General features: G+C 42.0%; 2 protein-coding genes across 5 annotated transcripts; one reads left to right on the top strand and one right to left on the bottom strand.

Moving 5' to 3' along the window:
* Positions 1-97,092: 97,092 nt before the first annotated feature.
* On the bottom strand, positions 97,093-474,226 carry LOC124802404 (reticulon-4-like). 2 transcript variants are annotated; one of them, XM_047263158.1, is made up of 6 exons: positions 472,866-474,226; positions 152,668-152,703; positions 115,751-115,961; positions 109,875-110,083; positions 99,221-99,326; positions 97,093-98,717 (listed from the first exon to the last, which is right to left on the bottom strand). In XM_047263158.1, exons 1-6 carry the CDS (start codon positions 474,061-474,063, stop codon positions 98,663-98,665), a joined length of 1,815 nt encoding a protein of 604 aa, XP_047119114.1. In that variant the 5' UTR covers positions 474,064-474,226; the 3' UTR covers positions 97,093-98,662. The 2 variants fall into 2 exon arrangements, with proteins under 2 accessions (XP_047119114.1, XP_047119115.1); XM_047263159.1 differs by lacking the exon at positions 152,668-152,703 and having other exon boundaries at positions 472,866-474,225.
* Positions 142,326-562,795, top strand: LOC124802406 (serine palmitoyltransferase 2). Of its 3 annotated transcripts, none has more exons than XM_047263163.1 (12): positions 142,326-142,491; positions 474,428-474,620; positions 474,920-475,114; positions 479,349-479,503; positions 487,679-487,824; positions 496,283-496,501; positions 505,184-505,347; positions 505,425-505,586; positions 505,689-505,815; positions 521,379-521,514; positions 540,252-540,381; positions 558,300-562,795. In XM_047263163.1, exons 2-12 carry the CDS (start codon positions 474,444-474,446, stop codon positions 558,402-558,404), a joined length of 1,716 nt encoding a protein of 571 aa, XP_047119119.1. In that variant the 5' UTR covers positions 142,326-142,491; positions 474,428-474,443; the 3' UTR covers positions 558,405-562,795. The 3 variants fall into 3 exon arrangements, with proteins under 3 accessions (XP_047119119.1, XP_047119118.1, XP_047119117.1); XM_047263162.1 differs by lacking the exon at positions 142,326-142,491 and adding an exon at positions 403,726-403,780; XM_047263161.1 differs by lacking the exon at positions 142,326-142,491 and adding an exon at positions 441,906-441,943.
* The last annotated feature ends 13,921 nt before the right edge of the window (positions 562,796-576,716 follow it).

Below are 576,716 nucleotides of genomic sequence, written 5' to 3'. Positions count from 1 at the left end.
CACTGCCTAAATGAGGGACACAAAATGAAATTTGAGGAAACTGTTGTGGTTGCCAACATTTCCGGTTTTGGGAACAGTGTCTATAAAGAGGCGATTGAAATTGGGTTGGCTGATAATTTAATCAACAGAGACAATGGGTTTCCCCTTAGCAAAACGTGGAATCCTGTATTATCTCGCATCAAAACTGAACGTTCTTCGGTGCGGCCTTGATTGCGATATATCGTTGGCAGCAGTGTTTCACTAAGGGCGGCGCCACCTCCCTGTTTTGGAAGGCAGAAACCGTGATGGGCGGCGCATGTGCCGTATACTGAACGGTGGCCTATATAGGACGTCGATTTGCAACCTGGCGTCAGTTCTCAGCGGGACTCATCAGCAGAAGCAGCATTTCCTGAAGATGGCGAACAGTTGGATCGCCGAAATATCGAGTCAAGTTGATTTTAGGATCCGGCAGCAAACCCGAAGAGACTTTCAAGACTTATTACGCCGGGGAAGCCTAAGTAATCACAGTAGTGGGTGTGTACGGCCCTGCAACAATCGTCGGAGAAGGGGCTGTTATGGTCTTGGGAATGTTATCGTGGCATTCCCTGGGCGGTGTAGTCGTTCTGGAAGGCACAATGGGTAACACAAGTGTGCATCTATCCTTGGGTACCATGTCCGCCCCTACATACAGTTCGTTTTCCCTCGGCACAATGGCATATACCAGTAGGACAATGCAACGTGTCACACAGCTCGCAGCCTAGGTGCGTGGGTTGAAGAGCACCAGAATGAGCATGCTGTACACCCCTGGACACCAAACTCCCGGATTTAAACCCAGTCTAGAATCTGTAGGTCCATATCTACTGAGCTGTTCGTGACGTCGATCCTCAACCAAGAAAGCTAGAGCGTCTAGCCACAGCAATGGAGTCAGCATGGCTCAACATCCCTGTTGGTATCATCCTGAATCTCGCTGACTCGCTTCCTGCATGTCAGTACAGCAATAGCTGGAATTCAGACTTCTGACAGGTGGTCGCATTAGTGTGACTCGACCACGCAAAATCACACCAGAATTTTGTGTTGCCTGCATTGACGACCTAACTGTCACGTCTGCAACATTTCAAGAGCACATGTCCCGCGTAAATCAACAGCAGGTGGTATTATAAAGATTCAGGGTGACTCTTTTTGTATCACGCCTGGAAGGCGGCGCGTGGGTCTGCTCTTGTAAGCTGAAGGCTAGGCCGAATGTAGGAAGTGAGTAGGAGCAGGAAAAGGTGAAATGCTTCGGTACTGCGTTTAACTTAACAGAACATTTAATAGAGAATATCAGACAACGACATAAGTAACTTCGCACTGAAGATGAGCACGTAGGTGCGAAGCCGTACAGGTATCAACGCTAACAGCTACTAGTAGTTGGACAAACCATCATTGAAGTAACAAAGTCTGTAACGGCTAGCCCCCTACAAAGTAGAAACAATGTTGTTAGGTCGTCTCCTCGGAATCTGATGGGCTGAATCCGGAGCGGCGCTCGTAGTGCTGCACAGCGCCGGCTAGAAGGCGCTGTCTTCTGTGTCGTAGTGTCAACCTAGTAGAGCGCACCTACGTTGTGGCATCGTAGCTATCGATACCGCAACTCTCAAGCCTGAAAAAGCGAACCTGTGCGGTAACAGGGTGGTATATCTCGTTATCGAAATTTCACCAGAAGATAGCGCTCGGTAAAGTGCAAATAGATGAAGATGACAAAATTGAGACGCCCATCCCCCACACGAGAATTAAGGCAGTTCTTGGGACTGACTTCATTTTACAGGGGCACATAGCTTCGGACAAGTGTTGAGTCCTCCATACACACTGTCGAAGAAGGACAAGAAGTGTAACTAGGGAACTGAGAAGGAAAATGTGTTCGAGAAGGTGAAGATTGCGTTTCATGACGGTATTTGTCTGGTACACACTGACTTCTCGCAAGCTTTCCAACTTTTCACAGACGCAAGTGTGGAAGGCACTAGGGGACGTCTGCAACAGCAAAGCAAGGATGGGAATTTGCACTTTGTGGCCACATGTAGCTGGAAACCACTGGGCGCTGAGGCATTTATTTCACTACCGAACCAGAAATTCTGGTCACTGCCTATACGACAAAACAGTTCAGGAGTTATCTCCTCACCCGGAAAACTTGTTTATACAGACTTCTCTAACATTTGTGTAAGATACACGAGTAACAGAGTGGTGCGGTGGACCCTGGAGATTCGGGAGTGTGACCTGGAAATCGCTTATTGACACGGTCAATTTAACAAATTTGACGACTGGTTAAGACAAAACCCTTTGCGCGATGATGGTGACGAACACGCTCAGTGAGAAAATAATGAGGTAATGATGGCAATGTTATAACAAAAAAAAATGTTCAAATGTGTGTGAATTCTTAAGGGGCCAAACTGCTGAGGTCATCGGTCCCTAGACTTACACACTACTTAAACTAATTTATCCTAAGAACAACACAAACACCCATGCCCGAAGGAGGACTCGAACCTCCGGCGAGAGGGGCCGCACAATCCGTGACATGACGCCTTTAAACCGCACGGCCGCTCCGCGCGGCAATGTTATAACAGTGGGACCGAGCGTGCATCCGACGGTATCGTAGGGAATTGATTGTAGCACAAGATCAATAGCCAGAAATCCGAAGAGTGAAGGACTTTCCGCATGAGTGACGCCTGTGGTCTGAGGATGACACGGCGGCCGGTCGGTACCGTTGGGCCTTCATGTCCTGTTCGGGAGGAGAAGGACTTTCCGCAGTAAGGCGTTGACTGAGAATATGCGTGAACCAGAAACACTGATCTGTTGCGCATGGTCGAGCGGAAGGTGTGTTTCTGGAGGCATGTAAAAAAACGAAGTGGAAACGGCTCCCTGGCGCTCTCGTGGAGGGTTTAATCGAGCACCTAGGACACTGGGAAGCGACAAAATTGTATGCAACAATCGCCAAGGAGTGGGAACGTGCTGTACTCAGATGGAAGGTTGTGGAGATAGAAAATGCAGTATGTGATAGCAGGTAAAACATTCGAGCGTGATTGTGCGAGGTGAAATGCATGCCAACACATCAGAAGCACCAAATCACCTTATGTGTGTTGATGATTAAGGCCCTCTGCTGAAGGGGCAGTTTGGGCAGCAGTTCATTGCCATTGTTGTGGGCGCATTTACGAAGTACATCAGACTTTACGCCATAGCCGCATCTTAACGAAAGGCTGTGTATAAAATTTGACAAACTATTATATGCTCACATGTGGTAAGCCCAAAACAGCCTATGGCTTCCACTTTCTATTCCATGAGGTGGAAGGCAGGATTAGAAAAGGAAGGGATCCAAGTGACATTCTCCTCAATTACAAACCCTGAGTCTAGTACCATAGAACGATATATGCGCCACAGCAAGTGTTCTTTAGTATACTGGTTTCTCATAGACACAATGACTGGATCCTGTGCCTACTGGAGATAGAAAGGTACTTTAATGGAGCCAGGCATTGCAGTGAGGGATATTGACCAATAGACCTCCAGTTCCAGAAACTGGAGAAGCCTATGGCTGATGGGATTGTCAAATCTCAGGCAGGAGGAGAAGCAGAGACACACCGGCAATGCGTGAACAGAAGAAGGTATGAAAAGAATAAAAAAGGAGGAGGGAAAAATTATGAAGACTCACAAGTTGGGGACTGAATCCTTATGAGAATGTGTAGGCTTATACAAGTGCATGGTGTTATGGTGCCCATTCTTTTGGACTTGTCCGAAAGAACAGACACCTTGCGAAATACACAGCTGTGGTACATATTATGCGCACAGAAGATGGAGAGGGCTAACGAAAATGAAAGGGAAGGAACTAATGGTATCATCTGCATCGGGACTTTATGTGGAATCAGTGGCTATTAGTGAAAATGTGTGGCAGATCAGGGCTCGAACTGTGATCTCAGCATTCTTCCTGGCTGACCAACACTCCCACCTAGAGCCACCTATCTGCAGTCCCCATCCATGTCCTCTATGTATGTCAGAAGTAACATGGAGCTGTACTTCAGAACAACACAGGCACTGAATAATCATATTTATCCACGGACACTGGGCATGTCACTTTCAATTAAAATGTCTCCCCTGTACAGGAATATACAAAATGAATGTATGAATGCAGGTTGTAGACACATGATTGATGATGTATGGAAGTTTGGGTCTGGTCATGAGTCATGGTCCGATAGCCTAATGATAGGCCGACCGCTTGCAATGAGCAAGGTATCAGGGTTTGGGTCCCAGTCCAGCACAAATTTTCACTGTCATCATTCCATTATACAGCTGATGGTTTCCCATATTTGCAACAGTGAATACATTTCACATATTTCATAATGGCTGTAGTCACCGCAGTGCATGTCCAAAGGAACATTCCACTGTTCTTCTGAACAACACAGGCATTGCAATATCATGTTGTAGATAACAGTTAACAACACCTTGAATTCTGAGAACATATTTTCTATCGCAGTGCAGTGCTCAAATAGTCATTTTTGTGTGCATGGACTGTGGGACATTTGGTTTGAATGTGGATTGATGATCACATTTTTGTGAGCATAGGTTCCATGTGCTGCTAAGGCTGAGAGGAGCAATCTGCTTTCTGTAGCATGAGACTTCCCATTGTGTGGGATTATAATGCAGCTCATGCTAGCACATTGCCATTTTCAAGTATGTGTTTTCCTTTTCTGATGTACGCTTAATTGTAATATGATGGGTACATGTTTTATCATATTGACATATGATGCATCAATTTGAATGATGCTAGTGTGGATGGTGAGAACCACACATGCACCAATATTTGATGAGATTTCTGTTGCAGCATACAGAGACACCCCAGAAGTACCTTGTGGCAGCGGGGAAGAAATTCTGTCTTTACAAATTAGTGCATGGAACATGGCTTGATGTATGTTAGGATTATTTTGCTTATTAAAAGTTAAGGGCAGGTTAAGATTGCTCAACTATAAGGATTTAGGTACATGCATGACTTTTTTTATTGCTGACATCATTTGATCTGTTTGTGTGGCTCACACAGTTGATACTATGAAACCTACTAAATAAGAGGGAGGCCTCCCAAAGATTGGTGATGATGCGTACATTATTCATACTGATTGTAAGTTGTATGGCAAAAAGAAAGGCACAAGTCTCGTTTTTATGTGTATGGTATGGTGGAAATCACATTCACTGAGGAGGAATGTGGTTCACTGTTGGTAAAAATGTTAAGGTGTTATCCATACCATCACATCCAGCTTGGCCCTTTGAAATCCAGGAATGTATGTCATCAATATTTACTGTCTTGTGTGACCAAGTATTTGGACTGACACCCACATAGTATCCATGTTATAGAATCACTGATGAATATTATTACTGTGTAAGATCCATTTCTGTGTCACATGTCTTAGTTCTAAGTGTCCTGTGTTTCTCATGTAGACATTTGTGATATGTAACTCACTGCTGAACATCATTACTGGATAAGGTTTATTTTAGATGCACACAACCTAATTCTTTGTGTCTTGTATGTGTAGGCCTAAAGTATTTTCATTTGTGACATATTTCTCTGTGTCGAACAGTATTGCCGTGTATGGTTTATTTTATTTTCACACATTTTAGCTCCATGCTTATTTTGTACACATCTCATATACATCTGTGACATTATCACCATGTTCAGTGTGATTTGTGTCCGCCATGTGTTATTCACTTGTTTTGACCTTTGTTAATTTGTGTGTGTCTTGTGCAGATTTATCAAGGGCAAACATTTGTGTAAATAGTTGTCTAGACTTAACATGTTGCACACAACTACAAATGTAACAGCCCCACAAAACCTCACATTAGTGAGTGAAGTTTTTGTTTTATTATTAGTGAGTGAAGTTTTCTTTTCTTTTTTGAAATGTGTGTGCTAGAGGCCAAAAGCTTAAGAGTCATGCCAAGCAGCTGTGAAGTACCTCCACCAGAAGATACTTCATTACCTCCCAGTGTCAGCAGCTCTGGAGGAGGGGAAACTTGGACCTCATACAATGACCACCACAGATACGGACATTCCGCACCCACTCAGGTGGAAGGCCTGCAGTGGCCTCTTTTCCTTTAAGAATATACACCTTGCAAAGGGCCTAGTGGATAATGAGAAACGTGCAAATAATTCATGAATCCCTGCAGACACTGAGACAAACCATATATACAAAGCATCAATAATTCATATGTGGGGGTATGTAAAACTCCTGGATTGCCCAGCAGTGTTGGTCTGCCTTAAAAAGCAAGGAACTTGCTGGTAACTCATGGACCCTGCAGGCACTGAGACAGAATGTAGAAACAAAAGTGGCAAGAATGCACACAGGGAGATAGGTGAAACTCTGGAATTTAGGAAGAAGATAGCCTGCTTAAAAAAATGTTCTCTAGACTATAAGAATGTTAAAATCATTTACATAAAAGAGTCTTGGTTGTATTTACAGTGTATATATATATCGTTTGGTAGCTGGTTTCAGTCCTTATCAGACCATTCTTTTCTCCTAGGTGAAAGCAGAAGCCAGTGACATGTAACTGGCTGCTCCAGAGGCATGTGTTTCGCATGCATTCAGAATGGCCTGCTCCATGCCACTGGCTCCTGCTGTCACCAAGAATGGAAAAGAGGTCTGTTTATGGTTTAGTAAAAGAATGAAACCAATCACTAAATGAAATACACTCCTGGAAATGGAAAAAAGAACACATTGACACCGGTGTATCAGACCCACCATACTTGCCCCAGACACTGCGAGAGGGCTGTACAAGCAATGATCACACGCACGGCACAGCGGACACACCAGGAACCGCGGTGTTGGCCGTCGAATGGCGCTAGCTGCGCAGCATTTGTGCACCGCCGCCGTCAGTGTCAGCCAGTTTGCCGTGGCATACGGAGCTCCATCGCAGTCTTTAACACTGGTAGCATGCCGCGACAGCGTGGACGTGAACCGTATGTGCAGTTGACGGACTTTGAGCGAGGGCGTATAGTGGGCATGCGGGAGGCCGGGTGGACGTACCGCCGAATTGCTCATCACGTGGGGCGTGAGGTCTCCACAGTACATCAATGTTGTCGCCAGTGATCGGCGGAAGGTGCACGTGCCCGTCGACCTGGGACTGGACCGCAGCGATGCACGTATGCACGCCAAGACCGTAGGATCCTACGCAGTGCCGTAGGGGACCGCACCGCCACTTCCCAGCAAATTAGGGACACTGTTGCTCCTGGGGTATCGGCGAGGACCATTCGCAACCGTCTCCATGAAGCTGGACTATGGTCCCGCACACCGTTAGGCCGTCTTCCGCTCACGCCCCAACATCGTGCAGCCCGCCTCCAGTGGTGTCGCGACAGGCGTGAATGGAGGGACGAATGGAGACGTGTCGTCTTCAGCGATGAGAGTCGCTTCTGTCTTGGTGCCAATGATGGTCGTATGCGTGTTTGGCGCCGTGCAGGTGAGCGCCACAATCAGGACTGCATACGACCGAGGCACACAGGGCCAACACCCGGCATCATGGTGTGGGGAGCGATCTCCTACACTGGCCGTACACCACTGGTGATCGTCGAGGGGACACTGAATAGTGCACGGTACATCCAAACCGTCATCGAACCCATCGTTCTACCATTCCTAGACCGGCAAGGGAACTTGCTGTTCCAACAGGACAATGCACGTCCGCATGTATCCCGTGCCACCCAACGTGCTCTAGAAGGTGTAAGTCAACTACCCTGGCCAGCAAGATCTCCGGATCTGTCCCCCATTGAGCATGTTTGGGACTGGATGAAGCGTCGTCTCACGCGGTCTGCACGTCCAGCACGAACGCTGGTCCAACTGAGGCGCCAGGTGGAAATGGCATGGCAAGCCGTTCCACAGGACTACATCCAGCATCTCTACGATCGTCTCCATGGGAGATTAGCAGCCTGCATTGCTGCGAAAGGTGGATATACACTGTACTAGTGCCGACATTGTGCATGCTCTGTTGCCTGTGTCTATGTGCCTGTGGTTCTGTCAGTGTGATCAAGTGATGTATCTGACCCCAGGAACGTGTCAATAAAGTTTCCCCTTCCTGGGACAATGAATTCACGGTGTTCTTATTTCAATTTCCAGGAGTGTATATATGCCATAATATGATCAAGACTGTTTCAATGAAATAATTTTAATATTATTTTATTGATCACTGTTTTTCCTATGGATAGTGTTCCAAAAAATTCAGTAAGAATGTTGCTTATAAATCAAAAACACCAGCAGATTCTTAGACAAAGCACAAATATAAGACTGTCATGGCCTCGTGCAGAGACAATTGTTTGAAAAAAGTGTTATGTGGCTGCTTTCATAGCAACTAAGGTATGCAGAAAAACATTGGAACAATGTGTTGGATTGCAACTAATGCTGGGAACAGCATCAACAGTGAGCAGTTCCTGAGTCACACCAGCCCACGCAAGGCAGAAAATTTCCACACTGCACTGGGAGATTTGGTCATCAAATGGCGAACAGTCAGTGGGTGGCATTACAAATGAATGGCAGCTATGCAATGTCCTCAATATGTTGGAAGTGTGAGTCATGGTCAGAACAGTGTTCTGAGTACGAGTTAGGGAAAGAGATATTGTTCCTTCAGTTAATCATTAATGATCAATTTTATGGAAGAATAGAAGAGTTTTTAAGTTTTGTGGTGGAGATGGAGTTCTGGGTGGAATAATGTTATGTAGAACCTGTGGTACTAATTAGCCCATTCATACTTCCATAAATTTGTTAACTTTTGAAAGAGGAGAAAAGTTTTTGTATAATTTCAGAGTACAATTTAATAATGATAATATTGAGAAATTTGTCAGTAATGAAGCTGTGATGAAATGGATTTTAATGTCCTATTTTCATCAAGTTGTAGTTAGGTGGGAGGTAATTGTGAGTTGAAATAATGCGGATTATTATGAGATGTTAGAATTACTGACAGATTTTAGGTTATTTGTGGATAATGATAATGATGTTGGTTATGTTTATGATTATTCAGACAAACAACTTCTGTGCACCTTATGCCACGGGCACTTTGGACCATCCCTGCAGTATGGAGTGACAGTGTGGGAATTTCAAACACTCGCAAAACAAAAAGAGATTTCACATTATAAGGTTATTGCAGAATCTCTAAGGACCAAAGGGCTCCAAGCTAAATCTGTGCAGTGAGGCAGCTTTCCTGTCAAATGAAAACAAGCACTTAGGATTGTATTATGAAGAAGGAATTCTGAAACATGCAGAAACTGCAATCAAAATCTAGGCATCTTAACTTTTACACCCTTTGTACAGATATAAAACAGTAATATGCATCACAAAAGATAGTTCAGAGCTGATTACAACTGTTAGTGTACATGCCCACAACACACAGAGGAAGAACAATATAGAAAGGGTAGCTCATCAGCTGACAGTGCATGAAAAAAGACCTCAGTATTCAGGTATCAAGTTACTAAAGAGTTTGCCTAAAAAGCTTGTATAATGGCTAACTTTGCGAAGAAAATCAGAGACTGCCCAGTGGAAAAAATTTTTTACAGTGTTCAAGAGCACTTATTACTTTAAATTTGTGTGTACTATTCTTTATAATCAGTGTTGTTGGAGAGTATAATCAAAATGGTTAGGAAATCACTCCCCTTGATTTCATTCTATAGTTTATTTTCAAGATAATGTGTAGTGAACAAAAGTTTGAGACATCACTGATCACAAGAAAGTCTCAGTGATAATATAGTCACCATTGATGATAGTCTTCTACAGTGAACACAACAATAAACAGAATATCATCTTGATGTACTCTGTGCGATTAATTTTGCCCGTGCATAATCTATGGGCCAAAATAAACTTAAAATAAATATTTATTTTCAACTATGTCTGAGAAAACAGTCATTGGTGATACTATTGTGGCTGTACTAGATTTATGTAATTTATTCATAATTGAAGAGTCTTTCTGACAGTAGCTGAATTAGGTATGAGGATATAACCTACTGGCGACACATGAAAATTTATGCCGGACCAGGACTTGAACCTGAGTTTGCCACTTATCATGAATGGTCACTTTAACTACTTTGCTATCTGAGCATGCTTCCAGGACCAACCAAAACTTCAAATGCCATATGAAAGTATCTATGACCCCACTCCACACAACTTTACTTGGATTCCCAACATAGGGAATCCAGCTCATATTTGCATATTGATTGGAGGTATACTCACACTTTCTTCCAGTTGGACAATATGCATAACATATCTACATATATGTGTATAAAAAAGGATGTAATGCGTACACAGGTGAATTAAATAACTATCAGGCTAAGATACTCTTTTTCTCATAGTAATTAAGGTTTTTTTTGCTCTTTATACATGTCCTTCAAGTTACTTTGAAGGTATTATTCCACTGAAGAATATGCTCTATTTTTAAATCAACCTCTAACATTACCTAAAATTTACTTACAGTGAGGATTTTTACTGATCGTGGCTCTGTGTGTGTGTGTGTGTGTGTGTGTGTGTGTGTGTGTGTGTGTGTGTGTGTGTGTGTGTGTGTGTGTGTGTGTGTATTATCTATTTTCAACAAAAGCCTTGTTGTTACGTCTTTCAACACAGTCATTTATGCAATAGTTGCCTTGGCACCAGTTTTGGATAGTGCCATTTAACCATGCATAGCATACTTTAACCATGGCAGCATGCAAAAATAGTTTATAATATTAGCCATTTTGGAAATGCTTCCACCCTTGGCCCAAATGCCAATGCTTATGCTCTTTTGGAAATCAGATAAATTGATCTCTTTCCACATTATAGCAACTACTGCACTGATTTTTGCATCCTTCGACACGATTTATATACCCACCACTGCTAGTGCTGCCACCTGCCATCTGTGACTGGCCATTGTATGTTCACGTTAATGTGGGTGGACTGTATATACTGGAACAGTTAAATTGTTATGGTATTAACTGAACCTCTATCAGTTGTGAAAAACTCCTTTCATTTACCACATTGTTTATTGACATCATAATTTTATTTTTGTACACTACTGGCCATTAAAATTGTTACACCACAAAGATGATGTGCTACAGACGTGAAATTTAACTGACAGGAAGAAGGTGCTGTGATATACAAATGATTAGCTTTTCAGAACATTCACACAAAGTTGGCGACGGTGGCGACACCTACAACGTGCTGGCATGAGTAAAGTTTCCAACCGATTTCTAATACACAAACAGCAGTTGACCGGCATTGCCTGGTGAAACATTGTTGTGATGCCTCGTGTAAGGAGGAGAAATGCGTACCACCACATTTCCGACTTTGGTAAAGGTCGGATTGTAGCCTATCACAATTGCGGGTTATCATATCGCGACATTGCTCCTCGCATTGGTCGAGATCCAATAACTGTTAGCAGGATATGGAATCGGTGGGTTCAGGGGGGGTAATACGGAACACCGTGCTGGTTCCCAATGGGCTCGTATCACTAGCAGTTGAGATGACAGGCATCTTATCCGCAAGGCTGTAACAGATCGTGCAGCCACGTCTCGATCCCTGAGTCAACAGATGGGGACGTTTGCAAGACAACAACCATCTTCACGAACAGTTTGACGATGTTTGCAGCAGCATGGACTATCAGCTCGGAGACCATGGCTGCAGTTACCCTTGACGCTGCATCACAGACAGGAGTGCCTGCAATGGTGTACTCAATGACAAACCTGGCTGCATGAATGGGAAAACGTCATTTTTTCGGATGAATTCAGGTTCCATTTACAGCATCATGATGGTCGCATCCGTGTTTGGCGACATCGTAGTGAACGCACATTGTAAGCATGTATTCATCATCACCATACTGGCGTATCAGCCAGCATGATGGTGTGGGGTGCCACTGGTTACACGTCTCGGTCACCTCTTGTTCACATTGATGGCACGTTACACTTCACATGTGTCACGACCCATGGCTCTACCCTTCATTCGATCCCTGCAGAACCCTACATTTCAGCAGGATAATGCATGACCGCATGTTGCAGGTCCTGTATGGGCCTTTCTGGATACAGAAAATGTTTGAATGCTGCCCTGGCCAGCACATTCTCCAGATCTCTCAGCAACTGAAAACGTCTGGTCAATGGTGGCCGAGCAACTGGATCATCACAATACACCAGTCACTACTCTTGATGAACTGTAGTATTGTGTTGAAGCTGCATGGGCAGCGGCCAGAGGTGGTTGTTCTGGGTACTGATTTCTGAGGATCTATGTATCCAAATTGCATGAAAATGTCATCACATGTCAGTTCCAGTATAATATATTTGTCCAATGAATACCTGTTTATCATCTGCATTTCTTCTTGGTGTAGCAATTTTAATGGCCAGTAGTGTACTTGGAATGTACTCATATTTCAACTGCTTAAATTTCTTAGATTTTTAGAAAATGAAGTTTGAAATATTATGACTTTCCGATTTATGTTCTCACATGTTTTGTTAATGTTGCTACTCAAACTGCAGCTTGCTAACTTGTTAAAGCTCAAACATTACAATGACTGAAAAAGTTTGTACTAAGTTTCAACAAAATTCTAACTGTTTAATTTGGTCAGAGGGTGGCTATGGAGTATGTAGCCAGTGATTTAAAAATACAGTTTTGCTATTGGCAACATTACTTAGTCACTCTAAGGCAGGGCGCTCACTGGAGTGACATGGCAAATGGCATGAGATGTGGCATGGTACAGGGCATGCATCTAGGTTACAACTTTAGATGTAACATGTATAGTCTAATGGAACAGTACCTGCCATACTGACATGATGTAACTGAGTCATATCGGATGCCACACCACTGTCAGATGAATGCTGCGTACTCCACTTTTTACCATGCAGCACATCTGTGTTACTTACGAATATTTCTGCATTGGTTGCGTGATTGATTCTGTACTCAGGAAAATGAGAAATAATCCTTAGTTCAATATTCATTTTTGTTGCTCTAGTGAAAAAATATTCATGTATTTACAATTGCATCAGCACAGAGAAGCTCAAAATAAACCATGGGAATGGACTGACAGAGCAATATCATAGACATAAGCAGTAATTGGAAGTCATTTAATTAGACTGTAGAAAAGAATGAAGACACAGAACCAATTAGAATTACATAAGGTGGTTTTCTATAAAACTTGTCTGCAAATCTCTTTACTAATTTGCTGGACCTAATATAATATCAGGTCATTTCGGTATACAGCTACATACCTACAGTGTTCTGAAAAGACTATGCTCCACTTGTCCCATGAGAGAAACAGTAGAATGGATTACTCAATTCCATAGCATTTCTTGTAGGTTGCTATTGTTTTTGTGGTTTTTGTTATGAGTTCTCAGAAGGTGGTGCACATTATACTGCACAGATGACTTACCACCATGAACCCATAAAAGTTATGAAACAAACCCATAAGTCGAACTATCACAATATTTAATTAGTGTCACAATTTATTAATGTATCCAACACATGTTTCCTCACCACTAACATACCAAAAGAATGTTCTGCAGATCTATGTCCCCCAGATAAGCCATAGTTAAACATATGCCTTTCATTAGTTAATTGTCTATGAGGATGTAGTCTCACTGTGTGTTTTGTGAGAAGAAAAGCAGTGTTCTTCCAACAAAGGTTCAGGTTCCAGAACTGGGAGCATGTCTCCTAACAATGCTTTACTGAAAGAACTTCCTTTTAATATTTTGTAAGGTACATATGCTGAGTTATTGGGTGATCAGTATGGTTGAAAATGAACACACTGTGTATGTCACAATCACATTGTAGACACTTTTGTTGTTCCGAAGTAACCAGTTTCAACGACGTTATGCTGCCATCACCTGATCTTATGGAACTTACTATAAAATTGCCATATTATGTTAAGTCATAGGTTAGAAGGCACCACTATGTATACATATCTTGATAAAAGTCCAATTGACGAAATACACACGGTTGGTAAAATGTACACAGATGATAATAAGCACACAGTTAAAATCCTCAAATCGTCCGTGCACGATGGTGGGAAACGCGATTCTCAGAAACATTCCACACAGCACTACACACTGATTGAGCACTCTGCTGACAGCATAGTGCTGTGCAGCAAGTTTGTGATAATCTTGTTCACCACCAGCATGCATGCATAGTATGAGGATTTCTATTGTGTGCCTTTCTTCACCTGTGTGTATTTTATCAAATGTGTGTATTTTGACATTTGGATTTTTATCAAGACATGTATTCTTGGACTTCATGTGATGTAACATGCCAATTTTATAACAGGTTCCATAAGATTAGATGATGGCAGCATAAGACTGTTGAAACTGGTCATCTTGAAACTATAAAAGTGTCTACATTGTAATTGCAGTGTATGGACTGTGTTCATTTTGTTTTTATACCCTCCCATCACACCTGTGGTCATACTCCCTTACATCAAGTGATAAAAATAATCCACCTGCATCTAAAAACAGTTAACAAAGCTATAAAGTGGAATTATAAATGTTGATCCAGATATACCAGGAGCTTTAAGTCTGATGTGCTTTCCATTAAAGTTACCAACACAGTTTAGTAGATCCTATACTTCCTAGTAACAATCACCTGTTTTCTTCCAAAATTACTGAGTTGATGTTGCTAAATATTCAGGCTACAACTGTTCTCATATTGTCTTTTACATGTCAGCCATAATTCTTAAAACGGTAGTGTCATCAGAAAAAATAAAAGGATAGCAGAATAAATATATAACTCTTTAAACACATGAAGGCTGACAAGGGGAACCCACCACACATCATTCGCTGACACAGTCAGAACTTCATACGGTGACAGAAGGGTGATAGTAAAGAGACACCTACTTTAGCTAAAATGCCAACACCAAACTGTCTCCAAAAAATGATGGAGAAAGTTTTGACACCATTCCATCAAGCTGCTTGTTCAGTGCATAGTGAGTCATATAGCTGAGTGGGTAAAAGCATAATTTTGCACTTCTGAGCCCATTGTCAAAATCCAATCTTAATGTTCCTTTTTCTTTATTTTTTGTTGTCATCGAAGTATGTGACATCAATATTTTTTGTGACATTGTGAAATACAATGAGGACTAAAGGAATAAATATTTTAAATCTTATTAAAAATGAAATTTATCATCACAAATTGTGTATTATCTGATATAATTAATGGAAAATGAAAATGATAAATATTTTAATTCTAATATTTCAACTTTTGCTGTGATTTTTACTTTTATACTTGCACATTCCCCATGCCAATATCAGTCACAAAAACATTCAAAGAATTCACAGCACCAAGAGCAACTTGCAAGGCATATATCCCACAGTCACACTGTGTGTGTGTGTGTGTGTGTGTGTGTGTGTGAATAGCATTAGGAAAAGCAGTCTCAAGTCTCACTGATGCTGATAAATACCTCATGATCTGATGATGATTTCTCACCAACCATCATGCATATCGAAACACTTTCTTGAAAGTTGGAGCTGCAACGATGTTGGATCAAAGTGTATATTTTAATTACATCACTTCTGCATGTGATTTCGTTTTGATGTGAACTAAGAATAGGGAACTTCTATAATCAATGAATGTAATTCTTCACCTTTCAGTAAAAGTACACATTGCAGGGTTGACACAATGGTGTACACTTTAACAGAATTACTTTTAATGACCACATTGGCATTCCAGTTCATCAACAAACAACCCATCATATAAGGAAACTAAAATACTAGAAGTCATATGTTTTTAATTTTCAATTATTGTTAATAAGATTATATAAGATTTGTGATAATAAAAATTATTATTAATAAGATTTGAAATAGTTATTTCTTTTGTCAGTAATTCTATCAAATTTCATGATGTCACAAAAAATATTGACATCGCATGTCTGCAACAACAAAAAATTGTTGTGCATTTAAACATATTTATTTTATTCACAACATTAAACACCATGACTGTAACTTGACATTTTTCAGTCCAAGCAATTGGATATGAAAAACAACAGAACACTAATGAAAAGCAAAGAATAAATGTATGTCAGAGATTATGTGATGTGGAGTGTACACTTTTTGTTTGGCTCACACTTGTTGCTATGTTCAATGATCAATCCATGATCATTTCACTGCTCTTGGTGAGAGCATTCAATAGCCATTGCAGTTGGTCCTTGATTGGTGGCAGAACAGCAGCCAAGTCAGTCCTATCTGGAGGAAGTCTACCCAGTGATGTGATTGTACTAGTATACTGAAGGTGGGTTTCAGTTCATCAGTGGAGATGGTGGTTGATATTCCCATAACCTTAGCCATCTTCTGTTCTCTGCTGATAACTAGATGCAGTTCATCATGTCATGGCTGCGGTGGCTTATGTACTGCATCATGTCAGACTTGATTACACTTCCATAGGTCACTGAAAATGAAGGGATGGCAAGTCTGATGATCCCTGAGGGCAGTGGGGTGTAGCTGCTGAATTTATGAATTCAGCTTGTGGATGTAGTCTGATGCCTTGACGAGGTCATTTGGAGTATTTGCTGATGAACTCATTGTGCAGCCAGACTGGTTGGCCACAGACAGTCTCTGCAGTCATGGTTTTTAGATCTTCCTTGGTGGACCTGTGAAGGCCCTGGAGGATGATTGGTAGTAATTCTGCCCAGTATTGTGAGTCACAACAGCAACTGAATACTTTTAATTGCTGGTGTATGCATTCTACTAATCCATTCACTGCCAGATGTGTGCTGTAGTCCTAATATGTTTCATGCCCAATAGGTGAGTGCTTTGAATAGGTACGACTCTGCCACGGTCTATTGTAACACATAGTGGTACTCCAAAACAGGCGATCCATCCATGGAAGAAACAGGCCATCCATCCATGAAAGAGAGTGGTCATAACTGTGTCAGTAGTAGTGTCAACTGTGTGGAACACTTCAGGCCAGTAATTGAAGCACTCAGTGGCTGTTAGAAAGTACATATATTCTTTGGATGGTGGTAGAGGGCCGATAATTTCCAGCTGTACATGGTTGAATAGTCAGTTCGGTGGGACAAATGTGCCAAGGGGTACATTGACCTGACAGCTGTTCTTATTTCATAGACATGCCTTACACTGGTGCACAGATGTCTTGCAGTCTTTGTCCACATTTGACAACAGAAAAGCTCACTTCACTAGGTCCATTGTAGCATGTACCACAGGATGAGTCAGATCATGTAATAATGCTATTATCTGTTGGCAAAAGTCATTGGTCACATGTGGTTGTGATTTTGTCACAGCAATGTCGCAGTATAACAGTGCGCTCGGTTGCAGACCTGGTGGTTATGTTAGCAAATTTTGTAGCTTGGTGTCAGGTTGCTGGACCAAAGTGAGTGCTTCAAAATCTACTGTGTCTGTGACTGCTTCTGTCTGAGAGAGAGTGTCTGCTGGTACATTCAGTTCTCCCTTTATGTGGATAATGTGAGTGGTGAATTGTCCTATGTAATGAAGGTGGCACAGTTGGCATGGTGATGCCCTGTCCGGTTGCTAACAGAAAGTATTCATCAGTGGCTTGTGATCTGTGGTCAGTGCAAACTGTTGTGCTTCAAGCACATGGCAGAACTTCTTGATAGCAATGTATGCTGCACACAGTTCATGATAGCAGATTTCCCAGCTCTGTTGTGAGGGTGATACTTCTGGCTGGAAGATGCCAAGGGCTGCCTCTGTTCATCTACCCATTGCAGAACTGCACCAATTGCAATGGCAGATGCACCGACCATTAGAGTGAGAGGCAGCTGAGGAATTAGGTGTTCTAACAGGGTAGACTCTACAATGGTGGTCCTCACTTTGGTGAATTCCAACTCAGCCTTGCTAGTCCATGACAGATTATCATTCAGTTTTAGTGACCCTCACAGCAAGTTCTTCAATGAAGCAGCTAAGAGTGCATTGTGGTGCACGAAATGGTGATAAAAGTTGATCACGCTGAGAAATCATCACAACTCTCGAACTGTTGATGGCTGTGGAAAGGTTTATGGCTTTCACTCTCTTGCAGTGGCTGTATTCCTTGGGCATTGATGATGTAACCCAGGAACTGGACCTCAGTTACTCCATATAAGCACTTTGATGGATTGATAGGTAACCATGTTCACTCTGATGGATTGATAGGTAACCAAGTGAACAGAGGCGAGTAAAAACTTGACGTAACTATGTTATATTTTCTGGCTCCAAAATTCACATCATGAAGACATCATCAATGTAAACATAACAAAAATCAAGGTCACATGTGACTTCATCCATGAACTGCTGAAAGGTCTGTGCAGCATTGCATAGTCCAAAAGGCAGCTGGTAAATTCAAAGAGTCCGAAGGGGTGCAGACAGCAATTTTAGCTATATCGTCCAGAATGACAGGTATCTGACGGAGCGCAATTACGAAGTCCAATGTGGAGAAGATGAGTTTGCCATGGATGTTAAATGCAAAGTCTTCAGTGTGCAGTACCAGATAATGATCAAGGACAGTCCTGGTATTAAACTTATTAAACTTATTACAAATTCCAGCTTCTGTTTTAATTTCCGCATGGGCACCATCCTTTATTCTTCTCCAGCACCACTTCCTTGCATGAACATAAAGGAGAAACCTGCTTTGCTACTTTCAACTTCTCTGGTGTTAAACAATGAAGTCAAGTGTGAATGTATAGTCCTGGTGTGGACAGTATATAATGCATCAGCAAATGCTGAACCAGTGTTAGTGTAAGTAGCTGCTGAATGATTTCTGGGAACTGCTTCAGTAGTTCTACAAATGAAGAATTACCTGTGATTGTCCACACTGTGATATCATCCACACAGCATACATGTCCATGACTAACTAAACTAGTAATAGTGTCATGGAGACCATGACAGAAGTTGTGTTGGAATCCACAGAATGACAAAAAGTCTGCCCTGCGAATAGAGTGTACCGTGTCTGCCTTGATAAATTGCCACTTGACCTTATGACAGGGATTCAGTAGTAGTGTGACATAATCATAAGTCAGCATGGAGGAACCATTGGTAGTGAAAAGGCAGCAGATATTGCTGCTGCTGTGAGGTAGCTGGGCAGATTGATATATTGACATGTCAGCACCTGTCCACTAAGAATTGTTGCTTCATATAACGTTCCATGATGAACAGTTGATAGCTGCCATCTGGAGAGCCAGTTGCCAACATCACTGACTTTTGGATGTGTTGTCCATCTCAAACAGAAGACTACATTTCTGCACCTCTGAACTGAACCATCTGTGGTACCAACAGACTCTGAAGTGGAAGGCAAGCAGCTGCACTTCTTTGGCAAGATATGGTGATGTGAGTGGTGACTGGAATTCTGTGTCTGTAAGGTGCTGACTTGTGCAGGCACCTAATGTCAGTATATTCTGCATATTGGGTGGAAGGCACAACAACCAGATATTCCATAAGATGTTCTTCTTAATGACATGACTTACTAGAGTCCGCTGGTGGCACAGTAACTGTGAAGAGAGTAATCACCTAGCTGCTGAATATGGAGTGACTTCTCTAGCCGTTTTGTCTCCATTTGTGGCAGTTGGGTGGTCAAGGCATTCTTGATGGTCATGTAACAGTTGGTGCTTGGTGGTGATGCTTGAATGCCCTGCACTTCTGTAGCCGTGTTCTCACGTAATGCAGAGACAATGTAGTTGTACTTTGTGTCATAGTGGTTACATCAGTTCACATGAGTGGAGCTTGTAGAATGTCACTTGCACCATAAAGTTTTGAGAAACTCCTACAATGACTGAAAATACCTTGGTCTAAGCAGTACTTACTTGGATTTTCAAACTGGTAGTTTGTTATAATATTTTCAATGCAAGTTGTTGATCTTCTGTTTTCTCTGTTGCCTTCAGAAAAGTTTAACTTGAAACCAAAATTCTTAATTACATGCAAAAGCCTTCTCCTCCATGAAAATAATGGTTCTAAAACAATAGCACACAACAGCATACTCAGAAGAGTCTCCCAGTATTACAAATGTGCCCTATCCTGTACAATCAAGGTCAATGAATCTTTAAGTTCTATAGGAAAGCTATCATAGCCTGTCTGTCCATGGTTTTACTTGTGATTGGCCTGGAACACACTCATAAAAGTACTTTGTAACTACAACTTAAAAATTTCTTTTTATTTCTTCTTATTTGCAAGTTATTTATGGATTACTATTTGTATACGTGTATTCCTTCCTTCGTTAGTCATTATTGTCCTTACCCATCTAGCCCTTCCCTGTTCCCATTCCAGCATTACACAGCCCCCTATTCTACCAATGTACCCAGTCGTTTTACTTCTCTCCTTTCCCACTAACCCTGCTCCCCCTCTCTCCCCCACCCTCTTTCTAACCTGCAGGCTGCACCTAGCTGCCTCGCTCTCCACCTGCAAGCACACTCCCAGCAGCACTTTACGGTCCCCCACCTCTACCCTGCTACCCCTCCCTGTCCCCACCCCAATCTCCTCCTTACCCCCACCCAGTTGCCTCTCCTATAATGCCCTGCTGTTTGCAGTCTGGCTGCAGCTGCCAGAGACTGTGATCATATGTGTGAGAGTTGCTGTTTTTAAGAAGAGTTGCGTGTGTGCATATGTGTATGTTGTCTATTTTTGACAAAGGCCTAGTTGGCCAAAAGATAACTTTCCAACAGTCTTTTTCTTGTGCCTTTCTGCAGCACAACATCTCTGCATTATGGTGAGTAACAACTATCCATTTCATTAAATTGCTACAGTCCATCCTTGATTTTCCATCATTTGATAATTCCTTCCTAATGTATCTGGGCCACAGGTCCAAGCTATCACCCCTAGTTCACTGCCCTTACTTAGTGCATGTAAGTTTTACATAAACATTTTATCAGCATTTTTCCATCGACTGCCATAGTTATGCATACAAATAGCTTTTCTTCTTAAAAACAGCACATTTACCTTGGTTCTAACCAATAGTTCTTGCACTTGTCAGTACCATCAGTAGTGAGCACACATTTCTTTACACACACTTATACACCAAACGGATATATTCATATTAAAATACATATAGCGATAATCATGTAAATGAGAAGATTCTTAAACTACAAGAGATTATTTACAGGCACCTTCGTCCCAGTTCACAAAAATTTCTATCCTTGTTCAGTGCTTACTTACTTCATGAATTACTTATCATAGCCTTACAAGCTTACCACTAATTAGCACTGTATAAATTTGTGAAGCTGAAATGTGTAGAGTCATTATTTTTGAAGACTTCAAAAATTGTAGAGTATTAAATGACCGTAAGTCATTCCTAGCACATGACAAACTAATTTCTTAGGTGACCATGTATACAAATTGAATATTGGAAGTAGTCATGAACAATTTGGAGAGAAGTAACTAAATAATTGATTATTCATACCATGAAATTGTTAACACAAACTGATTTGTGGCTAAGTAGGATGAGTGATGCTGGAGTCAAGAGACAGATGAGGGTCCATAACTTTGATAAAAGTTAACAAATATACTGCTGTTATGATCCCCAAGCAATCATTAAAAATAGTTTCCTACACGTATAGGATGCAGTGCACATGTTGGTTTTGGCATAGAGTTGAGTTTTATAGTCTTCTGTGTATCTGGTTTAACAAACTCTTTTTCACTTAATGAATTGTTGTAACCTTCAGTGAAACACTTGTGTACATTGTTAATAAAAAAGGTAGATAAAAGGGAAGAGTAGGTGGGGGAGGGAACATGGAGCAGCTGGGAGTTAGTTTACACACAGTGGGTAATAAATTGAAGGAATATGATATTCCAGAGTTTGTCAAAAGTCTGGCATGAACTGCATGCTGGGAAGAAAACATATAATGAAATAGTACTTTGAGTTTTATAGTATACTCATGACTTAGGAACAAATACTTGAAATATGCAACAGTCCTACTTAGGTGAAAGGAAATTACAAATATCTTAGTCAAAAATTATTTGGTATGAGAAAGTTAGGTGATTCACATTGTATAGTACTTAAAATTTCCTACAAAATCAGCAGGGACTTCAAGTTGGCTGACTATGTTTGATAAAGGAGGTCAGTTCATGCACCAAGCTCATTTGTCAAACCTAGATTATGTTGGAGCAAACACAAAAAAATGACGAAAGTGAACTAGAAATCTCTGGAATAAGTGGTTGACTCGTGTGACTAAACAGTATTCACTCATTTTTAATCTGGATTCACTGGTGTTCATTAGTGTTTTGCTGGTTGTCAGTCTTTAGCAAACCATCAAAGGAAGTTTCCTGTCTCTCTGCTTTAGCAATAGCAATACAGAAGAAAGCTTTCATTTATTTTTTCTACTTTTCTTTTCTTTACCTTGTGTTGTGTGAGCAATTGAATGGTCTGGAGAAATAGTAATGTTGGTGATACAATGATGTAGATATTGTAGGTCTTGAGATGACATCATAAGATGTTTCAATCAGGTGGAAATGGAGTGAATAAATACAGTCTTTGTTATTTCTTTTGTTAAAAGGAGCAGCACAATAAGTTTCCTTAAAAATAAAAAAGTAGAAATGTGAGCCTATGATGCTGATTAGGTCTCTTGTATATTTTTAATTGTAATGGTTATCAGTGCTTATGTTCACGGTTTCTGTAATTACAGTACATATGTTTCACTATCGCATTAGAAATTATTGGTTATGTAAAAAATAGTTTAGCCATTCATTGTAACATGCTATGTAATGTATTTTATCAAGTACCCCCTTGTGACAGGTCACATGTATACTTCCCATCTCATTAATCATACTTTATAAATATTATTTTCCTTATTCGTCTTTTAATAAAATCTTCAAAGTGCTTTGCATATGTCACTGGAAGCATCAGAAATTATCAGATACACAGTAGCTGTTGAAATGTGAGGAACTCATTAGTGTAAATGTCTCCAGTTGCTAATAACCAGAGAGTAAAAGCTTGCCTTTCCTCAGATTATGTTGGTCAATGATAATTAGTAATCTGCTTTCAAGTTTCCTTCACAGTTGTAATGAGAAACCAGCAGAAAGCATCAGCTGCCATATGTATAAAGTTTTGGACTTGAACTAAGGAAAATAGGAGCAGGAATTTAGTGTCAAGTGCACTATCTGCACATTTTCATGTTTATGTGCAAACTGAGACACTTAAATTATTTTTCCTACACAATTTTGCTTACTTAATCAAAGCAGTGTGGTCGTCATGCAAAATAACCATATCTCAATAAAAAAAAGGTTTGCATGTAGTAGTAGTAGTAGTAGTAGTAGTAGTAGTAGTAGTAGTAGTGGTTTTCAGTCTGAAGACTGGTTTGATGCAGCTCTTCATGCTGCTCTATCTTGCACAAACTTCTTCATCTCTGAATAACTGCTGCAACTTGGATAATTCTGAATCTGATTACTGTATTCATCGCTTGGTCTCCTTCTACAATTTTTACCCCCTACAGTTCCCTCCAGTCAAGGTTCGCATGATGGAGATATAAAAAAGTGTTATATTGTGTGAAACATGTGATGGTGTGAGGAAAAAGTTTGTAACTTCATCGGACTGCCATATTATGCACATTCCCTCACATTTACTTCCACTCCCTCCCGTGAAAACAGGCATATGTGGATGGTAGTGAACACTGGCAAATTGTCTTTGAATGCTCATTCACTTGTGCTCATGTTTTAATCATGACATTGGCAGCTGCTCAGGAGTGGAGTAGCAAGGAGCTCATGAGTGAGGTGAGTTGTAGCAAAAGGGAGCATGGCAAAGTTTGTTAATTAGTGACCGCAATTAAAACTCCACATAGAAGTACACCTTTCATGACTAGCTTATTTTATCACACTATTTTGATCTTGACTTTCCCCTCTCCCCCACCCCTCTCACACTTCTGACTTTTCCCCTTGCACCCCCTCCCCCCACACCTCTTCCCCCCCCCCCCCTCTACTCTCAGCCTCTCTTGCTTACAAGCATCATAAAATCAGACTTTTCATTTGTTGAGCATGTGGCTAAAAACAACATTGATAAAGTTATTTCATGACCACTCAGAGGAATGAATTATATTTAAAGAAGTTACAAGAGTAGTGCCTCAAATCCCTCTTTGGTGCTGGACATAAGTTACAGGACTAAAAATACTTTCACCCACTATCTGAAATAAAAATAGTATTATTAAGTGTGTAACCTATCAAATACAGTTCCCTACCTCATTCTCTTGCCATTTCAAAACAATGAAACAAATTATGCTAAACTAGATGGGAAGAAAAACATAAGATGAAAATATTATGCTGATAATTTCAATAATGGTTCCAAGATTAAACCTGGGTAGATCCTTTGGTAAATAAGAAAAATTATTAAAATCTTTGATAAGACTAATGAATGGTTTCTTTTAAATCTGTTCCCAAAACTTATTACAAATTCCAGCTTCTGTTTTAATTTTTTAACACAATATTTGGAGCTTATTGCAAACCTTAGTCAGTTTTTTTGATTCATATTGAACCAAGAATTTAAATACGACAATTGTTGGAAAAAATAAATCAGTTTTTATAGTTCCACCATGCAACCATTCAAAAACTACAAGAGGTGTGAAAATAAACTTTGTCACTCTCATTTTAAATCTTTGTAAGAGTGAACAAGTAAAACTTCACAAAACCAGATAACATTGGCTTGGGCATGTCATTCATCTGACATTAAATTATACAAATTCCTAATAAAATTAAACAAGCAATACGCTGACACTATCCCAGCTGAAACTACCCCAGCTTATTCCAGATCTGTTCTGTATAATGTGCATCTCACCTCTTAAATTTTCTAGAATGTCCACCCTTGTCATCATAGTTCTCTAACAAACAGTCTGCATGCTTAGCTGGGTGGTAACGTGCTAGCCTTCCATTCATGTGGGCCTGCGTTCGGTTCCCAGCTGGGTTGGAGATTTTCTTTGCTCATGGACTGGGTGTTGTACTGTCCTCACCATCATTTCATCCTCATCACCGACATGCCAGTCACCCAATGTGGTGACAAATGAAATGAGACTTACACTTGGCAGCCAAACATCCCAAGATGGGGCCTCCGAGCCAACGATGCCATACGCTCATTTCCATTACTAACAAACAGCACTTGATTGTGAACTATTATTACAAGCAGTATAAGCACAGTGGGAAAGTGGTATCATCCATGCCTACACCATGGCACCTGCCACCATACAGCCTCAGGTCACATGTTATAAAGCCCACGGCCAGCCATTCTTAGCACATGTGCAGCACCTGCAAGCTGGACAGTGTAAGCACAGCCCATGCCCATAGCTCTCTCAGTAGTAATGTAGCAACACCTGGCCAGGATACCCACATCAAAGAGCCACATGGTAGCACCTCACCAATCACACTGTCAGACCATAGTAAACTCATCGACACGGGCATGTTCCTACACCACTCGTGGTTTTATAAGTGCATGCAGCACATCAGTCTCATCAGTTTTATAATTGCATGCAGCACACCAGTCTTATGACACTGATGCCAAGATACCACACCATTTGTTTCATGAGCATGGATTTAAACTCCACTTTGGAACTGGACTATTCAGGGATTCTGCTTCACGGCACTCCCACCTAGGTTCCATCCATGGTCTCTGGTGATCATGATCCTGATGGCTGTTCTAACCCAGTTATTGCACTGTGGTGTTATTCTGTTTTTGACTTTCCCTTGTTGTGGAATAAATTTGCCTTGTCACACCTGCTGTTATTTGCTGTTTCCCGTTCATGGACACAACAGGGAAGTCGTATGCTTGCTGTACAACATGACTGTTACATGCTCTTGCCCCATTGCATCCTGTGGCTGCTGGTATGTAACAACAAATATATGAGCAAGCCAAAAGGCTGAGATGACAGCTGCAGGTTCAAACAGCGGTCAGCTGAACGCAGACCTATACAAGCTGGCTGTCAACATGGTGCATTCCCATGGCTGCACTATTTCATGCCAGGCTATGCACCTCTGATGTCATGGGGCTCCCAGTAGTACTGTGCACTAATTCTGCCAGAGCTCACATAGCATATGTTTACTGCCAAGAACTTGATGGTTGCCTACAACCCCAGGCATGGTCACTACCTCATCATCACCATCAACTTCCACGGTCATATGTCCAAGAAAGAAATCGAAGAGCAGATGCTCAACATGCAGAACAAGAACAGCAGCTACTTTGTCAAGTAGATCCCCAACAATACCAAGATCACAGTATGTGACACCCCACCATGTGGTCTCAAGATATCTACCACCTTCATTAGTAACTCCGCTGCCATCCAGAAGCTCTTCAAGTGAGTCTTTGAGCAGTTTATTGTCATATTCTGCAGGAATGCTTTCCTCCACTGGTACACAATTCTTAGTCATGCACTAGTACTCTAGCAATAGTAGTAATAGTAGTAGCTCATTCTCTAGCACAGGTTTCCTGTTCTTACTGATTAATAAAAACTATAAAGTGGTTTCCAAGTGTGTTAGTTAATGTTGTTTACATAGATCTTATTCTACACCACCACTCTAAAAGTGGTCCCCATAGGAACTGTTACATCAATCCCAACATTTCTGCTGCTTCCAAAATGCATCACTGAAGTCTTTCTGTTGGGGTGTTTGATAGCATCTGTTATTCCTCTTTAATCTCCTCCACTGTATCTAGTCTTCACCCCTTCAACATCATTTTTATCTCTGAGATGAGAAAGGAATCACATGAGGCAAAGTACGAAGAGTATGGCCCATGGAGAACAACTGCCATCTTGTCAAAAATTTCTGAATAATGTAGGCCATTTGCAGACATGCTTTGCATGACCAAGTACCCTCTTGTATGCATGCCATTTGTGTGGATGTTTCATTTCATGTCTTCCGTCAAGCTGTCTGACAAGGAAAAATGAACCCTTTATGAAAAATCCTGTAAATATAAAAAAGAAACAAGGACTGAATGTTCCTCATGACTTAATTTTTTCTTTTTTTCTTTTTCCCAAGGTGAAGAACTCTTTCATTCTTACAATTGTTGGTGAGTTTGCCAGTAACACTTACTGAAAGAAAGTTTAGATTATATTCAAGCACTTGATGGGTTTCTTTCAGACTTCAACATGTACCACATCTTACTTCCAGACCTTAGATGGTCTGTCTACTAGCTTGCAGAATCAAATACTTCATTATCTGAACATTCTGATGCGATGTCACTTGATGGCCGATTGGAACAGTCATCATCAGCCCGTCTGCCTGTTTTTGAAATGCTTATACTAGTCATTAGTCTGTGACTGACCTAAAACATTTTCTCTAAAAGCCTGTTAAAACACTGGATGGATTTCTATAACCGTTTTTCCCAAGTTTAAACAAAACTTTACACAGAAAGTTGCTCTTTCAATTCAGCCGTTGCTAAACTGCAGACCTGTGGAAACATGAAAGTTGTAATTTTTAATATTAACATTATTGCCAGAGACAGAAGAAATAAATGGCAGAACAACTTCTCAGATTGACTGGGAAACAAATTAAAGACTTGCATTTATAGCCTGAACTTACCTATATAGCTCTGAACCAGTTGGAAAAATCAAATGGCAGTATTCGAAGCCAGTATACCAGTTCGTACGAAGGCACCAACTAACAGTATAAAAGTCATAATTACTTGAAGCTTCTGATGGAACAACCCTATGTAGTAGACAAGTGGTGACAATTTTTCTCAAAAAATCTTATTAATGCCATGAGTACTTATGTTGTAATTTTGAATGCCAAGAACTGGTTCAAAGAGGACTTCAAAAATCAAAAACAAATTCCAAATACCTCCCAACGTGTTGCAAGCTGTAGTGCCTAATCATATGGAACTGGTACCTTCAGATAAGATCATAAGACAGGAAGTAGAAATTTGAGAAATATGAACATTGCATATTATACAACCATAGCTGCCTCCTGTGGCTACAAGTTTCATGCTGGGGTTGGTCACTTGTGAGATTAGTGACATCTACATAAGTAATATTACCAAGATATTGCTGAAGGGAAAGATATATTTTCATTTCATGAACCAACAGGTACATAGTATTTACTGTCTACTGTTTAACAAAAATATAATTTATTAGAAAATTATTCTAGGGCTATTCGCTGTGCTGGTACTGAAAACGGTTGAAAGCAAGGGGAAACTACAGCCATTATTTTTCCCGAGGGCATGCAGCTTTACTGTATGGTTAATGACGATGGCGTCCTCTTGGGTGAAATATTCCGGAGGTAAAATAGTCCCCCATTCGGATCTCCGGGCGGGGACTACTCAAGAGGACGTCATTATCAGGAGAAAGAAAACTGGTGTTCTATGGATCGGAGTGTGGAATGTCAGATCCCTTAATCGGGCAGGTAGGTTAGAAAATTTAAAAAGGGAAATGGATAAGTTAAAGTTAGATATAGTTGGAATTAGTGAAGTTTGGTGGCAGGAGGAACAAGACTTTTGGTCAGGCGAATACAGGGTTATAAATACAAAGTCAAATAGGGGTAATGCAGGAGTAGGTTTAATAATGAATTAAAAAATAGGAATGCGGGTAAGCTACTACAAACAGCATAGTGAACGCATTATTGTGGCCAAGATAGACACGAAGCCCACGCCTCTTACAGTAGTACAAGTTTATATGCCAACTAGCTCTGCAGATGACGAAGAAATTGAAGAAATGTATGACGAAATAAAAGAAATTATTCAGATAGTGAAGGGAGCCAAAAATTTAATAGTCATGGGTGACTGGAATTCGGTAGTAGGAAAAGGGAGAGAAGGAAACGTAGTAGGTGGATATGGACTGGGGCTAAGACATGAAAGAGGAAGCTGCCTGGTAGAATTTTGCACAGAGCACAACTTAATCATAGCTGACACTTGGTTCAAGAATCATAAAAGAAGGTTGTATACATGGAAGAAGCCTGGAGATACTGGCAGATTTCCGATAGATTATATAATAGTAAGGCAGAGATTTAGGAACCAGGTTTTAAATTGTAAGACATTTCTAGGGGCAGATGTGGACTCTGACCACAATCTATTGGCAATGAACTGTAGATTAAAAGTGAAGAAACTGCAAAAAGGTGGGAATTTAAGAAGATGGGACCTGGATAAACTGACTAAACCAGAATGAGAATTTCACTCTGCAGCAGAGTGTGCGCTGATATGAAACTTCCTGGCAGATTAAAACTGTGTGCCCGACCGAGACTCAAACTCGACACCTTTGCCTTTCGCGGGCAAGTGCTCTACCATCTGAGCTACCGAAGCACGACTCACGCCCGGTACTCACAGCCTTACTTCTGCCAGTATCTCGTCTCCTACCTTCCAAACTTTACAGAAGCTCTCCTGCGAAGCTTGCAGAACCAGCACACCTGAAAGAAAGGATACTGCGGAGACATGGCTTAGCCACAGCCTGAGGGATGTTTCCAGAATGAGAATTTCACTCTGCAGTGGAGTGTGCGCTGATATGAAACTTCCTGGCAGATTAAAACTGTGTGCCTGACCGAGACTCGAACTCGGGACCTTTGCCTTTCGCGGTCAAGTGCTCTACCATCTGAGCTACCGAAGCTTTGAGGGATGAAGTAGTGAAGGCAGCAGAGGATCAAGTACGTAAAAAGACGAGGTCATATCCTTTGTTTCAGGAGTGCTGGTTCTGCAAGTTTCGCAGGAGAGCTTCTGTAAAGTTTGGAAGGTAGGAGACGAGATACTGGCAGAAGTAAGGCTGTGAGTCATGCTTCGGTAGCTCAGATGGTAGAGCACTTGCCCGCGAAAGGCAAAGGTCCCGAGTTCGAGTCTCGGTCGGGCACACAGTTTTAATCTGCCAGGAAGTGACTAAACCAGAGGTTGTACAGAGTTTCAGGGAGAGCGTAAGGGAACAAATGGCAGGAATGGGGGAAAGAAATACAGTAGAAGAAGAATGGGTAGCTTTGAGGGATGAAGTAGTGAAGGCAGCAGAGGATCAAGTAGGTAAAAAGACGAGGGCTAGTAGAAATCCTTGGGTAACAAAGGAATATTGAGTTTAACTGATGAAAGGAGAAAATATAAAAATGCAGTAAATGAAGCAGGCAAAAAGGAATACAAACGTCTCAAAAATGAGATCGACAGGAAGTGCAAAATGGCTAAGCAGGGATGGCTAGAGGATAAATGTAAGGATGTAGAGGCTTATCTCACTAGGGGTGAGATTAATACTGCCTACAGGAAAATTAAAGAGACCTTTGGAGAAAAGAGAACCACTTGTATGAATATTAAGAGCTCAGATGGAAACTCAGTTCTAAGCAAAGAAGGGAAAGCAGAAAGGTAGAAGGAGTATATAGAGGGTCTATACAAGGGCGATGTACTTGAGGACAATATCATGGAAATGGAAGAGGATGTAGATGAAGATGAAATGGGAGATATGATACTGCGTGAAGAGTTTGACAGAGCACTGAAAGACCTAAGTCGAAACAAGACCCTGGGAGTAGACAACATTCCATTAGAATTACTGACGGCTTTGGGAGAGCCAGTCCTGACAAAACTCTACCATCTGGTGAACAAGATGTATGAGACAGGCGAAATACCCTCAGACTTCAAGAAGAATATAATAATTCCAATCCCAAAGAAAGCAGGTGTTGACAGATGTGAAAATTACCAAACTATCAGTTTAATAAGTCACGGCTGCAAAATACTAACACAAATTCTTTACAGACAAATGGAAAAACTAGTAGAAGCCGACCTAGGGGAAGATCAGTTTGGATTCCGTAGAAATATTGGAACATGTGAGGCAATACTGACCTTACGACTTATCTTAGAAGCTAGATTAAGGAAAGGCAAACCTCCGTTTCTGTCATTTGTAGTCTTAGAGAAAGCTTTTGACAATGTTGACTGGAATACTCTCTTTCAAATTCTGAAGGTGGCAGGGGTAAAATACAGGGAGTGAAAGGCTATTTACAATTTGTATAGAAACCAAATGGCAGTTATAAGAGTTGAGGGGCATGAAAGGGAAGCAGTGGTTAGGAAGGGAGTGAGACAAGGTTGTAGCCTCTCCCCGATGTTATTCAATCTGTATATTGAGCAAGTAGTGAAGGAAATAAAAGAAAAATTCGGAGTAGGTATTAAAATCCACGGAGAAGAAATAAAAACTTTGAGGTTCGCCGATGACATTGTAATTGTCAGAGACAGCAAAGGACTTGGAAGAGCAGTTGAATGGAATGGATAGTGTCTTGAAAGGAGGATATAAGATGAACATTAACAAAAGCAAAACGAGTATAATGGAATGTAGTCGAATTAAGTTGGGTGATGCTGAGGGTATTAGATTAGGAAATGAGACACTTAAAGTAGTAAAGGAGTTTTGCTATTTGGGGAGCAAAATAACTGATGATGGTCGAAGTAGAGAGGATATAAAATGTAGACTGGCAATGGCAAGGAAAGCGTTTCTGAAGAAGAGAAACTTGTTAACATCAAGTATAGATTTAAGTGTCAGGAAGTCGTTTCTGAAAGTATTTGTATGGAGTGTAGCCATGTATGGAAGTGAAACATGGATGATAAATAGTTTAGACAAGAAGAGAATAGAAGCTTTCGAAATGTGGCGCTACAGAAGAATGCTGAAGATTAGATGGGTAGATCACATAACTAATGAGGAGGTGTTGAATAGGATTGGGGAGAAGAGAGGTTTGTGGCACAACTTGACTAGAAGAAGGGATTGGTTGGTAGGACATGTTCTGAGGCATCAAGGGATCACCAATTTAGTATTGGAGGGCAGCGTAGAGGGTAAAAATCTTAGGGGGAGACCAAGAGATGAATATACCAAGCAGATTCAGAAGGATGTAGGTTGTAGTAGGTACTGGGAGACGAAGAAGCTTGCACAGGATAGAGCAGCATGGAAAGATGCATCAAGCCAGTCTCAGGACTGAAGACCACAACAACAACAACACAATAATAGTATTGCAATTGTTTTGAACTGTAGTGCACATAAATTCATTTACACTGTAGTAACAGTTTTCTATTAGAAATTTTTTGAGACTTTTTTTGAAAATATGTCTATTGTTTATTTCTCTCAAGAAATGAAGAGAGTTTTTCAAGGGCTTTTGGTCCAGCATATGATGGCTTTTTTTTTTATTTCGTGGTGTTGTGTGTAGGCTCATGGAAGAGGTTCCATTTTCTTGTCATGGTTGTGTTGTGTACTGTTATATTTGAATTTTGTCCAACAGAGGAGTTCGTATAGGTATATACTGGGTAATGATAATATTTTGAGAGCTTTAAATGCTGTTTACATGAATCTTTCCATTTAAGGTTGGCTATCATTCTTATGGCTCTTTTCTGTAATTTAAATATTTTATTAATGTTTGTTTTTGAGGTGCCTCCCCACATAGTTATGCCGTAACTTAATGTCATATGAATTAATGCATAGTATATTGTTTTCATAATGCCTGTATCTTCTAGGTAGTTTGTGCAGCACATATAGGTTTGCACTGAGTTTCCCCCTTATATATTCTATGTGCTTATCCCAGTTTACATTTTCATCGATAATTATCCCAAGGAATTTTGTATATTTGGTGTTCTCTGCTACGTACTCATCTATGCATACATTGATATCTTCACTGTGAAAGTTTCGAAGTCTGAAGTTTACACAAAGTGTTTTAGTAATATTGTTGTGCAGGTCTAATGCAGTAAATCTTTGGATGGCATTATTTACTTCTACAATGGCTTTTAGTTCTAGCTTTTCTGTGTCTTTATCTGTAAACAGTAGAGTTGTGCCATCTGCATAGGAACTATACTGCCATACCTAATCATCTTTGGGATGTGATTTGTGTACAGAATGATGAGTACTGGGCCAAGAATGGAGCCTTGTGGCACAGAGAAGTGTAAAATTCTTGCTTTAGATATTATTTTTTCACCAGTAGTTTTTGTAATTTCAGTATATTGGCTCCTGTTTGTCAGGTATGAGAGAATCCAGTCTCCTGCATTTCCCCTTATTCCATATACTCCTAATGTTTCTACTAAAGTTTTTTGGTCTACACAGTCGAATGCCTTTGTTAGATCCATAAATACAAGTTTGTTATGACATTTTCAATGAGATCTATTACTGCATCTATGGTGCATTTATCTTTCTGGAAGCCAAACTGATTCTTGTTGATTATTTCATATTTCACCAGAAAAGCAATGAGTCTCTCTGCATAAGCTCATTCAAATATTTTTGATATGACTAGTGAAAGAGCTATAGGCCTACAATTTTCTGGGTTGTATTCATTCCCCTTTTTATGTATTGGTTTTATCAGTGCTGTCTTTAAGCTCTTTGGAAAAATTCCTTCCAGGAATGATGAATTGATTATTTGTGTAAGAGGTTTCTTGAGTTCCTGCATACAGTGTTTAATTTCTATACTTGATATTCCATCAACTCTACATGACTTTGTTTGTTTTAGGTTTTTTTATTATCTTTAATGTTTCTTTTTCTGACACGGGGAAAAGTGCCATTGTTTTTCCCTGGGGATTAATAAATGTTTTACAGGTGTTATTGAGTTTTTTTATTATTTGTTCTTTCTTTTAGTTTTTGGCCTACAGTAATTGGAGAGATTTATGACTTTATCCTGTTCAGTTACAGTTTTTTTGCTGATCATGAACTGTATCCTGCTGTGTTTCTGTGAATTGGAGGTTTTGCGATTTGTATTTGTAATAGACCAACAGGCCTTGCTTTTATTTATGTACTTTTTTGCTTCTAGTCGTTTAACTGCTTGCAGTACTTTAGCATACATCCTTTTATATTTTCTGTAGTACTCTTTAAAGTTTTCATCAGTGCTTGTTTTATACATTCTGTGCATATTTTTATCTTGTTCCTAGAGACCGAAATGCCTTTTGTTACCCATTTGTTGTTTTTACTTGTGGTTTTGGCTTTAGTTTTTATTACTGGGCATGTAATATTGAGATGGTAGAAAAGTGTGTCAATAAAATGAGTCACTTTATGATCCACTGATGGAGAGTCTTTTTCCAGTATTTCCCATCCTTCTTTTTCAAGGGTTGTTAAGTTTTGTTCATTTGCGCTTCTTTTTTCCCATATTTTTTGTGTCTTTTCATTTGTGGTGATATGATTTTGACATATCATGGTCTGATAGGGCCGTTTCTATAACTTCACTTTTGTACTGAAAGTGCCTTAAATTTGTGGAGATGTGATCTATTTGAGTACAGGAGTTTGCAGTTATATGTGTTGGAGTAGGTATTGCATTGTATAAGCTATATGTTTTCATTGTGTTTAGGAGCTCCCTACTGTCATTTATGTCTTGCAATGTGTTTATGTTTAGGTCACCTAGTAGTACAAGTGCACAGTTCTTGCTTATGTAAGAGCTCTCCTATGTTTTCAACGAATGTTTCTATGCACCCATTTGGTGGTCTGTAGATGTTTAAGATGTACAGTGAGGAATTACTTATAACTATTTTTTGGCCTGTTACTTTGACAACATTTTCAATGTTATACTTTTTACATAAGTCAAGGCTGTTCATATGGTTCCTGCTTACATTGTTATGGTTTAGTGTAGCAGCTCCACCTCTCTTACTATACCTCCTGCATGAATTAGCTGTTACATTGTAATATGCAACAGTAAGATTTAGACCATGTTCATTTAGCATTATTTCTAGTTGGGTTACCATATTTTTAAGTATTGTATAGTCTGGTGCATTAGTTTTATAACTGAATATCCTGATACTATGTTTGTATTTGTCCTATATTATTTTTTGTTATCACTGTTTTTGTGGATATCAGATTTCCTGATTTTTCATCCCCACTATACAATGTTAGTTTCCCTTGTTTCTAATGATTTTACAAACATCTGCATACATTCTGCTGAATGTTACTGAACCTAATCTATTTAAATATGTGCCATCCTTTCCCAGACAATTTTCACATAGGAATTTGTTTGGGTCTATGAAGATAGTACCAACATAATCACACTCTTCTTTGATGGCACTGTTTATTTTGGATATGTATTTGTCATTCACTGACCCCCTTTTTATGATTCCAATAAGTATGAGCCTGAATCCTTACAGTTGTATTTCAGTATTTTTGCTTTCATTGGGAATGCTTTGTTACATCCAGTCCCTCCCTGTTCCCACTCCAGCAATACACAGCTGTCATTTCACCACCACACCCAGTCTTTTAATTTCTTTTTATTTCTTTCCATTCCTCCCCCCTCCGCACCTTCTCTCCTGCCCTCTGTCTAAACTGCAACACTTCACTCTCCACCACTCCCACCATACTATCCCTCCCCATCCCCGCCCCAGCCTCCTCCTAACCTCCACCCAGTCGCCACTCCCATCATACACTGGTGCTGCTGCTCGCAGTGTAGTTTCAGCTCTCTGAGACTGCAGATATGTGTGCAAGTTGCGTTTGCGTGAGTGTGTGTGTGTGTGAGTGTGTGTATGTGTTTCTAATGCTGACAAAGGCCTTAATGGCTGAAAGCTATAATTGTGTGAATCTTTTTGTTATGTCTATCGCGACTCAGCATCTCTGCTATATGGTGAGTAGCAACTTTCCTTCTCTGGTATTGTTACATTACATCCTGGATTTTCCATTGTTTGACATGGACACAAGGAATATTGTGTACCAATGTTATTTCCAGTCAGTTATAAGGTATGGTATTGTCCTTTGGAGTAAGCCAGGCAACATGTGGCACATACTGGAACTTCAGATAAGAATCATTAGAAATGTGTGCTGTATGTCCAACGAAGAAAATGTCACCCATTACTTAAAAATCTGCAATTTTTAAGTTCCCTCCTATATATCTTTTACACAGCAATTTAGGATTACTTAACAAAAATTGTTTTGATCACTTGTACAATACAAGAAATAAAGATAATTTTATGCTCACTGCTCACTGTTTAAACTAAAAGGCAAGGGCATTCTGAAAATGAACCTAGTATTGAAGTACTGAGGAATGATGAGTTGCATTTGAGTGTCTTGTAGGCTGTGGGTACTGCAACAATGAATACCACAGTAGGCAGTGCAGTTGAAGAGGAATGGACAACTCCCATAAGGGGGAGGGGGTGGCATACAAACAATTGTCAAGACAACTGAGAAGAAACCACGCAAAATGAAAAATAATTTATTGGTCAACAAAAGCACAAAAATGTGCAGGGAAAGACTGGAATACAGCAGTCACTCAGGAATGAAATTAATAAATAGGAAGTGCAGGGAAGCCAAGATGAAGTGGCTGCAAAAATCAAAACAACCTTCAGTGATGTTCAGTGCAAGGATATCAACATTAAGAGCCCAATCTGAATTCCCCTGTTAAACACAGAGGAGGGAGCAAATGGGTGGAAAGTGTACACTGAAGGCCTCTATGAGTGGGAGGACTTACTTGATGATGTGATACAACAAGAAAAGGGAGTAAATATGGAAGTCATGGGGGATCCAGTATTAGTCAGTCCAGCAAAGCTTTGGCATACTTGTGATCAAATAAGGCAAAAAAGACAGATAATAATCTCCAGTAATTTCTAAAATCATTGGCGGAAATGGCAGCCAAGCAGCTATTCAAGTTGGTATGTAGACTCTGAGACTGGAGACATGCCACCAGACTTATGAAACAATACCATCCACACAATCCTGAAGACAGCAAAGGGCAGATAAGTGTGAGAACCATCACAAAATCATCTTAACATCTCATGCATCCATGTTCCTGACAACAATACATACAAAAGAACAAGGAAGGAAGTTGAGTATAATTTAGGTGATGATCAATATGGTTTTTGGAAAGATAAGGGCACCAGAGATGCAGTTTTGATGTTGCAGTTGATGATGGAAACTTGACTTGCGAACAATCAAGACATGTTCAAAGGATTTGTTGCCCTCATAAAAGTTTTCTACAGTGTAAAATAGTCCAAGATGTTTGAAATTGTCAGGAAAATAGGCATAAGCTACAATGAAAGGTGGATAACATACAGTATGTACAAAACCATGAGAGAACAATAAGATATGAAGACCTAGAATGAAGCATTGAAATTAAAGAGAGTGTAAGACAGAGATGCAGCCTTTGGCCCATACTGTTCAAACAGTGCACCAAAGAAGCAATGACAGAAATAAAAATAAAAAATAAAAAATAAAAATAAAAATAAAAAAACCAGAAATAATGAGCAGCAGAAATGAAAATAGCAAGAAACAAGGAACTTAATACCAAATTGCGGATCACTAAGCAGACAAAGTGAAGAATTCTGCTACCTCGAAAGCAGATTAGCACAAGCAATGAAGGCATTTCTGGCCAAAATGAAATCTGTCAACCACAGCTCTATCTTTGAGGATGGAATTTCAGAAACAGTATGTTGGGAACACACTGTTGTGGACTGTGGGGAAACCACAATCAAGAGAACTGGAGTATTTGAGATGTGGTGCTATAGAAGAATGTTGAAAATTAGGTGAACTGATAATGAATGAGGAGGTTCTCTGCAGAATTGGTGAAGGAAACATTTGGAAAAAACTGACAAGAAGAATGGATATGGCAATAGGACACGTATTAAGACATGAAGGAATAACTTTCATAGTACTGATGGGAACTGTAAAGGCTAAAAACTGTAGGGGAAGATGGAGATTCAAACACGTCCAACAAATAATTGAGAATATAGGGTGAAAGTGCTAGTCTGAGGTGAAGAGTTTGGCACAGGTGTGGAATTCCATAGCAGGCTGCATCAAACGAGTCAGTAGCGCGTTGACTTCAAAATATACTGGTGATGAGCCAAACAGAATGATGATGGTGAAATGAATACTACATACATTTATAGTATGGAAGAAAATGGACTGTGGAACAAGGAAATTAACTAAATAATGGACTGTTTTCTCTGTTTGACAGAAAAATAAAAAAATTCTTTTATACATTAAAAACAGGCGATGAAACTCAAATTTACTTGTAAACCACTTGAACTTTTGTTAATCTAATCCAATAGTGGTAAATTTAAGGGATTCACATACACTATAAAATATAAGAACTAGATATTTCACTAATTCTACAATTTAGTACACTCAAATAAGTTTTATAGTTTATCCAAAATTAAACTTAGGACAGTTTTATTACACTGATGTCAGAATATTATTCACATTTAATTTACAACATGATCAAATAAGCTTCATATCCAGTTTATTTTTTATCTGTACTTACAACTTAAATAACGTAATTGGATAGATAAAAACAATTTACCCACCAAGTGGCAGCAGGAGTACACACACATAAAAAGATTTTACTGTTTTTTATATGTGTGCACATTCTCCTGCTGCTTCTGCTGCTGCTGCTGCTGCTTGGTGGGTAAATTTTTTTATCCATCCAATTACATTATACTGTCAAAAATTGCTTATAACTTAAATGATATTTAAACCAAATACACATGTGTAGCAAAGTGAAATACATATGTAAATTGCACCTGCATCCAAATGGTGTTGGTTCAAGAATATTCCAGAGGTTTCTTAATTATTAATCATTGTCATCATCATTATTACTATTATTGTTATTATTATTAAAGAAATATTTACAAAATAACAAAATTAATGTGCAGTACAAATGAATGACTTTTGTTAATGATTACTGTCTTTGATGCATGATCCTTGAAGTCTGTTGCTTGGCAGGGAATAGCAATGTTGTGTAGAGCATGCTCATTTATGGTGGTGTTTGTGGAACTCGTATTGACTGGATGTGATTAGAAGAAATTGCAAATAAAGTATGGGAAAGTTAAATGAATGGCCTGTTACATTTCATGTAATAACATACACCATGAAACTTGGAACTGAAATCTATTTTGCAACCAGGATCATCTCCCTGGAAAGGCCATGTCAACAATAAAACCAAGTAGTAAATGAACAACTAACACCACAGTGAAAATTTTAATCTTACAAATGAACTTAAAATGATGGATATTCCAATATTTATCTCTCTCTTATTCTCGAGGTCATGAGAAAATATCAACCAAATAATACACAGGAAAAAACACGAGGTTTTCTATCCAAAAAACAAACAAAACAAAAATATTTTATTTGTAAAATTGTAATTTTTGTCAAAGACACTGTAGCCAAATCATAGTTACAGTTGCCACAGCCATCCATAAAATGAAATACTGCAACTTGGACAAAGCCAAGAACTAATTTTTTGTCCAGCATGTGGATCATTTTGCTGGTGACTCCACAACTGTAGTAATGGTTTTGAAGTAAATATCCACACCAATTGCACTTTTCTGTTAATTTAAAACCAAGCACTGGTACCTGTACTCCCTCATGACACTTGACATATACCAATATATAATGGTAGTGGGACCCAAAACTAGTCATGGTTTTAAAAGAATTGAAAATTGTAATCTGTGTGGACAGTTTCTTCAAAGTCAAGGATATTAAAGAAAATAATTTGGAATCTTAAATCGATTACAGTGCACTTACAGTGTCAGTGGCTTTCTTCTGCATGCTTCTCTTTGCACTTCGCTTCTGCTGGTCATACCCAACTGAATGATACTAAACTGCAGGTAATGACTTGCTTTGGTGGAAGGTACAATTTGGTTACCTTTGTCTTCTACAGGGAGACTGATGATTATTGATCTCACTATTGTGGATTATATAAAGTTGGTTTCTGTATGTATTTCTTGTTTTGTATGTTTCTTGGAATATTGTTTCATATTCTGATGTTATAATTTGGTTGTGACATGGTGAAGTCAATGAATGCAACTGGGAGAAAATGGCTATGGTAACTGACTGCTGTGCAGCATAGCACAAAGTCTAGGTTAGGTTGTGTGGATTTGAGGTGGTCAAGCCAATGGACATGAGCGTAAGAAAACTGCTTGTGGTGGTGGACTGATCTCTAACATAGCCTAGGGTATATGTTAGGTTGAAATGTTAGTTTGGTCATGAGTTGACAAAGCCAATGAATGTGACTGGGGGAAAACAGGATATGGCAGCGGGCAGATCTGTAGTGTAGCCCAGTGATTGTTTCCAAAATTTTGTGGGGCATTTTCAAAATGTCGCAGTTTTTGTGGTTGTGGTGGAACGGTGGAATCAGTGAGGAAGTAGTCTTGATAAACACCATTATGATGTGAAACGTAAATATGAAATTATGTGGTGAAATAAAGAAATATATTGTGCAGAATGTTGCCACATAAAATATTGTTTTCTGTCAAATTTAAACAATTTTACAGAACACTCTATTTTATGACAACATTCTGCACAATATATTCCTTTATTTCACCACATAATTTCATATTTACACTTCACATCATGATGATGTTTGCCAACACTACTTTCTCATTGATTCCACCATTGTGTCTCATCATCTGATTCATCGTTTGTTGCATTCACTTCCCATCATTCACTGCACACATGGTTACAAATGCAGCATGCAACACAAATGCTGTCGACACCATCAATGCTCTTTTATGATTCCATCAAACTACCAGAAGCCCAACAAATAAAAAAGTTGAACTTCTTATTTCCATTCAGGAAAATGCAAAAGGTTGGAACACCAAAAATGCAGATAAAATACCTCTGCACCATCCAAAATTTTTCAGCATTTAATACCCATTGATAGATTGTACTGCACTGCTAATTCTGAATCTGTAAGCTTTATTACAGAAACTATAGTTAATATATGATAGATGTAATAGTGTATGTATTTCTGACTGTGTATAATTGATTGTAATTATAATGTAAACATTGAGAATTGCTGGGTAATAGCCAAGGGAACTTTATTTTAATGTATTGACAGCAACAATGAAATGGCAGTAGACATTCCATTGTTAATCTTTGCACATGACAATTTACAAACCACCAGCAGACAGTTTGTATTCTGTGTACTACTTTGCACACAACGGTAAGGAGAGGTGGGCTACAGAGTGGTGCAGCAGCTGCCTTTGTAGTGATGCTGACAGAAGGAAAAATGATTACTTAACATGTAAGTACACCAAACAGAAGTTATACCTAACTTGTAACTTTCTACAAGAATTGCATAGAAAGTTTACAAAAGACCAAACAGCAATTAAGTCTACCTGTTACAAGAAGCAAACTGTAGCATCGTGCAGTGTGAGGCTCCTGCTAGTAATGCACAAGTGAACTCTTGAAGTCTAACTAAGACAGAAGACTGTGAGTGAGACTGGGCCATGTAGGCTGCCACTAGCCATCTATATTGCAACAGCAGAGGGCACTGATAATTGGGGCCACTGAAGGTGTGACTGAGTGGGCGTGGTCATTGGATCGACCGGTCTCCCACAACCACTATCGGCATCTGTCAACTGTGCATTTCTTTTGCCAACTGTGAGATGCTGGTGAGGTTGGTACCAATCTATGATAGCACAATATTAAGCTTCTTAAAGTATCTAGGAACAGGTTAGGTTATGCAGACTTAATTGGAAAATAATTGTTTTTCAAGACATTAACTATGATTTTCTGCCATACAGTGCTGACAGAAGGCATCTAGAGTTGCTGGTAACCAACTTTGGATTACTTTCACTGTAAAATCCCCTATGAGGACCAAAGGGCATAGTGCAGCATCTACTGACAACTTGCTTTTAGACTCAATAACCTGCAGTTATTTAGCTGTATGCCAATAGTCAATGGTTTATGTGACTATGATAATCAAATGTTAACAATAAATTCTACTGACAGTTAAGCACAGATCATAGAAGAAAAATACTGTAGCATAGAATCATAAACAAATTATGACTGTGTTAAGAGAGAAATCATGGGAAGAACACTGTGGATAACTTTATAAAGCAGAGTGTGTTAATCTATTTCTTCCCACTATTGAGCAGAGACAACACAGAGTTGAGCATGTTACCATACCCTTGAGGGGGACAGACCTTATTCTGAACTGTTAATTCAAATTTTGATTGGAAGATTGGGAAGAATCAGGAGGCAATGCCTGTTCAGTAAATTGCTAATATTTTGTCAGTGCTTTACTTTCTATGCAGTTCTCATTAGTTTTAAACAACATACCTGTGTTTTTACCTTACCCTTGAGGGGGACAGATCTTATTCTGAACTGTTAATTGAAATTTTGATTGGAAGATTTGGAAGAATCAGGAGGCAATGCCTGTTCAGTAAATTGCTAATATTTTGTCAGTGCTTTACTTTCTATGCAGTTCTCATTAGTTTTAAACAATATACCTGTGTTGTTATGTTTTTCCACACATCTATCAACATCTTATGTTTGTTCAACCTGTTATCCTGATGCTCCCTTATTTTCTACAGAATAATTAATCTAGTCATGGTCATTTATTGGAACAAAAGCCCATTCCTTCAAGTGGGAGATGTTACCAATTGCCAAATTGTCAGTTTTAACAGATAACTATAGTTGTCATTTAATTGAGCTCTTGGGGGCACAGCCAGCTGCGGTGGCCGAGCGGTTCTAGGCGCTTTAGTCCAGCACCGCATGACCACTACGGTTGCAGGTTCGAATCCTGCCTTGGGCATGAATGTGTGTGATGTTCTTAGGTTAGCTAGGTTTAAGTAGTTCTAAGTTCTAGGGGACTGATGACCTCAGAAGTTACGTTCCACAGTGCTCAGAGCCATCTGCACCAATTTTTTCTTAGGGACACATGGTGCAAGTCATGGATAACAGAAAGCAACACAATCTCCAGCATCAGAAAGAGGAAAGTGTACATGGAAGCAAAGAGCAACCATGATATACAGTTTCTAACAAACTAAAAAAGATTATATCTAAAAACAAAGATGCTGTAACTTACCAAATGAAAGCTTTGGTATGTTGATAGAGACAAAAAAACACATAAACACACACAAATTTCAAGCTTTCACAACCCAAGGTTGCTTCATCAGGAAAGAGGGAAGGAGAGGTAAAGATGAAAGGATGTGGGTTTTAAGGGAGAGGGTAAGGAGTCACTCCAATCCCGGGAGTGGAAAGACTTACCTTAGGGGGAAGAAAGGACAGGTATACACTTGCACACACACACATATGCATCTGCACATATACAGACACAGGCAGACATGTGTAAATGCAAAGAGATTTGGCAGAGATGTCAGTCAAAGCAGAAGTACAGAGGCAACACTGTGCCAAGATGCATTGGCCATGCACCAGGGCATGTTTAGCCACAGGGTGATCCTCATTACCAACAAACACTGTCTACCTGTGTCCGTTCATGTGAATGGACAGTTTGTTGCTGGTCATTCCCACATAGAAGGCTTCACAGTGTAGGCATATCAATTGGTAAATCACGTGGGTGTTTCACACGTGGCTCTGCCTTTGATCGTGTACACCTTCCGGGTTACAGGACTGGAGTAGGTGGTGGTGGGAGGGTGCATGGGACAGGTCTTAAACCGGGGGCAGTTACAAGGGTAGGAGCTGGAGGGTAGGGAAGGTGGTTTGGGGATTTCATAGGGATGAACCAAGAGGTTACAAAGGTTAGGTGGATGGCGGAAAGACACTCTTGGTGGAGTGGGGAGGATTTCATGAAGGATGGATCTCATTTGAGGGCAGGATTTGAGGAAGTCGTATCCCTGCTGGAGTGCCACATTCAGAGTCTGATCCAGTCCCGGAAAGTATCCTGTCACAAGTGGGGCACTTTTGGGGTTCTTCTGTGGGAGGTTCTGGGTTTGAGGGGATGAGGAAGTGGCTCTAGCTCTTTGCTTCTGTACCAGTTCGGGAGGGTAGTTGCGGGATACGAAAGCTGTTTTCAGGTTATTGGTGTAATGGTTCAGGGATTCAGGACTGGAGCAGATTCGTTTGCCACAAAGACCTAAGCTGTAGGGAAGCGACCATTTGATATGGAATGGGTGGCAGCTGTCATAATGAAGGCACTGTTGCTTGTTGGTGGGTTTTATGTGGACGGATGTGTGAAGCTGGCCATTGGACAGATGGGGGTCAACATCGAGGAAAGTGGCATGGGATTTGGAGTAGGACCAGGTGAATCTGATGGAACCAAAGGAGATGAGGTTGGAGAGGAAATTCTGAAGTTCTTCTTCACTGTGAGTCCAGATCATGAAGATGTCATCAGTAAATCTGTACCAAACTTTGAATTGGCAGGCTTGGGTAACCAAGAAGGCTTCCTCTAAGCGACCCATAAATAGGTTTGCGTACGAGAGAGCCATCCTGGTACCCATGGCTGTTCGCTTTAATTGTTGGTATGTCTGGCCTTCAAAAGTGAAGAAGTTGTGGGTTTGTATGAAGCTGGCTAAGGTAATGAGGAAAGAGGTTTTAGGTAGGGTAGCAGGTGATCGGCGTGAAAGGTAGTGCTCCATCGCAGTGAGGCCCTGGATGTGCGGGATATTTATGTATAAGGAAGTGGCATCAATGGTTACAAGGATGGTTTCTGGGGGTAACAGATTGGGTAAGGATTCCAGGCATTCGAGAAAGTGGTTGGTGTCTTTGATGAAGGATGGGAGACTGCATGTAATGGGTTGAAGGTGTTGATCTACGTAGGCAGAGATATGTTCTGTGGGGGCTTGGTAACCAGCTACAATGGGGTGGCCGGGATGACTGGATTTGTGAATTTTAGGAAGTAGGTAGAAGGTAGGGGTGCGGGGTGTTGGTGGGGTCAGGAGGTTGATGGAGTCAGGTGAAAGGTTTTGTAGGGGGCCTAAGGTTCTGAGGATTCCTTGAAGCTCCGCCTGGACATCAGGAATGGTATTACCCTGGCAAACTTCGTATGTAGTGTTGTCTGAAAGCTGATGCAGTCCCTCAGCCACATACTCCCAACGATCAAGTACCACGGTTGTGGAACCCTTGTCAGCCGGAAGAATGACGATGGATCGGTCAGCCTTCAGATCACGGATAGCCTGTGCTTCAGCTGTGGTGATGTTGGGAATAGGATTAAGGTTTTTCAAGAAGGATTGAGAGGCAAGGCTTGAAGTGAGAAATTCCTGGAAGGTTTGGAGAGGGTGATTTTGAGGAAGAGGAGGTTGGTCACGCAGGCAGACAGTGTTTGTTGGTAATGAGGATCACCCTGTGGCTAAACATGCCTTGGTGCATGGCCAGCACATCTTGGCACAGTGTTACACTGTCCAGGTTACCTGGATACTTCCCACTGGCACCAACCTATCAGAACTCCGGAGATGGGAACTTGCCCTTCAATATATCCTCTCTTCCCGTTACCCACCAGGCATCAACCTCTGCTAATTTCACGTTGCCGCCGCTCGTACCTCACCTGTCATACAACAACATCTTTGCCTCTGTACTTCCACTTCGACTGACATCTCTGCCCAACCTCTTCGCATTTACATATGTCTGCCTGTGTCTGTATATGTGCGTATGGATATGTGTGTGTGTGTGTGTGTGTGTGTGTGTGCAAGTCTATACCTGTCCTTTTTTCCCCCTAAGGTAAGTCTTTCCGCTCCCGGGATTGGAATGACTCCTTACCCTCTTCCTTAAAACCCACATACTTTCATCTTTCCCTCTCCTTCCCTCTTTCCTGATGAAGCAACCTTGGGTTGTGAAAGCTTGAAATTTGTGTATGTGTTTGTGTGTTTTTTATTGTCTCTATCAACATACCAAAGCTTTCATTTGGGAAGTTACAGCATCTTTGTTTTTAGATATATTTTTCCCACGTGGAATGTTTCTCTCTGTTATATTCAAACTACAAAAGATTGTTTGACAGAGCAATTAAACAGGAAAAACAAGTGGTACACAGTAAATTCATCTCAAATGCCATAAACAAATCAAGAGCTTTATAACAGATTGTCAAGGCTGACATTTATGGGGAAACTACTACAAACTCCAAACACACCTGTGAAGAATACAACAGGTACTTTATAACTTCAAATAAAATGGATAACTTCTCTCTTCCTTATGCAGTTTCTAATAGGGATCCTAAAATGATATGAAGAATTTAAATTTAATCATGTAGCCTGTCATGAAGTAGCTAGCATTATAAAATTCTTACAAAAAATCTTAAACCTGTGGCTAGTGTTGAAAGCCACTGAATAAACCAATCATTTTATGAAAGCTATTTTTTCAATGTCCTGAAAAATGTGGAAGTGTGACCTATCCACAAAAGAGACAGGCAAGATGAGATAGGGATTTTCCACCCAGTACCAATATTATCCATTTCTTCTAAAATATTTGAACGACCAGTGTTTAATCTGTCATAAAAGAACATAACATTATTCTGAATAATCAGTGTGGACTGAGGAAGGGGCAAAGTATTGTGCACATTGTTAATGAACAAATCACTAAAATAAGTGAATTCTTTGATAACAAGCTGTGCATATCTGGTATATTTTGTAACTTCACTAAACCAGCTGACATGGTAAACCATAAGCTGCTGCTTCAAAAAGTGGCTGTTTATGGTTTCCATGGAAAATATTTAACCTGATTCTCATCCTCAGAAACAGAAAGTAGGTATACAACAAAAATGTGAGAGAGCCTGTTCTAATTGGAAGAAGATACAAGTAGCCACACCCCAGGAGTCCACATTTGACCTATTACTGTTCCTGTATTACATAAACAGCATGTCATGTAAGATAACCTCAGAAACTATTCTGTATGCTGACAACTCAGTACAGTAGTTTGCTCTAGAAACAATGAAGAACTAGCACAGAATACAAAACAAACTCTTGAAGACCTTGAAACTTCAATAAATAATAACACTATGAAGCTGAATCTTACAAAAATACAAACTGTGCATTTCAGGACCAAACTATCAGCTTAATATATATCATAGTAAAATTATGAATACAATTACTGATCATCACAGACTTTGTTAAATTTCTTCGAGTTACTATAAACAAAATCTTGTTGTGGAATGACCGTGTGGATTGTGTACTGATGCAATTAAGCAGTATTTTTTATGGAATGAGAGTTCTAGTTACAGTAACTGACATGGCTGTTAAGAAAAAATGTTATCATAGATATTTTAAATCAGTCTTTGGGGGTATTGCAAAAGCAAACATCCTCAGAGTGTTCAACCTATTGAAAAATCATCAGAGCTATCAATGAGCATTCCTGCAAACAATTACCCAAAAGCCTTGACCCAATGACAATTCCTTATATGTTTGCATGTAAAATACCCTCTCTTTGCATTTTTAAAAAAACCCACAACTTTTCATAGGAAAGTATTTTACACATGTTTACGAAACAAGGCAGAGATCAGACTACATATTGTTTTAACAGATCTAGCTTGTTTAAAAAAACGTCTTATAAATAGTTTTGAAGTTTAGCAGTAGGATGTGGTCCAAGTTGAATGACCAAAAGTTAGCAACTACAGAAGCAAACACTGAAAAATGCATGTGAAGGAAATGTTATTACACTGTGTAAGGTTTAACAAAAGAGTAAGACAAGTAGCAGATAGCAATTTATTTATTTCTCTACTTTTTCATTATAATCTCTGTGTATGTGTGTGTTCTGTTTTAATGGAGGTATGTGTTCTTTTTAAATAAGCCTATATTTATAACATGTATATGTTGTTTTTATATATTCATAAGTAGGCATACAACTGTTTTCATTGATAAGTCACCAATGTTTCCATCAAATGATTGAATATGATGCGTTATGTGACAATAAAGATTCCATTATACTATATTCTACAGTTACAGGTTGGGAGTATATCTGCTACAAACAATCAGTGATGTGCATAGAAGCATTTGGTTCTGCATAAGGAACACATCCCTGGTGCCTACAAAAGTGCAGTGGTAAATAACTGCCAACAATTTCTTACTGAAAGCAAATTTTCCATGCTGTGTTGGAGCTATTACTAGAAAACATATTTGAATTGTGAATCCATCAAATTTGATGTATTTCAACTACAAAGAATATTAATCTGTAGTGTTGATGGTAGCAGATACAGATTACCAGTTCAAAGTCAGATATTAATGTAGAAGAGTGTTGTTGTTGTTGTTGTGGTCTTCAGTCCTGAGACTGGTTTGATGCAGCTCTCCATGCTACTCTATCCTGTGCAAGCTTTTTCATCTCCCAGTACCTACTGCAGCCTACATCCTTCCGGATCTGCTTAGTGTATTCATCTCTTGGTCTCCCTCTACGATTTTTACCCTCCATGCTGCCCTCCAATACTAAATTGGTGATCCCTTGATGCCTCAGAACATGTCCTACCAACCGATCCCTTCTTCTGGTCAAGTTGTGCCACAAACTTCTCTTCTCCCCAATCCTATTCAATACTTCCTCATTAGTTATGTGATCTACCCACCTTATCTTCAGCATTCTTCTGTAGCATCACATTTCGAAAGCTTCTATTCTCTTCTTGTCCAAACTATTTATCGTCCATGTTTCACTTCCATACATGGCTACACTCCATACGAATACTTTCAGAAATGACTTCCTGACACTTAAATCAATACTGGATGTTAACAAATTTCTCTTCTTCAGAAACGCTTTCCTTGCCATTGCCAGCCTACATTTTATATCCTCTCTACTTCGACCATCATCAGTTATTTTGCTCCCAAAATAGCAAAACTCTTTTACTACTTTAAGTGCCTCATTTCCTAATCTAATTCCCTCAGCATCACCCGACTTAATTAGACTACATTCCATTATCCTTGTTTTGCTTTTGTTGATGTTCATCTTATATCCTCCTTTCAAGACACTGTCCATTCCCTTCAACTGCTCTTCCAAGTCCTTTGCTGTCTCTGACAGAATTACAATGTCATCGGCGAACCTCAAAGTTTTTATTTCTTCTCCATGAATTTTAATACCTACTCCGAATTTTTCTTTTGTTTCCTTTACTGCTTGCTCAATATACAGATTGAACAACATCGGGGAGAGGCTCCAACCCTGTCTTACTCCCTTCCCAACCACTGCTTCCCTTTCATGTCCCTCGACTCTTATAACTGCCATCTGGTTTCTGTACAAATTGTAAATAGCCTTTCGCTCCCTGTATTTTACCCCTGCCACCATTAGAATTTGAAAGAGAGTATTCCAGTCAACATTGTCAAAAGCTTTCTCTAAGTCTACAAATGCTAGAAACGTAGGTTTGCCTTTCCTTAATCTTTCTTCTAAGATAAGTCATAAGGTCAGTATTGCCTCACGTGTTCCAGTGTTTCTACGGAATCCAAACTGATCTTCTCCGAGGTTGGCTTCTACTAGTTTTTCCATTCGTCTGTAAAGAATTCGTGTTAGTATTTTGCAGCTGTGACTTATTAAGCTGATAGTTCGGTAATTTTCACATCTGTCAACACCTGCTTTCTTTGGGATTGGAATTATTATATTCTTCTTGAAGTCTGAGGGTATTTCGCCTGTTTCATACATCTTGCTCACCAGACGGTAGAGTTTTGTCAGGACTGGCTCTCCCGCGGCCGTCAGTAGTTCCAATGGAATATTGTCTACTCCGGGGGCCTTGTTTCGACTCAGGTCTTTCAGTGCTCTGTCAAACTCTTCACGCAGTATCATATCTCCCATTTCATCTTCATCTACATCCTCTTCCATTTCCATAATATTGTCCTCAAGTACATCGCCCTTGTATAGACCCTCTATATACTCCTTCCACCTTTCTGCTTTCCCTTCTTTGCTTAGAACTGGGTTTCCATCTGAGCTCTTGATATTCATACAAGTGGTTCTCTTCTCTCCAAAGGTCTCTTTAATTTTCCTGTAGGCAGTATCTATCTTACCCCTAGTGAGATAGGCCTCTACATCCTTACATTTGTCCTCTAGCCATCCCTGCTTAGCCATTTTGCACTTCCTGTCGATCTCATTTTTGAGACATTTGTATTCCTTTTTGCCAGTTTCACTTACTGCATTTTTATATTTTCTCCTTTCATCAATTAAATTCAATATTTCTTCTGTTACCCAAGGATTTCTACTAGCCCTCGTCTTTTTACCTACTTGATCCTCTGCTGCCTTCACTACTTCATCCCTCAAAGCTACCCATTCTTCTTCTACTGTATTTATTTCCCCCATTCCTGTCAATTGCTCCCTTATGCTCTCCCTGAATCTCTGTACAACCTCTGGTTCTTTTAGTTTATCCAGGTCCCATCTCCTTAAATTCCCACCTTTTTGCAGTTTCTTCAGTTTTAATCTACAGGTCATAACCAATAGATTGTGGTCAGAGTCCACATCTGCCCCTGGAAATGTCTTACAATTTAAAACCTGGTTCCTAAATCTCTGTCTTACCATTATATAATCTATCTGATACCTTTTAGTATCTCCAGGGTTCTTCCATGTATACAACCTTCTTTCATGATTCTTAAACCAAGTGTTAGTTATGATTATGTTGTGCTCTGTGCAAAATTCTACCAGACGGCTTCCTCTTTCATTTCTGTCCCCCAATCCATATTCACCTACTATGTTTCCTTCTCTCCCTTTTCCTACACTCGAATTCCAGTCACCCATGACTATTAAATTTTTGTCTCCCTTCACAATCTGAATAATTTCTTTTATTTCATCATACATTTCTTCAATTTCTTCGTCATCTGCAGAGCTAGTTGGCATATAAACTTGTACTAGTGTAGTAGGTGTGGGCTTCGTATCTATCTTGGCCACAATAATGCGTTCACTATGCTGTTTGTAGTAGCTTACCCGCATTCCTATTTTCCTATTCATTATTAAACCTACTCCTGCATTACACCTATTTGATTTTGTGTTTATAACCCTGTAGTCACCTGACCAGAAGTCTTGTTCCTCCTGCCACCGAACTTCACTAATTCTCACTATATCTAACTTCAACCTATCCATTTCCCTTTTTAAATTTTCTAACCTACCTGCCCGATTAAGGGATCTGACATTCCACGCTCCGATCCGTAGAACGCCAGTTTTCTTTCTCCTGATAACGACATCCTCTTGAGTAGTCCCCGCCCGGAGATCCGAATGAGGGACTATTTTACCTCCGGAATATTTTACACAAGAGGATGCCATCATCATGTAATCATACAGTAAAGCTGCATGCCCTCAGGAAAAATTACGGCTATAGTTTCCCCTTGCTTTCAGCCGTTCACAGTACCAGCACAGCAAGGCCGTTTTGGTTATTGTTACAAGGCCAGATCAGTCAATCATCCAGACTGTTGCCCTTGCAACTACTGAAAAGGCTGCTGCCCCTCTTCAGGAACCACACGTTTGTCTGGCCTCTCAACAGATACCCCTCCGTTGTGGTTGCACCTACGGTACAGCTATCTGTATCGCTGAGGCACGCAAGCCTCCCCACCAACGGCAAGGTCCATGGTTCATGGGGGGGGGGGGGGGGGGTGTATGATTGTGGAAGAGTATCAGAGTACAGAGTAAAATAAATCTGTTCTGACTCCAATCAAGAAACTGAGTACCCCACAGATTTTTTTAAAAAATAATTGTGTCTGTCTGCAACTCAACATGTTATCTTTACAGTGAGTAGCACTCTGTCCTTTTCCTAATACTGTTGATATTCCAACCTAAACTTTCCATTGTTAGATTTAAAAAAGTCTCAATAAAGGATGTGGAAAATGTTATATTATCATCAAAAAACAAAAACTCTGGTGGCTGGGATGGGACACCCTCTAAAATGAACTAAAACAATATATCATATAATAGTACCTCCACCAGTTCAAATATCAACGGTCTTTTGAACAGGAGTGCTTTCCAGATGTGTTGAAGTATGTCCGAGTCAGATGTCATTCAAGACAGGGGCAAGAGCAGACATGGGAAATGATTGGCCTATTTCTATTCTTCCAGCGCTGTCAAAAGTGTTAGAGAAAGTAACTGCAAAACAGATCTAAAATTTTATTGTAAAAAGTGTTATTATTACAAGTAATCAATTTGGGTTCCAACAAGGAAAAAACTCTAGATGCAGTAGATAACTTCATTTAAAAGATAATCAAAGCCCTGGATCAGAGGAGTAAAGTTGTAGGTACCTTCTGTGATCTTACAAAAGCCTTCGACTGTATAACTAACATCCTGTTTATCTACAAATTTCATTGCTCAACAAAAGTTTGGAATACTATCGTGAAATGTAGCCTACAATACTAGAGTTCTCATTAACGTAGACACTTTATGCATTATCCAGTTAGAGCTCACATACTAGGTTTTACTACTGTCATGCTTTATGGCCATTCCCCAGTCATGCAAACATGATACTGCCACAATGGCACACCACGAGCCATCCACTACCAAAAACTGCTTCATTCAGTTTGCATTGAGCACTGCAGTAAGATACCACATAGAGGCCTACTCCGGTAGAGTCAGGATAGTGGTTTGACTTTCAGCATATCATACACAGTGAGATGTTGCTGATTGGTTACATGTCACTCAAAGTGGTGTGCCTGAGGTGTGGAGAAGCTACAGAGAGATGGGAAATGTAAATGATACACTCGCAGTGGTCATCCCCATATGACAACACCAATGCAGGATCATTCACTCCAACTGTCAGCTCACAGGTGCCCAACATAAATGCCAGAAATATTGAAAATGACTTCTGCCAGGCAACAGGGATTCATGTCTCAGACCAGACAGTGTGTAGAACATTACATTAGGGTAATCTTCATTCCAGAACACCAATGAGAAGTTTTGCACTGAGCCCACAGAACTAACACTATCGAAGGAGTAGGGGTCTTGCACATCAAAATTGGACCATTGCTGAATGGGTTAATGTCATGTTTGCTGATGAGACCAGGACTTGTTTGCGATCAAACATTAGACATGTTTTGGTTTGGAGAAGTGCTAGATGACACCAGGAACACCAATACGTTCAGAAATTCCATCCATTTGCAGGTGGAAGTGTAATGTTTTGGGCAGCAGTAATGATGGGATAGTGGACCCCACTAACTCCTACCTACAGCAGTTTGACTGGCCCTCAATACCCCCAAGAGGTCCTACAAACAATTGTAAGGCCCTACAGATATGAAATCGGAGACAGCTTCATCCTAGTCAATGACAATGCAAGACTACACTGTACTCCAGCAGTGTCTTGGTATCTTCAAAGATGCCACATCAACCTAATGTCTTGGCCAGCACAGTCTCCAGACACAAATGCAGCTGAGTATCCATGGGACCTATTGAAGGTGGCCATTGCACAGCATCTGAATCCACCTGCCAATCTTCAGGACCTCACTGAAGCTGCAGCTGAGGAGTGGAACCTCATACCCCAAGATAAACTTGATGGTCTCCTTCAGAGCATGCCTCACAGAGTGGAAGAACTCATCCGAGTGCAGGGAAGACATACTCAGTACTAAAGACTGACAATCATCATCAAGAGATAAAGATTTTCACTGTTTTTGTTTTCAAGGTGTACACTTAGGAGAGAGCCTGCTTTGATTTGTGATGATTTTTTTGTAACTCATCACAATCATTCTTGTTTTCAGAAAGAATTGTGTTTATGTTGTTAATTGTACAAACCTAAATGGATCTTCTATAAGAAGTCATTGTAGTAATCTATGATTTTCCAAACTTTAGTTGAGGTGTGTAGATAAATATGGAATTACAGGCAATGCTTTGAAATGGCAGACATGCAGAACAGAAAACAATTGGTGTATGTCACTTCAGATGCAGTAAATTATTATTCTGCGTGGAGTACAGTACCACAACGTGTGCCCCAAAGTTTCATTTTAGGACCAAACATGTTCCTATTCTATATAAATGACTTACCCATAAATATAAATCCCCCATCAGTCCTGTTAATAGTTTGAAACTGAACATTGTGAAATCAAATATGGTACAATTCAAAACAAAGCACTTTAAGTCATAACAATCGACTTATGAAAGAAGTTGACACAACCAGTTTTTTTGGACTACATGTGGACAAGAATTTGCACTGGAATACACATATTAACTTTCTATCAAATAAGTTATCTTTTTGCATTGATAGTAAAAATGATGAGAAATTATACTGGCATGAGTACATGAAAAATAGCATATCATAGTTATACTTAAACTGCATTTAACCACATACAACACAAGAAATAAAAAGAATTTTACACTACCCATACCACACTTTATTATAGGACATACTGCAAAATCTTAATTAAAGTCTTTAAAAAATCTAAAAGTATGGGCATACAATCTAAAATTAATTGTTCAAATAATAAAATCAGAACAATTTGGAATGTAATAAAGAGGGAAACAGGTACTGCACCATCTGTCAATGAAAAAACGGCTGTCCTAAAAATTAACGATTTGGAAATAACTGATAGTAAACAGATAGCAGACACATTTAACAACCACTTTCTAAGTGTCACCTCTCAAATAGGTTGCAGTGGTGACCTAAGGGAAACTTAACCTCCCACAATGTTTTAATGATATAAATGTAACACCCATAACTGTTAATGAAATAAAAAAAATAATTAACTCATTGAAAAGTAAAGGATCTTCAGGTATAGATAACATCTCTAGTAAAATGTTGAAAGCCTGCAGTAATGATGTAAGTGTAGTACTTGCTCACATTTGCAACACGTCTCTTTATGAGGGAGTTGTTCCAGAGAGAATGAAATATGCCATTGTGAGACCTCTTTTCAAGTCTGGCGATGCTACAGATGTCAAAAATTATCATCCTGTCTCTCTCTTAACAACATTTTCAAAGGTTCTTGAAAAGGTAGTGTATAACAGGATTGTGGCACATCTTCATAAACTTAATATTATTAACCACAGACAGTTTGGTTTTCAAAAAGGGGTTTCCACAGAGCGTGCCATATATTCACTCACAAATGATGTCTTGGAGTCTATTAATAGTAAGAAGTCAGCAGTTGGTGTCTTTTGTGATATTTCCAAGGCCTTTGATTGTGTAAACCACAAGATACTCTTGGAGAAGGCCTATCATTACAGAACCAAAGGGCCTATAGGTAACTGGCTAAAATCATATCTTGAAGACAGGAAGCAAAAGGTGGTTCTAAACGGCTGCAACAAAGGATCTTCTAATCTAGTGGATTCTGAATGGGGCAAAATTCAGCATGGAGTTCCCCAGGGATCTGTCCTTGGACCCTTTCTGTTTTTAATATGTGTTAATGATTTACCTCTGTTCATTAGTAAAAATTGTGAATTCACAGTGTTTGCTGATGATACAAGCATTGTAGTAGATGGTAAGTCTACTGCAGATCTGGAGACTGATGTTAATGATATACTCAGAGAAGTTACAGCTTGTTTTTCAATTCATTCTCTTTCAGTTAATATTAAAAAAACTAATTTTATACAGTTCCACGCAAAAATAAAACTAGAAAATTAGTAATTGCTCATGGCAACCGGGAACTAGAACAGGTGCACTCCACTAAATTCCTGTGGGTTCACATTGACAGCAGGCTCAACTGGAAACAGCATGTGTCCCTTACTCTAAAAAGGCTTTTTCATCAGCAACTTTCGCTCTAAGAATCATTACTCATTTTGGGGACATCAACATTTTAAAATCAGCTTACTTTGGGTACTTTCACTCATTAATGAGTTATGGAATAATATTTTGGGGTAATTCACCACCCTCAAAAAAATCTTAACTACTCAGAAGAGAGCAGTCAGAATCATGTGTGGGCTTCCTCCATGAACCTCATGTAGAAAACTTTTCACACAGTTAGGTATTCTGACCACAACATGTCAGTACATGTACTCTCTGATGAATGTAGTTAATAAAGACTATGCTCAGTATGAAACAAATTGTTCATACCATAACTACAATACTAGAGGTAAGGATGATCTACATGTCAAACTAAAAAATTAATCACTTGTACAGAATGGAGTAAAGTATGCTGCTATAAAGACTTTTAATGCATTGCCTAATTACATTAAATGTACAAGAGAAAATGAAATACTGTTCAAAGGCACGTTAAAAAAATACCTGCTTGACCATCCACTGTACTCCTTAGATGAATTCTTTTCCAGAAGTAATGCCCTCCCTTAATAATAGATGTATTTAGTCTCTTAGTTATTAGATGGATGATACAATATTATGTTAATGTTATAGCATTAATGATATAGTTAATATAATGGAAGGAAACATTCCACGTGGGAAAAATTATATATAAAAACAAAGATGAGGTGACTTACCGAACAAAAGCGCTGGCAGGTCGATAGACACACAAACAAACACAAACATACACACAAAATTCAAGCTTTCGCAACAAACTGTTGCCTCATCAGGAAAGAGGGAAGGAGAGGGGAAGACGAAAGGAAGTGGGTTTTAAGGGAGAGGGTAAGGAGTTATTCCAATCCCGGGAGCGGAAAGACTTACCTTGGGGGAAAAAAGGACAGGTATACACTCGCACACACGCACATATCCATCCACACATACAGACACAAGCAGACATATTTAAAGACCAAGTCTTTCCGCTCCCGGGATTGGAATGACTCCTTACCCTCTCCCTTAAAACCCACTTCCTTTCGTCTTCCCCTCTCCTTCCCTCTTTCCTGATGAGGCAACAGTTTGTTGCGAAAGCTTGAATTTTGTGTGTATGTTTGTGTTTGTTTGTGTGTCTATCGACCTGCCAGCGCTTTTGTTCGGTAAGTCACCTCATCTTTGTTTTTATATATAATGATATAGTTATAATGTTATAGTGTGAATTGCTATACTAGTTAAATGACAGCTTGTAAATGAGAAAAAGTGATACTTTTTAATATCTATATCATTGTATTATATTACTATTCTGTAGCATTAATTGTATTTGTACAATTGTATTGACACATTCCACACCCAGGCGAATCACTCGCATGTACAGATCCATGGCATATGCATACCAAATTAAAAAAAAAAAATTAAGCGGCAAAAATCTATTTAATTTTAAGATAGATATTCAAAACATAAAGCTACAGCAGATTCTGCCAGAGTAATGCTGCAATTCTGCTATTCAGTAGAATTCATAGAGGATTAAATGATAATTTGAGCGAGAGGTAACTTAGTGTTAGATTTTTTTATTGTATGTTTGTATTTATACATATGTAACAAAACTGTATTGTTATTAAGATTTTGCTATTAAGCTGTTCTATGTTTATGGTGAAGTTTTATCACAATTTGGATGTATCTCCTATACCTGAATCAAATGATTTGGACTATGTACATTTTGAGGCTATTACACCACAATTCACAACAGATGCCAATGTTGGAAGTTAGGAGAAGGTCTGTGACATATTCAAAGCAAGTTCCATGTGGAAATTACTAGAAACTAAAGGACTGGAAATTTCTGAAGTGACATGTCTCCTTGGTCCAACAGTCCCCAAGATACATTATTTTTTCATAGGGATGGGGCTTTTGGACTGCATAGACTCCCTCTTCAGCCATAAGGAGGGAATATGTTTATAGTTGCAAAGAGAACTTTCAATTGCTGTCTTTCCAGAGCTTGAAGGCATGTAGAATGTGCATTTGGGATACTGAGCATCAGAAGGAGAATTTTTCGAAGTTCTTTGAGCTTGTCTCCTGATTATAACTGTACCTGAATGAGTACAGACGGGTAGACAGATAAGTGGAGGAATTTCAGCAAATAATCATAGTGATGGATTACTTTTGGCTCCAGCTGGATCTGTAAATTGGCAGTTTTCTAAAATATAATTTCTGGAAATATTGATATTATTCCATTCACAGTAAAATCATGTTTGAAAATGGTACAAGGAAACATCTTTAAGTGTTTGAATAACTAACTTACTGTACTCATTTTCCTTTCCTTATCATTTTTGTTTTGAAACAATCCATTCAGTTCTTGAATATATCAATCCAAGCACTTTTTGTATAAACCCTGTCCCTGTAATTTTCTGGAGTTTTGTTCCACAAAACTCACCGTTCTTCCCAAGCTGTGTGTAGGCCTATGAGGCTAAGTTATGAAAACAAAAAGAAAAACAAATCACAGCAGAATGAATAAACCGATGCAGACATCGTTGCCTCAAAGACTGCTGTGCTGTGCTACATGATGCCTGAAAGATGTGAAGTCACCAATGAGTACTAAGCTCCCATTATCTCATCCATCACCAAGACAATGTTACAGCTGCTACCCACCACTGTAGGAGTCCCAATCAGCACCATGGTTGCCTTGTACCATTTGGGCAGTGACGGTCTGTGCTTTGCAGATGTGAAAGCTGCTGGTGGTTCCATATTAGCCAACCATCTTCATCTATTTACAACTGTTTTATCTGCTATCTGGTGATCTACAAGACACTGCTTGACTTGATGATTCATGGGTTTGAGTCAGAACCACCAAGAGGAGACCACATGTGGAATGACTTCGTCTGGTCTGTGGGCATCTCCAAAAGGTCTCAGGTTTGAAGCCTGCACTCCAGTGCATCTCACACCTGCCCCACTGCCAGAGCCAATGGTTTTCTGGTGCGCACGCACCTTGCTGCTGCAGAAATGCTTGTCACCACCCTCACGTCCACAAGACTGATGATACTGCTACTTCACCGAGACTGCTCTCCCCATCAGTGACCACTTTGCCACCAAGCATGTTCCCTTGTATTTTGCCAAGGCAGACACTACTGCCTGGAGTCAACGCACACTTTTCAGTCATTGCCTTCAAACCATTTATGAACATCTTGATAAACAAAGGAAGTATCATCCAACTGAGCTCTGCTATTCCAAGACCAGTGAGTTGTATGACTATCAGGTGGAATTTAAAGTATTTTTCATTCAGATTTCAAATACAATTTTGGTTTTTTTCTGTATCACCTCACATTTTTGTACAAATCACATCTGAAGTTTTAGCTGAAATCACATTTTTTGTAAGAGGGATTTTTTTAATTGCACTAAAAGCCATTATTTATTTCATAACTTTTTATAGAATCACAACACACTGTATTAGAGTATACAATGGTATATGTTAGCTTAAAAACAGTAATATTTATTACAAAAACACAACAGATGTATGAAAATTTAATTTCCCTTCAGCAAGTTCTTTCTAACATGGGGTGAAACTTCTCTTGCTCAATTATCTCCCTTTAGAAATATCTTTCTCTAGCATTAAAACACTAGTCAGCCATCACGTTTGCATTCAAGCTTCCCTGGTATATCTTTTACAGCTCCTTGGTGTGCAACCATTCTCCCTCTTGTTCAATGATATCACCAAGGTTCACAGGGAAAAAATCAATATTTGAATGTAAAAAAATGAAGCTACACACTCCTGTTATGTTCAAATTTCATGAAACATTGTTTTAACCTTGGTATTATAATTTTCATTGTGTCAGCCTCATATTTTGTTCATACTTATTGTCAGCAACTGCTTGTGTCAGTATCTGGATTGTTTCTATGTTTGTGTGTACGTTGTCAGCTGTTATTCACTTGTATGTGGAAGAAGAATGAACTTTGGTTCATTGCGACCATGCTGTTTGTGTCTTGCAGTACAACTGACAAAGATCGTGGTGTCACTTATGCATAGTCAGTCTATTTGGTTATTTCTTTGATTCTTCTGTCAACGGAGGCAATGCTCCAATCTCTCCTCAAGCAGCAGCAGGCTGTTATGATTGCTATCACGAACTTGTCAGCTTCATTGACTATGCAGGTTTCCAGACTATCAGCACAACACCACCTTTTTTTCCCTTATGATAATGTGGCCAAAGATTGGGAGGCTTATGAGAAGTCACTTCCTCACTTTTGGTGTCACTGATGCAAACAAATGTAAGGCTTTGTTTCTTTCTTGGATTTCTCCTCGGAACTACCAGTTGTGCAAGTTTGCCCCACTCCAGTAACCTCCATCACTTTTGTTTAATAAAATGTTTAAATTGTTGTCAAATTACCACTGAAAACACACCATGCATGTCATTGTAGCACGTGGAGAGTTCTTTCACTGTCATAAACAGCGCCTCCATTTCCAACTGGCTTTGGTGGCTGAGGTCAACGGCCTCAGTCATAAATGCAAGTTTGTTACCAGGATTTGTGTGCTGATTCTATGGTCTGTGATGCCACCATTCAGTTGGCTCCTGACAATGAACTGCATCAGCTGTGCACAAGAATGCAAGGATCCATTTTTGAAGTGTTAAATACTGCTCAGTCTTTCGAGGTATCTCATGTTGCTGGTGATCAGCTCGAGACTTGGTGTGTGACATTTCCACATTTCCATGGGGGCTCCTGTTCTTGGTTGTCAAGTGTCAGTCAGCTCTTTGGGCGCGGGGGGCGGGGGGAGAGACACAATATGGTAGCTGAACAGACAGAGTCTCCATACCACACTGGACAGTGATGTGTCAAACAAAAACCACAATACACACAACAACAACAGCACTCTGCTCTCCCATATTGTCCTTACTGTTTTGTGCAATGTGACAGGGCTGCATGCGCAAAGCACTGGGCAACTTGCAACAACTGTAGGAGTACAAGACATATAACAACTGTGTTTCGTTCCCAGCCTCCTCCTGCAGAAATTGACACATGTACCAATTGTGTGCCTCCGGTGCTTACAAATCATAGCAAACGGTTTATCGAAGTGTGAGTGATGGACAAAGTGTTCAGACTACAGTTGGACATGGGTGCAGCTGTAACTTTATTCAGCACACAAACTTACATGGATTTGGGATCTCCAGCATTGTCTCTGGTTTCTCAACATTTAGTGAGTCACAACAAGCAGCATATTCCAATTTTGGGGCAATTTATGGCTCCCACTATGTATAAATCTGTGGTTTGTTCCTTGAATTTTTTGGTAGTGGATGATGCTGCTACCACAAATTTATTCAGTCTGCACACAATCAATGCTTTTGGGTTTGCTAATTTGGATACTATGGTCCTTGTTTCTGAGCAGGATCTTTACCAGCAGTTAGATTCTCTGTATTCCGAGCTCTCCTCTCTTTTCTCAGATGGGTTAGGTTGAGCACTAATTTCACTTTTTCCATTCACTTTTTCCATTTTTCCTATCCCATTGCTCTGCATAATCAAGAGAAATCAGAATTGGACTGGTTAATGTCATGGGGCATCATACAGCCTATTACACTGAGTGAGTGGCCTACCCCCATCGTGATTGTTAAAAAAAATTGACTGGTCAGCTTCATCTCTGCAGCAACTTTAAAGTTTCAGTTAATGCTTAATCTATCATTGACACCTACTCTTTGTCCCATGCATATGACATATTCGCTAAACTGGCTGAGGGCCAGTTTTTCTCCAAAATTGCCTTATCTAAAACCTACAAATTTGCAGGTGTGCCTACATATTTGCAGGTTCCGTTGGATGAGAATTGTAAATGGTTCCTTGTGGTTAATATTCCCTTCAGGTTGTACCAGTATCAGTGCCTCCCATTCAGTGTATCTAGTCTCCCAGCAATTTTTCAGCATTTTAACAATTGACAATGTCTGTTCTGTTGAGCATCAACTATCTTGTTGACCTCACTGTGATGGGTGCAGTCAAGGAATAGAATTTACGTAACTTGCGCACCTCGTTCATGGTATTACAAATTGCAAGGCCGAAATGCAACTTGGCCAAGCCACATTTTTTCTAGCCCTCCATTGTGTATTTGGGATTTCAGGTTTCTTGAAATGGTGGAATGGTGTTAAGCCTTTACATCGTCATGTCACTTTGGTCGCAGCTCTACCTCATGCTACAAATGTCAAAGAACTCCAAACATTTTATGTAAAATTGCTACCTATGAGAAATTTATTCTGGTTGAGACCACATTAGCCAATCCCCTCCACAAGCTGTGCCACAAGAACTACAGGAGTAGTTTGTTTGGACCATTCTTTTTTGTGCTCATGGGATTCTTCGATTTCCTCTTAGAAAAAAAGAATGAGGGCTGTGGATATGTAAGATTTCACAACTCTCATAAAATCCTCAGCATTCTGAATTGCAGCTGTATTTAGTCTGGAAAGATTATGTTTTGTAGCATTGGTGTTTCAGCAGGCCTCCTACACCATCACAAAGCTCCTTCCCGTGACCAATAGCACTGTCTGCCCAACCAGTTGGCACAAGCGACTTACTCAGTTCAAACAACTGGTAATGATTTTTAAAATGAGTAGAAGCATCATCAGAAATAATTATGGTCATCTCCACCCACTTGCAGTTGAAGAATTTTGCGTATTGCTAGCAATGCATGTGCTGAGACACATCCTGCGTCATCACTTATAACTGCAACACTAGTGGTCTTTTTTTGAAAATATGTCACTCCTGCAAAAACTTAAACCTGGTCATTACTCCAATGGTACCCCTGTACTTTGTGTGGGAGAATTACAGACCAGTTTTCAGCAAAATCACAGTGAAGCACTAAACATAGTTCTTCAGCCTGTACACACCCTTTCACTTCTGCAATGCGGTGTTGTTGCAATTTCTTCAGATGCTGGTGAGTTACTGCCTTCATGACCATTTACCAGGTTCATCAATGAAACTGTCAAAGGCAACAGTTTTCTTAATTAGTTTATTTTCCTCCCATGTCCTACATGTAATTTCTGCAGAGTTATCTGCCACATCTTCCAGGCCAAGTGTCTGTAAAGACAGTCCTCCCTTTCCAGGGCAGTCACCACATTCTTGAAACAAACAAGTCTCTCACTTTACGTTACAGACTGCTAATGACTTCACACACCCAACCGAGGTGTAATATGTAACATGCTCCAATACATTCTCCAAATTTACCACACAAAGTTCAAAATTCACACAGTACACACATAAATAGACATCTCTAGCTGAGTGTGGAACTAGCCACTTAGATTGTAGCGCATAAAATTTTGATCTTCCAATATGTGAAGTTATATATTTATACTAAGATGTTATCTGTTCTTTCAGACATGTCCGAAAGAACAGATACCATCGGTGACCATGCAGCTCATTAGAATGAAATTACAATGAAATGAACACCCTTAGCTGCTTACAGGCGTTGACATACGTCAACGGGGACAGATGAAAATGTGTGCCCCGACCAGGACTCGAACCCAGGATCTCCTGCTTACATGGCAGACGCTCTATCCATCTGAGCCACCGAGGACACAGAGGATAGCGCGACTGCAGGGATTTATCTCTGGCATGCCTCCCGCGAAACCCACATGTAGTGCGGGACAATACGTTGAGAATGTGGGTTTCGCGGGAGGCGTGCCAGAGACAAATTCCGGCAGTCACACTATTCTCTGTGTCCTCGGTGGCTCAGATGGATAGAGCGTCTGCCAAGTAAGCAGGAGATCCCAGGTTTGAGTCCCGCTCAGGGCACACATTTTCATCTGTCCCCGTTGACGTATGTCAACGCCTGTAAGCAGCTAAGGGTGTTCATTTCATTGTAAGTTATATATTGTTCGCGCAAACAAAGTTGACACTTGGTGCGATGACTGATGGGAGCAACTGCAAATGGGAAATGCCTTTGCAGTCGCTCCCATGAGCCACCGCGCCAAGTGTGAAATGTAACAGTCTATTTGAAACCGATTTTAAAAACACGTATTTTTCGACCATAAACAGTAATTTCTGATGTAGAGGTGTAGGTAAACATGTGCTTGTGGAATTGGTACAAAGAAACCAGTTACTATATTATAATTGAATTGAAGGGTGTAGGTCCTGTAATTAGTAGGAACATTCCCCGAACCATGAACCTTTTTTAATTAAGAAAAATAGTAAGAGGATTGTTAACATCACATATCTGAGCACTTATACACAGTTAAGTATTTATATACTTGAAAATTCAATTTTTTATTTACTCTATAAGAGTTATTGTAGTAGTTGTTAAAATGTGTCATTGGCTTTAAAATGAGAGCTTTAATTGTAATTTTGTTAAAGAGACCATTTTAACAACACCGAGGATGAGGATTGCTTGGAATCATATATGGCAGCCATGTTAGCAGAGGAGATCATTGTATGAGATGAGTTTGTGCACGTAACATGTACGTCTTTTTGGAGTAAAAATAAAGTTATCTGAAACAAAAAAATTGTAAGTATTGCTTATTTTGACTTAACAGTCAAGTACAGTAGACAACATGTACCACAGGATGACTTACAGCAGCGGATCAAAACACTGAGGATTCAGTTATAATTTATAACAATATAAATTAGTAGTAGCTTTTTCATGATAGAAACTTTTCAGGTAGCGTATGGAGCTGGGATATGTCATAATTATGTATTTAATCTTACATTTTTGTTTCAGAAAACCCATATCATATTTGAATGTTATGCAAAAAACATCAAGATGGTAAACGGCTGGATTATAATACAAAGGATGAGTGACCAACGACAAACAGTGAGGTGGACTGAGAGGAGAAAAAGTGCTTTAAGTGTAAAACTCTATTTTATTTTTTTTACTTGTATCAAAATTCTTTTTGCTGGCTTTGTTGACAATAGGGAAGTTGAAGTTAACAATCAGAATGGTAAAAATGTTATTTGGGAGGATTGAATGATAATGAGGCAATTTATGCACTAATCAGTGGTGATCTTAACAGTGTCCACAATAATATAAGGGTATATTCACCTTTTCATGGGTTCGAATCAAGTGTGTCTGTTTTGGATAGATTAGCTCAACTAACGGAGGAACAGAAAAAAGTTGATGGAGGAACAGAAAATGTCGACTGATGAACATAAAATCTTTCTCGATCAAAAACTTGACTCTATTGAAAAGAAATTAGATGGACATGGGAACCAAATTCGTAAAACAAAAGATAGCTCAGAAAATGTTGGGTACAAGTAGACAAAAATACCAAAAACATGTCAGTTATAGAGGGGGAAATTTCTACCTTAAAACAAGAGCAGCAGAATTTTGAAGAAAGGTTAGATTCCGTAGAAAGAAAAGACGATAATTTTGAAAAATTTGCAACCTCAGAATTTCAACAATTAAAAAAGTTTAACAAAGACGTGGTGAAAAAATTTACCAAAACCAATAAAAGCATACAGAACTTTGTCAAAATTGCGAACTACAAGAAGGCGTAGATGCATGTTAAGCGCGCATTTCAAATTTCAATTAAAAAATTCAGGAAATTGAGGACACTGTTACTATGAAATCTCTCAGCAACAACAATCAATTTTGGAATAATATCAATATCAAAACCCTTTCAGGGGAAGGGTATATACATCCTGTTGACTTTATGTTTCAAATTAAAGACAATTTTGAAAGTAATATGGGTGACAAATTAAAAATCAAATTCTTTAAAAAATTCTTGGATGGTGAGGCTCTTTTGTGGGCTAATGAGACAATCAAACCTGATATGTCTTTTTCTGAAGTTGAACGTGCTTTTATGAACAAATCCTAGTAAGAAACTAGACGAGCCAGAATCAAGTCCAAAATCTTAAATGGTCCAAATTTCAAGCAAGGTAGTGGTCGTATAAAAACATTTTGTGAATAGCAGTTAAAAACATTAGTGCATTTAGATAACCCATTAGATGAGATGATAGAAATTGACGCCTTGAAGAGACGTCTGCCACAGAGAATACAGTGGAGTCTGGTCTATGGGCCTGACAACGCTATTGAGGATTTTTAAGATTTATAGACAAATTAGACTTAGCCTGGGAAAGAAATTAAAGGCAAGATGACAGTAGAAATAGAAACAATAGAGCTTCCAATGATCATTTCGAACATAGGGATAGGAGGGGAGATTTTAGAAATGAAAATTACAGGGAGAATACCAAGGGAATAATAGATTCAGAAATGATGACAGAAGAGATGAGGAAAGAAATGATAGGCAGAGACCAGAGAACAGAAATTTTGAACCAAGAAGTAGCCAGTGGGGACAAGGTCAAGGAAATAATGGTAACAACTTTGATAACAGAAGGAATGTTCTGGGAGCCTGGCGGAGTTAGGCAAATAGAAATGGTAATTATGATCATGCACATTGTGGTGGTTTCAAAAGGGGAAGAGGTAGAACAAACAGGACATAACAAAACTATGTATCCAAAAGACTACCTGAAGTGAACAGAATAAATTTTGATAGGGAATTTTGGGAGAATATTCTGTTTGAAAACAAAGATAAACAAAGAAGGAAAAGAAAATCTGTATTTAAAATAGAGGAAAATATCTTGACAAATTTCTTTGATAGTAGTAATGTAGTAGTAGTTACTGATAGTGATGAGAACAGAACTGATGAGTATGGTTTAGTGAAAATGTTCAGTAATTGTGAAATGAGTGAAAGAACTGATACTGGTTTTGTATGTGTGGAAGCTGATGATTATGTATTTAGAAATGAAAGTGAGGATGACAGTGTTATTCCACAAAAAAAATTCAGTAAGCAATAAACTGGAAAAAGATGAGAATGATCATAATGTTGAAGTTGTTGGTGTATTTCAAGAAGTGTGTGAAGATGGGAATGAATTTAGTGTAGAGAATGATATTAAGTGTGATGATAATGTTTATGATAATAATGATGATGATGTTGATGATAATGTATTGTTCACAGAATTGGACGGAATGGTTATGCAGAAGTTAAGTTGATGATTGTGTGCTGAATGATTCTGGAAACTCTGATGTAAGCTTGAGTGATGATTTTGAAATAAGTAGAAAAGTACATGATAGTTTAATTTTACCAGTAGATGTTAGTGATATTGTGTCTGAATGTATTAATAAAAATAAGAGAGAAAATTTGATTAGTGATAAAGTAGTGAAAGTAGTTAGTGACTATAGTAACAGATGTAACCATAGTGGCCAAAAGTTTAAAATCATAAATGAAATTTGTCAAAATGTGCAGTTAGGGAAGGAAAGTTGTTTTGAAAATCTGAAACAGTCATCTGATAGGAAAATAACCAGTGGATGTGTTGAAACTGTATAAGAAAGGCATGACTGTGACAAAGGGGTGAATTTCCAGGATATAGAGGAGGATCTGATATTTGAAAATTATGTCAATGTAAGTGGTAAAGAACTTGGAAGTCCATATGTCGTAGTACAGATTTCTGATTGGGTAGGAAACTGTCTTTTGGACACAGGTAGCCCAATTACAGGATTATCAAAAAAGCTAAGAGATAGGATCAAAAATAATGTGAATTTCACAGAAATTTCAGTAACAGGGGTAAGGATAAAAGGTGCAACAGGAAAAAGTAGTAAATTGATTACCAGACAAGTCTTACTAGAATTTAAAATTAATGATGTGCAATTTGTGCAAGGATGTTTAGTCATTGATGATTTGAATGAAAATTTTGGGTATGAACCGGATAATTAAGGCAAAAGTAAATATTATCTGGGCTGACATGAAAATAACATTTGTTGAACCAAAGAGTGGAATTCATGGGGAAGCTAGTATTGTAATGGAAGATGTGGCCAAAGTAATCTGATTAGGGAGGGTGCAAGAGACTAACAGTGATGGTTATTGTGAGGAAGGGGAAGAATTGAGCATTAATGAGAACAGTGTTGACTCCTATAGTGATCTGGTAGCTAAAAAAGTGTCTGAAACTGAAAGCCTTAATATAGAGAACAGAAGAGAACTTGAGGATTTTTTGTGGGATTACAATGACATACTTGATGTAAAACCTGGGAGAGTAACACGGTATCTTTGTAAATTGAAATTAAAAGTGCATGACCCATTCTTCATTAAACCATATGCTATTCCCATCTGCAAAAGAAAAGAAGTAGAAAGAGAGCTTCAGAAAATGGAAAGGTGGAAAAATAATAGAAAGAAGTTGTAGTTCATACAATAACCCATTAGTAGTGGTTTCAAAATGAGATGGAGGTATCCATTTCATTCTGGATTCAAGACATCTAAATAGATACTTAGAGAGAGAAACTGACCATCATGAAAGTATAGATGAACTGCTTAACAAGTTTGAAAATGTAAAGTATATGACTAGCCTTGACTTAACTTCTGCTGTTCATCAGATTGAACTGGAAAGAGATTCTAGAAAGTAGACTGCATTTTTGTTTAATGAAAAAAGTTTTTAGTACTGTGATGTACCATTTGGTTTAAATGTGTCTGTAGCAGAATCCGTTAGAGGATTAGACTTTGTTTTGGGTAAAGAACTCTTGGAAAAATTAATCATATATGTGGATGACATTTTAGTATCAAGCAAGACCTGGGAAGAACATACACAAATTTTAAAGGAAATTGGAGATAAAATGAGGCAGAGGGGTATGACACTAAAATTAGAAAAATGTAAATTTGCAATGAAACAATTAAAATTTCTTGGCCATTGCATGAGTGAAAAAAGGATTTTACCTGATGGAGAAAAGATTGAGGCCATCACAAAATTTCCAAAACCTAGGAATAAAAAAGATTTGAAGTCATTTTTTTAAATTAGTAAACCTTTATAGAAAATATGTGAAAATCAGGCACTTTGTTATGTCCTAGCCAGTAATGCCACCCGAGCCCGCTGCCAAAAGGTTGGCAGCATCAAAGTCCGGACGCCGTCCGCATAAGCAGCACCAGCGATACAGGAAATCGCCGCAAGTCTGCGCGCGCCACCGCTGGCTTCTGGCTTCTTAAGCGCTGGAGTCGCGAGCGCTAGGACAGTTCTGTATTCGCCGCTCAGTTGTATACTCGCCACTGAATTGTGTACTTGCTAGTCAGTTGTGTGTTCATCGCAGCAGAGTTGTTGTTTGTCGTCAACAGACGCTGACCTAGCCGCTCCGACTCGAACTAGACAGATCTCTGTAGACACGGAGCTCATTACTGTGTTTCTGTATCTTCTTTAATAAAGATAAGTACCGACTTTTATTTAATCAGAGTGTTTGGGTTTTCATCTTTCTGTTCACTGTTCCAGCGGACCGGTCGGCCCGCTATTAAAAGTGTGGCGGTGACTTCGTAAGCCATTTCTACAGCCAAGTGTTTGTCGCTACGAACACCGCCACAAAACTGGCGACGAGGTCTTCCGAACTCGTGTGGAGGGCTGGTTCAACTTGTTCTTGTTATACTAATTATAGAGACAAAATTTTGGGGGCTGGTTTAATTTGTGTTGACTATGTCTGCCGAATTACAACAGTTGATCTTGTTACAGAGTCAGCAAATACAAAGTCTGGTGGAAGCAATCGCCAAACAAGCGGCTAATCCTCCAACACAAAAGGAACAAGCACAGGCAGCACCACCGTTCCGGGCTTTTGATGAATCCAGAGAAGAATGGCGAGAATATTTCGCGCAGTTGCAGGCGCACATGACAGTCTACAAAATCACAGGTACTGAGCTGCAGATTTATTTAATTTCCACTGCAGGCGTGGAAGTCTATTGACTACTTTGTAAGTTGTTCCCGGAATCCCAGCCAGAAGCTTTAGACTATGACGTTGTTGTTAACAAGCTTGCTGAGTATTTCGAGTCGCGAGTTCATGTGGCAGCAGCCCGATTCAAGTTCTTCAGATTAAAGAAACTGCCACATCAATCTAATAAACAGTGGTTAACTGATTTACGGGGCCTCACCCGTCAGTGCCGATTTAATTTTGTGTGTGGAGCTTCCTACAGTGATGTCATGTTACGAGACGCTATTACGCAAAACATTGCAGATTCTCGTATTCGTGCTGCTATCTTAAAGTTGCCTGACCTGTCATTAGAGACTGTGATGAACATCATTGAAGCCCAAGATACTTTTGACTATGCTGAGTGTGAATTAGATCAGCCATGTATTTCTCAAATTGCCTGTGCTAAGCAAGTTATGTCACGCCCGCGGCCCCACCGGCAGAGTCAGACTGTAAACACTAGCCGGCCGCGGCGTGTTACACACATTCGTCAGCCGCGTGTGCAAAATGATAGAGTTAAATCTTGCTCTAAGTGTGTTCTTGCTCATCCTCGTGAACGTTGCCCGTTAAGAAACACGGTTTGTCACTTTTGTCAAAGGAAAGGACACATCCAGACTGTTTGTTTGCGTAAACGCAAAAACAATTCTAGTGCTGCCCAGCCCATGGATATTCATGTTCTTCAAAGCCAGCCCGCCCAGAAGGTCGCGTTTAAAGACTCTTCCACGGTTCGTGTGGGTAATACACTTGTTCGCAATAAGCCACCCATCCAGCCCTCTGCTATGCGACCCAAGCATAATTCAAACGCTGTAAAAAGTAATGTACAGACTGCAAGTGAAGCGGGAGTTGTTGTTCCACCCGCCCAACCCACGAGTTGTCGTAAGCAGCGAACACGCGCTAAACGCGCTGATTTTGTGTCTTCCGCCTCCACTGCACCGATCCAGAGACAGCGTAACAAACTATTTGTGAAGCTACGCATCCAGGATAAGACCTTCAATTTTCAATTAGACACTGGTGCGTCTGTGACTCTCATAAATAGTGCTACGTATGCGGCTATCGGCCGCCCTAAACTTTCAGCGGCAAAACATTCTTTGGCTACTTATAGTGGAGAACATATTCCTGTGTTAGGTGTATGTAGCGTGCCAGCCACATTCCGTAGCAATACAAAAACAGTTTCATTCACAGTGCTCCGCGCTACAGACAGTGCAAACATTTTCGGATTAGACTGTTTTGACTTGTTTGGCCTGTCTATCCAAGACAATGTGTTGCAAATTAATTCTGTTGTAGTTCCTCAAGACAGCATAACCGATTTGTGTAAACGATACAGTGAAATATTTAAAGACGAACTAGGTTGTGCTGCGAACTTTGCCGCTCATATTACGTTAAAAGATAATGCTCAGCCTCGATTTTGTCGTGCTCGTCCAGTGCCTCATGCCCTCCGGGCACCTGTAGAAGATGAACTTCGTCGTTGGCAAAACAACGGTGTTATTCAACCCATTTCAGCGAGCCAGTGGGCTTCTCCCTTAGTTATTATAATGAAACCGTCTGGCAAGTTACGTTTGTGTGCTGATTTTAAGTCGACAGTGAATCCTCAGACTGTCATTGATTCTTTTCCTTTGCCTAGACCGGACGAGCTGATAGATAAGTTAGGGGAAGCTCGTTTCTTTTCCAAAATTGATCTCCGTGAAGCATATTTGCAATTGCCCCTCGACGAGCAATCACAACAGTATTTTGTCATAAACACGTCGTTGGGGTTGTTCTGTTTTCTGCGTTTGCCTTTTGGTTGTGCGTCAGCTCCAGCTGTTTTTCAGCGTTTTTTGTCACAACTTCTGGCTAATGTGCCATCGTGTTGCAACTATTTAGACGATATTGTTGTGTCCGGTTGGACGCCTGCTGAACATTTCCGTAATTTGGAGTGTTTGTTTAAAGTGTTGTCTCAGGCAGGCCTACGTTGCAACATCGATAAATGTTCATTTTTCCTTACGGAGATGGAGTATCTGGGACATGTTATTAATGCTCAAGGCATTCATCCCTCCCAGTCACATTTAGCAGCTATTCGTGATTTGCCCGCCCCTCGCAATCTGCATGAATTGCAAGCAGTTCTTGGCAAATTGACGTATTATATTAGGTTTATACCTAATGCATCACAGATTGCTGCACCGTTGCATCGTCTCCGCCGTAAGAATGTTCCGTTTGTGTGGTCAGCTGATTGCCAATCAGCCTTTCAGCAGCTTAAAGAGGCTTTATTGAATGATCGTTGTCTGGACCATTATGACCCTAACAAGCCCCTGGTGTTAGCTTGTGATGCCTCTTCTTTCGGCCTCGGTGCTGTGTTGTCTCACCGAGTCGGTAACACCGAACGTCCTATTGCGTTCGCATCTAAATTGCTAAACAAAGCTCAGTGTAATTATAGCCAATTGGACAAGGAAGCGTTGGCTATTGTGTTTGGTGTCACAAAATTCCATCACTACCTCTATGGTAGACCATTCTATATAGTGACAGATCACAAGCCCCTGACGTCACTGTTTCATCCGTCTAAACCAGTTCCTCAGCGGACAGCTCAGAGACTACAACGTTGGGCTCTTTTGTTATCACAATACCAGTATGAGATGCTGTATCGCCCTACAGCTCAGCATGCAAACGCTGACGCGCTTTCTAGGTTGCCGATTGCTGCGGATGATGTCTTCGATTCCTCTGACGACTCTTGCCATCAGATTGACGCCGATGAGCATCAATCCCTCCGGGATTTTCCGATTGATTATCGTCAGGTGGCACGTGAGACAGCTACGGATCCTCATCTGAGTTTACTATTACGTTTTGTTCAACGTGGTTGGCCGTCCAAGGCACAGGACATATCGGATCCTGTGGTTCGTCGCTATTATCCGCAACGTCATCTGTTGTCTGTTTCGCACGGAGTTTTGCTGTTACGCACCGAGAATGACCAGCTTCGTGTAGTGGTTCCCCAAGTGCTCCAATCCACGGTCCTCGACTTGTTGCATCAAGGTCATTGGGGAGTGGTCCGCACCAAGCAGCTTGCCCGCCGTCATTGTACATGGATCGGCATTGATAAGCAGATTACGCAGATGTCTACAGATTGTTCGACGTGTGCCGAACACCAAGCTGCTCTGCCTCCACGCTATTTTGAGTGGGCACGCCCTGCCGGTCCCTGGCAGCGAGTACATATTGATTTCGCTGGTCCATATTGGAATTCTCGTTGGCTCATCGTGATAGATGCATTTAGTAATTTTCCGTTTGTTGTGCCCATGCAGTCTACAACGTCTGCACAAACTATACAGGCGTTGACTTCAATTTTTTGTATTGAGGGTCTTCCAGAAGTTTTAGTGTCTGACAATGGTCCACAATTTACCTCTGCTGAATTTGAAAGTTTTTGTTCTGCCAATGGCATTCGCCATGTTCTTACTCCGCCGTTCCACCCTCAATCGAATGGTGCAGCGGAACGTTTTGTACGCACATTCAAGGATCATATGGACCGCCTTCGTGCTACACACTCCCGTCAGCAGGCCCTCATCACGTTCCTGTCGTCGTACCGGACCACGCCACGCGACGGCCCTTCGCCTGCGGAGCTTCTCCACGGCCGTCGTCATCGCACCCTACTACGGTTGTTGCACCCCCCGGATCGACCCGCCGCTTCTGAGCATCGCACGCGTTTTCAGCGCAACGACGCAGTTTTTTTCAGAGTTTATCACGGTCGCCGTCGTTGGGAACGTGGTACCGTGATAAGTGTCCAGGGTCGCGGGTTTTATACTGTTCAAGGTGCTACTGGGGTGCACAGGAGGCATCAGAACCAGTTGTGCCGCGCTGGCCGCCCGGATTCTGCCGCTCGTTCTTTGTCCACAGATTTGGTCCGCGGCGGGTTCCAGCCGCGCCTTCCGACTTCGTTGCCGCCCCCGGGGCAGCAGCAGCAGCCGTCGCCGCTACCACGCCGACAGCCCGTCCCGTTGATGCCTCCCGCGCAGCTTCCTCCGGGAGCGCCCCAGGTGGTCGCTCCGGCGCCTGCGGTCCCTCTTCAGTCGCCACCACCTTCGGAGCTGATGGACGTCGACCCCCTCCCAAGCGGTGGCTGTGCAGCCTGTCCTGCAGCCGCTTTCCTTGGGCACCCCCAAGGAGTCTGACACCGCAGCGCCTTGTCCGGCGCCCACTCAGCAGCCGTCGACGCAGCGTCAGGAGACGCAGCCTCTCTTCGTGGGTCCCGACGCCCCGTCGCGTCCAGTACCAGAAGCTGCGCCCGTGGTCACAGGCGTGCACCCTGACCTCGGTTTTCAGTCGGTGTTTCCCGAGGCCCCGCGCAGCCAATGCTGGGGTGCGGACTGGGGACTGCCACCGACAACAGTCTCCGTCCCGGTCTCTTCTGCTACGCCTGCGGCCAGACCCCTCCCCCGCCGTCGACGCTCGCCACGTCATTATTCAACGACGGTGCGGCGATTTGGGGGGGAGGAGTGGTATGTCCTAGCCAGTAATGCCACCCGAGCCCGCTGCCAAAAGGTTGGCAGCATCAAAGTCCGGACGCCGTCCGCATAAGCAGCGCCAGCTATACAGGAAATCGCCGCAAGTCTGCGCGCGCCACTGCTGGCTTCTGGCTTCTCAAGCGCTGGAGTCGCGAGTGCTAGGACAGTTCTGTATTCGCCGCTCAGTTGTATACTCGCCACCGAATTGTGTACTTGCTAGTCAGTTGTGTGTTCATCGCAGCAGAGTTGTTGTTTGTCGTCAGCCGACGCTGACCTAGCCGCTCCGACTCGAACTAGACAGATCTCTGTAGACACGGAGCTCATTACTGTGTTTCTGTATCTTCTTTAATAAAGATAAGTACCGACTTTTATTTAATCAGAGTGTTTGGGTTTTCATCTTTCTGTTCACTGTTCCAGCGGACCGGTCGGCCCGCTATTAAAAGTGTGGCGGTGACTTCGTAAGCCATTTCTACGGCCAAGTGTTTGTCGCTACGAACACCGCCACAAAACACTTAATGTGCCATGTTTAAACAACCTGCTAAGAAAAAATGTAGTGTGGGATTGGTCTGATGAATGTCAATTAATATTTGAGGAAATTAAGAAAGAGTTGATAGAAAGTAAAATCCTTTATAGGCCTGATTTATCATTACCATTTTGCTTGATGACTGACAGTTGTGATTATGGTTTGGGGGTACATTTTTTCCAAGAAAAGGAAATCAATGGGGAAATAGAACATCATTCTATAGCATTTGCAAGTAGAACCTTGCAGAAGCATGAGAGAAATTATATGATTACAGAAAAGGAACTTTTGGAAATAGTATGGGGATTTAAAAAAATTAAAAATTATTTGTTTGGGCATGAAGTCAAACTTTATATAGATCATAAAGCATTATCTTACATACAGGAACATAAATTGTATCATGGGAGGATTCCCAGGTGGTCAATGTTCTTACAGCAGTTTAGATATACATTTCATAAAAGCAAAGGAAAGTGTTATTGCTGATGCCCTGTCAAGAATGCCAGTGGGAAATGTAAATGATAGTGAAAATGATAGTCAGGGTAAAAATTTCAAAATTATGTACTTTAAAGATGTGAAAGAAGAAAATGAAATTAGGAGAATCTGTAATCAATTGCGAAGATACCAAAATGGTGATGATCATTGGAAGCTTGTTAAGAGTTATATAGGAAAGGAAGGTCATGAAAAAGTACAAATGTACTACCAAGTCTTCAAAGGTATTCTGTTTTATAGACACAACCTGGACAGTGATGTATAGAAAGTTTGCTGTCCAGGTTCTCACATCAACACTTTGCTAAAATATACACATGAAAGTTTCAGACACTGCGGTGCATTGAAATGTATTCAAAAAAATCCAAAAACGTATATATTTTCGTAACATGTCTAGAAGGGTTAGAACTTTTCTTGCCAGTTGTGATCGGTGTCAAAGAACAAAAGTAAGTAACAAAACCAACAAGAGTCTTTTACAAAATGTGATACCTCATAAACAGATTTAGTGGGAATAGATTCATATGGCCAAATTCTGAGAGCTAAAGGAGAATTTCAGTATATTTTTGTTATTGTAGATTTATTTTCAAAATACGTAAAATTTTATCCTTTAAAGAAAGCAACTAGCAAGAAAATAGCCACCAAATTTGTGAAAGACTACTTCATTAAAGAGACTATACCAAAAGCAATTTTATCAGACAATGGGAGCCAGTTTACTTCAAAGTTTTGGAAGGAATTTGTAGAAGAATATAATATCAGACATATCCTAATTTCATCTTATTCACCCAAATGTAACCTGACTGAACGTTATATGAGGGAAATTGGAAGATTATGTAGAACTTACTGTCAAAAGGATCACATTCAGTGGTTAAATTATATCAATGATTTTGAATATGTCATGAACAGCTTACAACATATTACCACAGGATACTCTCCTTATCAGATTATGTTTGATCAAAAGCCACCTTACTTAATTAAAGAACTTGTAGAGTTTCCAGCTTGTAAAAGCATTACGGCAGCTGAAAGAGAGGAAGCAGTTAGAAGGACCATGAATGACTATTATGAAAAAAGAAAGAAATGGCATGACAAGCACATAAAAAACACAGAATTCAAAGTTGGAGACCTAGTTCTGACAAAAAGTTACACCAAATCTACAGCTCTAAGTAATGAAATTAAAAATTCTTTGATATTTATGTAGGACCATTTGAAACTGTTGAAAACCCACACCCAAATGCATACAAACTTGTATATCCAAAGTCCAAAAGGTTATTTGGACTTAGGAATGTTACACAGCTGAAATTGTACAGACAACCTTAATTACTCATTTAGCATCATGATTTTTGTTCTTCAATATATGACACACCATCAGAAATTTATCTGAAATGCATCTTACATTACACTATCAAAATCATACTGTATACTTTAGCAAACCCTATGGTAAGTACTTTAACCAAGTGAAAGTGAAATAATTAATAGAAAGTAATTTATTCTAATCTCTGTCATCACTGAATATTTGAACATTGTTCTCAAATTCTTGTATCCATCATGAATTACGAATTAAAAAAGTGATTTGAGGAGTTGAGATTACATTCTGTGCACTGTATAGTCAAGGCAAAATCTGGAGGTGAAAATCCTCTCAGAAACACTTTTCAGTAATTTTACAGTGAAATTCAACAGATAGGGGATCTGTGGTGCTTTCATAGATACACCATGTGGCATATGGTGCCTTGCCCCAGCCAGTGACTCCATATTTATTTTCTAGAATCACTCCCTTCCTACTATCCTATCTTGTTAGTAAAAGCAGTTAGGATCCTTCTACTATCCTAGAGTATACAGTGTGCAACATGTAAGACACAAAACTATATCTTGACCAGGCACTTAACTTACAGTGTGGAGGAACAAAACGACACCAATTTCAATTTTTTTTTTTTTAGTAACCAGTATTTTCAAAATGATATCCATTTTTCTTATTAAGATTCATCATGTAGTGATTTTCTACTGCGTACCAGTAAAATATGAATGGAGTAATTTAGTATATGGTCCACGTTGTAATCCAGTTATTGTAGGAAATGAGAGCAATCATGATAGGATTTGACTGACTTTTTGTGTGGTATGGATTTTAAATATCTGACAGATGTTGTTCAAAAATATTGTATGGTACCCTAAATAATGAGTATAGTTACCAAAGCAAACCCAAACATATATACCATGACTCCATTACACTATAACTACGTAGAGTTCCATTTTCAAGGAAGAAGGCAAGACATAAACACAATCTCCATATTTATTCTTTCAAGGCTATGATTTCTGATGATACATGTAGTGACAGGCATAACAATTTTGTGAGGACAGTAAGAACAGATGCTATTTCAAATGATGACAAACTCAAAACATCATGACAAAACTTCCTCAGGAGGTTGCAAGCTCTTTTAAGTGAATACAGCTGGTCAGAAAATGTAATAAAGCAACACATGTATGATTTTTGAGGAGAGTTGGTCTGAAGTTTACTTATGATGCCTGTACAGTTATAGTGAAGTTCTGTTACTTTACTTTTTGAATATGGTACTCTCATTGTGCTGATAATTTTGTGAAAAGTTGAGAAAATGTGTAGAGTTGGTGTGAAGTTTACTTATGATGTCTGTGCAGTTATAGTGAGATTCTATCACTTTACATCTTGGATGTGATTAGGCAATTAGGTTACACTGTCTATAGTCTCCTATATGTGTTCTGATTTAAATATTAAGATTGAATAGGCATGCTCACACACACACACACACACACACACACACACAGTGAGGTTTAACTTGAGATTTCCACAGGCAAGTGTTGGGCAAGTGTTGGCCTACAGTCTGAAATTGGAAATTGTCAATCTTAACATATTAATAGATTATAGTGTGGCATTGATAGGTGATATCGACCATACACAACTTTAATCTTTGGGACTCAGGTCACTCATCCGAGCCGCCATGTTAATTCAGTCTGTTCTTGTACCTTGTACTGTGTGCATGTGTATGATAATTGTCGAAATATATGTATGTGCAGATAGTAGCGGGGACAGTTTATTCCGTATACTGCTATTTTTATCCTGTTCCCATATTGGTGAACCCAAAGTTTCTACATCTTCCACAACTTCTGCGCCGGGTGTTTTAAATCAACAGGTTATGCACACGCCACCATGGCCACCTCACCCAACACTTTGTTCAAAGATTCGGAAGCCCAACTACGACCGTCAGCCCCCTTCAATCCTTCGCCAACGGTCGGCTCTCCATTACTCCATAGTAATTCGTGATCTCCAACCACATTAACCTCAAACTTTGTTGTTCTACAATGGTCGAGTGCTACACTGTTAACTCAAACAATGGACTCGGGTTTCATGTCGCCGGACTGTGCTCGCCAACGTGTGAAGTGGATAATATTCAGAACTGTGTACCTACCTATCAATCATGTAATCTTAAAAGCGATCTACATTTGCACATGTAATTTGACTCTCAACGGGCCACAACAACAGTTACTGTCAAGCTGTGTGCAATGCCGCCATTTGTGCAAAACGCACCCGGCCACTATCAATCGTGACCTGTTCCGGTCGTGCCTCATTTGCAGAGTAACAATGGACATTTTCGTGCACAAACTTCTCCTTCTCACCCCCTCCCCCCCAGACTTGTTGCTCAACTTTTCGACCACATGGGTTCGAGTACATCTTTTGCCTTCCAGAGGAGTCTTACCACACCGCAGTGATCTTCCATAAGTTCCACCAGTAATTTATAGTCTGACCCCATGGGGCGTGTTTTCAATGTGTGCAGAGAACTCACACTTTTGTCACATGAGTTACCAATCCACCCCCACCCCCCTGCCCCCCCCCTCCCCCCACCCTCCCAGGGGGCCCCGGTTCCGACCACTCAGCCACTCGTCCCTCCCACAGCTCCGTCTGTGTATGCCACGGGCCTTCCACATTATTTCCAAGGTGGGCAAATTCAAATCAGTAGCTGTAACGTACGGTCCAGTTTATGGGACCCCTACATGTATTGCACAACCGCTCATTCCCACGGTACTGACAGTGCCAGCCACATCGTGTTTTCACGAGACATCAAGGAAAATGCAACCCACCATTGCTACGGACGTTCTTGCCAGTAACACACCCACGCCTACTGTGCCGGCCTGCTGTATGACCTCTCCTGTCATGGACCAGCTGGTTTTCCAAGGGACACCGAAGCCACCTTCGTCCCCTCCCCCAGGTCATTTGCCGAAGCTGCCACTTTATATGTAGACAACCTTGTATCATGGTTTGCACTTGTCAAGCATCTTTTCAAGTTGCAACATGTGCCCCACGACAACTCTAAATTCCTGTGTCTCGTCACGCACCTCCATGATCACTCACACTTAATTTGCCATCTAGTCCTCTCGCCACCACCTCCACTGAAGTACGAGTTCACAAAGAAAACGATCATGAACGACTCGCCTGCTCACCACAAGAATTAATCATCAAGATCTTGTATGAGGAACACCTGGGGGGCCAAACTCCATCACAACCCTGGCGCCACCTTCAGTTACTTGTGAGTGAGCATACCATGTCGGACGTCACTCTGTGGGTGGTGTGGTCTGCCAAATTGCCTACAGATCCACCTGCTACCACACTCCTTTGAGTCAATCGGCTCTCGTCTCCGCATCACAGACCAACTGTATTCATTGCTATGACAACACCAACCAGCTCGCCACTCACCACTTGTTGGCACAACTGCTCCTGCTCTGCTGGAAGAGGCAGGGCTCGCTCCGTCTCCGCGCCTTCTACATCACCTGGCAGTATCCGCTTGCTCTCTCCACCGTCTGAGCACTCCAGGAGCGCCTATGAACCATACATGCTGGTATACATGCCAGAACAAATCAACGAGGACAAGCCTCCTCCGCTGCCGCAGTCGTCACCACCACCACGACCACATCCGCCTCATCCGTACTGCTGGTACCACAAGATTTTCGGCGATAATGCCAAGAAGTGCCAATTACCTTGCCAGCACCCAAATGCCGACCACAGGACCTAAAAGACGCCGAGTCCTGCAGGGAACCTCACAGGCGTCCTCATAAATTGCACTCTGTCAACTTGTCCGCCCAGCCAAGCGGTCGTTTGTACGTGACTGACATTTCATCATGGCTCGTTTCCCTAGTTGACACTGGTTCTGACGCATCTATCATACCTACATTGATGGCTCCCCCCATCTTTTCACCGACGAAGTCACTTCTACAAGCTGTCAATACATCAACGTTACAAACCTCCAGCTCTGTCAAAGTTACGGTGCACCTATCTCCTTCTCTGTGTTTTTCGTGGACTTTCTACATTGTCAACATCAATAACATCAATGAACCAATTCTCGGTACGGATTTTTTGTCCCATTACGAATTCTCTCCGAATGTAGTTCAGGGCTCAGTGCTGCACCATCCCACTAACACTCAGATACTGTGCTCCCACACCTACGTTCAACGTTCTGTTTCTATCGCGACATGTGAGTTGGTACTTGAGTGTTTCACACTCCTGGGCAACATTGTGACCTGCATCACTAATCTACTGTCAGAATAAAACTCGGCAGCACAACTCCACAGGGAAAATGATGAGCTGAAACAATGAATAGCACACACTTACAACGAGCACGTTGACATTGATCAGTCTCGTGTGCAGTTCTCAGTTTCTTCCATCACTGACAGCACAACACACAAGGTAGTTACCACTGCCGGCCCTCCTATTAGGCACAAGGTTAGATACCTCAACCCTACTAAGTTGCGCACAGGCCGGCATCAAATTAACCAACTTTTGGAGGCAGGTATCCTGCAATCGTCAGACAGTAACTGGTCTTCACTGATCCACCTCATCCTCAAACATTACGGTTCTTTCCGAATGTGCGGCGACTACAGATGTTTAAACACTTGTACTGTCATGGACAGTTACCCCGTACCTAACATTAATAATTTCACTCATATGTTATCGGGCGCTACAATCTTCAGTGTTATCGACTGTAAACATGTCTACCACCAGATTCCCATAGTGCCGGATGACATCCCTAAAACAGCTATTATCACACTGCTTGGTTTGTTCCAATACAACTTCATGCCATTCGACCTAAAAAATGCCGCACAAGCATGGCAGCGTTTCATTGGCTCCATCTCACGACAGTTCGAGTTTTGCTTCGCATATCTGGACGACATACTCATTTTCAGCAAGTCAGCCGAGGAACATGAAAAATCATTTATCCATGGTCCTCCAGAACTTGAACTCCAGCGGCATCGAGGTCAACAAAGAAAGATTCCAGTTCCGTAGCCTTCCGTCACTTTCTTGGGTTGCACCGTCTCCACCAACGGAATACAACCTTCCAGATCTCGCGTGCACATCATCACTTCACTGCCGCCCCTGGCTACTTACAAAGAACTCCGACATTTCCTGGGCACAATAAATTACTACAATCATCATATGCCTTCTGCCACCGTCTTGCAGGCTCCGCTGACAGACTCACTGTCGGGTAAACAGACTTCAGGACTCAAATCCATTCGCTGGACTGCACCTATGTTGGAGGCTTTCAATGCATTCAAAACTTCATAAGCTCACGCCGTGACACTCGCCCATCCCAACCCCTCGGCCGAGCTGTTCATCACAACGGACGCCAGTGCCATTCAGTGGGAGAGGTACTACAGCAACGCAAGGCAGACACGGTTTCCCCTCTTCATTTCTTCTCTAAAAAACTATCAACAGCTCAGAAGAAATACTCAGCTTTGATAGAGAACTCCTTGCGGTCTACAAGGCTGTCAAACATTTCTGCTCCAACGTGGAGGGTCGCTCATCCTTCATCCTCACGGATCACAAACAACTTGCAGATGCTTTCTACAACCCCGCGCCCCAGGGACCCACCCCCTCGGCGTTTCCGTCACTTTTAACTAGTCTCCCAATTCACAACCAACATTTGCTACATCAAAAGCAGATTTTTTTCATGGATCAATACTCTTTCACACATCATTGACTTATCTAACCCGGCCACCCTACAAGCCTCCGATGAGGAATCTCAAGCTCTGCTCACGGGCCCTCAAACATCCCTTGTGTTTACTAAAGCTAAATTCCCTGGCATTGTGGACGAGGTGTAGTGACTCTTCTACAGGTACCTTGCGCCCGTTACTCCCACCCCCCCCTGCCCGGCAGGCCTTCGACGCTCTGCATAACCTCACTCACCCTGGCATCTGCGCCACTACACGGCTCATCTCCAAGTGTTTCATTTGGAAAAATATAAAACTGGACAGTCAGACCTGGGCACGCAGTTGCGTCCCCTGCCAATACAAAATCGGCCACCACGCCACCCCACCTCTGGGCAAGTTCGACATCCCTCCAGGACGATTTGGTCATGTACATATCGATCTTACCGGTCCTCTTCCACCATCAGAGGGCCACAGATAGATTCTATGCACAGCTGACTGCACGTCCCACTGGGTAGAGGCCAGGCGCGGCTCGTGGTTTCTATACGGGGGAAGGCTGTGGCATTTATTGATCAGAGCCAACACAGATCTCGGGTTACGCTACAGATTAGTCTGACGTAAACAACTAAGAATTCAGGGGGAGGGGGTGGGCAGATCACGCTCTACCCATAATTTTACGTACTGTATCTTCTATAATCAGGTATTAAATATCATTAGAAGCTAACTTCGTGTTAAAATCTTTGGTTACTGTTTTTATACGTCATTATTGCATTTTCTGACACTTTGCAGCAAATCATATGAAAAGACGCGTTTCGGAGAGATCTTTAATGCGGGTCTGGAAGCACCAAGTTCTTTCACTTTCATCCTATGGCCGTGTTCCAAGTTTTTACCTATTAATTTGCACACTGAATTCATATTGCGCTTGTTTCACACTCGCGGTATGTTGCAGGTATTCACCAGCAAGTAAAACTCACTAAAATCCTGCAAAATATACTCCGAAAAAGAAACTTGCTAATATCACACGGTATCAACAAAAGCAGTCAGCATCAGCAAGCAAGGAAGGTAAAGTAACGGGACAAATTTCGCGCGTTTTGTCCTCTAACCACTTATGAAACTCTCGCTAGATGGCAGTACTGGTACGTTACTGTAGTGTAGTGCACTCTGGCGGGATATTTGCAAACTTATTCTAAATGTGGATAAAATAGCCAATAGCAGAAACAAAACAACTATGTAAAACATTATCAAAACAATAATACTAAATGTCGATTAATGACGCATCGAAGCGTAGTAGAGATATGCAGAGACAGAGATTGGATAGCGAAGTTTCGGCCACTCTACATTCCTTTATTACATAGATAGTGGAACCTGAAAAATATGTGGTGGTTGGTACGACACCCTTAGGCTGCAAGCCCTGAGCCTTCGGGTCGCCCATAAAGAGCAGTATTTTGTAGAAGCCACGCCCCCAAACCGCTACTACATGCAGCTTACGGACGTTTCAAGGCGCAGCCTAAACACTACTAACCATTCGGAAAACATCTATCGATACAAACAGTTCCAAAAATGTTGACCGTCGTTATTTTAATCGGAACGGGAAATATGCGAAATTCGTCCTGATAATTTAAATTATGTAATACGTTCTTGCGAAATTTACTTTAACATGTATTTTGGGGCGGCTCCGCCTCAGAGCCTTTAATTACGAGCCGCGCCTGGTAGAGGCAGTCCCCTTACCTAACATCACTGCCGACACCGTGGCCAAGGGTTTTATCTCCTCATGGATTGCTAGGTTTGGTTGTCTGACCACCATCACCACCCACCAGGGACGGCAGTTTGGGTCCTCCCTGTTCACCATTTTATGTTACATCTGCTGCACGACTGCCTCTGGTCTGAAGCACTTCCATGGGTACTGCACTGTCTCCATTCAACTTTCAAGCCCGACTTACAGGGAACTATCTCAGAATTTGTTTTTGGTGAGAAGCCCGTCCTACCAGGGGAACTCATTCATTCAACCTCAAGTACCTGAGGGATTCCCCGCCCCCCTCCCTGGATTTCATAAGTCGCATCCGCACCCACTTCAAACATGCACGCCTGCACCCGCCTATCAGCCACTCCCCGCCACACACTTACGTGCCAACGACTCTCAACACTTGCTCCCATGTAATGCTGAGAGATGATTCAGTCCGACAACCTATGCAACCACCTTATCTCGGCTCCTTTAAAGTCCTCCGACATGCCGATACAACTTTCAACATCATCGTCAAAGGCTGTCCACAAACTGTTTCATTACACTGACACAAACCAGCATTTGTGGACCCCGACTTCCCTCTGCTGGCTCAGTCGGATTCGCCTAACAACTCTCCCGCCAGTCCACCTCCCACCGAGGACTCTGACAATGTTTCACCTCATGCCACCAGATCATTTTGTTCACCCGATGCTGCCCCGTCGCCTTTTGTGGGTTTCTCAGACACGTCACCCTCCACCCCGTGTGCAGGTTTCGCTAGTACCTCATCGACTACGGACATTGGGATACCCTGGGTAAATGTGGGTGATGTAAGCCCAAAGCTATTTAAATCATTACTGTAGTATCAAGATAAGGATGGATGTGACATACAAAAACACTTTAGTAAAAAAACATTTTTTGCACTTGGATGATCAGCCCAAAGAGGTATTCCACTCTGTTTATTTATGGATCTGAAACTTGTAACGATTTGATGTGATATTTGTGTTCCTTATTTCTATGTTTTCATGTTTATGTACTAATTATGTTTGAGCTGCAACAGATATCAGAGGAACTGAGCATTTCTATACCTCACTTTAGCCTTTTCATGTTTATGTATCAGTTATGTCACAGGTTTCTATATTTTCATGTATATGTAATTAATTATGTTTGTTCTGAACCAGATATTTGAGGAATGCTTGTAAGTTAGCTGGTCATATCTAGCATTTGTTACTTGAATTAACCAACACAGTGTTAAATATGTCAATTACTCTGTCTTCCAGAATGATAATTGTTTACCCTTCGTCGATCACTCAATAGGGAGAGTTGGGGTTAATTTCCGCTGACTGGGAAGGTGAAGCTGTGGCAAGTCCGTTCTGCAGGGAATGCCGAACACACTTCTCCCTCTGGCGCCACAGTGAAGTACTGGAACAGAGTGGGTCCTGGGTGGGGGGGTTCCTGTCTTTGGGGTGTGTCATCTTTTCTTCTTCAACTCCAACACTCCGAATCTTCTACTTCATTTCTTACTTCTCACCAGAGTACCAAGCTATTCTTCCCTCTGTCCACATGCATATGTCTCTATTGCTGAGACCCTTTTCATTTACCATGTCACCTCTTGTTGTTGACTAAAGCCTATTGTATAGGAGGATCCAGGAAACAAGCCAACATTTCTGCAAATTAAATATACTAAGTTCCAAAAAGTCACATGTATAGATAATCTTTGATATAATTGATGTAACACTTTCTGATAACTTGGGAGCAGGTATACAATTTTCAACTGGATGTACTGATTACATATACTGAGTCCCAAAAATGTCACATGTATAGGTAATCTTTGATATAATTGATGATACAGTTTTGCTAATTCTGTTTTGAGACGGATGATTTAAAACCATATTTCTGTCATGATGTACCACTTACTTATGATTGAATTATTGTGTATTGACACCCAAAGTGAATGTGTAATGCCTAACCATAATTTTGCCGTGATGTACCAGTCACTTATGATTCAATTATGGTGTGTAAGAAACCACTTACTTACGATTGAATTATTGTGGATTGACACCCAAAGTGAATGTGTAATGCCTAACCATAATTTTGCCGTGATGTACCAGTCACTTATGATTCAATTATTGTGTGTAAGAAACTACTTGTACTATATTACAATAATGTATCTGATGAACCAGGGAGCCCTGAAACAGTCTGTGTACTGTGACTTGGTCAATATTTGTACAGATGGTCCAAGTGGACTCTGTGGAGAATTGTATTTGGTTGGCCCAGATGGCGGTGTTTGGAGGTGTAGCTGTTCAGTATTGTGTGTACATTGCAGATATTAGTGAAATGGCACTTGAGAATCTATACAATCTATTTTTGTATTCAGAGTGCCACACGATGTAAAGCGCCTCATCAGCTTCATACGTCTCTATTAATTTTGAAGTTGTCGGTACACACCAATTGTATTTACCGCCAATGTTTATAAAAACACTACAGATAACAGAACGCTGCAGCGATGCTAGCGCTCCACATGGTAACATGTCACATTGCAGTGAACAGAAGACACGCGACTTTTTTGATCAAATCTAGAGCGAGGCCCTAGATTTGATCAAATATTTGACGACATTTGACAAAGTTCCCTAGTGCACCATCAAATTTCTTTGGCAAAGATATTGGACAAAGAAATTTGATAGTGTAATACCGGCCATAGCAACATCACTCTTAAGCAGCGCGAACACACAAATAGTAAAAGTTAATGGTTTAATACACATAGTGTTACTACGAGAAAAAAAAAGCTTTCACATATAACGTTGATCTTTTTGGGTGTGCTACGTTTAAGATATATCACACAAATGTACCAGTAATATTTTTAACAAAGACATAAATGTCTGATCTTCTGGACTTGGAATTCTTCTAAAAGGTCGTCCTCAAACAGTTGATTTTAAATGAGAGTCAAAAACGCTCTGTGATTTAGGAAATCTTGCGTGAAAGGAAATTTACTTTGAAAGCAACGCTTTTCAAACAACCATTCGCAATATTTTCCCGCGACTTGTTAGATACAGATTCGTTTCAGCAGTTGCCAGAGAGCGCCAGATAATAGGCATCACCACGCTTGCGCAGCTACGATGACGCAGGAAATCCGTTGTTCGTACGTGTAAAACATTGAAAGACTTTACATTATGTCATAAAAGAAAGAAGACATTAGAGGATACTCCAGGAGCATCAGAATTTTGTGAACCATACTGAAATGCATAATTCAGCTTAAAGTTTAGATTCGGAGCTAAATTTTTTTGGTGTACCAACACTGTATTATCTCATGTTTGGTTTCTAGAATATGAAAATATGCACTTGAAATGCAGCGAAGAGTTGAAACTAGCCAATAGTGTTGAATTATACGCCTCGTTTCAAATAAATTGACTGCCTCAGCGGAAAAGATTAATAAAAGCCAAATTTCTTTAGCAAACCGACAAAAATAATTTCATTATTCTGCAAGGCGATTAATGCTTGACTGTCAGAGAGGTGGAAATAAAATAATTAAATTAACAACATATTTTAGTCTTCCGTAATTATTTGAATGTATTTTAATTAACTTGCTAGCTCCCGTCCATAGAAATCCGTTTTGTTTTCATTTGACGTGAGAGCAATAAATGAAGAGGAAACAGCAAAATCACAAAACGTAAACACGGGTCACGTGGAGATTACCCACCTCCCCACTGCAACTCAAGACTGCTCTGTGCATCAGCCCTCGATTTACGATATTTCCGGACGGGGCAATACCAGATAGTGACGAAATTTGGACGAGTTGAAGAATGCAATCATTCAAGAAATTGCTGCCGTCCCTGCAGAGATTTTAGTCTGGGTCATGGAGGATTTTGGGAAGAGACGAATCCTGCATTCAAAATGGACATCACCTTGGCATAATTTTTCACAAATGACTTTGTTAACTAAAATGGCAAATAATGAGCTTTGATTTTGTGTAAATAAACATGTATTAATTTTAAAGTTGGCTGAGTATTATTTCATTAAAAACCGTCCGTCTGCCATGTGTCACCCTGTGTAATACTTGTTATTTGGTCTTAATTGTGCCAAAGTGCTGTGCCACACCTCTTTACCCAGCATTGTTCTATCGCATGTCACTGTATTTCGCTCTCTGGAATTCAAACGTGTAATATTTTGTAATGGATGCCATCAAACTATATTCAAGGACAGTGGAAATTATAATGTCCTGTGGTGCCTCTCCTGATTCCAGTCGGCCAGTTTGACATTCTGCCCCTGTTAAAACAAACATGCAATTAATACTGGATGGGATTATTTGTAATCGGCAGAACAAGAATTCTTCAAAAAATTTGCACACTTTATTGCCTATTAGCTAATAACTTGCTGTTTTGTCTGACAAAATTAAATATAGGGTACATAGATTCAGTAAAGACAAGAGACAAGCAAGACTGTACACATTTCTACAGTTCTTGAGACCTGGCATTTTTTCTCCCTAATCTTGTTACAGCTTTACACGGCGTGATTTCCTTTCTGGAAAAGAATCTACTAAATCATCAAAGTTTGTCAAACGTTTTGCTACATGAAAAAACGAAATGTTCTCTAATACCGAAAAAGCTGTTAATACAAATAGTACCCAAGACAGGTGTGGTTTCTCGATCTGATTACATGTATTTTGCCACTGTGTGTTGGATAAAACTAAATAGGCCTGCCTAATATCACAGCAGTTGCTACACACACACACACACACACACACACACACACACACACACACACCAAATGAGACTGTTTTGGCACAAATGGTCATTTTTGTAACCCAACAGAATATAATTCAGAAAGTATCAATACAAAATGCCTATTAGGCCTACTACAAGCAAAAAGCTTTATGTTAGGAAGTAGTTTCACAGTTCATACGCTCAAGCATGAGATCGAAAAGTAGTGGTACAAATTTTATATATAAATTTGGAATGGTCATATTCTTCCATAATTTGTGTGATGTCCCCAATTCATCTCCTTCCTCATTCTAGTAAACAATCTTATCATTAATTCTGGAACTATTCCTTCCAGTGCCAACACTTATTCTGCAGTTAGGCATTAGTAAGTGTTTGTACAACGCATTTTCCGCGCTGCTCCCAGAAGAGAACTTAGCGGCAGCCAGCCGGAGACTGTACAACTGGCCCCTACTAGTGTAGCCAAAAATTTTCTGACAATTTAATTTTCTTGGATACAATGTGAAGATAATACGTAAACCTTCTTACCTGTTATTCCTGTTAGTCGTTTATTTCCATTCTGGTAGTATGAATCTATGGACTTCCCTACTAATTAACGCTTACCGTTCGCAAACCCAGCCAACCACATAAACAGCGATTGGCATTCACCCGTTCATCTTTATTCCGCTCAGCTCGTATAGCCCCGTCCCCTTTTGTCTGCAGGGAAGTTTATGTCTAGATGCGACGGGTATTCCCCCTGCAGACATATTACATGCACAATGCACGCATTCAAAAATCAACTTACGATTCATTCGGAAATCAACTTGGAATGTATTCAAAAACCAAAAGGAGTGTGTTTCAAGATCATATGAATAATCAATAGATCAACATGCGCTGGATGCTAGGTTCCCCCCCATGTCGTTTTTGGAAACCCAGAATCTACTATGTAGGAATCAACATGGATTCCGGAAACAGCGATCGTGTGAGACCCAACTCGCTTTATTTGTTCGTGAGACCCAGAAAATATTAGATACAGGCTCCCAGGTAGATGCTATTTTTCCTTGACTTCTGGAAGGCATTCGATACAGTTCCGCACTGTCGCCTGATAAACAAAGTAAGAGCCTACGGAATATCAGACCAGCTGTGTGGCTGGATTGAAGAGTTTTTAGCAAACAGAACACAGCATGTTGTTATCAATGGAGAGACGTCTACAGACGTTAAAGTAACCTCTGGCGTGCCACAGGGGAGTGTTATGGGACCATTGCTTTTCACAATATATATAAATGACCTAGTAGATAGTGTCGGAAGTCCCATGCGGACTTTCGCGGATGATGCTGTAGTATACAGAGAAGTTGCAGCATTAGAAAATTGTAGCGAAATGCAGGAAGATCTGCAGCGGATAGGCACTTGGTGAAGGGAATGGCAACTGACCCTTAACATAGACAAATGTAATGTATTGCAAATACATAGAAAGAAGGATCCTTTATTGTATGATTATATGACAGCAGAACAATCACTGGTAGCAGTTACTTCTGTAAAATATCTGGGAGCATGCGTGCGGAACAATTTGAAGTGGAACGATCATATAAAATTAATTGTTGGTAAGGCGGGTACCAGGTTGAGATTCATTGGGAGAGTCCTTAGAAAATGTAGTCCATCAACAGAGGAGGTGGCTTACAGAATACTCGTTCGACCTATACTTGAGTATTGCTCATCAGTGTGGGACCCGTACCAGATCGGTTTGACGGAGGAGATAGAGAAGATCCAAAGAAGAGCGGCGCATTTCGTCACAGGGTTATTTGGTAACCGTGATAGCGTTACGGAGATGTTTAACAAACTCAAGTGGCAGACTCTGCAAGAGAGGCGCTCTGCATCGCGGTGTAGCTTGCTCGCCAGGTTTCGAGAGGGTGCGTTTCTGGATGAGGTATCGAATATATTACTTCCCCCTACTTATACCTCCCGAGGAGATCACGAATGTAAAATTAGAGAGATTAGAGCGCACACGGAGGTTTTCAGACAGTCGTTCTTCCCGCGAACCATACGCGACTGGAACAGGAAAGGGAGGTAATGACAGTGGCACGTAAAGTGCCCTCCGCCACACACCGTTGGGTGGCTTGCGGAGTATAAATGTAGATGTAGATGTAGAATTTGAATGTAATACAACAATTTCATTGTTGTATTACACCATTACATATGTTTTCATGTACTCCAGTACATAATAGAAATTTCGCAGCTGTCGTTCTTTCATTTCCCAGCCCTAGTATCAGTATGATTTCTTCGAATCTGTACTAGCAATATTAAAGGTGAAACGCCAGACAATTGAAATTTGTATCCCATCCTTCAGTTGACCTTTGCACTGACACTACCTATTTGACAAGAACGGCGTATGTAACACTGATGAGATTTACCTATATATGTCAACTAGAGAAGAAGGATGCAAATGGTGTGTAAAGCTATATAGCTCAACTAAAGAGTGGGATAGTACGGGATACAACTTGCATGTCTGTTGTGTTATTGCCTCTTCGCATAGTTCAACTGAGGTACAGGTTGGAAATGTAATGTACGTCCATTTCCACGTTTTCATTAGCAGTGTACATGTATATAGGTCAACTGAAGGATGGGATACAAATATTATGTACGTAGCCCCTTCTGCCATTGGTAGTACAACCAACGTAAGAACGTACTATTAGTGGTAGCGGAGGCGAAAGAAACAACACATGTAAAATTGGTATCCTGTGCTTCAGTTGACCTATATAGTAAAAATGAACAACGGGATATTAATGCTAACGAAAACGAAGAAATCGACGTACTCTAAAACTTTTATTCCGTACTGCAGTTAACCAATACAGTTCAATGAGGTTCGAGATACAACCCAGGTATGTGACGCAAGTTATTCTACGCTACCAATATTTCCATTTTTCCCCTTATTTTCCACACAAATAATACGATACAAACATGCGATATCCTTAACATGAAAATACTACTTGCCTTGATATATGTCAACTATCTTTTTCATTTCTCATATTCCTTTGTTTCTGAACAGTCTTTTCAGCTCTCATCTGTGTAATAAATGCTCTCTGGCCAATTCTGACATCATTGGGCAAAGCCAACAGGTTGTATCCCACTAGACCTGAAAACTGTTGTGCGAGATGAAAATACAATGAGATTGAGTTCAAAGTATTCGAGTGTACGGAGTTATTTTAAAATTATAGAAAATTCCTGCAACGTAGCATCTTTATCTTCGGAGAAGTTGTGCAGGACATCGCAGTCAACAATGAAGATCAGTGAAGCAACTCCAAGTAAGTTTGATAACCAAAGGGGAGTGGGTGTCCTGCACACCAGTACCACACTGCCACCCTTAATCATCGGAAACTGCCAGATTACAACATGCTTTTCTGCACTCTTCTGGAGTATGTGTGTGCTGTATGGGATCAACATCAAATGGGACTGACAGAGGACATCAAAAAAGTCCAAAGAAGGGCAGGTCAAATTTTATATTGTGAAACGGGGGAGTGTGCCAAGAATATACACAAATTGGAGTGGCAATCATTCAAACAAAGGCATTTCTTGTTGCAGCTAGTTCTCACATTTCTATCACCAACATTCTCCTCAGATTGCAAAAATATTTTGTTGGTGCCTACCTACATACAGAGAAATAATCATAATAAAATAAGAGAATCAGAATTCACACAGAAAAAGTTAAATGTTTGTTTTTCCCACATGCGTTCAAGAGTGGAACGGTGGAGAAATAGTGGTTCGATGAACTGTCTGCCTGGCAGTTAATCGTCAATTGCAGAGTAATCATATTAATGTCGAAAACTTTTGATTCTTTTTATTTTCAAGTTCACTTCAGTGAGCTTTAAATATGATACAGATACATTAATTGCCCTCATTACTGTCAAACAAATAGTTTTCCAAACTAGATCTGTTACTGGTGTAGTTGATACCCAGTTGTCCACTTCCCACTGTGACTATGAAAGTTCAGACAAATATTTCCCCCTCAAATCACTGAGTTTTTCGTAATTACCCTGATTACTTGCAAAGCTAACTGGCTCAGCCAGGCAGCGACTATGCACAGAACTGAAACTTCCTGGCAGATTAAAACTGTGTGCTGGACCGAGACTTGAACTTGGGACCTTTGCCTTTCGTGGGCAAGTGCACTTGCCTGTGAAAGGCAAAGGTCCCAAGTTCAAGTCTCGGTCCGGCACACAGTTTTAATCTGCAGGAAGTTTCATATCGGCGCACACACTGCTGCAGAGTGAAAATCTCATTATGCACAGAACTGCAAATTACAGCACCTGAAGAGAGCTGAATCAGTTGTTAAAATACTGTGCATGAATTAGAGAAGAGCAACTCTAGGACATAACAGCTTGGTCCCTTAGGAATTCACACACATTTCAACATTTTACTGAACACCTAGACGTACAAAAGTATCACAATAGCTATTAATGCCTTTGTTCTATTAAACATACTGTTACCAAATCTTTGTTGTTTACAGCAAGCTTATTTCGTATTAAGGGTTATAATGAAGACAAAGATGAGGTGACTTACCAAACAAAAGCGCTGGCAGGTCGATAGACACACAAACATACACACAAAATTCAAGCTTTCGCAACAAACTGTTGCCTCATCAGGAAAGAGGGAAGGAGAGGGGAAGACGAAAGGAAGAGGGTTTTAAGGGAGAGGGTAAGGAGTCATTCCAATCCCGGGAGCGGAAAGACTTACCTTAGGGGGAAAAAAGGACAGGTATACACTCGCACATATCCATCCACACATACAGACACAAGCAGACATATTTAAAGACAAAGAGTTTGGGCAGAGATGTCAGTCGAGGCAGAAGTGTAGAGGCAAAGAAGTTGTTGAAAGACAGGTGAGGTATGAGTGGCGGCAACCTGAAATTAGCGGAGATTGAGGCCTGGCGGATGACGAGAAGAGAGGATATACTGAAGGGCAAGTTCCCATCTCCGGAGTTCGGATAGGTTGGTGTTGGTGGGAACTTGCCCTTCAGTATATCCTCTCTTCTCGTCATCCGCCAGGCCTCAATCTCCGCTAATTTCAGGTTGCCGCCACTCATACCTCACCTGTCTTTCAACAACTTCTTTGCCTCTACACTTCTGCCTCGACTGACATCTCTGCCCAAACTCTTTGTCTTTAAATATGTCTGCTTGTGTCTGTATGTGTGGATGGATATGTGCGAGTGTATACCTGTCCTTTTTTCCCCCTAAGGTAAGTCTTTCCGCTCCCGGGATTGGAATGACTCCTTACCCTCTCCCTTAAAACCCACTTCCTTTCGTCTTCCCCTCTCCTTCCCTCTTTCCTGATGAGGCAACAGTTTGTTGCGAAAGCTTGAATTTTGTGTGTACGTTTGTGTTTGTTTGTGTGTCTATCGACCTGCCAGCGCTTTTGTTCGGTAAGTCACCTCATCTTTGTTTTTATATATAATTTTTCCCACATGGAATGTTTCCTTCCATTATATTGGGTTATAATGAAGTTTTTATTAGATATTATTATCCAGGAATACATGTACAGGATTACAAAACTGATCTGAGCAGAGGTCTGTCAGCTAATGGGAATATCAGAAGCAATACAAGACAGTGTAGGAAAAAAGTTGCTGCCACAATAAAGCAGCTAATGGGCCAGATCAGGTGACCTTTGCCCTCAGCACAGTGGTCTTTTCAAAAGCAGCATGCTTGATCCAAACATTTGGAGTAGTGTACCAGGCACCCTCTAACAAGCAGAACACCCAATCTGGAGAGCTCTTAATGCATACGCATTGGATTTTCACAGGTTTCTACAACCCCTCCTTTTCTTCACAAAAATGTGTCCACTTCCATCACAAAGATGATTGTTTCAATCTCTGATAATTGCATCTGGACTCCCAATTTTCCACCAACACTACTAAAACACAAATGAAAATATCACAGGCCTTATCCTGGTACACTACAACACAGCTCACAGAAGTTAACACTGACATCCCTTCTGCATAGCAGTGCTTATCATCATGCAGACCTACAATAAATTACATTTCAAAAAGAAAATATTGTAATGTAAAAATGTTTCATATTCTAAATGGTCTCAATTTGTTATTACAAAGACTGGTTTTTCATCAATTTACTTTCATTGTTCCCATCTTAGCTTAATGTATTGCTCTAGTTTACCTCAAACAGTCCAATCTCATGCCTGCTGTAGACCAAGACCTGCATCTGTTGTGCTCCTTTCAGAATGTACAATATTGTATCAGCTGCATTTGTGCTCATATGACCTAATGGAATTCACTTCGAAGTTCATCACTCCTTTTGCAATAAGCATACATCTGTACTACTTAGACTGGTAAGCTACCATTGAGGACTCTTGGCAGGTCATGTCTTATAAAATTAAATATAGTGAGGAAAAGTTTGGCAGAACCCAAGTAATTTAAGAGTAAGGAAGACCACTCCTCACATGCACACACGAAACGGAAATAAAGTTTGCTAACTTTCAGAATACATCCTCTGTCGAGCATGCACATGCTACGCATGTGATACTTGTGTACCAGTTGGAGAGGTGCAGGACAAGATGGTATGTGGAGACTGAGGGAAAGTGAGAGGACAGAGAAGATGTAAACTTCATGGAAGGTGTGAAGTCAGTGCGCTAACTATGACTGACACAGGGAGAGTTACAAGGACAAAGGATGTGTTGCAAGGAGAACTCTCCTCTACAAAGTTCATAACAGCTGGTTCTTGAGTGAAGGATTTTGATGGCCTGCGTTTCGGAGCAGCCACCAAATTCCAGCATGTTGCTCTCAGTTGCACTTTATGCCACTGGGTGGTCAACTGTATTCTTGGCGAGTTTAGTGGTGGCCAATCACTCTGGTGGACAGTTGGTGTCATATTGACAAAGAGCTGTGGAGTGACTGCAGCAAACTTGGTAGGTAAATGACATGGCTGCTTTCACAGGTGGCCCTGACACTCATTACCTTTACATGCGACATCTTACAAAAGGTAAAACCCAAGTTTTGGAAACAGATTTCCACTGTCATGTTTACATGTTAAGGTTTGAATTAGATTTACTAGCCCAGTTAAATACAGTGCCTGGAAAACAACTGATACAGTTTATGATTTAGTCAACAAAATCATTATTTCTCTTGAATCAGACAAGGTGTAAACGACTTCAGTCTAATATTTTTCCTTACCTTTTTTCACTGTGCAGAAGGCCACTCGTTGTACTAGCCAAAATTTTTTAGAAACAAGACAAAACCTGACAGTGCAAACAGGTTTCAAAACTGCATGCATTTGGATGGGAATGAAAATCTACTGCAGAATTGGAGAACTGACAACCAGAAGCAGATTTCCAGAATTAATTATGAATTGTGTATGTGATCATCCAGACGTGGTATTGGGAAATCAGTTTATGAAATCTGATTCTGGGAGACCCAATCAATGATGGCAGTTAGGCCGGTATTACACTATCAAATTTCTTTGTCCAATATCTTTGTCAAAGATATTTGATAGTGTAATAGGGACTGTCAAATGTCGTCCAATATTTGATCAAATCTAGGGCCTCGCTGTATATTTGATCAAAGAAACCGCTTTTCTTCTGTTCACTGCAATGTGACATGTTACCACATGGAGCACTAGCATCGCTGCAGCGTTCTTTCGTCTGTAGTGTTTTTATAACCATTGCCGGTAAATACCATTGGTGTGTGCCGACAACTACAAAATTAATAGAGATGTCTGAAGCTGATGAGGCGCTTTACAACGTGAGGCACCCTGAATACAAAAATAGATTAAGAAGATTGGAGACCTAACCTAACCCAACCTAACATAACCCTCTCCTGTAGCAAGGAATCTGAGTGTTATAGTGGCCTGTCTTCTGAAGATGTAGCAGTTCTTAAGTGAATATTGTGCTTTGTGATAGGATGATACACTTCATTGAGCACATACAGAAATGTATGCTCATCCATTCTTAAGTAATTGATGTACGACTTGACGTCTGCCACTGTAAGCTCACGTAACAAGTTTTGTTGAATGCTTTTATCGTGTCGTCGTAAAACCCACAGCTTCACCCAGATTAGATTAGTTTTTCGTTCCATAGATCCGTGCTGAGGAGATCCTCGTGGATGGGGAACATGTCGATTTTTTTAAGCTGAAATAACAATACTAATAGTATGAATAAATACAATACATCATTTGTTTCTATTAAAAATTTCGCCAATGGAGTAGGAGTTGGCCAGTAGTAAGTCTTTCAGGCTCCTTTTAAACTGATCTTTATTTCTAATTAAATTTTTTATGTTTGCTGGCAAATTATTGAAGACGAGTGTTCCTGAGTAGTGGACCCCTTTTTGAACTAAAGTAAGTGCTTTTAAGTCCTTGTGCAGATCATCTTTGTTCCTGGTATTGTATGTATGAACTGAGTTGTTTGTTGGAAAAGAGATATTATTTACGACAAATTTCATTAAGAAGTAAATATACTGAGAGGCAGTAGTTAGTATACCCAGTTCTTTGAAGAGGTTTCTGCAGGAGGTCCGTGAATTTATTCCACAAATAATACGTATTACACGCTTTTGGACCTTGAAAACTTTTGTTTGACTTCAAGATTTACCCCAAAATATTATCCCATATGACATTATGGAATGAAAGTATGCAAGCTTTTTCATTTTTATGTTGCCTCTGTCTGCCAATACTCGAATTGCAAATACAGATTTGTTAAGGCCTTTCTGCAGTTCTGTGGTGTGCTCCTCCCAACTGAATTTATTATCAAGTTGTAATCCCAGGACTTTTAAGACTGTCAACCTCGTATGTATGGTTCCATTTCCAGGATGTGTCTGGTAGGGTGGGTGATAGAATATCACTTTAAGACAGTGGGTGGGTACTGGTGTGCCTATCAGTGACTCAAATTTCTGATATCAATCAAGTGCTCTCCTTTACCTACAGTAAATGTACACACCACGTCAGGTACCCACACTTCACATTTAACATGTTTATGTTACAAAGAAATACGAAGGGAGCACATACGATGCAACTACAATGATACAGTCTTCTGGGTCACAGTTTAACGGGATGCAAGTCGTTAGAGAAATATTGTGGTGTTTTTATATAAAATGTCATTACTGTCAGATATTTATTTTCTGAACCCATAAGCAATCCTATTAGCAACTGTAACAAATACTGAATAATATTAAATAGGACAGTTTCATGATCTGCAAATTGTTATCCAGTTGTCAGCTGATAATGTCCTAATGCGCCTCAAGCTAGTTTGCACCGGAATAAATAATATTGTGCAGTTTATCAGGAAATTATTTTCTATTTAACATGATTGTCTACCTTTGTGATGCACAGACAGAAAATTCAGCTAAATTAAAATGTTTGATAGTTGATGTTCAAATGTATGTAAGGGTATTATTGACAGTGTTCTGTGTCCGGTGTTTTGATAGCATTTCTACCAACTTAAATTTATGCACTGAATATCAAAAATATTGAAAACAACTTGTTAAATCAGATCCTCAAAGGTGTTTGTAATCCTCAAGACACTGCCAGACAATACCAGAGTATTTTTTAAGCAGTAGATGAATTTATGAAAAACGCTAAATCTGTTGTTGCGAGGTCCACACAGATATTACATTTTTTTTACAATAACCACTTCAGCATTATTAAAATCCACTAAACCATTGTAGAATTCAGACTCTACATTTAGATTTCAGAACTTACACATGTTCCAGGTAGATTTCTTTTTATTTGTGTACAAAGCACATCAATACAACTTAATATCTCCAAATTATACTTGACAAAAACCAGAATGAAACTAATACATACATATTTCTTCCAACAAAACATTGCACCAATTCTCTTAACACTAGACCTGAATTAATAACAGCTACTTTCATTATTACGAGTCTAGATGCTGTATGAAAAGCATTAGGGTGTATTTATGTCAAAAAGACAAATATGCAGTATTATCACCATATCTTTCCAATTTAAATAATCCCAACAATTAATTAGGCTAAGAATAATCATCTATACATGTGCATTTGGCAGAATACTCGTGTGCTCGCCCGCGAACCATTAAGCGAATTATGCGGAGGGCAGTAAGTAAAAAGATCAATAAAAGTAACAATTTCACAAGCCATCTGATACTGTCTCCAGATTTCATATAGTTTTCGTAGATATAGCAGAGATTCCACGTAGCTTTGTTATTTTTCAGTCACAAAGAGACAGACAGCAATGTACAACAATTTTCTGTGAGAAATTTATTTAAGTGACATCTCACAGATAGCAGCATAGGTGCTCAATTTTATATAAAAATTTGTGGCACAAATAGTATCTTCTTACACCAATCAACTGATTCAGTTTTAAATTTGTGTTAAAAGCATCATTATTTAATGAATGTTCACCATTAAGAGCTTTATAAACCAAATAAGCAGCAAATAACTTTACAGCAACATATTCTGTTAATATTCACTTTTCATGTGAAATATTTGCAACACTTTAATAGATGAAACAAGAATTTTTGCAGCTTACAGCGACAACTACATGCAAACAATTGCATCCAGGCTTACTTTTAACAAGCAACACACACACACACACACACACACACACACACACACACACACACACAGGATACAAAATTTCCATATCATCATTTAAACACAATAAAGTTGCGAGTTAGTTATCTCTCTCTCTCTAGTTTTTTGTCCAGTACCTATTCCTATTACGCAGAAAATTACAAAGACACATTCAACCACACTTCATGCAAGCGAGGATTAATGGTACCCAGTCTGTGAAAATTTAAGGGCCTGTTCACACACAACCAGACTCAATCCTTCAGAGGAAACTTAGTTAAATGGATAATAAAAATACCATTCTCTCACACATGCACACTTATTTTTCACAGGATATGCTACAAATCTGAAGCAGCATGGGGAACTTTGATAACAACTCTTCATTCTACAGTAGAGAGAAAACATTTAAAGAGTTTTACACTTACATGCTCTTACTCATATTTCAATCTTTCTGCTCAAAATTGAAATATTTACAGTAGTCTGAGCCAAGTGGAATAAATTACAATGTTAATAGAATGGACAGAATAAATTAGAAACCTAAGAAACCGTATGAAATTAATACAGCAATCACGTAGTTGGTCAAGGTTTATTACTGTGTGATGATGACATTCATACACATGGAATATATATGATGACTGCACAGAAGAAAGTGGTTGTTTTGTTCCAATTTCATTGCTGTTTTTGCAGTTCACTTTTAAATAATTTCCTCTGAAAAAGTAAGTATTTATTCTTTCTTTTCTTCTGGCTTCTTCCCACCAACACGGATGGTTGCTTTAATCCTGTAAAAGAAAATGAAAATTTTTATTATTTCGCACACACACACGCGCGCACACACACACACACACACACACACACACACACACACACGCGCACACACACGCACACACACACACACACACACACACACACACACACACACACACGCACACGCACACGCACACGCACACGCGCGCGCCGCAGCGCGCGCGCGCGCGCGCGCGCGGGGGGGGGGGGGGGGGGGGGGGGGAGGTACATTCCATCAGTTCTGTCAACGTTTCACAAACAATTCCATAACAATATTAGACTTAATTTTATGAAGTGATGTTGAAGGCTATAGTCACTGCTACTAAGAACAGAACCAGATATTAAAAGCAAAAAGATTTAATATTTACACACTTAAAAAAGTTGTAAATATCTATTATTTATTGGCATTTAATCTTTCATAACAATACAACCAGTAACTGCACAGATGCAGTTCATAGTAGCTAAAGTACTTTGTTAGAATTAACTACAAATTACTTACTTTGATGAGATCTCTGCTATTTTGCTCCTCACTAAATCAATGTTCTGATCAATCTGCACTTTGTTTGTTTCATAAACCTTTGGCAAGGTGAACAAGGCTACAAAAGCTGGAAACAAGAAATATTGAAATGTTATAATGACAGCATATAATTTGTGTAATCACACAAATACAACTCTCTTCTCTATTAACGTTTTCCTTTACCTATCATAAGAACATATAAGGCAATATTAATTGGGCAAGGAGGAGGAATAACCAATAACTGTTTTGTTTTCAAGGGAGGAAACAATGACTGCTTATAGACGTGTCGTAGACTCCCTAGAGCGTATCTTTTCATTTTCACAACAAATGACTCACCACGTTCAATTTAGAGTCCTGTCACATTCCTAAACAGTGACTACCAGCTGATCAACAACTTAATAACACTCTGCTAAAAGAATTTCAGTTTTTATTTCCCTCTCGCACTGTTCCATGTTGTCTACCCCTGACCAAATGCCATTTTTTCCATGTAACTCCGTATCCATCTCATTTACTGCTTCTCTTCTCAACTGAAGGAACCCCTTCTATCTCCAGCACTTGACACGACTATCATCATTACCACTTCGGAAATCTTTTTTCCTCAATTTTTAAGTAAAAGGCCAATTTGGAAATTTTTCTCTGCCAATATTATGAAACCTCTGAAGGATTTGTTTCAGTCACATATACTGCAGTCTGAAGATCAGATTTTTTTGCTTTTTAGAGGAAGGGGAAGGAGGAAGGGAGTAATTTGGTATGTTCAAAGCAGGCGACAAGGTTTCCGAGTACTTGGCATGAAGTTTGATAAGAAAAATGTGGTAAAGAGGGAAAAGGTGAAGTATTTTTAGAAAGAACCCATTACAGCATTTGACTGATTTGGAAAAATACTATACAGAGATATGACAACAAATTTGAACTGCACTCCTCTTCAAGGTAAGCTTAGTGCATTAAGAACTTCAACATCTTACTCAGTTTTTTAGTTTTTTAACAACACAAATTTACAATTAACACATGCATAAATTTTGGCTGGAAGGGAGACCTAACAAACACAAAAAACAGTGCTCACAGCTGCAAATTAGTCATGAAAAGCTAAAAGTTAACATTAAATCCACAGGAAGTAGCAAAATCTGTGTTGAAAGTATAAATAACAGTGTACAACACTCTTGGGAAGAGTTTTACTTTACAAAATTCTGTTTCTTCTTTTATGTCAATGTGCAGTAATGTTACTAGTGATTTTATTATTTCCACAGCATCCAGAAGGCACAGGGGAGGGGAGGGGGGAAAGGGGGGAGAGATCAATTTTAATTAGGGGCACCTTCCAAAAGCCTGAATTTCAATAGTTTAACAGCAGTTTAATTGGATAAAAGGTAAAGAATGGCTGATGAAAGGTTCCTCTCCATTATTATCCGTAACAGAACTGCTATTCAGTAAATACTGGGATGTTCAAAATGAAATGTCAGTTAAGTGTTTAATAGAACATTTTTGGTACTTAATAGAGGTAAATGAGCTTTATTTGGACAATTAGTAAGAAGATTCTTGATGCAATATACTAAGTCACTAAGCATGCGGACAGTTGGTATGTAAATCAAATAGTTGAAACTCGCTGCCAAGAGTTTCATAAGCTGCTATGAAATGATCATTGGTCAGGATACCATATCTGGAGCTGTTCAACTGTCCAATGCAAGTCTCTGTATTTGACACCACTTCAGCGATTTGTGCAACAAAAGTGAGATGAAATCATTTGCAAAGAACAATAAAACTTACGAAATCCTGATGAGTATCAACAAGAGCAACGGCTTTTAATAAAAGAAATCTTAATTTTTTTTAAACTATTATGAAGAATGTTATTTGTTCAGCTGACTGCAGAATAAATATAAAACCATGATATTTTAGGCATTCTTTGCATACTGAAGTTAACAGTGTAAGAATGTGATCCTACCAAAAGCAAAGCAAATTGTTTTTAACTGTAGTCTAAGGCCTACAACAGAAAAAGCACTGAACTGTAAGCAAGTAAAAGTGAGGGCACCTGAAGATGGAGATCTGTTTTTCCAAAAGCAACAGTAAAAAGGGAAACAGGAGAAAGAAAAAAGTGAACAATATTAATTGAGGCTAAAGCCTGAATTTAAAAATGTAGATATATGGACTTTTATAGAGATGGCAATGGTATTGCATATTTCACTTCAATGTTTTGAAATCCACGGAGCCAAGAGTGTGCCAAAAACAGCAAATTGCAGGCATCACCTCTCATCGTGGACAACGCAGTGGCCAACAGTCTTCAAATAATGAACTAGAGAAGCAGCATTTGGCTAGTGTTGTCAGTGCTAACATAAGGAACACCGCATGCAGTAGCCACAGCTGTTAGGACAGTGGGACAAAATTTGGCGTTAATGAGCTATGGCAGCTGACAATCAATATGAGTGCCTTTGTTAACAGCACAACATCGCGTTCAGTTCCTTTTGTGGACTGATGGCCACATCAGTTAGACCCTAGATGACTGGAAAACTGTTTCCTGGTCAGATCAGTGCCGATTTCAATAGGTAAAAGCAGATGGTAGGGCGCGAGTGTGGTAGAAACACCCTGAAGCCATGGACCAACACTGTCAACAAGGCACTGTGCAAGCTGGTGGTGGCTCCATAATGATGTAGGCTGTGTTTACATGAAATGGACTGGGTCCTCTGGTCCAACTGAATCAATCACTTATTGGAAATGGTTACATTCAGTTACTTTGGGACTATTTGCAGCCATTCATGCTTTCATGTTCCCAAAAGGTGATGGAATTTTTATGGATGGCAATGTGCCATGTTACCAGACCACACCTGTTGGCGACTGGTTTGAAGAACATTCTGGACAGTTCGAGTGAATGATTTGGCCACCCTTCAATATTTCAGCAAAGGACTTCAACTGGTTCGGTCCATACCACACTGAATTCCTGCTCTATGCCAAGCAAAAGGATGTGCGACAATATTAGTAGGTACCTCATGACTTTAATTGTATACTGCCTGAACCTTCCTGCAGAGAAGATGGTGAAAATCTGACAAATCAAGTCAGACTTAAGTAGGGGCAATGATTTAACAACTAGGAAGAAAGGAAGTAGAGAAAAATCGAAGTAAAATTCGTGTGGCCAATCCTAGCTTTTTTGCATTTTATATCATAATATCAATAATTTTGCTCAATTTAATTTGTGGCTATATTATGAGATAAATATATTATACGGCTATTATGACGAGAATGTGTGTGTTTAGCTGCCACAAGTAAAAAGCTGTTGTTTAGGCACTGAAAGGTGTAGTAACTTTTACACCTTTGCCACCACAGTCGCAGAACATACCATACTTGAGTAGCGCACTGTTCAGCACCTACACAGGCTGCCAACCATTGATGGTGCCCCATCTCCTCCTATAGGAAGCTAGCAGCCCCGGTGGGACAATGTCCTTCATACTGACAGGCACCAGCTCCTGTGCCACAAAGTTGTACTGAACTTTCAATATACGTTTCTTATTGCACTCTGAGTTGGAATACAAGTGGCAATTAGGAGAACTTTCATGTGCTCCACTTCAGTGACTTTCACATATCTTCTCCATGGATATGGTACTTTAATCATTTGTCAGCCAGCAGCAACTTACCACAGTTGCTTTGGAAAAACTTGTTGCTACATTGACTGTTCATGCTCCACTATCAAGTGGAACTGTTGCTGTAGTTGCTGCTTCCACTGTATCATGACTCTGCTGAAGACTAGGATGCTTATGAAAATTGGCTCCAATGTGATGTGTTTCTTTAAGGTGACTAAATGGGATATTTAAGGCTTTGTTTCTGTGTCCTCTTGTCTACTAGTTGTGTCAGTTTGCCCTCTCACTGGAACTGCCTCGCACTACTTTGATAAAATGTGTAGTTTGCCGTCCTCTTATCACAAGTGCACCTATTTTATTACTGCTCAAAGTTTTACCGGTGCCACAAGCTGCCCCATTGATCTTCTTGGGCTTGGATGGCAGAGCTGCTGGGTTTGGGCCATAAGAATCACATCGTTGCTAAAACCTCCGAAAAATCCTATGCAAACGCCATGGTTTGTGACGATCATCCTCCTCACACCCAACAAGGAAGTTCATCAGAGCCCTTCATTGTGAGGATCTGTCCTTTGAAGACAGTGCTCCGTCTTTTGAGGTATCCCATGCAGTAGGCCAATAAATCAAATAATTCAGCACAGCTGTTGTTGATAGTGCACCACAGTGGAACATAGCAACCGGCTCGCCAAGCAAAGAGGAAGTCTGTCGTACCAACCAGAAAACCTGGCAGCGATGAGCAACCCCATCGGCAACAACAACATGCAGTACATCCATCATGCCCCTCTTGCTTTGTGCAAGACAAGAGACCTGCATGACCCAGATGGGCATCACATCAAGTGTTGCAATGAAGGCTGTATTCAGTCTTCCTCTGAACAAATGTTTCATTGCTGTCACCAGATCAGAATAAACACTTTTATTGAAACATCCATCATGCCAGAGCTGCTGTTTGACTCTTCAATTCTCCAACATAAGCACGGCTGTCCAGCACTGTCTGGTAAGCTACAATAAACAACATATTCCTGTTATTGATCCATTTGCTGCCACCACAGCTTACAAATCTGTAGCCCATCCAATCATCTATTTGACAGTCTACTAAATTCATACAGAGAATTTGTCTGGGTTAGACGATTACGTTGCTTTTGAATATTCTATTACTGACAGTGTCACTCTTATCATAAGATCATGTCCTTCACTAAGTCCTAGAGTAATTGTGTAGCTCTGCAGCACTTTTTTTTCAGACGTAGTCCATACCAGTGTCCTGCAAGCAAGTCGAGTCCAAACTGGATCAGTTGGCATCACTACACATCATTCAATGAATGTCAATGATTGAGTGGACTATGTCATTAGCGATTGTAAAAAACAATCTGGTCAGCTCCGATTTTGTAGAGACTTTAAAGTTACCATAAAAGCACAATATTACTTACACATAGGGTGAAAGGGTACAGCTTTTTTCCAATGCTTTTTGAAGCAAATCTCGGCAGAGGTTCCTTACTGTATTAACTATCTTGACGACATTGTAGTAATGGACACCTTGACAGGCTAACATTTACGTAACCTCTGTTCTCTATTGTTTAGCAAACCATAGGCGTTAAGTGTAAACTTACTAAGTCACAATCTTTTAATCCACTATGGTTTATCTCTGTCCTGACTTTTCCATGCAGGGTGTTGAAGCACTGGAACTGCATGAAGCTGCTATTACAGCTTTGCCTCGTCCTACCTATCTGCAGCAACTACTGCATTCATTGCTGAGTTATCTTACTATCACAAATTTCTTCTGGGTGGAGCTATTCCGGCTGTTGCTTTGTAAAAAATGTCCATTTCAAGCAGTAGCTGGCCTATCAGCAAGCATTTTTACAGCTTAAAAACTAATTACGCTCTGCACCTTGCCTTGCGACCGTCCAACAGAGTAAACCTATATGTCTAGACCATGGACACATCCCAGTATGGGGTGGGAGCCATTCTGGCCCATCATTACACGTATAGTTCTGAGCAACGTGTCGCATCTGCATCCAAAACTCTCACCACAGCTCAGAAGCAGAATCTGCAAGTCGAAAAGAACCCCCCTGCAATTGTTTATGGCATGAGAAAATTTCATGTCTTCTTATTTGGTACCAAATTCGACCTAGTCACTGATCATAAAGCTATAGTTAGTGTGTTTCACCTTTCAGCTGCTTTACCTGACAAAGCAGCTCATCATCTTCAACAATGAGCCTCATTTTCGTCGAGATATAATTACAAGATGTATTTCCGATGTATGTCACAGCACGCAAGTGCTGACACATTGTCACGGCTGCCCATGCAGTCAGAGCCCTTGTCTGACCCGGAAAAACTGTCGTTTTCAAACTGGCATGAAAGCATGACAGACTACACAGGCAAACGATGGAAAAACTTTTGCAGAAAATATGTTATTCTTATGTTTTTAGGGTGGGAATTTCAAATTTGATACTCAAACAACTGTATCACCCACCATTTCTTCACATTTTACAGTTCAATTTATCAAATTAAAGCGATTTTTTAAAGAATTTAACAGCTTTTATATAGTTAAAATAATTTGAAAAGGAAGTGTAATGTAGACGACGTTGGTATTACTGCTGACAATTCTATTTTTGTGTTAATAGATAGTGTTTTGTTCACTGTCAAACTAACCTCACTTTCCTCATTGCCTGTACATGTGCTCAGAACAATGTCTAATCGTAGTTGTAACAATCCTGACAGTTTGTTATATTTGTGGTGATTTTGTCATTAAAAAACACCAAACAAACATTACAGACATTGAAAAAGATTTATTATCATACTTTGGATCTAAACTTGGTGATCAAGATAAATCTTGAGCACTGCGGAAGATATGGTTTGTGTGTGTGTGTGTGTGTGTGTGTGTGTGTGTGTGTGTGTGTGTGTGTGTGTGTGTGTGTGTGTGTGTGTTGAAGGTCTGAGAAAATTGTCCAAAAAGAAGAAAAAAGCCTTTAGATTTGCTGTTCCTATGATATGGGTGTAGCCAAGAAATGATTCCAATGATTGCTACTTTTGCAGTGTTTTATTACTGGTCACAATTCGAGAAACAAGAATGTAGCTACACTAACCTTCCATCCGCCATCCGACCAGTAGGGCATGGTGTAGATTTGCCGGTTCCTAAACCGCCAGATGATTTAAATTCTATTCCAACAGAAGTATTTTCTGGTGTACGTTCTGATTTAGATGAACGAGATGATGATGAATTCCATTGTCATACAGAAAGTATAGAGCCCAAATTGTTTACTCAGACCGAGCTTAACAATTTGGTTAGGGATATGGGCTTAACGAAAGAAGAAGCTGAATTGCTTGGCTCTAGATTAAAAGAAAATGATGTATTGGCAGTTGGAACCAGCATATACATGTAGAGAGAGAGAGAGAGAGAGAGAGAGAGAGAGAGAGAGAGAGAGAGGGGGGGGGGGGGGGGGCAATTTCCAAAGTTTTTTCAACAAGGTGATTTAGTGTACTGCTCGGACATTCCCAGTCTGATGAATGAGTTTGGTATTGAATACAAAATGGAAGACTGGAGGCTGTTTATTGATTCATCCAAAACTAGTTTAAAGGCTGTTTCATTACACAGTGGTACCATGTATGCATCTATAGCTGTTGGACATTCTGTACATATGAAAGAAAGCTATGAAAACCTAGAAAGAATGCTAAATAAAATAGGCTATTCTGCTCATGGTTGGATGATATGTGGCAATCTAAAAGTAATATGCGTGCTCCTTTGTCAGAAAAGTCGCTGTAGCGAATTTCCATGTTTCTTGTGTGAATGGGACAGTAGGACTAGGGATCAACACTGGTGCAGAAAGAACTGGCCTGTGAGGGAGTCTTTAAAACCTTGTGAGAAGAACATTCTACACAAAAACCTTGTAGATAAAAAAAAAAAACAATCCTACCACCTCTACATATAAAGTTAGGCCTAATAAACAGTTTGTAAAGGCTTTGCCTAAAGATGGACCATGTTTTAAGTATCTCTGCCAGAAGTTTTCACACCTTTCAGAAGCTAAACTAAAAAAGTAGTCTGTCATACCTGGCATTAGAAAACTAATGTTTGATGTTAACTTTGAATCCACAATGACCTTAAATGAGAAAGAAGCATGGGTATCATTCAAGCAAGTCATTACAAAGTTCGTAGTACAAGAAAGACCCAGAATATGTTTCTATTATAGCTACAATGTTAAAGAAGTTTAAAACTTTAGGATGTTTAATGAGCCAGTTCACTTTTTGAAGAGTCACCTTGATTACTTCCCAGACAAAAATGGGAGATTTTAGTGAGTAGCAAGGGGAGCGTTTTCACCAGGACATTAAAGTGGTGGAAAAACGCTACCAAGGCTGCTGGAACACCAACATAATGGGGGACCACTGTTGGTCACTTCACCGAGAAGTTCAGCAAGCGACTCATCGTAGAAATAGCTACACAAGAAGCTTCAGAGAAAAAAAGAGAAAGAAAATACAAACCAATTCCAGTCGACAAGTGAAACCTCTATTAACACAGATAATTGTTTTAAGTAGCTTACTGTAAATGCAAACATGCTTATGTTGTAACGAAGTGCTTCATTAATTTCCCCATTTACCGTATAGCATATCATTTTTATACTATATAATATAAAGCATATGGCTCGGAAACTATGGGTGATCCAAAAAAGGTAAGCTGTGGACTCATCGTCTTTTCCTGTAAGATGGGGTCATTCTCTCCTCGATAAAAATAAAGTACTACTCCTGTTGCAATTCCAGCAACGCTGTGTAAGAAGTTCTCCAACCTGTTACATGAAAGTCACTGGGGAGCTCCCTGACCAAACAATTTGCCTGTAAGCACTTGTTCTGGCCTGGTATTTATTGTCAGATGGCGAGCCTGGTCGCGGCCACTGAACAAAGGTGTCACGCACCGATTTTTCCCCCTTTTGGCAGCACCCACACTGTCTTGGGAACGAATCCATATCAACTTAGCTGGAACTTCTCTAGACACTTCATGAGTGTTGGTTGTCAATGTCTTTTGCCATCTTTCTTATGCCTTTTGTTGTCCAGCTACTGCTGCAGATGCAATAGTCAACACGCTGTCAGCAATTTTTTGTATTAAGTGCCTACCTTAAATGGTGGTTTTGAACAATGGTCCTCAGTTTTTCGCTCAATCCTTTGAGGGTTTTTGCTCACACGATGGCAGCTGCTGCATTTTGACACCTCCGTCCAACCCAGAATCTAATGGTGTGGTAGAACCATCGTATGGATTCTGGAAACGCAGACAGGAATCCAATTTGGGAACGAGCCCAGCTGAACACTTTCAAGGCTAGCAGCCATGGATGCTGCTCCATCTTCTGCTGGTGCTGCTGCTGCTGCCAGTTTGCACCCAGAACTGTGCTATTGGCCCAAGGATTCGAACAGCAACTGCATTGGACTCCGGGCATCACCCACACCAACAGGCACTATGAGCACCACGTGTTCATGCTGCATGTCGACAAGTGGCTTGTGGCACATCACTACCATCAGCTACACCCTCAGGTGGGCAACACTGCTTCCTCTGCGGACTGTCATCTTTTCCACTTGTGCCACCATTCACTGTGCGCAGCACATGCCATGCCCGCCCGCCCTCCTGATGTCACCAGCTGCTCCGACAAATTGACCACACACTGGCAACATGGCTCGATATCTCAACACCTCTGCAGTGCCTTCTCTTGCAGGAATGCTGGGGCTTCATTGGCAAAGCTACAGGTGCCTCCTATGCCAACCACTGCTGCTGCCTCCACTCCCCAGGTACCTGCCAGCTAGATCACCTCCAGACACTGCAGCTGCCCAGCTCACAGCCCCTCACACAGAGTGCGAAGTTGACATGATCCTTGTCTACAGGGTGCCGGAGTTCACTGCCTGCTTTCCTACAAGAGAAGTAGTAGCGTGTGTCCATGCTAGCACCATTTCTGCCTCTACCCCCTAGTTTACATGGACCAGGACCTGTTCGCACCCATAACAACCAATTCTGACACTATGGATGTGTCAACCATATGAATGTTGCAGAGGAGCTGACCTCAGGGCATTCCTCTCCCCCCTTAGGAGCAGTGTAGTAACTATCATGTTATTACACTTCTACCACCACTGCTACAGTGTGTGTCACATTTGAGTAGCACACTGTTCAGCGGTTCCAGGCACCCCACCAGAGGTCGCTGACCATAGCCGGCACACCAGTTACCTGCAGCAGAAAGCTAGCAGACCTGGCACGCAAATACCCTTTATGTTGTCAGTTACCGGCTCCTACCAGCCACTATTTTACGTGTCACATAACTAGAACTGTCTACATATGCTGTCACAGTGACTAAATAAATAGTTGGTTTCTCATAATCATGTTTTTTTAATATGTTCGGAGTTAGAAAAAAGGTACCTGACGCCCTGCCGGGAAGTTCCACATGGTAGAAGTACATTTCAATGTAATACTATGGTTTAACTGAAATTAAAATTTGATCTTCTGTGTATTAAAAATAACTGTGCTAAAAACTAGAAGCTGCCCAACACACCATAGTAGCTGTGATTATTACAAAAATGTATGTAATATGTTTCTTAGGAAAATTCTATTGCAAAATGTCGCAAAAGGTAACAACCACCCCCAACCCCCTTCCACAATTTTTTTAATTTCCAGTTTATGCAGCAGAGTCTAGGCACTCATTTTATTAAACTTGCATGAAATGCTGAATATTATGTTCCTCAGAGCCTCCACAAACCACAAGCAGAACAGTCTTGCACTGAAGTACGTTTTGCCACCGTCCTCTTAGCAAACCATGACAAGGGGGAGGGGGGGGGGGGGGGGGGCTGTTCATCTGTGTAACTTGTATGGTCTCTTCCTTGCAATACGACCCCCCCCCCCCTTTTCCTTTTTAACAGCAGCACACCCATCAGAGTTTACACCACTTTAAAAAGATCAGTGTCAAATGTTTTCCAATAACATATGTAATATGGCTCAAATTAATCGTTTATTTTCAATGTGAAAGTGCATCCGACAAAACTGGTAAGAAAATAGCTTTAAGATGAATTCCAATGGTCAACTGCATATAATGGTCTAGGAGCTATGTTAAATTGCTGACAAAAATTACCTATGATGATTAGAGTCATGCCATTAAACCACGCCCCAACATATGTCAGGCACCACAGTAGAACTCCAAACTTAATTGAGTCTACAAGGTCCTCTACCAGGAACAGCCGCCTCAGTTCACAGGCTGCTGCATTCAGATGGGCAACAGCTAAGTCAGTCATCTCACGTACTTTCTCTTGCGGCAGGGTCAGATCCAGTTCCAGTATGTCCCTATAAAACAAATTCAGATTATTTATTTGCCACTGACCGCATATCGTAGAATAGGCTCTCAGTGACAGCATGTTACAAATACAAAGTATTTCAATTTAATATTCATGTTACACGTATGAGGGTGTGCTGGAAAGTAATACCCTCAAATTTTTGATGTGGAAACTCAAAGCTTTTTTTAACAAAAACTTTATTAACTTTCTATACCTTTATCCTTCATGTATACATATTTATTTCTAAACAGTCACTCTGACGAACACATTTCTACAAATTAGAGATCGGTTTATTGATACAATCACCATAGAATGTCTGACTGTTGACAGAGCCACAAAATCACCTTAGCTTGCAATGCTGGATCACTACAAAAGTGAAGTCTTCAATGGTGTTTTGGAAACAGATGAAAATCAGATGGGGCCAATTTGGGCCTATGTGGAGGCCAACTGATGGTAGTGAATACAAGGTAGGTTTCTGTATCAGATGTCACGGCACTTATGTGGTCCGGCATTGTCACATTGAAGGAGAGGGTGCTCCACATGTTGAAAATATTGCAGCACACTTTCTCAACATGCTTCACCTGGGAGCACTCTAGCAGCAGAGTAATGCAACTTACGTCAGTGAAGTGGGAATGTTGACTGAGTAGTAAGCACTACACGTAGCAACTCAAATGGTGTTGAGATCGGAATAAAAGACTGAGGCATTACCTTTCAGCACACCCTCATACAAATTAGGTATCTTACTTAAACCAGTTATGCAAATCAAAGAATTCCCTCATACTGTAGAATAGCTTTTCAACTAAGCGGCTGAACTGTTTAATGACGTGTTCAGATCAGAGTACGACAATTCAATCAGAATTCACAATTCATTTAAGAACTTTAGACAGTTCACTTCGTGATTTTCTTAGTGTCCTGTCTGTGCCTAGGACATTCTAGTGTTAAAATATTTTATTTGTATAGTTCTTAAAGTAGAGCAATGAGGGAGAGAGATTTACAACTGTCATTTTCACCTTAATGAATGGAAGATGGCAGCATTCCTTGGGGCCAACCTTACACGCTATTCACAGTACATGGTGTAGTCACATTACATGGTACAGCTACCACCTTAAATATGAGGGGCAGTGAAATGAAAATGTGAGAGGAAAAGTAAGTGAACTGTTTATGATTTCATAAGTAATCACAATAACTTAATACATTTATCCCACTAAGGGACAAGACTGCCAATGCCTCCAGAAAAAATATTTGCAGTAGCCTATGGAATTATGATTGCACCCAGGCGTATAACTATTCATTCGAAACATCACATCAATGTCCACGTATTCCTTTAGCTCCAAAAAGATGGGAACGTTTGCGGAGAAATTGGGGCTGTACCCAGGATGTGTGAGGGCTTCCCAGGCAACTTCTGCAACATAGTTGAAGCAACCTTCAATATGTGGAAGGGTCTTAAAATGACATTAGGTCCAACAAAAAAAAAAAAGGACTATCAGGGCTGGATTCTGGAAAGTCCAGTTGATGATAGAACAAATACTGAATAAAAAGGTTATGAAATTCTGAGAGAAAGATACTAATGGAAACGAGAATTTTTTGAAGAAAATGGTATACTGGAAGAATAATCTTGACCAACATTATGTGCAAAATAAAATTCCAATGATTTTTCTGTTAGTCCTTTGAAATCAAACAGTTCAACAGAGACTGGGTCCTCACCATTGTTCAACTGTGAATTGCAAAAATACAAGAATGAGGCAATTTAAACTTCTGAACCTGTCTCCATCTTTAAGGAGCAAGGGCAAAACAAATGTCTTTAGACATCAGTACAAACCCGTTATCTTTTTCCTTCAGGTCCTTACATGAAATATACGTTGCTGGTGTTAGAATCTAACTGCAGCCAGCTACAAATGCTGGTTCTCTAAACTTTCTCAACAGTGATTCGCAAAAAGACCATCTTTCCTCCAGTGATTTTCATTTGGAATCAGAAAGTATACCTGTAATGCATACACATCAATCAAACCTGATAAAACGAGCAGCACACCTCTAAATTACTCTGATGTCTTCCTTTAATCCTACCTGGTGTGGATCTGAAGAACACTAGCAGTCCTCAAGAAATGTATTTTGGCAAAATCCCACTTACTGGGGTACTCCTGACAATACCCTTGTCCAGGACAACACATCTGGTTCTATTACCTAAGGAGTCCTCAAGCCCCTCACATATCTGGGAACTTGTTCCATATGCTCAGACCTTCTTTAACAGTCTGCATTATCTGTGTTACCCTACATCTGTGGTTCACTTAAAAAGCAGCAGAACAACAAAATGTACTGAGGTATCAGAATACACTTTCTTGCAAATATCTTGAAGTATGAAGCAATGGAAGGACAAAAACACAGTTTGAACACTTGATGCAAAGAACAAATCTTGTGAATAACTTCAAATAAAACAAATTAGTATCATCATTGGGTTACTTGAAGTTGCCCTGCAAGCAATATAGAGTGGGAGAAAAGGAAATACATTTACAAGCTACATGACTGTTTTTCACTTAAATTGCTTTTTTGTAACAACAAAATTCAGCCTTATAATTTTGTATGTACATGGAACTATGCATCATACTTTGGAATCAGAATGGAAAGGGGAGTTCTTGTACCACAAAAATCTACAAAACAAATATATGAAGAAAGAACAACTTACAATATGCAAATGCAAAATTCTTTTTCGTGGCCACATCCAACTAATGACAAACTCTAAATGGATTGAACATAAATATCTCTCTCTCTCTCTCTCTCTCTCTCTCTCTCTCTGAAGTGACAGTGCTTCCATTTTTCAGTAAAGTGGTCTTTCACTGTACACCGCCTGCTGGAATGTTAACATTTCTTCAAAAGGAATGAATTATTAAACAAAAGACTTATGAGATTTTAATCATAGAATGGTAAAAATCATCATCATTTTGCATTGTAGCAAGTGAAATATTTGCCCGACACTATTCGAGCGCAAGAAGTCAACTGCAACATTTGCTTAAATTGTTTCATTCCTGCACATTCTAGTAGTGCAGTTACACATGTAAAACATACTATGGAGTATAGAACACACTGTGAGATTTGGCAATAACCAATGCTACCTTCTGTAACATTTGACGACCGGCACATTACTGGAACAGCACACCGCTATGATTTTACTTATATTTTCCAGCAAGCAGTAAAAAAGTTCATTGCACACTAACTTCAAGCAACTTGAAATTATCTTTCAAACAATTATCCTTATTCTTATCCAACAGAAAGAAAACTTAAAATACAAGAGACAACAACAGGACTAAGTTGATTACAACCACAGAAGTCCATTTTCATTTTAGCAATGACAACAGGAAATACTACTTGCCTCTCATCAAGTTTATGCTTAACTACACAGACATGGGAACACTCGCACCGGTGGTCACGGCAAGACTAATGAAAGTAACTAATGCAAACATCACAAGCCAAGATCACTAAAAAGCATTTTATTGGATGACTGGTTTCGACAGAGCTATGCTGTCATTTGATTTTATGCTTCTGAATTTTTACAACGTATTATCCATCAGTATTACTGAACCAGTCATCATCCTATAAACCACTTTTTTAGCGGTCTTGGCTTGTGAATTCTCTTTCAGCTGCCACAGACTGCAGATTGTGCCCAGACTAACCATGTCAGGATTATTAACTTATGGAAGTGCAGTAATGAAATTATTACAGATTTGGAGTCTGGAGCTGAACATGTTGTGCACTGGCTGTATAGTTTCGGAGTTAAAAATTCTACTTTTAATATAATACTTCAATGACAAGCTTAGTTTTCTTCATGCAAACAGCACCTACAGAAGACCAGGTTAAAGTGTGATATGGTACAGGCCCCACACCCAAAATCTAGGTTGTGGTACAGACTGATCTGTAACCTAACCAAGGTCTAGATTAGGTCTAAAGGTGACGATTTGGTTGAGAGTCCTAGCTAATGTATGTGAAAACCAAGTAAAGGTTGTAGTAAAACAGTGAACTGTAATGTAGCCTCATGTTTGCCTTTCCTCCAGTAACATCAGTATTTGCACCACGAGAAATATTTAACATTAAGAAACCTTTAAACAATACTGCAGAATCTATGTCAATTTATTCCAGCACGGTTGACCTTATTTACAGTTCATGTCAATCTCTGAATGACATTTTGTGACTCCTTACCAATACAGTCCAATAGAGCACACAGAAGCTTGTAAGCTTATATCTAATGAAGTGGTAATCCTGGAAGAGAGTTAAGGAATATTTTGTCATCTTCAAAAACTCCATGTTACTAGCATCCATTATGTTCAAACACACGAACTGAGTGTAATTAGGAAATGTCAAAGTAACTGAATACTTAAGTGGAATGCATACAGTAAAAGAAGAGTATTAGTACTCTTTACTGTGCAGCAACTGGCAGTACATTCTTAGAAATATGGAATGAGACTATACTATTAGCGTAGTCAGAAAAGTCTAAAGCCAACTTTTAAAGCAACAAAATATGAAATGTATTGCAGTATTTGAAAGTATGACTTGCGAGTCGTCATTAGTACTAGCCAATGCTAACAAGGTTAGCAGCAAGTGCAGTATTTACACAGCAGGGCTCTAGACAGCACACCATAACTCTTGACTTTCAGCATAATTACCGTTTATTACTGAACTTTAGACTCTAAAAACCATATTTAATCTGATATGACCAGTGGCACAAATGTACGAGATGGACTGTAATCATTATCCTCACTCCTGCCATGACATTCCCTTTTCAAATAAGTACCAGTACATTCACAACTCAGTGACGAAACCGAATGCTCACCACCTACGTTCCTCTTCCATTAATTTACTAATAACTGCCAGAGTGCAATTTTATCATGTAAGCACTCTACAGCTTTATTCGGAACACTTCTCATGATCTGCATTTTCGGTCAATCTGAATCCTTTGATTACTGATTATTTCGGACAAAATTTCTGTCACCTCTCTAAAGCAAAGGAGCCAAACAAATTGATGCAAGTTTTTCTCCACATTCACAAACACAGGCCTGTATCGAATGAGCTACCTTAGTATCTGGTCTATTTTGTTAACACCATTCCTGTAATAACTTCCCCCTGAATGAGAAATCCTGCTAATCAAATCTTGCCCATTAGGTTCTATACAATCACTTCAGACTTTGCTACATGCCACGCATTTTTCACTTAGCAGCTCACAAAAAACATAATTTCCTGGAAAGTCTATTTTGAAAGAGTACCCAGTTAAATTCATATAGTGGATGCCCTTTGTGTTGTTCGTAGTTCATGTACAATGTATGATCATAAGCATTAAAATACTTAGTCTTATGGATCATGTAATATAGGTTTTCAGGACTTATTTTGCAATTTTGATTATGACAAGAGTGCATTAAAAATGGTATGAATGTAAAAATTAAGCTATGCTACCAATCAGTCTGTTGCCACACATTTTATTTGGTATTCAAGTTTGTTGGATTTCCCCAACTAAATGAAATTACCACCTTGCAACCTAACCTACACATTGTGCTATTCTACAAACCAGATTATGATCGCAAGCAATATTTCAGAGCAATTACTACTACTACTACTACTACTACTACTACTACTACTACTACTACTACTACAATAATAATAATAATAATAATAATAATAATAATAATAATCTCACTTGAATGGATGTCCATCTGAAGTGGTTTTCTGAACTGCCTGCAGCACAGTCTTGTAAACACGGAAACTAATTGTTCCCGTCAGAATTGCAAGTGAGAGATAAGCAATGACACTGATGAGTGAGACATAAGTCAGAGACAGCAAAATTCCCAGCACACTTCCAAATACAATGCCAGACTTCTTTGGGTCCCTCCAGTAGATGAGCTCCACAACTGCAAGGAGAAACAACCATTCATAAGATTCAGAACTTGAAAAGGTATTTTTAATTTAATAATTTACTTATAAATCTTGTAACAAAGGGTGTAATAAAAAATCAAAGAGCTACTTCATGTGATTTTAATGGTGTATATTGTGGAATCTTGTGTAGTTGAACTGGACATGAAGAGATATTAGCATACCCACTCAAATTTAGTAAATGGCTCTGAGCACTATGGGACTTAACATGTGAGGTCGTCAGCCCCTGGAACTTAGAACTACTTAAACCTAACTAACCTAAGGACATCACACACATCCATGCCCGAGGCAGGATTCGAACCTGCGACCGTAGCGGTTCCAGAAGGTAGCGTCTAGAACTGCTCTGCCACTTTGGCCAGCTCAAATTTAGTATTTGAGTTTATAGATACAGTAAACCCAGGAAGAGAAAGGTGACATCATAAATTATTATTATTTTAAATTTGGAGTAACCGAGCGAGTGCATGAACCTGATGCGCAGAGAGAATTCACAAGTTATGGAAGGACAGCCCCACATGTAGTGGTGAAACAAGTAATTATGGGGTCTCGCAGACCTGCACTCTGTTCAAATAACCTCTCAACAGAAGCCAGAGAGGTTCCAATGAAAGACTACAAAGCGCAGAAGTGTGTTTTGAACAAACTAGTTAACTGCATGTCCCACATGGCACATTTTCTATAAAAACAGTTTATATTAGTAAATGTAAACAGTTTGTGTGTATGGTTACATGTTTGTTCTTTCTTTATTACTAACACTGTGATATTGTATGTCATTAATGAAACATCCTTACATTCAACAGCAAAAGTTAACCGAAAGAAACACCTTTGCCTTGTTTCAAGAACTTCATTGTTTTTATACAAATTCAGTTTTGGGATGTAAGCCCATTCTCTAGCACATAACTGATCTCAAAGATGGTAACTAAGGAGACACAAACATGTCAACTTCTTAGCTTATTGTTTCTTGACAATCTATAAAAATTGTCCAGTGACAACTTGGACACAGGTTACAATTCTGCAACATTCATTAGTGCAGCATTTATAAATGAATAAAAGTGTTCACATACATGGGAATTTGTATATCAATGTACAAATGAAGGCACCAATGTGGTTCTGTGTACAGGTCAGATATCTGTATGTTAACACCTCTGTTATTTAATTTATAGTATTTCTAATTGAGTTAGTTTCGTACCCTTTCCCTCTGAGTAAGACTCCCACATGTAATACATATTTGTGGCTCTGGTTTAAGCAATAGTATATACTGGATGAATCTGCCTTCTTTTATCTGAAACTTCTATGGTGTTCTCTAATCCTAGTGCAGATTGTCCTCCCCGTCTATGAAATATAGCATGACTGACACTTTACAGATGACCTTACAAAACTTTTTAAACAAGCAGAACTTCAACGTGTTTGCCTTCAATACTACACATGAGGAATATTTCTGTCTTGCTGCTTATTATATTTTGTTAGCTGGAAACAAAGAATTTTTCATCCAACACTGTTTTCAAATGACAACTTCAGTGATGAATAATGAATGTCTTCTAGTGCTGTAGATTTCGATTTATTGTAATCTGACAATTAATATTAAAATTTAAAATAAATTTGGTTGGCTGTAATATTATCACTGCTTACACACTAAGTGATTTATTGCTCTAGATCGTAGACTGAGTGAAATATGCAGGTATCTTAATATGTTGTTAGTTTGTTTCCCAAACCAGGTACTCTGCAACAGCTTCAGTTGCTGAACGTATCTGTATGGCTCTATTCACAGATTCCTGTTTATGTGAAAGTTCTTTAATGTTATTTTTCTTGAAAATTTAATATATTTCATTCTTTGAAACTGAGATAGATAGTACATCTGAAACGAATGATTCATACATTTACAATGTCATCGAGGATTGACAGTGCTTTTTCACAGGCAAAATGAATATTTTATTGTTTGACACAAGTTGTTTCCCCACATGTTAGTAATATAAACGAGTACAAAATTTATTTGGGTACTGGAGAGTAAACATGACAATTTCGAAGTAATTAACTACCTAGTACAACATATTGCACATAGGGCGACGCAGCGAAAGGGAAACAGCACTTAAGACCCAAATTTGTATTATCCTGAGACATGCATATCTGCCAACATGAAGCCAATTCCTAAAAACCAACGAAAAGATGCAAGTAACACTGTCAATATGTCTGAGAAGCTAGAAATGAGGTGAAAGCAATAAGAATTCTCTAATCAAATTGGTAGTATTACGTTCGATCAGTACAGATCGAAGTTCATGTTCATGTTGCAAATGCTCGACACTGTTCGCCAAACTGCTCCAGGAAAGTTTCAGACCAGAAAATTTGGAGTCTTCGCTGAAATCAAGTTGTTCACAGACAGACGTGACCCCACGTGAAAACGAGCAGCTGTTGTGCGCTACACGTGGCAGCTGCGTCTCCCGTCAAAAACACACGTGCGGTGCCATAGCGGCGTGCGGATGGCAATACGAGGGAGGCTTACCTGGCCCCCTGTCCACGTACTCCTCGGCCATTTGGCCCTGCGACAGCTGCTGCTTCGGCCTGCGACCCATAATGAACACGCACGCAAACACGTGTGGCCCTGCGACACGCACGCGCTCGACAGAACTGCGGCTACGCGCGCCTCGAGCGCCGACCCCACATTTCGCTGCCCACTCCAGCCGCGGCTGCGACCGGACCTGTCCGACTCCAGCGCCACCGCATCACAGCCCAAACCACCGTGCGGCGCTTACTTTGAATTACTTGAAGCGCCCCAGTGCCGACTTGCATTTGCCGCCACACCCAATATCCCAGAAACTTTCTTCCACCCCTTCTTCGAAGCATGAACATTCACAATGGAACTTTCAGTCGCTAGACTTTCAATATATCGGCGATTTTCCTAGGTTTCTTGGCTGACCTTGAGAAGAGCCCTTTGATAATTTAGTCAGTTTTATTTTTCGCACTTTATTGCCACGTCATCTGGTCGACATCCCTTAGCGGTCAAACCGTTAAGTGTTAGTAGGCAAACTAAATTGAAAATGCGTACTAGAGCAGGCACTTTAAGTAGTTTTGGCGTGAGCTGTATCAAGTAGCCACTAAACGGTGAAACAAACAATACAGTGGAATCTCGATATTTCGAGTCTCGGAACTGCGAGTTTCCCATAATTCACAGCCTCGCCGATTAAGTTTCCCCCACCTGCTCAAACCAGAACATCTACCGAACCATGCCTCTTAGTTCTGTCGCTGTCAATGGCCCCACGCATTTGCTTCTCCGTGTTTTTAATTGTTTATACAAGCAAACCTTTGGCTGAAGGTGTTTTTCAATATCGGTACAGTACAGTGTTGTGTTTCGTTTTGTTTGTTGACTGCTTTTGTTCGTACACCTAAAAATGAGCGCTGTAACTAAGGAACAAAATCTGTGACTTTTAATGTTAGTTAGAAACACCGAAACGACTTAAGGAGAAGCGAACTTCCTCTTTAATGCGGTGTCGGTGAATTTGGTCACTGGCGAAGAAGCCGACTGAAATTTGAACAGTTTTCTGGAAAGAAATGCTATAAAGAATCTCTTAGGCGAAAACTGTAAGTTGGTGTTAAAAAACAAGTAAGGCGTTGTGCATGTGGTTTATTTTCAACAATTGTTTGATTTACAGTTTGTCCTGGTCTCTATCACCTGTAAGTATTGAGACTCCAGTAGTTTCAGTTATAAAATCAATGCGAATTAAGACAGCTATTTCAACGCTCCTGTTGGCCCACAACTTAGCTCTACCTGACGTGCCAATCTGTACATGAACAGTACACACACTTCATTTCATAACGAAAATAAACTTGTGAGAGCAGATACCTTGCAAAACGGCTTGCACAGTTTTCGGGAGATGCTTAGGGGAATCCCTTACTCTTTATGTCTCGCATGCACAATACTACCATAGCACAGGAAGTAAGGGCCCGCAGTGATCATACTGATGGGGACAATCAATGGAACCATCCTACCAACACTAGGCAGTTTATTTTCGGCAAATATTTGCCAGCTGCCTAGCATACCCACGTAACAGCACTGTGTTTCACAGTGTATATGACAGCAGTCTGAAAGGGACTACCTGGGCAACCTTCCTGTACTACCCCGGAAGCGACTCAAGCTAGTGGGTCAACATGAGAAACCCACCCAATTATTACAAGCTGGTACAAGAAGAGGTAATTAGAGCCAAGAGTGGGCAATAAAGCATTAAGGACAACTTATTCAGCTGTACTACAGAGGAGCTTACTGAACTTTTCTCGCACTGGACCCAGGTTGTGTAACTACAGCCACATACCAATCGCACTGTTGAGGACACTGGTGCCTTCATGCACTACATGTAACTTGAGCTAGGTCAGCTTCGATAAATGAATCGTGAATCTCCCTATAATAACGGAGCGCGCCAATTTGGCTTTTGTTAATATATTTTACTGACTCATCTTTGGTGCCTACATTGACAGCCTTCACTCAAATCAGTGGTGTGTATGTGCTTCTTACAAGGAGATCTGGATATTTTTATTGTGGGCTTACGTACAAGATCCATCCACTTTTCAATTCAAGTTATCTGTCCTCCACAAATCTATATTTTATCGAATGATTTTCTACAAACTATATTCTGTCCTTAAGAATTTCCGAAAGTAACGGGCAAACCAAGCCGTGCTTCAATATCTAGGAAACAATATACTTTTACAGATTATTTTAACATATCTTCTTGATTTCGCTTTTGTAATACGGTTTCACTTCGAGCAAGATTTCTTTCACCCGCTAGTTACGATCTTTTATGACCTAACATTTTGTAAGTTTCTCTGAGATAGATCAACTAAGCGCACGTACAGCAGAAAAGACTTCAGCCACTCTTTTCTCCATTTGTAACTACGAAAGGAACAAAATAAATTACACTGGCTACAGCATCTATTAACAGTAGACATTTTGGTCACTAGGTAGTCAACGGTATGTGCAGCGTACCTCTAGAGACGCTTGACAGACACACAAAATATCTTTACACCACATGGAATGGGCAACAGACGACTGTACAGAATACAAATAAGTTTGAAAATCATTTCGTAACTTTTTCAAAATCTTTATGTCCTGATTCTTTTCGTATTCAAGCACCAAACAGCTTGTTGGCAGTAAACAGCACCTGTCATGCCAAATGAGAAACCGCCGCTTTGCTGTTGATATTCCTTTTATATACGTGCTTGATAACGTTTATGGTATCTTAAAATTTGCAGGAAATGTAACACCATTTATAGAGAACACTGAATTTCATACAGAAATGTGTCCTTGTGAGGAACTTCACAAATACAGGTGTTGCCAAACTGCAATCAACGCACATCCGACAAGGCGGGTTTGCCAACATTCTCAGCGGGCGTGTGGTGTGCAGGGACTCCCAACTAATTCAGCGGCTGCTATGGTGCATCGTATGCACGCGCTTTTACGCTTTTTTAAAAAATCCCACACGCAAAATGACCACAATTTTATATCCATACAGGTATCGACGGAAAAGTGCAAAACTGCAAACTTCAGCGACCTATGGATGCGGCAGCGCAATTTCATCACGCAGCTGGCAAGGGGTAGTGAAAAAGACATGTTGATGCCAGCGCGTGAAGTCTCTGCTAATCTCATTTCGTGTACTCTTCGCAGACAGGCGCGTGAACAATACACGCAGATGTCAGCATTTGAGAGAGGGCGTGTAGTTGCGTTCAAAGAAGATGGTTGGAATAATAGGCGAATCACTCGACACTTTAATAGGAGTGATGTCACTATTCGACGATGTAGGCAGGAATGGGTGCACCATGGCCGAACACAGCGTCAAGACGGAAGCGGCACCAGGAGAGACGACAGGACGTGAGTGCCAAGTAACCATCAGAGAGGCACTCGATCCCCGGATTCACCATTATAATCGACCCGACGTGCAACTGGTGCTTTAGTGACCAGAAGGAACATTAACAGGCGGCTCATAGAAAGGCCACTGAGCTCACGACTGCCCCTTGCACCAACCACCATTGAGTGTGTGTGTGTGTGTGTGTGTGTGTGTGTGTGTGTGTGTGTGTGTGTGTGTGTGTTGGGGCTTATGGGCGCTCAACGAGGTCATCAGCGCCCTGACACATTAAAAGGAGCGAATCAGCCACCACTGACAACAAGCCTGTTTGCAATGGTGTCTGCCACATTATGCCTGGAATCTCTGGCTGGAGTGGAATTGCCTTCAGTGATGAGTCCCACTTCGGACTGATCAATATCCAACTAGGACGTGTCTGGAGACGCCACAGGCAGTGGCAGGATACCAAACTGACTCGCCCACCATACGGCCAGACAACCGTAATTATGGTGCCATTTGATTTCATAGCAGGATCTCTTTGGTTGTCATCCACGGCACCCTTACAACACAGTGGTACGTCGACCATATTCTACGCCCTGTTTTGTTGCCCTTCATGGCAAGACATAGTGGGCTCAAATTTCAGCAAGAAACTTATAATGCCCGTCCACACACAGAATTTCCATAGCTTGTCTCCGTGCTTGCCAACCCTACGTTGGCCAACAAAGTCGCCGGGTCTTCCCAAATAAAGTCTGGGACATTACGGGCTGGACCCTCCAACCAGCTTGGGATTTTCACGCCCTAACGCGCCAATTGGACAGGATCTGGCACCATATCCCTCAGGACGACATCAAACAACTGCAACAATAAATGCCAAGCCGAATAATTGCTTGTGTAAGGACCAGGTGGACCAATGAATTATTTATTTGCCCAATTTGCGAAGCTCTCTCTCTTGAATTATCCAATTTGTCTGAAATTGTGACCATTTGTTTGACATTTACATCGCATCTACCGATTCCCATCCTATTCGGACAATTCCTTAGTGGTGCAGTTTTCTTTCTCCTCTCTAGAGTGTATATCCTTACAAGATAATTCTGTTGTATGTTGATATTACGAAATTACTGACCAAAATTAGTAGTGCACTTTATTTGCATATGAACATTTGAGCCTGTACAGTGTTTCAGCACTGGACGTCCAGTCCACTTCAGCATCCACCATAAACTGCATCCACGGATACTAATACATTAAACTCAAATTTCTTTGTTCTAGGCGAACTGGTTCTTATGTGCACATCCAAAACCATTCCTGCGTGCCCATCCATGCTACCCCACTCATTTGTAGTATAATTTTTCAAATTCGTTTACTTCTACGTTCATGACTATTCTTAGCATTTACACATGGCCTTCCTTTTCCTTTTCTCATTTTATTCATTCAGAAAAGTATAGTAATCTGAAAAAAGAGACTAATAACTTTATGATGCTTTTCTGTCTTTACAGTGTGATCTTTCAACAATTATTTCAAAGATTTGCTAGTTTCACTTTCTTTGAAACTATCTTGTAATCCTGCTGCACATCCAAGTCCAAAGAGCTTATAAATGATCTAATATTTCTTCAAATAGTCCACCTGACCATTTAGTATTGTGACGAGCAACGGAACTGTGGGAAACCCCGTAACAATCGGTGTTTTGGCGTTTCTGTATATGCGATCTTGAGGGCGCTTGACCAGATGTGGTCTAACTATGCTACCAAAGATCTCTATGTCGCACGAAGAGCTCTTCAGGCTATCCATCACATACAACCAGAAGAAAAATATATTCAGACAATCCTCGATATCCTATCCCACCTTTCAGAGAAAGCGCAAGGAGGTGCTATACTGCTGTGCACTTAAGGACACAGGCTTGGAAAACAGTTTCCCACTGTGCTACTCTAACACCCGCGGTTTGTCACCTTGCTGTTTAGACAACGGGTCATGCAACTGCGGGAGGAGTGACGGCTCGGGATGAGGAAAAAGCTGCAAAACAAACGACGAAGCTATTACGTTCCACTTTCCGACCACTGATGCGGGATGAAGTTTTAACGCGCCTCGGGATAGGCCCGATCCTCGGGCGCATGGATTCGTCTCCGACGAGAGGACCCACCAACGTGCAGTGCTTGTAGTGTACAGATCTGACACCACACTGTAAACAAATGTGTGATATTCACATCTGATGGCTGCAACTGGCATTACCAGCTCATCAGCCATCTATTTTAGGTGATGAGACGAATGTTGACCGTATTTCACCGTTTTTGTGATGTATTTTAGTTTATTACGTAGAAGAGTTACTGTATTTTCTAAGTGGCTGGTCTATCCTATTTTCTTGCACCTACCACCCTTCGCATTTCCTTAGATGTTGGGTAGTTCTAGTCTACGTGGTTTAACAATGGATTGAGAATGGAGGAGAATGGGTGTGATATGTATTTCTTATTTTATATTTGGTAAGTACTTTTAAACATTTCAGCCACATTTAAATTCCCTCTTGATTGTGCTATAACCACCATCAACTTTCCTACTCCTAAATATCTAGAATCCCTCGCGCGGTGTATATAGCCCCGCGTACCCGTAAAATCGCGCAGGTCATTCCTGTTTATTAAAGAAGGACGGATACAGTGAGTTACAGATACAAGAATACTTCCGTAACAGCCCTCTATTCGCAAAAAAACTGCACGCACATTCAGATAAACTGGAATTCGAAATAAAATTTGTACCATATCACCTAGTAACCAAGATACGATTATCTTTAGATATGCGATTGACTCACCGAATTTCTGACTAATGGAAACCAGTGCGTTAGACACGTGCATCTTAATTCTTTAACAGTAGATAATATATATAATCGCTGGTCTTGACTTTATTTACTACAATCAATAAATTGTACTGGTATTAATACATCCAATAGTTGCTCTGACACGTATTGTTTCTAAGTCGGTTAGCTTGACATATCAAGTAACAAGTGAGTAATGGTACAAGCATTAACTGATGGCCTTAGGCGCACTTGTCATTAGAGCTGGTTTTGTGATTAACTAGCATTTCCTACCTACTCCTTAAGCCTTCTGATTTTAATATACACGACCGAATTCAGTTCGTAGTTACATACAATTTCGCTGATTATATGCTTTGAAATGGTGCTTCTGACAAAGAATGAACACTGCACATAATACTGTTTCACAAATTATCACGAACATGTTAGCCCGAAGGATAAATTATTTCCGCTGACAGTGCACATGCAGGAAAGTTACTGGAACACTAATGCAGTAGGCATATTAATTGCTCTTTTTCTTACTTTGAGGAGGATCGCACTGACATTCGTGAGCAGTTCGTTTAAATCTGTAAGAATGACTTAATGGAGGTGGCATAGTTCCATGTCAGATGAAGTTCCGGCTGGTACTGCAATGAATGCTAGTAAGAAGTTACAGTAAAGGACGCAAACATTTAGGATTTGGAGAAGAGGCTGATGCAGATGTAGCTACTACCTCTAGCATATCAAACACTACAATGACTGATGGCAGTCCGGGTACCAAATGGACCTGTGTTGAAACGTCAGCAGGTTGCTTATACATCGCCTGTGCTTGAAGCATTTCACGAAAGCCATTGAACTTATTTATGCTGACGTAGCTGCAAATGCCGGTTTATAAACAGGGTCTTAAGTTGATTGTGAACTCCAGTCCTTTGGGACATGTCTTCCTCTTGTGTTTACTGACTGAAGCTGACAACTTCCTGCTTTTTTTCACATCTACCAATGAAGCTAACATGTACGATTGTGTGTTCATTCATTGGTACGAATATTGATCACCCCCGTAACTCATGGCGGACTTGGGGATACATAACAAATTAAGCTATTTCCCTGCTTATTATACCCATAGAGTACACACTGGTGTATTTCATTGTTAGTTTGTATTGGTCATTTTGATACTTTAAAGGTTAAAGAAAGAGATACTAATGCTTCACATCTTCATTATGAAATCTATTTTCCTGCTTTCCCTTAAAACCTATTCTTAACACAATGATCTGCTCTTACAGTATTTCGCCAACTGTCAACTTTAGCAAGTGAACACGGCGGTTGTTAACTATTTTAGCAATCCTGCACGACACTGACATTCTAAGTTCATGATAATTACCAATGAGGAACACGAGAGGTAATATGACCATACGACTTCTCTTATAATATGGGTTAAGGAAACGCAAACCTATGTTTATAGCATTTGTAGACAACTTTTGATAATGTTGACAACTTTTGATAATGTTGACAACTTTTGATAATGTTGACAACTTTTGATAATGTTGACAACTTTTGATAATGTTGACAACTTTTGATAATGTTGACAACTTTTGATAATGTTGACAACTTTTGATAATGTTGACAACTTTTGATAATGTTGACAACTTTTGATAATGTTGACAACTTTTGATAATGTTGACAACTTTTGATAATGTTGACAACTTTTGATAATGTTGACAACTTTTGATAATGTTGACAACTTTTGATAATGTTGACAACTTTTGATAATGTTGACAACTTTTGATAATGTTGACAACTTTTGATAATGTTGACAACTTTTGATAATGTTGACAACTTTTGATAATGTTGACAACTTTTGATAATGTTGACAACTTTTGATAATGTTGACAACTTTTGATAATGTTGACAACTTTTGATAATGTTGACAACTTTTGATAATGTTGACAACTTTTGATAATGTTGACAACTTTTGATAATGTTGACAACTTTTGATAATGTTGACAACTTTTGATAATGTTGACAACTTTTGATAATGTTGACAACTTTTGATAATGTTGACAACTTTTGATAATGTTGACAACTTTTGATAATGTTGACAACTTTTGATAATGTTGACAACTTTTGATAATGTTGACAACTTTTGATAATGTTGACAACTTTTGATAATGTTGACAACTTTTGATAATGTTGACAACTTTTGATAATGTTGACAACTTTTGATAATGTTGACAACTTTTGATAATGTTGACAACTTTTGATAATGTTGACAACTTTTGATAATGTTGACAACTTTTGATAATGTTGACAACTTTTGATAATGTTGACAACTTTTGATAATGTTGACAACTTTTGATAATGTTGACAACTTTTGATAATGTTGACAACTTTTGATAATGTTGACAACTTTTGATAATGTTGACAACTTTTGATAATGTTGACAACTTTTGATAATGTTGACAACTTTTGATAATGTTGACAACTTTTGATAATGTTGACAACTTTTGATAATGTTGACAACTTTTGATAATGTTGACAACTTTTGATAATGTTGACAACTTTTGATAATGTTGACAACTTTTGATAATGTTGACAACTTTTGATAATGTTGACAACTTTTGATAATGTTGACAACTTTTGATAATGTTGACAACTTTTGATAATGTTGACAACTTTTGATAATGTTGACAACTTTTGATAATGTTGACAACTTTTGATAATGTTGACAACTTTTGATAATGTTGACAACTTTTGATAATGTTGACAACTTTTGATAATGTTGACAACTTTTGATAATGTTGACAACTTTTGATAATGTTGACAACTTTTGATAATGTTGACTAGAAAACTTGTCGAAATTCTGAAGGTAGCAGTGGTTGAACACAAGTTGCGAAATGCTGTTTACAACTTGCACAAGAGTCAAAAGTCATAAATGGGAAGCAGTGATTCCGAAAGTAGTAAGACAAGGTTGTGGCTTATCCTAATGTTAATCTGTACACTTAGCACGCAACAAAGGAAAACAAAGAAAAATTACAGTAGGAGTTAAAGTCCAGAAAGCAGAAATAAAAACTTCGAGGTTTGCCGGAGACACTGTCATTCCGTTGGAGACAGCGAAGGACATGAAAGAGCACTTGTTTTGAGATGAATATCGACAACAGCAAAGCAAGGGTAATGGAATGTAGTCTACATCTACACCTACATATATACTCCGCTAGCCACCAAGCGTTGTGTGGCGGAAGGCACAATTCGCGCCAAAGTCATATTTCCCCCCTCTGTTCCACTCGCGGATCGCGCGAGGGAAAAACGGAAAAACGACTGCCTGAATGCCTCAGTACAAGCTCTTATTTCCCTTATCTTTGAATGGTGATCATTGTGCGGTTTGAAAGTTGGTGGTAATAATATATGCTCTACATTCTCGGGGAAGACTGGATTTCGGAATTTAGTGAGCAGCCCCTTCTGTTCAGCGCGCCATCTGCAAGTGTGTCCCACTTCAAACTTTCTATGATATTTGTAATGCTCTCGCGACGGCTAAATGTACCAGTCATGAATCTTGCCGCTCTTCTTTGGACCTTCTCAATCTCTTGAATCAGACCCAACTGGTAAGTGTCCCATACAGACGAACAATACTCCAAAACTGAAGTATTGTAAGCTATTTCCTTTGTTGAAGGACTGCATCGCTTCAGGATTCTACCAATAAACCGCAATCTAGAGTTCGCCTTACCCGTTATTTGTGTAACGGAAATTAGGTAACAAGACATTTATTGTAGCAGATGAGTTTTGTTATTTGAACAGGAAAATAACTGATGACCGAAGTAACTGGCAATGGCAAGGAAAGCGTTTCTGAAGAATAGAAATGGTTAAAATCGAGTATAGATTTAAGGATCGGGAAGCCTCTCTTCTGAAAGTATATCGAAGTATGGAAGTTAAACATAAGCGACAAATTGTTTAGGCAAGAAACTTGTGAAATGTGATACCATCGAAGAATGCTGAAGATCAGATGGGTGGGCCATGTAACTAATGAGATGGTGCGGAACAGAAATGGGGAGAATACTTGACTGGAAGAAGGGATCGGTCGATAGGACATTGAGACATAAAGGGATCACCAATTTAGTACTGCATGGAAGTGTAGGGGGTGAAAATGAGTACAGTAAGCAGATTCAGAAGGATGTAGGTTGCAGTTATTCACAGATGAAGCTTGCATGGGATGGAGTAGCATGGAGAGCTGGATCAAACCAATCTCCGGACTGAAGACGACAACAACAACAACAACAACAACAAGCATCTGTTTCAGGCTTCCCCACGGTTACCTTCTTGATCAGAAATGAGGCAACAGCTTACCCCTATTCTATATCAACAAAAGTACTTGTATAAGAGAGTAACGTGTTGGTTCGCGATGGAGGTTTCTCAGTACCATTTGCTGTACTTAGTGTTCTTTACCTACCATTGCAGATCGCATTTGTGGTCTCAGTGTTTCTGGCTATTAACTGGGTAGGGTGTTCTTGGGCGAGGGCCACTCAGTGCTGTAACGACGAAGACAAGCAAGAGCCCAAATAAATACCCGACGCCACACTTCATTACCGCGTGAAGTTTTACAGGTAACGTGCTTCTACAGAACTACTACTGATCAGACAGGACAGACTTTCCAACCGTTTGCCACACGCTGTTCATGTAGAACCACGACTTAAACAGTACTGATTCACTGTCTTGCAAAATGAACAGGAGAAACTTTCTAAACGCAAACGCTGCCAACAACAAAAAGCAAATTTGACAGCGCCGATCTACGAATGCTTGTCCTCGAAATTTAACGAAGTGTCAACCTAGAAAAACTACCTAGCAGACAAACGATGGCGGGCACGGAAACCGCGACGGTCTTGGCAGCCGAGAAGATGAATCCGCTAGCAAGAATAATAATAAAGCGGCTACCTGTTACTACATTTCGGGAGCCAAGCCGTCCTAAAGATAGGCCACGCAAAGCGCTGCCCGCCAATACTCGTATGCGGCAGCCAGCGGCAGGGCATTCCTCGTCGCTAGCTGGAAGCCTGCCTGCATCGTCGCAAGAGCTCAATGGTCGTTTGAGCCGTGACCCGGACCCAAAAAACGCTGTCGCGGCAATTTCTCCCTATCGCCAGGCTTCCCGTATTTCACAGTCAGCTAGTTACCAACCAAGCATATCAATTTTCCGCGATTTCAGTTACATTTGACGAGAGAGAGAGAGAGAGAGAGAGAGAGAGAGAGAGAGAGAGAGAGAGAGAGAGACTTCTTTAGCGATCTCAATTTTAATTGAGTATATCTATCCTGGACAAACCACATGGAAAAATTCCTGGGTGCGTTGTTGAAGGAACGCATGCACCTCCGTTACGAGACATTTACCTGGGACTGACCTGTATTACCAAAACCTGTGATTGGTGCTTGGTTAAATAAAAATTCCTCCGTAATCACGTGTTTCATGGAACATTATTCGGTAGTGTAACTATTTTCCGCGGTGCTAAAGAAACCTAAAAATACAATGTCCATGCGATTAACTTCATCCGAAGTGAACATTTTCTGATGCGCTCTAACTTTTTACTGTCAAGCATTTTGTTACACTTATTTGGGTTACTTTCAGTTTCTTTTACTTTCAAATTGTGTATTCAACACGAGTTCTCCCTCACAGCTGACGCTTACAGCCCTCTTACATCTGAAACAACTTTCTTTTTATCAAATGGCATTAATAAGGCCAATAATCAACACCCGATTCATGTGACACATAGCTGACAGCAAGAAAGCTGCGTCTCACTTGTTTCGCAAGATCTGTTTCGCTTAGCTTAGTACCTCAACACACTTATCTCTAGTCTAACCGCACACGTGGGTGACGTTTGGACCATGGTCTGCTTCCTTGGATGTGCCAGAATCATTACTCTTACGGGATATTAAAGGCAGCTTTCTATTTAGAACTTTTCATGCACAACAGTGTACACGAAGGCTGAAAGTCTGTTTTATGGAACCTGAAAAATGGTGCACGCCTTTCGGAACAGTTGTCAGTTAAGCGATGTTCATATGCAATCGTTTCTGGATTTCTTCTGAATGAGTGTATTGACAACGAATCGTTGAGAACATGTACAGGGAGGCAAGAGTTGGTATTCAGACACGCGTGAACAATGGCTTACACCAAGCTCGCTAAATCTCACAGCTGATAGTTCCGATGGCCTGTTTCTTTGGTCAGTAGACCACACCTGAATGCACTGACTGCCCCAAAAAGCTTACTAAAGCCCGTAATAAAATGAAAACTGGACGAAGTAAAGAAGCTTTCGGCTTCAGTGTGTGTCATATTAGTAGTACTCAAGATTCCGTACGTGTTCTGTAATGTTATAATCGAAAAACATTGATCTAAGGCCAGTATTACACTATCACATTTGACACAAAAATCAGATATTCGTCAATTTCTTTGACAAAGATCTTTGAGGTGGCGCTAAAAAGGGGTATTACACTGTCATACTTTCATCAAATTTCAAGATGGCGGACAACAAGTTGTTATGCGGTGCAGTTGCTAGTTCCACAATTGCATTGTGTGTGTATTTGAAAGACAAGAGGCGTAAGAAAAGAAAACACACTTGGATCACGCCACAGGTATTAGGTCGAGATAAGAGCATTTGGCAAAATTTGTTACGAGAGCTGCAAGTGTAGGGTGTCAAGTCATACATATAAATTACTTACTAATAGATGAGAGTCTAGTTCAGTGTTTGTTCAGTAAAATGGTTTCTCATATTAAAAAACGGAATACACTCTTGAGAAATGTATGTGCAGAAGACAGGCAAACTGCAACACTGCGATTTCTTGACAACGGGGGAGGACTACTCTAGTTTATAACATAGCACTCTAAAATCACATTGCACATTAAACAAAACAATTCCAAGAAAGTTTGAAGCGATTTATAAAGCACTGAAGGCAAAATTTGTGACGGTAAATAAATGTTTAGTGCACTATATGGTCAATAGGAACTATTTTTAATAATTTAATGGAATGTGTGTTCCAAAAAGTACAACATTAATAAAAAAGTACGGAACAGATGAAGCGCTTTTTAACTTGGGCCATCCAGAGTTCAAGAACAAAGTAGAATGGAAAGCTATGAAAAAATATATTTTAGAGAGTGACCACAGACTAGTCCGGCTTGCTGAAAAGCGCCTGCTTGTTTCCAGATGTTAAGGTGGATGGCTGTAGCTGTGATTGTGGACATTAAGTCGCCTGCAGCGTATTCCACCTTCCGATCAACACACAATAGCAGAAATAAAGTCGAAGGAACGCCAACGCTCAAAGCAGTTACATTTCACATTGCAATGAACAGAAGACGGAAGGACTTACGATCAAATCTACGGCGAGGCCCTATATTTGATCACATTTGACGACAGGCGAGATTTGTCGAAGTTCCATGTGACACCATCAAATTTGACATATCGACTTTTACAAAGAAATATGATTGCGTAATACCGGCCCAACAACACCCTGAAATGAGTAACCGCTCGTTTATCTCAGAGCTTTCGACAACAGACGCGAAGTCTACGTTTCGTAACGACCATTTAGCACGTAACCGAACTTACGAAGTGTCGAAGACTGTACCTGCGGTGGACAAGAGCACTGTTGTCGCAGCCTGCCAATTTGTTCGCAGTAATCATGCTTCGATCGATGAAGAGGAAAGCTAGGCAATGGGAAAGTGTGCATATAGCAGTTACAAAATGCAGCTGCTACACTTAAGAAATCCTTATAAAAAAGGCGCTAACTTCTGGGGAAATATGGCAGAATACAAAGTAACTGCTAAAGAGCATGGAAGTTTACTGTGACTGCTCGTAGTCATTGGAGACCAAGCACAAACTTAAGAAGGGAGCATAGGGAAGAAAAAGGCCTATTCAAAGAAGCTATTCCAGCATTTGGCACAAACGTTCTATTGGAACTACGAAAAACTCTCATCTGGGCAAGGGCGGGAATTGGAATCTATGTCCTCCCTAATGCGAGAGTAGCCCGCTAAGCACTACGCCACCTCACGCGGCAACACGATGTTCCACACGAGGTGGCCACCGAAGGTGTTTTGCTGTCAAATGCACTATTTCCACGAGAAAACAATATCTTAATACTTGTTCCTTATATGCCGCTCACGAACAACTGTCGCTCCCTGGCCTGTATTCATATATTGCTTTAGTACAAAGGTTTTTGGAATTAACGCCAGAGTACGGTTTCTTCCTCTTGTGCATTGTAAGGTAGTGCTGCTCAGTTCGTGTTAAGTTTGTCGTTATAGCATGAATTTCACGGGTTTCACAATCTAACACAGCGGCTGCCTAATGTATTATTTCCGAAACAGTAATTCTATCTTTTACTTGCATGAATTTTAATGGCCCAAAAAACAGCGAAATATGTAAGCATTTATGACTTAAAACCCATATAAATATATCCATGAAATACTATGTATGGTTTATTAAAAGCATTCTAGTTGGGTTTTTATATACAACCCAAAACAAAATTCACTTCTGAACAGATTGTTAGTATAGTAAATACATTTTGCTGTGTCTGAAACCAACTAGCACTTATTTTTGAAATTTCGGCACGTGTCTGAAGAAAAACAATACAGTGAAAACCGTAACACTCATTCCAACACTGCAGAGTTGCACTGTATCATACGATGCTATTTCATGTTTTCTGTTTTCAATGATGTGTTATTCGCTAAAGACAGTTTTGTACCTGGAAAAGCTATCATCACAGGACGACACAGGAACGCAGTTCAAGGCGGTGACGTTACTGCAGGCCAGCTTTGGTCCACTGTCTTACAATGTTGTGGCATTCGCAGGTATACTAATTCTGGGAACTAGAATATCCAGGATGTCGCTGAAGACCACTTTGAAATTTGTTTACTTTGTCAGCCATATGACGATGAGCTGAACCCAACTTGCTCTGTACATGTTGGCACAAGATCCAGGGCGTCACGCACTTGTGTACCAGCAGCTTCCAATCATGTGATGGCTTTTGATACTACTGAAAAGTTTGCGTTGACAAGTCCCAAGTTTCCAGACGAGGTATCTAAAGACTCCTCTCACAGTTTTGACAAACAGATTCGTCGCTACAAGCTCACAAAAGATTGTCTTTATTTTGGTGTATTTGGTGCAGTAATACTCAGCAGCATTAAGCCACCAACGTCATCGTTTAAGGCTGAGGGGCAGTGAAGGTGCTCGGTCCTTTAATTTCAGCACCCACAACAGAACTTTCACATGGACTTTCTTTCCAAAGGAATTGAATTTGTCCTCACCACCGTAATTTAATCGCAGCTCTTCTGCACCTCTGTGTAACACTTGTCTAAGCCAAGTTACGTACACCATAGCGGGATATAGAATCTTAAAGCCTCTTGGCTGCTTTAGTGTGTATGAAGCAAGGTCTGTCACCAGCAGCAAAACGTTGCCTCTGTTCACACCACGCGCCCACAGTAGCTTCCGACGACTGAAACAAAATGACACTTGTGGAGTTTTGCTTCTCATGTTAAGAGGAACATTTCTCCAGACCTGTCAACTTTTAGAACACCCACTTTGCAACAACGCCCACGCCACATCGTTGTGTTCATCTATGTAAATCCCGATCTTTTGGTCAGCAACACTAATGCGTGTTTTGTTGAGTACCACCTAGCACGAGAAATAGTTGTTTCTCAATGTAGATTCATCGGGAATTGGATGTGTCGTGTAGTTCACCACCAACTGTCTGAAGAGTTGATTTTTTTACTTCTCTAATGGAATGTTGCCAGGGAGACCATCTCAGGAAAGTCCTTGAACGATTGGACTTTTGAAATGGGACCTGTGATCAAATAACAGCATTTGTCTTATTTATAGCCCTTCTTTTCACAGAGCTGCTATGTGTGGCGGAATTGCAATGTTGTTGCACATTGAACCGCTTTATTTTCTGTATCAACTCCCCATTGATTACAAAGTATTAACATCCCATCAGTGCTGAACTATTCTCCAAAATCGTGAACAAAATCGTGAACAAAATCACGCAAGCTTCATGCTGTTGACACTATTTTCGACAAGTTGAACCGCACCGAGATTTTATTTGAACTGAGTAGTGTCACCCTGTTTATCGTTTATTACGTCGGAAGCTGCCTTTGTTGGCTTCGTGAAGAGTTCTGTCGATTCCGCGTAAAAATCTTACGTCAGAGAACCAAGGAGGGTGTTACGCTGCTTGTCCACTGCAGTCCTCATAAATAAGGCTTTGTAGTAACTTTTGTTTATTTGTGACAATACCACCTGAAACATTGTCATGTGAGGAACACTTTCATGTTTTTATTCCTGTGTCCACAAATACGCTACAAAAATGCATTTTTGGCAAAATTTGGCCGAAATAATGTGGGTCCTCATCGTTACTTACTTCACTATGAATGTTCACTAGCTACAGACAAGAACCGTTGTACGTTTATACACTACTGGCCATTAACATTGCTACGCCAAGAAGAAATGCAGATGATAAACGTGTATTCATTGGACAAATATTATACTAGAACTGACATGTGACTACATTTTCACGCAATTTGGGTGTATAGTTCCTGAGAAATCAGTACCCAGAACAACCACCTCTGGCCGTAATAACGGCCTTGATACGCCTGGGCATTGAGTCAAACAGTTTGGATGGCACATACAGGTACAGCTACCCATGCAGCTTCAACACGATACCACAGTTCATCAAGAGTAGTGACTGGCGTATCGTGACGAACCAGTTGCTCGGCCACCATTGACCAGACGTTTTCAATTGGTGAGAGATCTGGAGAATGTGCTGGCCAGGGCAGAAGTCGAACATTTTCTGTATCCAGAAAGGCCCGTACAGGACCTGCAACATGCGGTCGTGCATTATTCTGTTGAAATGTAGGGTTTCGCAGGCATCGAATGAAGGGTAGAGCCACGGGTCGTAACACATCTGAAATGTAACGTCCACTGTTCGAAGTGCCGTTAGTGCGAACAAGAGGTGACAGACGTGTAACCAATGGCACCCCATACAATCACGCCGGGTGATACGCCAGTATGGCGATGAGTACACGCTTCCAATGTGCGTTCACCGCGATGTCGCCAAACACGGATGCGACCATTGTGATGCTGTAAACAGAACCTGGATTCATCCGAAAAAAATGACGTTTTGCCATTCGTGCAGCCAGGTTCGTCGTTGAGTACATTATCGCAGGCGCTCCTGTCTGTGATGCAGCGTCGACGGTAACCGCAGCCATGGTCTCCAAGCTGATAGTCCATGTTGTTGCAAACGTCGAACTGTTCGTGCAGATGGTTGTCTTGCAAACGTCCCCATCTGCTGACTGAGGGATCGAGACGTGGCTGCACGATCCGTACAGCCATGCGGATAAGATGCCTGTCATCTCAACTGCTAGTGATATGAGGCCGTTGGGATCCAGCACGGCGTTCCGTATTACCCTCCTGAACCCACCGATTCCATATTCTGCTAACATTCACTGGATCTCGACAAACCCGAGCAGCAATGTCGCGATACGATAAACCGCAATCGCGATAGGCTACAATCCGACCTTTATCAAAGTCTGAAACGTGATGGTACGCATTTCTCCTCCTTACACGACGCATCACAACAACGTTTCACCAGGCAATGCCGGTCAACTGCTGCTTGTGTATGAGAAATCGGTTGGAAACTTTCCTGATGTCAGCACACTGTAGGTGTCGCCACCGGCGCCAACCTTGTGTGAATGCTCTGAAAAGCTAATCATTTGCATATCACAGCATCTTCTTCCTGTGTTAAATTTCGCGTCTGTAGCACGTCATCTTCGTGGGGTAGCAATTTTAATGGCCAGTAGTGTATTACGACACTGAAAATCTGCATTAGAAACTTATTATTGCCCTAAAAGAAAAAAAAAGTAGTCAGTAGTGAAAAACGAACGACTTACAGCGAAGCACCGTCGACAACAATGTCATTATAGACTGAACACTGATTGGGTGACATGAGAGGAAACCAGTTCCCCTCCCCCTACCCCCCCCCCTCTCTCTCTCTCTCTCTCTCTCTCTCTCTCTCTCTCTCTCTCTCTCTCTCTCCCCCCCCCCCTCCCTCCTCCCCCCCCCCGTTTTCTTGTTGGATGCTTCGGTTTCTCCGAAATGGATGTGCCATCTCGTTTGGTACAACAGACAAGTTAGTTTAAGGCGTCGTTATCATAAAGTCGCAAAAAGAGCAAACCGAAACAGTCTTTCCTCTAAATACTGTTCTACTCTATAGTTAAAATAGTTTATACCAAGCCTTTTCTCTTCGATCAGTTCTTTACAGTGTATCTAATTCCCCAAACCAACTTCGACTATAACTATTAATATAAATTTTGTTTAAGCCCTTCACACCAGTGTCTCATAATACTGGCTATGAACTACGATGTGACGCGAGAATGTTCGTCTAAGTTTAGTGTGTTTCAACCTTAATGTGAGCTGAAGTGGTTATAATTTAAATTTTGACGTCTGCCTATATGTAGAATCGTATGCCTCTTGTAGAAATCCTGGAGGCAGTTGCAGCTACAGCGAGCGCCTGCACCTGCGACTTCCCCTGTGCAGGCGGCCAGGGGCCACGTGACCTTGGACTGCGTACACTCCCTGCCTGACGCACACTGCGCTTTCCCTCCCACACACGTTCTGACGTCATAACACAAACGCAAGCGCAGCGTGCTGATGACACACGAAACATTCATTACACTTTTCCCTGGCGCATGTGAGTCATCTTTCACCTAACTTATTTATGTCTAGTGAACAGAAAATCATTAATAGGGAAGCCTTAAATCTTACTGAAGGAGAAACAAAATATACTACCTATATTCCAGACCACAGAATATGATCTAGCAGTTCTGTTGCCCTGATAACGACGTACTTTCTGCAGTGGCACGTAACTCGTATGACGCGCGCAATATGTAACATTCTAACAAACATGTGTTATTTGAAATGTTACTGATCCTTACAAAAGTGCGTCAAGAAAACCCCTAACCAAATCACAATTCTCCGAAATATTACTTTGATGCAGAGGACGTCTCTGATAACTTTCGTACGGTGTGTTCAGTTTCCATTGCCGAAACTAAAAATTAACCGACGCATCAATATGCCCGATCTCCTCAGATCGACGATAACTAAACAACAATTCTGCCAACAGCGTATCGTAATATGCCGAGAAAGCTGCTTCGCGGCAATTTAATGCTACAGCAGAAGCTTTAGTATTATTGTCAGCACCCTCCAATATTTGGCAAACTGTATCCCATTTGTTTCTCTGCTCCGACTGTCCTCCCTCCACCACGTAAGGACAACGTTCTTCCGGCTGTCCAAATGTAACACAGCTGTCCGTCTGAGACATTATGATTTGACATCGTGGGCTGGAGAAACCACCTTGTCATGTCTAGAACAAACGCTGGTGTAAAAGAGGCGATACTGAAAAGCAAGCTAGTCCGCGCACCGCGAAAGCGTCCCACTGTTGAGCTGCCTGCCATTCATGGCGCTCGCCGGTTAGCCAAAGCCAAGGTCGTACCGGACAGTCGCTGCATTGCAGCTTTCCGACGCCGTGTCCACCCACCAGTTGCCAAGTAGGCCAACTGTGTAAACCTACTTCTGCTACAAAAATTACGCTCACGGCGTTAAAGGAACTACTGTTTGCCCCTCTGTAGTAGACCTACCTTGGTCCAATGATACTCCCAGAAGTTACGAGTAAGATCACTTCAGTGCAAAAACTGCTTTGCATTAGCATCACAAACATTTAGTCAAATGGATGGATCCAGGTCCCCAAACACCCGACAGCGCGTGCGCGTGGCTTTAAGACGGCGGGAAGTCTTAACATGGGCTTTAAAGGTGCACCAACAAAATCTCATAGAACCGTCACTAAAAAATGATACTTTAAACCTGAAAGTTTTCTCAACGAGTCGAGATTGCGAATCACTGCTGTTCTTACATCCTTGTACGTGGACGCGAGCTTAACGGGGTTCGAAGTAGGGCTTTTGATAAAATATCGACGTATCTATATATATATATCCGCGACTTCTTATATCCTGGTAATCGATACATCGTTATCGAAATGGAAATATGGTGTGCCAATATTTCTGTTTATATTATATTTTTTCACAATTGGTAAATATTTGAAATTTTAGTACAACTATTTTACTTTCACTGTTTGATGTAATCTTACTCATTTTTTGAGCTTTTATCACTGGCTGTGAAGCAAGTATATGTGGTACAAAGTTGCACTGGGGGGCGGCGGTGTGAATGGAGTAACGAAACTTCCCATGCGAAGAAATAGCACACCATTTGCGTAAAAAAAATTAACGCAACTAGTGTGGTATATCTTCACATCAGCGTTCTTCAAAAACAGATGCTGAAAATGAACAAAAATTTAAATGACAAGATTGGTCTTTGCGGTGGGCGGAGACGTGCGAGGGGAAACGCTGACAATCAGCGCTCGGCGGTACGAACAGTAAGTGCAACGTTTAACTTCATCTCGCATTTTGGCAGAACTGCTAGGTCGCTGGCGTTTGCAGAAATAAAAAATGGAGTAGTATACATCAAGTGTTCCGGACAAATCCGATACGTGTCGAAACCGAACGACGGACCCATCGGACACCTATTACTGTGCCACTTACATGCTGTTACCATTGTTAGGGAAGCGGTTATCGCCAAGCGTGAAGGTGGATCGTTTCCTTTCAGCTCTTGCTCTAAGGGTGATAGCTTGTTGATATACACAATATCAATAATCAATACTTAAATACACAGCTTCAAACGCGGCAGTATATTTACAACGTGCAGCCAATTTTTCCGTTGATATACCGATACTTCATTGTAATTTTTTAAAATATAGATACATCGGATTCCCGATGTTTTTAAAAACATCAGGCTTTCTAGTTCGAGTATGGCAACACATCTTGGAATGACTAGTCTCTCCTTAGGGTCTTCATACATTTGTCGAAGTGTCAAGCGAATTATCTGCTAGCATAAATAGTTTAGAATGATGCAAAACGTTGCACTGGCCGTAGATTGTTTCTTGATAATGTCGAAATGTTGTTCGAAGTAGACTTGTTACATCACTTAAGTTCGTTGAGACGATAAGACTAAACGTTGTTTCTGGAAACAATGAGGCTGTGGGGCAGTGTCTGCGCCAGAAAATAGGCAAGTTTACGGAGTAGGTGCCTGTTTGAACTCTCACGGCTGGTAACGCTAGATCTCTATATGAACATGTTTTTTGAAGTTTGTTGTAATACCTGTAGGATACACTAGCATACTTAGTTTACGAACTAGTTTTGCAAGTCAGATTCTATAAAATTTCCGCTTATAAACTTTTATGATCATCAGAAAATATTCCGGAAATACGTGTTCGAGGCTACAAATAAATATCCCCATTTGTGAGAGGTAGAATGCTCTCCGATAGTTCTCGGGACTGGCTGTGGAGTACACCATTTCCGTACAATGCTTAGCCTTCCCTGAGGAAGTGCGCCCCCCTTTGGCGACTCATTAATGAAGACAAGTCGTTTGCGACAGAGCGAAGGTCCCGGCTGGCCGCGCCGTCGGTGACGCAACCATTACGTGGGCGGGCAGCCTCCACCGCGCAGTCACATGCAAACCAGGCGCCATTTTACAAGGGTGTTACCGTCCGCAAAATCGAAGTTACGCCTCTCGGACCCAAGTTTTTCCGCAGTTTTCGTATATGTAACTTAAAGTCTTCATAAAATATAATATGCCTAATTCTGAAAATCCTCAAACATCCGCTTTGTGGTTTTAATAAGAACAAAATCAACAGTGAAGTTCTATATGGAAAAGGGTAAAATGCCAAACAACTCACGCATTGCGTAAATAGCTACTGTACACGAGTAGAGCCCACTGTACCGCCCGAAACCAAACTGAACATTCACAGAGGACGGTACACTCCTTCACCTTAAGTTTTGTTCAACTTTTACTGTGGGGACTGAAATCTGTGTGTCGCCATGTGGACATAGTTGGGCCTAGTTTGTCTCTGCGGGAGCCGCTGGCAATGCTACATTAACATTCCGAGGAAAGAAGTCACAGGAAGTCGTTCCGTGTTCATGTCACGTCTTATGACGTAACGAGAGTCTAACAAGCAGCGACGGAGGGTCACCTCTCAAGCTAGCCTTAATATGTAGGTGGCTTTGCTTCTTCGTAGTGTTAAATCTGTTCAGATTGCAGCGGAAACACACACACACACACACACACACACACACACACACACACACACACACACACACACACACACACACACAGAGAGAGAGAGAGAGAGAGAGAGAGAGAGAGAGAGAGAGAGAGAGAGAGAGACCATGGAATTAACGTCGTGCTCTTCGTACTGGATATTAGTCGTACTTCTATATGTGAAGTCAAAGATGAGCGCCGTGTCCGTGCTGATGTCCTGGCTGCGACAATTATAGACAAGGGCGCAGACACAAAATATTAACTTTTAAAAACAAGTTTGAACCGATTTAACAGACATGCGTCGGAGATACCACTCGCAGAGCTATACGAACCTCTTCACGTGTTTACCACTTCAGGACGATTGTCATTGTTACAACTGAAAATGCAGGATGTCAGAATTTCGCATTTTATTCCCAAATTATCAATGGTGATCTTTTACAGAATTTTCTACGCTTGCAATGGTAGTTTCGTCACGACTACCTACCGTGAGTGCAATACCAGTTACACACTGGTGCACCTTATACACAACGCACGGCGTTACCGTACATTACATTGATACTGACCAGTTTGGAAATTCAATACAGAAGTTACTGACTTATGAGAATACTAATTAAGACTGTGACGAAACTACATCACTTTACTATTTCAGAAGTGACATTATCAAAAACATAAAAGTGAAAGGGCAAGTTGTTAAACTTTTCTTCATCGCGCTTACGTTACATAGCTTCAAAACGAGGTAGCAGAAATTGAGGCCTTGGCAATTGACTTCTGTGGCGTCGCTCGTCACCGATGAGGGCGATATTCTGTGTAACAGCACATGCTATTTGAGAAACTGTCCTCACACTTTCCAAATCAAATCAGAACATCGTCATAACATTTTTCTTCCTTTTATTTCGCTTCGTGAATACTGTATGGGAACTCCAATGCTCGTCGAAGCCCTCCAACTGCTGCGATCCTATGAGACCCCACTGAATCATTTCTGGGTTATTTCGAAAAATATGAAGTCCCTCTATTAATTCTATATAAGGAATAGCCATCTAAGCTCCCAAGGGCTTAAATCAGTAGCAAGATACAAAGAATCGCGCTGCTGGCACGGTGTCAACGCCGTCACTTGGCACAGGTACGAGACATTCCCAGGCGCGCTCGTGCCTTTACTTACAGTCCTCCTTCGTGATAGGCCTCATGCCGGCGCCTCTGAGTGCACGTCAGTTAGTCGTCGTGAGCTGTTCGTTCCCTCAGCGGAGTAGGGAGGCGCGACTGGAGTGTGCGGGCGGCGCTGCGTTCGCTGGTCCCTCGCACTGCCGGCCGGCGGCGCTTCGGCCGCTCGGCTCGCCGCGCCAGCTGCCGCGGCCGCGCCGGGCACTACGCCCGCCATCCTTGGCAAGGATCCCGGCGCCGCTCGCTTCTGCTAAATATAAAGGGAGGTGGACTCGCCGGACCGCCGCGACGCGACGGGACGGGGCGGCCAAAGTCGGGGCCACCGCCCGGGGGGGGATTTGCGAGGAGAGGGATAGTCGAGTAGGGCGCTAGCTACTTAGTGCCTCCGCAGAAATGCGAACGGAGCGAGCCGTTGCTGACAGCGCGGCCCCACTCGACAGCAGGTGCTGCAGCGCTGCCGATCAATAGCCCGCCCTGACCCGCCACGGGCGGCAGCACCGCCGCCGCAGACCGCCCCGGGCGGCACAAATATCACTGCGCAACCGGCACGCAAAGCCCGACCGCGAACGCTTCTCTTCTTCGAGACCAGATTCGCGTATCTCAGGTAGTGTACTACTGTCGTCGGCACATTTTGCAAATGTTTGCGTTTTAACACTCATGATCACCGTGGTTCGTATTAACTGGTCGTCGGTATTACCTCAGAACGGCTTTTCCACACGACGAACGTCGTGGTGCTTTCCCCCACTAGATGACTGCGTATTTCGAATTTCACTTGAAAATTATGATTTAAGGATAGACGTTAAAGCTCTCTGCGTCGCTTATACTGTCCCGATTCCAGTCTCTGCGGACACCGGAATATGGCAAAACTCACGTGACAGTTGCAAGGAACACCTGTTTAAGAAATAACCGTCGACTTACATGTACATTTGTTATTTTACTTACAGAGGGTGAGCCACAGAAGTATGATTGTTGTGTGACGGGATCAAATTGCATTTTCATCGGGCCCTTCGTAGACAGTTTTAAAAGCTAGTCGATAATGCCGACGATTGTTGCTTCTTCGCTGAACTAGCACATGGCTGAATGAAAAGAGGAGTGGGACGGGGTAGTGACTAGCTGGAGGTCACTCCGATTAGTAGTATGAAACCCAACGTCTTATTTCTTTAAAGGAGCAAAGTTTTCGGTAAATGGTTGTGCTCTGAGGGGCCCGTGTTGTTCTACATGGCAACTGATTGTTATTGAAATATGGTCTTTTGAATGGGAAAATGTTTTGCAACTGAATTCGAAAAGCCCTTAGGAAAGACGAGCTCCGTGATGTAACGCTTGTTGTTGCGTAAGATTTCGCTGAAGTAACTGAGAAACTTGACGAAACAAAAGGCAGGCGACTGGAACTGGCTGTTTATATATACCTCCAACCTTCTTGCTTCCTGCAACGGCGGAGTTTATCGAACGAGTCCTGCTCGACGGTGTTTACACTGTGATAACGAATTTGAGTCACTTTGCCTCTATTTCATATTTCTCAGGTTGATTCGTAAAGCGTTTTAACACCAACTGCAACAATAACAATCTTTTATATTATTTAACAAGGAAAGTCTCCGAATAGATGTTCAATTTGAGAAGTTGTTATACTTTCGCAACCAGTTTCGGCAGTTCAATATGCGATCTTCAGGCCTCATATGCACTTAATGTACCATTCAAATGTATCGATATTGGCACACTAGAGTCATCAGTATGTGGATATCGTAAATTGATATTTAAAGTGCTTCCTTCGAAGACTTAGCAACAACCATCATCTTACACTGTAAGTTGTCAAGTCTCACTTCAAATACGTATTCACGAAGTCCAGATACTGATGGCTCCAGTATGCCAATATCGATACGTTTGAATATCTATACATGAGGTGCGTATGGGGCCTGAAGATGGCATACTGAATTTCCGAAACTGGCTGTGAAAAAATTTCTCAAATTGTACGACTTGTATATTTGATTAGCCGTTGTTCCGTCACAATCGTTATATTACTCTCCTCCTCCACAGCTTTCGACGCCGTTCGTCTCGTTTGACAAAGAGTTAACAGCATTAATCATGTAAGATAATTACGTACCCATTTGCTCATTATATGCGGAACATGTGGCTTTGATGTCTTCACCCTTTCCAAACAATTGATATACATATTACACGCTTCATGTTATGTGGAATTCACTGAGGATCTTTCACAATATGCTTCGCCATTTACGAAGCCATCTACGGATCAGTACACCTTTTCTGTAGTTATGTAAGATTTCAATAAAGAAAGATGGAACTGGTAATCCGAAGACTGATTTGAATATCGGTGTATTTTACTAGGCATGACCTCATTCGAGATGACCTCGTCCTCCGATTTTTCAACTGACAGCTAGTTCTACGTGGGACCTACAATTTTTAGGCATTTTACTATTAGCCACATAGATCTGTATGCTAGAGTCGTTTAATAGTGTCTTCAATGCCTTGAAGAGGCTTAGTCAACAGACTTACCCCGCAGGTGTTAACCGATACAGAAAAAACCAGTCCTGATTGGAGGATGCGTATCAATTGTCAAAACTTGTTATGAAGTGTGAAGTGTGTGAACCGTGGAATGCAGATGTCAAGAAAAATTGAATTAACTGCAAACAGCACGTTTTTTGGCACTCTTTGATGTGTCCATTGTCGATGTCTCATGTGATTATGACGCCGATGTTCCCACGTTTGTGCGCTTGAAAATGACATTTTAGCAGTAAACTGGCCAGCAGTGCTGAATAAAGTACTCTTTTGGACTAACGGCCTGGTGAAAATAACGTCGTTTGTTCAAGAATACATACATCATTTATACGGTTGGTAATAGTGAATGCGCGACAACATGGAACGTCTCCAACTCCCAAGAAATAACTTGACTTCCATTTACTAACAGTTTTCTCGCGCATATTAGATGCTTACTACACTTTAACACGATTTTGGTTATAAATATAAGGAAAAATCTAAGTGTCTGCTGACTTGTACAACATAGGATAAGCTCTTTCACTTTTACCTACTGAGAAAGTCATCGTCCAATTTAGCGTGCGGAGACGAACTGTTTCCATTCAGATTGCAATAACTATGATGTACAGGGGGGCTTCATAACATTCTTATATTTAGCGTTTAGAATTATTAAAATGTAAAATCTGTAAGCTGCTCTTTATATGGACGCACGCGCGAAGCCGAAAATATGCAAAAAGAATCACAAATTAAACAAAGTTATTGTGTAAAGGGAAAAACAAGGTAGATCGGATGAATAAAGACATTCTGCAACAAAGTAGCAGTTATTCATGAGCTGCAGTTCTACAGCAAATGTGTGTTACCATTTCAGTACTACGGCTCTCAAAATACCGACCTAGTAACATAAAAAGCTCCCTACTACGGAAACTGTTTGGTATTACAAATTCCATGACAGAAGAAAATGATTCGTTTCCCTATGAAAGGAACTGCATGTTTACAGCAAGTGGATTCGCAATTGTAAACCAAGTCGTAAGAAATACCACTGACGTCTGTCACCGTTTCCATTTGCCAGATGCACTCCACTTCGCTAGTGATTTTCGCTTCTATTTTTACAGATAAACGTAAAAACTTTGCATGGCTCTAGATTCCCGTCCACAAGCACGCAAGCCATCTTATCTGCAACAAGTAACTCATCAAAAGTTTAAATTACTTTAAATTCAGTGACAATGAGATGAGACGTTTATCTTCGATTGGAAGATAATATAGGATAGAATCGATATTCACAGTGTTAGAACAATACATAACAGCATAGCAGGAGTTAGAACACAGCAGAAATATGACATACTGAGTTTTTTTTACTGTGTACACACAATCTGATCAGAAGTATCTGAACACTCATCTCATACAATGGAGACTGTCGCGCCAGTATATATGGAGTATTGTATTGTCAGTAGAGAAGCAAGTAACAGCAGAATGTGTCAAATGTGCTCAGTGACTTCGAACGTGGGCTTTATGTCACTTGAGCAACAAATACATCAGGGATATTGTAAACCTTCACAAGTTGCTCTGGTCCACTGTTAGTGATGTGACGAAGTGTAAACGCCTAGAAATAACCAAAGTTAAATCACCACGAGGTAGACATGTGCTGACGGACAGGGCTTGTCGCCCACTGCAGAGGGTGGTTGTAGAAGAAGAAGAAGAAGAAGAAGAAGAAGAAGAAAAGAAAAAAAACGAAGTCAGCGAAAGTAATCACCTTTGAGTTTCAAAGTGCTTTCATAAGTCCGTCCTCCACAATGACGGTGCGTAAGGAATTAGAACAGCAGTCTAGCAGCTCCTATAAACTCGATCTTCCTGTATTTAATGGTACACGAAGTTTGAGGTGGTGTAAAAGGCGATACCACTGTGCTGCAGAAGTCTGGAAGCGATTGATTTGGTGTCATAAACCCTGTGACAAATCAATGAAAGGATTGGGGTTGGGCGAATGCCTGGGCAATGTTTCCTACCATCGTGTGTAGTGTCAAAAGTTGAGTACGGAGTTAGTGTTGCTATGGAAGGGGCAGTTTTTCGTGGTTAGGGTGTGGTCCATTATAACGCTTAACCCAGAAGAATACCAACACATTTAACAGCACTGTGTACTGCGCAAAGTAGAGGAACAATTCGGAAGGGAGGCTATGATTGATTATCAGCATCTCAGCTCACCCTGACAAAGCATCTATGGGGGCAATGGTTTGCGGACAACAGCATTCCAGAAATAAACTGACCGGTACCAAGTCCGAACCACAACCCAATGGAACACTTTTGAGAAGTGTTAGAACGTCAATTTTTCTCCAGACCCCAGCGTCTGGTTGACTAGCTTCTCTGGTTTTGGCTTTAAGAATGCGCAGCCATTTCTTCACAGACATTCAGACGCCACTGTAAGTGTTCCCACTCCAGTTCAAGCCATCTTAAAGGCGAAAGGTGGACACCTCACGCTGACTTCCATTAATAGGTGTCCGGATAGTTCCGATCAGATGGTGTAGGCTCTATTCTGTATCACCGTATCATACGCTGTCTGAAGCGTTGGTTTCATGCTCGTAAATCCACTGCCGAGCTACTGTGAATGATGGACTAACCGCAACAGCTATGTCGGTAAAGTTGTGTTCAGAACTTTATAAAATTGATGCTGTTTTGGGTTAAAGCGCTTCGCGCCAGAATAAATGACATACGTTTAAAAAAGTTATACATCGGCGATTGCTTCTTAAGTTTGCTTGTCAGCATCATGAGAGAATGCCTCTGAAACAACAGATGTTAGACAAACGCAATAACGATAGGTACGCGAGGATCCCAACTTCAGATGTGTTTGCTGAAGAAAGTTGCATATACGGCTGAGATCGTAAAACCAAAGATCTTCGCCCTGGAAGGACCCTGTACATCAGTAACGAAGTTAAAGACTGTCCGTTTGCTGCTTTGAAACCGGATCATTTATAAATATTTTATCCCTCAGTGTTCTAAGTCGTTTAAGGAGCATGTGGAAATTGGTGACACTTGCTACCGTCTGCCTGAGCTCTATCGAGAGTAAAGCCTTTAAGGTAAACGACCGTTGAAGTGTACTTTTTCATCGATCACGATGTCATGAATGATTGAGCACATGTTTGATAAGAGGCCACTTCACATTTCTAAATGTACAATTTGTAAGTCTTTTGCGATCCTGGTCTTACAGGGCAAAAACAGGCTAAATCCCAGTTTGTGATTCTTTGAGGCCAGTCTCTAACGTGTTAGAGAATCTACTGACCACAGCCGTGTCTAGTTACCCCAACCAGGCTGGCTTTTCGAAAATCATAGCTTCGTAACTGAATGCAAAAAAAGTTGTGACGTTTTATGTGAAATAATGAAACCTGGTGTACGTATTTTTTCTTCACAGCTTAAGAACTCCTGCAGCGTACTCTAAACAACCTTGGTAACATGTGGGCCGGACCACATACTGCCTACGTTTTTTCTACTGGGAAGCCTTTACACGTCCTCCATTAAGTTTTGATCTCCATACGATTTCCATATTTCTGGTGTCCTGGAGAAAGACACTCGCGGCCGTCGGTTTTCTTCGTAACAAGAGTGGCACGACTCGCCAGAATCAAGCCGCAAAAGTATCCAAGAAAAATCCCATTGAGGGATAAATGTACCAACAGTTTTGGCGATTACTTTTGGAATAACGAACAGGCTACTTACTTTTTCGATCTGTCTCATTTGGCTATCCCTTACACAAAATGCTTCACTGAATCATTTTGTTCTAAAAAAATTTACATACCGTTTTTACGCACCGTTTGCGACTGTTTTGAAACGCACAGCCATACAAAGAAACACTATATTACAAAGTGGACACCGCCGTTTCTTTTGAGCACAATTTCCCCTTCTAGCCGTTGCTAACATCGTAGGACTTTCAGATGTGTTTGACAAGTTTTTCCTCAGTGGGACTTATCTTTCCGGCGAAGCGTCTCCCAGTGAGTCTGCTCTGTCTAAGAAATGGGAAGACTCGGGTGCTGTCTGCTTGATTAATTATCGCTGCCCATGTCGTCCTCGCGTTCCGTCCACAATGTGTTACGAGACAGCTGTATCCTATTGTCTAGTCAGAAATCCTGATTAAGATCTATGAGAAAGTATTTTCGCGAAAGCACCACAGCGGAAGACAATCTCGAACTCTGGAAAACTAACTACAGTGTGAACCGGACGAACTTAATTCAGCAAGAATATTTTAGGTTATATATACCCAGATAACAGTACGTTAATAAGATTCCGTGCGATACGGGTGTACGTAGGCCTCTATTCCCTACCAGTTGCATGGCCCATAGTCTATATATTCGTTCAAAATCTATAATCTGCGCTCAAATGACTGCGAAGAAGTCACGACTATCAAGAATTCGTTATTTCTTACGGAGGATGTCCTTTCAGAGGATCTGTACTGCGCTTTAAGGTAACCCCCCAACTTCGGTGCTCTGTGAATATAGTTGCATTTACTATTTTGTATGATCTCTAATTCCTGACTTCTCCATGAAAGTTAAAATGAATTTTAAGGGAATATGGTAAGTGTGTGTAATTTACTATTAGAGCAGCGCCAACATAGACTTAGGATGACTCCACAGGTGACACACGTGACAGCCGGAGTAGATGAATCGGATAGAACGCACGACGAAGTCCTGGTCAGACAAACATTCCAAGACAACCACGACATGTAGAACTAAAATGTTTAGTCCTCTTAAAGATTGCTCGTATTTGCTCGACTAGTGGTACGTTTCTATCAACTTCATTTTATTGTAAACCATTTAAGAAGTCAAACACACTATGGAAAGAACCAAGGCCATGCAAATTTTACGGTGATTCGAATTTGTTAGAAATCTGGGAGCATTGAACTGCCTGCTACTCGAGGATACGCATGCATTTTCTGTTTATGATACATTAACTGCTTTTTCATCAACTGCTTAACCTTGAAGTTCAAAAACTAACGAAAATATTTATAGTAGATGATAGATTGAGGCGAATTGCTGGGGGAAAACGCATAATTCATGTTCAGATAGAAACAGTGGACTACTACTGTGTAAAAATGTTTCAAATAGAAGTCAACGAACCAAACAGCAAGAATCAACTTTTTTTTCAGAAAGAATGCTGGACGGCTGCCGCAACTCATTTATATATTAGAGCTCCTGAGCTCCTGAAAATTTAACTATAGCTGCATCTTCCGAATGCAAGACTGAATACGTTTTTCGAAATGTAAATCTTAGTTTTCAGTACGGAGAAGGGCAAGAGCATTACAACTTGTATCAGCAGTAGTAGCAGAGTCCAGTCGGTAGGCTGGCTTTATGCAGCTCTTTGTGCTAGTGTATCCCGTGCCAACAACCGCTTCACCTCTGTGTAACAACTCCAACCTACATCCATTTGAACCAACTTACTGCGGTAAAGCCTTCGTTTCCCCTCTACAATTTCCAGCTCTCCCACTTACCGCCATCACCGAAGTTAATTACTACTCGTCTTCAGATTTGCCCTATGAAGTACTGCCTTTTTTGGAAGTCAAGCTTCCCCATTACGTTATTTTTTCGCCGATTCGATTCTGGACCGTAAAACAGGTCTTCTATAACTGCCTTGTTAGGTATAAACATAATACTTATTAGTCGCTCGCCATAACCTCTGAGAATTTGTACCGGACTGGGACTCTAACCCGGATGTCCCGCTTATCGCCAGTAATCGCCTTTACTACTACGACTATCCGTTCACGCATCCCGGACCGACCCAAAGCTCGCGATAAGCGGGAAATCCGGGTTCGCGTTCGAAATTCACTACATTCCATTAAACCTTTTCTGTTGATATTTGTCTTAATTTCTTTTCAAGACACTATTCATTCCCTTTAACTGCTCTTTTAAGTCCATTGCCGTCTGTGAGAGATTTACCGTATCAGCAAACCTCTTTTGCTCCTGCAATTTCTTTTTCAAACTACTACTATGTTTCCTTTAACGCTTGCTAAATGTACATATTAAGTAACCTGGTGGGGAAATGCTACATTTCTGCCCCACTCCATTATTTGCGTCATTTACCATGGCGAAGGGCGTTGTATTCACAAAAACTGATGAGAGATGTTTGCTTCGTGTTTTGACAAAAGCAAGCCAAAAAAGTGACAACGGAACCGCTTTGTTCAATGTAACTTTCGTACAACTACTGAATACAACACTAAAACTGAACTTTGGCAATTTCTGTAATGAATAATAAAGAGCAGTTCAGTAATTCCCCATTCAAGCTTGTACTAGTAGTGATTTCTTTGTAATGCACCTACAATCTTATCACCAGATGTGGTTGTTACTCGAACCAAATGAAGCCGTTTGATGTATACAGCGCATCCGCATATTCAGGTCAGAACGACGGTTGGCATAGGTTCTGGATATGAGAGTATATTTTAATTCTTGCCGTTCTTCTAAACGGTCACATGCATACGTTGGCAGTCTCAAATGTTGCCGCGGAGACCAGGAGGAGGGAGCGACGGGGGATCGGGAGGAGAGAAAACCAGTTCGTATCGTAACCTGGTAACTGCAATTTTCCAGAGTAAATCGTGATCTGCGTACGTGGCTGATAACTTGTTCAGTCACTCACGCACATAGTTCCATTTCAGTGCAACATGTGCGCGCGGACAATCGCTACGTAACGACGGGTTGCATGTTATCTCGGAACGACAATGTAACACAAAATCCTCGACTAGAACGTGTCACTCTTGCTACTGAGGGAGCTTCAGGAACGTATTGTCTTGGTAACTTTTATTAAAGGTAAGTCGGTTTTATTGGAATAACAGTACACAAATTTTCCGCGAGTATGCTTTGCAAGCTCCGGAGAAGGTTTCTTAATGTATTCCGTTATAGAAGTCCATTGTTACACATTCTACCTGTCCACTTTCACGACATTCTATCAAACAGTGAGTAATACCGAGTATTTTAGAGTAACTACGTTAACTGAAATACCGAAGTAAGAGCGCTGGTGCTTTTTACGGCATTACTGTGAAGCTCCGAACGAAACTTACCTCTCGCCCATCTGTGCCGTTCGCGCCATCTGTTAGGACACTGAGCAACTACAACTTGCCTACCTTTCGATCTGAGTTCTCCGCGATCTACAAACAGTTTACATGTATTGATTGGTACTGCACGAACCGTAAATTTACAGGGTAGCTTAGCATGTCTTTCCTCCAGTTACTCCTCGACGTTAGATGCCTTTTCCTCACAGGCAAGTGTGCTGTGAATGCATGAACAAATGAGTAACATATTCGGACTAATACCAAGCAATTCGTAATGTGTAGTGTCAGATAATTGTACGCGCTGACTTATCAACCAACAGCCTTTTCGTTAAGTAGCAGCGCGTTGACGCCTGAAATGTTCCAGATATGGTAGCTTGTTTTTAATCAGTGCCCACCCTTTTGTCTTCAAAATTGCACAACTTTACATATTTTACAATTTTATTTGTTTATGTGGCTCACCTGTGGTCTGCAATGTGAGATACAGCACGAGCAAAGCTCAAAAATTTACATTAAGAACGTGATAGTGAACTAGAAACATGTTTTTGGTTGACTGGAGAATTGACAGAGTACATGGAAGAAATCAGGCACAGAAGCTGGACTTAAGAGAATGTTCAAAGCACAGAGGGGGAAGAATCTTTAATAATAAACAAAATGACGGCCAACGAAAGTTTTTCAGATTAATAAGCTTTCCTCGTTAAGACAACTGCCTTCCTATACGAGGATACTATGAACTAAGTTACTTAAAATTTAAGCTGCTGTTTTCTGGAAAGATTTGGGAACAATTGGTACTGAAGTTCGGAACGATAATGCTGGCAAACTATTTAAAATTATCTTTCACTTTGACATATTAAATTATTAACGTCCATATTTTCTTCCAGCATCCGTACTGGGAAACGTTCCGAATACTGTGTTCTATTTGTGTATCATATCACTACTATAGCTTCAGTAATAAATTCACGTGTTACTGTCGTCACTTAAAAAATTAACAAACAAGGTTATCTTGAAATGTCACAACACAAAAGCTGAAGAAGCTATTTTATTACCAAACCAAAATACGAAATAATGTAGGCGGTGATGTGTGTAACATGCTTATTAGTAAGTTCATTTCCATCACTAAAATAATAAAATAGTTAAACTATTAAAATTGCAACGCACCAGTAAAATAACAATTTGAAATCAGTAGGTGTTACGGTAGTTTAAGTACGTTACAACGAAACTTTATAGTTAAAGACACTGGAAAGCAAGTCCAAGACAATGTATGTTACTTTATTACATTACCTTTTGGATGAAGTCTGTCTGGCTTAAACCATGCGTCTGGAAGAGAAGTGAAGATAACTGTTAGCAAAAAGATTTTATGATACAGAAAGATTAAAAGAAGAATTAGTTGCATCTACGGGAATACACTGAGGGCACTATCGAATGCTTCAACAGTGTCTCATGAGCACAATTTATCCAACTTCACCGTTCTAAGTAAGTAGTCCCCTCAGTGTATTCAACACAACAGGATAAAGCAGGTTTAGTATTAAAAGCTTTTAGCCTCAAATGCACACGAAAATAATCATGCATAGCATATATACAGACGTTTATTTACAATATTAAAGAGCCAGTTTGAAAGAAGACAAAAGTACTCTCAGTTAAATGCCCTGCAAACTTACTTCTAAACACAGATCATTACATTTACAACAGGTGTTTTTAAATGATCTAGAATAGCACACGGCTTATTTCACTACACTTCCCAAGTAAAACTGATCCCACAACAGTAGAATTACTGTATCCATAATCTGGTCACATGCTCACGATTTGGAGAAACAGATGGAGGAAATTTTAACTTTGACATATCTGCACCAGGACAACCGTATACCAGAAACTAGGTGAACGTCCATGAACAAAGCGATAATTTGTAGGGTACAGAGTATCCAACACTTATCAGTCCCCTGTGAAACAATAGTGCTGACTCAGCGGTGGGTGAGAATCTTTAGAGATAAAACCAGTATGTGTGTGAGGCATTTTTTCTTGTAGGCGAGTTGTTCAACGAAACAGACGACTCAATTCTAGGAGTGCAACCAGCAGTAACATTCACAATTTGTAACCATGCCATTGTAGCTCACCTCGGCCACGTCCATCTTATCTATATTTCCGAAACAATAACTTCATCCAAGACACTCCTTACTAACGTAAACGACACAGCAAGAAAGAAGCACAAACTCTGTGTACCACCAACTACAGTTTTACTTGACAGCCCCTTATATGCTAAGCAGAAAACAAAGTTACGTAGAACGCCGTGAACCAATATGGTCTTCTTACTTCGACCAGGAAAGAGAACTACTCCAAATTGAAAACAAACCTCCGAAAACATGCCATGGTTAAAGAGCGTAACAAGCTCATACAGAAGTGACGGTATTTATACTATAGAATAAAAACGTGAACAACAGTTCAGCAGCGATGGGAACCATAGTCCCGCGAAAAATTTTTCAATCGGCCAACTTCAAATCGTTCCGAAACTTATCAGCGTAGTATTTTGGACATCGGGCGAGATTTCTTCGCGCGTACGTGCAATTTATGGATAGCTCAATAGTTTATTTTGAAGAGGAAGCAAGTGTTTGCGCTCTACTTATAAAATTACGGCATAAAAAATGGGCAAAATATTGCCTAGATGGAACAATAAGACCAAGCTATGTAAAATATCAGTTCAGTGGGTCTTAGAGTGAAATCACACCCACAAAAATTCTGTTATGTATTTCATCAGCTGTGTCGTGTGACTTGCAATTATTTTACCTCATATTCCAATCAGAATGTCTTCCCATATTTGCAGAGTTTTTATTTATTTGAAATGTTAATCGAGGAAGGCTATCAATCATTGCTCTCAGGCGTTTCATTGGCTACGTTCAATTGAATCAACGAATACGACCAATGAATATGCGGCCGATCATGACAAACTATGCACGACCACCTTGGTCGATGAACTTAAGACATCTACTGTCTGATCGGTAACATCTTCCAGGTTGTGTTGAACAATATGAAATCATCATTCTGACACATTCACTCTTCAGCAGTGTTCGCTATGTTTTGAAACTTCGCAACTTTGTCCAGACCGCGACTTGCACCAGGAACTTTGCTTTTCACAGGTAATGCTCTAGTCGAATGAGCTACCCAGGCATAACTGCCAACCTGTCCTACTGGTGGAAGTGAAGCTGTGAACTCGGGTTGAGAGGCATGCATGTATAGCTCATTCAGCAAGTAAACAAGATTCAGTATTCGAGTCACGCTTCAGTACAAAATATTTGATCTGGCAGCATATTGTAGTATGAAATTGAATTATTCCAACAAACTAATGTGGTTTCGAAATGAAATGTAAAATAAGCTATTAGAACGACTATTCGCGCGAATGGTGGAAACTGATTCGTTATTTTGTTAAGGAATAAAGACCAGCTACATTCGACAGTACGACAAAAGCGACACTTAAAAATGTGTCCGCTTAATTTTCAGCTGTGTTATAACAGAATACCACACTGATGTGCCATAAATAACGAACTCTGCTGCATTACATCAAACTGTCAGGTAGCAGTAACGTTGGCTGCAGTGGCTACAGCCGCAGTCCCATTGATTTTCACTCCCTGCGGTCGCGATGCACGTGAATAGTTAAGTTTTTGCTCCGCTGCTTTCCGAAACACCACTGGAGTGGCTGATACTCCTCTAAAAACAGTAAGCGCCGGAGAGCAGCAAAACCGTTCGTCATGCCCTATAAAAACTACGAAAAAATACCTCTGATAACCTGCTGCACGTAATATCTCATACCGATAAACAATACTCGTTACTTCTCTTAGGAACGCTTAAAAATACATACCTTTGAGAAGCTCTCTGCATGCTACGCAAAGGAGAGAGAGAGAGAGAGAGAGAGAGAGAGAGAGAGAGAGAGAGAGAGAGAGAGAGAGAGAGTGTGAGTGTGTGAGTGTGTGTGTCTCCATCACAACAACACATTCTGAAGTTAATGAAGGCGATTACAAATGCAGACAAATACAGTGTTCTCAAACCAATATGTGAAAATAGTGAAAAATCGAGAGCAGGTAATAAAACACGGTGTAGAGCAGGTAATGAAACACGGTGTAGAGCATGGCTGCACAGTCTATAAAACTTAATGAACACACCTTGCTACTTTCCATCCCTACCGACTTTCTCTTTTAACGATTTCTCACTAATACTCTCATCAAACAAGACAAGATCACTGTGCCAGGGCCTATCAATATTCACTATCGTCCCTGCACGTGAGTCATTTATTTCTCTACGAATATGTAAGTTAACTTTAGTTTAACGACAGGAAGTTAGGCCTTTCACTCCACACTTTGTCGTGTCGATAAGTTCTTGAGTCTGACAATGCAGTGGTGTCAATTTCGGATTCAATTGGCTTCTTTCTTTAGTAACAGGTACGAAATATCTTGTCTCACGGGCCCAGCAGCCAGTGAACTTGCGAAGTGGCATTCGAAACGAACGCTAAGTATCGACCAAACTTACTGGCTAGGGAGTGTTTTGTATTGGGTGCTCAACAACTGACAGGCCTCATTGTATACAGGGTGTTACAAAAAGGTACGGCCAAACTTTCAGGAAACATTCCTCACACACAAAGAAAGAAAATATGTTATGTGGACATGCGTCCGGAAACGCTTACTTTCCATGTTAGAGCTCATTTTATTACTTCTCTTCAAATCACATTAATCATGGAATGGAAACACACAGCAACAGAACGTACCAGCGTGACTTCAAACACTTTGTTACGGGAAATGTTCAATATGTCCTCAGTTAGCGAGGATACATGCATCCACCCTCCGTCGCACGAAATCGCTGATGCAGCCCTGGAGAACGGCGTATTGTATCACAGCCGTCCACAATACGAGCACGAAGAGTCTCTACATTTGGTACCGGGGTTGCGTAGACAAGAGCTTTCAAATGCCCCATAAATGAAAGTCAAGAAGGTTGAGGTCAGGAGAGCGTGGAGGCCATGGAATTGGTCCACCTCTACCAATCCATCTGTCACCGAATCTGTTGTTGAGAAGCGTACGAACACTTCGACTGAAATTTGCAGGAGCTCCATCGTGTCTGAACCACATGTTGTGTCGTACTTGTAAAGGCACATGTTCTAGCAGCACAGGCAGAGTACCCCGTATGAAATCATGGCGGTGAATCGAGGAAGTGCAGTACATACTGACGAAACTAAAATGACACCTGTCGACATATCTTTTCTTTGTGTGTGAGGAATGTTTCCTGAACGTTTGGCCGTACCCTTTTGTAACACCCTGTATACTTGACAACGAAGAGTTTGGTAAAGACGTCACACGGACCGTGGCACTCAACGCGCTATCTTCAACGTGGTATCTTCAACTTGGTTCTGTACGCTCAGGAAAGAGCCGGCTTGGGCACACTGTACGTGTGCCTCACCCTATGAACGAGACCGCAGCGTGCTCCAGCGGCAGTTGGCTGTAACTGGCTACCAAACCGCACAATTTGTTTACAAAATGGACGGGTGTAAAATTCCCATGTTTAAGCTATTAAAACGCACATTTCCTCCCTCGTCCATATGATAGTCGTTTTGTTCTGTCTCTAGGAAACGCAAGTAAGAACATGATGTAAGGCAAAACGAAAGTTCCATGTCCAGTCTGTACGGACATTCAGCTTATTAGAACATCCATTGCAGCCAGCACGATAAAATTTACTATAATCTTCCACAGAAGTTAATTGTTTCATAATTTACACTTTTCAGTAATACCTTAAGGTCATTCTTACTTTATCACTGCTTCTATACAATAGCAGAATCTTAGGAACATGTGAAACACCAGACTTTAAACAAAGTGCGAAATATCTTTAAGCATGTAACGAAAGTTCTTTTTTACATAAAACCAATCCAACAAACAATACTTAGAGAGTGCACTTGTATTTACATCACATCGGATATTACGGAACTAACTTCTACCAAAATGGTGTCCCCAAAATCAGAAAACGCGATGGTGAATAAAAAAATTTCTTGAAATTAGCGAGACGCGAACGAGCTACACCCTGCACACATCAATTACGTAACGTTACGTCTTATTCTATGTTATGTCCTGCAGGCTTTAATCGCCGATACGTTATTAACTGCTAATTACAGTACACCACACGAAGAACACTTCCTGAAGGATCTTCAACGCGCCAACGCCTTGAAGGCATATTAGTGCCCGCTGTAACATTGAACCGCCCCGGACGAAAGAGTTATAATGCCGCCCCTCGTCAAGCGCGCATCCAAGGGAGCTGATTGGGGGGTGGGGGTTTGAGTCATGATCCACACATTATAATAAAGTATTTATATTTCTGATTTACGAAATCCTAGACACTACTATTATTGCTTAGTGGAGGGGCGGGGCGGTGAGGATAAGGAAGTAGGTTGTATGCGGGAATACAAAAGCCTAACTATAAACATCGGTTCCCAACTCAGGTAGTAAATGGACTTTGCGGCCCGGAGACGACAAAAGATTTCGCCACAACGGCGGAGGGAGTCTTCCTACAATATTCCTCGCAGCAGACCGAACCCCGTTGTTTGGACAGCATAGCGAAGCGACCGAGTTCTGCCGACTAGCTGAACCAACGGCCATCACGATATAAAAATTGTTGTAAGATTTGGTTCGGCTTTAAATATGTTTTCCATCCACACCCAAAATGCCGCCCCGACGAAGTCCGTAATGTCGGGCCCTAGGCGTGTTTACAGAACACGCGACTTTTCATATTAAAATTCTTAACCACAAACATATTTCCCGCGTATTATTACACAACATAGCACCAACAACGTGTTTCTGACACCGCCAATGTGCTGGTGTTTTGGACGGCATAGGTTCTTGTTGTTGTTGATGTTGTTGTTGTTGTGGTCTTCAGTCCTGAGACTGGTTTGATGCAGCTCTCCATGCTACTCTATCCTGTGCAAGCTGCTTCTTCTCCCAGTACCTACTGCAGCCTACATCCTTCCTAATCTGCTTAGTGTATTCATCTCTTGGTCTCCCTCTACGATTTTTACCTTCCACGTTGCCCTCCAATGCTAAATTTGTAATCCCTTGATGCCTCAGAACATGTCCTACAACTAGTCAAGTTGTGGCACAAACTCCTCTTCTTAATTCTATTCAATACCTGCTCATTAGTTATGTGATCTACCCATCTATCTTCAGCATTCTTCTGTAGCACCACATTTCGAAAACTTCTATTCTCTTCTTGTCCAAACTATTTATCGTCCATGTTTCACTTCCATACACGGCTACACTCCATACAAGTACTTTCAGAAACGACTTCCTGACAAATCTATACTCGATGTTAACAAATTTCTCTTCTTCAGAAACGAGGACACTCGTATCATAAAACCCACCAAACATGGACTTCAACTGAAATCCAATACAGTGTCTCCCAATATTGTAAATTAGTACTTGAAAGAGATGTTTTGCACGTGACGTAGGTGGCGTTTTTAGACCCCATTCATCTACGTACAATTGCGCGTTCAGGATACCTGACATGCTTGATATTTCTCAGCACATTTGGTAAGATTCCGCAGCGTGCTTTTTCCACGCTGTGGTGTCAGGAACTAGGCACGCTCTACGTTGACGTTCGAATGCACTGTCCCTGTAACGACGACTGTACGTTTCCCTTTGACACCAGTTACAAATCGTACGCATTCAGAACGTTCTCTTCAATGTATGTCAAACATACTGTTAGTATGTAAAATGCAGTTATAACGTGGCGCACCGAAACCTGTACTCCAACATAATTGCAAAACAGTGTCCTCATGCAGTAGGTCGTCAGGCGTTAGGAAACTAAGCAAATTCTCAGTTGATAGTTTTTGCTTCATTTAAGTTGCTTTTAAGTTTTCCAGAGCCAGAGAAAATTTTATAGTCCTAACGGATTTTTTGTATCTTCAATGAATTTTCTTCCCACACGTCGAAGGGACTGCGACATACGTATCCAGACATTATTTCTAAGATAGCAACACGTCGTCAGCATAATGCACACGATGTTAATTTCTTTGCGCATTTCGGTGTTACAGTGCGACTAAGAGTCAACGAAAGTAATTTGGATCGAGCAAGCACAGTGTTGGGTCAAGTAGTATGAGCAACTTTAACTGAAACAGATACTGTCATCTGGAATTGTGTGTCACAACAGCACAAGATATCGCGTATCAGGTCATGAGCTAAGTATCACACCCGGTATTACCCAACTTGAGGAAATTTTACATTATCTCCATCACCAAAAATATTCCGCCGACATTCTATTTTCCATACTACTGTGCTTTTGTTCGAAATTTTTATTTCTGACAGACGTAACGTGCGATTGTCGTCGGAAGATACCGTGCACCTGCAGCTGATAAATCAGTCTGCCAATATAGTTTAACCTCTACATCAGGGAGCACAAGGGATCAGGATTTCTTTTTGGTTTAGATGTTTCTTACGTTTTGACGTTCAGATATGGCTTTCATATTTCTAGAAGTTCTCCTTAATCCAGCGCCACCAAATGCATCTCACTAAACGAAAATGAGGGGGTGGCGGGTGGTGGCACAGGACAAGGAATTTGTAAGTAATAACCTATAAAGGAATAATTTACCACGATACATACGTTTTTACTTTGAGCTTTGACAGCTTCCTACTTTCGTAATTTTAAATATGTTGTTGAAGCTATGTACTCGGAGAGTACTGCGGGGGGAGGGGGGGGGGAGAAGCAAGTCCTTCGCATAGTATTATGTGGATTACACTATTAGAATTGAGAAATCATCAGTCCACTGTTTAAACACAACTTGATCGGTCTATTTTCTCCACCTCCCTACAAACTTTTTTTTTTTAATAAACAGCGAACCCTCATCTGAGGTGGTCTGTATTCCCAGTTTAGTAGTTAGAGTCATGAGATTTTCCCTTCAACAATCATCCTCTTCCATCGCAGCACTTGTCTTGCATGACCACCAGCAAAACTAAATTCAGCAAGCACCTTCACGATCCGACGCCTTCCGAGTCCACGAACAAGATAATGCCCGGACATTAACTTCCTAAAGAAGATTTTGGAGCACTTAAGTATAATACATTTCGCGATTTAAACCTTCCCCCCGTTAACTGCATATTGCTGTTCTGATTTACTTTTATTTCAATTCCGTAATTACTTTCAAATGGAGACAGTAATACTCAATCATTTTGTAAGAAAAATATTATTACTAACCGCATGAAAATCAAAATTTAATGTGCATATGCGAAATGTTTTATTATACGAAAAACTATTTGAAGAATATTGTTCAATCACTATAAAAAGAAAAATATTTTTTATGTTTTGCATTTTGTACCGAAGTTTAAATTATTGTGAACATCTGGGACAAGCCAGCAATTACCCTAAACGAGCGTGAAAAACACTTTGAACACACCCATGCTGGCCCGCCTACCAGATCAATGGTCGTTAATCCAATGCGCGGATTCAGTCCGTGTCTTGTTAACCTCCCTGTCTCGTCAGCTAGGGAGCATATCAGGCACATCGCATTGGTACTGCGGGAAACGATGCTGCCATTTCAAGCATCGTGATGATAATCTGCCAATTGATACGTGATAACATCACAGTAATTGTAAACCCAAGTCCTAGTTCATCAACACATCGTGCATAATGTGCTCCAATTACACCAATACGAATGTCTCGGCCGGTAATGTTCCTGATTTCAAATGTCCGAGTATTTAAAGTAGTTCGAAAGAGAAAGCCCTTTTGCATTCTGCACATTTGTATGCAGCTGCTACGAAAATGAACACAAACTTCTGCACATTCTTGAATTACCAAGAATCTTTATCAGGGACGATTTTTGGATCCAATACCATCAACCAAAAATGAGGGAGCGAGTAACGATTGCCACCATTCCTCACACAAACGAAAGAAATTGCGATAATATCTCTGAGTGGGGAATGTTACGCTGATCCTTTGAGACAAATATGGCGTCAGCATGCAGTATTACGTATCACGACGGCCACTTACCATATCACACAACGGCGAACTGGTTTCTATCAAACCCACACTCTAATTAGTCCATCCAAAATCTCCACTGCAATATGTCACTGCACGGCCGCCTTCTGGCCCATCTAACAGTTTCAACTGCCACATGCCTGAGGTTTGAGCGACTTCCGCAACCATCATACTCCCCTGACCTTCATTCGTAGAACTGCTTCCCCTTATTACGACCACCCTAAAGAACACTTGGCGGCAGTAAGTTTCAGTTGACAACATACGGCAGGGTGCATGTAAGTGGTTGGGGAGACCCCTTAATTCCCTTGTGTGCAATCTTTGTCACTAAGAAGAGGAAGGCATCAGACGCGGCCAATCTATCTGACAAGTCCCATACGTGAAACCTAAAACGAAAGACTAAGATATTTTGGCCCGACATCCACCTCTTTTTTTAGAAAAGCAGCCCTGAAGTTCGTAACTCGCAATCGACTCAAAGTTGACGGGATAGATAGGTAATCGAAAATTGAGCATTTATCAGCATGTTCTCCTATAAATCGGCAAAATAAACTTCTGCAACAGCCGCTGCCGTCGCAACCGAGACATCTGGGCGGGAAGCAGAGACTGCTCGATTCCCAAAGGCATTCTGCAGATTTTTTACATTTGTATTTATTTTCCGAATCTAAACTGCTAGGAATAGGGGGTTTAATAAGTAAATGAATAAGAAACAAAGTAGGCAAATTTCTCAAACGAGTTGGATTAGTAAAGAAATAAAATGTGTAGCCTCGTTTGAAAAAAATTCCGAGGAAGACTGCTGCGAATTCTTAACGAGGGACCACCGACAGCCGATCACGCGACGCTTCTTTCCAGATGGGCGTGGGACAGAGCTCTATTTCGAGGCTTCAAAATTGCAATGTGCAGCTGGAAACGTGGCGGAAATGACCCAACCGAGCGGATGGAACGACTCATGGCTTGAGTCATGATCAACTGCAGCACCGATAGTGGCCAGGTCATCGTATGCGTGGTACCTATCAGTACTAAATTCCGGAAAAGAAATATTTTAAATGTAAACCAAGTCTGTTTTCCGTCGAACCTTCAGAAAGAAGGTAATTGCGGGGAGATTATATTCATCAGATGTTTTTCTTGGCGCGAGTATATTTGCTTAGTAAGCTTCATGACAAGTGTCTTTCACGTGCTTGTTCGAAGGAAAGTGTGAGAACCGTTGTAATGAGACCATGACTGAAGTTTTACTTCTTTGCTAATCCAAGTTGTTTGAGAAATTTCTTCGCCTACCTTATTATTCCTTTACTTACCTTAGTAACACTCCCCACTCCTACGAATTTGGGAAGGAATACAGGTTCTTTCCTCCTCTGCGAGATACCTCAGTCACTACGCCAGATACCTCAGTCACTACGCCAGCGTCGCTTTCGTTGTACCGCGTTTACCTTGTAGGTACATGAAGCGGCAGTCTGAACTTTCCTTCCGTGATTTCCACGAAAATTGAGGTTTCCGGATACACACGATGAAAATGCTCAATTACATATCGATTCCGTCCATTTTAATTCAACTGCGCGTCATGAACTTCAAGGGTGGTTTCCTAAAAACGCGGGCACGTTGTGCCAAAACATTTTAACTGAATTTTACGTTTACCCCAGCGACCTACTCGAAATAAATCGGAACTGTTGGCCGTGTCCGAAGCCTTCCCCTCAAAGGTGGGCGCTGGCGTCAAAAACCCTTCGATGTGCGATCACATACCTGTTCAGATATGCCATGGTTTATTTTCTAGATGAATGTATGGACGTGTCTGTCGATTTCTGTAAGAAACATGAAATTAACCAGGATACTTATCTACACAGTTTTGGTTCTCGCTAACGAAACCTCTCTGCGAACTTCGGAGGAAGCGTTAAATCCCAGCTCATTGGTAAACACCTTAAAAAGATGTGATTCACCCCATAGCCGCTTAGGCCCTGGAGTAGTGCCTGGCTTTCAACGTGGACAAAAACCAAAACCATTATCAAAGCCGCCTAAACATCCCGGCCAACTTCAGGCCAATTCGTGTTCTCTGAAACCACCGTAATGCACATTACACCAGCGTAACGATGGCCATTCGGTTTATCTGGCGCAGGAAGTACGACTTGAGCGGACGCCTAGAGCCCTCTACCAGCTGCTGAACCCTCCACCAGCATTATGGAACACAGTTGCTGAGTGGTTCTACGACCGGCGCTGGAGTATGTCGCCGTAATTCATGGGCCAGGTTTCGAGGGACAGTGCGAGCCAATGTTATTTTGTCACAAACTCAATATATAATTACAAAATTTATAAACAAAGTAAACTACAGATTTACTAGAACACGATAATTGTGATGGAACACACGAATAACGGTATAGGGAAGTTATTAACAGGAGAGAGGAACTCAACATCCACAGGGAAATCTTTCAAGTTGGATTTGAATGCTTTGAGTTTGTCAGTTCATTTCTTCAGGAAGGCTACTGTAAATGAAACCAGCTGAATGGTGTACGTATTTCTGTGCACTTCTCAAGGGATAACAAAGTTTAGTTTTTTCTGCATGAGTCAATACAGTGAACTACAAATCCCTTGACTGAGCATGTACAGGAAAGGCAGAGTCAAAAATTTTGAGATACACGAACAACGGCGTACACGAAGTTCGCGAACTGACACAGCAGATTAGCCCGAGCGTCATTATGTACGGCAAAAATATTCTTGAGTGCACGGAGTTGATCTGAACTATAATATGGGAGATAATAGTGGGAACATAAGCAAAGTACATAAGACGTCACGTTTCAGCAACAAACAGTTAATATTATCTTTGTAATGAAGACAGCATTAACGTGGTAGACTGTAACGCTGTCCAGAATCCTGTACTGTGACTAGAAAACCACATGGGAAGCGACGTTCCACAATCCAACTGCGGCTAAGTCATAGGCGTTTCCTTCCTCTCCCTTTTCTCTCAAAACGTTTTAGGGAGACAGTAGCATCCTTTGAAAAAGATGCTTGACTGTCTCAACCATCAGAACCAGACACTCACAAAAAAGGGAAAAATCATGGCGTAAGAGGGACACCTCAGAGCTCCCGATGCAACACGACAAAATCTGCTGACAAGGTAAACAGCACCCGATGAATAAAGGAACGGTAACCATAAACCAGAAAACTTGACACTTATTTACGAAATTTGCAGCACCCAAAAGTAGTGGTCTGAAACACTCCAAAATCAGATGAGCAGAACAGTGGGACCATAGAAAGTCATTTAGACTGCGGAGAGATGGCGTCCACATAAGCCCAGAAATGACGCCTTGTGTATCTGGACAGATCACGCAAAACGTGTGTGTGTGTGTGTGTGTGTGTGTGTGTGTGTGTGTGTGTGTGAGAGAGAGAGAGAGAGAGAGAGAGAGAGAGAGAGAGAGAGAGAGAGAGAGAAAGAGACCGACCATTGAGAGGGTCGTACAGAGGCAAGCCGACCACACAAAGTGACCACAGGGCGGGATGACCGCCTTCTTGTCAGCATGATCTCAACCAACAGAACGGCTTTGCCAACAGTGTTGGCTCGATGTTTGACTACTGTAATGTGTGTAGACATGTCTTCGCCCACAGTTGGATGCTGCCTGCCGAAGTCTGGACTGGTGGCACGCAAGGCAATGGGTCGGCTTCCAGTGACCAGACAGCACCACTACCTCAGACCGAATTGGGCACGTGACGTCGTCCTGCCATGCAAATTAAGAAAATGTAGTGCTTTTTGGAAGAATCACACACTAACTTGTCTTACACTGACGGCCGCGTACGTGTTATATGCTACCATGGCGAACACAGTGGGACCGACTGCATCCTTTTACGGCCTAGCGGGCAAAAGCCAAGAGTTAAGATTTTGGAATGCCATTAACTATTATATGTTGCCTCTGAAGTACTGAGGGCAACCTCAGTTGCAGCCACTATATGAAGGACTTTTTAAAGTCAGACACTGACCCGCTTGCAGGCACCTCCACATACGAGGGCTGTCCAGAAAGTAAGTTACGATTGATCACGAAATGAAAATAACAGTGAAAATCAGGAATGTTTCATTAGTAACAGTTAGCTACACCTTTCAGCTACTTCTCTACTTAGTCGCCGTTCTGACTCAGACATTCGTCGTAGCGTTGTACCAACTTTCCAATACCTCATCATAGAAGCCAGCCGCCAGTGCTTTCCGCCAATTCTCTACGCTGGCCTAAAGCTCGTTGTCTGTGCCAAAATGTTGTCTTCATCGCCAGCGGTTCGTTTGAGCAGAGATGAAACTCAGTGGGGGACAATTACGGGCTGTATTGGGGTAACCAAACATTTCCAATTGAAACGATACAGGAACATCTTCATTGCCCCTGCAGAATGAGGCTGAGAATTGTCTTGAAGAAACCGCACGACAGTTATGTAATGTTGGTTGCATAGCTTCAGGGGGAAATTCTCACCAGGTCCTCGTACTTGGCGGAGACACTATTTTCTATAACATCTTTATGCGCTCACTAAGAGCTCAGGAATGAAAAGAGCGACATAATTCTGCTTAGAGTCATACTAGAGACACTCCCCAACACATCTTCGCAAACCTTTATCGGAATTTCATAGTCGTTTCCATTTCGCGACCGATCGTAACTTAGTTTCTGGACAGCCCTCGTATATCTGGACAGGACAAAGCCAAGGTCACATGTGGCGAGGAATGTGCAAGCCTTCCAAGAATGACGTATACGAATGCTTCCCTTGCCTGCGCGTTTACCTGTCAAGTCATCCATCAAACATGTCCAGGATATCGTCGTTCAGCAACGTGTCCGTTCTGGTCCTCGTGCATCTACTGTCGATGCTTTATGGACTCTTGTGACAGTGGAAGTGCATGTTCTGTAATTCTGATCATTTGTGTAGCCACATCCCTAATGCGTGGACTAGATTTTATTTGAATCGCATCTCCTATTTTGTGTTGCAATTTTCACAAACAGCAGTGTATTTGTGCACTCAACAAAAGGGAAAAACAGAAGGCTGCGGACTGCAGCACAATCAGGGCAGACTGCTAGCTTGCGCACGCCAGTCCTGTTCCGCATTCGCTAGCAACCCAATCCCATGGGCGGCGCCTGGCGCGGGCAGCGGCAATCGATCCCGCCGATGCGACGCGACGCCCGGAACGAACGGGAAAGTCCACTGCCTCACCTCTACCTCCGCTTCCTCCGTATCACTCTGCCATTTCACTTTGATTCCAGCTGACATTCTACGCTACTGCTGTCGAGTTTTCCGGCTTTTACTACAGTCTAACCGAAATATGCTGTTGTGAAAGAGCATCGCATTGAGGTACCCATCGCCTCCATCTATATCAGTACCCCGCAAGTCACCTTATGGTGTGTAGCGGAGAGTACTTTTGATAACACTATCTGATCCCCCCTCCCTCCCTGTTCCAAACGCGCATGGCGCGCTGGAAGAATGATTGCCAGAAAAACTCTGTATTAGCTCTATTTTCTCGTTCTGGTAATTTTGCGATGCATGTCGAAGGAATATGTCGTCCGACTCTTCCTGGAACGTACTCGTTTGGGTTGTGCACCTGAAGAACGACCTTATGACGAAACGCACTGCTTTTCGTTGGCTCTTGTCTCTTCTAGTCCCACCTGGTAACTGCCATACAATCATGAACAAGAATCAATCGAACAACTGTTTTCTAAGCCATTTCTCTCGTGGGTTTTCATCTTTACGTTTTTTCCTCTGAATCAGTCCGGAATCTACTTTTCCTCATATTTGTTTTACATGGTCATTTCACTTAAGGTCGTTTCATATTTTCCTGCTCCTAGGTGTTTTATGGGGTATACTGTCTACAGCAATTTGTTGGTTGGGTTGGAGAGTAAAGGGACCAAGCTAAAGGGTCCTCACTCCCTTCAGCAATTTGTCGTCAATGGTGTAGGTTTACATTACGGAATTTCTTCTATATATGCGCAACATGTTACATTCATTCAGGTTAAACTTCAAGTGCCAGTCCCTGCACCATTCATCGATCCTCTGCAGGTCCTTTTGGCCGATCACCACAGTCTTCTGGCGTTGCTACCTTCTTGCAGACATCCGCGTGATCTGCGAATCGCTTTATGGAGCATCCACAACTTTCTGCTAGATTATTTGAGTGTGTTATAGAGAGTAACGGTACTGTCACACTTCCTTAGGGTATTCCCGAAATTTCCTTTAAATCTGTCGATTTTGCTCCGTTAAGAGCGACATTCTAAGTTCTCTTTGCAGGTAAGTCTAATTCAGTCGCAAATCTGGTCCGATACTAGGTAAGCTCGTATTTTTTTCCACTATGTCGAATTCCTTCCGGAAGTCTAGGAACAGTATCAAAGCGAGTGCCGACGTCTAGCAATGTGAATTTCATGGAGGAACACAGCGTGCTGAGTTTCGCAACATTTGTTTTCAAAATCCATGTTGATTTTACGGAGATTTTCGTTCTCCAAAAACTTCAAAATACGTGAACATGAAACACGTTCCATAATTGTACAACAAATTGACGTCAGCTATACAGATCTGTAATTACGTCCATCTGTCCTACGACCCCAACTGAAAACGGGAATGACGTGTGCTTTTCTAGATAAACTTCTGCTAGAAGGTGAGCAAGTTCTTTGCATATTCGTTTTAGAATCTTACATGTACATCTCTTGTGGTCCTGATGCCTTTCCACTACTAAACTGTTTTCTATTACACAATCAGTTATCCCAATACCAGCCATTTTGACGTTCGAACGATGGTTGAAAGGAAGGACCATACTACTGTTTTCACTGGTGCAATTATCTACGCAAATTCATTATTTCGGCCTTCTGTCATCTTCCGTTTCAGTGTCCGAGTGACAGATTATTTCGATCCGCTTACTGTTTTTACGTAAGACCACCTCCTGCTAGGATTTTTAGTCAGGTCGGTTGGCAAAAATCTTACTTTCAAAGACTTTATTATTTACAACGCAATCTATTTCGAAGGTGTTACCCAACTTAAACCACTGACTTAATACTTTTCCCCATACTCTATCTTATATTTGCTATTTCAATTTACGAAAATCAGCATATTTTGTCTTACATAATTTTCTCTAATTAGAATCTTCGATAGGAATTCTTTACAAATTCATTCTCTGAAGTGACGAGGAGTTAGGGTAATACAGTTTTAGAAGTTTGTTGGCGTGGTACAGCCGAAAAAAAAATTACGGGTATATGCAATGCCAGACCATTTTTCACCTCATACTTTGTATCACTTTTCTTCATTTCTATGCACACTACAGTGTTTCTGGAGGATGTTTTCTTGGTGGGATGGGGTTACAAACCTAATAACGCCTGGAAACCACTGTTTATAACTCGCAAAATATCGAAATAAATCAAGTGTGTTATACATCACTAACTAGATCGATTTCTCAGCTGTCCAATGGTATACAACATGTCAAGCCATCTATTAACAGAGACGAACTCTGCCCGTCTCACAGCCGACAATTTAATAACGGACTTTAAACCTTCGACCAGCTGTGAGCCGGCTGTAGAAGCCAATGGGTTGAAGAGGCTCTGCGGAAGTACGCCTAACCCTAGCAACTAGCACGGTTTCAGCCTTCCATAAACATGAACAGATATGCCTACAAATTCCTTGGAAGTTCAGTCCAGTCGTGTCAGTACTACTACCCGAATCACTAGAAACTGACGAGGTCCCACTCTTACTTCACACTAAGTCCGCGTGCACGAGTTACCTACAACACATCTGTCTCCATGTAAGAACACCGAACAGAAAGGTAGCCACCCCAGGAAACATCACGATAATACGTTAACACTATCTCTAGCTTTGGTAATGGACTCACTTCAGCGAAGGAGAGTCCATCCCAAGCTTCTGCAGACGTAACATTAAGGGAACCCACTAATCGATGAATAGATCCCACAGAGCTACCGAATTGCGGCTATGTTGACTGGTACGTTTCACTCACGTTCCAAAGAGTCGAAAATATTCTATATGGGATTAAGATCGGGTGATTTTAGCGCAAAGTCGAGGTATAACAAGATATCAGAGTTTTTATCAAACCAAGAATCCATCGACTTAGGACTGGAGTGTCCAAAGCATGATCAATATCGGTAGTTTGCACAAAGGTCACCGAAAACGTTGAAATAAACGTCCTCCATCTTCACTGCAACCTTAGTGAGTGGGCCAAAATTACGGTACGGAAGACACCCCCAAAACATCGGAGAATAATCTCCAGCCTGAACTACGAGTGCGCAACGAACGGTCGCGAAACGAAAACTACAGTGACAATCAAAACTTATTTGCAACTTAGTCGCTGCTCAGATTAGAAATTTGTCGAGCGCTGTACCAACTGCCCAACAACCTTGGAAGGCAGCCTCCTGTGTTTTTCGACAATTTTGTACGCTGGACTGCAGCTCGTTGCCTGTGACAAAATGTTCTCATAGCCAGCGATTCATTAGTGCAGAAATGAAAGTCTGAGGGAGCCTAGTCCGGGCCCTATAGTGGATGATCGTACACTTCCATCGAAAACACTGCAGGGGAGTCCTCATTGGCCCCGTAGTGAGAGACCGAGAGCTGTGACGAAGGAAATGCGTAACAGCTGCAGTACGTTGGGTTGCATAAAATTAAGCGAAACCCTGCAACGGGCACCCATACTTGGGGGGAGACTAGGCATCCAAGTGCTTACTGTGAGCTCAGAAATGGAAAGAGCAACGTGACGCGATCGACAGGTATACTACAGACACACCTGTTCAAAGCTTTGCTGATTTTTCACTATAGTTTCCATCTCGTGACCCATCGGGCCTTCCTTTCCGAATAGCCCTCGTAGATCCTTAAGAAAACGCAGCATAAATGCCTCATTGGGTCGTCGATACATTCGACGCCTTGGTCATTTGAAAAAGAGAAAAAAATAGCAAACCGTCGGAGCGCATCACACGCCACCAGCTAGCTACACTGCCCTCTTCGGTATTTGGTGCAAAGAAGTAGTGCAGCTATATGTGGCGCTGTGATCGAAGTCCATTGCACGCAATTCCCTTCGCAAGGTTCGCTCGCCTATTAGTTCAGATGGACCTGCATTCACTGACCACAACGATCTCTGGTACTTCGAAACTAATCTTCATCTACATGTACATAAATACTCTAATTCAGAATTTAGTTGTCGAAAGGTTCATCGAACCAGTTTCCGATTTCTCTAGCGTCCCATTCTCGACTAGCACGTACGAAAAATTAACTGGTAAATCTTGCCGTTAGAGCACAGATTTACTTCATTACGGTAGTGATAAGTAGGCGGGAGTCAGCAAAATATACTCATTCGGAGGAGAAAATTTGTGGCTGAAACTTTGTGAAAGACTTCGCCGCAACGAAAGAAGTGTTTTAGTGACTGCCACATTAACTCGCGTTATCAGATGCGAAACACTTCCATATTCCGCGATTCTACAAAACAAGCTGTCGTTCTTTGAACTTAATGTCCATCAATCCTACGTGGTAAGGATTAAATGCCGTGCAGTAATACTAGAGATTAGGTCGAACTAGCGTAGTGTAACCAGTCTTTTAAATTTGTTGCATCTTCGAAGAGTTCTGTCAATAAAACAAAGTCTTTGGTTCGTCTTCTCCACAACGTTACCTATGCGGTCGTTCCAATCAGTAGGTATTTAGTTCAAATGACAGCCTTTAAATTGTGATTTATCGTGTAACCGAAATACAACGCAATTCTTTTTGTTCTCATGAGGATGAACTGCTTTTCATTCTTTAGTGTCGAAAGCCACTTTTCGCACCATGCAGATATATTGCATAAATCATTTTGCAATTGGCTTTGACTTTACTGGACTGTAAACGACAGTATCACCTGCACACAATCTAAGAGGGCTGCTCAGATTGTCTCCTAAATCAGTTTAGATCTATTAACAGCCCAGACGCTGCAGCAGAGTCTTGGGGAATGCCAGATACTACTTCTGTTGATTTGCTTGTTTTTCCATTAGTTATTACGAACTGTAACCTTTGTCACAGGAAATCGTAAATGCGGTTGCACAACTGCGACGTCACTCCTTAAGTACGCTATTTAATGGTAGCCGCTTGTGAGGAGCGACATCAAAAGCATCCTGGAAATTTAGAAATATGAAATCGAATTGACAACCTCCTGTGGAAAGAACTCAGTGGGTATGAAGTGATAAGTCACGGAAACAGCATCCGCGCTGAGTCAATATAGTGGAGTCTCCGATCTTACATGATTCACAGTTGTGGTTGTTCACATCAGTGTTCGATGTGTTACACAATGTTTTAAAATTGTGTATGTTCCACAACTCTAATGCACATTTAAGTCAGTGATACAAGTCTATAATTCAGCGAATTACATCTATTTTCTTTCTTGTGCATTGGTGTAACCTGTGGAACCTTCGGTCTTTGGGTAAGATTGTTAAATGTGAGGCTTTTACATCAGCATACTTCGAAAGGAACTTGGCTGGTACACAGGCTGGACCGTAAGATTAGCGTTTATTAAATGACGTAACACTGACGAACAAGGCACGACATTCCTCTCCGGTGCTTTTCATTTATGATCTTTTTATAACCACTGTTCTTACGCTGTTGTCTACTTGCGAGCGGCACGCTATTCCTTGTAGACAAGTTACACACGATACCTCCTTTCTGTCACGTCTCCAGATCTCGCTTGCTGATTCAATGCAATACACTGTCGCACGCACACACCCCCCACTTCCAAGCCGTAAATTAAGTTAGGAATGGATCATATGACTGGTACGAGTTCTACGTCATATACTGTACTCCAAAGAGATTCGTGTGCTCTTCTAGAGTGACTAATATTTTGTACCATGAGCTATCTAACTAAAATTCCTACGGTGGGAAACTTTTTCCACGTACTTTCGTAGAAGTTATACCCGTAAATCAACACGCCATGCAGTGACGCAGACAGGATTTACGATGGAACAATGAAAGTGTTATTTCTATTTTAAAACATCAGAAAAATATTTTCCTGTTACCAGAATCTTTTTTCTCCTGAAATCATGCAGCAAACCAAAGAGAAATTTAGTGATCTGTACTGACGCCGGAACTTTACTACTACTACTATACTACTACATGTTCTGTTTGTTGTTGTTGTGGTCTTCAGTCCTGAGACTGGTTTGATGCAGCTCTCCATGCTACTCTATCCTGTGCAAGCTTTTTCATCTCCCAGTACCTACTGCAACCTACATCCTTCTGAATCTGCTTAGTGTATTCATCTCTTGGTCTCACCCTACGATTTTTACCCTCCACGCTGCCCTCCAATACTAAATTGGTGATCCCTTGATGCCTCAGAACATGTCCTACCAACCGATCCCTTCTTCTGGTCAAGTTGTGCCACAAATTTCTCTTCTCCCCAATTCTATTCAATACCTCCTCATTAGTTATGTGATCTACCCATCTAATCTTCAGCATTCTTCTGTAGCACCACATTTCGAAAGCTTCTATTCTCTTCTTGTCCAAACTATTTATCGTCCATGTTTCACTTCCATACATGGCTACACTCCATACGAATACTTTCAGAAATGACTTCCTGACACTTAAATCAATACTGGATGTTAACAAATTTCTCTTCTTCAGAAACGCTTTCCTTGCCATTGCCAGCCTACATTTTATATCCTCTCTACTTCGACCATCATCAGTTATTTTACTCCCCAAATAACAAAACTCCTTTACTACTTTAAGTGCCTCATTTCCTAATCTAATTCCCTTAGCATCACCCGACTTAATTAGACTACATTCCATTATCCACTACATGTTCTATCTACTGCAAACTTTGATCCAACGGGAACAGTTAAATTCTATGACCAATAACCAATAGGTTGTTACTTCTTACACTGTCTTCTCGTCGAACAGAGGTAATTTAGACTCAAAACTAGCTCTTGTCCTTACTGAAGATTCATCCCAGTATTTACCGAAGATGTTTCAAACACTTCTGTCTGGAGTGCCAAAACCTCACTTGCAACCTCACACTTCTTCCACTTTTCCAGTCTTCTAAGGTTACCCTGTCCAGTCTTTGTTATCTCCCGTCTCATCCAGGCCTGTATTTCTTTGTTGACGGAACAATGTTAGAACAATTAACCCTCGCACATTTGCTACGCGTCTTAGTCACCTTACCCCGTCGGAATGTGTACGTCTGCAGAATAATAAATTCCTGAACCAATTTTAGCCGTTTAGCTAGTCTGTCGGAAAGGTTTAATTTAAGTGTGTTCTCAGATACCGAATGGGGAGATTAGACTGTAACGAGTAACACAAACTGGCTGATACTATGCTGCTATTCTGGGCCAATTTGCTGGAAAAAAAAAACCAAACACGAGGAGACCCACAATTACAAAAGAAAATCTAATTTTCATCAGAACGAAGTCCACAAACATACATGGAAAAAGGAAACAGTTATTTCTATATGGAAGTTTAATCGTTCCTACTGCCAGATATGGGTATTTTGCTTGATCTTATTGTAGCGTACCACCATCATCAACTCTTACTACTTTCTCCCCTGTGGACTTTCCACGGTACCTCGAAGGTAACACTGAGGCCTAATTAGACGTGGCCCCACGAAGCGCCTGCCTGAGATGTACCCTCCGCCGTGGAGAGCCGTGCTGAGGTTGCACAACGGGCTGTGACGTCACCAGGCAATAATGAGCTGGCCAATGCTGGTCCTTCGCTTGGCCTTGGCACAGGCATACTCTGCAGCGCAAGACAGGGCAGTCTTATCTTACGCGGCTGCTCTCTGCTTCGAAGTCCGCGTAACAGACAAGACATTAGCGACATCAGAACAGGAAGACTACGAGAGGCTGAACCGGTTCAGATCCGCCAGTGGCAAATCACACGGTCGCTGAAGTCACCGGAAATTTTCCTGTTGGCGCGCAAGCAACTGTACTTAGTAACTTTGTAGTCCACACATTTGGTGGACAGCTTATTCAGCTATAACGGAGAAATCGATCTCTCTACAAAGGTGACAAAACATATGCTCAAATACAGTGAAGTATGGTAATTTCAAAGCCACCTCACACTACAAGACTTCTCTGTGACTACATCTATCACTACAGAAACAAGTTTTTCCAGCTTTACTCTTGATTCTTTTAGTATCAAATTTCATTATATTTTGCAGGTTCCAAAGTATGACATTCAGCTTCCTGAAAACCTATTACTTCTCAGGTTTTCATTCGCTAGCTCCACACCAGACCACCTTGCAGCGAAACTGACTATTAATCATTAGCATTTCTTAATTTGTCCCAATTGCACTATCACTGTGTGCATACTAAACAAGACAAATGTACTTCCGGAAGAACGCGAATACCCCATCTGCAATTCATACGGAATATTTCCCACTCGCATTCATAATTCTTTTATCTTTTTGTTAATACAGCTGTCAGAGATAATTTACATTAAGCGTATGGAAATACGGAAATTTAAATATACGGACGAATGAACTTTATAATAGGCGTAAACCATCAAACGAAATGGACTTCGGAAACGATCTGAAGGTTTGCAAACTAAGTTTTACAATGGATGCAGTAGCTAGTGCAACAGTCACATCACCATTCCGGAGATGTGAAGTAAATTACGTAAGAATTGTCGCGTCTAAGATGAATCCTGTTTCTTATAAACAGCTTATATAAACATTGAAATTAGCTGACTCTTGGTTCTACTGTTGGCAACCGTGGAAGCTGGAGACCACGCCATGCAGGTTTCAAGAAGCAGCCGTGTATCATACTAATAAGCAGCGTGAAATCCAGCACCAATTTTACTGGAAAGAATGCAACACGTAGAATAACTACGGAACAGACCGACGGGAAAAACTGCACCGAACTACCAAAGGAAGTTGCACTTACACTCATTATCAGGAATTTTAATGCAGAAACAACGAATCGACTGCAAACTGCTGACGTAACCGCACTGGTTGGCTTCTTACACAGGCAAACGAGCCATTTATGTTATGAAACATTTACTCAACGCCAAACTACGCCTACGAAGACCCGTGAAATCGCCATTTCTACTGTAGAAATATCCTCTCTCGTCTTTTATATTGATGTGGAAACTATTTTTTCGTTTGAATGAAACCTACGTTAGGTCTGATCGCGAATGTTACAGACAGACAGACAGACAGAGAGAGAGAGAGAGAGAGAGAGAGAGAGAGAGAGAGAGAATTACTCCAATCATACCTTAGTAGCGACGGATTAGTACAAGTAACTGGTTACAGTTGTATAAATTGCTGATGTTTCGGTGTTAACATGACGCCCCCAAGCGTAATTTCAGTTTTCAGGCCTGTGTCTAAAAATTTTAATAAGCAGTGCCACACATCACATATGCTAACCGAAGTTAGCTGATCGACCAACTTCATCCCTAAGTCCACAATTCAAAGTGATTGAAAGCGACAATTTTAAAGATACCATACATTGTGTTTTATTTATTGGCATTTTGTGTGTGCTAGCTACCGATATCATCTTATAATTACATCCGATAATTTGTATATATAAAGCACGCTGTACCCCATAATTATATGTGTGGATTGCAATCTCTTGAAATTCCACGTTTTTTTCCATTTTCAGAGGGATCATGGAGGTACTAACGAGAAATTTAGAGTTGCAATTTGTTTTATCTTCTGATCAAGTGCTTGCGTTCCAGTCGAAGTGTGCGGTTACGTGGGGGCTTAAACCGTGTAGCGATTCTCAAATCCAAACCAGGGCTTGCCCATTTCGGAATACAGAAAACCCGCGATTCAGCAGACTGTACAAAAGATAGCAAAGTTTTATAACAAGACGCAACAATAAGTCGCAGGAGGCCGAATGTTGTGTTCCGAGAATACTTCACACACTGTAGCCGCTGTGCTAAGTCCGTTGGCGCAGTCGTTCATTAGCAGCGTTAATTCGAAGAGCTTGCTATGGCAGCGCGGTCACGGAGTGAGATTCGGCAGTCTTGCTGGACAGCTTCGCGCGTGGTTTAAACACAGACTAGTGCGTTGAAGAAATGACTCTTGCATTCGTTGGCGTGTGTCCACATCGAACAACTAGGTTCAAGTGGTACAGAATTCCAATGAAGAAATTTCACTCTTGGGGATCGGAGTTGACGAGAAGGCTACGATCGTCAGTTTCGGAGGAAAACAATGATGCTATGAGAAAAATGCTTGACGAAGACGGGCGGGTGTCCTGTACGCAGATAGAGGATAGCCTAGATCTAAATGCACCAGCAATTCTTTCGATTCTGTATGATCATTTGCAAGTACAGAAACTTTAGTCTCTGGGTGCCTTTGAGACAGCGGGAAGAGATGACACGACGTGTGACTTAGTGCCGGGAGATGTTAAAGACGTTTTCGAAGGGATAATCTCAGTATGTGAATAACATCTTGACAGGTGACGAGACTTGACGTGCCGGCAAAGATTCAAAACAAAGTTTGGGTATTTGAAGATGACACATCCATAGCTGTCACAAAATCGTAATCAGTGAAGAAAATGATTGCTTTTTTTTTCAAAAGCAGTGGAATTGAGAAGTGTTGTTTTGGACACGCAGAAGACAGTCACAGCTAAGTGGTACACTCAGAAGCGTCTGCCCAAAGTCATACAATCTTCGAAGAACCTGCGACCGAAGTAAAAAGCGGACACACTGTTCCTCCATCAAGACCACGAGCGCTCCAGCTCACCGCGCCGAAGTATGCACCGAATATTTGCGGAGTACAGGGCAAACTTCTTGGGCACCCTCTTACAGTCCAGATCTGGCTCCTTGTGACTTCGCACTGTTCCAGAATGTGAAAAAGCTGAAAGGAATGCAGTTTTCAAGTGATGAGGACCTCATGAGGGCCTTACTCCCTACAGAAACTTGGGAGAACTGGTTTAGGGACAGGTTGCGGAGGATGGAGAGGAGTATCCCGTGTCGCGGAAATTACTTCGAAAAAATTAAATAAAGCAGTATTGCAGAACGTACGAGCGCTCTACACTGACACTGTACATTATCGCTCACTCATCAGCTACTTGGCATTCACGGCAAAGCACATTTAAATCTAGTGAAATTACTTTTTCCACTGAAAAGTCATGGCTCGGTTAAAGTCAAGTATGGAGACTATGTTCAGGAGTTCATACTGAACATTCGCCTGTTCTTTAAATTTTTGTGACCCTTCTTCGCCAATATTGTGAAGAAATGGGCTGCCGAGTTTAAACGAGATCGTGGAACCGTCAATGATACAAAGGAAGGACATCACATTACAGTCAAAGACCATGTTCGAATAGGGAAAAACATTCGCGTAGTCGCAGAGTTTTGTACAGTGGCAGGAGGGAGTGTCACGAACGACGTAATAAATATCCTGACCAATGTGGTGTAGGCGTGGGAAGTGGAGAGTTTAATGCCTCTCTTGCATAATTGCAAAAACCGCGGCTTCTAGTTAAAATGTTTCCCCACCACGAAACTGAACATAAAAATTCCTACAAAAATGTATTTTTCTCTGTGCCTAATAGCGTCCTTGTTGCAGGAGATAGAAAACCTCACACCATTAAAAATATTGTTTCAATGGTATAAAATTAATGCTTATTGATATTGTTTTAATGGCATAAAATTAATACTTTATGTTAAGTGAAGTGGATTAAGGAGAAATATTAAATGTGTTTACAATATCTAAATCCTTTTCAAGTGTCCGAGAACTATGATGCATATATGCAGGCTGAAGCGATGAATGAAAAATTATAGCATCTATTTCCGGGTTTCAGACAGGATCTCCTGTTTCGCTAGATGCCAAGGTGTTATTCCAAAACAGCTGAATAGCATCTGCGGAAATACGAAATGGGCTGAGGCGTGAATGGAAAATTTGGTTTGGGGAAGGAGACTTTCTAGGGTATCCGTGCATTTGTGCAAAGCCACAGTGCCAGGATGGCATGGTGGTTTGCGGATTGGCCTAGTGAACAGGAGACCTGTGTTTGAACCCCAGCCTTGGCACAAATTTTTATTATTCACCTCAGTCTGCAATATACACCTTTACGTATGTCGATCTTACAACTTGTTTCTTCTATGCAGACATTTTCACTCCTTATCACCGGGTGGCAGTCCGTACACCAAAAACTTGCCCAAAATTTCATTATCTTCCATTTTTCCGTTGAGACACTTTCTAGCGGCAGATTTACTAACACGGACGACAGCAAACAGTGGCACCTGTCCGTCTACACTTCGCTCTTGGCGCGGCTGTCCCGTCAAGTGACATGTTTCAATTAATGCTACGATCGGGTCGATACTTTGCGTTTGTGGCCTTCGAGTAATGGTCGTGAAATTAGTTATTTGTACCGTCCTTCGCTACAAGCAGTGGCTACCCTGCCGCCTCAATCCAGCGTTAATAGGTAAGGGCCGCGAACGACAATTCTGGGTGCTTCGCGATGTTCTCAACTTCCCATTCTGCACTTGAGTGGAAAAAAGCTGAAATTACAGGAAGGTGTTACACACTGTTTTACCCTGCCTGCTGTGACAAGGGTTTACGGCAAAAAAACACGCGGGCGCCCACTGCGACTTCGGCAAAGCCGAGCCACTTGTGGTCGCGGAACAATGCGGACCAAACGAAGGATCAGGGTACAGTCGTCGGCTCAATGCATTTGCCCTTCACGTGCCCGCTGACCGCCAACTGCGTGACCACGGCATGGCGCACCGATAACGTGAGGAGGAGTAACTTCGGAATGGCACAATCCACAATACTCTGCATCCTGGAATTTTACGACAGTATTGTAAGATACAACCAGTTATCTACGGTAATTCACAGCTGACACACAGTTCTCTTTGTACTCTCAGTGAACGTCTCTAACAACCAACATCTTCACGAATAGTATTTTATTTATATCCAATAAATATGAAAACCGAGTCAACAAGTGATCGGATATTAAAGAGAGACTGTATTAATGTATTTTCTTATAGTTGTAAGAAATTTTATTAATATTCTTAACTTACTGGATACTGTTGACGTCTGATAGGTCAGAAAATTGCAAGTCTGTGCTGAAACAAGAAGTCTTATTTAAAGTTTACGACATTGAAACAACTTGTCCGTCTCTGATCCATTAAGAAAAACTAGCAAACGGAACAAAAAATACAGCGAACAATCCTGTAATGTTCAATACAGCATTAGTGTTGTGCTGCTCGATACAGCCCCATCGATTAAATACCTATGCGTAATGTTGCAGAGCGACACGTAACGGTGTGAGCCCGTCATATTGATGGTCGGGAAGGCGAATGCTCGACTTCATTCATGGGGAGAATTTTGGGAACGTGTAGCTCATAACAGGGGCATTTCATAAATAACGTACACTAACTTTTTAACTTACACCTTTATTTTTTCAGTCTCTCTTTACAGTCCTTCGCCATAGTCTCCCTGATTCTCTATGACCATGGGCTATACTGCCGGTAGTTAACCCGGCAGTGGTTGCGTGGATTACATATGTAATTCACCTGTGGAAATTCAAATAAATTTGGAAGTCCAGAAGCGACAACGCTTCGAGCTTCTGTGTACTTTCAGATGAATTGTTGGGGACCCTCTCAATGTCACGTGTGGTTGCCTCACAGGACCTCGTCGAAGTCGGCCGTCTACCACTGTAGTCCGCGCAACCGTATTTTCGAAAACAGTTTTCTTCGTAGTCCACTTTTTCCACTTATTCCACTTATTTGTTGGATTACGTATTCCATCTATTCATTTTTGTTTTAGAGCATATAAATATTTGAAATAGTAGAATTTCATTGAATTTTAGGTAAATTTGGATCAGAGGGAAGAAGCTCGGATTCTGGCATGGCTGAAGGAGACTGAGGATGAGAAAGATATTCCCGACACAAGTTCCAACGATGAAGATGACGCCCTGGAAGAGCAGGACCATCAGGCTGAGTCTGAGCAAGAAGGAGAAGTACCAGGTGAGGCAACTAGAACAGTCCTGAATTTTCATGTGATGAACCATCCCAGAGAAGCAGACAGGTTGATTTTTATACTGGTGTAGATGACACAATCTGGTCAAAGACTCCTCTCATTATAGGAAGAACTAGAGCTCATAACATTGTATATGTTCCTCCTGGTCCTAAAGGAACCGCACGACAGAAAACTACTATCCAAGATTGCATGTCCCTGTTTTTGGACGATAATATGTATCTCATAACCAAATACACTACCATAAAAATAGACAACATCAAGAATAATTTTTCTAGAGATGTTAAACACACAGATCCAACTGAAATAAAAGGACTTATTGCGATGCTGTTGAGTGGAGTGCTGAAAATAAGCCGATCGAGCACAAGCCAGATGTTTGACCACGAACATACTGGAACTATGCTATGCTATGCGTGCGAAGATTTGAATTTCTTATCAGGACTTTGCGATTTGATGATATTAAAGATTGTAAAGTGCGTGCAAAAATTGGCAAACTGGCCCCAGTACGTGAAATATTTCATCTGTTCCTTACAAACGTTCAACAGTACTTTGTTCCAAGTGCTGAAATGACTTTCGTTGAACAACTTTTGGCTTTCTGGGGACGCAGTATATTTAGGCAGTACATTCCCAGCAAGCCAGCATAATATGTTGTGAAGGTATTTGCGCTTGTGGATGCTCACTACCCCTATACTTTCAACTTGGAAATATACGCAGGAAAACAACCGGAAAGGCCGGATCGCTAGAGGAACGAAAGGAGTGATGTGCTAATAAGAGTCTTACGTCCTGTGTTCGGCAAAAACATCAATATAACAATGGGCAATTGGTTCTTTTCGCTGCATGTTGCCAAGCAGCTGTTTGAAAATAGAACAACCACGGTTGCCACCATACCGAAGGACAAAAGAGAACTGCCCAGAAAATTTCGTGAGGCGAAAGGGAATCCAATAAATTCATCAAAATTTTGCTTCCACCCCCTTGCACATTGGTTTCTTACGTGCCAAAACCTAACAAAGTAGTGATTTTGATGTCAACAACGCACAAAGACGCAAAAATTGTCGCCGATATAGGATCTAAACAGAAACCAGAAATAACGCACTACAACCGTCCGAAGAACGGTGTGGATCTAGTTGATGGTATGCTTTATGGTATAGCCAAGAAATTCAAGAAGATGGCTTCTTAATGTATTTTATGATTTGCTGAAACTTAGTGCCCTCAATGCACTTTGCATTTATACAGCGAACCGAAACTACATTGTTATTCGACGTCGAGATTTTCTTGTTCACCTGTCTTTGATGAAGCCTCTGGCTCAGCGGAGATTAGACAAAAATTGTTGCCAATAAGTGTGTCCTTCAAAATAAAGGACTTTCTTAGCATTCCTCTTGTGGAAAGTAAGCTAGCAACTTCAGGAATGACAGAGGAGTTCTGTGGGTCGCTGCTAAGAATGCGGAAGATCAAGAAATAGAAGTACAAGAAAAGTGTGTAACACGTGTAAAAAATGTTTGACCCGATCATTCCAAGATCGTCTGCATTTCTTGTTCAGAAAATCATGATTAGATTTGTTTTTCTACGCATGTGTGTTTTCTGAAAGTAAATCAAAGCAAATGATGCTCTCTTCCTTAAAATTGTGACTTGCTGTAAGAAGTTTGTTTTCTCAAATATGAGGAGATATGTATACTTTTGGTATGTTTATTAAAAACATTACTATGGGCAATACATAAAATAAAAATATTTGAAAATTCATTGGCCTCTTTAGTTGAGAAAATAGCATGCATATGTAATACATGCGACCACTTACGAAGTCCAGTATTCGCCTTCCCGACCATCAACATGAGGGGCTATTCCATTCCATATCACTCTGCAACGTCACGCCTGGGTATTTAATCGATATTTTGTTTTTATGCATCCGAATTATGTTTTTCCTAAATTTACAGCAAGTAAACCAAATCAATTTTAAATTCTGTGTCATCTTGCATCCTCCTGCAATCACTCAAGGACGACTCCTTACCGTAAACCATAGCAGTGTACAGCTGTCTGCTATTCACCCTGTTCGCCCGCTCCGCAAGTACTCTGCCAGCCGAGTAGCTGCTTCCTATGTATAGAGCACCCTTCATCTATCGACGGGAGTCCCACAGTTCATCTCGTAACGCAGGTCTAGAAATTCGAAGCCAAGACCGTCATAGAATCGACGGAGCCTTTCGTCGAGACCCTTCACTCGGGTCTAAGCCGAAGGACCCCAATCAATTCTATGGAACTGTGAGCTCTGCTTGTACCCCACGCGCAAAGCCAACTGTCTTCACCACTTCCGCCGGCTATCCGCACCAAACGAGGAAGGCCTCAGAGGCCAAGATACAGACTTCATTGGTCACGACGAGACAAATTGCAAACCACTGACCCCCGATAGCCATAGGCAGGTCGCCTCCACATTTCGGATGAGGCGTCCCGCAAGACATACCGAACAAGCAATAGCTTTCTTTTCAACCCTGGACGCTATTTCCCTAAGGGGGTAACGCTCCTAATGTTGGAGCTCACGATGATTAGTGAACTTCTCCCCGTGTGCCTGCTCGGACCCTGCAGAAAGAGCGGCTACCTGCCCACTCATAACGTGGACGCTCGAGGCCAGACGGCCAGCCTCCACATCCTCGAGCGACCTGAACGCGTTACAACCCGCAACTCAGCCTGTGGTTAGCGCAGGTTCTCCGCGATGGGTACGCTGCAAGGTGCCTCGCCAGCAGAGCCCGTGGGCGGAACAATCGGCACCTGAAGTGTTCCATGCGACACCCAGAAGCAGCAGCCTGCAGGCGGATGACAGTGGTCATAATCGTCTTCAGTTCTCGTGAACTGCAGACCTTTCCTGATGCGTCTGCACGCACCACGTACGCGCCCTATCCATCCTAATAACTTAAAACTATGAAACAGAAAAATTCAAGTACGTGACCTGCCAGTTTCCTGGAGCTTCACCAGCGGAGGCTGGCAGCTGATTGGCTGTTATTAACGATTACTGGCTGGCCAAACTGCGCCACAGATTGCGTGAATGTACTACTCGACAACGACATTATTGCATTTATTCGTTTGGCCGTTATCGGAAAGACGTGATGACTTTACTGTAAAGAAGTGCAGTGGCGACTAAAGAAAATGCATGACAGGTTTCAACAGTTTGGATATACTGAGGAAAGTTTCATCGTGTTCTCTGAAATATCGTGATATAAACTGGCAATAAGCCGAGTGAAGCGACCTCTCGCAGGTGCGGTAATAACGCGGTCGATTTTTTCACGTTGCCGTCACTAAAATGTGGTACTATATCCCTGAAAAACAAAAACACGCAATGAATTTATGAATTAAACTATGCAAGCACACCAAAACAATAATTAAAATAGGAACACGATAGAAATGCTAAATATGTGACCTGCTAATCTCATGGTGCTTCAACAAAGGTTCATGGGTGACGAACTGGTTGCTGTGTGTATTGTTTTGGAAGTCAACTTCTCGTCGGCGTGACTAATGAGCTGAAAGTACAGAGGGCTTCCACAAAAATTTGCGCAAAACAATTGATTCTAAACTCAAACATTTTGGATAACTAAACAACGGTTGGTAACTGATAATTCCAGCTACGTGATGTTTTGACTGAGTAATGCGTATAAAAAGTATTTGTAAATTGCTACGTTGAACTATTACTCCTGCAGCGTCGATGTTGATGGCCATATGGGGGGGAGGTGTGGGTGTGTGTGTGTGTGTGTGTGTGTGTGTGTGTGTGTGTGTGTGAGAGAGAGTGAGAGAGAGAGAGAGAGAGAGAGAGAGAGAGAGAGAAGAAAATTGCTAGAGTTAGACAGTTTGTCGAAGACCGAGTAGTAGTTACAAAAACTTTAAAAAATCCATACAATGGATGATGCAGCAGGATGATGTGCTCGCAATGGCTACGGAAAGTACAAAGAAAATAGTTATTATTAATAATAATCGGACTTAGTTGATAAACGCTGTGTTGTTGTTGTGGTCTTCAGTCCTGAGACTGGTTTGATGCAGCTCTCCATGCTACTCTATCCTGTGCAAGCTTCATGTCCCAGTACTTACTGCAACATACATCCTTCTGAATCTGCTTAGTGTATTCATCTCTTGGTCTCCTACGATTTTTACCCTCCACACTGCCCTCCAATGCTAAATTTGTGATCCCTTGATGCCTCAGAACATGTCCTACCAACCGGTCCCTTCTTGACAAGTTGTGCCACAAATTTCTCTCCTCTCCAATTCTATTCAATACCTCATTAATTTTGTGATCTACCCATCTAATCTTCAGCATTCTTCTGTAGCACCACATTTCGAAAGCTTCTATTCTCTTCTTGTCCAAACTATTTATCGTCCATGTTTCACTTCCTGACACTTAAATCTATACTCGATATTAACAAATTTCTCTTCTTCAGAAACGCTTTCCTTGCCATTGCCAGTCTACATTTTATATCCTCTCTACTTTGACCATCATCAGTTATTTTGCTCCCCAAATAGCAAAACTCCTTTACTACTTTAAGTGTCTCATTTCCTAATTAACAATTCCAATAAACTGGGGGAAGCTTAGCTGCAAAACATTCGGTTACGCCCATTTATCTACATAATCTGTTCACATTCTGGAAACATTCTTGTTAACGTAACATTAAGGCGCATGTCGTCACTCGCGCAGCATCTTCTCCTCCTCCCTTCCCTCCCCCCCCCCCTTTAACTTGCCACGATGGTGTTTTATTGTCTACATAAATGTGTTAAAACCAGGTGGAGGACGCAAACTCTAAACCAATTGAGGCGCTTAACTCTCGTTGTTACCAATGTTCATCACAGCTTATACCCAGCTGAAAAGTCTAACTGCACGAGTGACTGTGGTACAATGACGGTGAAACACACGTTAAGCTGCATGCTGAAGCAAGTTACGTAATGATTCAGCATAATTCAGACTTCTTAGTGGCAATGAAAGGAGACCTTAAGACAACCACCTTGACCGACGGGTAACTTCTTTGGTTACGTGTTACCCGATCGACGTCTAAGACGCTCTGCGTCACGGGGAGTAACACTACCCGCTACTCACAAGCCTCAGCGTCTTGTTAGCAGCTGACAAAACCGGTCCCCTCGTCACACACATGTCACGAAAGCCCCACCAGCAGAAAAGAAACCGCACGTGTGTGCATGGCAGAGTGGAACTAAAGTATCAATGTGCACACTAAAGAACAAAAAAAGCCGACCGTGATCACCGCCTACATGTCTCAAATACCGCAGTGGGCGTACATCTATTCGGTATCAGTTGACAGCGATCGAAATTCATGCACGGTCTGTAAAACGGATCGTAATGTCAGTCGCAGTCGTAGAACCGCTTAATACTTACGCAATGCCCTTGACCGCCTCAAGGGCAGCTTGCTTACGAACAGGTAGGGCGAAAAAGGGCAGTTCAGTCCCTGCTGCACAAGCTGGCAACGTTGAACGTGCCAGCTGATGGGTGTTGGTACGCAGGGTTGCAACGCCTAAGATCAGACCCGATGAAGTGAAGCAACCAGAAAACCGTAACAAAGAATATCTCACAAACCCATGTGAAAGCGCAGATGTCATCTCTGGTCATTCGTGAGATCCCAAAAGAGGATACTGTTGAGACCAAGCACTTTCAAGCGTTTCCCCTTACATCACCAAGGCCAGAGCGAACAAAAATAGAATGAGCACATTGAACTAGTAGCAGGAAAATCAGAGTTTTCTAGATATGGTTAACGCTCCTGAAGTAAGTACATGGCGGGGAATCTGATACACTCTGAAGCGTCCGATAAAGGTTCCGTCCAACCTATGATACTGACTCTCACACGAGACTGACGCCATGGCGCAGCGTTACTGACTCACGTCCTGCTGAATCATTTGCTGAACCCAGCATGAAGCAAATATCTCCGAAAGTGAAATCAAATACATCCGAAAGTGAAATTTCGATGCACAACATTGTCACCATAAGAAAAAACCAGGAAATACTCTATCCCTGATAATGTGTGTACCACTTACCCATCGTTTTGCAATCAAACGATGTTTTTAACAATTCAACCTTGTTTGAACAGGTTACGCAGTTATCTCTAGATACTTTATACTTTCCACTGTTGTCATGCTGGCTGACCATAATCATGGACTTTGTACTAAGCTCTGTTCCTAAAAACCAACGAACCCCCGAACCCATTGAAATAATCTGGTAAAACGAGTAGCCCTCTTCTAAATGAACACCCACTAGCCAAAACAATCGCCACTTAACAGAATCCCACTGAAGAGGCCTCGTGTAATCAAACTGTGCGAAAATGAGAAATAAAAACGAGAAATTTCAGCTGCAAGTACTAAACATTAAGACATTCGATTAAGGGGGCAGTCGCGAAAAAATACAAATAAGATACTTAACAGTTTGTCACATTGCGTTGAAATTAATTACCCCACCAAATCTTCGAAGTTTTTATACTTTGAAACTTAGGACTCTTGGTTCACAGCTGCTGGAAAATAAGCAACTATATGAAAAGGTAGCTGACTGTTTTCATTGATAAACATAAGAGTGCACCTGCAAAACACCTATTTTGACAACAGCGTTCCTTGTAGACAGCCTCCACGGTGTTTGCTGCCCATTCTTCTACTATAAGGTCAGTTACAATGACATAGTGGTCATGGTTTTATTGTAGTACGGATTCTTCCTAATGTCTCAAAATCATCAGTTTATCTGAACATATAATCCATCAAATCAAACAGGCTAGGCATACTGCTTTGCGGAAAAACAGTGACTGGTTTGTAAAAAATATATTTCAGCCACAGGTCACAAAAATGCTATTACCGGTTACACCGCGAGCGCCTCTCCGCGACTGTTCAATTGATGAGTTAGTAGTAGTAGTAGTAGTAGTAGTAGTATTCAGTCCTGAGACTGGTTTGATGCAACTCTCCATGCTACTCTGTCCATTTCCCAGTACCTACTGCAGCATACATCCTTCTGAATCTGCTTAGTGTAGTCATCTCTTTGTCTCCCTACACGATTTTTACCCCCCATGCTGCCCTCCCGTACCAAATTAGTGATCCCTTGATGCCTCAAAACATGTCCTACCAACCGATCCCTTCTTCTAGTCAAGTTGTGCCACGAACTTCTCCCCAATTCTATTCAGTACCTCATTAGGTATGTGATCTACCCATCTAATCTTCAGCATTCTTCTGTAGCACCACATTTCGAAAGATTCTATTCTCTTGTCTAAACTATTTATCGTCCACGTTTCACTTCCATACATGGCTGCACTCCATACAAATACTTTCATAAATGACTTCCCGACACTTAAATCAATACTCGATGTTAAATTTCTCTTTTTCAAAAACGCTTTCCTTGCCATTGCCAGTCTACATTTTATATCCTCTCTACTTCGACCCTCATCAGTTATTTTGCTCACCAAATAGCAAAACTCCTTTACTACTTTAAGTGTCTCATTTCCTAATCTAATTGCCTCAGCATCACCCGATTTAATTCGACTACATTCCATTATCCTCGATTTGCTTTTGTTGATTTTCATCTTATACCCTCCTTTCAAGACACTATTCATTCCGTTCAACTGCTCTTCCAAGTCCTTTGCTGTCTGACAGAATTACAATGTCATCGGCGAACCTCAAAGTTTTTATTTCTTCTCCATGGATTTTAATTCAAACTCCGAATTATTCTTTGGTTTCCGTTACTGCTTGCTCAACATACAGATTGAATAACATCGGGGAGACGCTACAACCCTGTCTCACTCCCCAACCACTGCATCCCTTTCATGTCCCTTGACTCATAAGGGCTATCTGCTTTCTATACAAATTTTAAATAGCCTTTCGTTCCCTGTATTTTACCCCTGCCACATTCAGAATTTTAAAGAAAGTATAGTAACGAATTCATATCGCACGACGGCTTGATAACACATCGAAACCGATAATTACACCATTGGTGTGACCTGAAGCTGAAATGTATAGCAAAAATCTGTTACAGAATGCAGAAGTGCTTTTTCAAGTAATCAATTCCACAGCCAACTTGGGGAAACCTAAGATTGTCGCCAGTGATCCCAGTTCACCGCGAATAGCTGCCACACACCTTATTAGCTATCTGTAAGCGCGATTAAAAGAACTGGGACTTGTGAGTGCTGGGAAGTTAAATAACCTATACCAGAAACTATGACAGGAATAATGTGTAATGCGACGACGTAAATTTTGTTCACCACCACTACCGCCACCAAATACTTTGTGGATCAAGAAGCACAACCGCTATCAACCTACTATTAGCGTCGAACGCTCCCACTAATAAGCGCACGAAGCATCATGGAAACACCCTTGAGCGAGACAGCACTCGAACCCACGACCTCTACGCGCATGCCCTCCCTGCTCGAGCCCCTGCTCCTCCGCCGGCCGTTGCAGAAGCCAGATCCCCACCAGTTGCGCAGTGAACCCTCGCAAATGCGCCGCCGACCCGCCCTAGCCACTTGTGTCGCCCAAGAGCTTGTGCGGCTAGGGTGACATTTATAACGGTACGTGCACTTCCCACCCTTCATCACAAAGGACGCGGTCCCTTTTCACTGCCGCAATTGAGTCAACTGTTCACACGAAGGCTTTGTTTTGCATAAAATACCGACCAACCTTCCAGTAACTAGGCGCCGGTTTCGTATATTGCGACGACGTTTGCGTCCAAAACATGAGTGCACAAAACCAGCAGTTAACAGAGCAACAAAATTTAACCTCAAAAGCTACACACACACACACACACACACACACACACACACACACACACACAAATGATCAACAAAGATATGACGGTCACATCCTTCCCATCCTGGAAGTACACCACCAAGTGGATTCGTGTGTCGCATGCAACATACTACACGCGCAAACTAAGTGACACTCGGCGCAATGGCTGCCCGGAGAGGCCGTAAATGCACATCCCATTTAGTCTCCCATCAGCCACCGCGCCGAAAGTCAACTCGTTTGCGCGAATATTACACCGACAGCGAAATATAAGTTGTGCAAGTACAATCATGCTAAGATTTAGGGCAGTATTAGTAAGGGCATAGCTTCCGTGTCTCCCCGGTCCGCGTAAAACCTTGACAAGATTCAAGTTTGAGGTGAGGCATGTAGATAGGAACACGAAGTGCTTGGAGAGAGAAAGTTTAAAGATTAACATCTCTCCTACGGTGATGTCTTTGGGAACGCAATTCAACAATTGCAGCACCACCAGTCAGAAACGAATCTGCTGCAATTATGAATTCTTACGGCAATTCGGCTTAGGTGAATTAGGGAAACCGATAGTTGATGTCCCGTATTCTGCACCTCCCGATTTGAGAATAGTGTCATTCGCTATTTCACGCATCCAGCGTTTGGAAGTTTCCGGCAAAATCATAAGCCTACTGTAACAGCTCCAAACAAACTTCCAAATCAGAGCACAGTGTTTAAGTTTGTAATGTATTACAATGGGTTCAGGCAGATTTTTTGAGGTTCGCTGCCCGTAAGTTTGCTTTGACAGCTCCCACGAAATTTTAAGTAGCAACTCTGTCGGGTCTAGTGTAGCAGGGGATACAAGCCGTCGGCTTTGGACAATGACGTCACAAGTCGCCAGAGAGCAGTTTACCATTTTCGCTTTCGCTTTTATGTTTCAGTTTCGTTTTTTTACTGATTGCTTAATAAAGTGGATCTGTTTATTCTATCTCGTGAGATTTTTTTTTAAAAGCCAAACAACACTTATCAGCTACTGAAGGGAGCTACAACACCAAGAAGAATCGCTTCTCGTTTGGCGACTTGTGACATTGTCCAAAGCCGACGGGTTGTATCCCCTGCTACACTAGTCCCACTCTGTCCCCCTCCCCCCAAATAACTGCTATCATAGAACCCTATCAAGAATACCTAGAATACTTATGACACACAGCCACATTTATTTTCCTCGTCAACGAATAGGATCACGCAGCCTGTCAGTGGCCAACCTATTGGTTAAGAGTCGGCGTAATGCTAGATTTCCATTTCTGAGCTCGTTTGCGATCATGTTGCAAGTGAAAAATTAATTTTTAAAATGTCTTATATGCTCGTGTCATTTAAATTTAAATGATCTTACTGATATGCTGAGTTTCTGACTTTTGTAGTCTCCCTTAACCTTCGCACTCCTTCCACCGAATCGCTTCCACTTGCTTTGTCCTGACCGGCAACTACGAGAAGAAGCGTAGTCAAGACGTTTTGCACAGTTTTGTACACTAATAACGCATTCTAGATTTAACACATTCACCTACGAACGGGTATCATAGTTACTCCAAGTTTCCCGTTCTGGGCGACTGGAACTTCGAACGAACGACTCCCATTACGAGACTATAACAAGCTCATTTATCTCCTCGCATTTCCAAAGAAATACATATTTGTTGCCAATGCTGAACCTTCCTAATTGATTACTCGCTAGCACTGACCTTTCTCAAAGCTTCACAAATGTTTTCAATTTTGGCGCGCAACCGCTTATTGAGCGCTCTGGATGCGCATGGCAGTGACGTCATACGACTTGGTCACGTTATTCCTTGTAGAATGAATAATTTTGGTCCCATTTAACACACCCAATTCTGAAGTGTTTTTACTAGTAAAAAGGAGGAATGCAATTTCTTGAAAGTTAGCATGCAGCAAGTGCTTCAACCGCACCCTTTCCAGTTCTCTGTGGAAGTTATCGATTTCGGCACGAATCCTTTTCGGTTCCCTGTGGTAGTTATCGACTCCTGCACGAATGGCAAGTGACAATGCGGTTTCACTCCGTAAATGATTTACAGATTTCAGTTTAGGCGCAACGAATGCTGTAATCAAAAAGAAAAACCGCTTACCTCCAAAACGAAATTAGACGAATAGATAGTTAACTAAATTCTTAGAAATCTTGTAATTTCTCTGTCTCGCCCTCAGTTTATACTTTGCTTTTCCTCACGAAAGATTTTCCATTCTTCAAATCTAACCAAGAACCTCCTCTAAGTTTTCTCGAATGTACCTGTATATTAAAATACTTAGATCACCAGTCTTAGCATGACAAAGTCAAAAAAAGGATCCCGCAGTTCAAAAAAACAGACTTGTCCAGGCAGGAAGTTGTTAACTTACTACTAGGACAAGGAGTCAAATATTGTAACTGCTGAGGCAGTATTTCCCATGTACTGCATCGGCTGTTAATTTCCCTTAACATCTGCTGGTACTGGTCACGTGAGAGGCTTTAGTACACTTACGTGGGTCTAGCGTACTCCACAGGTACTTGTGGCTGCCATCTGAGCTGGATACAACCGGAGGCGACAGCGGTTTAGAAGAGGCTCCATTCCTCAGCAACGTGTTCACGGTGTCCGCTACGAGCTGTTCAGGGGCCGTATACGATTCGGACTGCATTGTCTGTGTGATGATTGCACTAGTCACTGTCGACTGTCGGTGACGACACACGTAATCCTGGCCGCTCTCACCACTTCCCGGCGAAGACACAGAATACTGGCCACTGACGGTTGCTTCTATCGACCCGAGCCGCGCGGCCTTCCCCCACCACGCCGCCGTCCCGTGACCTCCCCACTACCTACGACTCGGATACGGCATTTTCCCGCCAAATTACCCGGCGACCCAGCAACGCCATGACTGATTACTGACATCTGCCTACATACGCTTTAAAGCAAATGTATTGCAGTCATGCCAGGAGCTGTGGAGTACGTGTGATTCTTCCATACACTAATTCTGAAACAAAATCGCAGTGTCCCCAACTCCAATGTTGATAAGGAAAGACGACGTGCACGCCAGCACGTCTGCCATCTATTGGCTTCATGCGGTACCTGGAAGCAGGCTGACCTGGGAATGTACTTGTCATTAGTTGACTGGAACCATATTGTGAGCTAGTGATATTCACAAATTTTTTAACTGAAGCAGACAAATACTTTCAGCAACAACGTTTGAATTATCCACTCAGGGCATGAATACTACACATCGCGAGAAAAACACACACTTCTCAAAGGGCCTCCAACAGCACTGGCAAATTTAAAGAACACCCGATGGCAAAACCGGAACTACAATAACCCTCGCCACACTTGTTTATTATTAATCATACTCTCAACGAAACGCCATCAGCTCTACATTTATAACGTATTTTAACTGTCTTCAGAAATTTTCTTGCAAAATTGACTATCCTAATGCCAAGTCGAATTTTAAATACATTTCGCTACTGCTTATTATTTATCATGCTTTATAGAAGTATTGAGAGCCTGTAACAACTTATGGATGCGAGTGCTGGAAGCTTACAGGAAAATATGAAAACGGAGTTTTAGAATTGGACTATCTTAGAAGACTATGTAGACGTATAAAATACGATTAGGGAAGTGACCCAGGCGCAAAAAAGCGTCACAGATAGAGCGGCAACGTGGTATGGGCACATGCAATCGGCGCCGGATCTACAATATTTTCGAACTGGGGCAGAAACTTTAGTGGCGCAATCCTCGGGGAAGGAAGACAAAAGGAAGACTGATGGTTGCCTATTTAGAATGGATAAAGGAAGCTATGAGAAAAGAGGAAGTATGGGAAGATAAATCGATGGCGACAGATTGTGGGATGCGGCAGCTGTACTAAACTCACAGGAGGGAGAACACTTTCGTTTCTCTCTATGAAGGCAAAATTTTAATTACGTGATTCTCGTGCCTCTAGCACTAAGCATACGAGTAGGTGTAAAATTGAGACCCAACCCCCCACAGGAACTTTATGAATGAATGGTGGTATACTATTCCTTTGACTGTTTTTACCTTACTTTAAGTAGTATTTTATATTCATTTCAGGAATGTTGGAAGTGGGTGCTAAGAAGACATTCCATTCCCCGAACCACCAATTTGGGAGTGAGAAAAAAAGGGAAAGAAAACGCACACGCAGAGAGAGAGAGAGAGAGAGAAAGAGAGAGAGGGGGGGTTATATGTGCATAAATACAGCAGTATCGCAAGAGCAGATGCAGACAGTGAATGAGGTATACGATGCCTGGTAAACTGACTTCAGCTGCACGTATGTGCCGTCTATTGTCTCTAACAAGTAGATGTAACTGATTAGCTACTATCCTGATAATGTTTAACAAAGTGCAAGTACCAGATATAAATACTAACGAGTAAGCGGAAGATAAACAAAATTTTATTTTGAGTTATAAACATAGTATCTGAGGTAGTCTTATTGGAAGGCTGTACATTAAACTATTTCAAAATTCTCACCACCTCGCAGTCACTAACTACACCTAACAGAACATAGTAATGAACTCCGGAAAAAATTTAAACCGACAATAAAATCTAATTATTGGCACATTCTATTGCAGACAGTAATCAGGAAACTTCCAAATGAAATATATTCTCTCTCTCTCTCTCTCTCTCTCTCTCTCTCTCTCTCTCTCTAAACATAGAATTGAAGGACCTCTTTTGCAGGGATCAGAATGACGAAACGGTGACCTAAAGACTATCAATCTGGGCTAATTCACATCTTCATTAGCGGCGAATGTAAGCATGCACATGGTACTCGTATTTCATGGTACTGAAATGTTCATATAAATTCTAGTCAAATGTTTCAAAATAAAAGTGAAGCGTGATCAAGAAACATTTACAAATCGCGCAACAGCGTTCAAATGGCACAGATTCGTGAATAAACTGGGAAAGAGTTCATTTTCTGCAGTTGAACTTCGTTGATACCTTCCCAAGCCTAGCAATCTAAGAAAGAAGTTTGAGTTGTGTACTGAAAATTTGGGTCCGATTAACCATTTCTAGAGTTTTATCAGCGAACACGGTTGCGAAACGATTCAGCTACTAGCAACTATGGTTCGGAGAAATTTGAATTCTGTAGGTGCGTGCTCCACTTCTCCACGTTGGGGTAGTGTTTGTAATACATCTGGATGTTGTATACGGACACGCGGACTGCATTCTTCCATCTGAAAACGGTTTCCCCTGTTACCCTATCTCATTCCTCTGCTCGTACAGGGCAAACGAGTTTGCTAGATATCTACACCAATTAGTATATTATGGTGAGCAACACCAACATTTCCATCACAAAAACCATCAGTTAATGGCACACGCATGATATTCTATATTTGTCAGCCGCACATTTAGAATTCCCATATCAGCAGACGCCGTCAGACAAGCTGCATTCCTGGGCATTAGTCACCTGCTGTACACCTGCGCACAGATGTTAACTAGCAGCCTTATCTTCAGTCTCTTACGGGCGGGAGATAGCTAACAACCGTACAGCAATTTACACAAGTTTCGAGGAGGCAGTATACGAACTCTCGACTGGACGCGGATTGAAAGGCAAAACTAATCGTAATTCATCATTACCCGTTTGAAATTCAATACTGTTTTAGGGATGAGGCAAAAAATGAAATATTTTAAAACATTGTTCTGCACAGAAAACCAACCTTGAAAGATGTAAATGCTGAACTTGAGCACCGACGTGTTGCTTTCCTTTAACTACAGGTACCCTGTGAGGCCTATCTGATGGGCTACGTACGTATTGCATGCAAGAATGGTGAACACTGTAATGTGACGGCAACAAAGTTCAACCATCTTACCAGGTAACGCGTTTACATTGTTTCGCAATTCAAGCATCATCATGTATTCCCTGAAATCTCTACTTAATGTCGATAGTCACACTTTCAACTTATCTGCTGCAATGTTTGATCAACGATTGTGGCCGAAACGCTGTTTCCCTTCTCTCATTTATACGGAATGAGAGAATAGCGTTTTTTGCCACTAGCGTTTTGAACATCGATGGCCTAGATCCAGTGTATATATACTATAGATTGCAGCACTTAAAACATCAGCGCTACTCGACTCTGGCTCCCACACAGTCACTATATTTGCAGTTTGTCGAAGTTCATTTCAATTAGTATGTTTTCGTTCTTCTGTATTAAGGAACTTAATTTACATACCTCGGTCAATACTCAATCAAGGCTTGCTCATTTGTCCAGTACTTGCGGAGGCGGTGGTCATGTTGTTCCAGAATTAAGATCAGCCGTCCATTTACATTACTATAAACGACTTTTTTGTACTGTCACCTCATTCCGTACGACTTGCTCGTTACGGCGCCTGTGTACGAGAGAGTCACAAAGTTCGTTACCCAGGAAAGGTCAAGCGGTGACCAGGAATCTTTGCGATGGGCTTGGTCCTTCCCCATGCATTCACGGTTCAATCTGACACATTGTTCCCAAAGACGGATGGCTTTGCGGAGATCTAGGTTACGGAAGCCTGCATTTTGGCTGTACAGGAAATTTTCCAGCATTTTGGCTGTACAGGAAACTTTCCACCCGAAAATCACCTCGTCGTTATTCTGGAAATGGTTCCCAGACTAATTTTTATTCGCAAAACTCTGACAGCATTAGATGAATTTGTGATAGTTAACCGGTTTCGACTCTAATGAGTGATCAGAAAACAGTATCTCGTAACCACAGCGAAACTTCACTCCGTTAGTTAGCGCTCAAGTTAGTCTCTTGAGATCAGCTGGGAAGAGGAAATAACCCTTGGGGCGGCGGTGAGGGGGCAGGGGATGAGAACCACAATACGATAGCCCAAAGAAACGGCATGTGTAACCGTTTCTTGTGCAGAATGAGTTGCGGCTTTACCATGTGGCAAAACCAACTCTTCCGATAGCGTTCCGCAATGCTTCGCCTGGACAGCCTCCCCTAACATCGTCATGAGATTGTAGTAGTCTGATCCTGTGATGGCTTCTCCCTTGCTAGCAATTTCTATTATCACACCATGGCTGTCCAAAAAACGCTCAGCATCACTTTGGACATTGGTTGCGTCTTTCTCTTTTTCGGTGATGGTGAATCCAGACGTTTCCATTGCTTGCTTTTGTGTCGCTGTCATATAACATGTTTACTTGAGGTTTCCCAAACCTGATTTCGTAAACAAATTTTCCAATATCGTTTCCGGTTGGTCATGTAAGCACTCATATCTATTTTGGAAATGCTGGTCTAGCTGCCGGATTTCCACTTCCACGATCGATTTTCGGCCCCACGTAAACGCACTACTACTATTGAAACGTGCTTCGGTTGTGGGGTTATGTCAAGTTTTAAATACAGACAGTCCCATAAAGAAAGTAAAAATTAATTTAATAATGAATCACATAATTTATTTGAAAACTGCTGGTGTCATGTCAATATGAAACCCGAGAACTACGATTATCCTATGTCCTCCACAGCTCCGTTGGCACACATCCACTTCGCGGACAAAATTTTCGATGACTCTATAGCAAAGACCCGCTTGAATTTGACCCATAATATGTCTGATTTCTGCCTAGAGGGAGGGTTCGTGGATTGATCACATAAACACAAGATTTGACATACCCCAACGAAAAAGGCCACATTGTACCAAATCACACGATCTCTGTGGTAAATTCAGATCGCTACTGCGAGAGGTGAGACGAGCAGGCAATCTCTCTCTCTCTCTCTCTCTCTCTCTCTCTCTCTCTCTCTCTCTCTCAGCAACTTTGTTGTTTCAACGACAGTGACAGATTGCCACGCTCTGTTGGAACCATGGGTTCCACAGTCAATTCTTGCACTGCAGGCATAAAAACTGTATTATTATATGGCGATAACGATCACCACTGATGTACTGCTTTTCCAGTCTCGCGTTCAAAACAGTATGTCCCAATTAGTCAGCCAGCCCATCAACCGCACCAAACAGTGACTCGTTCTGGATAAAATATCTCACGGACCAGGCGATGGTTCTCTGTGCCCAAAATTCGGCAGTTTTGTTAATTCACCTAACCATTAAGCTGAAGTGTGCCTGGTCACTGAGAATTATTTTCTTATGAAAATTCTTTTGTTAATACCCAATCGGCAAATGTTCGACGTTTGAAATGGTCCATCGGGTTCAGCTATTGTTAGTATGATCGTAAAAGGATGCAACTGCAGATGCAGATCTTTTGTGAAAATAAAGTGCAAACTGCTTCTGGAAATGGCTGATTGCTGAGAAAGGCGGTAAATCGACTTCACTGGACTCGTTGCAACGCTCTTACTGGCGAGAGCAACGTTCTATAGCGACCGACGTAACGAAGGCGTCCAGGCGACTGATGTTCGCTGTCTATCCTGCATCTTCAAATTTCCTTACTTTTGGCACATGAGGCGCAGTTCGCCTTCCAAAAATTACACGAAGTCTCCGAACTGTCTCCTACAACAGCATTCATCGTATCTGAAACGCACATTCAAACTCTGGATGCGTTGATCCAGTTGATGATAATACGCACTAATGCCAACTGACAATGACAATCGGTAATCACAATATCAACAAATGACAGTCGCTTAAATTACAGGTCCGGAAACCTAACAAAAAGGAAGAGGCACTCAGTATAGAAATTGCGTTCTTTACGGGACGCCCTTTAACGTCGAGTAACCTGGACGGAATGATTCACTGAAGAGAACAGGTACTGTGCCGATTAAATTAAAACCGCGATAATTGATTTCACGAGGACATTTGTGTAGAACAATTGACAATCGGAATATTTGGCAGGACTAGCAAAATCGCTTCGGGCTGTAACATGTAAGCACGACAGCGAGCGACTTTCCGAAATTCTGTTTCGTGTTCCGGAAGGGGTGTCGTATGTAAACGTATTGATAGTGATACACCTAGTACCCATCCAAGGGGGCTAGGTGGCTATGAAGTCATCTGGATTGTCCTGACACAGCCGGAACATTTCCATTGTAGCCCAGTCCCGCGGGCCTTGGTTAGATGTGAGCAGTGGCAGAACACCACGGGAGGAGACCTTTGTCATGTTCAGAAAGCCGTATAACGTGTTTATGATTACTGAGTGATTGTTACACTTTTCCACTGTCGCCTCCACTGTGATACGCTGGTCTTTGACCATTACAGCCTCCACTTTTCTCCCGATTCCCGGTTCTCCACAGAGAATGCCCTGCCACTACCTTCGTCTTAGTTTCGTTTTACCAAATTGCAAACGTCTGCACGATAATAGGAATGGGAAAGACCGACCAGTTAAAATCTATACTGGTATTTTAGTTCTAAATAACCACTATTTTTCCGTATTTGTTTGGTCTTGGTTTTAACAGGTGCTTCATTTTTTACTATAGCCGGGTAAAAAACCGAAGTATCAATTAGCCTTAGCAGCAGTGCTAAAATTTTTGGTTTTTAAATAAACCTTTTTTAAAAACGAGTAATTTTTATTCGTAAAATTTTCACTGCTTCGGAATATTGCCCTATAACAGAATATGGGAAAGGCGATTAGTGCTGTCTTAATAACAATGCCGACAGCAACGAGCAACAAGTATTACATTACATTAATACTTGCTCCATACGTCACGAATATGGCACTTCGTAATGATGCGGAACAGGTCAGCTTAACATACGGTTTCCAAACACGATATAACCGATTTTTTTTATTTACAATTACTACTTCATATCTAAAAATTCATCTATTGAGCAGGAGGAGTTGTTATTCAATAATTCCTTTAATTAGTTCTTAAATGCTGGTTGGCTATCTCTCAGACTTTTAACTTTATTTCGTAAATGACTAAAGACTTTTGTGCCAGTGTTATTTTATGTAACAAAGTCAGATTTAATCCATAATAGTGAAGATCTCCTTTATTCTATTGTTGTAGCTATGGAACTTGCTATTATTTCTGAATTGGGATGGGTTATTAATAACAAATTTCTTAACTGAATATATGAATTGTAACGTACTGTGAATATCCCTTGTTCCTTAAATAAATGTCTGCAAGGTGATCTCGAGTTGGCTCCAGCTACTATTCTGATGACACGGCAGAAGAACTAGTGCAGTGTCGTGAGGTAATAAACAGTTACCACGTGGCGTGGCCTTTTTGAGGATATGCATCTACAAGCAATGGGCAAGACTTGCCCCATCTTCTCCACATGGTAGTTTCTCAACTGTCTTCGTCGGATATCATTTGTATGACAGAATGGCACCATCCCTCGTCTCCACAACTCTGCTGCCTGTCTACATAATATGCCTCTATCTGGCTGGTAGTCCATGAAAACGGGCATATTAACACAAAATATACGTGTTTTTCAACCTCAGTTTTCACCCTTTGGCACTGAATATTCGTAATGCCCAAATAGTGGTACATCCTCGATATAACATGATTTTGGGTAGGGTTTCCAAAACTTAGAATCAATATGAGAATATGGTGATTTTTTGCAGTACTCAACCATTTATCAATTCTCGAGAAAAGCAGCGAACGGTGGAGAGAGAAACGCTTTCTTTATTTCCTTCTTTAACTTAATATTTTTGATTCTATGTATCATGAAACGAGGGTCCAAATTTTGCAATCTTTGTTAGATTTTTGCGTTTATTACAGCAAATAACAGGAATAAAAAACCTAACATCTGTTATTTCAGAAATCGGTCATTTGAGCAGTTTTGATGCTCAGGTTAAACTGGCGCTGAAAAAACTTTATAACCGAAAACCGGTTGTTTTAGCGATAACCGCAATCACTACAGGATAACCCATTTTATCAATGTGCTATGCCGTTTTGTTCGGCACCTTGAGCAGCCTGCTACGGTACTGTGACGCTGGAATTTCCGTGTGTAAAAACATGTACCTACGAACAATTTTGGTGGGAGGGGAGTGGAATGAATGAAGACTAGGGTTTGAAGTACCTTCGAGGACGAGATCGTCAGACTGAGCACGAGCTCGCACTCAAGAATGATGGAGAAGGTAGGTCGTGTCCTTTTCAAGGAAATCATTTGCCCGATTTGCGACTTAGAAAACCTCAGGAAACATAATTGTGGATCTCCGACGAGCGTTCGATTCCTGCTCGTTACCTCGCTCAGTGGATTTATGGTGGTGATGGCTGCTGTTAAATTTATCGAATACACGAGTGATTGGTCACGCGGACAGTATAGTAAAACTTACGCTAGAGCAAAACACTCAGCTATCACTATACTGAGTACACAAAAAAAATCAATCTCACCTCCCCTTCTAAGAATTGGGCTGGTGGATAAGTTCGTTATGTTTGGTCATAAGTTTAACACACACAACATATACACGTAATAGCGACTACAGTTATCAACAATATATTCTTCACTATTAACAACAGTCTACACGCACTTCCACAGATGCGTCTACTTGCGTGTGGGGCAAGCACAGCCACACGACAACTATGCATAAGGCGCACAGATGTCAACGCTCCCATAAGTCGTCACTGGGGAGCGAAGACAAACGGACACGGTCCAATGGCTTCTAGTCAGTAAGGTAACGGCTTCCCTCAGGTTTTTCATGAGTTTGTGTTAATAGGATATCTTTGCTGATACGTGTACTACAGCGATCGCACTGCGTATCACCAATGTAAACTAAGGGTCTTATGTAATCGAGGAAATAACTAAGGTTTCCACAAATTACAGACCATGTTAAGCTGGACACTCTCGAAGTCTAATCTTATTAAGTTTTTATTGTTATTCCTCCGTGCTCACACGCAACATCAAGCGAACAGGCTGTGTCATTTGTCACAGCACTGACTCCAGAAAAAAAAATTCCATTTCTTGCGGGAGTTTAATACAGGGAAAAACAGGCTGTTTCAATTCCACCCTGACTGAATCTGGGTACAAAGAGAGATTCTTCTATGGTCTACCCAAATTATCTCTCCATGGAATTTCAAGTATTAGAAAGTGATATGATGGACAGGATATTAATTGAATCTGTTGCCTCTAATTCAATATGTATACATTTGGTCTGAACCGGTGAACAATGAGCATCTGTATCTCAGTTCACTCAATGACAATCTCATTCGTAAATCACCTCTTGTTCCTAGAAAAAAGCGCTTTCATAAAACAAAATGTACGACACATCCGTGCGTGTCCGAAGACTGTAAATAATACAATTTAGGTCCGCACTCATTTTTGGACAAGTCGTTTGTGAGATATAGTAAAGTTCACGTAACAGCAGGCAAGTATTGAAGTGATTTTGCTTCCAGAAATACAGTAAGTGATTTCTCCGTAGGGAATACAATGCGATGCGGAATTAACACGAGGATTGTTTAAGAAGTGAATTTCATAAAAGGGAGTAAGTACTTAAATTATCATAATGAAATACAATATGACTTACACGATACGCAATTATCCAAGTAACACAAATACTGCGAAAAATGACACCAACAGAATGTGAATTGCAAAGAAAACTCCAAGCAATTTGCCAGATACTCGCTAGGCTGCAGCATAGTGCAGATGCACAAAAACTGGCGCAGGAGCAATGTGGCTAACTCGCTGCATTTATGTTCTTTTGAACTCTACAATGCTTTTAACTGATACCTTTCAGCCTCAATAGCTACTTCCATTGTGGCAAACAGTTCTTTAATTGGGTTTCTGCGTATTGTAGGTCTGAATCCTTTTTAAATGCATCGGACAATGAATGATGCATGTCTGTCACAGCGTCATGCCTACAAACGAAATATAAAGTTAGGAAAGTGAGACGTCCGAGACCATGCTTCTTATCCGGATCAGGCATATCGCGCTGTGAGTTCAGGAAAGACCGCAGCGATTTAAGCAGAAGTTTTCAAATTTCCAAATCTACATTTGGAAGAAAATCTTGTTATAGATTACGGTTTATTTTCTATACAGCAATGCTATATATGACAGATTAGCGTCCTTCAAAAACGAGTAATATGAAATACAGAGCCTATGTCAGATTCTGAAAATATGACAAACTTTTGAAACAATGCCTCACTCCAAAGCAGACAAAAAAACCGGAACGTCTGGATTACGAAATTTATCTATCTTGGGCTATTTGTGTTCATATGTAAGTAATACATGAACTATTCCTATATTAATTTAAAGCTTTAGAGTTTTGGATGAATATTACACATTCTTCAGCATGATGTTAAAATTGCCATCGACAAGATGTGGACCTTATGCGTTATAAATGACAAATTGGTTATTACTTAACTCTGTTGTACCAAACTAAATAAACGCGTTGAAGACTTCGAAAAATTTTAGCACCTTATTGTTTCAGAATAAGTCTAGTTCGCTAAATGATATGATGCGGAAAGATGAAGACAGCCACGTTACTTGTTAGCAAAATAAATTACAACTACAGCGGAGAAGATTGAAATGTCGTCTATGGCAGTCCAGGAAAAGAATGCTTAACGGGAAGGACTGGGGGAAAAGCCGGCCGGGGTGGCCGAGCGGTTCTAGGCGCTACAGTCTGGAACCGCGCGACCGCTACGGTCGGTTTTTTCCCCAGTTCAAGTCTGGGGAAAAAATGAAAAAGAAAGCCTGAGCTGTTGTTGTCAACTTCAAACACAGTGCCTTATTCCAAATGAAATTGGATGTACTTTTTCACACGAGCATTACAGATTTGTTGATAGATGACAAACGTCCTTTAACGTCTTAATAGAACGCAATTAATTTGTCAATGCAGAAATCACACTGCTGTCCAGATGAGATATGAGACGAGTGGACATATTCGTATCAAGTATTAAGTTCGTTCAATACTGACTGGCACTCCCCCTGTAGCCCCTGCATAGTAGCAGTTTGAAATGTATTCGATGCATGCATGAAGACTGACTACATGGTGTTCGGAAATTCCCGTTACAAATTGGTAGGACGTGTAGAGGGAAGTGCATAGGAACCCATGTGCTTCAGCTTCGATGTGTAACGCTTCCAAATCTGCAGAGGGAAAGAGGGCACTTGAAGAGCTGCTTATCCTAGTATGCAATATGGCAGACGTGTACTACTTAGACTGTTACCTGATGACAATGTCTGCCTTGCAGTGAAACATACTCATTGCCTATGCGTTTCCAACGGACGTCTCCGATGCAGTAAACATTACTCGGTACAGGTAATATACAGACATCATCCTCGTTTATGACGAAGCTCGAGATAACGGAAGAGCTGCTTGGCTATATGACGAACGTTGTCCGCAACGCAGCACGCCGTCGCACAAACTTTTTGCCCAAGTTATGTAGCGGCTCCGAGAAACAGGTTCCTTCACATCGAGGAGACAGGACTGTGGTGCTCCACGGCAAAGGCGCACGCTTGAATTTCAAGATGATGTACCGCGTCGTGTTGAAGAAAACCCGTCAACGAGTACTCTTAACAATTGAGCGTGCAGTGAATGACAGTCACAGTATCTTCTGGGACCTTTTGTGTGAGCAACAATTACGTCCTTATCACTTACAAAGGCTACACGCTATGGATCCAGCCCAAATTCCATAACACGTTGCCTAACTGCATGGGTTCTTGCACAGCTGAATCAAATTCCCTGTTTCTACAACGAGCTCTGTTCACAGATGAATGTAAGTTCACTACATATTGTGTTCTAAATTCAACAGCAGCCATGTCTGGGCAGACAAAAATCTCGGGCCACGCATATTCATGGATTTCAGCACGGGTTCGGTATTAATGTGTGGGCAGATATTCTGGACGGTTATGTGACTGGGACATACCTCCATCCACGGAAGCTAAGTTGCCCTGCATACTTTATTTCCCACAAAACGTACTGGATCCATTCTTGGAAGCTTTGCCGCTGAATGTCAACAGGAAATTTGGTTTCAGCACGATTGGTGCACCACCCTACTTCTCACGTGCGGTTCAGAGACATCTCATCGGACGATATGGTAACAGAGGGATAGGCCGAGCTGGTCCAAACGCGTGGCCGCCGAAATCGCCGGATTTAGCTCCTATGGACTACTACTTGTGGGCTCGTATGCAAAGTTTCATTTACGAGACTCCTGTAGAGACAGAGGAAGACCTGCTGGCACGTTTTCTGCCCCCCCCCCCCTCCACCCCCCCCCACCCCTGCACTAGAAATCTGTTTACGGAAATGAAGACCCGTGTTCATTTTCGTGAACAGATAAGTACTACTTAACTTTATTAGAGTGCGTGTGTTGTGGTACAAGCTCATCCGTAATAGTTCTGGGACTAATGGCGCAGAAAAACGGCGACTGTGTTCTTGGTTCACGAAGGGATCATGATGTTGGATTGCTTCCCTGAACAGTAATCGTTACTGCAGTTCAATGCACCAACCCCGCCGGCGCATGCAACACGCCGCCACGGAAAATAGGGACGCGGCGTTCTGCTCCAACACAATGCGTGGCCATATGCCAGACCAGTGCCCCTGCGTGAATTAGGGTTTACTGTGCTACCACATCCTCCATATACACCGTATCTTGCTGCAAGCGACTATGCCCGATTCGACGCAATGAAAGGGGTCATGTGGCATAACAAGTCCACTAGTTAATGGTGAACTTCATGCAGTTGTCCACCAAAGGCGTCGGGCTGCCCCCAAAGAATAGTTTACTACGCAAATACGTAAGCCGCCAGAACGATGGCAAAAGTGTACACACATTGGTGGGGAACATCTGTTATATTATGTGGGTCCATTTGTTCAGTAAGTGCTTCCAGTGGACACAAAAACTGCAGGGCCAATCATTTCTGAAAGCTCCAAGTATTTTTTTCGCTCGAGGCGTTTGCATATTTTATCGCGAAAACTGTCTGCGCCAATACAGTCATCAGCCGGAGCTACATGCTGCATTTCAGATGATCATGAAATGTCTATTTTTGTTCGCTTCCGAACAATTAGTCAAATATATCAAAATAACAATTCTGTATATACGTTTAACCAGGGGATGATGTGGTTACGTTTAACCAGGGGATGATGTGGTTACGTTTAACCAGGGGATGATGTGGTAGGATCATTTTGTTTTGTGAAAAGATTTTTGTTACGCTGTTGAACGCTATTTTCTCAATACTTGGAACCTATTAAACTCCTCTCCCTTTGCGCGCCACCACGAAGTCGCTGCCGCCCGCGATAGGAGATAAGAAGGGCGCGAGAACGCTAAGAGAGTAATTAAGACCCTTCCACAACCGCGATGTAATAATTTTGTGCCTTTTTCAATTTATTATTTGTATTGCACAAATCAGAACGGGAGGCTGAGCACATACATCGATAGCTGCCAGAGCCATCAGACAGTGAAGACTACTTCCTGACAGATGGTAGCGAAAATGAATATCATGTATGTGAGCCGGAGTCACAGCACTCATACCGATTAAGATGCAAGTGCGAGTTGTGAGAGCGAAGACAACATAACACTGTACGAGTTGCAAAACACTACTGGGGATCCAATGTTATCAGAAATAGTCGACGGGGTCGGGTAGCCAGTTAGTTTTATTTTGGTACAGATTGAATCTCACTGACTGGATCAGCAATGTCTTCAGTGATGAGTCCCGCTTCGAACTGATCCCCGATAATCAGTGAAGACACGTCTGGAGACACGCCGGACAGCAGTGGGATACTCGTCATACGGCCCAACAACCATGACTCATGGTTCATTCCATCTTCTTTCATAGCAGGACACCTTTAATTGTCATCCGCGGCACCCTTACAGCACAGCGGCCCCTTTGTTGCCCTTAATGGCAAGCCCTCCGGGGACTTACATTTCTGCAAGAAACTCTCCATGCCCCCCGCATGCGGCGAGAGTTTCTAATCTTTGTCTTCGTGCTTGCCAAACCCTACTCTGGCCAGTAAGATCGCTGGAATTCTCCCCAAATAAGAAAATTTGGAGCATAATGGACAAGACCCATCACCTAGCTCAAGCTTTTTAAACGATATAACGTGCCGATTGCACAGAATTTGGCACTACACTGCATAGCCAAAGGAACTGGTACACCTGCCTAATATCGCACAGGCACCCCGCGAGTACGCAGAGATCCGCAACACAACGTGGCATGGACTCGACTGATGTATGAAGTAGTGCTGGAGGGAATTGACACTTGTGAATCCTGCAGGGCTGTCCATAAATCCGTAAGACTGAGTGGAGATCTCTCTCGAACAGCATGTTGCAAGGCATCCCCGATATGCTCAATAACGTTTGCATCTGTGGAATTTGGTGGCCAGCGGAAATGTTTAAACTCAGAAGAGCTTTTCGGAGCCACTCTGTAGCAATTCTGGACGTGTGGGGTGTCGCATTGTCCTGCTGGAATTGCCCAAGTCCGTCGGAATGCACAATGGACATGTATGGATGCAGGGGATCAGACACAAAGCTTACTTGCGTGTCACATGTCAGTCGTATCTAGATTTATCAGGGGTCACATATCACTCCAACTGCACACGCCCCACACCATTACAGAACCTCCACCAGCTTGAACAGTCCCCAGCTGACGTGCAGGGTCCATGGATTCATGAGGTTGTCTCCACACACTACATGTCCATCCAGTCGAAACAATTTGAAACGAGGCTCGTCCCTCCAGGCAACATGTTTCCAGTCATCAACAATCCAATGCCAGAGTCGACGGGCCCAGGCGTCGCGTAAAGATCTGTGTCGTGCACTCATCGAGGTTACACGAGTGGGCATTCTGCTCCGAAAGCCGTGTCGACGATATTTAGTTAATGGTTCGCACGCTGACACTTGATGGCCCAGCGCTGAAATCTGTAGCAATTTGTGCAAGTGTTGCACTTTTGTCACGTCGAACGATTCTCTTCAGTCGTCGTTGGTCCGTCCTTGCAGTATCTTTTTCCAGCCGCAGCGAAATCAGAGGTTTGATGTTTTACCGGATTCCTGATATTCGTGGTACGCTCGTAAACTGGTCGTACGGGAAAATCCCCACTTCATCGCTACCTCTGAGATGCTGTGACCCATCGCTCGTGCGCCGTCTATAACACAAAGTTCGAACTCCCTTAAATCTTTATAACCTGCCATTGTAGCAGCAGTAACCCATCTAACTACTACACCAGTCACTTGTCTTATATATGTGTCGCCGACCGCTGCGCCGTATTCTGCCTGTCTATATCTGTCTATTTGAATACGCATGCCTGTACCAGTTTCTTTGGCACTTCAGTGTATATCCATCAGGAGGGTATCCAATAGCTACATCAATCAGTGCCAAGCCGAGCAACAGCTTGTAAAAGGGCCACAGGTGGAATAACGCGCTTTGGCTTGCCCAATTTGTAGAGCTCTTTTCTTGAACAAATCACCCAATTTGTCTGAAATTGCAGTAATTTGTTTGTCTGTACACGTGAAACAGATCTACCGATTTCCGCCCCATTATGAAAATTCCTCCGTAATGCGTTTTCTTTACTTTTTCTGTCCTTAGAGTGTATTTTGGTTGACAATGACATGACAGCGTTTTCATTTTATTGAAAGCTGTCTTCATTTTCACCATAAATTCACACGCGAAGAAAGGAAGTTATCGGACAACGTGGCACCAATACGTCAGGTATTTGAAATGTTCGAAGAAAACTGCAAACAAGCCTATGGTCTAGGAGAATACACAACCCTAGACGAACCGCTCCTTGCATTTTGAGGCAGATGCAAATTTAGACAAAAAGTACCACTGAAATCGGCCAAACACGGCATAAAAATATTATCCTTCGTCGACACAAAGAACGTTTGTCTTTTACCACGAAATATATCCTGGAAAACAGTCAGATGGACCAGTTTCCGTTAGCAATAACCCATTTGATGTGATGAATCGTCTGGTACAGTCCATTTCAAAAACTGGTCGTAATGTGACTTTCGATAATTGGTTCACGAGCTATAAACTATTGTCACATCTGCTCAAAGAACCCAAATGGAGGGTTGGGTTGTTTGGGGGAGGAGACTAGACAGCGAGGTCATCGGTCTCATCGGATTAGGGAAGGATGTAGGCCGTGCCCTTTCAAAGAAACCATCTCGGCATTTGCCTGGAGCGATTTAGGGAAATCGCGGAAAACCTAAATCAGGATGGCCGGACGCGGGATTGAACCGTCGTCCTCCCGAGTGCGAGAAACCCAAATGGACTTCTGTGGGAAAAGTTCGCAACAACAAGAGAAAAATCCCTCCGGGATTTTGCAAAACTCGAGGTACAGATGTCTATCCATCTCAGTTTGGTTTTCAAAAGGATCTTACACTCTTATCTCTCACACGAAAGAAAAACAAAGTCGTCTTGCTCATGTCTAGTGTTTACCACAATGCTCAAAGAAGTGGTAGTAATTTTCGAAACGGGAGAAGTGTCAAACATAGATCCGAAAATGCGTATTTTTCTGAGAAAAGCAAGTGTTTACAGGTGGTGTTCAACGCGGCGTCCATTCATGACTTCGGCGTAAGAAATAATAAACCCTTTGACGTATACCAGGTGGTTGTTGTTGTTGTTTTTGTTTTACCTGCTGGCACGCATTGAAGGCACGACACTGTAGTGTCCGCACATCGTTGATTGGTGTGGCGTAGACCAATTTCTTTAAGTGTCGCCATAACCATAAGTCTAGATGGAGACTATATTAGTCACCACGAAATGTGGAAATACAGTACGAATGATAGCAATGGAGACATGCTGGTCGATTGGTCCGAGGAACAAAATACATATCTAGTCTTTGATGCCAAGGACCGAGGGACATTCAGATCAGCCCCATGGAACTGCGAGTATAACCCGGATCTGTGCTTTCTTTCGAGGGATACAAACGATAAACCACTGACAGCCTCTAGAAGGGTCCTGACGGACTTCCTCCATAGCCAGCATCGCCCTGTGCTTATTAATATCGGTATATCCACCCCGATGTCTTACCCTCGACCAAGGTGGAATTTTACAAAAGCTGACTGGGCAAAATTCTCTGAACAACTTGATTATACCTTGAGCTGGATCCTCCAACCAGCAAGAGCTACGACAGGTTTGTGGGAGCGGTCATTAGCTCTACGAAAACAGCGATCCCAAGAGGTGGCGCAAAAAATACATTCCCGGTTGGACTGGGATATGCGATGACCTGTACGCGGAGTTCCTCAAGAATGGGGGACCGAGAAACAGCGGATGAACTATTACATAACATCGACTTTATTAGACGGCAAAAATGGGAGAATACTGCTGAAAATCTAGACTTTTCAAAGTCAAGCCGACAAGCCTGGTCCCTACTGCGCAAACCCACATTAACATAGAAAGGACGAAATATCTCCCAACAAGGTTGCATCCCGCATAGTTTCTGCGTGTAGAGCCCCACGAGATAGAAAGCACACAACAAAAGGGAAGAAGGACCCGTGCAATGGACTCAGAATATTCATCAGATATTCGTATCGAGGAGGTTACCAATGCTATGAAGAAGGTTAAACCAGGCAAAGCTCCGGGTTTCGATGGTATCCACCCGGAGTTCTTCGTAGATGTCGGAGCCTACACAAAACAATGGCTGGCTAAGTTCTTTACGGACATCCTCCAAGTGGGTAACATTCCTCCCTCACTTAAACGAGCAAAGATCATCGCAGTCCCGAAACCTAATAAACCAGGCGATAGACCAGAGAGTTGCCACCCCATTGCCCTTCTCAGCATGGTCTATAAATTACTATAAAGACTGTTCCTCAACAGAACAGGCCAAACTATACTCAAAAAAATCCCTATCGAACAAGCAGGATTCCGTCCCTATCGCTGCTGTACAGATCAAGTCCTATCACTGACAACAAATATATAGGCGGGGTCGCAGAATAAACGTAATGTAGCTGCAGCATTTATAGACCTAACATCAGCCTATGATACAGTTTGGAAACAGGGACTCATGTACAAATTAATCTGTGCCGTCCCCTGCAAGAAGATAGCTAACCTCACTGACGATATGTTGTCAAATAGAACCTTCCAAGTAATAATGGGGAATTAGAGAAGTAAACAGATGAAACTTAATAATGGACTCCCACAAGGCTCTGTCCTTGCGCCTCCTTTTCAGCCTCTATATCGCTGACATGCCTGCAACCAGATCGCGCAAATTTGGTTATGCTGACGACTGGGCTCTGGCAACAGCCCACAGAAATATAGAAACTGCCGAAGATATCCTTACGAGTGACCTAGGGATTCTCAGCGAGTACTTTAGACAATGGAGGCTACAACCTAGTGCTACAAAGGCGGAAGTATCTGCCTTCCATTTGAACAACAAAATGGGCAACAGAGAACTAGGAAAATACTAAATCACAACAAGCACCCAAAGTACCTCGGGGTTACCATAGATAGGGCACTAACATTCAAAGAATACCTGACGAAAACTGCAGCGAAACTTAAAACACGCAACAACATATTGCAGAAGCTCTGTGGCACCACTTGGGGCTCCACAGCATCTACCTTAAGAATATCCGCACTTTGCTTGGTGTATCCAGTGGCAGAATACTGTGCCCCAGTGTGGCTCAACAGCGAAAACACACACACACACACACACACACACACACACACACACACACACAGTAGATAGCCAACTTATTGCAACAATGCGTATTATTATCAGGCACAATCAGGACAACTCATACAGTGTGGCCGCCCGTTCTCAGTAACATAGCCCCTCCTAACCTGCGCCGAGAACACGCTCTGGTTAGAGAATTTCAAAAAATCATGACCATTACAAATCCATGAAGATACTCACGACATCCAAGGAAACCGACTGCGGTCTAGGCATCCTCCACTAAAGACCGCACAGGCGCTGCACCAAACCAACTTTAAAATAAATGACCGATGGAAAGAGGAATGGGAGAGCAAAACAGTAGTAAATTGCCACAGTATCCCATGCATCTTTAGTAAACCAAAAGGATTTGATTGCTCTCGCAAAGTTTGGTCAACTCTTAATCGCATCAGAACCATCTGTGGGAGATGCGCCGACTCGGGGTAAACTTCCTTGGGCCGCTTGCGACTGTGGCGCTGAGAGACAGACGGTCAAACACATCGTGCAGGAATGCCCACTAAGGGCATATGAGGGTGACCCACAGGATTTCCTAATGGCGACTCAAGAGGCAATCGACTATATATTACCTAAGCTGGACGTTTGTTCGTGGTTGCTCTTCTGTGAGTGTAAATTTACAATTAGTGGTGTCATTATATACAAACTTATTTATCGTTCTGTTTATACATGTGATTTTTTTTAAAATCATGTTTCTGGACGCTAAATAAAATAAATAAATAGGTGTTGAGGTCTGGGGAACGAGCAGGCCAAGGACACCCTTCCCCCCTTCCTCCGACCAATCCGGCGGTCCTGAAAGGTCTGCATCAGATGTTCGCGCACCCTGTGACGAAAGTGTGCTGGTGCACCACCATGCATGAACCACATTTGTATTCGTTGCTGCAATGGCACGGCCTCCGGCAAGGTGGCCATATCTTAATGACAAAGTCCAGGTAATGAGCCCGACTTAATCTTTGTGGTAGCACGTATGGCTCTATTAATCTATTGCGAAGTATGCCTGTCTATACGTTGATTGAGAATCTGTGCTGATGCTCTCTTTCCTGAATTGCTTGGAGATTTATATCTGCCCATACATGCTGGTTACGGAAATTCACAATACCATCTGTTGTGAACTCTGCCTCATCGATAAAAAATCTTGGATGTGAATTGTGGATCGGCGGTACACTTCTGTAATAGCCACTGACAGAACCGCCGTCTGCCATGATCCTGTGGCCTCTAGGCCTGAACGCGCTGTAGATGATGTACAGCGATTGCCCATGAAATACTCCCCCACATAAAGAATGAGACATGCAATTTGCTGCTGCTACTGATCGCACACTGGTCCCAGGGGTTTCTTCCACCGAACGTAGCACACGCTCTTCCATGTCAGGTGTGAGGACTGTGTGGGGCCTTCCCCTGTGTCTTCTGAGGTGCAAGACAGACGCTGGAGAAGAAGTCTGTCTAACTGCTCATCAGATGGCACGGGCTCACAGGCGTAGAGCGCACGGGCTCACACAATAGCAGAATATCATATGCTTCATTTCGCTTGTCTTGCAGTTGGCTTCCTTCGCTAACAATTGGTGGAGGGGAGAAAATGTAAATGTACTACACCATTTGTACGTACAAACAGCGCAATAACGTAAATACGTAAATACGTAAGTGAACCCGCGTTTGGAAGAAGTAAAACACGTATCCAGGGTTGGCAGTACTATACAATAAGGCACACGAACACGACGAAAACTAACGTAGCCTACAACACGACTCGGACCACACAATTGACTGCAGACCGCGTATTGGTAGGCAGAGTACTGTGAGTACGACAAAGACACATGCGCCAATGTAACGACTGTGCTAATATTTGCAACCAAGTGGTGCGCAGCCCTTCCTATGAACACGTGTTTATCTCGGAAAGTACGCGCTTCCAGAACCATGTTTACTGGACTTTTTCTTTTTTCGATGAGATGTTGCTGATGAGCTGTCTGCGAGATTTGATGTACACCGCAGATACAAAAAACCGTGGCCTCAGACAATGTTCTATGGAGTATTATGTATCAGTGGCATAAACACTGATACTGTTCATCGATGAAGTAACAGTACAACCCAAAAACATCGAAATTTTATCGAAACATTTTTCCTTACGCTCGTCAGAGAAAACACGAGTGTCCGAAAAGAAATGACTAAAGTTTCGAGCACTTTATGTAAGAGAATCAGAGGAAAATCTTCACACGGATCGACTGCCATTGTCCCAGGTGTACGAGGAAGGTGCCAAGAGTGTCCCCATGCCAGACATCGTGAGACACCTCTCGCGTTTGCGAATGCTGTCGTGAAGCACGTTAGTAGCCATGAACACACTATTCCGCTCTGCTACGGCAAGAGATGATTGGTATCTCATACGTCTAATTTATTAGCGATTCTGTGACTGAAGGAATGTCAAACATCTATAAAAATGCTGATTACTGATACAATAATTGTTATTGTTGATTTTGAAAATATGTATCGAAAAATCGTACTAAGTATTATTTTTAGATTATGTATTATTCTAATTCTTAAACATTTGTACGCATTAATGCTGGTTTTTAAGAAAATCCTTTAGTTAATAACTAATTCGCAAGTTTACTTCCCGTCCTTTGTCAGATACTTAAAAAAAAAAAAAAAAAATGACAAACAGGGGTCGTCATGACCCTCCAAATCCTTTATATACTCTTGTACCACATCCTCGTCGAGTTAAGGTTTGCAAATGCAGTACTCTCTTTCCTGATGCGATGAGCGGCAACATTTTGAAATCACTAATTTTCCTACGTGCTTTGTATATTCAAAAGTAAGGCTCACGACTTCATCGACTGGCAAATATTTTAACTTTTACGTCATACAAACTTCTGCAATCTTTAGAAACATACAGAATGTAATTTCGGTATTGCAACATGTTAGTAGTTTTACACAAGTACAATTGCAAAGATCGACCTCACAGCGAACCAATTATTATTTGAGCTCACTCACTCTCTTTCAAATACATGGACTGGAAGTTTCAAATTCTGCAATGCTAACAAGTGACTTTCTGAATATTAATTGCAACGGTGGTACATACGCCCTTTCAACTTTTTCGTTTCCAATATCGTGTATATTTTTCACAGCACAGTAGAACGATGAACATTGCAATAAGGTATACGTCAGTATAAGTACCGTATCGGACACACGAATTTATGCAAGTAGAGCAGTCTGAAAGCACAAAAATATTTAAAATTCTAATTCGAAAAATGAAATATACATCATGTTAAAAATTGCAATTCAATGGATAAAAAATTAATTCAAAAGTTTTGTTACTAAACTTGATATAATTACAGATCGTCATGTCACTTCCAAGACACATTCAACGATGTACTGTTTTTCCAGAGCGCTGTACCTAGACCTGTGCACGCACTAACTTACGTTTCTAACGAATTCTGAAATTAGCTGCTTTTTGATGAAGATATTTTTTATTGACAATGAAAAAGAATAGACTAGTCCTCCATAGAGAATATGGAATCAGTTCAAGCCGATGTTACGCAGTAAGTTACGAAAATCTACTGTATGTAATTTTTATAACGTAAAAATTAATCTTCATCCAGTTTACGTACCGTATCGTTTCTCCATTACTGCATTTCCAACGGTATTGAAACCCATCGCAAGGGCCACACAATACACAACACGTAACATCATCGATTCTGATCACTACAGTTTCACCTCAACAACATGTCTGTATGAAGAGACCCACATTTTTGTCAACGCAGTTGCCGCCATCACAGATAGTATTTAACGTGCACCAGCAAGCCAAAGGTAACAGCTCACAAATCTCTCAAAAAGTGCGTCTTCGTGTGTTTGATCACGTCGATCTTGCCATTATTAAGCAAAATTGGAAATAACTTGGATGAACATACGAAATCAATCTATCAATTAACGTGAGGAAACTAGGGAAAAACTTTAAAACTTTAAAACTTTTCTGTTAAAATGCATAACGTAATCCGATTCTCCTTATTGATTTTCGGTAAGAATTGATATCTGTGCACTCCGTTTTACCAAAACAAAACAGTGCTCAGAATTTTCATTTTCTTTGTACAGCTACAGCCTTACACGCTGTATCACCTCCAAATACAGTATATCCTTCACTTCGACTTATCACTGCATCCTTCTCTAAGTCTGTACTGTAGTGTACTGCGCTTCAGAGTACCTTAGTGCTGTTCGTACAAACAGCTACGATACTCATCTTCGGGTTAATATTTCTGAGAAGGAATAAACAGACTACCGCACGATGGTGTATAATAGAAAGCTCTTCCAGTTAATTGCTAAATGTCAATATTTAACACACTAGCGAGAACTGAAGTTTCTAACGAATATTTGACATTTTAGACCAAGCGTTCTGTTTTGTCCTCTGGCCTGTCTACCAGCTTACAAACGATTTTGCGCGTAAATGTCTAAGTAATAAATTCGTTCAGTTCTTGCTCGAAAAGTGAACCAAACCGACGTGGCCTGACACGGCCGACTAGAGTATCTAAGTCGGCCGTGTGGTGTGACAAGTGACATTAAGCCGCGTCGTCGCAGATACATGGCAGAGGCATGACATGTGTGTGACTCAACGCAAAATAGAAGTTATTGAGTGATAGCAGTGTGGCAGGATGCTGAAGATGTTCTGGCTTCAATCAACTTGATTAATCAACAAAAGCCGCAAAGATGTTGGTTACAACGTAACTGGCATCGTTGTGAAAAAACTGGTACTTTTAAGGTGTCTTAAAAGAGTTTATGCTTTTCGAAAGATTTCGGTCATTTTACAGAATGAAATGAGATACCTTTGATTTGTTGCACAGAAATGTTAGAGCATCGATTTCCAAACATAATACCAACTTTAGAGTCTCAGCGTATGCAGAAGAGCAGCTGTTAATAACTTAAGAAAAGCAAGAATTAATGACAAACAAATTATTATTGGTCTCTCCATCTTAAGCTGTAACACAAAACGCCGTTTTTAATCTGAAACAACCAAAAATATAGAAACACAGAAATACTTTGTAAATAAAAGGCAAAACGCCTGGTGTAAAATTCTCTTTAATTCCAGTAAGCTTAAGACGGAAAAATCAGTAATAATTGTTTTTATCAGCTGCTGCAGAAGATGGCCATGCAAACGAACATATTAATGAAACAGTTTCAAGAATATATTCAATTTTAGTTTTAAGCGTAATTTACGCGCCACTGTTAATGGTCATAATTAACACTAATTAAACTGACAAATAAGTTTTCATTACCTCATTTTTGAGTAAGCAATATGTTTCTAAGTATGGTTTACTTTCGATCTAGTGGTAGTGGGTAATAGAACAGTATGGCTCAGATGCAGCGGACATTTACAAAAAATGTAAGGCCGCGCAATGTAATTTAATAGCTCTATTACAGAACTCTTTCATTGTGCCAAATTTTGCTGTCCTTGACAATGCTGATTTGGCTGTCACGGTTACGGCTGTTGAAATATAAATTTGTGGTCTGCAGCTAGCTTTTTATTTAATTTTTATTGGTTTCTGAATTTTTACATACAGTCATCTTAATGATGGTTTTGTATTACAGTATTTTAGCAGATGCTATGGTGGGACGTTACGTAAGGTTACCAATGTACAAATTCCAGCATCATTCAAATTTCCACAGACACTGTATAACATAAGGATGGTTAATTACATGATAAGTACGTATTGCAATGCACAGACGAAGTAGAAGTCTAGCATTTCCGCACATACAGCTAAGGTACTCTTTTTGCGTATATGTAACAAACCTGAATTATAGGCCTGTATATAGTTATAGTAATGAGTCTTCCTCGAGAATCACTAACTGTGGAGAAGCCCAAATACTTTATCAGTTCCATGGGTGATTTGAAAATTTTAAGCTTATCCCAACGTCAATTTACGGCGATATTTCATACGGACGTCCGTTATTCGGTGCAAGTAGAGCTTTCCACATCTCGTTCCTCAATTTCTGGATATCCTTATATAGTTCATGTAGATGACAATGATGAAGAGAGCAGTGGGTTGTGGTGAGCACAAGATTGTGGTAGCAATCACTTATCATCGCTTAAAATCTGCCCAGCCAAATTTAAAACTCCAATTTTGAAGCGCCTTTTTTAATCCCCATTCATTTCTTTCATATCGGGAAGAACACTTATAAAAAAAAGCCAAATCTGGATCTTCATTTTTGTTACTCTCGGTACATGCAATCTTTACAGACTGATTCTTCAGCTGTAAATGTTCATACGTTGACTTGTCGACATCTGTAACGGACATTGAATCTGTTTTGCTGACCTTTCTGTGTCTTTTTGGTTCAATTGTAGCTGATGTACAGTGTTCGATACATGACAGTGACTTATTTCTTGACTGACTGGCACTGTCACACTGGGTCGTAACGTCACATTCACTACCACTTTCAGTGCGCTCGTGCGCAACTTCTTGTTTGTGTTCTGGTGAAATGCTCACCGCACTTGCGACTGAAATTCTGCTCTTCATTTTGCGAGTCTTCGTAAATGGCTGCAAAAACTTAATGTATTCGGCAAGATAATAAGGTTTTCCTTTTTTAAATGCTGAACCAGATTCAGACTTCAAATGTCTAGTGTAGCTCCCCCTTAAATTCTTCCATCGTTCTCGACAATCTTCCACTGCAACAAATAGAAAACACAAACTTTGGAGTACACCTATCTTGGTACTAACATTTCATCGTTATATTTTGCTACTGTATGCTTTCTCATGGCTTTTTTTATTATTTTCTCCGAAGACATACAATTCTTCGAATTGTGGTCGAAACATCAAAGGCAATATGGAAAATCTGCAGGCTGAATATCTGACATCAACTCATGAAACTGGCAAGAAATTCGATCTTCCTGGGAAGTATAGAATCTACCGAACTGTATTAGTAGCACAAACGGAAAGTTTATCAGAGTAAAGCTCCCGCTAAACCTGTATAAACATTTTATGGTTACAAAGGTTTTCCTTCCTTAGGTATGTAAAATATTCTTTCGATACGATACTTTTTAAGTTTCGGGTGTTGGAAAATCAATAAACTGTGACGCGAATAAAATCAGTATGTTAGCCACATACATACTTTTATACAGATTGACGATGGTGTATATTCTGTCATCCGTGAAGCACAATGTAACCAGCCCTACCAGAACTCCAGTCAACATGAAGGAAACCCAGACCTACAAACAATGTTCTAGATTTGAGAAATCGGCTCTGTAATTTGTCTGAATTGTTACCCCAAGTGGAGCATTGTCTTGACGGAACACAGCAAGCAAACAATATGCAGCTACATAGCTAAAGGATTTAGTATTTCATCCAGCAAATCCGTACAATGATTTGCAGACGTGTTTTTAAAGGAAACCACATTCGCATTTCTATTTTCTTCCGATTGCACAAATAAATTAAACGAATTATAATTACTGTACCTGTTTCTGACACTTTCCCAAGCTATATCTTGAGCGTTCCTGTTGCTGTATTCCACACTTTCGCAGTCGTACATACACGGGTATTTCTGGACAACACCAACATAATGGATATTGAAATCAGGATCTCCTCTCATTTTCCAAGGTTGAGAGGCTCTCTCAATCACAGCAGGAACGTTCGTGAAGTGTCGCTAGCACAGTCGTGCGTGTCAACTGTGGAGCACGCCGCATTGACCTGTCATTCACGTGGCACGTCGTACGAAGCAGTTACGTCGTGTCTCTGCGGTAGGCGCTGCCCTGTGTGTGTGTGTGTGTGTGTGTGTGTGTGTGTTGCAAGCTAGATGCAAGAATTGTGCCACGCCACGCGCTACATATTATCCCTAACTCCGCTGGGCTGCGTGCCTAACATGTCGATGGAAGTAGTGTTATAGTGTACATCACGGACATTTGTGTTAGCTACATCGATCTTCGAAGAAAGACCTGGAAGTGTTTTCCAACTGTCTCAATATTACCTGGCGTATCTGCTTGTGAAGTGTGAACGGTGACAGAGAGCCACTGTAAGAGAAAGTGTCTACTGAATTTAGTGTTGACGCCTGATAAACTTTCTGCTAACCTTAAACGCATGAACAATTACGTTAGCTTCAGAAATCTAGAAATCAAACTAATAATATTCTTATAGTAAGTGTCGAACTTTTTGCAGTATCCACCTACACGGGTGTTGCATTGTATGATCATCCGAATGAATTTACAAATTCCTGGGGGCGCTACGTTACTGAAACAAACAATTACCATGATTAAGGCATGTTTGTTGTATGATCTCACGCAAAACAAAGCAATTTACCGCACCGTGCTAATTTAACCTTAACTTAGGCATGGCCAATTTACTTCTAGTTAATGGTATGTCAAATGACAAGCCACCCGAATGAGCCACTTTGTCATGGTGCAGGGTACTGGCAACATTTCAAACAAGAGCGCAGCAGTGGAAAATTGGCGAAGAAGAAAACGCCTTACACTTATCTAGCCTCAAATGCGAAACCTAACTTCTCGAGTTGTTTCCTATAATAAAGACCGACGCCTGCACAATCCTATTAAACTATGATGTTTGTGTTAACGTGTTCTGTTTCAGTTCTGTCTATTGATAACAGATGGCTTTGGCCCCGTCTCTGCTATCATCATGGCGGCGCAGTCCCCTGTCGCTGCTGCCACCTACCGCCGACGTCGAGAAATACTAGGCACCAGGACCAAGAGCCACGCCCACAGTTTCCGCGTCTGGACTGTTTGTCACTACAATTTTGCAGAATATTAATGTCCAAGTATAATAAATCTTAGAAGCCTTTTCATGATGTTACGTAACATACTTACATTTTCTTTTAAATTTCAATGAATATCCAAGCCATTTTACTATTTCTTTCATTTATGGTAGTGCCCCTCCTCCTCCTCCTCCTCCTCCACCTCCTCCCCCCCCCCCCCCCGCACACACACCCTTAGTGGAATTTAACTGACGATACGTTTCCGACTGTGCTCTAATTCGCTTCTGAGTGTGGACACTTTATTAATTTGTTCCTGCTCCTCTCATATGAGATCCTCGTATATTCTTATCACGTTCTTGTTTTCTCCCTGTTTTTCCTAATATATTCAGTCACTGGTACATTCGACCGAAGATATTTCTTCCTTCTTTCACTCAAATATTTCTTCTTATGCGCAATGTAAATTTCTACAATCGCCTCAATTTTTTGCTCGTCACTCAATAGTTGCGTGGACCTGAAACTTGATCCGCGTCATGTTGTTAATTTCGGCGAGGTTCTTTTTCCGTTTTTAAAAATCGGCGATGTATTTTAACCACTGAAAAAATAAGATAGCAATGGTTATGAAAAACCTGTGCAAGATCTGATTCCATTTACTCGCCATTACACACTCTTCCTAAAAGAGCAACGGTGGCGAACTCACGGCCTACCGTAAATCCTTGACACACAGTTTTACATATTTTTTTTCAACGGTTACTTTCCATGGATAGCTATACAACTAATTCAGTTGTTTCTTTCATTATACACCACAGTGGAGCGACAAATCGTTTCTGCGGAAATGTGTTATGGCTTAAATCCGAGTACACACTGCATGTTAAGCATTTTGATAAAAAAACTAGGGCACTTCCATGTAAAATGATATCTAATAGACTTTATCACTCATTATAGTCACTGGAAATCTTAGAAATATTGCAACAGATCACTACACGTAGAAGATAAGAAGCTTTAAATACGCAGACAATTGCGTAACGGGGAAACGATGCAGACACCACCTGTGCAATGACGAGAAGGCTATGTAAATTTGCCAACGTCGTGTGACCTTGTACCTCCCATACTGTCACGAGATTTACTGTGTAATTATGCTCCTTCACCCGAGGTAACTTCGTAGCCGTGAGTAAGGAAGCGTAGCAGATAAGAAATTGCTACAGGAGACAAAGCAGTAAGACCTGGGAAGGCAAATGTGAAAGTCTTCACGATCTGACTAACATGCGACATGCCACTGACCTCTTTCTACAGAGAAGACCAATGAAATCGTATGAGCGAGATCTAGTATTTGACTTGCAGTAGCGCTATACTAGTACGAAGCCGGTGCAAGTAACTCGTTGCTTGGCTCAAAAATTAAGATAGCGCCCAGTGAACATGAGCAGAATTGCACAGACGAATACTAGGACGCTAATGCACAATTCATTCTTAACCGAAACAGCCAATAAAACTCAGATTTTGTAAATAATCGAACCCCTACGTATAGAACTGCGTGGAACTTCTAATTATTTTACAAATAGTTTGTTGGAAGTTGCTAAGTGCTGTAATTACGAAACTCTGGATGGGTACAGTCTGAGTAACTTACGCTCCGTTTTAAGCTAAAGTTGGTTTTTCACGCATCACAATTTTTATGTCATACTCAAAATGTGTCTTACAGTGATGCTTTCTACAGGTACGTTCAGTGATGTATGTGGGTATCGTCCGCAAAATGCACTGCAGATAGTGTCAGCAGTGAATCATCATCATCATCATCATCATCATCATCATCATCATCATCATAGACTGATTGTGCCTTCCAGCGTTCAGTCTCCAGCATAGTCTCCCTTATAAAATTCCTCCATGATCCCCTATTCAGTGCTAACATTGGTGCCACTTCTGATGTTAAGCCTATTACTTGTAAATCATTCTTAACCGAATCCAGGTACATTCTCCTTGGTCTACTCCGACTCCTCCTACCCTCTACTACTGAACCCATGAGTCTCTTGGGTAAACTTGCTTCTCCCATGCGTGTAACATGACCCCACCATCTAAGCCTGTTCGTCCTGACTGCTACATCTATAGAGTTCATTCCCAGTTTTTCTTCGATTTCCTCATTGTGCACACCCTCCTGCCATTGTTCCCATCTACTAGTACCTGCACTCATCCTAGCTACTTTCATATCCGTAACCTCAACCTTATTGATAAGGTAACCTGAATCCACCCAGCTTTCGCTCCCATACAACAAAGTTGGTCGAAAGATTGAACGGTGCACAGATAACTTAGTCTTGGTACTGACTTCCTTCTTGCAGAAAAGAGTAGATCGTAGCTGAGCGCTCACTACATTAGCTTTGCTACACCTCGCTTCCAGTTCTTTCACTATGTTGCCATCCTGTGAGAGTATGCATCCTAAGTACTCGAAACCGTCCACCTGTTCTAACTTTGTTCCTCCTATGTGGCACTCAATCCGTTTATATTTCTTTCCCACTGACATTACTTTCGTTTTGGAGATGCTAATCTTCATACCATAGTCCTTACATTTCTGATCTAGCTCTGAAATATTACTTTGCAAACTTTCAATCGAATCTGCCATCACAACTAAGTCATCCGCATATGCAAGACTGCTTATTTTGTGTTCACATATATTGATCTCACCCAGCCAGTCTATTGTTTTCAACATATGATCCATAAATAATATGAACAACAGTGGAGACAGGTTGCAGACTTGTCTTACCCCTGAAACTACTCTGAACCATGGACTCAATTTACCGTCAACTAACTGCTACCTGACGATCTATGTAAAGACCTTTAATTGCTTGCAAAAGTTTGCCTCCCATTCTATAATCACGTAGAACAGACAACTTCCTCCTAGGAACCCGGTCATATGCCTTTTCTAGATCTATAAAGCATAGATACAATTCCCTGTTCCACTCGTAACACTTCTCCATTATTTGCCGTAAGCTAAAGATCTGGTCCTGACTACCTCTAAGAGGCCTAAACCCACACTGATTTTCATCCAATTTGTCCTCAACTAATACTCGCACTTTCCTTTCAACAATACCTGAGAAGATTTTACCCACGACGCTGATCAAAGAGATACCTCTGTAGTTGTTACAATTTTTCTGTTTCCATGTTTAAAGATTGGTGTGATTACTGCTTTCGTCCAGTCTGATGGAACCTGTCCCGACTCCCAGGCCATTTCAATTATCCTGTGTAGCAATTTAAGACCTGACATTCCACTGTATTTGATGAGTTCCGACTTAATTTCATCCACCCCAGCAGCTTTATTGCACTGCAATCTATTGACCATTTTCTCCACTTCTAGTACTGTGTCCCTGTACCTTGTCCATTCCTTTTCCAGTGACTGCAATTGACTACATTCAACTAACTGGTACCTTTCTGAGATCACTGTTATGTACTTGTGTCTGATTTCCTTATCCTGAAGTTTCTCCACTCTTATCCTCCTACACATGGACCTCCTGCACTTTCGGCCTCACAATACCAATTTCACTGCAGATTAAATAGTGATCAGTGTCATCAAAGACTCCCCTGAATACACGTGTGTCCCTCACAGCCTTCCTAAATTCCTGATCTGTTATTATATAGTCAATGACAGATCTGGTTCCCCTGCCTTCCCAAGTATACTGGTGAATGTTCTTATGTTTAAAAAAGAAGTTTGTGATTACTAAGCCCATACTGGCACAGAAATCCAAGAGTTGTTTCCGTTCCTGTTGGCCTCCATATCCTCTCCAAATTTACACATAACCTTTTCATACCCTTCTGTTCGATTTATAATCCTGGCATTAAATTCACCCATGAGCAGAACACTGTCCTTGTCCTTTACTCTAACAACTACATCACTGAGTGCGTCATAAAAACTATCCATCTTATCTTGATCTGTCCCTTTACAATGTGAATATACTGACACAATCCTAATTTTCTTGCTAGACACTGTCAAATCTAACCACATCAGTCGTTCGTTTACATACCTTATTGCAACTACGCTGGGTTCCATTTCTTTCGTGATGAAAAGCCCTACACCCCATTGTCCTATTCCTGCTTTGACTCCTGACAGATAGACCTTGTATTCTCCCACTTCCTCTTCTTTCTCACCCCTTACCCGAATGTCACTAACAGCTAAAACGTCCAACCCCATCTTACTTGCAGCCTCTGCCAGCTCTACCTTCTTCCCAGAGTAGCCCCCATTGATATTAATAGCTCCCCATCTCGTTACCATTCGTTTGCCGAGTCTTATCTTAGGAGTCCCTGGTTTGTCAATTAGAGGTGGGACTCCGTCACCTCCATAGGTCCAAGGCATTTTGCTTTGATTGTTGCCAGCATCGTATTTATAGCACCAGGGAAGCAGGTTGCTAGCCTTACTTGCCCAGTGTCCCATTGAGTTTTACCCCTAACGGTTGAGGGACTAACCGGTGGATTTGGTAATCTTTGCCGTCTGAGCGCAAAGGTGGCCACGACTCGGAATATGTCCGAGATGCCCAGCCTTATTCCAAAGTAACTGGTATCCCGACTGTCAGGACCATTTACTTGGCCATTCATGCGTTGCCCGTGGTTCATGAACTAGGACATGATACCAGGAACCCACACCATGAAGGAGTAATAAATTAGAACGTCATGCCTTTGTACAGCACGAAAAACTAAAATTCAGTAAGCGATGAACTTTTTTCCTTTCATAATGTTGTGTGGATATCAGCGAGAAAAAGTTTCCAAAGGGTTTGAAATTACGGGTAAAGTTTGTTGCAACAAAGGAAGTGCTCTTATTTTCGAATACACTGGATGAATGTAGTCGAGGTATTTGCGTGCTGTGAGTTAGGTTGCCCAAATTCATAAACACAATATCTGGCAGTAACACTTTCCTTTCTATGTTAAATCGTTAACCTAAGTTATACCTCTGTATGACAGCATTCTAAATTTTTGAATTATGTCAATAATTATATGAAATACTGAAGATCAAATGTTTGGTGCCCCCAGAAACCGTTAAGACAGGCAACCTGCAACTGGGACCGTGCACCAGTTTAGACGTTTGGTACTCGATTTTTGGCATAGAGATTGACGACTCCTTTTCACATTATCAGAGGTCAAAGGCTTCGGGGGATCTGAATCGTAAGCAGAAACAATGATTTCGCCACGGGCCTTAACACACACTAACTGTTGGGAGTCCCTATTCAGTAGAGACAGGAAAAACCGACCGGTTAACTTTTAATTCTGAATAACCGGTATTTTCCGTATTTGGTCTCTGTCATAACAGGAGTTTTTTTGTTTTGTTTTTGTTTTTACTAATAACTGGGCGGAAAAACCGAAATATCAATGATCCATAACAGAAGCGCTATTATTTTTTATTAAATAAACCTTTTTAAAAAACGAGAAATTTATATTACTAAAATTTCCATTCGTTTGGAACACTGCGTTATGATAGAAAATGGTAAAAGCGATCAGCGCTATTTTAACAACAATACGGACAGAAACGAGCAACGAACGCATGGCGTATGAACTGGCACAGCATTGCTGAGATAATACCGTACCTGTTACCATGTGGCGTAGCGTATTTAATGGTACTAGAGAAAATTTAGTATCCGAGTTGACCCATCTGGTTTATACGGCAGTGTCTTCTTGTTGTTATTGTTGTCGTCGTTGTTGTCAAGTATTAGTTGTATTACAGAATATGACCATCCCTCGTCTGGAAGTATTTTACGAAGGGCGGTGTCAGTGAAGCACAACGCACGATTTGCTTTACAAGGTTACGAACGGGATCATTCACAGTTTACAATAAAAACAGAAGTGTCTGATCTGCTGCCTGCATCTACGTACTATCTGCTTGTAGCCTTTTAAAATGGCAAATTAACCTCTGTTTGCACACTTGCTGACTATTCGTAATGTCCAAACAGTGGTATGATCCTCGACTACAAAATGATATTTGAGCAGAGATTAAAAAAAAATTAAACACTTGTGATGCTTTTTAGTATTCAATGATTCATCACTTTCCTCGAAAAGCAATGAACGGCGGATGAGCTAAGTTTTATTTACCTATTTAATATTTTGATTCTCCGTCTCTTGAAATTGAGGGAGTCAATCTTTCCTCGATTTCTACGTTAATTACACGACATAATAGAAATAAAAAACCGAAAATCGGTTATTTCAGAAACCGCTTATTTTGAGCAGTTTTAACATTCGGGTTTAATTTGGCGTTGAAAAACCGATATAACCGTCCCGACAGGACGAGGTATGCGGTCGACGCAACATCGGTGTGACTCTTTCGCTACTTCTAGTACGCACCCACGACTTTCGTACAACTGATGTCACGTGTCAAAAATAGACGGATTACCTACCTTTAAAAACTATCTGCCAAAGTTACTGAGCGCTTCGTGACGGATTTGCATAGTCTGCATGAGAGCGACACACAGACGCGCGAACTGCAGAGAGACTGAAAGTCGCTGTGCGCTGCAAATGGTGATTCTCAAAACTGCGAGATGACTTATTCCAACACGGGTTAAGGAGCATGCTACTTCGATCTTACAATTCGTGTAATGCACCGCGAAGGCAAAATTAAGAAAACCTTGGGGTATTGGATAGGGGTACTGATACTGAAACCTCCCTTCGAGCCACCCGCTAGTGAAGAATGAAGAAAGGAACAGAATGGTACACTGCACGCTCTGATACAAACACTGCGAAGCGCAGGTGGAGATTTAGGAAATCATCTGTGGGCCATATCAAGTTATCTAGAAGGGAAGAAGAGTACATTCCACGGCGGAAGCTCGTTTTATCAGCTGACGCGTTCTCTCTCAGCCCACACAAATGAGCAACCTGTCCCAACCAGTTCACTGGCGTAACACCATCGTTGAGCAACACGCGATGTTCTCGTCTACGCACACATTGCTAGTCATTAAAATTGCAATATGAGAAGACTATCAAGTAACGAAATTTTACTTATTGTGCATTAACAGTGTAGTAGAAACAATACACGATTAAATTTGAAGGTGATTTGCGGAAGTACAGAGTGCAAAATCTAGTCAGAGAGCTGACACCTGCGGCAGTAACGGTGGCTTTAAGTTGGCTGGACGTCGATTCCAACTAAGCTTGCTTAACAGATACGATTATCATTCTATGATAGTTAACTTTATGCTAGGTGTCATTAACTGTTGACGATTGCTTGCGTGCAAATTCTGCATGACTGGGGCTCAGACCATCGAAAACTTTTTACCTTTGAACTAATCGCCATTGATGATGATTACGTTTTACAAAATGGTTCAAATGGCTCTTAGCACTATGGGACTCAACTGCTGAGGTCATTAGTCCCCTAGAACTTAGAACTAGTTAAACCTAACTAACCTAAGGACATCACAAACATCCATGCCCGAGGCAGGATTCGAACCTGCGACCGTAGCGGTCTGTCACATACGTACTGTCAGAGCACGCACATTACTCTCATACCCTTCGGGGGGGGGGGGGGGGGGGGGGGGGTATCCATGGACAACTTCTGGTGATCTCTTATCTTCCACTAAAATCTAAAATGCAAGTTATCACACATATAAGGGACATTTTTACAGCAGGTACATTGAAAACATTTCTTAAGCTGTGTTTATCTTCTATTTTCATTTGATTTTCAAATATTTATCTATTCAAAATTTTTCTCCACTATTGGGCACCACGGTACGTTAATCATCCGACAGCTGATTAATAGAGTGTCCTATAAATGCAAGTTAGCCTTCTGTTGAGTACATTTTTCCAAACTTTCTGGTTGCTAGGTGTTTTAAAACGTATTATAGGATCTACGTTCCCATTTTTACAAAAACGCTGTTTTATTTTTACCAAAAATTTGTTTCGGCACCTCTGTCCAATCATCAGTGGGTTTTGTTTATTGAAAACAGTAAAAAGTGAACGTATTTTAGGCTGTAACAGGGCGAGCCCTTAAAAAAACTTCTCTTCGTTTTTCTTCTTACCGTGATTTTACATTATATGGTTTTGCAGGACCATCTGTAGGGGTCCTGCACTGATAACTTATCTGCAAACCAAACGTCGTAAATACGAATTTCATTGGCGATTTAACACATCCCTTGATTTTTAACTTAACTGGCAAATACGGGAAGGAAGACTGGAGCTGCAATCCAAAAGATGAATGTTTAAAATGTATTTTAGTATGTTTGCTGTCCTAGCAGTTTATATTCACTGGAACAGAATATTCCTGTATTCATAAAAGGAAAGGAGGCACGAGAGCGGACCATCTATGACAACCGATATCCCCCTCCCACACACAATCGTCAGAGTCATCTGTTCGAATTCTTACTACGAAATTTTGCCGCATTCAGGGTGTTCCATAGCATATCATTCACTGATATTGTCTTTTGCTCACTGAAAGAAACCTCGCGTGAGAACCGTTCTGCAGAATACCGTCACTGGCACGACAGGGAATACTTTCACAGGCACAGGATGTGTGGCGTGGATACACACTTATAAATAGGGACGACTTCAGACGTTTTATTTCTGTCCGAAACGTTCAGTCTTCAGGAACGTCCAGTGTACAACCGTAGTAACGTACATTTTCTTATAGCTTGAGGGTCTACTACTGTAAAACATGTACAACATAAAACAAAGATCATAATAAAAGTGTGGTCCTATTACGGGGGGGGGGGGGGGGGGGTAAGTTTGTTACAGGAAAACAATAAATTTTTCTCGTCGACAAAATCCGACCACTCATTAAGAATTATGTATGAAGAACGCTACGTCAACCCCTATTTCCAGGCTTTATTCGATCTTGTCCGTTAGTGTGTTCGATTTAGTAGTATTCACGGCATACCACCATAAAAATAAAGTTTTCAAGGATTGTAAGCACGCGCTGGGCGCTTCTGACGGAACTGGAAATCTGTGAATGCTGTTTATCTTTGTACTGTGCGGGGTTATGGCTAGCAAGCAGGCATCTTTCGCTACATATATGCAGGGACAGGAAAGAGCTAGAGATTTTTTACCTCTGAGACCTCTCGGTTACGTCAAAAAGTAAAAAGGGGTCGACTGCCACCGTGGGAAGGACGGACTCCCTCCTGCAGGCTGAACAACGTTGCCTGCAGCTGCAGCGCTAGTGTGCACTGCACGACATTAGCCTGGCTTCAGCCAGGTCTGCCAGGCGTGGGTAAAGTTTCACCCGGCGTCCTTCCGCAGATCTGGGTGAAGGTCTGTGTCGAGCGATGGGCACTTAGCAGAGCTTTCTATTCAATTGGAAAGGCAGACACCAGGCCAGATGTGCAATTTCCACGAGGTGTGAGATGCTGCCAATGTCAAAATGCAGACCTACTTAAAAAGCCAATTTAATTCATTTTCGAGTGTTCGCAGGTAGAAGTGAAAGACAGGTGTTTGCCACTGCAAGCAGATTTTGTAAGACAATAGGAACACACTAAAACAACAATTTCTTTAAAATTTTGCGTATGTTTATGGCGTCACACCTATGCACATGAGACCAGTCCATTACTAAAAAATTTAAGTGAATCCTTACCGAAGAAATGTTAAACATATCTGAGTCATACCTTTGAATCGTGTAGCACTTCTTTTTGCACTGATAGGAACGATTCACATTACGGGAATTATTGCACTAGATACAAAACACTGATCCAAGTTATCAGGCACTGCGTAATAATTTTTTAAGAAGGTCATCTGTCTGTACCTGCACTGCGTTGTCTCCCTGTTAAGAACGCAATACTTCCGTCCATAAAACTTGTTCGATCATATTGTGTAACTGTTCCAATATTCCGTAACCATACATTTAATTTACCAGGCGATGATCCGGACCTGTATAGTGGTTTTGCCGGGAGTCAAGCACAAGACAACTCCAAGGCATATTTGAAAAGGAACGTTTGCTAATATTTAAATGTTGGCACGTTTGAACGAAGCTGCGCGAATGTATGGTTATCTATTGAAGCCACAGAAGTTATTGTTTTAATTCAGTAGACATTTGAAAGTGGGTCAATGCAAACAACGATGGTTTCCAGAGTAATTAACCCATCCAGTTGTGAAATATGAGCAGCAAATTCATTTTTCTGCGCAAACGGATCTACAGTTGGCCAAATTCATCAGCAGTTTTTTTTTTTTTTCTCCAACTGCTGACCTGGCACTAAGAATGAATGAGAGAATGAATAAATGAAGTAACGCTTAGACAACCGCACCGAACCTATAAGAGTGGCCGCACAGAAGTGAATCGTGAACAGTCTAATGACAGATTCAGTATTCACACCCATTAATCGTGCACCAAGTGGATCAAAAATTGCAATCTCACTTCAGACAGGGGCTCTGGCCGATACATTTTGTCGTGTAGGACGCACCATTACTTACACGATTATTACTTTAAAGCTCTGTTACGCTACATGCAACGTGGGGACCTGCAATGTTTACTGACCAAGACCACTACCCACACCGCTGGTAAGATTCAGCAGTTCCACTGGAAATTTTTCGATCACCCACCCTACACTCCCCAAACTGCCCCTCCACGCTTGTTAATTTCTTGCACTCTGAACAACTGTCTCAAACAGAGAAAGGCTTTTGTCTGCATAAAAATGACCGATCTTCCATTTTTACGACACTTGCATTTGTCTCCAAAAACTAAGTACAGCGCTGGCATAGAACGCACCGAGAGGTAATACCAATACTGAAGAATTCTGCACTGTTTTCTTTGCATTCAGGCGCGTGGGGTAGTTTGTGATATGTGTGGTTCCTAGAACAGTAACATCAATCGTGTGTAGATGCAGGTATCCACAGCAAGGAATTAGTAAATTGTCACCAACCCGTACGTTGGTTTGAATACAGAAATGCGTTACGAGGCATGATCTTGTCACAGACGGTATGTCATTGTGTCCTTAACTACTTCCGCCCTTTGCAAATGTATTAGCTATATTTTTGTGTGGTGTATTAATAGTTCAACTAACTCCGAACACGGCAACTTGCGATTTTTCGAACATACTCGTCAATGCTCGTGCTGAAAGAAGCGACAAATGACAAAAAAAATCTAGGGCAAAATGTCGATCGGACCATACACCTTTACGTTTGCAGCCTGACACTAAGCTACTGAGCCAGCCATAAATTCATACTGATACGAATTCAAGGTACATACATCTCTAAGAACTGCCTGATCCTCCCTCAGGTTTCATCAAGACAAAGAGTAATGCTTTATGTCAAAATCCCCAATAACAGCGCAGTGACTTGCCCATTTGTTTTGCTGAAACGCCGCCTGCAACGTCATCACTGGACACGGAGACCATAAAATAATTGATCAAAAGCTATGCTTGGGAAACAATGTATGGGTGTCAAACAGTGGGAAGAAAGAAATTAAACGTTTAGCGACTAAGTGTGGCAGTACAGAGATTGCTGAAGATGAGGCACTGGTCGAGTAAGCAGTCAAGACGTTCTGGAACGAGCCAACGGAGAAAACAGAAAAACAAAAGAAAAACAGCGGCCGGTTTGTAAATGATTACAGAGTCCTATGCTGAGTGTTCTTACCAAACCTGGTACCTTATATAAGGGGGCGTGAACAGCGTCCCAGTTTGAAAGGGGGCCTCATTGTGCGTCTCGATTTGGCCGGCTGCTCGAATCATGCAATATGCAGTCTGGGGGGGGGGGGGAATTGGATGTGAGTCTGGTCCGGTATTTGACTGCACGGGAACGTGACAGTCATCATACTCGTTTTCAGGATTCCAGTCGACCACGCTTGACCACTGCAAGGTACGATCGCCTTACCGTGCACCAAGCACACAGTCAACACTTCACATCAGCGACAGCCGTCCGAGAACAAGTAATGGACTGCCTAAAACCTTGCGTCATCCCGTACCAATGATCGAAGCCTAGCAGCAGCCAGATTGGGGAATTACCGTTCACTGCATAGGCTGCCGTTAACACTACGAAACAAATTACTGCCACGATCAAGAAGCTTTGACTCGGATCGCGTTCAGCGATTAAGCGCGGTCCAGTACTACCCTAGATGACCATCGTCGCTTTTATGTCGGCGATCTGGGGAGAGGTTCTATTCATCAAATGTTTGAGAGGAGCAGCGTTACTCCTGCTTTCATAATGTGGGGACCTTCAGGTCCGGCTGGTTGTGACTGACGTATGTCTGACGGCACAGCAGTACGTCACGGATATCCTGCGTCCTTGTGTGTTTCTTCTCATGTGACAATTTTTTCAACAGGACAATATTCGTCACACATGTCACGCGTCTATATGAGTTGGCTGATGTTGAGGTACTTCCGCGGCCAGCAAGATCCCCCGATCTTTCCCCGGCAGAGCTTGTACAGAGCAGCTCGGACGTTAACTATGCCCCAGTGACAGTATCCAGGATATCAAGGACCAATTGTAGAACAGCTTACCTTAGGACATAACACAATGGCTTTATGGCACCCTTCCCAACCAAATCAGAGCATGCATATAGGCCAGAGCTGGTGTAACGTCATACTGATAAATGAGCTCATAATCCCATGTTTGAAAACTTGAATATTTTGCAATAATTTAAATACTAAATACCGTCTCAACCCATTAAGATTCATTTTGCTTTCTCCTCCCCTTCTTGCGTGCTTCACTTAGTTTGTCACGCAGTGTGTTTACAAAGAAAGATAGAATGATTGAGAACAAGTCACTACGTAAGTTGTCCATTGAAACTATAATTGAAAGGATGGTGCAGGACGAGATTCGTAGAACACTCCTGGATATGAGCATGTAAAGGATGTAGCCGATTTGAAGCGTGATATTTATGCCGAAACGCATAGCTGGCAGGCAATAAGAATTGAGAGCTGCACCAAGCAAAACTTCGGGCGTGACTTAACTACAGTATAACAACTCAGGTCTCCGGACAAAATACTAGTCACCCCCAGATAGGTTGGTTTGGAGCGGCAGATGTACAGTTGGGGCCATGCGGCAATGTGATTCTCCACATGGTTCGTATGTGCCTGTCAGTTGTATTGAATCAACATAGGGAGGTTCGTCGAATTGAAGACGTGACAGAATGGCAGAAGAGCTGTCATGTTAAGCGTGTCCATGACTACACCGTGAATGAAACTGTCCCAATATGTGGTATATCAAAGCGGGCTTATCGAAACGGAGACTAGTGTCTCACCTTGTCAGTGACAGTTTTGTTGTGTCTACCAGAAGAAATGTTCACAGCGGTAAAGCGATAAGGCGGGGCCAGCCTCCACTATGGCGTAACATCACAGTTACGCCCAGACGCCATAAACGGCGAACTTGACACTGACCATATCACGCTCCTGCTGGACGTCACGCAAATACTTGTGAAGCTAACATTCCGCCGCCAATCGCGGACATTAGCGGGCGCGCGGTTCCACTCAATCGGTGTTGCAGTATCCGCCCAACACCCGCAGCGTGTCGCAATGAGCGTGTAACCAAAGTTCCCCGCCTGCCTCCGTAGCTGACTGGTAAACGCGGCTGACTGTCATGCACTTGGGTTCGATTACCAGCCGGGCCGGAGATTTTGTCCACTCGGGGACTTACAATCATCATCATCATCATCATCATCATCATCATCATCATCATCATCGGCGCCCAAGTCGCAGAAGTGGCGCCAAATATAAAGACTTGCACCAGGCGGCCGAAGAATCCCATATAGCTTCTCCCGGCCAATAATCCCTTATGGTCATTTCACAAAAGTGGCCCCCAAGACAGCATCAGGACGTATCTGCCGTCGCCGCCAGGAGACCCAAACTGGACAGTCTACTAGCTATGTTAGTCAACGTTCGTAAGAGTCAGGATTAGCCCAGTGCATCAGTGCAAGTGAACTTTAAGCCACATTTGCGCGCACATTATCATGCCAAAATTTAGTAGTGTTAATTCCTTTAAGAAATTATTAAGTGTTTTTCATGTGTGTTGCCAAAATATACCCAAACATAGTTGGCCTTGTGAGGACTAATTGGTGCGTCCTAGAAAGCCACCTCAACAACAGTATCTACTTTCGGCGATTGGAGGGGTGGGGGGGGGGGGGGAGTGTTCCCTTTCGCTACATTTATATTTATACATAGTGGATGCCAAGTGTATTTGGAGTGCGCACTAATTTTCCTTCCCCCATGAACCATGGACCTTGCCGTTGGTGGGGAGGCTTGCGTGCCTCAGCGATACAGATGGCAGTACCGTAGGTGCAACCACAACGGAGGGGTATCTGTTGAGAGGCCAGACAAACATGTGGTTCCTGAAGAGGGGCAGCAGCCTTTTCAGTAGTTGCAGGGGGCAACAGTCTGGATGATTGACTGATCTGGCCTTGTAACATTAACCAAAACGGCCTTGCTGTGCTGGTACTGCGAACGGCTGAAAGCAAGGGGAAACTACAGCCGTAATTTTTCCCGAGGACATGCAGCTTTACTGTATGATTAAATGATGAAGGCGTCCTCTTGGGTAAAATATTCCGGAGGTAAAATAGTCCCCCATTCGGATCTCCGGGCGGGGACTACTCAAGAGGACGTCGTTATCAGGAGAAAGAAAACTGGCATTCTACGGATCGGAGCGTGGAATGTCAGATCCCTTAATCGGGCAGGTAGGTTAGAAAATTTAAAAAGGGAAATGGATAGGTTAAAGTTAGATATAGTGGGAATTAGTGAAGTTCGGTGGCAGGAGGAACAAGACTTTTGGTCAGGTGATTACAGGGTTATAAATACAAAATCAAATAGGGGTAATGCAGGAGTAGGTTTAATAATGAATAGGAAAATAGGAACGCGGGTAAGCTACTACAAACAGCATAGTGAACGCATTATTGTGGCCAAGATAGACACAAAGCCCATACCTACTACAGTAGTACAAGTTTATATGCCAACTAGCTCTGCAGAAGATGAAGAAATTGATGAAATGTACGATGAGATAAAAGAAATTATTCAGGTAGTGAAGGGAGACGAAAATTTAATAGTCATGGGTGACTGGAATTCGTCAGTAGGAAAAGGGAGAGAAGGAAACATAGTAGGTGAATATGGATTGGGGGGAAGAAAGGAAAGAGGAAGCCGCCTTGTAGAATTTTGCACAGAGCATAACTTAATCATAGCTAACACTTGGTTCAAGAATCATAAAAGAAGGTTGTCCACCTGGAAGAATCCTGGAGATACTAAAAGGTATCAGATTATATAACGGTAAGACAGAGATTTAGGAACCAGGTTTTAAATTGTAAGACATTTCCAGGGGCAGATGTGGATTCTGACCACAATCTATTGGTTATGAACTGCAGATTGAAACTGAAGAAACTGCAAAAAGGTGGGAATTTAAGGAGATGGGACCTGGATAAACTGAAAGAACCAGAGGTTGTAGAGAGTTTCAGGGAGAGCATAAGGGCACAATTGACAGGAATGGGGGAAAGAAATACAGTAGAAGAAGAATGGGTAGCTCTGAGGGATGAAGTAGTGAAGGCAGCAGAGGATCAAGTAGGTAAAAAGACGAGGGCTAATAGAAACCCTTGGGTAACAGAAGAAATATTGAATTTAATTGATGAAAGGAGAAAATATAAAAATGCAGTTAATGAAGCAGGCAAAAAGGAATACAAACGTCTCAAAAATGATATCGACAGGAAGTGCAAAATGGCTAAGCAGGGATGGCTAGAGGACAAATGTAAGGATGTAGAGGCTTGTCTCACTAGGGGTAAGATAGATACTGCCTACAGGAAAATTAAAGAGACCTTTGGAGAGAAGAGAACCACTTGTATGAATATCAAGAGCTCAGATGGCAACCCAGTTCTAAGCAAAGAAGGGAAGGCAGAAAGGTGGAAGGAGTATATAGAGGGTTTATACAAGGGCGATGTACTCGAGGACAATATTATGGAAATGGAAGAGGATGTAGATGAAGATGAAATGGGAGATAAGATACTGCGTGAAGAGTTTGACAGAGCACTGAAAGACCTGAGTCGAAACAAGGCCCTGGGAGTAGACAACATTCCATTAGAACTACTGATGGCCTTGGGAGAGCCAGTCATGACAAAACTCTACCACCTGGTGAGCAAGATGTATGAGACAGGCGAAATACCCACAGACTTCAAGAAGAATATAATAATTCCAATCCCAAAGAAAGCAGGTGTCAGGAAGTCGTTTCTGAAAGTATTTGTATGGAGTGTAACCATGTATGGAAGTGAAACATGGACGATAACCAGTTTGGACAAGAAGAGAATAGAAGCTTTCGAAATGTGGTGCTACAGAAGAATGCTGAAGGTAAGGTGGGTAGATCACGTAACTAATGAGGAGGTATTGAATAGGATTGGGGAGAAGAGAAGTTTGTGGCACAACTTGACTACAAGAAGGGATCGGTTGGTAGGACATGTTTTGAGGCATCAAGGGATCACAAATTTAGCATTGGAGGGCAGCGTGGAGGGTAAAAATCGTAGAGGGAGACCAAGAGATCAATACACTAAGCAGATTCAGAAGGATGTAGGTTGCGGTAGGTACTGGGAGATGAAGAAGCTTGCGCAGGATAGAGTAGCATGGAGAGCTGCATCAAACCAGTCTCAGGACTGAAGACCACAACAACAACACTAATTTTTCACCCCATATATACTGTTGCTGTAAACGAATATAGGTCCATCTTAATTTCAGAATGAACTTTGCTCGGGGAAGTGCGTGCAATGGACGTTTGCAGTAGGGTATCACGCCGAAGGTCACTGCCCACAGTGGCAAAGCTTCACAGCTTCAGTGACCCGAACAACCCAAACAATACAGAAGATTAGTGGAGGCCTGTAATGTCGCTCAACATCTGTTGTCTATTTCGAAGAATGGAAAGTGTCGAGTGCATCGACGGCGCAATGAAGAGTTCAACCCACGGTATGTGATAAATGTAATGTTTTTTGTGTTTTTCCTACCACATCAGAGTTACAGTGAACATGAACCACAACGTTATTTCACCGTTCTCGGTGGCCAAGTGTTGTCCTTCCTACTACATTTTCATAATGTGTGGGTGTGGACATATAAATTTTGCAAGATGCCAACAGTCGTTTTCACAGAGCTGCATGCGTACGTTCCTTGTCTGACGAACTTTCAGACGCCACCCGCTTAATTACAGTATATTTATCCTATAGAAAATATCAGAGACTACATATAAGAGTGGATGAAATATGAAACGTAGCACTCTACTTCCCCGCAGTTTGGTAACCGTGTGGGATCTGATCTACAAGAGTGATTGTCCCTGAAGAAACTTGTGGACCCACTTAGAGGCGGCGTTACACGGTATTGATTTGATGTATCCTGCGGGTGGGGTGACGAAGTTTTCGTCCCGTGAGCTTATTAAAAAAAACTGTGCGCACTGCTCCAGATGTCTGCATTCACTCAGTTGACGCCATCTGCTATAACGTCATGCATGAATTGAAACCGCTCGATACCAAGAGAAACAATATTCCCGCTGCCCTGCCTGCCCTGTGTCCGCCTCGACCTGGCGACGCCAGCGGCATCGTGGCTCTGGCACGCGTCGCCTTATCTCGCGGCCGCGATCGCGTCTGCAGCCAGTGTTCGCGTGCGCAAGTCCGGCGGCGCTGCAGAGGCGGACTGCCGAGGAAGTCTTAATTGTGATTTATTCAGAGCCCCCCTGCGCTATTTCTGGCCGCTGCTCCCACCCAGAGGCCTTGACCGACCAGGAAACCGCCAAAGAAATTGAGGATACTGACAGGCACCGTAACCAATTCGTCCTCCGCGGCTGCAATGGACAGGACCAGAAGAGAAAGACGCTCCACTCCGCTGGGCGAGGGCATGTTCAAGCCGGACTTACCGCTTCCATCGGAGCCTCCGTCCCAGTGAAATCTGAGTGAACTGCCATACTCACCTGAAACAGAAAGTAAATTCCACGTCACGCAGAGGCTACACGACTCCCTCCACAAGATAAATTATATTTATGATACACTTACGCGCCTTTTCCTGAACATGAACGTAAGTCATACGAAAATTAAGACGAGACTGTCTTGAAAAAGAAAGATTACAGATTATCAACAGGCAGGTAATTAGAGACGAAGCAACTGCTCGGTTCGTAAAAGATAGGGCGAAAGAGGCGGTCGTGGCATAGTTAACGAACAAACTCAGCAGTTGTCTGACGAGAACAGATAAGCACTTTATACATTAAAAAACTGACTGCACGGTATGTTAATTCGATATAACTACTTATCTGTGATCAGGCACTAAATATTTCTTTCCATTAGTTTTCAAGCCCTTTCAGGCCTTCAGGTGAGGCCAGAAGTTAATGTTAGGAGACTGATGTTGGGCACTGGAGGTTCCTTCTTGCGGTAGTGTGGGTGGTAGTGGCATCAACTTCCATTTTCATTGCCTATCCGTCCGAGAATTAAGCTCTATTCACTACAATACAGAGTGACAAAGAAACGGCCGTCATGCAGACTTGAGAACACACTATTAACAGCCTTCACAGGTTGGTGTGTGGTAAGACGGATGAAAGAACCTCCCGCCATGACACTCTTCCATGCAACGTCGTTCGACTGTATTATGGGCGCTTTAAGGTGCCAGCACACAGCACTCCCAGCCGTTTTTGCCAACTTTTCCGACGATCAAACCGCAACTTCGCAGTCGTGTAGCTCCCCAATTATCATCACAGACTTCAGTGAAGCTCGCGCGCGGAAATACATTTTTCACGTTCCCTTTTTAGTCGATAAATTACCTACCTACTGTCATGGTCTCTGGCTCCTTGTGTTGCTCCGTCCTCTCCTCTTGATACGTAATACTTCCAACAACAATGCAGTTCGGTTGTACAACAAGTGTATTACCCTTCGTTCCTGGCCACTCGGTCTGACAACGCAACGATTGTGTGCGACGGAGCACCCGGTGGCTATCAGCGACTCCTCTGTCCGACAGGGGGAAAACTGTTCCCGCAACTTCCGTGTGATAACAGAGACAGGCAGTCCACGTCCTGAAGACTCGTAGGTAGGAACACCGAGCTCATAAAGCATGTATGTAACAGCAGTCTGTCGGAGACTCAGACGATCAATTAGCAAATTATTTTAAGAGAAATGCACAAGCTGGGTGAATACAAGGAGTGAAGTATGTAGATGTATGTTCGAAAACATAGTATACAGTCACGGGAGCGGAAGAATGTAACTTAAAAATCGAGAACGGAGTGATTGAGAATACAACTTTATACGTACATGGGCGTCACACTGACACTAAGTATGAAAGTACTGTATGTTCAAGACATACAAGAGGGTTTCCCAAACTGTTGCGCGGGAAGTTAGTAAGTTCTCTGCGGAAAACTTAAAACAACGCTTTTCTTTCTTTTTCGACCTGTTTAATGAAACTAATTACTTTTTAAAATTGCCGCTAGAACCGCCAAAACTAAATGTTGCAGCCCAGAAACAAGTGGAGTTGGCTGCACTATTCTGTTTTTGAGGCTCTAGCGGCGTGTTACGATACTGTGGTTCAAATGGCTCTGAGCACTATGGGACTTAACGTCTATGGTCATCAGTCCCTTAGAACTTAGAACAACTTATACCTAACTAACCTAAGGACATCACACAACACCCAGTCATCACGAGGCAGAGAAAATCCCTGACCCCGCCGGGAATCGAACCCGGGAACCCGGGCGTGGGAAGCGAGAACGCTACCGCACGACCACGAGCTGCGGACTACGATACTGTGGCTCGGGGATTCCATCGAGTTAGCTGGACTGCATACATATATTTGCAAAAGAGCAGACAGTTACGTACTATTCTTTTCGAGATTATAATTAAAATTTTATCACTACCTCCTCGTTTATACATGAGCTTTTCCTTCGGCACTCTGACACTTGCGTAGAACTGTAAGCCCGAAGGGTTCTGGAAATTAGTACTTTTTCTTCAGTCACTGACCTTAGCAATAAAACAATATTGAACTCGCTAACAGTGCTGTAGTCATTGTGGGAGCTATGGTTTTAAGGAATCATTTCCACTGAAGAGCAAATAGTACTATTGATGACCTATTTACTCCAGCCATAAGAATGTTAGTTACGTGTTCTCATACTATATCTACATGATAACTCAGCAATTTACAATTTCGTGTTGTTTTGTTTTGTTTTAGCGCGCAAAAATAAACTCGGGTCATACGCGCCAATGTCAAAAGACGGAAGAGAATACAGCTAAAAAACAGGGACGTGGAGAAAAGTCTAAAGTAAGCCAAGGAGAAACGTAGGGCCAGAACTGAAAATTAAATGGCCTTCACCATTTTGCTACGACGGATAAAAAGTAAAACACGTCGACAGTCCGCGCGTCGTTCGCTAAAACGGCCGAAAACTTTGATGGCTAATACAAACGAGAACCTAAGCGGTTAAAAAAGGGGCATTCAGTCACGAAATGGCGCACCGTCAGAAGTTGAGCGCAATGTGTACAGAGTGGTGGTTACAATTAAGTGAACTACCTGTAAGCTACTTCTCTACAGTTCCACTCTCTAACGGCGAGCGGGAAAAACGAGCACTTTAATCTTCCCGTTCGAGCTCTGATTTACTTCATCATCATCATCATCATCATCATCATCATCATCATCATCATCATCATCATCATCATCATTCCTCACTTAAGTGGGAGCCAACAAAATTTTTTACACTCTGAGGAGAAAGGTGGTGATGGGAATTTCATTACAAAGTCCTACCGCAGCGAAAAACGCCTTTGTGTTAATATCTGCCACCCCAATACGTGCACCATATACGTGGCACACTCTCCCCCGTTTCGCGATAATACAACACGAGCTGCCCTCTTTCGTACTTTTTCGATGTTCTGCGTCAATCTGGTCTGCTGCGGATCCCACACCGCACAGCAATACTCGAGAAGAGGGCGGCAACCGTAGTGTAAGCAGTATCTTCAGTAGAACTGCTACATTTTCTAAATGTTCTGCCAATAAATCGCAATCTTTGGTTGCTTTCCCCACAACGTTATCTATGTTATCGTTCTAATTTAAGTTATTTGTAATTGTAACCCGGAAGTATTTAATCGAGTTTACAGCCTTTAGGTTTGTGTGATTTTTCGTGTAACTGGAATGTAGCGGGTTCTTTTTAGTGTTCATGTGAATGACTTCACACTTATATTTAGAGTGAACTGGCACTTTTCGCACAATACAGATAAATTGTATAAATCGTTTTGCAATTGCTTTTGATCATCTGATGACTTTACATTACAGTAAATGACAGCACAATCTCCAAACAATTTAAGAGTGCTGCTCAGAGTGTCTCCTAAATCGCTTGTGTAGATCAGGAACCACAGAGGGCCTATAACACTTTCTTGGGGAACGCCGAATATTACTTCTGTTTTACTCGACGATTTTACGTTAATTACTTTCTTGTAGCACCGCGTTTTGAACCAACTTTCCTATCCGCTTGTTGAACATTCGGACTTTTTGTTAACAGTATGTCACGCGTTCTATGTCGCGCAAACTTACTTTTGAAGTCCTCTTGCATCATCGTTATAGCGGACAGAGCAATAACCAGCAGAAGAAAAAAGGAAGGAAGGAAGGAAGGAAGGGCTTAGAGTGCAGGGCCCTGCATAGTGCTGACATGGAGGATCTGCGGCGCCTCGTGCAGCGATTCTGCTTCGGCGTTACAGCTTTGCCATAGTAGAGGCGGCGAAAGGCGATCCCCTACAGTTGCAGTGAGCTTGGTGTGGGTGCTTCGCGTGCCTACCTCAATAATCACGTAACATGATTTTGTATACGTCGCTATGACGACGCCGCAGTGTGGTCGCAGCTCTGTAGAAGACTATTGTATCGCCTGCAACCGTTTGCACTTTGCAGCTGAAAGATAACAGCGCTGCGAGCTGTCAGGGATCATCTTTCACCGACTCTTACAGTACCTTCGTTTCCCGCAACTAGCTGGGCAGTGTCATATCTGGCACGTGACACGGCCGGGAACTTCCTGCCAGAACGTTGGCGTGGGGGTAGGGTGGCGCACTTTCAAATGGTTCAAATGGCTCAAATGGCTCTGAGCACTATGGGACGTAACATCTGTGGTCATCATTCCCCTAGAACTTAGAACTACTTAAACCTAACTAACCTAAGGACATCACACAAATTCATGCCCGGGGCAGGATTCGAACCTGCGACCGTAGCAGTCGCGCGGTTCCGGACTGAGCGCCTAGAACCGCTGGACCACAGCGGCCGGCGGCGCACTTTCAGGCAACTGGCAGGCCAGCAGTCGTTATCTCTAAAGAGATCGCGCGGGACAAACGATTTTACGAGGAAATGTGCCAACAGTCACACCAGTGGTAGTGGACACTCAGCATCCTAAAATCGGGAGGAATGTTGTGAAGGGCTGATCTTTTCGTCACCATGTCTGATGCTATTTCTGTAGTACCTCTGGCAAGTTCTTGTAAGTGATAATGTTGGTAACTGTGGTAACCTTAAGTACAAATTCATAAGGAGACGTAACATTCAGATAACAAGACAAAAAAACTGTTTTTCTGATGAAACTTCCTGGCAGATTAAAACTGTGTGCCCGACCGAGACTCGAACTCGGGACCTTTGCCTTTCGCGGGCAAGTGCTCTACCAACTGAGCTACCGAAGCACGACTCACGCCCGGTACTCACAGCTTTACCACTGCCAGTACCTCGTCTCCTACCTTCCAAACTTTACAGAAGCTCTCCTGCGAAACTTGCAGGAGAGCTTCTGTAAAGTTTGGAAGGTAGGAGACGAGGTACTGGCAGAGGTAAAGCTGTGAGTACCGGGCGTGAGTCGTGCTTCGGTAGCTCAGTTGGTAGAGCACTTGCCCGCGAAAGGCAAAGGTCCCGAGTTCGAGTCTCGGTCGGGCACACAGTTTTAATCTGCCAGGAAGTTTCATATCAGCGCACACTCCGCTACAGAGTGAAAATCTCATTCTGTTTTTCTGATGGTTCTCACCTGTAGTGCTTTCACTGTCTTTGTTATGAAACCGTCTTCCATCGGCTTGACCGAGTTCTGTTCATAACCATTACATCAATCCTAGCAATATCAATGCATTGTCAACAACGTGTACTGCGGGGGTTACTTGTTTTTACTTTAATTCACAACATACTTTGTAGAGAGATAATTACGTCCAAGAAGAGTACTGAACCGGAAACATATTGACTGTGGGAGTCGTCGTGAAAGTCTACCAAACGTAGCTATGTTTAACTGAAAAATTTTGAAACATTTATGGAATCTGGTAGAATATCTCATTAAAGACAATAAATATATTTTAGTTTTTTTAAAATATTAAGTACCTGACTAGATTACAATATTTTCAAAAACTGAGCATATAGTACAGGTATTAATACTATGTTTTGTACTTTAAACAAAAAGTTGTGTTCCTGAGCCAGTGCCTTCAGTATACTGTTGGTGAAGTTTTTAACCGATTCTCTTACAGCCAGAAGATTGGTATCCCTTCTCCACACTCGACGTCTCTCCTCCCTCCCCCCCCCCCCCCCCCACTCACAACGGCTCTCCGTCTCCCCCCCCTCTCCATGTCTCTTCGTCTCTCCCCCCCCCCTCTCCATGACTCTCTCTCTCTCTCTCTCTCTCTCTCTCTCTCTCTCTCTCTCTCTCTCTCTCTCCCCCCCCCCCCTCCCTCCCTCCCACCAATACTGAAATATCTCTCGCTCTGCTAACCTTTAGCGACTTTCAACTCATGCTATCGCTCTGAAACTGTAGGCGACTTCCTGTGGGCTTGTGGCAGCCGGTGCCACTACTATGGCTAGGGACGTCTGGCTGCACATCAGTCAGCGTGCAGCGCCAGACCAAGTCAGCTGGGTGCGGAGGGTGCGCCCTTTGTTTTCTACACACCCTTGTTCGCGACAGCTAGCACACTGCACTCTTCTACGTACAAACGGTATTAGACTCCTCGTACCACTATCCATATTTATCTTTTCTGTGGTGTCCCTTGTATCACTCACTTCTGGTGCCGACAGGTTCCTCAGGAAAGGACACGGTCATCATATTGCGCCATCGTGAGTTTGTCTAACGTTCCCAGTCATGATGGGGTTTTAAAGCTACGTCTTCCATAAAATTTTTCCTATCGGTACCGAAGTGAAAAGATACTGAAAGACAATTCAATTTTCCGCCTTGGTTGTTAGACAATCATTGTCATTTCTATCAAATGATCAGCTGATTTCGGTGATGCACGATTTTCAAGTTCTATTCCTATCGGCGCAATTTAGCACTGTCATTCTGTCTGGGGATATACAAATGTGCATCTGTCCTTTAACAGGAACTATCAACATGCAATCGGATACCTAACGTAACAGCTACAGAATCAGTAGAGCATATTACAATGAAATTTTCTGAATGATAGATAATTTAAAAGTTGCCTGTGTCACCATTAGTACAAACCGTAATTAAAATTATCACCCTGGTCATCGATCATCGTACTCAGAGCCGTCTCACACAAAACAGTATCAGTTGCGTTAATTTCTCGTTGAATGTTCACCTCCAGTGCATCAGTACTGTGGGGACTGGCTGCAGCAACTGCCTCATTTAACACATTCAGGCCGGCGATGCGAATTTTTTCTCGTTGTGGAGCAGCGCGTCTATTCACGCTTTCCTTCATCTGCCGGCGATACTGTCCCTCTTACTCGCCGTGGGTGGCAGTCTTATTCCAAATATGTAGGCTACTATTTAAATACAGGGTGTCCACAATGGGACTCCAACATTTTAATATCCTATATCTTTCTCGTTTCAGATGATGGACCTGTGAATCCTGAAGGGGCAGACAGAGCAACTCAACAAGTTGGTGGTGCGCAAATTTGATACGCCAAGTGGCCGTAGTGGAGCTGCAATCAGTTGTTTTAGCAAAATGGAGGATACGAAGGAGCGTGCACAAGTGGTTTGGTGGTATGCAGAGACAAAATCGGCGACCCAAGTGCAAAGGAACTTTCGTCGAGTTTACAACAAAGCGCCCCCTCGTTCAAGACTATAAAGACGTGGTGTGGTCAGTTTTTGGCTACTGGGAGTGTTGCGAAAGGGCATGGTGGTGGTAAGCCTGGGATCAGCAAACATCATGTGGAACAAGTGCGGCGGTCATTCGAACAAAGTCCCCAGAAGTCAGTGCGACAGGCAGCACGAGAACTTCGTACGAAACGTTCAACAGTGCACAAACTGCTTCATCAGCGATTACGTTTGTACGCATATAAAGTGCAGGTTGTGAAAGAAATCAAGCCTGATGATCGACCAAAGCGAGAAGAATTTAAATGTGTCATGCTAGATCGCATTGCCGTGGACGAGTCATTTTTATCACGCGTGATGTTTACTAACGAGGCAACCTTTCACGTGTCAGGGGCTGTCAATCTTCACAATGTGCGCATCTGGGGGTTCGAAAATCCACATGCACCTAGGGAACACATGCGCGACAGTCGGAAAGTTAATGTGAGGTGTGGTTTGATGATTAATCGCATTGTTGGGCCGTTTTTCTATCAGGAGCCAACTGTGGATGGCGCCATCTACCTGGACATGCTGGTACAATCTGCCGTGCCACAAATAACAGACCTGCAGCCAAATGTGATGTTTCAACAGGACGGTGCACCACCAAATTGGAGCCTTGATGTCCGAAAATTTTTAAGTGACACATTCCCGCAACAATGGATTGGCCGTGGAGGTCCAATTCCTTGGCCGCCGCGTTCCCTTTTCTTGTGGGGTTATGTGAAAGACCGGGTATACGCTACACCAGTAAAGGACCTGCAAGACTTGAAACAGCGCAGAAGAATTGTCATCAACTCTGTCACAGAACAGATGCTCCGCAACACATGGCACGAAACCGATTATAGACTTGATATTCATCGCGCTACCCGTGGCACCAATGTTCAAGTGTACTGAACCGTCCACCTGTGTATGAAAACTTGATGAGCTGCTGTATGATTTCCCTGTATTTGTTCGTCAATAAATTGTGTTTCCTCTCAGATTTTATGAGTTCAAATGTTGGAGTCTCACTGTGGACACCCTGTATATTTACCTCTTATTTTGAAAGTGGAATAACCCATCCTTATAAAACGAGATAGCGTACTGCTGGTAGCATAGTTGGTAGAGTTGAGCGCGAGCCGCCGGTGGTAAGCGCCGCCCTAAGGCAGGATCCAGCATGAGCCACGGTACAAGCCGTAGTCCCAAAGAAAAAAAGTTGCAAGCAGACAACTCTGGTCAACATGGCGACCACAATCCACTGTCGACAACTCGCTCACTTGTGAAAGCTGCTTGAACGTGACTAAGTGAAACACTGAATTTCGCTGCATTTGCTATCACTATGAAGAAGTCGCAGGGACAAACGCTTCAAAGAGCAGCATTCTATTTATCATGTCCCGTCTTTACCCAAGGACAATTGTACGTAGCCTTTTCAAGGTAAACTAACTATTCTGTATCCATTAAAGAAAATGAAAAGGTACACGATTGCGTATTAACGTCAAATATCGTTCAGGCTAAGGTATTTTAATGTTCTGTAAAGGATTTCGTTAAAAATAATGTGCATGGAAATGTATACACAAGGATCTTTCACAAATCCATGATTAGAATTTCACGTCGTTCGGCGCATTTTTCCAACATGTTTTCTCTTCAGTCCCACAGCTACCCATATTCCAACGACTACACTTATTCCGAATACTGTTGTTATTTAAAACTGTAGAAGTGCAAAGTTTCGCAAGGGTCCCGTGGCGTCTATAAATGACAGGTGTGGATTTGTATACATCCACATACAGTGGCTGTTAAATTACGATGATAAGAGCAGCAGTTGAAAATAGCACATCGTCGAAAGCAGCTGACTGTGTGATGTACGCAATAGTGACTGTCTAACACCTAGGTGGTAAATGGAACTGTTTTTCACGAGGAGAAAGGGCGGAGGTGGGGGCAAACGACGCACGAATCATACACTCCTCTCTTTAAACGTCTTAATACTGTGACGCATATTTCTCCTCTGTTTCTGGTCGTGCGTTAAAAACTGATGTCCGCTTCTCTGGTCTAGTCTTACAAATGAATGCAGTAATAAGGCCTGAGAAAAATACTTCTAGCTGCACTAATACCGGATGACTGCTGTTCTTGAGGACAACTGCCATCGTTCCACCCGAGCAGCACAGCCTCTGTGCTTGCTCAGCCGGGAAGAGAATCAGACACGGCTGCTGATGGCAGGGACGGCGTGAAAGCTAGTCTCTGCAGTCGGCACTTCACTTCCTTGTGTGCCACGTTGTTGTACGGGAAATGCCCAAAAAGGCGGTGAAACCGTTCTCTTTCGTGAGGCGAAATTGGAACAGTGGGACCTTTCTCCTGTATGCTAGAGCATTAACAGCACATCGTGGAAGGCAGACATTCAAAATGGAGGCCCCGCTAAAAAAGCAGTCTGATTTCTTAAACTGGTGAGGTCAAGACAGCAAAACTGGGTGTTATGAATCGCCCAAGCAACGTTTGTGTTTCTGTAATACATATATCACTAACAACTTCTGCGAATGGTTAGGTTACTAGAAACTTGTGCTGTAAATGCACGTAAAATAAAAGAAAGATTAGCTTTTATTAGCTTCTCGATGATGTGGTCATTAAGAGACGGACCACAAGCTGTGGAAGGAAATCGGCCCTTTCCTTTTGAAATGGGAACATTGCAGCATCCACGGTCATCGACACAGGGCAACCACGACAAACCCTAATTCGGATGGGCGGTCGGGTATTCATATCCCGTTCCTCCCAACGAGGATCGAGTGTGTTTACCACTCCACCACCTAACTCGGTGAAAATGGATGCCGTGTATGTGCTCGTAGACAGACTTGCCGGAATGCAGTAAACCGCGACGAAAACGTAGTACTAATAGTAGTAGTCTCAGTCCCTTGGTTATTTTACAAGGATACCGACTATAACATGGTATTGCAGTTTCAGAAGAAAAATTCATATAAATAAGCATTACTGAGTTAAAGGTATAGCTTGACAACGACGGTACAGGTAATCTACCATGCCCTTATAGTGACAACTATTCAGTCACTAAGTTTGGGGAAACCACGGTAAAGCTTAATCAGGATGGCCGTATGGAGATTAAAGCTTCCATCCTCCTCAATAGAAACCCAGTCTGCTAAAAACAATGCAATTGTCTGATAATTTAGTATTTTTTTATTTATAAGTTGCAGCACCACTCGCAGACCATTGCTTTGCCAGTCTTGGAAGACCAATACGTAGCAAATGCTCCTCAGGGGACCCATATGAAAATCAGTTCTGCAGCTTTTAGGCACTAGTTTTCTTGAAGTGCAGAAGAATCACCGAAATTTGTTGGGGCTGTCGGGCTCAATTTTGGTAATTGGTTTGTCGTTTCCCTAAAATCCATGTAGCTCACTAAAAAGCGCTTAACACAGCTGTGTGACAGTTGCAATAATCGTGTAACTGCATATTCTCTGTGGCGTTATTGACTGACTTCGCTTTCTTGTAGGTAAAGAAAAGCTCGTAAGAAACCTCTGCCTTGCCTCTAGATTCTCGCGAAGCGCTAGCACTGAACTGATTGTTTCTTCCCATGTTACCGCAGAGTCTTACTTTATCGACAAGGTAAACTCGTATGGCAGAGTGCAGCATTTAAGCACCTTAGCGACCAAAAAAATAAATTAGTTTCTCGTACAATCATCTGAAAGGATGTGCATCGTGGACGCAACCAAGTGGTACGCACCACATATCTACCCCACACGAACTTGGGCATACACCGGGTTGTTAGTACTTTGGTGTACTTCACCACCTCCCATACGGCAGCACATACATACTATTCAAGTTTCTCCTTTCTTCCACTGTACTGACTCACTGAAGCACACAAACATTTGGGCTGCGTGCAGATGAGGAAGAAATTCCTGAAATGGAAATACTTGGTTATATAGTGAGCACTGTCATCTGCTTTGGCATAGCTTGATTGGATGTTATGGTGGAACTGCTCACCGTACTCTGGATTTAAAATTTTTCTTGAAGAATGTCGAAAAATTCAGTGTCCGCCGGCAGCAGTCTCTTTACGCTAATTCATCTTCGCAAAGACTGGGGACGAATCTTTCGTCGTCCCCTTGCACCACCCATAAGACTGTTGCAGTACATGCTAATGGCCGCTACTTTCATCCATGAAAATTCATTGCCTGACTGCAGTGAGGCAAAGTGGACGAGATAAAACTAGCCGATCAACAGAACAGACCTGCACTCGCCCAAACTATAAATACGCATAGACTCAGTTTATAAAAATTCTTTTGGGGCAAAAAATTTCAAAAAATTAATGCTATGATTCCATTAGCGTAAATGAAGCTAACTAATACGAATTAACGGTGCAAAGTAAGTACTTGCGAATCTTCGTCGGAAAGAATTGACAAGCGCGGAGTACGAAATAGTTTTCCTCTTAAAGGACTGAACAATCCCTCTGGGTGTCCTTGCCTATATTGCCTTACGACCTTATTAATACTAGGATGATCTTATCGTCTGAGCTGGCGTACGGAGAACAGACAGATAAAATTTATCAGCCGATTCGCAGAGACGCCCATATCACTCCGACTTTGCAATTGATACTTCACGCGAAATTGCGCCATCCGTAATCAATACAGACATCCTCAATACAAAGACGCTGCAATGATTCACGAGTGGAAAACAGCGGCGACCAGAAGACGTCCTGTGACGATACAGATATGGAAGAACTTAGCAGTCAGTAATCCACGACGAATTTACGTGCCAACCAATGCGCAACGATTTAATACGTCTTCCTAAAGAAGAACAAGAGCAGTGATTGTTACGGGAGCAGCACTTGTTCGAAGAAGAATGCTAAGTAGTATTAGATCGGTTTTGCGACCACCATTTTGCACCATCGCTTGTACATAACTGGTACGAATTTGCTAGCGCCAGACCTTAAGAAGGTGGTAAGGGTTGTCGCGCTGAAGGCTGAAATCGTCGATCTGACACGATGCAAACATGCACGGAGCCTGGAAACCATTGTGTGTACAGATACCCAAGATTGATTCCGCTGAGCAGTCTCTGAGGAAGGTAATGACGATTACTCATTCAAAAGCAAGTCCCGAACATAATGGCTACCAAAGCCTAGAAAACTGAATTTAAGACCATGGCGATACGCTACTCAAGAAAATTCACAACCATCTGCATTATTTCATCACAAAGCGTACTTCAAGCCTATCTTATTTATCGAAAAGCACTGATCGACAGAGTACACGTTAAAGGTAATATTCTCCTACTTGAGGCGAAAGGGGGTCGAATACCGTTAGTTCAAATGCTGTAAAGCGTTTGTTGACACAGGTAAATGAAATGGAACTCTGAAAAACCCTTAATCATATACAACAGAATACGACGTTTTCCGTTATCAAATCACAGAGATTCAGTTCCAATTAACTCAAAGAAAATACCTTTGCACATCAATTACTACAATTAAGTGGTACTGAAATGAACGATAGGAACTTTTAATCTTTACATACAGTTAGTCCAATAGGTTTCGATAATGGATTAATAAACACAGAAACGTTAACACTGTGGCTTCAATGCTTCAGGTGTTTTAGTCCTATGGCATGACGTTTAATTCGCACGTAACACCGGCCTGAATTTCTTATATTGTCAAATCAGTGACCTTTCATGTGAATCAATCTCCTCAATTTTTTTTTTTAGGTAGGTAGGTAGGTACTGAAAGCAGTCAGTATCTTGTCATCGTGATTTTTTCCAGAAAAGAATTGCATTTCAATTGAGCTGCGATCTTGTTCGGGTGTCAAGATGTGCAGGAAACACTTCATCCTTCTTCAAAATATTCTGGCGAATGTCTAACACTTGATTTGGAGGTGTATATCGGATTTGTAACAACGTTGGTACGCTACCGCCGCATGTCCAATAATAAACACTGCCTGCTCTCAGCTGACTCGCGAATGGACATCACTTGTTGTCTACAGCTGTTGTTAGTTCAAGCTGCCTCCGTAGCTACTGCGCTGACTTCGCTCATACGTCAGGGATAAACTCAGTCTATGAATTTTTTTCACGGACGGTGTATTCGGGACCCAAGGTCTAAATTGTTTTGCATAAATTTAAAATATTAAGGTTATTTCACACCATCTTAAGTGAGGAGCTTGTTTCAACTATGCATTTACGAAAGTAGGTGCAGACTTTATCGTCGCGTCCACGGAGAGATCCTTTCACACGGAGCTCAAACTGATTAGAGGAAGAACTATCGGCCGTGTCCCCATGTCTTTAGCAGTTTCGGGAAATCGAAGGAAACCTAACGCTGGACAGTCGGGCGGAGATCTGAACAGTCGCCCTCCCGAGTACGAGTCCAGTGTCTTCCCACTGTGCAACATTTAGGGCTCACTCGCGAAATTTAGAAAAGTTTGCGGCTGAAAAAATTCTTAGAATTCTCGTTGAGTTCTATTTATTGTCTTGATAGATTTTTTGGTAATGCACCTTTTAAGACTTTGGATATCTACCCTTCGTACAGGTATAAAAAGATTGCAAATATATTTGGAGGCGGCACAGCTTTTTCCTCTCTCTCTTTATTCGGAGCAGATTGCAGATAGGGGATCTCAACATGGCTTCACAATCACCTTGTACCTGTTATTTTGGAACTGCAGGCACAGCAGAAACACTATGAGATCAAAAGTATTCGGACACCTAGCTGAAAAATCACATGTTCGTGGTGCCCTCCATCGGTAATGCTGGAATTCGATACGGTGTTAGCCCACACTTAGCCTTGTGACAGCTACCACTCTCGCAGCCACACATTCAATCATGTGCTGAAGGGTTTCTTGGGGAATGGCAGCCCATTCTTCACGGAGTGCTGCACTGAGGAGAGGTATCTATCTCCGTCAGTGAGGCTTGGCACGAAGTCGGTGTTCTAAAGGATTCAGGTCAGGACTCTGTGCAGGCCAGTCCATTACAGGGATGTTATAGTCGTGTAACCACTCCGCCACAGACCATGCATTATGAACAGGTGCTCGATCGTGTTGAAAGACGCAATCGCCGTCCCCTAATTACTCTCTAACAGTGGGAAGCAAGAAGTTGCTTAAAACATCAATGTAGGCCTGTGCCGTGATAGTGCCACGCAAAACAACAAGCGGTGCAAACTCCCTCCACGAAAAACACGACCACACAATAACACCACCGCCTCCGAATTTTAATGTTGGCACTACAAACGCTGGCAAATGACGTTCACCGGGCATTCGCCATACCCACATCCTGCCATCGGATCGCCACATTGTGTACCGCCATTCGTCACTCCACACAATGTTTTTCCACTGTTCTATTGTCCTATGTTTACGCTCCTTACACAAAGCGAGGCGTGATTTGGCATTTACCCGCGTGATGTGTGGCTTATGAGCAGCCGCTCAACCATGAAATTCAAGTTTTCTCACATCCCGCCAACTGTCATAGTACTTGCAGTGGATCCTGATGCTCCGGAACCGCGGGACTGCTACGGTCGCAGGTTCGAATCCTGCCTCGGGCATGGGTGTGTGTGATGTCCTTAGGTTAGTTAGGTTTAAGTAGTTCTAAGTTCTAGGGGACTTATGACCTAAGATGTTGAGTCCCATAGTGCTCAGAGCCATTTGAACCATTTTTGATCCTGATGCAGTCTGGCATTCCTGTGTGATGGTCTGGATAGATAGATGTTTTCCTATTACACATTACGACCTTCAATTGTTGGCGGTCTCTGTCAGTCACCAAACGAGGTATGCCTGTACGCTTTTGTGCTGTACGTGTCCCTTCACGTTTCCACTTCACTATCAAATCGGAAACAGTGGACCGAGGGATGTTCAGGAGTGTGGAAATTTGGCGTACAGACGTATGATGGAAATAGGATCACATTTGAGGAAGTGGAGAAAATGGTCAATAGACTGCAGTGCAATAAAGCTGCTGGGGTGGATGAAATTAAGTCGGAACTCATCAAATACAGTGGAATGTCAGGTCTTAAATGGCTACACAGGATAACTGAAATGGCCTGGGAGTCGGGAAAGGTTCCATCAGACTGGACAAAAGTAGTAATCACACCAATTTTTAAACATGGAAACAGAAAGATTGTAACTACAGAGGTATCTCTTTGATCAGCGTTGTGGGTAAAATATTCTCAGGTATTGTTGAAAGGGAAGTGCGAGTATTAGTTGAGGACAAATTGGATGAAAATCAGTGTGGGTTTAGGCCTCTTAGAGGTTGTCAGGACCAGATCTTTAGCTTACGGCAAATAATGAAGTGTTATGAGTGGAACAGGGAATTGTATCTATGCTTTATTGATCTAGAAAAGGCATATGACTGGGTTCCTAGGAGGAAGTCATTGTCTGTTCTACGAGATTATGGAAACTTTTGCAAGCAATTAAAGGACTTTACATGGATAGTCAGGCAACAGAGTTGACGGTAAATTGAGTTCACGGTTTAGAGTAGTTTCAGAGGTAAGACAAGGCTGCAACCTGTCTCCACTGTTGTTCACATTATCTATGGATCATATGTTGATAACAATAGACTGGCTGGGTGAGATCAATATATGTGAACACAAAATAAGCAGTCTTGCATATGCGGATGACTTAGTTGTGATGGCAGATTCGATTGAAAGTTTGCAAAGTAATATTTCAGAGCTAGATCAGAAATGTAAGGACTATGGTATGAAGATTAGCATCTCCAAAACGAAAGTAATGTCAGTGGGAAAGAGATATAAACGGATTGAGTGCCACATAGGAGGAACAAAGTTAGAACAGGTGGACGGTTTCAAGTACTTAGGATGCATATTCTCACAGGATGGCAACATAGTGAAAGAACTGGAAGCGAGGTGTAGCAAAGCTAATGCAGTGAGCGCTCAGCTATGATCTACTCTTTTCTGCAAGAAGGAAGTCAGTACCAACACTAAGTTATCTGTGCACCGTTCAATCTTTCGACCAACTTTGTTCTATGGGAGCGAAAGCTGGGTGGATTCAGGTTACCTTATCAATAAGGTTGAGGTTACGGATATGAAAGTAGCTAGGATGATTGCAGGTACTAGTAGATGGGAACAATGGCAGGAGGGTGTCCACAATGAGGAAATCGAAGAAAAACTGGGAATGAACTCTATAGATGTAGCAGTCAGGACGAACAGGCTTAGATGGTGGGGTCATGTTACACGCATGGGAGAAGCAAGGTTACCCAAGAGACTCATGGGTTCAGCAGTAGAGGGTAGGAGGAGTCGGGGCAGACCAAGGAGAAGGTACCTGGATTCGGTTAAGAATGATTTTGAAGTAATAGGTTTAACATCAGAAGAGGCACCAATGTTAGCACTGAATAGGGGATCATAGAGGAATTTTATAAGGGGGCTTTGCTCCAGACTGAACGCTGAAAGGCATAATCAGTCTTAAATGACTGATGGATGATGACGTATGAAACAAGTGACATCCAATCACCTGACCACGTTCGAAGTCCGCGAGTTCTGCGGAGCGCCCCATTCTGCTTTCTCACGATGTTTAATGACTACTGAGGTAGCTGATGTTGAGTACCTGGCAGTAGATGGCAGCACAATGCACCTAATATGAAACCGTATGTTTTTGTGGGTTTCCGGATACTTTTGATCACATAGTGTATATTGCAGGTTGCATCATATTTTACTGGTAGCGTAAACATTCCAAATACAGGGAGTCCAAAAATCAATATATACACTCTTTGAATCTCTAACCAAAGCAGAAAATGTTTTTGTGAGAAATAAACATTGCGTTATGGTTTAAGAAACGGGAGCAGGTGCTGAAATGTTAATGGAAAAAGAGTGAGTTCAATTTCGAATACCACCGACTTCACGGTTAACAATTGTAAGAATTCTAGAGAATTTCGAAGTAGATTAAACCATGAACGATGTGAAGGGACGTAGAGGAAGAATGAGATGTTAGACATCGAAAGTGTTGATGGAGCTAGTCGGGTGTAGAGAATTCCCGTCAGAGTGAGGTAATGCTCCCGTGAGACTGGGATATGCAAAACCAGCCTTCACAGACATGTATGGACTCAGATATGGAAGCCTTACATTCTTACACTTTCCCATGCTCTGTATGAGGACGATACCGATAGGTGAAAATTTTGTGAGTGGTTGTTCAACGTGCGTTAAGAAAATGGACGTTTCCAATATCTAATTCTTTGGTCGAATGAAGCGACTTTTAAACTTAACCGAACAATTAACCATCGTAACTGTGTATACTGGGCTAACGAAAATCCACACGTAAATGTAGAAAAGCACGTTGATCTACCAGCATTATCCGTCTGTTGTGGTATGCCTCGATGGTTAATAGGGCTGCATTTCTTTGGTGGTACTGTGAAACGTGACTCTTACCTCCAGTCCGATTGAAATAACCTGACGTCTGTCACTTGCCACTACAGTATCGCCACATCCGCTGCCGGCTACCGCTAGGTTGTGGGAGACACTCAAACATGGCGGGTCACGTCACAAATGCTGTTATTAGGTAACGCGGAACGATGTTGGAAGCGGCCGCCGGGAGATAACGGAAATTGGAGATGCTCTGTCAACAGCTGATTTTAAATGACCAATGACTGAACTGCAGCAGAAGACGGATTTTGTAATCCTAAATTTAAACTCACGTCCTAACCTAATCACAACATCGTGATGTGCACTGTATCCGAGAAAACAGCGATCAACGATCTGCGGCATAACTAAAATCATGATCTCTCTGTTCACGGCGTTTAAGGTTTAACCTCTAAGAGCAAACTCAGGACGAACATTTTTGGCTCTCATTGGTTACGTGAAACTATCCTCATATTAGCTACACGGCACGCAACGTTACCAAACGATGAGCAGTTCTGGCTGGAACTTTGTTGCTAATTATAGGCGAAACAAGCAGATTCCAAATGAAAACCGTGTGATAGGAAAAAAATTACAGCAAATAAAAGAGTCGATACCATGATGAAAATGAAGCGGCGAAGTAATTAGAAATAAAAATTCATTTAAATCAAGTAATTGAACAAAAATGATGAAGTCTTTTTATTAGTTAAAAAAATAAAAAACAGCTGAATTTGATGAGATTAGAGCGGCGGACGCTCTACACTACGCTAGGTCATTACATCGGAAAACGCTTCTGTATTTGACTCTGGCGTCCCAGTCACAACGATTAACTGGCAGCTTTCAAAAATTAGGTTTCATGCAATGTCGTGCGAAGCTTGTCTACTGTAAGCCGATCTCTGTGGTTATAGTAATTGTATAAATGTCGCTGAATGGTGTCTTGTGGGGAAGGGTCCAGTAACGTTTGGTTAACGCTGTGTATGGAACGTGTGAAAATGTGTGTGTGTGTGTGTGTGTGTGTGTGTGTGTGTGTGTGTGTGTGTTCGGGATTCAAATACATCAAGAACGAAAGCCGGACAAGGAAGCTGAAGTGAACTAACTAATTGTTGTGGCAGTATGGCAACGGCAGACGGTTCGGGCGTGACGTTGAGCGTTCTGATTGGAGGAAACCGGCTCCAACGCGCTAAGTGTCAACTATAATGTAATTTTCACCGAACTATAGTAATGTTGCACATGAGAACTCCAGGTTCTAACACTTTTGACAGTTTTGCTTTCAACAGGGTGGTGCGCAAAAAAGGAAGTGCTGTGGAATATCTAGCTCGATCACTTGATTTAACCCCATAAGACTATCTTTGAGGTACTGTCAAAAACACAGTGTACGCCGCAAAACCACAAGCACTTTGTGATCTAACAGAGCAAATTGAGGAAGCCTGCGATACTACTCCATCAAGACGAATCCAGCATATACGCCGGTCCATTTCAATTTATAAATGATAATTAGTTGAAACCCTCAGCTGGCGACAGGTGTTGTTGATATACCTCGATGGGGACAGATGAAAATGTGTGCCCCGACCGGGACTCGAACCCGGGATCTCCTGCTTACATGGCAGACGCTCTATCCATCTGAGCCATTGAGGACACAGATGAATAGCGCGACTGCAGGGACTTATCCCTCGCACGCTTCCCGTGAGACCCACATTCCCAACTGTCCACAATCTACACACGTAATGTGCTTAAGACATTTGCCCATCCACTCATTACTTGCGCACACTAATGTGACGATTCCCCTAAGAGTTCGGGCAACCTGTGAGCATTCTCTAACTCTTACGGGAATCGTCACCTTAGTGTGCGCGAGAAATGAGTGGATGGGCAAAGTCTATCAGGTACATGACGTATGTAGATTGTGGACAGTTGGGAATGTGGGTATCACGGGAAGCGTGCAAGGGATAAGTCCCTGCAGTCGCGCTATTCATCTGTGTCCTCGGTGGCTCAGAGCCGGCACGGTAACTCAGCGTGTTCGGTCAGAGGGTTAGCTGCCCTCTGTAATAAAGTAACTGAGTTAATCGATCGACAACGAACTTAAATGGATGTCTTACGATGTCCGCCACGAGCAGATTCAACGAACAAATGCGAACAAAATTAGATTTAAATAAAAATGGGTAGAGCGTCTGCCATGTAGGCAGGAGATCCCGAGTTAGAGTCCCAGTCGGGGCACACATTTTCAGCTGTCCCCATTGAGGTACATCAACAACACCTGTCGGCATCTGAGGGTTTCAACTAATTATGATTTATTCTAGAGAAGCTGCACGGTTATCAATGGTATCTGTTCCTTCGAGAACAGTTACTATCTTCATATATATTTTATTTATTGTCGACGATATAATGCGGTGGGAAGTGGTCATTTTGGGCATGTATCACCTCAACTAATTGGACACCAAGAACGCTTCGTTTCTATCTGCTTTAAATAAAGAGATATTCTGTTTGGAAGACTGAGGATTATTTTCGGGCAGCCTGCATTAAGTTTCATTCGGTTCGACAGTCGCTAGTGAAGAGGCGGTGTAGATAAGCTCAATTAATTATTCGCACTGACGTACGGCACACATGAGTGTGTGTCGGTGTACACTAGCTGGCAGCAGGCTGATGTAGGCTACTGCAGAGGGCGATGCGCCAGCGCGCACTGCGGCAGATCGAAGCCGCTGCAGCCTCTGGCGCCGGCTAGACTAGGCGCCCGGCCAGCACCAACAGACATCCGCGGCTAATGGTCCAGCACCGGCACCGGCACCCGACGCTACGTCTCTTCTCAGGGAGACAGCACGTGCACGTCTCCACCGCATTAGGGTTAGTAAGTATTGACAAGTGCTTCTGGAAGCAGACAGGAATTATTTTCATTCGGTAGTACAGACTGTTTACCACGATCAGGGACAGAGCACCGCGCCAAGTCGACCAGCCGTCATGTCATCCACTGCCATATGCTCGTTTTCAAGAAGGGACGTCGAACAGATGTGCAGAACTATAGACCTATATCTCTGACGTCTACCAGTTGTAGAATTTTGGAACACGTATTATGTTCGAGTATAATGACTTTTCTGGAGACTAGAAATCCACTCTGTAGGTATCAGTATGGGTTTCGAGAAAGACAGTCGTGTGAAACCGAGCTCGCGCTATTCGTCCACGAGGCTTAGAGGGCCATAGACGCGGGTTCACAGGTAGATGCCGTGTTTCTTGACTTCCGCAAGGCGTTCGATACAGTTCCCCACAGTCGTTTAATGAACAAAGTAAGAGCGTATGGACTATCAGCCCAATTGTGTGATTGGATTGAAGAGTTCCTAGATAACAGAACGCAGCAGGTCATTCTCAATGGAGAGAAGTCTTCCGAAGTAAGAGTGCTTTCAGGTGTGCCGCAGGGGAATGTCGTAGGACCGTTGCTATTCACAATATACATAAATGACCTTGTGGATGACATCGGAAGTTCACTGAGGCTTTTTGCGGATGATGCTGTGGTATATCGAGAGGTTTTAACAATGGAAAATTGTACTGAAATGCAAGAGGATCTGCAGCGAATTGACGGGTGGTGCAGGGAATGGCAATTGAATCTCAATGCAGACAAGTGTAAGGTGCTGGAATACACAGAAAGGAAGATCCTTTATCATTTAGCTACAATATAGCAGGTCAGCAACTGGAAGCAGTTAATTCCATAAATTATCTGGGAGTACGCATTAGGAGTGATTTAAAATGGAATGACCATATAAAATTAATCGTCGGTAAAGCGATAGAGTTGATAGAAGAGAGAGAGAAGATCCAACGGAGAGCAGCGCCCTTCGTTACAGGATCATCTAGCAATCGCGAAAGCGTTACGGAGATGACAGTTAAACTCCAGTGGAAGACTCTGCAGGAGAGACGCTCAGTAGCTCGGTACGGGCTTTTGATAAAGTTTCGAGAACATACCTTCACCGAAGAGTCAAGCAGGATATTGCTCCCTCCTACGTATATCTCGCGAAGAGACCATGAGGATAAAATCGGAGAAATTAGAGCCCACACAGAAGCATACCGACAATCCTTCTTTCCACGAACAATACGAGACTAGAATAGAAGGGAGAACCGATAGAGGTACTCAAGGTACCCTCCGCCACACACCGTCAGGTGGCTTGCGGAGTATGGATGTAGATTCGGATCATGGAGGCTCACGGGATCAAGCACGTCGCTCTTCCGGTATTTTGTCGCCTTTTCAGACCTTCGTGCCGCTACTTCTCATTAAATTATCCTCTCGATTGACATCATGATGCCGAGGAGACTACGTTCCAGTCCTGCCACCAAGAAAAAAAACTCCACGGCAACACTGGGAATTGAAGCCGGGTTCTCCGAATGGCAGCCACACGCGTTTACCATTCACGTATGCAGATGGACACAAAATGATGTACAGCTGCTCAGATTAATGCGGAAGCGTGATACGCCAAGAGTAAAATGCATGAATGGAAGCTTTTTAAACAGTCTTATCACAAGCAGACCGAAAACTGATGGTCTCTCCGCTGAATTTCCTCATGGAAAATGTGCTACTATTTACACAACTGTCAAACTGTACTCGGCGCTAGGCAAGTACCGAAAATGCTTGCAGGACAACTCAAAGGACAAAGAATGTGGAGGGAACGAGTGTGTCTCCCGAAGTCGAGCTCGGAAATCGGTGTAGGATCATCGTACTCTACAATGAGCGTACAGATACCGCTGACTGTACCAGAGATTGGACTCGGCATTTCCGTTAGGAAGCTTTCCAACTCCTAACCCACACTGCCCACCTCGCACCCAGCGACTATATACGACTCTATGCAGATTAAACAGAGACTTCTGGACAACAGTCGAACTGGCCAATCGAGACCACCGTCCTGAACTGGTGCAATTCCCATGCAGAAAACTACTTTACGAGTTGCTTTAGTCAAAGTTTCGTGGAGACAATCACGTATCTGTGAAGATGATTGCACCTTGGTTACTCGGGACGAGATGGTACATGGTACAACGTTTCTTGAAATCTAGTTTATCTGCATCTGCCTGCAATATTTATTGTGAGAACACAGAGCTGTGTTTTACACTGCTTTTTTTCCCTTCCTGAATGCTGCTTATTAACAGAAGTAGCCTTTCTTTCAGGGACGTCACAACGTTCTACTTTAAGAAACACTTAGCTGTCCTTCAACGAAATGCCGTTAGCTATATTGATCTCTACCTCAATGTACTCGTTCTCGCAGTGTATGGGCGGCCATCGTCTTGCTGAAATGTAAGCCCAGGCTGGCTTGCAATGATGAGTGACAAAACGGGGCGTAGAGTATCGTTGACGTACCGCTGTGATGTTACCGTGCCGCGGATGACAAACAAAGGGCTCCTGCTATGGAAAGAAATGGGACCCCCACACCACCAGTCCTGATTGTCAGACCGTACGTCGGGCGACAATCAGGCCGGCAAGCTACCGCTGTTGGTGGGGTCTCCAGACATGTCGTCGCTGGCCATCGAGGCTCAGTTCAAAGTATGACTCATCACTGAAGACAATTCTACAGGGTGGCGCACGAAATGCGTTACCATTTTGTTTTTTAATATAAACTTCATTGTCAATACAATCTGAAAGGAACATATACTACAATGAAGAGCCATACATGGAGATTTGATCTAACTCAACACATGCTCAATATGTCCACAATTTCGTTTCCTAACTTCCTTCAAACGAACACTGAAGTTAGTTATTACCCTACGGCACATGTCTTCCGTAATTTCACTGCAAGCTTGAAGAATAAGTCTTCTGAGCTCCATTACATCACGTGGACGTTTCGGGAAAATTTTTTCCTTTAGGTACCCCCCAAAGAAAAAAAATTACATGGATTGAGGTCTGGACTATTTGGGGGCCAATTTTGACCGTCATTGAAGCGACCTGGAAAACTGAGTGAAATGATCCGCATGTCGAAATGCTCGTGTAAAAACGCCAACACAGTGTTTTCAGTATGTGGCCTTGCTTCATCTTTCATGAACCACTGTGTGTTGAAGGGCAAGGCAGTAGCAAGAAGCTGTGGAATGAAGCTATTGCGAAGCATGCTCAAATAACGCTCGCTGGTCAGAGTTTCTTCAAAGAAAAAGGGTCCAACAAGTCCGTGACTGGAAATTGCTGCCCACACTGTAATCCTCGGAGCATAATGTTGTCGTTCATGAAGCACTTGTGGGTTTTCAGTGGCCCAAAAGCGTACATTTTATTAGCCACATCGTCTAAATGAAAATGAGCCTCGTCTTAAAACCATACGTTCTTGAGAGTTTCTTCCCTATCCTCCGTCCACTGAGCAAACAGTAGTCTCTGCTGCTTGTACTCTTCAGTGAGCTTCTGTGCACAGGTCATCTTGTATGGGTACATATGGAGGTCACTTTTAAGAATGCGTTGAACGGAGCGTCTGGATATTCTCAGCTGCACTGCTGCCTTTCTACACAATTTCCCGGGACTTCTCTGTACAGCAACTCGTACCGCTCCAATATTCTCCGGCGAACAGTCCTAGGCCGAGGTCGCTTCGCTCCCAATGCTGATCCTTCCTGTACAAATTTATCGCACAACCTGTGGATGGTCTTCTTGCAAGGAACCCATCATGTGTGAAACTGTTGTCGAAAACGCCTTCGAGTCACAACAAGGTTTTTCGTTTCATGAAAAAGTAACACAACTGCCGATCGTTGCTGTGTCGTCAGTCTTCCATTGTCAGCCATTGCTGCTTACTAGTCTCCTAGCGGCAGAATCGTGAATTACACGTCATTTCGTAACTCATTTGTTTTTCCAAGCTCTGCTGGTACTGCTGTAGAGATCCGAGCGGGATATCTAATGTGCGTCGCAAATTGTGAAAGAAACAATTGGTAACACTTTTCGTGCGTAACCCTGTACTACAGTCCATGAGATTCGTGGCCGCTTTTTTGGCATTCATGGCAACCCATCCTGGGCTTACATTCCAGCAAAATATAGCCCATTCACAGACGGTGAGACTTTATACTGCTCGCCTTTGTGCTTGCCATATCCTACCTTTGTCAGCAAGGTCGCTGGCTCTCCTTAGTTGACAACGTCCGGACCATTATGTGCAGGACATCCCGTCCCGCCCCCCCCCCCCCCCCCACCGACCCGACCCCCCCCCCCCCCCCACCAACCGACTCGGGATTTTGAACACACAACGCGCCAATTGCACAGAGTTTGGTACAATATCCCTCAGGAGGACATGCAACAACTCTTATCAATCAACGCCATGCTGAATAACTGCTTGCCTAAGGGCCAGAAGTGGACCAACGTTTTAATGACTTGCTCAATTTGCAAAGCACTTTCCCTTCAATAAATAATGCCGTCTGTCCTAAATTTTAACTGTCTGTACACGCACATCTCACCTACCGATTTCCATCCTATTCGGGTTGTTCGTTCGTGGTGTGTCGTTTTTTGTTTTGTCTTAGAGTGTGTTAGTTGGAAAAGAAGTAGTGGTGGTGGTGGTGGTGGTGGTGGTGGTGGTGTGTACAGTGTGGTTACCAGCGAGATCGTCGGCGTTCTTACTAAACGGAGATGAACGTTTCTTAATGTTTAAATGTGCTTAGCAAAAGGTAAAATATGGGATACAACTCTCATCTACTGTTCCATTCTCGCTCACTCGCAGTGTCTTTCACACGGAAGAACAAAATACCTCAGACTCTGCCACTACTTTTATATCATCCACTGTTACACTAGACGGACTACAAGCACGTAATAGCTAAAATAACATAACAGGGAGTCCGGCTGATGCACCGCTGTGGACAAGAAGAATGCAGCACTCACCATGAAAACTATAAAATTTTACCTAATAACCTTAGTCAGACAGGAAACAAAACAAAATCTTAAAACATTGCCCAGATGTCTTCAATCGTTTCCTAAAATAGAGGGCTGATCAGCTGGTAAGTCAATTGCAGCCCTCATATCTAAGTATAAATCCCATTCCGTCTCTGTAGTGTACAGATACCTGTCTACGACAAGCGCACACTGGTGGGTCCTCTAGCCGAAGGTGGAATCCATGCGTCAGAGGATGGTGCCATATCCGGGGGAGCCTTAAGTTCCTCCAGCATCAGCGGCCGAAAAGAGGAACTCAACGGCCATGTCGATTTTTTCACCGACCACAGCGTCTTGTTCCACCGACAGTCGTATGCTTTGCTGTCAGAAACGAAAGGTAACTTCACGTACGAGAATAGCGTATTGGGATACTGTATTGCATCAAGTGATTCGTCTGCTGTTTGGTAATTCTGAACTCCAAAAGCCCTGGTACAAAACAGTATTATAGCACCTTTTCCACCGTAGGTGTGAAAGGCTGTCGAGGATTGTCCAAATATATTTTTTTCTACTTGGTCTATGTGACGGATACCTGAACGGCGCTTACGATATCGGCGCAGACGTAGCGTGATTACAGAACAGTTTATCTGCTCAAGCACTGTCAATATTGCATAGAATTCAGCTTCATACACCGCTAGGGTAGGTATTAGCTCGGTAGCGTATGCAATGCGAAAGGTTATGTGAATATAATGCTAAGATTTTTTTTTTTTTAATGCGACGACCCCACACCTAGAGAGACGCAAAGCCGTGGGTCCATCTGGCTGCCAGCCGGAGCTAGATAGCGCGACAATCCGCCTCTCATTTGGCGGGCCATAATTCAGAGGTCCATCAGCGGCGGGGGGGATTGCCCCCGGCCCCGCCTGGTGCAGTGGACAGTCGGCGACCCGGTTTGATCCGGCCGGAGGCAGTTTATCAGTACGCGGCCGGCGGCGCCCGGCTCCCGGATTTAGGACGCAACAATCTGCGCGCCCGCCGGGATTTAGCGCAGAACAATCGCGGGCTCGCCCACGGTACTCACAAATGGCGCCGGCGGCGGAGCTCACTAACTTGTCTTCCGGGCAGCCTCTCCTATGGTATTAACCCTGCTGTTCTGTTCACTTTTACTTGACATATATACTGTTCGGGTCAATATGACCCGACATATCAAAATGCTTTAGAAACATAAATTTTGGTACAGTTTTAGCTATCGACATTGTTGTTCTATTCCAGTACCTTGTTAGTAATAATAATAATAATAATAATAATAATAATAATGGTAATAATAATAATAATAACAATGCATACAACTTTATTGAGGGATATTTTTCATTTAAATATGCACATAAATTTGAAACAACAGACAGTTTCCATTACAGGCATTCAACTTAGAAAGCACTACAGTTTTTCCATACTTCTATTCTTATTGTTGACAGTTTAGACGTAAGTATTGACATTTTCTAACAACAGACAGTTGTCATTACAGATATTCATCTTAGAGCACACTACAGTACAGAACACACTACAGTTTTTTTATTACATTCCAACATAGAAAGCACTACAACTTTAGAATCCTCTCTTCTTACTGATTGTAGTTTAGGCACAAGTATTCACATAAATTTGAAACAACAGAATTTTCAATACAATCATCTTATAAAATACTACAGTTCTTTTCTTACTGCTTGCACTGTGGACACAAGTAGGTTACATGTTTCTTGCAAATATGTTTACTACATTTTCCACACACCATGTTTGTTTTATTGTCATTACTTGATGGACAGAACTTACAGCGTGCACGTTTTGTAGATTTTCTTGTTGTTACCGATTCTGACACACCACCCACATCATTCGGGTTTTGGATGCTTGTGACCATTCTCAAAGAATCTTCTGTTCTTGGGAAATGCGTTCTTGATGCAATATGTTCTTTTATCAGTGACTTTCCAAGTTCCTCCAAGAATATTCTCCTTCTAGTCAATTTGCTTGCATTCCAATTAGGGTCAACCGAAATCCACAAAACGTATGCATTATAAGCAGAAACATCAAGAATATTGTAGAAAACTATCATTGGCCACCTATTACTTTTTCGTTTGCATGTATATGTACCTAATAACTGATCAAGCGTGTCTACAGCACCTTTGGTTGAATTATAGTCCAAAATCATTTTTGGCTTCTTATCAGCCCTGTCACTGATTTCCGCATCATGGTGGAGAGTGCTCATAAGTACAACATTCTTGTGTCTCTTAGGAATATAATTAACCACAGTAGTGTCATTTGTGAAGTAAAATGAAGAGCTGTGTACCTCCTTGTTGGTCATTTTGTGTGGAAGCTCCGGCTTATTTTTCCGTATAGTTCCCAACATAGTCAATTTCCTTTTCAGAAGCAGCTGCCCCAAATTGTACGACGTAAAAAAGTTGTCACACGTGATATTCTGACCACGTAACTCAGAAGTGAGATCAGATACCACCCTCATTCCCTGATTTCTTTCTGGTGCCGCTCCACTCACCTTTCCTGTATAAATTTGGGCTTTCAGTACGTATGAAGTTTTGCTGTCACACATGGTCCATATTTTGATCCCATATTTTGCCGGTTTACTTGGGATATACTGCTTGAATGGACAGCGACCTCTAAATGCTACTAACTGCTCGTCAACAGTAACATTTTCTCCTGGATTATACAGTTTAGGAAGGACCTCTACCCACTTCTCCCAAATACTACGAATTGCGGCAAGTTTGTCAGTACGTCGTCTTTCCTCTCTAGTAGATTTCTTGTCAAATCGCAGGACACGTGATATCTTACAGAATGTTTCATGAGACATGGTTGCTCGAAATATGTTTCGCCCAGTATCTTTATCCCACAAACTTTTTGTAGACTCCCCATGAGATCGATATACACCCGCTAGGAGTAAGAGTCCTAAGTATGCATGGAAAACAGAACCATCAATATCTGTCCACTGTTCACCATAAACTCGCTGCCCTTCAATATTTGTCATCTCTATTATTTCATTTTGAAGCGCTGTGTGAAATACTGCTTCAAATGAACATTTTACATCAGATATTCTGCTGACTGCATACCTGGTAACTCCTGGGGTACTCTTGATGATGTTCGAAGCTGGTAGGCGACCATGTTGTGCTGGTGGATGCAACTGCCATTCTATATTCCCATTTTTAGAAAGAAAAGTCTCTACACTATTTTGTATGGGCTGTGGACTGTCGTAACTGTCATCGGAACACTCGCTTTCAGATGCATTGCTGATGTGATCTTCAAACTCAGAAAGTGATCCTTCATCTGGTGAGGCATTTACTATTTCTTCCAACTCACGATCATTCAATGGTCTCATCGCCATGGTGTCACAAGTCAAACTGGGCAGAAACAAAGCATTCCAATTATTGAGAACTGCCAATTATTATTTCCTGGGGAAAGCAACAAACAAGCCCATTGTTGTGAACGCATGGAGCTTTAGGTGATTGTTGAGAGTAAGTTGGAATGATGCAGTCACTATTCCCACACAACACAACAAAAATAATTTTCGCCATTTCCAGATTTTAGAAATAAATACGAGTTACACTAAACATATTTGTGTCGGGTCATTATGACCCGAACATTACATATGCAACTATTACAGTTGAAGCCCAAACTTCTTAAACTTTTTTAAAACCTTTTAAAACACATGCTGCTCATCCATTTTCAGACAAAGTCACAAAGTTTCATAAATATATATTGGTATTTACATAATGTAAAATAACGTTCATATTCGTTTCGGGTCATATAGACCCGAACAGAACAGCAGGGTTAAATCACTAGACGCATGCTGCCGGATTTTGCGTCTCGCTTACGGAAAGGAGCTCAACATAGATTTGCAACATCCATAGGTGAGTGGTTTTCTTCACTAACATGAAAATTCTATTAAAATAGCTTTAACGTTAAGTACCAGGTGTACCGGTATGAAATGAGCGTTTTTTGTGAAAATGAAACACTAATTTTGAATTGAAAAGTAAACATTTTATTCAAAGTACTGACCATTGCTTTCTATACATTTTGACCACCTTTCTGGCAATTTGTGGACACCACGCCAATAGAAATGTTCGTCTTTTGATGCAAACTTATCAGACACCCAATTTTCGACTTCTTCGTAGGAATCGAAGTGTTCCTCAGCCAATGCGTGTCCCATTGATGGAAACAAATGGTAGTCGGAAGGGGCCAAGTCTGGTGAATACCGCGGGTGGGGTAGCAGCTCTCAACCAAGTGTTTTGCTTGTATCCTGAACCAGTTTTGCTTTGTGTGCAGGTGCATTGTCGTGTAAAAAAATTACTTTGCCATGTCTTCTGGCCCATTCTGGTCTTTTTCCGATCAATGCATAGTTCAAATTGATCATTTGTTGTCTGTAGCGATTAGTATTCGCAGTTTCACCGGGTTTTAGAAGCTCATGATACACCACACCTTTCTGATCCTACCAAACACAGAGCATTGTCTTCTTGCCGAATCGATCTGGTCTTGCAGTCGATGTTGATGGTTGTCCCGGACTAACTCATGTCTTTTCCCGGTTAGGGTTCTTAAAATAAATTCATTTTTCATCGCCAGTAACAATTCAATGCAAAATTTGTTTTCTTTCATGTCTTTGAAGCAAAATTTGACAAATGGTTTTTCGGTTTTCCATCTGTCTTTCATTCAATTCGTGTGGCACCCATTTTCCACACTTTTCGATCTTTCCCATAGCTTTCAAATGGTCAGAAATTGTTTGTTGTGCAAATTTAGCATTGCTGCCATTTGCTTCTGACTCAAAGTATCACTTCATCCAATACTGCTTGCAATTCGGCGTCTTCGAACTTTTTGGTGGTCTTCCACATTCTTCATTTCTTACATCAAAATCAATATTTCTGAACCGTTGAAACCATCTTTTGCATGTTGCTTCTGATAGAGCATGATCACCATATGCCTTGACAAGCATTCGATGCGACTCTGCAGCACTTTTTTTCAAATGAAAACAAAACATTAATGCTTTCCGCAAATCATCACTTTCTGGTACAAAATTCGACACTGTTAACACGACGAAAACATATGATGATGTTTGTTCCATGACTTGATGTATACTAAATATCATTGACAGATGTCATACTAACCAAACAAAAAAATAATTAAGGCTCGTTCACAACAAATGTTCCCTATCGACACATTTGTGTCTTAACGCTCATTTCATACCGGTACACCTGGTAATTATTACGTCCCTAATGTAATCTGTGACAGTTCTGTTTTTCAGTCACTCGTTTGTTGTACCACTACGCGTTCCGATGGTTCACATAATCACTTTCAGGTTGGAAATTGAAGTGAAGAATACAGAGGCCATTTCACTGCAGCAGCCCAACAAGGTAACTTTCGCCTTCTGGCGTAAAAAAAAAAAAAAAAAAAAAAACCGCTATTTGTTGTATAGGTCCTCCATTGTTCGTAATGTGTAACACGTTTGTATGAGGGGTAGTCAAGTGTAGCCCAGACACCCGTCAAGTGAGACGATGGAATGTTCTCTTCAAAAGTAATCACCATAGGCGTTAGACACTTATGCCACTGGGAGATCAGTTCCCGTTTCGCAGGAAATGGTCCGCACTCAGAACCACTCCAACTCATGCACGTCCTCGTCCGAGTGATATCGATGTCCATGCATGTCTTTCTTCAGGATGCCACTGATGTGAATATCCCACGACGATGGGTCCCGGCTGTACGGAAGATTTTGCAGTGTTTCACAGCCAGATCGCCTTCTTCCGATTGGCAGTGTGGGAGCGGGCGTTATCTTGCAACAGGAGGATTATGTTTGACAGCACTCTTTGACGTCTTGACTTAACAGCGCGTCACTGTTTCTGCGAAGTGTCTTCATAGCACTGGGCATCAATTGTGGTTCCACGCTTTTGAATTCGATAAGCAAAGGGCCCATGCAGTCTTACAAGGAGATTATGATCCAACCGGGAATTCCTTCGTCGGGGGAAATGTGGGATGGCTCCAATACTGACTCTGCCGCTTGTCCTTGGGCTCTCGCAGTGACGTCGGACAGGATCATCCTGCTGCACGGTAACGCTCACCGCCCCCACACTGGCAATCCGACGAAAGCTAGGATCCGGCGATTTGGTTTGGGAAACACTGCAACATGCTCCGTACAGTCCAGATATTCCATCGTGTGGTTTTCACATCTTTGGTGATCTGTAAACAGACATGCGTGAACATCGGTCCCACATGGAATTGCAGAATTGGGGTGTGGGTGAGTCAGCGGCAGACTGCGTTCTGCAAAATAGGATATCGTCTTGTCTCCTAGTGAGATAAATGTCTTAATGCACGTGCTGGTTAGTTTTAAATGTAACCATTCCGGCCGACGTTCTGTTTCCAGTTGACTGCCTCTCATACGATGACGTTATACATCACGAACCGCGAAGGACCTATACAACGAACAGCGTGTACTATTTCTTTTCTTTTACTTTACGTCAAAATACGAAACGTAACATGTTTTGCAGTTGGTCTGCTGCTGTGAAAAGGCATCTGTGCTCTTTACTAACATCAATAACGTAAATCCTCCTAAGGACTATGGTGTGAAGAATCCAAACGTCTACTGGTACAGGAAACTACAGTAGACTCGCAATAATCCGACATCTCACAGTCGGACACGCTCGGTAGTCCGACGCCTCATCGTATGCCTGCACTGCACTTGCTCGAGACACAGGCAGCCACACACTTGTCGCGACAGGCGACTGCTCCCGTCTGCCCCATGCCTCAGCCATATAAATTTAATCTTCGTATATCCATAATTGAAACTGACTACTTGGGACGTCAGCTAGTATTATATGTTAAAAAATGACGAAATTCCTCCAGCTGTATTAAGGTGTTGATTTTATTGGCAACTAGTTTCGATGTTGTTACATCATCATCTTCAGGCCCATAGTTGTTGACTGCAGGTAACGAAACTAGTTGCCAATAAAACAAACACCTTAATACAACTGGAGGAATTTCGTCTTTTTTAACATACATATATTTAATGCGTTATTGATAGTGCTCCTTCCGTGTTGTTAGTGCATTTGGATCCAGCTACATGGATTAATTGTTCTATTTTAATTTTTGTGTTGAGAAGCGTTGTGTGATGGCGAGCAGAAGTGGAGACGCTAAACGTTAGAATAAAACTAACTCTTATTAACTACTGGGTAATTATTAAAAGGTATGACCGTGGTGAATCTCCAACTCCACTTGTAAAGCTTTTGATATCGTGCGATCTACCGTTTACGACATAGAAAAAATAAGGGTAAAATAAAACAATATCAAAACTGTAGAAGATGACTAAGAGGGGAAAAAAACCTTCGTCTAAGCGAATACCTTCAAGTTGAGGAAGCTCTGTGCGTTTGGTTTGAACAGCAAAGAAGCAGACATGTCCCTACTTCGGAAGATATTTGAAAACAAAGCCCAGCTTTTTTATCGTGAAACAAAGATGATTTTTCGTGCCAGCGATGGTTGGTTTGAAAACTTTAAGAAGCGGCATGGCACTCGTTTCTTGTAGATGAACGGAGAAAGGTGATAAGACTTAAGTTTCTAAATTCATTCAAGATTAAAACGCCAAATTCGACGGACTAGGCGTTATGCCAACAACTGTATGATGCTGATGAAACAGGCTTCAACTGGCAGCAGCTCCCAACACAAACTTTTATAACGGAGGAAGGAGAAATGATTCAGGAAGAAAAACCTCAAAAAGAGCGTATCACGTTAACTGTGTGCGCAAATGCGCTGAAAGCCATATATTAAACTCTTCGCTGTGGGCAAATACATGTCCCCATGGGCATTTAAAAACATAAAAGTCTAATCCCTGTAAGTGACACACAAACGCCGAAGCCAAACATGGGCTACTAAAGTTTTTTGAGACTGGTTTTTCAATTATTTCGTACAAGAAGTCAAAAAACACTTAAAGAGGAGAAGGCCCCATTTGTTGTTAGATTATGCTCCAGGATGCCAAGGCACGGACGAATTGAGAGTTAAGACAGCTGATGGTTACATGGAGGCTTTGGATTTGCCAAAAATATGACTGCACTGACTCAGCCTATAGATCAAAATGTTATCGAAACATCAAAAGCACAATACAATAAGCGCCTACTGACATATCGTCAGCCAACCTGACGCAGACATCACATCAATCTTGAAAAAATTTAACATCAGGCATGCCATTGCCACTGAGGCGTTAGCGTGGCGTGAAGGCAAGCCTTGAACTTCGATAAAATCTTGGGAAAATATTTGGCCAGTGAACCCACTTCTTCCAAGGAAAGACGACAGAGATAAGAAATCTGAAGATAATAACCAAGTTACCAAGGCTGCGCTTATACTTTCTGATGAAATTAACATTCCGCAAGAAGATGCAGGAGAGTTGAGAAGATGGGTGTTCACTTGATAACCTTGATTCTGAACCGACAGAAGATGAGATAATCCAGGAAGTTACGGCTCATGCTGTACACGACGACCCAACTGTGAGGCGGCCACGGAAGTACGAGGGCTATCCACAAAGTACATTACGTTTTGGAATTAAAAATAAATAAAGTATTGGAAATTTTTTTATTATATACAGATGGAAGCCACACTTAAATACTACTTTTCTACATAGTTGCCATTTAAATTAAGGCACTTATCGTAGCGATGGACGAGCTTGGAAATTCCTTCGTCGTAAAATTCGGCCGCCTGCGCCTTCAACCACGTGGTTACCTCTTCTTGAAGCTGTGCGACTCATTACTCGATCGCATCGTTACTGATGACGAAACATGGGTTAAGCATGTGAACTGCGAGACAAAATTGCAGTCAATGCAGTGGGGGCACACGAATTCCCCCCAAAAACCCAAGAAATGCATGCAGACAATGTCGGCAAAGAAGATGATGGCGACTGTCTTTTGGGACAGAAAAGGTGTGATTTTTGTGGATTTCCTGGAAAGAGGCACTACAATAAACGCTCAAAGGTATTGCCAAACTCTGCACAACCTCAGAAGAGCAATACAAAACAAGTGCAGGGGAAAGTTGGGCTCAAAGATCTTGCTGATTCACGACAACGCCCGGGCCCACACGGCAAATGCCACTCGTGAAGTTCTCGAATCTTTCAAGTGGGAGTTGTTTCCTCATCCGCCGTACAGTCCCGACCTGGCACCGAGCGACTTCCACTTACTCCCAGCAATGAAGAAGTGGTTGGCTATGCAGCGTTTTGATGACGACGCACAGCTTCAAGAAGAGGTAACCACGTGGTTGAAGGCGCAGGAGGCCGAATTTTACGAGGAAGGTACTTCCAAGCTCGTCCATCGCTACGATAAGTGCCTTAATTTAAATGACAACTATGTAGAAAAGTAGTATTTAAGTGTTGCTTTAATCTGTATATAATAAAAAAAATTTCCAATACTTTATTTATTTTTAATTCCAAAACGTAATGTACTTTGTGGATAGCCCTCGTAAAATGCACTATAACTTTCGATGAGGTTATGGTGGCTTCCAACACTGGCACGTTGGTGTGAAGAGAGGGAACTTTGCCGTTAAAAGACATTTAAGAAAAAGCCATGACGGACTCTTTACGAAAGAAGAAAAAAAACTATGCAGTGATAAATACGCCCTCTGTATACATTTGTATGTATGTACGTATTTGTATACATCCGTAGTAGATACATACATAATACATTTGTCTAATATGTATATTTTTTATAACATCAATGGCCGTAAAATACATACGTATGTACTCAACATCTATTGTAACAATAGGCTTATTAAGGTACGTACAGTAGATACTCAATACTTTCTAGCCTAGAAGTCTAACTTCAAGTTTAAAAAGTCTACCTTTGGAAATCTGACATGTTTGTTAATTCGACGTCTCCTCGGTCCCGTAACTGTTGGCTTATCTCGAGTCTACTGCTGTGACTGCCAGCTGACCCACAACGTTAATAACTGTAACATTCCGCATCCCCCCTAAGTGGAATAACCATGCACAAATAATGGGATGCACTTGCCAGTCAGATTCACTCGGGGAATCTTCAGGATATTTCATTCATCAATGGGCAGTCATCCTTCCAACACACCACTCGCTAAACGAACAGGGGAGGTAGCAAATTGTAATGGTGCCAGATGTACTCTCCGCCATGCACTGTAAGGCGTGTACTTGAGTAATGATGTGAATGTGATTTCAGTCTCCCATCTTGGGAATACACAGATAATTCTTATGCAGAGTTTAGCACTCTTCAAACAATTAATTACTCGCTCAACAAATATAGCAGCACACTACAGTGCGATCTTTCACGAGTCGTGCGGGCCATCCACGTAATGTAATTCTAAAAGGCAAAGAATATCAGAAACCAACAAATCCGTTGATTATGTGACCATTGTATGTTGACTAACGCTGAAGTGACATGTCTACTTATCAATTACGACATTTCGTCCATATGGTTGGCTTGCACGTGTCCCGTACCCGTCGGGAAGTCTGACATCTATTCTGCAGTCTGACAATATGAGAATCAAATCTATGGTCAAACATTTCAGTAACGTTGTAAGTTCGTTATTCTACATGGGATTCCGCAGCAGATTTGTTCACCAATGTTCTGTCACGGAACAACGGTTTTGAATGAACCCTGATGCGCAGTAACCATAGGAGTTATGAGCTTACAGTTAGTACCGGCTGGCAACTAGCTTGCTTCATCACATCCAATGTTCTTGCTACATCGCAACTGCAAACCACGATTGTTTCCATCCATGCGGCACATCCTGAAGAATGGACTATCAAATCCCTACGAGGTCTTTACTCTCCTGAACAGAATATGTTTCACATTGAAGATTATTAACCAGTAGCACGCGGACTAGACGTACGAGGACCCTACAGATGCAATTACAGACACTTTTACAGAGTGCTTTCCTTCCTTAAGCGCGTACTGTAAACTGAAGTTCCCCTTTTAAGTGTACATCAAAAAATTTATTCGTCTGGAGCATTGAGATTGCAACTGTTCACAAATAATAATTAGCTCAAATCCTGCTTATCCATTACTTTGCTTTTTCGGCAAAAGCTTACTGAGTAATCGGGAGACTGGTGTCGGGCTACTTATCAGCTCAATCAGCCAGTCATGCGGAACTGCATTTTAAGCTAACCATATTTCCATTTACTATTTCACTGTTACACGAAGTACTGCCTCGCACGAATTTTAAATTTAATTATAAATAAAAGAAATGAAATGTGAAATTTTTTTAGCAATAGCCAGAAGTCTGAGAACGTACCATTTATTAATGTCAAATGAGCTACCAATCGTATGCCATGAAGAGACCCTCTGCCTTGGCGTGCATAATATCTACAATCCACCGAAAATGTTAATTCGGATTATTGCCTACGATATAGCTATTGAATACTGAAACAATCTGTTGTTTCGTTGTCTCAGTCTGTCGTGACTTGCAACCGTGATGGCAGCATTAAATTTTTGTTTTGTGTAGACAGATAATGGTACACAACTACAGGTGGATCAATTGAGATACATCGATCTGTCCAATGACAATGACGCTGCTTATGCCTCGCATGTAATTTGTTGCTCAGTTTAGTAAATACCCACAAAATTCTGGACTGAACGTTATTACCAAACTAAAGAAAAGTTAAGTGTATGTAGAATACTCGAACTATCTGGAGAACCCTCCTCCTGAACAGGACTTCGGAAACAAACGACATAATATAGTATTAAGTATACCTATTAAACTGAGGAAAATACAGTCCAGTAACAAGAGATTCTTGTTGTCTACGAAACTAGAAGTCAGAAGTAGATTGGTGAAAGGTAAGGTAGAGCTGAAAAATATTGTCCATGGTACAGAAATGAAGGAATTGTACAGAAGACACTTGTTTTGGTGAGTACCGTTTTTCGTTTCAGGGTCACTTCCTTCAGCACTTGTTCGATGCAAGCTTTGTAGCAACTGCTTGGTCGTGCTTTACTTTTTTCCTCTCTTTTCCGCTCCAACAGACTGGTGCATAATATCAACCGCTTTATCGTATTCTCGACTAGTCTACATTTTTGATCATATACCTCATTTAACCTGGTTAAGTACCCTCGATAGCACATCATCAATGGTTATTTTTTCGTTTCATGGTAGTAGTGTACGTCGCCAGCGCTACGTTTCGAGGTATTTAATTAAAATTTTAACGCCTGTTAAAACGCAACATTAGGGTTTACGTCCCGTCAATGATGAGGGCACTATCATAATTGACGACGCGGCTCAGCAAACATGTTATCTAGGTTGGTATAATGAAAGGAACAAGCGCTGCCTGCAACACTATTCTTTGGTTAGTGACGACTGTTTCCGATCTGGCAAGCATGCCATCTTCAGATCCAACTTAGACCTAAAGATGATCTGCTATTAAGCTCGAAACCGGTAATCAATTTAAAAAAATGTCATCGAGACCGTGTCACATGTTCTGTTTAGGGAAGGATAAAGAAGTAACTTACGGCGGTTTTCCCCTCCCAAAGGAACCATGCCGTCAGTCGCCTTTACAGGGGAACCATCAGAATGTAAATCTGAAGTACAGGGAGAAAATTCCAACCGACACCTTCCCGGATGTTTGTCCAGTGTCAACAGAGGAAAACCATTAGATTGTTTTTTGGGAGGGTCTAGCTCTGAAGTCTATTTTGCTACATTTTACGAAAGATTACGCTGACCAGCTTTTTCGTTTCAGTGAAACACTTTTCGCAATTGTTAGGTACTAAAAATAGGTCGCAAGAAGATCTATGAAAACACGAGAAAGAGATGAACGTTAGTAGGACCAGTGGAACAGCAATGAGGAACGTATCTCAACATCCGAAACAGCTACAGAGTGGAGAAATTGTAGGAAAGAAGAAAAAGTGAATAGAAGCGTAGGCTTTAACGTCTCGCCGACGATGACATCTTTACAAACTGACCATACGCTCGGATTGGGGAAGCTAACCGGCCGCGTTCTTTTCATAGAAACTACTACTGCATTTGCCTTGGACGATTTTGGGAAACTACGGGAAACCTGAATCTGGATGGCAGGACAGCGTTTTTGAGCCGCCGTCCTCCCGAGTAAGGTTCCTGTATAATACTGGAAGTACAGCAAATAGTCACTTCTATGTATAGCTTTATTTTGTACAAGGATGCGTTTCGGACTATCGCTCATGGTCAACTTGCACGTCACAGTTATAACATCAATATAATGATTTTCTTGACTGTATCTGAAGTCTGCAGATGCGTTTGTTCTATAATTAGTGGCTCCTTTTTACATTTTGATATTGATAGAACGAACACTTACGTTCACGTATCACTGATGGAGTGCAGCATTCACGATGTGGCCGATTACTGCGTTTGCTCATATCGAAAATTATATCAAACATCTAGTTATAATTTTCTTACACATTCCAGAACTAATTTTGAAGATAATTACATCTTCAACGTTGCTACTCTTAAAGACATACCTCCTCTCACATGGTTAAAAAATGCTTAATATATGTGTAATTAACATGAATGGTAATCTTCCTTTTAGAGTAGTGACAAGAACTGACAGAATAACTGAATTATATTGGATGTTATTTAATGCTATTTTACGAAGTGTTATTTTTCACGGGGCAGTAGGTGCGGCCAAAATGCAGTCTAGAGAAATTATTATATAACTGAAGCTGGATAAGTCCGAAACGCGTCCTTGCATTACAAACGTATAAAAAAGTTGCTGGTTGCTGTATTTCGCCAAGTAATTCAATCTACAGGAACGCAGCTCAATCACCATTATCATGAATTATTTAACGAGTCCAGCGTCTTCACCACTGCAGGTAGAACTTCGCTCAGTGGAACTACAGTAGCGCGCAGAAATATGATGGTATGTTGCACGGACGACATTGAGCGCAGTGCATATGTAAGGATGAAAAGCTTAGTAAGCTGTTGGAGAGCACAGAGATCCGCGAAACAGCAGTTCAAACATCGACGACTAAATAATCCTCAGGATGTAGACCGCAAAGAAGTGGGATGGTTGACAGAGGCCGTGTTAAGTCACAACCATAACCTTCCCGTTTCGCAAATGCTCTGTCTCCAGTACAGACGGAAAAAAGGCAGAGAAAATACGAGGAAGTATGTCATACAGTGTATCTAATGTTACATGCAACGTAACACCTTACAGACAAATATTTTATACACAGTAGATGCAGAACGTAAACTTGTCAGCTTGCAATGCATTAAACGTTGTCCTTGTGTTATTTTCGGTGCCAACGTCTATTGTTTCTCTATACAGTATACGCTGATCAGCCAGAACACCAGGACCATCGACGTACTATAGATATAACTAGGTTGGTTGGTGGGTTGGTTGGTTTGTTTAAAAGAGGGGGGAAGGGACCAAACTGCTAGGTCATCGGTCCCTTGTTCCGAATAAAACAATGCCACAAGCGTGAGAATAAAACAGGCGAGACTTACAACACAAAATGGAGAGAAAGGAAAAACCACAAGAACGACGGAAGGGCAACAAACACTTAAATGGACAAAAGGGGAGAAGAAAACCACAGAAACGCAAGAAACAGGTAGAAGAGATTAAATCGACAAAACCGGTTACCATGGCTGACTGGCCATGAGAAAAAAAAGGAGAAGCCAGCCACTCTGCCACACATTAACACCTCCACCCTAAAAGCACTAGGGTGGAGGACACAGAGGGACAAAGAACACGCGCTAAAACTTAGCTCAAATGGCAAAACCCGCCCTCACGAATAAAACCTAAAACAAAATCAGCCGATGGGGCGTTGTCAGATAAAATTAGCGGCAACAAGCCCGGTAACCGAAGATTTCGGCGCTGGGCAGTCGAAGTGGGACAGTGCACCAGAATATGACTGGGCGCCGCATCGACACTGAGGAGGGTCTTCACGGCCCAGGAGGGAGCCGCGGGTCGCTCAAGCGTGGCCAATGCGGAGCCGACAGAACGACGGAGTCCCTGCGAGAGGCCCGCTTGGAAGACTGCCACACATTCGTAGTCTCCGTAATTGCACGCAGTTTGTTGTGCGTACTAAGGCTATGCCATTCCGTCTCCAAAAGCCGAAAAACCCGGCCGCGTAAAAAAGAACGCAGGTCAGTTATTGGAATGCCGATCTCCAGAAGCGGTTTCCGTGTAGCCTGTTTGTCCAGCCTGTCTGCAAGTTCGATGCCTGGGATTCCGACGTGTCCTGGGGTCTACACGAACACCACCGAACGACCGGACCGTTCCAGGAAACAGATGGACTCCTCGATGGTCGCTACCAAAGGATGACGAGAGTAGCACTGGTCGATAGCTTGTAGGACCTCGAGTGTAGGTGGTAAATGGAAGGACTCCAGTTCAGATAGAAAGGATCGGACGCGAACTGCAATTGTAAGCCATGACGTGGGCCGCTGATGTGGGAGATGAACCGCCGTGGTTGGGAAAAGGAGAATGCACAGGATAACTACGAACGTGTGCACCTTTACTGGCGAGCAGTTGCGCACGCCTGACCTGCACTGGAGGGATTCCAGCCTCCGTCAGGACTAGTCACTGGACTAGACGTAAAAGCTCCCGTCGCTAGTCGAACGCCACAGTGGTGCACTGGGTAGAGTAAGCGCAACGCTGCGGGCGCCGTCGAACCATGAACCACTCTCCCATAGTCAAAGCGGGACTGAATATGGGCTCTGTAGAGCTGCAGCAGCGCAGAGCGATCTGCACCGCAGTTGGTGTTGCTACGGCAGCGGAGGGTATTGAGGTGCTGCCAATACTTCCACTTTACCTGACTAGGATGAAAAAGACGTCAATCTGGCGTCGAAAACTAGTCCTAAGGATCGAGGTATCTCCACTACAGTGAGGGGATCTTCAGTAAGATAAAGTTCTGGTTCCGGTTCGACGCCGACAGAAGTGCATAACATACGACTCTGCGGCGGAAAACTGGAAGCCATGGACTAGAGCCCGTGACTGCGCCTTGTGGATGGCTCCCTGTAGACGCCGCTCAACAACACCAGTACTGGTGGAGCAGTACGAAATGCAGAAGTCGTCTGCATACAAAGAGGGTAAGACGGACGGCCCTACAGTTGCTGCTAGGCCGCTAATGGTCACTAAAAATTGAGATACACTCAATATAGAGCCCTGTGGGAGCCCATTCTCCTGGATATGGGAGGGGGGGGGGGGACTATGGGAGGCACAAACTTGGACACGGGAAGTACGAAGCGACAGGAAATTCTGGATAAAAATCGGGAACAGGTCTCCGAGACCCCACTCGTATAATGAGGCAAGGATATGTCGTCAGGTGGTGCCATACGCTTTTTGTAAATCAAAATGTCGGCAGCAAGGTGTTGGCGTCTCGAGAAGACTGTTCGGATGGCAGACTTGAGGGATACAAAATTATCAGTGGTAGAGCGACCCAGGCGGAAACAGCCCTGGCACGGAGCCAGTAGGCCACGTGACTCCAGGACCCAACCCAACTGCCGATACACCATACGTTGAAGCAGCTTACAAAGAACGTTGGTGAGGCTGATGGGCCGATACCTGTCCGCATCAAGCGGGTTTTTGCCGGGTTTGAGCACTAGTAAGATGGTGCTCCCCGCCAGTGCGATGGAAAGACGCCATCGCACCAGATCCGGTTGAAGATAACGAGGAGATGTCGCTTTTAGTCAGATGAGAAAAGTTTACATCTGACTGTGGATATGATCTGGCCAAGGAGCTGTGTCAGGGCAATGTGCAGGGGCACTGACGAGCTCCCACACTGTAAATGGGGCGTTATAGGGTTAACTGTGGCGTGTAGTGAATGAGAGGACTTTCCCTTCCATCCGCCGTTTGAGAGTGCGAAAGGCTGGGGATAATTCTCCGCACGCAGAGACGCGAGCATAGTGCTCATGCTAAGTGCTCGGCAATCGCGTTTACGTTGGTAGATAACACGCCATTTATGTTAACACTGGGAACACCTGTTGGGGTCTGGTACCCGAAAATTCGATTGATCTTTGCCTAGACTTCGGAAGGTGATGTATTGCACCCAATGGTCGAGACGTATCTCTCCCAACAGTCCTGTTTCCGTTTTTTGATAAGCTGGCGAACCCCGGCACGGGCCGTTAGAAGGGTATGAGGTGCTCCAGGGAAGAGTGCCGCTTATGTCGCTCCTTAACTGCCTCAGCGACCTGCGGCGACCACCAAGGGACTGTCTTTCGCCAGGGACACCCTAAAGAACGAGGTACCGCGTTTTCCGCCGCAGAAACGATCGTTGTAGTTACCTGCTCAACCACGATATCGATGTTACAATATGGAGTAGATGCAACGGTGACAGCAGAGGTGAAAGTTTTCCAGTCCGCCTTTTTTAAAGCCCATCTGGGCAGGCGTCCTTGGGCCTGACGCTGGGGCAGTGACAAGAAGACGGGGAAGTGGTCACTACCACACAGGTCGTCATGTGCTCTCCAGTGTATAGATGGGAGAAGGTCAGTACTGCAAACCGAGAGATCAATGGTCAAATATGTGTCACGTGTCACACTGAAATGTGTGGGGGCACCTGTATTTAAGAGGCAGAGGTCGAGTTGTGACAGTAAATTTCAGACATCTCTGTCTTGGCCAGTGAGCACGGTACCACCCCACAAGGGGTTATGAGCGTTGTCTCTCCCAAAAGTAGGAAAGGTTTAGGGAGTTGATCAATTAGTGCAGATAATGCGTTCAGGGTACTGTACTATCTGAAGGAAGATATACGTTGCAGACAGTTATTTCCTGTATCGTCTTTATCCTGACGGCCACAGTTTCAAGAGGGGTTCGAAGGTGCACAGGTTCACAGCATATTGAGTTCAGGACATCGACACCAATTCCACCTGACACACTATTATAGTCACTACGGTTGTTCTAATATCCCCTAAAGCTGTGGAGGGCAGGGGGTCCGCATTTCCGGGAACCAAATTTCCTGAAGGGCAATGCAGAAAGCAGGTGTAAAGCTTAACAGTTGCCGCAGCTCAGCCAGGTGGTGGTAAAAACCGCTGCAATTCCACTGGAGGATAACGTTACCGTGAGGCTGGGAAGGCATGAAGCGCGCAAGGTGGCAGGTTATGCCTCAAGGTCACCTGCTGCCACCAACCGAGTATTTGTAGCCATTTATATTGTGGATGAGGCATCAGTGAGATCCAGGTCCACAGGAGATGCCAAGATCTCCACCACATCCTCAGATGCAGTATTGATAAAGAGTGGTGGTGTTGGGGCCACCAGAGGGTCCTGTTTCTTAGAGACTACTACTTAGTTTGCTTGCTCTCTCGCTTCTCGTTAGGGCCCTGCTGGGAATATTTCTCTGAAGCAGCTTCTGGCACGGAGGAAGACCATGAAGCTCTTCGTCCAGCAGCTTTTGGCTCCTTGAGCCACTGCCGAGTGTCCGCCGTGGCGTTAGTGGAGCCCTTTGAGAGAGGGCCCCAAGGGACCCCTTCCGCACGAGAAGAGCTGGAGGAGGCTGTTGCTTCTCTGGCAGGAAGGAGGGGACCGATGTCCCCTGCGTTTGGCTCCCGACGTAGGTGCTTTGGGAGCAACGGAGGAAGATTTGCCGCCTACCACCAAGGGGTCGGATGTATTCTGGTGGCCCAGAGGGCCCACTGTTCGTGTCACAGAGTGAGGAACCACTGGCACTTGGGACGGCTTTGGTGACGTCAACCGAATGGGGTGTAATCTTTCAAATTTATGTTTATCCTCTGTGCAAGTCAACCAGTCCAGGGTCTTGTTATTTTCCGCTCTTTTTGGAGCACTGGGCTGTCTGGAGAGCAGGGGGAGTGGTGCTCTCCACAGTTGATGCAAGTGGCAGGCAGCGCACATGGAGTATCTAGGTGCAATGGACGTCCGCAGTCTCTACATGTGGCGCTAGAAGTGCAGCAGTAAGACATGGGCCCTAACTTCCAGCACTTAAAGCGCCGCATAGTGGGAGGGACGGACAGTTTAACGTCACAGCCGTAAACAATCACCCTCGAAGGCCAAGATGAAGGCACCGGTAGCAACCCTGTTGTCTTTGGGTCCCCTGTAAACGCGCCGGATGATATGAACACCCCACCGTTCTAAATCGGCGCGGGGCTCGTCGTCAGACTGCAAGAGGAGATCACGATGGAAAATAATCCCCTGGACCATGTTGAGGCTTTTATGGGGAGTGACGTAAAGAGGAATACCGCCCAGCATGTCACAGGCGAGTAACGCTCGGGGTTCGGCTGGAGATGCTGTCTTAATCAAGACTGCGCCGTTTGGCATCTTTGACAATGCTGTTACTTCTCCAAACTTATCCTCAAGGTTTTCACCGAAAAACTGAGGCTTCGTAAGTAGAAAGGAGTCATCAGTTCTGCTGCAGACTAAAAACTGAGGCAAATATGGCTCTCTCTGTTCTGTAGCCCTACGTTCCTCCCATGGTGTAGCGAGGAAGGGAAACGATTTAGGGTCATATCTGTCAGCACTGTACTCGATCCTGCCCTTCTTACAGACTGCTGGTGCCATATGGTCACCCGCAAGAGATGGCTTCGTCCGCTTCATTGCAGGTCATCCGCCCTGATGCCATCCACTCCGATTAGGGGCCCTCCATACAGGCGCCACCCAGTAACAGTGAAGGCTAACTGGCATGACGACCACTGCCGGGAGTCCTGACGCCCCAGAAAGACAGGCGTCTACTCCTTTGCACACATGGGGAGTTTACAGCTCAGGCATCAGCAGTGCAATCCCTGTGTTGTCAGGGGGCTACCACCAAATGGGTACATGACGGCCCCACCACAATCGACTGGCTACCGTGCTGGACATTGGGCGCAGAGAAATCCTGTAATCATGGGGGCGAAAGAGGACAGGAGATAACAGAAGAAAATTACATATCCCAGAGAGTGTCCGCGCCCAAATAGATGAATCGCAGGTGGACATGCAAAGCCATGACGAGATTCAGGAGGTCGAATCTAAGGGCACTATGGGTAACTCGTGCACCACGTATGGCGTCCTTCCCCATATGGCCGCACTTCTGTAGAATTTTGAAAGGGGCAGGTCAAACCATAGAATGGGACGTGATCTGATAGGACCGAGATGTGAGAGACTCCTTTTAGTTGCCTCTTATGACAGGCAGGAATACCTCGGGTCTATTCTAACCCCCAGACCCGCAGGGGGCGATGCAACGAGGAACGACTGCTAATCAGACAAACGCACGGTGCATCTGGTATCAGTGAGCGTGCTGCCCCTGTGTAGCATAATGGGGAAGGTGCGCGATCTATCAGAGTTCGACAGAGGGAAGATAGTGATGGCCCGGAAGCTCGGCACGAGCATTTCGGAAACTCCTCATTATAAATGATGGGCGTCATACGCTGGGCAGACTGGTACAACAGGACAGACGGCGAACTGTGGCGTTACTAACATATTTTAATGCTTTGAAGAGTACAAATGCGTCTGAACGCACAGTGCACCAAACACTCCCAACGATGGGCCTCCACAGCCGACCGCCCATGCATATGCCAACGTAAACACGACGACATCGGCAACTACAATGAAACGGGCTCGTGACCACGGGCACTGGACGTTGGCGCAGTGGCAGATCATTGCATGGCCTGATGAATCCGGATACCTTCTTCATTATGCCGATGGGAGGGCGCGAATGCGAAGTCTTCCAGGGGAACAGCTCCTTGACACCTGTACTGCGGGACGGCGACTCCATTACATTTTGGGATACGTTCACGTGGGCATTCATGGGTTCTGTGGAGCACAAGCAAGGCACCGTGACGGCGAAGGAGTATTGTTCACTGATTGCAGACCACGTACACGCTTTCATGACGATAATGTTTCCCGACGTCAGAGGCATTTTTCAGTAAGACCACGCGCCATGTCACAAGGCCAGAAGTGTTATGTAGTGGTACTAGGAACACAGTGATTAGTTCCAGTTGATGTACTGGCCCCTCAATCTCGCCAGATCTGAGCCCGATTGAATACATCCGAGATGTGACTGAACGTGGCGTCAGAGCTGATCATCCGCCTCCCCGGAATTTGCGGTAATTAGGTGACTTGTGTAGGCAGACGTGGTGCCAACTCCCTCCAGCGATCTACCTAGGCCTCACTGCTTCCAGGCCATGACCCGTCGCCGTTGTTATCCGTGCGAAAGGTGGACATACCGGCTATTAGGTAGGTGGTCATAATGCTCTGCCTGATTTGTGTACGTACATATACCGCGCGTCCGACGGTGCCTCACCTTCTGCACATTTCAGAGCCATACACGGTTTACCTCAGAGCGGAGGGTCATGCGGCTACCAACAACTTAAACCAAATATTTGAGGTGTCAGCTTCTGGTTGCTCGTTAATTATAAACCAGCTCACGTCTTTGCTGCACTGGTATTCAAGCGATATCTGGCAGAGGGTACGAAATGCAGAATCATTTTATGATCTCTTTACTTATATTGGGAAGGTCATGGAAAAGGTGTTTTTTGTAAGTCTCTCTATAGCCCTTAAATATAATCAGAACATTAGGTTACATACACACACAGAACGAAGTAACGCGTGTGAATTCCTTTTAGAGAATTATTATTATTACATTTATTGGGAAATGGGAATCTTACTACACCTAAGGGTGTTCTGGAACCAACAGTAATTGATTTATTACATATTTATTTCCGACTAACACTTCCCCTTCCCACCTCAACATCAATTTTCGTTCTATTCTGCATTAGTAATTTTAACTGCATGTGTGTAGTACTGTGAACGATTTGTGTGTAACTGATCTACAGTAGTCAGTTTTCTTCCGTCTACCCGTTAGCCGTAGTGCTACTGGGAGACTTATCATTCAAGAACACAAGGAATCCATGAGTTACAAGACTGATGATAGAAATGTATCTTCAGGCAAAGAAAGATAATTTAATAATAGAATTCTAAACACCAGAATTGTATATAATTCTAAAAATTACTGCTAATCACAGTCTGTAGTTAATGCGTAGAACTAGGAGCACTGCGAATAACCAATACACTTTGAGCAGCCGATCAACTGCAATTCTTTAAAGACACTCATGCTCATAAGAAACTTAACATCTTGGAGGACTTGAGATAGGACGTTCACATTTACAGGACATGTATATTAATATGTTCAGCAAAAATGACTAGCATTCGGACTACGTGGGTTCAAGGTCAACATTGATAACGCGGCGAAACGTCATCCACCGGTAAAATGTGCCTGCAGCTTTCTTTGTCGCTATAAACCGAAGGTAATCGATCAGTGTGACTTGAGCACACGTGCAGGATGCCTCGCAGGCGTATGTGCGAACCGTACCGTCAAATCAACGAGTTTGGAAGAGGGCACATTATTGGCATGAGAGAATGTGATGCATCCGTCCGTGGGATGAAGTGTTTCGGCAGTATAACGAGTGTGTGGCGAATGGTTCACGGAAGTCTGTAGAACATGACAAGATGGGTCACATCGCACCTCCCAGAGTACACCCTGAGAAGATAGACACCTCATCCGAATGGCACTGCAGGACAGATCTGCGTCCTCCACGGCTCTGGGGCAACAGTGGAACAGTGTAACACACTGTACACTGTCAGGGGTGACAGTCCATCGCCTTTTATGACGGCATGGGTTACGTGCGTCGTCGTCCACTTTTCCGCCTACCTTTGACAAACGTGCAGAAACATGCTATATGGCAATGGTGTGTGGAACGACGTCACTGGGGACAGAATTGGCATCAGATAGTGTTTTCGGGCGAATCCAGGTTGTCTGTCTGTCTGATTTTGATTTGCCACAGACAGGGGGTGCGGCATCACACTAACTGCATTCGCACAAGACATACAGCGCCAGTTCAAGGCCTCGTGGTGTGGCGTGCTGTTGTGTGTAACCACGAATCACAGTTGGTACGTGTCCACGGCACTGTGACCAGTGTGACCTACGTGAATGACATCCTGCTGATTGTTCGTGAGGCATAAGTGGCCAAGGCGCGTTCAGCCTTTATTACTGGCACCACGTGTATGCTGTTTTATCTTTTATTTTCGGTTACGTGTGCGACAGAACGTGTGCCCAAACAATCGATAGCCGCAAGTGAACTAGAATTTTGTTGTAAAAATGGAACGCTGTAGTACCTACGATACGTCCGTGGTGCATCGAATGTGATCAAAATATTCAAAGTGTGTGATCAAATATACGTGGAAAGTGCCTTCTTTTGTCATGGCATGCGTGAAAAACGGAAATTGTGTCACATACAGAAATGCCTTTGCAGTTATTATGAGTACTACGATTTAGTAAATGCAGAATATGCTAATTACGAATCTTGTCTTCTATCATAAAGCTACTTACAAAACACGAAAACCACCGAAGCGAACGAGCCCAAAATAATTTTCCCTCTGCGGGACTGGATGTGCGTCGGTTTTGGATCACCAGTTTTCGATATCTGAACGTTCCTTTGTCGGACGGACACCGGCTTCCTTAATGGCTATTCTGAGAAACTACCCGTATCAGAGCTTTCGTTCTCTCCTCAGAAGACACTATATCCAGAAGGATGGTGTATGTGTATGCCATTGTGGTGAGCATTTCGCATAGCCATTGTCAGAAGACTGAACAAAACACACTGATGGAGACACTACTGACTTCTACGCGGAGGCGTAATGGGGTTACCCCGTATTGGCGCTTCCGGTTGATTAAACATCAACCGCACGGTTTACAGCTGGTGGTATTATAAACTGAAGTCCTTATCCGGTAGATAACGCTATCGCTGTTATAACTACTGCTTTCTCACATTATTATGCCATCTGGACGACAGAGCCGTGGAGCTCTACTGCACCTAATTTCCCTCGAAAGCCACAAGGTCACTCTCGCTAAAAAATACAGAGAAATATACGGTATTACATTTGAACCTGTTAAATGACAATATACAGAACAAATGCGCACGGATGGCGGGCGAAATAAATCAGTCTCAAAACGAATCAAGTAGTAAAAGGCAAATACGTGAACAATGAACACTAAGTACAATTAGGAATATCAAATCAATAATCGTGTAAGCTATTTAAAGGTGAGGAAGTGGAAGACAGGTGAAAAACTTTTTAATTCTTATTCTTTCCATTCTTAAAGTTTCTGTACAAAACAGAAAATCAATGGTACTTCCAGGGCAGTGCATCTGCTGAAAACTGGAAAGTCAGTAGGTAAACGGGGCCTCTCGATTGGTTTACAAATCGATAAGCTTCTGGTGGATAAAGATGGTTAAACTTCAGACGCGTGAGCGTGTGAATGCGCGCGCGATACATGTGGCAAAGCACTCCAAAGTCACGTTCATGATACACCGAAGCCGACGATGACAGAACTATACACATTCTTTGCCTTTCCTTTCATAAAGTGGTAACTGGAAACCACGTTGAAGTCTCGAAGCCTCCAAACGTCGTGGCAAAACACTACAAACCCTAGCACATGCGTGCACGGAATCTTTCTCCACGTTGTACCGGAGTCCGCTAAGCATCAACAGTTGGAGGGCTTTGACAGGTTTCCTACCAATGAAGTCAAAGGGGTTTCTGACGGGGGAGCACGTCGATGAACGTACAGGCCAGAGAAACAGTGATCTCAGTCAGTCTTCGAAGACGGCTTTCTACATTCCTCGGCTTGTGTGGCGCGGCGCTGTCTTAGTGAAAAGAGGCTCGAGGGGCTGCTTGATCGACACACAGTAACATCGGATCAGAAGTTACATATGAAACAGTGTGTGCGCACCGCAATATGTAGGAGTCTATTTCGCACACCCACTTAATTACACTTTGCATTTGTCGGTTATGCCGCTCAACAACGCTGACTGCCAGATTGGGGTCACCACGGCAGCGCCTAATGAGTGTGCGGTCATTAGTGTGGGACACTGCCAAGCTGGACTACTGAACTTGTCGAGAAACTTTGCCAACCGCATTGGCTGGCCGTTGGCGGTTGCGGAGTCTGTAGATTCTGAACCGGAGAACGCGGCAAGATTGCACCTACGTTCGGAAGTGCAGGTCAGAAAATTCACTTTTCTGAGGCCGGTATTTATGCCACGTCTGAACTCGAAGAAAAATTGCGCACTTTGATATCGTCTAAGCACACTGGCACTATGATATATCCTCGTTTTGTTTCTCTTCAAACTCTGACCTTGCCGTCACAGAGGAGTGGTCTGGTACCGAACGGTATACTATTTCTCGCACGAGCACTGTTGTTCACGTCCTTGAAGTTTAGATTGATCCCAGCCCCTCTTCCTGCATGTTCTGTCTAATTCAAACGACTTTTTTTCGTTTGAGTGATAGCATTTTCTCTTTGCTGAGCTACAGTTTCTTCACTATTCCCTCCCTTCCCCGCATCTCCCTCTCTGCGTCGGTTTTATTCCTTCCCAAGTCTGCTCATAATTCAAGAACGATCCAGGATGAAGAGAGCTACCAAAAAGGCGAGACTGTCATCTAAAATAAAAGGGTCGCCGAGCGACAGAGCTGGGATGGGTGCAGGAAAGAACGCGGCACCCTCCAGAACAGCGGCATGCGGAGGAAGCCGTGGTTAGATGTTTGCTGTGAAGTTGCGAGGAGCCGTCCGGACGGGCTGGTGTGCGTTGTGCCGACCATTAGCGCGCACCAACGGCCGCTAATTGCTACCCGCCTTCCGCTCGCCGGATGCTTGCCCAAGTCAGCGGAGAAATGGGGATGCTTCTCCGCTTCAAAGCTAGCCGCACAACGCTGTCAGCTTCGTATCACGTTTCAGTATTGTAATACCGATCAGGAATTGCACTTGTGGCAACGGGGGGATACGAAGCTACGTTTTATTCCCAATCCCTGACTTGCTTGAGGAATACTGTCATAAAAAGTTAACTGGCCAGATAAATAGCCAGTGGCGGACAAAAGATATTGTGCGTAACGTCTGGTTAAGATCGTCGCTATTAGAGATGGAGCACAACCTCCGGCTAAACAAGTCTAGGGGAGTAAGTAAACTTCGCGTTGCAACAGAAACCATCTTCGCTTTTGCCTCTATTGACTGGGGAACGCACGAGATCGTTTTAATTTTTTAATATCAACTGCGCGATTAGACGGCAGGCTTTCGTCTGTATGTCTGCCCTCCTAATGGGGATCGCCGGGTGAATCTTCCAAATAAGGAAGTGTAATTCATTAACACACTTCCACTCCCTTTAAAATATACACACACGGGCCTTCTATACCACCGGTCGTCAAACGTTTTTGCTTAAGAACCAATATTGACCTTGTAGGGCGACATCTCGGGCCGCATAGGAAGGACAAGGACACACGCACACACACACACACACACGCACACACACACACACACACACACACACACACACACACGAGAGAGAGAGAGAGAGAGAGAGAGAGAGAGAGAGAGAGAGAGAGAGAGAGAGAGGCGGGGGGAGTCAAACAGATATTCAATTCAGCAAGCCATGATTATCGATGGAAGCTTACCCCTTACACGTTTTGAATCTAGACTTTGTACGGCATCTCAACCAAAAATCTTTAATATAATATGCTGGAACTGGATACACTTACTGAAGGTTATATAGTGACCACCCCTTCCCAGCTAAGGGTGTTCCGAGGCCAGTGCCACCACAACAGAATCCCATATTTCTTGTTCTGATTTCCCGGAAATTTTCTTGAAATGCTCACGCCACAGTATCTCAGAGAATGCCAAGCGGCTGCAGCAGACAGTTTTCAATCAGACTTTTGTATTAGGCTAAATATAACAGAACAGAGATGGTTTTAAGTAATATAACTCAATTCAAGATTGTCACAAATGGATAGGCTAGTGGAGGAAAGCTTTGCATACACAAGGACTTAGAAGTAAGTTTTATCTGTTGTATTATGCGTGTTTCTTGGAAGTAACTACTCATATTGGGGTAAATACGTTGGCCACATTTCCAGACAAGTTGTGAGGCAGCTTTTCACGATCGGACGCATGTCTGCCTTAGTGATCAACAAAAACTATCAAACTGAAATAATTAACAAGGAACCACATTTTTACGCCAGAAGACATTCTTTGAACATAGATACCGTAAACAATTATTTCCTTCCAAAGAAGTGAAGGAATTAGAGTAATATAAATGACATTTTAAATCAAACGATTCAAAAACAAAACAAAAAAATAACTTTTACTAAAAAAGTAACGGAACAGGCGTCCGTTGTCAATCTCCCTGACAATACCGATGTATATCGGAACCAACCTGACGAATTCTCGGCAAGCAGCACAGCTGTTCAGGGCCAGTGTCCCCGTCCTAGACACTTTGCCATAGCTCCCCAGCTATCTCACTATTAATTGATAACCAACAAATTTATCATCATAATAATTGACAGTAGCTACAATATGGGGCACAACCACAAATATTTATTATATGTTGGCAGTGTCATTCTTCTTTTACTCACTGCATTATATTGCAACAGCCGTAATTTGATTTCATATTACTTACTACAAACATGTACCGTACTTGATGACGACGGTCTCTGGAATGTGCATTCACGGATCCGTGTTTGACATTTATATCGTAACAGCTGATCGGTGCTAACTGCGAACGTTCAGCATTGGAAGACTACCGAAATATTCCCCCTTTCACTTTTATTAATCCCCGCAGTGGCCGCGCTACGCGCCATGCTGCCTCTGACGTAAGCGGCAAGCTTCACTTGGCCCGCGGTCGAATTCACCAAAGTCAATTAAAATTAGGTAGATCTTAAAATATTACTGCTCCTGTAAATATTTTTGTTTGTCACTGAGCAAGAAAAATACACTTTCGTAAGAGGGTCTTAACGTTTGTTGACGTTTTCGGATTCTGCTGTTAGTTGTTAGAAGCATATTATTATAGCCTTGCTTTTAGGACCGCCGTGTCACGGATTGCGCGGCCCCTCCCGTCGAAGGTTCGAGTCCACCCTCGGGCATGGGTGTGTGTGACGTTTTTAGCGTAAGTTATTTTAAGGAGGGTGTTAATCTAGGGACCGAAGACCTCAGAAGTTAGGTTCCTTAGGAACACACGCACACGCACACGCACACGCACACGCACACACACACACACGCTATTATATAATACGGCTGAGAATTGCGGGCGCACGAACACTTGATTCGGGCCGCAGTTTGACGACCACTGCTCTATATGCAAAATGGAAAGCATCAAACTGATATTAGAACACCACAAAAAAAAAAATAATAGCCAGATTCTCCCGAACACGTGTTGAGAGGTCTTAACCACTTGCACCGTCCCATTCACTACCTATTCTGTAAGCGGCAGTCAGTGAAAAGGAGACGGGTAGAAGAAACCAAATAAACTGTTTTTATTTCAAAAACAATCACTGTAACTGTTAATACGTTTATCCCATTGTGAAATAAGACTTTCAATACCTTCATGGAAAAATGTTTGCGGGTGCTTACGGAACCATGACTGTACCGATGCGTGCACCCCTCCGTAAGCAACAAATCTACGTCCACGAATGTCATTTTAAGGGCTCCAAAAATATCGAAATTGGATGAGGAGAGATCGGAATTGCATGGATGACGTAAATGCTTCCCAGCAAAACATACGCAGTGTCGTCGACGGAGCCTCTTCAACATTTCGGCGGGCATTATCCTGCGACAAGATGGTGAATTTTTGCTAACTGTCCATGTATCAATCAGCTGCGACCGCTTCTTCAGGAATCTGGTATTATCATAATATTTCTGATGAATTAAATGAAAGGAATTGAATAGAACTTCGTTTTGCTTTGTTCTCGTCGAAGACGTCGAATAAGCCGAAAAGTATCCACGATGTTCTTTCCTTTAACTGTAGCCCCATATTCCAGAAAGCCAATGAGCAGCGAGCCCTGATAGCCAAAGAGAAAGGTGATCATGACTTTCCCGGGACCTGGTACTATTATTGTTTCGATTACGCTACAAAACTTCTGCTGGGAAGCTCTTACACACCATCCATACAGTCCCCCATCTCCTCCCACGCGAATTCAATATTTCGGGAGCCCTGACTAAAGACATTCGTGGCCATCTATTTGCTTCGGGCGAAGAGATGCACAACTGGGTACAACCATGGTTGCGTAGGCTACCGCAAAAATTGTTTCATGAAGGCATAGAACGTCTCGTCTCTCAGTGGCGTAAAAGTCTTTAGTTAATGCGATTACTTTTGAAATAATTTAACGGTTTACTTACCTTTTTTCACTCTGTCTCGTTCTCGTTTCACTGCCGTCATACGATTCCACTAACAATTAAAAATATTACTGCTATTTCTTCTCTTTCCTAACATTTCTGTGATTGCATGTAATCGCTTTACCTAGAAACAAGAAGTTTATTGACTAATTAGGCAGTGCGTTTGTGTTGAACTTATTTTCTGGTGCTTATCTAACGAAAAAAAAAGCAGTGGGTTGAGGAAAGACGGTAATGGTGTTTTAAATGTCAGTATAAATTAGATATTCTCGAGTTTTACCATACTGCTAGGTACCTTTTTCGCTTATCAACAGTCCTGTTTGCAGAAACACTTATCTAACGGGCCCATAACCGTGGAAACAAAAATAAAAAACCCTTCCAAGTCCTATGTTATTACGAACGCTAAAATAATCTCCCTCCATTTCATTACTTATGGCTCAAAAAATTCAGTGTAGAACAAGTTTCTAAATGAGTAAGATATCTGTAGCGTCTTTCGTTGGAATGATACACTGGACCTTCAACTTCCTGCAAGACTTCTACACACTGTGCAGTATTTTTTTTTTAATACAGGAAACAGACATTTTCTCTCGATTCACGCAAGGTTCCAGTACCATAAAGCTACGAAGTGGTTTACATGCAAATGTGTGTCACAAAACACTGTTTTCTATCTAAATTGAGGAACTAGTTAAAATTTACTACCTTACTACACGAGGACAGTAAAGAAGTTTTGGCGTGACAGAGACCAGTTAGACACATCACGACCGTCCTCTGCGCACGTTTAGGCCAGTGCATTCATGCCATGCTCGAAGTCTGTACACCCTCCTCACAGATCAAATCTTGTCTTGGACGTTGTTCAGTTAGGATTTAAGAGACATCGCTGTAGACTAAAGGCGAGGAGTTCTGCGTCATAGTCCAGTTCCAAACACCTGACGGAAACTACGATTTATAACACTTCAGATTTTTTTTCTCACGCATTATTCTCACGAAAACAGTGAAGCTTGTAAGGAAGTCTCACACAAACGAAAGAAGGGAAAATAATTCACTTACTGCTTGCCGAGTGAAATTAGAATTCTGTGCGAGAGGCAGTAAGAAAGGAAGATTGTGGGTTGCTGCCCCGTCCACGAAGGAGCCGTAGACGCGATTGAAGAAGAAAGAGTAGGCCATGACCGCTCCCTCCCTTCAAGCAACCATGTCGGAGGGCACTCTGATGCTCCAGCATGTGCTTGACGAGTACTTGGCATCAAACTCGGCAACCTTCTCTTGGCACACAATTTAGACGCCGCTAAGGCGGCAGCTTAAGGTATGTAACACCTATGAAAACAACACTGACTAGTAGGGTACGGATGATTTAATCTGGGCAGACTGAAAGGTTAAGCCTGCCAGATATCGGATTTGCATCATCATAATACAATTCCGCAGTCCGTATCGTACGATCGCAGTGTCCGCCATACTGATAACATCACGGTACATCGGAGGAAAGCGCGGTGGCTTTACAAAGTCCAATTTATCGCGGCAGCTAGCAACGCCAACTTAATTCTGTAAAACAGGATTAGGAGAAAACCGGGAAGGTGACTTTTTCCTTTAACAACTTTTCGACATTATTCACATTGTAGAATTTTGTTTACCTTAATGATGTCAATATAGAAGTAACCACCTTGCCGAGGTCTTTCCGTTGTTATTAGCTTATGTAAACGTGTTTCTCCCGCTAACAACAGATCAGTTACTTTCCGTTCGTGCACGACGTGCGTCAGCTGCTTGTTCAAATCTTCAAATGTCAACATGAACGTTTGCCACGAATTCCACCACATTTCGTTTAGTGTCTATGTCTTCGTTGGCTGCGTAAAATAAGCTATTTAACAATATAATGGTGGCGACTTTGCAGGAAGTGCACAGGCATTTTCAGTGGAGAAACAAGTGCCAAATTCGCGTAAAGCATACATATATTCGTTTTTCCACATAATGCTGAATCCATTTCGCTGTCCCTACCGACCCAACGACTCCAACAACATTAACGGTACAGCTTATCCCTCTTATCATTGACACCGAATGAACGCTTTTCCTCTCACACTCTCCAAATTCTCACTGATTGCCAAATTACACTCGACGGTGTGTTAGATAATTAGTAGAAGATTCATTCTGTAACGTCTTCTCTGTGATAATTGGAGGTAGGTTATTATCGGCCGTTCGTAAGGGACTTCAGAAAGTACGTTACTCAAGTCGTCCCACGCTAAGACTATTGCGTAACAAGAGAGATGCAGAGTCTATGAGTAGTTTCCTAGTTTTCTGCAGAGGAAGAGAAATGGAGCGGCAACTGGAAACGTAATCCGAAGTACGCGGGACAGACTTATTTTTTTGGTCAAAGCGTTTAAATTACACACAGATTCACCATGGACTTCTGAGATTATGTTGACTAAATAGAATGTCGCGTCGCGTCCCGTCCTAGTGAAATGACGCCAAAAAGTTGACCGTAGTTGCACATAGGTGGGTGATGCTGAACAGGAAGTCCCGATCTTTTACCATGAAATTTCAATCTTTTCGGCAAGCTGAAAGATGATTTGCGGGGGAGGGGGGGGGGGGGAGCAGTTTTCGAACAATTAGGGCGTTCACACAGCGGTTCTCGGCTGGCTCCGTGACCAAGGAACGTATTTCTACGCGTAAACGACTGGCAAAACATTGAAAATGAATGCTATATAACTACCTGCCATAAGGTGGTATTTTATTTTTTTTAAATATTTTACACGACAAGCCTGTTTCAGCTTATTGCCATTATCAACTGACCTGCGGAAATAACACTGGTAAGATTATATATACGTAAATCGTGGTACGACGTTTCGATCGTCGTTCGCTGAAGCCTGCGAACTGTTCACAAGTTGTCACGTATCCGTGTCATTTTGAAGAGCAGTGCAGTTCGATGATCTGTCATAATTATGTATTAACTTACTTTCCGAAGTCCCATCGCTTGAAGCAGAATTTTTTTTCCATAATGCCCATGGCTTTGCAGGCCATCTTAACCATCAGTGAATTAACGGGGTCGTCGGTCAGTTAAGGAAAAAATGTGCTGAAGGCGTGAAGCTCCGATCGCGATGCGGCTTCATATTTTCGTAGATCCACAGATGGTGAAAGTCAGTCCGACTGAAGAAAGCACTTTACAATCGAACGAGGACTGAACCTCGGGTCTTGTACAACTGAGCCATTACGCAACAGTTAACAGAATATGGGCATTTTAACACTATTTTAAGTCCTTTTACTTCTTTGCGTCTCATTCAGTATGTGGCCAAACTATGAAATTGCTTTAAGTTCTAACTTGTGACGAAATGATACTTTTCTGAACTGAGGCCAAGTGAGGACAATCTAAACGCCAATAACGTTTAATAAGAACAATTTATAGAATAATTTCAAGTCAGTTATGAGGTCGCACGAATTTGGTGGTCTTCAGTATACTACGACTAGTGGGAAAATGCTTTCGAAGAAACGCTTTGTAAGACGCTGTATAGAAACACGCAACAACTGAATTTAGTATACATACAAAATACGAGAGGGGAGTATTTCCTAAATGGAAAATCGCGGCTATTTATGATTTCAGTACTGCTTAGTGAACCAACACACCATGGCTGTAATGAGCAACATACTTGGCATTTGACGGTGGTTACACGCACCTCTTGAGCCTAGCGCCATATGCCTGCAAGGAGTAGCACCGGAAAGGAGGTATTTCCCTCGTTTTCGAAATTAAACGTGCAAGGAATTATCCTGCAAGATAATATTACATGACCACCATACATGGACGGCCATACATGGACGGCCATGTGTGACGCAAAGTTAATCCAAGATGTTCAGTTCTCACAGCTTGAACGCAAACGGTCTTCTCGCATGTATGTCAGAAGTTTGTCTACTCGCCTCTGTCAGGTGTCTTCTATTTGCTTAAGTTTCGATATAGTCGCTTACTGATGCTATAAAACTGCCGCATTTGGATCCAGACGCTACTGTTTAAGTGAATTATAAATACTTATTTCTTCTTGGTAAACGGATTAGTTGTCGGTCTTATTAAGGCTGGTTGTCTACGTTCAGTACTGTGGCTTTATTATAGGAAACTATCATCGAGGATTTTATTAATATGCAGCGGAGGGTTGACGAGATTTCTTTGTTTTGAAAACAGTAGGCGCCATACGCAGACTGGACGAGTATCCCTGGTCAGATGTGGCAAGCGACAATGGGTGTGAAAGACGTCGTTTGGGAACATATTACATTCATTTCCCATAGAGACATCTTATTTGTTTGTGCATACGGAAGTGCTCAAGCTACAGAGAAATGAGCTGAAAACGGTAACGATTTATCGCACGCAAGAATCGTTAAAACGTCAAATCCATCAATTTTATGATTGATGTTAGCTAGTGTCCGGAGCTGTAGGAGAGAGATCCTGACTGACTTCTCCGCGTATTATACACTGAGAACTCAAGTGCTGCCCCAGTGGTGTTCTCACAACACTAAAAAGACGTTGGATTTTGTATTAGTGTCTGCGGTGTTGAGAAAACGCTGAAATCGCTAAAATGGAACAAGGCAGCATAGCCCGATGTAATTCCCATCAGATTTGACACAGAATTGAATAGGTCAGCGAAAGGATGTGTTAACCCTTTAGTTCATTCAGATCATGTTAACTGAAATCCAATGCACTTCATGCTGGTAACAAATAATACCACATGTTTCGCTAGGAAGCGCTGTCTTTTGTAAATTGGTTTGTACACTGAAGCGCCAAAGAAACTGGTATAGGCATGCATATTCAAATACAGAATTATGTAAAACGGCAGAATATGGCGCTGCGGTCGGCAACTCCTATATAAGCAAACAAGTGTGAGGCGCAGTTGTTAGACTGGTTACTGCTGCTACACTGGCAAGTTATCAAGATTTAAGCGAGTCTGAACTGCGTGTTTTAGTCTGCGCACGAGCGATGGGATACAGCATCTCCGAGGTAGCGATGAAGTGGGGATTTTCCTATACGACCATTTCACGAATGTACTGTGAATGTCAGCAATCAGGTAAAACATCAAATTTTCGACATCGCGGCGACCAGAAAAAGATCCTGCAAGAAGGGGATCAACGGCGACTGAAGAGAAGCGTTCAACTTAACAGAAGTGCAACCCTTCTGCCAATTTCTGCAGATTTCAATGCTGGGCTATCAGCAAGTGCCAGCGTGCGAACCATTCAACGAAACATCATCGATACGGGCTTTCGGAGCCGAAGGCTCACTCGTTTAGCCTTGATGATTGCACGACACAAAACTTTACGCCCCGCCTGGAGCCTTCAACACCGAAATTGGACTGTTTATGACTGGAAACATGTTGCCTGATCGGACGAGTCTCGTTTCAAATTTTATCGAGCGGATGGACGGAACGGGTGTGGGATCCACGGATCCTGCATGTCAGCAGGGGACTGTTCACGGCTCTGTAAACTATATGAGCAGTTTTTCACGAAGCTGTATGAGCAAATTTTTTTCTGCCAAGAAAATAACGAACTTCGCATCGGCCGGATTGCACGAAGAACTGTAGCCGATGAGATGGCGCATTGTCATCCATAAAAACTCCACCGTTGTTTGGCAACATGAATTCCACAAATGGCTGTACATATTCTCGAAGTTGCCGAACGTAACCATGTCCTGCCAATGATCCATGTAAACACAGCTCTCATCATTATGGAGCCACCACAATATTTCTCACTGCCTTGTTGACAACTTTGATCCATGACTTCCTGGGGCCTGCGCCACACTGGAACCCAAGCATCAGCTCTTAACAACAAAATCGGTGCTCATCTGCCGAGACCACGATTGTCCAGTCGCCTAGGGTCCACCCGATTTGGTTACAAGCCCAGGAGAGGCGTTGCAGGCGATGTGCTGTTAGCAAAAGCACTCGCATCAGCCTTCTACTGCCATAGCGCATTAGCGCCAAATTTCGACGCACTGTCCTAACGGAGAATGATTATGATGATGATGATGATGATTGGTTTGTGGGGCGCTCAACTGCGAGGTTATCAGCGCCCGTGCAAAATCCCTATCTTTGCACAGTCCAATCTCGCCACTTTCACGGACGATGATGAAATGATGGGGTCAACACGAACGCACAGTCCCCGGGCAGAGAAAATCCCCAACCCGGGACCCCGTAAGTCCTAACGGATACATTCGTCGTACGTCGCACACTGATTGCTGCGGTTATTGCGCGCAGTGCTGCTTGCCTGCTGGCACTGTCAACTCTGCATCAACGCCCTTGTCCACCTCGTTAAAGTGTACTTAGTTGGCCACTGCTTTGTCCGTCGTGAGAGGTAATGCCTGAAATTTGGTATTCTCGGCCCACTCTAGACACTGTTAATCTCGGAATTCGTAATTCCCTAATGTCTTCTGAAAGTGAGTATCCCACGGACGTAGCACCAACTACCACTCCGCGTTCAAAGTCAAGCTTTTCTCAAGAATCACCTGAGTACAGATGCCAGCTCCGATAATGCAATGCCCTTATATACCTTGTGTAGGTGGTAATATCTCCGTCTGCATACGTACATATCGCTATCCTACGGCTTTTGTCACCTCAGTGTAGAGCTTTGAAAACGAATAAATCACGTATAGCAGCCCCTGTATGTTGGAACTTCCACCTAGCAAGACGTGAAGACTTGTTACGTGTGATTACGCCGCCGTTGTGTGTACTGCACTTAACGGACAACAACAAATAATTCTGGTGAGCTTTATGAAATGTGCCTGACATTTGTTACAAATTAATTATTTGCGGAGATTTACATTGCACCGTAATATTTATCGGCTCACATCAATCCAACAAACGAGCGGATGTCCAAAGAAAGATCATTATAATATGCTCCCTCTTTCTACATAAATCGTTTTGATTACAGACTTTCAAGAAAACTCATTTCTGTAAATGTCCCTAATCACTTTGGCTTATATTTTGTCGAAGATAAAATTTCGTTATTTCAGTTAAATTCGTATTTAGGTAACAGTTTCATATAGAAAGAGTTAGCGATGTTTTAAGTGTCAGACTTCTGGTTTTTCCCTAATGAGATGAAAGAATGAACAGGGAACTACTTAAAACAATAGACTGGTCTCATCTATGAAACTTTCGAATTCCTTTATTGACGCAGAGAAAGCGGTCAATTTCTATCGAGGCATTTTTCTTTGCTGATTCATAAAAACTGGATAGACCGCGATCCAAGATGAGTACGGGATTTGGAGCAGATACTGCAGTGCCGTACCCATTAACCCTTATCATACGTCTTTGAGACGGCTGTAGATCTTCCTGATGGTGGTGGTGGTCGTCGTCGTCGTCGTCGTAACTTTCCCGTCGGTCTACCTCTTGACTGGAATGTTGGTTTCTTGTTGTGACTGTGGGGCGCCGTTTATACCATTCTATGTTTTGAAAATTCACAATAAAGCTGCCGCGACGTACGATAGACATGATACCAGTTGTGTGATGATTTTACGTCATATTTCGTGTTTACTGCGATACTTCATTTGTAATATATTATGACTATTACTGACAGTGTGTCTTAGACCCGCCAGGTTAGCCGCGAGCGCTAATGCGCTGCTTCCTGGACCCGGGTAGGCTCGCAGGCCCCGGATCGAATCCGCCCGGCGGATTAGCGACGTGGGCCGGTATGCCGGGCAGCCTGGATATGCTTTTTTGGCGGTTTTCCACATCCCACTAGGTGAATGCCGGGCTGGTCCCCACATCCCGCCTCAGTTACACGACTCGCAGACATTTGAAACACGTTTCCGCTATTTCATGGTTTACATTAGACGGAGACAGCTGGGGTACACTGATTCTGTCCCAGGAGGTATGGGGTGGCGGCAGGAGGGGCATCTGGCCACCCCTTTCAATTAACCATGCCAAATGCGATTGTAACAATGCCAAAACTGCGGGACAAGACACAAGCCGAAGAAGAAGAAGAAGAGACTGACAGAGTCTCGGAATTACTTTGCACAATATGGAGCTTCTATCTGATCTAGCTCACCATTCAAAACAAGAGTGAACAGGCTGCTTATTCTCGACGAGTTGTGATTTGTTTTGTTTTGTTTTAAGGCGCAAAATCCAACTGGGGTCATACGCGTCCAAGTTAAAACTATAGAACACGAACACAGAGGAGTTAAACGACTATAAGCCAGTCCCAATGGACAGAGTACGAGACGGCTAAAAACAGACATGTGGAAAAAAGGCTAAAAAACTAAATATTAAATGGCCTTCACCATATTGCGTCGGCGGATAAAAAGTAAAATGCGGTCGACAGCCCGCGCGTCATTCGCTAAAACGGCTGATGTATCACACGGCATACACAAGCTGGAACATGAATGATTAAAAAAGGGCATTTCAGCAGGAAGTGGCTGACAGTTAAAATTTAATGGTGGGGTGGCGCCACTTAGCAAATGACGATGGCTAAAAAGGTTCAAATGGCTCTAAGAACTATGGGATTTAACATCTGAGGTCATCAGTCCTCGGCTAAAAAAGCATTGCCCAATACGTAGCCGAGAGGAGGTCGTCCAAGGCGCTGGGAGAGGCTTAATAAGCCGAAGCTTATTTCCGTGAAGGGAGGACAATTGGCGACGCCAAAGGGACACCACCTGCTGACAGACGGAAACGCAGAGATCATCGGACGGTATATAGGTACTCGCGGGTTGAGGTACGAAGACAGCGCTTTGGCAGCAGAGTCAGCAGCCTCGTTTCCTGGCAGACCGATATGACCAGGGACCCACAGAAACGTGACACTGGCTCCACCAAGAGTGAGCAAGTGACAATTTTCCTGGACCCACTGCTCTAAGGGATGGGCAGTGTACAGCGCAGAGACTTTGGAGGGCACAGTGAGTCTGTAGTGAGGGGACAATTGGAAACGCTGTGTCGCCGGATGTATTCCGTGGCCTGATACAAGGCGCAGAGCTCGGCTGTAAATACTGAGGAGTGTGCCGGAAGCCGATATCGAGAGACACGGGTTCCAATGACGAAGGCAAACACGACCCCACAGTCAATCCGAGAGCCATCAGTGTATACAAAGGTACTATTATTGCAAAGTTCCATGCGATGGTCGTGAAACTGAATGCGATAGACCGAAGCTGGAGTAGTGTTCTTGAAAAGCGAATGAAGGCTAAGGTTGGCATGGGCCGCTTCTTGAAGCCAAGACGGTGAAGGGTTCACACCCACTGGGAAAGTTCCAGGTAGTATGAAGTTAAGCCGCCATAACAAGTGGCGAAAGCAGACTCCAGGAGGTAACAGAGAAGAGGGACAATCCCCATACTGACGATAAAAGGAATCATTGAAGGAGGCATAGGAGGGGTGGCCACGCGTGGCATACAAATGGCATGCATACCGGCTGAGGAGAAAGTCACGGCGGTAGGATAGTGGTGGTGTTCAGCAGCTTCAGCATACAGACTCTCAACCGGACTGGTGTAAAAGACGCCCGCGGCCGAATGGATTCCATGATTGTTGATAGTGTTGAGACGGCATAAGAGGGATGGGCATACAGAGATGAAAAAAGCACCCATAGTTGATTTTCGGATGGACAATGGACTGGTACAAACGGAGGTGGGTGGTTCAATCGGCACCTCAGGAAGTACCACTTAGGACACGTAGGAGATTGAGGGGCAGCGTACAGCGGGCTGCCAGGTAAAACACATGGGAGGACCAAGAGATCATGAGCCCCAGAAATTTCGTAGTTTCAACTAACGGAAGGGCAACAGGCCCTAGATGTACAGATAGTGGTAGAAACCATTTACGCGGCCAGAAATTCATACACACGGTTTTGTCAGTGGAAAACCGAAAGCCATTGTCGATGCTCCAGGAGTAATGACGACCAAGACATCGCTGAAGACGCCGATCAGTGAGACAGGTCCGTGGAGAACTGCAATAGGTGGCAAAATCGCCAAAAAAGAGAGCCGGAGATGCCCCGCTGGAGACAGGCCATTATAAGGTTAATGGCGATAGCAAAGAGGACGACACTCATGACGGAACCCTGAGGCACACCACTTTCCAGGATAAAGGTGTCCGACAAGGCAGAAACCACACGCAACTTGAAAATGCCTGAAGGAAATAGGACAGACGCCCACGGAAGCCCCCCGTGTAAAGAGTACGGTGGACACCAGTTCAGTAGGTGTCGTACGCCTTCTCCAAATCTAAAAAAACACAGCCACAGTCTGGGATTTCCGCAGAAAACCATTCATGACATGGGTGGAGAAAGTAACTAGATGGTCAACTGCAGAACGCCGCGCTCGAGATCCACACTGTGCATTCGTTAGTAAATGGCGAGACTCAAGCCACCACACCAGTCGGGCATCAATCGTACGTTCCACCACCTTGCAAACGCAGCTGGTAAGAGAGATGGGGGGGGGGGTAACTAGAAGGAAGGTTTTTGTCCTTAGCGGGCTTAGGTATGGGTATGACTGTGGTTTCACGCTAGCGTCCAGGAAATGTGCCCTCTGCGCAGATGTGGTTGTGTGTGTTAAGCAGAAATTGCTTGCGTGCATGAGAAAGGTGCTGCAACATCTGAAAGTGGATGGCGTCTGGCCCTGGGGCGGAGGATCCGGATGAACTGAGAGCACTATGTAGCTCCCTTACAGTGAACGCGGCATTGCTTGTTTCCGATGGAGGAAGTCAGGGTGAGAGTGAGAAGAGCTCGAAATTTCGCAAAATGGCGCCCAAGGTGTTGGAGATAGTAATAGGGTCCACAAAGACATCGTCAACGACTGTCAGGCCGGAAATTGGGGAATGGATCGTGGTTCCAGAGAGTCGCCGGAGGTTGGTCCACACGACAGAGGAAGATGTGGAACTTTTTAAAAGAATTGGTGAACGAACTACAGCTAGTTCTTTTGCTATCCCGAAGAACGCGGCGACACAGCTAATTTGAGGTAATTTCCTGACTTGATAGACCACACGTGTCCCGTATCAAACTGTTCATCTCGACTTGCCATCTCAATATGCTACCTCTAAATGGCATTCAGAAACTATGTAAGCTACAGCGCATGTGCATCGAGCGAGTTTTTCAACATTATCGCGCTCTCTTCGCACAAACCATTAGTTCTAGAGAGAAAAAAAATGAATATGACCTTTTTTTGCAGGAAATTTAATATAGTTTAATTTTGTACTACGACAAGTTTTCACTGGAGGGTGCGGTTTTCGAGTTAGTCGAGAATAACATACGAAAGCGATATTAAATGCGGTTCTATCTCGGGAACCATTCGGAATAGGGCATACGTCCATGTGAAGTTTTTTTTGTTCAGAATCACTAATACTTTCACCCCTCAAAGCATGTGCCTTTCCTCCTGACTCACCCCGTGTGTGTGTGTGTGTGTGTGTGTGTGTGTGTGTGTGTGTGTGTGTGTGTGTTTGCTTTCTCGTGAGAGTAGCTTGAGCGGAGGCAATTAATTTTCTGTTTTATGCAGTCAGCCGTGGACTCGGGATGCATCTCACGGCTAGTGACCTCCGCAATTTTTTAATAGCTGCCGGCTGGGGTGGCCGAGCGGGTATAGGCGGTACAGTCTGGAACCGCGCGACCGGTACGGTCGCAGGTTCGAATCCTGCCGCGGGCATGGATGTGTGTGATGTCCTTAGGTTAGTTAGGTTTGAGTAGTTATAAGTTCTAGGGGACTGATGACCTCAGATGTTGAGTCCCGTAGTGCTCAGAGCCATTTGAACCATTTTTTATAGCTCTTCAGTCTTCTTAATCTGTTTTTGTACTGAGGGTGTCTAACGTCGAAAAGCCTCATCACCTTTGTACATTTCTGTTAATTTTGTACATATCTGTTAAGTTTGTAGTTGACGGCACACACGAATTAAACTTCGCAGCGATATTTACACACTACTGGTGACAGAACGCTGCAGCGATGCTAGCGCTCCAAGTGGTAACATTTCACACTGCAATGAACATAAGACAAGCGATTTTTATGATCAAATCTACAACGAGGCCCTATATTTGATCATATTTATTTGACGACAGTCGAGATTTGACCAAGTTCCCTATTACACCGTCAAATTTCTTTGTCAAATATTTATGTCAAAGAAATATGAGTGTAATAGCGGCCTAACAGGTGGGACTTTCCCCCTACTCTGCACAGAACCAGTCGCCGGTGTAATGGGGCGGCAGCTAGTGGTGCCCCAGTACGATCGGCGGGGTCGCCAGACACCCCGGATGAGTCACTGGGCCCCGCCGCAGCTGGTATCGACCACGCCACGCGGCGCCGCGCTGCGGACACGCCACGTCCCGTGATCCGGCGCGCTGACTCACACGATCCCGGGACTCCAGCCAGCCCGGCTGCTCCCTCCACCCCTTCAGCCGTCTGACCTCGCGCCGGCGACCATACATTTATTATACCCCGTACTGCATGCCCCAGACCAAGTCCCAAATCCGGAGCGAGTTATGACTTATTTTTAGAGAGAAAATCTAAAACACGGGAACTTCGGTACTCCACGACACTTTATGAGAGGCAAACATTTAAAGTACCCATAACGACCAATAAAATAATTTGCACCGATTTCATTTTTCGTTAAATTCAAATCCCATTTCGAAACGAGTGAGTCGTTTCTCCAGATGCGTCCTGGATATGGATGGAACGGAATCCAAAAGGAATGAACTGCTTTCGATGAATTCTCTCCTATCTTTGCTGTGTACTTGCAATTCGTAACATAATAGAGCAAAATATTTTACTTAATGCAATGACAATTTTTGGCACAGTTCTAACTTTTCATTCCACACGTGTTAATAAACTTCGATATGAACATATTTTAAGCGTCATCATTAACACAAACGCGACCATGCACTACACTACGCTGCACTCCCGCCCACTGTTAACTGTGTAAGGACTTGACGCGCAAGCCGTTCGGGTAACATCCTTTTTGAAGGCTGTACACGGAAAGTCGAGTTAAACAGTAGTAACATTTGGCGTTCATCAAGGAAGGTTTAGCCCCTCTGCTGTTCCTGATCTACATGAACGATGTAGGAGACAATGAGTAGTCCTAGATTTTTTGCAGGTGATGCCGTCATGTACCGTCTTGGAAAGTCATCAAATGGTCAAAAACAACTGCAACATCTCTACTGCGCGAAAAGTGGCAACTGACTCTAAATAATGAAAAGTGAGAAGTCACCCATGAGTACTAAAAGGAATCCCCTTAGTTTCAGTTGTACGATTCACGCAAATCTTAAGGCTGTAAATTCAATTAACGGAATTACAGTTACCAAGAACATAAATTGGAACGATCACATAGATAATGTTGCGGGGAAAGCAAACCAAAGATTGCAATTTATTGGCAGAACATTTAGAAAATGTAACGGGTTTCCTAAAGAGACTCTTACACTCGCTTCTTCGTCCTCTTCTGAAGTATTGCTGTGCGAAGTGGGATCCGCATCAGATAGGACTGACGGAGGACATCGAAAAGTTTAGTGATTGTCAACTCATTTTGTATTATCGCGAGAAAGTGCCACGGATATGACACACGAATTGGGGTGGCAGCCATTAAAACAAAGGCTTTCTCACTGCAGCAGAACGTTCTCATGAAATTTCCATCACCAAGTTTCTCCTCAGAGCGTGGAAATATTTCGTTGGCGTCCACCTACACGGCGAGAAATGGCTGGGCACTTAACTGTGAACTGCACAGTAATCATGTAGATGTAGATACATTCTAAGCTAAAAGCCCCGTTAGCACACAAAAAATAAGGCGACGTGCAAACTGACAGATTTGTGTGATTATCAACATATGCTATTACATACTGATCATTAGGTTTTGCTGATCTTGCAATGGCCGTGTTTGCTGATAAAATTCACTGGATATAAGCTCCATCTGTTATGCGAATCAGTTTTCCATATAGACCCAAACATATTTCAACACCTTTGTGCTATTCTTAATGGGTTTTCTTTATTTAAAAATCATAGTTTTACATACATAACCCTCTACTGTAAAATTAAGATTTTAATAAAACTCACTGAGGTTGACACAAAGGTATTGGAAAATGTTGCGTAATTGGAGGGCCTTATATAGAGTAATGTTTTATGTTACTCTAATTCGTATACGTCGTCGGCGTATCAACAGTTAAGTGAACGTAGTAAGGTCCGAATTTTCGGAAAGTAAATGGCAATCTCAGAAAGAAAGGGCTTCGGTTTGATATCTCCTACCAATTCAACGCAGCGGAAAGCGTGTCACAGTGAATTTTTATTTGCAACTTGAAATGCGATGGTGCTCCTGTCTCTGTTAGGACAAATTTGTTATTTTCTTCCAGATTTCGTAGGAAAAACAAAATCTCTGAAAGATATGTGGACACCTGAAATTTTTATGAGTATGTATCGCTTCGCACAGGCATAGCTTAGTGGATACCACACTTTTATTTTGCTCTAATTCGTTTCTTAATTCCAAACTGAAACGTTGCAATTCTGCCGTTTTAAGCAGATGTAGACACGAGCCGTTACAATTTCTTGTTAACTTTCTCTCTTCTTCCTTCTCTATCGTAAGGTTCCCCAATACTATGTCTATAATGTTCAGGCTGTGGCCAACTGACTCTGTTGGACACTCAGAGCGTACAGTTGCATTCTCTGACGTGTAGTTTACTTTGCATTACCGAACTCGACACATCACATTTTTATTGTCTCCCTCAATGATGGCGCTGTTCGACTCCTCTTCAAACGTATGTTGCACTGGAACAAGAAACTGGAGAAGCGAATCGGACTAATGTGGGTTGTGTTACACAGACGACACGCCGGCCGATGAGGCCGAGAGGTTCTAAGCGCTTCAGTCTGGAACAGCGCGACCGCTACGATCGCAGGTTCGAATCCTGCCTCGGGCATGGATGTGTGTGATGTCCTTAGGTTAGTTAGGTTTAAGTAGTTCTAATTTCTAGGGGACTGAAGACCTCAGAAGTTAAGTCCCATAGTGCTCAGAGCCATTTGAGCCACAGACGACAACGTATCCCACTGGCCAACAGAGGCTGCACTGGTATAGAGTTAACTAAGATTATAAAATAACTGGTGGTAGTTATGGTTAAGTCTTCGCTCACCTTCCGCACAATACGTTATGTACTAAAACTTTTCTAATGGTTCGAAAATCAAGCTGTTTTCCTTTTTAATATAACTTTGTTCTATTATGACATTTTGAATACACATCCACAAAATTACACAACTTTTAATATACTTGAGTAGCAGCTAAAGTGCCTATTTTAATACTCTCAATACTTCCGAGTTTTCAAAACACGGTTGCTGACTAAATATCCGACAACACATTTCATTTCTTTCCGAAGACCAGAGCGACTGATCCAAATATGTTTCCCACCATTCGTTTTAAGTAAGTCTGGAACGCGACGTAAAATGTTAATCTGGATAACGTACATGTATTTTAAATTCTCTTTCTCCAGGATGTCATATTTCTGACACCCACAACTTCTCCGAAAAAACAAACACCATACACTGGGCGTTTCAGAATCTTGTAAATGTGTGGCGAGGCTGCAATATGTACATTCTACCGGTTCGTTATATGTAGAGATATCTTAAGGTGTTTGAACGAGAATGTAACACCCATCATGCTTACGATAAGGACTTGAGCCATGTATATTTTTCACGACGTAGGTCCCCTTGGAGTATCACGTTACTGGATAAAGAGCATGAAGTGTAAAAAAAAAAATGAGACTACTTGCTTCTAATGTCGTACCAATACAAAATAATTAATTGAAATCTCGAGTGGGCACTTTCCGGGAAGAGTCCGACAACGTATTACTTCCTCCCACATACGCTCACGAAATGATCATGACGAGAAAATTCGAGAAATTTGAGCTAATACTCCGCCACACACCTCTAAGTAGCTTGCGAAGTATGAAGTATATGTAGAGATAGATATAAAGGGAGATTCACATAACATTTTTTTCATTTAAGGAATTTTTCTGTGTGATGCCATAATTATGATATTCCGTTTTCCTTGCGAACGTTACACTATTTCGTAGCACTACATAACACGTATGTTTAGTGTAACAAGGGAACCTCCCCATCGCACCACCCTCAGATTTAGTTATAAGTTGGCACAGTGGATAGGCCTTGAAAAACTGAACACAGATCAATTGAGAAAACAGGAAGAAGTTGTGTGGAACTGTGAAAAAATAAGCAAAATATACAAACTGAATAGTTCAACGGAAGATATGCAACATTAAGGACGTTGGGAACGCAGGAGCGCCGTGGTCTCGTGGTAACGTGAGCAGCTGCGGAACGAAAGGTCCTTGGTTCAAATCTTCCATCGAGTGAAAAGTTTAATTTTTTATTTTCAGTTTATGTGACAAATTCTTATGTTTTCATCACTTTTTTGGGGGTGATTATCACATCCACAAGAAAACCTAAATCGGGCGAAGTAGAAGAATCTTTTTACCCATTCGCCAAGTGTACAAGTTAGGTGGGTCGACAACATATTCCTGTCATGTGACGCACATGCTGTCACCAGTGTCGTATAGAATACATCAGACGTATTTTCCTGTGGAGGAATCGGTTGACCTATGACCTTGCGATCAAATGTTTTCGGTTCCCATTGGAGAGGCGCGTCCTTTCGTCTACTAATCGCACGGTTTTGCGATGCGGTCGCAAAACACAGACACTAAACTTATTACAGTGAACAGAGACGTCAATGAACGAACGGACAGATAATAACTATGCAAAAATAAAAAAAGTAAAATTTCCAGTCGAGGGATGACTTGAACCAACAACCTCTCGTTCTGCAGCTGCTCACGCTACCACGGGACCACGGCGCTCCTAAGCTCGCGTTGTCCATTATGTTGCTTATGTCGCCAATGGACTACTCAGTTTGTATATTTTGCTTATTTTTTCACAGTTCCACACAACTTCTTCCTGTTTTCTCGAGTGATCTGTGTTCAGTTTATCGAGGCCTATCCACTGTGCCAACTTATAACTAAATCTGAGGGGGGTGCGATGGGAAGGTTCCCTTGTAAGTGCCGCAGTTTGCTAAAAATTACCATGTACTGATGTGACGATACAATGCTGTAACTTTCTTTAATGTCGTACTGTAACTATTTAATATCGTACCGACTACTAAAACTCGATCTGACGGTAAGCTCGGCGGCAGCAATGACGCCAAGGTCCTGGATTTCAAAAATGGCTCTGAGCACTATGGGACTTAACTGTTAAGGTCATCGGTCCCCTAGAACTTAGAACTACTGAAACCTAACTAACGTAAGGTAATCACACACATCCATGCCCGTGGCAGGATCCGAACCTGTGACCGCAGCGGTCGCGCGGTTCCAGACTGTAGCGCCTAGAACCGCTCGGCCATCCCGGCCGGTCCTTGATTTCAGTTCCTGTAACTACATAAAACAAAACAAAAACAAAACAAAAATTTTCCCCTCTTGAGGATGAATCAGAAGCTACTAGAGTAAAAGTAACACAGAAATTGACCCGTAAGCAGCCGAGTTGGCTTCAAGTATGAATGTCTGCCTTAGGCTGAATTTCGTGGGACACAACGTTATGGCTACACTAATATACCGACGCAGCTGGTCGGATTCTTTCACGACTCAGCGAACTTCCTGCTGCCACAAGTCAATTCTCCAAGCTCCCTCCCACGTTCCCCTTCCAAGTACACTCCATTAGGGAACGCCCAAGCTAAGCGCGTGCTGCTGTACTCACCGAACTCCAGCAACGCCATTACTTAACGCGGCTTCCAATTCTGAGTACTCACCTACAACAAGAGAAACATCAATTGTAGTATATCCACATAAATACAAGAAATTAAATGTTACAACTCGACAGATAAAAAGATTTAAAATAACAGACTAGTGTCGTAGTTCAAAAGAAAGAAAAAAGAACACCAAAAAGTTTCTGAAGTACGCTGTGGTAAGAATAGGAACATAATAAAATTATTTCTTTGTTAAAATGATAAACCAGAACAGGAAAGACTCTAAAGAAGAGAAAATACGAATGTATATCGACAGATTTCATATTTAGTGCGTGCACATCAAATCACGACCTGGAAGTCATACTTTTAACTTATGACGATTGCGCGCACTGTTGAACACACTTGTTAGTGCGGCTCCATGAAACGGATACCTCAACAAGTTTCACTAAGTTTCCGTTACGTCAGATCATTTCGGGTACGATGACTCATTTTACAACGCATTTCCGGTTCACTGTACAAGTTAAACTGGGAAAAATTCTTCAAATCAGTACAAAAACAAGAAAAATACCCTCAAAACGACGCCACAATGTCAATGAAAAAAACCGTAACAAGTATCGGAAGATAGAGGTTTCAAATTCGAAACTAATTAGCCTTTTCGATAAAAGATTCGAACTTCGCTGGCTGACGAGTTTAATTCAGGAATCGGGTATTTTATTGTAGTACAACATGAATTTTTATACTTGTTCCTTATGTCCATTTCTTTGCATTTCAAGGATTGACGCCGTCTTATGTCGAGAGTAAAACAGTTTTACACTTTCATAGCTTTTCAGTATCGACACGTAGTTCCGTACGACGTGATTCGACAACAAGTGGTGGTGATCACCACCACCACCACCACCACCACCACCACGTGCCAATGTAGTATGTACGAACTACTTTTTCTAATTACATCTGGGAACTTCTTTGTTTATGACATACAGAGCACGAAACAAAATGAAAGGAAGGGCCAACGGAAGTTCATCTCCCAACCCCACTGGCATACTCAATAAGAAAAAAAATCGCTCTTCTGCAAATATGATCAGAAAAAGAATAATTGTAGAGTCACCTGGCGACGGTAAGCGTCGTAGGGAGATGAATATTGCTATTAAAAGGTGACAAACAGAAAACTTATAAAATTCGATGGATAATGTTACACATAGTATACATTTCTGTAGCAGTAAGTTTAAAAAAAGAGACTCTCCAGCTGACGCCATGTTCGTTGACTTCCGGAAGGCATTCGATATAGCTCTTCACTGTCATTTAAAGAACAACGTATGAACTTTGTGTCGGACCAGATTTATGAATACTAAAGAGTTTCCAGCATATAGAACTCGTCTCAGTTTTAACGGGACGGAATCTACAGATGTAATTACGGCAGTATTTTTGGGCCGTTGCAGTTTACGATGTATATAAATGATCCAGTGAATAACGTCGAAACCTGTATGAGGCTGTTCGCAGACAGTGTTGTTTCGTATCGTTTCGTTGGAAGGCCAGAATACTAGCGAAATGCAGGAACACCTGCACAGGATCGATGATCGCTACGGGGACTGGCAGCTGAAACTGAACTTCAATAAAGTAACGTACTGCTTACGAACAGGCGAAAACATCCATCATTGTTCTTTTACGTTATTGCCGACAAATCACTCGAGAAAGTCCACGTCACAGAAAACCGAAGGAGTAACCGCCCAGAATGACCAACAGTCTTCTCTTATCCTTCCTCATCCTCCTCCTCTCTCATTTCACTACGGAGTCAACATATTCGTGGCAGTGGGTGGCCGAATACCCTTCCTCTTCTCCCTTCCCCTCCCTCCCCTCGAAAGGAATTTGTATACCTCGTCTGTCGGCATCTAGTGCCGATCCCATGTTCAAGTGTATTAAACTTCCCTAAATGCTCGAGTACAGTGTCCAGGAGCAAAATGTGTAACGGTACGGCACTTAAGTAATTGGATTGGAAAACCGCCTAAAAACCACATCCAGACGGTGGATTCGATCACGGGCTGGCTCGACTCAAGGTGTCCCGCAAGTGGCGAGTTAGTGCGCTCATCTCTCCGCGAGGGCGGCCTAGAGAATATTAATCCCTTCAAAAATATTTTAGGAAAATTTTCCACAGGAAGAGTCTTAAGGAAATTTAAATCATCCAAGAAACAAGTAGCTCAGAAAACAAGATCGAACCTTAAGTATTTGTTACCATTCTGGAACCACTACCAGCTTAGGTTAACAGATGATAAGATGAAAATCTAACGAAGAATAAAGTGTTTCGTTACGGGATCGTTTAGCAAACGCAGGGGCTTCACGGAAATGCTACACGAACACAAGTGTCAGACGTTACGAGATAAACGTTTCTTATCGAAGATTTACTGTTTAAATTCTGACAGCGTACACTGCAACAACAGCTGGGCAACATTAATTCCTCGCTCACGTGTCTCGTGAAATGACAGTGACGAGAGAAATTAAAATTCCTAATGACACTTTTCGGCAGACTTTCTTCACATTCACCATTCACCACTGGTGCAGGATTGGGGGGTAGTATGATGCAAGATATAAAGACAGAAGGAGGTAGGCCATTCCAACTCTTGGCGAGCAAAAAATTCCCAAACGCCCGTAACGTCTTGAGGCCTCTCGTAGCTTTTTATTATCATGTACATCCAAGGAAAATAACGCGTTTCTTGTCAGTGATGAAGAAGGGTCACTATAATTACGCAGTGGTATAATGCGTTAATACTGCTCAAAATACTACAAACGTTATTTATCATAGTTTTCCAAAGATGAGCACTTGCATCGTTAATGTCTAATTCGATGTAAACGCGCGGAAAAAATATGAAAACTGCACGTGCGTGTTCATTTTAGACTAAAGAATATGAACATGGTTTGAGAAACGAACTTTTAGAGTTACCTTCGAGTAAGAAGCTATTACCTATAGCAATCGCCAGCATAAACATTTCATACTGGAATGGTGAAGAAATGACAAAGCAGAGATGCAAGCGGAAAGATAAGAAATCAATACACGAATAACAGTCACAGCAGTTATAACTCAAAAATTACCTTAAACTAAATCACATAAATTTAATGATTTGTTCACGCGGTACTGGATTACTCTACGGCGGCGAACTATTCACTATATTGTGTAGGAAATAAATACCGTTGCTTACGTTTGTTAGCTTTTGCTCCCGGATACTATAGATTTCTCGCGGGATTAGCAGATATTTTTTTCGTGTTCTCAAGATGTGTTCTACCTATTTCAGTGTAATAATGTGGTACAACTCGCTATTGAGCTCTTATGCCTGCAAATTTCGCATGCTGCACTAAAGCTTTAACGATAAGAGTAGAAGTCTCACTGGCTGCGTAGCTAAGTTGATAAGACTGAGCCTGACGTGTTTAAGGTTGAGAGTTCGAAATCTGTGGACTACTTTTTCAGTCTTTAAATTTTATCTAAGTAAGTTATCGCGGCGATTTATGTAACTGATATATCACTTTATAATTTATTTCATTAATAATGAGAAATGTTGCTTTACAGTACTTAGTAAATAATTCTAGGAATAATGAAAGTAATTCCTAGATGTGGAAGGCCTGCACAACGCTGTGAAACAGCCAATTTGAAAAGACAAGCTTTGACGATTTTAGTAACTGTCTCACCGAAAAAATAAATGAAGTCGACGAGTCCACAGCTAGTTTGAGCTCATTGAAATGTTGAGTAAGGATTTAGAAATAAAGGAATTTAGGACCGAGATTGAATTTTTAATAGAACTAAATGCATAGAAAGAAGCAGCACCAAAGAAATATAGCGTAGTCTTCTGAAGGAAGATAAACGCTCTTCGCTCTGCAAGTTTGACCTGTGTGTTGTCAAAATGTTTACACCGCCACAAAAAGCATGTCTGCTGAACGAAAGCAAAGGATAAAGCGCAATTCAGAGGCAACTGCCCATGCGTCGACTTCAACAGCTCAATCGACAAAAGCGTATGCTTATTTGCGAAAGCGAAAAATTTTTGTTGAGTAGCGAAACATTTCAAAAATGGAGATAGGAATTTGGATGCACACCGAGTACTCTCGAAGATATTCTACATTTACTGAAGGCTACATCGAACACTTTTACTAGGCAAGAGAGAAGAGAGACTAGCAGTTTTGACATTTGGCGAAATGAATGTTGATGTTTTCATATGTTAAGATTCGTCGAAAGACACAGTAATCGGTCCACATTCCAACGTTCAACTTTGCATGATCCGTGGGTTTAAATTAGCGGTGTAAGCAAGCAGTTTGTTACGACTTCGACAAAATGATGACTTATTTTTCTTCAGAGTATCATTAGCGCAGTTGAGGAACCGGGAATAAATGCTGTAGCTGCGATATGTAATACGAGCACACAAAATATAGAAGTTTGGAAGAAAATTGTGTCGATACAGATAAAACATTACGAAAATCCAGCTGACAATATCAGGAATGCATGGGTTTTCTTCGCTGTACTTCATCTGTTATACTGCATTTATGTGGCAAAACACTGATAAACCGCTAGGTTTTCCAGGAGGAAAAGATGTAATATCTGAAGGAGGATTTGCTTGTCTTCATAGAATTGGATTGTGAAAATAAAAAATGGAAAGTCTCTGTGCTCTACTTTGACACTAAAGTTTCCTGAGGCTCATGAGACAAGAACATTTATAAGAATTGGGTATCTGAATCGAGAAGCAGTTGGAAGGCATGAAGAAACGTGCCGTAAGGAGGAAGCAGCGAGCTTCATCTTCATCTAGTAAACAGCAACGAAAGTCTGAAACAGACTACATTAAAATCTGTTCTTCATGAAACGTATTATTTTGCATCTTTTTTAAGTATCATATTTGCTTCTAATATGTAATAGATCTGTCATGCCACTTTATTTGCCGCGTGGTCAAGGCGCCTTGCCACGGTTCGCGTGGCTGCCCCGACGAGGGATAACCTAACCTAAGCTAAGCTCCCTCGCGCGTGCGTGTGCTGTACTTAGCGTAAATTAGTTTAAGTTAGATTAAATAGGGTGTAAGCCTGGGGACTAATGACCTCAGCAGTCTGGTCCCATAGGAACTAACCACAAATTTCCACTTGATTTGTGCAACTGTATACTGAACCAAACCGAAACTAAAATGAACGAGTAACACGCCACGGCGTCTGTGGTGCGGCGCCTTCGTCGTATAATCACACTGCTGCCCTGCGCTATGATACGCAACCTCACTGTGACGTCAGGGGGGGCTCCATCTAATAACAAGCGTTTCTGCCAGAATGGTCGTGTCTCCCCCCCCCCCTCCCCCTCCTGGATGAAATAGTGGTATAGGCGTACTCTCGTCGTACAGCGGAATGTGGTTTGCGGAGTTCGTAGATCCGTGATGTCGATGATGGATGTAATGTTCGAATATCCGTAGCTGACGCCGTTAGAGCACTGTGGGGGTTGTAACATAGGGGGCTCCACGTCAGAATACGTGGTGAACGCTCCTCCGGCAGGCTCGCGTGTTAACTGCGCAGCTCTGACCGGCCGTCGCCATTACGTAGACGTGGAGGACAGACGGCGTACCTCGCTAACACAGGTGGGCGTGGCCGGCCGCTGACTCACCCACCGGGCGGCCGCCGCCGCGGCGCCACGGGGACCCCAAGAGTGTACACCTCTACCACTGCACCCTTGCTCCTTTGTATCAGCAGGTGTACCTGCCTGTGGTCGCACTACCTGGGCGCACGGTCCAGTACCTGTTACCGAAATCTTGATTTACTCATACGGAAATATACGAGGCGTCATCAGCCTTTCACCATCATCTCCGGAAAATAGTCAACGCCTTTTACGTTTTTCCATAAGTAGATACCTGCATATTCTCTCATACAGAACTCCGAGCGTCAAAAACTTAACGCCGTTAGAGGATCCAAATCAAAATAGCGCAGCCAATTAAATGGGGTATCTTGTGGTAATTCATTTTCTTCATTTGAAGCGGAACAACGTTGAGATGGTGAAAGTGATCGTGGTTATGTGGGGCAAAAAATCCCAGCGTGCTGAAGTCTGAATCAGTGAGAACGAAATGACAAGCCGTATCTCTCTGTATATCAGGACACACAATCGAAGTGCGAGGCCCTATCTCGAACACAGGTGTAATACGATCGATGCGATAGCGGAGGAAGTGGAAATCAGTCCTGGGTGAGTTTTCAACGTCTTGCACGACATTTTGATCGAGACAAACACCGTCGCCAGCTGGGTTCCGCCACTGATAACACCCACCATTCAAAAAAGCCCTCTGAATCGAGGCAACAGTTCCACTGCTACAACTGTATCGCGCCAATCCAGATGCCTTCTGTAGTCTTTTAATCGCCATGGACGAGTGCTGAGTGTGTCATTATAGACGCAGCGGCAAAGGAGCAAAGCCAGGAGTAGAACATGTGGATTCACTACCGCCGAAAAATGTGGAGATACAATCTTCGGGCTACGTGATGCTGGCTTTTGTGACTGTCACTCTGTGCTGCTAACGAATTATGCCTGTAGGAGCAAACTGTCCTTTGAACATAGCACCGAAATATCTGAAGTAGTACGGGAGGCTGTCAATGTGAAGCGTCGCGAGGAACAGTCCAAAGCAGTGCATTTTTAATTTATTTATTTAATTACAACATTCCGACGGACGGATCAACATCAACCGTGTCACATGCCGTCACTTCATGACACACAGCGGAAACGTTTGGTATTTTAACCTGGACATTGCCGCGGACTCATAATCAGAAACTATCCAGAATGAGATTTCACTCCGCAGCGCACACTCCGCTGATATGAAACTTCCTGGCAGATTAAAACTGTGTGCTGGACCGAGACTCGAACTGGGGACCTTTGCCTTTCGCGGGCAAGTGCTCTTTCATCTGAGTTACCCAAGCGCGACTCACTCCCTGTCCTCACAGCTGTACTTCCGCCAGTACCTTGTCTCCTACCTTCTGCGAACCTTGCAGAAGTAGCACCACTGAAAGAAAGGATATTGTGGAGACATGGCTTAGCCACAGCCTAGGGGAGTTCCCAGAATGAGATTTTCGCAGGAGAGCTTCTGTAAAGTTTGGAAGGTAGGAGACGAGGTACTGGCAGAAGTAAAGCTGTGAGGACGGGGCGTGAGTCGTGCTTGGGTAGCTCAGTTGGTAGAGCACTTGGCCGCGAAAGGCAAATGTCCCGAGTTCGAGTCTCGGTCCGGCGCTCAGTTTTAATCTGCCAGGAGGTTTCATATCAGAAACTTTACGTCCCCACCTCTTCCCCTTGTCGGCCAAATACTGGCAGTGAAAATGTTTTTCACCACCAAGATTCGAACCGATGTAACCCCTCAACTCCCCCAAGAAAAAGAACGCGTTAGCGACCTCTGCCACGGAGGCGGCTTAAAGCGGTTTTTTTGCTCCGTGACAAAGCCCCAGCTCATCCTGCTCAGGTTACAGTCATACCACCCAATGCCGTTCCCATCTTTCTTCAGGTGAAGGAACAATTACGTGAAGGCGTTTTCAAGATGACAGTGACGTTATTTTTGAGGTGGAACGTTTCCTGAACAGCCAAATGGAATAGTTCTACGTCCAAAGTCTCCTATATCTACATCAATACTCTGCAATCAGCAAGTGCCTGGTAGAGGGTTCTTCGAACAATCTTCAGTCTACTTCTCTACCATTACCCTCCCCAACAGCGAGTGCAAAAAATGAACCCTTTTTGTTCGCGCTCTGATTTCTCTTATTATTATGATCGTTTCTCCCTAGCTTGGTTGACGACAAATACTTTATTGTGGAAAAATACGTTGCACTGAAGGATGAATATGCAGAGAAAACCCAACACCATTACCAATTTTCATGGTCGTAGCTTGCTGTTTTCGAGGTGATAATTAAATCACAACCAATCCTCGTATTACTTGCCTTGCACCTCGCTAGTCAGTGAAATTGCGGCAGTCTGTATCAAACGTTCTAGAGTTGCTTTAAATCTCAATACCAGTGTAATTTCGTTCAGTAAATTAAAATTAAAATAAAACAGTAGGCCTACTTATCTTTACGTGAGTCCACCATAATGGAAAGTCGTTTATACATTACAGTCTAACATGCTTTTTTTTCAGTGAATACTGCATTATATTAGAATGCTGCTAAGCACTGTGTGTACAACTCCAGTCTGTGGAACGACAGACAGGCTAGTAGGCAAAAAACAAAGTTGTCCAACTCGAACGTACGTTTTAATGTCAATCTTTTACTAGGCACAGTCCAATTTTAAGTTGTTTGTCCTTGCCTTCCCCCGACCTTTGAACTGACTCACCAGTCATTTACGGGGGGACCTACAGATTAACGTTAACTGCCAAGTACGCGGAGGCGAGAAGTGAAAGAAAAAAATCCTAGGACCGACGCAACTGGAAATCATCATTCCAGACCTGCCTACCTCATTCAGTCATCTAAGTTCACGTAATTATTTTCGGTACTCATTTGTAATGTGAATGCCGCTAGGGAAAAGTCAGAAAACTGATTAAGTTCTCTTTTTAAAGATCAGTACATATCCCTTCCGACAGTCCCGTCAAACTAAGGCGAACTGTGGACTACAGTCGCAGTGTCACGTCACACAGACGATAACTTTTATGTCATTTTTGTGAAATTAATGTAATATAACCAATATGCTGCCTGCTTGCGTTTTTTAGTAAAACACAAGTGGAGTCGCACTGTTCACCCAGAGAGCGTTTGTTGTGCTTTGACCTGACCACCTAGTTGGGAAGCGTAATGACATTTGCCTCAAACAATTTAAGTATGGAAAATGTAACTCTGAAAAAACAACTCCTCCTCAGTTTCGGTAGCAGATATAAGAAAACAGTGAAACTACACAGAGCGAACAGGACATTCAATCTGCTGGCACGAAAGAATGCGCGCCGCCTTCATCTGATTGCCACCTGTTACAGACACCCACCCGCTCTCACAGGGCGTGGTATTCTTACATTACCTCACACTCAAACGAAGTTGTCTGCCGAGGCGTAATCTACTGCCTGCTACGCCACTGGAGTTCTCTCATGTCGATTATACACGCCGTCTGGCAGTAGCAACGCTACACTATGTTCGATTCCTTCCTGTAAGTCAGAAATATTACTAACTTGGACCACTCTTATTAGACTGACATAGAACAAATACAGCAACGTTTACGTTTTCTGCGTTAATTTCATTTAGACTGATGGAGGAAATAGGAAAGATCCAAAGAAGAGCAGGGAGTTTCCTTACATGTTCCTTTAGCATGTACGAAAGCGTCACAGAGATAATCAGCCAATTCCAGTGGTAGACTCTTCAAGAGAAGCGTTCTGCATCACGATGTGATTTATTGCTGAAGTTCCGAGAGCGTACGTTCCTAAAAGAGTCAACGAATGCATTGCTTCCTCCCACGCATATCTCGCGAGAAGACCATGAAGGTAATAGAGATATCGGAGCCAACATGGAGGCTTGTCGGCAATACCTTTTCCCACAAACTACTGGTGGCATCCAGCGGGGAAAAGGGTGGACGGGGAAGTGACGGTACCCTCTGCCACACACCCCAAGGTGGCTTGCGGAACGTAGCTGTAAATGTATCATTAAGAATACTTGTTAAACGTGTTTAATCTTTTCCACACTGATGTATTCGTTTCTTCCTACGCAGCAGCTGTATCCAGAAGTAAGTCCTCTCGCGTCAGAACTATTGTGGAAGATTGTGGTTTGCTACAGGCAATGATCACTTGGCTTGTTGAAGACTTTGCTTTGGACCTACAACGCAGGACAATATTCTATTGGAATATTCCCAACTGGAACATCCTATCCTGCGATCTCCAGGTTGCCCATTACTTCAACGTCTCGCGCCTGCATTTCACCTAGTCTAAGCAAAACCTTAATGCGAACGTTCGTTTCCTGACGCGCATTAAGAGCTCTTTTGATGGAGCGGAGTTCCGTAGCTGCTATTAAAGAACATTTCCTCCTCACTTTGCCCACTAATGTACTGTGTGAAGCAATTTATAGCAATGCTTTGACACAGCCCCCTTCTATCGTTTTCTTCATTACTCCACGGTTACTAAAGCGAAAGTATAGGGTGCTGCTAGCTTGCGATTGCAATCGAATCAGTAAGTTGGATTAACGACAGATGAATTGGAATTAGCCTTGAAGCCGATTTGTTTGGCGGAAATTGTTACAAAACCAGGAAACTAAATATATAAGCTACTAACAGTTTCGTAATACAAGCGAATTTTACTTTTCTTCATTTATAATTGACATAAACACACAAATTACTCAAAAAATCGTACCGAAGTTTAGCTGATTTATTCCTTAGTGTAACACCGACTGAACGCGAACTATTTGTGTGCGCTCTAAAGGCCGGAACAACACATGTTGACGTCGGTAAGGGTGACAAAACGCTCCCATCTTCGGCAATGAAAAGCATTGTATATTACAACATGATGTGCAGCTTAGTGTCCTGCGGTGGTGCAACAACGTTCCACCTGTGCGGGAATGCCAAGCGCTCTCTCTCTCTCTCTCTCTCTCTCTCTCTCTCTCTCTCTCTCTCTCTCTCTCTCTCACACACACACACACACACACACACACACACACAGAGAGAGAGAGAGAGAGAGAGAGAGAGAGAGAGAGAGAGAGAGAGAAATTGCATTGCTCGATAAGTCGATATAACGTGTATCACTATTTACAAACAGAGGCTACTGTCACTAACCTCGGCAACCTGATGTCTTAACAATACGAACGATTTCTCGATTTTATCGTTTAACTGGGTGGTTGTTCTGCCTATTTCCCCGCATAGTTTCCGACCTCAGCGCCACTACCAGAATTATGGACAGGCTGTTTCGGGAATAGTGATACTGTGTTCTGTGTTCTGGCATCCGACACAGCATGACTTAGCATGCTTGAAATATCCCTACATGCCACGAAGGCCCAACCAACTGAGTTGGTAACCGTACCTGGGACGGAATGGAGCACGATGCAGACACAAAACGCGTCTAACCGTGTTCTGATATGCATAATCCGTAATTTCCTGCTGAACAACGATACCTCTCCAGACAGCGCATGCATCAACCAGACACCGCCGTAACTAATGGTGGTCATCCACTGCTGCATCGTATGGATGATCGTTCATGTCATTTCAGTGACGACAAAATCTTGTATAGTCTTCACCATTTTTTAATAATCCCAAGTTTCGTTAAAGTAAACCCGGATGATTAGTGTCGTTATTAATACGTTTGATCTTTGTCGTATAGTTTTCTACATTTATTTTCCTCCCTCTCCTAGTAGCAATTGTCTCAAGTATGATATTTAATAGCTTCTACTCGTTTTCTTTAATATAGTGTACATATAAAAGCAAAGAAAACTTGCGCAACCGAACATTTACGTGGGCTTTTATGGATAGCCACCCACACCAGCTTCTGTGACCGTAGGCGGTCTGTCAATTTGAATAGGTCGCATACATAACTTTCGATAACGGCCACGTGCCGTTTATTTAACAGCACCTGTTACTCGAAGCTCAGACCGACCAATACTGCGCCCACCTTCCAAAATAGGTTTTTAACTCTCTGCAGTGGTGTGACGTTAAATTCTTCTTGTTAAAAACTATTACAAAATAAATCAGTGTCTTCATCTAAGAAAGTTACCGATAATTAGTAACGATATGATAAGTGGCACGTGCTGTAGCAAACCCTTCGATGTAACTCATCGATATCGAAGGAGATTATCTTAGGTCATGAGATACTTGAGACGACAAGCAACCGTGACCTCGCTCAGTGGCTGAGTTTTCTTGCACTATTTTAGGTGACAGCAAAAAAAGAGTAAGACAGACATCCGTAAACAACGACTAAAATGAAAATTATAATCTTTTCTTAACATTTAATAGTATTTCTGCTAAGACTATGCGGTGAACATTGTTAAGAGGCAAGCGTCTGTGAGTTCTAGCTGTCTCTGTACTCCGCGAGTAGGGGTAGTCGATACTTCTGTTTGCTTATTCTAGCCACTTCCCCGACTGATTTCTTCAGTTTGGTATGCCACATCTTTCAGCACCAGCTGAACTAGCAAATCTGTCAGTTGCTTGAAATACCGCAGTCGAGCGCACGCTTTCCACAATACAGGGTGGCGCAAAAGTCTGTTTAAATCAGTGCTCAGTTTACAGTGAAAGGTAGAATTTATGTTTCATTAAAAATACAAACAAGTCTTCATTAATACATCTTTGATGTCTTTTTGGAACAGTGTTACATACTCTATGGCACAGTGTGGTATCACTGTCCAAATCAGGAAACGCGTCGTCCATGCAGTCTTTTTAGTTCAGCAATGGGCTGAGGCTTTTGAGAATAAACAGAGTCCTAGACGACACCACATAGCAAACAATCCAAAGGCGTGATATAGGTGAACGTGGAGACATGTCAATACCTGGTCTTCGAACAATTATTTTTCTTTGGAAAGTTTCATTTATACGACGGCAGTGGCATAATGTGATGGAGCACCATCGTGTTGAAAGTAAATTTCTTCAACGTTTACAGTACACGTCAAAGTCCTGGTACCACGTAATTCTGAAGCATACCCAAGTAGTTCTATCCTGTCACTGTTCCTTCAAAAAAATATCGTGCAAGTACGCTAAACGATGATACTGCCCCCTAAACACTCATATCAGACTGATTTATTGGTCTATCAAAAGACTGTGGTTGTCAATATACCATAGGGTCTAACAAAAGATTTTGGTTGTCAATATACCATAAGTAAAGTTATGTACAACTTGGCGGCTTAAAATTGGCCTCGTCAGACCACACAGTTTCACTTAATAGGTTGGAATTATGTTTCTGTTGTTTAAGAATCAATTCACAAAACTGACGACGTAGATCTGGATCATCTTCAATGTAACCCATCCCGTTAACACTGACTGTAAACTTTGAACATCTTTTTGTCTAACATTCTTTGCACTGACCTTCGTGATAAATCCAGCTCAGTTGCTAATCGTCTGTTTGATTTTCGCGGACTTTGGGTCAAAACATACGCGCGATTCATTTGCCTCAGATGCGACTGATGTGGGGCGGCCAGATCTTGGAGTATTCATAATAAATCGATGTTATTCAAATATCTCGTATGTCCTACACTGTTTGTCTAGACGGTGGTTCTGATCTAAAGTGGCTTCCCCATTCATTAACTACAGTAGCACCACTTTTCTATTTTTAGAGGGAAAATCCTTTCTTCTTTCGTTAACATAGCGACAATTCGTGAAACTATAACTGTAAACAGGTTTCACAGATCACATTTTCAACACTTCATTAGTCTGATTATTGTGTTTGTTTTGATTGTCACTGCACTATATACGAACTTGACAAGACATAATTACCACTATTTGGTAATAAGTTAACGGATTGTTACTTTTGTTTTCCTTTAACCAAGTGCCCAGTGACTCTTGCGGCACCCTTGGTGTTGATACCACCACTCCTCATTGAAGAATGTGTCGTGTGATTATCATTCTTTTCTACTCGTCTCATCACTGCCTGTTCGATGCTTCATGAGCGACAGAAAAAGGATAAATCTGGTTATGTTACCTTCATCATCGCAGCACTGTTATTTTAATGTGTGAGCTATCTCCTAAACATGTCGCTAGCTAGCCGACTGTGCGAAACAATCTAAAACGCTGTAGCGGGATCGGGAAAATTCCAACTATATCTCTCTTGTTGCTGCTACTGGATTCTCACCACTTCCGCCTGATTCCCTTAGGGCAGAGCAAGAGAGAAAACCCGATTCAGATTATACTTTTCGTTACGACAGTTCCGTGATGAATTTTCCTTTAAAGCAAATAGTTCAGAGGAAGCAGTCATTTTCAGTATAGATGTTTCGGAACAACTGACACGTTCGTCTACATATCCTTGTCAAAGAGGCATGTACAAAGGACGTATCCCAAATTGTCGTCATTCTTTTCAACCGTGTGACACTTGAGCATGAGTCTATTAACACCTGAACAAGCAGGCTTCAGATATCAAAGAAACCGCACAGCAGATGTGACCAACTTAATCCAGTGCAGAGAGGACGGATTTCAAAGAGGTGACACCTCTAGAGTTATTTTTATTGCTTTATCTTCATTCTATGATACTGTTCAACACCGCTTTATGTTCCATGAGATCTACAGTATGACGCAGGATTATGGCTTCATGCACCTATTTATCACACTACTCCACAATCTAAGCTGTGTTTTTCACGGAAGACTAAATCGTTGGATTCTCCAAGGAATTTTTTGCCCCCAAAATATATTTACGAATAACCAACCGTGACTTAACACATGTAGAAGCTTTGATGTAAGTTTGAGTATGATGAACACGATCGTACAACAGCTTTGTGAACTAAGTATTATGATGCGAATTACATGAAACCTAATCCTCAGAAACGCACAGACAAATAGAACTTTTAATTTTAATTTGAAGGGCACCAAGTTGAAACACTGCTTTATGCCTAAATACCTTGGCGTTACTTCAACATACCGCCAACACTGCATCAACACGAAGCTGAAACTGCCAGCCCGAAATAACACTATTCAGACACTCACTGTCAGTAACTGGGGCCCTAACCACAAGTAATTAAGAGTCTCTGCCGTGGCACTCCGTTTCTCTGCTGAAAAGTAAGCGTGTGCCATGTATGATACAGTCCTGCCTACGCCATGCAAGTGAGTGAGTGAAACTGCAAGACTGACAACTGAATGTCCGACACCGACACCCGCCGTTTATTGCTTCGCAGCTATTGCACCACCAGACAGACGTCGTAAAGTAACTGCAGACGCTGGAACAAAGAAAGCTGAACCAAATCATTTACATCAATCCACAGCTACCAATCACCAAGACCCGAGTTGAAATCCAGTAGGAGTTTCCTTAGTTCAGAGCCAGCACTAACTGTACCTACACGTACTGCCAAAGAACGCACATGTGGGCAGACATGTGATCAACTTCACATCTTCAAGCGTGGATGAAATCTGGCACGCGCGGAGGGAAGACAGACATCGGATCACCTGTGCCACTGTCCATGCTACTCCGAGTAGTGCAGAGATGAAGAGCTGGTGAATGCTAAATGCGATGCTGCTGCTGCTGCTGCTTCTTAAGTCCGGACGAAGATCATTTAATTCATTATGTGAACTATGGAAACTGTGGATTTTAGTACTATCCGTTAACATGGTACAGTTACGTAATGTGGAGTTTACTTCGGCTTCTGGCAAAACTAAGTGCGTAACTTAATATGCTGCCTTTCTGCAGATGCTGTAGTAAACATGTCGAACGGACACTAAATTTTCGCGAAATCTAGGGAGACCTTTAGGAGATTAGCGCTTGGTGAGGGGACTGGCAGTTTCCCAGAAATGTCAGGATTAAATTTTGTTGGAGGTATTCCATGGTTCTTTTACGTCTCGTCGTCTTATACAAGAAGGTGTATCAGTTTCTGCATTTGAAAATTGTGTTATATAAAATGTGAGTGATCTAACAACCTCTTAACAACAGTGCAGAGTGCAATACCTATTCACTCGCCCACTAAAGCTGCGGAAAGTAACGATATGAAATCATTAAAAATTTTAATGTGTGAAGAGTTGCCTCCATTTACTACATGACAGTCTTCAGATGATGAAAGAAAGCAGCGTTTAACTTACAACTTTTCAGCCCCTCTTATTGCTTAACGCAAACGCAATGTAACTGACAATGGAATGAACTATTGTAGGGTCCAATTATACCTGATTTGTTTCGTATAGTATTCCACTGATCCACACTTCTTGCAGCCCAATTTTATTTAAGTTTATAGGTTTTTGTGTCTCCATCCATACAGCTAACTACAGACAATTTCTGGTAATTTGAACTGAATTCTTACAATTTCGTAGCATGTTTTTTTAGCTGGTTTAGGTATGTTGTATACGTTGTTTCCGCTTAAGTATGCAGAGAGATTGGTTAGAACGAAGTTTTTTGTTCAGAAAGTAGGTGTACTGGTGGTCATTTAAACTGGAGAGTAAAACAGAGAGAAACAATACTGCTATGGAAGGTACGCACTACGTAAGTAGACGATTAGTGGATTTACACGTCTGATAGAAGTGCTACCAATACATGTGGTGCACAGGTCCTAGATGAGTCACTCGACTACAAGAGTCGTCTAAATTAAGAGGCGAATTCTAATTTACAAGTTTCTTCCATTTCAGTTTAAAAGTGATTCACCTGATTTGATGTACCTATATTACATATTTACTTTTTACGTAAACAGTAATAGAAAGACTTCTTTCTACACCCTGTAGTCTTTTGTCGTCAGGAGAGTCAGAAGAGTCGTTGAAAGAACGTATTAACAGCACCAGACGCCGAATCAATGATGTGGATTGTTTTCTTCGACTGTCTTATTCAGAGAACAAGTGGTTCACACCCTCCGTGATTCCATATTAACAAATCGGTTGACTCCGCAGCATAAACTCGATGCTGATAGTGTAGGAAGCGTGCACGACTGAAGCTCATCCGAGAAGAATTTTATATAAACATCCTGCAATAACTGCTCTTCGCGTACCAAAGTTTGCTTGGCATTACTGGTGATCTAACTCCATAATTTCGGTCTCTTGATTTCGAAGTTGTGGCCATTCTTTATTCTATTCATTTCTGGTTAGTCGTCTACAGTTTCGTATGTAACCAGCAGCAGCAGATTTGAATTTTACCCCCAGTGTAGTCTGCTTGTTAGTTCACATTCGCCAAAATAACCAGTTATCAGTTTTATCTGTAGGCATTACACCGACAGACAATTCTGTACTACTAATATTACCGAAAACTACGCGGTTTTTTAGAGAAAGTAATACGTTGTTGCATCCACACATCGTTTTCTGTAGAAAACAAGTTGTTGTTTGTTGTTGTGGTCTTCAGTCCTGAGACTGGTTTGATGCAGCTCTCCATGCTACTCTATCCTGTGCAAGCTTCTTCATCTCCAAGTACTTACTGGAACCTACATCCTTCTGAATCTGCTTAGTGTATCCATCTCTTGGTTTCCCTCTACGATTTTTACCCTCCACGCTGCCCTCCAATACTAAATTTGTGATCTCTTGATGCCTCAGAATATGCCCTACCAACCGATCCCTTCTTCTAGTCAAGTCGTGCCACAAATTTCTCTTCTCCCCAATTCTATTCAGTGCCTCCTCATTAGTTATGTGATCTACCCATCTAATCTTCAGCATTATTCTGTAGCACCACATTTCGAAAGCTTCTATTCTCTTCTTGTGCAAACTATTTATCGTCCGTTTCACTTTCATACATGGCTTCACTCCATACAAATACTTTCAGAAAACACTTCCTGACAAATGTATACTCGATGTTAAATTTCTCTTCTTCAGAAACGCTTTCCTTGCCATTGCCAGTCTACATTTTATATCCTCTCTGCTTCGACCATCATCAGTTACTTTGCTCCCCAAATAGCAAAACTCCTTTACTACTTTAAGTGTCTCATTTCCTAATCTAATTCCCTCAGCATCACCCGATTTAATTTGACTACATTCCATTATCCTCGTTTTGCTTTTGTTGATGTTCATCTTATATCCTCCTTTCAAGACACTGTCCATTCCGTTCAACTGCTCTTGCAATTCCTTTGCTGTCTCTGACAGAATTACAGTGTCATCGGCGAACCTCAAAGTTTTTATTTCTTCTCCATGGATTTTAATACCTACTCCGAATTTTTCTTGTGTTTCCTTTCCTGCTTGCTCAATATACAGATTGAATAACATCGGAGAGAGGCTACAACCCTGTCTCACTCCCTTCCCAACCACTGCTACCCTTCCCTGCCCCTCGACTCCAAGTATAAATACTAAAACCACACAATACGAGACTATCATGACAAAGATGATATCCAATACAACCCAGCTCGGCTCTGAGCACTATGGGACTTAACTTCTGAGGTCATCAGTCCCCTAGACTTAGAACTACTTAAACTTAACTAACCGAAGGATAACACACACATCCATGCCCGAGGCAGGATTCGAACCTGCGCCCGTAGCGGTCACGCGGTTCCGGACTGAAGCGCCTAGAAACGCTCGGCCACCGCGGCCGGCAAGCTCGATTCGCTTCGATCACCCAATCGCAGTGCGAAGAACTGACAGCTATCAATAACTGTTTCAAGTGATTGGTAACGAAACAATTTTCAACAGTGGTAACTGACGTCGCAGAATAACCGTTCAGCCCACCTCCAGCAGTGTATTTCACTTTCGAGAACAATGCGAATCGTGACAGCCGCACTCCGGCCGCGAGGCAGAGCGGAAGGAAGGCGGGAGGTGGCGCAATGACGCACACTTAGGGGCGGCGATCGATCTGCGAGCCGCGCCCCCGCCCACCCACGCGGTGGCCAAGGGCCAAGCCGGCTGCGATCGCCGGGCCACGCTGGGGCGACCGCGCCGCAGCTTCAGCTTCAGGCTCTGTCCACGATAACAGGCTGGCGCACGAGCTACGGAAAGTCTCCGTTGTCAAACACGGCTGTCGTATGCGGCAGTGGGCACTCACCCTCTCACACCGGCTGGAAACCGTGGATTGTATTCCCGAACACGTACTCGACGAAGTGCCGAAAGCAGTTATCAGACGTGCTACAGACTCGAAATTTAACCGACAGGAAGAAGATGCTGTAATATGCAAATCATTAGCTTTTCAGCGCCCCCCCCCCCTCCAAGAACCATGGACCTTGCCGTTGGTGGGGAGGCTTGCGTGCCTCAGCGATACAGATAGCCGTACCGTAGGTGCAACCACAACGGAGGGGTATCTGTTGAGAGGCCAGACAAACGTGTGCTTCCTGAAGAGGGGCAGCAGCCTTTTCAGTAGTTCAGGGGCAACAGTCCGGATGATTGACTGATCTGGCCCTGTAACGCTAACCAAAACAGCTTGGCTGTGCTGGTACTGCGAACGGCTGAAAGCAGGGGGAAAGTACGGCCGCAATGTTTTCGGAGGGCATGCAGCTTCACTGGAGTCATGCATCAAACCAGTCCCAGGACTGAAGACCACAACAACAACATAGCTTTTCAGAGCATTCACACAAGGTTGGCGCCGGTGGCGACACCTACAACGTGCTGACATGAGGAAAGTTTCCAACCGATTTCTCGTACACAAACAGCAGTTGACAGGCGTTGCCTGGTCAAACGTTGTTGTTGTGATGCCTCGTGTAAGCAGGGGAAATGCGTACAATCGTATTTCCGACTTTCATAAAGGTCGGATTGTAGCCTATCCCGATTGCGGTTTATCGTATCGCGACACTGCTGCTCGCGTTGGTCGAGATACAATGACTCTTAGCAGAATATGGAATCGGTGGGTTCAGGAGGGTAATACGGAACGCCGTGCTGGATCCCAACGGCCTCGTATCACTAGCAGTTGAGATGACAGGCATCTTATCCGCATGGCTATAACGGATCGTGCAGCCACGTCTCGATCCCCGAGTCAACAGATGGAGACGTTTGCAAGACAACAACCATCTGCACGAACAATTCGACGACGTTTGCAGCAGCATGGACTTTCAGGTCGGAGACCATGGCTGCGGTTACCCTTGACGCTGCATCACATACAGATGCGCCTGCGAAGGTGTGCCCAACGACGAACCTGTGTGCACGAATGGCAAAACGTCATTTTTTCGGATGAATTTGTTTACAGCATCATGATGATCGCATCCGTGTTTGGTGACATCGCGGTGAACGCACATTGGAAGCGTGTATTCGTCATCGCCATACTGGCGTATCACCCGGCGTGATGGTATGAGGTGCCATCGGTTACACGTCTCGGTCACCTCTTGTTCGCACTGAACAGTGGACGTTACGCTTCGCATGTGTCACGACCCATGGCTCTACCCTTCATTCGATCCCTGCGGAACCCTACATTTCAGCAGGATAATGCACGACCGCATGTTGCATGTCCTGTACAGGCCTTTCTGGGTACAGAAAATGTTCGACTGCTGTCCTGGCCAGCACATTCTCCAGATCTCTCACCAATTGAAAACGTCTGGTCAATGGTGGCCGAGCAATTGGCTCGTCACAATACGCCGGTCACTACGCTTGATAAACTGTGGTATAGTGTTGAAGCTGCATGGACAGCTGTACCTGTACACGCCATCCAAGCTCTGTTTGACTGAATGCCCAGGCGTATCAAGGCCGTTATTACGGCCACATGTGGTTGTTCTGGGTACTGATTTCTTAGGATCTATGCACCCAAATTGCGTGAAAATGTAATCACATGTCAGTTCTAGTATAATGTATTTGTTCAATGAATACCCGTTTATCATCTGCATTTCTTCTTGGTGTGGTAATTTTAATCGCCAGTAGTGTTGTTGTTCCCTTTCCTGTTCCTCTCGGAGATAGAGCGCGGAGAAAACAACTTTATACACGCCTCCGTAAAAGCCCTGACTTCTCGTATGTAATCTTCGAGGTACCTACGCGAAATGTATGTTGGTGGCAGTAGTATAGTTCCGTAGTCAGCTTCTAAGACCGGTTCTCTAAACTTCCTGAATAGTGTTCTTCGAAGTTAGTGTCTCCTTCCCTCCAGAGGTTCTCACTTGAGCTCCCGCAGCATATCCGTAACACTTGCATGCCGATCGAACCTACGGGTTCGAAATGAAGCAGCTCGCCTTTAAATTGCTTCTATGTCTTCTTTCAATCCCACCTGGTGCGGATCCCGAACAGTCAAGCAGTACTGAAGAATAGGTCGCACTATATAGGGTCTCCTTCACAGATTAACTACACTTTCCTAAAATTCTCCCAACAAGCCGACGTCAACCATTCGCGTTACCTACCACAATCTTCACATGCTCGTTCCATTTCAGATCGTTTCTCAACGTCATGGCCAAATATTTAATCAACTACTAATGCTGTATCCGAACGTTACGGGTTTGCTTTTCCTACTCATACACACTAACTTACATTTTTCTACATTAAGAGCCACCTGCCATCCATCATACCAACTAGAAATTTTATCTTTTATCAACCTACAGTCACTTATTTTCGGCACCTTCCTGTACATCACAGCATCATCAGCGAACAACCGCAGATTGCTGCCCACCCTGTCTGCCTGATCACTTATGCATATAAAAAAACAACAGCTACCCTATCACGCTTTCCTGGGGCACTCCTGACAATTCGATTTTCTCCGATGAACGATCGCCGTCGAGGACAACATACTGCTTAAGAGGAGTTAGAACTGAAGAAAATTTTTCACATTTTCGGATTTTTATCTCATAAAATCTGAAATTTTCGCAATAAAATGATACATATATCACTTCTAAACTCACATGGGAAGTATTTTATTTTTAAATATAATCTACACCGGTTGAAAATGTAAAAATTTTTTACGTGCATAATTTCAATATCTAATAAAATCTTTTTTTTTTATATTGAAGGCTGTGGATTGCTTTGTTATAAAGGTTATGTCCAGAAGAGGATGGACATCAGGCTGAGAAAGCTGAAACAAAGTTTGAGAAACACGAAACTTTCTGATGGTAAAACCGTAAGAGGCAGGCTCACAGATAAAATGATTGATGAATTACAGCAGTATTATAGGATGGCCATTAGAAACAATACTGAGGATTTCTTGAAAATGAAGCAGGCATTATGGGCTACCTTCTTCCACAGACTGTCAGCTGATGAAAAACCATTACACGGCCTTTGCCCTCCTGGAGCTGATGCATGGTGCAGTTACCGCAATGCTCAGCACTCAAACAGTTCATTCAACCATAAACATTCCATCCCAGCAGCAGTCATGGATATCGTAAAACCTATTTACAGAGACCTATTTACAGAGACCTGTAAAATCCTGAATTACTGAAGTAGTGTCTGCATGGTCAGACTCAAATCCAAATGAGTTTTTCAATAATCTTATATGGACTCGCTTACCAAAAAATGTTTTTGTTGGAATGAAGACACAAATGGGAGGTCAGTGATACTGTTATTGCTTTTAATGACGACGAAATTGGTAGGATGAAAGTGTTACAGCATATGGGAATTAATCCTGGAGCATACTGCATCAGAGAACTTGAATGTATGGACAAGATTCGCATTGATAAAGCAAAGCATGCAGCACAGTTGGCCAGAAAGAAGAAAAAAAAAACTTTGAAAAAGATCAAGAGTATGTATGCAGTTTGGCGCAGGGTGCTTCTGAGTGACTAAAAATAAAAAATTAAGCACTTATTAAGCGAGTTACACTCTCTTCAAACTTCAGAAGCCGTTCCTGAAAACTTACATTTTCTGCTGCATTTTTTCCTAAATCTCAGAAACCACTTCGAGTAGAGTATCAAATTTTCAGTGAGTAATAACATATTCCTGAGTCTACTGAACTAAAAGAAGAACATAATGTTATGTATAATTAGAATTATTTAGAATGGTGTACAAAAAAAGCACAAAATTTTAACCGTGTAATTAAATAATTTCCGAAAGCAGTGGGTGAAATGCAATTATTGTAGTTCAGTAGACTCAGAACACACAGTTTAAAGTCCTGTAAAAGTTTCTTGTCAATGGCTACAGTGGTTCCTGAAATACAGGGAAGCCAAGTCACTAATTTTAACATTGTCGGTATAGGGCGTTCCAAGTTCCCTTCAGAAGTCTTCGAGCCAGTCATATATCTGGGAGCTTATTGCGTACGCACGTACCTTCGTTAACTGTCTGCAGTAGGGTACCGTGTAGAATGCTTTTCGGAAATCTAGAAATATGAAATCTGCCCGCAGATACTTCGCAGTACATCATGTGACAAAAGGCCAAGCCGAGTATCGCATGAGCGAAGCTTTCTAAAAACATTCTGATTCACAGACAAAAGCTTCTCCGTCTCCGGAAAGTTTAAAATATTCGAACTCAGAATATTCTCCAGAATACTGCAGCAACAAAAATCTTAAGGGCTACTGTCTGCAACCGCGCGACCGCTGCGGTCGCAGGTTCGAATCCTGCCTCGGGCATGGATGGGTGTGATGTCCTTAGGTTAGTTAGGTGTAAGTAGTTCTAGGTTCTAGGGGACTGATGACCTCAGATGTTAAGTCCCATAGTGCTCAGAGCCAATCTTAACGAGACAGGTTTGTAATTTCGCGGGTCCTCTCTTTTACTCTTCTTTTATACAGGAGTCACTTGCGCTCTTTTTGCAGTCGCTTGCCACTTTATACTGGTAGGGAGATTCACGATAAATGCAAACTCAGAAAACTTTGTAAAACCAAATTAGGATTCCGTCAGGACCTGGCTTTTTTCTTCTTTCAATTCTCTCAGCTGATTCTCTGCACCAGGGATGCTTATTATTACGTCATACACACGGGACTCCCAGCAATGGTGAAACGACGATACGTTTGTACGAGTCTCTTGCGTAAACGGTTTCCTAAACGTGAAATTTACAACTTCAGCCTTCCTTTTGCTATCTTCTACTGCCAAGCCAGACCGGTCAACGAGTAACTGGATGGAAGCCTCAGACCCACTTAGAGATTTTACATAGGACCAAAATCTTCCTTTCTCTGTAGCACCACATCACCCCAAGTTTCTATTCTCTTTTTGTGTAAACTGTTTGCCGTCAAGGTTTTACTTCCAGGCATGGCTACGCCCCACAAATACCTTAGAAGAGACTTTCTAAAACTTAAATCTACATTCGATGTTAAATTTATGTTCTTCAGGAGCCTTTTCTCGCTTTTGCCAGTCTGTATTTTATATCCTCCCCATTTCGGCTTACTTTACAAAGAAGTTCATGTTTTGAGTATCTGATAAACATATAAGTGATACTAAGTTTAGGAAAGGATTGAAATTATGTTTCAAGTTTGTTGGGAGTAGATAATTTGTCTCATTATCGACTGCTGATTAATTTGCCCTCCGTTTTAAGCAAAAATGCTAGCTTTTCAAGCATCTCAGTGTTCATATAATCATCTCCCCTGAACTGAATGTCGTGCAAAGCATTCAGTGGCATACGCGGACGCCGATTGCAAAATGTGTTACGAAGAGTTAGTACTAAAGAAGAAATGGTTAAAACGTCGTACATGACGCGAAGTGTTACTTCATGAACAGCGAAAATTTAGTAAGCGATGAACTTTCTCCCGTTCAGCACTTAGTGAGGGTATTAACGAGAAAAATTTTCGTAAATGTTTCAGATTTAGTGTAATTTGTTGGAAGTCACGAAGTGGTCTCATTATCAAACAATGATTACGGTCTGGTTAATTTGAGTGTCACGAGTCAAGCTGTCTCACGACGTAAATTATATAGTTTCTGACTGTAATACTTGTCTTACGGTGTTGAACCGTAGACGTAACATCATCATAGCTCTTAATTAGCTGATTATGAGCGCATTTTACATTCAGTCAGTTATATGAAATACTGGAAATCAAATTTTTGTTGCCCTGGAAGCCCTTTCGCAGGCAACGTGCAAGTGGCACTGTGCCCCGGATCAGCCGTTCAGTAATACTGTAATAGACTCAGAAGAACCAGCTCCTTTTGCTTCTCCTCAACGATTTTTCCAGTTTCAGGCTCACGCAAGGCGGGAATTCTGGCCTTTCACTGAAGACTTAAAATTTAAGGCTTGCTTTAGTGTCCTGGACACCGACATCAACAGAGCAGACTCTCGTTTTTGTTCTGTGCGCCTTTTTCAACGACACATTTCACACCTAATTCTGCTTTTGTGTTCCTGATTTTATCTTCACATCTTACAGCGTTTTATAAGACACGTCATTTGCGATTTTTCTAATTGCCTTAAGTCGATCTTTCTTGCTGTCTTGAGGCCAGCGAACTGGTCCGTATAATAAACAGGTAACTGTAATTACTTCATAATTTTCTACTTACGCCTCTTTCCTCACTTTCCCTTTGTTTTTGCAAGTTCCTCACATCTATATTACTAACCGGGTGACACGTGCGTAATTCCACATGCTGGTTGCCTATGTAACGGCTTCCAGGGGCAAAAGATTTTAGTATTCCATATTTTATACTCGTGCTGTTATTCGCCAAACTTAAAAATTTACATTGCTGTCATCAACTACCCTGAAGGAGGTGTGTGTGTGTGTGTGTGTGTGTGTGTGTGTGTGTGTTTTATCGTGTTTATTTCAAAGGTCAATAAAATTTTAAACAATGAAAACTTTTTTCAGTGATTACTTCGATTGTAAATCTCAACTAATAACTCAGAACTCGTACAATTTAAAAAAATAATGAGTGAAGCCAAGATGTCGAGAGAAAACGCCATGTTATTAATACTTTTTCGCGGAGCACTCACCCACAGTTTGGGAAACCCTGTCCTACTATAAGCGGATTTCGAAAGAGATTTTCTGTACATTGGTACAAAACACAGAACTTTCAAGCTCATTTTGAAAATTTTGTATTTGCGAATAATCCTATTCTAAAATGAGGCTACATTATTCCCTTGTTTCCAAAGTTTGGAAAATACCACTTATTTTATTTGATAATCTTTGTACTACAGAGAGGAAGGAAGTACAGTTTACAACGTCACGTTGACGGTGAGGTAATTTACTGAATGAGCTCTATGTCGCTTAGGACTGCTACATCTAAATGCCGCAAACCACCTTACGGTATATTGAGTACGGTGCTTACTGTTCCAGTTGCAGCCGGTACGCGGAAAGAACGAGCGTTGGTTGGTCCCTGTGTGAGCTCGTGTGTCCGATTTTACTTTCATTGTCTTTTTCGCGAGATGTAAAAGCAATGTGAAATTTGAATTCTGATTGTGGTGTAAGTTTCTGGTATTTTAATAGTAAACTACACCATGATGCACAACGACTACTGTGCTGCGACTGTCACAAGAGATGCACGATCGTGTCCGTAACGCTTACGAGTTTACTCAAAAGCAACCACGGCAAAAACGGGTTGGCCTGCTTTTATTCCCCGTGAGTGGAAGATTCTTCCAATGAATCTCAGTTTGGCATCTGCTTTTATCATCACACCAAACCCTCTTTCAGCGCGCTGCGGCGGAGTACCTATGTGCCAGGCAGGCGTCGCCTACAGCACGCACAAAAAAGGTGAGCTAGGCAGCTGCCGGAAATGAAGCCATGTGCCAGATTGCGCTATCTTGCAGCCCACAAAGACCAACGGCCATGTCAGGGTCGCGCACTGTGGAGCGTAGCAAACTGTCCGAAGCATGGAAGTAATTACTCATGCAAGGTTGTGAGCCTTTTTGTTTCTCAAGCTGCACCCACGTACTGGGTGGCCTATGCCAGTTTTTGCTTGTCTGTGTAACATCTTGTTTGTTCAGGAGGCACTTGATGACGTAGAAAAAGGTATGAAGGTTAACGGAGTGTATATCAACAACATTCGCTATGCTGATGACACGGTACTGATAGCTGATAATTTATATGACCAACTACTCGTCAACATAGTAAGAGATTACAGCAGTACTCTAGGTCTGAATATTAATATCAAAAAGACTAATTTTATGATAGTCACACGACATTCCGACTCATTTAAAGATGCAAATCTATGATTTCAAGGATCTGTAATACAAAGATTCAACAAGTTTAAATACCTCTGAACCTAGCTTTGTGAAGACTGGCGCACAGACTTTGAAATAAAATGCCGCATAGAGAACGCCCGAAAAGCCTTCTTAAAATTTAATATTCTTACAAGCACAGACCTAGACCTAAACCTAAACCTTAGAGTCCGATCTGTAAAATGCTACATGTGGTCCGTGCTTTTATGTGGCTCGGAAGGATGGGCATTAAATACGACAAGAATGAAGAAGTTAGAGGCCTTTGAAATGTGGATTTATCGCAGAATGCTTAAAATATCGTGGACTGCAAGAATAACCAACAGCGAAGTACTAGAACGAATGAACAAGCAGCGAGAAAAATGTTGACAATGCTTAAAAGAAGAAAAACTGCATACCTAGGACATATAGTACGGAACACCAAATATATGCTTCTGCAGTTAATAATGGAAGATTGAAGAAAAATGACAAGAGCGAAGAACAACATCCAGGTTGGACAGTATAAAGCAGTGGACGGGACTACGAAGTGTAGACCAGCTATTACATACGGCGGTTCACAGAAGAAAGATGCAACATATGGTCGCCAACACCCATTAATGGATAAGCAATAGAAAAAGTAAACAACATCTTGTACTTATTTGCACTTTGGCAACATTTGGTGATAAGAAGAAGTAGCTAAGAAACACTGCCGTCTCTCTGTAACATGACGGAGCTTCCACCTGTGGTTTGTATTTTGAGTGAAACTTTAGCTCTATCACAAAATTATTTGTTGCGATAGTTATCTCTGGGGAAAGCAGCGACAACCACCGCCAAAAAAGAAACCATATCTGATACGCGCTGTTCCTGCGTTATGGATTCACTTTGCGCTCGGTGTCAGTGTAGTTTCAGGGCGTTCGAAAGTGATGCTATTGTTGAATACGTACAGTACTTCTACATCTGACACACCAACTCTTTCCCTTCAATTATCATTACCGGGGGGATCCCGCTGCAGTGTCTCGTCACTGAAATATTCCGTCGACCCCAGCGGGGTCTTATGACTACACGCTGCAAATGAAATGCAAATGTTCTAAGAAATATGCTTTAGAGTGCGAACTAGGTACTGACTGAAGTGTGCCGAGAACAGCTTTCAAGTCATGCTTAAACAAATGTCACATCCGTCATTAGGAAAGACGACATTCAACGTAGGACAATTTCTTACATAGGAGTCTACACCGAGCCCACAGTCTGATTGTGTTCGTGTGGATCGTCACAGGAACATGACTGGCTCTTGCACGAACTAGTGAAGGACGGCGTTCGAAGTATTTTTGAACTGTGCAATTCAAGTTGTTTCGCTGCTCACTTTTCGAAATCTGCAGATCTCTGCAATACGAAAGGGTTTTCTTATATGTACACAGGCATCGTCAATTCTTGTTAAACGGTTGGGAATGTTATGTCAAATACGGTGTACAATTAACCCCATTACCAGCAATTTTATATCGAAAAGCATTCCCACAGCTAATAGATGACTTTCGTTTACCGTCCCGTTGATGACTAAGCTACGACTGCGCAATAATGGGACACCAGGGCTTCTTACACTGAATCGTCCCTGAATTGAACTGGACTGATTTTGGATCACCATGGAAAAATTTTAGAACGGCTGGCTGTGGGGGGTTTAAGCCCCACTCTCTGCCCCATCTCGTTTACCCCAGTGAATAGTTCGTGTGGCGTGAATGGAATGCACTTCTGAAGGGGTAACTGAAGGGATGCATAAAATTACAGGTTAACTTCGCACCGTTTAACTGTCGGAAAATCCTAGAATTTTCTTGAAGGATCTTGAGGAAAAATTATGTATCAGAGAATGAACACTAGGTTGGGAAACTGGAGTCGCATTATATACGAGGTGTGTGAGGAAAGAATGAGACAGACAACGCTGCGAGTGATCTAGCTTCAAATGGTTCAAATGGCTCTGAGCACTATGGGATTTAACTGCTGAGGTCATCAGTCCCCTAGAACTTAGAACTACTTAAACCTAACTAACCTAAGGACATCACACACATGCACGCCCGAGGCAGGATTCGAACCTGCGACCGTAGCAGCAGCGCGGTTCCCGACTGAAGCGCCTAGAACCGCTCGGGTACAACGGCCGGCAGTGATCTGGCAACGCTGTTCTCTTCTGCTTGTGTAGACCTGTGTGTTCATGCCTTCCCCGTGCTCAGTCCGACTTTCAGCTCCGCACAGCCATCAGGTGATTTTTGAGAGCGCCATCAGTGAAGTTGTAGGTTTTGTGTATGTTACGAAAACGGAAAGGCTGAATTTAGAGCAACGTCAAGCCATCAACTTTTGTGCGGAACATGGGGAATGCACGAGTGTGATCTTTGAAACGTTGAAACATGAGTTCTAGATGAGAAATGTTTCCCATATTCAAGTTTTTCGCTGGCGTAAGTTATTTTTGGTAGGCCGAGGGCACGCTGAAGATTAATCTGATCCAGGGAGAGCAACTTCAAAAACCGACGAAAACGTCGAACGTGTGCGTGCTCTTGTTGGACCATATCAACGTTTAACAATAAGGACGGCCTGTTAAAACACTTTTGTCGTACATCAGATTCTTTTACATGCGAACCGTTTTTGCCAAAATGGTGCTCAAAACCTTCATAACTGTGCAGAATGACAATATGAGAAAAGTGTGCGTTGATGATCTTGACAAGATTGCCAATAACCACGAATGGTTCGGTTGTGTCAACACAGGTTGTTGAGACCGATCCCAAGACAAAGTGGTGAAGTGAGGCGTGGCACACAGAAATCTCTTCAACCAGAAAAAGCACGAATGAGCAACTGTTTTGCTTTTTTTTGACAGTAGAGGTTCTGTGCATAAATAATTTGTTCCTCCAGGACGAACTCCCAACCAAATGTTTTACTAAAATCTTCCTTAAACGCTCAGGACAAGGGCGAATCGACTGAGATCGTACATTACAGCGTATGTTCTACACTACTGGCCATTAAAATTGCTACACCAAGAAGAAATGCAGATGATAGACGGGTATTCATTGGACAAATATATTATACTAGAACTGATATGTGATTACATTTTCACGTAATTTTGGTGCATAGATCCTGAAAAACCAGTACCCAGAACAACCACCTCTGGCCGCAATAACGGCCTTGATACGCCTGGGCATTGAGTCAAACAGAGCTTGAATGGCCTGTACAGGTACAGCTGTCCATGCAGCTTCAACACGATACCACAGCTCATCAAGAGTAGTGACCGGCGTTTTGTGACGAGCCACTTGCTCGGCCACCATTGACCAGACGTTTTCAATTGGTGAGAGATCTCGAGAATTTGCTGGCCAGGGCAGCAGTCTAACATTTTCTGTATCCAGAAAGGCCCGTAAAGGACCTGCAACATGTGGTCGTGCATTATCCTGCTGAAATGTAGGATTTCACAGGGATCGAATGTAGGGTAGAGCCACGGGTCGTAACACATCTGAAATGTAACGTCAACTGTTCAAAGTGCCGTCAATGAGAACAAGAGGTGACCGAGACGTGTAACCAATGGCACCCCATAGAATCATGCCGGGTGATACGCCAGTATGGCGATGACGAATACACGCTTCCAATGTACGTTCACCGCGATGTCGCCAAACACGGATGCGACCATTGATGCTGTAAACAGAACCTGGATTCATCCGAAAAAATGACGTTTTGCCATTCGTGCACCCAGGTTCGTCGTCGAGTACACCATCGCAGGCGTTTCTGTATGTGATGCAGCGTCAAGGGTAACCGCAGCAATGGTCTCCGAGTTGATAGTGCATACTGTTGCAAACGACGTCGAACTGTTCGTGCAGATGGATGTAGTCTTGCAAACGTCCCCATCTGTTGAATCAGGGATCGACGCGGGTGCACGATCCGTTATAGCCATGCGGATAAGATGCTTCTCATAACGACTGCTAGTGATACGAGGCCGTTGGGATCCAGCACGGCGTTCCGTATTATCCTCCTGAACCCACCGATTCCATATTCTGCTAACAGTTCTTGGATCTCGACCAACGCGACCAGCAATGTCGCGATACGATAAACCGCAATGGCGATAGGCTACAATCCGACCTTTATCAAAGTCGGAAACGTGATGGTACGCATTTCTCCTTCTTACATGAGACATTACAACAACGTTTCACCAGGCAACGTCGGTCAACTGTTGTTTGTGTATGAGAAATCGGTTGGAAACTTTCCTCATATCTGCACGCTATAGGTGTCGCCCAACTTGTGTGAATGCTCTGAAAAGCTAATCATTTGCATATCACAGCATCATCTTCCTGTCGGTTAAATTTCATGTCTGTAGCACGTCATCTTCCTGGTGTAGCAATTTTAATGGCCAGTAGTGTATTATGGCAACAGCCCATGTCACACAGCGGTTTCAAACATGGAATTTTTGACCTCAGAAAGTACTACTATTATTCCACAGTTCCCCTATTAACCTGATCTGAGTACCTGTGACTTGTTTTCCCGAAATTGAAAAATGACCGAAACGTACGTCATTCCGGGACTATGGAGAACATTCGAAAGACTGCGACCGACATGCTAAAGACCCTACCAGCTGAATTCTTTCAGCGTTGTTGCCAAGATTGGGAACAACGACTGCGCCTGTGTATAGCTGCCGAAGGGATCTACTTTGAAGGGGTCAATATTATTGATTAAAAAGAACTGTAGTAGGTAAAAGAATCAGCCATTACTTTTCTCACACAGCTCGTATGCCAGACAGCACTACCTGTCGTCTGAAGGATTTGCCCAACGGCACGCACTAGAGTGGACGCTGCTACGGCCACTTTAAGACGGCGGAGTGGCGAGTGGTGGGCAGGAAGGGCGGCCGTAGTGCAGGAGTGCAGAGGCGGAGGCGGGGCGGGATCAATACGCGTGGCGGTGCAGACTGCAGTTGCAGCGGCGTCGCCAGCGCAGCGTCTGGTCTGAAGCAGACGGTGACCGCGGCGGCCGCGTAGCCGCTTCAAGGGCAGGCCAGCCGAGCTCCCATCTACCTGGCGGTCGCTGCTCCTTGTAAGGCGGCGTGCGGCGGCCGAGCCGAGCACTGTCGCGGTCGCAAGCTCTTTACACTTAAAACAACGTTGCCCACTGCTCGCAGAGACATCTCTAGCACCTGCACCGCGAAGCTTATGGGTGCCCGAGTCTCTTCGCCTCTGCTGGCCGTTAACCCTTTGGCTTCTACAGACGGGATCTTCGCATTCCATGCTGTGGTGCTTTTGTCACGGCTCTACTGCTCAAGGCGTTCCGGCCAATATGAAACACACCCAATGTTTCCGAAACTATTTTGCAAAAAATTGATTTTTGCACGTCTTCAGACTGATATAGTCGCTTGATAAAGGACAACTTTTCGTTATATGACAGTTACTGTGCTGTATCAAATTAAGTAAAACATGGCGCGAAATTTAAATATTTTGCAGAGGTAAAAATGCGTGACGTAAACTTCGCATATAGTCGATTTTAACTGATACACTGCAGCGAATGAAATGTGGATAAGTTACAGAAACTTTATTTAAAATTGAGAGCAGAAGAATATCATTTAGTTCTCGAGTTACTAGGTTTCATTATCAAAAGGACCTTCGCGTGCGACATGCCTTTCGCGTCCTTACGCACTGCTGGTCATGTTGTCGTATCTCAAACGATTCAACATGTCCAAACGTGGGGTCTTTGTTATTTTTGCACATGGCAGCACGTACTGAGACACGTAAATTGTATGATGAATACTTTTTTTCGCCGTGATATGGAAGTAATCGTCCGCAGCAGTCAGAGGTCGGCGCCTCTGGATGCTTTCAGACATACATAGCATTATAGGAAATGCAAGTGGTGTGCGTATACACGCCCACAATGCCTGGGGAACGGCACTACAGGATGTCTATACAGGGTGGTCCATTGATAGTGACCGGGCCAAATATTTCACGAAATACGCATCAAAGGAAAAAACTACACAAATTGAAACTCGTCTAGCTTGAAGGGGGAAACCAAATGGTGCTATGGTTCGCCCGCTAGATGGCGCTGCCATACGTCAAACGGATGTCAATTGCATTTTTTTTAATAGGAACCCCCATTTTTTATTACATATTCGTGTAGTACGTAAAGAAATATGAATGTTTTAGTTGGACCACTTTTTTCGTTTTGTGGTACATGGCGCTGTAATAGTTACAAACGTGTAAGTACGTGGTATCACGTAACATTCTGCCAGTGCGGACGGTATTTGCTTCGTGATGCATTACCCGCGTTAAAATGGACCGTTTACCAATTGCGGAAAAGGTCGATGTCATGTTGATGTATGGCTATTGTGATCAAAATGCCCAACTGGCGTCTGCTATGTATGCTGCTCGGTATCCTGGACAACATCATCCAAGTGCCCGGACCGTCGGCCGGTTAGTTACATTACTTAAGAAAACAGGGAGAGTTCAGCCACATGTGAAACGTCAACCACGACCTGCAAGAAATGATGCCCAAATAGCTGTTTTAGCTGCTGTCGCGGCTAATCCGCACATCAGTAGCAGACAAATTGCGCGAGAATCGAGAATCTCAAAAACGTCGGTGTTGATAATGCTACATCAACATCGATTGCACCCGTACCATATTTCTATGCACCAGGAATTGCATGGCGACAACTCTGAACGTCGTGTACAGTTCTGCCACTGGGCGCAAGAGAAATTACGGGACGACGACAGATTTTTTGCACGCGTTCTATTTAGCGACGAAACGTCATTCACCAACAGCGGTAACATAACCGGAATAATATGCACTATTGGGCAACGGAAAATCCACGATGACTGCGACAAGTGGAACATCAGCGACCTTGGCGGGTTAATGTATGGTGCGGCATTATGGGAGGAAGGATAATTGGCCTCCATTTTATCGATGGCAATCTAAATGGTGCAATGTATGCTGATTTCCTACGAAATGTTCTACCGATGTTACTACAAGATGTTTCACTGCATGACAGAATGGCGATGTACTTCCAACATGATGGATGTCCGGCACATAGGTCGCGTGCGGTTGAAGCGGTATTGAATAGCATGTTTCATGACAGGTGGATTCGTCGTCGAAGCTCTATACCATGGCCCGCACGTCCACCGGATCTGACGTCCCCGGATTTCTGTGGGGAAAGTTGAAGGATATTTGCTATCGTGATCCACCGACAACGCCTGACAACATGCGTCAGCGCATTGTTAAAGCATGTGGGAACATTACGGAAGGCGAACTACTCGCTGTAGAGAGGAATGTCGTTACACGTATTGCCAAATGCATTGAGGTCGACTGACATAATTTTGAGCATTTATTGGATTAATGTGGTATTTACAGGTATTCACGCTGTAACAGCATGCGTTCTGAGAGACGATAAGTTCACGAAGGTACATGTATCACACTGGAGCAACCGAAATAAAATGTTCAAACGCACCTACGTTCTGTATTTTAATTTAAAAACCTACCTGCTACCAATTGTCTAAAATTATGAGCCATATGTTTGTGACTATTACGGCGCCATCTATCACAAAGCGAAAAAAGTGGTCCAACTAAAACATTGATATTTATTGACGTACTATACGAATATGTAATAAAAATGGGGGTTCCTATTTAAAAAACGCAGTTGATATCCGTTTGACCTATGCCAGTGCTATCTAGCGGGCCAACCTTAGTGCCATCTGGTTCCCCTTCAAGCTAGACAAGTTTCGTTCTTTGTAGTTTTTTTGTCTGACGCTTATTTCGTGAGATATTTGGCCCGGTCACGATCAATGGACGACCCTGTTTACACGAGCAAATCATCGAAAGGGTTAAAAGTGCAACACTGTGAAGACAGCATAAAAAGATGTCAAAATGTGCTGAGACGCAACTGTTAAGAAAAATAATCGATACGCCGCACTGTTTCCAAGTTAATTAGCATTCAGGCCGTTGCGCGCGCAAATTCAAGCGGCCTGCCACAGATGGTGTCGCCAAATGTATACATCGCTTGGTTTCCTAAAACCGAAAAAGAGAGAAAAAACTGGACATGGAACGGTTGTAAGGATCGAACCCGAGCAGCTTCGGCAGTATCATCTACATTATGAGGACACCAATATTGTATCTGCTAGGCCACTATCTTTGCGTGCGCAACAGCCCGATTGGCTAACCTCAACCAACCATGCAACACCATTACAAGGTTCAGACCGTTTCTGATTACCCTGTGTAAGGAAAGAATGCGCACTTTGTGTCGCATCCAGAAATCTGCATTTGCATGTGCATGTGATTTGAGCGTGAGGACAATGTTGTGCTTCGTGTAAGAAGGAGAAATTTCAATCAGCACGTGTCGGAATTCGACAGTGGTGGACTTGTTGCCTACAGAGATTGTAGTTTTTCGTTCCATGATACTGCTGCTCACTTAAAGTTAGCCGCTCCTCCCCCCCCCCCCCCCCCCTCCGACTGTTATATTAATATATGAATGTTTGGGATCAGAAGGGGAGGGGGGAGGCGGCAATACTTAACGCCATGAAAGATTTAGACGACCACAAGAAACTACCAACTGAGAGGACTTTTACTTGACCGTCCAGGAACATACAGCCACGTCATGTACCTTGAGACAGGAAATAGGCTTCAGAGCAGAATCTGAATGTCCACACGGATACTGCGAATGAAGTCTCGAGCACCACGAACTGTCAACACGACCACCAGTGTTACAGCTGAAACGAGAAGCGCACCCTCAATGGTGCGCCGAGCGATAGGAATCAATACAGCACTACGTAGCCGTCTGTGCAGCCCCAAGGAGAACGAACGTTTCATTTCACATTTGTCGTCGCCATACGGACCCAACACCAACGCGTGACTATGCAATGTCACTGGATACACAACACGAATCACTTCTGCTCCCCATGGCCGTTTATATGGACAACAGTCGTTATGCTTTTGACTTTTTCAGGCCAGTGGCTGTACACTGTCTTCGAGGTCTCCGTGACATCTTTCCACAAGATAACGCAAGACCGGACGCTGTCCGTGCCGTCTCGAGCTACCTCTATATCGAGAGTAGCATGCTCTCCAGATCTCTAACCCGCTGGAAACATCTGGTCATGGGTAACACACTGATATGCAAGCACACGTCTGCCACTACAACTGAACTCTGACAGAGTAGAATCAGCATGGAATGACACACCCGTATCTGCCACCCAAGTCCAATTAAACTCTTAGCCTAGCCGGGCTCGAGCCATCGTTGTTGCCAGGGAAGGCACTGTGTATTAAATTTTGCGCCCTGTGTTACCCCCGTATCACGTACAGATTTAATCATGTCTTGTTCCTACGCACAATGAGTATAATTTCATTATTTGATTTCCTTCTTAGCGTTGCACATTTTAACGGCTAGCAGTGTATTTGAGAAACTCTACAGAGGTACTAGCACCACCCGTTCCGAAAAGCAGTCCTTGAAATAGGGTGTAGCGGAAGACGGCTTACCCAGAGACAAAGATGGATCGATAATTAATTTCCAGTCGGTTTGCAGTGTAGTGTCCACAGAGGCATAGCATATATAGCTATAGTTATTCTATCAGTTTTTTCCCTTCTGGGGTACTACTCATTTATTCATTTTCACGTATCATTCCGCTACTCCCAGAGAATTTCACGTACCCAACACAATGATATTCTTTCGTTATTTTTGCAATCCTAATCCAAAAAATTTGGTCGATACAACAAACACTGATACTTTACTCGAGTATTGTTAAACCAGCAATTAAAAACTGCACAGCGTCTCTGGCGTATCTCGAAGAGGGAGTGTTAGTTCGGAAACCGTCAATACTTTGGCGTGTCTTGCATCTCTTTGATGACTGTTCAAACCCGCGTCCGGCCATCCTGACTCAGATTTTCCGTTATTTCCCTGAATCGCTTCAAGCAAATGCCGGCATGGTTCCTTCGAAATGGCACGGGTGATTTCCTTCCTCATCTTCCTCTAATCCGAGGTTATGTTCCGTCTAATGACCTCGTTGTCGACGGGACGTTAAAATCTAATCTCTCTCTCTCTCTCTCTCTCTCTCTCTCTCTCTCTCTCTCTCTCTCTCTCTCTCTCTCTCCTCCCCCCCCCCCCCCGACTCATAAGCGATCACACTTGCCAATTGAAAATATATCAACATATAGCTGAAGTAAAGTCCATGCCGTCTCCTTGGTATCAACAGTTTCTCAGCCAATTATGACGGAAACTGCAGCTATACATGGAACACGAATTTTACTGCTGTTCGACAATTTTTACCAGCCCATTACTGTCAGACGTGAAATTCAGTAATTTCATAAAAAAGAATACTGTAAACCAACCAGGAAACTAAAGTAACTTACGTTAAACGTAATGCAAGCCAATAAATTGCGAAACACATTTATAACAATATAATGTATTTAAAGAGAAAAATATGAAAGCAGGAAATATTTGTAATCACAACTGCGCAATTCTGCGGAAAGCCTTAGGATTGATAACTTGATCTCGCAAAGCACAGAACTATTTCCTATTAACTATGACACAGCAAAACGAACTACTACTTTCACGACTTAATTTCGTTTGTTTTATGTGGCCTCCAGAGTTTAATCTGCTTGCTTCGCGAAGACGTCGACTTCCTCATTACAGCGGATGCCAGCGTGGGACTGCACCCACAGCAGAATTTTGTCTGCCCTCTCCGTTCACAGTGACTATACTCCAGCACCACATCCAAAATGTAACGGTTGGTTATTTTATTTCGTCTTCGGTGTTTAATGCTTTTAAGAACACTGCCAGTCGGAGATGATTAATATCTTTAAGAAGGAAGTTGAAGATACAAACTGAATTGCATCCAAATTGACACTGTCTCCGCCTTAAAAATTGAAGCCCTTTTAGATAGTTTTGCTGGCTGTGCTTTCAGAATGAGCTTTATGTGCTCTTTTTCTACAAGTTGTTTGAATACTTTATCCTCTCAAACAAAGCTATCCTGTTTAATTAAAGTACGTACATTATTTCTGGTTACTTAAAATCGATTTATTAGAACAATAAATGTCAAACTAAAGGTAGCATCACAACACGGAAACGTGTGAACACAATCTTACACTCTTGATACCCACACTGAAGTAATTCTACATTGACAGGAAATGATCGAATAAGGGCACATCATACAGAAAACAGATTTTGAAATGATATGCGAGACTATCATGTCTATCCAACCAAAGATCTGAGTAGTTACAACGGGAAATAAATTCTGAAGAGAACTCACCTCCCTGTATCTAGCAAAATAGTTTTGAGACCATGGTGCGTACACATTCTGCTACGATTTGTGTCTAGACACTGTATCTTACGTCAACGGAACAGAAGATGTAGTAACTGAGTTAAGAGTTTGACAGAGCTCTACATGATCAGAGTTCAAACAATTCATCGAGAGTCTATGACATATGTATTCGTAATTACAGAAATGTGTGAGAGGTTACTTTCTGACATTGCACATAAAAGCATAAGGAAGACTGAAGAAAAACCCTCCAGTACAAAATGGTTCAAATAGCTCTAAGCACTATGGGACTGAACATTTGAGGTCATCAGTCCCCTAGTTAAACCTAACTAGCCTAAAGAGATCTCACACATCCATGCCCGAGGCCGGATTCGAACCTGCGACCGTAGCAGCAGCGCGGTTCCCGACTGCAGCGCCTAGAACCGCTCGGCCACAGCGGCCGGCCCTCCTCTACACACTGTAAGAGGGCTGCGGAGTATCGACCTAGATGTTGGTACCTTCTTAGCAGTTGCGGACGTTGGAAACTTGAGGGTAAAGTTCAGCGGCGGACGAGTAATCTACACAATCCAGTTGAGTAATAAAACCGGAAGCTCTAGAAATCAAGTTCGTTTTTGAGAGGGGTGTAAAGAAAGGTTGCAGCTTAGCACGATTCCCGAAGTGAAAAACTTCGGAAGAAACGTATATCGGCGGGAAGCAAATTTAAGGTTAGCATAGGATACAGCCCTTCTGGAGAGTACTTAAAAGACATGATGAAAGAAATGGATAGCGCAGATAACGTATTAAGTACAACTTTAGCGTAGATAGGTGATGAGTTTTCAGAAAGTGAAATAATTCTGCCTAGGAAGAAACATTACACAGAATGGATAAAGCAAGGAAGATGTCAGATGTAGACTGTCACAGGCGAGAAATCCTTTCAATGGAAGAGCACTGTGCGTCACAGATGTTAATATGGAAGTGGGGACCACTGGAAATGTGGAGACGAAGAAACTGGAAGCTTTTTAAAGTGATGTTATCTAAATAAGTTACAGATTAAGCGGACAAGTGAGGTATAATGAAGTATTCGTAGGAATAGGTAAGGGACGAAGTCTGCGTGGTGTCTCGAACCTTTTGCGTCAAATTTAAACAGACGACAGTTGGTCCACAACCGATTATACTGAGATGGGGAACCAGCGGGCGGAAATGCGTATTTATTGAGTTATGGACGTACACAGCGAACACCGTATAACCACAACGTAGCTCACAGTAATTGTTTAAAGTGACGACCGCGTCTCATTGCATGCATGGCAACGGCGCATGAAGTTCTGCTGCACTTTTTCAAAGACGCCTGGTTTATGTTGTACTGAGACAGGCAGCCTGGACCCCAGCAAGCGGGTCTTCACCCGTTTCTACGGGGCTTTCATACACCAACGGACCCCAGAGGTTGGAGTCCAGACGTGTGGGATTCGGTGATCGCGCTGGCCATGGGACAGGACCTCCTGTTCCAACCCAACGATGAGGGTACGTGTTGTCCCGGTGCTCGTGGATATTAACACGAAAGTGGGCTGTTGCAAAGTGATGTCGAAAGCACATCCTTTTGCGGACAAGGCATACAGCCTCCAAGAACTGTGACAGCACATTGCAGTGCACGTACTCAGACTGGCAGTTGTCGCTTTAAACTATTACTATGAGCTACGTAGTCATGCGGTGTATGCGTGTATATCTAAAAAGACAAACATGCATTTCCGACCACTTTTTTTATTTTTTTACAAATTTCATTCCCACACCTGAGGGGTGGTGCGCGGGCCACTTGAAAGCGGCTCGCTCTATTTGGCCTTAGCTTAACATTTTTGGTTCTTGTCTTCTTTATTTACAATGTTCTTACAGCTACGTCTTACATCTAATTAATTCTAATATACAGTTCTTGTTATACATTTTTCATATATTTACAGTTCTAGCTGTCCTTGTGTATATTGTTTCCACAATCGGACATTTTGGTATTTGGTCATGGGTACAGTTTGCTGCTGTGTATTTGAACTTTATGGAATACTGTAATTATGTGATATGATTGACAATAACAATTAAAACTAGAGTAAGGTTAACAGAGAGAAATTTGGAATTTAGATAAAATTATGACATAGTTGGTACACAATTAGTAGGGTTATAAATGTTTCGATGGTTGGCAAGGTGAACCATTTAAGTTGGAATTACTATGTTTATGAAGAAATGAGTGACCAGCTTGATGTTAGCCCAGGCCTATGGCTGTGCAATATTTAGGTTGTTCAGATGTGTGGGAGTTCACATTGAATCGGGATTCGGATCTAGTGCCAGTGGGTGCGGTGGTGTTGGTGTTTCCTGTGCTATTATTATCATCATCTGTGCCGACAGTTCATGGTCGTGAATAACGTCTGGGTGTGTTGTTAGAATGTTGTGTATGATTGTTCGGGGCGGAAATGTGTATTTCAACTTCGATATATTTTTATGTCTAGGTCTGTCTGTGAAGAGTTGAGTGACATCAGGGCGACTTGTTAGTATGCGCCGGCCGTAACGTGCGCGGAGAACCGCGAGTCTCGTCTGCAAGGGTGTGACGATTTCGTCGTACGCTTCTTGTCTGGGGGTGGTGGGTGGCAGTCTCAGTATACTACGTAGTATGCGTCTTTCGGACTGATATAGTCTTTCTGTTTTTGTTTGCGACATACAGGATAGGGAGGCTGCTGCATACTCGAGGAGGGGACGGACAAATGTTTTGTAGGTGTTAATTGCCGTTTTATCATTGCAATCATGGAATTTTCCCTGGACTCGTCTAAGGACTGACGTTGTCTTACTTTGTTAAGTGTCTCTTTGACGCAATCGTCCAGGTTTAGGTACCTGTCTAGAGTCACTCCTAGGTACTTGGCTTTGTCATATTGTCTGGTTCCCCACACCGTTAGAGCACTGGTTCCCAATCTCAATATAATCGGTTGTGGAGCCACTGTCACATGTTTCAATCTGACGCCAAAGGTTTGGAACACCCTGTACAGAAGCCCCTTAACAGAGGAAGGAACAGCTTAGTGGGTTGGATGGTTTTGGGGTTTGCTGGGGGCTAAACATCGAAGTCATCAGTCCCCTGTTCCAGACAGACATAATTGTGAAAGGCCTATACAGTAAAAGCGTAACCTCTGCACCCAGAGGGAGGGAACACCAAGGGGTACAGAGCTAAAATGAACACTGCAATAACACAATAGAGGACACTTAAAAGGAGCAGAGCAAATAGTTGACTAGAGTAAAACAGACTTCAGTGGTTGATGGATCAGGTAAAAGGTCAACCACTGAGCTACAAACGAAGAAACTCCAACTGGAAAGCGTTGATAGAGGTACCAACACAACACCAAGGGGTTACCATGAAAGACACTATTTTGGTGTCCACATTACAATTAAAAGTCGCTTGAGTGGGTGTACCCTGAGAAATCATGCGAGAGCGCCCACACTAGAGTGAGTGATTAAACCCAGCTGCACGGATAAAACGTAAAACTGAGTCAGCTCTAGAAGCATCGTCACCTAGAATTAAAGGAAGTGCAGCTGGTAAATTAAAGGACTGCCGCAAGGGGGCTAAAAGGGGGCAGTCCATCAGAAGACGGACCACTGTGAGCCCTGCATCACAGCGACACTTGGGCGGGTTCTCACGGCGAAGGAGATAGCTGTGGGTCAACCGTGTATGTCCAATTCGGAGACGGCAGAGAACAACTGAGTCCCTACGCGTGCTCCTCAGGGATGAGTTCCATACGGCCGAGGACGACTTTACCATGCGGAGCTTATTTGGCGACAGCTTAGTCGGACGTACAGAAGTAAACTTTAGGCTGAAAAAGAGATGCAGAAAGGAAGAAGAGTAGGGACAGGCAAAGAAATGAATATGCTAAGCAGAGAATAGAGGATGTCACGACCATATGACAAAATTAGTAGAAGATTGTGAAATATCAACGGCATCGACGCAGTCTAAAGTTTGCGAGGTGAGTGCGACGCCGGTGGGAAGGTAACGGGACGCCAGGTGGCTAGACGGGAGGCATCTGCGCTCAGCAAGCCGTGGTAAGCTGGACGGGAGCATCGGCCGCGACTGGCACACTTTCCCCTGCACCCTGCTGAACGATGCACGGCGCAGCGGCTGCATCGCGCGCCGCCAATGACTGCTTCAGTCCGCACTACCTCCGTCTACGCCAGAAACTGCCGCTGGTTTTCTTTGGCGTACACCCAATAGTGTCCTACTTATTTCAGGTTCAAGCTTACTTCTGACAAAGTGTCCATATTCTCGTCACAGTGATAGTCGGCCGAACTACCTTGTTTGACAAGGTAAATCTCGAATAACTACGAGACTAATAATCCGCAAGCAACAGTGGAGCCCAGAACGGATAGATCATGTCTGGAAGTGTCTCTCAATGGAGCTATAATAAGGGGAGATGGCGCTAAATACTTACGCTCTGGGGCATGTTAGATACCAGACTACTGTTTATGATTGCTTCTTGTTGTGTATTTCTGTACTATACAGTCAACAGTTGTTTAAAATAGTAAATCTTGCAGTGCTTTCGTAAATAACAGTGCCTAGATGGCATTTTCAGAGTTCCACTGAGAGGAAATCTAAGCCTAATCACAGAAATAAAACCACTACATCAAAAGTAAACAGCGCTACCAAAATTTTGTGTATACAAAAGAAAAAAATCGCTTGACCTAGTCCATTTACGAATTAAGTGCCACTCCTTTACGAGTTCGACTATTATCCGAACGACTAGTACACCTGTACATGAAGCAAGTTGGCAGTTTTGGTCAATACACTTGAACCAGTAGCTAATGTTATGGGGCAACTAACATCACGGACGTCGGCTTCAGGTTTCTGAGGTCACGATAAACCCTTTTTATTGTACCTCCATGTTTGACGCACAGTTTTTGTTTTGCTCGTGACGTCGCCATAGCTTGTGACATCATCCTATCGGTGTAGAAGCATGAGCGTCCTTGTTTTGGATTAGCTTTGTGTATAGCGCGGAAACGCCTTAGCTGGGATATTGATTCGGTTGTCGGTGTGAAGAGCTTGCGAGGACCCCAAAGGAGACAAAAATATTCGCTGCAATTTAAGTGAAAATCGGAATTTGTAAATTTGAATTAAAGTACGAAACGTGTCGTCTCCTAGGGTTCGTAAATATGCTCAGAACTATAGAAAAGGCCAAGTCAGAGATAGGCTCGTGTAGAAAGGAATCGAAAAAGCCTTATTTGTCCAGTGCGAACGCGAGAACCACGGCAACATCAAATGAAACGAATCAATGAGCAAAGCCTTTGTGTAGCTGGCCCATCAGGCATACAGCGGCCAGATCACGTGTAGGCGTCGTTGGAATGTAATACAACAAATAGTGAAAATACAGACACAGATGGCAACGTACAGCGCCGGACGACTATGTGTAGCGTAGCGTTGTCGACCGACGCTATGTGCGATGGCGGCGGCAGCGGCCACAACCTTGTCACCTTTTCATCATTACCTTTAAAATTTCCCCCTCTTTCCACACACTTCGCATCACATTTCTCACGTTGTCAACCCATTCTCTCTCTCTTCCATCCTCGTCCACATTCGCATCTCAAATGCTTCCATTCTTTCTTTCCCTTCCTCAGTGTCCATGTTTCAACTTCGTTTAATGCCACGCTCCTTATAAAGCATTTCGCCAGTCTCTTCTCCTTGGAATTTTCTATATACGTTTTCACCTCATGTCTTCCGTAATTACGTTTCCCAGATATTTGAAAGCACTAATTTGTTCTGTATCTTCCTGTCTTTATAGTTGTTCTTACTTTTCTTGCACTTATCACCATACATTTAGTATTTTTCTTACTACTTCTGATTCTAAATGCCTCATATGTCTTATTTAATTCTTTTAACATTCCAACAATAGATATTTCGCATCCTGCCAACAACACCATTTCATCCACAAATCTAGTACATTCTATCCTACCACCAATTCATACTCCATCATCTCATTCCCAATTTGTACTCGTATTTTCTGTTTTAGGTATAGATTCTTATACCAGCCTGTTATTCCTCCAGTTACCTCTACTCTTCCTTGGACTATCCACTAATTTATTGTCCACTATCAAAGACCGTCTCCGAATCAATGGAAACAGTATAAACTTCTCTTTTAAATTAACCTCCCACCTATAATTTTCAACATTCCAACTGCATCTCTTGTACCTTTCCCTCTTCTAGATCCATACTATTCCTCTGCAATCCTTTTCTCAAGTCTTCCGTGAAGTCTATACTATTGATAGAAATTTTGCTGCATGAGAAATCAAACTTACGGCTCTAAAATCCTCACATTTCTTGGCATTACCTTTCTTCACAGTCGATAACACTACTGCCGAGAGGGAGACATCTGGCCATTTACCTTTTTCATGTATCTTGTCACATAGGTAAGTTAACTCTTGCACACTACTACTACTCCCAAAGCTCTTTAACAACTATACACTTAATCTATCAATTCCACTTGCTTTATGAGTCATTTCCCTTAAAGCCCTTTTTACTTCTCCTTCCAAGATGCAGTATCCTTTCTTCTGTTCTGTAACTACAGTCTCTTCTGATTCAATGTCGATGGGTTTCTGATAGTTCTCTTATAGGCACTCTACATTTTCTTACCACCTTCCCAACACACTATTTTATCAACCACTGTACCAACACTTCTTTCAATTTTTCTTTGCTTCGAAGACTAGGTCAGCAGCTAATCTATAATCATTTCATACTTTCCTTCCTTTTCTAGTTTCTCTATTTCTTTACATCTCTCTTTTACCCATGTCTTCCTTGCTTCTTTTGTTTCTCTCCTTAATTCATTACTCAGTTTTCTGTTTATTCCCTTCCCTTCCTCAGTGCCTACTATCTTCTATTTCCTTCTTTCTTCCATGTTACCCAGCATTGTCTTCATTCCCACTCTGTTCTTATTCTTTCAGACTTCCTCACTCCTACAACTTCTGCAAATTCCTTAAGCTTTTGTCTCATCCTCTTTCATTTCTCGTTTGAAGTCTCTTCACTGGGTCCTCTGTCCCATTTTGAAAATGGGTTTTCCAACTCAGCCTCCTTTAATCTTTCTAGGTCCAATTTCTCTCTGGTTTTGCCTATCACTCTCTTCAAGTTTATTTGCAAGACCGGCGCCATTAGTCTGAATGTGTATGTATTCTAGGGTATGCTCTGGCTTTTTAGGCAGTTTTTGTACCTATTCGGAATTATGGCATAATTAATTTGGTATCTATCGTCGTTCAACGTAGATATCCATGTATACCGTCTTCTATGAGCAATGAAAGATAATTTTGTCTGCAGAAATTATCCAACCTTGCACTCCTGTCGCTTGTATTTCCCAATCCAAATCTTCCCATCACTCCCCGTCCTTTTCCCTCTCCTACCAGAAATCCCCATTACGATAATGCAGGAGTTTGTTTCTGGTTTATCCATAATACTCTTATTCCTCTACATCAGTATGTTGACATATTTGCATGTGTATTTGGAGATGCGATAAACTTAAGATTTATCTATTCTGTAACCATTGTATACTCTGCGAAATAATTGCATTAACGCAGCTAATAATTAAATTAAATATTAACACGAAACACGTATTCTGATTTTATCCCGATGTTTTCACGAAAATAGAAGATGCGGACCCGAACTGAGTGCACAGCCTTTGTCCCGTTTGCTTTCATATGAAGAGGTTTTGTAGAGGCTTCTGCCTTGAACGCATTTTCTTTTGTCCTACTTTCCACTCGATAGGTTTAACACGCATTCCAATAATATACTAACATTGCTCGGAACGAAGACCTGTAAACTTACACTTGCACTAGGAATCATCTGAAGTGTAAGTTGCCCGTACGTGTAACATGGAACGCACTGCAGTTAACACGGTTTTCGAGCGAGCACAACCAATATTACTGATAGCAGCAGCAACTCAAAAAGACGGCACAGATGGTTTCTCGAAGATTGGCCGTATCAATTCTAACGTAACACCGCACTGCTTGCATCTTCAACTACTTACCGTCTCCACGATGCAATCAATTTGTTTGTTACCGAACTGATTGTTTTCATGTACAATTATTTTATTGTATTGATTGCAGTGCGCTGACATACCACCTCTGTACATTTCTGTAATTTCTAATGCGTTGCGCACGTAAAACGGCGTCTTCTGGACTTTTCCTGAAAATTCACACAGGTATCGGCTTCCAAATCACTATTCCCGTTATGTGGAACTACATAACACTATCAGCGATTGGTACGATTTAGAAGGTGAAAAATTCCTATATTTTCCTCTTAGATTAACTTTTAGTTATATGGATAGATCCGTTGCCAAATGTATTTGCAATTTCATCCGTCTTTGTGAAGGGGAAATTCAAAATTTGAGCTTTCCTAATGTTTTTGCAGTGACAATGTGCTTTATAGACTAATTATCTCGCGCAGTTGCGTTTTATATCTTGTAATTCAGTCAGATAAATTTCCTTAATTATCTGACTTAATTATATCTGGTTAACTGTCTTTACCTGAAAGTAAAATAGAATAAAAATCTCTTTCATGAAAAGTGTTAAGAAGAGATAAAAAACTTCAATATTCGGTGAACAAGAAACTCAAAGTCCAAACAGGAGTAGACAAATTTCTTTTGAGCTAACTACTGCAAAACGTTTCAACAGTTTACGTCAAACTTTACAATAATTCCATGACTAACATCACTGCGCTCTCTTTCGAAACCAGAGACCGTTCTCGTTGTTGCGTTACGGGGTGGTGAGCCATCGATTTCCCTCTTGGACTTGCTTTAGTGGTTTTACCCAGTAGTCTCCGTCTTCGGACCAGCCCGACTTTCTGAGATCCACTGCCCTTATTGTTAGTGGCAAACGAACGTCAATTGCCGCGGCCGATCCAGCAGCAGATTTAGTTGACCTACCGCCCTCCCGGGCTAGAGTGACCGCCCTCTCGGGCTAGAGTGAGCCGAAGTCGCAACACACTGAAGTAACACTCCCACTCTTCCAGTCAACTGCATCTTCTGCAACGACAGCGGAATATCATACTGCAATGGATTTATGTACGTGTCTAAGTATGCCGTTCAATCTGTGTACCAACAAACTTCGCTGGAGATGGCGCACCTATTACATATTCTCTTCTTACAGGATAGTATTTATTTTATGTTTTGTGATGAGCATTTACATGCACTTCCTTCAGTGAATAAATTGCACACCTCCTGCAAACATAACCAAAAAAGATGTACTATAGACCAAGCCACCTATGGATGCTAACCTATTAGAAACAAGTTCTTTCTTCATCTTGCTGATGTTCGGAACGCATCCTTCAGACACTGACTACTACAGTTTATACTAAAGTTACAGACAGTTCTAAACTATTCACAACATCTTTTAACACTTTACGCTAACTTCTGTTTACTTCAAGACCAACTCAGTTGAGCCCTGGTTCGGATATTGTGAACAGTGGATCTGCATTCTTACAAATTAGATTAACAGCACAATACATCTATACTTATACTCTGCGAATCGGTGAATTGGGGGGGGGGGGCAGAGTACACTTTCTATAGTATGATATACTAAGCTTCTTCACGTTGCTTTCCCGCTGGGAGCGTGGGTAAAATGTCTGGATACACGTTTCTGTGCGAGCTGTTATTTGGCTAATCGTGTATGTCCGAGCTCTACGGAAAAGATATGCAATGGGGCAAATTCGGCGTCTCTGACCTGAAAAATACTAGTCTTTAATTTTCCAAGCAAAAGCTCGCGAGATGTGCGGCGTATTCCTTCGAGTACCTGCGGGTTATGAGTTTTGAACATTTGCCACAATCTCTCGCCAGGGTTTCGAGTCAACAATTGCGTCCCCCTTCATACATACATACTACGTCCCATTTTAATTTGACATCGCACGGATCCCATACACTTCAGCACTATTCAAGAACGGGCGTTACAAATGTTTCATACGCAATCACTCTTTTAGACCCATAAATTCCACCAATGAATTTCAGCCTTTCGCTCTTCCTTCAGTTACAAGTGAGCTTGATCGTTCCATCTTGTATCGACGAATTCAGTTATACTTCCACAGACCATGTATTTCCACAAAAAATGCTTTGTAATGCACCGCAGGCCTCATGAAGATACCCCGATATTTTTCATTTTGGGCGCACTGCGTGTGCTTTCTACAATAATTTTTTTGTTTCAGTGCGCCGCATGTAATAACCACGCCCAAATACATTTGTATTTCTACGGTTGATGCCTTTAGTCTGTCTCTGACAAAGTCGTTACATGTACACCATCCACATATACACCAAGAAATGGAGTGATTGCCTACGCAGGTTAAACTGAAGATGATTTATGTAGCATCAAATAAATCCCAAATATTATTCGGTACAAGATCACTATGATCTGCTCCTCAGCGCTTCTTTGTTACGGCCCAAGTTACGTGCACACCTGTACAGCAAGGTATAGTAGGGTCTATGGACGTGTGTACGTTTTGTCAGCTACAATTTTCTCGCTTTTGTTCTACGTATAAGGAAAGATTAAACTAATATTCCAATACTTGCTATTGACGAGGAGAAGCCAAGGGCAAGAATACCTAACGCGATTTCTTTCCTGGGAATTCCCGAAATTTCACTGATGTGATGTCGGGAAACTTTGCTATCGTCAATCTCCAGAGTCACGTCATCGCAGACTGAGCACTAGTTCACTTTTATGTTGTGGGGTAAGCAACATTTCGACAGTGGCTACAGTGCACATCGAAATAACAACCCTCCCTCCCCACCAAAGATTATGATCTCCACAGACAAGAACGAAACGTGATAAGAATTCATGGAATCAACCGTAAAGGCCTATACGAATTTTAAAATTTTCAGGGGTGCAGTAGCAAAACTTTGCATTTTACTACCAATAAAAATGTTTTACACTGTGCCTCTCATACCGGTCGATCTTAAAAGCGTCGCGTAAGGAAATTTTTCTTCGGAAGATTGCGACGTGCTAGTTACAAATTTAGCAACAAGCCTGTAGATCACCTCGATCGATTTTTATAAGCAATCAGCTGCGAATCCCAAGCAGTAACCCTTTGAAACTTCCTGGCAGATTAAAACTGTGTGCCAGACAGACTCGAACTTGGGACCTTTGCCTTTCGCGGGCAAGTGCTCTACTAACTGAGCTACCCAAGCACGACTCACGCTCCGTCCTCACAGCTTTACTTCCGCCATGAGGCCGGAGCGTGAGTGGTGCTTGAGTAGCTCACTGGCGGAAGTACAGCTGTGAGGACGGGGCGTGAGTCGTGCGTGCTTGGGTGGCTCAGTCGGTAGAGAACTTGCCCGCGAAAGGCAAAGGTCCAGAGTTCGAGTCTCGGTCCGGCAAACAGTTTTAATCTGACAGGAAGTTTCATATCAGCGCACACTCCGCTGCAGAGCGAAAACCTCATTTTTGGTAACCCTTTGTCAGTCAGAGTTTTATTTGCAGGGTTTTCATCTGTTGGCTCTTATGGCGACTGCCGTTGGCTGGTAGGCTGTTTGTCTGCGGGCAGCTGTGCAGGTTTTATCATGATAACCCCGGTGTTATTTTTCCTGTTAGATTTCTTGAACGCAACCTGCGCTGGCAAATCAGGACTCCCGTCACCGCCTGACATCATAACTTGCGTTAGAAGTGAATCTCGTAAGAGGAGGGAGTAAAGAAAGTACACTGACGGAAAAAAAAAGTTTCGAGTTGTGCGACATAAACGAAAGTTGGTAGGCGTGTTTCTATATCTGAAAGATGATCTCTATTCAAATTTCGAATAACCTAATAAGAATGGCGCGGCTAGCGCCACTTTGAGGATGCAAACCAGGTTTGCTTTAAATACATGCTGTACGGGTCGTGAGCGTTAGTTTCTTTGAGATTGGACATGGTGAGTTGGTGTTAGTCAAAAATGCCTTTACAGCGGCAAAGACGCCATTATCAATATCTCAATGTGTTTGAACGAGGTCGTGTAACAGGACTATGATATGGATGTTTCTTCTGTGGTACTGCTTGGTACTGTGCAAGACTGCTGGCAGCGGTGGTCACGAAAAGGCACGGTCGCAGAAGACAGGGCTGCGGACGTCTACGTGGCACTACCGAGAGGGAAGACGATCGTGTTTGGCGTATGGCTCTGGCGCATCTTACTGCATCTGCAGCAGCAGTCGTTTGAGCAGCTATAGGCACCACAGTGACACGAAGAGCTGTTACAAATCTGTTACTTCAAGGAAAGGTCGGAGTCAGACGCCCTGTAGCGTGCATTCCACTGACCTCAAACAACCGCCGTTTGCGACTTCAGTGGTGTCAAGCGAGAGCTCATTGTAGGATTAGGACAGGGTGGACGTGTGTTGTGTTGAAAGTTGGTTCTGCCTCGGTGCCAGTGATGGCTGCGTGGTGGTTAGGAAGAGGCCAGTCGTGGGCCTGCAAGAAACCTGTCTGCGTGATAGACACACTGGACCTAGACTTGGAGTTATGATCTGGTGTGCGATTTCGTACGACAGCAGGAGCACTCTCGTGACTAACCCACGCACCATGACTGCAAATATAAACGTCTATCTGGTGATACGATCTGTTGTGTTGAACCTGATCTGTCTCCAATGGAGCATATATCGGATATCATTGGACGACAACTCCCGCGTCACCGACAAACACCCTCCCCAAGTACAACAAGCATGGAACTCCATCACACAAACTGACATCCGCCACCTGTACAACACAATGCAAGCACGTCTCCTCGCTTGCATTCAACATTCTGGCGGTTGGACCGTGTTTTTAATGCACTAGCATTTCACATTCTATGGCTTATCTCACTCTTGCATTAACCTGTGATCGTGCAATGTTAATCACAAATATGTTACCGATGCGAAAGTATTTCCCAAATTTCATTATTGTACATCATTTATTTTTTTGGTGCTGCGACTATTTTCCCGTCAGTGTATAATCACTGTAAATGACGCATATAGGGAATACTACTGGCCATTAAAATTGCTACACCACAAAGATGACGTGCTATTGGCGCGAAATTTATCCGACAGGAAGATGATGCTGTGATACGCAAATGATTAGCTTTTCAGAACATTCACACTAGGTTGGCTCCGGTGGCGACGCCTACAACGTGCTGACATGAGGGAAGTTTCCAACCGATTTCTCATACACAAACAACAGTTGACCGGCGTTGTCTGGTGAAACGTCGTTGTGATGCCTCGTGTAAGGAGGAGAAATGCGAACCATCGCGTTTCCGGCTTTGATAAAGGTCGGATTGTAGCCTATCGCGATTGCGGTTTGTCGTATCGCGACACTGCTGCTCGCGTTGGTCGAGATCCAATGATTGTCAGCAGAATATGGAATCGGTGGGTTCAGGAGGGTAATACGGAACGCCGTGCTGGATCCCAACGGTCTCGTGTCACTAGCAGTCGAGATGACAGGCATCTTATCCGCATGGCTGTAACGGATCGTGCAGCCACGTCTCGATCCCTGAGTCAACAAATGAGGACGTTTGCAAGACAACCATCTGCACGAAGAGTTCGACGACGTTTGCAGCAGCAGCTTGGAGACCATGGCTGCGGTTAGCCTTGACGCTGCATCACAGACAGGAGCGCCTGCGATGGTGTACTCGACGAACCTGGGTGCACGAATGGCGAAATGACATTTTTTCGGGTGAATCCAGGTTCTGTTTACAGCATTATGATGGTCACATTCGTGTTTGGCCACATCGTGGTGAACGCACATTGGAAGCATGTATTCGTCATTGCCATACTGGTGTATCACCCGGCGTGATGGTATGGGGTGCCATTGGTTACACGTCTCTGTCACCTCTTGTTCGCATTGACGGCACTTTGAACAGTGGACGTTACATTTCAGATGTGTTACGACCCGTGGCTCCACCCTTCATTCGATCCCTGGGAAACCCTACATTTCAGCAGGATAATGCACGACCGCATGTTGCAGGTCCTGTACGGGCCTTTCTGGACACAGAAAATATTCGACTCCTGCCGCGGCCAGTACATTCTCCAGATCTCTCACCTACTGAAAACGTCTGGTCAATGGTGGCCGAGCAACTGGCTCGTCACAATACGCCAGTCACTTCTCTTGATGAACTGTGGTATCGTGTTGAAGCTGCATGGGCAGCTGTACCTGTACACGCCATCCAAGCTCTGTTTGACTCAATGCCCAGGCGTATCAAGGCCGTTATTACGGCCGGAGGTGGTTGTTCTGGGTACTGAGTTCTCACGATCTATGCACCCAAATTGCGTGAAAATGTAATCACATGCCAGTTCTAGTGTAACACACACACACACACACACACACACATATATATACATACATACATACATACATACATACATACATACATACATACATATACATATATACATATATATATATATATATATACTCGTTTATCATCTGCATTTCGTCTTGGTGTAGCAATTTTAATGGCCAGTAGTGTCTTATGGGAGATATCTCCATTATTACAACAGAGGTCTGCACCCTAACGAGACATTTAGCCGCCAAACAGTTTTTTTTAACGCTTGGGGACACGAGCCGCCACTCGGGACACCAGAGGCGGCGCGCAGTGGGTGTCGCCGCTCCGCCTGCTGGCCTCAATAGGGCGTGCTGCAGGCGCGCCGCTGGTATGCGGGGCAGCTGGGGGCACGCGCCAGCACAGCCCGGGCCGCGCGCTCCTCCTGCCGCCACACGTGCGCTACTGTGGCTACCACCCGATACTTCACGTCTTACCGTGACAGGCGGCGACTCTCGAGGATAGATCCCTAGCGGAGGGATCGGCTTTTCGAAACCATCTGTCCGGTATTCTACGATAACGTACCCGATATAACACCCTGCAGCCGTTTACCCTGGTTGACCCTAGTTTGCAAATAAGTATTAAATAGAAAGGTACGTACAGACCGATTGCGTAGTCTAGTGACTATAGTTCAAGTCCCAATGCAGGAGGCTGAGAGTTCGAATCTCATCACGTCCCTTGAATATTTTTTATCGAACTGACTGATCATTTTTTATTGATTAGTTTAAATGTAATTTTTTATTTGTATTTCTTTGTCACTTCATTTTAATCTCCGAATTAACTTTTTGAATTGCTCTTATTTTTTTTCTCGCATCTTTCTTTTTGCTGCTGGAATCTCTGAACTTATGAATTTAATTATTTTTCTTTATCTATCACAGTATTCACATGTTTGAAATATTCCGTTTTGGCTGTGCATTGGTGTCAAAAATGCAATTCTAGTCACAAGATTTACATTTTCTCGAGTGGTGATCCTCATACAGACATTTAAAACATAAAATTTTGAAACTTCCTGGCAGATTAAAATTGTGTGCCAGACGTAGACTCGACTTCGGGACCTTTGCCTTTCATGGGCAAGTGCTCTACCAAAGTTTCCATCAGCGCACACTCCGCTGCAGAGTGAAAATCTCATTCTGGAAACATCCCCCAGGCTGTGGCTAAGCCATGTATCCGCAATATCCTTTCTTTCAGGAGTGCTAGTTCTGCTAGATTCGCAGGAGAGCCTCTGTAAAGTTTGGAAGGTAGGAGACGAGGTACTTGCAGAAGTAAAGTTGTGACGACCAGGCTTGAGTCGTGCTTGGGTAGCTCAGTTGGTAGAGCACTTGGCCGCGAAAGGCAGAAGTGCCGAGTTCGTGTCTCGGACTGGCACACAGTTTTAATCTGTCAGGAAGTATTGTATCAGCGCACACTCCGCTGCAGAGTGACATCTCATTCTGGACATAAAATTTTATTTTATTACGGGCAAAATAGCGCAGATGAATTTGTAAACAAAACAAGTGATTGTGAGAGAAACTAAATTCAAGCAAATTTGGGACTAGAAATAACTAATTACTTTTGTTTCAATTTACTGGCTTTCGGGCTGTGTCAATTCAGCTATCTCAATAGTAATGTCGAGTATGATGCTTTGAAAGTAAGGACGATACAACACCCAACCGGACCCTGGCCCATTCGCTTAGCAATCCGTCGCTCGCATGGTGCTGCTACTGATGCTGGCTAGAAATAATGAATTCAATAACATGGCCTAATAGGATGATGAAACGGAAGAAAGTAAATCCGTCCTATTACGTACAAACAGTTAAGCATCACACGCTCTGAGGTTCCAAGAGGAAAAACAATTATCGAAACACAAATGAGAGCAACTGAGGAAGTTAAAACGGTGATGAAAATGTGAAAGGAATAACATTCAAACCAGTTAATAGAAGAAAATGACCAAAGCCATTTTGAAAAACATTTAAAAATAAATATCGAAGCACCTGATGAGATTTGAACTCACGACCTCCAGCCTATGAGGCGTGCACTATAAAAAATTCACAACGCAATCTGTTTGTATAGTATTTCGTTTTTAAAACCGTAGAGCATCACTCGAAATTCCTAAACTTTTTTTCGTCGATTACACGCAGACGGGTGCTCACCAGGGTGAATGGCTGCCAGGTGTGATACCTGGGACATTTACATGAATCACCATATAGATGGTTTCAAGAAGTCAATCCGACCGTTCGGAACGTCTCCTAGTAAGCACCACGAACTTTTGTCGTATGCCCTCTGGACATCCTTTAGCGAATAAACCGGGCTGAGATCGAAGATTGGCAGAGTGAAGATACGTCTAACCAGCTTCTTTTAAGTTCTTACTTCTCTTCCTCACGAAGTGGAAGCGTTTCCACTCACACGTTCAACAGCCAGAGCGAACGCTGAAGAACAACGCGCATCGATTACGAATACTGGAAGAAAACCACTATATTATCCGCTTCACTTCTTTATCTACAGTCTGCATGCCTTTTTACCGATAAGACGGAGGATATTCCGCATATAAATATGCTTCAATCCCTTTTCTGTTCAAAGCCTTAATTGTGCGTGTGAAGATCTATTCGTAAGACTCGATATGAGTTCCAGTTTAGTAGCTGTGTCCTTTATGTACGTGGTAGACAGTAACACGTACACACCTGTATTTTAACATACGCCTCTGTGGTACACATGTGTCTCTGCTGTATCTGGCACTAGAGTTTGATGACGCCTAGCATTTACTAAACGAACTCTTGGCGAAACGCGCCGCTAACTTTGTATTATCTCTCTAATAACCTGGTAAAGGCGCAGGACTATAGATAAATACTCAAGAATAGGCGAAAAATTTTTGGAAGCTCTCTCTATTCGTAGAATTCTTGCAGTGAATGTCAATCTATTGTAGTATCAGCTTTTCCCACAGTAACTTTGACGTGACAACTTCACACATTTCTTTCGGTTGTGGCCTTACTATTCCATTATCGGCAATCTTGTAATGTTATATTGGTTATTTCCACTAACTGAGGGGAGTACATACAATAACAATCTCCACTGAAACTTTCGGAACAGACTCCATCCAGGACTTCACAAACACACAGCAAAAATTTTACTTCCATTGTAATTGAAACTTTGCTTTCTTTCGTAGAAATCCAAAAAGTCTAGCGATTCATTATTTTAACCACGCTCAAAATGTAAATTTAAACACTCATTTATGAAATGACATACAATATTTTGCTTTGTGGGCACGGTATGTGGTTCACTGAAGGAAGTGGCGACAATAGGACTATTCACGTTGGTGTGTAGTATGTATGAGTCTGTCGATTTACCACCTGACTTTCCGAAAAACATCATCCACACATTTCCAAAGATACCAACAGCCGACAAGTGCGCGAATTATCGCACAATTAGCTAAACAGTTCATACATCCATGCTGCTGACAAGAATACTCGTAATATACATAAGAATGGAAAAGAAAACCGAGGGTTCGTTACATGACGATCAGTTTGGCTTTAAGAAAGGTAAAGACATCAAAGAAGCAGTTCTGACGTTGCGGTTGATAATAGATGCGAGACTGAAGAAAACACGTTCATAGGATTTATCGATATGGAAAAAGCGTTTAACAATATGAAATGGTAGGAGATGTTCGAAATTCTGAGAAAAATAGGGGTCAGCTACACCGAAATATGGGTAATATACAATATGTACAAGAGCCAAGAGGGAATACTGGAAATGAGCGTTTGGCGTCTTTGGCCGGGAAGCCCTTTACGGGGCAGGTCCGGCCGCCTTGGCGCAGGTCTTATTACGAGGGGTGTGCAGAAAGTAAGTTCCGATCGGTCGCGAAATGGAAAAGACTATGATAATCCGATAAAGCTTTGCACAGATGTGTTGGGCAGTGTCTCTAGTATGGCCCTAGATAGCATCACGTCGCTCTTTTCATTTCTGAGCTCACAGTGAGCTTGTCAAGATGTCTAGAAAACAGTGTCTCCCGCCAAGTACGAGGACCTGGTGAGAAATTTCGCCTGAAGCTATGCAGCCAACGTTACGTGACTGTCGTGCGGTTTCTTCTTTGAGACAATTCTCAGCCGCATTCTGCAGGGGCAATGAAGATGCTCCTGCATCGTTTTCAATTGGAAATGTTTGATTACCCACAATACAGCCCGGAATTGATTCCCTCTGCATTTCATCTGTGCTCACATGAACCGCTGGCTATGAAGACATTTTGGCACAGAAAACAAGCTGTAGGCCAGCGTAGAGAACTGGCGGAAAGCACTGGGGGCTGTCTTCTATAAGGGTACTGGAAAGTTGGTACAACGCTACGACAAATGTCTAAGCCAGAACGGCGACTACGTAGAGAAGTAACTGGAAGGTGTAGCTAACTGTTACAAATAAATCTTTTCTGATTTTCACTGTGGTTTCCATTTGGCGATCAATCGGAACTTACTTTCTGGACAGCCCTCGTACATTCGACGCCACATTGGGCGACCTGCGCGCCGGATGAGGATGAAATGATGAAGGCAATACAACACCCAGTCCCTGAGCGGAGAAAATCCCCGACCCAGCCGGGAATCGAACCTGGGCCCCTTAGGACGGCAGTCCGTCACGCTGACCATTCAGCTATCGGGGCGGACAGAGGGAATAATAAGAGTGGAAGACCAAGAGCAAAGTGCTCGCATTAAAAATGGAGTAAGAGAAGCACGTAGTCTTCGTCCGTGCTGTTCAAGCTGTATATAGAAAAGCAAAGATGGAAATAAAGGAAAGGATCAAGAGAGGAATTATTATATAGTAATAATAATAATATGGTTAAGATTCGCTGATGACATTGCTGTCCTCGGTGAAAGTGAAGATGAATTACTGGATTTGCTGAATGGGATGAACCGTACAGTATATAGATGGAGAGTAAATCGATAAAAAGGCTAAATTAATGAGAACAGCGAGAAGCTTATCAGAATTGGAGATCACGGAGTAGACGAAGTTAAGGAATTATGCTATCTACGCAGTTTAATAACCAGTAACGACCGGTGCAAAGAGGACATAAAAAGCAGACTAGCACTGGCAAGGAGGGCATTCCTGGCCAAGAGAAGTTTACTACTATCAAACATAGGCCCTAATTCGAGGAAGAAATTTGTGATATCTTAAAATGGTCAATTACTGGATGAAGTTGATGTCGATAATACTCAGAGCCTAATCGACTGCAGGATAGGGATAGGGACAGCTAAAAACTATCACCTCCCCTTTAAGGAGCATGCTCAAACGGTTGAAAATTACACGTCCTTCGCCATATTACTACGACGAATAAAAAGTAAAATGTGATCTACAGCTCATGCTATTTCTGCTAAAATCTGATAATTCAGATGATAAACATACTTTAAAACGTAATCTGTTACAGAGACGGCATTGCGTTAGAAAGTGGCCCACTGTTTGAGTGTACTAAACAAGCGATAGAAGGGGGCAAGATCAGGACTATAGAGGAGATGATCCAGTATTTCAAATTTGAGTTTCTGGGGCGTATCAGCAGTGTGGCCAGCAATATGCAGACGGGCATTTGTCATGCAACAACACAGCACCTTTTGACAGCAATCCTCGGCGATTGCTTCGAATTACAGGTTTTAGCCTGGCAGTAAGCATCTCACTGTAACGTACACTGTTTATTGTTGTGCCCCTTTCCCCATGGGAATGTCTTAGTACTGAACCTTGTGCGTCCCAAAAAACCGTAAGCATCAGTTTTCCTGCGGACGGTTGAGTCTTGAGCTTTTTCTTGCACGGCGAATTTGGATGTTTCCATTCCATACTCTGCCGTTTACTCTCCGGGTCGTGACGATGGATCCACGTTTCGTCACCAGTAATGATACTGTCTAAAAAGTTGTCCCCTTCGTTACCATAGCGATCGTTTTTGCAAATGTCCAAACGCGTTTGTTTATGCAACTGTGTGAGTTGTTTTGGGATCCATCTTGCACAAACTTTACGAAATCCAAGTCGGTTGTGCACGATTTCGTAGGCAGAACCGTGACGAATTTGCAGACGATGTGCAACTTCGCCAATGGTTAATCGTCTAAGAGAATCACTTCATCTCAACGCTCGGTTTCTTCATTTGTGGCGGTAAGCTGTCGTCCGGCTCCTTCATCGTGCATAACACTTGTGCGATCATTTCAGAATTTTTCAATCCATTCGTAGACACTCCATTGTGGCGAAAACACTGTTCCCGGCTGTACCAAAAGTCTTTGATGATATTTGGCCCCTGATACGCCTTCCGACCACAAAAAACGGATCACTGAACGTTGCTCTTCTTTAATGCAAATAGATAGCGGAGCAGCCATGATTAAGAAGCACGGCAGCGATAATGGAACTAACCTAGCAGCTTGAAAATAGCGAATATACGAGGGCCGTTCAGAAAGTAACCTCCGGTTGGTTTAAAAAAATACACCAAGTTAAATAAAAATATTTTAATATATACATCTTACAACAACATCTTTGCACTATTTTTCTACATAGTCTCCATAGCGATTGAGGCACTTATCGTATCTCTTCACAAGCTTTGAAATTCCTTCTGCATAAAAATCACCCGCTTGTGCCTGGAGCCAGCCTGTGACCGCATCTTTGAGCTCTTCGTCGTCATCAAACCGCTGTGACCCGAGCCATTTCTTCAAATGCATGAAAAGGTGATAATCACTTGGCGCCAGGTCTGGGCTGTAAGGAGGATGGTTGATAACGTCCCACTTGAAGGACTCAAGAAGGGCCGTTGTTCTGCGAGCAGAGTGAGGACGGGCGTAATCGTGCAAAAAAACGATACCGGAAGTCAGTATACCATGGCGTTTGTTCTGTATAGCCCGTCGTAACTTTATTGTTTCACAGTACACGTCTTGCTTAATGGTCGTACCACGTTCCATGAATTCAACCAACAACACCCCTTTGGCATCCCAAAACACCGTTGCCATCAGTTTTCTGGCAGAAAAATCTTGCGAGGCTTTTCTTGGTTTGGTAGGCGAATTTGAATGTGCCCACATCTTTGATTGTTCTTTTGTCTCAGGGTTCACGTACTTAATCCAGGTTTCGTCACCGGTCACGATTCTGTTTAACAATGGTTCTCCTTCGTCCTCATAACGTGACAGAAAGTCTAATGCAGAGGCCATTCTTTGAGTTTTGTGGTGGTCGGTAAGAATTTTGGGCACCCATCGTGCACAGAACTTACGGTAACCCAATCTTACTGTCACTATCTCGTACAAGAGAGTCTTAGAAATCTGTGGAAAACCAGTAGACAACTCCGACATTGAGAAACGTCGATTTTCACGAACTTTTGCATCAACTGTCTGAACGAGTTCGTCAGTCACCAATGATGGTCTACCACTCCTCTCTTCATCATGAACGTTTTCTCGTCCACTTTTAAATAAACGTACCCATTCACGGACAACTCCTTCACTCATAACTCTTGGTCCGTACACGGCACAAAGCTCACGATGAATAGCTGCTGCAGAATATCCTTTGGCTGTAAAAAACCTCATGACAGCACGCACTTCACATTTGGCGGGGTTTTCTATTGCAGCACACATTTCAAACTGCCACAAAAACTAAACTAGCACAGGTACGACGTTCACTCGACCACGGCTTGATGCCGACTGACCTGTTGAGTGCGTGAACGCACAGATGGCGTCGCTACTCCCCCCACAACCCGCACTGTGACCAGTCGGAGGTTACTTTCTGAACCGCCCTCGTATAACAAAAAGTATCGGTCATCAACGTAAAACGACAGTACTACCAAAATAAACAACAATATAACTAATGAGCCGTGGCCGGCTGGCGTTGATGCCGTTTCTTCTTTGGCATTTTCTCACAATCGAGTGGCGACTTATTGCTCCCTGAGTTACTACCACAACGAGTTGCTGACTTGCCTCCGTCAGTGGCAGCAGCAGCGCTTTTCGATACTAGTACTGCTGTACCATCTTTGGTCTGACCGCTGTTTCCGTGTGGTGGTGTGCGCGAGGCAGTCGGTCGGTTGCGACAGAGCAGCGAGGAAGTCTCCGCGGCGCGAGGTCAGGTCGCGGCCCCTGGAGGCGTGCACACGCGGTCGGATTTCTGAGGCACTAGCTGCGAAGTTTGTTGCCCACCGAACCTGGATACTGAGTTGAGTCGTCAGTTAACCTGTTATGAAACCTCAACTGCTGTGACATATCTTCGTTCATTGCCGGTTGTTGCTTCCTGGGCCGTTCTTGCAAGCAGCAACGTATGGTGTGCTGGAGTCGGCAAAATTTTGCAGCCGTCTTGCTGTGTTGTGTAACTATTGAATTGATTGTACCTTATTAGTGAAGTGCACCAGCGGTATCTTCTTCCTTGTGACCGTTACCGTTCCGGTTACCTGCCCTGGTCGTTAGCATAATTTTGCGACAGTGTGTTTTCCTCGCCTTGTTGATATTGTCCGGCACGGCGTGTAGTTCGACAGACGTGGTGTTTTTTTTTTTAGTGGTTATTGTGCCTTGACTGTATTTAGACGCCAATTGGCAAGATTTAGTGCTGCTGGTATCTTCGTCCTCCATGGTATTTTCGTTTGTCGTGCTGTTGGTCGGGTGGAAGGGACTTGATTAGATTGTTGGTTGGTTCTTCAGCCGTCCCTAGGTCGTGTTGTCATCCGATTCTTTAGTATTACGCATGGCTGCCTGTCTCACCTAAACTTATGTTAGAGTTTCCTGCCCAGGCCTACCCTTTGATCACTTCTGAACACCACTGTTCTGTTGTTTTGGATTGCGATTTTCTTTTAGTCTCAAGTACTGTGCGAGACCTTCAGCCGTGTATTAATTTAGATTGTTTTAATGTTCAGTATATGGCCTTCAGCCGAACTTTGTGAGAAATATTTCAAGGTAAGGCCTTCAGCCGTCTTAAATTAAAATTTGAAAGGTCTTTTGTTTAAAACCTTTTAAAATTTAATACTGAAATTCTTGTTATCCAGGCCTTAATCCCTCAGTTCTATTTTGTAACTAAGGCCTTCTTCAGCCATGTGTATTCCTTAGGCAATTTTAATAACTCGTGTTCTGGCCTTCAGCCGTATTGTTTCTACGGTCTTTTACGGGCATGTGTGATTAAGTGTTTTGACAAAATAAAGTTTGTATGTTTGTGCAATTAACAACAACTGATTTGTGCCCCTTTCCACAACCTGATCCGCTCTGTCCTGCAAAACCAGATTTCAACTAAATTGCGGATAATAATTGACTTACCCTCGTATTTTCTCGAGACGAGAGGTGGCGAGAGGAAGTCGCCCAAGCTGTTCGGAGGTGTTTAATTTCCGGGAGTTTGTTCCCACACAGAGAAGACTAGTGTTCAGCCCAGAGGGACAGAAGGTTCGTACGTGCAACATCGGAGATCATCTGAAGCGACAAAGTAGCTAAAACGCGTAGGTAGTCAGACAGCAGCCATGGTAACAGCATCGGCAGCTTCATTTCCGGACGCTCCGAGTGACCAGGGACCCACATGAACATTACGTTGACTAGCATCAATGAGCGAGTGGAGTCCTTCGTGGATTCGAGGTATGTGTGCAGTGCACAGAGGCTATGGAGGGCACTAACTGAATGGGAACATAATTCGCAACTGAGAAGCCTGTGTCGTCGGATGTACTGAGTGGCCTGATAGAGGGCAGAAAGCTCTGCAGTAAAATTCGAGCACTGGTCAAGAAGACGGTATCTAAAATGTTCGTTGCCAGTGACAAAGGAGCATCCGACACTGCTGTCGTTCTTAGAGCCATCAGTGTAGACAAAAGTGCTGTCTCTCAGTTGTGTGCAAAGTTCAAGAAACTTACAGCGATAGGTCGAATCCAGAGTAGTGTCCTTGGAAAGTGAACGAAGTCCATGATGAACGCAGACCTCTGCACGAACCCAATGTGATGAAGGGCTCTCGGCCATCGGGAACGTGGCAGGTAGTGTGAGGTATTCAAAAGCGAACAAGGCTGCGCTTACACCTTATTGGCGGTGAAGGGAGTCTTAAAAAAAGGACGCATACGATGGATGGTTTGGCACAGAGCACAGATGGCAGGTTTATATGCTGAAGAGAATATCACGCCGATAAGACAGCGGTTGGTGGTTGGTTTAAAAGAGGGTGGAGGAGACCAAACTACGAGGTCATCGGTCCCTTGTTCTGAATAAAACAATGCTACAAAAGTGTGAGAATAAAACGGACGAGACATGTAACACAAAACAGAAAGAAAGAAAGTAAAAACGACAAGAAAGAAAGAAAGAAAGAAAGAAAGTAAAAACGACAAGAAAGAAAGAAAGAAAGAAAGAAAGTAAAAACGACAAGAAAGAAAGAAAGAAAGAAAGAAAGTAAAAACGACAAGAAAGAAAGAAAGAAAGAAAGAAAGTAAAAACGACAAGAAAGAAAGAAAGAAAGAAAGAAAGTAAAAACGACAAGAAAGAAAGAAAGAAAGAAAGAAAGTAAAAACGACAAGAAAGAAAGAAAGAAAGAAAGAAAGAAAGAAAGAAAGAAAGTAAAAACGACAAGAAAGAAAGAAAGAAAGAAAGAAAGAAAGTAAAAACGACAAGAAAGAAAGAAAGAAAGAAAGAAAGTAAAAACGACAAGAAAGAAAGAAAGTAAAAACGACAAGAAAGAAAGAAAGTAAAAACGACAAGAAAGAAAGAAAGTAAAAACGACAAGAAAGAAAGAAAGTAAAAACGACAAGAAAGAAAGAAAGTAAAAACGACAAGAAAGAAAGAAAGTAAAAACGACAAGAAAGAAAGAAAGAAAGTAAAAACGACAAGAAAGAAAGAAAGAAAGTAAAAACGACAAGAAAGAAAGAAAGTAAAAACGACAAGAAAGAAAGAAAGTAAAAACGACAAGAAAGAAAGAAAGTAAAAACGACAAGAAAGAAAGAAAGTAAAAACGACAAGAAAGAAAGAAAGTAAAAACGACAAGAAAGAAAGAAAGTAAAAACGACAAGAAAGAAAGAAAGTAAAAACGACAAGAAAGAAAGAAAGTAAAAACGACAAGAAAGAAAGAAAGTAAAAACGACAAGAAAGAAAGAAAGTAAAAACGACAAGAAAGAAAGAAAGTAAAAACCACAAGAAAGAAAGAAAGTAAAAACCACAAGAAAGAAGGAAAGGCGTTGTTGTTTTCAGTCCTGAGACTGGTTTGATGCAGCTCTCCATGCTACTCTATCCTGTGCAAGCTGCTTCATCTCCCAGTACCTACCGCAACCTACATCCGTCTCAATCTGCTTAATGTATTCATCTCTTGGTCTCCCTCTACGATTTTTACCCTCCACGCTACCCTCCAGTACTAAACTGGTGGTCCCTTGATGCCTCAGAACATGTCCAACCAACCGATCCCTTCTTCTAGTCAAGTTGTGCCACAAACTTCTCTTCTCCCCAATCCTATTCAGTACCTCATTAGTTATGTGATCTACCCATCTAATCTTCAGCATTCTTCTGTAGCACCACATTTCGAAAGCTTCTATTCTCTTCTTGTCTAAACTATTTGTCGTCCATCTTTCACTTCCATACATGGCTACACTCGATACAAATACTTTCAGAAAAAACTTCCTGACACTTAAGTCTATACTCAATGTTAAATTTCTCTTCTTCAGAAACGCTTTCTTTGCCATTGCCAGTCTACATTTTATATCCTCTCTACTTCGACCATCATCAATTATTTTGCTCCCCAAATAGCAAAACTCCTTTACTACTTTAAGTGCCTCTTTTCCTAATCTAATTCCCCCAGCTTCACCCGACTTAATTCGACTACACTCCATTATCCTCGTTTTGCTTTTGTTGATGTTCATCTTATATCCTCCTTCCAAGACACTAGGAAGGCAACAAACACTAAAAGGAACAAAAGAGGACAAGAAAACGACAGACGCTAGAAACAGAAAAGAGTAAAACAAGAAAGCAGATAACAGTGGCTTGGCTGGCCGACCACGAGAATAAAAAGGAAAAACCTGCCACTCTGCAACACATTAAAACCACCCTGAAAGCATCAAGGTAGAGGACACAGAGGGACAAAGGATATGTGCTAAAACCTACACAGAAGCATAAAACCCACTCTCGCGGATAAAACGTAAAGCTAAAGCTGCCGTTGAGGCATTGTCGCCCAACACCGAAGGCAGGGTGCTGGGAAAGTTAAAAGTTCGCCGCAGGGCGGCTAAAAGCGGGCAGTCCAGCAAGAGGTGGACGACTGTCATTTGGGAGCCACAGCGAGATAGAGGTGGGTCCTCGCGACGGAGTACGTACTCATGCGTTAGCCATGTATGGCCAATGCGGAGCCGGCAGAGGACAACTGATTCCCCACGAGGGTACGGCATGGAAGACTTCCACACATTCGTAGTCCCCTTAATGACGTGCAATTTTGTTGTGCGTACTGTTATGCTATTCCGTCTCCCAAGCCCGGAAAACTATGCGGCGTAAGACAGAACGCAGGTCAGCATCGGAGACGTCCATCTGTAGAAGTGGTTTCCGCGTCGCTTGTTTGGCCAGCCTGTCGGCAAGTTCGTTGTCTGGGATTTCGACGCGTCCTGCGGTCCACACAAACACCACTGAATGGCGGGACCGTTCAAGGGAATAGGTGGACTCTTGGATGGACGCTACCAGAGGATGGCGAGGGTAGCACTTGTCGATGGCTTGTAGGCTGCTCAGTGAGACAGTACACAGGAGAAACGACTCGCCAGGGCATGAGCGGATATACTCAAGAGCACGAGATATGGCCGTCAGCTCTGCAGTGAAATCACTGCAGCCAAGTGGCAACGAGTGCTGTTCAATATGTCCTCCATGAACATACGCAAAGCCGAAGTGACCATCAGCCCTCGAGCCGTCGGTGTAAACCACGTCAGAGCCCCGGAACACATCAAGAATCCACAGGAAGTGACAGCAGAGAGCGGCGGGGCTGACGGAGTCCTTAGGTCCATGCAAAAGGTCCAGACGAAACTGCAGCATAGGCGTACACCATGGAGATGTATGTGAACGGACCGCAAGTAGAGGTGGTAAAGTGAAGGACTCCAGTTCAGAGAGATGGGACCGCACGCAAACCGCGATTGTTAGCCCTGACCAGGGCCGCCGATGCGGGAGATGGACTGCCGTGGGCGGGAAAAGGAGATGGTAATTCGGATGTTCAGGAGAGTTATGAATGTGTGCAACGAAACTGGCGAGCAGTTGAGCATGTCTATCTGCAGTGGAGGGACTCCAGCCTCCACTAGTACGCTTGTCACCGGACTCGTTCTAAAAGCTCCTGTCGCTAGTCTAACTCTGCAATGGTGCAATGGGTCGAGCAAACGCAATACTGAGGGCTCCGCCGAATCATAAATGACACTCCCATGGTCAAGGCGCGCTTTAGTAAGGGCTCTGTAGAGCTGCAGCAGCGTGGAGCGATCTGCACCCCAGTTGGTGTTGCTCAGGCATTGAGGTGCTGCCAACACTTCCGTTTAAGCTGACGAAGATGAGGAAGCTGAGTCACACAAGCGTCGAAAACCAGACCTAAGAATCGGTATGTCTCCACTACAGTGAGTGAATGTGTGCAATCGAGAGAACAGACGATAGCCAGAGATAGCTACACATCGACGCCACGTGACGTGCGGTGGTGCCCTCTACGATCTCCATATAAGCGGCGGCCCCAGCTCCTAGCAGCCAGTCGTCGACTCACCTCGGAAGATGTTCTCCGTAGTTGAGAACGAAACGTCAGGGAGAAGAAGTTCTACAGATCGACCACGGCAACTTAGCCCGGAAGTTTTTACTGATGAAGACGCCGGCCGTGAAAGCCTACATGGGATGAGTGAGTGAATCGTCATTAAGGTAAAGTAGTGGTTCCAGACGAACGGTACGACGGTGACAGAAATGCATGACACACGTCTTCATGGCGGAAAACTGGAAGCCATGGGCTAGAGCCCATGACTGCGCCGTCTGGATGGCTCCCTGTAGGCGACGCTCAGAAACACCAGTACTGGAGCAGCAGTACGAAATGCGGAAGTCGTCTGCATACAGAGAAGGTGAGACGGAGGGTCCGACAACTGCTGCTAGACCGTTCATGGCCACTAAAAATAGACACACACTTAATTCAGAGCCCTGCGGGACTCTATTCTCCTGGATATAGATGGAAATATGGGAGGCACGAACTTGGACACGGAAAGTACGGAGCAGCTGGAAGTTTTGGATAAAAATCGGGAGAGGGCCCTGGAGACCCCACACATACAACGTGGCAAGGATATGATGTCGCCAGGTAGTGTCATACGCTTTACGTAAGTCAAAAAAGAAAACAAACCAGGCGTTGGCGTCTGGAGAAGGCTGTTCGCATCCAGACTTGAGGGACAGGAGATCATCAGTGGTAGAGCGACCCTGGCGGAAGCCGCCTGACATGGAGCCAGTAGGCCACGTGACTCCAGGACCCTATCCAACCGCCGACACACCATACGTTCCAGCAACTTACAAAGAACGTTGGTGAGACTGATGGGCCGATAGCTATCCACATCAAGCGGGTTTCTACCGGGTTTGAGCACCGGAATGGTGGTGCTCTCCCGCCATTGCGTTGGAAAGGCGCCATCGCACCAGATCCGGTTGAAGATGACGAGGATATGTCGCTTGTAGTCAGATGAGAGATGTTTAATCATCTGGCTGTGGATCCGATCAGGACCAGGAGGTGTGTTGGGGCAATGTGCAAGGGCACTGAGGAGCTCCCTCTCTGTAAATGGGGCGTTATAGGATTCACTGTGGCGTGTAGTAAATGAGAGGACTTTCCCTTCCAGCCGCCGTTTGAGAGTGCGAAAGGCTTGGGGGGGGGGGGGGGGGGGGGAATTCTCCGATGCAGAGGCTTGAGCAAAGTGCTTGGCAATCGCGTTTACGTCGGTCGATAACACTCCATTTATGATAACACCGGGAACACCTGTTGGGGTCTGGTACCCGAAATCACGTTTGACCTTTGCCTAGACTTCCTTCGTTTGGTAAGTTTGCAAACGCGGGCACGGACCCGTTTAAAGGGTATGAAATGCTCCAGAGAAGAGTGCCGCTAATGCCGCTGTAAAGCTCGCCGACGCTCCGTAATTGCTTCAGCGACTTCCGGCGACCACCAAGGGACTGCCTTACGCCTCGGGCACCGTAAAGAGCGTGGGATCGCGTTTTCTGCCGCAGAAACAATTGTCACCTGCTTAACCATTGTCTCGATGTTACCGTGTGGGGGAGATTCAATGGCGACAGCAGAGGTGAAAGTTACCCAGTCCGCCTTGTTTAAAGCCCATCTGGGCAAGCGTCCATGGGCCTGACACTGGGGCAGTGACAGGAAGATGGGGAAGTGGCCACTACCACACAGGTCGTCATGTGCTCTCCTGTGGATAGATGGGAGAAGTCGTGGGCTGCAAATTGATAAATCAATGGCAGATTAACTACCATGAGCCACACTGAAATGTTTGGTGGCCCCAGTATTTGGGGGCAGAGGACGAACAAACACTGAAGTTTCGACATCTCTGCCTTGGCCAGTAAGCACGGTGCCACCCCGCAAGGGGTTCTGAGAGCTTTAAAATTTCCAAAAAGTAGGAAAGGTATACGGAGTTGATCAATCAGTGCAGCTAATACATCCCGGGGTACTGCACATCTGGAGAAAGATATGCATTGCTGACAGTTATTTCCTGCGTCGTCCTTATTCTGACAGCCATAGCTCCGAGACGGGTTTGAAGGGGGGCACAGTGTCACTACAGACTGAGTTTAGGACATAAACGATAACTCCACCTGACAACCGATCATAGTCGCTATGATTCCTGTAATATCCCTTCCCATATACCCACGGAGAGCAAGGGTCCGCATTGCTGGGGACCAGGTTTCCTGGAGGTCAATGCGGATAGCAGGTGTAAAGCTTAACAGTTGGCGTAGCTTAGCAAGGCGGTGGAAAAAACCGCCGCAATTTCACTGGAGAATGACACCATCGTGAGACTGGGGAGGCATGGAACGTTCAATGAGGCAGTTTACGCCGCAGTCACCTGCTGCCATCGACTTATTGTCTGAGCAGTCTACATCCATTGTGTCTGATGGTCTCAGGACTGAAAACAACAACAACAGGTCCTCAGTGGACGCCAGAATCTCCACCCCATCCTCAGATACAGAGCTTGTAGGTAGCGATGGTGTGGGTGCCACCGCAGTTTCCTTGGTCTTAGGGGTCTTCTTTCTGGATTTCTCTCGCTGCTCCTTGGGTTTCCCTGGCTGGGAGGACTTAACTGGCTCAATCTCCGGGACTGGGGATGAGTGTGAAGCCCTACGACCAGATGCTTTTGAGCTCTTCAGCCACTGGTGGGTGTCGTCTTTCCCATTAGCAGAAACCTGGGAAGGGAGTGACCCAAGGGACCTCTTCTTAGCGAGAGAAGCCGAAGAAGGCTTACGCTTCTCCGGCTTAGAAGTGGGGACGGACGTCCCCGATGGTTGGAGGGGGGGGGGGGGGTGTTGCTCCTGAAGTAGGTTTCGTGGGAGCAACAGGGAGAGTAATGCCCCCCACCATCAAAGGGGCAGGTGTCGTCTTCGTAGGTCAGTCGGTCCAGGGTGTTGTACTGAATGATTTTCCTTTCTGTCTTGAGAATCCTGCGGTCTGGCGAGCAAGACGAATGGTGCTCTCTGCAGTTGACACAGATGGGAGGCTGGGCACATGGAGTATTGGGATGTAACGGGCGTCCGCAATCTCGACATGTGGCAAGGGACGTACAGTGGGAAGACATATGGCCGAACTTCCAGCACTTAAAGCACCACTTCGGGGAGGGATATAGGGCTTTATATCACAGTGCTTGCCCGAGAAGGTCAAGGTGACGGTCTATGTATCACCCTCGAAGGCCAAGATGAAGGCACCATTGGCAACCTAATTATCCCTCGGACCTCGGTGGACACTCTGACAAAATGTACACCTCGCCACTCTAAATTGGCGCGCAGCTCATCGTCAGACTGCAACAGAAGGTCCCTGTGAAATATGATACCCTGGACAATATTTAAGCTCTTATGGGGCGTGATGGTTATAGAAACGTGTTCTAACCTGTCCAAAGCGAGTAACGTCCGTGACTGGGCAGAGGATGCTGTTTTGATCAAGACTGACCCAGATCTCATTTTGGACAATCCCTCCACCTCCCTAAACTTGTCTTCTAAGTAGTCTACAAAAAAACAGAGGCTTTGTCGTCATGAAACATTCCCCATCAGCTCTCTAACATACAAGGTACCGGGGCAAATAAGATCCGCTGCCATCCTTAGCCTGACGTTCCTCCCATGGTGTGGCCAGGGAGGGGAACGATTTGGGGTCGTACTTCTGTGCGTTCGATTGAGCTCGTGAATGCTCAGAGACTGCTGGTGTTTCACTACCAGAAAGAGATGATGGACTACACTTCATTGCGTGTCATCTGCCCTGATGCCACCCACTCTGACGAGGGGCCCTCCCAACGGGCGCCACCCAGCCGCAGCAAAGGTCACCTGGAAGGATGGCCATTGCCGAAAGTCCCGATGCCCCAGGGAGATAGGTATCTACTCCTTGGCATACGTGAGGAGTTAACGGCGCAGGCATCAGCAGAGCGATCCCTGTGTGCTCAGGGGACTACAACCAACAGGGTATATGGCGGCCCCACGACAATGGACTGGCTACCGTGCTGAGTGTCACGTGCAAGGAAGACCATTGTCGTTGTCGGCGCAGAGACACTGCTTAGTGCATGGCGGAAACTGCACCCAGGAATGTATCCTCACCCAGGAGATGGAGAATGAGCGGGATTGCAATGCGACGACGAGGAAGGGGGGCTAAATATCTCAATGCACGATGGACATGATGCACCATTTAAGGCGCCCTTCGCCAAAATTTTGAAAAAAAAAAAAGGAGTCAAACCCTACGGGGGACAATCACATGAAGGCCGAAACGTGTGAGACTCCTTTTATTCGCCTCTTATGACAGGCAGGAATACCTCTGGCCTATTCTAACCCCCAGACCTGCAGGGGGAGCAGATTTTGGGTTTTAAAGGCACTGTGTGTCTCTAGAAGAAACGTTTCACTGGGTAAGCGAGTGCAAGACTTTAGTGGGCCTACAATTTTATCCACGGGACGAACTGGTTCAAAACAAAGTTATGACCTGCTTTTGTGCGTGACACCGTGAGGTGTTAGCATGCAACTGTAAGATTCATTGTGTCTTTGGACTCAGTCTAATTCCGTTTATTAAAAGGAGGTTGCGCCGATGGAGTTTACGTGCTCATCGCGGCTAGATCCCCACGATTGCCTGCATCTCTGATGGTGCGCCCCTTCTTTCTGCTGCCCCCACCCCCAACAGCACATTCACCTGAGGTGATTGTTCACACCTCAAGGCACACTACCTGAACTCCAGACAGAGGGACCAACCGGCAGTTGGGAAGATTAACATCTCAGGCAATCGCCCGTCCCTGGGCCTGACGTTTACCAGGGGGTACGCCGAAGTCTTATCTGTCGACCCAGGTGCTGCCAGTTACGCCCTTTAAGTGTGAAATGTGTGAGCTGGCCTTCAGGCACACACAAGGAGGAAGAAAGAAAAAGGAGACCTCAAACGCCGAATCTGATGAAAGATAGGGAAAGTCAGAACAAAAAGGAGAATGGCAAAAATGAAACCCACTTAAGTCTTTCGACACTTTCGTAAGTCCTGCTTTCCCGATTCTACAAAACATTTTCCTCTACAGAGGAGAGAAACAATACGAGGAGGATCGGCAAAAGTAAGGAGTACTGCCAGGACAGGGGACCCCATCTACGCCAAGCATTTACTCACGAAAGATTTTTTGAGTCCCCTGGCGAGGAGGGAAAAAGAAATTTCTGAGAGAGTGCGTTTGAGGAGCAATATTCTTTGGTAGTGAAACGGAGTGTGGGAGAAGAGAATCTAAGCATTTGAAATGTGATGCTACAGAAGAACATTGAAAATTAGTTGGACTGATAAGGTAAGAAAAGAGATGGGGTTCTTTGCAGAATCGACGAGAAAAGGAATATATGGAAAACACTTGCAAAAAGAAGGGACAGTGTGACAGAATATCAGTGAAGACATCACGGAATAACCTATATGATACTAAGAGGAAGCTGTAGAGGGTAAAATGTGTACAGAAAAACAGAAATTGGTATGTATCTAGTACATAATTTAGGGCGCAGGTTGCAAGAGTTATTCTGAGATGAAGAGGATGGCAAAGGAGAGGAATTTGTGGCGGGTCGCATCGAGCCAATAGGAAAAAATCACGCAGTTTTTCCGCGCCTCTACACAACCAACAATGCGGTAAGCAACTTTACAGATCTGTTGCTAAGTGCAGTATTTTGGTGAGCAAATAAGTATTTCAGCAAGATAAATAGTTTTAGAGATATAAAGCGGCAAACGTGAAGCTTTTTCCCAAAAGAAAGAAACTAACCAGTTTAAAAAACTACGGTCCAAATTAAAATTCATAATTGTGGGTTTTTTATATACTTAGGAACACTACCGAGATTTATATCATACTGAAATTGTGGGCTGTATGATATATTTTATGAGAGAGAGACTCTCAATCTATCGTGGCTGAGAGCGGACTGCTGTGGCAGCTGCCTCCAAACAGCGCTTGTTGCGACAATGTTGCAGCTGTGGCTCTTAAGATTAATTTCAACCAGACCATACAACAGCAGACATATCTGAGCTTACGTTTCTGTAGCACATTACCGTGCAAAGTTAAATTGCTCTAGGACGTTCTAAGCCCTAATACTTCGCACTTTTCTCACGTGTGAATCGACAAAATCTTACAGTGCAAGATCTAGCTTCCGGAGCTGAGGGCTTTTAATATGATGGCCGCGATGGGGAAACTTATTTGATCCACTACACACCGTTTCGATCTTTAACTGTGTCTAATATACTATGCCACAAATTATTTCGCAAATATTACGTCCTACTTCTTGCGCTAGAAAGTCTTGAAGGCAAACTTCTGACGATAAATCTAATTACGAATCTCACACTGCCTGTTATTTCCTGCAACCTGTAGGAAAGAAACTGAACTCCAGATTCTCGAAAGGCAAGTACGCACATTACGAGTCGCACTGAGAATGAATTTTCACTCTGCAGCTGAGTGTACGCTGATATGAAATTTCTTGGCAGATTAAAACAGTGTGGCACGCCAAGACTCAGAACTCGGAACCTTTGCCTTTTGCAGGCCTTCGGTAGAGCACTGTCCACGAAAGGCAAAGGTCCAGTTTCGAGTCCCAGTCTGGCACACAGTTTCAAGCTGACAGGACGTTTTACGAGTACAGTTTTTCACGGTAATCTCATCCACAGCGCCAGTGCGACCAGTTTTAGAGAAGAGATGGAGCGTTTCGTGCCATTGCAAAGCAGCGTAACAGCATATATTAAACAATTTAGGCTGTGGTATCATGTATAGACACCACCCCATGGGGTATCAAGGTTGGTAACAGAATGACAAGTTTTTGTTTGACGGCGACAGCGGTCGCGCAGGTTCTGGCGGACCCAATGGTGCGCGTCCGCTAAGTCACACCTCCAGCAGCTATGTACTAAAAGTGCCCTTTCCGCCGCAATACAGGACGGCCAGCGGCAGACACTCAAACCAATTGCACTTGGAGCCTCATCGCTATGATACCATCGTTCTTGCTTCATTCTTGTTAAAACATAGCTGTAGTCTGCTTTTTGCTGCATTATTTGTAATGAGTGCACTTAGAGAAATACAAGTCAAGTAAACTTCTGTTTGTTGTGTTAGGATGTTCACTGATCATTTCTACTCCTGTCTAGCATTCCTACGACGAGAGTTGCCGCACCATTCTGTAACTCACCTCTACTTATCATTGTATCCAAAGCCTTACCCAACAGAGGTACGACCGCCTCAATCAGTAAAGTTCTATATTTATTTATTTATTTATTTATTGTTCAGGTAATTCAATCTACACAAGATGTAGCCTCTTTAAGTTAAATACATTTTTAAGGTGTGTCCATTGAAGCCCGCAACTTTCCCGAGTCCCTTATCCTAGCGATCAGGTGGCCTCCCTTGTAGTCTCCGTTTTTCTCTAGGACTCCACTCTAGAACTGATTTTGTCCATCTTCCATCTTTCGTTGTGTAGTATGTCCCGTTCTATAATATATTTTACTCCTGTTATTGCTCGTAGTCTTCACTTTTCTGTCAATCTATCTTAGTGAGACCTAACATTGACCTTTCCATAGCTCTCTGAGCAGTTCTAAGTTTCCTTTTGAAAAATTCATTTGAAGTCAAGTTTCACACCCATGCTTTAAAACCGGTAGGACACACTGATCAAAAACCGTCTTCTTTAAGTAGAATGGCATGTTAGATTTGGAAACTGTTGCATTCCTTCCGTAAGCCCTCCAACTCAGTTTAATTCGACGAAAAATTTCAAATCCCTTTTGTGTCAATTAATTGCCCCAGCTAAATGTATTCTGTAATATTGTTTAGGATGTTGGCGTTCAGTGTTACTTCTCCTGCAGCTACCAACTTACGATGCTTAACCTTAGTTTTAGAGCGATTTATTGGAAGTCCAACTTCCCGACAACGATCTGTTAAGTCTTTTATAGAAGACTGCAGTTCCATCTTACTGTTAGCTACCACTATATCGTCAGCAAATCTCAGGTTGGTGAGCCTTTTACCATTTATCCTTATTCCTCTGTTCCATATAATTTTGGACATAGCCGTCTCGAAAACTGCTACAAATAACTTCGGGGATATAGGATCGCCCTACTTTACTCCTTTTCCAATGGGAAATTCGCACTTTTCTTCCTATGTTGATAGATGCTACAGACGTGTCATAAATGTTGCACAATGTGTTTATATATTTTGTTTCCACTCCTTGCTCGGCCAATGCTTGTATGATTGCAGTGTGGCTGACAGAATCAAAGGCTTTTTCGATGTCAAAGAAGGTTATGCATGGTGGCATTTCATACTCATCGGCTCGACTAATTACCTCAAGCAGTGTGTTTATATGGTCAACTGTTCTGAAACCACTGCGGAATCCAGCTTGGTCTATGGGCTGCACAGTCTCCACTACCATCTTAATACGATCTAACAGGAGTCCACCGCTGCAGCTGGAGCTCGACACGGCGTGAGTAGAAGCAAAGTCCGACGTTGATGGTATTTGTCAGCAGCCTGGACGTTCGTCCAGAGTAGCGATATAAGAGCAGTTCATCACCAGCAACGACCGAGTCCATTAAGTGTGGAGAGTGCCGTGTTTTTCCGCCTGGTCGGGGCACCGCTAACGTGGCTGGAGACGCGGTTAGACGGGGACTGTTAATCGGCGGCGTGCGTTTGTTGTGCCACAGGAACTGGCTGGGCGGCGTGGGCTGGACTGGGTCTGGCTGTAGCCCCTCGGGCGCCGCAGCTGGTCGATAAGGCGACGCCACAAAGGCCCGCTTGCTCACAACACGTCGCACTTAGAGGCCGTGCCACGGGCCAAAGGCGCAATCACGCGCCCGCCCCGTTGTACACGCGGGGTGTTAGCTCTCGTGCCTTCACTTACTTCGTCATTACTTCTTTCCTGTCTGATGCTGATGCTGAGTCTGATGCTGCTTACAGTGCCGGCCGCACAAGCGACCCTTAGCGGCGCGTCTTAAGTTGTGCATTCCTAGGAAAATTTTATAATGTACGAATATATTTTTTTCTTTAACGTGAGCACTGTTGCTCTTAACCATTTCATAACTATTTACTCTATGTAATGTAAATTTTTTTTTACTTCTGATGAAGGCTGCCTTAGAACAGTTGAAACCTAGGTAAAGTTGAAAATTTTTACCTGTGCAAGTAATATTATATCTTTCCTAAGCAGCCAAAACGAACAAAAATTTTCAGAAATGCGTCAACTATGCATTCCTATTGTAATCCTCAGTCCGAACATTGGTTTGATTCAGTTTTTTTTTTACGCTAATTATTCCGTACAGCCACCATCTCTGTATGCTTACTGCAATCCACATAGTTTTCAGTCTGCTAACTGTAATCAATACTGGGTCTCCCACTACAATTTTTGGCCCTCCACCGTATTTGCTTCCATAACCAAACTGACAATTACTTGACGCCTCCGCAGGGATCGGTTAATAGCACACATCCGTTTAGTCAAGTTGTGGCACACACCTTTCATTCAGTACCTCTTCAATAGTCATCCAATCTAGCAACCTAATCTTAAGACTTTTTCCGTAGCACTATATTTCAAAAGCTTCTACTCTCAACTCTTCATAGTCCTAGTTTCACTTCTGCAAAAGCCTACACTCCAGACAAATACCTTCAGAAAGGATTTCCTAACACACATTTGTATTAGATGTTACTAAATTCCTCATTTTCAGAAATGCTTTTCGTGCTACAGACAGTCTGCCTTTTATGTCCTCTCTACTTACGCCGTCGTCGGCTATTTTTCTGCCAAAATGGCGCAAGTCATCTAATTTTTGGTAGATCATTCCATAATTTAATCCCCTCCGCCAGCGTAACTTAATTCTACTACATCCCATTACTCTTGTTTTACTTCGTTGACATGTATTTTATCATCTCCTTTGAACACATCAGTTTCGCTCCACTGCTCTTCCAATTATCTGCCGCCTCTAACGGAGTTACAATTTCATCAGCAAATCTGTAAGTTTTTAAGTCTTTTCCAGGAACATTAATTACTTCAATTTTTTTGGTTTGCTTTCACAGCTTGGTCAATACTCATATTAAACCATATCGGGTGTAGGTCACAAATCCGTTTTACTCCCTTTTCCACTATTGCATACTTTTCACGTCCTTCGACTCTCACTATGTGTACTCCAGTCAATATTCTTTAACGCTTCTTCTTAAATCAAGTATGCTATAAATGCAAGTTTGCCTTTATTTTAAGATTACGCGTAGGGTCATATTGTCTCGCGTGTTCCTACATTTTTACACAAATGTAGCACACACACTATATTTATCAATAAATAATTCGTGTCAGTAATTTACAAGCGCAGTTTTATGGCATTCACATCTGTCGGCATCTGGATCCTTCGGAATTTAAATTATTACATTCTTCTTTAAGTCTCATATCTTGCATACCAGGTGGAATACTTTTGTTTAATATGTTGTCCTATAGATCTCAAACATTCTGAGGAAATGTGCTGCAATCCATGGACCTTCTTTCTACTTTGAACTTTGTTTTCTGTTAAATTATTCTCGCAGTATCATACGTCCATATACGTCCAATGTCATCCAATAGGGAAATTAAAGTGATCTTTGGAGCAGAGGTATCAAATAACAAGACTTATGGCAAACATCTGCAGTACATCACAACGTTTGAGTATTTGGGATCAGCTCCACGAAGTAATATGAAATGGGGCAATTAGATAAAAGCAGAATTCATGAAGGCGAATGAAGATGTGTTTCGTTTAAATCTCTCTGGGAAAGTGAAATTCATAATTAAAGTAAGTCATGATCTTGCAAGCATACCAGCAGACATCTAATGAAATCAGAGAAGCGCTGTTACGATCGTAACAGGTTGATATGGCCCATGCAGGAGAGTAAGAGAGATGCTTTGTCATCTTAAATTAGAATCCCTCAAGAAAGGTGACATTCTCGAGAAACCAGTTCTATTAACTCTGGAGAACCACTATTCTAGAAAGATTGGGTGACATATTCTGCCTCCTCTGTTTATCTCTCATGCGGATCGTGAGAGTAAGGTGAGGGACATCAGGGCACGTAGAGAACCATATCCAGTTACACATTCATTTCGTGCTCTCAATATGCCCACGGAATAGGACAGAGAATGGATACTGGTCCCAAGTACACTCCCCTACGCAATAAATATTAGCTTGAGTAGATATGTACATTTATTGGTGAATTTAATCCAAAAATTCCTCATCGACACCAAACACTAACTTATGTTTCTCAACATACTGTCTATGATACGGATGCAGCGTGCTGTTATACTGCTTTGCTAGGTATGAATCGGCACACCGACAACCAACGCATTACAGGTAGTGTTTGGAGCCATGTGTCTTTACCTGTTTGTCACAGAAAGAGCTGGCATATACAAAAAAAAACGAAGTTGCGAAAAAGTGAATTAATATTTGGAACTCTGGAAGATCATCGCATCTCCGACTGTTACGTTTCCATTCTGCGCCGAGCCACTGCAATTAACATGTACTAATTCTCTCTACAACGACTTTCACGAAGGAACTTTAAAAGACCGGTCGTCGAACTGTTTCATGTTATTAGAAACTCCTCCATGGAAAACATCCCTGCTTCTGTCACTTCTGATAATAGCTTTGCACCCAAATCGATAAACTGCACTGTACTGCCCACGGAATTCTTGCTACAATAATATTTAACCTTTTGTTTTGCAAGCCATCGTGAATATGAAGCCAGATGAATTTAGCATGACCCTTTCTTCTGAAAAACAGTCTTACAAGAAAGTTGGGCACATATTTAAGAAACAGCGCGATTTGATGATGATGCTACTGCCTTTACTACAACACACACACACACACACACACACACACACACACACACACACACACACACACACACAGAGAGAGAGAGAGAGAGAGAGAGAGAGAGAGAGAGAGAGAGAGAGAGAGATATTACACTGTATTGCTGAAGCTATTCCGGATGTAGTTAGCTAACGCAGGATGTTGCTTTGGAGGAAATACTCGAATAAGATAAGGATTATGTCACGCAATTTATACGAGACACACTCGAGGAGGAAGTGGTTCTCAAATGTGTACGTAACTTCAAGCGTACATCTGACAGATTTATGAACTGCAAGCATTCTGATGTTTGTACAGATGAGTAGGTTCCACGTCGTCCTCAAATGAGAGCAGTCCTTTCCAGCAAATACTTCATTTTTCGCGGTCTGTGGAAACAGCGTTTTTATAATCGGATAATATTTCTGGGCAAAACCCGCCAGGTTAGCCGAGAGCGCTAATGCGCTGCTTCCTGGACTTGGGTAGGCGTGCCAGCCCCGGATCGAATCCGCCCGGCGGATTAACGACGAGGGCCGGTGTGCCGGCCAGCCTGGATGTGGTTTTTAGGCAGTTTTCCACATCCCACTATGAGAACACCGGGCTGGTCCCCACAGTCCGCCTCAGTTACACAACTCGCAGACGTCTGAACATGTTCGCACTCTTTCGCACTATTCCATGATTTACTCATTCCGTGCCGGGGGTATGGGATGGCGGCAGGAAGGGCATCCGGCCACCCCTTAAAATTAACCATTCCAAATCCGTACTTAACCCTGTACACGATGTGGGCCACAGGCAGCAGCAAAAGCAAGATTATTTCTTGTGCAAAGCGTTCTACTTTTCGCATACGTAGTGTATTTCGAACAATAATACGAAAAACTTGTGCGAAAGTGGCGAATTGGAAGAGGCATGGAGTGATGCAGAAAGAAAGTACTGGTACTCCAGCGAAAGTGTCCATATTTATTTGGAGAAATGTAGCTCGTTGCAGTGAAACTAATATACCACGCTTCTGCGATGTGTTCCAAACTAAACGCACTTTTTTAATTCTGGCGCAGTAGCATTCCTCGTGTCACAAGCTGGCGATGCAAGTTAGATTTCGCCCAAAAAGGATATGACGATTCGTAAATTACTAAGTACGTCATCCACTGTAATTCTTGTGGTTAAAAAAAGAAAAAATGAGAGTACGGCTCACTGTGGTCAGAGGAAGGGCACTACAGACGGAGCACTAGCTCAGAGCACACGGATGGAAACTATTGGACGTCACTACCCAGGCATTCGTCTTAAATGACTTACGGAAACTACTGAAAATATATGGTCTAACACTGGGTGGGGCAAGGGTTTAGCTTCTTGAAACCGAAAAGTTAACTTGGTTTGTAGCTGAAGGTCGTTCGAGGATTTGCTTCAGCTCACTTTACCGCGGATAGGCGAAGGCTCCAGTGATGTAACAGCAGCCCCTACATATGAGCAATTTTTCCTTGTTTACAGGACTTTCCGTCCAGATGATATTAAAATTGCCAGACGCTTCGTAACAGCTCAGTTTCTACACGAACTGAGGCTATCAGTCTTTTCTAAGAGACCATCCCAAAACCTCTTGTGTCTTCGATGGGAAATACACGTCTTACCATTCATTTTACTTTTTTTTAATGTCTGTTCCAAAACCATGTTGGAGGTGTTTGAGAAGATGATGCGAATGCCAACATGCATTCGGACATCCATCACCAACGTAGACCCTGAGAAACTCTACAGAAGCGCAAAATTACGCCTTTTGACAGAGGAGATATGTGCTCTCCAATACCTACAAGGCCTTCATGCTAAATATTTTCGCAAATATATGACTGGCTGAATGAATATTCGACTAAGGGAGCTCAGTATTTTATACAAGGCAGTGAATTTTCACAAGAAAGCAATACCTGGACTGTTTCACGGAAGGGTAATATAACACAATGTTTTCAATACATTCACTGATCAACTATTATAGGATCAGCAACACCACAGAACTGTTGACTGACGATGCAGGCATGTGCAGAAAAGCATCGTCGTTGCACGTTTGTAAGGAACTGTGTAAATAATGGCAGCTCTTAAATGTGTACGTGTGTAACATACAGTCTACAAAAAAAGTTGAAGAACCCAGTACTTATCATGAGATTAAAGATCGTGAGGATGTCATATAGTGAAACCATTTACGTGTGAAGCTAAGCAGCAATATGAAACGGAGTTATAACCTAAAATCAAGATCAGTGGTGGCGAATGAAAGATTTGTTGTAAGGCTTCTGGGCAAAATGTGTTGCATCTGTAAAGTAATTCACAGAAAAGGTGCTTGTGCGACCGATTCTAGAGTACTGCTCTAGCGTTTGAAGTCCATATCAAGTAGGCGTGACAACCAACATAGGACGATAACCAACATAGGACGTGTTCAGAGATGAGCTGCTAGGCTCGTAACAGATCGCTATCGCCTCGCCCATATAAAAGGGCGATGGTGATTTTCGATGAAGTTACAAGGGAATCACGGAAGAAAGACGTAGTTCTCGCAAAACCCGTGGGTAAATTTGGAGAACCTGTATTCGAGGATGACTGTTCGACCATTATTGTGCCACCAACGTGTGTCTCACGTACGTATCATGAGGAAAAGATGAATTACTTAGAGTCCGTACTGACGCATTTAGTCATTTTTCCTTCGCTCAGTACTCAAATGGACTAGGAAAGAAAACTAATAACATTGGGTCTTTGTCTAGCTGTCTGAAGGACAGGTATTTCTGAATTATGATGTAACGTATCTTCAACCAGCTTCATGCTATAAGAATGTGTATTTTCCAACTCTTAACTGTATAGTGTGCCGCACTTACGCTGTTATCATGAACGATTCCCAAGTGCTCCCCCGGTACAGTGTCTGTCATTTACAACACAGTAACACACTCCGCAAACAATCGGGGTAGAGTACTAGTGAAGCGTGTCAAAGGCTCCGTTAGCGGGCTTTGTTAGGCCGGATAAGTTTAGATCACCATCGAAAGACACTATAGAGTGATACACGATAGTCAAATATTCAAGTGTCAATGAAATACGACGAAACTGTAGCCAGTGCGCGCCAGGATGAAACTAGTAACTTCATAAACCAAAATATTGATCAAAACAATGTCTTGAGATAGGGAGTAATAGCCAAAGATTGCGGACGAAAAACGTCTGAAAATTTCGATGCGAACGAGTTTTGCGTTGCCAATTTCAGCCAGACACAAATTACGCTCAGTTCACTGAATGCCTGGTTAACATTTTTATCGACACTGTCGCTTTGGCCAGCGGCATGTAATCATGCTGGATTGTGAACACGCTGGATTGCAGGGTGTGATATGCAGCGGAGTAATACACCGTGATCATTCCAGAACCTGTTCGCAGTGTCTTACGTAATGAGCGCCTCCCACGCATGAGCTGCCGATCTCCCACATTCCTGTTGGCATTCTGCCCGTGTAAGTTAGCAAACACCTATTCCGCGCCTAATCTTATATTTGAAACAAAATATTTCACTAGGTACATTAAGGTTGCATTTAGACCTGCACAGCTTTTCGAGGTTATATATATATATATATATATATATATATATATATATATAGAGAGAGAGAGAGAGAGAGAGAGAGAGAGAGAGCGCAGACCTCACACATGGTCAACTGACTATCCCATGTCTGGTAGGTAGCTTGCGTATCACCTAACACGAAGGACTACGATGGTGGGCTAAATTATCAGCTGTTTTTGAGAAAACCACCCCTACATTCATGACATGCAATCTATTTTATACCAGTTGGATCGATAGATGACTGAAGACTGTATTTCTGATCAAAAATAGGGCCCGAAAAAATACTTGTATTTTCAGAGAAGCTGAGAACAAAAAGTTTTACGACTGGCGTTAATGTACCCATACTGCTACGTCACTTAAGGTTAAGCTTCGTTGGACGAGCGTCCAAGCAAACTGGAGAGGAGGACCTGTGTTCGATTCCTACATGCATTCTCTGTAGTATTTTTCATACGTATTTTTCTGCTGTCGGAATTGGTGGTAACAGGAGGGTTAGTAATATAAATAAATGAGGAATAAGAACAAGGTAAGTAAATAAATTTCTCAAACAACCTGGATTAGTGAAGAACTAAAATTTAATCCTCGTATGATAACCCCGAGAAGAACTGCTCCGAATTCGATCACAGGACCACGGAAAGCTTTACCTCGAGGCTTCATAATTGCAAAATAGTTCAAATGGTTCTGAGCACTATGGGACTTAACATCTCAGGTCATCAGTCCCCTAGAACTTAGAACTACTTAAACCTAACTAACCTAAGGACATCACACACATCCATGCCCGAGGCAGGATTCGAACCTGCGACCGTAGCGGTCGCGAGGTTCCAGACTGAAGCGCCTAGAACCGCTCGGCCACAACGGCCGGCTGCTTCATAATTGCAATTCGCTTCTAGAAACCAAGAGAAAATGATACAACCGGGCGGATGTAATAATAATCAGTAACATTAGTTGTTATTAAATTTCAAGGTCGCTATCACGATGCAATGTTATCGTACATGTGCTGCGGAACAAAATTCACACCAAAGAATTGTTTTTAAATCTAAAACAAATCAAGTTTCCGCAGTATCTTACGAGGAAACGATGTCGTTCCACTGTATCTATTCGAGGAAATGTCAGCATGCATAACAGAGTTTAGAAGAGTGACTAAAACGACCAGAATTGAAATTTTATGTTTCTCTCAAGGAGCTTTGATAAGTGAAGAATTACTTTTATTCGTTATTGATTTACTTATTTTATTTACCTTCCTATCTACACCAGTTTCTATGCGGAGAAAGGCACACGAAAAAGAACTTCAGAACGCAAACGGGGAAACTAGCACATGTCCTCCGCCGCTCCCTAGCTAGCTGCCTTGACATCTCGTCCAGCACAGCTTTCCTTGAACGGCGTTATCCTTTTGAGTATCGGAAAATACGCGGCAGTTTTACAAGTTCCATTTCTCGATTTCTCGCAAAATCCCTCACTTGAGCCTGGAAATTGCTCTCTTACCTATAGAGCACGTTAGTTTTTATCAGATTGCGTGTCATTAATTTCAGGGGCGATTTTCTTAAAAAAAACTTGGTTGTGGCGGGGGTGTAGCGAGCTTAAAATATCTTTGAGGTTCACAAGCGACCTACCAAACAGCTCAATCGGTTGGCCGTATCCGAGGCCTTTCCCTTTTAAGATGGGAAGTAGATCTGGGATTCCGAAGTGCCAAAGCTATAACTTACTGTATGTTTTTTCATATTTTCATTCGCTTTATACCGCTCAATCAAATCTTTATAAATTACTCGTCAAGATATGAGAAGTTTGTAAAGAGCACACTTTGGGCCATTTTCCTAGTCACCTCCACTCTCAAATCAATTATGGCGTCAAATGTCAGCTTTTTCCTCAGACTCTTTCCTTCTAGAAAGACAGTGCCAGCTGCCGCGACTGTTTATGCCAGCAAGGTGTGACTGGGATGACGCATGCGCACATGCCGAGACAGAGCGACGCGGCTACACACAAACAATTCCTCATTTCTTCTGAGCGACACTACCATGTCGGTCAGCTAGCTTCCATTCACCCTGTCTGTTGCTACTATTAAAAAATACCCATTTCAAACATAGTACGGCTCTGAATCTGAGAACAGACTAACCTCGAGGGCCACTCCTCTCACAAACAAACAGCAGACAGTAAGTCAGTCTTTTTCTTCACTTCATGAGCCTTTAAATTTATTTTATCACTTCTTAGGTCTTTCAATGTTTCTCCTCCCATATGAATTATAATATTAGGCTAATCTGTGAAGTCGTTTTTACAGATTCGTTCACACTAATTGCTACTATAGTTCATTTTATCCTGGACTGGCTCCACACTATAGCTCTTTGCGTATTATTTTCACTTCTTATAGAACAACTTTTTGCTTCGTAGAAGCATCATTTCAGCACTTTGTATTCGACATTTTTAACCAGCTTTCGCTGCAATGTAAGAGGAGCGAAAAGGCCAATGTTTTATTGAACTTTGTCCTTTTATCTTCCCAGGTTTTTTTCTTGGTTATTGCCGAATAAGATAGTACAGTGACGAATTTTCTGCTCACCGACAACGGGCACGTTGCGTGAGGAAACCGCATGAGATTAAAGAGAAGACCGCTGTTGAACACTGCCGTGTGCGTTATTTCAGAGGTCAAGGAACGCTGAACAGGTTATACGTACAGACAGATTACGTATCTCTGATACCCGCCAAGTGTCGTAATAATACTCGACACCAAATTGCAATACAATGTGCACGAAATTAGCAGAGCCGGCACAGCACGCCTTACAGTCGCCCAACACCTGCCTGAAAAGTCAGTGCTTACGAGCTTTTAAACAGCGAACTCATTTTCTCAAGTTGAACTTGCCACATTATCTTGTCTTCAAATAGCCGCGACATTCCTGCGAATAACGTCTGCAATAAGGTGAAAATTAGGAGAACTGCCACTGGTTACTGAAATTTTTGCTTACGCTCTTCTGTTTGCGTCGTCCTATGCAGCATGTACACCTTACTCTTCATAGGTCATACTCAACATGCCATATAAAGACAGCCCGACGAAAAGATAATCTTACATTAAAGACGACTGTCATGAATAGAGACTTACAAATTTTATTTTCATATTGTACTCTTAAGACCTATGAATTTGGGATATCTAATCCTCGCAAGCATCTGCTCGATACAACTGCAAGGAGACAATGCAACTGCTGCCTCATCCACTGCTATTCATCTTTTAGTACTTCTCTCACACTCTTCTCGCCTTTCATATCACGTCCCACAGATGCACTAAGCCATCTCACGAACAGCTCGTAAATGTTTAATTACACTGTCAAGTATCGCTAAGAAAACCAATATTACATACTTGGTACTTACTCTGGTTCTCTACACGACAAAATTCTCAAAGAAAATTACGTTTGACCGAATATTTGTCAGTTTGTTTTAATGCTTATTAGTTAATTAGGTGCACCTGACCCAACAGGAATGAAATGATTTACTAAATTACGAGAGTGCAGCTGTGTAAACTTCAGTATTTGTAGAATTTCTGCCGTGTACCTTTCGGCCATCTTCAGAGTTGTGAAATGGGACTGCTTAAAAACATGTTATTAAAATTTGACCAAAAATAGAAAAAACTGAGAAGAAATTAAAAGGACGAGCGACAGACGTCTTCCTAAAGCTAGAAGAAGAGAGAGAGCTAAATGACTCAAGAGACGCTGAAAAACCTCGTAACAGGAACAACTCTCTGGACTAAAGCTGAACAAGAATTTTACCTATACTCTGCAGTGTAAAAGACTCTGTCCCTGAAATGAATTATCCTCTTAGATTACTTACATCTTTCAGTGTTCTTCCGCGGTTTAGTCCTTCGCATTCCTGCGCGTCATACTTAGTCAAACCCATACGTCAAAGATACCTCAACTGTACATTAATGGGTTTGAAGATACACCGCACTGGCCTCGTCGACATCTGCCTACCGGCAAGATGAAGCGTTTCCTCACACTTGCTGGCAGCTTCAAACAAATGCAAGCTCGGACACTTTGTTCCTTGTAAATAGTTCTCGGTCTCCAAGTTGAGACCAACGCCTAAATTTCTCTGAGCACATACGAACTGTCCCACGTGATGTAAGGGTACATACAGAAGATATCAAGGTGCCTGCATGAATCTGGGCGGCCACACACACACACACACACACACACACACACACACACACACACACACACACACACACACACCTGCTCCACTTGGTAACCACTTGAGAGACAAGATCAGACGTTAATTACATGGTGAAATTTTCCTTATCTCCGATAAGGTAGAACAAAATTAAGAGCTCTGTGGCCTCGTATTCCAGACGCTGCGTTGCATGCCCAGCCTTCAGCGGAGATCTGCTTGGTGGTCTTCCTCTTGTGCTGTACAATATGTAAGTGAACAAATGCAATAACGCCTACTACAGTGGGCTCAGACGTAATTTCCATATAAATGACTACGCTTCTCCTGCAAAAGTCTCACGGGGAGAGCTTAAAAGTTTTTATTTTTATTTTTCGAGTTACACGTTCCTTTGACAGTGAGATTTTGGAATAATTACTCCCTGAGATGTGATTAAAACACTAAAGAATTTTAGTTCACCAAATTCAAAATTATTTTCAGTGGGATTTGGGTTCTGAGGGAAAACATTCTGCAGAATAAAAATCAGGAAACGCGTTTTTCCCCTTTTTCATGGTGACAAGCAGACAGTTTTGTGGCTATCTTTGCAGTCATTAACACTGCTCATTGCATTCTGTTCGAATTCTGCTGGCTCCGTACTCTTATACTACAGAGAGTAGTCAGCAGTATCCATAGGCTCAGAGTCCAAAAGATTTTTCACGCTACCCAGTTTCTAACAGCGTGTCAGTGAAAGTCAAAGATTTGTTAAGTGACCAACAATTCGTTCCTGGAATGTTGGAGTATCTCGACATCCTAAGGTTTACGAACGTTAAGCTACATATAGCGGTCGAGTCTAGCAAAGACAAACACCAATGTTATAAAAAAAGTTCTAATGGAAATTCCTGTTACAGTAACATCGTACACGAGTAGAAACGTTACAGTTGTTTTCAATGTAACAAACTAAGAAAACTCCCTTTGTATCAGTTTCATGATTCAACAATGAGAAAATCTGAAATATCCGATCAAGTTTTTACAGTCCGTTTACCATGTTTAACAGCTACTGTGCTCTAAAGCGAAAGCGAACAGCCCCCCCCCCCCCTCTCTCTCTCTCTCTCTCTCTCTCTCTCTCTCTCTCTCTCTCTCTCTCTCAATTTCCAGTATTATCATTTTGATTTCCTGTTGAATGAACATTAAATTTTACAGACGTATCAGTAAAACTCATCCTGTCTTTTTATCATCTCCTTGCACGAAGTATGCTGGATGAAGCAAAAGGATTAAACTAAATCTGACCTGTAGTAGTCCTGGGAAAGGAAGACGACTCATCTGTTTCTCGCACAGTGTAACTGAGCACTTGCGTACACTGTCCGAAGTGGCCGACAAAGAATTATACGCCCGTGCTGACAAGTTGCCCAAATACCACGACGCAACGACGCCGTGATCAGAAAACCAGGTGACGAAAAATTTTCGTACAGCAATATAGTTAAAATTCCAACTTTTAACTCCGTTTCCAAGATATTGTTTACAATGAACCATCCGCTCGTATAAAGATTCTACTCCCATCGGCAATGCACCTCTCAGGTTCCCCCCACCCATAGCAATAGATAACAGTGCACTACACCCCACACGCAGTCAACACAGTCGTTTATTCTCAAAAGTGTTCAGATGCCTCACTCCCGCGAAGGAACGCTGCTAATTAGGAGACATACTTAGGAGTGGATTACCTACAGCTTTTTTTTTTAATGAACGTTGCTTAGGTGATATGTTGTGAACAACACCAATCGATTAATTTTTAGATGTTACACACTAAGTATGTCTCGATTAATTCGTTTTTCAACGAGAATTGCAATAATATTCGGAAGTGAGAAACAGAAGAGGCACTTTACGCATATTCGCTACACCTCCAAAATTATATACACGAACCAGGCTGTTACGGCGGTTTTTGTTTTTGCTGTTGATTGTGAGTTCATTACACATTACACAAATCACTGCTTTCCTTAAGGTTTCATATATATATCATCTGGTAGTACTAGAAGCCGGCACTGTCGATATGGAGGGTGATTCAGCACGCTTGAGATTTTCATGTTTTCTTGCTCGCATAGCGCTCCTGCTATATAATGGACAGCATCTTTTGTATGCAACTTGATGGAGTTAAATTTTGTACTGGTCTGTGTTTTCGCTAGAGTCCGTAGTTTTCGAGTTATTCAAGAAAAGCGAAGAGAAACAAAACCTACCTTCAAACGAACCCCCAACTCCCACACTGAGTCTCCCGCCCCCCCCCCCCCCCCCGGATCAGGATTTCTAGTATGTTCATGGCACACCGTCCTACCACTGTAAAAAAATTTACACCTGCACGAATTATTTCCCATATTCGGTATGTTTTGGTCTTCATTGACTGTTTTTATTATGCCACCGACTTAGTCGAGCGCTTAGAAATTTTAGAATTTACGTTTTTGAGAGTGGCTCGAACTGTCAACATAATTAGTTGTAATGTAACGTTTACAGAAGTCTCTTCTTTCATAACCGTCACGGGTACGTTTAAATTAATAATGTTAACGAAATAGCCGACTACGCCGGTGGCGTAATAGCCCAATCAAGAGAGATCAAGAAAGGTGGGATATCGGGAATGGTTGGTGTAGTCTAAATTTTTTATGCGGTGGTAGGGGGGAGGGGGTTTCCATGAACATCATACAAGAAGTCCTGACTGGTGAGGGATGACTGGGGGCGGAGGTGCGTTTGAACAATCTTTTACGTTTTTCTTGAATAGCTCCACAACCATGACCTCCGGCGAAAACGTATTACATTTCCTACAAAAAGGTCCTGCTAATTTACTTCCATACTACTAACAGTTTCTGCGTAGCGAGCGAGAGAATATGAAAATCTCGCGTGTCGTTTTTCGCCAGCTACAACACTGCGGGGTACTTGAAAAGAGAGAGATAGGGATAGCTGAATCAGCCGCTATGCTACAGAATTTCCAGTCTTGTTACCCCAGTGTCCGCTGTAGGAAATAGAAGTCTGCCATCAGATGCTGCAGCTGGTAATTCTGCTACATATGCACGGCTGCCACACCTGCGACGGCTTAAGACGTAGCAGACACTGACTATGGGCTTATTTGTTTCAGCCATCCAAATTTGGATTTCTAACTGTCAATCAATGATCGCACACCGAGAGGGACCAACTGGATATAATGAGGTGATTTTTTTAAACCCCGTCTGAAGTGCATCGAAGTTATCAATCAAAAGTGGATTACTGTTCACCAATAAGATTGAAATGGGTTCAATCCCGGGTATGGGCGACGATTTTTCCTCGTCGCAGTCCCTTTAGGACAGCCCCAGGTCAACTCAGTCTGCTGTCAAAATGATTCCGGGGATAAAAGGCAACTGGGGCGAGAAGCCTGCTACCCCTCTCCCCTTGATGCGGGGGCGAATAGAAAGGCTGCACTCTTGCTGTAAACAAGCCGGTGGTCTGGTCACGGTCTTACGCCACTGACTTTACACGAAGCCTGGAGGAGACTATCAGTGTGGCCCTATCACACTTGTCGTTCGTAGCCCTCTCAGACAACCAACTATAAACAGAATTGGGAAGGCCAGATTACAAGCACGGGCCTTGGCCTCTAGAGTTCGACTCACTATACGTATCGGCTAGTGTAACGATCATTAACCGCGCATGGTATCAGCTCTGGAGAAATATTTTGCATGTAAGGGGTCTTTTTCGTCCCCAAAGTGAATATAGCAAGTAAACGGCGATAAAATATGAAATATTTCCACAAAAGAAGACTTATTGTGAGACCAATGCACGTTGCAGGAATTACAACTCCATTGTTGCATGCTATAATTAAGTTGGAAACTAGTAAAAAAAAAGTCTGTGGAAATGTTAATACCACTTCATCTCAGGTGATCACGTTTCCCTTGATTCATTTCTCTCTGTTCAGCAGATTCCCCTGTATGCAATTGTGCATTTATGAGACTATTGGTCTCACGATCTACAGCTGCGCACACTTTTATCCTGTGCTGTCTAAGTTCTGAAGGAATATACACCTTCGACACCATCGCCTGGAAGTACACAGTTGCTCATCAACTGTGATATAACGCCCAGGGATGTAAGACGAAATGCATGCATCAATGAACACTTCGAACACAGCCCATATAGGTTCATCTTTTGATGCAAGAACTGCTTTTCTTTCTTTCCTTGTTGCGTTTATGACAGAACCGGAGGCACATCACAACACCACGAAATCTTGAAAAGCTCATCGTGGCTCGTCTGTAGAGTCAAGTTCAATCCAGCGTTCAAGATGTGGCTGTAGAATTTTACTGTCATCTGCATGATTGTTAGTATGCATTACTATTACACTCTGCATGCGATAATAAGTCAGACAATCTGCGCTTGTCTGTATTTGTGGTCTAAGGTGACGTGGAATATGTGCATTTCATGTATTATACTCTTAGAAACCTGCTTGCACACATTTTGTGGTACTATGTCACTTATCTGCCCACTTCAATTTAAAAAAGTAGGGGCACTAGTTTAGTGAGTACCACTATCATCTCCTTCATTCATTCGCATCCATCTCCACCCCGTTTATCTTCCTCTGTCTCTTCTACATCAGCATCTTCTGACCCGCTTTGCCAAAAATTGATTCATTATCCTTATCACTCCTACGTATAGTTGGCCAAAAAACTGGTCGACCCTGTAGCCCCTTTCAAAGAGTGTACCATGATCCATTATGAATAAAATGTAATACCACGCGATATGTCAACAAAACGCAATTCCTAACTGAATTTGTTCCAACGATGCACATGTATGTATTTCCTACGAACTGATTACAGTAGACATACAAAGTTTGGTTGAGCAGGTGCAATGAGGCCGTTATTATTTTCGTAATGAAGTTGAAATATAACATTGAAAATCACATTATATACCGGAGTATTTTCTGACACCATTGGAAAAATTTCAAACCGTGATTTAACCATTAATATGTCGTCCCGTTCTCATAAAACGCCCATAAAATCCATATAAAATTGTTTACCTGTAGACAAAAGAATCTTCGGGGTCGGGGTCTAAAAAGACCCTAGATACCAGCAAGGGTTACGTGAATTATTGCGTAAAGCTATTTACAATTTCTGGTGTTCACAAGCAGTCTAATAAATTTAATCAGAATGTACGACCTACGTGTATTAATGCAGCACATTAAAGTCGTTATTAACACACTACAACCTATAAACTGAGTCGTGAATACATTTCAGGGATACAACAATCTCTATGAACAACTGACCCATTTTGATTTTAAGAACGTAATTGCTGCTGGATAGTGAGACCAACTTCCCGTATTTCCCGAGTTCTCCGGTATTATAGCAATTTTTTTAAAAAATCATTCCGACTCCTTTGCCGAGTGCCCGTTTCTTCCATATATTTGGACAGTGATTACTGTTCTACATATAAATCCCGTGGAGTAAACTCGATAATCCAAATTTCCTGTCCGACAGATATCAAAAAGTTTTCTTGTAATAATCTATACTACTGTCGACTGTCGAGGGTGCAACGGAACGGAACAGTAGAGCTCTCCAAATAATGCTGTATGCCTTTGACTCTTCACCAATGAGAAAAAACTCTGCCCTCATCCTTCATGCCTCATCTCGTTGCAGTGGGCTCCACCGTCGCCACACCTGCTCGTAGACGATTGAGCATTCGCCATGTCTTTCATGGAATGGAGGCGGCATTTTTTTAGACAGTAGTTACTAAGAACTCTTCAACTAGTTTGGGTTTAAATAACCATTTTCGAGTGTACCTAGAACAACGTGCCATACGAATGTAAATCGCAGCTAATTGACACGATGTGCTATCGTTCGCTATTGTTTACAAATTGTGGATGCTGCTATCTTGGAAACAAAATAACTGACGACGGCAGCGATTGAGAAGAGTTGTTCTGGCAAGAAAAGTATCTCTGAGGAAGAGGAAATTGTTAACACATAAATAGAACTGTTGAGAGGTCGTTTCTGAAAGTATTTATTTATCTGGAGAGTAGGTTTGTACGGAAGTGAAACTAAACAAGACGAGAAGAAAAGAGAAGCTTTTGAAATGTGATGCTACAGAAGAAAGTTTAAAATTAGAAGGATATATCGAGTAACTAATTATGAGGCACTGAATCGAAATGGGACAGGAAGAAATTTGTGGTACCACTGGACTAGAAGACGGGATCAGTTGACAGGCAGCAAACTGTGGGAATTCGCTGCCATTTTCATGCGTATGCCACCTTGTTTTGGATAGAGAATGAAAGTCCAAGCTAGTTGTTGAGCTAATAAATGTGGGAAAATATCACCTCCATTCAACGAAGATATGGATACGGGGTTCATTATTAAAATCTTCGTTGTTCTGATTTCGAAATGAACGCTTTAGTTCATTACTTAAAAATTAGTTAATTTAACCTCCGTTAGGCATTATCAAGCTACATCACAAAATTATGCTTACAGCATGTTATACTCCGCACATCAGTGTGAGGAATTGCATAACTTATAAAAAATTCTGCACAGTGACAGCAGGGACGAGCAGAAATGTCACAGGTGTGAAGTCCCTGAGTAAAACTGAGGAAGTGTGCAGCCCTGTCGCGGGTTTTGTTACTGCAACAATACACGTAACACGTAAACAAAAAAAGCGTAATTATTGAAGTGAACACACAGATACCGTTGTCAATGTCTTGAAATAAGAAAATGCCTTCTACACGTACTTCTATACTCCGCAAATCGCCTTACGATATGTGGCAGTGAGTACTTTGTATGCCAGTCTCAGTTCCATGTAAACACAGCCCACACCATTAGAGCCACCACCACCTTGCAAGAGCCTTGTTGACAACTTAGACCCATGGTTTCGTGGGGTCTGCACCACACTGTAACCATACTATCAGTTCTTACCAAATCGGGACTCATCTGACGAGGCTACAGTTGACCATATCGGTTGGATACTAGACGACTGGTAATGTGCCCAGGAGAGGCGTTGTAGGCGATGTGCTGTTAGCAAAGGCACTCGCATCGGTCATCTGCTGTCCTAATTCATTAATGCCATATTTCGCTGCACTGCCCAAATGGATACGTTCGTCGTACGTACCACATTGATTTCCGTGGTTATTTTACGCAGTGTTCCTTGTCTGTTAGCACTGACAACTCTACGCGAACGCCGCTGCTCTCTGTCGTTAAGTGACCATTGTCCGTGGTGAGAATTAATGGATGAAATTTGGTATTCTCGTAATACTGAATACCCTAACAATTTCAAAAATGGAATGTCCCATGCATCTAGCTCCAACTACCATTCCCCGTCCAAAGTTTGTTAACTTCCGTCGTGCGCTCATAATCACGCCGGAAGCCTTACCAAATAAATCACGTGAGTAAAAATGACAGCTCCGCCAATTCACTGCCCTTCCATACCATGTGCATGTAATACTGCCGCCATCTGTATACGTGCATATCTCTATCCCACGACTTCTGTCACCTCAGTGTCTCTTATTTCAACTCAGTGCTGTTAAAAATATTACTAGGGTTTGAGTTATAAACGAGCACAAAAAGAACTTACACGTGTTTAAATGAATGTGTGTATTATTTTACGAAAGTTTTGTTCCTATCCTGTACCATGCCGGTTTGTTTTGAATTCCGGAAACATCGCTGAGGGTTGCTCGATTTTCTTCACTCTGGTCGCGGTGTTGCCAGTTTCTTCACTAGAAGAGGCAAGGCTAATAATAGAAGAGCCCATACCTGTGCAGTTTGAAACAACTGTAATTCCACAAACCTCTCCCTCTGAAATCAGTAAAATAATAAACTCACTGAAAAGTAAAAGCTCTTACGGAATTGATGGCATTTCCAGCAAGGTACTTAAAGCTTGTTCCCCACAGATAAGTAGGATTCTCAGCCACGCATGTAATAGCTCTTTGAAGCAGGGTGTTTTCCCCGATAGACTGAAATATGCCATTGTAAAACCATTGCATAAAAAGGGGGATACGTCGGATGTCAACAACTACCGCCCAATATCTCTTCTGACAGCTCTATCAAAAATTTTTGAGAAAGTAATGTATTCAAGAGTAGCCTCCCATATTTGTAAAAATACAGTACTATCAAAATGTCAGTTTGGTTTTCAGAAAGGCTTTTCAACAGAAAATGCTATATACGCTTTCACTGATCAAATATTAAATGCTCTGAATATCTGGACATCACCCATTGGTATTTTTTGTGATCTCTCAAAGGCCTTTGATTGTGTAAAGCATGGAATTCTTTTAGATAAGCTAAATCATTATGGTTTGAGGGGGACAGTGCACAAATGGTTTAATTCATACTTAACTGGAAGAATGCAGAAAGTTGAAATAAGTGGTTCATGTAATGTTAAAACAACAGCTGATTCCTCAAACTGGGGGGGGGGGGGGGGCTATGAAGTACGGGGTCCCACAGGGTTCGGTCTTAGGTCCTTTACTGTTCTTGATATACATTAATGACTTACCATTCCACATTGATGAAGGTGCAAAGTTAGTTCTTTTTGCTGATGATACAAGTATAGTAATAACATCCAAAAGCCAAGAGCTAAGTGATGTAATTGTAAATGATGTTTTCACGAAATTATTAAGTGGTTCTCAGCAAACGGACTCTCTTTAAATTTTGATAAAACACAGTATATACAGTTCTGTACAGTAAATGGCACAACTCCAGTAATAAATATAGACTTTGAACTGAATTCTGTAGCTAAGGTAGAATTTTCAAAATTTTTGGGTGTGTCCATTGATGAGAGGTTAAACTGGAAGCAACACATTGATGGTCTGCTGAAACGTCGGAGTTCAGCTACGTATGCTATTAGGGTTATTGCAAATTTTGGTGGTAAGAATCTCAGTAAATTAGCTTACCATGCCTACTTTCATTCACTGCTTTCGTACGCCGTCATATTCTGGGGTAATTCATCGTTGAGTAGAAAAGTATTCATTGCTCAAAAACGTGTAATCAGAATAATTGCTGGAGCCCACCCACGGTCATCCTGCAGACATCTATTTAAGCATCTAGGGATCCTCACAGTAATATATATATATATTCACTTATGAAATTTGTTAATAATCCAACCAAGTTCAAAAGTAATAGTGTGCATAGCTATAACACCAGGAGAAAGGATGATCTTCACTATGCAGGGTTAAATCTAACTTTGGCACAGAAAAGGGTACATTATGCTGCCACAAAAGTCTTTGGTCACCCACCAAACAGCATCAAAAGCCTGACAGATAGCCAATTAACATTTAAAAATAAATTAAAAGAATTTCTAGATGACAACTCCTTCTACTCATTGGCTGAATTTTTAGATATAAATTAAGGGGAAAAAAATAACTTGAACATTAGTGTCATGCAATATTTTGTGTTATGTAATATCTTGTACAGACATCTTTTATTAACCTGACACGTTCCACATCATTACGAAGTGTCGTATTCATGATCTACGGAACAAGTATTAATCTAATCTATCTAATGTAATCTAATCTAATCGGGTATTCTAAGCTCGCAGTGAGTAGTGAGTAGTGACTAGGAAAGAAGTCTCACGTGTTTTCAAAGGGAACCTACCGACTGACTTTTGCCTGAAGTGACTTAGGGGTGGCCGAGCTGTGACTGTACCTGCTGTTACAGGTGGGGCAAAAAAAAAAAAGTGGCCCTGACATTTTGAAACCATCTGTAGCACCATTAACAGAGGAGGGAAAGACGCCCCAGTTACTTCCAGCATGATGGAGCAATTGCCCATACAGCCGGCCGAATCTCTCAGAACATTTACACCATCTCCATGCCTGACAGTTGTTAGCAGTCTGTTCCCGCCACCTAGGTCACCTGGTCGGTGTGCGTGTGATTAGTTTGTGTGGGGAGCCCTCAAGTCTAAGGTGTATCGCAAAAACCCTCAGCCTTCAAGAAGATTTCGGTTGAGACTGCAGCAATTCCAGCAGTCCAGCTTCGATCCGCCTTCGGCAACTTGCTGATCAGGGCCCAAAAGTGCCATGATATGAACGGTGGTCACTTTCGACTTGTGCTATAATCAGGTCAGTGCCGTATTTTCTCCCTCTGCTGTGTTTCTTTGTACTCTGGAGCTCTGTTCTCTGGGACACATTTGCCCCCCCCTTCACTACGACTATGCGGACCGGGTTGGACTCGGACTGTCCGATGAGGCCGCGGCGCAGCGCGGCGACAGAGGAAGCTGGTGGGCGGCGCTGGACCGCGTGCTGTGGCGCGACGTAGCACGGCCGGCATGGCGTGACGTGACCGGCTGGACGGCCGGCAGTCGCGTCGCAGCACGCGCCAGCGTCGGTCAGCCCCCACTGTCGGCCCGCGCGAGGCGCCTCCACACCACGTGAGTACTCTCAGAGACAACCCCCAACACTCTTCTGCCTCTCACCACGGGCAGGCGACGCCCCACTATGAGGCTGCTGCTGCAACCGCGCCCTCCGAGTAACACCCGTTCCCACTCTAGAGCTTTCATCTCTCAGTCATAGTACTGTTTTTCTTCACATTATCTCGGCAGATCGAGTATGCCATCTTTCGGACTTACTTCCGAAATATTTATTCTCGCGATATTACGGTTGATAACCTTACAGCCATCCTCAACGTGAGTCGCTGGCAGATTGTAAGCCACATGACACAAAAGTGTCGAGTAAAACGCGCACGCATCAGAGTCAACCCTACCAGAAACCAGAGCGTCTGTCATAAAACTGTGTGACTGTGTAAAACAAATTAGGCGCAGTCAGCACATTCACAGTGTTTACGAATTATGTGCTTGATTATTCAAATATATGGCGTGTGTTTGAAGGCCAGGCAGTGAAGGCTCACAATAATAATTGCTCAGAGGCCGCACACGTGAAATGAGTGGTTTTCCACAATTCGTCGAGCTCGAAACCCCCATCTCGATTGAGCAGATTATCTGCTAATTGTATTTACACAGCTTCCCTAACCACTGATACACCTGAAAGCGCCGGCCGGGTGGCCGAGCGGTTCTAGGCGCTAGGGTCTGGAACCGCGCTATCGCTAAGGTCGCAGGTTCGAATCCTGCCTCGGGCATGGATGTGTGGGATGTCCTTCGGTTGGTTAGGTTGAAGTAGTTCTAAGTCTAGGGGACTGATGACCTCAGAAGTTATGTCTCATAGCGCTCAGAGCCATTTGAACCCTTCTTCTTAACACCTGAAAGAGACGTTCAGTAAAAATAAATACACGAAACATGAAATTAAGAGAGTTCTGCATGCGAAAGCGCCAGACCAACCAAAGGAAAAGCAAGAAGAAAGATGAGATTTCTTATACTTCCCCGGTGATTCGTAGTCATCTCGTAGAATCGGGTGTACTGCGGTGGTCCACGTCTTCTCAACACGATATTTCGACGTCGTAATTCTGCGTCTTTATCAGGAGTTTCTCGGGAAACACCTGACGATGAAACCGCCTTACGACGTCGAAATATCGTGTTGGGAAGACGCGGACCACCTTAGTACACCCGATTCTACGAGGTGACAGGAAAGTGACCTGCTTTTACGAAATATGAAATTCCTAGCGAGTGTGGTAAAAGGCATATAGGACCAACAAGATGCACTGTACAAGAACGATGCATCAAACACTAACAGTACATTCGCTTTCTACAACCCAACAATTCTGCAGTAGCTGAACATTTTATTTCCACTCGCCAATCCATGACTTGCCGGTTTGAAGATATTGGCCACAGCCTCATCGTATTGGGATCGAGGAAGCATTGAAAATACAATTCGCAGCAACCTGCTGAACCAGCTCAACAAATCACGCAAAACCCGTCATTTCATCTCTGCCCTTCTTAGAGGAATTATTGAGTTCTCACCGCCTGGCATTCTAACATATGCCACCCATTTCAGTAACCAAATGGTTCAAATGGCTCTGAGCACAATGGGACTTAACTTCTGAGGTCATCAGTACCCTAGAACTACTTAAACCTAACTAACCTAAGGACATCACACAACACCCAGTCATCACGAGGCAGAGAAAATCCTTGACCCCGCCGGGAATCGAACCCGGGAACGGGAAGCGAGAACGCTACCGCACGACCACAAGCTGCGGACCCATTTCAGTAATCAACCACATCATTCATTGGCACTGTCGATTTCACAACTCTGCGCTTGCTTTGTTTCATTCTTAGAAGACGAAGTGTTTTCTACTTTTAGATGCAGAATGTTTTATCTATGACCGACGCTCTTGTTACCAACTGTTATCTCTGACGCACATGCGTGTTCTCTACACTGCTATGTACAGTGGTTTAAGTTTTACCAGCGACTCACCTTGCAGATGCCTGAAGGTTATCAGCCGATATATCTTAATAAGAAAACACTATCCACGATGCACGCCCGATATATGACGGAATGTACTATAGTATTGATTGCCACATTCACATGTAAACTTCCAACGCAATCTGGAAATTCGCTGAAGTGGCGCGACCGATTTCCTTCCGTAATCAGAGTTTATGTTCCGTCTCTAATGACCTGGTTATCGACGGCACAGTAACTCTAGCTTTCATTTTTATTTTACTGCCCTCAATTACCAATTTATACTTCCTTGAAGTCTCAATATGTGGCCTGTCATCAATGGATTCTTCTTTTTATTGTAATAGCGTTTTAAATTTGTTTTTCCACAACTTGGTTCAAGAGCCGCCTCCTTGGTTATGCCATCTACCAATCTAATCTTCAGCATACTCTTGCAGCACCTCTACAACAGAGATACACTAAGCTTGCCCAGAGTATAGATCCTAATCCACAAACCCCGGACGGTAACGTGAATCCCCCCCCCCCCGCCCATCTCCCCTTGTACATGTGATAACTTATGTTCAAGTGTCCACCCGCTTAGCTGAGTGGTAATGTGTGTGCCTACGATGCAACGGGCCCGAGTTCGATTCCCGGCCGGGATGGACATTTTCTCCGCTCGCGGACAGGATGGTGGTGTCATCATCGACGTGCAAATCGCCCAATGTGGCGTCAGCTGAAGTAAGACTTACAACCCGACGGCCGAACTTCCCCGGACGGGGCCTCCCGGCCAAAAATACCACACCATCATTTCATTTCTGTTCAAGTTGATTACTACATCACTGCAATGCGTACGAAACGTACTGCCAGTGATGAGAAAGGAAGTTTCGAAATAGTTCAACAATCTCTTCTGCCCGTAAATCAGTAAGCCAGTTATAATTGAGCGTTTTTAGTATTTCATTTATTACTGCTTATTTCAATGGAGGAAAATTTCGACACTCCTTTTGAAACAGCAAATTAATGGAAAGTTAGACTCAGCGAGCTGTGAACACTGAGGTCGTGACACACCGAACACACTTTTTGAAGAGGATACGCGACCAGAACTTCACGTGGAATAAACGTTCGACTCTACCGATTTAGGTAAACTACGACAGAACTCTATTATAATGGCCTGACAGGAATTAGACTCCTTCCTAACACATTCCTTAATCGGAATCTACTAGTTTTGACAAAAGCCACTAGCACTTAAATGACAGTACTGAGAAATGCTGAAATTCCAAAGATGATGCTTCACTCCACTGCTGCTGTTTTCTTACGACCCGCTACCTAGTTTCTTATTGCTGAGTGTTCTTATTGCGCTGTTCGCCTCTTATTCCTTGCATCAGTCTTCAACGTGGCCTTAGAGCTCAAGATTCGTACGACGTTGACACTGTCCCACTAGACGGAGGTATGCAAGCGTTATCTTTTCATTTTGATGTATCTTTTTAATATACAAGGGGAATATATCCAAGATGTGAACTGAAGTTAGTGTTTGGCAGGATGCTGGACTGGGAGGGGAGGGGGGGGGGGGGAGAGGAGTCCGTGCAGCTTTGTTAGCTATAGTGCTGTGATAGTGTGATGGCTAGCATACCAGCCTACTAAACAAGGAGATCCACTTTCACGTCCTGGCCATGGCACAGAATTTAGTTCATTTCGACAGGTTCCACCGTTATCTTTTTAATATACTTACGATTTTTTTATGAGTAACAATTTGGTGAAAATTTACAAATGAATATTTGTATTTAAGAACAGAAAAAATAGGAAAGTTTTACGAGTCCTGTTACCGCTGGTACTCTAGAGTAACAGGCGCTTATGGCTAACTTTTTACGAAAATTGGTCTAAATTACAGTATGAAAATAGATACCAGATCCTAGCAGAAACTATCACTTGGTGAGGACTGACGTGACAGAGCTGTTACACAATTATTTCGTGGTATTGAACACATTGTCTGGCTGACAATCAACGCCGACTCACTCTGTTGTATCCCAACATACTTTTAGAGATAATTGTTTCTTATTTTGTGTTACGCTGTACAACTTCGACACAATAGGACGACTAATATTGCAAATTTGGACACCTGCCAAATATTTTCAGTTAGTAGTGTTAGCCTTGGAAGTATGACTTATTTGAATCCACGTCAGTCTGCATTTGTTCCTTTCACTACGCAGAAGATTTCTGCATATCGATATACGCTTAGCTACAATTGGGCTCCAGCTTTTTTTTGCATTCCGTCGGAGAGACAGAACGTCTGTGATAAAACTACTCATATATTGCTATGATGAATTCAGATAAAGTTTGGCACAGGCGAAGTACGTAGTTAAATGTCGAGAAACAGTAATGCCACGACATTCCTGAGCGATGTGAGCAGGATAGTACCCTGTACTGAATATACAGAGACGTACCTAAGCACGGGTACAATGCACCTGAAATGCGCGCGCATGTGCATGTGCGTGCGCACACGAGGGAGGGAGGGGCCTTCTACGCGTAGCAATGACGAGCACCTTCCATTTTCAGGACTTGTTTGCAACGGCTCCAAGGATAACGCCACCTCGCTCATACGGGGGTTACGTATCTGTTGCTCCGAAAACGTGGAAGCGAAATTAAATAACGCCAAAACGTGTGCGCATGCCTAAGACCTACAAATATTTCATACCAGGAATGCAAGGTGCCATTTCCGTCTTACGGCTATCGGGCTTGGCACAACCTGCCTCCCACCCACAGCAGAAAATGCTGTACAGTGATCAATGCCAAAATCTGTCACATCAGAAAGGGCACATTTCACCCGCCCTGCTTTCCATGGAGATTACTCGAACAACTCTGCCGATCATCCGTACAAGCAGCGCCGCTCGTCATATACATACGGACATTTCCTCCGGTGTTCCCATTCCCAACGTTTCCATAAAGACCGCGCAAGGCTTACTCAACAGCCTCCTGCTTTCGTAGACACGCGCTACGTATTATCTTTGTTGAAATTTCGTAACCTCCGCTGGTCACGTTACACACTGGGTATTGTTCTACCGAACACACTGGGTCGAGGAACGTCACTTGCATAATCAAGATGAACCTGTATCACTACCTGCATGAAGAACCAGGCAAGTACATATGGGAAACCATTACGCTGGCTATTGACTGTTTGTGATTTTATCAAAAAAAATCAAATGGCTCTGAGCACTATGGGAATTCTGAGGTCATCAGTCCCCTAGAAGTTAAAACTACTTAAACCTAACTAAACTAAGGACATCACACACATCCATGCCCGAGGCAGGATTCGAACCTGCGACCGTAGCGCCTAGAACCGCTCTGCCACCCCAGCCGGCGTGATTTATCACTTCACTGGTCTTAGTTGATAGTAAGCGAATCAGAAACTATTAATGACATGACAGAAGCCTTCTGCCATCACGGTTTCTGTGTTTAGTTCGTTCGTCCAGTTTCTAAGCCAGGCGTCGTAGCTCATTTTGTGTTACACGACATGCGCAGAGAACAGATAGCACAAATGTAACTGGAGATGCTTGTTCCCCACAACAAAAAAGCTGGGGTATTTTCCGGACGCGCCTCTGCTGTAACTCCTCTTAAGAAGTCAGCCCGTTAACGATGCTGCTGTAAATGATACGTCGCCATTTCATTGCCTATGCGTCAGTGTCAAGTTATTAATCCAAACAGCTTCACATTTGGCGTCATTATACACCGTGGACTCCGCTACACTATACGAGTCCCCGTCCCACAAGGGGAAAAAATAAATAAAATTTGGTCACCGGCAATCAGTATCTGGATTGCTAGCCACTACGCGATGAACGGAAGCTGTCACTAAAACAGCTGAACGACAGAGGTTTCACATTATGGAGCACAAACTCTTAATATTTGTGGCCACATTGTCCGTACTACAATTATTGAAGGAATTTTTTCTCTCTTTGCAGTTAAGAAACTTTCAAGCTTATACCACCAAACGCGTTCTGTTACACTCAAATAAAACATTAGTGACTTATGATAAAATATACTTACAGTCCGATTTTCTTCCTAGATCGAAAAACAGTTTGTTACGAAAGACGTTTGCTATATTCACGGTACTTTATGCCTGGTTTTCGGTCACATCCGGTAACGCACTGTAGATTCTAGCCGCCTCCTCCACCGCTTTGCATAACTATGCATTTCTTGATGTGAAACAACACAGAGCAGCACCACTTCAGTACGTGTCTTTCTGGCGACACGTCTCTTGTGTTTTGTGTAGTGTTACCAAATTCACCGCTAGTTTTCCCTTCTATCTAAAAGTGTTCTCCCTTCCTCTGCGATTCAGTACCGACTACAAACTTAAGAAAATGTTGCTTTTTAACATTCCTCTGCTGTAGTTCAAGCTTGATATAACGGGATCAGACCGTAGACTACCCGGCAGAACAGCCGTTTCCGGAATTCGAGGAGGCACTTCCGCCCCGGGTCGAATTCGCCCAGCGAATTAACGACGAGGACAGGAGTGCCGGTCAGCTTCGATGTAGTTTTTAGGCACTTCCGCTAACGTAAATACCTGGCACCTATACCCTACTCTGTTCCGGGGTTCGCAAACTTTTCGAAAACTTCCACACGCTTTGACATGGGATACTGGAGACGGACATCCCAGTTCCCAAAAGTTCTGAAGACAGATGCTGACTGTGGATATTGTATGAAGGACAGTCCCTTTGACTGTTCAGAGATGTCACTAAACCCGCCCAAAGATGTAAAAAACCATGCATGAGCAGCGCCTATTAGACGGAGGGAGTCTAACAGCCGATCAGTTCCAGTCACTCCGCAAGGAGTTCCAGACGGTCAATACCGAGATTCGATCGCTTCTGCATTGTTACTTTGTGCCAGGAAGGGCTCTCAACAAGGGAAGTGTCCAGGCGTCTCTGAGTGAACCAAAGCGATGTTATTCGGAGATGGAGGAGATACAGAGAGACAGGAACGGTCGATGACATGCCTCGCTAAGGCCGCCCAAGGGCTACTACTGCAGTGGGTGACCGCTACCTACGGATTATGGCTCGGAGGAATCCTGACATCAACGCCACCATGTTGAATAATGCTTTTGGTGCAGCCACAGGACGAGGTGTTACCACTCAAACTGTGCGCATTAGGCTGCATGACGCGAAACTTGACTCCCGACGTCCATGGCGAGGTCGATATTTGCAAACACGACGCAATGAAGTGCGGTACAGACGGGCCTAACAACATTCCGAATGGACCACTCAGGATTGGTATCACGTTCTCTTCGCTGATGAGTGTCTCATATGCCTTCAACCAGACAATCGTCGGAGAAGTGTTTGGAGGCAACACGGTAAGGCTGAACGCCTTCGACACACTGTCCAGCGAGTGACGGAAGGTGGAGGTTCACAGATGTTCTGGGGTGGCATTATGCGGGGCCGACGTACGCCGCCGGTGGTCATGGAAGGAGCTGTAACGGCTGTACGATACGTGAATGCCATCCTCCGACCGATAGTGCAACCATACCGGCAGCATATTGGTGCGGCATTCGTCGTCATGGACGACAATTCGCGCCCCCCATCGTGCACATCTTGTGAATGACTTCCTTCAGGATAACGACATCGCTCGACTAGAGTGGCCAGCATGTTCTCCAGACAAACTATCGAACATGCCTGGAATAGATTGGAAAGGGCTGTTTTATGGACGTGACCCACCAACTACTGAGGGATCTACGCCGAATCGCCGTTGAGGAGTAGGACAATCTGGCCCAACAGTGCCTTGATGAACTTGTGGATGGTATGCCACGACCAATACAGGCATGCATCAATCTTACATCATCACTAACATTGCTAAATCCACATTAAAATCCCAACCATGTGAAAACCGCGCTAAGGCCACAAAGAGGAAGAAATCGGACTTAAGATTAAATGAATCCAACAGGCGAGGAAGGAGTCAGTCGCAGTCTCTTCTGATCAAGTATTCCACACTATCAGTGAATCTGATGCACTTTCACGAAGAATCGGTAATAAAAAGGTGGTCTTGGTTGGAGAGCCTGAGGAGGAATTTGTTGAGCGAAGCAGACTCTTCGCTCCACCTTTCTCCCTCTCTTCTTAAGGAGATTTTGGGTTACAAATTCAAGTCTTCACACACAATTTAGTTCGCGGAGAGGCAGCTAAGTAATACGCATTGCCGAGAAAAAACAAAGACTATCAATTTTTACCGGACATGAGGTGGCTGATGCACTGCATTTTGGTCCTTCAGCCATAGAAGTAAGGAGTGTATGGTTCAGTTACCAGCTAACAACGGAGAACGTAGTGTGCGTACTGCTGTCGGCTGTTAGAAACAAATTAATACGGCCTGCTTAGTATCTTGGTACCAAACGCCGCTCGACCTACGCAAGAAGCTGAAACGGAGGAAGCAAGCTGTCATAACGGAGTTGGAGCTCAAAGTGGATGACCGTCGATACCATGTAAGACGAAAAAGTGTTATCTTACGGTGTGATAGATTAATTTTATTCCTTTTTAACCATCTTGCGCAAGTTACGTAACTCTGCTAGATGGTGGGAGCACGTTATCTCCAAACTCCGTCGTCAGACACTAAAGGCAAAGCCTGCCCGGTCCCTTGCCATTTTTACCATTTGGAGGTAGATGCTGCAGTTCATTCCACTAATAACGCGCCAGGTATAGTAATTATCAGCATTACTGTACACTGTGCTTGAAGCTGACAACACAAAAACGGCAATAAGGCTTGTAGTCCAAAGGGAAAAGACGCGAGAAAAGGGCGTTGAAATACCGTATGTGCGACGCGACAGGACACAGGAGAAGACCCGCACGGGTAGCAGGCGATAACACTGCATGTGTCAGCGAAGCCTGTATCCAGTTGACGCTGCTATACGCTAGGCTAACTGCGGAAAAAAATCTCTCACCTGGAGTGCCTCTACACTGCGAGAGGTAGTCGAAGTTTCCATTATCGCCTAGAAAAAAAATGTTATTTAATTACTTTTTCTCTTTGTTGGTATGTACTTATCTGTAGTCCAGGTACTTATGAAACCGTCGCGTTGCTAGCAGCCAAAATAAATCCCATCTCTACTTTATCAATAAACCGCACTATTTTGTTTTGCTTCCACTCGCGGTGTGCTGCTATACTGTGGAGAGGATTTCACTGTATACGAGGACTACAGGTATGTACCTCCAAAACAAAAACATTACGTTGATTTATGTTTTCGACGTGACAGTTAAAACTTTATGGCAATCTCCTAAAGTCCGCCACCGGCTGCTGTATTTCTCTTACTATAAATCCCGTTTGCGTTGCATAGTTTTTTAATTCCGAGAAGATAGAAGGCACCGTACGGTCGCAGGTTCGAATCCTGCCTCGGGCATGGATGTGTGTGATCTTAGGTTAGTTAGGTTTAAGTAGTTCTAAGTTCTAGGGGACTGATGACCTCAGAAGTTAAGTCCCATAGTGCTCAGAGCCATAGAAGGCACCGTGTGTCCATGTATGCTACGGTTAGGTGCTTACTGCACCGACGCGGTTATCTATACGTACCACAAAACTGTTACAAGTCTTGTGGCGCAAGATTAACAAACCCAGACGTTCGCTCGCTAACGTCACATAATCTTCGAAGATTTCCTTGTACCCTTGGCGGGACTTCCCACTGCATTAGTATTGGGATTATTCTAAGAGCTTTCGAAATGTTTTACGCCACTGAGTCACTTTAACTAAGTTGTTCAGCAGCGGAAAATACTTCGCGTTTAGCGGCTCAGATTATCCTCCTCTTGCCTATTCTTTCCTTTAACGGTAGATCCAAGTCTCAGCCGGATTCTTTGTCGTCCTTGAGACAGTTCCTTTGGAAGTGTGCGTTGCATTCGGCTTAGTGGCAATTAAATTTCGACTGTGGTGCAGTGCTAAGTCAACGTGGAAATGAGTTGCTCCTCTTTCGCTATCTACGATGTAATTCATCCGTTACGCACCATTTTGTCACTTCTAGACCGCAACAGTGAACTGCCGGCAGTGTTACCACGTCGTCCGGACACGCGCTGCGTCTTCGGCTTAGAAGACTGGTACAGATACCTGTTTCATTACATCTCCTAAGTAGCTTAGACATCGCTGCTAGGGCCATTGTACCTTGTACGGTTTCCTGCCTGCGGCGTGAAGTAAATGGCCTTGGAACGGCCGTGAAGTGAGCCGAGTCCTCGGTACGCCTTTCATTAAATACAACATTTATCCGCTAGTTAATAAAGATTTGGTGCAATGATGCATCAAGGTACTGACCACAAATCATTTAACTGAAGAGCCACATTTAAGAACAGTAAAGCCCTGCTGAAAAATTTTAGATGATGAACACTAACCACCACCACCACCACCAACCCCCATCTTCCTCATAGTACGTTACTATTTTAGTCTGGGACCTAATGGTCCACGAATTAAAGCTGTCAAGTGTGTGAATTTACGTCTTTCAGCCGAATGTGAAGGATTTCTACGGACAAGATTTGCGAGATAATACCTACAGTTTTAAATTTGGTACAATATCTCATTTGATGACGTTTCCATGTATATTAGATGGCTGCGTTGCTATTTGAAACCGTTTGACGACTATTTGTGTCGGAAAAATGCCCTATAAATGACTTTGGTACCGGCTTAAGCCCTAAACTAGTAACAGTAATGCAGAAGAAAACTGTCACAAATAAGGAAATAGTTGCGTTCCTGATGACCAAGTTAGAGGGCCATTAAAAGTCGTCTGTAGCTTACAAAGCTTTGCGGTCGTTAGTCTCCACATCGTTACCGGTCAGAACATTATGACCATCATCTAATAGCCACGTTTTTAAAGGAAAACGTGAAACTGCTGTGGCGTGTTGGGAAAGTAAAAGATGGAGCTGCCGCTAAGCTTTATTCACGATTCGTGGGCATCGCCAACTACTCTTTAAACTCCTCAAAGCAAGAATATTCTTGCTTTTGGCGTGGATAGCAGTCCTATTCGAAATGCCATTTTCTTGTCTCCATCTATACTCTGGAAGCCACCTTGCTGTCAGTGGCAGATGGTGCTTCTGATACTACTGTTACACCTCTCTCCCCCCCCCCCTCCCCCCATCCACGTCGACCACCGTTTTTTACTAGATACGTTTGCTAATGGTACTTGCGAAGAACGACTGTGTACAACCTCCCTACGAACTTCAATTTCTGATTTTCTCGTTGTGGACATTCTGGAAGATGTAAGGTAAAGGGTGCTAATATAGCCTCCCTAGGAATTTCCGGTTTCCACAGTAGGTAAGAAATGTTTAATTGTGCGTTCATACGTGACCTCAGTCCACAGTTTAGTTGAGAGAGTTTACGAGGGATGAGCAATGAGGTTAGCTAGTGTAGCAGTCAAATTAACAGCCTGCTATTCATCGCGAGAGCATTAGTTTGTATTCAAATATTGGGCTTTATTTCAGTCGTGAGTTTTAGTTTATGGCGTGTAATCGCTATTATCAACAGGATGGCCTCTGTTGCTTTAGCGGTCATTGTAATAAATCTGGGGATGTCAATTTCGTCCCCCCTGCAGTTCCTATTTTTGTCCCGAGAACGAAATTTGGAACTTTTATTAAAAATTCTTTTTATTTGCTATTTACAGGTAGTATTTCATTTTTACCACCTGACAGAGGCAAGCAGGGAAAAATGGATTCGTTGCACAAAATGCTTGGCTTGTTATCACGTAACACGCTCTTCCTGTATCCAGACACACAGATTCATATATGACATGTTTAGAAGGCTGGAAATAACTTGAAAACAGAGTTCATTCATGGCCCTCAAGTGATTTATAACAGATAATGTATTTGGCAATGTTATAATAAAAAAAACATTTAAGTTAACTGTATTTTTGAGAATTTTTATGGGGGACCAAGCTGCGAACACTTTTTCCATTTCTGTTTTGCAGCGTTTTAGTATCTTATAACAATTTAGTTGTATGTTGCCTACATATGGAGAATAAATACTGAAAACACACACACAAAAAAAAACACACACACACAAAAAAAAACACACACACACAAAAAAAACACACACACACAAAAAAAAACACACACAAAAAAAAACACACACACACACACACACACACAAAAACACACACACACACACACAAAAACACACACACACACACACAAAAACACACACACACACACACAAAAAAAAACCACACACACACACACACAAAAAAAAACACACACACACACACACACAAAAAAAACACACACACACACACACACAAAAAAAACACACACACACACACACACAAAAAAAACACACACACACACACACACAAAAAAAAAACACACACACACACACACACACACACACACACACACACACACACACAAAAAACCACACACACACACAAAAAAAAACCACACACACACACACACAAAAAAAAACCACACACACACACACACAAAAAAAAACCACACACACACACACACAAAAAAAAACCACACACACACACACACAAAAAAAAACCACACACACACACACACAAAAAAAAACCACACACACACACACACAAAAAAAAACCACACACACACACACACAAAAAAAAACCACACACACACACACACAAAAAAAAACCACACACACACACACAAAAAACCACACACACACACACAAAAAACCACACACACACACACAAAAAACCACACACACACACACAAAAAACCACACACACACACACAAAAAACCACACACACACACACAAAAAACACACACACACAAAAAAAACACACACACACAAAAAAAACACACACACACAAAAAAAACACGCACACACAAAAAAAACACGCACACACAAAAAAAACACGCACACACAAAAAAAACACGCACACACAAAAAAAACACGCACACACAAAAAAAACACACACACACAAAAAAAACACACACACACAAAAAAAACACACACACACAAAAAAAACACACACACACAAAAAAAACACACACACACAAAAAAAACACACACACACAAAAAAAACACACACACACAAAAAAAACACACACACACAAAAAAAACACACACACAAAAAAAACACACACACACAAAAAAAACACACACACACAAAAAAAACACACACACACAAAAAAAACACACACACACAAAAAAAACACACACACACAAAAAAAACACACACACACAAAAAAAACACACACACACAAAAAAAACACACACACACACAAAAAAACACACACACACACAAAAAAACACACACACACACAAAAAAACACACACACACAAAAAAAACACACACACACAAAAAAACACACACACACAAAAAAAACACACACACACAAAAAAAACACACACACACAAAAAAAACACACACACACAAAAAAAACACACACACACAAAAAAAACACACACACACAAAAAAAACACACACACACAAAAAAACACACACACACAAAAAAACACACACACACAAAAAAACACACACACACAAAAAAAACACACACACACAAAAAAAACACACACACACAAAAAAAACACACACACACAAAAAAAACACACACACACAAAAAAAACACACACACACAAAAAAAACACACACACACAAAAAAACACACACACACAAAAAAAACACACACACACAAAAAAAACACACACACAAAAAAAACACACACACACACAAAAAACACACACACACAAAAAAAACACACACACACAAAAAAAACACACACACACAAAAAAAACACACACACACAAAAAAAACACACACACACAAAAAAAACACACACACACAAAAAAAACACACACACACAAAAAAACACACACACACAAAAAAAACACACACACAAAAAAAACACACACACACAAAAAAAACACACACACACAAAAAAAACACACACACACAAAAAAACACACACACACAAAAAAAACACACACACAAAAAAAAACACACACACACAAAAAAAACACACACACACAAAAAAACACACACACACAAAAAAAACACACACACAAAAAAAACACACACACACAAAAAAAACACACACACACAAAAAAACACACACACACAAAAAAACACACACACACAAAAACACACACACACAAAAACACACACACAAAAAAACACACACACAAAAAAACACACACACAAAAAAACACACACACAAAAAAACACACACACAAAAAAACACACACACAAAAAAACACACACACAAAAAAACACACACACAAAACACACACACAAAAAAACACACACAAAAAAAAACACACACACAAAAAAACACACACACAAAAAAACACACACACACAAAAACACACACACACAAAAACACACACACACAAAAACACACACACACAAAAACACACACACAAAAACACACACACAAAAACACACACACAAAAACACACACACAAAAACACACACACAAAAACACACACACAAAAACACACACACAAAAACACACACACAAAAACACACACACAAAAACACACACACAAAAACACACACACAAAAACACACACACACACACACAATTTACCGCCTTTTACACATCCTAACCTAAATAGTTGACAAAATTTGGGCCCCTTACCTTATATGGAAGCGATATATTGACAAACTCGTCTTGGAAACTGCCCTCTCAAAAAGTCGAGAGTAAACTTCTTCGTGAAGGACAACACCACTATTGTAGCTTCCACCACTGCAATCTGTTAACCATTTCTGTAACGCTCTTACGCCAATTAAACAGTTCTGTTACGAAATGGGTCACTCTTTCTTGGATCTGCTGTATTTTTTATTAATCCAACGAAATAAGGGCCAGAGACTTAACATTACTCTAGCATCAGTCTAAGACTTTTGTAAACCACCTGTTTCGGGGCTTAATAGCATTTCCGTAAGATTCTTAGCTGCGATCAGCTTTCCCAACAATTTGTTTGATGTAGTCGCAGCACTTTCGGTAGAGTGCGCGCAAAGTAAGTGGCTAGTACATGTGCAGTCGACATGGCACGCATGGGGAAACCTGTAGTGGTAGGAGGTTACGGACAGGTGCTGTAGCAGAAACGCTGGGCGCTGGAGGGGAAATGCTTCAACACTGAAGTCTGCACTTACATTTTTTGTAAATATGAAATGGAGCCCCTCACCGCCCACATTGGCATGGTGACCATTCAAAAATATCTGTCACCTCTTCTTTCGTTAGTATCTAAAAATGAATTCCTCTGAAAATAGAATAAAAGCAGTGATTCACTCTCTCTAGGATTGTTTATCATTTGTAACTTACAGAGAAGCGTCAAAAGTGGCAAATTTTAAGTAAAACCACACGTTTCTCTCGCTGCCATGTTAGAATTTGCTTCTTTTGTCAAAACACGAGAGAGTTTATATAGTGTCGCCTCAGTGACAGCTTGTGCACTGTGGAGACGCAACTGCGAGAGAATTCTGAAACAGTGATTTATTAAGTTTACAAAGTAAGGAACAGAAGAAAAGTAAGGTCATTAGCTTACAAAAAGTGACATCCTCTGTACAAAAATGAACTTTTAATGTCTTAACTTGTGTTGTTCCAAAGCCCATAGCATTTCTTATTTCACCAGCTACCGATGGTCCTCAAGACGTTAGGTAATGAAGTTTTGCATAACAGCTATATGGAAAAAATACTCTCCTCTTTGTGTGCTATCATGCCAGAATTCCATTTCGATATATCACGCCGTTTATTGAATGAGGAATGTTGTGGATTTTTAACTCTGGCTTCATCACGTAAATTAGTGTGCTACCTTCAGATCCGTTTTCCTCGAGATTGGTGACAGAAACCTCCATACCAGCCTGAAGAAAAATTCGATATGTCAGCTGGATTTCATATGCAGCAAAGTATTACGTAATATGCACCAAACCTAAAATCATAGCGATCCCTACCTTTCATGGCAAACTTTTTCGAATTTCGTGACACGTCTTTCGTACATGCAAATACCTCAGTAACTATAACCATTAATAAAATGGCATATCTTCGTGAACCTGACATATGAAGCTGTAAGTAAAGCGAAAATGATTTTTTTTTACCGAATAGTTTCTGTAAAATCGTTTTTCGGTTCTGCCATCGGTGACGGGCTGAAATGTCACAATGTTGGCCTCTCCTTCCGAACAAATGTGTTAACTCGGCGACCGCTTTGGACCGCCATCGTATCCCGCGCGTACTCTAGCTCCGGATGCTTACTCTTATGTGTTTCACAGCAATTCCTGTTTGTACTGGTGTGTTGCCAATAGAGTAGTCTAACCTTGGTCGATCTCTATTTATACGAAATACGTTACTTTTATTTACGCCCGTGGTCAACTTCCAGTCCCTGCATCGCTCTTCTATCATTTGCAAGTGTTCCCGCATTTTGCTACAGTTTCCTGACATCGCATCCCCGCACTCACAAAGGCATCGTCTGTATATAGTCCCAAACGGTCGCCAACGCTACGCACTACATTTGTAATACAACTTACAGACAGTGACGACACTACAATACTTTCCTAGGGTACTCCCGAAATTACCTTCACGTTCGTCGATTTCGTTCTGTTAAGAATGGCGTGTCGAGTTCTGTCAGCAATGAAAGTCTGAAGTCAATCACAATCTCATCAGATACAAGGCAACCTCGTAGTTTGTTCACTACACGACAGTACAGAACTACTCTTATATCGAATGCCTTCCGGAACTCAAGGAACACGGTGTCGAGTTGATCGATCGCCTTGTCTACGGCACTCTGGATATTGCCGACAGTGACAGTGAGATGACTTTCGCCAAAATCGCTGTTCGTAAAAATCTACGTTGGTTTTTGCAGATAAGATTTTGTATCTCCGAAAACTTCACAATGGTTGAATACAGAACATGTCCACAACTCTACAACAAACTGACGTCAATGATAGAAACCTGCAACTATGTTCCTCCGTCCTGACAACTCTTCTTGAAAACTGGAATCCATCTTAGATGAGGCTGGTCAGGGATGATATTTACCTTGTTCTCATCTTTGATGGCGTCTACTGTTACAATCGCGTGTGTGAGATGTTCACTACAACGTAACATCATCTACACCAACCTATTGTCTCGTTGCACACGAGACAAACAGCGATTCTCTTTGAAGAGTCCGTACTCAGACACGACCAATGACAAGTGCTTCATTCTACTAGTTTCCAGTGCATCACAGTCTAATCACTGTTATCCTGTGCCGTCTACAATCTGAATGTATTTCATTTGCGTCAAGTAGATGATATGTATAAACTTCACAAAATTTGTTGCACCTAACTAGATTTAATGGTTAGCGAACAACCTAAAAGATGAATTATTAAGTCAAAGTAATTCGGATTCAAAGGCTGACAAAATAAACCAGTGATTACATGTGAATGACAAAAAGAAGTACTAACAAAAATATAGGATTTTTTACAGAAACTGGACCCCCCCCCCGAATTCAGGTTTTGTTTGGTTGAGAAGAGTCTTCGCATACAACATATTGTATTCGCAATTAAAGTTATATTTTCCACGTAAGAATTCTCTATCGAAAGTGCTGGTTAACGTTAAATTGGGTGGCAGTGATCCACTTAGAATGCCGGAGGATACACTGCTGTCAGTCTGTTGAGAACTTAAGATTAACTTAATACGTCCGTAGACACTGACATGGAGTCGGGCAAATGTGGCAGCACTGTTGCATGCGACGCCAAGCGGAAAGGCACGTTTGCACGCAGCGGTCCACGAGGTATCGCGCATCCGGACAGGAAGCTATATAAAAGGTGGTGGAAGAAATGCCCGCCCTATAGCGTCCCCGTTACGTATATACCTCAAAGGAAATACACGTGATGGCTTCGCAGATAAACCGTCAGGCCGTAAATATATATTTACCTAGTAATAGTGTTCGACAGTATCAATTGGAGCTGCTCTTTTGCGTAGTTCTATGAACGTCCTTTAAATTCCCCCCCACCCCCCCCCCCCCCACCAGTAATATTGCAAAACGAGGAAGATCAAGGCTGTCAGCAGCTTCGGGTGCGGTTCTAGGCACTTCAGTCCGGAACCGCGTGACTGCTACGGTCGCAGGTTCGAATCCTGCCTCGGGCATGGATGTGTGTGATGTCCTTAGGTTAGTTAGGTTTAAGTAGTTCTAAGTTCTAGGGGACTCATGACCTCAGATGTTGAGTCCCATACTGCTCAGAGCCATTTTGAACCACAGCTTCGCAAACTATTTTAGCCCAACTGGCGGGGAGGAGCTATGAACAGCAGATAAATTCCCCGCTATTCTCTTTAGGAAGCGCCAGCAGAAAGCTAACTCTGACTGTTTTCTATCTGTGACACACGCAAATTACTTCGGAAACTATGAAGCGGAACGCTGTTAAGTTACCGAAATTCAACTTCTTGCGTATCAAGGCATGGCGGGATGACAAAATTAACACTAGAATATTAGAAACAGTATCAAATCACTGTTTTTACTGTAATTATTGTTATTCATTAGAAGATGTTTTCGAGCCTATCCACCATCCATGAGTGATGGACAAGTTCGCTCTCCTCACTTGTTTGTCTTTTTTGTATAATGCAAAATACCTGTCAGTGCAAATTTTAGCAAAGCTAAAACGTTGTTTCAGTAATAAACACACATCTGTAATAGAACTTTCCACAGGTGAAAGCTTTTGCGGACGTGCTAGACACATTTTGTCTCTTGTCAACAAGAATACTCTGAAGTGACCGCTAATGGAAAAGACGCTACAACGATCACGCAGCGAGGATGTCACTCAATATTCAGTCAATAAAATTCTTCTGGGTTTGTGACCACATTTCTAACTTTAAAATTAGTTAGCAATACACCCTGAGGAAGGCATCTTAACAATAGTCAGCGAAGCGCCGGAATTTTATAGTTGACAATGCGGTCACAAACCCAGAAGAACTTATTGACTGTGACAACGGCCGCGGAAACAAATGTTCAAATGTGTGTGAAATCTTATGGGACTTCAGTGCTAAGGTCATCAGTCCCTAAGCTTACACACTACTTAACCTAAATTATCCTAATGACAAACTGACACACACACACACACACACACACACACACACACACACACACACACACACACACACACACACACACGCCCGAGGGAGGATTCGACCTGCGATCGTAGCGGTCGCGCGGTTCGACTGAAGCGCCTAGAACCGCTCGGCCACAAGGGGTCGGATATCAGAGGGCTCCCATTAAAAACGAGTGATCGTAGGGCAATGAAACTTTGTGGAAATATTTGGCAGGACATGAAGAGAATTAACGAATAAAACATTAAAAGGGACACATTTTAATTTCCGCTTCAGAGGGTAATTTTTGTTAATTGCGTACCATGTGTACTTCCCAGGTTACAAACGATGCTCAGTGTGATTACCAGGGGCATACGACTACTGCCTGGAAGCGCTCTGGATTCCATTTCATAACTGTTCTCAGCACTTTTCAAACAGTGTACCATGACAACTCGTGCACTGCTTCAAGATCGAACATTACATCCAGCGTTCTCAGCCGTAGCAACAGTAACACCTTCAACAATTTGCGGTGCAATTGACCGTCGTCCTCTCCCAGGAACAACAACAAAATCGCTAGTAAATTCGAACCTTCGAATCATTTTCAACGTCGGTCGGAAAGACGGTCACTCAGTATCCTTTAATGCGTCGAACTGGCGAATCGCAGTATCACTACTGTTGTTTTGATAAAACAGCTTTACGAGTAAAGCCCTGCTCACCTTGTCCAGACCCATGTTGACTGACTGCATCTGTAATTCACATTGATGCTTCGTCTTAACCTTAAGTCGTCGTATCAATGCCGACGCCTACCTTTAAGTCATGACACGAACACCAGTAACAACGCAAATCCTGTAGCGCACAGTATGAATATCATTCCTATGTAGTTGGGTACCCACCCGGTAAATAGCTTTCTGTCTACACTAGCTGAAGCAGCGGAAGTTTAATTATAACCAACCTACCGTAATACGTCCTTAACAATTATCGCCAGTTTCGTAATTCGTGTTGTCGTATCCGTATAATGCGGAAAGAAATAGAACACACGAAGTAGCAACGTAGGTAAGGTTCATTCACCCTCTATTAGCAGTCAATCTTATTCTGAAATTCCTAATTTGGAGCTCGCAGTTCACTGCTAAGGAAACCATACTCTGATGTAGGTGCAGCAGATCCAACGAGAGCGCGTTTCCGAGTTACAGCACCTTCCATACGTTGTCTTTTTGGTTCCAATCCCGGAATAATGTGTGTAGGTTCTGGTCTCGGGTATTTACGGCCTGAACTTTCTGAAAGGTGCGTAGCAACCATGCTGGAGTTTACAGTTTTTGTGAAACAGGAATCGGTAGGGATTCTATACACGATGGGTCCTGGGATATATTCCTGGCATTAAACTGACTTCCACACATTGCAGTGTTTACTATATGACTTCGCGTAACGAGGATGATCATTTGTCTTCTTTGTTGGAGGCGATTTACAATACTTTAAGAATTCATGTATTGTCGGATCGTCTTCTACATAGGGCCTTCAAGGTGTTTGTCATACACCTAGTCCCACGCTACGACCAATATGTAACAAGAGTAGCACATTGACTCAAGATAGTACACGTTTCATGTTTACTACAGGGACAGTTCTCCTGCAGTACATATAACAGGTATCTCACAGAAGTGAAATGACGCGGCAACTAGGAACGTAGTCCACAGCAGAGTACGCGGGACAGTACTTCTATTGTGGGTAGAACTGCGTTGCATAATGAATAACTGAAATTCTTTCGGCGTATGGACCAATGCACTGTCTTGTCCAGAAGTAGAGAAATGGTGTCTACAATTTGACCGAGGCAGCACAGACGTGCCTGATATGCTGATCAGCAAAGAAGACCATCGACATTGACCACAGATGACAGTGTCCAGTCAACCTGATTTCCGGCAAGCTGAAGGAACATGGGCGGGGGGTGGGGGAGGTGGGGGTTGGCTGGACACACACACACACACACACACACACACACACACACACACACACACACACACACACACACACACACACACACAGAGAGAGAGAGAGAGAGAGAGAGAGAGAGAGAGAGAGAGAGAGAGAGAGAGAGAATTGTTTACATGACTGTTGGAAAATAGTGTCACTCTGAAGTGTAATGCAGCATGCAAGTAAAGTTAGTTGACTTGGTCTGCCATTATAATGTGTGACTTACTTGTTGAGGTCACCTCGTATAGGACAGCTTTCTTCACCGCGATTGTTTTTATACGAGGGCAAAATAATACTTCTCGACCTGACATTGAGTTGGTGTGGGCGTCAATGAAATGCATTCTCTGTAATTTTTGTTGAAGTCTTGCAATATCGTAAATCAATGTTATCTGCGGAATGTTTTAATTTACAAAGCTTTTTTATATAATACGTTCAAATGGCTAAAGCTAAATGGAGTGCAGTAACAAAAATAACTCACTTTGTGTGCTTTCCAAAGTTTACTAAACGCTGTAAGGAGCCTATTTGGTCACCTTCAACAGTTAAGGAAATTGGTGGCTGAACGCATAAGTGGGGTACTTCTCTTTGAGATAATCCACACAAAGGACTTCCAAAACTACCACAGATAAAAACACCCATAGAGAGTACAAAATGATATTGTATAATCGGTGATTAAAAATGTGCAACATAGCTGAAGCCACAGGAGTACGAGAAGAACGTACACATTAACTGAACTAAGATAGTAAACCGGTCTTACTGACAGACGACGATGCAGTTACGTACAAGATGGGTGGAACATTTGTCGAGCAATGAGCAACGCAAATGCGAAAACTAATTTTTGTAGCAATGTTTATACTGTTTTATAAAGGGCCAGACAGGTTTTCTGCACAAATTCGTTAGTGTGAATGAGCAGTGGGTTCTACATTACACGCCAGAAACTGTGCGGTTATCAGAGCAGTGGTTTTGAAACCGCCTGAAGAAAAAGAAATTTCGATTTCATATGGCGGGAAGTTTGCAAACTATTATTTCTGCGATGTGGAATATACAGGGCTATTACAAATGATTGAAGCGATTTCATAAATTCACTGTAGCTCCATTCATTGACGTATGGTCACGACACACTACAGATACGTAGAAAAACTCGAAGTTTCGTTCGGCTGAAGCCGCACTTCAGGTTTCTGCCGCCAGAGAGCTCGAGAGCGCAGTGAGACAAAATGGCGACAGGAGCCGAGAAAGCTTATGTCGTGCTTGAAATGCACTCACATCAGTCAGTCGTAACAGTGCAACGACACTTGAAGGACGAAGTTCAACAAAGATCCACCAACTGCTAACGCCATTCGGCGATTGTATGCGCAGTTTAAGGCTTCTGGATGCCTCTGTAAGCGGAAATCAACGGGTCTGCCTGCAGTGAGCGAAGAAACGGTTGAACACGTGTATCTGGACATGCTGGAAAATTGGCTCATGCCACAACTGGAGACCGACAGCGCCGACTTCATCTTTCAACAGGATGGTGCTCCACCGCACTTCCATCATGATGTTCCGCATTTCTTAAACAGGAGATTGGAAAACCGATGGATCGGTCGTGGTGGAGATCATGATCAGCAATTCATGTCATGGCCTCCACGCTCTCCCGACTTAACCCCATGCGATTTCTTTCTGTGGGGTTATGTGAAAGAATCAGTGTTTAAACCTCCTCTACCAAGAAACGTGCCAGAACTGCAAGCTCGCATCAACGATGGTTTTCGAACTCATTGATGGGGACATGCTGCGCCGAGTGTGGAAGGAACTTGATTATCGGCTTGATGTCTGCCGAACCACTAAAGGGGCACATATCGAACATTTGTGAATGCCTAAAAAAACTTTTTGAGTTTTTGTATGTGTGTGCAAAGCATTGTGAAAATATCTCAAATAATAAAGTTATTGTAGAGCTGTGAAATCGCTTCAATCATTTGTAATAACCCTGTATTCTTACTGACTAAATTGCAATAGTTAAAACTGTAATTAACAGTACGCCAAGTCAGTAGACGTAGGGCTTTGAAGTAGGAATTGTTGGCATATCTACCAGATTTGCCACCCGCTATGTCCCGTGACTAAATAAATTTGTACCCGGAAATTGTTTTGTATCAGAAGTGGAGTATATGGTAACAGTACTGAGGATATTTTTTCAGCCATTGCTGAATCGTAGTTTATGGAATAAGAACTAACGCAAACGTTTGACGAAGCATACTGACAAACAGGACTACGTCTAGCTTTGTATCTAGAAAAACTTCTTGAAACTTCCTGGCAGATTAAAACTATGTGCCGGACCGAGACTCGAACTCGGGACCTTTGCCTTTCGCGGACAAGTGCTCTACCAACTAAGCTACCCGCACACACGTATCAGCGCACACTCCGCTGCAGAGTGAAAATCTCATTCTAGAAAAACTTCTTGTCTGCCATGTCGCGATTTTTTCAATCTGGCTCAGGTAGCTATTTCCTCAAAGCGTTCTACTCGTATATTATCTCCGAAAAGTGCTTTTAGCAGAAAGATGAGGCCTGTTGCGTTCTTTTGAGTGAATGCTCAGTTCATTTACTTCGTTAAACATTTCTGCTATGACAACTTTAATACATGCATTCTGTGCGAATCCCTTGTTTTAACAACTGGTGTGTGAGGATACTATATACTAGGTCAGAGGCGTTCGTGAAGCACAAAATTTTACAAAAAATTATGCGGCGGGCACAGTCCCTGACTGTTTAAAATGGACTGTCGCGCACAAGAAATCTGTTCTTTTTCTAATAACGAAAAGCTGGTTGGAAACACTATTTGCATCCTCTATCGCATGGGAGAAACTAAGAAGTGCCGCCAAGCATGACTAATAAGCGCACTCTACGGACCAATGCCACGAGTGTTTAAGCTGACCGCTGAAACTTCAAGCGGCGAAACCAATCTGTAGTGACCAAGTTCAACCTGGCAGCCACCTTCAATAAGGGAGAAAGTATAATGATGGCTTGTCATGAATATGAACTCTTTTCCACAAGAATACTGCGAGCACTGTGCCACATAACCTGAAGGAATAACCACAGATAACAGCGAGCTCTGTTATCTCGACATGCGCGATCGCTTTTCTGATATGACCTTGATCTTTTATTTCTTAAAATGAATTCTGTCATTGAAGCGACCGTTTTAAGATAATGAGAATACGCCGGAGATTTTAAAGATTGCATCGGAAAACCAGACGAAATAGTCGTCTCCAATCGATAGTGACCGTTTGAAGGTCACTTTCGCAGCCAGTTATAACAAGTGCCTCATCTGGAGATTAATTTGCCTTCGCAAGTGGCTGTCTTCGTCTTCTGTCGCGGCTACATCAGCCGTTGTCTTCGTCTTCTGTCGCGGCTACATCAGCCGTTCACCGATTGCGCGTAGGGAGCACTTCTCTTACTCGACTGGATTCCCTGTCCTCTCAGAAGCTTACAATACTAACCTACACGATGAGTCTGAAATAAATGTGAAATTTGTAACGGAAATATTTACAGTGCGTTACACAGGATAGCGGACGATCAACAAAACTAATCTAACATCAGACGTAAAAACGTCCTATGGAAGATCGGAAGGAAATACAGGGTGACCTAAGCTGTATTTTTCATTTCGTGTACCGATACAAACTTCTCGAAATGTGGATAAAAGCAGGGTAATGCGCACGAACAAGAGTCTGACGCGTACTGAAATTTTAACTCCTTGACTCCCATAAATCCTTGAGTCCCTCAATGATTTCTGCGGTTATTTCACGCAGAGTTGTTTGTCTTATCACAGACAATTCTACGCAAACGCCGCTGCTTTCTGTCATTAAGTTAAGGTCGTTTGCCACTGCGTTGTCCGTGGTGAGAGGTAACACCTGAAATTTGGTATTTGATATTCTCGGCACACTCTTGACACTGTGCATCGCGAAATATTGAATTCCCTAACGATTTCCGAAATGGAATGTCCCATGCATCTATCTCCAACTACCATTACAGGTTCAAAGTCTTAATTCTCATCGTGCGGCCATAATCAGGCCGCAAACATTTTCACATAAATCACCGGAGTCCAAATGACAGCTCCGGCAAACCATTGCCCTTTTATATCTTGTGTGCGCAATACTACCGCCATCTGTTTTAAGTGCACATCGCTGTCCCGGTCACCTCAGTGTACACTGATGAGCCGAACCATTGTGACTACTTGCTTAATAGCTTGTTAGTCCGTCTTTGGAACTAAATACGTCACTTATTCTGCGTATCAGGGATCCGACAGTTTGTAGGTAGATAAATGGAGTTACGTGGCATTAGATGCCTAAGCACAAGTCATGTAATTCGCGTAAATAACGGGACGCTGATATGCGTATGCGGCGATGACGACCAATAGCGACCCACATGGGTTGCATAGGAATCAGGCGAATTTGGTCGACGAGATGTCAACCTAGGTTCACTACGATGCTCCTCAAAACACTGTAGCTTGGATCAGGATCCGAGAAGCGGACAATCATACTGCTGAAAGATGACGTCGCCCTGGGGAAAGCATCAAACATGAAGGGATGCAGGTGGATCGCAGCTGTCGGCGTGTCTTCGATTACTACCAGAGGTACCACGCAAGCGCAGAAGAACATCTGCCACCAGCCGGCGTATGTGGCGCGCTGCACGTTTCGAGCCGCCGTTCACTTCAATGACTGCGCCCGTGTCCACTGAGGTCGTAATTGATGTCATTGCTCCACATGTGAACACGCAGAGGTAGTCTACTGCGGAGCTCCATGATAAACATTGTACAATGAACTGTGTGATCCGACAAAATTTTGCGTGCACCAGCATTGCGCTGTTTCGGCAGGGATGCCACAGGTCACCATCTACCCTACTTTATAGAGCAGACAAGCCTCCGAACCCAACGGTCTATGAAGAGTCGTGGATGACCAACCATTTAGCGCCTAGTGATATTTTCACTTTCCTACCACTTTCCATAGATGCTCACGACAGTAGGACATGAATATTCGACCAGCTACGCCGCTTTCTACATCTAACTGACTAGCAGTGCCTGGCAGAGGGTTCAATGAACCACCTTCAAGCTGTCTCTCTACCGTTCCACTCTCTAACGGCGCGCGGGAAAAACGAGCACTTGAATTTTCTGTACGAGCCCTGATTTATTTTATCGTGATGATCATTTCTTCCTATGTAGGTGGGTGTCAACAGAATGTTTTCGCAATCGGAGGAGAAAACTGGTGATTTAAATTTCATGAGAAGATCCCGTCGCAACGAAAATCGCCTTTGTTTTAATGATTGCCACTCCAATTCGCGTATAATGTCTGTGACACTGTGTCCCCTATTTCGCGATGATACAAAACAAGCTGCCCTTCTTTGTACTTTTTCGATGTTATCCGTCAGTCCCACCTGATGCGGATCACACACCGCACAGCAATACTCCACGGTAGGGCGGACGAGCGTGGTGTAAGCAGTCTCTTTAGTAGACCTGTTGCACCTTCAGGCAAATAGATGTTAACAGGCAGAATATAAGCCAGCTGTATGGCGTAGTTGTTAGGTCGTTTACTGCTGCTACAATGGCATCTCCGAGGTAGCGATGAAGTGGGTATTTTCCCGTACGACCATTTCACGATTGTACCGCAAATATCGGGAATCCGGAAAAACATCAAATCTCTGACACCGCTGCGGCCGGTAAAAAGATCCTGCAAGAACGAGACCAACAACGACTGAAGAGAATCTTTTAACGTGACAGAAGTGAAACCTTTCCGCAAATTGCTGCATATTTCAATGCTGGACCATAAACAAAAGTCAAGGTGCGAACCATTCGACGAAATATCGATATGGGCTTTCGGAGCCGAAGTCCAACTTGTGTAACCTTGATGACTCCACGTCCACAAAGCTTTACGCCTCGCCGGGGCTCGTCAACATCGACATTGGACCGTTGATGACTGGAAACACGTTGGCTGTTCGGACGAGTCGTTTCAAATTGTATCGAGTGGTTGGACGTGTACGGGTATGGAGACAACCTCATGGATCCATGGACCCTGCAGGTCAGTAGGGGACCGCTCAAGCTGGTGGAGGCTCTATAATGGTGTGGGGGCGCGTGCAGTTGGAGCGATTTTGAATCCCGGACACATCTAGATGGACTCTGATAGGTGACACGTACTTGAACATCCTGTCTGATCATCTGCATCCATTCACGTCCACTGCCCATTCCGACGGACTTGGGCAATTCCAGCAGGACAATGCGACACTCCATACATCCAGAATTGCTACAGAGTGGCTCCAGGAACACACTGAGTTTAAACACTTCCGCTGACCACCAAACTCCATAGACATGAACATTATTGAGCATATCTGGTATACCTTGCAACGCGCTGTTCAGAAGATATCTCCCAACCCCACGTAACTTCTACGAATTTATGGAAAACCCTGCTGGATTCATAGTGTCAATTCCCTCCAGCATTACTTCAGACATTAGTGGAGTCCATGCCAAGTCGTGTTGCGGCACTTCTGCGTGCTCGCGAGGGCCCTACACGATATTAAGCAGTTGCACGTTTCTTTGGGTCTTCAGTGTGTATCCCCCGATAGTAATATTTGGTCTGGGTTGAGCAATATTCGAAGACGAGTCGCACGAGTGTCTTCAAACCAGTATCCTTTGTAGACTTCCTGCATTTTCACAGTATCCTTCCAACGAACCCAAGTCTACTATCCTGTTTTAGCTACGACTACGTGTGCTTCATCTCTAAGTTCTATAAGCTGTGACATATATTCCGGCATTCATTCATTGAATTATTCTACAGTTGCGCGCGCGCGCTCGTGCGTGTGCGTGTTTTAAGCTTTACAAACGAATCAGAAAGTTGGTGACACTGTACTGGGGGTTTAGTCTAAGGCGAACTTTCGACGAGTGCTGCAAGTAAAAACTACTAATACTGTAATATGCAGACTCGTGGAGAGACGGGTGAACTTCTCATCCTTACTACGACAAATCCTGTAGGAAAATTCGTTGTACCAATGGCAAATTTACGGGCAACAGGTTTCATACTGAATTTTCTGTTCAGCTGAATGTTTGGTGTGTCTAGTTTAAGTAACTACAATAAAAAATTATATTTTCGTATGGTTTCGTAATTAACAAGTCCGTTGGAACTACGGCTTAGTGGCTCATTGGTAACAATGACAGACTCAGGCTGGATAAATGAAAATGTATTTTCGAAATGGTTGCATCATTTTCAAAGTCATAGTGTTCCTGGGAGAAGTCTGTTACTTCTGAATGGACACACTTTCCATTTAAGTTTACAGGCAATGGAGTTTTGCGAGGAAAATGTCACAAGATTTGTTTACATAGCCATACAACTCCTTCACTTCAGCCATTAGAAAGGTCATTTTTCAAGCCGCTGAAGTCATTATGATAACGAGTGTAATACCTTCGTGAGAAACAACCAGGGGAAGGAAAACTAACAAGTTCTCTTTTGGAAAGATATTCAAAGCAGCCTGGTTGGAAACAGCGAATTAGCAAGAAGAACGTGTAGAGAAGAGTGAACAGAGAGGCGTCCTCTTTTAGCAGTGCTGGGAAGCAGCGTTTCTCAGGGACAGGCCAGGTTGTTTACCCGGCGCCCGTCCTCCGCGCAGCAGTTCTAACTGGTACCGCAAACCCCGGCGCCTCTGCGCAGGTACACCTGAACCGAAAAAGCCTGGGGCCGGAAGCTGTGCTCGCCGCCAAATCACTGTCAGTCAGCACTAATAAAAATTACTTTATTGCACCTTACGTTGCACAATTACTTATTTCTCTCTTACTCCTTCACTAGGAGTGCTAGTGATGTCCATATGGTTGGTTAGATTCGTACCCACTTTGGGTGAAATTAGTTCAGCCGTCGAGGGTTATACTTGACATGGAAGGATATCATACAACCTCACCCTTTAGGGTTAAAAGTTGTCAATGCACGAAAAACTACGGACTCCACACCAATACCGTTTTCGAAGATTTTCCATGAACCAAAAGCTGATAGCTGCGGACGGTGTGAAATCATTTAGTAAATTCTTATCGTCTTAGGTCCAAGAATTAGTATCTTAAGACCCAGGTGTAAAGAAAATAGCACAACATAAAAATTCTAGGCGTCTGAAAGTAATTATAGTTTACCAAAACTAAGTTCCAAGGGCTCAACTATACGACAGGGTAAGCTCGGGGCAGTTGCTGAATAGGAACACTTTCAGAACACTGATTTCCTAGAAATCCACTTCAAATAAGAAGGTGCTAATATCTCCAGATAATCGTCTGTACCTCATGTATCAGAAAACCGCCAAACAGGAGAGCCAGTCTAATGTCGGGCTCTGAATTTCTTCAAACAGATACCAGTTGTTAAAGGAACAAAACTCTTCATATTTCTAATATTTTCTTTAAATTTCGTGTAATTATTTAACATTTACTCTCGTTATGTATTCGCTCGTGGCGGATTTTAAATCCGAGATCTAAAATGAGGTTCTAGTTCTTGCCCTGTTCATGGAAAATAGTTTCAGTGTAACCAAAGGTGATCAAACTACTTTTACGTCGAACAAGAAAAGCAATTAGAGCAACGGATGCTAGGTGTTCGGCATTCGGGTTTGGATTGGATTCTGACTTCTTAAGAAAATCTTATTTCTTCGCAGAGCAAAATAGAATCGAAGTTAAGTTATAGAAATAACATCAAATGGCAGAAATTTTGTTGGCTTATTGGTTTTCCTAAGTGCAATCCTGAAACAATACACAGGAAGGCTGAAGGTCTCTTCATATCGCTGCAAGGACCTTCATAAGCACGACGTCGAGCAATATTTTACATTATCGGGTAAAACCAAGGAACAAATTAATTCGTTTGATAAGCGACAATTGATTTACAGCTCTCATTAATGAGACTGTCAAATGAGTAATAAACCAAACAAAAAAATATTTGCAGCGGAAGTTTGCAAAGCTGAATATTCTCAGACACGTGGAGAGAGGGGTAAACTTATCATCCTTGCTTCGACAAATCCTTTAGGAAATTTCGTTTAGTAATGGCAAATTTACAGGCAAAAGGATTCATACTGAATTCTATAATTCAGCTGAATGTTTGGTGTGTCTGGTTTCAGTAACGGTATTAAAAAATTACATTTTCGTATGGTTTCGTAAGTAACAACAAGTCCTTTGGAACTAAGGCTTAATGGTTCATTTGTAACAATGGGACTCAGGCTGGATAAATGAAAATTCATTTTCGAAATGGTTGCATCATTTTCAGAGTTCTAGGGTTCCTCGGAGATTTCTGTTACTTCTGAATGGGCACACTTCCCATTAAAGTTTACAGGCACTGGAGTTTTGCGAGGAAAATGACGGTCACACGATTTATTTACATAGTCATACAACTCTTCCACTTCAGCCATTAGAAAGGTCATTTTTCAAGCCGCTGAAGTCATTATGATAACGAGTGTAATACTTTCGTGAGAAACAACCAGGGGAAGGAAAATTAACAAGTGTTCTTTTGGGAAGATATTCAAAGCAGCCTGGTTGAAAGCATCGAGTGGATTCAGATGAACTAGAGTTAACTATTAAATGCAAATGTTCTCTCTGAACATGATTTTCTTCCTGGCTACAAAACAAAGATAGTTGCTGAAAATGTTACTGAGCCACTAGTTCTGCTCCTACACCACCAGAAACCGGTACAGAAAACCAGACGGAATCCGTGTCATCTTCGGTCTCTTTCAATGATCTCCTTTCACCTCCAAATAAACAAGGAGTTCTTTCAACATCTCCCGAAAGTGTTGGCGCAGAGAGGAGATAAAGTGAAGAACGAAAAGGGAACGTGGAGAAAAAAGAGGGAGGGAAGGCTGTTTCCAAAATAATCGTCCTCAGAATCACAGGAAGAAAACAATGTGTGCATTTTGTTGTGTAAAACACAGTGTTCCCATATCATCAAAGCTGGGAGGCTGGATTAATTGCCAAGGCAAGGGAAAGGAGTGGTACCATGAAAGTGTAGGTGTTTATGGGAAAAAAGTAGTGTTTTGTAGTAGATATGTACTTGAAAGATATAATCCGAAGTACAGAAGTTGTCCTGAGACGCCCAGTATACCTCGAATAAATATGTAAAGTACATGACAAACAAGCAGAAATATTGAAACACGGTCCTGATGCACGTAAGTGATTGTCCCAATTCATCCTCACTGGCAAGATTAAATAGGGAGATTAGTACCTAATCGGCATCTTTAATAGATTCTCTATGTACAGTATTTTATTACAGAAGTAATACGCCCTGCAATTTGTTCCTTAAATATTATGATGAAGAATGAATCAGAAATTTTTCGCAACGCGATTTCCCAATACCGCTTCTGGTTGGTCATGTAAACGGTCCTATTTTGTTGCTAGAAATGCGGTTCTAACTATTGGATTTCCTCCTGCACAATCTATCTCCCCCCCCCCCCCCCCCCCCCACATGGAAACGCACAATTATTTTTGAAGTGTGCTTGGTTTGCCAGGTTGCGTCTCGTTTTTAAAAATATAGAATATTTTTGTTGAATCTCTGAATGTGTCCGACTCCCTGTTTTTACACCGTAGGAATCCTGAGACGGTGTTCAATTTATCTGTCATATTCAGCAGTGTGGCACGATCTTAGGTCGCAAAATACGTTGACTTTAAGTAGCTCGCTTCAGTGCTCATTCTCGAGATCCCACTGACACACTGAGTAGAAAAAAGAGAAATAATAATTCATGCTTTTAAAGTAATTTAAGTCAACACAGGCAAGAAACAGCAACAGGGCGTTTTGGAACGATTTTCGTATCATTCCATTCTCATCACCATCCCATTGTATAGTATGGGTACCTGACTCCCACAGCACTTAAATAAAAAAAAATTTGTCGTGTATGCACAACATTTGGCCGAAAGCGCTCCAGAAGCTCCTGAATTAAGCTTCTTTGTCACCCCGTTTTCAATCTCCTCCTCCCCCTCCCCCAAACCACACCCCCTATGGAAAATAGGTGGCTCTTACTCACGCACTGTCTCTTTATAGACAGTAAATGATATGTGCACCAAGTTTAGCTGAAATCTATCCACTGGTTTAGGAGGAGATGTGGGACATTTTTTGTGAACCCCCCCCCCCCCCCCCCCCCCCCACACACACACACACACACACACACACACACACACACACACACACACACACCAAAACATACCTAATTATCAAGATTTTCCTTTTCAAGGGACGAGTATTTATCAATACAGTCGATTTCTTCAGGTTGTAATTATCGAGATAGTGAAAATTAGAGTCACGTTACATCGTAGCTTAACTGTAAATAGAAATATGCTGAGCCGATATCTCCTTAGCACAAATACTGGCTCGCGACGTAAATCCAGAGCAGAAAAGCAGCAACGTGGTCAGATGGCAGATCCGGCTTGCAGGTCTTCCCTTATCCGGCTGGCCGGAAAGTTCTCCAACATGGCGGGAGGCCAAGCTGCGAGGCGGTTCAGTGTAGCGTGGATCCGGCGGAATACCAGGCACATCTCCTGCTGTATTCCCAGAGGAATGTGTCGCCTTGCGCGCAGCATACTGTAGTGTACCTGATACTGTAAGTCACCTCATTAAGTTTCCGAACCTGGAAACCAGGCAAGCAATGAAATTCAGTGCAACGAGACTACGTAGGGAGTGAGAGAGAATACAGCGGCGACAGAAGATGTACAAACTCCTGATAATATCCTTGAAAGAAAATGAAATGTAGTAACTTATTCGTCATTTTAGAGTTACTGGGTGTTCAAAGCCGAAGAGGCTGCTATCAAAATAATTAACACTTTCGATGCCGGTAAGCGGCAAGCGAAATACGGCTGTCACAGTGTACGGTGCGATGGAAGCACAATATCCTCCGCTACGTAGCCGTCGCGTCTTAAATGGAGCTGATGTGAATCCTTCAATGTTCTTCACACGCAGCACTCAAGGACGTCTATAGTCTGTTCAAAATTACTTTCGAGTTGACAGCTGCGATAGGACAGTGGAGTGAGGTTCACGAGGAAGGCACGACATGTATTTAGACCTGTAGCTGCAGCAACCAACTGCTCTTACAACACCTTCTCGCTCACAACCACAATTCCTACTTGCACCATGCTGCAGTTTCGGCCGGCTTGCAGTCGTATGGGACCGTCCATTGCGCTCCGAGATTCTGTATGTTTTCATTTTTCACAGTCGCCGGGTTAATACTTTATCTGCAACTACAATTGCTTGTAGTGTGATACTGAACAACGTTACTAGCACGCTCGTTAAATGTTGTTCAGTCAAAATGTCAGACGTCGATTGGCAACAGGGGACTGTCGGAAGAGGCCAGTCGAGAAAAATGGTATGCACGTTATGTGGCTACATCGTCAACAATTCTCTTGATAATGTTCCCATCCATTCTCTTGTTGTCGACAAGACCCCAACCATTGTAAAATGACATTTAGTCTGTGCGTCGAAACTAAATAATAAAAAAGGGAGCTTCTGAATCAAATCTCTCTTCATAAACCAAGGTTCCCCATATAAAAAGGCGACACGCTCGCAAAGACATACGGAAATACCGTCATTAGGCTGCCAACCTGTCGCTGCAATTTCAATCCAGTAAAAATGTTATGGACTCAAAAGTTTGCTTTGCCAGCAACAGCAAAAATTACGCTATCTGCAAAATTACACAGTCTGCAGTTGGGGCACTCGGCAACGAAGCTGTTAGTGGAGTCATCTCTGAAGAGAGCCGTCAGTCTTACGCAGCGTATCATGAAAAAAAAAAAGCATAGCAGAATGAAAGTATTTAAAAAGGTCGTTATGGGAAATTACGTACCATAAAATAACGGCAGTGGCAGCGTCGCTTCAAGTACGTGTTCTTACGAGGAATGTAATGTCAAAGTTTTTCGACTGTCATCATACAAAAGATCAACAGGTGGATTCAACTGAATGTTCGGTGTGTGTGATGTTTAAGTAACAGCCAGTGTCAGCAGCTGAGTCTGAAGTTCATCTCGGGAACTAAGTCTTAGTAGCACAAAATAACGTTTTTTGCATTGCAATTGCTTAAAAATAGCTGTTGCATATATAACTATAATGAATACCTAGTGCAAATCTTTCAGCAGATACTGACGCCAGTTCCATTTTTGAACATCAACTAGTTTGTGAACTGACTAGAATTTACCTTTACAACTGTTCTGTGCTACACGTGCCAATTCCGCTCTCTGCCCACTGTGTGCCTGCGGAAGTGTCAATCTTAAAGCAATTTTGAGCAGACTTAAAGCGACCCTGATGGTTATTCATCAACATCTATACGATGAAGGGAAAAACTACTTACAAAACTTATTCAGTTTACCCCTTTCGGCAAATTAAATCTTGAATTATATCAGCACACACTATACGTCGAGACCGGATTATATGAACTTTCTTGTGGACGCTAACGTATGGTTACGCAGGGGCACAGTGCAGAAAACTGTAGTTTTCATACCGTTCAGTTTCAACTGCACCGCTCAAACAAGACAACTAACACCGCAAATTCAACCTTGAGAACCGTGCTATCAAACCACTTGGCACTGATGCCTTCGATACGGATCGACGTCACTGCAACGTGACACTCCTGAAGTACAAGGTTTCCTAATTCACCATACACGTGATTACTCTGCCCTGATGTGTGCACACCGACAGATGTTTCCGGTGAGTGTGTAAGTGTTGCAAAACCGCAACACTTGCTGATGGATTTTTTTCAGTTGGTGGTTCTCGATACCGTTGTTCACGAACATTATGGGCAATATAAATGCCTTAAAATTTCTCCAAAATACGGACTATTGTTCTGCTTAGCAAGAAAACTCGCAGCTACTTTCTTCTTCCGTTTTATTAGCTACAGTTAATCCTTTTATGCCTTATCGATCGATGCCCTACCTTCAGCTATTGCTAAAGCCTTGCTTTTACTTAAAGATGTCCATGTTGTAAATTTTTAAACGCGCGCCAGCTCTTGTGACTTGCCGAAATGTTAAAAACGAACGTGGTAAAACAGGAAACATTTGATAAAATATTTCATAATGGTATCCATCCACGACTAACTATATGGAACAGCTAGTTTACTTTTTTTTCCATTCTACTGTGAAAATTATTTTTTTCAACTCTACGAAATGATCTTATGCTAACAATCATTAACTCATTTCATACAAATTTCTTTCCGCCAAAGGAAATCTTGAAGTTAGAACTAACAGGAAGTAGTCACTTCGAGCTAAATAGAAAATGGAGGGGTGGGGGATAAGGGACCATTTCAAAGGTCAACATATTCACTTTGTCTTAGCACTGCAGTGAAGGACGATGCATTAGCCTGGAAAAGAAACTTTTCCGCATGCCGATCTTTGTCGCTTTTCAGTCTACGCATGTTTGAAACAATTCAAAAATAGGCACTGGTTATGGTAACGCCCTTTTGCAAATTATCCATCATCACGAATATACGCTGGAAATAACAATGGATACAGCCATCACGTCAGCAGCTAACAAAATGGTCTTTTGCTGCTTCGGTGCTCTCTCGCGGGTCTTTATCCAATGTTTTGACTATTTCACCTCTACCGTGTAATGATGAATCCAAGTTTCATCCACAGCCATGAATCAGTGCAAAATAGGCCTGTGAACTGTAATTAATACATGGTCAAACACCGCATTGTAGCACTCTTCCGAGTGCATTTCTGTCCAACCAACGCGTACATAGCTTTATCAATGTCAGATTTTTGTGGACGCTATTGCGTGCTCGTTCGGTTGAGGTAAATATGGTCTCAGCCAGCTATCCCGCACATTTACATTTATCTTTCCTGCATTTCGACACCATGCATTTTTTAAAGTATCTCCGTGCGGTGATCTCTATTGGGCGGTCAGAGCTCTGGTGTTCGCCATTGCTTCTAAGACACGATTAAAATCATTAACACAAAAATGAATTTAAGCCTACTCGCATTAATCAACACAAATAAAGCAAAACATTAGTTCTATAACACGAGCACAGTCTCTTAAATTCCTTGAGGCGTGTCAGCAAACAAAACCTAACACATCAAATGAATTCGCAATTGCGAATATGGACTACCATCAGCTATAGACTGGAATGACAACGGAAATCTGTGCCGGACCGGGACTCGAACGCGCATTTCCCGCTTATCGCGAGACGCGCAATATAGTAATTTGGAAATACTCAGTCGATCTGTTAACAACTAAATACTCCGACAGGTGTACACTAACGTACCCTGGCCGCCACTGATGACAGACGCTTACGAGCCTTGGCCAATCCTGATGGCCGTTCATCATGCAGCGTACTGGATTTCGTCGTTTCATAGACTATCCTATGGAATGGCCCATTTACTGCACTGATCAGATTGTGTTCCTCCTATTACTAATAGAAACACTTTCAAACTAAACGCGACGCAACTGGCCAACTGGCAGGTTTGGTTAAACACTATACTGCCCATCAAGCATAGTCCTTGAAGTCAGAGATCTTTGTAGTGAGAAACCCCAACATTACATACACTCCTGGAAATGGAAAAAAGAACACATTGACACCGGTGTGTCAGACCCACCATAGTTGCTCCGGACACTGCGAGAGGGCTGTACAAGCAATGATCACACGCACGGCACAGCGGACACACCAGGAACCGCGGTGTTGGCCGTCGAATGGCGCTAGCTGCGCAGCATTTGTGCACCGCCGCCGTCAGTGTCAGCCAGTTTGCCGTGGCATACGGAGCTCCATCGCAGTCTTTAACACTGGTAGCATGCCGCGACAGCGTGGACGTGAACCGTATGTGCAGTTGACGGACTTTGAGCGAGGGCGTATAGTGGGCATGCGGAAGGCCGGGTGGACGTACCGCCGAATTGCTCAACACGTGGGGCGTGAGGTCTCCACAGTACATCGATGTTGTCGCCAGTGGTCGGCGGAAGGTGCACGTGCCCGTCGACCTGGGACCGGACCGCAGCGACGCACGGATGCACACCAAGACCGTAGGATCCTACGCAGTGCCGTAGGGGACCGCACCGCCACTTCCCAGCAAATTAGGGACACTGTTGCTCCTGGGGTATCGGCGAGGACCATTCGCAACCGTCTCCATGAAGCTGGGCTACGGTCCCGCACACCGTTAGGCCGTCTTCCGCTCACGCCCCAACATCGTGCAGCCCGCCTCCAGTGGTGTCGTGACAGGCGTGAATGGAGGGACGAATGGAGACGTGTCGTCTTCAGCGATGAGAGTCGCTTCTGCCTTGGTGCCAATGATGGTCGTATGCGTGTTTGGCGCCGTGCAGGTGAGCGCCACAATCAGGACTGCATACGACCGAGGCACACAGGGCCAGCACCCGGCATCATGGTGTGGGGAGCGATCTCCTACACTGGCCGTACACCACTGGTGATCGTCGAGGGGACACTGAATAGTGCACGGTACATCCAAACCGTCATCGAACCCATCGTTCTACCATTCCTAGACCGGCAAGGGAACTTGCTGTTCCAACAGGACAATGCACGTCCGCATGTATCCCGTGCCACCCAACGTGCTCTAGAAGGTGTAAGTCAACTACCCTGGCCAGCAAGATCTCCGGATCTGTCCCCCATTGAGCATGTTTGGGACTGGATGAAGCGTCGTCTCACGCGGTCTGCACGTCCAGCACCAACGCTGGTCCAACTGAGGCGCCAGGTGGAAATGGCATGGCAAGCCGTTCCACAGGACTACATCCAGCATCTCTACGATCGCCTCCATGGGAGAATAGCAGCCTGCATTGCTGCGAAAGGTGGATATACACTGTACTAGTGCCGACATTGTGCATGCTCTGTTGCCTGTGTCTATGTGCCTGTGGTTCTGTCAGTGTGATCATGTGATGTATCTGACCCCAGGAATGTGTCAATAAAGTTTCCCCTTCCTGGGACAATGAATTCACGGTGTTCTTATTTCAATTTCCAGGAGTGTATTTCACACAGTGACAAGTGTTATTTCAGAACGTGTTAACTACGAGAAAAGAAAACTGATAAGCTGAACGCCAATCTTAACGTACTGTACCAAGATAAAGGTGTTTCCTAAAGTCTGCGAACATTATGTAGCAGACGTCTGCACTTGTCGCGCACTCAAGGCTGAACGTTGCTGACCCACCGCTCCAAGCTAAACTGTCCCCACATCATCAATAGCGAGGCCACGACATCTATTAGCAGCAGAAACAGCGCTGATTTTCTGTAACACACGAAGAACGGCACCAGCCAGTAGAACAAATCCGCCCCCTTTTGCTGCGCGCTCTCTTCAGCGGGCTGCAAGCCGGACGAGATTATCCCTTTACGTAAGCAGGAATCAAGCACACTAATGCTGCTTGGTCTGGCTGGCAGTTCATGGCACTGTCTGCTGCTGGTAACACCTCTGGTATGCGAAAGAGCGACAGCGGCTCCTTGTGGTGAGTGTGGCTTTCAAACCATTCTGTCTTGCAACATCAGACACTTTCTAACCAACTCATCGGTAGGACATTTCCATAGATATGGATTATAAAGTGTTGTAAGTGATAGGTTAAGAATTTTAAAAATATGGACCACGTCACGCAGAAAAAACTGAACTGAGGACGGTTCATAATTTACGGGGCTTGGGACTCGTGCAACAACACAAGTCCATTCATTACTCGGCAAGCAAATCTAAATGTAATCTTTCCAGCACTATAGATTTAGCTCTTTCTGTACTTCCAACTGATGATTCTCCTAAGTAATCAGCCGATGAAATTAATTAAACAGAATATGTCTGAGGAGGATTCTCGACGCTGTTCGGGAGATAAACAGCTCATATGGACGGATACATTATGTCTTGAATGAAGTTTTGCTTGCGGAGAATCTGTGCGCGCTATGCGTATCACTTCTGTTGATACCCTATCAAAGAAGCTTGATACGGACTATCAGAATCATGTTACGAAACATCTAAGGGTAATGAAAATGTTACGACGCCGTTACGTGAATTTAGATAAAATTAGTTTAGTTTATTACACGCACCAGACAAAACTCTTGTCAAAGAAGTTGTATGGCGCAGAAGAAAGCAAGAAAAAGCATAAACAGTTCTGCTCGCGATGAAGTATTAGCGACTAATTTTTTGGGACTCCGAGCTACTTGGAAAGTGATAGAAATGTGACTTGCCCATATTGCGCGAGGTTACTGGACAGTTTGCATAGGAGCTGAAAGCAGAAGCGGCCCATATACTACTTCCCAGTAGTGCCTTTACACGAGATCAGGTTTTCTCGCCAATGCACTGCGTTGGTATGAATGTTTCTCCAACAGGGCTCTTCTTGACAACGTACTCTTCTGCATAAGAAGTGCCCGTACCGTTCGCCAGGAACCTATAATACGTAATCAGTGCTACTTTCAGACTACCGCTCATACAGTGTGCGGCCCTTATCCTTGAGGCTGACTCCACATGACATGAACATCGCAACTTGCCCCCTCCGAGTGAGATTAGAGCGCAGAAATTAACAACTTCACCCCGATATGGACCTGCACGTATGTCGCCCCCCCCCTTATCTCATTCACACACACACACACACACACATTATATATATATATATATATATATATATATATATATATATATATATATATATATATATATATATATATATATATATATATATATTCTGTAATACACGAAGAACGGCACCAGTCAGTAGGACAAATCCGCCCCCTTTTGCTGCGCGTTCTCTTCAGCGGGCTGCAAGCCGGACGAGATATATATATGCGCAACGGAAGAGGGCGGAGGGGGGGGGGGGGGGCGGGGGGGAGATCGTAGACTACTTTTAATGTTACTCGAAAATTGCTGCTCACGTTGGTCGTGATCCCCGAATGCCTTGCGAATATGGAAATATGGAATCAGTTTCAGCACCTCAACATCACGCAGGACCACGACAGCCTTACGTGACTAGTACCCGAGAAAACCGGCAATGCTCTAGATTCGTCACACAAGTAGCAAGGAGAGGCACTCAGCAGTGGGATCGACTTTTTGAAAGCACTTTTGATGTAGGTTAAAGATCGCAAGTATCACACCCTATAGCCTATTCCCCCTGGCGGGCTCTCGTTAACAAGTAATCAATGGGGGGGAAAAACTCTGAATTTTACGTGACGTTCAATAGCCTTAAAACAGTAGTATAATATCGACTAGTTGCATGGTGCAATGGATGTGGATAAGGCCTTCATGAGAAGAAGGTCGTGGTTTCGAATCTCGTCGGGTGCTTTTAATTTCTTTTTAAATTTTTCTCGGAATGCCTTTGATCATTATTTTTATTGAAATAATTGGTTTACATGTATTTTTTATAACTATTCCTCTGTCACATTTCAATAACTGTATGATTTTCTTCACTTGTTCTCCTTTTTTATTTCTATCACTTTCTCCACTCGGAATTTTTGTAAATGTGAATTTATGTTTGCCTAATATTTAAATATATGACACTGCCGATCTATCGGTTAAAAAAACAAAACACGAAATAATCTATATTGACTTTGCAATGTTTTGGAAAATTGTATTTTTTCGTTAAAAGACATGCAATGTTTTTGGGTCAATCGGGGATGGTAATCGTCAAACATTTAAAATATAGCCTAAATTCCTATTGCACTATTCACAAAATAACGCAGATGATTTAAACGAAAGTAATGAGTATAAGCAAAACGAAATTCAAGCAAAATGATGAACACAAATAAAACGAAATAAAAATCCCAATTAATACATGATATTAATATCACTTCAACAGGAATTTCAAACGTTTAATTAATGATAGGAAGAAAAATAAGAGTAAATGAAGCTGCTATAATGATTAAAATGATTGACAAATTACGTTTAAATCAGTTAACTGAATGAAAATAATGATTAAACCCATTTCGATAAAAATTTAAAACCTAAAAAAGCTGTAGTACCTGACAAGATTCGAACCGATGACTTTCTGCATGCAATAGCTTAACCTATCCATTATACCACGCAACCAGTCAATATTGTACTTACATTTTAGTACTACTGAGTATCGCCAAGAATTGCGATTTGGCTGCAGGGTGAGATACCTGGGATCTCAACCTACATCGCGATGTAGATGGTTTCAGAAAGTCGATCTCACTACTGGGGACCTCTTATTTTGACTCAGGAGATGCAGTGGTTTGCAGCAAAGTGAATATCCACACGGGCGGTACGACGTCAGGAGGACCACCGACTGTCACAACGGTCACCATGTTAACGGCTACTACACACGCGGCAACAGAGGTGCGCACCCAAGGTCAACACTGCAGGCAGGAGACGCACCACATTCTTTGCTATATCATCGAGGCATCTGTGCCACAATCTTTGGAAACATCCCGTGTTGCTCGTGCTGTCAGCACGTACAGAGGGTATTCGACTGCTGCCCTGGTCAGCAGATTCCAAATATTCTTGTGTATTATTCCTAATTTCCTGTATAAGCACCATAAATGAAATACCAGGTGTACCCGTATGAAATGAGCGTTTTCTGTGAAAATGAAACACTAATTTTGAATTTAAAATTTAAAAAATTTTATTCAAAGTACCGACCATTGCTTTCTATACACTTTGATCACCTTTCTGCCAATTTTTGGACACCACGCCAATAGAAATGTTCGTCTTTGAAGCAAACAAATCAGACACCCAATTTTCGACTTCTTCGTAGGAATCGAAGTGTTCCTCAGCCAGTGAGTGTCCCATTGATGAAAACAAATGGTGGTCGAAAGGGGCTACGTCTGGTGAACACGGCGGGTGGGGTAGCAGCTCCCAGCCAAGTGCTTCGATTGTAACTGAACCAGTTTTGCTTTGTGTGCAGGTGCATTGTGGTGTAAAAAAATTACTTTTCCATGTCTTCCGGCCCATTCTGCTCTTTTTTCAATCAATGCATAGTTCAAATTGATCATTTGTTGTCTTCTTGCCGAATCGATCAGGTTTTGAAGTCGATGTTGATGGTTGTCCCGGATTAACCCACGATTTTTCCCGTTTAGGATTCTTAAAATAAATTTTTCATCACCAGTAACAATTCGATGCAAAATTGATTTTCTTTCATGTCTTTGAAGCAAAATTTGACAAATGGTTTTCCATCTGTGTTTCATTCAATTCATATGGCACACATTTTCCACACTTTTGGATCTTTCTCATAGCTTTCAAACGGTCAGAAATTGTTTGTTGTGCAACATTGAGCATTCCTGGCATTTGCTTCTGACTCAAAGTATCATCTTCATCCAATATTGCTTGCAATTCAGCGTCTACGAACTTTTTTGGGGGTCTTCCACGTTCTTCATTTCTTACATCAAAATCAGTATTTCTGAACCGTTGAAACAATCTTTTGCATGTTGCTTCTGATAGAGCATGATCATCAATACCTCGACAAGCATTCGATGCGACTCCGCAGCACTTTTTTTCAAATGTAAACAAAAAATTAATGCTTTCCGCAAATCGTCACTTTCTGGTACAAAATTCGACATTGTTAACACGATGAAAACATATGATGATGTTTGTTCCATGACTTGATGTATACTAAATATCTTTGACAGATGTCATACCAACCAAAACAAAATTAAGGCTCGTTCACAACAAATGTTCCCTATCGACACTTTTGTATCTGAACACTCATTTCATACCGCTACACCTGGTAGTTGTTTGCTATCCTTCTTGGTGTGGCAGTTGTTATGGCTAACAGTGTAGCTCCCACTAAAGGGTTTTGTTGACGGTATCGTTGGGCGCACTCAGTGTTAACTCAGTCCATCAAAGACTGCCTGGCTACCGCTGCTACATTAATGAAACAGTGAGTGCGTTCCCAACGTATATATTTAGGGTATCGTTGTCTTGTTCTTGTCTCGCCCCAAAACAACGGTTGCTGCATCGCTTGGCCTTTTAACCAATATTCAAGTTTTTCGGGAAGCTTCCGACCTCGAGCGGCACCTCTCCTAACGCTGCGGCAAGACCCGCACTGGCGACGAGCCAGTCCAGTCACGGACACGGTGCAGTGAGTCAGCGACGAAAGCTCCGGGGACGGGCGTCTACAGGTCTGGCCAATGACGTGGTCAACAAGGCGCGTTGCGCCGTCTCCCAGTAATCCATAGTTGAGCTGAGTCTATCCTCTGCAGATAGAACACGTTTCCTATCTTGCTGGGAGGTACACCACATTTCCTGCGGTCACATCTACGCTGCACCAGTACTGTTAGCCGCCCGCACTGCAGTGTTGCTCAAAGTCCCGATAAATACAAAGATGACCTAATTCATTGTAACTATCAGATTATCGAACTACTCACTACGGTACGCACGCGCCGAACGATGATAAAGATGTGTTATTTCTAATATTTCAGCCACGTTGCAGATGCGCCTGGAAGTTGGGTAACAGGCAGAGGTAGAAAACTGAAAATTCTCATGCTGGGAAATGAGAAGGAGCGATCTGTTTTACTTGGTAAAAAATTTCCTATAGATTTAGATGGGCTTTGCTGTCATCTTCTGGTCTTCGAACATTATTACAAACGTTTTCATTGTGAGCTGGAACCTCATGCCAAGTTCTCATACTACTGGATAAAATTCAGAACATTAGCAAACGTATCTTGACAAACCTAGCATAATGTGCTAAATTTTATCCACTAATATCACAACTTGGCATGATGTTCCAACTCACAATGAAGACGTTTTGTAACAATTTTTGAAGACCAGTAGATGACCGCAAAGCCTGTCGAAACATGTTGGCGAAAATAAATATTTATGCGTCTTCGCTGTAGAAAGTTTTTTACTGAGAGGTACAAAAATTTCAACATTTCTATACTTTGTTTATAGTTTTGCTTCTCTGCCGCCTTGCAGCGATGTGTGCTCTCACTTCGATGTTGAAGATATTTTCCTACTTATGACGAATTCTTCTCGGGCTATCAGCCGAGTAGTGACGTCTTGTCGCAACGTTTCAATGAGTTTCGCACACATCTTCTGGCGGGACTCAAACCGAGAACTTTTGCTCTACAGCCTAAGCTATACAAAAGCAAATCCAAAAGTCTTTCTTCCAGCATCGCTAATCCGGCAAGAGATGCAGGAAAATGTAGCACGAAAAGGAGATAGTACTGGCAGGCAAAGCTGTGACGTGGGTACTGTGAGGTTTGCCTATATCGCTCACCCACTAACAGCGTTGCCTGACGCTTGCAAGAGTGAGTGTCACAGTCACGCAGCTTTAAACATTCATTTTTTAGCGTTTTCCCTCGTTCCTCAGTTGCTTCTGTTTTCTTGGGCATGTGGTCCATCTATGTAACTACATGGATGTACGCAAGCCCACTACATAAAACTCAGGAAGAGACATACTGACTAGTAAGATCACAAAATTGTCTGTAAAACGAGACAGCAAATCAACCTTACGAAACCTTTGGTAAAAAGTTATTTATTAACAATAAGAATAACAAAAAATTGTAATATAAAAACTTACCTGGGATCATTAGGTATGTAGCAAATGTAGTATACATAAAACAATCTTACATTAGAGGTCACTGAAAAGGTTTCATCAATAAAAAGCGAAACGTCTATGGCACAATAAAGCTTTTCATTTAGTTACATGGTCGAACCACATCTCCAAGATTACTTCTTAATAATCTACATTCTTCAAATACTTTTACTGCGAGTCTACAGTCCTACTTTTTCTGGAAATAATTCTTCCATGCGCGTTTTATTTATATGCTAACTACTAGCTTCTATAGCATGGTAAGGAGAGACATTAGATACGATTTGGCGTGTTTGCGCCAGGCCTTAAAATTTAAGCTTCTACGCTGATCGACACTTGGTAACAAGGCTTCAGTCTTTAAACTAGAAGAGAGTACGTTAACAGCATAGCTGTGTTATAAAAGAAAGTGTTACAAGAGTCCGTAGTTTAATAAATCTAGTCCTACCTTTGTCGCAATAATTCAACGAGAGATGACATGAAAGACAGTGGGCGAAAGTAAGCAGTACACTTTCTTTGACGCAAGTGGAAAGATGGTCACATGCACACTTTGAAGGTGCTTAGTACACGCAGAATAGAGTACTGTATGTCATCCTAAGCTTTTCGGTAGTATTAACTGGAAATGGAGGGCTTGTACGACATCGTGTTTAAACGAAACGCTCCTGCTTTCGCGGTGAAACCATTAGCATTTATTGAAAAGAGCCTAAATGAGACTCCTCCGGATCTAGTCCCCACATGTTTCTCTTCCAGTCTATTTTTGGTCTACGAAGACTGCCGTGTGTCTCCGACCACCTCAAGGCGGTCCTAAGCAGTCTAAAGAACTTTAATATAGAAGCTTCTAGGCACGTGATATTTCGCTATATCTTCATCCATTTCGTATGGACTTTGGTATTTAGCAGTTACCATAAACCATATGGAGGCTGTCTCTGCTGTTTTAACGCTTAAGCCACGAAGTGGCTTTCCTGTAAAGTATGCTATGAAGTGGAGTCTCCGGAACCCCTATGTTTAAATCGGGACTCAAGACGCAAATCATTTAAAATTTTTAATCAATGTTATATAACATTTATTTTTACGAATATTCAAGCCTGCAATATTATTCTTGCCACACAATCACTTTTCTACGGTTTTTAAATACACTACTGGTCATCAAAATTGCTACACCACGAAGATGACGTGCTTCAAACGCGAAATTTAACCAACAGGAAGAAGATGCTTTTTTCTCTCTCTCTCTCTCTCTCTCTCTCTCTCTCTCTCTCTCTCTCTCTCACACACACACACACACACACACACACACACACACACACACACAGCAGTTGACCGGCGTTGCCTGGTGAAACGTTGTTGTCATGCCTTGTGTAAGGAGGAGAAATGCGTACCATCACGTTTCCGACTTTGATAAAGGTCGGATTGTAGCCTGTCGCGATTGCGGTTTATCGTATCGCGACTTTGCGCTCGCGTTGGTCGAGATCCAATGACCATTAGCAGAATATGGAATCTGTGGGCTCAGGAGGATAATACGGAACGCCGTGCTGGATCCCAACGGCCTCATATCACTAGCAGTCCAGATGACAGGCATCTTATCCGCATGGCTCTAACGGATCGTGCAGCCACGTCTCGATCCCTGAGTCGACAGATGGGGACGTTTTCAAGACAACAACCATCTGCACGAACAGTTCGACGACGTTTGCAGCAGCATGGCGTATCACCTCGGACACCATGGCTGCGGTTACCCTTGACGCTGCATCACAGACAGGAGCACCTGCGATGGTGTACTCAACGATGAACCTGGGTGCCCGAATGGCAGAACGCCATTTTTTCGGATGAATCCAGGTTCTGCTTACAGCATCATAATGGTCGCATCCGTGTTTGGCGACATCGTGGTGAACGCACATTGGAAGCATGTATTCGTCATCGCCATACCGGCGTATCACCCGGCGTGATGGTATGGGGTGCCATTGGTTACAGGTCTCGGTCACCTCTTGTTCGCATTGACGGCACTTGGAACAGTGGACGTTACATTTCAGATGTGTTACGACCCGTGGCTCTACCCTTCATTCGATCCCTGTGAAATCCTACATTTCAGCAGGATGATGCACGACCGCATGTTGCAGGTCCTGTACGGGCCTTTCTAGATACAGGAAATTTTCGACTGCTGCCCTGGATGGCACATTCTCCAGATCTATCACCAACTGAAATCGTCTGGCCAATGGTGGCAGAGCAACCGGCTCGTCACAATACGCCAGTCACTACTCTTGATGAACTGTGGTATCGTGTTGAAGCTGCATGTTCAGCTGTACCTGTACACGCCATCCAAGCTCTGACTCAATGCCCATGCGTATCAAGGCCGTTATTACGGCCAGAGGTGGTTGTGCTGGGTACTGATTTCTCAGGATCTATGCACCCACATTGCGTGAAAATGTAATCATATATCAATTCTAGTATAATATATTTGTCCAATGAACACCCGTTTATCATCTGCATTTCTTCTTCGTGTAGCAATTTTAATAGCCAGTAGCGTAGTACACAAACGAATTTTTAGAGAACTGAATTTTACAGCGTAAAAAATTATAGTACTTCTCTAGCAAGTAAAGTTTCACGTCAAACAAAATTCCAGAGATTAAATTCTTCATTGTGTGACCATATTAAACTTGCACTTAATGATCCTCCGCCAGCAGAACTGTGATTACTTACTATTGTGAAATCGTCTTTTTCGTACATTTCTTTATCTGTATCACTAACAACTTCCTCCATCCATGAACTAACAATTCCATCAAACTTAGTATCGTTAAAACTGGCATTTCTGAGATTCAGTTGCGTACTATACTGAAGAAAACTGGTACGTTGTACACGAGGCGCGATCCAGGAGATCTCAACACGTGACAATAACTAGCGTTGCCATCCGTCCTGAGACATCGGGCCCGTCACCGTTATGGACCTTGTCCCAACAAGACCCAGTTTTGCCACGATTTTGCGAAATACAGTAACAAGCTCGGCTCACGTACTGAAGTAACGCCACATGTAAATACAGCCTCCGTTTTTTTATGTTAATAAGGTCGTCCCATGTGGAGTTACATGTTGCGTATCCTGTATCGACGATGCATGCACTTTCTAGATCTAGCGCCATCGTAATACGTAATACTATTTTCTCCAGGAATATAGGCTGTAGCATTTTAGCAGCGCCTTGTGGAAGAATCGGGCAGTTCATATTTCAATAGCGATCTGATAAGACGATCCTTTCTAAACGTAATACGAACAACGAGTGTAAAAGTATCACTTTCGTTTCTATACACCCATGTCAATGTGTCCCAACGAGGTCACAGCTAGATATGGCAATCCTAGACAGTAACAGGTGTCAACAACAAACACAGAAGATGATAATGTAACCGACAACGAAGCATTGTAGGGCTGGGGATTTAAGATGAGTATGGGGTGGGCGTTAAAGGAGCATTCCGCCAGAACTGAACTTGGGAGAGCGACTTCGAGGATTTTCGCTGTCTGTCTGTCTGTCTCTCGCGCTCTCTCTGATATACTTTAATGGAACAAAAAATAAACAGGTAGTTAGAAAAATTTTCCACTGAAGACAGCGCACATATTGTGTAGTCTTGTATAACAAAACAAAAACTTGGATGGAATGAACCAGTTCTTTGTGTGCGTTATGTATGCCATTAATCGTGTCTGGCAAAGATCCCGCGTTAACGAACAGCAACTGTTACATCACACAAGCGCTGCTGTAGGCTACCCAATTTCATCTTTCTTTACATCTCCAGCGAAACACCACTTTGTCCGTAGAGTCTGTTTCTTATGCAAAAAAAGTATTGGGAGTCAAAACTCAACGAGATGTCAGGCACTCAATTCAAAGAAGCAGTATTACCACGGTCATCGCTATACACAGTGGCAACAAGACACTACATTCTTTTAATGTTTTCTAAATCTGGCCATGTGGGGGAAATAGGTGGATAACTAGATATTGCAAGTAACCCGAATGATATGCCTTCAGCAATACATATTTTTGATAAGTACGTGCAAATCCTTTGGTGTGGCCATTATTTTTCCATTTATAACAAATATAAAAACATGCGCTCCAAGTCTATGAGACTATCACACCTTATTATGCTTCGCCTTGTACCAATTTTATGTATGACGAATTTTATGTATGAGGAAGGAGAAGTGAAAAATGTTCAGTTACCCGAAATATGTAAGAGCGCTTGCGATCCTTTTGTTAACAGTCTGATATACATTGTAAATGTTCGTACGTCCGACGCTTTGGGTCAAAACATCGTAAATTTTTCTTGTGTTGTACATGTATAGCAGAATTAACCTGCAGATTATGAGCTTCGATCTTTAAGAGTGCTGTTCAATCCACACTTCTAATGACACAGAACGTAACCAAACCACACCGGAAGAAACGTGTCTTATCAACAAATATTGGCAATAAATTGTTCGTATACGTTGGGCAAAAGTCATGTCAAATCAAGCCCTATGGAAACTCTCACGAGCATCCCAGTCAGCTTCATAGAGAAGAACTTGTGCGACACCCTAAACAACCAAACACGGCGGTCTCTAACACGTATAGACCCGATATAAGCATGTTTTATTAGTTGCAGTATACTCCTGAAACTTTCGCGTGTCTATATATTTGCGCAAAGGAAAAACAATTTTGATAACATATTAGCAGAATCCAAACTATACCATGTTTTTGTGGTCTTCAGTTTTAAGACTGGTTTGATGCAGCTCTCCACGACTGTCTATCCCTTCAACTCCGAGTAACTAATGCAATATACAACCGATTGAACTTTCTTACCATATTCGCGAATAGGTATTCGTCTGAAATTTTTATACCGACGCTTCCCCCACAACCAATTTGACGACTATTAAGCACGCTTCTGTAGTATCACATTTCGAAAGCTTCTATTCCCTTCTGGTCTTAACTGCTTATCGTCCACTTTCACTTCCGTACGAGGCTACACTCGCTACAAGCGCCTTCAGAAGAAGACTTCCCAACACTTCAACTTACGTTCGATATTATATTTCTGATTCAGAAACGCTTTTCTTGCTACTGCCACTCTGTAAACTTCGGCCGTCATCAGTAATTTTGCCGCTCAAATAGCAAAGCTCACCTACTACTATTAGAATCTCCTTTCCTTATGCTGTCAGCATCGCCTGAATGAATTCGACTACAATCAATTACACTATTTTTGCTTTTGTTAATGTTCGTCTTATATCTTCTTTTCGAAACAGCGTCCATTACGTTCAACCGCTCTTCAAAATCGTTTGGACACTCACTAACAACAACAACAACAACAACAACACCACCACCAACAACAAAACACACCACCACCACCAACAACAAAACACACACACACAACACACACACAACACAACACACAACACACAACACAACACACAACACACAACACACAACACACAACACACAACACACAACACACACAACACACACACACAACACACACACACAACACACACACACAACACACACACACAACACACACACACAACACACACACACAACACAGCACACAACACAGCACACAACACAGCACACAACACAGCACACAACACAGCACACAACACAGCACACAACACAGCACACAACACAGCACACAACACAGCACACAACACAGCACACAACACAGCACACAACACAGCACACAACACACACACAACACACACACAACACACACACAACACACACACAACACACACAACACACCTCTAAACTTTAATCCTTTTTCCAAATTTTTCTTTAATTTCCTCTTTAGTGCTTGCCTAATGTATTGATTGAAACGACATAAGGGATAGGCTACAACATTGTCTCACTTTTTCTTAGTTACGGCTTCCCTTTCATGCCCCTCTACTCTAACGACTGCCGCCTGGGTTCTTTACACGTTGCAAATAGAATATCGCTCCCTGACTTTATCGTTGCTTTTTTCAGAATTACAATGAACGTATTCCATTCAACATTGACAAAACCTTCTTAAATCTACAAATGCTATAAATGTAGGTCGGCCGTTTCTTAAACTACCTTCTATGCTGCCATAGGTTCAACTATTGCTCCGCGTGTCCCTACATTTCTTCGGAACCCAAAGCGATCCTCCCTCACGCCGGGTTCTAGCAGACCATGATGATCAATATTGTGGCTAATTACTGTCATTCGGATGAACAACTGAATGGCGCCTTCAGTACGCAGACTGCTGTTTGCTAAATATATCGAATCCAATCAGAAATTTCTATACTGATATCAACAGAAAAAATTGTTCTGTTTGACGACACAATCCTTTGACATTTCATTTCATAGATATTTACTAGTCAGGGATAATGAGGGAAAACCAATATAATTACTTGTTTCATAACACACCCGCGCACAAATGACATCTCCGTCCTGATAGTTTTAACTTATTGAACATGAAATCCTCTACATCCAAGTGAACAATACATTTGAAGTAATGGTCTGATATTCCTTCAAATCTTACCTGTTTTTATAGGACTGACCGGAGTACAGTTTTCGGTAAGATGTATAGCTGACAGCGCTTTGGAAGATTCCCAACGTTTATTTGGCTTGAAACAGAAGCCTGAAATATCTGTGAGCGTATGGGAGACTTCTGGCAGTGCTATCTATTTAAGCTCCCACTGCAGGCGAACGAAGCGATCTGACAGCCTGCAGGCCCTATTTCCTGTCAAGAGTTCCTGTACAGCTGTTTGTATTCGATACACTTTTGGCTGTACTGCCTTAATATAAACCTAGGTATACCATCTAAGACACTGCACATATAACCATTTTACTTTTAGCGCCCCCCCCCCCCCTCCCAATGATACAGCCGTGAAGGTTCCTTCAGTTTCGATGCAACTTTCGCGCTTTAATCCCGCACTCCAGAGTCCTCGTCACCATAATTTACTTTAAGAAACCTTCGACTTATCTCAGACTGACACACTGTCAAATTACAGACTGTATTACTGCCGCTCACCTACTCCATCAGTTTCCCTTAGGCGTGTGACACGAAGACCAAAACTATGCTAAACATATTACGGAAATTTCAGCTATCCACAAAGTTGAATCTGGTACTTCACTTGCGTTTATGACTCTTTCAGGAGGAATGGTACCAGTGCAGGGACTTTTGGACAGTGAGTTCAAAACTGGTCTCAGATTTTCGACCTGGAACACTGATGGTGTATTTTTAAATCGCAAACGGACAGCAATAGATGTAGGCGGAATGACGCTCACGGGCCTAGCTTAATCTAACCAAGATTTCCTAGTACTTTAAAACAGTCAAAAATTAATAGTAGTAGTAAGCTTACAGAAATACTGTACTAAAGGCATTTTTCAGATCAAATGCGCTTCTTCGAAAGAAATGAACGTGGCACCAGCACACACGTCCACTGACGTCAAGTTGCAGTCACTTAACACTCGCTCTTCTGGGAATAATCTTATCTCGTAACTCTTCCTCGTAAAGTAACGGTTGGAGCTGAGAGGATACTGAATGTCAGTCAAGCTAACCAGAAGATTAAATCACTAGTAGTAGAGAGCAGTCATGTGGTTTACGTTACACCAGAACGGAAACAAGGCCAGGTAATAACTTTACACTGACAGCTTGATTGAGCATTAAAATCGTGTGACGACTTTGACAAACTATGAATTTGATTAAATGGAAAAAGGAAGATAAAAGTTTAACGTCCATTCGATGAAGAGGTTGTTATAGAGTGATCTGAACTAAGTGGCATTTGTCAGCTACTGTACTGAACTGTTAATGTCATCAGTGCATGGACGGGTGTCAGGCACTGCCTGCTCCCTTGGTGTTGCCATTTTTGCTGAGCAAAGCATCGTGCTTGTCAGTTCTCAGTAGGCCGTTGAAGTAGCAGATTAGTGTGACACTAAATTTTAATTATCTTACTACGTGCGATGAGAGTAGTCTACCCAAAGGAATAGGGGAAACGTTCTTGAGTTCTATACCGTACGACGATACCGAAATTTGTACGTGACTTCATGCTTGTTGTGTACTAAATATTGATAAAAATGCAGAAAAGTAATCTTCCAAAGCTTATACAGCCAGTCGTCATTCTTCTGAATGGTCTGATACGACCTGTCGCGATTACCTTTCCTGTGTCAACCTCTTCTTCTCAGAGTAGCATTTGAATCCAAAGTCAACTACTTGCTGGATATATTCCAACTCCGTCTTCACCTACCGTTTCAATCCCCGCATCTTTCTCTATACTGTGTTCGTCCTAAGAATGAACCTGATGCAAACGTTACACGTATTCTTCCGCGTTTGCTCGAATCTCACTGGTTTTCGTTTGAGCGGAAGCCAAGCTGCTTCGAGTACAGTCAAGAAGTATCATCATAAAGATACGTTTTTTGCAGTGTTACAAGCACGTAGCCTGAGTGATAATGTGGGACAGCAGCTTTGACAGCACTAGCCAGCCAGCTTGTCCAAACAACCTGCAATGATGTGGGCAGTTCCAATTCAGACGTACTGTAAAAAGAAACGAGCAGGAAAACAATGATGCTTCTAATGTCATTTAATTTTTGAAGAGAACGTGACCAGATGGAAAGAATAAAATGCTCTCGATCTCACCTAACGTAGTATTCTAATCACAAACATGAGTGATGAAAACTCCCAAAAAACAGGGTAATTTTTCTGAGCGAGCTGTGTGTTACGCAAAAGCATACTGCAGAGATTTCACCGTACTGTTGAATTCTGAAGCCACTGAAGATATTAATTAAAGACAGTCGTCTGGTAATCTCTTAGCTCCTTTCTTACCCGAATCTGAGAAATTATTTCAATTCTGGAACTGTAGATAACAAGCCTATCAACAACAGAATACACTAAGCCAACCATGCGTCGCATTTTCTCCTCTTTTTTATGATGTGCCGTTTTATATCCCGCCAGCGTTTGGAAATGACATGGGAAAAAGCTACGTGCATTAGTTCCAGACATCTGGCAGATTAACAGTCTTTGTTATTTATCGCGACAAATGCCTTAAATTGGCTCCAGATCAGATCTTTTGGATTCCTACTGTAATGCTACAGAGGAAAACGTAAAATTGCAGAAATTTGTATGGTGTACTTGATGCGGTGAGAATGACTGTTGCAACATATTTCTGCGACACTTACCACTCTGGCTCGTGTAAGACTACATATGTGGTATGAAACACTGGACGTAGTCCAAATGAAGAGTATTTGCTTTTTCATTTTAGTCCAAAAAAATTAAATTACGTTTCCTTAATTTAAGCAAACTTCATTAACAATCTTTCATAAAACATCGATAATTAAGAATTTATATTTGAAATGAAAACAGGAATTTCGCGTGCAATATGTAATTACACACAAGAAAAGTGCATTATTCATAAAAATGATGAATTTCACAATTACGAGATGTAGGTATTTCAAACTGAGCAAATAAGGATGATCAGTGCGAGACTTGAACCAGCGATCCCGTAACTGCACGCTGCAGATTCCGCTCACATACAGTGTGCATTTGCAACTCAACTGTAAAGTTTAAATCCTATTTTTCCTGTAAATTTATGAAAAACTTTAAGAACAACCCACTTCTTGGCAGTTTTTAACCGAGTTCCATACGTGTGCTTCACTACGGAGCAGGAAGCAGCCTCAGTCACTTTCATATTGCGTATTAACAGCACGACAATCAGATGACAACAGTACAGAGATTGTGGCTGTACACGATTTTTGAAACAAAAACTACATAGCGAAAGCGCGATTATGAAAAACGTTGATGAAATCAGCCTATTAAAAAACGTGATTCTGTAGCACCACATCTCAAATACTTCGATTGCCCGTTGTTCGGATTTTCCCACAGTCCATGTTTCATTACCTCACAACGCTGTGATACAAACTTACAGTCTCAGAAATACCTTCATCAAATTAAGACTTAAGTTTGATACTAATGGACTTCTCTCGGTAGGAATGCCCTTTTTGCCAGTGCTACCCTGCTTCTTCTGTCCTCCTTTCACCCTGTGTTACTGTGCTTTCTGAATTAACAGAATTCCTTCGCTTCGTCTCCTTAGTGGTCCCATATTTTGGTGCTACGTTTATCGCCGTTTCATTTCTTCTTTTATTACTTCTTTCTCCTGATTATTCTCAGTCCATAACATGTGCTCATTAGACTTCATTTCATTCAACGAATTTTATAATTCAAGTTTACTGATGATAGCAGTATCAGAAAATCTTATTACTGATACTCTTTCAACTCTAACTTTAATTCCACTCCTCAACTTTTATTTCCGTCTTAGTTTTTTCGATGTATAGATGGAGCAGAAGGGGTGAACGACTACATTCCTCTTCCCTATCCTTTCCAATCCGAGAACTTTGTTCTTTATCTCTCAGTATTATTTTTCCTACATAATTTTCCAGCAATTTTCTGCTAAGAATGTCACATCTGTATGCCAAGTTGAACAGTCCAAATTCTCCCGCAAAACTCACCCTTCTAGAGAGAATCAAGAACGCTTGAAAAAAGTTTTTGCTTATTTATGCTCCTCAAGTTTGCAATTACTTAAATAGCTACCTTTAGGGAATTGAACATGTAAGGCTACTTTGTGTACACTTCGCCACAGCTCGTACTAATTGTTCATTCTAAGAAAAATCATGGCCCGTTGGCTGACAGGGGTAGCTGTTTCGACTGAAGTCGGTCTCTCAGTTAGCTTTCTCAGTTCGACCAAGCTAGTGAGCTTTATGTAGCAGACGACAACGTACTCTGTGCATCTTTATGCGGAATTGTGCTTTTATCACAAACACTGGTAAGTGTATGTCATTTATAGATGATCGTAATCACAGGTCGACGTCAACACGAAAATATGGCTACAGCGATGTGAGTACTAGAAAACACCTTTGAAAGCTGATGTTGGCAGCGAGTGAAAACAAGTGAATATCGATCGTAAGTTAAGACACCGTCTTCGGCTCATGTCACAAGAATTTTCTCGAAGTGAAGAACTGACACCGTGGCTGACGAAATAAGGCGACTACGGTTCAAAATACCCTCTTTTAATCACACAGTAGTTTTCTGCGAATCTGATCGAGAAGAAAGTGTGTGGGGACAGCGAAGTAGGGAGTGTAAGGTGGGTAATGGGCGAGGACGAGCTCTGAGGGCTGGGCTCATTAGCCGAGGCTCATCGCATCGCGCCGAGGGTGCTCGTAGCCCCGAGGATCGAGCGGGTCCTTGGCCTCAGCTCAGCTGAAGAAACAGTCGCCACTAGCCCCTCCACGTGCACTTCCACCACATTCTAAACAACAAATACTTCACTTGCCGATCAGCTGCATCATCGGTTCATCTATAGCATTGGTTCCCAACCTTTCTTAGACCATTTACCCTTCAGTGTAATCAGAATTTGCTAGCACACCCCCCCCCCCCCCCCTCCCCTACATTATCACCTAACTAAACTGTACAATGAGAGACTTTGTTTGGAACACTTACTTTTAAAGTAAGTCCTCCTCAGATAAGAAAGCCAGCTATCCACAGTGAGGGCAGGCACTTGTTACAAAACATACTTCCTCTGCATTACTCTCCCTATGTAAAATCAACCAAGTTAAAATGTGTGCACTGTACCGTCCGTAAATCACTTCATTGCTGCACTCCTGACATCTGAACGGGCAGAAATTGGAAGATTCCAGGCTTTTAATTCTTTGTATCTCACCGCAGCCACTAACAACAACAACAACAACAATAATGTGCAGCACTATAGTAGCTCTTATGTAGTTACTGCTGTGCCGCGCTGTCAATTCATTTATCTGTTTCGAAGAGAGTAATGAAGCAATTTCTGGAAACTGCAGATATTATCTGCAACTTGGAGAAACATTATCTTGGGATATTTAGCATTTGTTACGTATATGTCTCAATTTTATCATCAGAGACGTAAGGGACAAAACAACATATGTATGTAGAGAGTTGAATATGTGAGGAACCTGTAACCTGCACCGCATTAATGCTACCAAAATGAGAAGAACTAATTTTTGATAACTTAGATAAATCAGTATTAGAGTCTTACAAAATTTTGATAATAGTGATGATCTTTTGAAAATAATTTAATTTCGTGACAAACAGAAACGAATCTTTTAGTTTTTGACCCTCAGGAAATTTCCATATTACCCCTCAAGGTGTAATTACCCCCAGGTTGGGAACCACTGACCTATGCTCTAGAAGACGAAACAAGAACCCTGACGACTGACAAGCTTTTAAGCGCGAAATGCAAGAGGCTGCCGTCACAGCATTGCCTGATGCCAGTCGCCGGCAACAAGTTGCGATGGAAACTTAAACTAGACCTGCGTTACGCGACTTGTAGTAGGCGCGTGAAGCAGCCCCATCAAGCACACTTCAGCTATCAAGGTACTTCTTTAGTACTAAGGGGGCCAACTCCCCTCAGTGACCACCATTATAAATATTAATCCGCGAAGTAGTATAGATAGTTCGAATTCCCCGTCCGACAGATCTCTGTTTTCTTGCAACAATCGATACCATTCTCGGTGGTCTTTTCTGTTCGTGTACTACGAAAAGAAGCCTCTCTGGCTGTAGGCAATGCGAGGAGCGGAGAAAAAAGCCATAACTTATGCGTCATGAGAGGTTGTACGAAGGGTAATGTTTCCTCGGTCAGTATTGGCAACCAACGGAAGGGATCACCTCGCACCGATCAGCAGCTGTGGTATAAATAAGGCACGGAAATAACACCGACGCGCGGAGAAGGATAATACAAGGCGATTTTTTCCACCATGTAAGAACTCTAGGGACTGAGCGATGAGAGGACACGGAACAAAAAAGGTCTAACGAACGTATGACCATAAATGTATGGTTTCTATGCTAGAGACAATTTATTGAATCATACAATGTTACAGAGACTGCGGTCTAATACGCGCTGTACCATGCAGCCACAGTTACAGTACATCCTGTAAATGGTTTTCATCTGCCTCACCGCATGCGTGTACGCGCCGTAGCATGTTCTGTCTCTCACGTTCACATTGGCCAGGCTGCATCTGAACAGTGTCAAAGGCAGCATGAATACGCTGCTCCACTGTCTCCACATCTGGAATGGGCTCTACATACAAGATACATTTGAGATGGCCTCATAACCAGAAATCGCACGAGTTGAGTCCGGTGAATGAACAGGCCATGCAACTGGACCCCATCGTCCGATTCATCGACCAGACGTGATTGAGATGCGTCCGGACGTTAACGGTGAAGTGGGCGGAGATCCATGATGTAGCAGCAACAAACCCTTCGAATCATCAAGGGCACTTCTTCCAGCAGGTGAGGCAAAAAATGGTTCAAATGGCTCTGAGCACTATGCGACTCAACTTCTGAGGTTATCAGTCGCCTAGAACTTAGAACTAATTAAACCTAACTAACCTACGGACGTCACACACATCCATGCCCGAGGCAGGATTCGAACCTGCGACCGTAGCGGTTGCTCGGTTCCAGACTAATGCTCAGAACCGCACGGCCACTCCGGCCGGCGGTGAGGCAGTCACCCGCATGAAACGCTGACAGTTCTGGCCTGTTAGACGATGTGGAAGGATAACTGGTCCCAAAATACGGTCGCCAAATATCCCGGCTCACAAATTCCGGCTGCACCGATGCCGGTGATTCGCTGTCACCATATATGGGGGTTCTGCATACTATCCCCACAGATGAATTATGAAAGTTGAAGATACCACTCCGCGTAAATGTGGCCTGATCTGTGAATAGGATGGATGAAGAAACCACTGACGAAACTGCTCCCGATGTGGGAAGTACTTCGCCTGTAAGCCCTGCAAGTGATTATAGATAGTACCAATTGTCATGGAGAACGTTCCTCACAATCGTCTGTCTTACCTTGTATTGGCGGGCCAACTGCCTGGTAATGACACTGCAGTCGTCTTCACGTTTTCCTCCAAGTCTAGTGTCCGAACATTACGGGTAAATCATTCATGATTTCCTGAAACAACCCTGTCTCTGGCAAACGGCGAAACACTGTTGAAAACATTGAACGCTCTGGTTGCTGTAGGCGGGGATAGGTCTCATACAACCTTGCCCCCCGTCGCCATGTCGGCAAGCTCTCGATTCGAATACGGAACCGCTGTATACAACGCTGTATCACATCCACTACTTGCAGAGGCAACACGAGAAGTGAATCTGACACAACGTTACGAATTATTATCGCAGAAGAGGGCTCTAGGGCATGACGTATGAGGAACAATACCACCCTCTAGGAGAAAACCAAGCATACTGTAACTTGACTGCATGGTACAGCGCGCATTAAACCACAGTCTCTGAAACAAAGTACGACTGAATAAATGGTTTCTAGGATAGGGAACCCTGCATTTCCGGACATTAAGTTCATCGGACGTTTTTTGCTCCGTATCCTCTCATCGATCAATCCCTAGAGTTTGTACACGTTCCAAAAATCACCGTGTAAGGACATTCGTGTCTAAACATACTCGTTGAATTATTTACTTATCAGCTGACCCACAGAAGCTTATTGTGTGCTGTGTAAGCGTGGCTTCAGCATCGCTCATATGGGCAATCCCGACAGCAGCCAACATTCTTTCATAGAAGTTCATAATCTAAACGAAAAGGAAGTGAAGGCGTCCTCAAATTTACTCAAATACTTCTGTAATGGCAGCAAGGTCATTACTAACGTTGCAGGTGAGCTAGAAATAGTTTTCACACTTTAAAACATATTATCAGTTACAGATGTAGGGACTGTGGAAATAAATTATCGAAGGATGTTTTCCATGATTCTAATTTGGCTAAGATTATGACTATAGTCGAATTAAGCAGAAGCAATACCAAAAAAGGTTTTCGCGCCAAAAAGTGTTCAGAACTGCATTGATGCTTTAAAGATGCAGCTAAATCAAGAAACTTTTTCCTCTACTGCAGCCGATGCCACTAACCACAAAAACAAGATGTTCTCTAAGGTTGTAAGGTATTTTGATCCTGAAGATACTGTAAGAAATAGACTTTTAGACATCATTGAACTGGCTGATGAGACAACTACTGATGTTCTCAGTCTGATCAAGTTTTCACTGAATTTTCGCAATTAAGATGTAAACAACCACAATACATAATGTGTAGATAACAGAAATTTAAATTACAGGAAGCGTAAGTATGTGTTGAAACTGCTTCAAGAAGACAAGCATTTGGTGAAACCAAATTCTCAGATTACATACTGCATTAGATGTAGATACGGAAACGCTGCTCTTGAAAATATATGGACATTTGTCTTTGCCACTCATTCCATGAAAATGCGATGTAGTTGTAGAGTTGAAATTTATTAAGATCAAATCTCCCTTAAACTCATGGTCAGATGTTAGTCAGCCTCCTTAAAACCATGATCAAATTTTAGAAGCCCTAGTTAGTACCCTCTTTTCTCCCAATATTAACATTAACGCCTAACTACGCTTTGGAATGAAAAATAATTTTCTTTGAACAGTAACTGGTTCTTACGTTAACAATTTTTGTAGAACGATGAAGCAACTCTCAGTGCATAGTAAGTGCTTGCTATCTATATCAGGAAAGGAAGCTATATCCACATTGCGGATAGATATTTGCTACAAAGACGCGTCACCTACACCAACTCTCACCTCAGCGACACTTTAGTTATCCACACCCTGCACTCCCATTTAAAATCAGAGTTAAAAGTCGTGCACTATAGTTACTATCAATCACTAGATAGCTGGAATCTTCACTTATGAACTGGCATAAATTGGAAGACTTCATGTTGCCAATGCTTTGTGTCTACAAATAATAATAATAATAATAATAATGCTACTTTGTAGATCCTACAACAGTGTGATAACCACTATATATTTATACACACAACCCTGTATTTTCATGAGATAGTGAAACATATGTTTTAATTTCGCTGTCAAAGGTGCACGCTATGAAGTGTATGTGCAGTAAGGAATACGTGGGGAACAGGGCATATCATGTTCCTACATTCGTTTCACAAGCTGTACTCTCCTCCACATCGTTAATGCTAATATTTGAAAAACTTAATTATTGATAATTTATTCGTAACAGAGATACGAAACAGTGATAATAGTAACGAGACTTTAAAAATAAATTTTGTTATCGAAACCACTGAACGCTTTTGATTTTGAACTTCAGGGGGGTAACAATCTCCTGGTGTGGAACCACTGGACTACTGTTACCATCGGGGAAGTTATGGCGGTGTTCAGTTATGATCGATCTCGCCTCAACAACTGCAGCCGGGTGAAACGCTATGAAAGAACCATGAGAAAAGCTGGCTAGACCCAGTTTAGAATAATGTGGTGACTGACACTAGCTCTTTTTCATCTCATCCATTAGGGACCTAAACAATAGCGGGTGCTTTTAATTAATAGTGCCACCGGGTCGTTTCAAAATTCTTATTCTTTCATTAGGTAGCTTCCGAACCACTGAAGACTTATCTTCAGATAGCTGGTAAATACAGCCAGCACTTCACATTTTATACAAGGTGCAGATGGGATTGAAGCGCTGCGATTCCAGTGACTAAATGCAGCTGGTATAAATGTGAAGTGCCGAGTGTAAACACCAACCGTCTGAAGATAGGGTTTCAGTGGCTCTAACGATAGCTAATTGAAAAATAAATGCTGTTAAAAAGCATTATAAAGCCACTGGTCGGAGTATAAAAGTATCCAATATGACAACTGTTATAGCGGAGCCCTATCATTACAGTTCTTCCACCTCAGGAGTCGGTTATTACAGACAGCTGCGGAAGACAATTGCGGCCACAAAAGCAATTATTGTATTTTGTTTTCCTGATGTGCTGTTTCTCAGTACACTTTAATTTTACAGGGCGATGTCGGCAGCTAGTGGCAAAACTGAGTCGTAAAGTGATGAAGCTATTACGATGTTGCTAGGCAAACCGTTACAGTAGGTTAAACGGATTTTGAATCTCATAGCAGTCTCTGGCGAAGCCATTCTGGACTCCGCGTGTTGTGGTAGCGATGATACTGCTCCCTTCCAAGGCTGTCCGTCAATTTTAGATTTCGTACTGCTTATTCTGGTACGGAATAACAAACATAGATTTAGTGCCTGATTATTTTTAAGTTCAGAGTTTGGAAGTGTTGAAACAGACGATAATTTTAAGTATCCTGGAGAAACTGTGCAGCTAAAAGCTAATGAAACAATCTAAAAACAACGGATGATACAAGACTGCTGTTGAACATGACTGGCAAGCTACACAACTGTGTTGCGGAGCAGGATCGATCCCTACCTTTCGGCTGCAGCGCACTACAAACAAGGACGCCATATGGGATGACTTAACTCTTCCGATTGGCAGAGGATAAAGTGACTGACAGCTAATTTTTTGAAGGGCAGTTACCTCAGCAAAAAGCTATCGGAATGATCTCGCTTGGCTTCTGTTCACATTTTCTTTGTGCTCTTTGTTCGTCTGAATGGGGAGTAGTACCACATTTACGATCATTCTCAGAAGTGCGATTATACGGGGTACCAAACAGAATTTGTGACTGGACTTTTTGGTACGGAGGACGACACATGTTATCTTGGACAGAGTGTCATTGTCGGACGTATAATTAACTTCGGTGTATCCCAGGGAAGTGTGTTGAGACCCTTTTGCTCATGTTGTATATGAATTCAAATGGCTCTGAGCACTATGGGACTTAAAATCTGAGGCCATCAGTCCCCTAGAACTAAGGTCATCACACACCTCCATGCCCGAGGCAGGATTCGAACCTGCGACCGTAGCGGTCACGCGGTTCCAGATTGAAGCGCCTAGAACAGCACGGCCACACCAGCCGGCTGTATATTAATTACGTCGCGGACAAAATTAATAGTAAGCTCAGACTTTTTGCAAATGACACAGTTGTCTGTAGTGAAAGGCTGCCTGAAAGAAGCTACATAAATATTCGGTCAGATTTCGATAAGGTTTCAATGTGGTGCAACGATTGACAACTTGTTTCACACATTCAGAAACTTAAAATTGTGCGCTTCGCAAGCAATATCGTAGGACTATAGTGTCAATGACTCACAGTCGGAATCGGCCAACTCCTACAAACACCTGGGTGTAATACTTTGTAGGGATATGAAATGGAATGATCTCTCACATGCTCAGTCGTGGGTAAAGCAGGTGGTACACTTCAGTTTATTGACAGAATACTGGGAAAATGCAATCAGTCTACGAAGGAGATTGGTTATGAATCACTTGTGCGAGCCACTCGAATGTGCGTGGGACCACTATCAAATTAACAGGGCTTATTTAATGTGCACACTCATCTCGAGGCAGGTGAAAATTCCTGACCCCGCCGGGTATCGAACCCAGGACACGGTGCTCGGGAAGCGAGAACGCGACTGCGAGACCAGGAGCCGCGGACGGAAAGGGATAAACCGCTAATAACTGGTACAATGGGACGTACCCTCTGCCATGAACTTCACAGTGGTCTGCGGAGTATATACGTAGATGTAGATTTAACTCCACTTCGTTTGAAGCCAGCAGTGGGAAGAAGCACAAAAACGATAGGGTTACTGCGGGCCTGCAAAGCAAAATCAATACCGCACGTTAACTGGCGCGTGTGAATATAATCAGAGGGCAGCATAGCTGTTCGCTGCCGTAGCCACACATCGTGATCGGCAACTGCAAACCGACAACGCCGCTCTCTACCCATGCTCAACACTGCTCGAATGTCTGTAACTCTATATTGTAAACCCCCACATACGTGTATTCAACGATGTTGCAGGACTTGTCCCTAGTTGCGACTTATATACAGCCTTTGGGATATTACGGAAGTAACATTCTTCGCGCCTTAGCAAAGAAATAGTAAAGCCCCATTCCTGGAAGATTAACTCCCACGAATAAAACACGGTTTCAAATTGTGATTACTTTATAAACGAGTTAATGTGCTAAATATTCGACGTTAAGCGTCTGAGCGTCAAAAAGTTTAGAAAACCTTTGAAATTAATGTAAAGTTTGCTGGAAGTTGCGAAGTGTTCACATTCCCAAATACTGGATGAATACAGTCCTGGTATTTGCGCGCCGTTATTTATGCAGCCTCAGGACAAAACACCGTTTCTAGCTGCAATACTTATCTTATTGTGTTAAACTTATAATCTACCTCTTAATGAGCAGATTGTGATGCGAAATACTGAAAATCTAATTTTTCTTGCCCTCGGAAACCGATAGACTGAAAACTCGCAACTCGTATGAGACTTATGTAGACGTACCACCTCCACACTGGAGTAACTGCCTTGAAAGGTTTAATGAAGGACATAAACCTAGCTGTTGGATAAGGTTTCTAAAGGTATTCGATAAATAGAAAGTCGTTAGTATTGTTAGTCAGTCAAATGAATTACAGGTTGGATTGACGGGAGCCTACTGCCAAACACGAATAAAAAAAAAAGACGTAGCCTACTTCCCCAAGAATTCTGCTCGTTCAATAACCATCACAGTACAATTTTCGAAAACCTGCGCGTATGAAGGCGTATTGACAGTCCATCTACGAATCACTTCGTTTCTGCAGATACTGAAGATCCAGCACTGCCTTTTTAAGAAATCCTATGAGTACACGGGCATATGTCTCACAGGCAAACCAATGCAGTAAAGCGGCAAGGTAGATAGAAGAATACCCGAGAAAAGCTCTTGATACTATGCGCCCAGACATGTATCGGATGAAAAGTATTGCCTTTGTGGGTAACGCCTTTTTCCTACTGATCAATGCAGTCACGAATCACAACTCGACGGACAGTTTCGATTTGCCAGCACCGCACTTCCCTCTCCATATCCTTTGGAGATCCAGCATTTCTCGCAAGAAGACTGCAGAATAAATTCTGTTCTGTTTGGAAAAAGGATAAAATGCAAACCTGTAGCTCTAACGGCAGGCCACGAGTCGTACCTGGCTAGTTCAGTCGCAAAACCACCGTGACAATTTTACTGTTCTGAAGACAAAAACTAAAAGGATTATATGGACTGATTGAGGTTTAATGGTATGTCATCGACGTCATTAGAGGCGGCACATTTTCGTATATGACACGAAGGTGGAAGGAAATTGGCCGTGTCCTTTTTGAAGAACTACATAGCGAAATCTGCCTTAATCCACTAGTGAAGAGATTATATACGAAAGAGTAGGTGCATGTATGGATGTGACTTAAGCACGCGTATTCTCTGAAAACAGCACTTAACAGTAGAATATTTGCTGTTCGTCAACTACCGTTGACTGACGAAATAGAATGTCAATTGTGCCTCACTGTCGTTTGCACTTGCGAAGAATCCATTCTCATCCGTTTATTGAAAGGTACTGACGACATGTTTCGGATGTTTCATCGCTCTCTGAAATTTAAAACCGGATGCTTCACTTCCGAAACAGATTGTTGATTAATTGCTTGACAAATATTCCTGTGTCTCGGTTATTGCTAACCTCCATCTGTTTTCGCCAGCAGCAATTTCAAAGCGCCATATACTTTAAATCAAAGTTGCACATTGAGATTTCAGACAGACATCCCCCTCAGGTCATCAGTATAGGTGTCCTCGTTTTAGTGTACCACCTTACGGCAAAAATGAAAGCCGATTAAAGTACTTTTAAAATAGTGGTGCACGTCATTATCATGCAGTGTTCCATAAATACGTAGATCAACAGCCAACAATCGAGTACTGCTCTTCAGACAACCACCTCCCTCGCACCTCGCAGTAAGACCTACAATCGCACCAAAAAGTATTGGCACACGTGCGTATTTATCGTTGCTGGTTACAAACGCCGCACTTTCCGGTACACAGTACATGTACGTGCTACCTCACATACCAGACATTACAATTCTGCCCATAGTGCCTACCATTAACAAAGAAATGCAGTGTTATGGGCAAACACGTATCTCCTCTGCACACAAAAAGTATTGGCACAGAGCATGGCATCTCGGTATATTGCTGGGTTTTCAGGTACCGGAACGCCATCTGCTGACACATTAGACACTGCGTGTTGTTGACGGCCCGGTCGCCAGTATGTTGCTGTAGTGCGCGATAGTGGTCAGCATGGGGCCGAAGAAGAAGGAACATTCAGTGGCGTTGCGTGAGAGAGTGGTATTGCTCCATTCACAAGGGAGAAGCTATCGACAAATCGGAGCAGAGGTGTCTGTGAGCTACACCACGGTAAGAGCCATCATTCAGAAATATAAAGAGACTGGAACAACAGTGAATAAGTGTCGTCCTGGACGTCCAAAAGTGCTTACAACCCGAGAGCGTCGCCATATCATCGCACTTGCTCGGAAGGAACCTGCTACAAGTGCAGCAACTATTGCTGAGATTGTTCAGACAACGTCCGACAAGACGGTTAGTGTTCAGACTATACGAAATGTGTTGAATGAGGCTGACATGCATGGACGTTCTCCCAGGAAGAAGCCATACATTTCGGAAATTAACCGGCAGAAACGCCTGCAGTTTGCCAAGGACTACATCAGCAAGCCGATGGAGTTTTGGAACACTGTGATATTTAGCGACGAATCGAAGTTCAATGTGTTCGGATTTGATGCAAGAAAGAAAATTTGGCGCAAGCCGAATACGCACCTCGACATCAAACACATGCATCCCACAGTCAAACACGGTGGGGGCGGTATCATGGTCTGGGGCTGTATGGCGGCTTCCGGCGTTGGAAATCTAGCTGTAATTCACGGCACAATGGATCATATGAGATACATTGACGTGTTGCGAGGTAATTTACACGCTAGTGCACAGAAATTGGGCCTTACTGGGGTGTTTCAGTTCCAGCAAGACAACGACCCAAAACATACCGCCATGAAAACCCGGGAGTGGTTACTGTACAATGCCCCCAGAAGGGTTCTAACACCACCTCAGAGCCCTGATTTGAACCCCATTGAGAACCTGTGGGCTCATCTTGACACACAAGTCAGAAAAAGGCGTCCGTCCGGTAAAAACGACTTGGAGAAAGTGCTCCTGGAGGAATGGTCGAAAATTACCCCTGATATCACCCGGAATTTAATACAAAGCATTCCTAGGCGTTTACGTGCTGTTATAGATGCTAAAGGGATGCACACTAGCTATTAGATGGTGAACATCAATGAAGAAAACGAACACACTGTCCGATTCATATGCGTGTGCCAATACTTTTTTGGGTGCAGAAGAGCGATGTTTTTTTTCATGACACTGTATGTTACTTTAAGGACAGGTGATTTTGACATATTTGTAAACTATGTAATGTAAGGTGTCACATGTATGGGTTCTGTTCTGAAATATATGTTTCGTTTAACCTACAACCACTAAAATGTAACTGTGCCAATACTTTTTGGTGCGATTGTAGCTGTCGTGTAAGTTTCAAACGCAGCGATGACTACAAATCCCGTGCGCAGCGGAATGAGTCATAGATATTTGTAGACTAAAATCCAACGAGATGTCTTAAGGATGCAAGCGGTAAAAATCGGTAACGTTTCAGCACAATCGACAAATCATACCGTTTGTACGCGTTATAACTAGAATTACACAACATTCGGCCCATAAGCATATCGCTGGCGCGTATTCAGAAGTATTAAAGCGAGACCAATGTCCTTCATGGTGGGTTTTCGCTATAGAAGACTGTTTTAATCCCGCAATACTGACGGTAGACATTTATCTGATAACGATACAATACGATACTCTCTGAACACCTGCTTTTCCTAGTCACTTTTTAACTCGAGCCCTTGCTTGTCATAGGCGACTGAAGTGGGAGTGCAAAGGGTACTTCAATATATTTAAATCAGAAATAGTATTTTTTTAAATAGGGCAAGAGACTAGGTACTGCTCTCTGGAATTCCACACATTTGGCGATCCCAGTTAATACAATTGTAATTTTCAGAAAATCATTACATGATAACAGAGTTTCAGTTCCATTCAGATAAGACTGTATGGCATGGGAAGTCTGTGATACATCCAAATGTATAACGCTTGGGCATGCCAGTGATTTTTGTTGCACTTTTTTTATTATCACTAGTAGAACTGAAACAACCACAGTGTCCAATGCCACTTCCAAAATCACATTCAGAACACTATATATGTGTGTGTGTGTGTGTGTGTGTGTGTGTGTGTGTGTGTGTGTGTGGGACAGGCAGCAGGCTAGTTATTTTTTATGCACAGATCATATTTCAGTTGAGGTATTTTTATATGATACTGTAGATCCCACAAAACTCAAAAGGGGGGAGTGAAAAACAACACAACAGCTTGTTTGTTAAAAATTGCTATCACAATTAGGAACTCATTTTGAAGTTTCTGTGCTTGTAAAATGCAATGATTTGCAGGGACTGGCATGTTCTTACCCACCAATCTCCATTAGGTAGATGATAACCTGAAGTTTTATGCAAATTTCAATCAAGTCCAAAAATGAAGGTAATTTTGTGCTTGTGGATCCCATAGCTTACAACCAAGATTATTTGCCCTACAAAGGTGAACATTCTGGCCAATTTATGAAGTATGTGTAATGATTGTATGACATAATTATACTCTGCATCTACACTTTCAATTTGTTTCCTATGACAGATGTCTATCTTACAATTTTATGATGATTACATGCTTATGGTTCAACTTTTGTAACAACATTACGAACCAAAGCTCAGACTTTTCTAAGTTCACGGAAATAGATTTCCATGTACAACTGTGAAGAAAGCCAAGTATGCCACAAATCATTGCCACCCATCAGTCCTTTGACATCTACTTCTGGATAAATGCCTCCTCTAACATTTTCCATGCAATGAAGTTTTCAGCTGTATACATGGAGCATAAATTCATGAAATAAGTGTTACTTGAAATTTCTTTCTTTCACTTGGCAGAAGTTACCACAAGAACTGAACAACTCTCTTTAAAATAATGTATGAAGTATCAGCTAATCTCTTAACAGAGATATCTAACAACAGTAAATTTTTTGGAAAGTGCTTTTTCAAGCAAATTATTTTGAGTAACATTCAAGAGTAACATTCAGAGTTTCTCTGGTTAGCTTTAACTTTCTGAGCTGTCATACTTCTTTTTAATTTTAGATCAGCTACATTATAATGCATATTTAAATTCCGGAACTTAGCTCTTAAAAAATAGCACTGGTTCATACAAAAAGTGTAAAGGAAAACATACTTTGCAACATTAGCAGAATCACTCCACAATAATTACGATTTTTCTCAAAATAGCAATGCACACTATTACATTTATTAATAGTGAGATAATCTATGTTAGTAAATAAACAGTCATAATCTTTGAAGCTGTCACATGTAGTTTGTTTACACAATAATAGATTCCTGAAAGAGTAAAATCAAATTTCATAGTGGCAGCTTCAGTCTTGAGCCATCAAGACATTTCATGAATTTGTACCAAGGGTAAAGTCAGTTTAAAAACCGTTTAGTTCAACAAACAAGAATGGAACTGCTTAGTAGTCTACCACATGCTTTGACAACCACAAAACTTAATAGTGTGTTCAGTAATTGGTAGATGTGTAGCAGTCTTTATGTCATACCCAAGTTAATGGCACTCCTGATACAAGAAATAACCAAAATCTCTCTCTCTCTCTCTCTCTCTCTCCCCCCCCCCCCTCTTCCTCCCCCCCCTCCCCCGCCCCAATTACTAAAATCAGGTCTATACATCATTAGACTTAAGTAAACTTTTTGAATTTGTTTAGGCCAACGAACTGGTGTAGTTAACATGTAGATGTATAATACAAAAAGTTTTTTTATACTGAGACGCAGAGCTGTAGGCTTTCATTATACCATAACAAGGAGGGTTATTTGCGGAAAGAAACTTAAGAAAACCTTTCACAGAACCGGTAGTGCAATGGAAACAGATCAGAGAAATTTTAGAACCCTTAAAAACTTTTAAAAAATGGGGCAGAAAAACGGGGTAAATTTTGACAGTACTGCCTGCGAAATGAGAGGGTGCGCACATACAACTCATTGACAGCAATCAAAAATCAGTAAACATTGAAAAACTTTTCACTTACCTAAGCCAATTGATGCCAATGCGAATGGTGCTATTACAGGCTCATCATCGACTTTAGGGGGCGTTTTCTTTGCTTCCGACTTAATTGTGGGTGGTGCTACTTCGGGTTTGGTTTTGACTGGCGATTTTTCTTCCAACTTCTGTTTTCCCGTTACTTTGGCAGGAATTCCAAGTTCCAAGTCATGCTTTGTTACATTGTCATCTGGCTTTGTTTCTTTAACTTTTTTGTCCTCTAGCCTGTCAGATGCAGAATTGTCTTCACTGCCTTTTGTAGCTGGTGCCGGCACATGAAAATCACCGTGTACATTAGGTTCTGGAAAACCGAAGTCCTGCTTTGAAGCGTGTATCTCTTCTGGAAAATCTTTGAACTTGTCTTCTGCCTTTATTTGTTCTGGTATGGAATCCGTATCTTTAAAGCTGTCATCATCATGGGCTTCATCTTTCAGGTGTGCAAAAGCTGGGTGAAACTCTGGCTCGGCTGGCTTCTTTTCCTCAGTTTTTTGTTTTGGTAATTCGTCTGTTTTTGGTTCTATATTCTGCACTTCAGGTTGAAGAATATCTTCATTTCTTAAGTGTTTCTCTTCCCGCATCCCTCCTCTCTCCATCTCCATAAACGCTTGGGACATAGCACTTGCATCAGACCCCTTGGGTGATATTTCAAATCTGTTAAATAAATCTAGACCAGAACCCTTCTGTGTGGGTAGATCGAACAAGTTTTCGGGAGCCTGCTTGTTTGATTCAGTCGTTGCAAAGAGGGATTTTTCAGGCTCCACGTTCAACTTCGGGTTGAGTTTTGTCTGCTCATCATGCGATTCAAAATCTATCAATTTGTTTGAAAACTCAGCTTGCGGAATTTCTTCAAGTGTCTCCGGCGTGTTGCCGGCTTCGACAGATCCTACCTTTGAATCACCCAAAAGCGAAAACTCTGAAGAATTCTGGTTGTTTTCAGCTTTACCAACAATAGTAGAAGACACAATATCCTTACCAGAATTGACAGCGGGTTTCATGTCCTGATTAACATCAAAACTATGCTTCCCGGGTGTTTCTGACAAAGGAGAAGATTCGGGTTCTAAATGCTCAAAATCATCTATAGATTCATGATCTCGTCGCATACCCGTTGCTTCAGTGGAAACTGCCGAAGACACGATGTCGCTGGCATGCTCCTTATCCTTTTCCACGTTAGTAGCAGAGGTTTCCATTTTTGGTCGTTAAAACTTCAGAAGCTGGCGAAATCTGAGTCGTTCGGTCACTGTATCACTATCCACTCGGCGTACTCACGTTACAGAACGGAACTGCACATCCGCTAACCTGAAGCTGTCAAATGTCACAACCGAACGCCGGCAATTTCATTCACATACTCTGTAATCCAGAGGATGAGTCAGATGCGTCGATGTCCACACTAGCACTTTATGTAGTATACATATTCATGCAAAACAAAAGAATATTTATGAAATAATGAATAATTAATAGATTATTTTAGTACTGAATGGACAGTGATGTTTAGTTTGTACTTAAAATTTATCCATACTTTCAGTTGTTATTTTGATTATTACGCTTGCGCAGTGAGAGCCACAAAGTTATGCCGCCCAACCCTGGCGATCGACGCACGCGCACCACACTCATTTCAAATATGGCCACGAATGGTGTTGCTGGTGTGGTGTGTTCTGCCAAAGAAGATGTAAAGCTAGAAAAATACGATGTATGTAAACAAAATGGGAAACCCGTATTTACGGAAAGGAAAAATGGCCTCATTCGGGTGAGTACTGTACACTGTGTGTTTTGAAAATATTTAGTAGTTAAGGAGGTTTCATCTTAGGACTTGAAGTTTCACATGTCAGTATGTAGCGCGTTGCAGATAGTGCAGAATAAGATTTTCGCGTCGTTTCTGTCACCGCGGAGCAGGTTTATGGGAAACAACATCACATTGTAGTGACTTTTATGTTGCTTTCTTGTTACTGTATGGGTGTCATACCGGTGTTTGTTTTCTGTGATTGATTCTTTGCAAATTTTACCGACACCTGAAAACTGTTAATCGCAGCACTGTTTGTTTTACAGGATATGCAAGATGTCAAGAAAGTGGATGAATTATTTAATAAGGAAAAGCCAAAAAGATCGAAAGAGTCTTTCGAACAGGTGCCACTATATACAGCCATTATGACATTTATAGGATTTTATTTATTAATGTTTCTCGGCTATTTCAACCAAATTTTTTTCACGCCAAAAGTTGCCAAGGAGAAAAGCAACAGAGAGGTACGTATAGTATGAAATGGCATGGTAGGTTATTTAGGTTAGATGTGTGTTGCCTTCAGGAGCAGAAGCTAAGTGACAGCAGTGTTATTCTTCACTCCTGAAATCAATGTGCCTGTGATTGGTTTACTTGTATTTGTTATACCCAAAACTTGAATGGTTTTGATTGATACACTGGGTTATAATCCTGAAGATTTTAACGGCGTTTTACACAAATCGGGACCTCTGTCAAGGCGTATCACATAGAATGAGTTGTGCTGCATTTCAGTAGATATTTCTGAATTATTTTCTTGTGATTAAAAAGTCTCCTCGTTCAGGGAGGTAGTTTTTAGTTTGTAGTTCATACAGAAGTATTGTAAAATACGAAGTTGCACTTGTCATTTTAATACTGCAACACAAGTGCGTGTTCTGGGAGACTGTTTACTAGCAGTATGAAGATGTGGTAAACTCCTGCAGTAGATTTCAATACTTTAAGAATCCGAAGTTACTACCATTGTTTATAAGTATAGGGGCCTAATATGAATTACATACGCCTCAAAAGAAAGAGCAAAAAACATTTTTGCATGTGCAGAATCTCATATTATTGTGCACCTTTAACAAATGATCACTTTGCAGGTAATGAATTGCAGTGATTTCATGTTGTATATCTTTTTAAATTTAAGGAACTCTTGAGTGGCATTTATAGATATCAAAATTTACTTACCTCTAGAGAAAAGAACTATCTTGGAAAACAGTATTTGTCACAAGAGAGTTTAGGTTACTAGGGAACATTTGGTAATTGAGAATATGTGAAGTTTGGGGTGTGGCATAATCCATAGAAGTGATATACTCTCATAAAACATGAGTTTTATATAAGGTTTTCAGAAATTACTGCAACCAGTCGCCTTTTATGTAGATGTATTTTATTTAACCATGACCGGTTTCGAGCTGCCTAGCAACTCATCATCAGATGGTATATACATTTAGTGCTTTTTTTGTACCCATTGTGTGGGTGGTTGAGTATCTGTGGCTAGACAGAAACGAGAACAAATAATCGCTACATGTGGTACAGTATCACGAAATATTTACAGCATAATTTATGTTTAACGTATAAGAGCAAATAATCACTACATGTGGTACAGTTACATGAAATATTTACAGTTTCATTTACGTTTTGAGGTGTTACTTACAAATAAATCTTTCTGCAGGTATATATATCTCTTTTAGGACGTATTTTTGAAACCATTGTGTCTTGTTTTCCACAATTTCACAAGTTAAAACTTTCACTAGATGTATATTACTTTTATGAGGCCTCATAAAAGTAATATACATCTAGTGAAAGTTTTAACTTGTGAAATTGTGGAAAACAAGACACAATGGTTTCAAAAATACGTCCTAAAAGAGATATATATACCTGCAGAAAGATTTATTTGTAAGTAACACCTCAAAACGTAAATGAAACTGTAAATATTTCATGTAACTGTACCACATGTAGTGATTATTTGCTCTTATACGTTAAACATAAATTATGCTGTAAATATTTCGTGATACTGTACCACATGTAGCGATTATTTGTTCTCGTTTCTGTCTAGCCACAGATACTCAACCACCCACACAATGGGTACAAAAAAGCACTAAATGTATATACCATCTGATGATGAGTTGCTAGGCAGCTCGAAACCGGTCATGGTTAAATAAAATACATCTACATAAAAGGCGACTGGTTGCAGTAATTTCTGAAAACCTTTTCACACCACAGTCGCAGTGTTCCACATCCACAATGGATAAAAGTCTTATGAGTTTTATATGTGACACTCTTAAGTTCCAAGAAGTCAGATCATAAGTAACATACTTTTCTTAAGAAAAATAAGGTCCCTGCATATTGATGTTTTGCAGTGGATATTTAGGACATACAAGAAGGCATCCCGTCACCCCGTAGTGAGGTTTCTCTTTACAATTGGTGTACTGCTGCTGAAAATGTATTTTTTTTTTTTGTTAAACAATGCAACAGCTCTTTAAGTCTAAAACAGTCTAATGTAGATCAGGTATGAAGAAAATTGTATTGTGTGCTATATAGTAAACCAAATAATGTTTAGTTTTTTCTTATTTTTGCGATAATTAAAAGTTTGGGAGTGACTGTTTTGTAACTGAAACTAATGTGGAGTGAGTTTATATGCCTGCTTATAGTATAATTTCCTTTCCGTGTATAGTTGTATAACATTGAAATTATAACAGGGAGATTAAAACTACAACTTATATAAGTTATAACCTTCCTTCCAATGAATTGATTTGTGTCAAATGTTCATCATAAAAAATAGTTATTGTGGTTTATTCCCGAGGCTGCTTGGGACAGGAAATATGTTACCACTGGGGAATTATTCTGTATTGATTATGCTCGCCAAAGAATGACAAGTATTAACTGTCAGCAAATTGATACTTAATTTTGACTAGGGTTCTGGACAGGCATTACAGTAAGCATGTATCCAAAATGAGGATTTAATGTTCAATGTATGAAAAGCACTAACAAGTAGTTAAAATACTGGAAAAACCCTGGTAATTTGTTTAACCAAAATCATAAAATGCACGGTAAGTTTTTGAAGAAGTGAACAATTTCTGGACACTACCAACGCAAAGGGAAAACGTTTCTTTGTGTTATAGTAAAGGAGTTACATCTTCTACCACATTTGCCTGACTGGATGAACTTCCTATTGCATTACTTGACACTTTTGTTTTTAGTAAACTCTGGTGATCTAATAGTTATTTTTGTGGTGAACTTGCAAATTTCCTCAGCTTCCAACATGTTGTGAGAAGCACTCATGTGAATTCTATACCATACTGTGTGTTAAAATTCAGATTGAAACATATCGTGTTATTTCTATATGTGTAGTCTTTAGGGAACAGCAACAATTAGGGTATCATGAACAACGCAAGTCAGTAATCTGTTGCATAGATGGTGTTTTTATTTATATGTTTTGGTTGTAGATGTTTGGTAAACAAAAGTTACTAATGACATCATTTATTTGTTTTGGATCTTAGGTTAGATTATGTTTTTAATTAGACTGGGTTGGTCTGGTGTAGATTATTAATGTGTCGAAGATCATGATACTATTATTCTGCTTTGACCAGTGACATTGCCAGTGTTATAAAGTGAAGGTTATGCTGGTGGGCTCCTGTAGTGTAGCCCAAGGTCTAAGTTAGAGTGGAAAGTGATACTTCGGTTGTTAGTTAGCAAAACATATGACTGCATCACAGGAAAAAAACACTATCTATTTATGTGTAGATTCTGGTGACACTGACCAGTAGTGTAGCTTGAAGTGTAGGGTGTATTGTCTGATAACAAGAACTTACTGCCCGAAATCACTTATTCCTGAGTAGGAGACTTTAGATTGTTGGTTTTAATATGGCTAATGTTTTAATGTTGTTTATGATGTCACTCATTGCTCATATTTTAAGGCACTAATCTTCACCATGTTAATGGTGTTATCAGCCTGTGTGTGTAGTATATCTTCGTTTACTGATCTCAACAATTATCCCCATTGTTGTGTATTAATTAATCCATAAGACATAATATTTAACCTGATGGAGAACCTTAAAGGATGAAGAATAGAGTAAATTATACATTAAAAGAGGCAATGGCCTCTAAAGGCTATTAACTACTGTAATTCAATGTATATGCATGTAGTATGGCTTTTGTTGAAAGTGCACACATTTAATACAGAAACTACCATCTTCAAAAATATTACTGGTTTTAGTAATATTCCCACTTGATTAACATTCACACTGATAGTTGTCAAATGGTAAGTTATCGACATACTGCAAAACGGGCATGTTTACAAAGTGCATTGTTGTCATTTCAGTTACTAATTGTGATTTACAATTTCTGGATTTAATCAGATACTTTGTAAGATGGTTGGTTGGTTTGTGGGGGTTAAAGGGACTAAACTACAAAGGCCATTGGTCCCTACTTTGTAAGAGGTGGCGCACATGATGTTACATTCACTGTTTTTTCTTGCAAGCAAAAAGAGAAAAAAGTCAAACCTCTGTCCCAGAGTTTCATCGGGCAGTATTTAATGTCATGTTAAAAACCAAGTGAACTATTGTGGAAGAGTGAGAAAAGTATAGCATTTATTGTATTCTTCCAATTATTTGTCTCAAGTAATTGATAATGTATTTTAAGTGTTTTGTTAATATTGTTACATTAAAGCTGCAGTGTGGGTTACAATTAATAGTGGTTTAACAACAGTCTTTTGAATTCCAGGGCTATGCACCATTATATGACAGATTTGAAAGCTTTTACTTGCTCTATGTGTATCGCAGAGTGCGTGATTGTTGGAATCAACCAATTTGCAGTGTTCCTGGTGCTGAGGTTACGTTAAAAGACAGAATTACAAGGGATTATGGGTGGACATTTGAGTAAGTTTTCAGTTTTGGTAGGATGCCAATTTATTTTATTATTAAAATTTTATACTCTCTCTCTCTCTCTCTCTCTCTCTCTCTCTCTCCCTCTCTTTTTTTCCTGCATTGTGGTTTTGTTGTATTTCTTTAGAAACAATATTGCTTACCAAGTAGATACTTTTTAACAACATGACACGGTATGCATATTATGTTTAATATTTGTTGCTGCAGTGTTCAAGAATTATATTACGTCAAGACAGATATACTGAACTTTAGATTTATGGCTGACAGTAGATATAATTATATTTCTGTGTTGAGATCTGCCTATTTCGAATAACTGTTACAAGACATGGACTGCTAAAAATAGTGAAATTCACAAAATAGATTCTTTATTTTGGAATCATGCTACTAATTTACTTAAGAGTGCTGAGTTCAATAGCTGCCAGAATGCTACTGAGTTATTTCTTTTGTAGTTTCCTCAGCCTCTTCGTCAGCCCTTGCTTTACTCCTTTAATGTCAGCTGACACATATGTTTGTGGAAACATGAAATTAATGTGGTATACGAAAATAGTGGATAGAACAAATGCAGTGGTATGGGTGAAGACAACCACTTGTTGTGTGAAGCATCTGATACATGCATTTGATACATGCAAGCGAGAGACTGAAAGTTACAGGTCACCTGTTGAACTTGCATTCTTGTTAACCATAGATAAGTTATTTGAGTTCTACAGTTTGAGATTGATTATAACTTTGTTTTAATAATATTGTCCTCGCTTTAGGTGGTAGTGTTTTAGGAATTCAAATACAGATACATTTCCCTTCATGAACAACATGTTATGATGGCTAGATTCTACACCAGAACATACATCAATAACTGATGGGTGACATTTAAAAGGAAAATACTAGTTCTGAATTTATTGTTGTTGCAAATAAGTTTATAACGTTTGAAATGGATATCATAAAACTGCAAAATTAAAATTACCTACAAATTTTCATTAAAGTAAATCTCGTGTTGGGATAAAGTGTTCCTGTATTTATTTCTTACAGTGAAGGAAAAGTAAAGCAAAGTAAAATTGTCTTTCCTTATGCATTAGGAGTGGGCTAAAAGTAAATCTGTTTCACTGACATAAATCTATGTAGAAAGTTGGCGACATTAAATAAATTAAAAATGTTACCTGTGGTTACCTTTTTTTAAGTGATTTTGAACATAGAAATCGTAATCTCTCATATATGCAAGTGAAACATAACTAATGTTCCTTATGAGACTGAGAGGTCCTTGGGAATACCAGGGATTGCGGTACCACACGTGTTTCACCCATGATATCATCAATGTGGCAGTTACACCTATATAAAGTTAATAAAATACGGCGACCATGACATTGCAGATAAGAACAACTCAAAAATATTTAATTATGGAACTAATGTGAAAGTAATGAGACAAGCACAGGCATTAGGGGGTTTTGGGCAGGGACAAACTAAATACACGACAGTCCTAATAATGAAGACGTAGCAAAAAAATACAAATGCCAAAATCAACAAACTGACAACCTTGACAGTCAAAAAGCTACAATACCAAAAAACTTTAAATAAAAGGTATCAGAAGTTGACGTACAGAGCTAAAACAAAGTCAGTTATACCATGAACCAACAAAAACCTCCAGAAAATATGTACTGAAAATTTCACTTGATGTACATATCTTAAACAAAGCCTACAATATGCATCAACCATAACTAGCAGAACTAACTTTTATCAAACCAAACCACGCAAAAATAACTAGAGCAAACTCCACCACTAGAAACCTCTAAACATGAACTTCAGGCTACTGCAACATAAATTTCGATACCCACATCACAAAGAAAATTGCATGCATAAACACCTGCATTACACTTCTTACAATAATAATAATAAAAACCCTGGAGATCCGGGAAAAGAATAGGCCTCAGGTATGTTCTGCCAGTCGTAAAAGGTGACGAAAAGAACAAACTGCTAATAGGACTAAACCCCCTTTTAGTGTGATTAGTTGGTTCAGGATAGAACTAATGAAGCCTCGGACAAGCGCTGTCATGGTCGGGGATGACGCTTGAACCCTATGCCCGTCCACAATGGTAACGACACTGTTAGCCACATGGAAAAGGATTTAAATCCAAATAGAGGTGTTTTGCAGGATATGCTTCCTGCAACCACTCTAGAAGGAACACAAAGACAGAGGATGAGATGGTCAGATGAAGTTAACCGACACCTCATGTTCTGTTATTACCAAGCAACAAACTTAGGAACCAACACAACTGGATACAGATCACAAGTATACACAACATTTACTGCCAGATACTCAGAATTAAAATTTTTAACAGAACAATGACTAGCTGATCAGATCCGTGTAATAATAAAAAATAACAGGATACCCCAGTCAGAATTAGAAAACAGCAAACAACAAGTACAACAAATACTGGAACAAAGTAATGTGCAATCAGAAGAAGAAGAAGAAGAAAATACAGTGATGGACTCAAACATCCCAGAGCAAACAAACAAAGAACAACACACATCAATTAAACAATCAGAGGAAAACGAAATCTTAAGACAGCCACCAGAACAAGGACAAATAGAACATGAAGTCACACACATGTTAAATATAGAAGAAAAATTTCAGCTGACATATATAGAATACAAAGACACAAATGCAGACATTAGACCATTCTTGCATAGACCGCCAAATAACCCACAAGTCGAAACAACAATAACAACTATCAACACAATCATACACAACAAAATAAATGAAAATACAACTATGGAAGAGTTACAACTACTGATTTATATAGGAGCACTCACTACACTAAATACACACACTAGGCAGAGATCAGAACCAACCAACACACAGAAGAAACCCACAAAACCAGCATGGCAACACAGGCTACAGATCAGAATAGAAAAACTGAGAAAAGACATCGGACAGCTAACACAATTTATAAGAAATGAAATACCAGACAAAAAATGAAAAAGGTTAGGTAAAATCTCACAACAAGAAGCGATGGAGCAATCAGATGGAAAGAAGCAGGAATTACAAGCACTGGCCAAACGACTTAGAAGATACAAAAAAAGTGAAAATAGAAGAAAACAAAACCAAACATTCAACACAAACCAGAAGAAATTTTATAAGTCAATAGATAACACACACATTAAAATAGACAATCCACCAAACGTAACAGACATGGAACACTTCTGGAGAGCAACATATGGTCAAACCCGGTACAACATAACAGACATGCACGGTGGATACAAGCAGAAACAGACACATACAGGATGATACCACAAATGCCTGAAGTGATAATTTTGCAACATGAAGTCACCCAAGCAATTAATTCTAAGCACAATTGGAAAGCCCCTGGAAAAGATAAAATAGCAAATTTCTGGCTAAAGAAGTTCACCTCAACACATTCACATCTAACTCAATTATTTAACATATGAATATAATAGAGGGAAACATTCCACGTGGGAAAAAATATCTAAAACAAAGATGATGTGACTTACCAAACGAAAGCGCTGGCAGGTTGATAGACACACAAACATACACACAAAATTCAAGCTTTTGCAACCAACGGTTGCTTCATCAGGAAAGGGGGAAGGAGAGGGAAAGACGAAAGGATGTGGGTTTTAAGGGAGAGGGTAAGGAGTCATTCCAATCCCGGGAGCGGAAAGACTTACCTTAGGGGGGAAAAAAGATCCATACCTAGCATCAAACAAAAAACAGAATTACAGTCAATTTCAAACCATTGACAACACAATGAATAACAATTTCCAAACCGAAGGCAGATTAGAGCCAATAACAAACGACATTATAATGGTGCCCAGACAAGCCAACAGAAGCAAACTTCCAAAACACAAGTAACACACTGCACTAAGTCCAGTGCCATACTATCATCACTCACAAACAGTTTAGAAATACAAACATCTCACACTAGAATGCGCCACTTCTTACTTAAACATGCCGCTTGAAACACAATCTCATTTCAGAGACCACACCACAGTGACTTCACATAATGCAAGTGTCACGTCATGGGTTGAAGCCAATGGATGATACTGTAAACTTTGGTTGACCCAGTTTGTCTTGAAGATATGTTGTATTAAGTACCCAGTTTTCTCATGGGTGTAATATTATAACTGTTTTTTAGGAGGTGATGAAAATGTTCTTGTATACCCTTCTTCAAAGTAAACTTCTTCGAGAAACTAAAGATTTTATACGATTTTTGATACTATCATTGATCATATAATGAAACATCATTTTCTCAAATGAAAATTGTCAAGATCTCTAAAATATTCAACATAATGTAATAATAATCCATACTAAGCGTGCAGAGAGATTAGAACTGTATATATTGTATGACCCAATCCTGAACCCTTTGCTTTTACAGTTTAGGCTATCAAAATATGACTCTTAATGTCCCTTGGAGCTTTCTTCTTTCTGTACCCATCTTTTGAGTCTTCATTAGATAACCTTATTCCATTAGAATATTGCTGCTGAAAGATAAGGGCCATGCAGTTTTAATCTTCAAAAAAAATTTTGCATCAGTGGATACATTACTTAACAGATAGGGAATGTTTATAGAAAGTGATGATGTTATGGGAGAAAGGGGGGGAGGGAGGGGAGGTAGTGCTCCAAGACTTAGTCAGCCTATGGTCTCGGTATCTGTATAATATTAACTGTTTGGTTGCTGTTGTCAAGTTAACTCGTCGTACTCTGCCTTCCCAAGGTGCAGTTGAAGAGTTTAAGTGTGGCCTCTGGGTTTTCTTTCAGTGCTACTTCCTTGCCGACCCTGAGTGCTGATAACAAATATATACCCACAACCAGTCCACATACCTGAGTGCTGTTGAGGAGTTTCAGCATACACCAGATTTTGTGCTCCATATCTCGGTAGCTTTTCACAGCTGTGGCCACTAATTTGTGTTTGAATACTGTGTTTATTGTGATCTTGTTATGCTAGTTTAGCTTTCACTTTATGTCTTACTGTTCATCACTGTATTTTTATCGACATATGTTCGGCAAAGAAAATGTCACAACACCTTGGTTACACTGAGAATAACTGAAATACCCACAATACGAAACAGTGAGGATGACTTATTTGCTGTCACCATAAGTGATAACACTGCTACAGATTCTTAATGCAACAGTCCTAACCTGTATACGTCAGCAGGTGTGGCACTTCAGTCATATTTTTCAACAAATGATGTAACTGATTGTTCTTCTGAATCCAAAGAATCTGACAGTGATGGTAACTTTTGGATTGGATTAGAAACTATTAAGGAAAAAATCCATCTTTACATATCTACAGATTTGCAACAAGGGTAAATACACAGAGAAGCTTCAAGGTCGCTAACTAATTTTTACACATACTATAATGTCAGTCTCGTCATTAGGAAGAGTTGGAAACCATATTACTTCAAGTTTTTGCTTGTCCATCCTTGTGATCGGAGGTCTGAGGAATGTTGACCGTTGCCTTACGTAAAAAGATGAAACCCTACAGCCATTCTTATGATGTCATTTATTGTATGGCTACCGGTTTTGGAGCTTCAGTCTACTATCTTCAGGCCTTAGCTGATGCTAAAGGAGTTAACACCACCCGTATACACAATGCATCAGTGGCCAACATAACTGGTTTACCCAGACTGCCTACAGCTGTGATGTTATCTCTCTGACAATCGGTTGACTCAGTTGATAGCTGATGGTTGGAGAGACAACATCCCAGTTACAGGTAGTGTGCATTAACCAGTTACGTTGGCCACTGATGCATCGTGTATGTGGATGGTATTAACCCCTTTAGCTAAGTCCTGAAGATTGTGCACTGAAGGAAAAGATCTGGTAGCCATGCAGTAGATGAAATAACAATGGCTGTAGATGTTTCATTTTCTTACATATTACTTCATCTCACGTAAGACTTGCAAAATGATCACAATGAGAAAATTGTAGAAAATAGAGCTGATACAGAAGTTTACTGACAACATTCGTCCCACATATAATTCACAAGTGGAACAGTGAAGGGGGGAGATCAGTTAAGTGGTGCCAGAGGTACCTTGTGCCACAAATCATTAGGTGGTTAGTGGAGTGTAGATGGAGATGATAAATCTTAGACAGAAGGAGACATTGCAGAAGGGCTCTAGACATATCCAGCACAAGATGATGTGGGCCCCTTGGATAACTGTGCCTCAGGTAGAAATCCAGATGCAGGCTACTTAGCGTAGGTAGAAACATCAGGCTGTAATGACACAGTTTTCAGTTCAGGTCATTATATTATGCACTTCTTTATCATTCATCTAAATTAATAGCTTAAATGGGTTTATCTGTAAGCAGAATATTGGGATCTGGAGAAATGTGAAATTTTAATTAGATGTTGAGCACCTCCTTCCTCCACAGGAAGCAAGAGTTTCAAACAGCTTGAATGCATCATATTATAGTAATATTGCTAAGCATTTACATCTGCTCTGCTGTCCGCAGCTTGTGGTCCAGTGAGCGTTGCTGCCTCTGGATCACGGGGTCCCAGGTTCAATTCCTAGCTGGGTTGCGGATTTTCTCTTCCTGAGGGCTGGGTGTTTGTGTTGTCATCATCATCATCATCATCATCATTCGTGACAGTGGCTTGATTGGATTGTGTAAAAAATTGAACCATGTAAAAATTGGGACTTTGTACGGGTGCTGATGACCGCACAGTTGAGCGTCCCACAAACCAATCATCATCATCATTTGCTCTGCGTTTTGAGGTGAATGTTTCTGAGATGATTAGAAGAAATTTATAACTAGAACAGTGGTTGTTCTCATTCACGTACAGTGTGTAAGAATTTAATTCGAGCAAATCGCAGCTAAAAAGGATTTTAATGAAAGATAAAAAGTTTTATAAAGCTTTTACATTCACATGATATTAAAATGTGGGGTGACACATCATATAGTCAAATCAAAATATTTCTTTTAGAGGATAATTCTTTAATAGGAAGCATGATATACTAGTTAATGGATCTTGTTAACAAAAGATGCAACAACTCATGTTTAAAATACCAACTAGTGAGAAATATCTCAACAAGTGGAATGGAAGCAGAAGTAGCCCCTATGGTCTGTTTAATGCTTGCTAAATGCTTTATTAGGAACATATTGAGGAACAAATAGTACAATAATTGTGACCATAGATCCAAAAACAGAAAGATCATATACAATAAAAAATCGAGCAGTTAATGCAAGACATTAAGAAAAGAATTGTAAAATTTTAACAAAATTACGTGTGTGTGCTTTGATGTAATTGAAGACATTGTTTGCATCCTATGTTTATTTATTTGGATTGAATCTCAATAAACATTTCAGTTGGACTGGTTCCTTTAGGAGTAATTTTACAGATACAGTAATGGTACAAACCAGGTGCTTAAGCAAATTGTGTGTTCCAATTAGTCCATCTCTAATGACCTATTCATCGACAGGACATTAAACACTAATCTACTCCCTCTCCTCCATCTCCTCCTCCTCCTGTTCCTGTTCCAATTTGATGGTCTGCTTGCCCAAAAGAGGATGAGAATTTTATGTATGTTTGAGAAGAGAGGGTCTGGGAAGTGAGTATTTTAAGGTCATACTTTTAAATAAGGCATCTGTGTTTTTTTTTTTGGGGGGGGGGGGGGGGTTGTACACACATTTTGCCGCTACGGTCGCAGGTTCGAATCCTGCCTCGGGCATGGATGTGTGTGATGTCCTTAGGTTAGTTAGGTTTAATTAGTTCTAAGTTCTAGGGGACTGATGATCACAGATGTTAAGTCCCAAAGTGCTCAGAGCCATTTGAACCATTTGAACACATTTTGCATTCCTTTTAGACTGCTTGTGAAGTTTACAATATGCATTTCATTCACTGATTCCAACTAACATTTACTTACATGCACCTATTACTTCTTACAATATGATCATCTCATACATCCTGTTAATGGTGTTTGAATGTGCTGCAAGACTTACATATTTTTTGTGCCATAAACCTAGAATTCAGATGATGCCTCTTACTATTAATATGTTCTTCATGAATTGTTAGCAATTTGGTGTGGCTTCATTGTCTGTTTCTCACATTTGCTTTTTCATGTTTCCTATTCTGACCAGTTTTTGTGTAATTGTGCAGTTAATTTGTGTTCTTGTTTGTTTACAATAATGGAGCAAATAATCAATAATCATAACATTTTTAGGTTTACAGGTTCTGAAACACAGTGCCTAAATTTGGGCTCTTACAATTACCTAGGATTTGCTGAAAAAACAGGCCCATGTGCTGATGCTGCTGAGAAGTCTATAAATGAATGTGGCATCTCCACATGCAGTCCTGTACAAGAGATAGGTATAGTACACTAATAATAATATGTCCTGTTGTCTTAATGCGTACTGTTAGGTACGAGCTGTTTCATTTTATGTCTGTTGGAAATCATTCATTAATGAACAGCTACGAGAATTGTATCATTGCTATTAGTTCATTGATACAAGATTTATTGTAACCTACGTATCAGTTTAGTCTAACAATGGAAAATCCAGAATGGAATGTAACAGTATTATGAGAAGGAAAGTTGCTACTCACCATATAATGGAGATGCTGAGTCGCAGATAGCCACAACAAAAAGATTTTCCCACACAAAGCTTTTGGCCAATGGCCTTTGTCAACAATACGTGCACGCGCGCGCCCACACACACACACACACACACACACACACACACACACACACACACACACGCGCGTCATCTTTTGTTGTGCCTATCTGCGACTCAGCATCTCCGCTATATGGTAAGTAGCAACTTTCCTTCTCATAATATTGTAACAGTTTAGTCTGTTTTTATTTATTTTTTATTAATAAACTGAAGCATTAATTAAACTCCAGGCTGTTTAATTTCTCTTTCCGGATGATTCATCATGTTTCATAGATTCCCTAATAAAAACCATCTTAGGTGATGTGGAAGGAGACAAGTTATACGGGGGCTATTCAGAAAGTAGGGAACATTTTGCATTAAAAAAAAAAAACAAAGAAGTACAAGAAATACATTTTATTATGTACATCTGAAAGAGCGACTGACATACTACTTTTCCAAGTTGTCACCACACATTGAGGTACTTAAATCATAGCGGTGGACAAGCTTTGAAAGACCTTCGTCGTAAAATTCTGCCGCCTGAGACTTAGCCAGTGAGTCACGCCCGCCTGGAGTTCCGCGTCATCATCAGAGCACTGCGTTGCAAGTCAGTTCTTCATCTTGGGAAACAAGTGGAAGTTGCTTGATGCAAGATCAGGGCTGTAGGGCGGATGAGGGAAAATTTCCCATTTGCGTGAATTAAGGAGTTCTTTAGTGCAGTTTGCCATGTGAGGTCGGGCATTGTCATGCAAAAACAAAATTTTGGACGTCAGCTTTCCTCAGCGTTTGTTTTGAACTGCTCTTCTAAGGCTGTGCAAAGTTGGACAGAAAATGCTCAGGTGCCCACTCTTCTCTTCATCATGAACTTTGGTTTGGTCATTTTTAAACCGAATACACCATTTCTGGACAGAACATTCACTCATTATGTTGTTTCCATACACTTCGCACAATTCATGATAAATTTCTATAGGTTTTAGGTTTTTTGCCAACAAAACTGTTTCACAGACTGCTCCTCACAACTGGCAGGATTTTCAATTGCAACCTCCATTTCAAATTCACATATCGAAAAAACCAGATGTGCAGAGACTTTCCCGCTGTCATGGATGGATACTGACTGAGCTGCCGAGCACACACATACCAAAATACATGCGATTGGCTGACGCCTAGTGGCGTCACATGAAACATTCCTTACTTTCTGAATAGCCCTCGTATATTAACTTTGGGCAGTAGTAATTAGAAATTGTACTGATTAATAACTATAATTAAACTGCTGTCAAATGTTTGTTCTTACTTAGTTAACTTTGTCACAAAACTAGCAGGTAAATTGCTCCTCCCTCAGTTGTATTAAATAGCTATATTTTTCCTGCTATTGTTAGCTTAACATTCATGAGCTCATTTCTCCTTATTGTAAAACAACAGTTACCTACGTGCCATAAGAAAGAGACATGTTTATGTTCGAACATTACTACTTGATTGCCACTATCACATATGTTCAAGACTAGAATCTGGATAATCAGATAATTTGTAACTCTGATTTAGAAAAGTGATTTTAATTTTGTAGCAAAATCTTAAGGAATCTCAAATACACTCTAAACTCAGGCAAAAATCTGTATCTATATTGTGTTTGTTGTAATGTGATTGGGCAAATAGTAGTTCAGCAGAATTACCATTAACAAGTAATTTGTGGATGTGATGAGGTGACTACTGTACTTAGGTTTGTTGGGAGGATTCGGGAGAAATGGGTCACATCTGTAAAGCAATCTGCAACTAATGCACTAGTAGTGACTGCGTTAGCATCTGGAGTTCTTATAAAGCAGACATTGAAGGAATTCAGGGACATTAAGGTAGGATTGTAACAGTTCTGTATAGCTCATAAAACAAATTCGAGTTCAAGAACCTTTTAAATAATTGTGTTATTTGCTCTCTTGACCACACTGTTTGTGCACATCCGTTAGTCACCTACATGCACAGATGTAATGTATCTGGATAGCGCATTGTCTACCATGCACTGTTAGACCAGCATTTAGAATATATATGTAGGTGTAGACATTTACATTGCATTTCATTTAATTTATCATTATTAAAGTATATGTGTGTTTCTACATCTACTTATATACTCCGTTAGCCACCAAGCAGTGTGTGGCGGAGGGCACAGTTCGCGCCAAAGTCATCTTCCCCCTCTCCCCCCCCTCCCCCTCTTCCCCCACCCCCTCCCCCTCTTCCCCCACCCCCTCCCCCTCTTCCCCCACCCCCTCCCCCTCTTCCCCCACCCCCTACCCCTCTTCCCCCCTCCCCCCTCTGCACCTCTCCCCTCACCCCCCTCCCCCCTCTCCACCTCTGCACCTCTCCCCTCACCCCCCTCTCCCCTCTCTCCCCTCACCCTCCTCTCCCCCTCCCTCCCCTCCCCCCTCTCCCGCTCGCCCCCTCCCCCCTCTCCCGCTCGCCCCCTCCCCCCTCTCCCGCTCGCCCCTCCTCCCTCGCCCCCTCCCCCCTCCGCCCTCCCCCCTATCCCCTCCCCCTCTACCCTCGCCCCCCTCTCCCCCTGCCCCTCCCCCCCTCTGCCCCTCTCCCCCTCCCCCCTCTCCCCCTCCCCCCCTCCCCCCTCCCCCCTCTCCCCCCACTCCCGCAGGGGAGTGTCATAGGACCGTTGCTATTCACAATATACATAAATGACCTGGTGGATGACATCGGAAGTTCACTGAGGCTTTTTGCAGATGATGCTGTGGTGTACCGAGAGGTTGTAACAATGGAAAATTGTATTGAAATGCAGGAGGATCTGCAGCGAATTGACGCATGGTGCAGGGAATGGCAATTGAATCTCAATGTAGACAAGTGTAATGTGCTGCGAATATACAGAAAGATAGATCCTATATCATTTAGCTACAAAATAGCAGGTCAGCAACTGGAAGCAGTTAATACCATAAATTATCTGGGAGTACGCATTAGGAGTGATTTAAAATGGAATGATCATATAATGTTGATCGTCGGTAAAGCAGATGCCAGACTGAGATTCATTGGAAGAATCCTAAGGAAATGCAATCCGAAAACAAAGGAAGTAGGTTACAGTACGCTTGTTCGCCCACTGCTTGAATACTGCTCAGCAGTGTGGGATCCGTACCAGATAGGGTTGATAGAAGAGATAGAGAAGATCCAACAGGGAGCAGCGCGCTTCGTTACAGGATCATTTAGTAATCGCGAAAGCGTTACGGAGATGATAGATAAACTCCAGTGGAAGACTCTGCAGAAGAGACGCTCAGTAGCTCGGTACGGGCTTTTATTGAAGTTTCGAGAACATACCTTCACCGAAGAGTCAAGCAGTATATTGCTCCCTCCTACGTATATCTCGCGAAGAGACCATGAGGATAAAACCAGAGAGATTAGAGCCCACACAGAGGCATACCGACAGTCCTTCTTTCCACGAACAATACGAGACTGGAATAGAAGGGAGAACCGATAGAGGTACTGAAGGTACCCTCCGCCACACACCGTCAGGTGGCTTGCGGAGTATGGACGTAGATGTAGATGTAGATTTGTTCACAACTTTCATGTGATACTACTTTCCTGTAGACTACAGGATCATCGGCAAACAGTCCATTAGTTTATTTCCGCTTTTTTGATATTGTGGGGAGAGTGAATCTGTGTGATAGGCCCTTACTGTGACCCAATTGTAGACCTATTGAGCTATCATGCGGGCCATTAATTAGAAAGCCTGGATAATCGGTAAGTGTGACAGTTTTTGAACAGTCTGTACAGGTCATCAAGAAGTGGCTTATGTTTGTTAAGAATGGGAATAATCCCAGTATTAATCGTTGTGAGACTCCATATTTTATGGTTATTCGTTTCTGAGTTTAGTTCAGTTCAGAAATGCAACTAGTGAGTGCACGTTTAAGCTTTTTATTACGAAAGAAGACTGCCTCCATGCTAGTTGGATGCCTTTAATGCAACATTTTACTTTTCAGAGTAAAATTTTATGACTCACAAAGTCAAAAGCCATGGCAAGGTCATGGAATGTGCCAGTAAAAAAGATTTTTGTTGTTAAGCTCTGCTAGGACTCTTCTTCTTCTTCTCTCTCTCTCTCTTTCTTTCTTTCTCTGTTTTTTTATATTTTAGATCAAATTATCTTTTTCCTCTGTAACAGATCTTTTATGAAAAGTCGTCTGAAAAGTAGTTAATGAAGAAAGATCCAGAGTGAGCATATCAGTTTATTACATTAGAAACAGTATTGTAGCCAAAAAATTACTGTATCCATTTTTACCGTTGTCATAATATTCGCTAATTTTGTTAGTAATTGTAGTTTTAAACTGGTTGGATGTGCAAACAAAGTCTGCTTGATTAAAGCTAATACAACTGTATGTAGTTCTTTGTTGGCACGTGCAATATTTATTTACATTGTGAGAAAATAATCATTGAATATGGTGGTCATTGATTTCAGTATGTCATCATTTCTGTCACAACTATTATCTGGTAACAGTGTCATTTACCTAACTATTTGTACTACTATCACTGCTCCAGATCTCATTTTCTGTTGCTTCTTTACTATTTTACTTTTGATATACAGTACACGTGTTTCACAGTTTTGATAATCCTGGAAGGTCGTAGCACTGGTGATTTTATTATTATTTATTTTCATGGCTCACATGTAGTTTAAAATTACAGGTATATGGTATTAGAAATAATATATATGTAACAGGAATATGAACATACAAAACTACATATAAAGCTAACTAAATGTCAATATCTAGGTTCCTAATCCATATAAGAGCCATATCATCAGCTTTCATGAGGTCGTTCCAACTCCTCTGGTAGGAACACAGGGGGTATTCATTCCTAATGTGACTGATAGTCTGGTTCGGAACCCCACAGTCACAAACTGGAGACTTGTGTTGCACGCCATTTGTAAAGAGGGTCTGCACATCAACCATGCCCAGGGTGAGCACTGTTAAATTTGACCCACAGTTTCCTGTTGAGTTTTGTGCCAGCAGTATCATAGTTATACTTTCAGAACCACTCAAGCTGTTCAGGATTTTCAGTAAATAGACAGCTCTGGTCCCACAGGCCTCTCATCCTGGTATCACTGGCATCTAGCTGTTTTGCTTGTCGAAATGGTGGGGTTATTGAACCGAGTCTATTTTGTCGTAAACATGGTATGTCTTCGTGTTTGGGTGATTCCAGGTTCTCCTTTAGCTTGTGGTATTTCTTAAGCAAGGCTTCGCTTCTGCAGATTGCAGATGGATCGATGTTGCTCAGCAGAGGAATCCAATAAATCAGTGTTGGTCAGATTGCCCCATTTATTAACTGCTGGACACTGATAAAGTTGGTGTGGCAGCTGTTTAGCCATACACTTCTCAGCTGATGAGAAGACCAGCGCAATGGAGGATTTGCACAAGGTATCTGCTGAAGCTCCCCATGTCATTTCATACAATTTTTGAATAATATTGTTACGACTTATCTTGGCAGCAGTATATTCAAGATGTTTTTTATATGAAAGGGAGCAGTCAAGGGTGACACCAAGGCACTTAGGGGACTTGGTATGGCAAAGAGAGTTTCCATTAAGTTTCACTCTGAGCTTCGCATTAGTTTGTTTGTTTGTCAGATGGAAATCACATACTTCAGGTTTACTTGTACTGGGTTTAAGTCGCCACTTTCTAAAATAGGCGCTCATAATGGCTATATCATCTGGGAGAATTGTCTCCGCTTGTCCAAGGTCCTGGGTTATATGGGCAAGAGCGATATTGTCTGCATAATAGAATTTTGTTGACCTGGTATTGGGGAGATCGAAGATTAAGTGGAATAATAGAGGGGCTAAGACGGAGCCCTGTGGTAGATCATTACTTAATTTCCTCTCCTTGCTCACATTTTCTCCCAAGTAAACATGGAAATATCTATTGTTTATCCTGGTGTTGATGAGAGTTACAGTTTTTTGGCATCAGATTGTTTTTAGTAATTTGTATACTATCCCTTCTCACCAGACTTTATCATATGCCGTGGTTAGGTCTATGAAATGATAGATGTCTTCACGTTTTTTAGGAAACCAGCCTCTATGAAAGTTGTTAGGGTCAGTACCTGGTCGCAGTAACTTCTCTGTGGCCTGAAACTCGCTTGCTCAGCTGAGATATATTCGAGAATGAAGCCACTAATTCTAGTGTAGATGAGCTGCTCCAAGAGTTTATAAATACAGCTCAAAATGGAAATTGGTCTGAAACTTTTGAGGGTGGTCATCTGGTATATCTGGTTTCAAAATTGCCACTATTTTTGTTCTCTTTAGATCGTTTGGCAGTGATCTACTATCTAGGATGTTGGAGAAGTGGACCAGCCATTTTTTCCCACCATTACCCATGTTGATCAGAAATTCTGGATGTATATTATCCATTATCCAGACAAGGTGCTTTATCATGTTTAATTTTTTTTCAAGGCCTCATCTAGTTCAGTCAGTGTAAATGGTGAAGAGAAATTGGATTTGTTTGGGCTCTGAGCTTTTAGAGATGTGAGTTCTTGTTTTACTTGGAAGTATGTTGTTTGTCATGGGATGATCTGGTGTTTCAGCTATAAGGCTAGCGATGTGGTTATCTGAAATACATGGTTTCTGCCCCCCCGATATATTGGAGGCACTACCAAGTTTACGCTGAAGTCTCCATGCGTTTCTACGTGAATGTCTGAATTTTACATTTTCCACCATCTCTCACGTTTTACTCTTCTAGCAGCGTCAAGACTTGGGAGGAGCTCGTCTGCAATATCACTGTTGCCAGTTTTGCTGTACAGTTAATAAAGTTGTTCACAATGTATTCCTTTCTGTACCGACGAGGGATAAACTTCTTACCAGCAATAAGAACAGCTCCGACGAATTGAGCGTAGTTTTTAGGTTTTGGTGGAATAAAACAGATGTATTTATGTAGGTGGTCAGCAAAACTCCACTACTCAGCCCTGTAGAAGTCCCATCTGGGTTATGGGATAGATTTTTATTGGGACACAGAACCCCATATTGAGGATTACTAGCCTGTGCTGGCTGTGTGGGAAATTAGATATGACTTCTCTGGATATAGGCACTGGGTGCCCTCTGCAGTCCTGGGACACAAAGCAGAGATCCATGTTGTAATCTCTTCACCAAGTGGCTAATCTGAACATTCCTAAATCCTTGGCATCATAAGCCAGGTACAGATTTTCGTTTTCAGCCCAATCACTGAGCGCAATACCAAACTCGCCGTCGCGTGCATACTTACAGTGACCATGGTGACTATTAAAACCTCCAGCATAAATAAGTGGGTGGGCAGTAATTGGCAGAATATCCAGTGGCCACAGCACATTTGGTGGCTTGTAAATATTATTTCTAAAGGTCTCCTCTACTTGTGTAGAGACATAATGGATGTTGTTTTCTGTATTTGTGGAAATGAGACGAGCATGCTCGACATTGCTCCTCACATAGGTGGAAACACCATACATACTGTGATGTGTAGCACCCATAAGATTTTAGCCATGGATCCCACCTCTTTCACGCAGGCCTTCCTCAGTTGGAGCATGGGTTTCCTGGATTAGAACTTCGTCAATATCATTATCTACAAGGAGTTTAGATAGGTACTTGCTTTTAGCTCGGCTAATGCCTTCTATGTTTAAATGGCATACTCGGGTTGAAGGGCCGAGTCTTTTGATCAGTTGGTCCTGAAAATCCATTTTTTTTAAAGCTTTTCGCTTTGCATGTTTCTAGTTAGGAAATCTCGTTTCTGGTCTGGCTGCCTATTCATTCTAGATCATTTAGCATTTCTCGGGGTTTATGTGTAGTATTCTGCTATGGATGTGAGCTAGTTTACACCTCAGTACTGGTGATAATGAGTATCTACTTTTGATTACAGCTTGTACTTTGAATTAGATAGAACTCTTTCTTGTTGCTACAAAATAGTTTAATACCAAGTGTTGTCAATTCACTGCCTTCATCTTAATTTAGTCTTGGCCATTTTTGGTAACAAGACTTGACCTGCCTTGTAAATCTCTACAAATTTTTCATAATGTCTAAGAAAAAAATACTATATTGATTAATCGTTGTAAATACTCAAAATATTAGAACCATTGTGTTACATCTGGCACATTCACCTATTTTCGTAGTAAGACTGTAGAAAGCGTGCTGAAAGTTATTTTCTCAAAGGTACTCTGTTGCTTTTGTGTTTATTAATGATCACCATCTGTTACAGGTACAACACCATTGCTCGTGGAACTGGAGCAAACAACAGCCAGGTTTCTCAGAGTAGAAGATGCCATTGTTTTTGGGATGGGCTTTGCAACTAACGCTCTTAATTTACCCAGTATTGTATCAAAAGGATGTTTGGTGCTCAGTGATGAGAAAAACCACGCATCTCTTATTTTGGGTTTACGTCTTTCTGGTGCCACCATCAGAGTCTTCAGACACAACAGTACGTAAAACGATTCCCTGTCTTTTGTTAAGATAGAGTCTTGCAGTATATCCGGCATTATATTATGTAATTTTGAGATTTTAATTTCTGTGCAACTCCTCTGTCTGAGAGTCAGGTTAACTGCCCAGTTCAGCAGTTTTTGTTGGTTTTACAATACCAAGTATTAGGTGATACAGAAATATGAAATATTCAGTGAAGTGTCTATGTAAACTTGGAACTGCAATCCATCACAATGGAACTAGTAGTGGGTTTCTAATTATCCACAACTTTGTACTTGGAAGTATCCAAACGCCTTTGGCATCAGGATGCTTCTTAATGCTTTATATTTTAATCAAATGACCGTACTCATTTGAGAATATGGTTGTGTACTGTAGCCTTTATACTGTCATTACCTTTTCTCAAATAAATTTAAATTGTAAATGTGACTAGTGTGGCCTTGGCAAGCAGAGACTGTGCTCGTGTGTGTGTGTGTGTGTGTGTGTGTGTGTGTGTGTGTGTGTGTGTGTGTGTGTGTGTGTTTTCTGACAAAGGCCTGTTTGGTTGAAAGCTTTGTTTGACAGTCGTTTTGTTGTGCCTATCTGCAACTCATCATCTCTGCTATACAGTGAGTAGCAACTATAAAATAGTGTCATTATTCTGTCCTGGAATTTCTTTTGTATAACTTAAATGGTTGTACTACTTATTTAGTAGTTTCCTAAGTCATAATGGGTAATTTTATCTCAAATCATAGAAGACATGTCAATTCATCACCATGAATGCCTTTGCTTTAAAGCTCCCTCATTATGTGTTCAAATTTAGTTCTCTCTCACTCACTCACTCACTCACATATGGGCTTCCTTTCAACATAAATAAACCACCTCCATTAGGACCTTGCCTAGTATCGTGGTGCGGGTCCCCTGCATCATTCCCCTATGCTCTGTCAAGAAGCATGGGACTTCATTTCCATATTCTTTGTTTAATATGTTAGTAGTTACTGTAATCAAAGTGGGAAGTATTTTTCTGAATAAAGTGTTAGAAATTTTTCAACATTCTGCGTATTTCGTATCATTGAATTTCTAGTGTAAAATATGTATGTAGCAACACTGTTTCCAGCTTTTTTTCTGTTTACAACAAATAAGTGAGAACTTGCACATGCATTATTCTGCAAAGGGTGTTTATGTTTGATTTGAACTTTTTGTTTGGTACAGTGTCAGTGAGGAAATACAGTAATGAAAGAGTGAGGTTTCTGGACTGTGAAAAAAGACACAAGAAGGTGGTGTTTAAGACAAGTGAAAAACACTTCACAATTGTCGGGAATGTGTCAGAGGCATTGTAGAAATGTCTTGGTCCTCAAGTAACTGTGTTACCATCACATGCATTGTGCAGGAATTGCTATACTCACTTATACAAGAAATATAGTGATAACCCACCTGAATGATGGTAGCACTTCTGTTGTGATCCCTAATACATCCCCCTAAACACACAGCCAAGATAAGAAGCACAAGAAGAAAATGGTATGTACAAAGAAAAGTAGAACAACCTGAAACAAGCAACATCTTCAGAACTTTTTGAAGTGTATAATGTAGATGCACCTGGTGCAGAACTTGAAGATAGAGACATGTGCTCCCAGTGTGATGTAGGTTTTCAAAACCTAAACATTGCTGCCTCGGCAGCCACCCATAGTGAGAAAGTACATATACGGACACTGAGACCAGGTAGCTACTCCAAGAAGCAGATACAGAAATACATATAAACTTCCTCACATTATTTAATTTCAAAAGCTCAAAAATAAAGAATGGAAAATTGACACACCCAGATTCCTACTGCGGGCATCTATTGCGAGATGATATGCTTAATATTGCTCTGGACTATTCCGTAAGTGAGGACTTAGACTGCAGCCAGAAAAGTCTTAATCAGGCTGATGTTATGGTGAAAAAGTTAAAAAGATACCGAGACATATGACAAGATCAGTAAGAGAAGTGAGAAACATATCTTCTTATGGAAAAGGAGAACCCAAATTTAAAAATTGGTCTCTCAAAATTCTACTCCTTATAACCAAAATGGATAAAACACCAGACATGTGCTGTCGCTTCTAGTTTTTTTATTTTTTAAAATGTTTCCTTTTTTATGACACTTTCACAAATACCCTCATTTAGATAGTTCTGTAAGTTTTAAAAAAAAATCACTGGAAAACCAAAATATTTTAGTTTTTGAGAGGTTTCTTGTGGAAACGTGGGAAAAATATATCTAAAAACAAAGATGATGTGACTTACCAAATGGCAGTGCTGGCAGGTCGATAGACACACAAACAAACACAAACATACACACAAAATTCAAGCTTTCGCAACAAACAGTTGCTTCACCAGGAAAGAGGGAAGGAGAGGGAAAGACAAAAGGATGTTGGCTTTAAGGGAGAGGGTAAGGAGTCATTCCAATCCTGGGAGCGGAAAGACTTACCTTAGGGGAATAAAAGGACAGGTATACACTCGCGCACACACACGCATATCCATCCGCACACACACAGACACAAGCAGACATTTGTAAAGGCAAAGAGTTTGGGCAGAGATGTCAGTCGAGGCGGAAGTACAGAGGCAAAGATGTTGTTGAAAGACAGGTGAGGTATGAGCGGCGGCAAATTGAAATTAGAAATTAGCGGAGATTGAGGCCTGGCGGATAACGAGAAGAGAGGATATACTGAAGGGCAAGTTCCCATCTCCGGATTTCTGACAGGTTGGTGTTAGTGGGAAGTATCCAGATATCCCGGATGGTGTAACACTGTGCCAAGATGTGCTGGCCGTGCACCAAGGCATGTTTAGCCACAGGGTGATCCTCATTACCAACAAACACTGTCTGCGTGTGTCCATTCATGCGAATGGACAGTTTGTTGCTGATTTGATTTGAACCCAACAATTACGTTTGTTATTGTCACTGTTGCATTTCGAAATCTTTCCTGTCATCTTATTTTTTCTTTCTGTTTTTGCAAGTAGTTTCACTTTGTATTCACCTCCTCCTCTTTACCGAATCTACCATACAATTTTATCCCGCCTGTATATACTCAATAATACGTAACCCACTTCCAAACCATAACCAAAAAAATTTTTCCGCTTTCAACACTACCGCTGCTATAAAATCCACCATTTCCACTTCACAAACAATTCCTTTCAGCTATTAAACAGCCATTTTGGCTAGTTCTAATAACTTTCGCCTTTTTTTCCGTTTCCGTTTTTCCCACATCACTGATCTTTTTTAGCCGCTTCCCACAGGTTTTAACGTCATTATTTCTTCGTCAGACAATTGTTAGCCTCATTTTCACAATCTGCCACCACAAAACCACTCCTTTTAATACATTTGCATGCAGTTTTTTCGAAATTTTCCCAAATTGCTCCACCTTTTAATGTGTTTTGGTGGCAACACAACCACCTAACCTTTGTGGGCATCGTTGTCTACCAACCCAAGTTCACCACAGGATCAACAAGCCCAGTTATAACCAACACTTTTTCACCTTTTTTCACACCAGATCTCCAGTTGCTTTCCAGTTCACCTTTATCTCTCCCCATATATTTTTATTTTCATTTTCATTTCAGCCTCATGTTGCACTCTCCACCGTCTAATACCATGTCACCCTCACACCATCCCCACAACGACCCCATTAAGTTTTATTTACATTCCCTCCACGAACATGCCTTCGCCCTAGCCAGATTACACTCCCATATTTTATTTTCTCAAGCTTGTCTGGCATTTGGCACTACCCCCAAAGGCCTCACACTTAAAGTTCCCATCTCTGGCTGCAACCCTTCTTTCCATCAGTCCCTATACCAGTTCCAAACTGAACAATCCATTGCCCTCACCCACCTAATCCTTCACCTACACCTCAACTCAGCCAATGAACACACCTGTCAACTCCTATCCTTAATAAAACTCCTCAGTCTTTCCTCTCCCACATCCACACCGGCTGTTCAGACCATCCTCCTACAGGCCAACCGCAAATTAGAACAGCATGCCACCCTCCACCTCAAAAAACTATCCAATCTCCTGGTTTCCCACCTCCGGAAAGGCAACTCACTCACCCTTCACAACCTTTCCAGCAAACCTCAACCTCCTCTCATTGCACACAGACCCAGTCTCTCCCATCTACTCAATCTCCCACTTCCAGCTCCACTCCCCCCAAAACCTCAAAATTCCAATCAACACAATCTGGAACCACAACACCCTAATTCAGTAGTTAACCTTTCCTCCAAACCTCTCTCCCAATCCGAAACCTCTGTGCTATTCAAAGGCCTCACCTTCAGCCCCACTCCCAGATTCAACCAAACAGCCCTTGTCAAAGATTTACTGTCCTACACCCGTGCTCTCTGCTGGAAATATCACTTTGCCACGAAGAAAAATGATCCTAATCCTACTCCTAATGATCCAACTCCCCAAGACACTATCCAGATTGAACCCTGCCTGGAACAGTTCCGTCCTCTGTCACAGTGGGACCCACCTCCTCTTCCTCAAAATCACCCTCTCCAAACTTCCCAGGAATTTCTGACTTCCAGCCTTGCCTCTCAATCCTTCTCAAAAAACCTTAATCCTACTCCCAACATCACCACTGCTGAAGCTCAGGCTATCCGTGATCTGAAGGCTGACCGATCCATCGTCATTCTTCCGGCGGACAAGGGTTCCACGACCGTGGTACTTGATCGTCGGGAGTATGTGGCTGAGGGACTGCGTCAGCTTTCAGACAACACTACTTACAAAGTTTGCCAAGGTAATCCCATTACTGATGTCCAAGCGGAGCTTCAAGGAATCCTCAGAACCTTAGGACCCCTACAAAACCTTTCACCTGACTCCATCAACCTCCTGACCCCACCAACACCCCGCACCCCTACCTTCTGCCTCTTCCTAAAATTCACAAACCCAGTCTTCCCGGCCGTCCCACAGAATGTATCTCTGCCTACGTAGATCAACACCTTCAACCCATTACATGCAGTCTCCCATCCTTCATCAAAGACACCAACCACTTCCTCTAACCCCGGGAATCATTACCCAGTCTGTTACCCCCGGAAACCATCCCTGTAACCATTGATGCCACTTCCTTATACACAAATATTCCGCACGTCGAGGGCCTCGCTGCGATGGAGCACTTCCTTTCACGCCGATCACCTGCCACCCTGACTAAAACCTCTTTCCTCATTACATTAGCCAGCTTCATCCTGACCCACAACTTCTTCACTTTCGAAGGCCAGACATACCAACAATTAAAGGGAACAGCCATGGGTACCAGGATGGCCCCCTCGTACACCAACCTATTCATGGTTCGCTTAGAGGAAGCCTTCTTGGTTACCCAGGCCTGCCAACCCAAAGTTTGGTACAGATTTATTGATGACATTTTCATGATCTGGACTCACAGTGAAGAAGAACTCCAGAATTTCCTCTCCAACCTCAACTCCTTTGGTTCCATCAGATTCACCTGGTCCTACTCCAAATCTCATGCCACTTTCCTTGACGTTGACCTCCACCTGTGCAATGGCCAGCTTCACACGTCCGTCCACATCACACCCACCAACAAGCAACAGTACCTCCATTATGACAGCTGCCACCCATTCCACATCAAACGGTCCCTTCCCTACAGCCTAGGTCTTCGTGGCAAACGAATCTGCTCCAGTCCGGAATCCCTGAACCATTACACCAACAACCTGAAAACAGCTTTCACATCCCGCAGCTACCCTCCCGACCTGGTACAGAAGCAAATAACCAGAGCCACTTCCTCATCCTCTCAAACCAGAACCTCCGACAGAAGAACCCCAAAAGTGCCCCACTTGTGACAGGATACTTTCCGGGACTGGATCAGACTCTGAATGTGGCTCTCCAGCAGGGATACGACTTCCTCAAATCCTGCCCTGAAATGAGATCCATCCTTCATGAAATCCTCCCCACTCCACCAAGAGTGTCTTTCCGCCATCCACCTAACCTTCGCAACCTCTTAGTTCATCCCTATGAAATCCCCAAACCACCTTCCCTACCCTCTGGCTCCTACCCATGTAACCACCCCCGGTGTAAAACCTGTCTCATGCACCCTCCCACCACCACCTACTCCAGTCCTGTAACCCGGAAGGTGTACACGATCAAAGGCAGAGCCACGTGTGAAAGCACCCACGTGATTTACCAACTGACCTGCCTACACTGTGAAGCTTTCTATGTGGGAATGACCAGCAACAAACGGTCCATTCGCATGAATGGACACAGTGAAATATGGCATCCTGGCTAAGACATAAGTTGAAAATATGGTCACTATTTTTTATTTACTTAAATTTGCCATATTTCGTGACAGTACCTTTTCCGTTAGACGTTTGCAAGGCGATATTAGTCTTGGCTTCAGTTGTCTAAGTATGATTCCACAATGCATCTTTGTCGGCTGCAGAAAAGATGTGGTTCAACGTGTTTGCCTCATTTTGGTGTTTCAAATACCATTTCTTCAAATGTAATTTCTTTTTTATAGTTAATACAAAAAAAATAGTAACATAATTCAAAATTATTTATGACGGCGACCTTCACATTGTTCCTCCGTCAACACACACCAAGAGTTCACTGCCGACTGAGTATAGTCAAAGACGACTCCAATGTCAAAGATATTTTACACAACACACAAGCTTCCACTTGTAATCAGTCTCTTTGCTATTCTTCGATACATTTACTAATAGTAATCAATATGCTTCTCTCAAAAACAGAAGTAAATTAACATATAATAAGGCAAATTATAATAAATTCTGACAAAAAATATAAGAAAACATTTACAATTCAGTATCGACAAATACGGTAAAAAAATAACATCTCCCAGATTCATTACAACAGGCAGACAGTGTTTGTTGGTAATGAGGATCACCCTGTGGCTAAACATGCCTTGGTGCACGTCCAGCACATCTTGGCACAGTGTTACACCGTCCGGGTTATCTGGATACTTCCCACTAACACCAACCTGTCAGAACTCCGGAGATGGGAACTTGCCCTTCAGTATATCCTCTCTTCTTGTTATCCGCCAGGCCTCAATCTCCGCTAATTTCAATTTGCCGCCGCTCATACCTCACCTGTCTTTCAACAACATCCTTGCCTCTGTACTTCCGTCTCGACTGACATCTCTGCCCAAACTCTTTGCCTTTACAAATGTCTGCTTGTGTCTGTGTATGTGCAGATATGTGTGTGTGTGTGTGTGTGTGTGTGTGTGTGTGTGTGTGTGTGTGTGTGTGAGCATGAGCGCGCCGCCGCTCATACCTCACCTGTCTTTCAACAACATCCTTGCCTCTGTACTTCCGTCTCGACTGACATCTCTGCCCAAACTCTTTGCCTTTACAAATGTCTGCTTGTGTGTGTGTGTGTGTGTGTGTGTGTGTGTGTGTGTGTGTGCGCGCGCGCGCGAGAGAGTGTATACCTGTCCTTTTTCCCCCCTAAGGTAAGTCTTTCCGCTCCCGGGATTGGAATGACTCCTTACCCTCTCCCTTAAAACCCACATCCTTTCGTCTTTCCCTCTCCTTCCCTCTTTCCTGATGAAGCAACCGTTTGTTGCGAAAGCTTGAATTTTGTGTGTTTGTGTGTCTATCGACCTGCCAGCACTTTCGTTTGGTAAGTCACATCATCTTTGTTTTTAGATATACTTTTCCCACGTGGAATGTTTCCCTCTATATATATATATATATATGTATATATATATATAGTTTTTTTTTTTTTTTCTTCTACAGATAACTTTGAAATAATGATGTTAGACATTCGCTCTTGACCTGTATGATTTGAGATGAAATTGCCCTAATTTAAGAAGTTCAAGTTGCTATTGGAAAATTTCTTTGTAGCGAAAATCACTGAGCTAGTATAAAATATGTTTTGTACATACTTTTGTATGAAAACAATTTTATGAAAGTTACCTCCCTTGATATTTTTGCTTTCTGCGTCAGTACTTGACAGATGCACTAAAATCCATCACAATCCATATGTATTTATTTACTTTTATTTGCAAGCAAACATCTCTTGCAATTTCCATTTGCCCCATATACACCAAAATCTCCTCTGTTCCTCCATCTATTTGCTTCAAGTGTGTCATTCTAGAAATTTTTATTACCAAATTAATTACCTGTGGATTACTGTGGTAATTTTGTTAAAGTGCTCATGTCCCTTTACCTTTGTAAGACAATGAAAATAACTTGTGCAACTTTAAGAAGGTAGAATAGCTGGCCATTATGTTCCTTCAGGATGCAAAATTCCAAGTACTCCAGGTAGGTCCATATAGAAGTCAAATTAACTTTCCAATTTTCGCAGCTGTTAGAGCCTTCTTCGGAGAGGGGAGAGGGATTGATAGAGAAAGGTTGGTTTGGATGAAATGTCATTCAGGCCTCACAATGAAAGGGACTTCCATGTTGATGAAGATAAATATGACAGCTGCGAGTCAGTTCATGCAGAGCAGTTGCAATCATATTTAATCAAAGAAAGTTTTAAGCCACAAAAGTCTATGTCTTTGTCAGAATATTGGCCAAAATAGAAAGCATTAATTCATGGTACAGTCCTTGTCATGTGGGGAAACTATTTTAATGTATCTAACATATACAATTTTTGATTAAATTGGTATATTTCAGTGACTCATTATCTTCAAATCCATCAAAATGAGCTGAAAAGTTTGACTTTGAGACTTGCTTTGATTCATTATTTCTAAACAAACTATTTTAATTTTTTTCCCAGATGTGAAACACTTGGAAAAGTTGCTGGAAGATGCCGTTGTTTATGGACAGCCTAGAACATACAGACCATGGAAAAAAATATTGATAGTCGTGGAAGGAGTTTTTAGCATGGAGGGATCAGTAGTACACCTGCCAGAAATCATAAGATTGAAAAAGAAATACAAGGTATAAAATTATTAATTTTGAAATATTTTTCTTTTTACATTTTTCACAAAAATGTTCATGTTATTGTCAATTTTTAGGCTTACTTATACTTGGATGAAGCACACAGTATAGGAGCGATGGGAGAAAGAGGAAGAGGGGTGTTAGATTACTATGGCTGTGACCCAAAAGATGTTGATATTCTCATGGGGACATTCACTAAAAGTTTTGGTTCTGCTGGAGGGTATATAGCGGGATCAAAGGTGAGATTATCTGTTTTATTAGTAAAAAATGATGAAAGGAAGCATCAATCCATAAATCGAAAATGCTGTTTTGTAATACAATTTCTATATTTTCATTGGCAGAAACTTATCAGTTATCTTCGTGTGCACAGTCATGCTGCATGTTATGCAGCATCAATGTCACCACCTGTTATTCAGCAGATACTCACCTCAATGAAAATAATAATGGGAGAAGATGGCAGCAGTGAAGGTGAGAGAATTTAATACACTCTACTATATGTGCATCAGAAATCAAATTTTGTTGAAGTCCCTGTATTAAAGAAATATTCTAAAAAGGAAATACTATATTAGCGAACTAAAAATATGTAAAGGAGGCATATCTGGAAACCTAGTCATTGCTTAAAAATATGAATTGCAGATAGGGTTATAAATGTAAATCTGCTTAGTTAGTTCAATGGATCATTTTGCATGACAACTCATAATGCCGTGGAATGAAGTCATTTTACGTTCGTGTCACAAATTAATTTGTACATATGGTTACCTTCTGAACATTTTTTAGTAAAGAAAGAAATATCAAAAATTAAATGGGAAAATTGGGGTTGACATGTTGGTGAAGTAGAATGGAAGACAAGACAAAGCATACAAAATTATGAAGCACTTGAATAAACAAGAGTGAGATACTTTACAACTAAATATAATTTCTCAAAAATGGTAAAGTACTTTAAATGTGCATGGACTGATAATGAAGAAGAACCAGAAGTAAACACTAAAACCAATGACTATATAGATTTATAACAGTGGGAGAACTGTGAAAGTGATAAAGAAACAAAAAGTCACACGGCACTGATAATATAAATATAGAGCTGATTAACTATTTGCCTATCAGGTAAACCATAGAATTTCAATTGTTTTGAGTGTTTGTTGGTCAAGCAGATGTGCCAGATGAATAGAATGAAGCTTTTCGTATGCCCTACTTATGAAGGAGGTTATAAAACACAATGCGCTCACTACTGAAGAATAAGTGTGTTAAATTCTTCCTACAAACTGGATGCTAAAATTATAAACAAGGTGTTAATACCGATAGGGGAAGCACTGTGTTAGAGGTACAAAATAATTTTGGAAAATGTGGGTCGTGTTGTGATTGTTTTTCACTTTGTCACAAGTAACTGAGAAAAGAAGAGAATTTAGCTTTCGAACTCATTACAGTTTTGTTGATCATGAAAAGCTGTTTGACAAGGTAACATTGTAGGCCATTGCAACTCCTGGAGGAAATCGTCTTGTCTTCTGTTCAAGTTGTCGACACCCGTGGTCCAGCGATAAATAGTGCATCGTCTGAATGTGATGTCTTGCTTTTGAAACCATTCATTGCCTTAATTTTTATAATGCCTTTCATCTCAGTGCTGAAGTCCTAAGTGTAATGGTAGCACAGCTACTTTCTGACACATTGGTAATAACAATTAGTCCAGTGACATTTTGTGATAGATTTCTTGGCAGACTGTCTGCCTTTGAACACTGCTTCTGCCAGGGCTCTCCAGGGCCCACTTGCTGGCTCCTGGAAATGGCTGTGTTCCCTTGCATCAGCTACTGCTCGTTGCTTCGGAGAGTATAAAGTGCGTCACTGTTGTTGAATGATGCTCCACAAAAATGTCTATGATTTGCATTTCACGCTCAATAGCAACAGAGGCAAACAACCCATTTTTATGTGGTGAGTTTTGTATGACACTAATATGTGAGAAATGAATATGGCTCAAAATTGATTTTATAGTTTGTGATCCAGTCGGCGTACCTCACTATGTTGTTTAGCGTTGTTATTAACCCTTCTGCTGCTGTAGGCGTACACATCCTGCTACACTGTTCCCCAAGTATTGTGGACATGCATACTTGCACAGCTTGGATTTTCCTATAATGCAATGGACATGTGAATGTGTCCTGAGCCGCTGATGTCTCACTGCTGCAGAAGAGTTACTTCCATATCTTGGTGAATAAAAAACTTTCAAGTGTTTATCATACAACATTTGTGCCCCATTGCATGCCATCATTTACAGAAAACCTCGTTTCAGTATCTTGAATTGTTTGAGATACGACGATTGTTATGACCACGATTCACAGTGTGCAAGGACGTGAATGGGCCTGTTGCAAACCACTGTCCTTTGGATATAAAACCCAATAACTTGAGAACAAAATGCTGTTGCTCTAATATTTCAATAGAATTCCAATATCTTCTCTACATTTCATTCACTGCAAAGTATGAGCTAAAATCAACCATACGCAAAGTTTACACAATGTGTTTTTACATCTGCAGAGTCTTTAAATTTTGCACAATGTTTTACTTAATTTGATGCAACACAGTAAGTATGGTGGATAATGGAAAGAAATTCAGTTCTTTATCGAGTGAAGATCTCGGACTATAAGAGGAGCAAAAATAAAATTTTTTCGCATGATGGTTTTTGAAAATTCAGATAAGTATTTTGTATCAGCCGGAATGCCATCTCTCAGCATTTGGCAACAGTACATCCGTAACAAATGCAGCCTGAGCATGGAACGCAAAGAGCTCATATGTAGCAGTGAAAAGGTTAATACTTTATCTGTCTTTTCTTTTTAGGAGTGATTCTTCACACAATTTTTATTTTGAATTTGTATGCTTTCACCCAGCTGTAGTGAGTAAATGTGGTGTTATTATAGCTGTTGTTTGGCGTGGTATGGTAAATATATGTCATAAACTATGTGAGAATATCTTGCAGTGCGTGCTGTATAGCAACACTGGCACAATGCACATATTGAGGTCCACATATGGATTCGTAGAGAACTTAACACTGGTCAAAAGTGATATTTAAGGTATTCAGTGAAATTACACCAACAAAAGTTACCATTTTTGAAGCTACCCAGAGAAGAAGGAAGTTGCTAAGCTTGGTGTTAGCAAACATCTACATGGGTGCCTAATTGCTATTGCACAGATTTACCTCATAGGAACTATATTCATTTTGTAACTATTCTCCTGACATCTGGGTCCTACGTGATGAAGAAAACTTAAGTTCATGTCATTGATGGCAAGTCAAAGTTCTTCAGAGTCATCTGAAGAAGCTTGGTATTCACAGCAAAGCAGACATCTGTGACTATTAACACAGCTTACTGTATTGAACTTGTGAGAAGATTTAATGTGTAAATGTTTTCATCGTACTGTGTTAAAGAATTTCTTCTAAAAATTTGCAGCTTTATTAAATTAAGTGGAATTAAGTGGAAAGTAGGCTGGTACAGCTGTGCACTGCAATTACATTTGAGAACTCGTGCCGCCTGTGCATCACAAGACGTGTGGAACCACGGGGCTGATGAGATGCTGCTGGGAGCTGGTCTCTCTCATCACAGTATTGGTCGCTGAGCCTCATAATGCAATTTAAAGAGAAGAACAGTTGCTGATTTTGTGAAATACAGCATTCTGGTAGTCCGCAAATTGAATTTTCTATCTCAGTCTCTCATCTTACATGAGGGTTATGTAGCAAAAGTCATTGAAATGGAAAGGGAATGCTAAGTGAATTTAACAGAATAATTCAGGGTTACATGTGGAACTAAATGCACAGCCACATTGTTGCCAAATACTTGCAACCATATTGCCAAGTCTTTGCCTTGCTAAGGGCAGCTGTACAGCGAAATGCTTGTAATGCTTGTCTTATAAAGGCTCACAGATGGGTGGTGTTAAATGCAATTGTTCTTTTGTGCTGTGTAATCTCCTGTTACTTTCTAACATTCCTTTCAGCCTATCTTTATTTAAGGCACTCAGTTATATTTAAACTACAAATCCTCATTTTGGAAGCTTTCCAGCATGAAACAGAGCTGTTAATGCCAGGTGCTTCTCTCTCTCTCTCTCTCTCTCTCTCTCTCTCTCTCTCTCTCTCCTTTTTGGTCTACTAGGGACCATGGGGGTCATCTTAACTCTCAGCTATGGTCCTCTACTTTTCCTTGGCCCAGTATCCATTCATCTTCTGGCTGTGAGCCTGTTTCCTCTCATCTGTCCACTTAGGTCTGGCGTTGCCTGTATACTTCTTGCTTGTGGGAAACAGTGGGAAGACTCCCTGCAGGATGACCTGTCAGTATTTAGTTCCGTTCTTGTCTGTCTAATACGATCCGCAGTTCCTCTAAGTCTGATTTAACAGAGGTGATCCACTTGGCTTTGGACACTTTCCCCCTACTTGTCACTGTGAGGATCCTGTTGGTGAGCCTGAAGTGATTCAAGCGGGTCGCACCCGTAGAAGGTCAGTCGCCTTTTCCTCATACGTGTGACTATGTCTTCCTGATGTTCGTAGAGCTCATTATTGTGCCTGATTCTGTAGGTACTGTCTTCCTCTCTTATGCGTCCTAGTATTCTCCTCAGGATCTTCCTCTCTTTTTTAAGTTCTAGTGTCCTGAGTGGGCCCAGGCACTCAGAGGCATAGAGTGCAGAGGGTTTTACTTCCAAGTTGTAGTGCTTCAACTTTATGTTCTTGGATAGGTACTTGGAGGTATAGATGTTCTTACAGAAATGATAGGCCCTCTCGAACTTGGTGCACCTGGCGTCTATGGTCAAGGTTTTGCTCTCGCATGCTGAGATCCATTCTCCCAAGAACTTGACTGTAGGAACTTTACAGATAGTATTGTTTTTTAGTGGGATTGTAGAAGCAGCCTGCTTGATATTGGTGGTGAACTCAGTCTTCAGTGTGTTGGCCCTCAAGCCAGTTTTTGTCACAATACTGTAGAGGCTCTGTAGTTGGTGAGTAGCCTCCTTAAAGCTGTTGGCCAATAGGGTGAGATAATCAGCAAAGGCTAGTCAGAGTAGATTGAGGTTATCTTTCTTGTACCCAACTTCAGTCCTGCTTCTGGGGACAATGTGGAAGTCCATTCTGACGATTTTCTCCAGAACACAATTGAAGAGGATGCAAGAGGGGCCATCCCCCTTCCTGACTCCTGTCTGGATGGGAAAGCTCTCGGAGAGCTCTCCCCTGAACTTGACTTTGAAGGTGGTATTCTTCAGGGTAGCTTGGACCAGTCTGGTAGTCTTCCCATCTAGGCCTAGTTCCCACAGGGTAGAGAAGATGGTCTGGCAATCTATTTAGTCATATGCCTTTTGGGAGTCTACCATAATGTCAACCCAACCCAGCCCCCCCCCTCCCCCCCCCCCCCCTCCCGCCCAGCTCCTATATAAGAGGTTGGTCTTGGGGTTTTGAATCTGTTCTGTGCAGGACCTACTTGCATGGAAACCAGCCTGGTATTCACCGTGTTGGGAGTATAGCTGTTTGGTGACTATTTTGCAGGGCGTTAGAGAAGATCTTGTAGGTTATAAGCAACAAGGAGGTGCCTCTGTAGTTGTTATGGTCGGTCTTACATCCTTTCTTGTGTAGTGGATGGATCACAGCTGAGGTCCTTCCCTCTAGCAAGACCTCTGTTCTCCAAATGCCCTGAATGCTCTGGGTGATACTCTGGAGGGACTGGTCATCTAGTGCTTCCACATTTCTACAACTATTCCATCTTCACCTGGGGCCTTCCTGTTCTTGAGGCCTTTGATGATCTTTATTTTTTCCCTGTTGGTTGGTATAAAGTCCTGGTTCCTGACAGCATGCTCAGCAAAAGCAAGTCTCTTTCATTTGTTCTGCATTGAGGAGTTTCTGGAAGTATTCTGCAAAGGTTTTTGTGCAGTCCCTGTTATTCATTTGGAGTTTCCCATCTGGCCCTCTGAGATGTAGGGTTGGGGCTATGTATGAAGTAGTCTGTTTCTTGAGTCGCTAGTAGAGACCTCTTAAATTGTTTTTCTTGAAGTCTTCTTCTGCCTGTAGTATTTGAGACCTGTTGTAGTTCCTCTTGGTTTTGCGGATGATGCTCGCTTTTGTTTTTCTTTGTGCCATGAAATCCTGATGGTTCGGCTCATCTTTGCACTGATTCCACTTGTTAATGCCAGCATTATATAATTTCAGCACAGGGATAGCAAAGCTCGTGATATCAGTTCCCGCTCATGCAATATACAGCACCTGAAATATTGAGGTATATGATTTTCAGTCACAATACAATTTCCCCAGAATAAAAATGAATAAAACATTACTTGGGTAGTGTGGAATGAAAACTTATTTCAGGGGAATTAAACTAATTGGAAATCAACCTTCACCCACGGGTGATGAAACAGTAAGATATCAAACACTTTGTGTCTTGAAATCAACTGTGTCAATGTGCAGTCTTGTGCCACAACAAGTAGAATTTCATAACTCCCGCAGAATGCAGAAGTATGTTGGCGGACAGAAGCAAGAAGAAATGGAGTTAGCTAATTAATTGATGCCACACAGTAATTAAGTCATTTGAGGATTCAGGAGAGAAGAAGCTGAAAGTTATTGTTCATCAACACAGAAACTAAACTATGCATGTGTGAAATTCTGCTCCTTCGAGCTTTTTTCACCTTGAGGTCTATGTATATAATGCATATTAACTAGCCTATTCATTACTTTTGTAATGTTCCTTTCTTGTTTGGTCCATAAATGATGTAAAGAATCCAATTCTGTGTCACTGATGGTTCCTGTGAATCTTTCCAGTGACCTTTTCTGTGTGCCGTTGCTTGGTATTCTTAAAGCAGACCACTATGCCTGCTTACAGGGTAGGGTATTGGATCGAAGTTGCCAATCCCGAAAGTGAGTGAATGATCGCAAGGTGTCAAACATCATCAGCAATATTTCCAAGTCTCAGTTGCACTAGCATTGTGAAGAACTTCGTTGGCAACCCACAGGGTTCTCACTGCTATCCACAGCCTGCTTCTGCCAACCCTCATTGGCGCTGCGCTACCAGATGCTGAACTAAGGGCAGCCTCAAACTGGTAATAGATTACACCATTGAAAAACGCAAATGAGTTGCACACTTGTTCTCTTCAGCTTAGGGTGAAAACTAATTTTAACAAAACTAAAAATATGTGCAAAAAGATCTTGTTCAAAGTGTCAACGAACAGTAAGATAATGTGCAATATTGACCTCGGCAGACTGTATCTACATCCAGTCTTGTGTCACATTCAACTATAATATCAAGAATACCACCAAAATGTAGGGACATTATGGACAGTAGAATAATAACCAGTGCCACAGAGTAATAAATCAGATTGTGGATTCACAGAGAAAAATTGAATTTATGGTTATTGAACCAGAAACACACCAGAAGAAATAGGCAAATGTCCAGATTATTGTCACTGATAGTTGCTTTGAGTTTGTTCAGACACTTTCCACTGGTTTTCTGTTGATGTAAGTTGATACTCATGGAGCAGACAACTATGACTACAACTGCGACTTTAAGATTCACGATGTATGTGTGATAGTTAGCAGCTGAATTGAAGTATTGGTCAAAGGAAGTGATAAGATACAGCTTTCGCAGCAAAATTGGAAGTGATTTCGAAAACAGCTATTGTTTTAGAAAGTGAGCACGTAACAACTGTGTGGACAAGGCGTTGCTGCAATAAACACTCTTTCATTGCCATAAACATAGCTGAGTAGATAGAGTGCAATGTGAAATGCGAGAATAGGGCTAACTTTTACATGAAGCAATCTTTTTGGAATATAAAAAGTTTAATTTACTAAGACAATGTGATATCTTTAGTGTGAATTATTCAGAATATTTCACGAAGTTGACAAGAAGTAGTGAGGCAAATTCAGCGGACAATTAGTTCCACACCCACAAGTTACTGTCATGACAATAGACTTGCAAAATAATGGATATGTCCTTGTAAAGTCTTGACTACACTAGTTGCAAGAAGAATGAATTTTCATCGCTATGACCAGATCTGGACATCCAATCCAACACAAGATAGTGTGTTACATTGGATGTCTGGGTCAGATAGTGTTGAATTCCAGGTACGAAAATACATTCTTCTTTTCACTAGCGTATTCAAGACTCTCATGGGTAAAGTAAAATGTAAAGGAAAAAACTTATTATTTATTTAAAAGTTTGTTGTCATAATGCTTAGAGTTTATTTAGAGCTTAGTTCTTTAGTTAAAGTGCATTAATGTCATGAGTAATACATTGATTTTGTTGAAGCTAATAAAAATATCCAAACTTGCTAGAATTCGCAGTACTGGGTTCCAATGATCTCATTGTTAAGTAGCAACTGTGCCGAAATTTCTTTGGTCACCTGTAGTCTAGAAATACACTTTACTTGCTCTTGCGGAACTAACGGAATCTGTAGTGGTGCAAGTGCAATTCTGCAATGAGATTTCATACATAAAAAAATGGGACAATAATGAAATGTGTGCAGATTTGGCTGTTGAAGCATCCAGCTAACATCATTACGAAAATTCTACGGGCGTAGTTCATAGCCATAATAGTAAACCAGTCACTGTTAAAAAAAAAAATATATTTTGTACCTTTTTTACTACAAAAATATATTCTTAAGTATTTTACATCAGTTTGGAGCCAAATATTAACAATTTGCAATGTTGGAACTGAATTAACTTCTGACAAACTTTATTGTCTACTGCAAACAGTTCCCTTACAACACAAATTGGGATTAATACCAATACATGTACTCTCTCATCAAATCTCTGCTTCGGTAAGGAAATTTTCTCCACGGAGTAGCACTGACGTTCTAAGTGTGTCGATTCTAAAAGCATCGGCTCTTTCATGGGCAAGTTCTGTTTCTTGGTTTGCAACTAGAAAAAACTGTTTGACAATAAAAAAAGCTGTTTGACAATAAAAAAAAAGGTCATGGACTGCATACATGCTGCTGAAATCACAAGTTATGTTTTCAAATAAACATATGACATCGACACAATGGGTGATATAGTATATGTCATAGGCATTGTTTTGGCAACTCTGTTGTCATAATGGTGATTTGCGAGTGTGGGACTGATTGATCCTGCTTGTCAGCTTGACTAAATATTCCCACTGAAGATACCACACTGTGTTACTAAAGTAAACTTTTTTGATTCCAGAAAGGTCGTTTCGTGCACTAGCTATCCCTATGCTTACCTTTCACATAACAATCTATCTACTCAGCTATGTATATGGAAATGAGTGTGTGTTTACTGGAGAAATGCCTTGTCCACACAGTTGTTAAGTGCAAACTTTCTAAAGCAACAGGTGCTTTCAAAATCGGTTCCAATTTTACCGGAAGTCTGTATCTTATCTGCTTTTAGTATTACTTTAATTTAGTTACTGTTGTTGTTGTTGTTGTGGTCTTCAGTCTTGAGACTGGTTTGATGCAGCTCTCCATGCTACTCTATCCTGTGCAAGCTTCTTCATCTCCCAGTACCTACTGCAACCTACATCCTTCTGAATCTGCTTAGTGTATTGATCTCTTGGTCTCCCTCTACGATTTTTACCCTCCACGCTGCCCTCCAATGCTAAATTTGTGATTCCTTGATGCCTCAAAACATGTCCTACCAACCGATCCCTTCTTGTAGTCAAGTTGTGCCACAAACTTCTCTTCTCCCCAATCCTATACAATACCTCCTCATTAGTTACGTGATCTACCCACCTTATCTTCAGCATTCTTCTGTAGCACCACATTTCGAAAGCTTCTATTCTCTTCTTGTCCAAACTGGTTATCGTCCATGTTTCACTTCCATACATGGCTACACTCCATACAAATACTTTCAGAAACGACTTCCTGACACTTAAATCTATACTCGATGTTAACAAATTTCTCTTCTTCAGAAACGATTTCCTTGCCATTGCCAGTCTACATTTTATATCCTCTCTACTTCGACCATCATCAGTTATTTTGCTCCCTAAATAGTAAAACTCCTTTACTACTTTAAGTGTCTCATTTCCTAATCTAATCCCCTCAGCATCACCCAATTTAATTTGACTACATTCCATTATCCTCGTTTTGCTTTTGTTGATGTTCATCTTATATCCTCCTTTCAAGACACTGTCCATTCCGTTCAACTGCTCTTCCAAGTCCTTTGCTGTCTTTGACAGAATTACAATGTCATCGGCGAACCTCAAAGTTTTTACTACTTCTCCATGAATTTTAATACCTACTCCGAATTTTTCTTTTGTTTCCTTTACTGCTTGCTCAATATACAGATTGAATAACATCGGGGAGAGGCTACAACCCTGTCTCACTCCTTTCCCAACCACTGCTTCCCTTTCATGCCCCTCGACTCTTATAACTGTCATCTGGTTTCTGTACAAATTGTAAATAGCCTTTTGCTCCCTGTATTTTACCCCTGCCACCTTCAGAATTTGAAAGAGAGTATTCCAGTTAACGTTGTCAAAAGCTTTCTCTAAGTCTACAAATGCTAGAAACGTAGGTTTGCCTTTTCTTAATCTTTCCTCTAAGATAAGTCGTAAGGTTAGTATTGCCTCACGTGTTCCAACATTTCTACGGAATCCAAACTGATCTTCCCCGAGGTCCGCTTCTACCTGTTTTTCCATTCGTCTGTAAAGAATTCGCATTAGTATTTTGCAGCTGTGACTTATTAAACTGATAGTTCGGTAATTTTCACATCTGTCAACACCTGCTTTCTTTGGGATTGGAATTATTATATTCTTCTTGAAGTCTGTGGGTATTTCGCCTGTCTCATACATCTTGCTCACCAGATGGTAGAGTTTTGTCATGACTGGCTCTCCCAAGGCCATCAGTAGTTCTAATGGAATGTTGTCTACTCCCGGGGCCTTGTTTCGACTCAGGTCTTTCAGTGCTCTGTCAAACTCTTCACGCAGTATCTTATCTCCCATTTCATCTTCATCTACATCCTCTTCCATTTCCATAATATTGTCCTCAAGTACATCGCCCTTGTATAAACCCTCTATATACTCCTTCCAGCTTTCTGCTTTCCCTTCTTTGCTTAGAAATGGGTTGCCATCTGAGCTCTTGATATTCATACAAGTGGTTCTCTTCTCTCCAAAGGTCTCTTTAATTTTCCTGTAGGCAGTATCTATCTTACCCCTAGTGAGACAAGCCTCTACATCCTTACATTTGTCCTCTAGCCATCCCTGCTTAGCCATTTTGCACTTCCTGTCGATCTCATTTTTGAGACGTTTGGATTCCTTTTTGCCTGCTTCATTTACTGCATTTTTATACTTTCTCCTTTCATCAATTAAATTCAATATTTCTTCTGTTACCCAAGGATTTCTACTAGCCCTCGTCTTTTTACCTACTTGATCCTCTGCTGCCTTCACTACTTCATCCCTCAGAGCTACCCATTCTTCTTCTACTGTATTTCTTTCCCCCATTCCTGTCAATTGTTCCCATATGCTCTCCCTGAAACTCTGTACAACCTCTGGTTCTTTCAGTTTATCCAGGTCCCATCTCCTTAAATTCCCGCCTTTTTGCAGTTTCTTCAGTTTCAATCTGCAGTTCATAACCAATACATTGTGGTAAGAATCCACATCTGCCCCTGGAAATGTCTTACAATTTGAAACCTGGTTCCTAAATCTCTGTCTTACCATTATGTAATCTATCTGATATCTTTTAGTATCTCCAGGATTCTTCCAGGTATACAACCTTCTTTCATGATTCTTGAACCAAGTGTTAGCTATGATTAAGTTATGCTCTGTGCAAAATTCTACAAGGCGGCTTCCTCTTTCATTTCTTCCCCCCAATCCGTATTCACCTACTATGTTTCCTTCTCTCCCTTTTCCTACTGACGAATTCCAGTCACCCATGACTATTAAATTTTCGTCTCCCTTCACTACCTGAATAATTTCTTTTATCTCGTCATAGATTTCATCAATTTCTTCATCATCTGCAGAGCTAGTTGACATATAAACTTGTACTACTGTAGTAGGCATGGGCTTTGTGTCTCTCTTGGCCACAATAATGCGTTCACTATGCTGTTTGTATTAGCTAACCCGCACTCCTATTTCTTTATTCATTATTAAACCTACTCCTGCATTACCCCTATTTGATTTTGTATTTATAACCCTGTAATCACCTGACCAAAAGTCTTGTTCCTCCTGCCACCGAACTTCACTAATTCCCACTTTATCTAACTTTAACCTATCCATTTCCCTTTTTAAAGTTTCTAACCTACATGCCCAATTAAGGGATCTGACATTCCACGCTCCGATCCGTAGAACGCCAGTTTTCTTTCTCCTGATAACGACGTCCTCTTGAGTAGTCCCCGCCCGGAGATCCGAATGGGGGACTATTTTACCTCCGGAATATTTTACCCAAGAGGACGCCATCATCATTTATCCATACAGTAGAGCTGCATGCCCTCGGGAAAAATTATGGCTGTAGTTTCCCCTTGCTTTCAGCCGTTCGCAGTACCAGCACAGCAAGGCCGTTTTGGTTAATGTTACAAGGCCAGATCAGTCAATCATCCAGACTGTTGCCCCTGCAACTACTGAAAAGTCTGCTGCCCCTCTTCCGGAACCACATGTTTGTCTGGCCTCTCAACAGATATCCCTCCGTTGTGGTTGCACCTACGGTACGGCCATCTGTATCGCTGAGGCACGCAAGCCTCCCCACCAACGGCAGGGTCCATGGTTCATGGGGGGATTTAGTTACTAAGTCACAAGTAAGTGACAGATCTTAACCCCCCCTCCCATGTCATATGTCTCCTGGTGCCCTGGTAGAAGTAGTCATAGTTGTCTGCTTTGTGAATACCAGCTTACATCACCAATAAAACAAGAGACTCTCTGAACAGCTTCAAAGCAACTGTCCGTGACAACATTCTATATTTTGTTCATGATCTCAGTATCAAACAAGATGGGATAAATCACAGACAAAATGAACAAGCTTGTCAGTATGCATCACCTGTGGTAAATCTGAAGGTGTAAAACATGTGAAAGTGCACAACTGCACATTTGCGTATTTCCTCTGTTTAATTTTTGCTTCTGTAATCATACATTCAATTTTTCCTTATGAATACACACTATCTGATTTATTACTCTGTGTTATCAGTTATTGTTCTATTATCCATGATCTCTCTACATTTTGGTGGTACTCCTGACATTATAGTTGTGTATGACCCAAGACCAGACGTAGATGCAGCCTACTGAGGTCAGCATTGCACAATAGTTTACTATTTATTGACATTTTGAACAAGATCCTTTTGCACCCATTTTTAATTTTGTTAAAATAAATTTTCATCCCAAGCTGAATAGGATAAGTCTGCAACTCATCTACATTTTTCAGTGGTGTACTCTACAGTCGATTTGAAGCTGCCCCACTAGATTGTCATCTGGTTGCGAAGCTCCATTGAGGGCTCATTGGAGCAGGCAGTGGTTAGCAGTGATGACATTGTGAGCTGCTCATGAAGTTCTTCATAATGCTAGTGGAGTTAAGACTTTGCAATATTAATGACTATATTTGGCACCTCGTGATTCTTCACTCGCTCTGAAGAATCGGTGATGGTCGATCCTGCCACATTGTTGTAATATTCTCTTTTCACACTGGTGAAGTAATCTGAACAGTCCATCACACGTATATGACATCGGGATCGTAAATTTAATTTTTCAACCCTGGCGAGGTCATTGTGCACTTAAATTTCAACGGTTTTTATTTCATGTTGTGAACTGTACTACATTATCTACCACCAGAGCAATGACAGAGAGCTAAATGAAACTTACATTTACTCAATGCTTGTCACGTGATCTGAGGAAAGGCTAGTTGTTTGTTCAGATCTTGTTGGATTACCGACGTGTATCACTAAAGTATTTGCCTTTTTTCTCTGCAAATAGCCAGAATTTTAATTCTCGACCTTCTTCTGTTATTCAATAAGCTACTTTTGATGTTGTTCGTTCACTCACAAGAGGTTTTTTATCCGTATTTGATACAGATGCACATGACCAGTGAATCAGAAAAAATGAAATGTTGAATGTTTCCCCCTGTAGAATACGCACATTTACCATGGTATCTGATTTCCAAGGCAACAGGAAAAGCCCACTAACAAGTCGGCGGTGGGAGGCTGGTGATGTGGGCAGAACTCTGCAACAATTTCTGTTGATTTACCACTGTGAAGAAAGATAAATTTGTGTCACAGTGTATTACTCAACAATCGGATACACAGTGAGCGGTTTCGACCACAAGATGTTACATTTAGATGATGTGTTGTTCCTGCTAGTCTTTGGATGTAGATGTAGCATAACACCTTGAACAAAAGAAATGGCTTCCTCTAATAATTTCCGGGTATGCAGCCGGATCCCGTCGACATTCTGCCACGATATTTCGGCCAAGAGACGTCCGGCCATCATCAGGTGAGTACACAACTACTGAAGAGCCCAGGTGCAGTCGCGGTATTTATGCCGAATCTCGCGCATGTGAAATGTACTGGCATCCTACAGCGCATGTGTCAGGTGTTGACATGCGCATCATACCCGGAAATTATTAGAAGAAGAAATACGCCGGGAAAATTTCAGAAGTCACAACAAATGGCTTCCTGTTGGAACTGCAGTAGCCTACAGTGTTGCCAGATTGTGCAGATTGCTGAACAAATCTATCAGAGAGGTCATGTTAGTTATCTTGTGTTGTGATTGACACAACTTAGACTCTGTGGCAGCCTGCTGCTGGCTGGTTTGTATGTCAAAATGTGTTCCATAAAACATAATTTATGGAAAGAAACCTTAAATAAACTTGACAACATAATTGCTGCTGTGTGGGTGTGGTTGCAAATGCTGGACACGAGCATCTGATCAATTACAATGAATCAAACTTATCAATGACAAAGTTACTCCACGTCGTAGCAGGATATTCATTACCGAGCCATATATGAAACACTGATATAAGACAAGAACTAACTGTTGAACCCATTACAACTGTAACTGAACAATATAACTGAACTGAAAAGACCATGTCAAATGCATTTCTAATAATAGGATGAATAAAGTTATAATACTATATAACACAATAGAAAAGAAAAATTTTGGGCTTCCCTTAACAAGATGCCACAAGAAATTCTGAGTTGAAACAGCCCAAAATGCTGAGTCTGTAGAAATCGCCGATGCCAAGGATGGTGATCTTGAGTAAACATTGTAAAACACATTACAACTCACTTTTTTTTTCCAGACGTTTAGTGAACTACCTTGCCTTCCTGTAGGTTGGGAATGGAAAGGACAACTTAATCATTGTAATCAAACGTATGTAAATGTGCGTAATACATCTTTGGCCCAAATTTGTCCTTTTTCTGCCCATCAGTATCAAAGTTGTGTACTCGTAGAAGTTATTAATATATGACTAATAATAATGGCAGTGACAAATATCTGTTAGTTTTTATTCATCCAGCACTGATTTTCATTTGTGCAATTTGCACAAGGGATTTGTGGTTGAAATACCTTCCAGTAGTTTGTGTAAAGCTGCTAGCCACTTATGTCAGGTAGTGATGTCCTCTCTGCCCTTATTGGCATGAGTTGCTCTTTCTTTTTAAATGTTCCCACATGAAAGTTGCCTGTCAATAACATCATTACTCGGTCAAGGCATGAAGCCTCAAAAAGTGTGTGAGAAGTTATTAATTTTGCGAAGTGTCATACAACCATTAATTATTCTAGTCAATGTTTACTAACTTGAGTTAGTCATATATCGAGAGAAATATGTATGTTACCCTAGTACTCCTCCCTCCTCGATAACAGTTCAAAGTAATTCCTCAGCCCATTGCTACTCCCCTTATTACAAGGGGAATAGCAATGAGCTGAGGTGTGAATTGAAACATGTGTGTTTACAATTTTTATTCCGCTACACACTTTACTTTTGTGGAACATGGGGCAGAAGAGAAGTGATTTTAAGCATTAATTATTGCAGTAAATTGGTAATTATTTGACGGAGAACTGTAAATGCAATTGAAAAATGGTATGATCTTTGTTATATAAGATGTCTCGCTACACAGACTTCAGTTACAAGATATTTTAAAAACATGCTTGTCTGTCTGGTTTCAGGAATGAGACGCGTTAAGCAGCTGGCAAATAACACGAGATATTTTCGTCGTAGATTAAAACAAATGGGAGTTATTATCTATGGTAATGAAGATTCACCCGTTGTCCCATTACTGGTGTACATGTTCTCAAAAATTGGGTAAGCAAAGCTAAACAACACTGTCCCTATAACTTAAAACTATTGTAAATTTGTGTTGTTCATGATATAATAATTGAGCAGTCCTTCTCATTTTATAAAGAAGTGTTTTGTTAGAAGCTTCTTGTCTTAGGAGTGAGGAGACAATGGCAAAAAAAGAGAATATGAAGGAAAAGAGCATATGAAAAATACTTTAAAGGTAGCTTGATAGCGGAAAGTTGTGAGCATTCAGTTTGATTTAAAATATTCTGCTGTCAACAAATCAGTGTGATACCTGCATTGAGCTTTGCTTGGTGAAATACCAGAAATGTCAGTAAATAGAGGAGAAGTCTAAGAACAATTGACCTCTAAAAGAAGATGAAACTGAAAAAGGAGGCTGAGATCTGAGGTCTACTACAGAATGTCATCGACATATTGACTGCCTTGGTGAACATGAGAAAGTTATTGTTAAAGGCAACACTAAATGATACATTCAGTACTATTGATTATTTCATTTGTAAACCCACAGGCCTCTTCAAAATTAAAAAGAAAAATAGCATTTGCAAAAGATTTTCTTGGCATACATAGCAGAAATCTCACTTAGATGTGCTTGCTTGTCAACAGTCACTAGCTGGCATTGTTCAAGGAATGTTTGACAATAGTCCAGTCTCTCTTTTGTATCTACATTAATGAGATTCAGTATTTGTTATATTTCACTTCCTTCCATTTAAAATTATTTTCAGATGATTTTTCTTGTAAAATGCACTATGTACAAACTCATTTTATTGGACTTTATTCACATTTGGTGCCAGTGACCACATCTTGTCATAGTTGAATCAAATGTTTCAATAAAATAGTAATAAACGTTTTTTTATAAAAACCCGGAATACTACACTTTACATAAATGTTTTAATCATTTTTGAGGATAGTAGTTGAATTCAGAGGAAGAAGCAGGTATATTGAAGTCAAGGTTGAAATATTCACATGTTGTCTTAATTGGTTTCACAGTTGGAGCTCTAGAACTGTGTTTCTTGCATCATGACTTTCTTATAGAGATGTGTGTGTAAGAAGGTGTGGTGTGGGGTGAGGTGCAGTGGCAAGCAGCAATGTACCATGTGATGCTGCAGCCAGTACTGTCATTGTGCCTCATAAGTCTGTAGTGTGTGCTTTGGGGTGCCTTCAATTGATTTCATGTTAGGTTAGGTATGCCTTGAATTGATTTCATGTTAGGTTAGGTATGGTGAAGATACTTAGACACTTTAGAGCTCACTATTGGTGTCAAAACACAAACATGACAAGCAACCATGTAGGACAAGACACATTACTACTTACCATAAGGAACACATTTTAAGTTGCTGACAGACACAATTAAAAGACCCTTACATAAAGCTTTCAGCCACAGCCTTCATCAATATAAGAGACACACACCATTCATACGAAGGTATTTCGGAAAGTAATGATACACCGTACACCAGAGGAACAGAAGAGTTTTGGTGAGCAAGTTGGCAACTCTGGTGTTAACCTTGAACTGTTAGCTTTCTCCTCGCGGGCATTCGGCAGTTGAACGTTGCTTCTGGTTGAAGTAGATCGTGTTTAAAATGGCTGCGCCGATTCAGAATCCCGCCAAATGCGAAGTGCGCTCCGTCATACGTTTTCTTCATGCAAAAGGTCAGCGACCAGCAGATATTCACAAAGACATTGTTTCTGTTTATGGGAACATTATGGATCGACAAAATGTGACGAAATGGTGGTGTCATTTCTCTGAAGGTAGGACCGATGTTCATGACGAACAAAGAACAGGTCGGCCATCTGTGATCTCTGATGTCCTTCTTCGGAGAACAGAGGAAGCAATTCGTGCAAATAGACGTCTCGCATTGAAAGAATTGCTTCAGATCATACCGGATGTGTCAATGACAACTCTTTATGATGTGACTGTCAAGTTAGGGTACAGGAAATTGTGTGCACGCTGGGTTCCAAAACTGTTAACGGAAGAACACAAAAGGAAAAGGATGGGCTTTGCACTTTGCTTCCTCACACGCTATGCTGAAGCAGGTGATGAGTTCCTTGTTCACTTTGCGACAGGTAACGAGACGTGAGTTTATCACCATACACCTGAATCCAAGCAACAATCAATGCAATGGTGCCATTCGAATTCACCAAAAGCCAAGAAATGCAAAACGTCGATTTCAGCGAAGAAAATCATGGCTTCTGTTTCTTGGGACAGACAAGGCATTCTTCTGTTGGAATTTATGCCTTCTGGAATGATGATTAATGCTGCTGCATATTGCCAGACTTTGAAACGTCTTCGAAGGGCAATTCAAAACAAACACTGGGGAATGCTGATAAGTGGAGTCTGCTTGCTTCATGACAATGCTCGGCCTTACACAGCGCTCGTAACCAAAGCACTACTCAAACAATTCAAATGGGATGTATTGGACTATCCGCTATACAGTCCGGACCTTGCGCCCACCGACTTCCATGTCTTCCATTACCTGAAGTCACATCTTGGTGGAAAATCATTCCACGACGATGAAGAGGTCAAAGATGAAGTTGGAATGTGGTTCCGACAACAGGTGGCAACCTTCTCTGACTGTGGGATACAAAAGCTTGTGCACTGACTTAACAAATGTTTGGATAACGGGGGTGATTATGTCGAAAAATAACAAATAATCCAGGTAATAAGATGTAACCGACGTGTTCTAAATAAATGGTCTATTTAAGGACTGCAAGCCATTGTATCTTTACTTTTCAAAATGCCCTCATACGTACAAGTAAGCACACCCCGTGCACACTTGACTGCCAACAGTTAGCAGTCATGTGAACATGATGTGTGCTTGAGGATGGCTTGCTTGTGTGTATGAATAGTTTGTCTCTCTCTTTTACTGGTGAAGGCTGTGGCCAAAAGCGCTGTAGTACAAAGTGGTCCAAAGCTTTTGAAGTCCCTTATAAAACAAAAGTGGGTGGATAAACCCAAAAAATAAAGTACAAGAGGGGCATTGGTGACCTGTGAAGCTGTGTTAACAATGAGGTGTCCATTTTTTTAAGTCACCGTTGTACATACAACTTTCAATTTTCAAATCAAAAGGGGATCATGTGTTGTATCTCACAGACAGAAATAGTAGAAAAATAAAGTCATCTTTCATTTGAGCATAACTGTTCATTCTTGAGTTACAGCACACTGTACAGTACAAGGTAAAAAGCACAAGAGGGAGGCTACAGGATGTGCTTGATGCATTGCCCAGCATGTTGTGGTTGTATGATTCACCCATTCTTCATGAACTTTAACCATTATGTGGCTGCATGGGGTCATTCTTTCTATTTGAATTTTCTTTGTGAGCTGCTTAGAATCACGGCCTGCCCTGAAGTGATGCATAATCTTGTTTAGCCTGGAAAAACTATTTAAAAAGACAGGCTGCACAATGAGTCATTAGGGCGCAGAAAATGTTTAATCTCCTGCTGCAACGAGGGTTCATTGTAACAGATCTGAAAAAAGTTCTCTCCTAGTGTCTATGCATTTTAATGGTTGCCACCAAGTCTGAACTAGCACATAGTTCTTGACATGAAAACATACAATGATGAGCCAATACATTATGACCACCTGCGTAATAGCTCGTATGTCCACCTTTGGCACATGGAAAAGCGATGGCGTGTTGTGGCAAGGAAGCAGTAATGCCTTGGTAGGCCGCTAGAGGGAGTTGGCACTACATCTGCACACACAAGTCACCTAATTTCCATAAATTCCAGGGTGGAGGAGGTGGGGAGGGGGGGGGGGCAATGAGCTCTGATGCCATGTTCAATCACATCCTAGATATGGTGAGTTCATGGGTGGGGGGGGGGGGGGGCAGTATGTCAATTGAAACTCACCACTGTGTTCCTTGAACTACTCCATCACACTCCTGGCCTTGTGGTATGGTGCATTATCGTGTCAAAAAGTGCCTCTGGCATTGGGAAACATGACTGTCATGAATGGGTGTTCGTGGTCTACAACCAGTGTACGATAATCCGTGGCCATCATGATGCCTTGCATGAGCTCCACTGGACCTATGGATGCACACGTGAAGATTCCCCAACCATAATGGAGCCGCTACCAGCTTGTCTCTGTCCTGCAGAACAGATATGACGGAGCTGTTCCCCTGGGAGACAATGGATTTGCGCCCTCCCATCGGCACAATGAAGAAGGTATCAGGATTCATCAGACCATGCAACTCTCTGTCACTGTACCAGCATCCAGTGCCAATGGTCATTGTGCCCATTTCAGCTGTAGTTGCCAATGTTTTGTTCTCAACATTGGCACATGCATGTGTTCTCGGCTGCAAAGGCGTTAGAAGTGTTCGGTGCACTGTGCGTTCAGACCCACTTGTACTCTGCCCAGTATTAAAATCTGGTGTTAGTTATGCCACAGTTTGCCATCTGTTCTGTCTGCCCAGCATACATCAGATGTCTGTAATGACAGGTGACCGCCCAACCTCCACAATGTGTAGATGTGGTTCCACCTTGGTTTCACCACGTGTTGGAGACACCACAGCACTCTTCAAACACCCAAGAAGTCATGCAGTTTCTGAAATGCTTGTGCTGAGTCTCCAGACCATCACAATCTGCCCGTGGTCAAACTCAGATAACTGCGCGCCTTCCTCTTTCTACACACAGATGGCACGCTCATTAGTACTGCATGCAGAGAGAGAGAGAGAGAGAGAGAGAGAGAGAGAGAGAGAGAGAGAGAGTGTGTGTGTGTGTGTGTGTGTGTGTGTGTGTGTGTGTGTGTGTGTGTTTGACTAGCAGTCATTTCTCGTCAGGTGGCGCTGCTATCATCTGGATGGGTTTATTCGATAGTAGGTCAGTGGTTATAATGGCCCGGCTGATTGATGTATACTTAGAAATCGCGACCTGCTGTCTGAAAACCGTAACATTCACCAGTTAGTAAACAGTAAGAAAGTTCACACAGTGATTATCAGTTCAGTATCCTTGCTCAAATACTACAGTTCACCATTATTCAAGAAATTTCACAACTGTTGACTGCACATCATGCTGAGAGAGAGAGAGAGAGAGAGAGAGAGAGAGAGAGAGAGAGAGAGAGAGAGAGAAGGCCCATCAGAAGAAAAAATTCACAAGTTCTCTAAGAATCCCAGAACTTCTAGAAACGTCATTTAAACCTAATCTCATTATTTTGTGAACGTCTCGGTGGAAACAAATTATAACATTTCCTCAACATCACTAGAACACCTAAGCATAGGTCCTGATGCTAGTAGATCTAAACTATGACTTCCCGAGACACACACACACACACACACACACACACACACACACACACACACACACACACAAATATCTCATGCTCGCAGAATGTGCAGTCATTCCTGTTGCTGATCAGCTGAAACATAAGGTACCCATTCAGCTTTCTGCAGACAACATGGTAATTTTGCTCCTTGACCAATCCTCAACTCTAAATTTACTTCAGTCACTTTCTAGTCTTAGTCTTTTCCAAAAAGTATATAAGTTGAAAATGATCTCATCTGTACTTGTCTTAAGGACAAAAGTAAAGATCTGGCTTTTATAATCCTTAAATGGCTGCTTTATGGTAGGCATATATACAATTCACTGCTCAGTTGCACAGTAAAATTCACACTCCTTTTCGTAATTAATTATTAATGAATCTGAAGAATCGTACTTCGCTTAGATGCTGGACTAAATCAGCCTTCCACTCTGTCAAGGAGTATAACAAATGAAAATAAGAATGGCAACTGGCTGAAAATTGAGAACATTTAGGTAACTTTCACACTGTTATGAACACAGTATTGTTTAATTCATTATTTAACAACAAAGTGCTTGTTTTAAAGCAGCTTTTGATGTATTTATGAAGATATGTCTTGGAGGTTGTTTTTTAATGGGAAGTTATAAAATTTAGCTTTTAGATAATTTAGACTATCTCTAAAAATATTTAAAGTATAGAACTCAATGTTCTACAGCAAGTAGCTATTGTTCTGACAGGCTGTATAAAATTTCAAAGTTATTAGAGTACTGGTAGGGTCCAGAAAAATTTGCCTTCATGATAAATGCAAATATAGATGTGAATTCTGTCTCAAAATGCAAAAATGCAAATTGATGCAGCAAACACTATTTCAAAGAGAATTGTAACAAGATGAATTACCTTATAAAAGATAATTTGAAATAGCTTTATTTTATGCATATAAAGTTCAAAAAGGAAACTGGCTTTGGTCACTGGTATTGCAGAATATCTGGCGAAGGCCAGTTTGGAAGGAGAATGCGTGTAAGAACATCTTCGCAAAATAAAGAGCACACCTATACACGAACACAGTGACATGTCAATGTGGTTGTAAGTTACATTTGGGTTCCACATTAGACTGTGGACGATTGAATCGTCTCTAAGATAAATACCGCATATGGCAAAGTAGGACTCAAGTGTTGGACTAAATACAGAAACGCTTAAATTTGTCTGTTAGCTAAAGTTGGTATTGTGCAAAATTGTGGACAATCTGATGTGGCAGTTTTAGGTGAGCTGTGTTTTGAACTACTGTTGCACAAGATATTGATGGGAGTATGGCTTTGACCTGTTTTGTTTACAACATTGCCAACCTCAGTAAGCAGCTGCGCAGTAGCCGTTACCAAATGCTTTGTGTTGTCCATTGCTCATTTTTCTTCTTTCCTTATTTTGAAATGAGCAAAAGAAATTAGTCCTGATTCATCATGGATTGGATACAACTATCACAATACCAGAAGGGATCAGTGATCCATATGTCACTTCTGCTTTCGCGAAAACACAGAATACAAGTGTAGGCTGGCTGGCCTCTGAGATGAGTGAGAGACTTGTTAACACCCCCCTCCCCCCCCTCCCCCAACCAATCCTTACCAATCATTTATTCATATTTCTTGTTTGTTTGTGCTTGCAGCTGCCTGCTGTGTTTTCATTGTCGTCTGCGCTGTAGTGACCATGCCCATAGGTGTGCGCAGAAAATTTCCCAAGAGGGGGCAAGATTCAAAACTTGTTAATCACTATACAACTGATTTCATGAGTCTGGAAATATACCATAGCTCAAGAACTAAACTTGTCAGAAAATATACTGAATGTTTTGTGTGTCAAACATTAATAGTTTAACTTTTTAAGATTTTTTTGAAGGTAGGTTGCTTTAATATCCAAAGGGAAACATGTTTTTGAATCATCAGGATGAACATTGGTTCCACCTTTTATGATTTTACAATATGAAATTACATCCCCCACATTATTAAATCCAGCACATCAAATGAGTTAGATAATAAAGCTAGACGTATTCACAAAAGATGGTTTTGTTTGTATACCAATAATGTTACTTTGACACTGAAAATTAAAGATCTAAGCTATAAAGAGAAGACTAAAAACTTAAGAAAGTCGTGTTGGTTATTAACAAAACAGGCAGAAGAAATGACAGTGTTAGTAGTATGTAGAAAAACAGGACGTGAACTTTAAAAGTGGTTATACAACTTCGATACCACCCATAACACTTACGAATTCTTAAACATGGTTATCAAAGTACAAAGTGTTGGGTCTCTCCCACTCGTCTCATTTAGGGTGCCTAAAGGATGCTGCATTGTCTGACTGCTACACAACAATTCAAGCAAATATTAGTAGTTTTATTTCAATAAAGCAGATTGACAATACTTAACGTTGGCTGTAGAACAAGTGTCGCAAGCAACGGGTGACAGGCAATATAAATCAGAGCCCTGTGATGTATGCAATGTTCAGGCAAGCCTATCACCCAGTTTGTGGATCACTACTAACTGTTCTCATAGCACTCTCTGCTAGGCTGTGCTAATACTCCGCAAATGCTTTTCACTAATGTCCGGTCGAGGCTGGCAGGAGGCGGAGCTTGTATTCAGTTCTTGCAGAGGTTGCTCCTGTCGTGGTGCGGTCCTCATTAGCAGGCTATTGGCTGACGTCACCACACTGCCTTCTCTGGTCTTGTGTTCTTCCTCTTCGTTCCGGTGCTTGTGGTTATGCCAGAACACAAAGGACAGCTAAAACAAGCAGAAAGTTACATATATTCAGTGAACTAGATAAAAATCATTAGTGTCATGTCTCAGTGAGGAACTTGAAACTATCAGCACAAGGCAGGAGCATGTAGAGGAACTCTGGGTCAAGTTCAAAAAAATAGTTGACCATACGCTGGACAGATATGTACACAGTAGAAAAGTTCATAATGGGAGAGAACCTCCATGGCATACAGTCACTGTAAAGAAACTTCTAAAGAAACAGAGATTGCTGCGTAATAGGTATAAAACAAGTGTAGGGTTATATGTAGAGAGATGCTGAACGAAACGTGTTTGGCTGTCCAAAGAGCAATGCGTGAAGCCTTTCAGTGACTATCAGAGCAGAATATTGTCATGTGCTCTTCCACAGAACCCAAAGAAATTATGGTTATTTGTAAAAATTAATGTTCAGTTCCCAATGAATGAATGGGGCAGGAACTGAAATTGAGGGTAGCAAAGCAAAAGCTGAAATGCTTAACTCCATTTTCAAATGTTCATTTACAAAGGAAACCCCTGGAGGACTGCCCCATTTAATCCTCGTACCACTGAAAAGAGTAATGAAATAAGTATTAATGTCATTGATGTTGAGAAACAGCTGACATTGTTGAAGTTGAATGAAGCTCCAGGGCCTGATGGAATCCCTGACATATTCTGTACTGAATTTGCAGCAGAGTTAGCCCCTCTTCTAACTATAATCTGTCACAGATCCCTCAAACAAGGCACAGGTCACATCATCTTATAGATAGGTAGTAGAAGTGCCGCAAAACTATTGTCCAGTATCCTTCACATTGATTTGTTGCAGAATCTTAGAACATATTCTGAGCTCCTATTCTGAGCTCCAACATAGTGAGGTATCTTGAACAGAATGGGTTTCGAAAACATCAGTCTTGTGAAAGTCGATTCGCGTTTTCGTCACTTTCCTCACATGACATACTGAAGGCTTTGGACCAAGGCATTCAGGTAGATGCTGTATTTCTTGATTTCCGAAAAACATTTGACTCAATACCACACCTACGTTTATTGTCAAAAGTGCACTCATATGGGGTATGAAGTGAAATTTGTGACTAGATTGAGGACTTTTTGGTAGGTAGGATACAACATGTTATCTTGGGCGGAGAGTCATCATCAGATGTGGAACTAACTACAGATGTGCTCCAGGGAAGTGTGTTTATATCCTTGCTGTTTGTGTTGTTTATTAATGACCTTGCAGACGAGATTAATAGTAAAGTCACCCTTTTTGGAGATAATGCATTTACCTATGGTGAAGTACTATGTGAAAGGAGTTGCATAAAGATTCAGTCAGAGATTTACAAGATTTCAAAGTGGTACAAAGATTAGCAACTTGCTTTAAATGTTCAGAAATGTAAAATTTTGCACTTCAAAATATTAAAAATGTAGTATTCTATGACTATAATATCAATGAGTCACTGTAGGAGTCTGCTCGATTTCCCTAAATTGCTTCAGGAATTTCTGGGATGGTTCCTATGAAAGGGCATGGCCGACTTCATTCCTCATCCTTTCCTAATCCGATGAGACCAATGACATTGCTGTTTGGTCCCCTCCCTAAAATCAACCATATTTGAATCCGTCAACTTGTACAAATATCTGGGCATAACACTTTGTGGGTATATGAAGTGGAATGATGACAGAGGTTGAGTTGTGGATAAAGTAGGTGGTAGACTTCGGTTTATTATTCTTACCACACTCCATTCGTAAATGTAACTGGAAGAAACCCTAATAACTGGTACAAAGGGACTTACCCTCTGGCATGCACATCACGGTGGTTTGCAGAGCATAGGAATAGCCCCTTTCTGCAGCACCATATGGGGAAAGAATATATTGGGGACTTCTTGGCAATGTTCAGTAAATCTTCACATTCACCGTAATTGCAGTACTGCACAGAAACTACCAACGTGCATAGGTAAGGGTGTAATTCACCTTGATACACCCAGCAATCAAACAAGCCCAAGTTATACAGTCATTGCTAAAGCCGCATTTCCTGTCACTCTTGGCAGTACCATGTCTATGGTGTAGTATAATCACAGACAATCATTCCTAGAAATTTTTGAAAAATCTATACCCCAAATTCCAGGAGGGGCTAGTGCCCCTCTTGCCCCCCCCCCTCCCCTTTCCTGAAGTGAATGCCCAAATTGCAAATAATGAGAGAGGAGGGAAGGGGGGGGAGGGAAGGGCAAGAAACTACCATACATTTTGACCAAGGGAATGGAAAGAGGCAAATGTGTGTTGCAAAATCGGTTCTCATCTCTTAGAGTTTGAAGGCACTATTGATGGGAAGGGAGTCAGGCTACTAGTGAAAAAAGTCTTTCACGATTTGTTTTGCCCTGTGGCATGATTGTGTTCACAATAGTTTTAAGATGCTGTGGTGAAACCAGTGACACCTTTGGTGCTGCTGGAATCTGCGGAAATCCTAATGTCACTGTGTAACAGCAGTCCCTTTTCATCCTTGCTCAAGATTGTGTGGCAGAGAATGGTGGGTTTACATTTATGTGACCAAAATGTGAATGTGGGAGCTAACCAGTTGCCTCCTTATGCCCAAGTGACAGGTACTGCAGGGTATATATGACCTGGGACAACTGGGAGATCTGGCGAAAACTCGTGAATTTTTTTCATCCGGGAGAAAACCAGGAAAAACCCAGGAATTTTTTAGATTTCCGGGAATTTTTCATTGTTTTTGTTTTCAGTTAAGTTTTTGTAATTTTGACTTGTAAGGACTGATATTCTAACAAAGGATATTTCTGTATCTCGCTTCTGCAGAATAATACTGCAACAATAAAACATGAATGAGAGAAAAAATGAAAATAAAACTTAAATTGCAAAGGAAATACGCCATATACATCAACAAACCACAGTGCGCATACAAGCATCTGCCAACAGCAAAATGTGCCGAAGGCTTTAGGAAGACTGTGCAATGCTTCATAACAACAAATTGCTTCCGATGAGTGTGACGTCACAATTGTTCACATTAGATTTGTTTTAGCAGTTATGAGTGGGATCATGAGCATGCACAGTTGAGTAATACCTTCTCACTCTTGTGGCTGCAGAAATGTGGCTGTTGGATGTGTAAGCAGTCGCAGCAAGCAGCTAGATGCTACCGGGAAAAAATTTACCGGTGCACCCAAGCTGCCAGACTCAGGCATGCGCAGCTGGCCCGGATCTAGGAGGGTGAGAGGTGCAAATTTATTTTCTTGAGGAAAAAAAAACTTGTTTCGCAAAGCGCCTAGCATCCAGCGCACATTGGTCTATTGATTATTCATATGACATTGAAACACATTCCTGTCGATTTTTGAACACATTCTAAGTTGATTTCTGAATGTATCATAAGTTGATTTGTGAATGGATGCATAGTGTACGTGATGTCTCTGTCAAGGGAATCCTCGTCGATCTAGAAACAAAGTTCCCTACAGACAAAAGGAGCTGTATGAGCTGAGTGGAGTAAAGCTGAACAGATGAATTACCAACCGCTGTCTCATTATGTGGTTTATTGGTTTTGTGAAGGATTAGCATTGTTCTAATTACTAGTGAAATCCGTAGATTCAGATTACCAGAGTGGAAATAAACGACTATCAGGAACAACAGGTAGACAGATTACGTATTATCTTCACGGTGTATCCAAGAAAATGAAATTTTGACAGAAAATTTTTGGCCAGATTGCAATACTAGTAAGGGCCAGTTATTCGGTCCCACGCTAGCAGCCGCTTTAAGTTATATTCTGGAAGTAGCGCGGAAAACGCATTGTATGAACATGTAACAACACCTAGCCGATGAAAATCGCGGGTTAACTTAACCGGTTATTCTGGCAGAGTTAGTGAAATTAACCGACAAATAAGCTTTGACATTGCAGGAATAGTTACAGAATTAGTGATGACAGGACTGTTTGTTAGAATGAGGAAGGAGAAAAAATGGGGACGTCACACAATTTATGGAAGAATATGACGATTCCAAATTTGTATAAAAATTTCGTACTACTACTTTTCGGTCTCATGCTTGAGAAACTGGAGCGTATGAATGAAGTGTGAAACTATTTCCTAACGTAAAGCTTTTTGCTTTTCAATTCCACAGAGCAAAATACAGCAACATTCGATAGAAGAATGCTGTGTGAAGATGCATGGCACTGCACTTTGGCACACTTAAGACCAAATAACATGTCTTACATTCCTTCAAATACATATATTTTATGCATCAGACCCTTCAGAACGATGTGCGCTACAGAATGAACATTTTTTAAAATTTTTGACGTCCTATCTCAAATGCTCGAGGGTGGGGCTGGGGGCCAATCTAGTATTGCCCCAGTTCGGAAATATCGTTGATCCTAGGCTGATGCGCAGAGCAGTCTTGAGTTATAGTGGGGTAGTGGGTAGTCTCCATGTGACCATGTTTACATTTAGTGATTTTGCTATTTCCTCTTAGTTTACTACTCTCACATCAAATGAAAACAAAACGGATTTCTGTGACCGGGAGCTATCAAGTGAATTAAAATACATTCACTTAATTACGGAAGGTTAAAATATGTTATTAGTTTCAGATTTTATTTTATTTCAATTTTTCTGGCTGTCAAGCATTAATTGCCTTGCAGAACAATGACGTTATGTTTGTCAGTTTGCTAAAGAAATTTTCGTTTATTAATGTTTTCCACTGAGGCAATCAATATATTTGAAACAAAGTGTTTAATTCCACACTATTGGTTAGTTTCAACTGTTTGATGCATTTCATGTGCACGTTTTCATCTTCTAGAACAAAAGCGCTGGCAGGTCGATAGACACACAAACAAACACAAACATACACACAAAATTCAAGCTTTTGTTGCGAAAGCTTGAATTTTGTGTGTATGTTTGTGTTTGTTTGTGTGTCTATCGACCTGCCAGTGCTTTTGTTCGGTAAGTCACCTCATCTTTGTTTGTATGATAATTTTTCCCACGTGGAATGTTTCCTTCCATTATATTGATTTTCATCTTCTAGCACGTATAGCATTATGCCATAATAAAGAACCAAACATGAGATAACACAGTACTGGTACTCCAAGAAAATTTACATTCCGAATACCACATTGAAAAGCTTAATATCAGGTCTAGACCTGCTTCACTGGGAATCTGGTTATATGAATGTGCACTTTACATGTGCACATTTTAGTATGGGTCACGAAATTCCGATGCTCTTGGAGTATCCTCTGATGTCTGATGACATAATGTAAGATCTTTTAACTTTTTACACTTACAAACATACGGACCTCCTATGTCATCGTAGCTGCACAAGAGCGGTGGCGTCTGTTATCTGGTGCTCTCTGGCAACTGCTGAAACAAACCTATTTCTAAAAGGTCACAAGAAAATATTGCGAATAATGGTTTGAAAATCGTTTCTTTCAGAGTAAATTTTCTTTTATGCAAGTTGAACTATGTGTGATAATGTATGATGAATTTCTTCTATCACAGAGCGTTGATTTAAAAATCAACTTGTTGATGACGAGCCATTTAGATGAATTGGAGCCCAGAAGATCAGACATTTACATCATTATTAAAAATTTTACTGGCACATTTGTGTGATATATCTTAAAGTGTAATACACGCATAAAAGACCAGCGTTGTATGTGAAAGCTTAGGTTCTCTTGCAGCGTATTAACCTTGTGTGTTCACACTATTAAACAGTGATGTTGCTATTGGCTGACTACATCATGTGTCCTAAACTCTGAATATCCTCTGTCATTGGCTGCCTAGATTACCTGACATGAGCTATGACTGCTTACAAAAGCGCATCGCAATCTCGATTTCAATGCTTCGGAAAGTAATATGTGGTGTTTGGTGGAATTAGAATTTATACTTTAGCAATATGAAAATATGCAGCGTACATGTTGCTATAAATTAAAGATCTTTCCAAAACGTGTTTTTTTCCCAGAGTTTCATTTTCTAAAGTGCCAGGAAATTCAATACCCATGTATAAAACCATAACCATTCAAAGGATTGATATGTTATACAGGTCTGAGAGAAAATATACTGTCAGTTAACAGGGAAAAAGCATATTTTTAATCAGGAAATTCTGGAATTTTTTTTTCCTTGTCTGCATGTTCACCCTGTACTAGTTGGTACACAAATTGCCTCTTCTGATGGGTGAATGGCTTTTTTTCCTGCCAAGACTGGACAAGCACAGAGGGTAGGTATGTCTGTGACTGGGAGCTCCAATGTTATGCTACTAATGAAGACCTGCCAGGGAAACAGCAGGCATGTTGAGAAAGAAAGCCAGGTGCATCCAGTATGTTGGATAGGAGGTCCATCGAATGTTTGGAGGTGGTTTTGGTAGCTCTCGTTGGCACAAATTACACATGCTGCCTGGTTTTAAGTCCATCTTCCATTCTAAATGTGAATTGGTGGAGACAGTTAGCCTCAAATCCAGGTGGAATCAGGAGCCACTGTTTGTACCATCGTACACACAATCTATGATGCTCCTTTTGTGGAGCAAAGAGGAAGATATGAATCAGAAGTTCAGATTATGTTACCAAGATCTTAGAGGCAGATGTCTGGACTTCTGCTATAGTTCAAGAAGTCTAGTGATCCCCAGAGGTATCTTTCCATAGGGTGAATGATGAGTTACGTGCTGTAATTATAGAAAGATGAGCCATGTTACTCACAGAAGAGAAAGTTTGTCCTTGTAGATGAAAACAAGAATATGTTACTGTAATACTACTAATATGCTGAAGCATCCACAGTCAGGTACCAGAATTAATAGGGGTAATAATCCCCATAAGCAATTATGACAAATGTGAATACCTGTGAAATTCTAAATTTAGATTCATATCAGGAGAAGCCAGATACTAATGGTGATGGCGTATTTATTGCAATGAAGAACTCTGTAGTCTCTAGTAATTGTATTACAGGCTGTGAATTTGAAATGATCTGGGCGAGGGCAAGCATCACGGATAGTTCAAACATGGTAATCACATCCTTTTATAGTCTTCCTGCTTCAAGAGCCATAGTGGCAGAGCACTTCAGAAGAAACTTGGAGAATATTGTGAACTAGTCTCCTGCTCGAGCTATTGTAATAGGAAGAAACTTCACATTGCCAGAAATAGAACAGGACAACCATGTAATTAAGAATGTTGCCGAATAGGGGTATTCATCTGTGATTTTTTCAAAAAAATAAATAAAATATAAATAAAAAATAAAATTGAACAGTTAGTTGGAGAACTAACTTGTGAGGTCAACATCTTAAACTTCGTAATAATTAACAAACCTAATTTTTTAAACCAGTTAATGATGAAGAGGGAATCACTGATCGTAAGGCTGTGATAGCATCATTGACTGTGGATGTTAAAAGGATTCTTAAGAAAGGAAACACACTATTTTTTTCTTAGCAAGAATGGCCGAAAGCAAGGTGTACAAGCAAAGGTGTGGAGCACAAGTGAATAAAATTAAATAGGATTGTACAATACATTGTAGATCTTTATGTGCATAGCAAGGGTATGAGAGAGGGAAAGAGCCACTGTGGTTCAGTAGCCGTGTTAGAAATCTGCTACGAAAGCGAAAAAGCACTTCATTACAGATTTAAGTGAAGTGAAACCTTAGTTGACAAACAAAAGATGAACGAAGGCAAATGAGCATAAGCAGAGCAATGTGAGAAGCATTCAGTGAATTTAAAAGTAAGAAATTCAACCAAAAATCCTAATAAGTTTTCATCACACACAAAATCAGTTATCTGATGAAACTGGTCTGTTCAGTTCCAATAGTGGCATCAGAACAGATGATGACAGAGATAAAGTACTGAATTTGGTCTTCCAAAATTGTTCCACTGTAGAAGATTGTAATGCGGTTCTTTCTTTCAGTCACTGCATTAATGCCAGAATGGCAGATATTGAAACAAGCGATGGAAGAATAGAAAATCAGCTAAAATCACTGTTGTATAATTATGGAACATGTTTTACCCTCAAGCATTAGAAACTTCTTGGAGAATGAAAATGTCCTTTATAGATATCAACATGAATTCTACAGACTTGACTATTCCATCTTGAAATCCAGAGTGCCATGGGCAACATTTGCAAGACATTTGATATAGTTCTTCAGTGTCCTTTAGTGGAGAAAAGAAGAGCTTCTGAGTATTGGACTAGATTCCTGGAAGTATTCAGGACTTAATGTAGGTTGCTGTCTTCTACTTTTTAAGAATTAACCTACATTAATTGTACACAGCCATGGTCTCACCATGTCAGTTTTAGACAAAATAGTATTCAGGACTTCCTTGCAGATAGAAATCTTCATATCAATCTTAAAGAGATGTAATTTCAGGTGTGTTCTGGGTGGGTGTTGTCGGCCCATTATTGTTTACAGTACATTTATATAAATGATGTATTAGAAATAACCTATGTGAGGCTGTTTGGGAATGATGGTGTTGTCTTTAGGATGGCTGCAACACCAGAGTAATGTAGTAAAATGCAGGAAACTTGCAGAGCATTGATAGTTGGTGCAGGGGTTGGTAGTTAACTTTGAATGTATCTAAATGTAGCATGTTAAGTATAAAAAGGTTATGAGATCCATTTCTGTACGCTGTTGGCAATAAATCATTGGAAATAATTAAAATGGTAAAATAGTTCGAAGTAGCCTTATAGAGTCCCTAAAGTGAAATGATTTCATATAGATAGTCACAGGAAAGTCAGTTGCCAGGCTGAGATTCATAGGCAGAATTTTAAGGATATATAATTCATCCACTAAAGAGGTACCTTAAAAACAGTCATTTGACTGATTTTTGAGTCTTGCTAATTAGTTGGGATTCCATATCAGGTGGATTAATAGAAAAGATGTGGAAGATTCAATGTTCAATGAAGAGCGGCACATTTTGTCACAGGATCATTTAATAAATGCATGAGTGTTATGAAGATGCTCAACAACCTCCAGTGGCAGAGAACAAGACAGGCATTGTGTGTGAAGGAGGTCTTTACTATTTAAATGCCGAGAGTACACTGCAAGAAGAGTTTGTTCACATATAACTGCAACAAGAAAATCGGAAAAATTGAAGCTCATACAGGGGCTTGCTTGCCAACAGTTGTTTTTCCCTTGAACCATTTGATAATGGAACAGAGAAAAGGCATACAGCATACCAGAAATCCCCATCACACGTCGTAAGGTAGTTTTGGAGCATAGATGGGGTTGGAATATGCACTGTGTCAGTGTGCCTGATGCAGTATTTGACTACACAACTGACATGGTGACAAACATGCAGTCAGGGAACATCTAAAAGGCATTGTAGGGATATTTTCATTTCTGTTTTATTGGAATGTCGTTGTTAATGTGTATTAAATATTCTGCATGATGTTTTTATGGATACCTTTCATGGAAGATGTTTCGGCTAAGATTTGACCATCATCACCTATGGCTAGTGCCACTTGTTTCCCATACCATGTTCGAACATTACAGGTTTGTTCTTCCTATTCATCCACATTACCGTACATTTTTCCACACTAAGAGCTAGCTGCCAGTCATCACACCAACTAAAAATTTTGTCTCAGTTTCTGCAGTAAACCAAATTTAGGGATATTGGTCTGTAATTTTGTGGATCCATTCTTGCACCTTTATTGTGTACTGGAGTTGCCTGCGCTTTTTGCCAGTCACAGGGGACTTTATGCTAAGTGAGAGATTCATGATAAATGCAGGCTAGGTAAGGGGCCAATGTCACAGATTACTCTTTGTAAAACTGAATCGGGATGCCATCTGGACCTCGTGGTTTATTTGCTTTCAAAGTTTTCAGTTGTATATCTATGCCAGGGATGCTTATTACTGTGTGTCATCCATACGGGAGCCTTTGTATGTCCATCCTTCTATTGTAAGAAAATGAAACTCTTAGAGCCATCCGTATGTTGTTATTTATTGTGTAGCTACCAGTTTCAGCAGTCAATGCACCATCTTCAGGCCTTAGTTGATGCTGAAGGGGTTATCAGTTCACAGTTGATAATTGGAGAGGCAACATCACAGTTACAAATAGTCCGTGTAAACATGTTGTAACCCATTGATGCATCGATATATAGGGAACATGATAACCCCTTCAGCATCAGCTAAGGCCTGAAGACGATGCACTTAGATGTCAAAAGTGCTAGCTACACAATAAATAACAGCATGAGAATGGCTGTAGGTATTCCACTTTCTTACAATACGAGATTCTGTCCAGTGGTCACATGACGGAATGTTGTGTATGGATGGAGTTTTAAACTTTGTTATGCAGTATCTTGATCTATATGAGTCAAGATTCATGTCTGCTTTTATCCTTTTTTTAACAGATGTGTTAAGTAATAAGTAAATCCTATTAATTCCTATAATGTTCCATGCCATTACACATTCTGTTAATGATCAGTGCAGCTGCCATAAAGCTCTTCTCTCTACATTGCCATTCACTAAAAATATAAAAGTTAATAGTGCTTTTAGTTACAAGTATAAAAACTGAAAATTTGAATTGTTTGTGTGTATTGTGTCATTAAATATTTGATCTGCTGTACTACTCTATACCTTGCCAGCAATGTCAAAGCTTTAAAATTTGGAAGTGTCCCACACCCAAATATTGCCCTGTTGACTTCATATTTTTATCTAATCACAAATTTCCATGAAACTATAAAAATGTACAGGAATGTTTTATTAGACAAATGTTTTACAGTTGGGTATATTTAGTGCATAACGTGAACATTGAGTTTTCAAACAGTATCTGCAAAGCTTTGCAGTATATCTGTGTAATTTACTTTGTTTTGTTGAAAATTTTAGAGCTGTGGTTCGGTCTCTGAGAGCAAGGAAAATTGCAACTGTTGGTGTAGGATTCCCAGCCACGCCTCTAATGGAAGGCCGCATTCGTTTCTGCCTTTCTGCAGCACACACCAAAGAACAGCTAGATGCGGTAAGTTTTCTGATGAAATAGTGTCACATTAATGAATATTGGTTCTGCTCTAATATAAGAAGACAGATTTAACATATCGAGCATGTGGGAAGTTTTTGTAATATTTTGTTAGTAATGGCAACAATATGGGAAGAACATATTGTGACTCGCCATGATTATAGAGGTGGCATTGATTAGCAGTCTATTCTTTCCATATTGTTGTTCCATCCGGGACTTTCTATTAGTAGTAGTTTACATATGATAAACTAGTGAACATTATTGTGCTGAAATTTATTTTTAACTACTATGTATAAAAAAGCAGTTTCGTGTCTGACTGACTCTTCATCTCCCAGTCCCAAACCACTAAGGGTAGAACTTGAAATTTGGAGAGGGTGTGGACCTTCTACTGTAGCCATCGTTTAAGAAGGGATTGTTCAAAATTTCATTCTTAAGGGGATGAAAGAATTTTTGAAAATATGTCACTACTAAGGCAGAAATGTAGAACTATGAAAATTGGTATTTGGGTTCTCAGTCAGAAATAAAAAGAAATGTGTTTTCAGCATTTTTGGAAATTCAGTCACTAATGGGGTAAAATAGGGGGTGCTTTTTTTATAAAAACTATTAAAGCATTTTTGAAGTTAAATTTATGAAAAATGGGATTTGAATTCGTGGTTATAAGTAAAATACGTGTTTGACTGGTTTTGGAGATTCAACCCATAAGATTGTGAAATATGGGATGAAAATTTTAAAAAAATTACTTTGTTGTATTAAAAAAATTTTAAAGTAAAATCTATGAAAACTGATAATTCACATCTTGGTTAGATGTAAAGAAATATATGTTATAGGATGAAAGTTTCTATGGAAATATCACTACAAGAATGCAAAAACCACAATTAACAAAAATACCTTGGATTCCAGCTACCAGAATTGCATTTTGGTCAGAAGCACATTCGGAAAAGACCATGCTAGTGGCCTTAATTAGTGTGAAAAGTTTAGAAGGTGCTGCAATTTATGAACAACATAAAAATTCGGTTAAAGAAAAACATAAAAAAGTTGTGCAGACAATACAGTCTACTAGAGCAAAGCAACAGGTGCTAAGCTAGTTAAATATAATACCGAAATGTCGTGGATGGAATACAAATAATGGAAAAGCGAAGGTAACCTCTCACTGTTTAGTTGATGCATTGAGGTACATAAACAAGGTTGATAATGTTACTAAGTTTCTATTGTATGAAAGGAAAATTCTATTTATAAAACTAAGAAAGTATGAGACAATTATTGGTCAGTCCTTGCCTTCAGTGTCAAAATGTTTGGTACTGCCAAGCTTTTGGAACTATTAGGAAAGGTTAGGGAAGATTAAAAAGGAAAGGCAGATCACTCATACCCCTGAATTAAATGGATCCACCTGTAGTGAGCATGGCACTAATGTTTCAGAAAGCAGTTTTATGCATGTCTGTTGGCATTACCAAACATTTTGTCTCCTGAACATAAGCAGTGGCCAGCAGTTCTGTCTTGTAATTCATCACTAAGCTTTTTCTACTCTTGTTTTTATCTGTTTACCACTTGTTACCTCCACCACACAATGAGTTTTGTTCCTTGCATTATTTATACTGTCAAATACAGGTAGATTGTTCTTATTTAAACTCAAAAAAAAAAAAAAAAGGTGGAACCAAAGGTTATTTGGCTAACAAAGCTGAGGAAATGGTCGAAGGAAGGAATATGATGAGTAAGAGAAGGACCAGCCTAGATCAAGTGAGACTCAGCAATATAGGAGGGATGAACAGTGACATGCCAGAAAAACTATATTTGATTATTTGAAAAGTTGGCTTGGTGAGTCACCAGAGGCTTAAAAAAAGGCACAGGAAGTTATAGAGGAGAACTAGCCAAAGGCAGGAAAGCTATAGAGAAACGGAATGTATGAAACGAAGGCAATGAAAGAATAATAAAAAATAAGAAACTGAATGGACAAATGAGAGGGTTGGCAGCGGGAAACAACTACAAATATACTGCCACTGGTAATGTTCAGATATACTTGTGCGTGCTTGAATTCGAAGCTGTCTTCAGTACTTTTCTCCACTGGTGGCAAGTCAAAACTTTGGGGTAGTAAGTTGTTGTGCAGCTTGCACTATTTGTTTTACTGCCTACTCCGTAAAGACATTAATGTCAACTGGATGTTAAATTTTCGGATAGTGCACTCTGTATAATGTCACTCGATGCTCTGTCCCTACCACCTGTCCTAAACATCTGAGTGTCCCAGTCTATATCTGGTAAATTGAAATCTCCACCTAAGACTATAACATGCTGAGAAAATTTATGTGAAATGTATTCCAAATTTTCTCTCAGTTCTTCTGCCACTAATGCTGCTGAGTCGGGAGGTCGGTAAAAGGAGCCAACTATTAACCTAGCTCGGTTGTTGAGTGTAACCTCCACCCATAATAATTCACAGGAACTATCCACTTCTACTTCACTACAGGATAAACTACTACTAACAGCGACGAACACTCCACCACCGGTTGCATGCAATCTATCCTTTCTAAACACCGTCTGTACCTTTGTAAAAATTTCGGCAGAATTTATCTCTGGTTTAAGCCAGCTTTCTGTACCTATAACGATTTCAGCTTCGGTGCTTTCTATCAGCGCTTGAAGTTCTGGTACTTTACCAACGCAGCTTCGACAGTTGACAATTACAATACCGATTGCTGCTTGGTCCCCGCATGTCCTGACTTTGCCCCGCACCCGTTGAGGCTGTTGCCCTTTCTGTACTTGCCCAAGGCCATCTAACCTAAAAAACCGCCCAGCCCACGCCACACAACCCCTGCTACCCATGTAGCCGCTTGTTGCGTGTAGTGGACTCCTGACCTATCCAGCGGAACCCAAAACCCCACCACCCTATGGCGCAAGTCGAGGAATCTGCAGCCCATACAGTCGCAGAACCGTCTCAGCCTCTGATTCAGACCCTCCACTCGGCTCTGTACCAAAGGTCCGCAGTCAGTCCTGTCGACGATGCTGCAGGCCAAATCAGATAGCCGCCGGAAGCCAGAGAGGATTTCCTCCGATCCATAGCGACACACATCATTGGTGCCGACATGAGCGACCACCTGCAGATGGGTGCACCCTGTACCCTTCATGGCATCCGGAAGGACCCTTTCCACATCTGGAATGACTCCCCCCGGTATGCACACGGAGTGCACATTGGTTTTCTTCCCCTCTCTTGCTGCCATTTCCCTAAGGGGCCCCATTATGCGCCTGACGTTGGAGCTCCCAACTACCAGTAAGCCAACCCTCTGTGACCGCCCGGATCTTGCAGACTGAGGGGCAACCTCTGGAACAGGACAAGCAGCCATGTCAGGCCAATCATCAGTATCAGCCTGAGACAGAGCGTGAAACCGGTTCGTCAAACTGGAGAGGCCTTCCGTTCAGCCCTCCGGAATGAAAGATTGTCTTTATCATGATCTGAATTTAGCATCATCTCCAATATCTTTTTTTTAACAACTGTTATTGGAACATTTATGGTTAAATTTAGCAGAGATTTAAAGTAAAATTTAACTTTACTGCCACAACAATTGCTCAGTTCACTTCCAATTTCTTCTACAACATTCTTTCTTGATGTTTTTGGATCCCGTTTCATGGACCTAACACCTATTTTCTGTGTCATCACTCATAATAAACCACTCCAAAGAAACACAAACACACACACACACACACACACACACACACACAAACAAACAAACTGATGAAATGTACATGTTTCACACATGGCACTAACAAAACACTACTGTATACTGTCCGCACAAGATGTGAATCTGCATCATGCATACACTTATCATAATCACAGAGATTGGCTTACATTAGATAAGCTTTGCACAACTTTGCGTCAAGCCAAATTTTTGAAAGCTGCAATTTCAACATTTTGAATGGAGCACCACAGTCGTAACTAATTATCAGAGTGTCATGGTATAGTGTAATGGTTTGCATATCAGTCTCATATGTGAAACTTTATGGGTTCTTGTCAAAGGGAGTGAAATTTTTTTATTTCTAAATCTGATCAAAACCATTTGATTATTATTTGTTTTCAGTTAATTGGTTTAAATGTATTTTTTTTCTAATTTTTTGCCATATCATATTCATCATTGTAGTGACTTTATTTGCTCTTACTTTTCTTCCTGTTGTTCTTTCTTTCTTGGAATCTGCCTGTGTCACATATAATCTCCAGCCAAGTGCCAGAGAGCACTGCTCAGTAAGTAGTAACACAGCAGCTCATGTAGCTAATGTGAGGAGAGTTTCAGATAACCAGTAGTAGGGAGAAATTACAGTTTGCTTTTAGCACTGAAACTGATTTTTTTCCTGTTTCGACTTTGCTCATAGACATTAGCTTTAATGGCAGTGAATGAAGAGATTGTGATTTTAGTTCCACTGCAGATAGTTGACTGCCGTTTTATTGAATAAAAGTTGCACATCACAAGGTGGTTGTTGGCTTAGGTCACAGTTTTAAATTCAGGGCTACAAAACACATCGTCTGCCACAGTTCAGTCATTGGTCACTTGAAAGCTCACATTTCTGACATACCTCACAGCAATCACTTCCAACATTTCTCTGTGTTACACATTGACAGCATTTATGAAGTGACCCATCATATATGTGTGTGTTACCTATAGCCGAGCAGTAGATGGCAGCCAATGTGGCAACACTGTAGGGGAAAGCTTCAGGTGTCAACTATCAAGTAATTTTAATAGGACTGTAGTAACACTGCTTAATTTGGGTTTCATATACAATTAATATTTCCATGCATTACTTTTAATGTGAAGCTTTTTCTGTTGCACAATTGGCATTTGTCATATTGCTTACAAGGGAACCTCCCCATCGCACCCCCCTCAGATTTAGTTATAAGTTGGCACAGTGGATAGGCCTTGAAAAACTGAACACAGGTCAGTTGAGAAAACAGGAAGAAGTTGTGTGGAACTGTGAAAAAAATAAGCAAAATATACAAACTGAGTAGTTCAGGGCAAGATAGGCACTATCAAGGATATCGAGATCGCAGGAGCGCCGTGGTTTCGTGGTAACGTGAGCAGCTGCGAAACGAGAGGTCCTTGATTCAAATCTTCCATCGAGTGAAAAGTTTAATTATTTATTTTCAGTTTATGTGACAAACTCTTATGTTTTCATCACTTTTTTGGGGGTGATTATCACATCCACAAGAAAACCTAAATCGGGCGAAGTGTACAAGTTAGGTGGGTCGACAACATATTCCTGTCATGTGACGTACATGCCGTCACCAGTGTCGTATAGAATATATCAGATGTGTTTTCCTGTGGAGGAATCGGTTGACGTATGACCTTGCGATCAAATGTTTTCGGTTCCCATTGGAGAGGCACGCCCTTTCGTCTACTAATCGCACAGTTTTGCGATGCGGTCGCAAAACACAGACACTAAACTTATTACAGTGAACAGAGACGTCAATGAACGAACGGACAGATAATAACTATGCAAAAATAAAGAAAGTAAAATTTTCGCTGGAGGGAAGACTTGTACCAAGGACCTCTCGTTCCGCAGCAGCTCACGCTACCACGGGACCACGCCGGTCCTGTGCTAAGAACGTCCATTATGTTGCATATGTGGCCCATGGACTACTCAGTTTGTATATTTTGCTAAATTTTTTCACAGTTCCACACAACTTCTTCCTGTTTTCTCAATTGATCTGTGTTCAGTTTATCAAGGCCTATCCACTGTGCCAACTTATAACTAAATCTGAGGGGGGTGCGATGGGGAGGTTCCCTTGTTAGAAGCAAAGCTACAGAAATGTAATGAGTGTGAAATTTTCATCTACAACAGAAGCTGATTTGGAGAGATGAATTACTAAGAGAGATAGGAAATGAGCAGATGGGTCAGTGAACACAGTGAAGTGGAATCTGTGATGAAAATGAAATGAAATGGATGTGGGTGAGATGTCTAGCAGATAAGTGACTGGTGGATGAAACAAAGAATAGTTATAACTGTGATGACGAGAAGTGGTTGTGGGTGGGATGTTTAGCCAGATTAATGAATGGTGGATGAACCGATGAAGTTATTAGTTGGGTTGCAAGAAATAAGAAAAGAGACATTGACTATAATGCATGGAGAACTCTACAGGCAGCCTTTATTCAGCAGTTTGTCATACAGGTGATAGTGATTATTATTATTATTATTATTATTACGAGGTGCGGCTAGAAAAAAACCGGACTGATGCTGGAAAAAACATTTACAATTATTTACAATTTCATGTTCTCCCCTTCAATGTACTCTCCTCCTCGGTCTCTACACCGCTCCATACGAATTTTCCACTGTTCATAGCAATGCTGCAGATCATTTTCGGTAAGTCCATACATTACTTCCGTCGCTTTTTCTTTTACTGCTTCAACAGTCTCAAATCTAGTTCCTTTCAAAGCTGACTTGACTTTAGGGAAAAGAAAAGAGTCACAGGGGGCCAAATCAGGTGAGTAGGGTGGATGATCTAAGATGGGAATGTTGTGTTTTGCCAAAAACGTCTTCACTGACAATGCACTGTGAGCTGGCGCATTGTCTTGGTGAAGGATCCATGACTTTTTTCTCCACAAATCGTTCCGTTTTCTCCGTACTCGCTCACGTAGGGTAGCCAGGACGCTAATGTTGTAATGCTGATTCACTGTTTGTCCCTCTGGTACCCAATCAATGTGCACAATCCCTTTGATGTCAAAAAAAAAACAATCATCATTGCCTTGAATTTTGATTTTGACATTCATGTTTTTTTTTGTCGTGGAGAACCAGGAGTTTTCCAATGCATCAATTGGCGTTTAGTTTCGGGATCGTAAGTAAAAAACCACGATTCATCGCAAGTAATAACATTTTGTAAGAAGATGGGATCACTTTCAATGTTTTCCAGGATATCAGAACAAATCATTCTTCGGCGTTCCTTCTGTTCAATTGTGAGACACTGGGGAACCATTTTTGAACACACTTTGTTCATGTTGAAACTTTCATGAAGAATCTGCCTAACACTTTCCTTGTCAACTCCTGTTAACTCAGACACTGCTCTGATTGTTAAACGGCGATCTTGTCGAAAAAGTTTACCGATTTTTTTCAATGTTTGCATCAGTTTTTGCTGACAATGGTCTGCCAGTGCGAGTGTCATCACTGGTGTCTTCGCGGCCATCTTTAAATCGTTTAAACCACTCAAACACTTGTGTTCGCGATAAACAATCATCGCCGTACACGTGTTGTAACATTACAAACGTTTCACTTGCAGATTTTCCTAGTTTGAAACAAAATTTGATGTTAACACGCTGTTCTTTCTGTACACTCAACATTTTCCGACGCACAGACAAAACGTCAACTACTTAAAACAGACGCCACGGGCAGACTGAGTGCAGGAGGCAGATGAAACTCGAGCAGTAGGCGGAGCGAGAGTCACGTGACAGGCCACGCGACTTTCAGCCTTATTGCATTCGTTTTATTGTTTCACCAGTACTAGTCCGGTTTTTTTCTAGCCACACCTCGTATTTCTCTTTCCTGTCTCAGACGTTATGTCTGGTTAAAAATGGAAGGTGACGCGGACCTTGATCAAGCGTGACTTCCTTTTAACTGTACGGTATATGTTACATTGCATTTAGGAACTTTCGGGTAATTGAACAAGTATCAATAATTACAGATTTCTCTAGTTGTATATACAAGTTTAGATGTAGCTGTATTGTGTTGATGCACTGGTGGATATTGTGTGGTATGACTCCTGTGGTAGATAGTATAATCGGTATAATGTCAACTTTATCCTGATGCCACATGTCATTGACTTCCTCACCCAGTTGGATGTATTTTTCAATTTTTTCTCCTGTTTTCTTCTGTATATTTGTTGTATTGGGTATGGATATTTCGATTAGTTATGTTAATTTCTTCTTTTGATTGGTGAGTATGATGTCAGGTTTGTTATGTGGTGTTGTTTTATCTGTTATAATGGTTCTGTTCCAGTATAATTTGTATTCATCATTCTCCAGTACATTTTGTGGTGCATACTTGTATGTGGGAACATGTTGTTGTTATAACGTCAAGTTTAACAAATACACTCCTGGAAATGGAAAAAAGAACACATTGACACCGGTGTGTCAGACCCACCATACTTGCTCCGGACACTGCGAGAGGGCTGTACAAGCAAAGCTCACACGCACGGCACAGCGGACACACCAGGAACCGCGGTGTTGGCCATCGAATGGCGCTAGCTGCGCAGCATTTGTGCACCGCCGCCGTCAGTGTCAGCCAGTTTGCCGTGGCATACGGAGCTCCATCGCAGTCTTTAACACTGGTAGCACGCCGCGACAGCGTGGACGTGAACCGTATGTGCAGTTGACGGACTTTGAGCGAGGGCGTATAGTGGGCATGTGGGAGGCCGGGTGGACGTACCGCCGAATTGCTCAACACGTGGGGCGTGAGGTCTCCACAGTACATCGATGTTGTCGCCAGTGGTCGGCGGAAGGTGCACGTGCCCGTCGAGCTGGGACCGGACCGCAGCGACGCACGGATGCACGCCAAGACCGTAGGATCCTACTCAGTGCCGTAGGGGACCGCACCGCCACTTCCCAGCAAATTAGGGACACTGTTGCTCCTGGGGTATCGGCGAGGACCATTCGCAACTGTCTCCATGAAGCTGGGCTACGGTCCCGCACACCATTAGGCCGTCTTCCGCTCACGCCCCAACATCGTGCAGCCCGCCTCCAGTGGTGTCGCGACAGGCGTGAATGGAGGGACGAATGGAGACGTGTCGTCTTCAGCGATGAGAGTCGCTTCTGCCTTGGTGCCAATGATGGTCGTATGCGTGTTTGGCGCCGTGCAGGTGAGCGCCACAATCAGGACTGCATACGACCGAGGCACACAGGGCCAACACCCGGCATCATGGTGTGGGGAGCGATCTCCTACACTGGTCGTACACCACTGGTGATCGTCGAGGGGACACAGAATAGTGCACGGTACATCCAAACCGTCATCGAACCCATCGTTCTACCATTCCTAGACCGGCAAGGGAACTTGCTGTTCCAACAGGACAATGCACGTCCGTATGTATCCCGTGCCACCCAACGTGTTCTAGAAGGTGTAAGTCAACTACCCTGGCCAGCAAGATCTCCGGATCTGTCCCCCATTGAGCATGTTTGGGACTGGATGAAGCGTCGTCTCACGCGGTCTGCACGTCCAGCACGAACGCTGGTCCAACTGAGGCGCCAGGTGGAAATGGCATGGCAAGCCGTTCCACAGGACTACATCCAGCATCTCTACGATCGTCTCCATGGGAGAATAGCAGCCTGCATTGCTGCGAAAGGTGGATATACACTGTACTAGTGCCGACATTGTGCATGCTCTGTTGCCTGTGTCTATGTGCCTGTGGTTCTGTCAGTGTGATCATGTGATGTATCTGACCCCAGGAATGTGTCAATAAAGTTTCCCCTTCCTGGGACAATGAATTCACGGTGTTCTTATTTCAATTTCCAGGAGTGTATATTTCAGAACGACACAACACATTTGTCACAGAGTAAGTTGACAAGCAAGACATGTGTACACGTTAGCATTCGAATGAGCACTGAGTCCCAGTCTAGCGGCCACTGCTCGGCTGGCCACTTATGTGGCGCAGCTGCTGCATGGCTGGCAGACAGCGCCGCACGTAGAGGACGCGTGTAATTGCGCGGCAGCGCTTTGAATGATCGACGAGTCACAACACTTTTTCCCCCCTTTGAAATTGTTGCACTGGTCTTGATGGAGGTGTCCTGGAGGTGGCTAACATCCATAGGCGTTGTTTGACTCGCCGTAAAGTCTCGAGGAGGAGGCTTCCCGTACGGACGGAAGTGTCCCCGATGATAACAGGTCGAGATGACAGGAGACGTAGGGGTCGAATCTGCTGGGGCTCCCTGCACCAATCTGCCTGTTGCGGCAAGTCCTGTTGATATATCAGGAGACATGGGCGATGTGTCGGCGTCCGTTGGAGGAGGAGGCGAGTAGATTTGCTCTGACAGAGGATGGTCATCCTGTTCCTGCATGGGCATGTCTCCTGGTGGCGTCCGTTCTTGCGCTGGCATCGCGATGACGGTGAGAGGGCTGCGTTGTGAGTATTGAGAGATGCCAAGGTCCCGAGCGTCAGGTAGGGCCAAAAGTGGTGTAGCAGCATTTGGAACAGGCGTTGCTGGTCTGAATGACGCACTGCAACACCCGTGTCCGTCTGGATTTCATACAGGCGTCTGCCACAGTGTCTTAAGATGCGGCCTGGACTCCATTTTGGCCGCCTGCCATATTCCAGTACCCAGACGAGGTTGTCGGCGGTGAACCGGCCAAGTGAAGGCACCCGCGGCCGTGAGGTGGGAGGCCACAGAAGATGAAGTAGCACGTGGGGCTGTCGGCCATGTAAGAGCTCAGCCGGGCGGTGGTCGCCCATGGGGGTGAAACGGTAAGACGCCAGAAACTGGAGAAGCGCATCATCAGCAGCAGAAGTCAGAAGTTTCCGCATCTGAGCCTTACATGTGCGGACCAGTCGTTCAGCCTCACCGTTGGATTGTGGATGGAACGGCGGGGCTGTGACATGCATAACGCCGTGACGAGCACAAAAATCTGCAAATTCGGAAGAGGCAAATTGCGGACCATTATCAGTAACAAGAGTAGAGGGGAGGCCTTCCAAAGAAAAAATGCGGGCGAGAGCACTGGTAGTTGCCGCGGTGGTAGGCGACGTGCGACGGACAATGAAAGGAAAGTTATAGTAGGCGTCAATTATGAGGAGCCAATAAGTACCTAAAAAGGGTCCCGAAAAAGTCAGCATGAATGCACTTCCAGGGCTTCTCAGGCGAAGGCCACGGTGACAATGATGACTTCGGGGCAGCGGCCTGTGACGCACAAGGGCCGCAGGCAGCGACCATGTGTGCCATTTCAAAGTCGATGCCAGGCCAGTACACATGACGGCGTACCAGAGATTTTGTGCGAGACACACCCCAGTGCCCTTGGTGAAGGAGGCGCAAGACCGAAGCACGCAAAGACGCAGGTACAACAACACGCGGCGAAGCATTGTCAGTGGAGCGGAGGATAACACCATCCCTAGCTGTGAGGCGGTAGCGCAAAGCGCAGTAGTTCCCCAATGGATCAGAAGTCTTAGCGGACGGACGATCTGGCCAACCCTTCTGAATACAGCGTAAAACCCGGGAGAGGGTAGGGTCAGAACCCGTAGCAGCCGCCAGTCTGTCCCCAGTGATGGGGAACCCGTCCACAACCCGCTGCTCGGCAACATGCAGGTGGAAACACAAAAGTTCGTCCCTATCGAATGCCTGATCAGGACCCATGGGAAGGCGAGACAGAGCATCAGCATTTGCATGTTGAGCCGTTGGCCGGAAATGAATCTCATAATTGAAACGAGACAAGTAAAGAGCCCAACGCTGGAGGCGGTGTGCAGCCTTGTCGGGAAGTGACATTGATGGATGAAACAAGGAAACAAGTGGTTTGTGATCCGTAACAAGATGAAATTTTGAGCCATAGAGAAAAACACCAAACTTATGAAGAGCATAAATAATGGCCAAAGCTTCTTTTTCAATTTGAGAATACTTTTGTTGGATATCCGTGAGAGTTTTGGAGGCATAAGCAATGGGTTGTTCCGAACCGTCAGAAAAACGGTGCACGAGGACTGCACCGACCCCGTATTGAGAGGCGTCTGTGGCAAGAACAAGATGTTGGCCAGGTCGATAAGTAGCCAGGCATGGGGCCTGTTTCAGCATAGTCTTCAATTTCTGGAAAGCCGCATCGCATGACGCGGGCCGGTGAAAAGGCACGTTTTTATGCAACAGACGATGCAATGGCTGAGCCACCGAAGCCGCAGACGGTAAAAACTTGTGATAGTATGCTATTTTCCCCAAGAAGGCGTGCAGTTCCTTAACAGATGTAGGGCGAGGAAGGGCATCGATCGCAGCGACAGTTTGCTGAGGTGGACGAATACCATCCCGAGAGAGTTGAAACCCCATGTACGTGATAGATGCCTGAAAAAAATTGTGATTTCTGAAGATTACACTTAAGACCGGCAGTCTGTAAGACATGGAAAAGTGTGCGGAGATTTTGAAGATGTTCTTCAGTGGTGGAGCCAGTGACAAAAATGTCGTCCATGTAATTGATACACCCAGGGACAGGGAGCAATAATGGTTCCAAGAATCGCTGAAAGAGAGCAGGAGCGCTAGCAATCCTGAATGGCAAGCGTTGGTATTGATAGAGGCCGAAAGGTGTGTTAAGGACCAGAAACTGCCGGGAAGCAGCGTCGAGAGGAAGTTGATGATAAGCTTCTGACAGGTCAATTTTAGAAAAATACTGGCCTCCAGCAAGTTTAGTGAACAGTTCTTCAGGACGGGGCATAGGGTAAGTGTCAATGAGGCATTGAGCATTTACAGTGGCTTTGAAATTGCCACGGAGACGAATATCACCATGTGGCTTAGCAACGACGACGACAGGAGAGGACCACTCACTAGAAGTGACAGGAAGCAAGACCCCTGAAGTAGTGAGATGATCCAACTCCCGTTTTACCCGATCATGCAGGGCCACAGGAATGGGCTGAGCCCGAAAAAACTTAGGCCGAGCAGTGGGTTTGAGTGTGATATGAGCTTCAAAGTCGTTTGCACGGCCTAACCCAGGAGAAAAAAGGGACGAAAATGTTGTTGACAAGGAATCCAGTTGAGCATAAGGAATAGCATCAGAGACAATATTGACAGAGTCATCTATGGAGAACCCAAAAATGCGAAAGGCATCGAAACCAAAAAGATTTTCTGCGTTGCTCTGGTCGACCACAAATATGGGAACAGTGCAAACGACGGATTTGTAAGATACCTCAGCATTAAACTGTCCCAAGGGAGAAATCTTCTGTTTATTGTACGTCCGTAATTGCCGAGTGACAGGTTACAGGAGTGGAGAACCCAACTGAAGATACGTCTGAGAATTAATTATAGTCGCAGCAGAACCGGTATCCACTTGCATGCGAACATCTCGACCAAGGATTTGGACAGTGAGGAATAACTTCCCTGAAAGGGAAGAAGTGCAATTGACAGACAACACAGAATCAGAATCAGCGTCATGTTCATGAACATTATGTATGTGGTCGGATTTGCAAACGGAAGACACATGACCTTTCTTTTTGCAATTGTGACACACAGCCCAACGTTGGGGACAATCCTCGCGTGAATGTTTCGTAAAACACCGCGGACATGAAGGAAGTTGCCGGGGGTTTTGCTGCAGTTTCTTAGCGGGTTGTTTATGGCTAGGCCGAAGCTGCGCGGGGGAGCGCACGTCGGCCGGCAGGGGCGCGCCTCACGCGTCGTCAACAGCGCACAGAGGTTGTATTTCCCCGACATCACCCCACGCCTCTATTTGCGCCCCAGCAGCGCGAGAAATTTCAAAAGACTGCGCAATGGAGAGAACTTCATCTAGAGTAGGATTCGCCAACTGAAGGGCACGTTGTCGAACTTCTTTGTCAGGCGCTGACCGGATAATAGCATCCTGTACCATAGAATTGGCATAGGATTCTTTGTGAACGTCAGTAACAAATTGACACTTTCGACTGAGGCCGTGAAGTTCAGCAGCCCAAGCACGATAGGATTGATGTGGCTGTTTTTGACAATGATAAAAGGCAACATGAGAGGCTACCACATGCGTTTGCTTTTGAAAATAGACAGACAGAAGTGAGCACATTTCAGCAAAGGACAAAGACTCAGGATCCTTCAGAGGAGCCAATTGCGACAACAACCGATACATTTGAGGTGAAATCCAGGAAAGGAACAGAGACTTACATGGTTGTTCGTCCGTGACATGAAATGCTAAGAAGTGCTGTCGAAGACGTTTCTCATAATCAGACCAGTCTTCTGCCGTCTCGTTGTAAGGAGGAAAAGGAGGTACAGCCAATGACGAGAAACGCCCCACATTTGACGCCGCGACGAAATCGCGAATCGCCGCTGTTAGAAGCGTTTGCTGTTCAAGGAGATTTTGCAATAGTTGCTCGACAGTAGCCATGGAACCCTGTGGGTCAACGGTGAAAAGGAAAAATCCCATCCTCGTCGCCAATTGCTATAACGTCAAGTTTAACAAATATATTTCAGAACGACACAACACACATAAGTCACAGAGTAAGTTGACAGGCAAGACCTGTGTACACGTTAGCATTCGAATGAGCACTGAGGCCCAGTCTAGCGGCCACTGCTCGGCTGGCCGCTTAGGTGGCGCAGCTGCTGCATGGCTGGCAGACAGCGCCGCACATAGAGGACGCGCGTAATTGCGCGGCGGCGCTTTGAATGATCGGCGAGTCACAACAGTTGTTCTATTAGTTTATGTTGTATGGCAAGTTGTTGATGTATTATTTTTGCTACATTGTCATGTCTTCTGGGGTATTCTGTATTTGCTAGTATTGTACATCCGCTTGTGATGTGATCTACTGTTTCTATGTGTTGTTTGCAAAGTCTGCATTTATCTGTTGTTGTATTGGAATCTTGCTGTAATATCTGGTGTTTATTGTTTGATCCTGTATTGCAATCATGAATCCTTCCATCTCACTGTATATATTCCCTTTTCTTAGCCATGTGTTGGATGCGTCTTGATCTATGTGTGGCTGTGTTAGATGATACGGGTGCTTGCCGTGTAGTGTTTTCTTTTTCCAATTCACTTTCTTCGTATCTGTTGATGTTATGTGATCTGAAGGGTTGTAGAGGTGGTTATGAAATTGTAGTGGCGTAGCCGATGTATTTATATGAGTGATTGCTTTGTGTATTTTGCTAGTTTCTGCTTGTTCTATAAAGAATTTTCTTAAATTGTCTACCTGTCCATAATGTAGGTTTTTTATGTCGATAAGTCCCCTTCCTCCTTCCTTTCTGCTTAATGTGAATCTTTCTGTTGCTGAATGTATGTGATGTATTCTATATTTGTGACATTGTGATCGTGTAAGTGTATTGAGTGCTTCTAGGTCTGTGTAACTCCATTTCACTACTCCAAATGAATAGGTCAATATTGGTATAGCATAAGTATTTATAGCTTTTGTCTTGTTTCTTGCTGTCAATTCTGTTTTCAGTATTTTAGTTAGTCTTTGTCTATATTTTTCTTTTAGTTCTTGTTTAATATTTGTATTATCTATTCCTATTTTTTGCCTGTATCCTAGATATTTATAGGCATCTGTTTTTTCCATCGCTTCTATGCAGTCGCTGTGGTTATCCAATATGTAATCTTCTTGTTTAGTGTGTTTTCCCTTGACTATGCTATTTTTCTTACATTTGTCTGTTCCAAAAGCCATATTTATATCATTGCTGAATACTTCTGTTATCTTTAGTAATTGGTTGAGTTGTTGATTTATTGCTGCCAGTAGTTTTAGATCAGCCATGTATAGCAAATGTGTGATTTTGTGTGGGTATGTTCCAGTAATATTGTATCCATAATTTGTATTATTTAGCATGTTGGGTAGTGGGTTCAGAGCAAGGCTGTGATGTGATATTATTTGAATTTGTTTGGATATTAAGTGTGGTTTTCCAATTTTTCATTACTATGTTTAGGAACTGCATCAATTTAGGATCTACTTCGTATATTTCCAATATTTGTAGTAACCATGTGTGGGGTACACAATCAAAAGCTTTTTGGTAATCAATGTATGCGTAGTGTAGCGACCTTTGTTTAGTTTAAGCTTGATATGTCACCTCTGCATCTATTATCAGTTGCTCTTTACATCCTTGTCCTCCTTTGCAACAGCCTTTTTGTTCTTCATTTATAATTTTGTTCTGTGTTGTATGTGTCATTAATTTCTGTGTAATGACTGAAGTAAATATTTTGTATATTGTTGGTATGCATGTTATGGGGCGATATTTAGCTGGGTTTGCTGTGTCTGCTTGATCTTTAGGTTTGAGATAAGTTATTCCATGTGTAAGTGTATCAGGGAATGTGTATGGGTCTGCAATGTAACTGTTAAATAATTTAGTTAGATGTGAATGTGTTGAGGTGAACTTCTTTAGCCAGAAATTTGCTATTTTATCTTTTCCAGGGGCTTTCCAATTGTGAGTAGAATTAATTGCTTGGGTGACTTCATGTTGCAAAATTATCACTTCAGGTGTTTGTGGTATCATCTTGTATGTGTCTGTTTCTGCTTGTATCCACCGTGCATGCCTGTTTTGCTGTACCGCGTTAGACCGTATGTTGCTCCAGAAGTGTTCCATGTCTCTTATGTTTGGTGGATTGTCTATTTTAATGTGTGTGTTATCTATTGTCTGGTAAAATTTCTTTTGGTTTGTGTTGAATGTTTGGTTTTGTTTCCTTCCATTTTCACTTTTTTTGTATCTTCTAAGACGTTTGGCCAATGCTTGTAATTTCTGCATCTTTTCATCTAACTGCTCTATCGCTTCTTGTTGTGAGATTTTACCTAACCTTTTTCGTTTTTGTCTGATATTTCATTTCTTATAAATTGTGTTAGCTGTCCGATGTCTTTCCTCAGTTTTTCTATTCTGATCTGTAGCCTGTGTTGCCATGCTGGTTTTGTGGGTTTCTTCTGTGTCTTGGTTGGTTCTGACCTCTGCCTAGTGTGTATATTTAGTGTAGTGAGTGCTCCTATGTAAACCAGTAGTTGTAACTCGTCCATAGTTGTGTTTTCATTTATTTTGTTGTGTATGATTGTGTTGATAGTTTTTATTGTTGTTTCGACTTGTGGGTTATTTGGCGGTCTATGCAAGAATGGTCTAATGTCTGTATTTGTGTCTTTGTATTCTATATATGTCGGCTGAAATTTTTCTTCTATATCTAACATGTGTGTCACTTCATGTTCTATTTGTGCTTGTTCTGGTGGCTGTCTTAAGATTTCATTTTCCTCTGATTGTTTAATTGATGCGTGCTGTTCTTTGTTTGATTGCTCTGAGATGTTTGAGTCCATTACTGTATTTTCTTCTTCTTCTGATTGCACATTATTTTGTTCTAGTATTTGTTGTACTTGTTGTTTGATGTTTTCTAACTCTGACTGGGGTATCCTGCTATTTTTGATTACTACACGGATCTGATCAGCTAGTCGTTGTTCTGTTAAAAATTTTAATTCTGGGTATCTGGTAATAAATGTTGTGTATACTTGTGATCTGTATCCAGTTGTGTTTGTTCCTAAGTTTGTTGCTTGGTAATAACAGAACATGAGGTGTCGGTTAACTTCATCTGACCATCTCATCCTCTGTCTTTGTGTTCCTTCTAGAGTGGTTGCAGGAAGCATATCCTGCAAAACACCTCTATTTGGATTTAAATCATTTTCCGTGTGGCTAGCAGTGTCATTACCATTGTGGATGGGCATAGGGTTCAAGCGTTGTCCCCAACCACGGCAGCGTTTGTCCGAGGCTTCATTAGTTCTGTCCTGAACCAACTAATCGCACTAAAAGGGGGGTTAGCCCTATTAGTGGTTTGTTCTTTTCATCGCCTTTTATGACTGGCAGAACATACCGAAGGCCTATTCTTTTCCCGGGCCTCCACGGGGTTTATTATTATTATTATTATTATTATTATTATTATTATTATTATTGAGCTTTATGCTATGCCTAGGAGTTCTTTTTGACATTACACGTTACAAATGGTAATGAATATGACAATAGTTAATAACTTTAAAATTAAAATTAGTAGCTTTTTTATTGTGGCTATCCTCTCAGTACACACAAATTAATATTAGTGTAGATAAGAGGCATAGTGCCCACGTTGTGTATTAAAACAGAAACATTTCTGAAATAACCATTTGCTCAGCCTTGTTTCTAAGAGGGTGTGCTCTGATGTATTCATACAAAGCCATTAACAATTGTAGCACATCTGTTGTAATTTAGAATTCAGATAGTGAAGGAATGTTCCATTGAGTCATTTGATGCAGTATTCTAACATACGAGCAGATACCACATGTAAGCAGCATCTTATCTGTACCATTATGTACACACACTTTTCTCCTTTTGTTACAGGCACTGAAAGTGATTGAAGAAATTTCTGACAATTTGGGATTAAGATATTCACAGCTTCCTCGCGAGAAAGGCACCATTCAGTATGGAGATGAAGCAGTGGAATGAGCATAGTAAAACTGTTTTCATGAATATGCATTTATTGCTCCACCAGATGTGTTTCAGGTTATGCTTACAGTAATCACAAACTAACTTCCCGATAGATATGTGTGACGTATATTCAGCATATTCATGGCACATTATTCATACTGTGGTTGGTGTTGCTTTTGCTGATCCTGCTGGTGCACTTCAGTGATAGTTCCATTGGTTTACTGTCATAACCTATGATACATATCAAAAAAAGTGTAATTTATATCTTCACATTTTATATAAACTGTGTGTTTTTGTTGTGTTATTTAATACAGAGTCTGCCTTTGTACGAAATAAGCTGTTTGCAGCACCATGCATTTCTTGTTTCTTTTTATGAATCTGTTTGTGTTATTTGCAGTTTTTTTTATTATTGAGTGTAATTTGTCCACAAGTTTTCCAGCTTGGAATTGATGTACATATACATATAAGTTCTATGAACTTTGTATCCATGTATTTTTAAATTTTTATGCCTTTTTGAAGTATATGACATGTTGTTTAACTGATACCCATATAGTGCATATTTGGATTGACTGAAAAAAAAATTGAGTGAAAGATTGCAGTGCAATGCTGTACTGTAAAAGTCTAGAAAATTATACTAAAGTATTATAGAAATGCACAACTCTAATGTTTGTAATTTCTGTTTTGAATGTGTGTTCAGTTCTGAGTCTCATCAAGATACATATATATATTTACAGTATGAAATTGTTTTTTATTGTGGAAGTAAAAGTTCTAGCTGGAAGATTGTTTTGTTGCTCCTTTGTTTTAATTACGTAGAATACTTTTTATGGATTTGCCCTTTCTTTTTTGAAATTGTATACTGGATGACAATACTTTCCTGAATGGTGCCTGTGTAATCAAAATGGTCATATATTACAATTTGAGAGAGCTGAAAATTGGTATGATAGTGAAAATGTGACATTGGATATGTTCCTTAAGAATTCAGTGCAGATTCTTAATTATGTGCATGTTGAGCATGCATCCATTACAACTGGTGACTTGGCTGATTTTGTGCTTGTCTGTTAGTTTCAACAGTCATTAATTAGCGGAGTAAACCAGTTTCTGTTATTGGTCTAACAAACTTTTTGCCACTAGATTTAGAATGCGTCTGTGATAGATAGGTCCACAGAAGTCTACATTTAATTTTGTGGAGAGATACTGGAGGAAATTAGATTTAGATGAGGTGCACAATAAAGTTAATGTAATTTTTCGTGACACAACACAGTGTATGTTATAGAACACCACCCTGCAGATCTGTATGTGTAAAAGCTTAGTTTCTCCATTTGCTGTTTCATTGGCAGTTTCTAATCAAGAATTCAAAGTTCAAGCCACATAGATTCTTGAAGATCATTGTTTTGCAAGACTGAATTCATTGTGGTAGGATTTATCAGCTTAGTATTCATCTCTGGGAGTGTTCTGTTTTCCATATACTTGTTTTTGTGTCTCCTGGTAGTTTTTTCAATGCAACTAATCTCTTTTTATAAGAATATGGTTTTTGGTCAGATAAGTCTTCCTACAAATGACAAGACCCACAAAAGCTGCATTGATTTTTGGTTCAAGTCATTTTAATAATAAATTTGGAGGGAAATGTTGCATTTTATGTGGATGGTGTGTCTACAAAAGGGGATCCCATTGGTGTGTGTCTCACATTGGTATGGACTAGAGACTCGATTGTGCAGAATTTGCGAGGTAACATTTTTTGTGATAATGGTCACTTGTGAGGACATTGGATAAGTATCCACATTTGGGACAGCATATTATCTTAAAGTCGAAAGTAAGGAACAGAAAGAAATCAAATGTTCCATTCATTAACTACTGTGTTGTCATCTAACTTGATTAGATTCATTCTGAGCAGGTAACATGAAAAAGATGGAGTATCAGAAGTCATATATTGCAGAAGAGTGCCTCAAAAAGTTGACTTGAAAACACAGAAATTTTCGAACTGTTATAGTGCAGTTCACCACCAACTATTTTAAAAATATTTGCAGCACATTTACTGCAGTCTGAAGCGGGCTCTTTAAGTACAATACTAAGGCTATTACATGAAACACACACAATAATCCAGTGATTGTGGTATTGACTCCGGTTTTAAACAGATGTAACAGGAATTGTTCTACAGGCTTTATATGAAACTTCACTCAAGTCATCACTGCCAAAGATCTCTGTGTTTTAAAATTTTTCTCACGGAGCATACACACATAGTAGTAGTTTAAAAAAAGTGTGTCTTTTGCTAATGGTTTTCTAATATAACTGAAAAGCTCAACAACTGACTGTGGCAATTCTCATGGCACAACACTGAGAATCATGTTCCATTAAGCAGTGTGGTTCCGTCTTTCAGTCCACGATATGGAAATGCGTTTTATGGTATGAAACATGAGCTGTATATTGTGCTACATTTGAAATACAGTATTACCCCAAATGAGTAGCTACTTACTCATTTGCATTTTAAATGTTTTGAATCTAATCATATTTCATTTTCCTAACTTGGGGTCCCTTCACAAATCTTGGTAATTTTCATGTTCAACATAACAAGAGTATTTGTGCAATGACCTTTCAGTATTCCGAGAACCTGAAAAATTGCTTACTGAAATCAGCTTGTGAAGCAGTAATCTTTGAAGCATTCCTTTATTGAAATAGCAAATAGTTAGTTGTGTGAGGATGGGCCTTTAGTCTCAGAAGTGCTGTCACTCATGTATCTAGTCTAATTAACTGAGTTTAATAATGTTCATTGTTACCAAAAATGCAGTAAATGACTACTTGTATTAAGAGTTTTGATTATATAATTTATACACTTACTGTCTGTGTTTTCAGTCATTCACTGCTGCCAGATGTGTGTATTATACTAAAGTTAAATTTTATGTAAAGTGTGTTCCAGTGTTAAGTTTGGTAGAGAAATACGAGTACATTTGAAAGAAAGTGTTGAAACTTTGGGAATGTAAGTGGGTGTGTGTTAGTAGATATTTTAATCATCCTATACTGCAGTATGGTCACAGAATTGAACTGAACTGAACTGAACTGAACTGAACTGAACTGGAGTGTGGAAACTGTGGTGAACACTAGTTCGTATTTTGCGTTTAATATTGCTGTGCAATGAACTGTATACTGGGTTGCAGAGGATGGTTGTGTGGGGAGGGGAGTGATGGCTGGCAAACAGAGTAAAATATGGAAGATTAATCTTGAATGATGAAAAAATTTGAAACTGAATTTACTTATTGGTCTACAAGAAAATAGGAAATGTGGCATTTATGTTCCAGGGGTTTCTTAAGAACAGTTGGAAGAAACAATACAAACATTTGAATGTGCTGTGGTTGTAATTTGTGTCTCTGCTTAAAACTACAACTTTTTAAAAGGAAGAAAGGATGATAAAAAGGGAGAAATTAATCACATTGTATAATGCAGTTCAGTAGCCAAACTCACACTTTATGAAGGAAACTTTGCCGTAAAAATTGTTTTACAAACTTTGCTGATTTAGTTCCTTGACTTAATTTTGATTGAAATCTACTGATCTAGTTTTATGAGTTTGTTTGATTGATTGAATAATTGGTTTGACAATTTCATACATATTTTTGGCTCCTCTTGGCTTCGAATATTCTTTACTTTCTTCTTCATCCAATTACCTGTTTTTGTTAATGTTGGGCTGTAAAACACTGGTTTAATTGAATTAATTACATGTCACTGTGTACAAGGTATTTTCGTGTAACTGGGGAGACTTGTCTATCAGTACAAACCGAGGTTATAAAGAACTGTGAAAAATTATTAAGATATCTGAGAAAAAAAATCAGGGGACCATATGTTAATTTCAGGATATGTTAAAAAGTAGAAAGGGAGAAAGTTTAGAATATATAAAGAAGAACTGTGACCATCGGTAGAAAGGATTATTATTCGATTTTATTTCTGTTGAGTTTCTATAGTTGAAAAAGACTGGGAATTTTTGCATTAAAATAACTGTTTTGAAATATGTTCTGTTTCTAGTATTAAATCAAAATTTTTGTATTTATTCAGTCTGCCTTTTTTAATAAGAAAAGAGTCATTTTGTAATTTTGAAACCTATGCATGAACATAACTGTGATATTGATTCCTGATGTAATGTTGTGCCTTGTGCAACAGAACGTAGCAAAATTAACTTTGTTACAAAGTATTAAAATGGATGTTCAGCAATATGGTACAGCCTCAGGAAGAAACAATACAAACATTTGAATGTGCTTTGTAAGTGCTTCTTTTTATCGCTTGGAATTATTTGTATCTCAGTTAATAGACCAAGGAGCTGTAGTGTACAAGTAAAATTTCTCACTTATCACAGCAGCATACTTTGTTATACAACTTTGTAAGAAGAAAAATTGAATTAAAATAAATTGAAATTTGTTATGTTGTAACACACTCTTCTAGATACATCCTGAAGAAGCAGTGCAATACTGTTTGCTAGTTGTTCCTGACAAAGAATTGTTTGTTAATTGAAATCACATTTACAGAAATTGGTTAGAGAAATGCAACAACTGTGATCAAGCAAATATTCCTCTCTCACTTGGATATTGAGGCAAATTCCTGAGCACATATCTGAATCACTGTGTACTGTTAGCACTTGTAACACCTTTTCCAAATTCAGCAGTCGTATTTAACAGCTTTCTGCAAATTACTTTATGGCAGATGGTGCTAAATTATACATGTTTTAAATTTAAATGATGACTTTATTGAAGTACATGCAGAACATATTGTGTGAAGGGTCTGTTGTAAACAAGAAAATTTTAAACTATTACAATTTAGTTAGTACTTTCAGTGTTGGTTCCAAGGTCTTCAAACTTCCTTGAAAGGTAACATTTCTGTTGGTAATGGAAGTGAACAATAGCAAAGATTACTCACTAATGACATCTAGGTAACCATTTTCAAGTGGACAAGTCTCAGAGTACAAGACACTGAAGAAAACTATTTTGGATTTTAAGAGGAGGCACTATGGACCAGAACAAGGGAACATGGGGTCTGAAATTCATACCATAAAAGTGATGAGCACTTATTCATCTTTACTACTGCGAAACACGTCTTCTGCTGCATGCTCTTTGCTATTAAAAAAAAAGACTGCAGACTGAGTAAACAAACAAGAACACATTACTCTATTACTTGGGAACAGCAGAGCCTTTAATGTAATCTGTTTGCTATTACATACGACCTGCACTTGTGAGTCACAGTAAAGCATGCTTCTGTTTGAACTCTTACGGAGACACACACTTTCTGAAAAACTCCCAGTTGGACACGTTGCTCTGGCAGGCAGTAATGACAGTCTTTTGGTGTTAGTACATCATTAAAAGGACATGCTTACACCAAAGGTTTCAAGTGTCCCCACAATGAAAAATACAGTGGATTAGGATTGAGGGGAATGGTCTGCCTAAGACAGTAGACCACCTCAACCAATCTATTGCCTCTATTAAATGTGAGGTGTTCTCGTACATTTAGGAGAAAATGTACTAGTGTTCCATTATGCGTGAACCACATCTCCAGCTGTTGTTGAAGTGATACCTCCTCTAGCAGACCAGACAAGTCATTTGATACAAACTGGAGATATCTTGCACCAGTTAATCTGATTGCTAGTATTACACAGTATAATGGACACAGGCTTGACGGTTGCTTCCATTTGCCAGACCATAACAGAGAGCATATCTGCCGTTTGCTGTGTGGAATAATAGGCCTCCATTATGCAGGTAAGTGCAAAGATACATTGTAAAAGCAATTCACAGACTTATTAAAACAAGAAACTAGTTCCAATAGAACTACGGAATGCACTCCACTTAACCCAAAATATGAATACAGTTTACAGTAATAACACTAACTCGTTTACTGCGTGCTCTATCAACTGACGAATAGATGAATGTGTCGTTTGTTTAGTGCATTCTGTAGGTTGTTCATAAAAGCAGAGAGCTTGGAGTGGAAGAGATGTGTGCTACTGAAGATGAACAAGTGCTCCTAGCTCATAAAGTAAGCATTTTACAGCCCATGTTTAGTGGCCATTTTTGGCATGTTTTGGTCCACACAACCACTTCTCAAAATATGGAACACTTTTTTTTTTTCATCACCCTGTATATGTCAGATGACAACAAGCAATGCGTGCATCTAATCATGTGACATATTACACAGTCTGAAAAACGTATAAGCAGAAGTCTAGAAAAACTGGGCAAAGTAAAAAGTTCTCATTCATTTTGATGAACAGTTTGCTAATGATGTGCGATATGCTGAACAATTAGATGTCATTATTTCTGTTTACTGGGTCCACAGTCCTGCAGTATTTTAGAAAGTACATTATTTTCCTCCTGAGCTGTAATTCATTTAGTCATTACAGTTGTGACTTTGGCCCACATTGCCCTTTTCAAATGATAGTTCATGAAGTGCATCAGTGCAGCTTTCCATTTAAGAGGACACTTGTTGTGAAATTCATATTTAAACATTCTGTATGTACAAGATGACAGAAAAAGTACCCTTACATGAAGTAAGGACCGAATATTTTTTTAAAGTCATAACTGGAACAACAGTAAACATGTAGGTAATTTAATGAAAAACGATCAGCTAGATCGCAGAGGGTGTTTATTCTTCTGGTAACCAGTTTCAATCATAGATAGACCACCTTGAGACCAGTGTGTGTGTGTGTGTGTGTGTGTGTGTGTGTGTGTGTGTGTGTGCGTGGCGGGCACGCGCGCATCTTGCTGACCTGTGGAGCTATTTCACATGCTGGCAGTTGACAACAGTTGCCTCTTAGCATGTACAGTTGCTCTGTACATTGGCTCTATGTGTCATCAATGGAGACACATATTGGCCTGAAGATGGTGTCTCTGGAACTGAAATGGTTACCAGAAAAAAAGACACCATTTTCAATCTAGACTGATTGTTTTTTTGTTACATTAAATAAAAGTTCAAGCAGAATATGTTGTCCTTTCTAAAATTAGATGCCCTGAGTGTTTGGGTGTAGTATTGGTTTTAATAAACACTGTTCTGAGCACATGTACCTTCTTAAACAAATAATTTCTTTTGTGAAATATTACAAATATTGGAGGGACTGACAGAAAAGTTGCACTTGTTAAAAATATTTCATGGAAATTATTGAATTCTACTTGCTCACATTTTCAGGAGATCAGCGAATACCCGTACAAGGACATACAGAAGTTAGTAGATGACAGCAATTCTCATGACAAGGTAATAAGGAGAATATTAATGCAAAAGTAAGACAAACACTAAAGAATGATTTCTCAGTGGGGAACTACGTATGGTAGAGATAAGGCATTGGTAGAAATTGTGAAGGGGCACATGTTTGCTCGTAGTGCACACTTACTGATGAAAAGAAAATGGAGTTGATTTGGCAAGGATCAAATAGGAGTAATAATGAAATTAACTATGTTTTCTCAGGTAGTAGGGAATTTATAATTTATGACAGCGTATTGTAATCTTAAACCAGTTTAGAATTTCAAGTAATCAAAGACTAGTAATGCCCAAAACAAAAATAAACATAAAGGTAGAGAGAAATAGATTTATCAAGTAAGACTGAAGAAACGCTCCTCAAAGTCAAATTGAGCAAGTCAGAAAATGAAGATTATAGTAAACAGAGCACAGATACAATTTTTTAACAAAGGCTATTAGGCAAACAGCAAAGGTATTACAAGTGCGAAGATATCAAAAGAAAGAAAATATTAAAGAAGGCAATGGCTTCTAGTAAACAGTGATGGGAAAATTACAGTCGACCTACTCTGAGTGAAACTATACTATCCAGAAATATCTGTGAGAGAATGAGATGGCACAGTTAAAATCCCGAGAGAGATAGCTGAACTTATATTCTTATTCTTCTTTGGCATTACAGACCTTGATGGGCCTCTGCTTTTCTCTTCTATCCTTGGATGTCTGTCTTGGTAAAGTCAGCCACACATTGTCCAGAAAGCTTTCTGTTGGTCACAAGCTGTGGCTCATCAGTTTAAGCTGGCACAGTAATGAGCATAAGAAAATTTTACAAGCATTCAGAGATTTGTTTAGATGCTTGTAAAGTACAAGAGATTAATAAGAAACACAGATTGTTATTAAGGAAACCAATAACATCCCAAAAGTGAAGCTAATTGAAGCTTAAGGAGTAGTAGTCTACAGTGGGTTTGTCACAGCTGTCAAAGAGTTCATGTGCCAGTCGCCAGAGGTGCTGCTGTTCTGTACTGGCGATTGATTTGTTCCTAGTGTTCCATGAAAAGTGGCAGTGTTAGAACTTCCTTGCTAATAGAGAAAGAACCCTACTAGTGCTGATCTAACACAAAAAGTAGGCTCAAATCCTTCTTCTGTGTTGCGTTAATAAAAGTTTATTATTCCTGGTACTAGTGTTCATATTTCATGTGCTATTTTTGGTCGACTTTCTAGAACATGAAAAAGTTTAGTTTGGATGGCTGTGCCAACATTTTTGACCTGCAACATGATTCCACATGACGTGAACAGCCTAAAAGGACCAAAAGAAGCAGTACAAACTTTCAAGAATGAACAAAGAATTTTTTCCTGAAAGTGAAAGACTTTGTGCCTGCTGAAGAACCGTTAGTATTGAGACTTTCTGTAAGATTATCTCCATTCTGGCCTACAGGAAGATATAGGCAACAGAAAGCCATCACAATATCTGAGACACCTACACAGCAAAGCTGCACACAGGAACCGTACCCGACACACACTGCAACAAACACTTTGGAGTAGCCATCTCATAGCCCAGGTTAAAGCTATAATAGTGCTTCAGTCGGAACTGCCATCAGACACTTTTGCAGATCTAGCTGAAATATTTGAGAAGTAATGAAGCTGCTATCAGTCAATGCAGTAGTAGCACTATGCACTTTGTCATCAGCGGTGACAGTTGCAGATTTTGATTGCCCCTCAGGACTCTCATATAAGGTCCACACACTGGTTAAACAGGTAAGTGAACTGCTTTCTTATTGCAACACCAGAGTGCATTGTCACAGGAGATAACTTAGTCATTCCACGAAGAACTTGTCGGCCCCGAATGGTGCAAAGCAGCTACTTGGTGTATGCTGGTATCACTGGGAATTTAGACAGTAGGTACACAAGCACATACCACCTTACACCTACCCAAACTGCAGCGGCAGTCGGACAGAGGCACATCTGACTGCTGATTGAAGTATCATTGTCTCTTTGTCAGCAATTGAAAGACTGGGTGAAAATTTCTTGTGGACTGTGGCTAAAACTTTTGCATTTATTCATAGACTTTACTCTACAATTGTTAGCCACCAACTTCCTTCTGACACAAGCAAGTCATGTATAGTGACATGCGGTACACAGTGTACTGAGCTGGACTTGCAACTGCACCGTGCTTTCACCTGGAATTCTACTGTTGCTGACTTCCTGGCACAATATCATCTACTGTGGGATGCCATGAATATGAGACTCGTCAATAGCATCACTGGACTTCCAACAGCTTGATTCTGACACAGTGCTGAACTCGTGTAGCCAAAGGAATGAAATACACTGAGTTGCTTGAAAAGTTTCCAACGACAATGTGAACACTGTGTGATCCAAGAGAGGTATGTAACAACACTGTGCATTGTATCAAATCAATGGGCCATCAGCTTCATGTTACTCTCGATGTTCAGCTCCTGATCATCTTTCTACCACAGAAGCAGAATGTGACTTGATGATCAAGGAAGGTATTATTCGCCCTTCTGTGATTGTCACCTCACCATTTAGTGTTCAACAATGGCATGCAGCACCTGCGTGGTGGTTATTGTGCACTTAATGCAAGGACGATCCTGAACAGGTATCCAGTACCTCTGTTAAGAGATTCCACCCACGCGCTGCATAGTGCAACTGTGGCTAGTGTGCTGGACTTGGCAAAAGCTTTTATGCAAATTCCTATGACAGACAAAGACATTCCAAAAACAGCCATAATCATTCTCTTCATGACTTTTGGTTTACGAACTCTGCTCAGTCTTGCAAAGATTCAGAGACTATGTGTTGCAGGGGTTGTCATTCTGTTTTGTGTGCCTAGATGACATCCTCATCATTTCAGCCATTGCAGAACAGCACCACCAACATTTGATGAAACTTCTCAAATGCTTAGAACAGGATGGCATGATGTTAAATAATGTCAAAGTGTGTTTTTTGTAAACCACAGATTACCTTCTGGTCATCTGTTTTTATCAGCAGTGTCATTGCCACTACCCGAGAAAGTAGGAGATGTTATGAAGATCCTGTGGTCAGAAACCATCAAAGAATTACACTCTTTCTTGGGTTATTACTGGCATCATCTGCTCCGCTGAGCTGAGTTGCAAGAACCACTGACTGCAGCAGTTTCTGGACCTAAGACTAAGGGGAATTCACTGACACAATAGACAGATGCAGTGAGCTCTGCTTAGCAAATTCTGTCCTCCTAGTACACACCACACTGGATGCACCTCTTGCACCCGTGTTTGAGGCTAGTCAGCCTCTTACAGTTTAGTATTGCAACAGCAAGTCGATGGTGCTTGGCAGCCACTCACTCACAACAGAAGTGATTGATTTGGGGGAGGGAACCAAACAGCAAGGTCATAGATACCATCGGGTTTAGAGACGGAAATCGGCCATGCCCTTTCAAAGGAACCATCGCAGTGTTTGCCGGAAGCAATTTAAGGAAATCACAGAAAACGTAAATCAGGATGGCTGGACAGAGGTTTGAAACGTTGCCCTCCCAAATGCAAGTCCAGTGTGCTAACCACTCAGTCAGCAAAAATGGAGCACTTACAGTTGGAAGCTATGTGCTGCCCATGAATCAATCAAGTACTTTTGTCCCCAGTTGGAAGCCAGAGAGTTTATTGTATTTTAGGTCATGAGCTGCTTCCCTATACCTTCAGGAAGAATGAGTGTTCACTATGACAGTATAACCATTTGGAGCTCATTGACCAGTTCAGTACTGACGTCTACCATGTTTCAGGCTTTGACAATGTGGTCACTGACTGTCAGTCCCGAGTTAGCAGTGAAACAATGTTATTGATTTTGAAAAGGCAGCCGTCCAATGTGGCCGAGCAGTTCTAGGCACTTCAGTCTGGAGCCGCGCGACTGCTACAGTCGCAGGTTCGAATCCTGTCTCAGGCATGTGTATGTGTGATGTCGTTAGGTTAGTTAGGTATAAGTAGTTATAAGTTCTAGGGGACTGATGACCTCAGATGTGAAGTCCCATAGTGCTCAGAGCTATTTGACCCATTTGAAAAGGCACAAGAACTAATCAGAAACTACTGAACAATGGGTCTTCCACCCTTCATTTACAACAGGTTGATGTGCCTGGTTCATACATGAAGCTATATTGTGACATTTCAAGAGGAAGGTCTTGTCCTTTCCTGCCACCCACATTCTGCCCCCCATGATTTTGGCAACCTTCACAGTCTATGCCTCCCTGGCGTCAGATCATCAACTTGACTGGTTTCGAAACGTTTCATCTGGCCTGGTATGCAAAGGGATTGTCATGAATGGGCTTGTGTGTGTCCTCATGTCAGCACAGTAAGATATTGCTTCACATGCATGTACCAGAGAGAGATTTCCCACATGTGACAATATGCTTTGCACATGTGCACATCAATGTAGTAGGACCACTCCCACCATGAAACGGTCAGTGTAATTAACACAAGTTGATTGTTTCACTCTTTGGCCAGAAGCTGTGCCAGTTGACAATGTATTGGCAAAAAGTATAGCCTTTGCATTTGCAACAAATTAGGTTTTGCACTTTGATTGTCCGCTGCACATCACTACAGACCATGACCAGCAATTTGAGTCAGAATTGTTTACTAAACTTAGTAAATATATGGCACTCTCCATCATTGGACAACCAGCTACCACCCAGCGAGCAATAATATGAATGAATGTTGGCATATTTCTTTAAAGGCTCCACTGATGTGTCATGGCACTAATTGGACAACTGCCTACCCATGGTTTTTCCTGGTCTCCGCACCACATACGAACCGGACTTGGATTCATTACCAATGGAGCTTGTGTGTGGTGAAGCACTTTGACAGGCTGGGGAGTTCATCAACTCATATTCCATACACCTGCCTAACCATGAGCAGTCAGACTTCATTTGTCACCTGTGGGAACATATTGTACATGTTCACCATCATCAAGCATCAAGGCACCAAAAAACGCCTACCTATGTACGCTGTGACTAGCAAAAATACACACTTGTCATGATGAACCAATGGTGTCAAACCATCATTACAGCCCCTACATACAGGCCCATACTGTGTCATCAAACGAGGAGCACAAACTCTGGGCATACTGTTAAGGCCACTATGGTCTCAATCGACAGACTGAAACCTGCATACATATTTCCAGAAGTGCCGCCAACACTCATGCTGCAAAATCAGCCTTAAGTAGAAGTGCAACTACCCAAAACAGATCAACTATCTGAACAAAGAACATACTATGGATGTCAAATGCACTTTCCTGCAAGGTTTTTGGATGATGCTCCAGTTACACCAAGGGGCTGATGTAGCAGCCAAGATCGTCGATTACTATGTTCTTCACAGCTGTCAAGGAGTTTGCGCCAGGTGCCAGAGGTACTGTTGTTCCATATCAGCAGTTGATTTGATGTTGGAGTTCCATGCGATCTTCCATGAAAAGTTACAATGTTAGAATTTGCTTGCTAATAGAAACTCTTAAAGCAGTGCTTACTTCTTTTCTGTTACATTCTGTTAATAAAAGTTTATTATTCCTGGTACATGGGTGTTCATGTTTCTTGTGTTAGTTTTGGTTGGGTTACTCGAACACAAAAACATATTTAGTTCATACAGTCAACACTTAGCCACAGTGACAAATTTAAAAGGACCTCCTGAATTATTTAAGAAATATTTGCCAAAGAAGGCTATACTTGAAAACTGCAACAATGGTGCAACTGTTCTACTTCAAAAGAAAAGGGACAGACAGTACTAAAAAAAAAAAAAAAATCGTAGGAGAGTTGTGGATCAGGTTTAAAGACTATTTATTTTATCATTCACTGGACAGATGATTCATTACAGTTCATGATCATAGGGACCCTCCATGGCGTAGGGCTATAGACAGATGCTGAATGAAATAGTTTTGCTGCCGAGTAAAAAATGCATGAAGCCTCAATGATTACCACAGCAGAATCTTATTTGAAAGATTTCTTACAAAATACAAAGAAAGTCTGGTCATATGTAAAGGCTGTCAGTGGCAGCGAAGTTAGTGGCCAGACACTCATGGATGATGCAGGAACTGAAATTAAGAGTAGTGAAGCAAAAGTATAAATGCTGAACTCTGTTTACAAATATTCCTTTATTATGGGAGACACAAAAGTATTGTCCCAAAATACTTATCATACCACTACAAATTTAGTGATGTAGATATTAGTGCCAGTGGCATTCAGAAACAAGTAAGATCATTAAAATGAAACAATGCTCCTGGGCCCAATTGGATCTTTTTATGATTCTACACAGGCTTTGCAGCTGAGTTAACTCTTATTTAGTGACAGGATGAAAGTTCAGGTCACACCTGCCTACAAGAAGTGTAGCAGAAATAATCCACAAAACTACAGTCCAATCTCATTGAACTAAAGGCGCTATGGCCACACAAATGAAAAACCTCATTTATGTCAACTTGTTGTAGTGTTCTAGAACATATTTTGAACTCAAATACAATTACACTACGTGATCAGAAGTATCCGGATACCAGGCTGAAAATGACTTACAATTTCATTGATAATGCTGGAATTCAACATGGTGTTGGCCCACCCTTAGCCTTGATGACAGCTTCCACTCTCACAGGCATACATTCGATCAGGTGCTGGGAGGTTTCTTGGGGAATGGCAGCCCATTCTACATGGAGTGCTGCACTGAGGAGAGGTATCGATGTCAGTTGGTGTGGCCTGGCACAAAGTTGGCGTTCCAAAACATCCCAAAGGTGTTCTGTAGGATTCAGGTCAGGATTCTGTGCAGGCCAGTCCAATAGAGGGATGTTATTGTTGTGTAACCACTCCGCCACAGGCCATGCATTATAAACAGGTGCTCAATCATGTTGAAAGATGCAATCGCCATCCCCGAATTGCTCTTCAACAGTGGGAAGTAAGAAGGTGCTTAAAACATCAATGTAGCCCTGTGGTGTGATAGTGCCATGCAAAACAACAAGGGGTGCAAGCTCCCTCCATAAAAATGTGAACAAACCATAACACCACTGCCTCCGAATTTTACTGTTCGCACTACACGTGCTGGCAGATGACATTCACTGGGCATTCGCCATACCCACACCCTGCCATCGGATCGCCACATTGTGTACCATGATTCGTCACTCTACACAACATTTTTCCACTGTTCAATCATCCAATGTTTATGCTCCTTACACCAAGTGAGGCGTCGTTTGCCATTTACCGGCATGATGTGTGGCTTATGAGCAGCCTCACGACCGCGAAATCCAAGTTTTCTCACCTCCCACCTAACGGTCATAGTACCTGCAATGGATCCTGATGCAGTTTGGAATTCCTGTGTGATGGTCTGGATAAGTGTCTGCCTATTACACATTACAACTCCCTTCAACTGTCGGCGGTCTCTGTCAGTGAACAGATGAGAGGTCGGCCTGTACACTTTTGTGCTGTACGTGTGTCCCTTCATGTTTCCACTGCACCACCACATCGGAAATATGGGACCTAGGGATATTTAGGAGTGTGGAAATCTCGCGCACACAAATGACACCCAATCACCTGACCACATTCGAAGTCTATGAGTTCCGCGGAGTGCCCCATTCTGCTCTCCCATGATGTCTAATGTCTACTGAGGTTGCTGATATGGAGTACCCGGCAGTAGGTGACAGCACAATGCACCTAACATGAAAACTGCATGTTTTTGGGGGTGTCTGGATACTTTTGATCACATCGTGTAGCTATCTTGAACAGAAGACCTCCTTCTTCCATTAAACAATTAGCACAGGTGCTGAAAATATTGGTCAAGCAAAATCCAGATTGTACTTTTCCTGTGTGATGTGGTGGATTGAGGCAATTGGGTTGAAGCTGTATTCCTTGACCTCCGAAAAACATTTGGCACAGTACCACACCAGTGCTTATTGGTAAAAGAATCATCGTATGGGATATCAAACGAAATTTGGGACTGAACTGAGGATTTCTTGGTGGTGTTGATGGTGGTGGTGGTGTAGGGGGGGGGGGGGGGGGGAGAAACATCCAGCACATTATCTGCATGGAGAGTCATTGACAGGTGTGCACCTAACTTCAGGGGTGCCCCAGATGTGTGGTGGGATGGTTGTTATTCGTATTGCACATTAATGACCTTGCAGGCAATATTAACTGTAACCTCAGACTTTTTGCAGTTGATGCTGTTATCTACAGTGGCATATTGTCTGAAAAAATTGGATTGGAGAAATGTCTAGCCAGGTCAAGATAAGATTTCAAAGTGGTGCAATAATTAGCAACCTGCTTTATGTTCAGGAATGTAAGATTGTGCACTTCACAAAATGAAAAAATGTTGTATCCTGTAACTATAACATCAGCGACTCACAACTGGAATCAGTCAATTCATACATCTAGAGTCTGCATGGAATACCGTGGCTGGTAGATGCGCAGTTGACAAGGCGTGCGTGGGGAGGGCGGTAGTGGTGGGGGTTACAGGCAGGTGCTGTACAGAAAACCCCATTTTAAACAAAAGCCTACACTCACTTTTTTTTGTAAATATTGAAGTGGAGACCCTCCAAGCCTAAACTTGCATTGTGACCATTCAGAAAAGATCTGTCACCTGTGCTTCAATTAGTTTCTAAAAGAATTCCACTGAAAATGCAAAAATTTATTTTCACTTGGCTTGTTAACCATTTGTAACTTTCAGAGAAGCATCATGAGTGGCGAATGTTGAATAAAACATACTTATTTCTCTTGTTGCCATGTTAAAATTTGCTTCTTTTGACAAAACACAGCAGAGTTAACACAACATTAACCTGTCTAGGATCTCGACAAACACAACTGAGAGAGTTCTGAAACAGTGGCTTATTAAATTGATTAAGTGAGGAACTGAGAAAAAGTAAGGTTAGTAGTGTATGAAAAAGCACATCCTCGGTACAAAACAAATGTGTAAAGTCTGCACTTATGTTGTTTCAAAACCAATAGCATTTCTTGTTTGGCCAGTTATTGGTGGCCCCTAAAAATTGTATTCTTTCATTGAAAAAATCTGTTGTTAATGGAATAACACACATGATAATGAAGTTTTGCATAATATTTATGTGGCAAAATACTCTCCTCTTTGCATGCTGTCTCATTTCAATATAATTTTCTGGCTTTATCACTGGTGTGGCACGACCACAAATGAATGTGCTATGTCAGATCAATTTTCTTGAGAGTGGTTGCTGGTAGAGACCTCCACCCAAATCTAAGGAAAATTTTGATATTTCACATGCAGCAACATGTTTGTAATATGCACCAAACAAAACATCTTAGTGACCTCCACTTTTCATTGCAAACTTTTTTCACTTTTATGTAAATATCACAATAACTATATCCATTAACGAAATGATGGGCCCATCATCATGAAGCTGACATGTAAAGCTATAAGAAATGCAAAAATGGATTTTTTTTTTACCAAATAGTTTCTGTAAAATAGTTTGAGAAAGAATGCAGGGTATGCACCTCGACTCTGTCATCGCCAGCGAGCTGAAAGGTGGCAAACACTGTTGGCCTCCCCTTCCAAACAAACGAACGAACTTGCCCATTGCTTTGGACGAAAATTGGTCACTGTGCATTGGCCAGCTTATCCCCCACAGACTCTATGTGGATGTAACAATTTTTAGGGGTAAGAAGTGGAATGATAATTTAACCTCAGTTAAGGCAGTAGGCAGACTTTGGTTCATTGACAGAATACTGAGAAAATTTATTTAGGGTGCACGCCACTTAACTTCGTGGGTGGCTGCAGGCTTCTGTGCAGCCAGCAGTTAGTGATGGGCGAGCCATCTGTTGCAATGTAGCCATACTGTGCATTAGCTGCATTCCATTTGGCTATCGGCTACTGACAACACCAATTAATGTTAAGTCTGCATAAAAGAAAGGGGACAAGTGCAATGATTTATGCCTTTGTGAGGAAGGGCACACCATCAAACAGCGTGCATTTAAAACACGGGGCTGCATAAAATGTGTAACATAGAAAAATAACAATGCATGGTAATAGGATGAACAGTGACAACAATAATAGACAGATTATGTTCACCTTGTGATGACCAACAAACTGTTGTCACAGCCATTTATTTGAAGTTTCAGAGGAAATATTTGCATAAATTAAATTTATACCTGTCCTTTTTAAGTGACTTAAGCAAATGTCTGAGCGAACTACATGTATAGTGTCTTTTTGGCACACAGCTAAATGAATATTATTTCAGAAAATATGAAAAAGGTCTGTCACACATTAAATATCATTTTTTTTAAAAAAACAGTGTTTCTGTTTCTAGATACCTTACTTATAACAAATAATTTAACTTTCATCATTATTGTTTTTACTGTATACAGTTATTACCATACATAATATAAAACTAGTTTTCACTTATTGTTTGTTTGGGCTAATCCTGAGAAAAGTAAGGACAGATTTTGATAATCTTTCCAACACAAAGTTTTAAAGAAGGTTTTAGAATATTTAATCACTGACATAACTGACATAATGTGGAATGAACAAGTAACCACTTTTGAAAAATACAAAAGAAATTTTATATTTTTGCAGCTATGAGTGCAACTTTAAATGGAGTTCATAACAAAATTGGTAAGTTGTTGAAGACGGAAGACAATCATTAAAAGATGTCTACAATGAAGCTGCAAAAGGAATTAAAATCTTTTATGATTCCATTAGCAACGAAGCAAATCTAGTCTCAGGTTACCTGATACACACTCAAATTGTATGCTATATTTTTAAATGCAGTAATAAGCAATACCAACATAGTTTTCCCAGGACATTGCTTCACCCTCACTGTCTGACTCAATGAATCAGAATCGTGAACATTAACACCATCACCAAGTCTCTGTTGATTTCCTTTTTAAAATATTCTTCCTGCAGTGTTTCTGAATGTCTGGTGCAATTTACCCACGCAGAGATGGTTACATTGTTCACTGCTTCATGTGTGAATCTTTTGACATCAGGAATCCAGAATTTGCTTTTTCTTTCTGCGATATGTGTTTTAACTTGTTCCCATACCAGCTCAATAGGATTTTAGTGGCAGCAATATGGTGATAACCTGATTACTCAGTGACCATGCTGTCTTGGAAGTTCATCTATCTTGTGAGTATGGTATTTAGGCTTGTATGCATTTGTGAGAATGAGTAATTCTGTCCTTGTT

This window comes from Schistocerca piceifrons, chromosome 6 (assembly GCF_021461385.2).
Source record: "Schistocerca piceifrons isolate TAMUIC-IGC-003096 chromosome 6, iqSchPice1.1, whole genome shotgun sequence".
NCBI lineage: Eukaryota > Metazoa > Arthropoda > Insecta > Orthoptera > Acrididae > Schistocerca > Schistocerca piceifrons.
Note: the sequence above shows the minus strand (reverse complement) of the source record. Positions and strands in the feature narration are given on the sequence as shown.

What these genes read in the sequence shown, in the direction of transcription:
- LOC124802406 (XM_047263161.1), top strand. Translation starts at nt 441,915, where the DNA reads ATGCGAAAGAGCGACAGCGGCTCCTTGTG. An exon ending in CAGAGTCTTCAGACACAACA is followed by an intron (nt 496,502 to 505,183) that starts GTACGTAAAACG and finishes TTTTTTTCCCAG; the next exon opens with ATGTGAAACACTTGGAAAAG. An exon ending in GGTATATAGCGGGATCAAAG is followed by an intron (nt 505,587 to 505,688) that starts GTGAGATTATCT and finishes TTTCATTGGCAG; the next exon opens with AAACTTATCAGTTATCTTCG.
- LOC124802404 (XM_047263158.1), bottom strand. Translation starts at nt 474,063, where the DNA reads ATGGAAACCTCTGCTACTAACGTGGAAAAGGATAAGGAGCATGCCAGC. An exon ending in ATTGGCATCAATTGGCTTAG is followed by an intron (nt 152,704 to 472,865) that starts GTAAGTGAAAAG and finishes CTTCTCTTCCAG; the next exon opens with ACGCATGGTTTAAGCCAGAC. An exon ending in CATGACTCTAATCATCATAG is followed by an intron (nt 99,327 to 109,874) that starts GTAATTTTTGTC and finishes TCTTGTTTCCAG; the next exon opens with CTTTTGTAGCCTTGTTCACC.